This window comes from Semicossyphus pulcher, unplaced genomic scaffold, assembly GCF_022749685.1.
Source record: "Semicossyphus pulcher isolate SPU_LCO1_2020_fin unplaced genomic scaffold, fSemPul1.0.p SCAF_4, whole genome shotgun sequence".
NCBI classification, from domain to species: domain Eukaryota; kingdom Metazoa; phylum Chordata; class Actinopteri; order Labriformes; family Labridae; genus Semicossyphus; species Semicossyphus pulcher.
The window spans coordinates 23,118,351-23,695,066 of NW_027211715.1; the positions used below are offsets into that span (position 1 = coordinate 23,118,351).

Below are 576,716 nucleotides of genomic sequence, written 5' to 3' on the forward strand. Positions count from 1 at the left end.
ATATCAGTGTGGTTTAGAAGCAGTAACACATGCCACATCGCACTGTACTTAATCTACCAGAGAAAATAACAGTTCCAGTACACCAGGGTGGGGCTGTAGCTAAACTGTTTACATACTGCTTCACATTCTCAAACAGAAAGCTGTAGTGTCAAACAGTAAACCTTTACCCTAAATATTATGCCATACCTTAATATTAATCATAATGACAGAAATTGCATAATCTAAAAAGGTCTAGTGCTACTGGCTTTGATAAAGAAATATTACATTTAGGCTTTTATAACACTCTAGTATCTTTATTCCAAACTACAAAAGCAGACATCACTCATCACGCTAAAAAGTGAAATCACTTCAATCTCATGAATCTTAATGAATCCGGAAGCAAATGCCCCAGTTTATTCCCTTTCTTATGAAGAGAAGTGGAGGGCAGTGACTCAGAAGGCTGGTCAGTTGCTCAGCTGGTGGCTTTTATTGTCACGCCACAGCATGAAGCTCTCCATTCTAGCCGAGCATTGTGCATGCAGCTGATGAAGGGCCAAGTCTCTCACCTCCCCCCGCCCCTTACTAGAGAAAAACAACTGCTGCAACAAATGGCAGTCACACACCTACAGTCCAATCAGCAGACCAAGGCCATGAGAGCAAAGTTTGAGCAGTCAGCTAAGTCATATTGTAGTCACATTGGATTATTGCATGTGTTACTGCTGACTACCTTACGTATAAAAAAGGAAGTGTCTTCCAGAAGGGTAGGGTATAAACATTTTAGCTACCAGTTACAACAATGATTTGAAGTGTCCTTGAGCAAATTGTGTGATGAGTGCCAGCTGTAAAATGGAAAAGTACAGTATGTAAAAAAAAGAGTAATTTTTAAGGCTAGAAATCAGATTTTTTGAACATTTTGAATATTAAAAATTCACAGCTGTCAAACTACTCCTTTTTTCACAGTAATATTCAGGGAATGACTTGAATGACTATATTATAATAATTTAACTTATGTCATTATGACATCACATCATGACAAATCAATGAGCAGCCATTAAAACAAAGCTCACTCTGATTACATCTTTATCTGGAGACTTCCCCACTCTGTTGATACAGACCTTTAACACATAAAAGAACAAAACACAGTCATTATTGCATACAAATTCAGTGAAAAGCACACAAATCTTAGCATTGAAAGCCTTCAGGCCGCTCATGCACCGCCACGCCACCAGAACAGATGAGGCAGTGTTACTGCCACATGACACAGCAAACACACCACCCTCACACAATCTGGCCTACACCAGCCAGCCCACGGTCTTCCCTTCCGCCTCCTCTCTCAGTGACAAGGCAGATAGAGAGGAGGAAATCACTCCTCATAAGGATGTTTGTGATGCAATGAGGGGGTGTCGATGCAGCGTAGGCAACAACAGGATTTTTCTGTGTGGCTGCATCAGAGTGACAGCTGGATCAATGATCAGGCAGTGTGGGGAGCTACGCACCGATCCATCACTCATCGGTGTGTCAGTTGCTTTCAGGTCATCTGAGTAATCCGACAGTGGTTTGGGAATATCAGGCATACCCACTGTTTTATTCGTGAGGCCTTATTTTGAACTCTGTAGACAGACAGACATGAAATTGGTGTGAAACTCAAATTCGGCACAGAAGGCCATGAGGTCTGAACGAAGGCAGTATTCGAGTAAATGAGAGAAAAAATAAAGAAACCTGTTTATTCATTTGGTCCTTTAAGCCCAAGTGTTTTGCAAATATTAACAGTTTGAGTCACACGGGCTAAATCACTCACTCTTGTTCGAGTCAATATTTGTTAAGGACTTCAACATTATTGAGAAAAAACACACCATCTGCTCACAGCCAATGAGCTGAGAGTCGAGTAAGGTCAAAATCTAAATATGCAAACACTTTCTTTTAGCTCTCTTATTAGATTATTTCTCTCATAAATAATCACTGCTGAGTCAGGAAGCTTTGACAGGCTGTTGTTATTAATGTTGCATGTTTTAATATTGTAAATGTGCAAAATTGCAGATCAGCTTTATGTGCAAAATCAATGTAATCAAATAACTGATATATCATATTTGTACTCACACTGAAAGTTTCATTACTGGGAAAGCCAGTCTGTTATCTCCGATGTTGCCTAAGTCAGACATCTGTTTGCTTTCAGTAAGAATAGACGGAGGTTATTACGTATGTCTCCGCAGGAAGAGAAAGTGAGATGTCCTTTGCTTGGTGGACTGACTATTATCTCCTGCAAACTGGATGTTTTTCTTCTAAGCCCCTTATTATCAGCTGCTGGAGCAAACACTCTGACCTTGGGAGGAAAGCAACACCTTGGCCTGGAAAAATGAGGCGATGACGCACGGAGAGCTGCAAGGATTTACGTTAGAGCACAGGTGTGCAGGAATGCTTATGAGGCAGAATGAAGAAGAGCATCACGGGGACAGGGAAGGGGGTACAGGAGAGATTGTATCCCTACTGTACACTTACGGTTATGGATTAATATTAAACTGAAATAAGGTAAACACATGAAAAATCCCAAAATGGCAGTATTATTATGACATGTCAGAACAAATCAGTGAAGGCAACTTCATGTCAAAAAAGGGAACATTTTTGCAACTTGAGGTTTTTAAATCAGTCAACAATGTGTGCATCTGACTCCTTTATTAAGTGCATACCACACATACCTGTGCTGGAAAGCGTCTCTGTCTGAGGGGAATCACGTCGGGATCACATTGCTTGTGACACATTCACCAGCTGGCAGTTTTCAAATGTAATTTTAGTGGAATTTCCAGATCCAGAAGCAGAGACAGAAAGCTTTTTGTGTCCTCACATGAATGCTCGATTTGCACATGAGTAAGGCATCACATGGCGCCAAGTGAGACAAATGCAATTTTAAAGGCAATGAGATCAACCGAGCAGAGCAAAATAATGAATATTTTGATGAAATCTTGGATCTTTAAAATTAGGTGTTTATCCACGCTTGAAAAAAATAAATAAAAGAATAAACAAACTTGAAGAAAAACATCTGGTTGGTGAAAGGGTGGTGGGCTGATGAGTGGAAATTCCCGTACAGTACTAACTAGGGCTTTTGTTTGTTTCAATCTATCTGTTGGAAATACAGGAAGTTGGATAAATGTTCTTTTTTTATGGCTATTTTATAGAGATGCATAGAACATCAAGTCTACCCTGTGGTGGAATGGCAGATGCAGAATGAACACCATACAGTGCTTTTTACACATTCACTGCAATATAAGAAAACTACTTAAACTTAAACGTATGCAACATTTTCTTTCAAATAAAACTGTAATATTCATACAACTTAGACAGGCTTGGATGAAGCTCTCCCTGAGACAGTCCTGACAATAGCCACAACTAAGACAAACTTTACCTATTGCGCAGAACAAATACATGAAATCAACCTTGCTGTCCCTTTTGGAAACTTTGATAAACTGCCGTGCTGCAGACATCTTGCACCCTTCATTACGCGTGACGGAAGAGGCGTGGTGCAGGCAGTGCGCATGCACACCCGCGCCGAGTTAATGTCGTAGCATTGCGTCTAGTGTTTTTAGGGAATCATCGAGCATTTAGGCAGAATTAAAGGGTTGTTTAATCGGCAGAAAAATGACATATCTGCTGATGCCGATAATATCGTGCATCCCTACTATTTCATTTAGTATACTGACTGGCTTATGTTTTTGGTTTAAAGAATAGGATAATTTTTCTCGCTCCAAAATACATATGAGGAAGATATACATTATGTTGTATCAGGGCTCTTATTTGTCGCTCTGTTAAGGGGTTCTCTGTTACGTTTACGCACTTTTTTTTAAGGTAGAAAACTAGAATATCAAACCTTGCTGGGTAAAAGAAGATACCTACCTGACCTAAACATCTGTTTGTCAGTTTTAAGAGTCATCTCCTGTATGTGGGGTCAGAAAGGTCACTGCATCACTAAGGATTCACCCAGGCAACAGCCAATTTCATTCAAGGAGGCCAGCGAAGGGGGAGCACCTCATTCCCAACCCAGTGATATCAGCTTACCTTCAACACTGGGTCATTGTCTGTGGCCATCTCTGAGCGGCTGTCATTTTGCAGATATGCATGCGTTTTCACACTTCATAGGTATGTTCACATATTCAGAGTTGTGTGCGTGTGCAGCATGTCTCGCAGCCAGACTGATACAGGGATTAGCGTCTTAACCCTGTCACTTGTATGAAGAAACCTTTACCTGATGTGTTTTGTTTGTGTCCTCTCTGCGTGAGCTGCCAGAGGCTCAGGTGTAACACATTCAATCCTCAACTCATAGGGTGTTGGGTTTCTACCAGCAGGGTCTGGCTGGCCTGTTCCAGGTACGGTTACCAGGCTACTCTCATCACTAATTCATCCTCACCCCACAGCTCTGGGTGCTTGTTTGGATGGTCGGTCAGGTAAGCAGAGGGGGAAGGACAGAGTTTCTGCCTTTTGAGCAGTGCACCACCGGGGCTCCCAGAAGAGGACCATACCTGAGCCGGGGCCCGATGCAGAACGGGGAGGCTATGAGCCCGCAGGACTCCAAGGCAGCAGGAGACGAGGCCATGGAGGACCAGAAGGCCCAGAGCCACAATCAAGCGTGTGTGGAGCCCACAGCGCCTCCGCTTCCTCCTCCTCCTTCACCACCTCCACCTGGGCCGCCAGAATACCCGAGACCCAGGCTCATCTTCCACACGCAGCTGGCTCATGGGAGTCCCACAGGCCGCATCCACGGGTTCACCAACGTCAAGGAGCTATACGCCAAGATCGCTGAAGTGTTCAACATCTCCCCCTCAGAGGTACAAAACAAACACAGTTAACTATGCATGCAAATATGAATAGGATGATGAGTTGTATTTCCAGTTTTGTGGGAAATGATTGAGGGAAAAAAAAAGTAGTGCTATTCCTGTCCTACATTTGTGGTCTCTCAGGCCGACTGCAAATAGGTGTAAGGTTTCCATTCTAGTCTTTTTTCCATGATGCACTATTGAAGACCATTTGGCCTCACTACTGTCTGCCAGACTTTGTACTCTTGGGCTACATCAGGATCAATAATGGAAACAAACAATCAGATAACGTTCTGTAGACAACACCAGACACACAACAACAGCAGTGGACGTGACTTCAGAGCAAAAAAAACAAATGATGAAAATTCAGCTTTGAAAGTTTAAAAAAAGAAAGTAGGTTAAAAGAACAGATAAAAGTTGCAAAGTCATGTTGATTCAAATATGATCAAAATTCCAGATTGACTGAACAGTTATGGAAATGACTGTCCCTATCATTGGAATATTTCATCAGACAGACGGGCCTTTCCGACAGCTGAACTCAATTTAAAACACAGGCTGTCTTTGGTTACTTGTGGTGTCCAGATGGAGGTAATCCCTAGATGGCATCAAAAGAATTATTTGGCAAAGTTCCTCCAGAGTCACATAAGACATTAAAAATCAGCTGTTTTTGTTGCGTGACTAGAACTCCAAATGACCCGGAAACCTTGTGTATAAGAATGGTGGAGTTCCCATATTAAAGGGGCAATCCGCCCCTGGAAAAAGCCACTGTCAGTCAAAGCTGGTGTTCTCTGTAATCGACAGAAGCAATAATATTTTAAATTGGCGCCATAGCTGTGGAGAAAGTTGTACAAACAGCTCATGGTTTTTCCCATTCTACAGTCCTACAACACCCAGCGTGCATTGCGCCCCTCCCTCTGAAAGGAACACAGCGAGAGACACTGGAGTGAAATACTACCGTTTTCCAGTCAGCGACATTGTTCGCTGCAGGCAATGGCTCAGAGTGGTACAGAATCTGAAATACGACGAGAATATACCGGTGGATCGTCTAAAAAATTTTCGGGTTTTTCCAGGGCCCATTGGAGAAGTGACTAGCGTCCTCCTAGGACTGAGGTCGAAAATCACCCTCTAAAATAACCCAAAATACCAGTTTCCCTTAATAACTACCTCATTTCTGTAACAAATTAATGAATTTTCTGTGGAAATTTCATGTTATTAGTTATTTCAAAACAATTGTACAACATTATGGGACTAAATAGTTAACTCACAGCACTATAGATGACCAGGTTGTATCAGGCAGCCGCTAACAAGGCTAGAATCCTTGAGAAGATGTCGAGTCACTACCTTTACAAGGTCAGGGCCTCCAAAGCTCTCTGCAGCCTGATACTGCTCTTTATCCTCAGCACACCCAAAGGCCACAGGCTGTTTGAGATAAAGGCTTCTATGCAGATATCATACAAAACCAAATTTCTATATCCAATGTATTCAAATGACATTCATCCAGCTGGAAACTGATGCAACAGTCGAGAGATCAAAGGTACTAGGAGTTGAAGAGAAAGACTTTTGGTGTAGGCAAGCAATTTCCTGTCTTATAATTGTGGTAAGTTTTCTGCAGAGATTGGTTTATACTTAGAAGTAGTATCACAGTATTTCTTCATTACTAAAGGTGCTCTGTAAGCATTCCAATATTATACAAGAAAGACTGAAAGAAATGTATAACTTTAAAAAAATTCAAGTGAGGATGATGGTAGATGTTTGCTGCTGTTCTGCAGCATTAGCCTCCTGCATGTTATGGTAACACACTCAGCAACAGAACAATATGTATCTGACATCGGCCTTATCTAACACTTATCAGTGTTGTTATGAAGGCCACCGTGAAGGCTCTTCCTATCACCTGTTGGACATGAATAAGTGGAGATGAAATGATACAGACCGTGAAGATCGTATCAGGCAACTTTAAGCAATGATTGTGTGAAACGTGGTCTACCTATTTTGGGAGGAAAATGTCAGTTAATATCTTTGGTAACTCTTGTCCAATTGAATTAGAGACTTTAGACATTCATAATAGTTAGTTTTATAGGTTTTATCTACTGCAGAAGAACGATTAAATACACAGACAGGTTCGCATGCCTTGAATGGTTTTGCTCAATAATCAGATATCATTCAAATAATACTTGTAGCTGTATATCTACCAGACCTTGAACTGCAGTCAGACTTCCAATGGTAAACATCCTGCAGTCAGGTGGTGATAGTGAGAAGAACAGCAGTCTCCTTGACCTCCTGTGGACCGAACAGCAGCAGCATAAAGTTACAGTACAGCTCGATGCCAATAAACAACCTTGGACTGCAGTCAGGCCGCTCCGCACGCCAAAGGAGTAAGTGTGAGCAATATCTACCAGGAACTGCCCCGAGTGCGATAACAGTTCAAACAGGTTATCTCCAATTTCCGCTTTGGATTATGAAGGCAAACGTGAACTTTGACCCCAGGATTCAGAATGACATATTTTGGCCTTAGGGAGTGTTGAAAAATATATTCATAATATTACAGTTCTAAACTTTTAATAAACTATAATAAAAAAAACAGTCAGCCAGAGTTTGAGGAGATGTAATATGAGAGTCACATGTTCAATGCAGCAATGTCAACGTGCAAATGCTGATCTCAAAGGCAACATTTACTCTAAAACATGGCTGAGACTAAATAACATGCGACTTATTATTGGCTTATTTTTAAATGCACCAAGTGTAAGCTACTTCTAATGATGTGACACACTGATTATTCAACCATTACCCTTTAAAAAAACCCTTTGATTTAAGCACTCGAGTCCGACAACAACCAGGAACACGTGCCATGATGGACATCTGAAGGCTTTATCTCAGAATATACAAATTCTCTCCATGAGTCATCTCTCATTCATGGCTCAGAACAAAATGGCCACAACAGCAGAATCAGATAGTTTGGCTCTTCTGCCCTCTGCTGTTTGTTCTGTATACAGCACAGCTAAAGACATTTACTGTGTCATGCACAGGAGGGAGAGCATGAAGCAGAAGGTAAAGGCACGCAATCATCACAAGTTAATTAGTTGGGTATTATTGTCTTTTACCAAAGATGCAGCATTATTTAATTAGATCATTTGCAGGGATGACAGAGCAATATCGTGACATAACATCAATACAATCTCAAAGATTTCACCAAAGGCAAACTGACGTGGAAATTTGTTCTTGAACTATGAAAAAAATAAAATGCTGTATTTTCTAACATTTTTTCATCCTTACAATTTATTTACGTCCTTCGCTGTGATAAGAAATAATTTCAGATTGTTTTCCCTAGATCTTGACTTTCTCTTCTTACTCTGGGGATAATAAAGCTTGTTTTCCCATTATAATGGATTTATTTATCTTAAGATAACAAACCTTTTTGTCGTGATAACGGCGAATTAGAAAACAAAGATAGACTTGTCACCGTGATGTTACAGACATCAACATACCATGCTGCCTTTCCCCACGCTAATGAAGAATGTTCCGCCTATTTCTTTGTTTGTTTCGGGCTTTTGCAGCTCTGAACTCAAGAAAAAAACCACGGAAATTACACTTTATCACAGGAAAACAGAGTAAATAAGATGCACAGCTTCCGTAAATGGACTTATCTTTAGAAAGCAACCTCTGGGCCCCTTGAATCACACAGTTTAGTAAAACTGATCGTCTTGTTTAACGGTGGTGCTCTGTGGTAATTTATTTACACAAGCGCTCACTGTCAAATGTTGGTCCGTTTCCTCCCTTCAGATCCTCTTCTGCACCCTCAACTCTCATAAAGTGGACATGCAGAAGCTGCTGGGCGGACAGATCGGCCTGGAAGACTTCATCTTCGCTCACGTCAGAGGGGAAACCAAAGAGGTGGAGGTGACAAAGACGGAAGACGCACTGGGCCTCACCATCACAGACAACGGCGCTGGATATGCGTTCATCAAGGTGAACAAATCCTCAGGGATCTCTTTAAATTCCTTTTATTGATATTTACAGTTTAGAACGAAAGCCCTGTCACCTTATTTTGAGAAGGTAATCTGGCTGTCTAAACGTGTGAATCATTTCAATCCGTTTCCGTCAGAGGATAAAGGAAGGCAGCACCATCGACCGGCTGAAGACGGTGTGTGTTGGCGATCACATCGAGGCCATCAACGACCAGAGCATTGTGGGGTGTCGACATTATGAGGTGGCGAAGATGCTTAAAGAGCAGCCGAGAGGGATTCCCTTCACTCTGCGCCTGGTCGGGCCCAAGAAGGCTTTTGGTAAGTGGAAAAGAGCATACAATGTTTTTCATGTAAAATAGTCGGATGGTTCATAACACTGAGATTTAATATCATAAGCACTAAAAACTGTCCCCATGCAAGACACAACAGCGTATCTCAACCAATCAGGAGGCCTCTGGTGTCCATGATTGGCCCCAGTGGTTTGTGGATTTCATTAGTTTTCCATATCTGATCATCCAAACAGGAAAAAGATGGGAAGATATAAGGAGATAGTCAGAGTACAGGATATGAGCCTGGAGAAGTTATTAAACTCAATTAAAATCAATGATTTAGCCGTATTAAGGCAGCAAAACCGATTTTCTATGGCTGCAGTTGCTCTGAAGGGGTCTTTAATAATCAAATGAAACACACAGTAAAGATATTTAAACAGTGAAAAAGCAAAACACGAACATAACACATATTTTTAGTTGTAAGTCATTCCGACACACCAGTGTTTTACAGTTTGTTTTTAGTTTCCAACTCAACTATAGACAGAGAAATCAAGCTTGCCTTTTATAGTAATGCAGACATAACCCGGCAGAACCACTCAGACACTCAAACACACACTTTTGCACTAGTAGTTTCTAACCCCAATCCAAAAATAAACAGGCAAGATTATGCGGACCTAAGTTTTGTGCACAGATGTGTACGTGATGTAACACTATGAGGGATGTCTAGTTCAATGTGTTGAAAACACGAGCACACGCACACACATACAGAAAGAGAGACAGTGCTTCAGTCTCTCAGACGCTCTGCAGTCACACAGCAGTCAACGCCGGAGAACCTAAATATTTGATCACAATGTTCTCACTGTATTTTCTCGTTGCCAGAGAACCTGAAGGGCACGTCCATATCAGTCATTATCTGTCATCCATGAGAATGCATAAACAAATATCTGCTGTCTACGCTCAAAGCTAAGCCACTAACGGGTAACTTGGCTTCTTCCTATGAATTTTGCCTGATTTTATTTAAAAAATGTTAAGTTTCATGCACTTGACCTTTTAACATTTATCCGGACAGCAACTTTCCCCATGAGGCCTTCTCCATTTCCCTAATGACAAATATCCAATCAGAAGTGCATCAAGTGGCTCATTAATTACATCAGGAAAGAGGCAAGTCTGCTTCTCTAAATGGATGACAGGAAACTAAACCCATTTTCAACTTCCTACTAGCAATCACGGATCATATTTTGTTGCCAAGCCGACTGATATCATTAAGAAACAGCAAAAAAAGTTGACTCAACTATAGCGCCCGCTTACTCACTCACTTGTTCTGGAGCTTTTGTCTTTTTCAACCACGAAAGTTTGCACTTTGATTATACAAAGGTTATATGGTGTATATTTTTTATGCAACTTTTCAAGGTCATGTAGATGAATTTAGAGAGGGAAAACACATTTTGCCTCCTGTTTTTCTCTTCCAAACCAAGTGGGGGCTGACCTCTGACCTCCCTCAAGATAAGGGTTCAGTTCCCCTTTGGATTCAGAGATACCAGTAGTCAAAATGGATGTGCATCCTCAGGCGACCGTGAGGAGGGGGTTTTAAAAATAACTATGAGAAACAGTTTTATTTAAAATGTCTTATAAAGAATGTGAGCTACAGCTACGCTCGTTGTGTGACAAAGTGTTTTGAGCTACTCTAGATGTTATCATCAGCACGCTGTCTTGCTCACATTTTAATATGCAGATTTTAAAGTAATAATCGTGAAGATTTCATTTAGATAAATGCCTGTTAAGTCACTGTCTATCGCTGAATGAGGTAACACAATGGTGATTGAGCCTATGGCCCTCTGATGAGCGGTGTCCAGTTAGTGACGTGTTTTCCATCTGCCAGATAGAGTAGGCGGAGTCAAGCAGCTGTTTTTCGGTCTCTGCAAGTTTTGCAAGTAAACAGTTATCTATTATGGCTGAATAAACAAAGAAAAGATCGATGACTACAGATACAACTTCAAAAATGAGACAAAATCCAGAGAAAAGGAAACAAATTCGACGCTCAGATTAAGGAAAACTAAAAAGGAAAGCGACCGTCAGCGAGGAAAATCAAAGAGTTACAGCCAGAGCCAACCGGAGACGTCTGGTTATCTGGGACGTTTGCTCCCGCAATTGCCTTTTATCAGTTTAAACAGGTATACATTTAACCATCTCCACCTTCTTACTTTAGTGTGTTAGCATGCTAACTTTTGCCAATCAGCCTAGGATATGGCAATGACATTACTTTGGCAAGTATTTGGTCTAAAATTGGACGGATCTAAATGTTAAAAATTTATATGATGGAGTTGCAAGAGTAAAAGTTAATACATCACCAAATCTCGGATCCCATCGGCTATAGACTGGCGACGATATAGCCTCTGGGGACAACGGTGAACATGCTGGGTGTGTAGCAGCGATAAGCGATAATCGACTTCCAGTCAAGACGTCCTTTTCCGCGTGCTGCATTGTTTACAGAATGCTCGTTTGTTGAACGGAGGTTGGATCGATCTGATGCATTCGAGGAAGTCGGGAAATCTGAACACTAAACGGCTTTTGTGACACACTACATTTCTATGTGGAATCTGTAAATAGAGATCACCAAAGCTCTTCTTTTCTATAATTCTATACCATATCTGACAGTGATCCATTTTACAGAAGGAGAAAATTCGATCAAAAACTTTCAACTTCTTGGTGGGACAAGGAAAAAAAGTCAAAGCATCATCAATGTCGGTAGAATAAATCATCTTCAAAACATGAAGGTCTAAACAAAATTACACTGGATTTAATCGGAAGTTAGAGCTTTGATTGGATGGTAGCACTACATGAGAAGGCAAACAAAGTTATTAGGCTTATCAGTTAACACAACACATGAGTTGGAAATCCATGATTCCCATTCACTCCCTTACAGAACTCTTCCTTGGAACTTGGAAACATCCTAAAAATATCAGACGGTTTGTAATAAAAATCAAAAATGATTCAAAATCTATGACTAACAAGCCACAAACCTCTTAAAAGAGGATGCCAGGATTGACTCATTAAAAAGATATACTGTAAAACAAGCAGCAGAGGGTCCTGGTTAACAGAGGAGAAATGACCAGTTAAAAAATGGATTGATTTTTATTTGACTTTCCCAGTGAAAATGTTCATAGGCGATATATATTGGAGGGAGTTTTGTTTTCTGGCAGCAAAGCAGTGTGTTGGAAATCATTGTAATTTACAGTTAGAGCCAAAATGGTTGAACAGGCACAGAAGAGTTCCAAAGAAGGAGAGGAACGTTGACCACAAAGACAAATTGTAAACACAGTCCCTCAGATTGTCTCTTTAAGTTGATTAACAGTCCCCATCATCCTGTTTGTGCGTTAAGACATGATCGGAATGAGGACCAGAGCACCAAAATCTAACGAGGGCAAGATGGTGAACGGGAGGGAGACGCTGCGTCTTCGCTCCAAGGGCGCTGCTACCGTTCAGGAAGTGGTGAGTTTCACACGCTCTGCTGGACAATGACTTTCGGTTTTCTCAGTCATTGACATGTAAACACTTATCGTGTGAAGAACCGCAAGAACACACACAGCAGTGATGAGTTCCCATGTTGGACTCTGAGGAACTGAAAGGACCCAAAGTAACATCCCCAGTTACGTGCAAACACACACATAATCCTCATCATTTTAGCTTGTTGGAAGCGACCTCTTCAAAGGAGGGATTGTTGCTTCTTACTGTACACTTCAATGCAGGATGTTTAACATTTCATCCAACAATGACGAAAATCCACAGACCATATCCCTTCTATATTTGGCTAAAAATGTACAACAGTTGATTAGTAAACAGCTAAGACCTCCCAGTCAAAATTGATTTAGAGAAATGTTTGACAAACTTTAGTATATTTTACAACCTCAAGATAACATTAACCAAAGATATTCTTGGCTTGACATGTTCTGGCACCAGTGGATGTGCTTTCTCACAGTTTGTATCACCATATTTAGAGATGGACGCCTCCACATTTCCACTCACACCTCTGCGTTTTCCCTTCCGCTCTGCCAGCAGAATGAGTTTGAAGAACGGGCCACTAAGAAGGTGGACGACCTGCTGGAGAGCTACATGGGTATCAGAGATCTGGAGCTGGGTGAGTAGTTTTTGAAGAAGCTGTTTTTGGTCAAGGTCAGGAAACTCAACAACACTAAGCAGAGAGATTAAGCATTATTGCAGGAGGGAGTCCCCCCCCTCTTTGGCGAAGTTCCTTGGAAAAATCAGGAACTTCAGTGGGTTTGCTCTTTCCCAGACTTCCAAGGCCAATGACCCGATTCACAAATAGACATTTGGCTCCAGATTTAATTTAAAATAGGTTGATAGTTTCTTGTCTGCTCTCCCCTCTGCTGTTGGTTTGGACTTGGACTTGATCCTATAACAAATATGTGAGAAAAACTTAAAATGATTTACTCTCACGGTCAACTGTTTTTGAGAGACAACACAGACCAACAAGATTTCATGTTTCAATGTGGGACCCAAGACAGCTTTTCCCTCAGATATCTTTAGACACAGAAATCTGGTTAGCACTCTAACTCTTTTAGAGTTTGTGCTGTTTGGAAAAAAAACTACTGAGATGGTGTAGAAAAATGAATGGGTGTGGATGTACATAGTCTGACAGCACATTAGGCTTGAGATTACATTTCACTTTGCTTGATGATTGACCGATCTTTGCCACGTCTTTGAAACATCAAAATACAAGCAAGAGACACTTTTTGGGGAGAGACATGTTCATTTTAAATGTGTGTATTATTCAAAATGTTGTTTTGTTTTAAAAAAGACACTTTGTGATATAATATTAAAAGGGCTGCACGATATTATCAGCACGTTACTGGTATCTGCAGATAACGGCTTGAAAATGACATATCAGCATCGGCAGATATGTCATTTTTCTGCCGATATTTTCCGCCGATAAAACAACGCTTCAATTCTGCCTAAATGCTCGATGATTCCCTAAAAAAGCTTGATGTAATGCTGCGACATTAACTCGGCACTCAGCTGTAGCCAATGAATAGAAGTTAGCTCACATTCTCGTCATTTTACCGGACTTAACATCGAACACGCTGAAAATACACTTGCAGCCAAAGCCGACGCTAACAGAGTGTAACATAAACATCAGTGCAAAACTAACTTACATATTCATGGACGCACACACGATAAAAAGAGTCCGTCAGCGATCACTGATGTCTCCGTAGTAGGTGCAGTAAAAGTAGGGTCAGTTTTTGCCTCTTCCATCAAGCGTGAAGAACGGTGCAAGATGTCTGCGGTATGGCAGTTTTTGTCCACTACAATAAGAGTAGGCATGATATAAATTCCACTACAGAGGAGACTTGATGTTCTCTGCTATTAGGTGAAAAAAAATGTGCCTAATATATCGGTATTTAAATTGGCAATCGGCAAAAAGGATTAGAAAATATCGGCATATCGGATATCGGCGAAAAATCCAATATCGTGCATCCCTAAATATTAATGAAGAATTTCCAATTTCTATAACCGATATTTTCGGTGCCTCTTGCTTGGCTTAGGCTGCTTATCCAAAATCCACAGTCACAGTTTTCAACTAATCTGTCCCGTCCTTTCTTTTCCTCAGCGACCACCATCGTGGAAGCGGGCAAAGACAAGAAGAACCCTGATGACTTTGCAGAGGCCTTGGACTCCGTTCTGGGAGATTTCGCTTTCCCTGATGTGTTTCTGTTTGATGTATGGGGAGCTATTGGAGATGTCAAGAATGGTCGAATGTAGACATTTAACGTAAACACAACCATATACACAAGAGAGAGAGCGCATGAGAGAGAGAGCTCTGTTCTCTGGCTCAGACAGCTGGAAGGAAAGAATTTGCAGAGGGTTTTAAAGTTGCCCTCCCTGTCCTTGCACACATTTTAATCACTTCCTTTAAAACCGAGGGAGGACTGTAAATAATTAAATCATTTCCCTTTTAAAAAATGCAACATTAATTATTTACCCATTAGCAGATCATTCATCTTAATGTCAAATCTCAACAATAGACTAGAGACGCAGAAAATTACATAATAAATTTGTGTTTTACATTAGTAAACAAACCCTAAGTTGAAGTGATTTAGCAGGCAATCTTGTTTATGCGGTGGCTTAAAAGGGCAAATGTGCTACAACCGCCCAAAAGATTTCTCTTGGGACCTGCTTTCCAAAGTGCTGCAACCTCAGACATGATACGTTACCAGCAAAGGCGCAACTTATTCTTAATTGAGTCATAACACACAAACCCACAAATACATCATTTGCAGAAGGATGCGTTTTTGAATTCAGGGTGCAAAACAGTTACAGCGAAATTTGATGCACTAAGATAAAGGATTTGAGGGCTCCCTCCTGCACACATATAGATCATGACTTCAAGGATATGTGAACAAAGCAACAATCAGCCAGACATCTGGGAGCCAAGGGAGTAACATAACTTTGGCCTCTGATGAACTCCCACTGGGAGAAACAGGAAGGTAAAAAGGAGCAATTCTGGGTCATCGCAAAGTCAGAATCTTTCCATTATATTTATAAGCTAGAGATCTAACTGTGATTTCCAAGTAATAAAAGGTTTGCATGCAGGTTGTCACTAACTCTATAGACTATTTAAACATTTCAGTCCTCTAAGTAACTGATCTGATCTTTAACTTGTAAGAAGGACGACAAATTCTTGTTTCATACTGGGCTCAAATTTGTCATCTGGATAAGTAATCATTTGAGAACGAACGTCAAGGGAGCAGCTGATATTTGGTGCGATGCCACCTGCACTTCCCCACATGATCATTACTGCCATACCAAAGGCTAGAATGTCCCACGCTAAAAATAAACAAATTAATAAATCAAGTAAACAAATTCCTTGGACTTCCCAGCATTGTTTGAGCCTTAAAGAAATGAAGGTCTTCTTGCTCACTTATTCTTTCACTTTCGCCATGATTTCACAGGAATCTGTTGTGCTTGTTCCAGCATGTAAATATACTAGATTAGGTTGTTAAAACTGTTCTTACGTTCAATGTGCGGCTCTTTTTCTGTGTCCTTGGATTTGAACTTTTACTGTACAATAGGAAGCATCAAACAACATGTTGAAGTTTGACAGTTCTATGTTGTCTGGCTCATTGATAAAGTCTCTATATGTAAGAAAAAAAATGCAGAACCGACGAAATTCAACATGTAGTTTGACTCGACCTCATTTATTGTGGCTGAACACTATTTGTCTGATAGTGATGTTTTGTTTTTAAAACTTTGTATATGATTGCTCCTCTTGATGAAGACCTGAAAATGTATGGCGTATTGTACATGTTTAACTTGTAATTAAAGAGGTTGAAATTATAACTGTCAAGCCTGTGAGTACTTAAAGGGGGCATATTTTAGATATGCAAGTTTTCTTTTTTTTCCGGAGCTTCTCCTTCCTCCTGAAATGAACAAGCTGTGTTGCCACTCAAAGGTTAGACCTTAGCCACGACAGTATTTGGAGTGACTGTGTAGCCCCTCCCCCACATGTTCGATCCCATGTGGGGGAGCGGCCGCACTGCACTGTCACTCCAAAGTTATAGAAAACATGGCTGCTCTAGGATTGGTTATTCGGACTTATATGTAGGAGCCAGAATCGCCAGGAGGTATCGGAATGGTGAGCTGAAATCTTGACTTGACTACAAGCTAGAGCGAGAAGGCAGCCTGAGGTGAATGACAGTGAATGACGATTGGTCGATTTCAGTGACAGCAAGGTTCTACGTAGAAACCTGCAGCTGTTCTGAACGGCCCATTTCAGAGGTGACCTTTTTAAACATGTTATTTTGGAAAAACACAGAATTATGCAGTTTTCACTTTTTTAATAAACAATAAACACAAAAATGTGACATCCATGCAAAATATGAGAACATCCATTCAGAAGATACGGCCCCTTTAAAAGGAAAGCCCAGGCATTTTACTTGTCCTTTATTTATATGTACAATCACATGACATTACTGTCGAGCACATTCAACACTTACACTTCATTTTCATTGGATGATACTGAAAAGGAGTTAAAGCAACAAATCTCAGCCATTTGTCAGCGAGTGGTTTGGTGACGGAGTGGACTGATATGAGTGATAATACAAATCATGTGTAATATCAGTGTGAATATCTGGGTGATCAGGTAGAGAATGTCTTATGGTTTATATGATTAAATATACAATAAGTACAATATCTTGATTACATTCAACTGTCCAAACAATCAGACTGAACTATCATCCAACAACTAAATCATCCTCAGCTCCCTGTTCATTTTCTCATAAACACCTTCCCATCTGACAAGAAGTCTTAGTTAAACATCTCTGGGAGGCAGAGACGCTCTGCGCAGCAGTAAAAACTGTTTTACTAACACTGGACTGAGGCCCAGAGGAAAGGACGGATAGGGATTGGATGTTCTGATGAACCCACCTTGAGATCTAGATTTTGATTTGAATGTTTCTTCCTATAGAGCAACTCGTTGTCAAATTTGTCAATAGGACATATTCTCAAAATATAAAACTGAGGTAGGTCTGCACATAAAAATTATTAGACTTAAAGGCTGCTTGGCTTCCCAAAATTTCAGCCAGACATAAGACCACGAAACAATTGCAAATAACCAATTTTCTCTTCACACTGTGTCTCCTTTTACATTTATTCTCTGTTGATATTTTCAGATATGATTGATGATATCAATTTGAGCTGCAAAACTGAATCACCTTTCATGTCCAGTGTTTTTTATATCTAAAACCGCAGGCAGTTAAAAACAAGACAATAGCCACAGTGAGGCTCTTTAAGTGGAAAATATTGTTTTTGTTCATTTGAATTAGACAGCTGAAACAGTTTGATAGTAAGAGAGGCTAACCACACCAGTGATACAGTAAGTATCACTCAGTATAATGTTATAAATCATTATAATATGATGCGTGTAGTAGTATGAGTAATACGTATATTTTTTTAAATGTATTTTACAACATTTACAGGCTCTTAAATGTTTATATCAGACACTTCTGTCCTGGGAGTGGAACTAGAGTCTCTAGTGGCGGTGCCTGAGACATGGACAACAACGCTCACCCCCTGCACGCCACACTGGAGTCCTTCCACGACCACGAGCAGCACCACAGAGCGCCACAGAAAGTCTTACCTGTGGCCATAAGACTGTTTAACTCCTCCCCGTTTAGCAGGAGGAAAAATGGAGCATGAATCAACATTCCAACACTTTCCACATCATGTGCAATAACACCTTCAATATCAGGTTACATTATGTTCACTACGTGCAGTAATACTTTTCTGGAACTGACAACATTATGATTATTATGTGCAATAATACTTTTCTGGCTATATTTATATTTGTAATTATGTAATCATGTGCAATACGTCTGCATATTTATTAGTACCATGTGCAGTATCAGGAGCAATTTCATCTTTTCTTAATTATTATGTATAGTTCACTTCTATATCGTGCATCTTTAAATTCATAATCTTGTACATCAATACAATTTAACTGCCGACATTACTTCCTGCCTACTTTTGTAGATAACTAATTGTACTGTCGTTATTCTTTTAGGCACTGCCTCTTTTGCATTAACCCATACACTTTATGTTTTCACTTATATTTGAGTTGGTTTTTGGATTACTCTAATTTTGTACTGTAATTTTGGAGCTATCTGGTGCTATAATTTCCTTTGGGATTAATAAAGTTCTATCTTATCTTATCATAAGAAGAGCAAATGTTTAGCAGTTAGGAAGTTTGAACTATTAAGGTAAATACTGACCTTTCATGCAGCTGAATACATCCCAAAAAAATAAATACGGTGACTGTCGCATTTACAGTTGCATATCTTCACATGAGAGTGGATAAGTTTGTTCTAACAAACATTTTCTAACATTTTCACAGAAGCACTTGTAGAACATGAGGATCAAGATAGGGATCAATTGTCCTACTGTTACTAATCCTTCAACATTCAAGGGCTCTCTAAACAATCTCAGGATAAATACTGTCAGAAAGAGAACAATATCTTTAACAGTACTTAGCATTCGCCTGAAAACACAAATCATTTTCAAGAGCTGAGCAAAGTGTACACGTGCTATAAGGCCTTATATCCAATCAGAATCAGGCATCACATTAAAACAGTTGCTTCAATCTCCACAAAGATTCATCTGCATAGTGCACAGTAGTAAGATGTTTACATTAAAAATTGTAAAAACTCTAACTCTAAATAAGAAGTTCATGTAATTAGCCTGAAATCTGTTTAGCACAGACTGTGTCCTAGTGGCTAAAAAGACAGTATGTTAAATTGTTAAAACATTGGCATGGATTTAAACAAACCAATGGCATGGATTTAATCATTTGAACTGATTGGTGCAGTTCAGAAAAAAAGCGCACTCTAGCACACACTTTAACCCACATTGGGTCCCTCAGTTTAGTGAGACAGCAACTCAAGTCCAACCAATCACGGAGAAGGAAGCTGTTGCTTCAATGTAGCTGTTACATCTGATTTCCCCGTCTCACCTGTTTCATCTGAGCCCACGGTGCCCCCAAGTGAAGAGCGCGTGAACCTGCGGACGGTGTTGCCAATAGACGGGTACAAAGTCATGACGGAGCCCCGAGACCAGTCGAAGCGGGGGTAGATTCTCTTAAGAACAGCCCTGCGAAACAGGATGTAGACCCACGGATCCAGGATCTGGTTCCAGGTGGCGAAGCGTATCCATAGCAGTAGGAATCTGATCTGGAGAGGACCTCCGGACAGCACAGTTTTCGCGATAAAGACCTGGTGGTGAGGGGACGAGGAAAGAGGCAGATCGAAGAAGAAAAGAACGCATGATGAAGGGAAGGAGTGGGGGAGGGATGAGATGAGATGGATGTGAGTCCATCAGGTGAAGGAAGGTAGACACAATTTATCCAGACAGCAAATTAAAGTTGAAAAAGTAGAAGGGAGAGATTAGAAACAAGGAACAAGACAGAAAAGAGAAAACACGTTAATAATCCAAATTCACACACGCATGTTAAGTCCTTGGCTAATTTTGCCCTGGCACTCCTGAGGCAGCTGCTGCTGCAACACAATTATCCCCCCTACTTTAATAAAGCTGCAGAATTTTACATGAGGCATTGCCTTATTAGCATTAGCTTACTGTCTCTTGTGGTGGCAAAACATGCTAACAAGCTCCTTTAGGAATGACAAATGGGCTTATTGTTGTCTTGTTCCAATTTCAAATGGTGTCAAAAAACTGTCTCCTGTGGTTTACATCTAAACAGTGCAAGAAAAACAGTTCCCCAAATCCCCTTAACAGAGTAATGAAACTGTTGCATGCAAGTGTTGATGAAGTGCACACACATGTTTTAATTAAGCAAACTTTTCTCAGAGGTGCTCCAGAGACGAGGACGACCAAAGGATCACAGCTTTTCCAGGATGCAAGTTACTTCATGCCTAAAGCTTCATTCTTGCTTGCTTAAAAGGGAAAAAATGCTATTTCGTGCTAGTAGCATAAACTAGGCTTGACTGTAGACAAGTTGTATCTTTCTGCAGTATCATAATTACTGAGCCTGAGCGACTTTCTTGCTGGTTACATCTTATCTGTGAGGATTTTTTTGCAGCTGTACTTCAAAGAAATGTTTGAGTAAGCAAATAACTCTACAATCTGCAGATTGTTATCAGGGTTTTGCTGATTAAGCATCTGTGTTAGTTCCAGGGCATGAAAGCAGCATGGGCAAAAAAAACATGACAAAGCGCTGAAAGTATTTACTGTTTATTAATCTACAAGGAATGGAATTAAGTTAACGTAGCAGCAGCCAAACCTAGATAGGACACTGTCTCTGTTGACATTGGCATTCTCCAAATAATAATTATAGCTTATTGGTAATGGTTTGGAAGCTGCAATGCATAGTGTAAACTGGGGTGCAAATGATTCTGTCCAGGACTCAGGTAGCCAGCCAACCACAGCACAAAGTTATGATGGGGGTGAGCAGTTACTGTGGAGAAGCTGTGTGATTGTTTTAACGTTCAGACGTTTTTTTGTTTTTACTTTTTACTCGCCTTAGACGGGACACTTGAAACATGATGTATATCCAGGGGTCAGATATCTGATTCCAGGTGGCCATTCGTATGCAGAACAAAACAAATGCATCGTTGACAGGATCAGCTGTCACCACGCTCACCAGAATATATATCTGTGCAGAGTGTCACACAACTGAGGTTAGACAGGACTGCAGAGAAAAAAGGGCTCCAATCAGCAGGCCTCGACCCTTGTGCTCAAACTTAGGTCCCTATGTTTAGATTTGTTTTGACTTTTAACTGACAGTGTGGTAGACGACAATGCAAGCAAGGCTTAAGGAATCACATAGGCTGTACCAAGAACAAAGACTTTAGCATCAGAAAATTAAAAGATGGAACAAAAAAGAAAAAAATCTGAGCCACAGACCCATAAATCATGACCTTTTGGCCCAATTGTGTTTTTTCTGAGGTTATCAAGGGGCAATCCCTCCCCCTCCATCATTGATTGAGACACAATGGTAGGAAGGATAAAGATTAAATATGTTTGAGAAAATTCCCAATGTCCTTTCTACAGTTATGAGCTTTATACTAATCCTCAAGCAGAGCTGACTGATCTCACCGGTTTTTAGGGGCAACTGTGGTTTATTATCAGGGCTGGGTTTAAAAAAAATCAATTTTTCCGATTCGAATCGATTCTCATTTGAAAGACCCACGATCGAATCCCGATCGATCGATCTTTAAAAATATGTGTGAAAAAGGTCACGTGTCTGATTACTCAAGTTTCTGAGCGCTCCTGAACGCAGCACGACTCAACTCATCTGAGCCCAGACTTGTTTACTGCACCTACAGAGGGACACATCATTATCGCCGACGGACTCGACTGGTCTCGTGTGGTTTTGTTCTTCGCGCTATGAGATCTCGTGGCCAAAATGTCGCGCAAGTTGAACCCCAGTTCGTTTAATTCAAAACCATGAGCCAGGTGTTCAGACTAATAATCTGAACTGAAAAAAAAGTTAATTAGCTGTCTAATTCATAAAATTATTAATATTGTGTTGACTGCTGTGTGTTGGTCATGTTAAATAAAAAGTACATGACTTTTTGGGGGTCAAATCTTATTGTAAACATTAAAAATGTTGATAATGCAACGGGTTAGAGGGGCATTGATATTGTCACTGAAATACCCCTAACCAAATCGACACTGAATCGGATTGGAAATTGAATCGAAGCGGGACCCTGTGAATCGGAATTGAATCTAAAGGAGAAATCCTTATCGATACACAGCCCTATTTATTATCATTTAAATTGTCTTCTTTTAGCTTTTTCTATGACATTCAACTTATAAAAGTAATTCCTAAGATCCCAAAATGTACAGGTTTTAACCACGCCCAACGTTTTGCCAGATTATTAACCCACAAACAACGCAAAAGCACACAACTACGGCAAGTGTGGTTGGTAAAGTCTGGGCCATAAAGTAAGTATTAATTGCAGAATTCTACCTGTGCTTAAATGATCTTTTTCCAATCTGGGGCTTGTTCTAAACTTGTTGGATAGTTTTTTTTTGTTGTCCTGTTGGACCTACTAATGTTGCCCTGATATCAGCAATTACACTGGTATGTGTTATCTTACAATTAACAGAGTCAACACAGTCCAAGCTGGAGATTTCCTTTTAAGGCACTGATCTCCCCCATACTTTTTAAGCTGAGATGTATCACCTAAACTAAGGCATTAAGGGGCTCTCTGATCCAGGGTAAGACCAGAAAGCTCTCAGATCTACTAGTTAGGAATTTACATTGCTGAGGAGAAATGAAGCATGTTAAGAGGACGCAAAGAAAAAGAGCTTAGGATGCCTCGATACAGTTCAAACAGTTGTAAGGCAGAGCCGACAACAGCATGAGCTGAACAGACAAGGTCTGGGCTGGCTGCCTTCAGATACCTGAGATAGCCATAGTTTTCTGGACAACCAATCCTGCAAGTGCTTATAATGACTCAATCTATTTTTGAATTTCAAAATAAATTGAGGAGAAGAAACACACCATTACATACACACAAATGCATAGAACGTATTCATTTAAAATGCAAAAGCTCACCAGGAGGGGGCACCAGCAGATAGAGGCGATGACCATGATGAGGATGAGCTGAACCATCATCTCTATTTCGTGGTCTCTGCGTCGCTGTAACCGGTCCTGTCCACAGCAAACCCTGATCAGGGTCACCACGCTCACAGTGTTCAGCAAAAACGACACCGCGATGCACGTCAACCCGACCAGAGAGAAGAGCAGGGAGAAGGCCATGTCATTTCCTTTAGAGCTGATGTTGAGGAAACACCAGGAGCCCGGCATCTGCATGTGGTAGCTCCCAACGCCTGTTAGAGGCAGCAAAGCTATGCAGCCAGCAGTCGACCACACCATCAGCACCATGGAGACTGTGCGGCTCTTTGGCGCGCTGGTGGAGCGCGAAAAAGGCCGGTTTATGCCAATGAAGCGCTCTAAGGCCATGGTGGCGCTGAGCAGGAGTGGGCACAGTCCGTAGAAGACCATGGACATACCCATGAAGTTGCAGAAGTGGCAGTCAGGATCTAGCTTCCGCCAATTGAAGTGCGTAACATGAAAGGTCATCACGATGGAGCTGGTGACCAGAAGACCCATGAAGTCTGTGACGACCAGGCCGCCCAGGAAGATCAGGAAGGAGGAGCGCGAGCCGTTATGAGTCCGCCGGAAGGACTTGAGGAGAACTACGAAGGCGATGAGATTGGAGGTGAGACCCAAAGTGCCGAAGATCATTGGGAAGTAGGCCGAGGCGACGGTCAGTTTGTATTTATAAGGGGGACTGCTGATGGAGTAGCAGAGTGGGGTGTTGTTAGCGAGTGGCTGGCCTGAGGAATTCATGGCGGTCAGCTGGTGTTGGTGTCGTTTATTTCGGATAAATCAGAGACGGGAAGACAATGCCAGAGTGGGGGGTGTCATTTCTCTCTTCATCCTCAAAAGCAAAAAGAGAAAAGTTACCAGTCAAGATGGTCCTCATAATGGAAAATGGGCACTTAAAATATTAAAAATGCATGAAACATTAACAACATACTAATTAAATTATCAAAGGGAAAGAGCAACACAATACCAGCAAATCTTCAAATGTGACAGCCTACATGGCAAAGTCTTTGTGAAGGAGTTCATTTTTGTTTACTCTTCTGGATAGGAGGCTAAATGGTACTTATCAAACTCTACATTCTGGCTGGGTATGTTGCAAAATTGCTGGTGCAGAAAATTGGTTTCTATTCACCCATCCATTTTCTATACATGGGCATTCCTATCAAGAGTCAAGTGAGGCTGACTGAAGGCTATCTTAGCATTCTCTATCAAGATATTCCCTTTGTGCGCACAATGTTATTGTCACAAATAACAATGATCGCTTGAACTAAAAGAGCCAAGTTTTAATAAACCAGTGTAATCCTTTAAAATCTTGGTTTTTATCTAAATTTAAGGATGGCCATATACGCCATATAAACTCAGTGTAACAGCTCAGATAGAGCATGTACATTACACCCACACAAACACACGCTGACAGTGACAGCATGGGACAGAGATGGAGAGAGTGACAGAGGCCTGAAATAGACAGAGAGTAGGAGAGCTGGCACATCCTGGCAGGAAGTGCAGTAATGTGAGAAGTACTGACAGAAACACTAACAGGAAGTAAACACACGCTGTGACAATCAGCCTAGAATGTTGTCCCTAGTGGTCTGTCCCCAATTCACTGCATAGTCGGATAATCATAGTAGCATCGTACAAGGCTGGCTGCAAACGCGGAGGACATTGACCGAAGGGTGATATTTGTTTGACAGGATATCATGAGCATATGGGTTTCATCCTGAAAGGAAATTAAGGGAAAAAACAAGAACTGTAAAGATCAATTGTTATTTGTGTGAATGTTACTCAAAGTAATCCATACAAAATGATCTATAGTGATGTCACTTGACGTGTCAACTATGCTTTTTGTCACCACTCAAAACCACCTCTGCACATCCTCTATGACGACCATTATGTAGGGTGAATCAACATGGCTTATATTGTTGTTCTTAGGAAAAATGTGTCATGAGAAAATGTGTCATAAAAATGCCTGTGAAGGATTCCCAGCATTTAGTAGTCACTATTCCCTGTAGACTATTGTTAAGCTTAAATATTTTAATAAAGCAGGAACACTTCAGTAGGATGCAGCTTTTTGTTTTTTTTCCCCTTTAATCGATAGTACAGCTGAAGATAGACAGGAAATGTGGGAACTAGAGAGTGGGGGACGACGTGCACCGAATGATCGGCTGAGTGGGAGGCGAGCCTGTGATCAGTGCAACGAGGACTGTAGCCTCTGTACATGGAGCGCCTGCTCTATCAGCTGAGCTTAACCAGCGCCCCAAGTGCTCCCCCTTTTTATTCCCCCCCCAAGTTATTTATTACTGCTAAAGGAACTGTCTGTAATATTGCTGGATTAGTGTTAAACTAAGGAACAAGCTGAAAAGAAGACATCTGGCACAATGCTGTGTGAAAATGCAATTGTGCATCCCTGCATTGCACATTTGCACATGCCTGATGTGGCACACACTGCTAGTTTACTGAGAAAAACATCTGACAGCCAAACTGCACCACAACAAAGCCTGTCTACCAACATTTGGGGAAAATGTGTGCTGCTGTGTTTAACCATTTTAAGTGATGTGATGTTCAGTGCACTTATTCCAAAATGTATATTGCTGTAAATACATTATTCATTACACCCTGTAACATGACAGCATGCATTACATCTGTCTAATTGCCACATCTCCCAAAAGGCTGAAAACACCGGACGCATGAAATGAGAGAAACTTTTGAATCTCCCACTAAAAGCTAACTACACTATCACCAGGTCCGTACGGTCCCCAGAGAACGCTGGGATGAGACAAACAGAGCTTGGCGCCAGCTTGTGTGTGACCCTGAAAACCTTTTGAGTGCGCCATTAGCCAAAAGTGCCTGTTAGCATCTAAAATCAATTTGTCAAATTAAAAACTGCTTTATTGAGGCAGTCTGATGGTTTCCCATTGAAATAAATGGGAAGCCACAGAAACTCAACCATGATGTCTGCGTCTTGTGTGGCATGGAGAGTGATGAATACTACTAATACTATTTTTGTTTGTGGTGCCATACATCCTCTAATGGACTTGAGGATGCTTTAAATGAAGCATTTGAAATATCTGGAATGTTACAATGTCACAATAACTCCTACAATTAGGATCTTCTGCATTACTTTATCCAAGTCACAAAAACAGATGCACACGAAGGAGAGCTCTAATTTTTGGAGACAACAAAAAGCAAGAAGAATTTGATCAACAGAAAGAATTTCAGTCCTCCTTAAGTCTTCATGGCCAATAAATTGTTACCGGCATTGTGCTCTCAGGGAAGTAAACAAATAAAACTTAAAGTTCAAAGCGAGTTGTTTTAACTAAGTCTTCTTAGAATTGATTAGTGTGACTCTTAAAGTCTTAAGGTTAAATGATCCTATCACTCTGTCATCCAATCATCAAACATGAGAGGGTTATGTAGACATGAAAGATTAGAAAGTTGATTTGATGCGAGGCTTTTTCGATTCCTGTTGAGAGATTGTGGCATGTGAGGGTGTTTTTTCCACCCACAGCGCTTGACTTTATCTTCCAATAGTTCGCTTTTTCTCTTAGTATTTCAAATATGATGTGTGTTTGGTGTAGAAGTGAGAAAAAGTTGTTCTTGACGACAACCTTTTTAAATCCTGTGGGAGATTTGTAGAAGAGGTCAAGTGAAAGAGCAGGGATGACCATAGTCGACTGATGAGTGTTCAGCTTCTCCAACAGTTTGGAAAAAATAAGCACCATTCAAAAAAAAAACCTCGGGTCAAAGGCTTCAGTTTCTGGCAGTCGATTCTCCCAAATGGTTCATATAAAAGTGTGCTGCATCAACGGGAGCTAATTATTAATGAAATCTGGTCAGTGTTTGTGTCTAGTATCACCCCTGACAACGTGTGATACCACATCCATAACACCAGGGCTCCGTTTCACAAAGCAGGTTTATTGAAAACTGTGAGTCTGTTAACCCTGAAATGAGGGAAACTCATTTTTCCGTTTCACAAAGGTAACTTAAGCCCTCGGTCAGTTACCGTAGTAACAGACTCTATGAACCTAACCTGGTCGCGAGCAGGTTTTCTTCAGGAAACTCAGAGTTTCGCTCCGTCTCCTCACTCTAGAATACAAAACCCTCGTTCGACCTCCTCATTCATTCAGCCCGTCTCACGCGTGTGTTTAAGCGGTTACCGAATTAAAAGAAGAAACGTTGCGTCTCTGTGCTGCTCTGACCGCTTTGCAAAAGTCTTTTATAATTATAATAAAAACAATCAAAAGACAAATCTGTGTCAAAGTCATCATTTTTAGATTTTCCACCACCACTGCAGAGAGCGCTCAAATAAGACACCTTAAGTTATTGGAATTTTTTTATTTATTTAAACTAACACATTCAGTTTAATCAACAAGAATTATAATGTATGTGAAGTCAGCATCATGTTAGGGATAAAGCTAATGCACATTAAAACAGCCACTGAATGATATTTCATTAGTTTAATATTTAGAATATGATTGAAGTGCTTCCATGTATGTTTTTTTCTCCCGCTGGATTGCTCCTAAATTAATATAAATTTTAGCTTCCGGTCGTGATTAAGTATTAAATAAAAAGACCAGTTCAAACTTGCGCATTAACTCGAGCAGCAGTTTCTTCCCACGCCGCTTCTCTCTCTTTTTTGCAGCTGCAGCCGTGTTACTCTATTTTTCTAAAAGCATGCTCGTATTCGCTGAACGTCCGCGTGAGGATTTCGAGCTCCACTGGTGGGACGTAGGAGGACCTCTTTTTGTGTACCGTTGCCATGGTGAATCGTGGTGTCAGGGCTCCATTAATGCTGACTTTTTATAGTCAGCGTGCACGCACTTAACACCGGGTGAACCTACTCAGAGTTGATTGAACTAACTCTGATCAGCTGTTCTGGAAACGAAAAGTTTCCTATCTCAGAGTAGATCGTCTCAGAGTTCAGGGTTAGACTCAGAGTTTGTTGAACCTTCTTTGTGAAACGGACCCCAGGCGTAGTGCCCAAGACTGTTACGTGTGTACATTTGTCACTTGAAAATGAGTCTGGTAGAGTTTGAATGATAGCTCTTTAAAATGATGAAACTATGTTCTATCATAACATTACAGCCATCCCCAGTTCCACATTTGATCAGCAGGGAGTTTAAGTGCATCTTTCTCTCAATGCTGAATAGAAGTCTCTCTTAAAATTAAAGCACTGCACAAACCAAATTAGGCTTCTTGCAGTTGAAATAATGACAGATGATGAAGATGAGAAGTTCTTTTTGTTAAAACAATACAATATTTGAAACAAGGTCTAACAAAAACTAAACTAAAGCATAAAAGTTAACCATAAAATACAACTTTTGCTGGATGCCCTGACAAATAGGAAGACTAGAGCCTTGTTTATTCTGATACACTCCAACAGCATTTATAATCATACATGTAAAAAGAAGGTAAGGCTATAAAACACTTTGATATGCTAAATGCTAAATTTAAATTGATGTTTATGCTTCCAGAAAGGTTTTAAAAGGTTACTAGTGAGAAATAAAATGCGTCTTACCACCATACAAGTTCTCTCAAGGACCAAGTTGATGCTCAGTAGGGAAGTTTGCACAGCTCCAGCCAAGCCTTCCTTCTGCACTTGTGAGATGAATAAAGAGAACATAAGTGATAATAACAGGAAGAGGTGGGCAACATTACACATACACCACATCCCATCTGATGGAAGTAAAGTCCTACATGAAGTCCCACAGCGTGCCGTCAGCAGGAACCCCCGATCATCTCCTCTCCCTTCCCCCTGCCTCTCTCCGCTACAGCACCTCAGATACTCATCTCCTTCCCCCCAGACGCGCTTCCTTTTGCTCAGTTCAGCCCTCCTCGGAAGAAAAAGGGGAGGGGCTCTGGGAAGACACCACAAAGTATTTAAAACAGGAGAAATAGGCCACAGACATAGGGCATGTGGCTCATGTTAAGTTTGCTGCCCCTAAGGGATCAATTAATGATGAGTCACTACACCAAAACATGGGACGTTTCTTGCTTTGAATACACAAGTATAAACAGCCACGTTGTTAGAAAGAAGTTGATAGTTTCCTTTTGAAAAAGTGACTTTAGGCTAATAGTTATAATGTCTTCAACTAAAACAGTTAGAGAACAAATTCATGTTGCAAGTCTTTTGTTGACTTGATCCTGAAGCAGCTTTAGCAGGGCTGAAATAAGGACCAAAAATGTTTCTTCAGCATGTGGAAAAAGCTGGACACGCCGTCCGCAGATGTGTTTTTATTTTCTGGTTTGAGGTTTAATACAGAATCTGGCTTCTACACAGTTAACAGAGCTGAATGACTTGTTCAAGGAAACACATGCAGTGCAGATGTGGCTCATGGCTGCAAAACAATAAGCTCACTCTGGAAAACAGTTACAGCAGGAATGACAGTACAAGAGAGAGACAGCAGCATTATTAAAGATATGCCGTTTTCAAGGCTGATTAATATGTTAACTACACATATATTTCTACTGAAGATGAGGAGATGAGCAAGCCAACATCAGATATTAAGTAACTAGTATTAAACACCCCCTCCAGTGAAAATCAAGTGTCTAACCTTGTAAACATCTCCATGTGGTGTTCTTCATGTGCTACAAGACATATCAGGGACAACATCAGCAGGCATCTCAATCCATCCTTTTAAACTGCAGTGTACCAAGGACAGGCTGAACAACACGTTTTCAGATTAGCAGGTTTGAGACGTCACAAACCTAAGGAGCCAATCCCGTTAATGGACAGGGCGATGCTGTGCATATCATTACGCGTTACCTATGGCAACCACTTGGGCGATGCGCGAGCCAGCTGTAACCGTCATCGTGATTTTTGCAAACTCACTACTGACTACTAACGTTAACGTTGCTACTACTAATTACTACATTTCAAGCTAGCTAAGTTTCAACAGGTTGCCGCTAAACGATGGCAGAGACGTGTTTTGTTTTTGCGGTTGGAAATTTGCATAGTTGGCAGGGACTATGCAGATTCAGCTATTTTTAATGAGGTAGAAAGAGCAGATGCCTTGGGAGGATTTTTTCCTTGGGAGGTAAATAAACGTATTTTGCGAGAGAAAAAACATACCAGACAGTTTATTATTTCAAGCAGACCATTTTATTCTTAAAACATGACATGAATATAATGCTAATACTAAAATGTAGCTTTTTTTCTTTTTGTCCGATTAATAATCGATTCATTGTAGAAATAATCCACAGATTAATCGATTATCAAAATAGTTGTTAGTTGCAGCCCTAAAACATTGTCTGTTATCTAATTTCTACCAAGAAACAATAACACCTGAATAATGTTGTTGTTCTTTAGGCTATGCTCCAACACACACACACACAGACACAAGCCCTTTTTACGCTGCCAGTTAAAGGTGGGATTATTACGCCTCTGTTGCGTTCCATCTTCTATGTAAAACGCACGTAGACGGAAAGGTGGGGCGAAGTCATTCCGCCTCTGAGCTGGCATCGGAGGAAGAAACGGAGGCATAACAGAGGTGAAACGGCGTCTGTGTAAACTGCAGAGCTGGCAGGGCGGAACAGCGCAGTGTGTATTTGAAGCAGGTGCTGTTTGTTTTCACGTGCACGTTTTGCTTCCACTTGCAAGGTCCAATGTAGAATGACAAAGGTGGCATGAAGACGGAACCTTTGTACGGCACTGAGGCAGAACCGCAGTGTAAAAAGGGCTACACACAGACACACACACACACGGTTGTGTTTCCATCACTTTAAGGGAGAAAGCACACTGACTTATATGCATTTTCTGGCAACTCTAACTTGAAGTTTTCACTCTAAAATTTGATAAACTTACATTAAGGGGAGCCATATTTGGTCCCCACATGGACAGTGAGTCCCCACAATGTGTCTGTATTAACTTATTTTTGTCCCCACCTAAACGCACAAATACATATACAACTAAGTTATATGAACTCCTCATGTATTGTGCTTAGAGCTGGCACCGATTCAGATGACATCACAACCCGGGTCTTATCTTATAGGGACAACGTGAGAGAGTTTAAAAACAGCTGTAATATAAACAAGAATGACGGTGATAGAGCATGTATACATTAGCAAACAGGCATCATCAAAATTTCTCTGCCCATGCCTATTTCCAGCATTCTGAGAATTGTTACTCATAGTTTGGAGAGCCTTTAGCAAATCTGAAGCTGCCAGTAATCTGATGAGATCTCTGATAAAGAATGGTGTTTTGACCTCTCAGAGTACTGGGATTTGGTCATGCAACCACATGTACATGTTTGGTGGTCCTGAAAGCTCATAAGTGCAACTGTAGAAAACAGACATAAATGGACAATACACAAGCAAATTAAAGAAACATCTTCATCAGTTTTACCACAAATGCACAGGGAAATTCACTTTAAAGCCTCTGTGGCAAAGTTTGAAGCTAACTACTAAGCAGCTAACAACTAAGAGCACACATTTGGAGCGTAATTGCGACTTCAGGATATGTTATAGAAATCTGAAGCTTTTTTATCTGAAATCATGTTGTGGCGGCAGCCTGCAGCTTGGAACAGACGGGCTCTCCTCAGCTAAACTCAAAACTTGTCCATTTGGCAGCTAATTGCATTAAGAGTTAGTTGTTAATTTAATATAGTTTCCAATCGAGTTCCTCATCTCAGAGACAGCGGACAAGCAAGATTTGATTCCTGAAGCACACATTGATAGAGGTCAAAGGTTAAAGACCCATCTGTTAATATATTACATCTGTTCTTTTCAAGATAAACGTGTTTAAGAGGCTTGGTACACTGGACTGTAGAAAGTTGAATAAGAACTGGGTCACTCTCTCTTGACTATTTGAGGTGCAGACATTCAGATAAATAAACTGGCTACACACAAGGATTGCATTGCACGTTTGACGAGAGAAGCTGCCTTCATTTGGGTTTCTGAGACCACTCCAATAGAAACTCTGCTTAAAGATCTAATACCTAAAGATATCTTTACCATAATATTCAACTGAAATAAGGCTGCAACACAATCTGTATGGTTGCACAGACAAAGCTGTTGACTGAGCAGGGCCAATAAAATCCTTACCCAGACTTAAAACTTTCCATTCTTGATTCTAGAATTACATTTTATTGAGGCCTTTACAAAAAAAAAACCTCCAGCCTTTGAAGGATAGTCTCAATTTCAGCCAGGAAGGAGCCCACAAAGCATGCTGAACACAACCACAGCCAAAACCAGGAAACCAAGCAGAGCGATCAGGGTAGCATGAACCTCGATGCCGTGCCTTGGAGGGAAATAAAACACTGTAACTGGCCCTACTAAAACAAACCTAGTGGGCTCTCTTGCCAAACATTGGATAAAAAGTGGAAGAAGAATATTAAATACTTGCTGTGAACAAATTATATGTATATGGTCAGTTTTTTCTTGGAAAGTGTAGTCTCTATTTAATCCCTAAAAAGGAGTCTGTATGTGATGCTGGGAAAAAAGGCACATCTGCGATCTCCTAAAACTAACCCCTGTCTCATCAGAGACCCTGAAACATTCTGTCCCCTGCTTTTTCTATTTTGTACCAGCAAAGAAACCCCTTCTGATCTCAGCACGCTGACTTCCTTACTCTCTTTGTAATCATAAACTGAATACTGGATTCAATGTTTAAGCACCGACCAGGCTGAGACTCCTATTAACATTTCCATTTAGTCTGCACGCATCACTTCCTACCATTCTGTTCACAATATAAATTAGCTTCCCCTCTCTATTGTTCTTTGTAGCTCACCTACTCAGACCCACTCTATGTGCGTGTAAACACTACACATCCACGTAAATGATATTACACTCCGCTGTGGCTAACACCTTAAAAGGATTCAGCGTGATTTCCTGAACATTTTGCAGAATCAGGCCCACCCTTAATGGACCTTAAGCACAATTGACACCCAATCTTTTATCTCTCCCACACAAACATAAACACATCCTATTTACTCACTTCCACCAACAAATGCACTCACTTACATTCTCACATCCCACCTCTACATGTATTTTGGTGTTGTGACCATTTGTATGTCATGTACGCCAACGACACCTAATACACCTATTAGATATTTCACGCTTCGTCACTGTTAATGACGATGCGTAACTTCCACTCACAAACTAAAATAAAGCAAATTATCATATAATAATTAATCCCATTAGCAAACTAGAATCTGATATTTGTCTGCTGCAAGAAAATTGATTCACACCCAACAAAGCAATATGAAATTAATTTTCCTCTCATCTTTAAAGAGGATTATCTATTTATTTTAATCCCTAAATTTCATCTTCAATATTCACCCTGACAGACTTTTCAATACTAGATTGATCATCATTAATGCAACCATGTTTAATACTAACTCATCAAATTTAGACGATGCCTCTAGTTTCCATACTTTTTCCATATATATAATAAAAGATGATTAAAGGGCCAGTTCGCTGATTTTCAACCTCAGTCTGCTATTATGAGGAGCTGATGCCATTATGGTAGGAAAAAAAACGTAATGTTGCTCTATGCCTTTGGAGGACGTTATCCGCTTCTCCAATGGGCCCTGGGAAACCTCCGCGGGACTACGTAAAACGCGTCATCTGGCGGAGGCCAGGCAGCTCGCTAAACTACACTCACTCAATCTAGGACACCTGCCTCCGATGTCATGTCTCTATCAAAATCGTCAGGTTTGAAATGTAGACTTCAGACAAGAAGACTTTTTAGACGATCCACCGGTATATTCTCATCGTATTTTGGATTCTGTAACGCTCTGAGCCATTGCCTGCAGCGATCAATGTCCTTGACTGGAAAACGGTAATATTTCACTCTCTCGTCTCTCATTGTGCTGTTCCTGCAATGCACACTGGGTGTTGTAAGAATGTAGAATGGGCGAAACCACGAGCTGTTTGTACAACTTTCTCCACAGCTATGGCGCCAATTTCAAATATTATTGCTTCTATCGATTACAGAGAACACCAGCTTTGACTGACAGTGGCTTTTTCCAGGGGGCGGATTGGTCCTTTAATAATAAAAGTTATTTTAAACTTATAAGAGAACTATTATTAATTTCCCAACACACTTCGCCCATTCTATCTTAAATTATATATTTTTTTAGCCAATGTAGACCAAGTGCAAACAATGTGTAGCAACCACCTAGCCATCTGTAAATCAGTATGTTTGTTAACTTCTACTTTTCTATCTTAATTTTATTCAAATTTGTTTTACTGCAGTGAAGCCAACAGTGGTAAACCAGGAAAGTTTATTAGCTGTTGGAACAGAAAACAGTACCCAGACATAAATGTTGGCAACTTAATGAGAGAAAAACAAGGCAGAATTGGAGGACGATTAAGGCTCAGCTGTCTTTGGAAAAACTTAATGTAAATAAACACTACGCTGAATTTAGGAAAACCAAACACACACATGCAAACAGTACTTAATCCACCATCAATATCTGTAGCTGGCCTACATCCATCTTCTCACACCAGCTCCAAGAATGTTGTTATGTTTCTACTAATGTGCTGTAAAAGTGAAGTGGAAAATAAACAGAGCAATAAACGCACCCAGAGAAAACAACTAACCTTGACTGAACTCAGCCAGAGGGTCATACCTGTGGCAGATGTCTCCATGGCTGCAGCGCAGACACAACAACTGTGTCTCATTCTGCTATAAAAAGGTTGAAGGAAGGCAGCAATACATTTGACAATAGAGTCCCAGGGAATTGCTGAGGGAGTTGCAGATAATTTCTGACGGTCTCCTTGTGGACATGAAAGCACGCTGAAATATAGCTGAAAAAGAAGGTCTCCTCTTCCTCCGTTCTCATCCATCTGTGCAGGCATGTTGGGACAGAGAGAAAAGGGGCCAATTACTGAAGGTGAAAGGTGTGAGTCATACCAGTCATTGTACTGTACTGAATTGTTTATAGCAGGTGCTAATGATTTCTGACTTAATGACAATAAAAATCATTTTACTAGAAAAAAGGGGATTTAATTATCGTGGGTATGTCATTGAAATGCTCGCTACAAATGACCCTTCGAGCAATGTCCTGACGCACTTTAAACAAAACGAAAAAGTGAGATAATTTAGTTTGCAATGGGCTAAAACATATTAGATAATGAGAGTTAGATAACTTAACATTAGCTTAAAATAAAACAATATATTGACTTGCCCTGCTGTGAAAGAACAGTGCTGTTCCTGTATATGATTGTCCTTAACGTCAAGTCTTGGGGTGCCTGACGCTTGCTTCGTGGTGAGTTTTTGCCTCGATTTTTATGTCCTCCTCAATGCTGACAAGCTGATAAGTTAGCCTATATTATGGATGTAGCTTTCAACTGCGTATTGCAGTCCTTTCTGTGTACTTCTCTCTGATATTTGGGAACTATTTTTCCAGAAATGTGCTATTATAACCCTTGGAACATCTCCCACTGTTATAGTTGAAAACGCCATACTATTTACATGCCGGGTGCAAAAGTTTGACAGGCGTAGCAACAGTAACCAAGGGGGGCGGGACTTAGCGGAGGGTCAATACTAAACAAACCATACAAAAAGTATACAACAAAAACCATAAACAATCACAAAACAAATCATAGTCACCACAAAATGAATCTGTAGACTTACAAAATATTTCAATTCTGGGCAAACACATAAAAAAGTAGCTTACTTTCAGCTCAGGACGCTAACTTAAACTTTTAACTTTAATGCAGCTTGTTGTGACGAATGACTATATCGACGAAGCGTCTCCAACAATTTCGAGCCAGAGCTGCGCAGTAGAGATCAGCAGGTGGAGCCGCCGTAGACACTTCCGCTAACCAAAACACACACTTAACTTACCGAAAAAATCAGCAAAGATCCCGCACGCCGGCGTGTTTAACAGCAGAACAGCTTCTTGTGTTGGTCTGAAACAGACGTTCACGGATATGGAAACTTCAATGACTGCAGTAATTGTTTTAGTTACGTCTCCTCTCGCCGGTCCTCCTCCACTCTGCTAATCTCAAACAGATCGGATGCAGGGGCTGTATTTGTCAACAGAGCTGTCAATCATCATCCTTTTTAAAGCATCAACTGACTATTTGAAAATAAAATTAAATAAAGAGAATGTATTTGGCGTGTATTTTGATTTTATAGTTGAACTCATGTCTTTTTATACAGTCTGTGGTTGAGACTGGCCTCGTCATTATCTCCGCCATGTTAGTGTCCTCATATGCTGTAATAAGCTTATCTTTGGCACTGACATTATCCACTCTCTCTCTTCTTGAAAATAACACAAGTAAAACGGTCCGTACCAGCTAGTTAGTTTGAACTCTAGAACGCACAAACTTAGTTTATCACGGAATGAATTTAACACTTACTAACTCTTAATTCTGAGCACTTAATGACTTAGAAACAGTTAGTGTAATTGTCTAACAACTGCTACCAGAATCGAAACAATGCCAATCAGTGAAATAAACAAGCTGCAACGGTCAACGGTCATTATCAGCTCACTGGAACGTCATTACCGAAACGAGAAATATGATTTTGATAATTTTACTATATAAATAAGTCACATCAATGTCTTTATATGTTTATACTATTTTTTCCCAAAAGTGTTTCTTCTTTGAAAAAAAAAAATCTGTTTTAGTTTCTTGAAGTTAGGATTTTGTCCTACTTGTTGAGTCTTTGAAATATAGCCTAAGGGATAAGAAGGAAAACAAAGGAGTGACAAAACCTTACAATACCTGCGAGAGAGCATCAATTCTCCTTTTCCCATCTAGACCAACTTTTGATCCTAAAGCAAAACAGCTCTCACCAGAGATAAAGACATTGAGGTTAAATATTACTTCTAGTCTTGATTGCAATTAAAAAATCCAAACGCTCAACTTTTCAGACTCTAAACTTGGAACTATATGCACTAATAATGCTACTGTCATTTCAATGGGACTTTGTAGGCTCTTTGGAGAGCTGTCCATTATAATTAGGTGCTTCCCAAATAATACCACGCTCTTACAGTTGAACAGCCTTCTGAGATCTAAGCAGTAACCTTGTGGAGCACAACATTACCATGACTTAAGGCCTAAGGCAAACCTTATTTTTTCAAGAGAACCAGCTTCCCCAGTTATGCCTCACCGTATTGAAGATGCATTGGAAAAGCTGGGACACTAGGGGGAGAGAGATTTCTTCTCTTTGGAGACCTTATCCTAAAGGCCTAAAGGCTCATGGAAGTTAGGCAGGGCTAATGAATGGACCTGCTTTGCCTCAGGCAACCCTGATCATAGAACGGGTACAGACGGGAACGATATTCAAAGCTGCTTTCATGGCATCACAAGATCTTACATTCTGCTTTTGCCATTAACCCATAAAGGCAGCATTAGGAGCACAGGCGGAGAGCTCTTTTCATTATGTGGTGAACATCAGTGGAGGCAGTGGTTAGTGAACATCCTCTTTTTTACAGCGCTCATATTTGCGGGTTCAGGCAGGGATGGCTGACTGAGCATTATGCAAATATCAGTGTAAGGATACACTATAGAGGTCAAACACATAGAGCATTATAGGATTGTATACATTATCATCATTTTTCAGATGAAACTCAATTTGTCAGCCCCTCACCCTGCTGGAATGTGATTAATTGTGCTCAAATGGACATGTTTACAGGGTGGCCGTAATGGTTACACTGCTGATGGTTTCATGTATCCTTCATCATCACTGTAAAATCCACTCGGGAGCATCACAGAGCAGTAAGGTTTTATCCTCCGCCATCAGTCTGTTGCTCTGTTTCCCATTACAGCACCATTATCCCCACAGCACTGAGCCTTTTTTGTGATGAACCGGGTGTTTTAGCTGACATTCGAGACCAAAGTCCAAATGAGATTTTCAGAAACACCCGTAGAAGAACGGCTTTGTGGAGATATAAGACTCTTCTGTTAGAGTACAAAGTTTAGTGCTTTTGGAGTTTGTAGGTCAGGAATGATGACTGCCTGGGTCTTATCCAACAGTGATTCCTACCAGAGGCATTCCTTGTCCTTGTATGGATGTATGGAGAAAAAAAAAAGCTTTCTTCTCAGCCGCTGGGCCAAAATAACTTCCCATTTGATATACTGGGTCAAACACCTCAGCCAGGAATACATTGAGACACAAATGATTGCCTTGTGTGCATTTATTTATAAGATCCTTTGAAATCTGTAAAGCAGATCCATGCCACTCTAATGAATTAGGAATGTTAAAGAACAGAAACAGAAACTGTGACTCCAGCTTTGCAGGATGTGCAAGCTATAAAACTGAATTAAAAAAAATTATAGCCGAGGGCGCACATAAACTTCGACACAGAGATATGTGAAACAGCCAAAGGGAACAAAAAGCTTCTTTAATAATGCACGAGCTTCACTTCGGTTCAGTAATAAATCAGGCTCAGGCTAATAACCAATAAGGTAACAATAACAGCAGTAGATTAGTGTAATTCTTCGTTGGAGTACAGAAATTATTTCAAGAGCTCTACCGACTACAAAGCTATGGTACAAAAGAAACTAAAAGAAGGAAGACCTTGGAGAAGAAGAGAGAAAAACACCAACTAAAATAGAGATCAGATGAGGGCTAAAATTAAACAGGGGCTGAGCGGGGATATACGAGGTAGTGGAAAGGAGGAAGGTTTTGTATTGTGTTTGTTCAACTTGTCTGGTTCCACTTTAAAGTTGTCAGCAATGTTGACTAGCAACGTTTTCCAGCTCCTCCTGGGGGATCCTGAAGCCTTCCCAGGCCAGGTGGGATATATAATCCCTCCAGCGGGTTCCAGGTCTACCCCGGGGTCTCCTTCCCTTTGGACGTGCCCAAAAACCTCTACAGAGAGGCGCCCAGGAGACATCCTCATCAGATGCCCGAACATCCTCAACTGGCTCCTTTCAATGCGAAGGAGTAGTGGCTCTACTCTGAGCTCCCTCCAGATGTCCGAGCTCCTTACCCTACCTCTAAGACCCCGTTCAGACCTGGTATCAACATGTGGTTTTTCTGATCGGATCACAAGTGGACAGCCTGATGCACAGGTGTGAACACACCCAGGACGTATTCTCTGCTGTATCTCTTGTGAATCGTCTTATTCATTTCTCATGTCACAAGCATGTGTAAATGTAGTCTATGCAAGCCCAGCTGTCCTGCGAAGGAAACTCAATTTGGCCGCTTGTATCTGCGATCTCATTCTTTCGGTTCAAAGCTCATGACCATAGGTGAGGGCTGGAACGTAGATCTACTGGTAAATTGAGAGCGTCACCTGACAGGTCAGCTCCTTGTTCACCACGACTGTCTGGTATGATGTCTGAAATACTGCTGACGCTGCACCAACCCGTCTGTCAATCTCACAATCCATTTTACCGTCACTCTTGAACTCTCAAACTGACTATCTTTAGACTTCCCCTGCCAATGTCCTTTTAAACTCCTGGTCCACTGTGATGTAACATTTTTATTAGTAAGAAAGACCTTAAGTTAGTAAAACTAAACCAGGATTCATCCTGCTGGGACCATGAGTCTCTGTACCAAAGTTCATGGTGGTCCATCTTGTATTTACAGACATATTTCACTCTGGCGTGGAGAGGTCAATCAGCACAGCCATCCCTGGAACAAGGCCGCCAGCTTTGCTCCTTGTTAAACATAAACAGAGAAGTGGGGCTTTTACAGTGTAGAGAGAGAGAGGGGAAGAAACAGTAATGGTGGATGAGAGCAGGGCAGGACAAGTGAGTGAAAAGACAGAGAGCGAGAGGGGAAATGAGAGAGTATCCCTTCTTCAATCTCCAACAGGAACCTGTTTTAATAGCAGCAATCAGTCAGGGGTAGAGCTCAGGCGGGAAACAGAGAGACGGAGAGGACGGAGGGAACATAAAACTGATGATGGGAAATAACAGCACGGCGGCATAAACACGGGAGTCACAGTTTTAAAATGCCAACGTTTACTGCTGGCAGATGCTCAAACAGGCGGGCGGCAGGAGAAATACAGCACTCAGGATGCTTCTCACAGTGTGGATGTTATGTACGTTAAAGTATCTGGTTTTAGAGTGAAACTTAATCTGATACTAACACCTTTTTTTTGTGGTGTATCAAAACTGAATGTGTAAGTCAATGAAAGTAAATTATGATATTGAAATTACTCATAAGATCCAGCAGATGGCAGCAAAGCCTTTTGAAAAAACAGGTCTGAATTTTCCTCAAGATGGGAAGAAGAACCGAGTGAAAGTATCTATCTATCTATCTATCTATCTATCTGTCTACCTATCTATGTATCTATCTATCTATCTATCTATCTATCTGCTTTTCTTCATCCATCATTGTCACATCACTGCTTCCTCATCCTGTGATCCCTCCTCAGCAGTCATGATAGTGACATTCAGGGATCACGATTTGACAAGTGAACGTTGTAGATCCATCACTTGTACTTGGAAAAACCCCGAGGTAAGAAGGGATCCTGCTGTCTCTACATTTTATTTATTTATTATTGCTCCTCGGCGGCTCATTTGCATCATCATCCGCGTCGTCGCAGAGCGGCGTTCTCCTCCGTGAATCAGCAGGCATGTGGCATCGCACCCCTGTGACACCTTTAGTATTCTGGCTGAAGCTCAAATGTCGGTAAATCTCTTGTTATAAAAGGTGGCCATAAACAGCTAATGGTCTGTCATGAATATTTTAGAGCTCTGGATATCATACAGAAATGACCTCTGGAAAACCACAACCTTAGTATGGCACATCTCAGACGGATCACCTCCACAGCTGGTGCGACGCGAGGCCACTTTCTCGGGTTCTTTTGGCTTTTTTTTCGTGGCGTGATTGGATTGATTTGTCATTTGCAACAGAAAGAGCTTGGCCACGGGGCTGTGGATAATCCAATTTATCGCTTTGCCATTTATTACAAATTTCTGTGGCTTTTGGGTCCACTGTCACATCGATTCGTTGATTGCTTGCTTAGCTGGGTCCTAATGAGCTGCTGTCTGAATCACTGCATAATCACCGCCCTAATTCACTTCCTCGCCTGCCCTCACACTCGCTCTGTTGGCTCGCCACTATTAGAAAAGAATGGACTGAAACACAGCTCTCTGAGCAGACAATTAGGAACATCATCCTTGAAACGGAGTGCCATTCTGCGTATATTACCCTTTAATAAATGACAATACTCTTGTGACTGTGCAGGATATTGTCACAGATTGCTGTTTCAGGTAACGAGGAGCTCATTGGAACATCATGTGCAGCTTACACACATGTGAATCAGTCATGAAGAGGGATGTGCAAACAAATGTGCACCTAGCGGGGTACCTACATTATAGATAACATAGTCGAAGGTTTTGGCCAGCATGCCCATACTACATACTTTGTAATTACATTTGGAACAGGCTAATCAGACTTTATGTTACACCGTGTACCCTGTAACCACAAAATAACTGTAGTGGAAACAGGGTCAACATGGGACTACTCTTCTTTACAGTCTGTTTACTCTGTAACTAGCTGTAGTGAAAATGGGGTGAACGTGGGACTACTTTATTTAACATCCTGCATACCCTGTACATTGGCTATAATAATGACGCTTCCACACCCATTTTCACGACTACATCGTATTGCTGTGCACTCTAACTGAACAGAAACACCATTACTTACATGCGTTTTTAAATAAAATACTTACATGTTTGTCCCATAGTTTGCCCCATTTTTATCCACATTCATCCAAGGCTAGTATTTAGCAAATGTAGCATGGTGTTGTACCAACATTTTCCTTTCATCTGCAGCCATTCTACCTTGAAGTTACCTAGATATCTGATGAGCCTCACTTGAGGACAGATGTGAGAGCAAATACCACCAGGTGAAGGTTTACCGCCGCACCAATATCAGCCTGTCTGGGTGGCATTTATCAAGCTTGAAGAGGGGCTTAAGGACACTCAGGGATATGTTTGTGGAGAGGCTGGTGGACAAATAGAGCAGGAAGCTAATCAAGCTATCTATCAACAAACCAAGTGCGCCATCTGCGAGCCTCATCACTTGTCCTGCAAGCTCTTGTAGCACAGATTGTCCGTTGTAGTTTCCAGTGTAATATATGATGGACGTGTTGGTGCAAGAAAATAGCAATATAACTACTCTTATGTATATATTACACACAGATAGGTAACCAAAAACTGTATAAAAGAAGTGGTCGTAACCTTAGAGTCTTAAAAGTGAAGTGCCTTAAAGGTGCAGTCCTTTAAATGGCCAGCAGGGCGCAACTCTACTGATTGGATAAAGAAGTCCAATTGAATTGGAGTCTATGAGAAAATAACCCTATTCCTCAGTTAACATATTCCTAATGACTTTTTGGTCTCGTCCACTAGTTTTAAGTCTTGTTTAATTAATCCTGATGTTCATTTTGTAAACCAAGTCTCATTTAGAGTAAAAAAAACATCAGTATGCTTTCGGGCACGGTTACCTTGTGGTTGACCAGTTGCTACGACAGGGACCTGTCAATCAGGATAGAAGCGTAGCGTTTTTCCACTTTACGTCCAAATATGGTCACTTCCACGCCCCAAATACCAAGATTGCAACGTCAGAAATTCCCAACCGGAAACCTGAAAAAACGACTGATCGCTACGTCCACTTATATACATTCTATGATAGGAATATTGGAAACTAGACAATCGGACATGAGGGGAAAAATCTTGAAGATTCACAGTATTACATGTAATAATGTACTGGACAATAACATCACAAGATAAAGTGGTTTTCAGACAACATTTCTTTAATACAAAGTCAACATATCTACATACACAGTGGCTTTAAACCAATTATTGTTTCAGTTAGAAGTAACAGTTTGAAAGTGATAGCTCTTGGCCTTCATATAAAGGAAAAACTATTTTGCTGAGTTTGGGTTCTTTTCATTTCGTCGGTATGTTCTGTATATGTTCTATTCTTCTTGATGTCTTTTTTTGTTAGTGTTGCTTTTTTGTTAGTCCCCTCCCCCATCCCCCAAATATTCTGTGACATATTCCAGTAAATTTGGCGGCTGTTTTTCAAAAGTCTACGATCTTAACATGAAGTCAAAAGAGTAACACATTGCACAAGCTTCCAAAGACTTCCACGGGCCATTTTGCCAGTCTGTTTTTGAGCTCCAAAAGACTTTCAGTTCGGTCTTTTAGTTCGTTATGAAACATCGCAAGGTTCCCACTGTTCAGAAATGACGTGCTGGAAATGTGAATTTGCAGCAAGTTTTTGGTTGTCTTGGTCTTCCCTTGGTTGCATCGCACTGCTCTGTTTCATGGAGTCCTGATTTCTTTCTGCATCCCACAAGGAAACATGGCTGAACAAAAAACACAGATGGGTTCCATACAAAGCTTAGACATGAAGGGAGAAAATAAATGAGCATGTCATGTTGCAACTGAACTATGAATGGCCGTTAGTATAGCTGCATTTCTCCTTGCATCACCTTAGCATTTTGGAGAGTTGGACAGAAAGGGACCCTTTGATTGGTTGGGTCTTTGGAGGAATAAAGAACAACCCGGGGCGCTATTTTAGAAGATTTAGAATAAACAACTTTTTTTGTTGGAATTTGAGACTTTTAAGGTCCAACTTTTTAAACAGCATCCTTTTAAAACCCTCTAGTTACTCAAGTTTTATGGCGCAAAAGAGGAAAGTCCATCCTGTAGGCTTGGTTCGGCACTTAGCCTAACTTTCCATCCTTAGCTAAACTCTACCGCTAGATCACTGTTGCAAATTTCATGCCCTCATTGAGGCTATAGGTGTGAGAACAGGAACTGGCTTGTTTCCCAGTGTAACCTCCAGCAGGGGAAATTAAAGGCAGAAAAAAAGTGAGTGGTAATTAAAGAGCAGGGAGCAGGGCTGGAGAAAGAACATCTCAGAAGGAGAGAAAACAGGCTTTACGCACCAGGAAGTCGGATATGAGCAGAACGTCCATCTTTGTAAGTCTGTTCCCACTTAAAGTATGAGATCTTGAGGGTCAAATGATACAAATACATATAATCTATATATTTGTTTATTTACAGGTATATTCTAGTTCATAGTGGATATCTAACAAAATGAATGAGCACGTTATGTTTGAAAATAATCAAAGTAAAAAAAAAAGAAATTAGAAGATTATCTTAGAAACTGCAAGGGTCATAGTCTGTACACGATCATACGAGGTACAGTACGTCAAGTTGGGCTGACATAGAGAGTAACAAAAAGCTCACTTATGAAGTTTTTGATTAGATGTTTCGAAGACCAGTTCATCATTCAACAGTTGCTCAAAATAAAAAAGAATACTAATGCCTACAAATTAATGATAATAAAGAATCTCAACAAGGTTTAAAAATGGCATCTCCTCATCGGCACTGGGTCTACCCCGCGGGCAGAAGTTAAAACAGGTGAGCTGAGCAGAGGATTTAGTCATAGTGTGTCCCGCTGACGTCACCTCAGCCTTTTCTCGAGGAACACGCGAGGTTTCTCAGAGTAAAAAAAAAACACAAATAAAAATCAGATTTTTAAACATGAGCACTGGCTGGTATAAAAAGAAATCATGATGAGGAGAAAAGTTGAATTAATACTAAGTGTTTGGATATATCTTTATATTCTGCTTTTAAATATATATGCATGTGTGAGTGTGCAGTATATATATTCGTACATACATATATGCACACGTACACACACATGTTATACTTAACTTTTCTACAGTGAAAAAATAGAATGTCTTTTAACGTAATATGAACAAATAAGCATTTCATCTTTTTCCGGCTAATCTTTAAAAAAATGTGATACAACGTCTCTGTTAAAAAACTAAAGCAAAAGGAAAATAAAAAGTCAACTATGTCATGTAAAATAAGTCGTCATAATACAACATTAATGTTTTCATAATGTTACAAGAACAATAAGGCTTTTTTGGAAATAAGAAAGATTACACACAGTTCTGTCCATCGCGCTCGCTTTTTTGTGCACGCCCATCGGAAACCTTCGCAGAATCCGCACGCTCGTCTTCGACCGCAGCACTGACCTCGCGATAAAACCTGGTGACACACATCAGTGCCTCAAATCCAACCTGCAGATGTTTTTGGAGTATTTGATTCAAGTTTCTTCTCTTTTTTTTTTTTTCATAGGGATGTGCAAGTACCGAAGAATTTCATTATCACATCATGGCGTCAAGATCCAACATGGCCGCCTGGTTCGGCTTGTGGCACCCACAGAGACATCATCTATAAAACAGAGGACAAAAACCGAAGCAACTACTGTGTATCCTCCTGTTACCAAACACACACAAACAGTGGAGCTGAAGGCCAATTTTTCAACCACATGAACGTACAGCTTTGTCACTGCAACAGGCCTCTGCCACTCTTCAGTGTCTTATACGATGAATAGATGATTATAGAGGAGGCAGGAACAAAAAAAAAGAGGAGAGGGGGGGGAAAGACTGGTGGATGATGTTGTCACGTGGATGCGCTTTCAGTCATGCCCGCCTGGGCGCGAGCGGTTAGCAGAGCCGGCATCTTTTGTTTGTCAGTTTCCTCTCCCTCAAGAGTCACACACGTACAGCATACACGAGATAAGCAGCATGTTTGGTTTTGACAGAAAGTAAAAACAAAGAAAGGTAATTCCTCATAAGACAAAAAAAGTTCAATGATGATGAGCGTTGGTCACTGTACACAAAGAGAGCCCCGACTCTGAGGCAATCCTTGTCTGGTTGTTCCGTTTGTTCCAAAGCTTCTCCACCACCAGATTTGTGGTGGATGTCAACGCTGAAGCCCCATGATGCAATGGTTCCAAAGAGAGGCGTGATTGTAAAAAATCATGGGACACGTATTTGCCATATATCTCCCACCTTGTCCACCTGAAGACAACCAAGCGGCACCTGCAACAGCCGACGTTTTCCCTCCGCTCCTCTGGTGCACTGTTTTAATACACCGTGGTACTTTTCAACATCGCCGTGGTAACCTGGCTTGAGATGCTGATTTTACAAGTTCACAATTCATGAAACTAACAGATCTTAAGATATGTGTTGCTGCTTACTTCCTGCCGACCACTGACAGAGCCTCCCCTAAGCTCTTAGTGCTCGAGTACAGGCATGTGTGATGTATACTTTAATAATTGAGTGCTTTTCCACACAAATTATGCATATCATTAGTGTAAAAAACTCCAGGTTTAATTGATGCCAGATGGGAGAGTTCTCTTGCCAGTTCCACTGTTTAGATTTTTTTGTCTTACCAGAGTTTTGGGAAAACCGTTTGTGTTCACACAGGCAACCACAGTTTGGTCATTTCTCTGGATATCACTCAAAAAATGTGTGTATAGAAATACTTGAACCCCCTTTTACACCAAGGCATATCAAAAGAGCAAGAAAGTCTTGCCATCTTGGCTACATCCATCTGCCTCTCGTTGATTTTTGCTGTTGCCTTCTCCTTCATTATCTGTTGCTTGTTGCTGTTGTATCACGAAGATATTTTTGAGAAGAGAAATGTCCACGAATGTTTACAATGTCCTCCACATTGAAACACTTGAGGTAAGGTAAGCAGTCTGACACTTTGATCGATTCCCACCCCACAGCTTGAGCCACAATGTCTGGTTCCTCTCCGGATGAGGATTTTCTTTTCCTGATGATGGGCAATTGTTCCTCCTGAAGGGTCTCTTTGTCGAATTGGAATTATACTAAAATGTGTTTCGTTGGGCGTCTTCTTCTAAAAATCTACAATAGGATCCTGGTTGGTGTGTCTTAATTAGTGATGGGGTTATCGTCGTCTGCTGTCGTCGTTTCAAATTTCAAAGTTTCTATGGCTCAGGAGACTGTTGAGGGGGGCGACAGGATTCTGGGGGGAAGAGATGGCTTTTTACGTTGCATAGTGATCAAAGCTTCCTAAATACTCCAGAGCTGCGTGATAGCAGAATTGGTATTCATCCTGTAGGGGAGAAACACACACATACACAAAAACACATCAGAAACAAAACTCACAACTTTTGACTTTAGGCAATTTCAGTACCATAAAATTCGGTGTATAAGACGCACTTTTAATACATTTTTTTCACCTAAAAAGTGGGCTGCGTCCTATATACCGGTGCAACCAATATACCAGTATAAAAGGCAGAGAGGTATGTTATTGTGTTACGGCATTTTACCCAGACGATGGCGCTATCCGGTTGTTAAGCAGTGACTTTACATCTCCGCATTAAACTGTGTCCAGGTGCAAACCGCTACAACCTCTCCTATTTCCGACATGCCGAAGTTCTGTAACTTGATTGTTGCTAACGCTTCGTGACGGACATGCACCGTCATGATCGCCATTGCAGCAGCCCCCCTCACAACAATTAACGTTACCGTAGGCTGCCAGCTACCGCTAGCTACAGCCCCGATAGCTAGCAGGATAGCAAACTTGACATGGTGAAAACAGATGGCTGTAATTTAAATGGGTTTTTAAATAAAAATAAATTGAAATAGTGTTGAAATAACTTGTATACACGTTTTTATAAATAAATAGTCATAGAAAACCTTTTCCCTCTGGGATACCCCCAAAAACAGACTGTGACTTATATTCAGGATTTTACGGTAATTGTAGAAGAAGACTAACCAACATATTATTGATTCGATCCTCAAGCACATAGTCAGTAAAATATGGTACATGTTTCCTAAAACTACAAGCACTTTATTTTTGTGTGTGTTTGTGTGGACTCTGACCTCAGTCTGGACCATGGCTGGCCTCTGTGTCCGGAGCATCTTCACTGTCTGGAAGATATCAACCACGCCTTCGTAGCGCATTCGCTCCAGGACGATGCTGAGGGTGATGAAGACTCCGGTCCTGCCCACGCCGGCACTGAAAGCACATCACGACACAGTGAATTGGATGTTACAAAAATGCATACACACAGAGCCTTAATAGTAGGTTTATTGGGCTCAGGAAATATGTGTCCTCACCTGCAAAATAAGACTGATATTTAACTACCCTAGATCCTACATTTCCTCTAAACAGCCTTCTATATCTACAACAGGAATCGGTCCTAAAGCTGCACTGGGCAATTTTGCATATCCGTTTGCACCAGAGCCAACCATTGGAAAACTTTGCCAACCACAAATCCTGTGGCAGGGTAACGCAATGGTGACGAAGACAAGGACGCAATTTGCATCTCAGAACGCTCCGAATCTGCTTTGATGTGCGCCCACTTCCTCGTCAAACACCAAATGAGCCCTCAAGGACACACACACACACACACACACAGAGACGCACTCCAAATCACGCACACAAACAGCCAAACAGTTTGTCTCATTAAGCCCCTCCCATGTGTCGGAGAAGTCAGCCTGCTGCTGCTGCTCTCTCCAGAAATACAGCCTGAGTCTTAACTCAGATCCTGAAATACTTGAGAGCTGCCTCTCTAAGCTGCTTTGCTGTGAAATGACTTCCACTTCAGCAATGGAACAATAATTGATATGACAACAGATTTATTCGGGCTTCTTCCAGCCTCCGATGCTATTTTGTTGAGTGAAGAGTGAAAGCTGTGGACACTTTTGGTTTGTGTGTGTGTGTGTGTGTGTGTGTTTAAGGACAAAACTAGACGTAGGACAAAAGATGACTTGTATCAATTCATGAAAATTAAAATAATAACTAACACAGACGTTATTGAGCCTAATGATAAGAAGAACAAGCAGCTCAAACACGCACACACCCACATCTACCACCCACTGCCAACCCCCACGCTGCAGTGTATCTCAGCCCACCCCAAAGCCTCTTCCAGGGAGTCGGTCACAGCTTGTCACATGGACTCTTAAACTCACTCAGAGCTCCTCTCTCTCTCCCTCTCTCTCTCTCTTTCTCTCTCCAGGAAGATCGACTCTCTAAATCTGAAGGCTCGCCGAGCCGCTGCAGACTGAGAGGATTTGGTGTCCCCATTCACAGGAAGTAATCAGGCAATTAATGACAAAAAGCATGTGGGTCTATTAGATAGTGGCTGAGGAGGAGAGAGAAGAAAAGAGGGTGGGAGTGGAAAGAAAGAAAGGAGGGCCGGGAGAATGGATGGGTGGATGGATGCAGAGGGAAAGAGGGAGAGAGAGAGAGAGAGAGAGAGGGGGGATTAAGAAATACAGACAGAGAGATGACAGACGGGGAAGGCCGGTGACAGAAGACGAAAGAGTAAGAGAAAAGGAAGGCATAAGCTCTCCACTCGGAGATGAAAAGCCTGAAGGAGGAGGAGGGAGGAGGAGGAGGAGGATGATCGAGAGGAGCAGGAGGTGGGTACAGTAGAGACAGACAAAGACACCAAGCAAAGTTTCATTTGTTTTTTCAAATCACTACTTAAGAGAAACTACTTTGCAAAATTAAATATACGTCTTAAGACAAAGCTGCACCAACTCTTAAAGAAACACTTTTAAAATGTATAAAATGAGACAAACCTGTGAGTTCAGGTGACTTAAGAAGTCAATTAAAGGCACCAAATTCTTCTGATTCACTTCACTTTGGGCTGCAGAACTTCTGCGTTAAGCCTCTTATGTTGCTCTGAAAATTAAGTTCACTTAAATGTGTTCATTTGGCAGCCGCATGCAACACAATCGTGTGGCTCTTGCAGGCCAGTTTCCTCCATTACTCTCGCCCGACATTACCTCCTGTAATAACTGCTCCTTTTGCTTTAAGCCGTCTCTCTCCCTCCCCCCCCCCCCTCCAATAACGGCCTCGTAGAAGGGAGGAATAACTCAGTCTTATTGGAGCTTCCCTGACACATCTTACAACTCCCTCGGGGGCATTTCATGGCTGGTGACATCATTGCTTTTTAATACAGGCGAGGTGATGTTATGTTTGATGATGTCATGGCGCCTGTGCGGCAGAAAAAGTGACACCTACTCTGCTCCAAAAGTAAAGCATTTTTTAAAGAGACAGCGAGGAAATTATTCAGCGTGTTAACACCTTTGTTTGTTAACAAAGTGGCTTTCAAAGGAAGAGGGAACAGTTGTGGCCTTAAAGCTTCTGAATGCCAATCAAACTATGATTACAGAGTTTACACACAAGCTGTTTTCTTCTTGCTGAGCGCACAAAAACAAGACAATCAAAGGCGTCAATTGTCCGGCAAAAAAAAGCTAACACCTCATACAGATGGATCCCACTCAAGGTCTATTGATTAATAAGAATATTATGAGTATTTGCTGAGGATTTGCAGACCGCTACCAAATATCAGTTTCTACCCGAGCCCAGCGTGCCAAGTTAATGATGAAGGTTACCTTGGAAGCTACAGCCGAGGTGATGAAAAATGCAACGCGGAGCGATCATAAAACCCAAAAAGAATGGCCGTATCATTTCATGTGCCTCCTCTTTGCAAATGCCAAGCCGCATCTCAGCCTTATCAATTATGGAGGAGATGGAGGCCTGTGGAGGTGCAGGGGTAGAGTACTGCGGTGGCAAAATGGAGAGGAGGGATTGTATCTGATGATGCTGTTAGAGCTGCACCGCAGGAGGTGCAGCTGCAAAACAATAACCACCTTAAGAAGTGATTTAATCTTGTCTGATGCTTAAAGCTTTCTGTCTCTTTCAAGGAGGAAAGCGTGTCTTTAGAGAGCGGTTTGAGACAAACGTCTTGCAGTGCCTACAAATAAGGCACATCACGCCCCTCTTTAAAAGAAAACCTGTGTTACAATATGTTAAATAAAGTTTATGTTATGCATCTTGGATCTTTAACACTGTGCAGAACAGAAATTATGATGCAACATGACAGTGCGGCCTTTTACCTGCAGTGGACAGAGATTGGTCCGTCCTGTCCGAACTGCTCCTTGGTTTTATGCACCTGGCCGATGAAATCAATGAATCCCTCCCCAGATTTGGGCACGCCTTGCTCCGGCCAATCAGTAAACTGGAACTGTCTTACTGTCCTGGACTGGCCATCCTGCAAATACATAGAAAAGTCAGTTAGAATAGAGCAGCAAACGCAATGGTTTGTGTGGAGAAGACCTGATTAGGAGGATCGTTTTATTTCAGATGATTTTTCAGAGGGAACTTTGATGCAAAGTTATGCATCATTACTTTCAGAGATTGTTGTTTCAATCCCACCCAACCAACCCACCCACTCTCTTTGGGTCCTTTTAAGAACATCAAATGAAGCAACTCTAAAACAGAGTCTATAGGCGTCTAATTAATTGTCTTTTGAAATGAAACTTTTTGGTTTTTCTCCATAACAATAATACAGCAATGACACCCACATCTCACCGAGCAGGGACAGTGTGTCCTCTGCCAATCGTCTCCGTTTTATCCCGTTATTTTGTTTCGTGCGTGTGTGTGTGTGTGACATGAGTATGTCCTAGTTAAAACTAATCAATAGTGTATCAGCCATGACAAGCGTCTTCTCCCAGACACCATGTTGAATAGGATAATCCTGCGATGCGATCGATACAGCGACCTGATGGATGAGCCGAGCGATGGAGGTAAGAAGCAAAAACAGAGGACTAAGAGAGCAGAAGGTGGGATTGCACAATGAAAATTGAAAACAAACAGAAAATGACAAGCCCGCCAGTCAGAGCGTCAATCTTCACAATTTAATCTCATATTGATTCTTAGAAACTTGTTTTAGTGGTGCACTTGCTCCCGATGCAAACAAAAGCATCTATATACATAAATGTAGACATCTGCTTTATTTTGAGAGAGATGATCATCCAGTCTGATAATGCACAGCCGACACTTATGTCTTTATGAAGAAAGTTCTCCTGAAGTTTTCCTGGAGAGAAAACACTTCTCAGAAAGTAGGCAGAGCGGAGTATTTCTGGCTGTCTGCTTGATGCCAGCAGCAATTAAAACGTCCAGGTGTTCATTTCTGCGGTTGTTTCTGACTCGTCTGTGCAGCAGGCTGCAGTTTAGACATCATGTGTCTTTCCTGAGAGGGACATATTTCATAACTTTGATAATATTTGTAAAACTGACTTTTGCTCGGCAGTATCACGTTGTCTATATAGCAAAGTTTCTGCACTTGTTTGTTGCGCTTGATAATACAAAACATGACAGGTTAGAAAAACACATACGAGGAACTGCACACATGTACGGTGCAATTACATGCCTCTGATTACAGCATACTGAACATGTGGATGAAAGGGCCAGATCGCCAAATTCCAACCTCAGTCCTATCATGCTATTATGGGGAACTAATGCCATTATGGTAGGAAAAAAATGCAATTTCACAATCTGGGACACCCGCCTCTGATGTCTGCAGTGTTAAATTGAAAAAAACACATACAGTAAAATGTAGTAGTGTTTCACTCCGACGTCTCTCGCTGGGCCGTTCCTTTCATAGGGAGGGGCACAATGCACACTGGGTGTTGTAGGAATGTAGAATGGGCGAAACCACAAGCTGTTTGTTCAACTTTCTCCACAGCTATGGCGCCAATGTCAAATATTATTGCCTCTATCGATTACAGAGAACACCAGCTTTGACTGATGGTGGCTTTTTCCAGGGGAGGATCGCCCCTTTAAGCTGAGTGACCTGAAGTAGATGACTCAAGCGAAATAGGGTGCCCCTTCTATTCTGTAGAATTAATCAAACTCATTTTAACGAACACCCACCCCAGAAAGCACTTATAAACCGGATGATCTGACAATAGTATCATGTCTACAAACTAAAGCTGGATTTAAAAAAGAACACATGTTGCTCTCTGTCAAAAATGACAAACATCACACTAAGTTAATGCTAAATGTGTTCATGTAAAATACCTTTCAGGCTCTATATTGTCACATTGGCTGCACTATATTTATTGTAATTGTCAACATGAGCTAACCATCCCCCTCTTTGGCTAGCATGCCAAATGCAGATGGAGATTGAATGCTGAATGCATGACATATGCAGCCATTGTATGTAGAAGGATATACATAATCTGTCTATTGAATCCTTGTGCTCTGAATGTGAAGTCCTGTTGTCCTGTGTGCCAGCATGTTAGCTGTCGATATGTTTCTGCACCAATCCTGCAAACATGCATTCTTGTGCGTTCATTGTACTCAACAAATTGTGTTTGGGATTTTAATAAGTTCCATGCACCTACTTCATTTGTACGACAACTCGCGTCTCCTGTTTTATGACGCATTGCATGTTTTCATTCTTTCGCTGCCTTTGTTTTTCATCTCAGAAACATTTTGCCTCAGCAGGTGGATTAAAAGTGAAAGAGGGGCAGAGACAACAAACGCAACAAAGCAAGCATGCCGAAGAAAGAAAGGAGAGGAGGGAAAAAAAAGGGAGGGGAAATTTAACACACAACCTGAGGGCCCACGCGGCGTGTCAAATTGTGTGATTAAATACGTGACTGGCTCGCTAGATGCGAGTGTTGAGGCGTGGAGTCGGTGCTATTACTGTGCGGAGGCATGGCACACACACTCGTAGTCAGACATAAACACATTAACTTATGTATGTAAGTGATGTATGGTATGTGGAGTAAAACCTGGTTTACATGCTGTACACTCTCACGTGAATACACTATCAGTTAAAAACCTACAGCTCTACACACACAGCTGCACACATCGACTTTCCGACTCCATTAAACAGATCTGTACCATCTTGTGCTGGAAACCACCAACACTCGCAAGCTAACGGAACAGAGTGTGTGCATGTGTGTTAGATTTGTCACGGGGGGGGTAAAACGTACAATCTTTAAGTACGTTTGTGTTGAATGTGTGTGTGCTTATGTGATGTGTATATGCACTGGTGTGTTTATTTGTGCTGAGAATAGCAAATCAGCGTGGAGATAAGCATGTGGCAGGGAGTGAGCCTGTGTATACGTGTGTGTACGAGAGGCATTTTCCACCCTGCACAGAGTTCTGTATGGATGAAAAAGTGTTTGTGTATGTGTGGAGCAATGGCATACCAGCTTAAACAGCATTTATGTCTGATTTCCACACTGCAGAAAGTGTGCGTGCGTGTGTGTGCAAAGATATCGTCCTTTTTTTTTTCTAATACCAACAGGACGACTGCTAACTAGCTGCCACACCGCCTGGGAAATCTTTGGATATGTCAGCCTGTTTTTCAAAGAGAGGAAGCAGTTTTTTTTCTCCTCTAAGGTTCTGCTGCTGCCGCTTCAAACTGTCCGACTTAATTGGACCAAAAAATAAATCCTGAGGTAGAAAAGATAACTACAGTGGTGTTCAGTAGCTTCTAAACACTGTAGGGCAAGAAAAGTCACTTTGGCTCTGTGAACTGTCATTAATATTTGAATGCAGTTACTTTCCACATTAAGTCATTTTGATATCTTGTTTCACATCAAACTACAGAGGGAAATTTCAATATCAAAGCTGTTTTGAAGGAAAAAAAATCTTCTTTTGATGTTTCTGTGTTTACGTGACTTACTTCTGCTCAACCTGCTTAATCTCCCGTGACGGGCGGGTCGCCTGTGCAGCTTCAAAAACTACTTCTTATTTTGGTTGAGCATTGCATTCTGGTCTTTGGAGGCTACTGAGAAAGTGTCTCTGTATATTACACATTTGTCCTGTATAACCTTTGAACGTGTGTGAGTGAGGGTCGAAGACTCGATGATTAGTATTTACTATTGATGGTTAAAGAGGGGGTATTATGCTGTTTCACATTTTAAGACATATGTATAATTTTACAATGTTGGATGTCCAGACTAAATGTGGGTGAAGTTTCAAAGCTGTAGGTAAAAGTATGTTGGAGTAATCCCCTGCTAAAAAAGTCCAACTCTGCAGGCTGCTGTGAACGCCAGGTTTCAGACAGTTGTTTCTGCAGTGCAGCCTCAGCAGGCTTTGGAGAGCTGGCCAATCAGAAGTGGGCTTTTAGGGGCGAGGATTCTTAAAGGGACAGAGCTGACTGAGTTTTTCTAATTGTAAATGATGCTAAGCTACTCCATAGGTATCACAGAGTGAAATATGAAGCTTGAAATTAGCATAATACCCCCCCTTTAAGTTTCTATTTAAAACTGTGATTGTGTCATGTCATTGAGTGGTCATATATACACAACCAATCAACAGGGGTTACCCAGCAATCCACTGTTTTTATGTCAACTTATGTGTAACTCCGCCTCTTTTTCTGAACAAAATTCTATGTTTGTCACGATTATTATTGTTATCATTGTTGCATCAGTCTTAACTTGTTACTTCTTCCCACTGGCACCACCCAATCCACATTCAACACATCCAGGTAATCTTACCCTGGCGTCTGTGACCTTGAACTCTCGGAGGATGTACTGGGGCATGTTGTACTCCGCCATTGGATCAACCACAAAGTACTGGTACCTGGCTGAGCGCTCTGCCGGCCAGTACTGATGACACTTTTCCTGTTTGAACAAAACAATAGCAACCATTAATAGAGGTTAAGAAATGGCAAAAATCAAATGTTGGTGTTTACGTGTGTTTTTTCTCTCCTACCCGTCCCATCTCTCTCAGCTTGGTCAACATGACTACAATAGTAGAGTTGTTCTCCCAGAGCATTCTCCAGAAGTCTTCTGTAGTCTCTGCCAGAGGACCCTGCGTTGCAATGTAGGCCTTCTGTTGCCTGTATACAGTAAAAAACATAATTAAACTACTTTGTTTAATTAATCAGTTTTTGATGCAAATTTTGGAAACAACACATATGATCCAAAACTTAAGAAATTAATGATGTCGAGCATTATTAAAGAAGTTTCTTGGCAATAGAAAAGGCAGATGGCATCATCTCATACACTCATCCTGCTTTCCTGTTTCCCGCCTTCTCTGTTCCTACCTGTATCCATCAATGAAGCTGGAATTGATGTAATCAGATCCTTCCAGGCCTCTGATTGGCTGCAGGCAGACGCGCGTGGTCTCATAGGGCATGATGTTCACCAGCCGATTCTTGAACTTGTTGCAGGGAAGGTTGGCACTGATAAAGCGCGACGTGTGGGCTTTGGAGTTGGCCAAACGCTGGAGGAGAAAGATGGAGAGATAGTTAGAGCAATTGAAGGGAAGGGATGCGTGAGATGAGATGGAGGGGGAAAAATACACGTTATACAGGAAGTGCGGAATGAAATGTATGCGGGGGGAAAAAGATGAAATGAAGATCGAAAAAAAGGACAGTGGTGAGGGATGAATTGGCAAAAGTCACGGGAGGCACAAAGAGGAAAGATGAGAGTGAGGAAAGAAGAGAAGAAGAGGATGATAAAAGACGGAGAAATGGGAATATAGGGAGGGAGTGGAAGGCGAGAGAGAGAGGAGTATATCAATGACAGAATGTAATGAAACAAACCCAATCTAATCTGCCTTATAGGTGATGACACTGCTTTAAAGGGGCATTGTTTCGACAGAATATTTATGGGAGGGCAATTGACAAACTCTAACCCCCTCTGTGACACGTGGGGTCAGATCCAAGGATGGAAAATATGCCCAACACCCAGACTAACAAGCCCCTAAATCAAGTCTGTATGAAACAGAAAACTGAAAGTGGGTCACCAGTGCCTTTGATAACAGCAGTGTGGTCTGTGTGCATGAAACATAGACTCAGATGTACAAACACACAAACACTGCATAATGATCAAAATAAAAGGCAGTACTGCTACATCATCACCGTCGTCATCAGAGGGACCTCAGTAGGAGTTTGTGGGTCAGCAAGTCTTATGATCGCTTCCTCTTGGCTTCGACGGCTCAACAAAGTATTCGTGCATGTGTGGGTGTGTGTAGACGCTTGTTAGCGTTTGCCTGCAAATGGAAAACACCCTATTCAGACTGTCTAGGCCCCCTTACAGACTGAGGATGGCATGGCGGAAAAAGACACAAGCAGCATCTCAAGAGGGAGGAGAAAGAGAGGACTGAGCTGCAACTGACCTCACTCAAAAAGGCGGGAATGCAGATATGTTTTCTACACTAAGTGTACACTTGTCCTCTCTTCCTCACTGATTCTCCTATAGCACCAGTATATCTGTGTCAGTGGCCACTTGGAGTTCATCCAGCCCTTCTCCTCCTCCATTCCCATCATCCCTTGCTACTGTCCTCCCTTTGATCTGTGTTTCACAAAAGCACCTGGAAAGGCTTGAGGTGGCCTGGCAGCGCTAAAGAGGCCCCTCAGCTACACCACCAAACACCCGCCGAGGGCGCAGGGGAACGCAGCCAAACCTGGCAACCCGTCATCCAACGGGGCAGAGAAGCACCCAGGGTACCTCTGGTCACGCCTGCCAGCTCCTTTCCCATTTATAGGCCAGAATATCTTCTCAATTGGAAGCTGTGAGCTGATATACATTCAGCACGTCTCATCACAACAGGGATAATCTTATTTGGTGTAATGTGTCAGAACATTGGGCTTATAAAATTGTGATTATCCTAATCCTTACGTGCCCTAGCCACGACCCTACTGTATTGAAATTTAAACAAATAAATGTGTAATAATATACAGTGTATGTATATCAAACTGTTGCCCAACAAACTGCTTAAGAACCCTTTTTGTTTCCTCGTTGTAATTGCATCCCAATCTTAGACTGTACTAAAGAACAAGAAGAGGACATGGCCACCCTGATGTCACCCACTGGTTTGTGAACCCTCCTTTTGAAGCTTCCAGTGTGGCTTTTTGCCGTCGCCATCTTGGTTTTGTGGAACCAGAAATGACCATATTTGGACAACAGCGCTTAGATGAATGTCAATCACAGGTAGCCGTGCCCTAAAGCAAACCTTGCTTTATCGTCAATTTTACTCTAAAGGTGACTGTAATTTACAAAACATGAAACTTCATTAAAGACGACTTTAAACGAGTGATTGAGACCATAAACTCATAAGGGACATGTTGACAACAAATCACAGACTGCATAAAAAGATGGACGACATGACAGCTCCCTAAATGTAAAGCCAAATCATCTCCATCGCCCCCTGCTGACTGGCTGCAGTAAAGCTCATAAAGCCCGCCTCCTCCATGTTAACAGATGGGGCATGAGTCAAACTATAAAATCAAAATACACATCAAATACATTTTTCTCAAACATGGTTTCTGTCATTATAGTTAGTTCTTATCATGCTGATTTACGTCCAAGTGTTTCTGACAAGTTTAGTTTAAATTAGTTATTTGATGCTGTAAAAAGGATGATTGACAGCTAGGAGCAGAGGAGGATCGGCGAGAGGGCACGTAACTAAAACAATCACTGCAGTCATTGAAGTTTACATATCTGTGAACGTCTGCTTCAGACTGACACAAGAAGCTGTTCTGCTGTTAAATACGCCGACGTGCGTGATCTTGCTTTTTTTCTGGTTACAGCGGCTACACCCGCCGATCTCTACTGAGCAACTCTGGCTCCAAATGCCTATGGCGGGGGCATCAATTCGTACAATGAGAGCAGATGGAGACGCGTCGTCCATCTATATATACAGTCATTGGAACAAATCAGCCGAGAGGTAGGGTCAGCCTCCCATCTGTTTCATGCGATCTGACTTCTTTTTGCAACCTGTCTCCCCCTGCTGGCCCGTTAGAAGGAATGCAGATTTAAGACAGCCTCAAATTGGCTTTACTTTTGAAACCAGGGGCTACTTCAACTTCTTATACACAGTCCATGATCCTAATTAAAACTCTGCTGAATACCAGATTATTCCAAGCCAAGAGGCTCCTTTTTTGTTTGTGTTGCGATTCGTGTTGTATACTGCTGAATGCTCCTCTTGCATGCATAAAACATCTTGTGTGCGTAGCCTATATATTTCCCTGAATGTGCTCGATGTTCGTGCACATATGCCAGAAATCACCGGTCTTTAAGACAAGTCCCTCATCTCGCTTCATTCTCCCTGTTGAGCTCTTGTAAATCCCACCAGTCACAGCTAAACTCCGTGCCAAACGCTGTTCCCCACCTGAGAGTGACGGTCCCCTCCCACCCGTCCCACTTGTGCTGCATTCTGTCGAATCACTTCCTTAGTGCCACGTTAGCATACAGTCGTCCCTTTGTTCATTAGCCAAACGTTCCTCCCTCCGCTTGCCCCGCCATCCACCTCCATTTGTCATCATCAAGTATTAATTACTTAGCTCCCCCACCCCTCTTCTCACACGCTCCTCTTCTCTATTCCGACTGTAGCGTGGACGTTATTAATCCCCGTTTGACTCCTGACGCCAGCTCAGCATTATCCCTGTTACAGATGGCGATGGAGATTTCATCACCGATGTGCGGCGGCCGGTGAAAAAAAAAAAGGTCGAAACACACCAGCACTATTATTGTTTCCTGGCAGAGGGGCCGTGTTGGTGAATGGCGATGGGAAGATGATAGATGATTTACAGAGTGAGCGTGTGTGTAATTCAAGGTCAGCAGATACAGACTGGAAGTAAGTTGATGATTGTTAAGATCCTTAATGGAGATCTATGTAAACACTGTGCCCGGCTCTCTGTCCTCACCTGCTGCTTTGTCATGACTTTATCGGAGAAAGCATACACTCTTTCTCTCTCGAACTTTAACTCAATTTCACCCTGCTTTCAGCTGAAATCCTTTGTTTTGTGCCTGCTGGATTAAAACCAATTTCTTTGCTTAAGCATATTATTCCAAATCCTCCAGAATGAACGCTGTGGCCAAACCGTAGAGGGCCTCAATACTTCCATTTTCTAGCTTTGCAAAGCATACAATAGTGTGCATCTGAGTAATTAAACTATAGAAGAGTGAGGCTCAAGACAATGAGGGAGTTTTGCTATGCGATTATATTTCGTGGACAGCAGGTAAAGTACAAACTGACAAATATCTGGCTGCTTTAATCTATATTCTCCTTCCCTGAGGCTGGAAGGTATTACAGCATCAAGAGAAGTGTCTTTATCTCTAATTCTCAACTCTGGAAGCTTACTGCGTCATATTTTCCATCATATCTGCATGAGAGCTGAAAGAGACATCCAGCCTGACTGCAGACTCCTAACACAGTTTGTCTGAGATATATGGACTTACTTTAAACTGATAATCTGGAAGTTCTCAGTTTCGTTCTATTTTGCAACACCTTATGGCGATAAACGACAGTTAGGGTTATACGTCCCAGATAACCAGGCGTCCACGGTTGGCTCCCTTTGTAACTCGAGTTTGTTTCTTTTTCTTTGAATTTTCACTTATTTTTGAAGTTGTATCTGTAGTCATCCATCTTTCTTTGTTTGTTCAGCCATAGTAGATTACTGTTTCCTAGCAACACTTGCAGAGACCGGAAAAGCAGCCGCTTAGCTCCGCCTACCCTCTCTGGCAGACCAACCACTGCTGGGTGATGGAGAACGCGTCACTAACTGGGCGCCGCTTGTGATGTTTGCTGCGAAAGTCACCACAGACACCCAGTCTGTGATAATACTATATACTGCAAATGCAAAGGCTTTCATCAGTGGGCCATAGCCTCAATCACCATTGTGGTACCTTATTCGGCGATGGAGAGTGACTTAACAGACTTTTATTTTAATGAAAATCTTCCAGATTATTACTTTAAACTTTATCTTCATTCAACTGAGATGTTATTCCTCCATTCAGCTGCTGTAATCATCTATTATATTTTGTACACCAGTCTCATTGAGTTTCTTGCCAGCAACACAGTTGCTCGTCAAGGACAACGATACCATATGTTTTGTTAGTTAAGTATCAAAATGCAAAGAAACCTATGATTACACATCATAAACCCATTATTGCAACCAACAATTAAGAACCCTGCATGATATGATGAAGAGCAGAAAAACCTGAAAGTCAAAGAAACTCGATTTGCATCCAAAATAACTTCCTGGAAGATAGAGCTGGCAGTGAGCCTCACTTAGAGGGCTCACAGTTTCTTAAAAACTCACAGAACTTGCATTTACTTCGTCAGTATTCCGTTATGATTAAGCTCACAGACATTGATCAAACATGTCTGCTATTTAAGATCTGATTAGTATGTTGTTTGTTTGGCTTGAGGCCATCGGAGTGAGTTTCTGAGCTGTAATTTCAAATTTTAATTGGTGCCTGGTGTTTTGTATTTGTCAAAACCTAACTGCAGAAAAACTGCAGGTAATATGTTCTGTAATTTCCATGTCAGACCTGTGTAGTAATTAAAGAAGTCTGGAACACTTTGTCATGTGCAATCACAGTTGATGAGTGTAAATAAGAAGTACAGTTTACTCTGAGGGTAAGAAAACTGCTCTGCTTCCTGTACCTTGAACTCTAGCTCCATGCCAGTGACGTGCTCGCCGCTCTCCACCTGCGCCAGCTTCTGTATGTAGGAATAGAGGCTCCGGGCAGCCACTTCAGTGTTGCCGCAGGCGACCGCCTCCAGCAGTGCATCATGAATGAAGCTGTACTGGTCCTCCGTCTGCACCATGTAGTTCCGCTGTGAGCGCATCAGCGTCACGTGGCCGTAAATGTCCACCGTCTTCTCGTGCTTTATCCGCTCGAGCATGGCGTCGATGACGATGAAGCAACCTGTCCGGCCGACGCCCGCACTACAGGAGGGAGGAAGGACAGAGCTGTGTTTAATAGACATTCATGTGTCCTTTGCTCTTACTTCTAGTCTTCTAAGGCTGATGTGGCTTTAAATATTTATTTTTGAGCTGGAGGAAGGAAATTGTAACTGCTGATCATGTCAACACATGTTGTGATTATGCATGTCCAGTAATGCTTGTAGATTTGTTGTGGCATTACACTCTAAATAATTGAGTAGCAGAGGAAAACAGAGAGATCTAGCGATAGCTGGAGAGGAGATATAGAAACAGCTAAAATTGACAGATGGAACAACAAGAGGACAGTGATGGAAACTGGGCGAAGCAAGCTGTCAAATCTCAGTTTTATTGTGCGGGGCTTTGGACTCACTGAAGTCTTCTTATCTTGACAAAAAGGAAGGTTTCAATTTGAATAAGCCATTTGAGAAATATCGCTTGTAAAGGGAGGAAGGGCTAAGGAGCAAAAAGGGAGAAGCAAGAAAGAAAGATGGGAAGGGATTACTGCGAGGCTTTTCATGGAGAGGGAGAAAAGAGACAGAGGTGGAGAGAATAAAAGCAGGGAGGGAAAAAAAAAAGGGATGCCTTTAAAGGAAAGATGATGTGACCAGTGGAGAAAAGAAAAGATGGAGGTCTGCTAAGAAAGAGAGCATGTGTTTGTATAATGTGCGTTATGTAATGTATAATAGTGGTTGCTCATGGGCATAAACATACACGCACATAGACGCACACACAAAAAAGGATAGCTCCTCCATGTGTAGAGTAACGCTTCATTTTTGCTCCAAGAGCTGCATCGAGCTGACCACAGGGACACATAAAAGTGTCCCACTTGGGCACCCACATTCCAGTTACATAAAGGTTTAAAAACAGTGCGCTTTGGATCCCAGAGCAACAATTAGTACTTTAACTAACCCTTACTGGGAATCTACACCGACACTGTAGCGTTAGACGAACGAGCGCAACACGTAAGCGTCACCGCAGCATCTATTTTGCAATCTACACCGGCTGCGACTACAGCAAAGATGATCTTAAAGTTAGCCAATGGTCGTTGTGATTCCTGGTAATTTAAGAGAAAAATAGACATGACGCGTAAAACGAACGGAGCAGCCGAAAATGACTCAGCTGGTGGAGATTGCAGCATTAAATAACACTAGAGCTGTTCTGGTCTGGCACACGCTTGTCAGAAATACGCTTCAAATACATTGCCTGTGTAGACTCCCCGTTACACCAAAACACTGCTACTGACCTGCAGTGTGCGATGATGGGTCCAGCGTCAGGCGGGTTGCAGGTCTTCACCCTGCGGAGGAAGGCCAGGAAGGGGGTCGGGTACTCTGGTACGCCGTGGTCAGGCCACGCTGTGAACTGGAACTGACGCACCTCCCGCTTCTCACTGGAGCCATTCTGGAAAGAATAAGAGTGGACGGTTTATATATATAAAAAATGAAGCTGCTGTTGCTGAAGTGATCGACAGACTGGTTTTATTTCTGTCAAAGCAAAATATAGCAAAATGGAGGGGTTTGTGTAAACATGGATCACTCTTCTCGGCAGTTTAATGCTCATTTTATGGTCCTGACAAGTATATAGTCTGTAGTTTTACAGCCATAAACCTTTACTTTACTCCTCTAATCTGTGCAAATACTCTGCCCCAAAACAAAGATCTCTTTGAGCCTAATATCCCCTGCACAGGAGAATAAATTCCTTTACATAGATAAGCAGATGTCTTTCTCTGCAGCGTTCTGCTTTAACAGCTTATTTACCTGCCTAGTCACAGCTATGACAGGGTTATGTGTTAGAATTGGGATAAAAATTGAGCATTTAGCAATATTTTGGTTGAATATCATGTTTAAATATTTAATGTTAAACGGAGGCTCCCCACTGCTGTTGTGCTCTTTGAAGAGAAAAACCAGCTTTGTATCGCTACCTTAAAAGGGCGGCGAGTGTTTCCTACTTAAAACACACTTTTGATGCAGCATCGCCTAACGGGGTGTAATTTTCCTTTGGGAGACAATTTCACACATACAGAGCTGATTAGATGGCCTCATTATAATAAACTAAGTATGAGCCTCTCCATGCTGAACAGTGCAGGTATTATGTCTTGGTTCTTGCTGCTGCTCAGATCATCGACAGTAACATGCAGCAAACACCCACATTACACCGCCGTCTGTCAGCTCCCGCCTCAAACTCAACTCTTGACGCATCAAAGATACAAGCTGCGATCCAGAGGAAGATTCTTGCGATGGATAAGAAGAAGAGAGGGGAAAAAAAATCTCTCTTGCATCTTTCTGTCCTCCTCTCCTCTAAGAAGATCCTCTAATGGAGGTACTGTTTGCATTTCAATGCAGTGCTTCTGCTTCCCTGACAGAGGTTTTTTTTCCCTCGCTGAATAAATGAATAAATGAGTGTGGTAATTAAAAACAAACTGACCTAAATCTTATTTTCCCTCTTTTTATTTGGACATTCTTGTTTCTGTGGATGAGGCAGGCTCGGAGGATGTGATGCTGGTTTTCTTTACATTCCTTATTTTTCAGTTTAGGATTTACCAGCACACACAATTTCGCATCACTGCAGGAAGCGCATACATATGGATAGCTACCGAGATGGCGGCTTTGTAGATGCACCATATGTCTGTGTGTTTGTGTGTCTGTATACTTCTGCTGCCTCACAGATATCCAACAAATATCATTTTTTTCAGAGATATAAAGTGAAAGCAGCTCAGTGAGAAATCACAGCAATGGCTGCAGTAATACGGAGGAGGGAGAGGAGAGATAGAGAAAGAATTGTATGAGAGCTGCAGAATGTAAATGTCCCTGAATGTAGACCAGCGGGCTGCACGGCACCTTTGCTGCTATCTTTACCATCATGGGTTCGCTCTAGCGTTCGTTCTTCCGCTGGCATTCCCGCTCCAAAGTCTGATGCGACATAAGCATGGGGCTATATGTAAGGAAGTGGAAATGTCAGCTTTATTTCTTCTTACAGGTTTTATAAGACCACCAGGTGTGTGTGAGACGCAGTAAGTTGCATGTTGATGTGCTGGTGTTTCTTTCTGTCTGTCTGCATCTGCATGCACTTTAAAGTGCCTTACTCACATCTGCAGGTGTGCTTCTGTGTGTCAGTCCTTCATTTATGTAAATCAGTGTGTGTTTTTGTGTGCCACCTTCCCCGCACGTGCGCATGGGACTGCAACTCCTACATCTTAAGAATGTTTCATCCGTGTGGAGACTGCCTGCGCGTTTCTGTGTATAAATATGTGTGTGTGCGCGCACAGGAGCATGAGAGCAGCCTGCCAATTATGTATATTGAGTTTCTCTTCTGCTCACTTTACCAAAGTGCTGCAATTTGGCAGATGCGCATAAACAGATGATCTATTGAAGAGAGAGAGATCTGAACGAGGTAAGAGGGGCAGACTGGAAGGACAACGCGGACAAAGAGTTACCTTTAAATCATACGCCGTTTTTTCAACCTGTGTAAACTTTTTGTTTGTATTTACTCAATTAAATAGAAAATATAATGGCTGAGGAGATGGAAACAGCAGTGTTGTACAAATGTGCGTGTTAATGTGAGAGATGAATCATCCTACCTTGTGCAAGGAGAAAGTGCGCACACAGAAAGTGGCCAGTTCTATGGTGTCCAACAGGGTCACTTGGGTCATCCCATATGTTTCCGTGCCGCGACTGGGCCAGTACTGGTCACACTTAATCTGGAAGGAAGAGGAGAGACAGACGGGCATGAATCAGTTAAAACGTCTACATCCCTTTCGATGTGTCTCCATTAACGAACTCGATAGTTTGAAGAGTACACACACCACTTACAAATCAAGGCCTCCTGTGGATTAAAACACCAGGCGCTGTTGACGGAAACAACAGGGTACCTTCTCACAATTACAAATCTGAGACACAACACTCTGCCGATTGAAGTGATGTAACCAGACTGTCACAGCAACTCCATTCATGATTCAATTCTACCAACCTTACACACACGCCCTGCCTGCATCCTTTCTTTAATCCTACAACAAAAATGGTCCTCATGGATGCAAAACATCCGCGTGCATGACTGTATCTGAAATTAAGGGAACATAATCACTTCTAATCACTTATTGATTCAGTATCTGTCAAATTAAAGGTCTGAAATTAAAGAAAACAACTTTTCTTCTTAGAAAGTTTGCGTAAAATGCCACTTTTTTAAAAACAGATCCATGTAGATGTCTCACTTTTCTGGCCAGTAACATGAAAACACCTTGTTTGGTGCCTTGCCTGCGTCCCCACAGCTCTCCTCTGTCAGCCCACTTAATAAAGATTCATTCAATATGGGGTGTGACGCGCCGCTGGACATCAGATGAGATGTGACAGTCGGTGAGGGAGATGCGCTGCTCTCTAGCTTTCTCTCCCATTTCCTGCTCGAGCTGACACTCAAGTTCTCCCCCGCCCGCTAATCTTGATCACGTTTGACAGGAGCGGAACGCGCATGTCAGTATGGAGGAAAGGTAAACAAGTGAAAACGGATAGAGGGAGGGGGAAATGAGCGGAGACACCTGGGGTGAGCGAGCCTGATGTTGACACAGGTTGGAGTTGACAAGATGAAACGTTGCGGTTGGCTTTTTGACACCTAGACACCTAGACAATCCACTCCTTGATAGAATACAGTCTTGTAGATCCATTTTAAAGGTTCAGCTCACACTACTGGTTTTATTTTATGTTGTTTTTTCGCTTGGCTCAGAATTAAGAAAAAAAGGGTCACATGACAGGCACTGTATTTATGTAACAAATAGCTGTCACTATGTCAAACCCTTCCTGAAACCCTTCTGTTTTCCATTTTTCAAGTGCTGCTGTTGCCTCCTCTGTGCTTATAATTAGTTCGGCACAATTCAAAAAAGTTCTAAACTATAGAAAAAGTTTCAATCTCAAGGACGCTGCGCCAAGATTTCCAGAGAATACATTTGTTACTCACGCTGTGGCAACTTTCCATCAACATAAATGTAAAAAAAGAAACAAAAGTGGACTGGTGTGATCACACCCCGACATCCTGTTCCTCCAGTCTGTAACTAAGCTACCGTGCTCTGCCTGCGCTTCCTTCCTCCGACTTCCACTATCAACAGATGGTTGTGGGAGGCGCTGGTCACAGATACCTGCAAAATCTCCACGGTGCTCTGTTGCTTAAAAGCTTATTTTAGCTTTTTACACAGTGCACTTTCAGCGCTAAAACTCGGAGTGCTGTAGGGAACATGCAACAGCTTGTTGTTTCCACTGCAAATCAGGTGAGAAAACAGAGGCAAGTCTGTGGAGATGCTCCCGGCGGATGTGCAGCCCAACTTATCAGATGTGCGCAGGTAGAGTGTTTGAGTTAACTTTGTTTTATCATCCTTCCCCCTGCTGCTTTCACCACCTCATTCAAATGTCTGCACTTCTCTGAAAGCAATCCATCTTGAGAAAATGAGATCAGATTACCTACGTTCAACTTTGTGCAGCTGGGGAATCAACGCAAAGTAGCTTGTTCTTGAATCAAGTCTTGCAAATCTGTGATTTGTTTTTCAGACAAGGCTAAATCCTGATACTGAGGTGGAAGTAACAAATTACAAGTACTCACGTTACTGTAATCGTGTGTGTACAGTCAGTCATTTTACTTTTACTGAAGTATGTTTTAAATGAAGTAAAGGAATTCGCCACATTTGTACATCCATCCGTTACTAAGTAAAATATTTATCTACAGATATTTGAGCTAGAAAGAAAATTTAGTGGACCAGACATCAATCAAATTCATCGCATCAAAAACAGGCCAATCAGATCAAAGTGTCATGCATCGCAACAAAACAGCGGTGCCGGTTGATTTTCACTGAGTCCAAAGCGAAGAAGGAGAGCTGGGCTGCAACTACCCGGGCCCGACGCATAACGTGACTGAACCATGAATGAGACAGAAGAGAGTTCAGAGGAAACACCACTTTTGACACAGGCTGAAAGGAGTTTCTTGTTTAACCAGAAACAGCCGTTAGATTGCTCTCTTCAAAGACACCAGACTCCATTCACAAAAACAGTAATTTTACCTCGCAGGACACGGGACTTGCTGGTCTGCCGCTGTCTCGTTACACGTCGTAACACACGCTAGTTCAGAACCGAACTAACCCTTTAAAACACCACACAATAACACACACAAACTAACCGATCGAAGCAGTGGTAGACCATCAGCAACTCCCCGTTTTCTGTGAGATAAAATGACTGTTTTTGTCAATGGAGTCTGGTGGCTATGAAGAGAGCTATAGAACTGCTGTTTCTGGTTAAACAAAGGATCTTACTCTTTGACAAAAGGTCCATCTCTATTCATTTAGACACCAAATAACAAAAGTTTCATTTTATTTCATTGAATAGGATGCTTGTGTAAGGTAACCATGGCAACATTTGTTTATTATAAAAAGCAGCGGATGGGAAAGCAACTCAACTTTTACTTTAAGAACCTTATAGGTGAGCTACTTTTGACTTTTACTTGTGTACTATTTCAGTCAAGTAACAGTACTTCTACTTGACTAGAGCATTTCAGTACTCTTCACACTTCTGAGTGAAAGTAGTGCCTACCATCAGTCCAGATGGTTAAGAGGACTTACCCGTGACTTCTCCTCCAGCCTGGTCATCATGACGACAGTGGCTGCTCTCTGCTCCCACACCATCCTCCAGAAGTCCCCGAACGTCTCCGGTAACGGACCCTGAGTGGCGATGTAGGCGTTCTGCTTCCTGTAGCCATCGATGTAGTTGGCGTTGATGTAGTCGCTACCTGTGATACCTTAAAAAAATAAAAAATTAAAAGATGAAACATCGTAGTTTTGATTGCTTTTCCTCTCTCTCTGCATTATTCATCATTCTACTGAACTCACTATTGTTACTCTTTTGTTTCGCGCCATCTGCCTCGATAATTCCCAGTTTTCACACACTGACCCTGTTTCCCGTTGAATAAAGGTGTAAGGACGCCAGACTTAAAAACAAGTACATTACTTATGTAATGAGTTCTCACACCTCGTATTGTTGAAACAAGTGAAAACTGGCCGAGATCAGAGAACAGTTTTTGGAGCGGTCCAGAGAGAAGTGTCCTGGGAATTTGTCAATCATGTCAGATTCTGGGAGATAAAATATTCTCTGCATTATCTGTTTGAAATAAATCTCAGTGCTTGCTTTGAATATCAAGATGAAAAAAGTGTGTAAAAAGTCAGACAGCACTTTCCCCCCTCTGCTACTGTAGAGTAACCTCAGCTTTGGTTCCATTTAAATGGATCCAGCGCCTCCCTCCTGCACCTTCCTGCTCCTGTATCATTTTCAGTTTCTACGTCTGTGGTTCTGCTTAACTTCCTGTAGATATGTGCAGCAGCTAACATCTGATCTACCACCACCACAGATGGAGTAAATCAGCCACCACAGCCAGGAGGTAGCTCCAGCTCCCATCCCTCTCAGCCCGCCACTACGCTCTGCTGCACACCGGTCTCCACTAAATCTAGCTGTGGGGAATCCCTCGGCCATGCCGGGTAGACAAATGTGTACAGACATAATTTTAATGCAAGGATGTTGTATATGGCACTTTAAGCTCTATCGCAGAATCCTGCTTCCTCTGATTGCATGTAACTATCAAAGTATTCTGCGGCAGCCTTTAATGTGTCTGCAGAAGTAACAGAGCACTTCAAAGCTAACATATTTAGCTCTCTGCGAGGCGTCATCCAGATTGATACCAAGTGTACAAAGTTGTGTTACTATCAAACAAGCCTGTAGTCTCATCATGAGCGCTACAAAGCTGCCATCCAGCTCCGATCTGAGGGAATCAGGGTGTCGCGGTGATGCCGAAAAGCTCGATGCAGAAAAGTTGTTCCAAAAAAAAAATGTTTAAGGGAAAATGTTGTAAATTCAAACAAGATAATCTGCGATTAGACTTTGTTTAACACCGACTATGTGACAGTGATAAGACTGAACGTCGCCCATCTTCATTGAACCAACTTCTTCAGTCGTGTCAGTTGGAAAGAGACTCCAGTGTGGCGGCAACCGTGCTGGAGAGTCACGTCTCTTTGACTGACGTCTCCTCACTCAAGCGACAAACAATGAAACACTCGACTGGGCTAATTTAAGCGAGGAGACGCAGTGAGGACAACAAGCAGAGTGGAGAGGGAGGGGTGAGATAGTGAAAGAGAGAAAAGAGAGAGAGAGAAGAGAGGAGAATGAAATTTTACAGAATGGAAATAAAGAGAAAAAAGAGAGAAAAGAAGGACTAATGTCATTAAAACGGATACCACGTCGCCCAATCCGAATGCGCTGCCTTGGCTTTAGTCATAGCTAAGTGAACAGAGAATAGCGGCGTGCATGAATTGTTCTACTGCTGCGACTAATGGCAAAATCACTGCAGTGTAAAATAGAAATTTCAGACTTGATTAATTTATGTATTTATGGACGAGGCATTTTTTCCCTGGGATAATTTTGTTATGCATGTTGTCGCACCCCCAAATTTGCCCGACTATTGCGAGATGAGGAAATCCAGTCGCAGCGTTTAGCTCACACAAAAGAAGATGAGTGCTGCGGAGTAGCGAGTTTGGCACTACACTGCGAGGAGTCTGCAGCTCTTTCTGGGTGATGCAACGCCAGAACAATGTCAGCGGTGAAGGGTGACTACCTCTGACAATGTCCCTTGAGATTTAGGAAGTCAGAGGAAGAGTTTTTCCTCAGTAGTGTGTCTGTGGGCAGTTAGAGGGAAGTCATGAGAACGGGGGCAGATCTCATGAGACAATTGGGACGGTGAAAACACTGGTTAACTTCCTGGGTCACTCTGTGCGCTGGGGCCCAAACATGAGCTGAAAAAAGTCCTCAACTAACCTCCCTAAAAATAATATATATTACTCCATAAACTGCTGAGGTGTTTGGGACCAAGTGGAGCTAAAACAAATCCTCTTTTTAGCCTCCAACAAAATGTAGTTTTGCTTTATAAATTCACTGTTTGCCGCTGAACTGAGGCTGAACTGCAAATACTATAAATAATTTCACTGCGTTTGACTCATATTTTATTCTACTTTTCTTCATGCAACTCGCTCAAGACAAAACTTCTGTTATCCAACTCAGTCTTCTGTATTTATTTTCCTCTTTTCTTTTTTTATATCCTCTATCAGTTCACACATTAAACTGTAATCCTATCATTAAAGGAGCAGTTCACCCCCGTCAAATGCCGCTGTCAGTCAAAGCTGGTGTTCTCTGTAATTGATAGAAGCAATTATATTTGAAATTGGCGCCATAGCTGTGGAGAAAGATGTACAAACAGCTTAAGGTTTCGCCCATTCTACAGTCCTACAACACCCAGCATGCATTGCGCCCCTTCCTGTGAAAGGAATGTCCCAGCGAGAGATGCTACTACCGTTTCGCTGCAGGCAATGGCTCAGAGCGATACAGAATCCGAAATACGACGAGAATATACCGGTGAATTGTCTAAAAAATCTTCATGTCTGAAGTCTACATTTCAAACCTGACGATTGTGAACAAGACATGACATCGGAGGCAGGTGTCCTAGAGTGAGGAAGTGTAGTTTAGCAAGCTCCCTTGTTTTCCGGGGCCCATTGGAGAAGCGGATAGAGTCCTCCAAAGGCACAGAGCAAAATTGCATTTTTTTGTCCTCCCATAATGGCATAAAATTGTAAAACAGGAAGCAGAAAATCACACAGTCTTGTAGTCATGTATGATTTTGTGCTTCCTGCTTTACAGTTGGTTTTATTGCAGGATATTTTGTATCCTTTATTGTTGTATCTGTTTTATGGTTCAGTCTGTTTAGTACTTTTGTCTCTTGTGCATTTATCATTGATTTTATGTATTTTAAAGGCCCATCTAGGGACGGGCATTGCGAATAAGCCAAGGCTATAAATGCTGTAGTGTGCAGCATCGGTTTACTTGCTTCATACTTGTCCCTATACAAATAAACATTAAATAAATAACTAGCTTCCCATAATAGCATGATAGGCCTGAGGTTGAAAATCGGCGAACTGGCCCTTTAATGCTACTCTACAGAACAGTAAGATACAGTATTTTATGGCTTTAATTGTATTAATAAATAGTGATCAGCAATGTTCTACTTTCATTTCCACTGTCTCGTCCCATCTGGTCTCCTGTCCGTCTATTCACTCCAAACTCCTAATGACTTAAATTGAGTCTGTAATTATGAGCATTTCCCAGATGATCTGCAAAGAGCTGAGCTCATCTCTGAAGTGTTGTCGGTGCCCAGAGTGTGAGCACGGGTGAGCCTTACCCTCGATGGGAGCCAGGATGACGCGGGAGTGGTCGTAGGCGATGACGTTGGCGTAACGATTTTTGGGCTTGTTGACCTCCAGGTTGGAGTGTTCCCAGGTGAACTGCTGGCCTGGATCGATGGACTGATTGTGGAGGGGAGCGTGGGGAGAGACAAGCAGAACATGAAGAAATGAGAGGAGAAACACAACAAGAAAAACAATACAACCTGAATGTTATCATAGAAAGAGGAGAGGGGGGAGGAGGGGAGGGGGAGAAAGATTGAGAGGGTGATTTCCCCAAAGAAAGACGAACATGGTATCAAGGAAATCAGCTCTCTGCAGCTGCACACAGCACTTTATCAAGATCGCTAATGTAGTGGGTGCATAATGACAAATAGCAATATTGATGAAAGGCGGTGACTCCCCCCCAACCCGGAGGGAAGGGCGTGGAGCGAGGCGCGACAAATCCGGCTACATTTTCAGCTCCCTTGTTGGGATTATTAAGTATTCCATTACGATTTCATGTTTGCTTATGGGCGTCTGCGGCTCGGTTGGTGTTAGGATGGAGGCTTGAAGGATATTTACAGTTAGGGCTCAGAGAGAGAGAGAGAGAGGGACTCAAGCTGAATGAAGTCCAACTGGAAACCTGATCCAACAGTTTTCACGCAATCATGACAGCAATTAGAGCTTCCCCCCGTTTCAGCCTCTCTCCATCACTGTTCCTGTTTCTGCGCTCTCATCTCCATCCCTCTTTTTTTGTCCCTGTTTTCCTTATCTGCATCTCTCCATCTTCAAAGCCTTTCCACCCTTTCTCTGCCCGTATTTCTCCCTCTCTTTATCTCTTCCTCCATCTCGCGTCTCCTCTCTGATGTTTACGCTCCCTCTGCAGCAGTCGCCCTCCTGCTATTCTTCCCTTTCTGTCTAGATTACCTTGAGGCTCGCTGAGTGCACATGAAGATTGGGTTCACTTCTTTGAAACATCGCCCAATTTTATTGAAGACCGAATCTGTGTAGCCCAAATTGTGTCGTTATTACGTATAGCAAACGTCCAGCGCTTCATTTAGAGGAATAACTACGTCTACAACCGAGTTAAACTTGTAATGACTCAAATTCTGCACCGACTAGAGTTTCTCCTCTTCCTTATGATCCATGACGACATGTTTGAAGACGAATGACAGCTCCTGTCAGTGAGGCAGTCTTCGCAGAACATGGCCGCTAACTGCCTGACAGTAGATAGATAACAAACTCTGTGGTTTCAGCATCGTCGGGCGAAACCGCGGCAGCTTCTTTTTTTATATCGCCGTTTGTGTGTCAGATTATCTCCTCTTCATCTCCGCTCTCCAGCAGAGATGCCCTGCTCTCTTTCCCCTCGCTGAATCTTCATCATTAACCGAAACCTCCCTACCTCATCTCTCTCCTTTCTCCTCTCTCCCCTCCAGTTTTCCCCCTCCTCCCTCACATCCCGCCTGGCTAAAAACCAATCAGTCAAAGCCCCGTGGAGCTGCGCTTGGCAAGCCAGGGCGCCCGGACGAGCAGCCATTCATCAAGAAAATAACAAAATTAAAATTACACTTCTCGATTTAATTTGGTCATTTATTTTTCCTGGGGGGTGGCTGTGTGAAGGGGCAGGGGGACACAGAGAGGGAGCAGAAGAGACAGAGCTGGAGAAGAGAGGAGCGGGCGGTTTAATGCTCTCTCTCAAAGCCAAGTAATTAGAAGTCGTAGTTGTAGCAAAGCGTCAACTTTGGCATCACAACTCTCTTTCACCCCCCCCGAATGGAAAGCTTGTCCATTTGGTACACAGCCCGGATGTGGATTTATGAATAATAGATACCAAAGAAATACTGGATGGCTATGAGAAGTCATTATCCACCAACATTCCCCGGCAGGCATGATGACAGCAATCTATGCTGGCGTACCTGCTTCCTGCGTTAGCCTGGCGTGCAGCGAGGCGACAGGCGCGGTGATTTAGGGATGGCGAGCAGGGGATATTGCTTGTATGCAAACGAGAGCTGATTCAGCACTCCTGATTTCTAATCAACTCTAGTGTCATTTATAACCGCCACGGTCTCAGAGCTCAGACAGCTCAGCTTCCACTCTACACACACGCACACACACGCACACACACACACACACACACACGCACACACACTGTGTTAAAGCCTGACTGCCCGGTTTGCTTTTCCTAAAAACCACTTTAAAGGAGATCTGGCGACTCCTGACTTTATCTCAATGTCTTTCCTCTAACTTTATTGTTGTGAGTGAAGAATTTCATAACAACACTTTCTTATCTATTTGCTGAGCCGTCACATTTATTATGTTTTCTTAAAGTGATAATCTCAAAGATTTTCATTTAAATAAACGTCTGTTAAGTCTCTATCTATCGCCGAATGAGGTAAGACAATGGTGATGGAGCCTATGGCCCGCTGATGAAAGCCTTTGCATTTGCAGCATTACAAACTGGGTGTCTGTGGCGACTTTACAAAAATCACAAGCGGCGCCCAGTTAGTGACGCGTTTTCCATCAGCCAGCAGTGGTTGGTCTGCCAGAGAGGGTAGGCGGAGCTAAGCGGATGCTTTTCCGGTCTCTGCAAGTGTTGCGAGTAAACAGTAATCTACTATGGCTGAACAAACAAAGAAAAGATGGATGACTACAGATACAACTTCAAAAATAAGTGAAAATCCAAAGAAAAACAAATCCGACGCTCAGACAAGGGCAAACAGTCTAAAAAGGAAAGCGAACGTCAGTGAGGAAAATCAAGAGTTACAACCGTATTACCGTTTGTCGCCATAGGTGCCGCCAAAGAGAACGAAACTGAGATCTTCGGGATTACTACTTTAAGTAAATTTGGAAGTTAGATAAAGCCTTGAATCTGTAATTTCAGTTCAAGTACATTAAATATAATCCAAAGTGTTGCGTTTAAATGCAGTTTTTTTTGTAGGAACTCTGAGCGCAGACACACTGTGGACGTCACAAAAGGACAAGTCTCATTTTGCATTGAACGTAACCCGTGTTTCCTGATGTAAGACGAGTGCATTACAGTGGAATGATTCTTTTATTTTTAAGATTATAAGGAAATTGCGTTTGGGAGTTCAGGAGCTGCAAAAAACTCTCAGAGGGAAATTTTATATAATTGAAAAGACAATTGTCTTGCTTTGCTATGTTAAGTCTGCAAATATATCTGAGGACATACATGGCTGACAACAACTGATGTTTGATCATTGCTCAAGCAAAACCAGCTACAGTGATGTCAACAAGAAGGGAAAAAGGCTTATAAGAAGAGAGAGAGAGAGGGGATGAAGGGTCGCTTGTGTCCTCTTCCAATGAAAACACAATCAGACAGAAATCAATACTGAGCAGTAACTCTAACCTTTGAACCCCTGGCCCACTCACCTCATATTCCTGCGAGAGCTTGAGGTTGTCGTTGGCCTTGAGAAGTTCTGTGTGCTCAGCCAGCTCGGAGATGGGGATGGGAGGATGATTCATCATACCTGCGCGCCAGAAAATTAGGAGAGAAATTCCACACAGGGGAAGGACAGTTCGTTAGCAGAGTGCACAAGACACAAAACCGCACACAAAACAGCATTTATAGGTGAGATTTTGTTGCGTACAAATGATGGAGGTTGGGTTTTAGTGGTGAGGAAGCTTGTGCAAAACATGGTGAATGTCACACACGGTTAAAATGTACTGAGTGGTGATGTTATAGGCACTTTGTCGGACCAGGCCAGAGCTCGAAAACAGCCAAAACTATCAATGATTCGCCGAAGAAGCTGGCAGCGTACACCCATTCACCAAATTCTAGTATCATCAATAGGACCAATATTGATGAGCGTAACTAATAATGTCTTAAACATTCAGAGGACTATCCAAATTTAATAGCCTAGAAAATAAGTTAAATGGCAAGAGATGTGAAATGTAGTGTTTTGATGGTGAATTCAAAGACATGAAACAGCAGCCTTTTTACTCATAATAATCAATACAATGCTTAGATTGATGAAAACTCCTTGTAGATCAAAAGTTAGATTTGATTTAAGAATGGCTGCTGTCAACAGAAGAGAGGAGGATTCAAAACTGGATCCATCGTTGGTGGAAAAAAAAAGGTTTTACTTTCATCACATCTGTCGACTTAGTTCTCCTAACCAAGACATGAATATTAGATATTATAATCTTTCAGCAGCGCCTGAATCAAACAGAACGATGAGAACAAACTGTTTTTCAATGTCGATCTAACATATCTCTAAGGCCAGCTTTAACTGTATCCTTACATCCATAATGCCCCTGTTGTGCTGTGTTGTTAACATGCTTACAGTTTTAACTGCTGCCTCTATAAAAGGTGCTTATTCTGTAGCGGAGCCCTGACCTGGGGGCTCGTGGGAAGGGAGGTGTGAGGGGAGTGTATTGAGGTTTAGGGGTGTGAGTGATGCTGAGTGACAAAGTGAGCTGCTCCATTCCAGCTAGTTGGTGCAAAGCAAGCAAGCTGCTGTTTCTGCCCTTTGGCTTCCTCAGCCCAGCGAACCTTTTCTCTAAGATGAAACACCCCTTACCTTCCAACATCACACAGGAAACTAAACTCTCAATAGCATGTCCAATATATTCTCCTCTCTCCTTCAGAAAGAACCAGCCTCTCGATTGGGTGGGATTTTTTTTTTGGCTCGCTCCAACATCCACTGAATATTGTGCGGCTGCTGCTACAATATTATCAGCCCTGCTGTGCACTCCAGTCACTAATCCATTTAGGAGCACAATGCCGAGGCCATGTAATGCAATATGGTGCAGCCATAGATTGTGGCTCTGTCCCCGCGCATGGGCCGCTTTCATGTTTGCAGCGAGAGGTCTATTTTCCTGCCGAGCGACGGGGTCAAAAGTCGACCGAACGTTTAAATCCCCTCACAAGAAAGTTACCCGAGCCTAATTGGGCGTGCAAATCGGCATAATCACATTAACCATCCTTAATTCTGCTTTTCTCACAATGCCTAATAGTCAGCAATGTCAAAGGGGGTCACTGATGTTTGGGCTGCTTAAGAGAGGAAGTTGGACTCTTTGTGCTGACAGTCTTCATTAGTTATGCTAATTTATTTCACACAGAGAGAACAATGCAGCAGTGTTAATTACACGAAGATTAACAAAGATTACAACGCACATGTGAGACAAATGAGGATGACACCGGAGCTGTGACGTCCCACGGAAAATGAAGGCACAATACTACTACTTGACAGAGTTAAGCTTAAAGGATTATTTGCATGTTTACTAAATCAAGAGTTCATTTCCTTTAAAGGAGCAATTGGCCCCTGGAAAAAGCCACCGTCAGTCAAAGCTGGTATAATCGATATTTCAAATTGGCGCCATAGCTGTGGAGAAAGTTGTACAAACAGCTTGTGGTTTCAGCCATTCTACATTCCTACAACACCCAGCGTGCACTGCGCCCTTCCCTCTGAAATGCTACCGTTTTCGCTGCAGGCAACGGCTCAGAGCGGTACCGAATCTGAAATACGACGAGAATATACCGGTGGATCGTCTAAAAATCTTCATGTCTGCAGTCTACATTTCAAACCTGACGATTTTGAAAGAGACATGACATCGGAGGCGGGCGTCCTAGAGTGAGGAAGTGTAGTTTAGCGAGCTCCCTGGCCTCCGCCAGATGACGCGTTTTACGTCGTCTGGCGGAGGTTTTCCCGGGCCCATTTGAGAAGCGGATAGCGTCCTCCAAAGGCACAGAGAGAAATTGTTTCTACCATAATGGCATTAGCTCCCCATGATAGCATGATAGGACTGAGGTTGAAAATTGGCGAACTGGCCCTTTAAAGCTTAGGTTGGATATTTACCTTTCACCATCTCAGTCTTAACAACAACTCTTGCAAGGCTATAGGAAATATATTATCGTATTCTGATGAAGCTGTTTGTTTATGTACTCACACTTGAGTTTCTCATTGAGCGCACAAAGCTCAGAGGCTGCAGTGGCACCGATTGAAATCGTTATTCATCACGTCTGGAGTTAGAAATCATTGTGATGAGCATCAAAAAAAAAAGAGGAAAATATTGCAAATTTAATTTGGTTTCAGTTTCCTCGCCGCAAATTCAGAGTGAAAAGGTATCAGAAGCTATGAGCGAGATAAATAAGTAAATGTGTATGCAAATGAGGAGCCCTCACTTCTCCTTAAGAGAACAAGAGGGGAGATCAAAGCCTGTTTGTGTGTAGCTGGGTGTGTAGTTTACGATGTGTGTATCTCTACGTGTGTGTGTGTGAATTATTGAAGTACTCAAACTCTATCAATTCCTCTCAGTTTATGTTTACTGCCCACATTACCGTCTGCATATATAAGTGGCTGCTTCATTTCAGGGAGATATATCAGGCCGGAGTGTTTACATATAAAATCTAAATAAAGCATGATGCACCGCCGATGGGATGTTCTCGGGGAATATATAACCGTGTTTGTTTATTTCCTCAACCTTTGGTAGGATGTTTGGAAATCCTGTCAAAAAAACTTGAATACTGAACTGTATTATTTTGCCTAAATGCTGCTTTCAGTCGGAAAACAACCAATCACAGGAAGTTTAAACAGATGAACGTCACAGTGAAACCAGTGTTTGTGCACCCATTTCTCTCAGTGAGTGTTCGTTTCCAGCTGCACCAGTTTGTTTTGTTCTCAAGACAAATGAGTCCATCGCGCCTGATTTGTCCTCTTGTTCATTTTGTCATTTACACTCTGCAGCGGCACATCGCCGTGTTTATCCAAGAAAAGATTTACTCTCAACCCTCGGCTTTCCCGTGACCCGTACTCGAGCAAAGTCACTCAAGGGCAGACTGTTGTTCTTCCCTTCCCTCTCTCAAAGCTCACATCCTTCCCTTAAAACACAACCCCTGGCTTTTTCCCATCCACGTACAGACGTCTGCGGCTTTTTTTTTCTTCCCACCGCAATCAACAGCATGATCAATGAACACAGAAAAACAAACTAGCGTCTAATTACACATTTCCAATCTCACGATCCGCAGTCGATGCGCCTGAGAAACATAATGATTCTTTTTGATAAGCCAAAGCAGTCTCTCTCCAAAAGCCTCTTTATGATGTTTCAGATTTCCATATAAAAGGGAAGAAGTCTGCATGTGGGTAAGCAAAGGAAATAAAGGGGGAAAAGGAGGGAAGAGGAAAACCAGAAACTGTGCTTTTTCCCTCCGATGATCCTTTTGCAGCGAGCAGCGAGAGGGGGCGATCAAATGTCGAGCCATTGTTTGCCACCGCTTTAATTAATTCTGCTCGTTATCTCCGAGCACAGAAAAGACCCTGTTACTTCAAAATGGAAATGGAGCAGTGGTGGTGAAGGAGGAGGAAGGAGAAGGGGGAACAACAACAAGGAGGTGAGGAAGAGAAAAAAGGGGAAACAGAAATTGCACTCCTGTAAAAGTAAAACACCTCTCAACCATCAGCAGAAGTGATCGCACGGGTTATTTATGCATGGTGGATTAATGCACAGCCAACAGCCCAAGTGAATACAGTGACTGACATCCAATTAAAGAAAAAAAGGAGAAACAGCCCAGTAGACCAATAGAAAACTAACACCAAATTAATTAGTGCGGAATTTTTGCTGCATAATGTGAAAAAACAAACAAATGCAAATTATGTATTTGTAAATGGAGGCAAGCGGTGCTTGAAAAAAAAAGGAGATAAGGAAAGCTGGTACGCAAATGCTAAAAGCGTAGAGACTAACTTTCATAGTCAAAATCTGCTTCGCTCTGAGGACTGCTCAGACCAGAATCTGTAAAGAACAGCAAACATAATGGAAATTGAAAATGGTTTCAAAAGGCTGTAATGCAACATAAAAGGCTATGTGAGAGGAAAAAAGGAAGAAAGAAATAAATGTGCAAAATGATAAAAGGCCAAGAAATAAAAGAGAAAGGGAACAGTATTTTTTTACCCAACAGTTAACCCTCTCAGGCTCTTGTGAGGGAGGCCTGACTGACGTGACTGCCACACAGTCATGAAGAACAGAATCAGGTCAGCTACAGGCTCGTTAGCCATGGATACCTTCCTGCCAATCCTCATATCAATGATCATAGAAACCTGGGAGAAGATACCTGATATGCCATCTCTAAGCTGTTGGAAGACCCCACTGACAGGAATGAGACCGAGAGGGAAAAACAGCTTATATTTCCTAACTCTGAAAGTTCCCTTTGTGTGCATCCTGCTGCTGAGGCCCAGGGAGTGAAAGGTGCCGAAAAGTGTCCACATTCTTGGCTGACAGCTGCGGAGCCGGAGCTGCTGGGAGTCCGAGCTCTGAGAAGTGTGCTGACGGTTCAAAGTCTTATCTGCTCCAGAGGAGAAGTCCTCTGAGGCTGCGGCAGCCAGAGATGCCGTGTCCGGGGGAATCGGGTCTCCTCGGCTGATCGAGCAGAGAGATGCCATCTGTGGCGACGTTAGCTGGACATGTGGCTAAGAGATGCAGCGCGATGGGATGCTGCCAACCTGCCCATCAAGTACAGGGGAATGCTTTTTGAGGAGAAGCTGGAATCGGATGAGCAGGGGCAGTCTTATAAGAAAGAGCTACACATGAATGATAGATGGCGACTTTGATCCAGGGACGAGAGATGATTTCTTCCAGAGTGTGGACGATGAGAGAAATGGAAGGTGAAGAAGTGTCTCATAAAGAAACGTTGGAAACTAGTTGCATTATTTTTCCTTCCTTAAAAAGAACAGGATTAGAAAATACATCAGCCTAAAAAATAGAGCTCAGTTATGCAAAAATAAAAGTTGCTAAACTGAGTTTAGTTGGGTTAAGTTGCACTGACGTCTAAGTGAGAGGACGTCAGGCCGGTGGAGCCGAATGATTGCAAAGAAATGAAGAAAACGAACTTCCCCCTCTCCCCTAATTGATTTGTGACAATGACTAATTAAACCTAGCAGGGGGTGCTCTGATCCTCTGTCTCCTAACGTCATTCATGTCAGCGGGAGGGAGGTACGAGCATGTCTGATTGTGTTTATGTGTAAGTGCGCGGCGTGTGTGTGTGTTATTCAATAGGACTGGTTGTGAGGAGGAGGGCACGGCTGTTGCAGCCGCTGCTGTAATCTGGAGAAACAAGCAGGGTGCCGATGCATGCGATGCGAGCGATTGGCTGGTGTCTGTGGGCGGTGCGAGCGTGCGGCGCTGTCTGGAGGAAAATGTTTGATTTTCACATGCTCAAATGTGGAAGTCACTTCTCCTGACAGAGTTACGGGGGCGTGAAGTGCCATACGCGACGCAGAAGTGGAGGGAGGTGGGGGGGCTGAAGAGAAACACAGACGGAGACGGCAGGAATAGGAAATATATCAGAGGTATGTTGAAAAGTAAACGCAGAGTGAAACTCAGTTCACCTGTCTTCTAATTTGCAGGAGGAGATTTTATTTTTTATTTTGCGCCTGAACAGTAATGATGTGAATTCACATTATTTAGCGCAGCAGGGGATCTCAAAGTTTGATGTGCAGACGGGGTTTTGAGGTGAGAAATATGTTAGATTTTACCAGCGTTTTACTGCGAGTCAGAGAAAAGTAGACTAAATTGAGAAACAGAGAGAAAGAGTTATGGGGTGGGGGGCTATGGTGGTGGTGGGGGCCTTGTAGGAGATAGACATCAGACAGTAGACATCCACTGAGTCGTGCTGCTTCATTACGTTGGCCCCATTTGCCAATTAAACCCCAGGCACCAATGAAGATAATGACAAAACGAGCCACTCTACGCCCCAAGGAGTTATGGGATGTCACTGTGAGGCCGTCACATGATCCACAGGCTTTATAGCCCAAATGCACACGCACGCACATACAATGCGTACGCATTAGCCGAGCTTAGCTTATAGGACACCTAATCAAAACCATATTTTTCTTCCCCCAGCACCAGGGGTCACTGAGCACACATTGCCGATGCTGCATATGCTCTGCTGGCTAGGAGAGGCCTTGGATAAGTGCACTGGGAGTATGCTCATTTGAACAATGGTCGCTATTAGCTGATGGGGATGTTCACAAATGCTCACCGGCCCACTTAATTGGGCTAAAATGTCCATTCAAATTAAATTCCCCGGGTGCGGAGATAACGACATCGTCCAATCCTGCGGAACAACGGCGGGGCTGTTGAATGAGAATGCTCGTCATATATAAAGAGAGGTCTCAGCCTGTGTTGGTGAATGTGATGTAAAAAAAAAAAATAGAGCAAGAGATTGTAACAAGAGTGTCTATTATTTAAGGAATGCGGGAGGACAGTGTAGGGCACAGTGGAAAACGCTGGAAGTCAGAGAGACAAATAACAGGAATGGCCATTATAACCTTGTCATTACAGAAGCACAGATAGGCCTCTGAATACCAAGCGAGATAAAGCCGAGGCCGTGTATAAGTGCGTTTGTGCTGCTCCTTTCATCCTCGTATCTCTTTTCTCTGATGTAAAGAAGCCAGGAGTTTTTTTTCCCTCCACGATACAAACTCAGGCTGCATCACCGGGCTCCTGACGACGCCGGAAAGAAACGCTCCATTTGAAATCTGAGCCTTTTGATGGAGCGCAGACTGGCTGCGGATGACAGATGGATGGCTGAGAGACGACCAGGCAAGGAGCCGGAGAGGCAGGAGGTGAAAAGAAACAAGGAAACGCATGGGGAAAAGGTGGATGTGTTTATTCCTCTCTGCGGCATTTGTGCAGGTGAGAAAGATGTCCGTAAAAATACAGAGCGAGTTCTTTGAAACGCAGGTCTCAGTCTTGTGTCGAATGAACAGCTTGAAGAGAGAATAAAACAAATAAGTCAAGTGGGAAATTCATTGTAATCCATGATGCTAAAGTAGAGGTTACTGGGAAGGCAATCAGATTGGTTCGAACCTATTTTCCCCCAAAACAGGCAGGACGAGAGGTTTCTAAAACCGCTCCCCAAATTGATACTCGACCACGGGAACTTAACTGAACCAAATACAACAAACACACAAAAAGGCAAACTTGGTTCCACTCCAATAAGAACAAAATGCAGCTATCGTAGCTTAAATAGCAGGAGGCTAGGAAACAGAAAGACAGGCCGGGTAGATAATGGGTCTGAAACGGAGGCAGGAGGAAGATGAAGAAGCCTTAGAGAATGAGTGGGGGATCGAATGTGCTCTGTTGTTAACACCAGGCTTTAGCTCGGATGAACACCAGACAGAGAGTAAGACAAAAGAGAAAACAGGTGAAAACACAGGAGAACTTCAAAACAGGATTTGTTCCCAGCATCAGAAACACAAGTTCCAACAACAGACATGATTCTCAAACTATTTGTTATATATAAACGGCTAATTGTTACATGGGGATATGGCAAACACATAAACATGGCTTACATGTTGTTATGAAGGCACATAATGTCAAACAGAATGATGTGGGAGAAATTCATGGACATCATTCATGCTGCAGCAGAAATCTAACTTTGAGTTGCATCACTTGTGAACAGTTAATCTCTGTGTGGGCTGTGTGCATGTGTGTGCCAATGCTAGGCTCTGCAACTACGCATGTAAATCATGTGTATACAAAAACACTTCTTTGTCTTATGTGGATAAAAGGCTTATGTGGATAAAAGGCTTTCATTGTAAGTGGATGATTCGGTGTCAAAAAGGAAGGTCCAGAGTAATATAATGTAGCATATGCCAAATATGCCAATAAGTGTAATTTTTGGATTATAGTTTTTGCTAATTAACATTTTCTGTTTGCCAAACTTTCAAAATTTGATTTCCATTTCAGTTGGTTCCAAAAATAATGACTTTGAAGTTCCTGTCAAACTTTTAAAGCTTCTGAAATAACATTTAGTCTGTTGAAGCCACTCAAGGACTGCTTAAAAAGACGGACGATGCGTCTCCATCTGCTCTCATTGTACCAAAGTGATGCCAAAATAGCCCCCGCGTCAGGCGCTGACATCTTGCGATGGTGATGTCGTTTGGTGCCAGAGACTGCGCAGTAGAGCCGTAGCCACTTCCGCTAACCAAAACACACACACTTACATTACCGAAAAAAAGATCCCACACGTCTGCGTGTTTAACAGCTGAACAGCTTCTTTGTGTTGGTCTGAAGCAGACGTTCACAGGTATGGAAACTTCAATGACTGTAGTGATTGTTTTAGTTACATCTCTTCTCGCCGTTCCTCCTCTACTCTGCTAATCAGGAACAGATCGGCTGCAGGAGCCGGATTTGTCAACAGAGCTGTCAATCATCAATTTTACAGCATCAAATAACTAATTATTATTTTGATTTTATAGTTTGACCAACATTGTCATTGCAGACATTACCAAGCATGAGAACTACACTGGAATCGGATTTGAAATGGAAATCCAATTAGGGCAATGAAATACACGCCTTTGACTGCTTTTTAACAGGCCAGCTGTTCTACAACAATCAAAATAGAAAAAGTTAAATGTCACTCCCTCAATAATCCATAAAGTCTAATTTAATTAAGAGCTCCTATTTCCTAATTTGTGGTTGTTAAAGTCAAACGGTTACACTATGCTGTGAAACTGTGTCCAGTGTGTTTAAAATCTCTATTTACCTCAGTGAATATGAAGTCTGATTTTACCTAAAAATAGGAGCAAAAACGTTGAATAAAAATATATACTATAACTATACCTATATATGTGTTAAATTTAACAATGAGATTGTTCCTCAGTGTTTGTGTTGTGCGTCCTTCTGTACCTGGAGTTTGGAAGTTGATGCGTCTCATCTCCACGGGGTCTGTGGGGTGGTGGGGTGTAATGTCTGCGTTGTTCAGCAGACACTTTGTGCGTGGTTCTGACTCTTTTCTTTTGCGACTAGAAAGAAAGACAAACAACCAGTAGAAAGAGGGAAAGACGTGCGAAAAAATAAAAAAAACAATACAATAACTTTTAGTAAGCAAGACATGAGGAGCTGAGAAAGCGTATCAAGTACGCAAAATTCTCCTTCACCCTCCCTAATTAAAGGCATCTGTTTTGCTGAGGCAGGCTACTTTGTCTCCGCCTGTTAAATGCAATAAAGTACGGCTAAACCTTACCTGTCAGGTTTGCTGTTTCCACAGAAAGCAATAGGAGTCAAATAAATATATAAAGATGGTGAAAACACAACACACAAGGAGAAAGGGAGAAGGGGGAGGCAAGAAGAGAGATAAATCAATAGAGAGCAGTTTAAAATTCACAGGGGTCGCTGCTGGGCTCGCAAAAACGCGAGAGAAAGCTCATCAGCATTTGGAGAAGGTGTGTGCATGCGTGTGCATGTGTGCACATGTATCAGTGTGTGAGAACAGGCAAGTATTCAATGAAATGTGCAAGTAAGTGCATACATTCGTAAGCTTGTGTCCATGTATGTGTGTGCGCTAATGTGTATGCACGAGGATGCAGATACAGATGGGGGGGGGGAAGGGAATGTCAGGGCCAAGGGCAGACCCGGAAAACACTATTCACCAGGGAGAGATGGAGCGGGAGATGGGAGAGCGAGGGGAAGAGAAAGAGAAGACAGAAAAAAGAGAGAGATCCAAGGAGAGATGTTACTCTCCCTAACCACCAAGACGGAGGTAAGGCAAGGTCAGACAGTCAGGGATCATCTGACAGTGGCAATCTGTACTGCTCACACCAGCCCTGGCTCCCTTACAATAATACAGGGATCTTCCCTGGTATGTAGGGCGACCTCTTACACCACAGTTCAGTTGGGACTTGCTGAAACTAAAAGCTACAACTAACTGTAAAACAAGGGGGAATAACTGACCGTATACATATGTTGCAAAGCTCCAGGAATACTCGATATATTTAGGCTTGTTACCGTTAGAAAGCTTAAAATCTGGTGTGTAACTCTACAAAATAGGTAATAATTAGTATGGTTTAAATACTGCACTAATAATGACTTGTGTATATGCCTCTTTAGATACTTATCTTAAACAACTCTAGACTAGTAGATTGTTCTGTTCTTAGTGCAGTTATTGAGCATCATCTCGGAGAATCTCTTCCTCTCTCCTTTCTCAAACCCCCCCCCCCCTGCTTCCCAAGACCATCTTTTTCCACAACAAAAGCTGCTTCATATTAACATGCAAAAATGTTGTTGGCTCTTTGAAAAGCATGCTGCCATGAATACAAAATAAGCCCCACTCTCGACATGCTCACTAACATGCAATTATTTTGCGAACGCCCAATTCCCCAGTAACACTGCAAATAACTGGTTCAACATCAAATGACAAGAAACTCTTCTTTGTGTGGTGCTAGATGAGAAAAAACTGAAACTTCAAGCACTTTTACCCTGATTCAGAAAAGTTAAATTACCTGTGTAGACCAGTGTGTGGAGCAAGGCGCTAACAATTCACAGCTAAAGGGTTCAATCCCCTTTGTATCCTCATGACAGGAGGATAATTATAAAGGTGGAAAGATCTAGTTTTTATTCCAGAAGAAATTATGAATGCAAAGTAGAGTATACTGACCCCTAAACTGAGGTTTATTTTCTATCAATTGAGGTTGAACGTTATTTTTCACACAGTTAAGACATAAAGCAAGCCCCACAGCGCACTCCACAAAAAACAGTCCTAAAACAACTCACTTTTTATAGAGTAGAATGGCGATGACGATGCAGATGATGAAGACCACAGCCAGGACTGGGCCCACCACCCATATGAGTCCATCACCAGTCTCTACTGGCAGGGGGTCCACCACCAGCTCAGGAGTCGTCACGATGTCCGTATAAGGGCTGGTAGCAAACATTTTCTGAACAAGAGGAAAATCAGGTAGATGTTAACACAACAGCTGGAAATGTTTTGTTCTAAGAACGTGAATGTTACGTGCGATGTTCTGGTCATGTTTTGAGCTGGAAGTTTTTATTGGGTTCCCAGAATGTTCAAAAGTAGGAGAACGTTCTCTGAAAACATTTTCAGGAAGCTGCAGCGAGAATGTTCAAATCACATTTCAGGGACGTTTTATAAATCACGTTCTGATAGTTGAGGCCGTACTAACATCCTGAAAAGATCCTCAGAACGATGCAGTCAGCATGTTCTACCTTTGTTTTTATGTAACATTGAGCAAATGTTTTATAAAAGGCGTTCTGACGTCCCAGGCCTCAATGACATCCTGAAAATATCTTCAGAATGTTGCAGTTAAAACATTTTGTCTGAGTTTAAGTTTTAACGTTACAAGAACTTTATTTGAAATGATTAACATCCTTAAAACCTTTGAATATTAGATTAAAACATTTCCTTTCAAACGTAATTAAAACTTGTAGCTAATGTTAGTCAGTGTTATGGGAACGTTCCCTGCTAGCTGGGTTACAGCATATGCAAGAGTTCAGTCAGTTACTAAGCAGCACAAACTGGACAAACATGTACATTCAGAGGGAATTGGATTGAACAAAAAACAAATAAAACCAAAGCAAAACTGTGTAAAATTCAGTTGAACAAAACTGAAGTGAACCATGATAGAATGAATCTGAGCGATAAAATCCACTCCATAAAAAGAAATCGAGTCAACTGAACCGTGTTGACCTGGGCTGAACAAGAAACTCACCCCGGCGGTGGTTTTGAGTTCAGCCAGCAGGAAGAAGACATACTGCTGGCCGGGTTCAAGAGGCTTGTTCTCACAACTGCTGTGGCGGTGGTCAGATCCCACCGTGAAGCTGGAGGGCAGCTGCCTGAAGCAGGCTGTGATGAAGGGCTTCCTCTGGTCCAGCTGAGCCAGCTGACGGCGCGATCGGCGCTTAGGGGTCACCTCACGCAACAGCTGATTGATGCAAAAGGGTATTAGTTAGGGTTCACTTTAGTTTTACCAGTTTCTACACCTTCAGTTCCACATTATTTGACCGATCTTTCACAAGAAAAAAAACTGTTAAACAATATAAAACAATGTAGTGTAACTGCACCCTTTGATTCAAAAAGCTGCTGACTGTGGGCAAACCTACATGTAACCAAGCTCCAACCCCCCTAATTCATTTCTGCAGACAGGGGCGGGCAGTAAGCACTGGGGATGTGTGTAATCCTAAATCCAATAGGGTTGGCTGCTGTTGATCTGGTGGTCAAGGTGACCCCTGGCTTTGGGGAGAATGGGAGAAGACTGTGGATCTCTCTCCTGCATGCTTGGGAGGATAAATTGGCATGGCATAGATGCACTTACATCCGAGTTGTTAACCACACGAACATTTGTCTCTGGAATCCTTCCCTTAATACACAGTTTGGCCAGTCGAGAGAAGAGAGGATTGCTTCTTCTTAAAAAAGTATAGTTGCCTCTTCCTGTCTTCCAGTGCAGCCAAATTTACCCACTAATATCTGGCGTGCCATAATAACACCTTACCTTCTGCTTTTAAAATATCCTACCTCGTCCATGTCCATTTCATCAGGGTTCTTCAGGTTTTTGACAGTTTCCGAGGTCCTCTTCAGCGGAACCACGACCACATAGAAGTTCCTGGAAACACGGCACCAGCGTAAGACACCAAGAAACTGTATTGACTCTATTTTCATGGTTAAAAGGAAATTCAAATGTGACTCAGTACTCGCAATTGGGTCAAAGGAATCTAAGCATGGCAGAAATCCTCAGAGAAAACTTGAGAGCTCAATCCATAAGTACAGCATCTCAAGAGTTAATCCTAAATACCACAACCCTCAAAGATAATCAGATGATCAGAGCTTGCAGAACCCACGCTACACTCACTTGACATCCTTGTTATCGACCGGTGGGAAAGACATGGTGAGCATGTTGTCGGTCTCAGCGTAGATGTCCAGCTTTGGTTTCTTGACCAAGATTAGGGGCGCCGTCTTGGCAAACACACGGTGCCTCGGCCCACCGTCCATGCTTTCCTGGCAGGTCACCCTGAACTCATAGGTGTTGTTGTGCCTGAGCCCAGTGACGAGCACCCTCATCTGCCTGGCATCCACATCCATCTTCTGGCGGTTGTACTCAATCTAAAGTTGGGTATGGATACAGAATGGATGATTGGTAAGAGGGATGGTTGGATGAGTGATCATTTGGTTGGTCAATATATTGGTGTTTAAAGAAACATGGGAGATCAGATAGGAAGGTAGAAGAAGTTGGTAAGAAATAATTCACTGGCATTACGCAAATCTCCTAAATAAACTGCACTACTTTGAAGTCAACTGTTTTCATATCCAGAAACACAGACGGAAATTAGCTCAAGTTTTCAGAGTAAGATTGCAATCATTTTTTTTGACTCACCGTGCAATTGTACGGAGACCTGCTTTCAGAAAACTTCCACGCAAGGACCACGGTGGTCTTGGTTGCCCACTTGACAGTGAAGTTCTTTGGAACATCTGTTTAGTGGATAAATGGCAGAAAAAAAACAAAAACAAAGACAAGGTATCGTTAGTAAATAGAACATACAGAAAGACCAAGAAACGAGAAACAAAAGAAGAACCTTTGGTAAACAAAAAAAAAAGCTGTTGTTCCCCTGCAACGTTCCTCTGGGTTGGAGAGTGAGTGTAACGGTGATCTGTGATTGGCTGTGAGAAGGGCAACGCCATTGGTTAAGACACACAGCACGAAAGACTCATGGACGACAAACCCATGGAGCACAAAGGTGCGCCCACTGGCTAGCTACCGTGGGTAGTGCCAACCCATCTCATCACCTCTGAACCCATGACCACTTGAGGATTAACAACTGACCCACGTGGTCCCGGTGCCTCTACTGAGTCTGGGTTGGCACTGCCAACGCGCTGCCAGGCGGGCATAGAGACAGACCCAAAACAAAGCATGCCAACAGTCCTCAGCAGTGCATCTGGGGGATGCCATGCCACAAGCTGTCCCGTTACAGGACAGGGGAGGGGGGGATTAGGGAAGGAAGGGGGTTAGGAAGGGTGGTATATCTCAAAACAAACCCAAACCAAAAAAATAAATAAAATAACAAAAACTGCTTTCTGTCATCTTAGAATAGTCCAAACATACTCTGAGAGTGACTGGGTTTGACTGAGGTCCTACCTTGTTTGATAACTGGGGGTGTGAGATGGCATTAGCTGTGTGAGTGTGCTTGGTAAAGGGGTGCAAGGATGACTGACAGGAGTGTCTGACCAGACAGCACTTACCTTGAAGTTCTAGGCTGCTCTCCTCTTTCTCAAAATGACTGTCTATAACTTACTGACTTGGGTTTTACCTTGTTTGGGTTAGTGAAGTGAGTGTTCCACACGTCAAACAATTCTAATATCAATCTTTTCTCTCTTGAGGAGTGGAGGTGGTTGAAGGAGGGGGTGGGGCAGTTTTCATTTTTGTGTTGTTGCAGATTGCTTTTAGCCAATTTCCAACCCCCTGCCAACCGGGTTCTGAAAGAAACAGGCAAGCCCTACCTGTTGGATCAAAGGCCACCGTCCGATACTGGATAGGTGGGCTGTAGGGACCCGGACCTACACTGGTGTGTGCGCGTATTTTCACATCGTACGCAGAGTTTGGTTTGAGGCTGTTGAGCACATAGCTGGACTGGCTGGGGGGCAATCGGAGCTCGCTTGGTGCTCCTCCATAACCGGCTTCCTTATAGGCCAAAGTGTACGCCGTAATGACCCCGTTCCTCTCCGCCAACACCGGTGGAGACCAGGACAGCTGCACTGAGCAGCATGTCACGTTGGAGCTCTCATCAATTTGAGGGTATCCCCCCGGCGTATTCTCAGGCACATTGAGTTCTACTGAAGCCTCTCCCCCAAAGCCCCCCCTGCTCTTAGCAGAGATCTTAAAGAGATAGATGGCCCCCCGGTGAATGTTGACCACAGAGTACTGTCGCTCTTGGGGAGCAAATTCCAGTGTGGCCAAAGGAGATACGTCTCTCCGGCCAAACTGGAGGCGGTAACCCATCAGGTCCATGCCGTTGGTCAGGTCAGGAGGGTCCCAGCGAACCACAGCTGATGTATCTGAGTCCTGAGCCACTGACAGATAGGGCAGACCAGGCACTGTTGGACAGAGAAATAAAACAAATATTAGTTCGATAGAAATCTGTATCATTAAAATTACAGGCTTTAATACTAATCATGTACATGTTGCTTGGCAGGGACTACAGCTGGGACAACCAATCCTAACTATTAACAAAGACATTCATAAGAAATAATCATGTGATTGACTTCACACACTGGCGTATTACTGAGGACACACGGGAGTGCGGTTTTAATGTGAGTTTAATCAGACGAGTAGTTCTCGGGAAATCTGAAGCAGCCATGCTACAGTTCTCGACAACATTGCAAGCAGCACTTCTTGGGGGCCAAGAAATCAGCCCTCCAAATGACGGGAAAGTCCTCGAAATGGGCACTGCCAACATAAACAGATTACAGAATGTACAGCGACAGTAAATTTACTCATCCATAAGATAACACCCTTACAAACGGAGCCAGGTTGCGGTGTAGGAAGATGTGGAAGATCCACCGAGCCTCTGAATCCTTGAGCGATCAGTGTACCCATTACCATTTCATGATACATGTAAGCTCCAGCCAAAATCATGTCTGTACTGCAAAGCACCACTGAATCTTTAAGCAGAGAACAGTGCCTCTTTCAGCTGAAGGAGTCATCCCTTGTTGTAAAATAGATGATCTACACTTGGGGGTCTAGACACCATTCTTCAGAGTGGCCCAGTTTTGCTGCTTATATGGATGACACACGTCTCGTCTTAACTCTCCTTTTAAGGCCCCATCAGTGTGATAGAGGCAGCGGTAGTTAGGGGAAGCCTTCAGTCCTCGAGTTGCCGTCAAAGCTTTGTGAGAGATGAGTGTGGCTGATTCGCACTTGAGCCGAGTCGTTCCGTAAATAGATCCTATCTCGACTCACTCATCTATGTCCCTCCTTACTCAGAAATACAAGTCAGTGCAGGAGAGATCTTCAGACATACACAATGCTCTTGATGTACTCGCAAATATCTTTGTTCTTTTTTAGGTTTAAGACTGAGAGGGTACATATTATAAGCAGGTAATGCAACACTGTCAGTTTGAGATTGTGTTTGTGATTCAAAAGCTTCCCAACTGGGTGTGCTGCAAATTGGTTGGTCCTGCCAGTGAACGCTTTCTCAGCATAAATTAAAACAATATGCTGAGTAAGCTGAATACAGATTATAAACTCTAGTTTAATGTGCAAAACACATCTAATCATTATCTTAAGCAGCAACAATTATGGATATATTTGCCTTCTTTATACATTCAAAGTTTGTTTACTGATACGCAACATGAATCCAATATTCAGCATCACTCTGAGCCCTTTTTTTTTTTTAATGAAAAGTGTGTACGCACATGTACACTCACCGGTCACTTCATTAGGTACACCTGAAAAATCTAATGTAATCCAATACAGCAGCTCAGCCATAAGATTTGCTTTCATGTAGCCTGTAATGTACAGGCGGGGCTGTACTGAGCTGCATTATATTCAGAGGTGTTTCTAATACTCTGGCCCCTCATGTGTGTAAATGGGGAGGACAAAAAACCACCACCTTTAACTATGACCTCAGTAATAAACATCATTAAATTTACACACTTCTGACTCTCAACAAAAAAGTCAACAAAAGCTAACCTTCATCAAAGCAGACTCCACGGCAGTGCTGTTCTGCATTAGATTGTACAGGTGTACCTAATGCAGTGGCCGGTGAGTGTATGTGTGTGATGGTATAAGCCGTGGTCTGCAGCCAGCTCCTGCTCCTATATCACCATTCCACCTGCACACACACACAGCTCTTTGGCTTGCTGCCCAGCATGGACTTAAAGTAATTTGGAGAAGCTAGCATTAGTCTGAGGCAGTAGCGCTCCCTCTCAGTGGAATAGCATCATTGTACGTGTGTGTGTGTCTGTGTACATGTGCCTACATGTAGTTCTCCAGGATGCACGTATCTTAATGTGCACGTAGTAAAAACACACACACACACACACACACAAAGCCTTCCACTCTCATTCCTCGTATTATTCATTTCCGCTGGCTAATGGTCTTCTATCTGAGGGCTGCTGCAAGCGGAAGACGGGGGTTGGTGGGTGGATGGTGGCTAGTCGGCTGAGTCTTTCCCGGTAATGGAAAGGCGGGGGCGCCTGGAGTTGGGTGAGACAAATGCTCCTAATACTCTTCGGCTAGATACTATAGCTCAGCTTGGTGTCATTTAAAAGCCCACTCTGCCTTCATGCTCTCTGCTAATCAAGGAAATAGAATCGTAGATAATGATCCTGTGATGACTCTGAGTGTATCCGTGTTTTCCATACGAAATTTCTGTGTTTCGCTTCAACCTCAACAAGCTACCAGAATATCCATTACAACCTTTGTGGCCCTGAATCTACACCATTATTTGTACATTTAAAACAGTGGCTCATTGCACCCTGGGGAGGAGAGGGATCATGGGTACTGAGCCAGCAGAGTGGTGTCAGGAGGCGCTTTTTTTTTTATTTTTATAGTGTGTGTGGTGCAACGGGGTGATGAGACAGAGAACAAGGGCATGGTGAGGGGGTGAAAAATGAGTGAATGAGGGATGATGAAGGTGACTGGGGACAAGGAGCAATCTGCTGCAAAGAGGGCCCAACAGGGATATGAGGAGGCAGGAGTGTGTGCGCGCGCAGATGAGTGATTCTGGGGATCTTCGGCAACGTGATTGTCCCTCTCCTCTGTGTTCATCTCCCCCACCCTTATACTCTACCTTATTCTTTGCCCCTCTCTCTAGTGCTCCCCTTGCACCCTGCCCAATCCCCCATTTCCTTCAGCCCTCCATCCCTCTCTCTCTCTTTGTCCCCTTCAGGTTCCTCCCTGGTTCAATCCCTCCTTGTGGGCCTCCCGGCACGTTTCCCATCAGGCCGCAGTATTAACAGCCTGCTGTTGACACTCACTCAGCCTGATTGAGAAAGCAGTGATCAGGTTTCCTTCTCATTTCCTTCCTCTCTTGTGCACAACACAAATATGCACACTCGCATCATCAAATACGTGCAGAGATATTACTTCTGTGCGTGTTTGTAAAATGACATGGTGCACAATGTATGCACTTTTAAAGGTGGATGTTTTAAGCCTGCATATAGAGCCTTAAATGATCTAAGAACAAGAGGGTGGCGAGGGGTCTTTTTCAACCTTTAAGGTCATCTGCCATCTTATTTTCCCTCTGCTTTTAATCTAGTCTGCGTACTGAAGGAGTGTGCGTGTGTGTACGTGGAAAGGGTCCATGGAATTGGTAGGGTAGGAAATGGCATGGGGTGCAACAAATTTCACATGGCCCATTTGGAGTGCGAGCACTCTAAGGAAGCAAGAGAGAGAGAGAGAGAAAGAAGTCAATCAGGAAGTTACTGAACATGCAATGAGGGAATCGGGGCCGATGTTTCAAGTCGGGTGTCTGCACTCGGAATCGGAAAAAGGTATCAACACCTTTTTAATACTCACGCACGGCACAGGCATCCCTCAGCATCCTCGCGCAGGATGCAACAATCCAAATGACGTGCTTTGAGGTTGGGGGGAGGGGTGCCTGTAAGCTGTCAGGATATTTCAAGTGCAGGAAATCCTGTCTCCTGTGCCTGTCTAACAGTGTGACTGGCTTCATTTGCATCTATATCACCTCTGACCGGCAACACAATTAATAAACAAAGGAAACCACTTCACATAATGACAAACTTCCACACACAATTTCATCATATATATGGTCCTCCTCCCTTTCTACACACACATCCGCCATCTTCCTAAGGCCTCCCTCTGTTGCTTGACATTCCCCAAATCTACATGTTTCCTTGTCTCGACTTCTTGTTGGCAACCTATGGATTATTAAATCTGTGTATCATACCGTCTCCTATTGTTCTGAGTTTTTGATTGATTTTTTTTCTACCTCCTTTTTAAAAAACTTCCTCACAATACAGGGCCACACTTTTTCCAATTGAACTTGAACGAGAAAAGAAGATAAAACAGGATGTCATTGATTGCAGCAGTGAAAAACTCTTCAACGTGCAGATGGGACGGCAGAATAAGACTTTCAGACACAAACAGTTCTATCTTTTGTCAATAAAGACTCTTTTTGGCTGCTTCAACGAGAAGAAAAAAAACTATGTCTCACATTGCCCATGGTTACATTTTTTTTTGTCAAAGCAAGGATGGGAAAAGTATGAATCATGAAAAGGCACTTTTCAAACCTGGCTTTCATTCAGCAAACAAAGAAAGCTCCAGCCTCTGAGAGAATGTTGTTTTTCTGTGACTCAGAAAAGTTTCACGGCTCTACCTGTTTTTATTCCCGAAAAAATCCCGATGTACATTCTTTTGGACACTTTCTTTTACAGCTAACTGCCACAGAGGCACGTTGGAAACGCTGGAAGAGGATGAGAAAGACTTGGCCGTTGATGTGAATTGATTTTGTGTTTTTGTGGCACAAACCCATACTCAATTTGTTATGATGCACTCTATTGATTTCTCTTTCAGGCTTTTATTTTTGCTAAAATGAAGAAGACTGTGACGTCATCGTTTCTGAAGGCAATTGCTCACTTCAAGTGCATGCTTGCTGTAAAAGAAAAAAATTGATTTAAAGAGCTGTGTGTAAAGTTATGTGTGTATTATTAGTGTGCACATGCAAAAGCATTGAGGTGTGTATGTGCATCACACTTTTGTTAGTGTGCCAGCTGGTCTACAGAGGACGAACACATTTGTTTTGTGAAGAACACAGATGATAAAATATCATTTATATTAGTGTTAAAATTTGGATATAGATGAGATCCATTTTAAGTGTGTCTTCTTGTAGGTACTTTGTCATAAATCGGATAAATGTGGTTTTGTACGCAGCGTTTTTTTTTACATTAAAATTTTATTCATTCAGCCAGAAGAGAATAAAAGTGAATTAAAATGAGAAAGTTATAAGAATGGCTTGTTGGAGCAGGGTTTTACTCTTTGTAATAATATGTTCCTGATGTATAAATCCATGACTTTTATCTTGCTTTTCAAAAAGGTTATCCTTTTAGTCTTAAGCACTGTTGCTTACACATGTTTTACAAGTCTCTTTGTGCCGTCTGTTGTGTGTGTGTAAAAGGAGGCTGACTAACTCACTGTAAACCAAATCTACCTACGGGTTAAAATAAAGTAAACTATAGCCGCTTTCCCACTGGTCAAAACACCCGCTAACACCCGGCTTTTTTGCTTAGTGGGAAAGGTTATAATCGGCATTCAGACTCGGGTCAAATGACTCTGCAGTAGACCACGGTAATTATCGCCTCGGCATCGATCGGCATTGACTGGAACACAAAACCTGTGTCGACACGCTAATCTCCGCCCCCTTTCCGGAATGATGCTATGCTCAGTCTGTAACTTCTGCGACTCCTTGTCATCTCAATGACAAATTCCGCCCGTCTCAGCCCAAGCAGCACCCGAACATCGCTCCATATTTGTCGCCATCGAGTTTGATAAGCAACACAAAGTCCTAACCACCGTAACATCTTCACTGTTTACTAACCCTGTCTCCAGCGCATTTGTGACGTCAGACGGTGACGCAGCAGAAAAGAGACCGAAAGGAGTATACTTCACTGGCAATGGGAAAACAGACAATTAGCATTTATTAGCGGTTATTTAGCGCTAATTTAGATGGGAAGGGGGTATAACTTACCTAACCTAACTATTTCTCACCTTAATTGCTGTTAAATGGATTAAGCTGTAGAATAAGTCTTTTCAGAAAAATAAATGTCCAGACGGTTTGGGGATGTTCCTAAGAAGTAGGGCATCTCTAGCATTTCATGAGGTCCCCAAAAAAACACACAACCAAAACATCCCCTTTGTTCTCTGCCTGATACAGATTTCATATAAATTCACTCGTGTTTAAGAAATCCCATAACCACTAGATACCCCACTACTCACCAGGCTCTCCTAACATCCCACTGAACTAGAGCGACAACCTCTTCACCCTGAAAAAAGGCTGCTGAGCCTCGTCTCCCCACTTCTCACCCATTCCCCTTTTTCTATTTATCTTGGCCCCCTGGCCTTAACCGTTTCTTTACACTTCAATAATAAAAAGGAGACGCTTTCCCTCTGAGGGACAGACAGAGTGCTCGAGACTGGCATATCAGTCAGCCGGTCCTGACAGGAGGATGGAGAGTGACAGCACTCACTCAAGCCCCTTTGGCAGCATCGCACTCGCTGACACCTGTAGCACACACACCTGTCAGGATGTGGGAAATGTGTGTGTGTGTGTGTGTGTGTGTGTGTTGAGATAATATGTCTTGTGTGTATTTCTTTGATAGTGTGCAGGAAAATTGGTGCAAGCAATGACATAGAATGGGTTGCATATACCGTATGTGTGTGATGTGTACTGGTCCGTATGTATGTAGGCGTTTGTGTGTATATATAAGTAATGCGTGTATGCAGTTGTGCACATATTGACTCTCTGAAGCCTCCCAAGGCCGCCTGGCACAGATGCTCACAATAAAACGGTGCTCCTAGCTTCTTAAAATCTCTCAAAGACAGCTTTCACACTCTCAGACAGCAAACTGGTTACTGGCTTGGATCACGTTCATGGTAACTAAGCTGCCAGCGTCCAAACAGGCTCAAGCGGTCCGGTGAAATTGATGTGCCTACCGGTGGTAACAAGGGAAAAAATTGAAAGAGACAAGGCTTTGTAGTGTGCAGGCATTAGCCGTTATTTTATCCTCAAACCAACGGCCCAACAGGGGTTCCCGAGCTGTCATGATCTGTCTGAAAAATCTTCAAGAACCTTACAGCAAGACCTTGATCTAAAATAAAAAAAGACGGGGATGGTTTTCAGAAGCTGATTCAAATGATTAAAGCTGCCCTGATAGACGCAAACATCAACTCAACTGACTAAAGTGCTCTGAATCCAAATATACTTCAGAAATGCTCATTTGGAAGAAAAATGCAGTAATCATTAAAAAAGTCTTCGCACGAGACGAGCCTTTTTCACGTCTGCTTTTCCGCGTCTTTGGGGCACGTTTCAATTAGTTCATGTAAAACAGTGTGGCTTTAAATGAGGGTCCCTTTACTGTTGGTAATAACAACAGACTGTATAAAAAGATGGACGACATGACAGCTCCCTAAAAGTGAAGCCAAAACATCTCTGTCGCCCCCTGCTGACTGGCTGCAGTATAGGTCATAAAGCCCGCCTCCTCCATGTTAACAGATGGGACATGAGTCAAACTATAAAATCAAAATACACGCCAAATACATTTTTCTCAAACATGGTTTCTCTCATTATAGCTAGTTATTATCATGCTGATTTACATCCAAGTGTTCATTTTTCAAGTTTATTTTTAATTGGTTATTTAATGCTGTAAAATGATGACTGACAGCTCTGTTGACAAATACGGCTCCTGCAGCCGATCTGTTCCGGATTAGCAGAGTAGAGGAGGAACGGTGAGAGTAACAAAAACAATCACTACAGTCATTCCTGTTTCCATACCTGTGAACGTTAACCTCAGACCATCACAAAGAAGCTGTTCTGCAGTTAAACATGGCGATGTGCGGGATCTCTGATGTTTTTTTCAATAAGTTAAGTGTGTGTCTCTACTGTGCAACTCTGGCTCCAAATGACGTCACTAACGCAAGATGGAAGCGTCCGTCACAGGGGCTGTTTTGGCATCAATTTCGTACAATGAGAGCAGATGGAGACGTGTCATCCATCTTTATATACAGTCATTGATAATAACACACAAAGATAGCCTCGCAGTATAAGCCGATTGGGCATGATGAGGAACCCCTTGAGCCAAATTGCTGCACGAACAAAGGTCTGTAAACAAACCATCAGATGAATGATTTTTCCTCGTACTGACCTGCCCCTTTGGTCACCACCAGTTTGGGTTTGCTCCGGGCTCCATCCCCCTTGGTGGTGTACGCTGCCACCGTGATGGAGTAAGTGGTGTCTGGCTTAAGTCCTCCAATGACCATTTCCTACAAGAGACAGGGACGACACAGGAACAGGAAAATGTCAAAATACGTCCTGAATCATTGATGATTTCCCCCCCTTCATGCAGCTCAAACTGCCTTACGCAGAATGTTAATCTTAGTGAAGTGTTTCCTGGTCCTCTTTATTAATTTTCACGAGGCATGCATTAAATGTACCGTTTCCCCCCGTGTAATGGGAGACCATTCCATTAAGCAAATCCTTAGAGTTGCCAAGGTGCAGGAGGGACATTAGGTATGCAAATGGATAGTAGCCCCTCTTATTCCTTTAGCCATATTCCAATCAACAACTTAACTTTGTGATAAATGCATGCTGAATGCATCCTGCCCGTTCGCCGGCAGTTTTTACCTCAGCCATTAAGTTTCCTTGAGTCCTCTTCAAAGAGAGGCTTCCGATCAATTCTAATGAATCTTTCAGGAGAGCAGGTTTGAACGAATGCAGAATGAGGTTTTTAACAGGCTGCTTGGCAGAGGGATGGGAGAGGTCAATAAAGGTAAATGAGCTATAAGTACTGTCGGTACTTGAGATGGTATTCACGTAATGCAGATGGACTGGGGCTTTAAATGTGGGTTCAAAATAAGGGTACAATTCTTTGAAAAAAGAATCTGCAGTTGTGAATGATCATCTGGGATGTGCAGAGGGTTTTACAAAAGGTCTACTTAGAGGAGCAGAGCGATTCTAAGGCACCACAGAGCAAATCAAATAACAGTTTAAGAATCACGCACATGAAGAAGAAAAAAAAAACACACACACACCACCAGAACACAAGACGACTGCATCAACACACAGCATGACACAAGTAGCATTAGCATTCCAGGCACAGTAGGCAGTGGATATTGCATCAGCCACCATTTTGCAGGAGCTAGCCGGCAATAGAAGCTTGTCCTCTTTCCCTTAGTGGCTTATAGAGATAGGGGAGCGGTTGGCTGGCCAGAGAGCTGAGGTGAAACCTCAGAGCCACTTTATCCAAACTTATTGAATAAAGTCTGGAGGGGTTGTGTTAAATGTGAATCCAACAAGGCTGATGCAATAGCCACTGTTTATACCCTCGCAGCTACACATAGCACTCAGGCGAAACTTCGTACTCACATATTCAGCTGTATCGTCCGTTTCCCACTAACCCCCCCGCCAAAGAGGAGAGTGCAGGAGAGAGAGTGATTTTTTTTTTTTTTTTTTTAAGGAGGAGAGAGAAAAGAAAAGGAAGAAATAGGATTGTGAGAGACGGGGGCATTAGAGGTTCAGGAGCAGAGGGGTGGTATCAGAAATAGGTCATTGGTTTTGTAAGGTCAGGAGAGAGAGAGAGGCTGTTTGAAGCTTGTGTTTTTTAGGTGCGGCCGAAACAAGGCTGAGAGCTGTACAGGTCTGCCTGGACCGTGTTACTGCACAGCTCGGTGATTAATCATTGACAGCTAAAGAGAGTAGTGGAATTTAGATATAGCTTTAATAGCTGGATGATCAGGTAATGTTTTCATATCCAAAAGATTTAGATATCTTCGCCAGGAATTCTTTGCTCAAGCTTACTTGGATCTTAAGATTTAAAGTAATAATCTTGAAGGTTTTCATGTAAATAAATGTCTGTTAAGTCACTATCTATCGCCTTTACATTTGCAGTATAATAATGTTATTATTGACTGGGTGTCTGTGGCGACTGTAGCGGAAAAAATCACAAGCGGCGCCCAGTTAGTGACGCGTTTTCCATCACCCAGCAGTGGTTGGTCTGCCAGAGAGGGTAGGCGGAGCTAAGCAGCTGCTTCTCCGGTCTCTGCAAGTGTTGCGAGTAAACAGTAATCTACTATGGCTGAACAAACAAAGAAAAGATCGATGACTACAGATACAACTTCAAAAAGAAGTGAAAATCCCAAGAAAAAGAAACAAATTCGACGCTCAGATGAAGGCAAACAGTCTAAAAAGGAAAGCGACCGTCAGCGAGGAAAAACAAGATTTAAAACTGGAGCCAACCACAGACGTCTCGTTAAATTGGGCAGTGTCCTCCTACAATTACCGTTTATCACCATTAGGTGGGGCGCAAGAGAACGAAACTGAAATCTTCAAGATTGTCAGTTTAAGCTATTAAAGCTCATTCTACTCAAAGAATCATAGGTCAGCTAAATCCCCTAACTATGGACATGATGCTGGTGGTGTTTTGGCTGAATGGACCCTTCATTAGAATTGCACACAACTATTCTTTCCTGTGTTGTTTACTCTATCGCGACAGAGGCTATAATTTCCTGTTGGATGATTGCCGCCGTGCACAGCCGTCTCCCTCTGAAAGGATCGTTCCGTCATGTTCTGACAGAAGTTTTGTAAAAAGGAAAAATGTCATTACAGTATACAGCGCTCCATTACAATTCGAGCTGTCAGTGGAGGCTGATTTTTTGGTGAAATGTTTTCATGCCAATTTTACTTTTGGCCCCCAGGCACAGAATACTATAATAAGCATTTTCTTTGAGTCTTTCTTCGTTTGATACAAGCGCACAATCAGGCATTTCACGGCAGATGTTGCCATAAAGCGGGGGTCTGGAAATTCTTAATAAAAGCCGAGGAGGCAGAAGAGGGAAGACAAGATGAGTGAAGCTGTGATTACAGTTCTTGTTGTGGGCTGAGGGGAAAAGAATATTACAGTAATATGAAATGAAATCCAGGAGGGAAGAGCACCCATATCGCTTTCTATACCGCAGCAATGTTTGCAAAGCCACAAAAGCGGGGAAGAAGGACACAATTTGAGAGAGAAAGTTGGGAAAGTTTGTTTGAAATGTCCAGCAATGTTTAACCCTCTAGACCCCATAGCAACCCGCAGCGCCCGTCATTTTAAAGTTATCTTTAGTGTGTCAAAAACAGAAAATAAAGTCATGAGCTTTGATTTGCAGATACTTTAAGTTGTCACCGATTAACCGGAATTGGAAGTACACGTCTTTAAGTTGAAGTCTTTTTTTTTTCTCCGCGGGCTTCCATCGGGTCCTTTACAGATCTAAAAATGGCTCCGCCGACTCAGCGCCCCTGTATTTACAATCTTAAGGAAGCCGTAAGATTGTGTTGTGAGGCAGATCCTGAACTACTGTGCATAATGGAAAGCGAAGAGGATAAGAGTAAAACAGCGGGACCTACCCGGCATTCCCTGCCGGAGACAGACGTTGTTTTCCGGTGGGCCGTGTGCCCCCGTCGGTAGAGAGGGCTGACAGTGCCGCAGCGGCTTCCCCTCATATATAAATTTCGGTGATATTTTTCTCATACAAGTTGCCAAAGACACTACACATTACTGTTGATGGTTCTTGTAACGTTAATCCCTGAGTTGAGTAGGGAAATTGTTTTTTAAAAATAGCTATTTACTGTTTTGTTTATTTAAATTGGTGTCGGTCTAAAAAGCTACACATGCCACATATTTGGTATCAACTTAAAAAGGAAGTTGAGTTTTTTTAATATGTGAAAAACTTGTGGTTGTCACTTTCTTTCTGTTTTTGAGATAGAGCTGTTTGTTTGGATTACGAATGAAAACGCTCATTCTCAGTGAACTGGGGTCTAGAGGATTAAATAATTGCATCGGTGTAACTTTTATCATCTCTTTGTATCCCGGCTGAAAAACCACATTCGAAGGCAGAGCTGTACATATTTGTTTGAATGATCATTGTTTCTGATTTGTGCAGAGGAAACTGTGAGATGCTCATACCTGGGCGTCAGCCAGCATGACGTCCTTGATGAGGGGCAGGCCCCGTGACTCGCCATTTTCCACACGTACATAGTGGACCTGGTAGCCACGGATCTGACCGTGCTGCTTTCCTGGCGTCAGCGAACGCCACATCACCTTAAGTGCTGTGGAGTTGAGGACCTCTACCTCCACTCGCCTTGGAGGAGCCCCAGGAACTGTGGGTAACGAAACAGAAACTCAAATCAGAATCAATTAGTTAAACATTTTTTAAAGTTTTCTATTATTGGAAAAGTAGATGTTTCTTATTTAACCAGTGCAACAAACAAGCAGCACTTTATCTATGGTTAATTGCACAATATCCATCACACTAGATATACAAGTAAATCATGATGTGAGAGGCACATGAAACTACAGAAATGTCAATTAAACAAACTGGGAGGAATTATAGAGAGACACATTAAAAACAACAATCACACTCCAATGTCACTCTTCCTAAACTTCCATGTCCCCTGAAAACCTTGCACCACCTCCTCCCGTCTCCTCCACCTTTTTCACTGTGTCTGCCGTGTCTGTCTGCCGTCAGAAGGAAGCTCTCAGTCATAATGACAGGCCTTTATGGAAGGCCTTGCTTCCAGGCCTTTCAGAGTGCCACAGACTGGCCCTTTCTGAGATGGATGTGCCATTAATAGAACTCCTCCACTCAAACTGCCTCCATTTGCTCGTCCACAAACACTTCAAGTCCCCCTCTCCCCCCCTAAATCACAACCCCATTTCCCCCACCTTCCCCCGGATCATGCACCAATCTTGTTTATTACCTAAATTTTTTCTACCTTTTAGCCCTGGCTCTTATTTCTTTACCTGACACTCCTCTGTCACACGTTATTATCTTGATGACAGCTTAGAATTTGTTAGGGCTATTGTCAGTGGGCTGTGGTTTCAACCTTGCAACTCCTGATACAGGTGTCTTTAAAACCCGGTGTGTTAACAATCTAAGCTTGTCTCTACTATTGCTCTCGTCGTACCTCAGTGACGGATAAATGCTTCAAATGCCGCGGTAATAGATGTGAAATGGATCGTGGAGGATGGAAGCCAATGTCAGCCATCCGTCAATGATTCAGACGTGCTCTGACATGCTCACATCTTTACTTGTCATATTATGTCTCCTATGCTTTGTCATTTATTGTCTGTTATCCAGCTTTGCAATATTATGGTTATTTTTTTGTTATTGTTTATTGAGGAGGCGATGATTTTGTGAGTACCTTTGCTTTTCTGTCACTTTCAAGTACAAAGTAGTGCACAGTTTTTGCAAATGTTTAAGAAAGTGTAACAAATCAAAAGCAGTGCATAGAACCAAACATATTATCTATTTGATAATGTTCGGCATCTAGAGACGATAATTAAGCATATTTGGTATTTTAATAATAATAATAATATCTTGTAATTCTTTAGTGCCTGTGTCCACTAACAGCATTTTTGGCGCTGGCATCATCCACAACCTCAATTTTAGAGCGCTTCTCAACGTTGCTTGCTGTTGCTAGGTTACGAAAGTTGCCTGGCAGCCACTTCCCTTGGTAATTAACCGTTAAGTCTGTTTTAAATTGCTCTGTATAGCCCCTTTCCCACTGGTCAAAAAACCCACTAATACACCCACTACCACCCGGCTTTTTTGCTTTGTGGGAAAGGCTACAATCTGCATTCAGACCCGGGTGAAATTACTCTGCAGTAGACCTGGGTAATTATCTCCTCGGCTCCACTAGCCACTGATGGGAACACAAAACCCTATCGACATGCTAATCTCCGCCCCATTTCCGGCGCAAAGCTATGCTCCACCTGTAATTTCTGCGACTCCTTGTCATCTCAGCTACAAATTCTGCCCGCCTCCGTCCGAGCAGCGCTGGAAATTGATTGATTGATTGGAAATTTGATTGCGCCAAGTTTGATAAATAGACTGAATGAGTTATAGATACAATAAAGTCGGCTATGCAGCAGAAAAGAGACCGAAAGGAGTATTGAGTAATATCTGAAGTCGATATCTGAAGTCCCGCCCCTTCTTGATTTTGATTGTTCAGTCAGGGAAAAGTGACATGGATGAACGTGGTGGTGTTCCAAAGGTTGAATGCTTAACTGCCTTGCTTTTGTATAGAAAATAGGCGCTGCTAGCGCAAAAAACACCATAAGTGGACACAGGCCCTTATGCTCATACAGTGCACTCTCAGTATTTTTCATTGGAGCAGGTCAGGCTTGAGTGCAATGCACAAGGACACAACAAGAGTAGTTCCTAAACAAAGGAAGGATGTTATTAATTTGTTTCCCTGACTGACATTTTCAAACAAGGGGCTTTGAGCTGCAACCCTTTGTGCTCACACACGCTAGTTTAACCTCCAGCCTACTGTTGCCACCATAAATGCACGGACAGATATGGCCTTGGAGTGTACGGCCCTCATAAACGCTTATGGCTCTCTGCTGAGCGATGGGATACCGTTAAAAGCCGGGAGATAGATGGAGGATACGGGATGTGGTGGCTATTATGAATTACATTTTGGTTAGTTATGTTTTAATAGCGACACGCTTGATTTCCCAAGTGTGTTATCTTTTCAGAATGTTTCCCTTTAATAGGGTTTTTACAGCTGTATGAGGTCCTGTTACTTATAGACATGTTGCTATGCTTCTGAACCCGTTGTACCATGAGAAATGTGATTGTATTTGGACACTTTAGACACGTTCTGACCACTAATTATAGTAATGTAAAAAACAGCTACTGCCAAGGGTTCAATCATGATAAATCTAACATAAAAATCCTTCATTCCAACATTAATTTTAACCTCTAACATTAGAGATTCATGTACCGTCTTCGTCAGTGCGGCAGACCAGGGGCTCGCTCTCAGGGCCTGAACCAATCACAGTGAAGGCAGACACCGTGATGGTGTACTGGGTCCATTTCTCCAATCGCTGCAGCAGCACCTGCTCTTCAGTGGCAGGGACTGTGGGCTCCTCCACGGGCTCCCCGTCGTCACTGCCGCCTTCTGACGGGCCCGCCACCTGGTAGCGCACCCTATACCCCGCCAGGTCACCGTTCTGACTCTCCAAAGGCGGGGGGCGCCAACTTACCAGCAGGGTGGTGGAGCTGGTGCTGCTGCACTTAATTTCTTGAGGGGGGGCTGAGGGCTCTGGTGAGGTGGAAAGGACAGGAAGGAAGGAAGGAAGGGGGTCGAGGACGAGGAGGAGGACGGGGGATAGGGGGGGAAGGGAGGGGTGAAAAACAAAAAAATAAAAAGATGGGAGAGATAAAGAAAATGATAAAAGGATAAAAAAAACCATAAGAGCAATTCAAACCAAAAATTGCAAAAACAAAGACGGAGGCAAAATGTTTAAAATAAAATAAAATCGTCAAGCAAATGTCAACAGAAGAGGCCAACATGGACAATGGCACAAGCTTTGTAATAATGAAGCAAGATGGCTGGCCTTGAGATACCTGGGGACACGCGCGGGACGTGCTGACTTATTCAGTTCTGGAACAAGTTATTAGGCAGTAACGGGTAAAGCTTTATGATGTAGAATTTTATCTTTAGCAGTCACATGTTACTAAGACTTGTTAATTTATAAAAACGTGTTAGACCTAACAATAACAATGTAATGATCTATAGCTCTCTTTTTGTTTGTCCTGTAATGTATGACCATACAGGAGGTATGATATTGTGTTGCCCTTGTCATCCTTGTTTAATCTTGGACTGGACAGCGATAAACTTATGCTTTGATTTTATTTTCCAGCACCAAATTGGATGCCTTAGTCTTTAACGACTGAAACCAGGTTAACACATAAATCTTGGGCATTGAGCACCTAATTTTTCCTGTCTGTGTCTCTGCAATTATTGAAACCACTAAACTAAGCTAAGTCCATGTGAGCATCAATAACCATTTTCTGGTGTTCTCTAATATCGGTTGAGAAGAGACATCGAGCTGTAATTTTCCTACCAGAACTTTAAGCCAAATTAGCATAAGCTAAAACAAGCTGCTTTTTTTTAACCCTAAGTATAAGCTAGCTGGGAGGTAGAGCAGTCTGTCCTTTTTAATCAGTAACAGTATAAAAGCCTTCCAACACAGTCGCTGTTATTTGTGTCTGAAGTGTTCTTCCAAAACATATTAAAACCTACACATCTGTGAACTTTCTAAATCAAATTCAATGCCTCTCGCTTCTAATCTGTGCCAAGCTCTCACACAGCCCGTGCTGGTTCAGAGCGTGTGCTGTGCAGGGAGCGATAAAACATTCTCACTTCTCATCCAGAATGTGGTATTATAGGGATAAAGGGACATGTATGGAAATATTTCTACCCTAGTCGGGGTTTCCTCTATCCCCTACGATGTGTTTCTTTTTTATCTGAGAGAGAGAGAGAGAATATATTCCCTCCGTGTGAAAGAACCGAGTTCATTATTACATGTTTGACTGTTATGTAAGGTAAAAATAGCACAATAATCAAAAACAAAATGAAACACCGTCAGAAAAAAAGGCATTCCACACACAGCAACGTAGTAACAGAACTGAAATGACACCCATGAAAACAAGCAGCATGTTCCCATTCCAAAATAAATGCTTGAGGAAATAAATCATGAACTGAAGGAGGGTACTGGGAAATGAATTTCTCTGTAACCCAGGTGACTCGAAAGAAAGAACCACAACAACAGTTAAGGTCCAAAAATGACAACTCATGAGAAAACATGAAAAAACAGGATACTCAGCAGAAACAGAAAATAAGAACATTTAACTTCTGAACACAAAAACAACCAACAGAAATAAATCACGAGCTTACTTTGCATCATACGTACCTGACTCCATCAAATATAAATTTTAGAGACTTTCTTACCGCCAGCACCTGACTGCAGAGCGTGCTTACTCTGTAGCCAGTGAACCGCAACACTCTCCCTCTCAAAGAGCGTGCCAGAAATCATGACATCATGTAAAGTAAGGTCTTCAATTTGGACCTATTGAGAGTTACATTTGGACCCGTTTCAGGGTTATTGGGAGGGAGAGAGTTGGCTCTGTGCTGTAGCCAGGGCTGCTTATTACTCATGTATCTTTGGGCTGGAGGGTCCACAAGCCTGCGAGAGGGGAAGCCATAAGGGGGAAACTCACTCCTAAGGTATTTCAGAATAAACACCCATTTTTGCTAGCAATTAGTTTAAAAAAAAATCCCATTTCATAGCCGTTGCTGCTGTATCTTGGAAAAGCTTTTGGAGACTGCCGTGACACAAGAATAGAGCAAGCAGGGAAAAAAAGAGTTGTACTGCTGAATTCATAAAAGTTTAATGATAGTGTTCTGACTGCGGTGTCACTTTGGTGGAACAGCTTAAAAAAGAAAATAAAAAACAGGGATTTTAACTATGAGAAAGGCCTCGTCTCAGTGAAGACCGAATGTTCCAGCACACAACAAATAGGACAGGACCTCAGCCACAGTCCTCAAACCCTTCTCTGTGTCCAATGGGCTTATTTACTTACGGTCTTACCGGATTTTGAGCCTTTCAGCTTCTTTCCCCCGCTCATATTGTATTTGCAAACCCTCCACGTCAAGAATGATTGCTCAGTTCTCAATCTTTGTGGTGCGGAGAAGGCTGCGAATCTGACAGGGGCCGGGCTATCACAGCGCACAGGCATCCTCACGCCTGATAACGCTTTAAGAGTGGCTAGGGCACAGCTTTAATAAAGTGCATATATCCCATGAAGGCCAGTGGTGGGATTATGGATAGTAGAACTATACGAGCACAAAAGAAGAAACTCAGCTAATGCTTCGCTTGAGGTTCTTTTGAAGCTTCCCTGAAAGAGTTTCCTAAATGCTATTTGACAAATAATTAGTCATGTCTGCATTCACATCCTTTTCTTTGACTTTTAAGTCTGCTGTGAAATAACTGGGAGCTGTGGGTACAAAGTCTGCAATGTCAAGCACTGGTGGCATACCTAATCATTGTGACTACCTGCAGATTAAAATTCTCTTTCAGTGCGGCATCTTTAGTGGATATAAATTACACACGTTAATGTTAAAAGTTAAGCTACACAAGTGGGCTATTACTCAAAGCCTGACGTCTACTCTTTAAATGCCACAGATTTCCGATGCCTTTGCTGTTCGAGTGTAAGCACGCCTGCGTCTGAATTATATTTTCATCAGAAGCACTGGAATGACAGGATGTTCATATTTGTAGATCATTACGGAATTAATCCCCCTGATGCCAAATGGCAGTGATGTGGCTCACACACAGATATTCCAATACATCTAAAAAGCTCCTGCAATTACAGTAAGTGGGGGAGCTAAACTGCTTGTTTGGCTAAATACAGAGGATTTAGAATCTGCCACTTTAATTTGAGAGAAAGCACTTGACTGTGCTACTGGCAGGTTCTAGGTATAATCTAAATGTGTAACAAAGCCTGACAATCCAGGGGTCTGCCTCAGAGCTCATCGCAGAGCATGAAATTAATTCTGACGCTATGAAATGGGATTCTTATCTGCCACTCTGGGGCCCGGGAGTCCCTTTACGCTCTCTCCCAGGGTCCGTCTTGTTAGCCTTGCAACTGGGGGGAGGAAAGCCGGGAGCCGTCCCGACTCTCAGGTTGTGGACCCACTCGAGCCACGTCTGAATGGTCCCACAAAAATGGTCTCTGAGCTTGGTCTGACTTTGGCAGCATACCCCAAGAGGCCTTGCTTCTGAATGAGGGCCACTGTTGCCGGTCAAAACTCGTGTATGTTTTCAGTCAACTGGAATATTGACCAAGAAAAGCCAATTTAATGATTTGGTTTAAGCATTTCTTTCCCATGAGTCCTGTTTTTTTTTTTTTTTGCAGTTACATTTCACAAGTTTTTGACAAAGTGGTCCCCATGACAATAGCCCCTGGTAATGCTGCTTGGACTGAGCACAAACTTCAACAATCTGCAAACATTTTGTACCACAGATAATGCACAACAAAGCAAACAGGGAACTCATGTAGTCTGTCTTTTCTTTGTACTTAATGGAAAAGGGTTTCAGTCTGCCAGACGATGCATCGGGCTGCGAGTACAGCATGGCACAAGAAGGCCAAAAGTCGATGATGCAATATTAAAACAGCACGTTTCACTGCCTTGTGATGTACTTTGGATAAAAGAGTCCAACTCCCTTTCGCAAGTGTTTTTCATTTTCAGAGACTAATTCTAGTTTATTCTATCGTGTCATTCATCTCTGTAAATACAACTGAGTTTGTAAATAAGGCTTTCTAGTCATGATGCAGTCTAAAGTTTGGGACTACTTTAGCGTGCTGTATACACTTTGTGGGTGATATGTCCCAGTGTTTTTGTGTGCCACACCCGTAATGATAGCATAGCGCTCGGGAGTCTGGCACCAGCAGGGTGATTTGTTTGTGTAAAACTAGACGAAACACAGCAAAACAGGACATTGCAAAAGGTTATGGCAGACTGAATCCCTGAACCACACAATCACTTACCTCGAGGAATCCAAAAGATCAAGTTATTTATTGTGTTGTGTTGTGGGAGTTCTTTGGCTTTGTCTGACTTAGTCTGTTATTGTTCTGACCTCAGTAGTGAGAGACTGATGGCTACATCTCAAACCTTGCCTGAGCAGGGACTCTCGATAAAAACAATGAAAAGACTTTCGCTAAGAAAGGTCGGGAGCAAGAAAGCCTGTGGAAAAGGTGAATGTTAAAAAAACATCCACAGAATATTTGATAATCATGTCTTGGAAATGAGCACTAATGTGATAACCGACATAAATTGAAGCTCATTTCCAGAACAGCATTATCAAATTGCTGTGGTGGGCAGGCAACTACCGTAATCGATGAACAGTTATCTTTTCTATCTCCTGTAATCGTATCGACCAGGCAGCCGAAAAGAAGAGTCCCTTTCTTCAAGCAAAGACTTGAGACAAGCCGTCAGTTACACTTATTATTCCCCACATTTGCGTGGTGGGCAGGGGTGTGTCAGTGCTGTAGGTCTGTAGGTGTTGCTCTGCCTGCTGCGCTGTAGTTGCCTGTGGCTGTGGCGGACTTGGGTTGTTGCATGAACCCAGCAGAGAGACGAAAATAGCAGCAAGCTGCTGTTCGGAGTGATGTCAAACTAATATTCAGATAACTCAGAAAGTAAAATAAATTAATAAATAAAATATCTAACTCAAAACTTTTTTTCAAAGACTCAACAGAAAAGGAAGAGGACACAAAGTGAACAAGGAGATGTCAAGCCATTCCAAGGAGAGTTTTCTTTTTTCATTGCACAGGGGAAACGAGTGGCAAAGAGAGAAACAGATCTGGAGTAGGGTGATGTGAGAGGAAGAGAGGAGTGTATCAAATCCAATCAGCTTGCGGTTTACCGGTCAAAAACAAATGCAAAAAACAGAGGCAAGGAAATCACAAACACACATCGACAGGTGATGATGTGCACAGACACTCGAGAGACGCCAAGACAGAAATGGGGCTGGATGAACACAAAGTGTTGTCATGCCTGGACTGATCAAAGATCAACGGTGCAGTGATAGGTTTTCAACAGCACCCCCAGCGGGTAGGAGTGAATGTCACATGCAACTGGCGCTCTCCTCAGTGACTCTGCACTGTCTGTGTAGCTTTGCTGCCCAGCGGTAACACAAAAAGAAGAGTGAAGTGGTTGATCCAAAGCCCCCACAGCCCAGATGTGGGGGGGGCAGCCAACAAGTTGCACTGGTAGAAACAGAAAATGTGTTAAGAGAAGTCGACTCCAACCGCCAAGGCTCTCCGACTATATGTTCCCGGTAAATCATCTGGTTCAAACCAAAAGATCTCATTTAGATTTCTAAATGAATGTATTCATATTGTGTATCATCAGTGCATATCAGAAATCAAGCGCTAATCCCCTGAACCCTGCTACAGTTTCAAGGTTCTTTACCATTACATGTCAATTAAGACACAAATTTCATACCCCGTTATCTTAGACGTTTAGCTTCTACAGGGTAAAATGTGTGAATTTTCTTTGTCTACAGTTTGCTTTACTGTGAGCTATGATATCACTCCGGTTATTTTTAGCCGCCTGGTTTGAATAATTCAGTTGTGTTCCTGCCATCTGTAAAATAAAATAATCAGTGCAGAACTGATACACTGGAATAAATTCCAGGGCTGAGCATGTGAGTGCTGTTGGTCACTGCCGACAGGGCTTTGTTTCATCCCCGATGACTAAACTCAACCCCCGAATTTCCCCAATCTGAACACAGTTCATATGAGAGCCTTGGCAGTCGGAGAGGAGAACCAACATTTTTTGTGTCTCTGTCATGTGGAAGAAAGTGCACTTGCTGTTGACAAAGGAAAAGCAAATAAGAACAGAAGAGAAAGGGAAATAAAAGGAACTCCCAAACTGTCGGTCCACGTAAGCTTGATTTGACTGTGCTGGGTACGCTTGTGCATGTTCGGCACCAAAGCCAGGTTAGAAAATAATGTAGATCTCAAATGGAAAGGTCGTAAAAACACTTGACTTTAGCCCTTATATTCAACCTTAACAAACTGTCAAAGTGTAAATGTCACTTTGTAAGAGGTAGAAAAACCAAAGTGTAACATTGAGGTTATCAAACACAGATTAAACACAGACGTATTAAAACACCTGATTCAGGAAGAATTCAACAACACATTGGTTAATTCCATTTGTTAAGCAGTTCATCATTTAGGAATCAGCTTTGAACCGTGATTATGTCCGAGAAAAACACAGTCATAGTTCAAAGGAGATGATGCAGTTGACATCATATGTGTTACGAGTGGAAAGAATTCACTTTAGCGAAGGGACAGAATCATTTCATAGCTTTTTCTAGAGGGAAAATTTCTTTGTAAACCAACCGACAAAGAAAGCACGAGGGAAGACTGAATAAAGGGCTACATACTGGCTTGCAAGGTCTTCTGTGAAATGTCATTGGTGAAGGCTCCGATGCCTTTGTTAGAGATGGCTGCCAGGGAGAAGCGGTAGTCTGTGTTTGGTCGGAGACCTTCCACAACATAAGAAGATGTGGGTCCGAATGTTTTCTTCATCTGTTGACGGAGAGTAAAGTTACCCACTAGTCTGTGCAGAAGAAGTCTAATGCTGGATCATCAAGATATGATGCCGACCTTTCGGCAATGGGGGAACATGAAACATTGGAATTCTTACCTGGGTGCCAAAACTGCCTTCAATGTAATGAAGTTCATAATTTATAATCCCTTCTTTCTCATAGGCTTCCCAGGTCAGCTCGATGCTGGTGTCAGACACAGCACCAACCTGGAATTTGGAGGGCTGACCTGGAACTACAGAACACAGCAGAGAGCAATGTTACTTGATATGGTGCTAAATACTTCTACAGACATGGGAATTAATACTACACACATGTGACATCCAGTTACCATGAGAAAAAGTCTCAAGTCTGTGTACATCAAGTTCTTTTTCCTGCTAAGTGGAGACTTAATAGTAGAGCATACCTGTTACCTACACATTTAAGTATGATGACATTTGGTAATAAATGACCAGGCATTAGAGGAATATAGTTGAATTAAATTCGAAGTACAAAAGTTTTTGCTTCCACTGTACTGCCAGGTACAACTGTGCACTACTTTTCTGCAGGTTCTCTAAAGGTTGCATGCACCTCCTGGCCCCGGCATTGATGGAGTGATTTGGCTCAGCTCTGAAGCCGCTCCTGGTGAGTTCTCGGTTGTTGGTTCTTTCTCAAAATTTGGCTGTATTTTTCAGACTGCCGTGATCAAACAGGCTTTTGTCATCATTTGCAGAGGCCGCAGATGTGTGGGTGAACTTTGCACGGCAGGGGAGAAAACTTGTCTTTTTGGCAGCAGGCAGAGTCTGATGAAATATTTAAGAGAATGTGCTGCTGATGCACAAAAACAGCTGAAGATGCTCTCTGTTGGTTTCAAAGTCTTCTCTTTAAGCAGAAGGCTGAAGAACAGGTGATTTTAGCTAAACTTGTTTTAAACTTTCTTACCAACTTTTTTAAAACTATATTTAAAGATTAAAGAGTCTTTTTTTTAACTTTAGGCACCATGGCTTTGTAGTTTGCACATCCTTACCTCCTTGCAGAACTTTGACATGGATGGGCTCTGAGAAGGGTCCGTCTCCTACAGAGGTGAATGCCAGGACTTTGATTGTGTACGTCTCTTGAGGGACCAGGCTCTGGATGGTGGTAATGATGCTGTCCTGGACATTATGGATCTGCCAGAGGCTCATGGACAGGGAGTCGTCCATGGTGTAATAAACCCTGTAGCCCTTGATCTGCCCATTGGGCTCCTCGGGGTCCTCCCAGCGTACCATCATGGTATTCTGGGATATGATCTGAGCCTGGATGTTTCTAGGTGGACTGGCGGGGGCTTGTTCACCAGTCCGGGTTTCTACTGGCTCACTGGGAGGACCCTGGCCGATTGTGTTGACGGCTGAGACACGAATTTCGTACTCTGTGTTGGGGTACAGGCCACCAATGCTGTAACGTGTGGTTGTAATGCCATCCACTGTCTCGTATTTGCTGTCTGGGGACTTGGCCCTGTACTGGATGATATAGTAAGTCACAGGGTCTGGGTTGCCTGAGTCCCAGGTGATGGTCACACTGGTGGCAGTGGTTTCAGTAACCACAGGGGTACCTGGAGGCTTGGGGAGAGCTGTGGTGGTGATAAAACAAGAAGGAAACGGCAGTTAACAATTCTGACTGATTGAAAAACTTCCCAATGCCCCACAAACATGCCTGCATTTTCTGCACATCTGAGACTTAACTGAATTAATATTCAACACAAGCACAGTTATCTCTTACATTTGACAGTGATTTGTGCCACAGCCTCAATGATGCCAAGGCTGCTCATGGCCACGCAGGTGTAGTTGGCTGACTCACGGACGCTGCTCAGCTCGAGAACGTTCCTGCCCACTGGCATCTCATCCTCCGGTGTCAAGTCCTCTGAGTTCAGCATCCACTTGACATAAGGCATGGGCGAGCCCACTGCCACACAAGTTATGTTCACACTGCCGCCGGGCATTATTTCCTGACTCGTTGGCGGAATGGAGAAGCGAGGAGGCACCCGTCGGACTGGGAGAAGGCATGAGGAAGAGGAGAGGATGACAAAAGAGGGCAAGGGAGTCAAAAAAAAAAGAGAAAGAGAGAGGTAACAAGAGAGGCCGATGAAAATGGACCCTTCTCAAGGAAATACTTAACACAAAAGGTTCAACATGGTAAAGGTGAACTGAAACACAATATAAAAGGAAGTAGACTTTTCAAAACATAAAAATATACAAATAATGAGAAGGAACTAAACTAACAGAACTGCTTCAACAACAATGTAGATTAACAATAAAGCAACGATTCATAGCAACAAGGTTCCATTGACCAATATTTGACCCATCACAGCACAATTAAAGACACAAAAATCTATTACGAGTTTCTCATCTTTGGACTGAACTGCTCACGTACATAAACCTACGACAGAACCTGATCACCAAGAATGAAGCTGTGTTGTAAAGGCCATGTGATACTGCTATCACATAAGGCCAACATGGCAACCTGGAACTTCCTGTCCTCTCAGGCACTCATGCCAAACAGGAAGTGGGCCATTGTAGGCTCCTCCCACAGCACAGGAAGTGTAGGGTTACTGGACTATTGACCGTCTCTACAGGGTCTCTAAACACATACTAGCGTCAGTTTGCACTTGACACCTGTCTCTGCTGCCTAGATATCTTAAAGATGAGAAACTTTAATCAGATTTTTGTGGTTTAGGGTAGATCCACTGGACAAAGCCTTATTAAGATCTGACACGGTTCCATTGATAGATGCAGCTATCAGTTTCACAGACAGCATGCATAAATAGACCGAGGTAAATTAGGAGTAAATGATAACAAAATCAGATATAAAAATTGAGATAAAATGCATAGAGGAATATAACTGAAGGGTCGCTAGCATGCCCAGACAAAAGACGATTGGAGAGGAAAGAAGAAGTACAAGATAGAGGATAAAGCATCTGAGGAGAGGAGAGGAGGAAAGGGAACAGAGGAGCAAAGAGTGACAGAGGAAGAAGAAGAGAGGGGAAGGTTTGGAGGAGGGTGAAGGGGGGGTAACCCGCTTCAATGCTGTGTAAACTTTGTTTTTCTCCAGCAAATGTGACAAAATGTGATGGTGGCACATTGTCACATCGCAGTCCCAGTTAACACAAAATAAATATTGAGGAACAAGGTGTGTGCCTAGAAGTACATAGAAAAAGAGCTAGAGTAGTAGTAGCTAGAAATCTACTATCACAGAGTGTTGGAGTCAAGAAACAGAACTGGATCAACAGGGAGTAGAAATCCAGAGAACAAGAATGAGAGAGAGAGAGGGAGAGTGAAAGAGGGGGGGGTCGATGGATAAGGGCAGAATGAGAGAGGGAGACAGGGAGGAGCTCAAAACTCATGGAGAGGAGCTGAGTGGAAGGAGGTTGATAATGAGTCTGAGACGCAGAGGAAGGGCGCGTAAGGTACTGTGTACTGTGTTTATGTATCTATATTTTACACTGGTACAGGTATGAGTGTGCGTGTGTACAGTATGCTAGTTAGAGAGGGACAGAGGATGAGTTAGCAAAAACATTGTGTGTCCATGAGAGGCATCCCAGCAAGCACTTGACGACGTGTCATGCAAGAAGTGGTCAAGTTCAACACTAAATGAGAACTGAATTAGCACTTTCTAATGGAGGGCCTTTATAAATCTAGAGCGAGCAACCTTTGGAGAGAGTTTGGAGCACCTTAGTCAAGATGGAAGTTGGAAGAATCTTCTAAAATATGTCCTTGGTTAGGGTTAGGGTTAGGGGTTAACGTGTATCTAGCCAGAGGAAAACCATTTTCTGGTACGCAAAATCTTAAAGACTGTTTTGAACTTTCTTGAAGAAAAAAAATCCTGAAAAAATATATGACGGTTATGGGATACTTCAAGGTGTATTACTTCAAAGTGTCTTTTTTGTACAGCTATTCAGCGCCAGCGCAAACCAAATGTTCTTTACCTTTCAACGTCTAAATGTTTGTTGGGATGCAGAAGAAGATCAAAGAGAGAGAAGCAAAGTAATGCAGGATGTAGAGGTAAAAAATGATGAACCAAAATGGAAGAGCTGACTTAGAGACAGACAGGTAGACAAGACAGGAAAGACAGGGACAAGAGACAAGACACGAGGCAGAACAAAACAGACTCAAGCACCAAGACAGCAGACAAGAGGACAGACAGAGGGAGACGGGCAGACAGACAGTGACGGATGGGCACGCGGACATACTGTACAGTACGCAAAGGGGGGGAGGGGAGGGGTTTGGGGGTGTTGGAGAAAGGGAAGGAGGAGGAGTAGGAGGAGGAGGAGGGCATCAGTGGGGGATAGAATAAGGAGACTGTGATTCTAAATTAAAACAAAACCAAAACAAAATCAAACAAAAGACCATGGCTCAAAGTGGGTTTGGTGGTCTCACACACTGGGGCTTAAAATCAAGAATCAGCTACACCTCCCTTCCTCCCCGCCTTAAACATTGCACCTCGATGCAAATGTAACTTTGGAAGTCTTTGGGCTGGGCGGATGTGAGGTGTGTGTGTGGGGGGACGGGTGGGGATTGAGGGGAGAATAAGGGGAGGGGCGTAAGGATAGGTAGCATTCCAAAATACACCGTGTCGATCCAAATGGGATTCATATGATCGTTGCATGGGACAGTTGACTTTTCCGACAAACTAAGGGCACAAATATCACCTACACACACTCTTAGGGGGGGTTTCACCTGAGAGCTGACACTTACTGACCTGAGCAGGGAAGTCATGACTTAAATGTACAAACAGTATTTTCACATTTAGTCTGTACAGGCCAAGCATGTTAGTAAAGGAAGGCAAGCTAGGTCTAAGTCCATGTGAGAACAAATCTACTTTTACGAGCTTTTAACAGCCAATCAGATTCAGTTATAGGAAACACAGCATTCTTCTTAAGATTTAAAAAGATATAGAAATACTATACTTATAACTTTAAACATAGATGGAGATCTGCAGCCACTGTTGGGCTTTTGATTGCACTACTCTACATGCATTCTCTCGGCCCTGTTGTTTGATATTAATGTCAGATATGTGAATACCTTGGGCGAGACACAACTTGACCTTGAGGGCAAAAAGTTAATCACTGACCTTTAGCGAAATGCTCTTTTGTGGCAAAAAAGAAAATCACACACTGTTTTGGAAAAACATGTCCTTATAAAAAATGATCTATTGCAGATTCAAAGAGTACGCTGTCTTAAAAAAAGCTTGGTAAAAAAGTTTCCTAAAAAATCCTAAACTCCTACGCCAACACCTGGCCTCAAAAAAAGTGGAATTACCAAATGGTAAGCCTGACCTTTGGGTTGAGATATAATGCTTTGTCTCATCATGACAGGTATTATTGAATAGTTTGGAAGCCGAATGGGAGATATTCTAAAAAAACAAACTGAAAAAAAGCCCACCATATAGGGACGGGAAATATATACCAGCATTCTACTTCGTCCTAACGAAACAACAAAGGTGAAAGGGCAGCCCATTCCTCACACGGACATGCATGGGTGTGGCTATGGCATGAGTGACATATACAGGTGCGCCCCCATCCACTTGGGCAGACACCGGGGAACCAATACAATCCAAAAATGTCACCCAAGCCCATCCAAGCATGCCATCCATTCCCAAATATAGCATTGTTCCAGACACACACACGCACAAAACCAAACGAAAGGAAACAAATCAAACTGAACAGATCCACAAAAAGAACTAAGTCCGAACAGCATAGACAATACCAGAGTGCAGCTGTGTTCGACAAAGAGGAATGCATCAATGCTATTAGATGTTTTTTCAGCTATGATTTGTCTCTGCTTGAATTTAGCCTCCAAAGGAATGGTGAAAACTGAATCGGGCCAACAAGGTTTGGGAAAATGTCCAATCAAAGTGTGTCTGATGGTGCACTTCTCTCCCTGCATGGGGCTCAGGTCAGTCAATGGACCGGGAGCTGCAGTGGCTGAGTGAATGAGGTTTCCCCACAGGAATACGTCTCTGTTCACCTTTGGGAACCTTCACTGTCGGGGGAAATGTGGGGACTAACACCAGCCACCTGTCAAATGCTGTTCCATTTTGGCTTGTGTCAATGAAATTTTGAAATATATCACTTAGCCAAAGTACGAACCGCCTTGATTAAAGGCTTCGTGGCACTCTGAAGTGAATGATAGGTAAGCAAACAAACACCGGGGACAGCCTACCTGTCAACAGCATACACCGACTGTGTCTGACACATGAATTAATTTGGTATTGGTTACAACAGAAGATAAAGAGCTCAAGGTCAGTTGATACTACTCTATATCTTTGGGGAGAAATGGATCAATGGATCTTAAAAACCCAGTAGACACATTGGGGAACCACATAACTGTGTGTCTTCATGTCAGTATCACATGCAAATGAGTCACAACACTATAGTTAGCTGGACGCAGGCCTGTATGAAATGATTTAATGTTGGAGTGGACTGGTTAACCCTGACGTGCCAGTGGTCTGGTAAGCTCTCAAAAGCTGCCTGTGTGTGCGGCTCCTACGCTGTCCTACCTCTCAAACGCAGTGCCAGAGAAACAAAGGAAACAAAGAATCCCAATTGCATGGACAGGCTCCTCATTCACAGAGACCAGGAGCCCAGCCGGCCCATTTGGAATTGAGCGAAAAATAAAACAAACATATGCCTTTCGTTTGGACTACTAACATGTAATCTGGTTTCAAGCCCCAATGTGGAGAGAAAGACAAGAAGCCTTACAGTGGACGAGGTGAGAAGCAGTCGAGAGAGAACGCCAGAGTACTGCACTAACTCTAGTAGTGGGCGGTGTCGTGGAGGGATTTGTGCCAAAAAACAGAGGTCAGAAGGTGGACATTATCGGCCATTTTGGTGAGGCAGTTTTTTTGCTGCCCCAAAATGAAGGGGGAAGCCAAAATAATGTGCAGCCTTTAGTGTCACCTTGAAGCTGAGATTACACCCTCTTGCTGCCTGAGGACACAGGCGCAGTATGGAGATCCTTTAGTCACACTTGCTGGGTGAGGCCTACGGCATTTACATATAAGCCGCAGGGGTCGGCCTGCATTAACATACCTTGGCTGCTGCAATGCTAAACAGTCACTATCTGTGGCTCATCAAAATGGAAATTATTACCTAAAGGAAAGTGACAAGAATCATGGCGGGGGTATCTAATAATAGCAAGCGGCGGATTGAGGGGATTTTGAAGCGTATCACCTTTTCTATTGATTTACTGGTAGATGACAAGCAGCCAAATGATATTGCAAGTATGTCCCCTCACTGTGGTGATCCCTCCTGTGAATATCATCAGTCCGATTGAGAAGGGGGGTGCATTTATATATTTGCATTAGAATACGGGGTACTAGAAATTTTGTTGCGTATCAAAAATAAACGCGGTTCTTTTTGCAGTATGGTGTTTTTGAGGGGTGGCTTTTAACTTTCAGGACTCCTTGAGACAAACATCTAATAGAGATGGCAGGATTTTGCTTTGGCCAGTGAGAACATAAGGTGTAATCTAGCTTTCTTTCCCAACGTTACACACAAATGCATAGCAGGACATGCGAGCACATTGAAAATCAGGCAGATACCATTGTAGGAGGGCAAACATGCACATGCGTACATCACAGCTCAGTCTTTCTGCATCAGTGTTATTCTTTGGACTTAGATACAAAGATAAATGCAGGTTTTTATTTTTGTCTGTTCGTGCCGTTCGGTGTGGACTTTGTGACGCGCTACTGACTGGCGGCTTGCTCAAACTGAACTGTTAGAATTGCTGATGGGAAGTCTTTTCCTCCTCAATTGGTGCATTGAGGTGTTGGAATTGAAGCCCTCATCTGCGCCTGGGATAACCGCTAGATCAGAAGGCATGATTATATATATTTGTCTAATGACTTGCCTAAAGGAAAGAATTATGTGGCTGGTGCAACGGAAGGAAATAGTTGGGATGTGGTAGACTGGGGCCAGAAATATATCAGCTGCACTCAGCATCTTCTTAAAGGACACACCGGCGTACATTGAATATATTTTGAGGTGGGTTTGTCTATTCTTGGGGCTTAGTGTGGCTCATAAAAACATCCAAAAAGGATCAGTAAATATTCAAAAGTGGCAAAAACAAACCCCCGTAAAGTTTCAAAATCTCCTGCAGGTTGCACATACTTGCTACAAACTGTCAAGGTGACCTATAGCAAAATATGCGTGGGCCTCCAAAGTTGCCAACAGCTGGTGACTTTGGTAGAAATGAGCAATTGTTCTCCGATGGACAAGTTTTCCAAAGCATGGAAATTGCTAATTTGTTTGCTGTTCGAGCAGCAGTCATTTCCAATAAGACTTTCAGATGCTTCACAGAGATCAGTGTAATCCCCTGGAGATCAGCATCCTTTGACAGTCATACATACAGACACTCTCTCTGCTCTCAGAGGAGCCTGATCGGGGCGGAAGTGTGTTATCTCCTCTACCTGAATAAATGACACGCCTGATCTACCCACACCTGTTGGGCCACATGTAAAACCCCAAACTGAAAAGCGTGGTTCCTTTCCGACATATCTGATGTATTCGAACGACGTGCGGAGCCGTAAAATTTAAAGGCAGGCTCGCTGCAGCGGGCGATCTGATTCAGCTGGATCAGTCTTGGAACACCTGGTGAGCATGCCGGCGGCAACATTTAGGGGGAGAAATCTGAAGAATCCACCCATTGGTAAATCTTTAAACATAGCGTGACTTAATCTCTAATCATTAAGCGCTGTCTCCTCATTATTGTTGTAGAACTACAGCATACATGCCTTAAATGACAATTATTGTGCATCTTGTTGTCCAGTTTAAGAATCCTCATTACTTCAGTCAAATCAGCCTGAAAATCAATTCTATTCCAGGAGAGTGTGAGCGAAGGAAGGAGGGCTTTTGAATAATGAATTATAATTTGATGGAGTGTCATGACTGCCAGAGAACACAAACAGCAGTCGCTCAACAAAACCAATCACATCTAGCTGCCGCCATTTGAAAATAAAAGATACGGTTAGCACCCGCTAAGCAACGGCGAATGTGATGTCGAAGTCATTATATTGTTATTGATCCACACGACACTGTAAATGGCATCCCTTAATGGCTGCCTGAAATCACCATGGAACCCAATCAGGCCCAATCAGGTCTAATTTTTTGCAGTAATGGATTGCTATAAACAAGATGACAGGAACACTGGCTGTATACACACTTAGTATTTCATTCGGCATTTGCATTTGCACTCCGGGACTCAAGAAGCAGAGCAGCATCATTTTGAAAAAGAAACACAAGTTTCACAAACAAATGAAGCACAAAAGACAAACAGTTTGAACGGAAAAGAAAGTTCAGGAACAGAACTGAAACAAAGGAAAAGTCACAAACACAACACCAGAATCACAACACAAAAAAATTAAGGAAAGAAAAGCCAACTAAAGGGTTGTGTCAGGGAAAACACTTGTAGAAAAAAAACCAAAGAAAGGAGAAGGAACCAACTGAACAAAACACAAGGAATGCAGAAAAAAAGACCAACACGGCCAAAGGGATTCTGTACAGGCATGCAAGCGCAGTTACATTCTCCCATCATGCAACAAGTCCTGTTATTTAAACGTGCTGGGTTTCCATGAAAACACGTGCAAGAAAGCCTTTAGGTGCAGAAGCAATACCAAAGGATGCAAAACGAGAAAAGGCCCCACAATGCAAACAGAAAAGTAAATTAACAAGACCCGAGCTAATCGGGTTTGCTTTCATCATTTCTTCCTTGGAAATAAAGAAACATTTCTTTCATAGTCATTTAGCAGTTTGGATTTACTGATTAGTATTTCTTCAAATTAGTCATGAATCGAGCTCTGTAATAGGCAAATACAGCTAGAATTTTTCAACATGTTGAATTTTTTTTTTTTTCAAATGTGGGTTAAAAAAAGTAAAAAAGAAAAAACACACCAACCTTCTCGAAGCTCTGAGGGATGTAAAGGGGTTGATGCAGAACACAATGACATGAGGAGAAGAGAAAAATAGGGGAAACACAGAGAGAGTAAAAAAAGCCACCTCAAGGTGTTTAGCTGCAGCTACATTTCCCTTTGCCTTAATCCTTTTCTCCTCCTTTCCCCCCCCCCTGTCCCTGCTATCAGTGACACCCGTCTTGAAAGTACACTTGCCTGCCCCCCCACCCTCAAATAAACTTTGAACCAAAACAATCAGATTCACCCCAGTGGCCACACTGTCGCCTGCTAAGAAAAAAAATAGTGAGGCGCCACTGGAGTTAAACCAAGCGTACCATACTCATAATTCAAAATTTCACAAGCTCCTTATAGCCACAAGGAGAGGCTCCTGTGGTGGCTGTATTTTGCTTTTGTTAGAGAAGGAAACCAAATAAAGAGAAAATAAAGAAAAACTAATGAGAGATAGAAAAGAAAAAAAGACACAGTTTGGGCTGAAATTAGCAGCTGCAGTTCAAGACGGTAACAGTAAATGTGGGTAGAGCCAATTAGTATCAATGTAATTATGCTTCTGTTTGGGTAGTCTGCATTTGCCTTGCATTTACAATACAACCCGGATTCAATTTCATATTCATATTTAGTATTCAGGTTCGTGAATTGGATCCCTACCACAGCTGCTAATCTCAAGTGCATTTCGCTTTGTGAACAAAAACATAGTCAACATCAAGTATCAGAATTGATTGACAAAAGTTAACTGAAAACAGACAAAGGTTGACACCATCAAGGCATAACAAGTGTGTTACATAGTGTGAAAAATACCTGCGTAATTATGACCCTGGTGTAGGCTTTTTAAAGAGCATGCTGATGGAGCCAGTGTTCATGGAGATTGCATGAATAGTTGGAAATGATTTCAGGGTCTAGCTGTGTGTGTGCTGCTAAACATTCCGGTGCTGTGGTCACGGAAGCGTTCCCATTATTGTTACATAATGATTCCTGTAGAGCTCTTCACTGTAATTTGTAATCTTTTAATTTGTACCGTGCTGTACACGAGGAAAAGGTGCACAAGCTGCTTGACATTAAGTGTCACTGCGTCGCATGGAGGATACGGCCGCGAGCCTCCAGGACGAATGCTGGCGAAGAGAGACGCTAACCATATTTTACCTCCTGCTCCTCACGGTTCAATGTTTCCTCCCTACGCTGCTACTTCACAGGGTACGATAATAGCAATAATAATGAAAAAGCAGCTCCCTGACCCATTTTATAATGTCAGAGTGCTGAATTATTTATTGGGAACAAAGTTATTTGGTACACAGCAGAGGGAACAAACTGAGTAGATACTGAAGCATCTTTATTTAATATGCACAATATAAATAATGCATGTCCAAAATGCATCTGCTTCAATTTATCAAAGCTCCCTCAACAGGGAGTCATTGTCATTTAGCATTAGTGGTAGAGGCTAGGCTTTTGTCTTCATTGCCTGTTTCCAATGGAACTCAACAGTCCCTGTGACTGTTTGTTTCTCATATCTTCACTTTGCCGGGACAAGCCAGCCACAATGACTACTGACTGTATAAAGCTTTAAAGATAATAGCCCAAAGCAGAAACAGGGGAATACTATGGATTTATGCTCCAGAACACCATGAAGAAAAAGTAGAGGAAGTGTCCTATTTATAACCTACGAGACAGAACATTTTACATAATAAAGAGCAGTTGACTGTGTTAACAGTCGCTTACTATTAATTCACCACAAGGAAATCCTTTTTTTACCCCCCGAATCTGGAGAAGGAGGAGGGGTTTGGATTTTGATTGGTGGGCATTAATACCTCGCCACTCAATCAAAATCAACACTTACCGTAGTGCTCCTGTACCTGCAAGAAAACTAATCAAAAACAAGTCCTCCCCGACCCCGTGCGGGCTCCATAACTTTGACGGAGGGGCACACATTACAGGTAAGAGTCGTCTTACAACTGATACGGTAAAGACATACGGCTTGTTGTGCTACACATTTCCTTCCGAGTGAGTAGGGGAGGGCATTCAAAGACAAAATGGAGCATAACATCATAACAGAGAAGAACATTAGTTGGTCAATTATAGTTTTGCATTTGGTTTCAGTGCATATAAAATTACATTTGTGGCCTGGCAATACTATCAATGCTAAAAGATTTAATACTACTCGGGTAATAATATTTTGCAAAATACATTCAGCTGGGCTAGAATGGAAGTAATTATCATTTGTTAAGCTCAACATTAATGCCACTTAAAGCTCAGCTGCACTGTGCAGATTCTTTGCAGTTAGAAAGGGTGGGTGTTTTTTGATTTTGTTTGGCCTGACTCTGGGGCCGGGTTGCTCCCTACCTCGCACATAAAGGTTAGCAGGGGACGAGTAGCGCACGCCTTCCACATTAGAGGCCACGCACTCGTACTTCCCCTGGTCAGTCTCCTCGCTGTTCTCGATCTGCAAGGCACCTGGGAAGTGACAACGTCCGACAAAGACAAGAAGGGAAGGGGGGGAGAGAGAGAGAGAGAGAAAAAAAAGAAAGAGAGAGAGAGAGAAAGCAGGGAGGACATGATTAGTTAATCTGTCAGTCAGAGCATCTTCTTAATGGGAGAATTCCTCACAAGCATTTTGAACTGTTTCTCTAACGCAGGACAAACTGGGTTCCTCTTCAGCATCAGCAACACAAAGACAAAAAGAAGATTTAAATAAGTAATATGGTACGTTTGTTGGTAGCTATGTTGATGTATGAGAGAATGTATGTGATGTATGGTGTGTGTTTGGGGAGGAGGGGTTATGGGACATGATCCTGACATATAGTCCAAATGAATGGTGGCATGGTGCACGATGCAGAAGCTCAGCCCCACATGTAATGATCATAGGAATATAGAAGGAGAGAGAAATGAGAGGTTAATCTATAAGAACTACATTTATGTTGTTTTAAATCATTTGTATTGCCTTAGTATTCATTCCAGTGTATTAAAACGTAATCCACTGTCTCTAATTTGGGCTCTATTTTATCTTCATTCTTTCCCCCGTATTGTCATATTTTAGGGCACATGGTTTTCTATGAACCCCTTGGGGCTCCTGTATTTCCAACAGGATGCATTTCTTATCACTGCTCAGATTGTATCTCCTGTATGTGTACCTAAACGCTTGGCAACAACAGTGGAGAAGGGGCGTTGGGGGGGGGGGGGGAAGGAGGAGGAGGAGGAGGAGGGAGGTGAAACAAGGCGCGTCAGATCATTCCTCGTTAGAGCGCCGTTGACGGCACTTCCTGATGATATCATTAGGGCTTCTGGCTGGCTCAGCAGACAGATTGCAGCCCAGGCCTCCCTGACAAACACAGCACCGGCACTCGTTAGCGTTTAGCCAGGAAGCATCAACACGCCAGCCGCTGCCCAGGATGCTTTGTAATATACCATAACTTAGTCCATCACATCGGCAAGCGAGGGGGGAACACAGTGTCGTACAAAGCTGCTATTCTGGAACATCGGTCTAATAACGCTGTTCAGCTGTGGCACAAATGAGACCATCGATCCTGCTTAATTATAAAGATTAGTCATGCCTCCACTTTGGACACGGCCAAATTCTCTAAGAGTATTTTACACCTTCAAGTCAGTGCAAAGATATCTACCCTTAAATAAGAGAAGGCAGACCTGCAGCTAAAACAATCCATACTCTATTTTTTCCTTCTCTTCATTTCCCTCTACAGCTCAGATCATCCTCGTCCCCCCCAGAGGGACGCGTTCCTGGCACATAGCTCATGAACCAAATGAAAATGTCTACCTGCGGAGTGCAGGTGGTGGAGGAGGCTTCGCTCCGCATTTATGCAGGGATCTGATTTGGATGTGTTTGATGTGCGCTTGGAACAGCAAATGCCAGCGCGGTGGCAGGTGGGTTGGAATGTGCTCAGAAGCCGAGCGCCTCAACACCGGGGAGATCACAAAGTAACGACCCTGTGAAGTTCGACTCCGGGTGGACGCTTCCAGAAAGCTCTGCCAGCGGCTCCTCAGCCTCGGTCCCTGTGCTGAATAAGAAAATCTTTGGAAGCCTGAAGTTGAAGTTTTCAATGCTTCATAAATAGTAATGCTGTAAGAGCTTGTGCTGGGCCAGAATCCCCTTTTTGTTTACTGTTATAGCTCACAGTTAAATAAGGTGGAGTGTTCTATATTTCATATGTTGTCATTCGACGTGTGCCACATGCTGTAGGTCCAAATGCTTCCAACAGATATAATGTCTTAACCTAAAATAATAATCCACAAATGTCATCTGAAGGTCAACAAAACACAGCCACCAACACGCGCACGGGTGACAAATAATGAGCCAAACAAAACTAAAGCAGAGCCAATTAAAACCCACATTGGCGGCTGTAAATTGCACCTCCTAGCAAAAGAGAGAGAGCGAGAGGAAGAAGGGGAGAGACATAGATAGTCTCTGACAGGATAGAGGGAGTTTCATCTGTTCCTCGTCGTCTTTGATGGAGGATCCTCGCTAGGTGGTATTATCTATTGTTTCCAAGCCCACTTCCAGCTTCATTACATATTCTAGCTATTATTTAGTGGAGCTGTGAAGAACACATAAAGTCCCCCCCTTTACTGGCGGAACACGGAGAGAGGGAGGGAAAAGTGTGGTGGGGAAAAGCAAAGAGGAAAATGGCTGGGAGGAGAAGCAAAGAGGAGAGAGGGAGACGAAAAATTAAAGGGGCAATGAGAGAGAGTAGATGTAGTCTTATATCTTGTCTGTCTTAAAGCTGTCTATTATTTTTCTGTTTCAAAATAAAAGGAGAGGAAATTAAATGTTTGACTCGAGAGCGACCTCGTGAAAATCCGGCCGAGGTGAGATTTGGTTTAACGTTGAAAAGAAATTGATGAAAGAAGCCCGGTGAGAGCTGGAGAAGAACAGAAAAGGTAAGAGAGAAAGAAGGAGAGAGAAGAAGAATCACAACTTTATTCTATTTTGAGATGCTTTATGCTCCTCTCTCTGTCAGATTCACACATAGTGGAGATGCAGTACATGCTGGTGTTATATGAGTTGTGGAACACTGTGTGGGCCGGTGTTCTGTCCATCTCTACTCTAGTAGACCATATGTTCTCGTCGAGTCCTAGCTATGTATTTTAGAATTTTTCCCATGGATGTCACTAATGATAATTAATCTTGAGAGAAACATTTTTATGAGCATACTGTCAATTTAAAGCCTGATAATGTTCACATTTAAAGACAACACGGCTTTTAACACATGAATCAAAACAACCCCTCTTTGATGTTCTATCTCCAGCAGCAGCAGCAGGCTCGTGCATGCCCGCACACTAAAACAAACCCCACCCTCTGAAAAGCCTTGTCACCAGCATGTGTCTCTTTCCTACCATTTCCTTTTGTCTTTTTAAAAAATGACTGCACTCTCTGTGTTTTGCATAATTGCGCTCAGTCTACCCTGCCAGCCTGTGGCTCAGCAGAGCGCGAGTGGCCACTGGCATTTTTTCTTCTTTTATCAGGGAAAAGGGGGGAAAACACAAGGCATTAAATAAATGCTGAAAATTATCTTTCACGGGCACAATAAAAAAAACCATGCACCCAGTCTGTTCACACAATGGGCGTTCGCTGATAAAGACCTGCCTGGCTGCATACAGAGATTTACGGTGTCAATCACAAAACGGTCGTACCGTGCTTATAAAGTGAGTCCTCTATGGGGCCGAGTGGCATGTCTTCCTTTTTCCAGCTATGAAATCTCACACACAATTAAAAAAATGACCGAAGACAAGTTTGTTTGGCTTTACTTCTTTAGGAAACACAAAAAAAGAGGTCAAGACGGTTGATTAATCTGACTAAAACTAATCCATAATGGACAAAAAGCATGGCTGGTTTTACTCTGTGTCATCTTTTATATTAAAGGTATAATAAGTAGAAAAATAAAATACAGACTTTTACAAATATAATATAATATAAATCATCACTTATGGGCCTCTATACATGTGTGTTGGTGAGTGTGTGTGCAGACCCTTGTGAGAACCTTCCCTCTGCATCTATTCTGTTGTTTTGCTCTGCACAGTACGTTTTCAGGAGGGGCGCTGTCGTGGTTCCCTGAGCCAATCACAGCGTATAGGTGAGTGTGGGAGTGGTTCAAATAAGCGGCTGGGCCCGTTCAGACTGGTTAACAAGGCGAAAGAGTGATGCAGAGTTGGCCTTCTTTCTATTGGACAGGTAGGTGCTTCAAACCGAGTAGGACAAGCTAACCGGCAGCTAGTTAGCATGCTAGCGATAACCGGCGGTTACGCAAAGGTAACAGGCTGTTAGCATGCTGTAACCGGCGGTTAGCATGCTAGCACAAAGCTAACCGTAATGCTGTCGGTGTTAGCTCGGATGGGTAGGCGTGTTCTCGCACGAGAGAGTGAGAGTGAGCGTCTGGTGACGAAGAGCCCAGGAGGAGGGGCCCAGTTTGAATGTGTTGTTAACAAAATGCAAGGAAAAATCCTACTTATTACACTTTTAAAATTGCTATTTGATTACATTAAATTGCAATTATTTTACTTCAATGGTGAGTCTGACTGTAACTTAGCAGTTGTTACTTGCTAACTAATCCTGCTAAAGGATGTTTTAAAAGGACAAATGGATGTTCAAGGACACTATGCAAGCTGTTAATGAACCTAAGATCTGACGATGTGCACTGCCGTCTCTCAATCCACTTACTGGCCACAGCGACCATGAATAAACCCCAGGAAGTACCGCCCCTGCTGAGAAATAATTCTTGTTTTTCTGGGTCAGAAGAGAAAACATTGGTGCCAATTTTTGGTTCTGTCTGTCTTATTCAATGATGCATGCTGCACCATTAAGATCCAAAAGATGTAAAAAAAATAATTTAAAAAATGGCTATAATTCAAGCAAATAAAGTCCCTGATAATAATGACATCACTTCCATGCGGACCAATTAGTCTTCATCTCAGTCAAAGTGACCCTTCCTGCCCACCAACACTCACAGCCTCCAATTTCCACTACTGCCCACTCCCAGCTGTCTTGCAGCATGTTCACTGCCTTCATCCATTTGATACAAAAAAAACAAAAAAAAAACACAGTAATGGGCAGCGGGTCTTGGACATTTGTCCCAGCCGTGACAGCTGCCCTGGTTAACAGCGCTGCAGGCCCCAGGCTGATCTGACGAGCAGAGCTGAGGTGCCAAGGTGTGATAACAAAGAAGACTGTCTGGGCAGAGTTCAACAAACATGTTTCTGAAGGCCTATTAAGATTCAGGAACAGGCATTCTCGTACCAAAGCTGTTTAGAGGCGATGCTTTGTACAAGAAATTCGCCATTTTCTTGCCAAAATTTTGCAAGGATTTAGATTTTGTCTGAACTCAGGGCCAGCAACTTACCTATTCAAAGGAACCAGACTTTTAACTACACTTGAACAGGTCCTTGCCTGCTTTCAATGCTCTTTCTCTAGCTGTAAACTATAATATGCTCTCAAAAAAAATCACATTTTTAATAATTAGTCTATCCTGCAAACCTGTAAAATGATAAAGTAAAAGCTTTGTCTCGGATATTATCGAGAGAGGAATGACAACTGGTGGAGATAAAAAGTGTAAGGTGTAGTCTGAAACAGAGCTATGGAAAAGAAAAAAGATGGCATGGAAAAGGGGTCTCGTTTATGAAGGGACAATCGGAGAGCGAGCGAGAGAGAGAGAAAGACAAAAAACAAAAAGAGAGGAGTGGGAGGAAGAGTGGAAGAGACAGACAAGCCCAGAAAAAAGAAGGACAGATGAGGGGGATAACAGAAGAGCAAGGAGGGGCCAGCACGGATGATTAATTTCAGAAAGTGCCTGAAGCCGTGGTATGCCCACCCCTGTTGCTGCTTTGTAGCAGCTTTGCCATGTGTACCCCCCCCAACCCCCAACCCCCTCCTGTCCCATTTGTGTAATTCAATTAGTGTGCTCCAGCGGGCCTTGATTGATTTGTTTAGGCGATCAACAAAATGGCTGGCCAAGTCTCACTCTTTCTTTCTCTCCCTCTTGCTCCTTGTAAAGCCCGCTCAGGCCTGCCGGTGGCACGCTGTTCTCTTCATCGTTTTATCCCTCGCTTTCAGTTTGGGGCTCTCATTAGTCCCTCATTACTTATCTACACTCCTGTCGTTTTTCTGTCTATTCTCTTATCCCAACGCAGCTCACAAAGGCTTTATTACAGAGCAATTCATGGAATGAAAAAGTTCCTCATCGTGTTCGCACGGTATTACATTTGAAGTTTCGCTGAACATTAACTCAAATACCTCTTGGAACTACAGAGAGCGACAATGATTGTAAAGTTACAGACTGAAGTGAAGAGTCTGTGAACGCCCTTCCTTCTCCGTCTCCCTTTCCTTCTGTCTGTATCCCGGCTGTCACTTGGGTACAGTCTGCCACCACCTCAAGGTCATCACACTGTGATCGCAGCAGCATGGGGCCCTACGTATGATGCCATTGTTGTCAGCGCCCATCTGGTTGCTTGTAACGCTCCCATGAAATCAGTAATGAAGCAAGGAGGGAGTCCAGCCACCTTTCTACCTATTGCCTACCTCAAGGCCAGCACCTGGTTGCGTTTGTACAAAAGCTAAATTAATGCAGATTGTCACATTTTGGGAATCTGGTGTTCCATATGAACATGACGCTGCTTCCCAGTGACGCACGTTGAGTGATTCTTGCTAGCTAATCAGCAGCTGTTTACTCTTTCTCTGTCCTTGAATTTCTATTCCCATTATTCTGTTTACTTGTCTACTCCGTTCCTCTTTCTGTGTGCTGATTTTATGTGTGGAAAATATCTTGAGGAAGTAGCCTCTGCTAGCTTACCTCGGAGCTTTGCCGAGCTTACTAGCGTAGCCTCTAGTCATCCACACTTAATGAAACCTCACTTACTATGACACAATGGTTTGCGCTAGCTGTTAAACGTCTACGCTAGTAAGAACAACTCTTCTAACTTAACATTAAATATGATGGGCACCCTCAAAAGCTTTAGCCAATTGGTATCAAGCAAGCCTTGCAAATAGACAAGTTTAAAGAACGTATAGTTTAAGGGGAATCTATAATCAGAATTGTTATATTAGCATAACAAACTACTATAACACTCTACGTGGGGACAGGGCTTTAAACCAAGAGGCTTATCTAAGGGTGCTAGCATCCCGGAAGCTGGGCACATACCACTGCTAGCTTTAGCATCCTTGTCGTCAGGTAAAATAGCGCAAGAACACAAAAGACATGTCAGGACATGTTGGTCTGGTGGAGGGATGAGGCGGAATCAACTGTCAATCAATTGTCTTCAGTCCCTTACCCACGAGTTGCTCTGATTCACTTGCACTCACTTCCTAAACTTATGCATGCAAACCATTCGCATTCTCAACCCTTGATCTAAATCATTTTTGAATCTCTCTCCATCCTATGATATTTATTTTTTTCTCCACACATGGGGCATAAGCTCCTGACGGCGAGCCAGTGTCGGTATGCGGTTATGTGGTGGGGAGAAATCGCCTTTTTCAGGCCGCTGATCTCATTATGCAAATGCAGAGTTCATAAGTCATGCTTGCTTTTGTTCGCCACAATATGATTTATGAGACCTTATTCAAACACGGCAGAGTGGGAAGGGCTGGGTTTGGCAATGTTCGTCATGACTGAGGGCTTTAAAGGAGTAAAGGGTATGAATTTACTATAAAACCTCAGGTGCTCATGAATATGTTTGAGAGCAAGTTACTGTTTGGAGGTTTGTGTCATGTGGTTTGTATGAAGTGCTTGAGGATGGAGGACCTTAGCCTAACTGTAGGGGCTTTATTGTTAAATTAACCGCCCCCTTTTTGCTGTAAAAACGGGATATTAAAATCTTTTATCGTGTCCCCATTAAAGTGGGGCAAACTAAGATATTCACTTACCTGCTCAGCCTGTGAAACAAAAGCATTTAACAACAAACACACTGAATCAAGTGGAAAGGAACACTTCAGCAACAAAACCTGCTGGATAATTACACGTTTAATTGTCCGGAGAAATGGAAAAAAATAAGGGAGAGAAAGAATTATTCGAGAAAGCTATTGTATAATTAATTGGAGTCACAATTGTTTGCCACTGTGTCATTCACTTCCCACTTTGATATCCTGTTAATCCTTTGACATTACAGGAGCTGTATTTGTGATAGTAGGGTGTTAATGTTGGTTTGTTAAATGCTCCCTTGTTTTCCCTTTAAATAAACTGCTGTGCAGCCGAGTAACAGGGAGGGAAGGAATTAAATCGAATGAAACGCCCTAAGTATGCAATGTGGCTATTCCTCTAGAGTTTACCAGAAGGATGAGGAGGATATCAAAGCAGAGAAGGAAGAAAAAACAAGCTTGGATTTGACTGAACAGTATACAGTATTCAATAGCCTGGCCTTATGAACAAATGAGGCTACCATTGCCCTCCCCCAGCTTCCCATCTGCAATCCCCCACCCTCCAGCCCCTTGTTCATGTCCAAACAATTTAAATGTCAGAGGCATAAAGCAAACAAACCGTCTGGTAATAACCCTCACCACCCCTCCCCTCGGCTCCTCTTCCTTCCCAATCCGGTATCATAACCAGCCTTTGAACTGCTCAGTAGTTTCCTGACACTGATGATGAGGAGGAGATAGTAGGAGGGCACAAACACATCACACCCACAGAGGTGGAAGGACCGCACATCAATGGTGACATGGGGTATGGGAGTGTGAAACACATATGATCACAGAGTGTACTGAGCACACAGAACCCAAACAGATGAGACATAAATGTTAGTATGTAGAACAGTTTGTCATTTTAAGGAGGAAAAATCTAATAAATATTCCCTCTGTTACGTCAGCTGGGTGGAGTTAGGGGTGTTTATGTCTGGTTTAGTGTCAGTTAAGAGTCTGCTTTTCCCCTTTTCACTGTGTTAAACGTCTTACCTCGAATCGGGGTACTCTCTGGAGGAGACACAAAAATGAAGACACAACATCAGTTTAGTTCAATGTTAGAAATAGTTAGAGGAGTTATTTGAGTTGGGAGGTGGATTACTGATACTTGATTATCAAACCATTGGGTAATCTCTTACGGGGCGTTCAAAGGTTTGTATTTGCACAGAAAAGAAGAAGAAAACAATACCTCTCTCTGCTGGTATCAGAAAGAAAAGGGGATCTTAATATGACTCTCCATTGTCTTAGTTTTCTCTTTTCCCACCATCTTGCCTTGGATATTTTAAGACAGGACACATGACGCATCGACAGCAACTTGGGGTGCGAAGGCAGAGCAAGTTAAGCCGGAAGACATGGGTCATACCAGTTGCAAATGCCTTTTTCCCAGCCATGGGAACTTGAATAAGAGGTCAGTAAAACCAGTTAGGGCATCACTATTCTGTCCCATTATCTACATTAGTATGGAACAAACTGACTGAGGAAGGAATGGAGCCCCAACCGAACAAGAATTTCAGGCTGTTCCTTCAGGCAACTGCAAGTTAAATCAAACAGAATGAAGCTCTTTTTTTATCCTGAAGGTCGTTAACTTGCTTAACTGTGACAGATTATTCTCTATTCACCTCAAGCTTCAACCCTGCTTTCTGGTCGTTCAAACTCCTGCCTCTTTCCAGTGTTGTACTTCACTGAGGGTTGTATGTTTCTCTATTCTTTATTTATTGTGACTACGCATTATGTTACTTGCCTGACTGCAAGCCAAATGTCCCATTAGGGACAATAAAATATTGAGCTTATCCAGTCAGTGGCTGGCGGGTTCTTACATGAAGCTCTAGTTGTGGCTGTGATATAAAATACATCCCTTATAGGCACAGCTTTGGGTGTGGGTAGGGGAGCCAGCTTAACTTCAACTTCCTCCCTGCCAAGCATTAAACTGTCCTTCCGCTCTTGGCTTTTTTTCCTCTGTTCAATGGTTTCTAACCGCTCCTTCCAAACTGCTTTTTCTCTTCTTACTTTATCTGCTCCTCCATTACATTCTGTGTCTCCCTATTTCTGAGTTTCCCACAGTTTCTCTCCTTGCTTTTCACTTAGTCTCCCTCACTAAATCTTCGGATGACTCATGGCAACAACATGCCCTTGGCAATCCCTTGAGAGTGCCAGCAGGGCGGCGCCAACCCAGGAGATGAACCCTATTTAGCATAAATGGCCTGAAGGCACAGAGCTGAGGGTCAAGGGTATGCACTACCCATTGAGCCGAACACAACAGGCCTGGCCCCTTGGTGTGGGTACGCATTCATCCAAGTTGCAGACAGCTACATATGCCAGCCCTCATACCAACTAGCTGAACCATCAAAACAACAACACCAGTCATCCATCGATCTTTTTTGTCATTTATCTAAAGCCAGGTTTCAATGGCAGCAGACTAAACAGGGTAGTCTAATCCTCTCCCTAGCAACCTTTTCCTGCTCCTCTTGTGGGGGCCTACTTAACCAGATGAGATATATATTCTTTCAAGCCTGTTCTTGGCCTACCATGGGCTCTCCTACATGTTGGACATGCCTAAAAAGAAACTCTAAAGGAAGGCAAAAGAGAAGGTACTCTGATCAGACGCCAAGGAGAAGGGGCTTTACTCCAAGTTCATTGTGGTTATCTGAACTCCTTACCCTTATCTCCAAGGGTGAGCCAAGACACCATACAGAGAAAACTTATTTTGGCCACTTGTATCAGCGATCTCATTGTACCCCAAACTCATGACCAAAGGTTAAGGTTGGAACTTAGATCGACTGATGAATCGAAAGCTCCCTGTTCACCACAATGCTTCCGGACAACACCTAAACTGCTACGACCAATATGCCTGACCATCTCCTCAACATTACCTCTCACATGTAAACAAATCAAATCAGAGGGACTCTGACACAGTACATTAGGGTTTGTGGTTGGCTAGGCACTGGGGTTGAAACTTTCCTACTGAAATACCTTCTGGTGGGATGGTTCTTGCAGCTCTGCCTACAGAGGCGTCCTTTGTGATACCAGCAGTCAGGAGGCAATCCCTGAGTTTGAAGTTCTGCCTGGTTTGCAATGGACCTACGTGGATTCAATTCCTATCTTAAGAGTTGCTGTACAATGTGTTGCACAATGGCTAAATCTAAAATGATGACTGTAACTGCAAACCATTAGGGTTAGGATAGGTTTCTTAAACCTACCCTACAAGATGACCTTTCTTAAGCAACTACAAGCAGTGCAATATATTCCATAGATTTGTGAAAGCTTAGAGGCATTGAAAAAACAGGCAAAACAACAGGGACATTTGAATCATTTCTGCAATGATTTTAGAGACCACATGATCACAGATAATCACAAGACAAAGGACAATAGGGGTTTGGGAAGGTTACGTTGTTATTGAGTTAGAGCTTTATTAGAGGCTGCAGAAGCTGTTTATTTTGCTTTAGCTGTGATGAAATTTTAGTTGGGGGTTAAGGGGTTACTAGTTAACGGTTAGGTGAAGTTAAGGTCAAAGTTAGGTTAAGGTTAGGATCAGGTTAAGGTTAATAAAGCAGGTATGTAAAGGGGAAGGACATCACATGTCGCCTTTATAAGGGACTGGGTGACAATAAAAGGGACAAAGACGGAGGGGGAAGTTATAAGAAGGGTGTAAAAATGAAAAGGAAACGAGTGACCTATGTCACTGGAATGTCTAGTTTTTGAATAATATAGCAGCATTAAGAAACGATATAAAACTTAGCTTAACAAACCTCTATTCAATTACAATGGCAAATCCACCTGAATTACAGCATGCAACCCAATGGCCATAAGCTCCTCTTCTAAGCTTTGGTGGTTGATCAGCTTACAGTGACAATGACCTCAATATACCTAAACAGGCCACTGACCCCCTCGCATTATGAAATGCAGTATTATGTGCTCCGCAGAACACCCCATCTGTTTTGTTAAACAACCCACTGAATATATTAAAAATAAAATTGAAGGATGTAGTCTGGCCAGAGGCAATCTGGCCAAAGATGTTGCCCATCTGCGTGTGAGAGGGATAGGGTTGCGTGATTGGCTGAGTGTCAAGTCCGACCAACCTCCAGAGGGCGTCTGGCTGACCTTCTCATCACCACAGACACCCGTCTGGGCTCCTGGTGGAGTCACAGCAGGTCGCAGGGAAAACCTGACTGTTGTTACCACATCTGCAGAGGTCCGAGGCACTTGCAGAGCAGCTTTGGTGCCAACATAAATGAGTGTTTTCGTGCACATTTGAGATAAAATGCAACTGAACTGGCCACGATTCACATTTGAATGTGCATAATGGAAGTGGGCCATCTAGTGTCAGGTCAAGATTTTTATTCAAAAGGACCTTAATTTTTATGAATATGCACTCGTACCAATCTTCTCACTGTCTCCCTGGCCTGTGGTTAATCTTTTCTGGCTGACACGGCAGAAAAGGCCTGGGGTCTGCAGCCACAGGGACTTGGGGGGAAATGTCAGTTTCCCTCCACACCTCTAGAAGAGCTCCTCAGGGGACCCTGACGCAAATATCACTGCCCCGCAAGCACAGCATGGTCTGGCACATGAGGAACCAGTCAGCAATCTAGCAAACAAGTGCTGGATGCTATATTTTCCTTTTGAATTATCAAATCGTTAACACGCTGTTGTCTTGTTTTAGATTAGAATAATTCAGATCAGTATATGCATTTTAACATAGCATAACATGGAGTGAAGGTCATACAAGAAAAGTGCCAGATTTATCTGCAGAAGAATAAGGTTGGGTATGTTTTTGAACTCATGTTATGGAACTCACTGCTCCACTGTCAAGGTGGTAAAATTGAGTTGCTATTATACCACCATCTATAGGAGAGGATCCATCAAACCAAGGCTTGCCCCCTGAGGTTTGAGAGTGTGCCTGAAGCAAAAGAGCAAACACATAGCCCCCAGATATTGTCAACTATAATCCAGTCAATGGACCAACTAAAAAAAGAGAATAACCAATTGCCACAAGGACTTTTACTATTCTTGGGGAAGTGCATTAATCATTGAAAAAACAAAGCAAACAAACAATAGCTTAATACTAAAACTGGAGAGCCAAGATGGCTACTCCAATTGTTCAGGACATGAGAAGATGGCAGCCTCAGGGTTCGAGCACACAGGCCTTTTTCTCATTAGATTAAATCATGCCTGGTCGCTGTATGAGCCTTCCAGCAAGAGTGTTACAGAAAAAAATGCAAGCCCTCAAGGCTAACGCCACCTTATTAGAGCCTTTGTATTGAAATAAGGGAAAGTAATTTCCTTTTCTGCACTCCTACATACACGTAAACCGTAGTTTGAACTGTAAGTATACCCAACCTAAAGTGGCTGGGTATATTTTAGTAGTTCAAAAAGTCAGGAGGAGTCGGAATGTGGCCGAATGCAACTATCACTTGGGAAACAGAGCCTCAGCCAGAGATCTGTGAGCCAGTGGGGATTTGGGCCGATTTGGCGAGAATAGAAAACGCTCTCCCAAGAAAATATCTGGTCAAAACCAGAGGGTCGACCCAGCCCAAGTTTGGAATTGGAGGGTTCAGCCATACAGCGGCCCTGCAGAGGCCGACACCTGGAAAGAACTCAAGAATCCTTCAGCCTCTATCAGTACTTGCTGGACTTCCAAGGTTATTTCTGGACAGCAAACCATGTTCAAGGTTGAACCATTGACATAGCATACAGACATTTAAATAGCCAGTTATGTGCATTGCTGAAGCAAAGCATATTGTATAAACCTCACAAAGAAAACCAAAAGAATTCTGTAGGCTTTGACTGCACAAGAATAATTGTCTTGGATTCAAACAGAGCCCAATTATTTTCTCAAAGCCTGCTGTCTTGCAGCACAGCAGAGAGAAAGAACTAGACTTGACAGGAGGCATCAGCAGTGAAAAATCTGGATAATTTGGTCAGTGAAATAAGGCGTAAGAAAACAGCGACTTCCAAGGTAACTTTGCACGGATACTTTAGACCCCTAACAGCCCATTCAAGTTGCTAAAATATTATAGATAAGGCGGTTGAACTGGGCTTTTCTTAAGTCTTACGATGCATATTAGCATTAATGTGAAGCAGGATGTTGCCTCACAAGACCCGCTCAGCAGGTCTTTAACATAAATAAAAACTGTGCTGCTTCTGCTTAAAAGGTGGACTGTGATACCAAAACACCCCATCCCCAGCTCATGCTGCTGCTTGTCCTTGATTTAACTTTCTGCAGTAAGTTCCGTTGAAAGAAGATAAAAGAAGTGGGGGGAATAAAAGTAAAGGATAAACAGAAACCGAACATAGGGAACAAGTGGCAAAAAAAGGACAAGAGGGGAGGGGAGAGCAGGGGATGCATGCTTTTTTGAGTTTAAATATGCCATCTGCGTCAGGGAGAGTGGGTGGGCTCGCTGGGCTTTGCAAGACACTTACCAAAGGCTTCTGAAAATGACAAAGCAAGGGGAAGGGGAAGAACAACATAGTTCATTTTAGGTTAAGTTAGAATTAAAGGAGAAAAGTTAAGTTGGATCTTGTGTATTTTATCTTTCATTCCCATGAGTTACCGTGACAACTTGGTGCTTAACATAACTTCTATTGAGAATTTATAATTCTAATAAGGGGAAGGTTTTAGGACATCCACTATGGTGTCAATTGTACAATTTATAAATTGTATTTTATTGGTCTGTTTATTTTATGTTTTCTTTTCCAGTTTTAACTTGTGTTATGAGTCATAGCCAAATGAAATGTGTTGAAGACTCGGCGATGTGCACCGAAACACATCTGAGTTTCAGACAGAAAAACAGACCAAACACATACAGAGAGACAAAACAGCAGTCTGTTTCAGTTAGACAGGACACACAAAGACAATTGAAGAAATCATGACACAGATAAAGACAGATGACACAGAGGTTAGACAACAGGCAGGAAGCAGAAATCTTTTCCCATCATTAACAGAGGCTCAACACTCACAAAGCCCTGACGAAAAGTTTACACTAGGTAACACACTGTAGAGCAGAACTGACACTCTAAGCTTCATCCAAAAGGCAACTGGACTTGGTTGAAGTTCATGAAGACGTTTCACATGTGAGCCCATCAACACCAGAGGGTACTAACAACTCTAAGTCATACTAGGTCAACAGCTCAGGCTCATGACTCACCCTTGATTACACATCTATCAGCATACTAATCGCCTAGAGAGGCTTATATTTTAGCTGCGTCCACCAGTCAGTTAGAACTGAAGAAGCCTTTCGGATGAGAGGTCAAACGTCTTCGAGAACTTCAACCAAGTCCAGTTGCCTTTTGGATTAAGCTTAGAATTACCATAACCTGGACGACTGAGAACCTTCACAGTCGGAGCTAACACTTCATATACCACCTGAGACATTACTGGTGGAGTAGACAATCTTACAACCTGCAAAAGGTACCTGGAAAATGAACACATTCTCTACAAATCTAAGTACCTTTAATAGACTTCATCGAGTTTTTAAAAGTTTAAAGGCAATTTGGAGTTTTTGACATCTTGATGCCCTGTTAGGTAATGTTTTTGCAAGTGTTGGTGGTGGTACCACGCTGACAAATACACCCACCAATCGTAGATGTACACAATGCAAAAATGTATATAAATGAAAATATTGCGTTTGCAGGGTTTACATGTTTTCTAACCCTGTAGGATAAACATTAGAAGTTTTTGGTGAAACTGGTTTATTTACCAGAAAACTCCAAAGTGCACCTTTGAGGTTAAATGTCTAAATTGCTCAGGTAAAGGCTGGCAGTGCAGAAAGATGATCATGGGGTAAAAACATCAAAGTTAAAGCTTCTCTGGTGAGATTCCCTTGTGGAAACACTTTGTCCGCACACTTAGACCAAAAGCACTGACAGCCTTAACAAAAGCACCTTAGACCAATCTAAGGCCCCTAGAGGAGGTCCTCAGGCGACTATAAACAAACAGCTTTCAGTAAATAGTACACAATAGTCTAAGAGAGAGCTATATTGTCACGTGGAATTTCTTTAAAATTTAAGCACCCACAAGTCAAACATTTCAGGGAGCTGTGGACTTGCTGTATTTGTATTTGGCAAGGCATAAATAATGAGATGATAAATTGATTCTCCTGAGTGTACAGCTCACGAGGGCCACAAGTGAGGGCAGGAACTCGATGGCAACAGACTCTTTATTTAGTAGTGTCTGCGCTGATTTGCGTCTGCAGCAACAAATCAAAGAGGACTCATTGGATTTTTCGAATGGTGACAAATCATCGACCCAAAATATCTACCCCTTATTGCCCGGGGCCACTCCAGGGCCTACACTTAATTAGCTATATAATTAGACTTTGCTTTAGTGGGCCTTTCAGTGGGGTTTAATCAATGGGAACAGGACAACATATCCACCACTGGGTTGTGTCAGTTGTGTGCGGACCCTGCACTCATTGTCTACAATGACACACTTCTGGAATGTTGGGAATCATCTGACCTCATTCAGTAATGTTACATGCTTACAAATGATCTTTTGGGTGATGATCAGTGGGTGTTATAGCACAGTAAGCTAAGAAAGCACATTCCTAAAAAAGTTTACATAACAACAAAGTTTCCACCTGAAAGTGATATTTGGTTTCAGAGAGTATTGATGTGTCCTATTGCATATAGTTCTGGGGAGAAATACGACTGCACACTGCAGCCACATTAGCTGCAAAGCACAAAAACAACCATCCTCATTATTCCCAAAAATATCCTGTTAAATCAAACAAGTGCTCAAAAAAACAGCGAGGTAATGTCGGGCTTTCCTTACCTGAGCGTAACTGTTTGATCCGCCCGTTACTTGCACTTGGGTCAATGGGCAGGAAGTCTTTGTACCAGGTGATTTCTGGGTCAGGGTTGCCACTGGCGGCACAGAGCATGGTGGCTGTTCGAGTGCGCTCCACCACTTTGAGTTGAGGGCCCATGTCAATGTTAGGGAAGCCGGGTGGGAGCAGGTCCTCTGTGGAAAGAACAGGAAACAGAGGGATGAGTACTTTGAATTGCAAAGTGAGATGTTATTCCTTTAAAATGTCGAGAGCTATAACACAAGAGTGAACTGAAATAAGGTAAAGTACATTTTTGTGGTGCAAAAGAGAACAAATTTAATGTTGTGTTGTGCCTGTCTATTTGAAAAAAAAAATACTATTACAATTATTATTTATTCTATAATTGGAGGCACAGTATAATCGGCACATTATCTGCTGATTATGGCTTGAAAATGACATATCGGCATCGGCATGGTCATGTCATGCATCGGCATGTCATTTTTCTGCTGATATTTTCTGCCGATAATTTCCGCCGATAAATCAACACTTTAATTCTGCCTAAATGCTCCTGTAGTCTTTGACCAAAACCTGACGTAATGCTACAACATTAACTTGATGCGAGTGTGCGCGCACTGCCTGCACCACGCCTCTTCCATCAAGCGTGAAGAAGGGTGCAAGATGTCTGCGGTATGGCAGTTTTTGGCCACTACAAATAAAGTAGGCATGATATCAATTTCGCTACAGGGGAGACTTGATCTATCTATCGGTATCGAAATCGGTAATCAGCTATAAGGGTTGGAAAATATCAGCATGTCGGATATCGGCAAAAGATCCAATATCCTGCATCCCTATCCATAATTAACAGAACAACATTATAGTGACTCTTGGGAGGTAATTACCTTGTAAAACTATGACAAAAGTAATGTCCACAGATTATCGCATGCTCTTGCATAGTATTAAAGAAAACACTCCTTATACTTGCAATCATTTTCACCACTCAGTGCGAGTACTGCCTATCGGTAAACCTTGAAACCAGAAAATCTCCCAAGGTTAAACAGGTTGAACACAGAAACTAATGATGCAATTGCATTCAGCATTTTGCTTTATCTTAGAATACTTTATGAAATGTTTTAGCCTTGAGACAAACGCACAATAGCTTTGTGATATTATAGCCAGCCACGTACAGTAGGCAGATATATAAAATAAACCAATTAAGGATATAAACTGCACTGCATAAAATCTGTCTGCCTTAGAGGGCTGGGTTGAGGCGGGGAAGAGATAGCATTTGCTCTCTCTCAGAAAATCAGCTAGCATTCTAATGAACAAAAAAAAAACATCCTTTAGCCAGAAACTCACAGACTGCATTCCCCCCATAAACCAGCCTGTCCATTAAGGACCATGTGTCTTGTTGAAACGCCCTTAAGGAGGGTACTTGCTGCATGTGTTCTCGGTGTAACATCTAGTAAATAAACGGCTTTGAATGCAAATAGAAGATAAGAAGGGGAGACAATAGACTGAAAAGCAATAGCAGAAGAAAAGCCCGGTAATCCCTGTGATTTCTCCGTCTAGTTTTCTCCGTGTTCAGTGAAATAAATGACACTCAAGTCAATTTGAGGTTATATAGTGCTCTGCTAAACTACCACTTGGTTGAGACACACTATAACCCCTATTTGTCCAGGGCCTAATACCGAATGAGAGATGTAATCAGTATGATTCCACTCCGGCATTAAAGGTGCGGTAGTTGCATATAAACCACTTTAAGCCCCTTTGTCTGTGAGTATTGCTGCACAAATTCAAGAACCATCACGCTAGCCAGCACTTGTTTAATCTGCACAAAGACTGCAGCTAATTCTCAGACATGATTGAGCAATTATTTCACTGTTAGGAGATGCCAGTGTAGTGTGCTCTATGGTCATTGTCCTGCTAATACAGACTCCCTGCTCTCTAGGGGAAATGAGTCCCATGGGTCAGATCGCTTGACCTCTACCCTGACTGGAGCCAAAGCAGTGACTCACGCTTAGATGATGAGAGCCGAGGGGGGAAGTACCCTGAGCTGTAATATGCATCAGAAGCCCAAGGCCACATCGCGACTCGAGAGAAGATTGACTGACTAAGATGGGTGGTTAGTGGCACACAAGAGGTCAGCGTTCATCTTGAGAGGTAATGACCTTGTGTCAACTCTGCAGACACTGTGGTGGTGTTGTGGTCACGCGGAGGAGAGCTAAATTAAGGGGAATTAGGGCAGTTAGTTGAGTCACTGTTTTAGACTCTCAAACCAAGATCAGTGTGTCTGCCTTTTATTGGATGAGAAGAGTTATTGCATATTAAATTTTCCACTTAATACAAGTTAGACTGTGGGCAATGAAATAATGATTTAAGTGGTAGTTATTCTGAAAGCATGTTATTCTTTAGTCTTTGCTAGATGTTTTTTTTTCCCTCAAATGATCTCATTGTTTGGAAAAGACGGGTGAAAAGTTCATTTATATTCACATTTTGTAACATTGAATCTCGCACAAGAGAAAGAACCAACCAGAGGGTCTCAAACTAAGTCCTGACAGGTTACCTCTAACTTAGGCTGACATCAGCACATCATGATGAATATTTCAATGCCGGGTTCAAAGAAGTACATGCATTTACACTGTTTTAGGCTCCGTGCTGTATCCTCCTCATCCATTATTAACGATCACCCCTGTATCATCTATTTTATACCAAGTTCCCCTGAAGCTTAGAAAAAGCAATGGCAAGCTTACACTTCACTTCAGAAAGTTCTGAACAAGACAGAGCAATATGTTCTCCAATCTGTATGTCATCAATGATCTATGCAAGGGAGGCCATAAAAGGTGCTCGCTCTGGTACCCCTCTGGGTCGTTCTGTCTGTCGTAGAAGGATCTCTGCGAAAGGTTGGCGCTGCCAGTTCTCGGGGTGCTACGTCTGAAGTACTTGATGTTGCAGAGGCCTATCTGAGCTTCACCTCACATGAACCCTGCCTCTCATGGCATGAAACAGAAGACAGAGGCCTACACGGTAATGAAGATGTAAACAGTGTAAGTGGATTTGAGATGAATGAAATTAGGCATGTGAAAGAGAGCAGAAGGTGGGCAGACAAATAAAGCAACCAAAACAGGAGTAAACAAGAAGCAGGGGTGGTGGATCCATGGAGAGATGATGCTATCGTTGCAGCTGCTCTGACCTGATACAGCCCCGGCAGCTCTTCCTGAATAAATGGCATGTATGCTGTTTGCTTACTTCCCCAGGAATAGAGTCTGATAGCATCTTTTCCCCCCGAAGCCTACAGGCTCTGTCGATAAAGGCGGCCATGCAAAAATAAATAGATCACTCATCGAGGGAGTGTTACTTCAGGGTTAGCAAGCCTGACTGTGAAAGCAACCAATGACACGGGCTGATAGTATCCTAGCAATCCCAACGGGCCAGTCCCCCATAATGGCAGAGCAATTGCATTTCTATGATGTGTTCTCGGCGATGACAAATCTTCACAGGCCAAATAGATTATGATGCTCGCACGCTATTGGTCAATGGCAACGTCTGGTTTTATTCTGCCGGGAGCAGCCTTTGTCACTTAGGCCCACAATCATCATACAGCGGAGCTATGAGAGACACATGCTGCAGTTACAGACACAGTGTGCCCACGATTTTCAAACTACTTTATCACTATGGATTTTCTTTGGTGTGTTCTTACAGACACACAGATTTCTTTAGATTATCCTTTTAATGAGTTTACTAAGTCGTCAATTACAACAATCATTACGATTAAGGAAGAGAGCTTCTCCACAAGTACAATAATGTGGGAGGTCTTCAAGAGAATCTTCCCAGCATGCAACACATCTCATTGGTTGGGCCTTTTTGATACATCCCATTGGTAGGTGCTCATAAACTTGTTGGTAAATGCTGATGACTGAGGCAGCAACAACCGAGGGCTAGCACCACTGAGATCGCTCAGTCGTTTTCAGCAATGAAGAGAAGCTATTTTCCAAACGTTTCGGTCAAAGGCTACAAATTGCTGGATGCATCTGTTGCTAGGCGTTCAATTCACGCTTTAACAACAGTGCCGTTTAAACACCGTGATGGCAAACCTTAAAAAGGCCTCCTGCCCACAGCTGGCGCTCCCAGCATGACTCCACAGCTAATTCCCCTACAGGCCCTCTTTGACCTGATCTAGACTTAGACTTTTGTCGTTCCCTTTGATGGGTTTTTTTTGGGGGGGTTGGCTTGAGTGCCATCATTATCCATAATTGTCTTTAATTTCGCTTTTCTATTTAATGTCATTACAGTGACAGGTGCAAAGCCTTTAATCAGCCTCTGGTTAGCTTAGCCACCGCCCCGGCTGTTAATCTGCCGACTCATGCCTGCTGTTGCGTTCTGCTTTCTATCATGCTAAGTGTGGCCCTCTGCAAAGGTCTGGTCTTTAGACTCATTCGCTCACGACTATTCCCATTTCCAGTGATTCACCGCTACCAAAGCATCTACTTTTTTTATTATGAATTCTATTTATAGTATTGTCATAACCAGATTCCAGCGCTAAAGAGGTTTGTGATTAAATGTAACATTTTATAAGCACTTTTTTTAGAAGAGGTCCAAGACAAAATGTGTAATCATGGAGCTCTTATATGTAGCAGCATAACTGCCCAGTTCCCCATGTGCTGCACATACAATGTAATACCATGTTATCATATGTACTTTATGTGCCATGAATAGTACTCTCAACCTATGCTTTACTCAGTAAGCACTCATTTCTGTGGTGCCTGACAGTTCCAGTGCCTTTTTCTACACTCTGACCTACACAAAGAGAAAATAGTGGTGGTAACATAATGTACTTAATTAGCCAAATGACATTTAACCCCACTGTGTTAGCGCTCTGATATAGCATGTGAGCTACAAGGCTACTGAACAAGTAATTCCTAAGGATTGTTCAGGGTTTTACTGTATGTGGATCTTTAAATTATTACACTGCACGTGACATCCATTTTAATGTCATGTAAACTGGCTTTAAATGTGCTTATTCTGAGCCTTCAATTACTTCATAGAGTAGGAAGAGCAATAGTAAAAGAGGGGGAGAGAGAGAGAGAGGTAAAACTCCACTGGCTGGGACTGCAGCAAATGCCGTGGGGTGCTCCACCATCCCCCGCACCTATTACTCATATTATTATTTTCACTTACTGAAATGATTTAATTTCATCAGCAGCGTAATCAGGTTAACTGATTACCCCGCGCCACAGCATAGAGACACAGGCTTTACGCAAGGTTTGTGCGTTAATACCACAGAGGGACTGCTGGGAAAGAGACAGTGATGGAGGGGGGAAGGGGAGAGCAAGAGAGGTAGAGGAGGGAAAAAAGAGGTTAAGATATGAAGCTATAGAATGAGGGACGGATAAACACAATAAGAATAGCGATGGCTTGCTCTCATTTAAGAAAGATCAGTGCAGTCTGAATAAATAGATGTTGAACTAATGGGCAGTCAGAGCCTCTAAGACTTTAGACAATGCAGTTTTATTTGCTCTGCACCTACAACTCAGCCAGAACTTTTCAAGTCAAGCAGGCAGCCAGAGTTAAGAGCGTTTCTGGGGTGCAGCCGCAGAAAAACTGTATTTTGGGAAGTCTATTTTCTACATTGCATGTGTGAACAAATGGCCCATGCACATAAATGCAATGTTGAATTAATTTTGTTGAATAACGTGAATGTTTACGACATATATTTCCAATTTCAGACGTCACAGTGGTGCAGTGGTTAGTGCTGTCGCCTCACACCTAGTTCAAACCCCGGTTCAGACATAGTGGGCATTTGCGTGGGTTTCCTCCGGGTACTCTGGCTTCCTCCCACCGTCATAAGACTCGTCAGGTTAATTGTCGACTCTAAATTGCCCGTCGGTGTGAGCATGAAAGGTTGTCTGTCTCTGTGTGTCAGCCCTGTGATTGACTGGCGAACAGTCCAGGTTGTACCCCACCTCTCGCCCAATGAGAGCTGACGTAGGCTCCACCCCCCCGACCCTGAAGGATAAGCGGTATAGATAATGGATGGATGGATTTCTCATTTCAGTGACCTTATCAGTGTGACTACTTAGAACCTAGAAGACGCTTCCTAACAGTCCCTTCAACAACATGAACTTGAGTTCCCTACGCCGTGAAAGTGATCTGTTTTTTCTTGCACTTGATTTGTAATGTGAAGTAGAGTAGCTAAAAGCCACCAGCTACTTGACATAAATTGTCACACCAGTTGAAAACTTGTGGTCTTATTCAAACCAATCAGTACACAGGTCTGTTTCACTGAGCAGCTTTCTCTTCTGTGGTTGGCATTTGGTCATTTCTGATGATTATGCACCTAAATACATATTCCAAACCAAAACAAATCTTTCCATGGAATTCCTTGAATTCTGTGCCCAATGGGATTCCTGTTGAATTGCCTGAGAAATGCACAAAGAAAGACATGGGAACAGTGACACAGAAATGTCCAGGGACAGAGAAGAATAGCAACACAGGGGAAATCTAATCACAGTGTCTCTGGCCCCGGCACCGATAGCCCTCTCTGGATAGCCATCTCAGCTGAATAATGGTTATTATACAGCCAGCACTCAACCTCTACCCCCCTTGCTCTGTTCCCGGAAAGACGTCCGCTGCCCCATTGGTATTCTCCACAGCGAGCCCATCTAGCCACCAAGGGCAACATTTACATCAAAATCTCCAAAGTACAAGCCGAGAGAAAACGTCTGAAACACCAGATGAGAGAAAGGAAGAGGGGAAGAGGGAAAGAGAGAGAGAGGGGAGTGAGATTGGACTTTGGGAGCAAGGCAGAAGTTTGCAGAATTGCTTATTGCCCTGCAAAATGAGATTGTTGGGTCAACTTTCTGACCATATGAAGACCCCACAGAGTAATCCATCTATTCGCCTTTTCTTTTCATGCTGGTTTTTATGCATTTACAGAGCCAGCAGTTTACTTTACAATTTAAGACGACTGCTGGTCTTTAGCCTGGCAAGAAACTGACCGTTCTGTTCGGACTGTTTGTTCCACACCACCTCCAATTCTGACACGGCCCGTATTAGGCCGCATTTATAAAGCCATCATCACCACTGAGCTCAACAGCAAGTAGACAGCTTGTTTGCCAAAGAAAGAGCGCGATACCTGCCAAGAGGGGGATATTTTGGAGAACAAATGGCACCAACCACCACAGGTAGCAGCTATGACCGCGGTTCTGTCAAAAGCCAAAGCCAAAAGAATCAAGGAAGGGAGGAATTGATGGCAAATACCGGGAAGCAAGCCAAGTAAAGTAAAGCCTGTTTATAGACAGCACGAGGCAGGAAACAATCTTTTACCCTCAGGCTGAGCAGGGTAATAGTGTGTAGCATTAGGGCATCATTTCCTGTCCATTACAGGCAGAGAAGGGAACGGAGGCTTTGTCCATATAACATCAGATGCGGCTTTCAAATAATGTCTTACGTATCAAAGGAGAGAACACATTATCCAAAAACGGAGAATTTTTAGGATATCTTTGCGCCTCTCGTATGTTGTTAGTTTTTTGAAGACTAAAATGTATAATAGCTGCTTCCAGAAACTGAGCTATGTTGTCTCTTTTATTATCTTTTAAAACTCCAAGAACCAGTCCACATGAATGCACACACCACTTTTCTGTTAAAGTAATAATCCGGAAGATTTTCTGGAAGTGAAAAGTAGAACAACTTTTCCAAGTAGAAAGTAAATAACTCAGGACTCATTTATCACTGAACACATTCCCTTTACTTCCTTATAATGTATTAATCAAACAATGGTGGTTTGAATTATATCAAGTAAACACTTTAATTATCCAACAAAAGGAAGCTGCGTTTGAAGTTGTTGCATCAATTTCCATCCATTCAAAGGCTGTCTGACAAGTTTTTCCATGACAGGGTTCAGCCTTGTACACTGACCTGCTGTACCTCTGCTCTACCTATGGTTTTTAATGCTGGAAGTCAGGGTCCAGTCTTTGATAGAAACTCGTACGATACAGGCTGTTTCCCTGATGTGTCGAGCCGCTGTGATCGACACAGCACGGACATGAGGGAGGAGTAATTGTCTAGGACAGCTTCAAAGATCCCCTGCCTGCGAGGAGAAGAGGTGGAGGGGAAATAGCACTGAAAAGGGGAAAAAATTCTGTTTATCTGTCTCTCTCTCTCTCTCTCTCTCTCTCTCTCTCTCTCTCTCTCTCTCTCTCTCTCTCTCTCTCTCTCTCTCTCTCTCTCTCTCGTCAGGCTCCTGAGGCATCTGGGGTAAGACAGGCGAACTCCGGGGGAGACAGGAGATGAGGCCGGGGCCATTAAAGGAAGTGCCTCACCATAGAGAAACGTCAACCAGTCAGGTCTGGTTTAGAGGTGGGTAGCATTGAGTGTGTGTGTGTGTTTCTTTAAGGGTGTGTGTGCATGTGTGTCAGGGTGTGGAGGGGCAGTGGGCACCTTGAAACCAGACTTCAGTTTAGCACACAGCGTGGGCGACAATGCCGATGGACGAATCTTACATTGATGTTTGATCGTGAGGGAGTTGTAGAGAATGAAATGTGCGACATCTCTTTCAACCACACAAACGACTCGGCTTTATTCAAAGAGAAAAAACCTCCCGCTTAGTTGGGCTGGAACCTGCTGTGAGTAATAGAACGTATAGCCCCCCTTTCATGCATCTACTTTACCAACATCGCAATTTAACATGTTGATTTCAAAGGTGGTTATTCATGATAAAGTGCCTTAAATAACCTGGAGTAGCAACATGTTTCAAAGCCGTCATTTAAAGCAACACTATTGACAAATACAGCTTGTTCAAGGATATTTGTTATAAAAATACATGGGAAAAATGTTGCCAATCATCTGGTATATAACATATACAATGTACACACTCACATGTGTATAAAAGAGTGTCATCAGCGTAATACATAACCCTAACTTCTAATTATCAGTTCCCATGTATTAGGGAATGAAACGTGTTAATAATGAAACTCCTGTGAGCGAGCCGATGCATAAAAGACATCACAATATTTTAAAGACTTGTTCTGTGAAGGGGTTTTTCCATGCAGTGTGTGCTGGGGAGCTTTATCAGAGTGAGAACTTGTTCTAAAAGAAGCTTACTGGCTTGGATCCATTCAGACGACGCAACTCGGCAGCATCATTTTATGTCATACCTAATTAATGATGACATTAGTGAGGAAGCATATTTAGTGGGTGGGGTGCTGTGACAGCTCGTTGGGGCGCAACGCAGCCCATAAGTTCTGCAATGAAGCTGGAGTCAGAAGCAGCCTTTCAGCAGCAGATTGAGTTTTAGAATTCATCATTTAAACAGGCGGCATAATAACTGAGGAAGCTCCACTTGCCTTGTGTCAATATACTCTCATCACTATTCTTCAGCCGTGCTCCCTCTGTGGTGAGTAGAGAAAGGAAGAGGGTAGGACATAAGGAAACGGACCCATTAAGAACAGCAAAAAGTTGACATGGATTGTTTTCTTAACAGTACCGCTGTGGATACAGTGGATATACAGGGGTGATATGTGATTGAAAATCAAGTTTGTACTCCTGACATGTGGCACAAAGGCTCCTCTGAGCTTGCCAAGCAACGTCAAGCCAAAACAACAACAGATTGAGAGGGCTGAGCTGCTGCATTGTCCAATTTCTGCCAAAGTAACTATTCTAACCCAAACAAATACCCAAACCTAAAACAGGGACTGACAATAATTGCGAAAGGATTTGGAAGGAGGTGGATGGGTGGGACCGGGGAGTGAGGTCATTGTCTCGGCTTAGTGCAATGAGTCCTCTAATGGCAGGTCCGGAGGCACCTTTGGTGAGCAGAACAACAATCATGAATATGTGGTGGATGGAAATGAGCCCAGGGCCAGCCAGAAGTCTGTCTGGTAATTGCCTAATGTCCCTTTCAGACGTGGAGATTACAAGCGGACATGGCAATAGGGGTCACAGAGGACGTGGGCCTTCACCAGGCCCGGAACCGTTGGAGTGTTGGATAAATAAGTCACTTAAAAAGGTGACGAGGCCGAGTGGATGTGGAGAGAATGCGGATAGGCTGAGTAACAAGCAGGGCTGTTAGGAGGAAAAGTGGGCACCAGAAGGCCTCGGCTGTAATTTCACCATCATTTCCTGCTGTAAAGCAACATTTGACAGGGAAATTGGTGAGCGGTCAAACATCCTGCTCTGCAGTAAGAGGACCTGCAGGAAAATGAAATAAAAGGAAAAACACATACAGTACAAAGTGTACCTTGTGAAAAATAAGAAAAGATCTCCCTTTTAGATGTAACAACCAAATGACACCTCCACTCACACAGAGATGTGATTGCTTAAACTGAACTGCGTGAATGTGACAGAAATGTGGGCGGATGGGTTCGTGGTCAGACGGGAAAGACAAAGGCGAGAGGCACACATGTTGGCATTGTCCTGTAAGGGCCAAGGATCACAGTGTTCTTTAAATACGAGCAGCTGCTGCTAAATCCAGAAGGATCCGGGCTGCGCTCCAGAACAAGAGCTTTGTAATCATGAAGAAGTCCTGGATAGCTTCTTTCAACTGGCCTCTCTGACTGTTATTTCCTTCCCTTTGATACTGACACCTTACATCCCACTGGGAACGCCAATGCATCAACAATGTTTGCAAGATTTGAATATTTTTCTTGAGAAACATTTAGGCGGATGTAAATCTACTCTAACCGCATTCAAGTTGTATTTTCCACTTTAAAGAAAATACTTATGATCATGCCGTCAAGCCCACCGTTTAACTTTTACCACATGAAGCGAAGGCACGGCTCTGGTCTAGCATACAGGACTTTGAGTCTCATCAACTCTGCCAATCCTGCAGGGCCCACAGCTCGACCTCTGTGTTTTAGGCTTCAGTCACCTGGGCCGGAGGCTCATGTATATGCATGAAGCTGGAGGTCCAGGCCATATCCCCCTGCTCTTCTTTATGCATGAGTTGGGCCACTCCAAAGGTCGTCACTCACACCGTTTCCACAGGAACCACCTCTTTCTCCCCGCTCTCATTCCCCCGCTCAGGTGTGCGCTATCCAAGTCGAGTTTGGGTAGGTAATTGGATTTGTACACTTTATGATGGCACTGGTATGAAATATGTTCTGGATTCCAAACAGCATGCTCGTCTTACATTGTAAAATATGGACTATTATTTTGTTTTCTGTCAGATTAATATGACTTCCGTGGGCGAGGCAATCCGATGTCCAGCTGCACTGATCATCAAAAGAACACTCATATGAATATGTGCATGTAAAAATGCTCTGCAGCGATTGCAGGACTGCAGAGATCTGATTTGCATTTTCTCATTTATTTGAGAAATTCATAAGGGACCAAAATACTGGCGCAAATTTAATGAAATATAATGAAAGAAAAGAGAGAAGGTGGGAAGCAGATGCAGAAAATCTGAGTCGTATTCGCGGTATATTACATCTTATTGTATATCCATGAGATAGTTGCATTGGGGGTTGTACACATGAGGCTGTTTTAAAAAAACGAATGTCACTTTATTTCTCATTAAGGAACACGTTATTAAAAATTACCTGACATGTGAGGAAGCATGAGGTTATCTAATGTCGCAGGTTGAACAACAGGACAATCAAACCTATGGTGCATTCCGTTGACGCTGATCTTCCGATTGAGTCTCCTGGCCGGCTTGTAATCTACAAATTCTGGCCAGTAATAAAACAATCAACCAGACACTAACCCGTCTTTTGCTCGCCGATCTCTTTTCCCCTTCATCTCCTCCTTATTTTCCTCCTTTTTACTCCACTCGAGTGTCTTATATTGGCCGCGGCCAGATGTCTAGGGTGGCCAGGGTCGCTCTACTTGAGCAGGAATTATATGAAATTGATGGTGAAAGTTCAGGAGCCGGGAACCCCCGGCTAGAGGCGAGATCCATCCACTTATCCCGCTCCATCAGCACCACCTCTTTTCTCTCTCTCTCTCTCTCTCCGTCTTTCTCCTCCTTTATCTTTATTGCTACCGCACCGCTTGTGTCCTCCTTCTCCACCCTCCAATCACACATGATTACTGCATTACAGGTTGCCTGGATCAGAGGATTCAGAGGCCATAGACTCTCATCTGAGTGAATTTCCTCTGGACGGGACTTTTTTTTTTTTTTACAAGACAGAAAGACGGGATGAGAAAGACGGAAGGCTGGCAATAGCATAAAAATGACAATATGGAGGTATGAAGACGGAATTGATGGGGAAAAAGGTTGAAAGAAAGATATCTTCCAAGAGTGGAAGTAGAGGGAATATTTATGGTTGAAAAACACTAAACTTCTTAAGCCACCAATGAGAAATCAGGGCATGAGGGCCGTCCACATGGTCAACATCAGCCTATTGATTTGTTGTTTGTGCCAAGTCTGCCCTCTAAAATACACCAGTAACACCAATAATGGCTTAAGAATCCAGACAGAGCAATAAGAAGCGCCTGATAAGCACCATCATAACAAGATATGTGTTATCCTCCTCAAATGTGCCAAATAACAACCAGAAAAAGCATTACTGGTATTGTGCACACAGAGGAAGAGCACACGCTTTATCATTTGCAAGGGGAAAAAAATAGCCCGCACTGAGTAGCTAATAACAGGTGCCTCATGCAAAAATGGGTTCAGCGTGTGCAGGTAACCTCCACCGCTGGGTGTAGATCTTAACGGCACTAAACAAATGTATTATTTACTGGTGGAGGCGGTGAGTGCTGCTCGGGAATGAGAATTGACTTGTTTGTCAGGCGCAAGCTGCAGATAAGCAGTTGGCAAAAACAACTGAGAGAACATGGCATTAACTCAAAGTGGACCTCAGTCACACGAGGTCTGTTCGGGGTCTCGTGCTCCGCTCAGAGAGTTCTGCTGCTTTTCTTTGTGCTGGTTATTTTTCGCGTGTTTAAATAAGTGAAATTTTGTGGATGCTCTCATCCAATTGGCATACAAGTGTAAACATTTTAACAAGGCTGTCCTGGCTGGAAGATAAAAAACGAGACTTATACGAGCAGAACACACACTGTCAGGAGGGGAAAAAGGCAGGATGTCGATATTTCAGCAAGGTCTCTAAGTTTGAACCCTTTTTCATCAAGGCTACAAATGTGCAGCCTTTGTTCATTGTCTAAAAACCCTGGGCTCATTGTGTTGGACTAAAAGTACAACTAAAGTACAATAAATCGTAGGAATTTTACTATTTTTTCTTCGTTTATTTCATTAAAGAGGGGGGATTAGGCTGCTTCACATTTTGAGACATAAATGTTTGATGTCCAGACTAAACGTGGGTGAAGTTTCAAATCGGTTGGTAAAAGTATGTTGGAGTAATCCCCAGGCTTCTCAGCTCAGTCTGCAGGCTGCTGTGAACGCCAGGTTTCACACAGTTTTTTCTGCACGCTGCACTTTGTGACGTCAGAGAGAGCTGGCCAATCAGAAGAAAGCGGGCTTGAAGGGATGGGGTTTCTTAAAGCTGACTGAGTCGTTTCAGGCAGAGGCTGTATGAAGGCCTGCACAGAGCACCAGTGTGAGAAAAATGTTTTTTTAACTGTAAATTATGCTAAGCTACTCCACAGGTATCGCCGAGCAGAATATGAAGCTTGAAATTAGCATAATACCTCCCCTTTAAAATATATCATGTTTTTCGTCTAACTCTTTGCTTTCCTCGCCTTCCAGCCTCTCTCTTCTAAATTGTTTCCTGCTATTATTCTCGCTCTCTCTATAGGTGTTTGAGACGAGTGGAAGAGGGCAAAGGTCACCCCAGAGGCAGGCAGACAGGAAGAGGAAGAACAGCTGGATCTGTTGCTGATACTGCCAAGCTTATTCTTCACTGTCTCATTACGGGGCAGCCACTGTCTGCCTCCTGGCTCTCTCTCTCTCTCTCTCTCCCTCTCCCTCCCCATTACTTTATCTCCCTCTTTCTCCCACACGCATACAAATGCCACAAACACTGGTCGAACATGCATACTTACACACACGTCAGGAAAAGCTCTCCAACACATCATTAGTACTACAGAGGGAAAAAAAAGGCTGAGGAAAAACTGACCACTAATAAATGAATGCAAAAAACAGTGAATGTAAAAACAGAACAACTTGAGCAGCTTTGAGTAGAGTTTTAAGAGGTTTCAAAGACCCAAGAGGTCATGAATAAACCCAAGGGAAACATTTCCCAAACCTAGCTGTGTGTTTGTGCGTCTGCTTGTTAGATACGTACCGGGAATACTGATGAAATGAATAACAAGGAGGAGAAATATTCGCTATTTTTCTCTGTTATTATCATCTCTCTGTTCTCAAACTGTCTCTTCTTTTTTTTTTCCTTCTTCAGGCTTTCGACTTTAAAAATCCCAACCAAGTTTTAAAATTCTGTTGCATCACACACAGGGAGAACCTTAGTTTTTAACTCTCACTGCAAACACACATTAAAAGCGGTTAAGATCAAAACAGCTCGAAATGAAATGTGAGTCGTAACTTACTCAATCTCCTATTTTCCTTTCCCGTTCCCTCCCTCAATCGTCGGCTTAGCGTTGCTCGTTACAGCAGAGGTCACATCCAAATATTCTTAAGTTTATTCTTACATTTTCTTGCCTGATAATACGTCTGCTTCACACACATACGCTACACATCGAGTCATGCACTTGCCGCAATCCACTCCAAAAGGCTGCACTTTCCCCTCTTACGCACACACACACACAACCCTGTGAAATACAAAGACTGGTAGAGACAGAAAGAGAGAGAACCGCCGTGCCTGAGACAGACAGAGAGCAGGCAGCCTGGAACATAATGGTGGACATATTGAGTGGGAGAGACAGAGAAGGGTAGATGGAGAACAGAGAGTAAAGGCAGAGGTAGGATATAGAATGTCTTAAGGCTTGGCCTGGAGCCACTGCTGGTTGAAAGGTTGATTGGTCTCTGTCTCTTTAACTTTCACTCCGGTTCTCCCTCCCTCCTGCTGCCACTCACTTCCCCCCTCATCTCATCATTGCACCTCTTTCTGCCCCCCTCCTTCGCCCCCATTACATCGTTTCAGCTCCCTAGAATTCACCAGGTTTGATCTGTGCACTGACTGCGCATATATCAGGATCCAGAACCCCATTAAAATTCACCATTACCTGCTCCTTCACAAGAGAGCGGCCAATTAGCAGACAGCCTGATCAAACAGTAGCCACGCTACGCCCGAGTCCCCTCTGGGTAATGGTGGGTGTGCTACTGAACCTGACTGGCACAGTGTTGCTTTGTAGCAGATGGGCGGAGTTTCCAACCTATTTAAAACCAGTACATGAAACACACGGGACACGCAGTTTACACCGCCCATGAATCCACGTGTGGCAAAACGCCACTTATACAAACTGCAGAGTAAACACAGAAAAATGGCAGACACTTCCTGTTTACATGGTTTGGCCCAGTGTTTCTGCAGCTATTTTAGTCTTTGTCTTAAGCCCTTTTTACACTGCGGTTCCGCCTCAGCGTCGTAACAAAGCTCCGCCGTCACGCAGCCTTTTTACATTGGACCAAGCAACGTTCCAGTGTTGTATAAGGTGCTCTCTCTTCTCGTTTTTACCTGTTCGCTTCAGGTAAAATTAACACTTTAATCCAGCAGATCACCAATACAGTGAAAGAACAATGAGGACACCGCATCTAAAGATTACTTTTCAACATCGCTTGTCATTTAAACAGTCTGACTGAAGCAGACAGGCGATGATCGCTCCTTTTGGTGACGCGTAAAACGCCCCTTTTTCTGTGAGCGCGCACAGAGCCTGAAGCAGACAGCTTTCTGGGTTAACAGAGAAAGTTCATCAAAGTTCATAAGCCCCTTTGTGATACCCGTTATCTCTAACTGGCTTTAAAATATCATGGATTTTAAATGTGCGACAGCCCACCACTAACATTTTAGTCCTGTCTTGTCTCGCTGAAGAAATCAAAACATACGTGTTGTCAGAGATTTTGTTATCAACGATCTATTTTTAGTTCGTCAACGTCTCGTCTTCGTCACGGAAAATAGAACGAATTTTCTTTAACAGATTTAACACTGATTTGGACATCAAAAAGCAAATTATATGCACATGTATCTGTGAAAAGTTGTTTTTACAGTACCTTCAAACTAATAATCCCTAGCATGACGATTTCACGGGAGGAGGGGAGGAAGATGCTGGGGTGAGGTCAAATTAGGTAAAGACAAAAACCCTAAAGATACATAAAGAAAAGCACTTCAGTGGACACAAACCAGGCCTCTAAGCTGGCACACACACAGAGAGAAAGCAAGATGATTGGAATGAGTTGTACAAGAGGAAAGAGAGCGATGAGAGACACAGAAGGGTGAGTTTGATTGGTTCCACCTGGTTAAGAGTAGCAAAGGAGAATAAGCAGGATGAGAGCGTGACTGTCTGTTTGCACACACAGGTGCGTTGCTGCAAATGAAGGTCATGGCTTGGTCTGGCATCTTGCTGCAAGCGCTCATATTTAAGGCCAGATCTCAGATGTGTATCAGAGTCGGTTCAAAAAGTGCCAAGAGCATACTTTAATGTTAGTTTACAGGAAAACCCGTACCTCCATTGTGAGTGTAACTCAACTAACGGGATTATTTGTGCCTCAGGAGCAGCCCTGTCTCTCTGTGATCTGAACGGTGAGTTTACCAAACACATGAATAGACACATCATATTTACAACTTCTTCAACATGAAGAAAAAAAACTGTATTTCAGACCAGATCTCATCAATCATAGTTTGTGCTCCCTGGGATGCCTCAGGGGTGAATCTATTTGCAACTGTAATCACAGGGCTAAACACTGCAGCAGTCTTAAACACAAGCACACAAAGCGGGATAACTCTGCACGATCTCCTCACAACAGCATGAGCTGACAGTATCCCAGTGACAACTTTCCCTTCCTCTTGACACTGTTAAACACTTCCTTGAAAAACACGCAAATAGAGAAGAAAAAAAACCACTAGCTGCGAGTTGTGTCACAACTCAAGAGTGTGCTTCATACGCTTGTCGGTCCCTCTCCAAGGACTCCCAGAGGACTGTGTGCGAGTCTTAGCGGAGCCAGATGGCCCCCATCTTAGGTATTCAGCTGAGGCGGTGGAGCAACAGCCAAGGAGGTGTCACCGTCGCTGCTAAACGCACCCTGCCGCTGCCGCTGCCGCCGACACGCGCGCCCATGCACGAACACACAAACAGATGAGAAGGTGGGGTTGTGTCATTGTCACATACAGTTTTAAAAAAGAATATGGAGATGGGGTTCAAGCTTCTATTCTTTATCTCATATGCTGTCTGAATAAATGTCTGTTTATGCTACAATTATTTGCATGTCACAGAAAGTCTATACCCTGCTATGTGTGCATGTTTCGTAGATGTATAAATTAGTGCTGGGAGTCGTTATGTGCATGCATTTTGCAAGGATCTGCGTGTATCTAAACCATTACCGACAAGCATGGAAAAGTGTGTTTGGTTTCCACATGCTGTCATGGTATGAGTTCATGCTATGATACAGAACGCTGCTATATTACATGCTTATTTATAGTGGTTTGAATGCACACGTCTCGAGTGACGAATTTTTCTCAGCTGTACACAAGCAGTAAGTATTCATGGTCATTTCTTTTGCATATCCATGCAAGCATTACATTGCAGGAAAAGCCATGCATATTTGTTTCAATGTATGTCTTTGTGGGATTGTGTACGCCTGCAGGTGTATTTTCCTGCAAATGCGCGCAGCTTTCCGGCCAAGTCGCCCATCGTTGCGACCCATTTTCTGCCTCTCCAGATCCCAGACCACAACCACCCTCTGTTTACTGTGCATGTGTCCCTTGTGCCTCGTCCCATATCCCATAATCCTTCGCCCCTTTTCCAAGAACCCATGTATGGCTATTGTCCTCCTCACCTGTGCTACGCTGCCAATCGTCCACAGCACCCCCTGTTGTCTCCCTTCATCTTTGGCCAACTTCTCCACATTTTTCTCCAGAATTTATTCCCTGGTTGGCTCCACATCCGCTTGCATTCTCTCCTTCGACTTCTACACATTTTCACTTAACCCTGAACGCCTTTCTCCATCCTCCCATTCCTGCCTTTTCTGTGAATCAAATTACATCTGTCTCCTCTCATATTCCCACCTTCTTTCCCCCCTCTTCTTTCTAGGACTAATGGGTTAATGCAGGGGTGCCCAACCTCATTAAAGATGGAAAACAGAAAGAAAGTACTGCTTTCCTCGTCCCATACTCATCTTGAACCTTTACCTCCCCCATCATCACACTCTCATCCCTTTTCAGTGCCAGGTCTTGCCTGGGCAGGAGAGCGGCCGCCTTCCTCCGGGCTCTAGAGGAAACCTCATCTAGCTGAATTCCAATACATTTCATTTTCCTGCTGCTCCTGTGGACCGCCCTGGGTTTGCCCTGTGCTCTTTCGCACAACTGATAACACGCACAAGCCCGGGCTTGTTGTCTGAAATTTGGTGTCCTTGTTTTCATTTTCTTGTTCCCAATCCGTCTCTGTGTCCAGTGTTTTCTTCTAAAGAGTTTCCTGGACTTGATTTTCACCGCACTGAATAAATTGCTTTCTGACTACGAATAACAAATGTGGTATTAAAAATTTAACATGATTCCTTAGAGGATTAAACACATGACTCCTATCGAGTCCTGTAGAGCTACACACATGCTACTTATGGGGTCGAAATGTGGTCAAAACGGGGTTGAAATTTGAACAGCTTTTGTATGTAAATAGCAAAAGTACTCAAGAACAGCACCACACTGCTATCGGCTACTTTAATGTCAATTAATGGGGTCACATCGGGGGCAAAATGAGGTCAAAATTTTAACTGCTTTGCTGTTGCTACCTGCTCCTACAACATACATGAATGGGGTCAAAATGGGGTCAAAATTTTAACTGCTTTGCTGTTGCTACCTGCTCCTACAATATACATGAATTGGATATAATCTGGGTAAAAATCTGAACAGCTTCTGTGTGTAAATCAGTAGGGAAAAGTCCTCAAGAGCAGAACCAAACTGTTTTTCTGTTCCTTTAATATAAATGTATGGGGTCAAATTGGGGTCAAAATTAGGTCAAAATTTTAACTGGTTTGCTATTGCTAGCTGCTCCTAAGATATACATGAATGGGGTCAAATCTGGGTCAAAATGAGGTCAAATTTGAACAGCTTTTATAAATCAGTACCCAAAGTCCTTAAGAAAAGAACCACACTGGTATCTGCTGGTTTGATACACATGAGTCAAAATAAAATCTAAAATTTGAGCAGCTTTCATATGTACCAAACCAAACTGTTTTCTGCTCCTTTAATGTAAATGAATGGGGTCAAATTGGGGTCAAAATGAGGTCATTTGAACAGCTTTTATATGTTAATCCGTACCCAAAGTCCTTGAGAAAAGAACCAAATTGGTGTCTGCTGATTCAATAAAACTGGATTGGGTCAAAATGGGGTCAAAATTTGAACAGCTTTTGCATGTTGACAGCAGTAAAGTCCTTAAGAACAGCACCAACCTGCTAACTGCTCATTTAATGTACATGAATGGTGTCAAGATGTATATCAAGTTCTGAAGGGCACCTAAAGCACTCCCACTCCCGCAGCACCCAACAGCATGTTTCCAGGGTAGGGAGCTTGTTGCAAACAATAACTACCCCGGGATACTGGGCCAGGCTTCCAATCCCTGCTCCAACACCCCCCCACCCCACAACACACACATATACTTCCCACCCTATCTCACTGCCTGTGAATCTGACAGCCAGAAAGGCCCAGCAGCTCGTGTGCTGCCAGCCAGCCAGCCAGCAATAGCTCGGCTTCATCCAGGCCTGGAAACATGGCAGATGGCGGCAGGAGAGAAGAGAGGAGAAGACATTGGCTGTGTGTGCGGCAGACAGCACAGACAGGTACAATGAGAGAACAAAGCGAGAGAGTGTGACCACGCGCTTGCTCACCCATGATGCCGTCCTCCATGACCTCTAAGCTCCAGCTAAACAAATGGTATTATATCTAAAGTAGCAGCTATAGGAGCCAATCAATAAGAGGTCCACAAAGTTCAGCTCTCACTGATTTCATCCACTCAGCTCGCACTATATTGTTATTTTACACCTGTTTGTGTGCGAGAATGTGTGTGCATGCATCTGTCCGCCACTGCGCCCTGGCTGTGTGGGTGACCAATCAATCTTTTTCATTCAGGGATCCTATGGGTGTTCATCACGGGCAAATAGAGGTTCAGCTCTTTCGTGAATGGACAGTTGATTAGTTCCATCAAATTGATGGATCCTTGATAAAGAGCCTTCACACTGTCCATCTGCTGGAAGTTATAGGCTGCGAGGTGCGAAGACATAACTCTCCACATTTTCACATGTAATAATACGGCTTCTATACAGATGATTCATGTGACGGTACCCATTCAGCTTTTATAATACTCGGTGAATTAAAGCTTTTGGAGGACACAGGAAGATATGTGCTGCATGTTTCTAATATGACAACATCATATATGTTGTAAAGAAAAATAGTATAACCACCCAGGTGAAGAGCGTTTACTCAAAAAACAAGGCACCTACACAAATTCAGAGTAAAAGTATTTCAATCGCTCACTCACTGTCAAGCGCAGTTCAAAAACTGCAAGCCGAGATGTCATCATGGAAGCCGGAGCTCACAGATGTGCGCGTTAATGATTGATTTTGTAGTTTTCCCTCTGAACGCTGATTAACAATGCAGGACTCACCTCGGATGATGGACAGCTTGGCGTTGACAGTGATCTCCCCCTCGCTGTTCTCCGCTACGCATTCATAGATGTTCTCATCGCGCGGCGCTCGCAGAGGCTGGATTCGGAGTACAGCGCCGGCGCCCTCGTCGAACTCTATGGTCTGTGGGGTAAAGGGTAAATAATAATGATAGGTTAGACAGATATGGGATTCCATTAGTGATAATAGTTTGTAATTAAGGCACCAAAACAAACTATTTTCTCTGTTATAAAGGGATAGTTTCTGTGTATTTGTTGAAACGAAGGTAAGAAGTCAGTCTCTTAAACTTGATAGTAAACTCGAAACCCAAAGAGATACGGCGGAGTTACAGCTTTTCATTTTCAGCCTTTGGTCCTCATAAATGCAGAATTATCAGCAAACACACTCTCTCTATCTTTCCCCACATTCACACACAGACCATATCTGTGTGTGTGATGTGCTTGCTCTCCCATGTTTTCATCTCTTGTTTTATCTGTAATTATGCCCTTTGTTCTCTGTAAAGCCCTTTGTTTTGAACCTTGTTGGAAAACAAAATCAGACTACACTCCGAACGCATCATGTGCTGCGAATACTGAGCAGAGGAAGGCTGGAGCCGGAGTGAAAAACACTCGCACTGAAATGACTTCATTTAAGACGAGCTATGGAAGAATTAACAACCTAAGCACTACTCATAGTATGTAGCTGTGTGTTTTTATAATTACATTCTACAATACAGCAGTTTGATCCTGATGTTTAAATGTATGAACCACAGACTGTATAAAAAGATGGACGACATGACAGCTCTCTAAAGGTGAAGCCAAAACATCTCCATCCTGCTGAATGGCTGCAGTATAGGTCATAAAGCCCGCCTCCTCCATGTTAACAGATGGGACATGAGTCGAACTATAAAATCAAAATACACGCCAAATAAATGTTTCTCAAACATGGTTTCTCTCATTATAGTTAGTTCTTATCATGCTGATTTATGTCCAAGCGTAAATTTTTCTGACAAGTTTAGTTTAAATTAGTTATTTGATGCTGTCAAAAGGATGATTGACAGCTCTGTTGAAAAATACAGCTCCAGCAGCCGATCAGTTCTGGATTAATAGAGCGGAGGAGGAACAGTGAGAGGAGACGTAACTAAACAGTCATTGAAGTTTCCACATCTGTGAACGTCTGCTTCAGACCAACACAAGAAGCTGTTGTTAAACACGCCTGGTTTCTTTCAGTAATTTAAGTGTGTGTTTTGGTTAGCGGAAGTAGCTACGGCGGCTCCACACGCCAATCTCTACTGCGCAGCGCTAGGTCAAAATGACATCACCATCGCAAGATGTCATCACCGATCACTGGGGCTATTTTGGCTTCAATTTGGTACAATGAGAGCAGATGGAGACGCGTCGTCCATCTTTATATACAGTCATTGGTATGAACAATGAATTAGATCTAAAATCCAAAGCAGCCTGGATTTGCTAATAATGTCTAATGAAACCATTCAATCAGAATCCATTAAAACAGTGTTCTCATTATAGACAGTTTAACCTCTTTATTTTATAATCTGCTGAAGTAACTGACACGAGGGCAGTTTGGATGGAGTAGTTACAGAAACTGGCATCTCACCAAAATCTAAAAAGTCACAGGATTGATCCCCCTGAAAACCACAGTCATGTATCTTTCAGCGAGAAGCAGAAATCAACACCGAGGTAAACGCCTGGAATTTAAATGGTGGCATTTCTGAACCAATTACCCCTGCCTTTTAATATAGCCAGCCATTTCCCCAGCTAATCTCTTTTAGATGGATGAAGTGTTAGAGAAGACGGTCAGCCTGCCTGTCAGTCTCACAGAAAACCTACTCGTTCAATATCTCTCATCCCTCAGAGGAGCTTACAACATCTACACGAAGGGTTCACCGCTGAGATCTCAGAGCGAAGCATGACTTTGAGAGAGAAGTACAAGTCTTCAGCAGCCCTGCTGCTCCTCTGCTGCACGTCTCAGGGCTGAGCTGCTAATTAGGCTAAAAACACTGCAGAGCACGGCATCGTGATCGATATCAAAGCAGCTGTCTAGAGGGGAGAAGGAGGAAAAAAAATCATAACTACTTCAAAACCCCTTTACTATTTTTTTTACTTCATCCTAAACGGAGGAAGGGAAGCGTCCATTTCTGGCGGGCTCCTTCACGCCCTTGGCTTTGTTTCCCACTTAGCATGCAGAAGAAGGGAACGTACAAACACAACTTGTCTTTTTATTTTGTCCTCCGTTGAGACACTGTTGATGTTGTTGTCATTGTTTTTTTTTTTTGCTTTTTAGCCCCCCCTTCCCTGTGGGTGTGCTCGTGCCGCAGCATGTGCGTGTCTATCACTGTGCACTGTCGTCGTTGTTAACGAAAGCAACTTTTTAATTAAGAGACACTGAGCATCAATCAAGACTTTTAGAGATGCCATCTGGGACGCCTGCCGAGAACTGAACAACAAACATCATGAATAAGGCGCAGACAGACACACTCACACAGACACGGCTGTGTGCGGAGAGAGAAAAAAAAAACAGCACTGGAAACAAGAATGTCACAACGGCAGAGTGCAAATAGTTCTGCTTGTGAGGAATGGGAGAGCTCTGCATTTCATTACTGTGCTTCTGTAGCTAACGGAGGAACTGCACATTGCTCAGAGGTCGGAGAAGCGAGTCAATGAAAGGATTTGTAGTTGTTGTCCAGAACTATTTGTGAGGCTGTGGGTGAAAAAAGCAAATGAAAACCTTTTCAGAAAGACTGTGGTAACATAATCCCTCGAGAAGACTATGTGAAAGTGGGTTCAAAAAGAGCATGTATGGGCAAATAAAGGTTACAGAGAGCGGAATGTGGAGTCCAGCATCATTACCTGAGGTATACGATGTAACATTTCATAATGAAAATGTCAGGAAGCGACAGCACCTATGTTATTTTTTTTTTTTTGAGTTGTGACTTTATCCCAAATGTTTTCGACAATGTTCAAAACCAAAATTGTATTCAAGGTAACCATGCATTTGCTGTACATGGCTGCCTTGCAGGGAAACACAAGCACAATGCAGGTGAGACATCAGAAAGAAAGGCAGCAAAATGTTTCAGCATCATTAGAATGAAATGAAAAAAGTGAATACTGACTAAAAGTAAAGTGAATGAATCTTTTACTTCGCCCTTGAACATGATTTCTGCCTGAGTCACAACAGATTGATTTTCATCGACAATGGTGCTTGTTTAACAAAGAAGACAACAACTCCAATGAACCCCGCCACTTGATAATGTCATGAACGTCTTTTGTTGTTGTTTTGATGAAAAAGAAATAAACCTAGCTACAAAAGTTATACTTTGTTTTTAACTGACTTTAAGACTTTCAAGAAGTTTCCATTTTATGTTGACTGATTGCTTTTCAGGCACTATTTCCAGATGTTATGTCACTGTACAAATTAAACTTTTAAACAACTCAACACTTAAGAGTCATTAGTTTGTCATGTATTTCATTGACATGGTACAGTACGGTCACAATAAAGTTGAGCGATGAGCAGCGAGGCTCACTGACTCACCTCTATACGCTGGGAGTTGACCTTCTTCCCTTTCTTGTTCCAGCTAACCCTCGGCTTGGGGTCGCCCGTCGCCTGGCACACGAAGGAGACCACGCCCCCCGAGACGCCGATCTGGTCGACGGGAACTTTAGTGAACCGTGGTGGTGCTGCGGAAACAAGAGGAAGACATTAGCACAAGCAGTGAGACGGATGTTGCGCCACTTAAGCTAACTCAGTTCCTTTTAGGGTAGTATTAAATAAGCGATTATATTCTTGAAAAGACAGACTACCAAATGCTGATTTCAGGGCATGTACATGTATCCCTACAGAATCGACACTTCAATGTTGCACAAATCTACAGTAGCCTCTTCTTGCAGCTCCTTCTGTATCTTATTTACACTGTACCAGACTCCCACACAATGTTCTGCAGCAGAGAGAAGTCCTGGATAAGTAAGAGAGACAGGCAGTTTAAGACTAAATAAATACCTTGACGGACGAGACATACAGGACAAATAGGCAGACATAAAGAGAGATAGCTCACCTACCATCCACAATGACCTATCTACATCAAAGCAACAGGTAAGAAGGCCACATCCTAAGTGAACAGTAGCATCTGCATCTGTTTGTAGCACAAAAACTCCATAGGGAAATGGATTCTGGATGTCACCAGTACAGTAGCAAGCCCTTACAAAAGGACATGAAGAAGTTTTTGTTTGTGACATTGTAGTTTACATGAGAGGAGACTCATCTTATTACTCAATAGAGTAAAGCACTGACAAAGCCAAAATCAAAGGTTCAATTCTCACTTGGACCACACAAACTTAAATGTGATCCTCCTATAGATCAAAGACTCTTTGTTTATACTGTCCATCAATAGTTTCTGTGGTTTTGGTGTTTGGCTCATCTCTTGGTTGCAGCACTTTCAAGACAACACGCCTTTTAGAAGAGAGAGAGAGAGAGAGGGCGAGAGAGAGTGAGAGAGAGAGAGGGAGAAAACAGAGTCCTGGGGAACTCGTTAAAACCGAATCATACAGATATGTGGGGATGATCAAACGGCTACCGCATAACGTCAAATTAATAATTAAGGGACCGTGGGCCAACAGCAGTCTGCAGGCGCTGCTAAACACACATGAAGGAGAGTTCCTGCATTCATTATCAGGCACAGGGAGATAGAGGGAGGGTGTTTTAGAGAGAATGAGGCAAAGAGAAATGGTGTAGGACAGGGTGGGGAAAGGGAAGGAGAAGGGTGAGTGTTCTGCTGCAGGAGAGGAAAGGCACCGCATGCAAAGTTCATCTCATCACCCCCCGACTATCAGCTCAAATGTATCTGATGCAAACGTTACATCATGAATCACAAATCGGCTTAACTAGCGGTTGGTGGCTAGTTAATCTTAAAAGCAGAGAGTAGGCTCTCTAAAGTATGAGTTGCTAACACACATCCTCACAAAAAATAATGTGTCTTCCATGTTTACAAGCGTGCGCCAATGTGAAACACACTTCACCTTGATTTTACAAGTTTAGATGCCTGGGATTGTAAGATTAGTGCTGAAAGCGAGCATATCTGCTCATTAAGCTGTTCATGGTCAAATACAGAGAACAAATGTTTTCCACTGAAAGCTACCGCTGATCTAATATCAGGTTTCAGACTATAGGCGACTGTTAGAGTTGTTCACCTTCAAATGAGCGGAGAGTTTTTCGCCTCCTTTCTTTGATTGATTTCGGGTACATGTAGGTCAAGGGGAAGAGCATGAGACTAACTCCACTGCCAAGATTAAAGGTGTAATTCCTTCTGCGCACACAATACTGTACAATCTTTTAATTAAAGCGCCTACCTCATTGCACGTGTGAATAATTTGCAATATAGCATCACTCTGGCAGGCTGTGAGTGCTGGGACATTGACAGACAACACGCTGAGCTAAGAAAGAAAACCCGCCACAAGGCAGGGACGATTTCCCCCCCCCCCCACTTTTATAATAAGTATTAAAGTGCTGTGTAGCTAGCAATCATTTTAATGTTAGAAATATTGATTCCCGGGCCTTGTGATGGTCAAAATGAAAGTGTATTGATTGATGCATCCTTCAAAAAAATGTCTTAGCCCTCTTTAAATCTTACTCTGAGTCTGTCAAAGTAACCCCCGGGGAAGTCACAGTCCCCCGTGCACTGGAGAAGGCTTTATAACAAAATTTGCAGTGTTGCCGGAAGACTTCTGAATTGACAATCCTCTGAGACAGTTAAATTGCTCATTTCTATCCTTTTTAAGTAGGTGACTTTGAAGTTATGGAAGTTTTAAATGGCATTTATTAGAGAGGCTGCTTTTAACGTGTTTATCCTGCGTCTACGACATCTTGCAATCTTAAGAATTTGATTTGTTCTCCACCTGTTGTGTATGTGTTTAAATAAAGCATCATTAGGTATGTGATTCTGACCTTCATATAAGATTACAATTGTTAAAAAATTGCCCACTAAATCAGATAAACAGGGGCGTATATTATGAATGTTATTGGATGAAATGACCACTGCAGCTGTTCTCAAGCTCCTCAGAGTCGGTCCAGCATATTTGCTGCATAAAATGATCCCTTTTGGCATTTTACACTCCGTTTCCATTCTGAAACTACACAACACTGCTCCTCTGCATTTGACCTCCCCTCACAATGCGCCCTGTGTCGAGACAGAAGAGCAATTTACACAGCGCAGGCCTGTGGCTGTGGTTCTGCTGAAGGCCGGCGCTCTTTGATTAGTTTCCCTCTGTGCCATTCGACATTTCCACCCAGTCGCCTTCTCCCTCTTCTTCTCTCTTGCTCCGGAGCATGAAAGAGATGTACAATTAATTTGCCCACCCGCATGTCAGTCTGAATTTAACTCCTGACAGGAATTTCGCATAACGCTTGATATAGTTTTCAATATATCCTCAGGAAGGTGTAAAGAGAGCTCGAGAGCTGGCTTGAAAAACAGTTGAAATGTAAAAGAATGGCAGAGTTGGGGTTCGCTGAGAAGGGAGTGCAGGGGGTGGTGATGAGGTCAGCGGTAAAGAGAAAGGAAGAGGGGAAAGGACGTGACAGGAGGCCCTGGGACTTGAAGAGATGACGCGTTTGCATGTTGCAGTTTCACAGTACAGCAATGCTAACATCTCCTTATAGTGGAGGACTCTCACCTGCACCTGCCACCCTACTTCATTCATTCTGCCTGGATGCATCTTAAAAATAAGGGTTGTAAACTGATGCCCTCCACTGTTTGTTGTGTGTCCTGCACTGTCACTGTCAGCCTTAACTATACGTGACATCCTGCTATATCTGTAACATATATTCAACAGATATTTATGAAACTGTACATCATGCACTAGATTCTTCTGCAGGATCTAGAGGCAGCACTGACTACCCAGGTAGACGATTTAACATTGTTTGAATGCCTCAGGTTGGCTAAAAGCTGGAGATTGTTGCTATGGACCCTTGAATGCCTACTATAGTGCAATTACTACAGGTACGCGCTGTGTGATTGTGTGAACTCTGATGAGCATAATTAACCTTCTTTTTTCAATTTTCCTGGGCTGTGTGCCTCTGGGCTTCTGCTGCCAGTTACTGTTGACTTTGAGCCTTTCTTTTTTCACTATTTGAACCTTGCCACATAGCCCGTAATTGCAGGGTAGAAAAGGTTGAGCGGTGTCGGGACTTAAACTGCTTAAAAAATAATCCCAGTAATGAGTGATGGCATAGACCACACCATAGCATCAACAGATAAGCTTAGTCACTGCGTTTCATGCACTGACTGGATTCAGTCGGTGCTTCGTGGAGACAGGAAGTTGAACGAAATGCGGGGCTTTCCTGTTACAGGACTGTAATGGTACAATGTCGAGCATCTTTGAACATCAATCTATTATGTATAATACTTGATGTCAGACCCTAGTAAGATGGCCTTAAAGAAGATTGAACATAGAAAATATGACAGAATCCCCTTTATTGTTTTAAAAAGGATTCTTTCTTGGGACACAAATGCTTCATTTTGCATTTTTTAAACTGTCAGACTTCTTAAAAATGACAATTTTACAGTTACACAACTTGTCATAAGGTGCTTTTGGACAGCAGGAACTTTTCCCCAGGAACTAGGAACCTTTTGAGGAAATCAGTGTGATGTAACTTTGTGAAAAGAAAACTCACGTCTCCTACTTCCTGTCGGCACACACAACCTCACGCCGTGTTTGGGCAAGTAAATACTCGCACGTCCGCTCCCTGAACTGTCCGTTTATGTAGCCACAGCGTTAACCAGCACCGGGACGAGGTGCCGCTGTTAAAGGAAACGGACGTGCTGCGGAGTGTTTTCCACACGGCGTGAGGTTGTGTGTGCCAACAGGAAGTAGGAGAAGCGAGGATTCGTGCTCAATGAATCCATTTGCAATGCAATAAAGCACGACCAAAAACAGCACAAGTTGAATCTCCTCCATGCTAACAGGCTAGTTTCGCACAAATGATGATACCTTCTTCTTCTTCCTTGAGTTTTAATAGGGGTTGGCAAACCAGCTTAAAGGTGCATTACCGCCAACTATTGGACTGGCGGTGTAGTGCATTTACTTTGACTGTTTCTTCATACGTCATTGGCCTTATATGCATAATCTTCTCGGGACTTTAGGCCGCTGTGGAAACGCAGACAACAATGGGCCACAGGAACCATTAAGTCCCTTGATGAGAAGTTCCTAGAACTAAAAGTTCCTAGTACTTTTGGTTGAAAAGCACCCATAGTAAGTTAAAAAAAAAGTACAATCTAATGTGAAAACCCATAAGTTAATTTCCATTTTCATGAATCTACTTTCAAATGTCCTCTGCTTATACTTCTTACTGAGCGCACAAAGCCTTTGAGGTTTGATTCCCACCAGCGCCATGGATTCTAAAAACGTATACACTTCTTTGCTCTGAGGTACCTTGTATAAAAGTGTCCACCAAACGGTGTCCGATATGTTACCAGAGATGACATTGAAAGGACATTGCACCCGCGATGGCCATTTGTCCCTTCCACCAAAGTCTCTCTCTATTCCCCAAGCTTCCCTCAGACACACTGAGCTCCAGCACCGGCCAGATAAGCACACAAGACCCGTCTTTATCTGCCTGGCAGGGGGACATGGCCTGAGCAGAAATAACCAGCGAGTGGGGGCCCGGCTATCTTCACAAGGCCCCGAGAATAGAACAGATCCATGCAAACACGACCGGCTAACAGGAGGAGGGGGGGGGGGAAACCTCACACTGTGAACACAGACGCTTGTTTAGCTAATACAGCAACCACCTGCTACTGGTAGCTACCTCTGTTGGAGCTGATAAGACCGAATACACCAGTGCTGTGATTATAAAGTGGCCGAGAGTGGGAGGTGGGTATGTGAATATGAGACGGCTCCATTTATAGTACTTTACTGTTGTCGTTTCGTATGGGGAGGGGGAGTGGGGCGTGAGAGGAGGGAGGGGTACTGGCTTTATGACTAATACGGTAATTGATGGAGAAAAGCTTCCCGGGTCATAAATAGGAGCCATTATCTGCTGAATTAGCAAAGTGGGAGACAAAATGACGCACGGCCATTCAGTGATTCGCAGCAAAAAGGGCAGAGAATTGGGAAAAGGGCACTTGTTATCCATCTTGCTACAAATAGGCATCTTTCACAGCACCTGAACACCTTTCTGTACTTTTAGAGGCATTACTACAAGCAAAAATGTAATCCACTTTCTCCTGCCACTCGTGGAGAATAGGGTGTCATCAGCGTAAGGATGCAGATGAGAATGACATCAATTTGAACTTTTTTTCCTATATTAAATGTGTTCAACTTATTCCACGCAATTTTAAACCCACTCACCGACACGTTATCTGAACAGACCGTCTCCTGCCTATATGCACCAAGAGATATAATCTAATGTCTTTTCTGGTATGTTTCCCAAGTGGATGAAAGCAATACGATCAACTCAATGCTACTGATCTAAAGATTTGTTTACTGTAGCAAACCCTGACTGAGATTAAACTTAATTTTCCTGTTAGCCTTAAAGCAGACACGGGACAAACAAACACTCAAAGGCACCATCAAGACCCATGACTGCCTGGGAAAATAAAACAACAATAGCTCAGGAGTGGTGCCATTTGGGATCCCAGTATGTTTTTCTCTGTCTTCATCTTTTTCATGATACATTACGTCTTATTTGAACTTTGGACATTTTCTACTTATTTGAATAGAAATTACTTCTTTAGCTTCTATTTCTTAACTCCCTAAGGTGTTGTCACTACACCTTAGAGATACCACTTGCTAGCAAATGGTGCAATTTGGCATCCCACCATGTTCGTGACTCTTTCTCTTTCTAAATCTTTTTCATGTTACATTACGCCTTATCTGAACTTTGGACATTTTGTACTGGTTAAATTATAATTTACTTCTTTTCCTTTTATTTCTTAACTCTCTAAGGGATTGTCACTGTTTATAGGTAACTGCAGAGAGATGTTTCTGGCTTTGAACTACAGCCATGTGGACCTCTGAGGTATAGAGATTTACCAGCCTGCAGTATCCGCCTAACAGACTCAGCAGGCCGCCAAGCTGCTAGAGCTGCTAGAGCTGCCTGTCCGTAAGTCCTGGACCTTACTTAATACTCTACCAGCCTTTATCAGTACACAGACACACACACAGAAACACACACACAAATACAGGTATATGTATGGAGGGATGGCTGGAAGGACAGATCGATTGATTCAGCCAAATGTGCATTCATTGGGATGTGTTAAACAGCACACACACAAGCTAACATACAAACATGTATTCTTTCTTTTTTACACTCACACACACCACACACACCCTCCAGGCCCAAACAACCAAGCCCCATCAATCAGGACCAATTCTCACAGGCTGACTGGGCGAGCGCCATCACTATGGAAACCAAGCCTTTACTCTAAAGCCGTCTTGCTTTGTCTTGTCTGGAGGTTTTCACACGCAATCACTGCCAACAAAGAGCAGCAGACTGCTGCAAAAAAACTTGAACCAGCCAGAAAAAAGAGAAAAAGTTTCCAGTTTCTGACGGGAACCTTAATGGGCCATCATAAGCCAACTTAGACGATGAATAGGTGACGACTTTGATCTTCAGCAACAGTATCAGCTAAAGCATCCTCTTCATCTGTTTCCAAGGTGCTTGAGAGCACCGTACTTAACTCATGAGTTAAGTTATGCTTAACTGTGTAATACTGTGACACCGGTGAGGTGTGAATGTCTGAAACTGTCTGAATTTGTGCTTTAAATAAGCGTGCGTATTCTGCCAGTCAGGATAAAGAAATTACCCTTGAAACTAATCTCAGCCGTAGCCTTATTCCACAGGGCATGTTTGGGTCGGGCTCCATTCCTATGTAACACTTACCTTCGCCTTAGCGTAAGGGTTAATGAAACAGTTGCTTTTCCAATTAAAACATAAGGAAGAAAGGCTAATTGGGATTTGCTCTTCGGGGCAGCTCGGGTGCCAAGATGTTGTGGACGTAATGATTCAGAAAGAGAGTTTTCGCTGCTTGGAAAATTGTTTTGTGTAACCTTGAAAGTCTTTCTTTTCATCAATTATATAACCTGTTTGAATATGAGCGTAAAATGTCCAGAAACAACTGACATTAACTCGCTGCAAGTGGAAAGAAAAGGTCTCACTTTAAAGCAATAATCAAATCTTTGAAGACAACTCTCAGAGCCGTTGATTTCCACAGCCAATAGAATTTCTGCCTCTTGGTTTGGAAATGTATTCACAAAGATTTTGCATGCATAAAAAGAAGTTTTATGCAAACTCTTCCCCATTGCATTATACAGCACGCCATCTATGTTGACTGCGCTCCAAACAAGCTCGCAGGGCACAGGCTTTGCAGGCCATGAGGGACTTGTGGCAGGATATGGGAACCCAGTATAAAATAAGTTCTGGAGTGTTAGTACCCAGAGGTGAAAAAAACTTTGCCCAACCACACTGCTGTCACAGTGAAGCAGCGTTTCTAAAAAGAGTCCCACACTCATAATATGCACAAATTGGTCCCATTGAAACCATTGTTAAAGGGCTTAAAGAAAAAAGTGAAAGACACTAAGTATGCTTCCGCCCATTGGAAATAAATAGACTCGATTCCTCAGAGAGTGCGGGGGGAAATTAAGCTTAAGTGTGCGTCTGATTTTAAAATGGCCACGGAGCACACACAGAGGAGGTGAAATTGCAACAATTTTGTGTCATTTAGAGACTCACTTGAGGAAAATGACACTTGTTGGCTCATTAAATGAAGAAGAAACCTCCAATTGCCAAAGGTGTAGTTTTAGGTCTGATCAAAATAAAGGACAAGAGAATATAGAAAATGGAGCCGAACCAATTTTCTGTTTTTACATTTAAAGTAATGCATAAAACGCTGAAGAACGCTTACTGTGTCTAAATTTAAATACATTTAAATCTCCGCCTGGGCAGTCTGACAGGTATCGAGGAAAGTCCTTCTTTGGCTGGTTTCAAAAAACCGTTGCGATCTAAACTTGCTCATCAAAGCGGCGCAGACATTACAGCTTTAAAAGCCACCTCGGTGACGTGTTGGCTTTTCTTTCCGCTGGAAGAGAAAAAGGGGAGGGATGACGTCTTTCATGCACTTCAATCACTCGTATTGTTCTGTCAAACTGAGTACATTTAACATCGCTCAAGCTACTGGAGCATGTTAGTGAAAGGAGGCTGAGAGAGAGCGATGATGGGGGGGGGAAAGATGAGATAGAAGCGTCACAAATGCTGTAGCTGCAAGCTTGGAGGGCATTTGATCCATTGCTCTGACAAAAAATGTGGGTATAGAGGTATATTTCATGTCATACATTAAATTTAATGGATGTTTTCTGATATTATTACGCAAAATATTTGTGCTCTATACCAACTTGATGGTTGATGGGCCTCCAATTTGAAATTTGATTGTAAAACTTTTACGTCCAACATAGTTCAGCTATTGGTCAAGCACTATGCCCTTTGACCCCACCTAAACCTCACACATGAAACATTGAACAAGTTGCAATTGGAGCCACGTTTTGCTTTCTGGCATCCTTGGTGGCAAATGTCCAAAATTGCCAGTGAGAACACACCTATCTTTCTCATCTGAAAACAGTTGTTTGAAGTTTCTCCAAAGGACACTTAAAGAAGAAAGAAAAAATGTTCTCTTGCACAACTAAATTAAATCGTCTCCCTCTAGTATTTTGTGAGTTTGGAGCTCTGAGAATTCAACATATAACAGCCTCCTGAATTTCGACAGCGCCGACAGGCTACTCGAGGCAGGGATTCACGTCTGTAACTCAATTAAAATTTAACTTGTTTTCTTCTCATTTGAGGGAAAAACAGTGCATAGAGTAAAGCGGGGGGGCCAAGCATGCAACAGCAGGGTGAAGAGAAAAATTACATTTGACAGGAGTTAACTTGACAGTGTTGGCTCAAACATAATTTGAGTGGAAGAGAAAAGACAGAAAGCAATAAGGATAAAGGAGTAGAAAGAAAAACAGAGAGATGTAAGGAATAAGAACAAGAAAAATAAGAGCTCCACTAAGGAGCTTCATTTTTTCTTTTCCAATTGGCAGCTTCAAAGGAATATAAATAATTGAACAGCCTCACCCCATCACTGTGAGTTCTGGCCAATTATTATTAGGAGTACTTTGCCAAAAAATGCTGCTGTTGAGGGCTCTGACGGGAAAGGAGAATGAAGAAGTAAGACGGAGGTGAAAGGACAGAAAAAACGCTGACAGAAAAGCCTGCCTCCTTGTCCTAAAACACAAGCAAATATTGGCGCATGCAGACTCACTTAAGTCAAGAAAAGTGAGGAAACGGCAATATATAAGAAAAGAGTGACAAATGTTTGATCTCTGCTTCCGCTCGGAGAGGAAAATATTCACTTCTAAAAGACGAGAACAGAAAGAATTCCCTCTCCCCATGCGGCTCCTAAAACCAGATTTAAAAACCTAATGACGAAATTAAAGGAATTCTCATAATGGGAACGGCTGGAAACAAGGTTTTATCAAGTCATTAAGGGCCCCCAAAGGTCCCGCTGTCTGCTGATGTGTGTGTGTGTGCGTGTGGCCACTTCCTTGTTCATAGTGATCACCATGGCAACCCCGTCACCCCCACAGCTCGTAAATCAAAAACTAATCTGAGAAATTAAGACGATATTCACACGTTTAATAAGTTCGGTGATGAACTTCACTTACAATATGCAGAGAGGAATTATTAAGCAGCCTGTCTGACAGTGTGAAAAACACAACCTTTTGATGGTTGAAGTAAAAAATTAAACCCACCTTTCGACTGCTGTGTTTGATCTTTGAACAAGAACTTCCTGATAGATTATATATTTTACACTTTCAGTGGTGTCGGGTCTGTTTTGATGCTTCTTTCCCTTTAATCACAACTAAAAAGCATTCTGGGCTGCGACTCTGCATAAACTCTATAAATAGGTGACTTGATTTCCACTCTTAGAAAATACTATTTTGCCAGTTTATGTCAAATGATAGAATAACTGACGATGTTTTAAGAAGAAGAATAGTAAGACTTATTTGCATGCAAATATTTGGGGGCAAAAAAACATACAATAACATGGTGACTTGCTTTTATAGTCGATATCCTTACTGTAGCTAGCTAAGTATTATTATCAATGTATCTGTTGTTATCATATTTATTTCATTTGTATCCTGCTTGTGTTGAATTGGTTTATACATGATCCATACATTATCTATACCGCTTATCCTTTTCAGGGTCATAGGGGGGCTGGCGCTGTCATTGGGCAAGAGGCGGGGGTACACCCTGGACTGAACGCCAGTCAATCCCAGGGCTACATAAACCCCTTATACACTGCCAGTTCAAGGTGGGATTATTAAGCCTCTGTTACATTCCATCTTCTATGTAAAACGCACAGAGGCGCAAGGGTGGGGCGAAACTGTTCCGCCTCTGAGCTGGCATCAGAGGTAGTAACAGAGGTGAAGCGGCGTCTGTGTAAACTGCAGAGCCGGCAGGGCGGAACAGCGCTGCGTGTGTGTATTTGAAGCACGCGCTGTTTGTTTACACCTCATGCACGTTTTGCTTCCGTAACACCGCCACGCTATTTAAAAACACACACTGGGGCGGCTTTACGTCGGCGTTGCGTGGTCCAATGTAGAATGACAAAGGTGGCATGAGGACAGAGCTTCGTTACGGCAATGAGGCAGAACCGCAGTGGAAAAAAGGCTTTAGAGACAGACAAACTTTCACACTCACACTCGGGGCAATTTTAGTGTCAACATGTCTTTGGACTGCGGGAGGAAGCTGGAGTACCCAGAGGGCACCCACGCATGCACGGGGAGAACATGCAAACGCCACACAGAAAAGTCCGAGCTGGGATTCGAACCAGAAACCTTCTAGCTGTGGGGCGATGGCGTTAACGACTGCAGTCCTGCATACATGATGTAGGCTGTTACTTGTAAAATGATTGTTATTTATGGCCTTGTGGAAGACAGGCATTTGAGATAAATAACATATTAAAATATAACATGATTACTGTGAGTGTGTAAATACACGTCACTGCCATCAAGTTTAACAGCAGTGCCGCAACAAATATAATAGATTTACTCGCTCAATATGCTAGTCAGCCATGACAAAGCTCAGGTGACACTTCCCACATTAAAGCAGCCTTTACACACACACACACACACACACACACACATTTATAACTGTAGGCCTGCACACAAATTTCATGCAAACATGCAGACAAATATAGACAGACACAAACAGGGAGCCAGGCATTATTACGGTCGGGGTGGCGGGATTTATTGAGCCATCTTTCTTTCTCTTTTGATTAAAAACGTCTCCTTCTCACTGTGATTTATGAGTGTAAATGAAAGGGGATGGAGGGCAGCGAGAGAGAGGGAGGGAGAGAGAGAGAGGGAGGGATGACATCATGCTTTCAGCTGGGCGAGATGGTGGCTTCCTCTGTGTGTGTTTGTGTGTGAAAGAGAGAGAGAGAGAGAGAGAAAGTGTTGATATAAGGAGGGGGTTGGTGTCTTTGTCCCACCCAAATCCTCTCAGTCCAGCAGGTGGGAGTGATTATAATTGGACAACTGCACCACTGGGCTGTGTGTGTAGTGTGTGTGTGTGTGTGTGTATTGCTTTGCATGTGGGTGTGAAAGACAATCAGAGAGAGCCAAAAGTAGGTAGTGAGCTTGTGCATATATTTGCAGACATAATGGCGGGGAAACGCTGTGTGGCCCCAAAGATGAGAGAGAAGAAGGAGGGAGTGTTTGTGACTGCGGTCGGCGTGTGTGTTTGTGTGGCAAGAAGGAGGGAGGAGAGGAAATAAAAAACAACAACAAAAAAGTCTGAATATGAACTAGAGACAATAAGAAAGAGAGAGAGAGAGAGAGCTCGACAAAAACAGCGATCGTATCCACAGGCAGCACAGACAAAGACTGGCAGATACTGACAGATGGGGAGAGAGCCCTGCTGTTAGTGTGTTTGTAAGCGTGTGTGTCAGTGTGTGTGTGTGTTTTTGAGGGAACGAGATAGAGAAGGGGAAGCTAATCTCCTACAAAGATGAGACAGACTGCACTGAATGTTATTTAAACCAGGGAGAGCAAACAGCGGCTGAATAAGTTGAAGCGAAAGAGAAAAAGTGAGTCCAAACACAGAGGGGAACTTTCCTTATATGTTCAGAGGAGGAGCTGTGTGCACCTTTACTTTACTTTCCCTCGTGAATTATTGTGTAGCGTTCCCATCAGTGACACAGAAAAGTCAAAAAAGGGAAGAGAACAAAGGCATCTGTTTGACAGCTGTCTGAGTGCAAATTTCAGATGTTTTCAGGCAGCTGAGCTGAAAGACACTCAAATTATGCTTCCAGACACTCAAACCACCACGCAATCAGGAGCAGACAGCTCTGTTCCAACATGAGAAACATCTAGTCCTCCTCGCGCTTTCTTCAACCAATGAGAGCGCGCTCAGCGAATGTCAGAAACTGAGACCAAAATACAGACGGGGGAACACGGCAGGGAAACGCAATTTAGCTCACAAATTACCTCAAATAGAGACAAAAATCAAGCAACAGTCAATTTCCTCGAAATTTCGTGTCGATGCAGCGAGACTGTGGGAGACTTTCTGAAATATTCGGATCATTTTTTAATCTTCTGCTCACAATTTTGATAGATTTTGTCTCTTTTTCCAATTTCATTATGTTTTTTTTAGACTAGTTTGTACTTTGTTTATCCCAGAATACAGATCATAGGTTAGTCTGGGTGCCTATAAGGTCTATTTATTCCTGCGCCTCCAGCAAAACACTGTTTGGTATAAACTTGTTTTGATATTTAAGAGTTTTATGAAGTTTTGATAAGTTTGAATAATACACTGTATAGTATATTATATAGCGTATTATATTATAGTATTCTATATGTTTTTTTTCTTAATGTAAATTATTACAATATTGTGACCATACTGTATACTATATTATATTACACTTTTCTTAGCTTATATTGTATCATATCATAAACCTTAGACCTCATACCATACTGTATTACCTCATCCTGCATACCATGTCACTTTATCCCATAACTGTCACTTCATCTTGTCACTTACTCCTCCTTGTATAACACTTATATATACCTTGTATTTTTATCTATCTATTTTTAGTTTTATACTGTATTTACTGACTTCCTATTTGGTCTTCGTACTGCTGCAACATCTGAATTCCCCCCCTGCAGAAAGGATTATCTTATCTTATCTTTCATGAAGAATCCTAAACTAGATCTAGATCTCAAAAGAGAAGAGGGGAAGGATAAGATTATATCCATATAAATGACACAATGTTAAAGCCCTGCCTTTCCTTAGATATGCAATACATAAAGAAAACACTGAGGCAAATATGCACACACAACATTTAAATGTTGCATGCAGCAGGGGTGGAAATCGCAGGGTAACTCGCAATACGATACGTGACACGCGGCCCACGATAGCGAAAAGATCACGATACGTCGGTACTAGATTTATTGCAAGACATCACGATATGTGATTAACTGAAGAATACAAAGAGGGGAAATCTGTTAAGCCATATATATAAATTAAAAGGTTTAAAGGTTTAGTCAGCAAACTGTACATGCAAACAAATATAAACTTGCCACTGACGTACCTGCTCACAATAACCTTCAGGCACTCACCCAGTCATCATGTCATATATATACTTCTTTCACATTGTTACCCGCACACACACTTGCACACACACGCACAGGATTTACAAACAATGAAACCCGAGGGGGAGCCTCCCCACCTCGCCATCACTCTTGGTTCTATTTCTCTGCAGAGCCTTCTCTTTGTTTTGTCTCCTTAATGCTGCTCTAAGCCCGTCTTAACGGGGAAATGGTGCAGAACAAATCCTAAGCAGGAGTTGACAGGGCGGGATAAGACACTGCTGATGTCCCTCTAGCATGGGCAGTTATAGAGGACAAGTTATACACACAGGCATCATGTCTGCAGGGTCAGATCGAACATTGTCTGGGTGTTTGATTAGGATCTGATAAATCAAATGAGTCCTTTTTTCTTTTCGGTGTTAGGTTTTCTCTTGTTTTAGGTAAAATACAGATTTACTTATTTTTACAAATAAAACCCAGCTCTTGACATTTTAATTCTTATTTTCTCCTCTCTCCGCAGAAGCAGAGACAGTCAATAAACAACAGACCTTTTGGAGAGGAAGACAGCCTTTCAAAAATGAGATATCAACAACATGAGACAGAAATACGATCCTACGAAAAGCAAACGGAGAAGCAAAGTAAGAAAAAGCAGCTGAAGTATCTCTATTAAATACTCTAGGAACGAATGTTCACTTTGTTATCCTGCCTTCCACAACCTTTCCTCACTTTCCCCCCGTTTCTAATCCGAGGATCAAACTTGAATGATGAGCCTCTAAAGGGCACTGCATAGGAAGGCTGGCTCGCGTGTGTGTCGTGATACTTACATAAGGCGTGGGAGTCTGTGAGCAGCAGTGATAGCAGCAGAGTGGTGACAGGCAGCAGGAGTTGCAAGGAGAGGCGAGGGGCACCGCTGGCGGCCATCTTGGCTCCAGTAGGGAAAGGGGGGGGGACAGGGAGGGGTGGGGTGGGACTGATCTTTGACCTGGCTGGAGAGCCGAGGCCCCGACTGCGCAGGGATGGTTGGGGTCTTCACGCAGGACGGCTTGGCACTCTGCGAAAGGAAAGAAGGATAACAGGAAAATTAGTTTTGTTCTGGACTTTTAAATTATAGTTCAAAACATACAGATACAAAAAAACACAATAAAATGCTTAAATGAAATGAAAGGTGAGCAAAAAGGTCAATGACAAGTACCCAAACCCTTTCCACAACCCCTCATTGCCGCTGACACATAAATGGAAGGCAGGTAATAATGTGTTGGTGACACTACCACCACCAGCCTTGTAGCCTCCCCCCCCCCATCTTGAAACCAGCGCCTCCTCCCGCCCCGTAATTAGCCGGAGTCACTGTTGTCTTCCCTTTTTTTCCCCTTCCCTAATCGCCACATCTTGTCGTTATTTGCTTATCTCATTGCCTTGTAATTACGCAGGCACCCAATGATATTCCAGGCACCGTCTCTTTGTTTTAGTCAAATTGCCATTAATCCCCCAAGCAAGGCGGAGGAGCTGCGGAGACGCCTGCCACCCCACATGCACACACACTCTCTCTCATTGATATGTCTGGTGCAGCATGGAGCCACCGCCAAGTGGTTATACATACTCTTTAATTAAGAAGACATGAATTAGGGGACAAAGACAGAGGAGGAGATCCATGACGTGAATTTAATGAGTTTGTCAATTTCTTCTTTTTTATTTAGTTTTACATGTATGCCATCCAGCTGACACCCTCGTGCAGAAAGAGTTAGACCGAGAATCTCTAGAAGTGCATGCTGGGTTGTTATCATAGTATGAACTGTGCAGACACTGTCCAGTTTATTCTGGATGCCCTGAAGTAACGTGGTTAAATATAATATTCTGTCAACGTACAGTTTTGATCCACGAAACAGCCACATCCAACTGGCCCTGAACACCTCATAAAATCCTAACCTGCTAACTCATCGCAAGCTGCCTTTGACAAGTGTCAGAGAGCTGAAATGTGAAGTGAATGTAGTGCAAGAATAAAATAACTGACTGACGGTTACAATCTCTATCATTCAGATGCAATCTGGATCAGAGGGTTGAGGCTGAAGATAAAGCGGCAGGGAACTTGTCGACTGTTTGGACAGGAGGAAAATGCAGCTAGAATATAGAAACGCTAACCGAAAATAAAACTGTCAATTATGTCAATCTGCGTAATTATCAGAGGAGGTGAAAGGTAAATATATGCGTCTGTTTTACACGTCCGCATGCGCGTCTGTGGCCTTGAGAGTAGCTGCAAACCGCAGCTAATTGCAGTGTAACCCGGCACCTCAGACAGCAGGCGTATTTAAGCGCCCCACCCTTTCACGGCTACCGGACCACGCGCCTCGGCTGGCTGCGTGAAACAGACGGACACGTGCGGCAGAAGGCAAAATAAAACCCACTAACGCACACAGCTGAACCCACACACACACACACATTCACAGTTCAAAGCTACTGGCCTCTAAAAACTCTTTTTTAAACAAAGAAATGCAAGAACACACGCTTTACAAAAACACAAAGGGAGACATTCACAATAGGTCTTTTGTGGCGACGCCATGCCAGAAAGGCGTGGGTGTCTTTCAGAAGCTCAGCTCATCTTTCAACACAATAATATACAACACACGACCCACATGTGTGTCCAGACTTTTCCTTTTCTCTCGGCCTGGAGGGTGGGTGATGTCATAGATGAGAGGGAAAAACAGAAAGATGAAGAGAGACAGCGGTGGAGTATCAGATTGTCGAGGGGGCTCTTGAGTGATGCACCTATTGTTCTGACTGTAAACACTGGTGGAGGTAAAGGGAATCTCGCCGTGCCTGTAGGGATTCACTCTATCTACACTCACAACATGCCTAGGTTATGATTTATGTGCCTACCCTTAAGGCATGGCTTTCTATCTCCACCTTTGGTTGCTATACACACTTCACAACACAATTACAACAGCTATTGTTGCAAGGCTTTGCTAAACGTAACCTTAAGACATGTGTGGGCTCCAGTTTAACCACTATCAATGCAGTGCAGATAGAAAGATAAACCCACAAACATTTCAAGAATGAAAGCTTAAAAAACCTCATCAAAGCTACATTTTAACCCGAACAGGAAACGTAGCTCCACACAAAGATGGCAAAAAAAAAAACAAGTCCCTAAGGCATTCCCTCGCTGAAAGGGAAGACATGATATAGGAAGCACAGCATGTTTCTCCTGCTATTAGCACCTCCATGGGAAAACCTGTCAACTCTCGCTAAAAGCATTCATCAGTTTCCCTCCAGAAATGGGCAGGGAGTATTTAGCATTCTGGCAACACGAGCAGAGGGGCCAATCGATTGATAAACCCTCACCATTACCTCAGCTGCTTTCACATCATGGGCTCGGATCGAGAGGAAACTGCTAATGGTCGTGATTTGCAGATTTTCATGGTGACTGGGATGACTTGACAACTTACTGGTTTATGAGGAGAATCGGGCAATTCGCAATAGCTTGTGATTGTTACGCTTGCATAAGATAGTATTGGAAAAGTGAAAGCACAACCTACCGTAAAATTCAATACTTTCAATACATTTTTTTCATTTAAAAAATTGGCTGCGTGTGACCAATATACCAGTACAAAATGCAGAGAGGTATTTTATTGTGTTGCTGTATTTTATCCAGACGATGACTCTATAATCGAGCTAAAGGTTTGGACATGCGTCGCCATGGTCGCCAGTGCAGCCGCCATCCTCACAACAGTGAATGTTACCGTAGGCTGAGTTCAACTACCACACTGGTAGCTTGCAGGATTGCAAACTCGACATGGCGGAAACAGATGCTGGGCTGTAATTTGTGTGTGTTTCAAAAGAAAATAATTGAAATAGTGTTGAAATCATGTTTCTATTAATACATTTTTTCCCTCTGGGATAACCCCAAAAACAGACTGCGTCTTAAATTCTGGTGCAACTTATACTCCAGATTTTAAGGTACTTACTTGCCACAGCTTAAAACACAAACTGTATACTGTATACAACATTTGGTGCAACTTTGGTTGATTAAATATGGGTAAAACGAAAATCAGGAACTGTATCTTAAAATGAAGGCGTCTTTTGCAGCTGCACAAAGGTCTACATTAGCATAAGGAGCTCATTTGCACAAAGGAAGTTGATCATTATTTACCCAGAAGTTGGTGCACTAAACCAGATCTAAGAAGTGGGTGTAGTTGTGTATTTGCCAATATCATCCGAAGGCTTTCTGCCCTTTCTGAAATGAAAATATTTAATATTCACACTTTAATGCAAGAAAGTAAAAGCTTCTTATTTTTTCAGACAGTCTGACTGTGACAGATGTCCGTTAAATTGGAGGTAGTTCCCATTGATAGTCAAATGTATTTCCATGCTTCAACTAACTTTTGCTCCCGTGATAAGTGGCCATCACTCCAGATATTATCCAGTCACCATGCTCCTGTAATTAAGGCCAAAATGGGGGCACAGTTTCCATATCCACTGAGGGACGGCAGTCACTGGCTATCAGCGACTCTCACTTTGACATGGTCAAGCTTTAAATTCAGCTCATTTCCCCATGTAATACTCAACTAATGCATTTGATTAGTGAGATTGAGAAAGGCAGCGGATGGAAGGGGGAGATCTGAATTTGCGCCATAAGCATGAAATGAGAGCAAGCCCGATAGAAATAAGACTGTGGGCTCATGCGAGTCTGACAAAGAGAAAGATGGTACAGATAAGTATAGACATGAATTTCTCGAGAAGAGGCCTCGAGACCATTGACTTGAAGACACGAAGCTATTTCCATCCACTCGTACACAGCGCTGTTACAAACAGTTCTTCCCACACACACACTGTTAAGATGTGAAGTTGTATTCGCGGGGAGAAAAACAACTAGTCATCACCTGAGGGAGCACATTAATAGTCTCTTTTATGAGGTGAACAGTAATCTCACTTCCCGCACAGTTAAAAAGACCTCAGCTTGATGATCAAAAATGCATGTTTGATGTTCAGAACTTCAAAAAGAATAATATTTTCAGTGTTTGTCTTGTTCCAAAAAGGCAGTTGGACTTTCCGAGTGCAGGAGTGTGTTTTTCATGCATTGTTTGGTTTCCGGAGTTTGGGTATCGACAGCATCTAATTTTTGGCTCCAGGACTCTGACAGGCCTTGTTTACAGTGACTCCCTGCTTCAGCCTGGTACGGATGTTGTGCACTCTCCAGGGATGTGTGTTGGCTCCTCTCTCCTGGGAGGAAGTTTGAGGAGGTTGTGGGAAACTGGCTTTGAAAAATCTGTCCAAATGTCACAGGAAGAATAAAGGTTTTCTTTTTCTAGGTAATACAGTTTTCTAACAAATGAAGTCGCGCCTTACTACAGAGGGTTATAGAGAGTCCAGTCCGTTTTGTAAACATCTGCTTCCAATGAGATGCCAAGAGCTGTACGAGATCAGGTGAGGAGACACGTCGTCCTATCTGGAACACATGATAGGCCTAGTTTACTGTTACCTTGTAGTTGAAGCTAACAAAGCTTGTAGATGATGGCTGACAAAGACAAACCCTAGTTTCATGTCACAGACAAAACGAAAATTTTAAATCCATGTCTGCTAGAGTGGAATGGTAGCATTTAGCAGCTAATGCAACACTTGCAAAAATTCATATCATTAGCTACGTAGTTAGCAAAACTTACTCGTATAGATGACTTGCTTATTTCCGTTAGCAGTGCTCACTTTGGTTCGTATTTGACCCAGCAGCACCAACAGCTGATAGTTTTGGCTGACAGTAAAGAGCTAACTGGTAGTTGCTAGCTTAGCGCTAGTTGAAAAAGGAAAGCTGAAACTTGAAATTGGAGGCTGAAACACTTACTAACAGGACTATGAGAGCAGTAGCTGACAAAGCATACGACTAAATAATCTAGTGTTGCTTTGGGCAATACATGGTTGTTAAAATGGCTTACTCAGTGTTAGCAACTGTTGGTAGCCAAGTAGACCAACTATTGTAGATGCTCAGTGTTCTGAGTGACCTTTCCAAACTGCCCAATGCCAGTCGTTTGCTGGTTGCTGTGTGATGGCAAGTAATTATCTATGTAAGCTACGTGTTTCAGGCGACTTGTTCAAGTCTGCACGTATCTCTGAAACCAACAATGACATCATGACATTTTTGAAAGAACAAATCAGGCTGATGTGGGAGACCGAGCTGAAAATAAAGTAGTCAATTCTGCTTTTAGCTGTTGAAGTATGATGGAAACAACTTTTTGAGCGAATACAGCCTTTTTCAAGGCCATCTCTAAAGTCGGCTATCTGCTGTTTATTTCCAGCCTTCAGTCGCTGTCTCTGCTTCTGCAGTGTTTCAACTCAGATGAAGTTTTTATGCGTCAGCCCCGAGTTACAGGCTTTTACCTCAACCAGTCTTTCATTGATTCATAGCCCACAGAATAGCAACGACACAGAGATGTAAGACGCAGGTCCATTCAGGGTATCAGTGTCGGTGCACGACTAGGTTAAGTATGATTATATGAGACATGTAAGTGTATTTATGTGAGCATATGGTAGCCTACTTTATGTTGGCCGTAGTTATATGTGCAAATGTGTAAAGGTGAATTTATATTCCCTTTTTTTTTGCAATTTTATGTGTGCATTTGGTCTACAGGCCTGTCATAATTTAGTGTGAACTTGTTTATATGAAGGCTGTACGAATAATTTCTCTATCTGTGTTATTGTTTGTCTTCTGGGTATACCCACACACACACACACACATACACACACCTCTACCTTAGCAATAAAACAAGTCTATAGCAACCATCTGTTTTTCACCACGCTGAAACCCTAACAGTATTGATTTCATGTGTCATTGGGATGGTTTCCCTGCCCTTTCTCTCTCAGTCCCTCTCTTCCTCCCCTCTCTCACTGCACCTTTTTATCCTCCTGCATCAGAATATTGGCTAGATTTAAGGCAAAGTCTACCATGAGAAAAAAAAGGGGAATACCTAAAAGCTACGCAAATGGTTAGAAGCATATGGGCAGCAAAAGAGACAGAGCGTGTGTGTGTGAGTGTGAAGAAGGGTGTGTTTGGCTTCTAAATATATCCCCCTGATCAAACCAGTCGTCCTTCAAATCCTCCATCTCTGTTTTCTTTTTCTCCAGCTCACCCCTTCCCCTCCTCTCCCTCATTTCCTCTCTCTCTCCTTCCCTTCCCCCCTCGAACTCATGCATACTAAACTCTGCTTGCATTGCAGATGTTTGCTGGGGAATCACATGAATTTGCATGGAACTGCAGGACTATTATGTAAATGCCCCAGTGTGTATCTACCTCCTAGCTTCACTCCTTTGTTGCCACACACTCCATCCGGAGAGATCTGTGTCGGAGGAATTTCAAACAAGGCGCACCTGTCATTAAGCGCCGTGTGTAGGGAAGCCCCGGTGGACGGCAGGGAAAACATATTCATACATGTTGAAATATATTTTCTGCACATTTGTAGCGGAAAAACTTTCAATGTTAAGCTTTGAATTACTTTAGATGCAAAAGAAGGACGGCCTTATCATGCAACAGGTGGTAAGGTATGCAGAGATCAGGGAAACTATTCCTACGACCATGCATGTTTGATGTAAAAGCTACAGAAATAATAGCCAAGAGAAAGTCAATCTGTCTAGGAATGATCAATTTTATATAGGACCAAGTCTCAACTAAAGCTATCTCGTGACATTTTACATATAGATCAGGTCTAGACCGTTCTCTTTGTGCTCGACTCATTGGTGACCAGCCATCTGTCGCATCCAATTTTCCCGTGTGAAACCATTCCAATATTAGATCTATTCAAATACAGAACGTTCAAGAAACTGTTTGAACATTAGGGTGCACACATTTGCAGAGACACTTTATATTCCCGAGTAGGCACGTCAGAGTCCTTGGTCTTTGGTTTCAGATCCGAGGGACAACAAATTCAAACATCTGTCGCTGTGCAATGTCGTCTGTACGGACAGAATAAACTCCAGAACATACTAAAAGTGATCTATATTTTCTGTTAAGGCCATGCGTGAGCACCCTCCTTTGGCTTAAAGTGAAGGTTGTTTGCTTAGGTAAGCAGAACTGCACCGCCATGACCTCATTAAGAGATTGCAGAACGCCCTGCCCTGGCAACCTCTCCTTGGAGTACCTTTCCCAGGAGCCTTTGCCCTCAACTGTTCCTGACCTCCCAGGCCCAGAAATGGTGCTTGACACCTCAGAGACACCTTGTGTTGGCCATCTGCTATCCCCCTGGGAGCACCGTAACCTTTCTCTGGGATCTATTGGGCCTTCTGAGCTTTGGTGCAAAGAAGTGTTCGCAGCATTTTTGTAACTTTAAAACTTCTTCTTTCTAAGGCTCAGACTGATCTGTGTTTTGTGACTTTGTCAGATCAATGTTCAGCCAGCTTTCATAGCTTTTTTGGAAACCTGATAGACCCTGGTGTCCAGCAACTTTCGAAAAGGAAGTGGTGGTTTACCAAAAGATTTGAGAGCAAATTACTAGAATCTCACTGAATCTCAAACCTTTTGTTTTCCTCCAGGTGTTGCCCTGAGTTCAATTGGCGGGAAATGGGTTTACTCTGAACATTATGAGGCAGCACTGTCCTTCCAATAAACACCCAGAGCTGTGAGGCTTTTAGCTGAAATCCACCTCTGTTGAGGTTGAGTGCACAACAGCGAGCGTCGGGGTCATGCAGCGGGGGGCGAATGGATTGGCAGGTGGTCGGCCTGGGCGGCAAGCTGACCTCCTAAATGCGGACTTTATTGCACAGCCATTTTGTTTACCACAGAGGGGTGACACCCTATCTGTCTTCTGTGTAACCTCGCCATACTGTGACGCCACAAGTTGGCAGACAAAATTCACACACACCGCACACACACAGAGGTATGCTTGTTTGTATTTTCTGCCTCTCCTGGTGTGTCGCACTGCCTGCCAAGTATCATAAAAGCCAAAGGTTACAGGTGGCTCTGTCTGTGATGGCCACTACCTCAGGGAAGGGCTGCTACATTTTATATATAGGGAAAGCATTTAATTATAGGACGCAGAGCAGGTCATAGTTGTAAGCTGGAAAAGGAGGGTGAGTCATGGGGTTGTGAGACAGTCCTTGACAATAAAAGGGGCAGTTATTTGGGGATGTAGTGTGGGTTGGAGGAGTGAAACCAATTTTGGGCCCTCTGCCAACAGACTCAGACAAGCATCACACCAACTGGCCAGAGGCTTGAACGCCCCTTTATAAATTGCCACAGGAGTGGAAAAGAAGTTTTTGAAGGGCAGCGGGGACCGTTTGGGAAGAAAGCTTCATATTCATTCTGGAAATGGGATGCGCATGGGGGAGAAATGAGATTATTCTAAGTGATGGAGGAGGAGGCGGAGGAGGAGGGAAAGACTGGCAGACCAGGGTGTTTAGAAAATGTCTTCAGAACTCCTCTGTGTAATTGGCAGGGCTCCCTGTGCAACATTTGCTGTGTGGTTTGAGAAGTTCCATTTCCAAAATGAAATACATACCATTTGAGAAACTGTGACACCTACACAACAAAATGACTGCTGGCTTGTCAACAAAATTCACAACAGAGTGAGGACTGGAGCCATCTCTGGCCCTCTGCCTGAGGAAGTTAAATGATCATACTGAACGTCAAGTGTGGATCTCGATGATTGTGATAAATGCTTGACGTAAAAATGTAAAGAAATACAAGAGGTACCATCATATCTTCATACAGACCATGGCCTCAGCAAGAGGCATTCAGAAAACTCCGTCCATTTTGTGCCTTTTCATTATCAAATTCTCACCTGCTTTCACAATGATCATTCAGTCAAATATAATGTTCGACCGTAACCATTGCCGAAGCAAGGCTGCCTTTCAGGGTTCACAACTAACGCTCCTTTTGTCCTGGCAGCTTTCTGATTATTCCTGTGTGGTCTGACTCAAGAGCATAAAACCTCCCACATTCGAGTACAAAGACGCATAGATATAGGAACACACTCAGACACACGGGGACAAACCTAATAGGCTCTGTTGATAACAAACCCCGTCTTCATTATTGGTGGTCATCTTTTTCAGGGAATTAATTGAAAAGGGAGTTAATCCTCGTAATTTGCTTCTGAAAGTGGGCCAAAACCCATTAGCTGGCTAAGTAGTATTTAGTAACCTTATTTTGGAAGCCAAAGTTTCTGAGATTAAACTTTACATGTGTGTTTAGGGAATATCTTCTTTTAATTTTCTCTTGTTTGTGATATAATATTGACCATGAAAAAGACACACATCAACATACTCTGGGTATTCCCATTGCTGCCACGTGGATTAAGATGCTTAAACATAATATTTTAGTAAGTACGGTACGTCTCAATGGCTTCATTTTCATTGTGCTTGATTAGTGACTCGGTCTAATTACACTGTTCAACGTACAAGTAAGAAAATAAACAAGCTACCATAGCAATTAGCTTTGTGCAACTCCATGTGCAACAGGCTGTGGTTAGACCCTGTCTGAGCTGGAGGTTAGGGGAGTGACTGGAGCCCTGTCAATCACACAGCATTGTAAAGAGCAGAGACAGATGGCAAGGTTGACCCGCACTCTGTCTTTCTGCCTGTCAGTCCACCCATCACGGTCGCACCACCAGCAACTACGGCTGAAAGCCTGGGAAAGACAACTGTTTTTTTTTTTTTTTTACAGCCTTTAAAAAGAGCCGAGGAACAGACAGCAGCAAATGTGACCCATTGACTCGGGACTTTCTACTAAAAAACCTCAGCCCTGCTTTGGTGCGGTGCGACAAACCCAGACAATCAAAAAGGAGAGGAGAACTTGTCCCCTTAAAAAGACTAGACAAACCAATTAAGTGATAACTCATCCTGACAAGCAAGGGATAGAAGCAACACATTATATGGGAAAAGCATGTATGTTGCATGGGTAGTCATGTGAGGACACTGTAGCTTGGCGTGAGAGTATTTAGACTCCTAATATCTGTATCTCAAACAAATTGGGGCATGAAGAGGGAAGACATCATACTTCAAAAGGATAAACACATTCAAACACTTCCAGTAAATGTAGTGTTTGTTAGCCAAAAGCTGAAAAAGTTGGAAACCCCCTCTACTGAAGATACCCATCAGGCAGTGTGAAGAGTCCTCTGTCTTCTGGCCACACATCGAGGATCAAGCCGCCCCATGTGACCTGTTAAACACTCAGCCAGTGGTTGGCAGATGCTGAGGGGGTTTGGGGGGTACAGTTCAGTGGGAGGTAATAATGTGGCCTGATCCGTATTAATGTATTCCTCTGCATTAAATTATTGAAAACACAGAGCCAGTGTTGTGGACTGTCTCACTTTCCTCCCACCCAGCAGCATAAAGAGTTTGTTTGTGTGGCAGACAGAAGGTTATTGTTGACAGCCAGCATGCACGTGGGCAAAAAGGCAGGAGAAAGGCGGTGATGATGACACAATGGAGTTTCCATGAAACATGCTCATACACACATTTAGCACAAAAGAGGAGGCGCATACAGTGGCCAAACACGCATGGCACAACATGTTTGTCCCACTGCTGTGTTCAAGTCAACAAATATAAGGAGTCTGACAGTCTGCTTTCATTTCACTGCTTTGCGATTAATCACAAACTGTAAAGGCAATGGCAACGGCTAACGTTAGCATTCAACCACTTCCTAGCTAACATTACCCTTTGATTGTGTTAAATGGCACATACAGAAAGGCATCAATTCCTAACTATTTTATGGTATCTAGCGAACAGTAAAGCTAGCACTCTAACAGATGACTAGCTAACAGTAATATTAGCGAGCTAATGGAAACCTTAGCTAGCCAACATCAATGTTTATGAGCTAACTTTACTTATAACGTTAGCTCTTGTTGGTGACCTGTCCGTACCTAATCGAATTAAATACACTTTTTTTTACTTTGAAATATGGCCCAATGTCTCTAAAGATTTTAACTGTCAACTATTTTTCAGATTCTCTACATTGTATTGATCTGCAGCCCTCCTCTGACCCTTGACTCCAACCGATGACCCTCTGCCATCACCATCCTTTTTAAAACCACACCATCACCCAACGCTGTGTGCGCGGTTAACTCGAGACTGAATTTCCGAGTGCCGAGGGAGGAACGGGAGATGATGAGGTGGTGGTGGGGGTTAAGGAGGGGGTGTTGAGGTCAAAGGTGAAAGGTCAGACAGCTGGTATATCTCTTTAAATCCTCTTTTTTCTTTTCTACACCACAAATTCCTCCACAGCGGGGTACAACGAGCTATAGCCATTCATCTCTGCCTTTTTAACTCGGTGCATGTGTGTAGGACGTTTTTGTACACTTCATGTGATTGTGAAGGGACACACTCATGCTATGTTATGCATGTAAAGTGTACTTTTTAAGGACACTGCAGAACAAAACAGCAAATGTATTCTGTGGTATTCGAGAAAAAAAAAACACCCCATAAGTGATGGGGTTTGTTTGTTTTCCTGCCTGCAGTACCCACGCTGATTTTAAGTGGAGGGAGAGTGGGTGGGGGGGCTTTTAAGTCCTGCAACTAATGCATAAACAAGACCCCTTTCTCTCTGTCTTGCTGTCTTTTATTTTCAGTGTTTGTCATTTTACCACTTTGCACACCCATGCTGTGTATGCTTGCGCTGTGTGCCACGCTGCAGGGAGAGAGGACGAGATAGGAAATGAAAGAGAGACAAAGAGACAGAGAGATAGCTCTACTCTCTCGCTTTCACTTTAAAGGAATGGGACATGCATGCATACATGCACAAGTGTACATATAGGAAGAGGCAGGTTTTTACATACATAATCACAAAGTGAGGTAGAGGACAGAGAGACCACACCCCTGATCCTGTAAGCACAATCAAATTCACACAGACACCAGGTGCAACCGCATCCAGAGCACAAGAGTCTGACTTGATGATGACCAACCCATAGGGGGGAGGGGCTGGAGGTGGCGGGGTCTGAGATGCGGCGTTATTGACTTAATGGATACAGATGACTGTATCATATTGGCCCTGACAAGGCTATGAGGCCACTGCCAGCCACAGTGGCCTGAAGAACAATGAATACAATCGAGAGGGAAGTCTTGTGAGAGCTCACGCTGCAGTCAGCTCTTCATGCAGCAGTTTAGGCATCGAGCACTTAGCTCAAGAGCACTTTGGCAGGGATGGTGGGTACTGTTATTCCTGCTGCCCTTGAATCAGCAGCTCACAGCCCAAACAGAAACTCTTGTCTCAGGTTTAAGCCAGAAACCTTTCAGTTTCGGTGATTAACACTATGCTGGCCAGAGACAACAGACAGAATCTTGGCCCCCACCTCTGCACTGGATGGAAGAATCCCGTAAGATACACTAAAGATGTTCTACTGTTGCAATCCAGTTATGGATTTACATGTTTCTACGATGTAATCCTTGACCAGGCTCAAGCTCAAGCTTCAAGTCAAGTCTAGAGGCAGATTTTCTGTTGTCTTGGTGTTGGCCGCCGGTGTCGCCTATTCATGTGTTCTTAGGCGTTTTTTTTTTTGCCAAAGCCCCCCAGCCTGACTTCTCATCCTGTGCTTCTCCCTCGAGGAGCTATCAGAAGGTAAACACAAAGCTGTGGAAGATGCCAAGCAGTCGGTCGGTGAGAGAAGGCACAAAATCATTTCCTCTATTGTTGTGTGCACAACCATGGCCATTTTCCATGGAGTCACTTTGCCAAAGAATCATTACCACTAGCAGAGCGTCCTCCTTTATGGCAATATTATGCAGAAAATGTGGAATTGTATTTATTTTGTAATCAGTAAAATGAATGACTCCTGCCTTTCTTCTTTTTACCGTTCTATTCATTTGTACTGAGAGGGAGCAGCAGGCTGATCTGGTTTTGGAGGATGAAAAACACAAATTTGTTTGTTGTAATTGTAATTTAATTTGTGTCAAATTCTAATTAACAATGTGGCCACTGCTTTTATATAACTCGAGCCAATTTTTGAATGTGTCCATTTAAATCCCAGTCCCAGCACCAAATGACCAAGGAAACGATAGTGGAAGAAATTAAGTCAATCAACTTTGGTGGGCTTTTGTCTCCCTAACTTGGATTTTATTCCTGTTTACTTCTGAATGCATACCTTTGCTTTCATTTTGTACAGTCATAGACTTTTTTCTACATCTGTTCATTGTGTTTAGGAAATGCTATGTGAATACATGAGCTTAAACTTGTTTAACACACCCATCACTACTTCCATCAGGGTCAAGATCAGAGTGAGATCATCGGCTGCATTGATACCTAAAAGGTGCAACGGGAACATGTTCACTCCGTCTTCTCAAGTACATGGGGGAAGGCTTTGCAACAACTTGCCTCTAAAGGCTTATCTACAGCACCAAACCAAAACACCAGATTAAAAAGGGGGGTAGATTAAAATTACAGTTGGGAAATATGAAGGACTTATGGTGACAAACACCAGGGCAATTAATCATGGAAGAGGAGTGACAGAGTGAACAATAATTTGAGAAGGAGCAGAAAAAGATGACATCCATGCCAGGCTGCCGCACCACCAAGCTGCTCATCTTCTTGGCACCAGGCGGAGTGCTGGCTGTAGTTCAACCAGGAGGCCCGTTTTTTTTCCCCTCGCTTTTTATGTTTCTTTTTGTTTTCGTGATTCACCATAAGAGTTGTGTACAACTCGTTCGCTTGCTCGCTGTTCGCGTACTTGGATCACCCTCACTCGCCCGCTCTTTATTGGATTGGAAAAGATGGCTGGTTATTCCAAAGCCTCCGGGCCTTGAAATGCATGCAGGCTGGAATCCAAAGCCCCTAATCACAGCTAAGGGAATAGGCTGACTGGAGAGTCACGATTCGTAGCGAGGGAAAGATGGAGGTAGAGAGAGGAGGGAAGGAGGGAGGGAGAGGAGGTGAAAATTAAGAGAGGGTAAGTGGAAGGAAGTGCAAGAGGAAAACAGGAGTTTTTTGGCACTTGGCTGAAGAGAAGAGTCAACCAATGAGTCATTTCTAACATTAATAATGGAGTGTTTTTATTATATAAATAAGGTCTTTTAGGACCTGATAGGTTGTTTACAATATGTGTAATGGAGTGTGTGTTGTCTTTATACTTTAATTCAAGTGTTTTATCTCGATATGTAAATGAATGCACGTGTTTGTGTGAGCAAGCCAGTCCATGAGTGTGACTTTCCGCCTGTGTGACAAGTCTCCAGAAACACAGTCATTGTATTTGCATGTAAATTATATGTGTGTATGATATGTGACCCCGCGTGTATGTGTGCGTGTGTGTGTTTGTGGCCTGCCACTCCGGTACACCTCAAGCTGTTCGGCTGTCGTCAGGCTCAGCTCAGCAAGAAGCGGGCCGCTCCATCTGGTCAACCCACCCCTCCTCCGTCTTCTCCAGAGACTCCGCGCGCATGAATGTGTGTTATCTGTGTGTGTGTGTTTGGAAGCGTGCACAAGCATTGCTTCTACTATCACGTGCACTAATGTGAGTACCCACACATGCACAATGTGTGTACAATCTCTGGGTTATGCAATGTGCCCGAGTACATACTACCTATCCACTTATCCCTTGTACACACTCGCACACACAGAGCAGCTTAACAGGTACTCTAAAATTAATCAGTATTCTATTACCCTTTCATCCCTCATTTCAGCCTGTATTTCCTGGCGTGATAGCAGGAAAGCCTCTGAGGTAAATTAGACACAATGACACAAAATGAGCGGCTGGAGAGTCAATACAAAGCCCAAAGCCGACACAGGCCTACAGCCAATTGTATATTTAGTGATTCATTCTCAGCTCAGTAAAGCATATTTGATCTGCAGCAGATTTAGGCAATAAGGAAAAAACATCTCAATATATTGAAACACTTGGCTTTCAATATATACTTTAGCACTTCATTGCAGGACCGGGGATTATAATCATGATCATGATGTTTGTCATCGCTATTATACACCTCATCTTAGTTTCCAGATGGTATCCAACGACTATATGAAACTGTGTGACTTTTGTTGCTTGTTTGATCCACCTAAAGCCAACTAAGACTTCTAAAAGCACAGTAATTACTTTCAAAGTAGTGACAGCATTTGACATGGATCGTACCAATTTTTAGAGACACAAAACAGTAAACATCGGGAAGTTATTTCTCACAAATAAATGATGGTTAGAGTTTTCCAACATGTCTAATTCAGTGAACGCTTCCTGCCCCAGATATCCAATCCCAGTTTGTGTGTTTGTCACTAACAAGGTCCCACGAGGCCGCCTCCGTCACCTGGGCATTGCAGCATAGCGCGTAGCCAGGTCGACTCATGAATGAACCCAGAGCAACTAAAGCTATATATAACAGAGTGTGTGTGTGTGTGTGGAGCTGTGTGTTTGTGAGTGGCAGGCTACTTCGGAGCTTTAGTGCAGATGGCTGCCATCTCCCTGCACCATGGAAATGGGAACCAGCTGCCCCTTCGTCCCTCATCATCCTCAGCAGATAACACATGGGCTATTGTGACCCCCAAACACACACACACACTACAACTTACACTCTTAACTTATCATTTTCATGACTTACTTATCTTCTTTGCATCTCTTATTGTCATTGATTCCCACCACTCTTTCTTTAGCTCATGTTTTGAGATGTTTACATTGCTGTTTATCTTCTTCCATATTTAGCCTCAAACTACTTATCTGCAACGTTAATAAATTAATTAACTCTTTAGTGTCACGACTGACTTATGCTGCGTTCACATGGATTCAGGCAGACGGCAGACAACACCCTTTGGACGGCACGGGAAAAGCAAACAAACACTGAGACAGAACGGCAGGTTGGCCAAACAAAACAAGCATGACAAGATGTTGCTATGGTGATGTTGAATAAACTACGTAATCAATGCACTTATTTCGTGTCATCATTTTATGTAACTATTCTAATATTTGTAGCTATAAATGCAGCTTTCTCTTAATATTCTATTTTAAACATAAAATTATTATGCAACACATTTTACCGTCCTGCTCTCGTTCACTAAAATGATATCCGGTTTGCCGTCTACCGTCTGCCTGATTCCATGTGAACGCAGCATTACTGACAGGGATTTAACTTCATGGAAGCATCATGTCTTTCCAGGTATTTTTTTTCTCCAGGATTTTTATCATCAAACATGTAGGCTATCCTCTGATCTTGGCTGAGACAGATATGAAAAAGCGGCCTGCCAAGACTAAAAAAAAATCAAAGGAATGTAAAAGTATTTCAACCTTCACTTCCAAAGACAGCAAACATAAACCCAACATAAGAAAATTCTGGTAGAGCGAGTATTCAGGTGTGATGTTGCACGTCTCTCGTCCTGTTTGCTTGCCCTCAACAGATATTTACTTGCTCAAATTAAACCAAACAAAAAAGTGGATGTAAGTATGTGAGACTTCGGAGCAGCTTTGAATCCCAAAGGTAAATATAACAGGAAGAAACCGGGGAGGAAGTTTTTGATTGCCACTTTTAGCCCTAAAGAAGTTAAATATATTCTACCCAATTTATATCTGCTGGGAAAACTATTCCCGGTTTCTGTTTGCCGTGTGTATCTGCACCTTAAAGTAGCGTTCAGCAAATATTATTTAGCTGAAAATCAAACCAAAAATGTGTGTAAATACTTCCTGCAGCAGAGACTCTCTCCCACAAAGCAGCTGGGAAAGGAACCAATCATGTGCTGTTTTAAATAAATGATATTTTATTCATAGTTTAATCAGGCACTGGCGGTAATGTGCTTGATTTTCTCCACAAACATGTTGTTTTGTTTGATGCAGTAATGCAGCAAGTTTACCTCAGGCTTTTTTTTCTGTTTCATGTTTACACTCCTCTGTTTTTTCCCCCTGTTTTTCCATAAAATGTTGTCATTCAATCTCCTCTCCTGCTCTGCATGCCCTCCCGTAATTCCTTTGACAATCACTTGTTTTCTTTACTTTCTCCAAACTTCCCCTGCTGCTTTCCATCCTCCTCCTCCTCCTCACGTTAACATCACTCATCCGCCTGCTTTTTTTTTCTCCTTGTTTGTTCTACTTCTTTTTTTTCTCCTCCTTCCACCCCCTTACTGCCAGCCTGCTCACAGAGGGAAGAGAAGAAAATAACAACACAGTGACTGGTTTTCACGCAGTCATGCTAACAGTGTCAGGGTCAGAATAGACATGCACACAGTCGTATCTTTACAGCTAAGAAGAAACACCCACCTACCCATCGAAATTGGGTTAGAGCACACACGACATGAACAAACACACACACACAGGCTGCAAACAATTGTGAAACGGACAGATCGGTGCTAAAAGCAAACAGCAATTCCTTCAATAAACATGTTGCGCAGCCGGTAAGGCAGCGATCTCCTCATCTTCATTAAAGGGAGGAAAGCCTCTTGTTTGGCCACACGGAGTAATGAGGAGGCGGGAAGGCGGGTAAGGGAGGTGGGTGAAGGGGTGGCGAGCGATCAAATGACACCCTGACATTTGAGCCTGAAACAAACGAATCGATTGTGATTAAATTATTCATCTGTCTGTTTACCATTGAAATGGAGCGGTTTGGGGGGGGGAAATGGGAGGAACACACTGTGAGGGAGAGAGAGAGAGGGAAAGAGGAGAAAATGGCAGGTTGGCAACAGCTCTGAAGTTCCAATACTAATCTTATAATAATGATCTGCTGTGCTGAGGAGAATTCGCAGCAGCTGTGACTACTTTAAGGTATCTATTATCTGCTGGTTTCGCAACAGTATTTCTGTAACAACCCTTACTAATCTAAAATGTGTCGTTTTATGTGAAACTACAAAATACTATGAGATATTCTAGGGTCAGAAAACATTGCAACATGTGTTGTTTTATGGGACCATTAAAGGGCCAGTTTTCAACCTCAGTCCTATCATGCTTATGCAATGCCATTATGGGAGGGAAAAATTTCTCTCTGTGCCTTTGGAGGACGCTATCTGCTTCTCCAATGGGCCCTGGAAAACCTCCGCCAGACTAAGCGTCATCTGGCGGAGGCCTGGGAGATTGCTAAACTACACTTCCTCAATCTAGGACGCCCGCCCCCGATGTCATGTCTCGTTCAAAGTAGTCACGTTTGAAATGTAGACTGCAGACACGAAGATTTTATTAGAAGATCCACCGGTATATTCTCGACGTATTTCAGATTCTGTACCTCTCTGAGCCCATTGCCTGCAGCGAAAACGGTAGTATTCCTTTCAGAGGGAGGGGCGCAATGCACACTGGGTGTTGTAGGAATGTAGAATGGGCGAAACCACGAGCTGTTTGTATAACTTTCTCCACAGCTATGGCGCCAATTTCAAATATTATTGCTTCTATCGATTAAGTAGAACACCAGCTTTGACTGACGGGGGCTTTTCCAGGTACTGCTCCTTTAAGGCTGGGAGACAGGCATGAAATTATCTGTCAGTTTGCCTATTTTCATGAAATCGACTGCGATCGATGAATCTTTTGCTGTATATGTATTTAAAAAAGTATTTCAAGAGAGCCCAGTAACAAAGATAGCATCTTTAAACTGCTGGGTTTCTAAAAAACCCAACTGGTTAATTGCAGACTAACACGTAGCACTAGTTGCATCTATGGAGTACAGTTTGATTACACCTGTTGATACAACCACACATCCATCCAACACTAGATGGATGCATCAAACATCGTCAAGCTGCATTGTGTTTTAATTCTATATAATTATATACTTAGACCCTTCAATTTACTTTGCTATACAGGGGGGATGTTTACTACTCAGTTGTGTTGAATAGAAGGTTTGGAATGTAAATGGCTTTTCCAGATCCGTGTTACAGAAAAGAAGTGGTGCTTAACATTGTCTTCACTATCATTTACTGGCATCAGAGACTCGTATGATAAAAACAATAGCCGAGCCAACCAATAACAGTTCTCAGACAAACGCACATTGACAAAAAGTCACTTTATGCCTCAGAGCCCCTCGGTTTTTCCAGGAACTCAATATGGCCGCCTCCCTCCCTCCCTCCCAGCCTGCTGCATTCCACAGATAGAATAGATGGCCCTGCTTAGGATGACATTTTAATGAGTGTGTGTGGGAGAGAGACTCTGAGAGGGTGACGATAGAAGGGCATACGCACGCACAGGCGCATGGATGCACACAAAGACTGATACACACTGACACAAAGAGCTACTGTGCACAAGTGTCACTCACATGCACACACACATTTATGGATCAACACAAAGACAGACACACATGAATACAAAGTGGCTTCTAAAGCCAATCGTCGACACTGAGGAAAAGGCGACGCAGGTCTCTGGCACCTGGCGATCATTTAAAGATCACTGCAAACTCGCCAGAGCTTATAGGCTGTATGCAGTATCTCTGTGCTGACATTATCAACTGTAGCAACCGTAAACCAGAGCGGGGAAAACAATGACTTCCACGTGTTGACACCAGGGTACGTCGTCGTCTCCCCGGAAAGATTTCCATCCCTGCCAACAGGAAGTCAATGTGTACGTGTAGAAGACTGAATAATTAGACTTTGTTTTGATGCTCGAGGAAAGTATCTCGTTTCAGCTCCACAGGGAGGTCAGAGGTCAAAGTCAGCTACAGAGCAGCCCTACTCGAGCTTAGACGGATTTAAACGATTGTTTGAAATCACTTTGACGAAAGTTTTCCCTTGTTCCCAAGTTGAACAACTTTGAAGACAGGTTGTCCATTTGAGGACGTTTTTGCTATTTTGCATATTAGCTAAACCAACAAAGAACTGTGACTCGTTTTATGCAGTTTGGAGGTTTCCAGCAGATTGGAATTTACTATAATTGGTCCATCTAAGTTTTTTTAGACAATAATAGCGATCTGAAAATCACACAACCATTTGTATAACAATTTCCCCCAATCGTTTCATGAAAAATTGATATGCTAAACATTAAGGCTAATAATAAAAATGTCAATTTGTTTTACCAAGCAAGAAAGTAATGTAGCATCTTTTTAAATGTCTATAGATTATTAGACTCGTGGGCAGCTAGGAAAGAATTCAGGGCAGGGAAATGTGTTGACACGTCATTTTTTATAGTGTACCCACAGATAGTTAACCTCAGCGGCGACAGATTATATTAACCTTTTAGAGGAAGTGTTTGCATATGTGAGAGGGGGCCACAGAGAGCTAGCGCTGCAGTATAGCCGATGGGTTGAATTAATGAGATTGTAGGTATCTGCATGGCTGCACATTTTAACTGGGCTTCGGAAGAGGACGGAGCAGGAGAGAAAAAAAAAAGAGAGAAGAAATGGGGAGTGGGGAGGTCGGGTCAAGCAAAGGGGGTAACACACACACATACACACACGTTACCACTCAAAGCCTCTCGTCTTCGGCTCCCCAGTTATAACCTTCAATTAACCTTCCTCGTGAATGCAGGAGTGTGTGCGAGTAGTCTGGGTTAGTGTGTGCGTGTGTGCTGGCATATTCTTGCTGACGCCTGTGCGTGTGTGCCTGTGCCCGCTCATTCGCTCTCTTGCATCTGCTTTTACTCAGCCGAAAATCAATTTTACCTAACCCCCCCCCCCCCCCTCCCCCTCCCCCTCCTCTCATCATCTGAGCCTCATTGAAATTCAAAACACTGAAAACACACATTTCTTTATTAGTTTAGTGCTGCTATGCTCTGGACATTCAACTGAATAACTGGACACACATGGAGCACACATGTCCGTTGAAAAGCATCTAATACTTCACATTCTTACTTGTGTTTCTGCGGATAAGTTACGGTAAATTTCTCCTAGGGTTGTGCAACACGAGACGAGTTTCCTTCACATAATCCAGTTCAGTATTCTTGACTGTTTCCAGACCTTGATTTCGTGACTCGTTCTGATGATTCGGGTGGCTGTTGAGGGTGATTTCTACTGACAAGCAGCACATCCATCACTCTCTCTCTCTCTATCTGAAGTTTATTCTACAATACAGCCGATATCACAGTATGACTATCAACTAGTGAGTGCATCTGCATTCTTGTATCATACTATAAAGGGCCACTTAGTTTGTATATAAACTGTTTAGTCCTGCAGAATTAATATAACCCTTTCCCACAGACATTAGTGCGTTGACGCAGGTTTTTCAGACCCGAGAATACCCACTTATAGATGCTGATTGTCTCTTTTCCCATTGCCAGTGAAGTATACTCCTTTCGGTCTCTTTTCTGCATCTGATGTCACAAACGCGCCGGAGACAGGGTTAGTAGATGTTACAGTGGTTAGGTCTTTATTGTATCTACGACTCATTCAGTCTATTTATCAAATTCGATGCGGACAAATTTGGAACGATGTTCGAGCGCTGCTCGGACGGAGACAGGCGGGTCATAGCATCGCGCCGTAAAGGGGGCGGAGATTAGCGTGTCGACATGGATTTTGTGTTCCCATCACTGTTGATAGGAGCCGAGGCGATAATTACCCAGGTCTTTTGCAGAGTCATTACACCCAGGTCTGGATGCTAGTTGTAACATTTCCTACTAAGCAAAAAAGCCGTGTGTAAGCAGGTGTTAGTGGGTTTTTTGACCAGTGGGTAAAGGTCTATATAGAGTAACCCCACTTAAAAAACAGCTGTCATTTGCATCATGGAAAGCTGCATAAATATGACATTATCCCTGCAATCATCATCACTATCCTCTGATTCAGAGAGGGTTTCAGATTAAAATTGTGGGTTTTTTATGGCATGAAATCACTCAACCGTTTTATGGAGCACCAAAACATTTGGCAAAATCCTCAATCAAAGGCAACAGATATTGGCATCAGCCTTCAAAATAATGTATCCAAATTGGATCCTGTGCTCTTCCGTCTCCGCCAACTGGTTTCATCTTAAGACAAAACGCCTGAACAATGAAGAAGACAGTGGCAGCAGAAAGTCGGTGTCAGACATTTTTTGAAGAGCGAGAGGTGTAAAAGAATGCTGATGAAGTCTTTTTTTTTTTCAGTCGTCTGTGTTATCCAAAGCAGGTGAGGAAGGGCTTGGGCCTCATTTTGGAAACCCTCTCCCCGATCAGCTTACGGGATGAATATTATTTCCAGTCAGGCAGGATGAGGGAAGGAGGGGAAGGTGTTACATGAAAAGAGAATAGTGCAAATTAGATTTTTTTTCGAGAAACCACTATATTCTGCCTGTTGCTGCACTCTGAGCTTCCTCATCACCCTAGGCTGCGACTAAAAATAGCAAGTTCCAGCCTGTTAGTATATGTGAACATGTGTGCGTGTGTGTGTGTGCTTGGCGCAGCTGCTCAGAGGGAAGGTTGAATCGGAGCTGATGAGGGCCATATAAACAGTGAACATCTGTGAGAGGCTATTCATACTGTAAAAATATAGTAGGCTGTTCAGTGTGTGTGGGTGTGTGTGTGTGTCCTCGAATTTAAAGAACCACACCCCTCTCACCAAGTCTCGCTCACTCTCCCTCTCTGTCAGACTAAACTTTGTTCGCCCATCCCCCTCATTCAGCATTCCAACAGACTTCAGGGGCCCTCAATGACTTCCTGACTGCCTGCCTGCCTCTCTCTCTATCCTTCTCACACACACACACACACACACAAATTACATACACACACAAGTCTTGCCGCTGTGTGCAAATGAGTGTATTTATAGTAAGGTGCAGTAGCCAGCAGGATTCTTAAGAGTCTCATTAGACTGTGTTGGTGCAGTGTGTATCCACGCATGCACTTGTAAGCATGACTTATGTATGTAAATACACTTGGCGACATTAGGTTACATGTGTGCTGACATTGAGAAGTGTAGCTGTGTGTCCACTGAAACGTCCATGGTGCAAACATGTACAACAATTTCACATTAAATAAACATGTCTTCTAACATGGGCTAACATGCCTGTGACCATCTACAGCACAGCAAGGGTTAATATCCCTGTTAAAGTCAAGTCAATACACAAGACATGCTTGTGTTGTGTGTTTGTTAGTGAATGCTACTCTTAAACTGTGTTTACATGAGTGAGCCATAATGTTGAATGAGTAATAATGAATGGGCCACCTGTGACGCCAGTCTGATAACAATAGATCATAAGTGGATGTATAAAATGAGCATCAGCAATGGAATAGAGGGATATATGTTGTAATAGCCTGAGGATACTTGGCCATATTTACGTGTGCATGTGTGCATGACTGAAAGGGGGGGAGCCTCTCTGTCACACATGTTGGGGGTTAATCCAAGCAGGAGGTCTTGAATGGCAGCAAGAAGGCGCAATAGAATGCACACACGGGGCGCCGGTTTCGCTCAGTCGGTGAGCCTGCGCCTCAGCTACAGAGACTATAGTCCTTGACGCAGCAGCCGCAGGTTTGACTCCAGCCCTCGGCCCTTTGCTGCGTGTCATCCTCCACTCTCTTATCTCAATATTTCCTGTCTCTCTTCAGCTATCCTGGCCCAAAAAATAAAAAGAAAGCACACACACAGATGCATTGTGGTTCAAGAAGAAAAAAAGAGAGGACATTATTGGTGTTTGATTTGGTTTAACCTGCTCGATTCACCTGTTACTTTAGTCGGCTAATATGTCTGAAATAATTCTGAAGGGATTTATGCGATTAAAAATGGTGATCTCATAGTAATTCTTTTTCAATTGATATATGAAAGCAGATAAAATCGTTAAAACCCTATTTAGCGTTTTGACTCGACCCTTTGCTGATATTCATGAGTTGATAGAAGACTGAAAGAGCAGGACAGAGAGACAAAGAGGATACTATTACATATCCTTTTACAAATGTATAAATATTTTTGGCATGTTTGCTCAATAGGACAGATTGGATTCAGCACTAAAATTCACAGTGGAACAGAGAAAGAAAATGAAAATTGACACAGACACCACAAAAGATAAACACAAGCAGAGGCAGTGTACACAGCCAATTCATATCCATCAACATCCCTTCTTTTTAGCCTCGCTCTCTTTCTCTTTCTCACTCTCCCTCTCTGTGTGAATAAAAAATTCATGAGAAGCTGACAATTTACAAGAAAAGACTACAACCAATTTTTCGATCTCCACTGGCACCACTCAAAGTCCACTTTACATCCAAGGGGTAAGGGAATGACAGGTGCACTATGAAAATCAGTCAGAAGGACATACACTCTGCAGGTAACCTTTCCCTCCAGCCCTGCAAAATGGATTGGAATAAGTCTCTTTCAAACCTTCAAAATCAAAAGGAAAAGAGCAAAAACTGTCCTTTTGTCCTCAACAGACACAGTCTGCAACACTGGTTCCCAGCTGAACTCTTTAAATGATTTAATTATGTTTTAATCGTGGCTCTGGCCCTCAATGGTTTGGGAGCTGAGGGTGCAAAGAAAGATCGAAACAAGTCGGATACAACATTCTTGTGTTTTCTTCAGAGAGAAGCCGAAATGGTTTGAGAGTTATCAAATGAGAGCTGGAAAATGACTTGGGATGAGACATAGACAGTAATGGCTACCAATCCTCTGCTCTTTGATCAGCGGAAAAGCGTCGGAGATGTTCTGGACTCTACCACTGCTTGTTAATTTAAGAGTGGTGAAGTTATTGAAGCGTTTAGGAACGATACGATGGTGAGAGAAACAAGTCTGTGCAGTAGAGGGACTTTTTAACCAATGCATCCATTGGGATTTATTTTGAAGGAATTCGTTGCTTCCTTTCCATTTCACACCTGAGCATATAAATTCATATCTATATAAATAAATATCCTTACAAACATAATACAGTTTTTACATGTATACTGGTAGTATAAACACTTTCTAGTATGGGTTTGAGCTGTGTGCGTCTGTGTGTGTGTGTCATGCACAGTAGGACTCCAAACAGCTCCACTGCACTCGTCTCCAATTTCAGAGAGGAAGCCGTCTGCAGGATTCCTCCCACACGTTGCAGAGCTGCTATGGCGTCCTTTAACAAATCAACACAATAAATCACAGCTACAAGTGTTTTCTTAGCATGATCTTCTCTTTTTGCTTCCTGAACAGAGAACGGCACTGGAATCAGCAGCTGGAATCAGCAGCTGCAAATTGAACATGAAACTGAGAGATCGACTGGTTGGCAGACAAGCTTTCGGTGTCATTAGGGTGCACGTTATTTTGGCTACTGTAATCAAATTGCATTCTTGTTACCATTTTTCTACTTGAACGCCATCCATGTAAGAGAAATCGAGCAGTGGGGGGAAGGCAGGGGACATGGAGAGAGAGAGAGAGACAAGAGAGAGTGTGCCAGTGAGCACTCCGGCCGAGGAATGCAAAAGGGAAAATAAAGCTGAGGAGAAGAAAAACAAAGAGCAGAGCGAGAGAGAGACAGAGGCAGAGAGAAAATCAATACCTTGCCTTGAAGAGAGGCCTACACCAAAGGTGCAATTATGCTAAATGTGTTTTGTTTACGCGGCAGCAGGCCACGGAAATTTCACAACCGGGGGGGCTGGAGACAAATTAAAACATTATGACTGCAGGGTATAAAGACTCCAAACAAATTTATCCAGAATTCACCATCCTGCCACATATTTTCAGGCATTTTTATAGCAACATAAGATGACATTAAATTCAACAAAGGCCTCTAGTTTAAAGCTGTTTTTCTTTCTCTGACCCTTTGAGCTGTTGTTGGTCACCGTGGCAGGGCTTGCCTTGATTCTCGTGGCGCTTTCCCTGCTCTTCTGCCTTTAAAAAAACGTACTGGCTGTGCTCTGTAGTACTATGCTAGTACTGCGGTAGCCATTTTATTCCATTTCATTAGAAGTAATTAAACTTTGATGTATGCATATATACAGTTTTCATGAGTTTTAGTCCAAACTCGCTTAAATATGGACTTTCTGGTTGATTTCCTGCAAGGTCCAGTAAGAGAGACTGTCCTAGCTTACATACCTTTAACCAGGAGAATCAACGCCAAACTGCTCCAGTAGAGTGCTCAGTGCTTCATGTCCATCTTCTGTAACTTGTGATCTTTCTTTGTTGTTCTCATGTGAATTATATAAAATTACATTCAGTTTCCGTGTAGCTACGGGCAACTCCCAATGCCTAAAAAGAGCCTGTATCCTTGTGAGTCTTCCTGCCTAAATAAAATAAATAGGAGTCAACAGAAGTCTCCAGCCCCTGGAATCTAAGTATAGCAATAGCTTTTGGACTTCATGCAGCTGTGAAGCAACTATATGCTTGCTTGACTGCTTTACATTGTGTCGGATTTAAATGCAACCAAGTTTAGACACCCACAGCTCTGAATAGAACAAAACCTTTCCTACAAATCTTCTGAATCTGGACACTGCCATTATCCGGTCTTGACTCACAATGGCTTACGGCCCCAACAAGTGTGTGTTTCAAGACCTATATCTAAAGACCATGTGACTATGGTTGGAGCCTCAACATGACAGCTGGGGTACCAAAACCAAACAACAACATAGCCACATGAATGGTTGTAGTGGCAATGGGGAGGATTCTTCTTCTTCAGTTGAATAACATACAACAATGCTGCGGAGCGCCACAGGCCTTTAGAGATGTGGTAAGTTAAAATGGGCGAGGGTGTAAATGTAGCAAGGTTAGCTTCAGAAAATGCCGCCACACCATAGCACTAAAACATTCCTGTCACAAGAAACCCCAAATTGTCAACAGCTGTTTGCACTTGGCATCTTCAAAGGGTCTTCCATCTTCTCAAAGACATCAAAAGCAATGTCACGATGCTAATCAAATCAACAGACTTCTCTGAGGGACTCGCTTGCTCGACAGTGTAAAGTCCCTGTTTGTCAGAACTGCGCCCTGCCGTGAAATGTGAGCTGACATGTGAAGGACAAGATGACAGCGTCAGGTGACAGTCACTGCCAGTTTGTCGTTATGTTATATTGTGCTTGGGGAGATACAAGCAATGAGGATCTTCAAACTACATTACCCATCTTACACGGGGCGAATTTGAGGGAGCAGAGAGAGAGCAGGGGAGAAGGAGCTTGTTGGCGGCACGTCATGTCAAACGCGAGCTCAGCTGACATTTGCCAGCAGGAATAGAGAAACCAAAGTTTACATCAAGTAAGTGTCATTTGACTTCTTGTGGAGTGCCAGGTGATGAGTCTGGTACTGTTGAAAGATGAAAGCAGAGTGGAGGATAATTCACCCGGTGTCAACAACACTTCAGCTTGTATGACATCATCCAAGGAAATGATAAGAGACATGTCCTGACAAGCAAACGATACTGCACCTTGTTGATAGGTTTACTTGAAAGAAGAGTTCAAACAGAATCCAACAGGCTAGTAATCGTCAAAAGACAACCTGTGATTCAGGTGAAGGCAAGAAAAAATCAAATCTTGCCACAACTCATGTGAACTGAAGATCACCTGTCTGTCTTAAACAGCTGGTACTATTTCCATTGTTGGCCTTTAGCCCAGTTCCATCCTCTCCGGAGGTCATCCAAAGGCAGCAACTGCAACCGAGGCACAGTAAGCAGTAAGGGGGTTGCCATGGTAGAAATGGGAGGATGTAATACATTCGGCCTTAAATGAGGGGGAAAGACTTTGTCATTGAATAGGCTATAAGGGAAGATTACAGCTCTAAAGCTTTTAACTCACAGTGTTTCATCCCTCAATGGTTAGGGAGGGGAAGGGATGGGATAACAAGGGAAAAGGAGTCGTGAGGGGGTGACGTCTTCTCTTGTGGGGTATCTGGTCATGTCCTTGCAATGTCCTACCGTGCAATACGCTGACATGTTAATCTGGGAGTGGTATACAGTTGCCCAACGGCAAAATGGAGCATCATTAAAATCTGATGAGGTAGCCTACACATCAAACAAGGAGGTCAAAAAAGTTGAGTCCTTCAAACAAGCAGTGTTTTTTTTTTTTGGCTGACTGCTCACTATTACTGTTAAAATGTTTCATTGTCAATTTGTTCTTCCTCTCATACTTTCTAAATTGCCTTTCTCTGCTCACTCACGAGTCCTCCCCTTTTTTTCATGAAATCTCTTCCTCTCCAGTCTTTCCTTGACAGGACTGGCAGCATTGGTCTCAGAGGACTCCTTGCTTCTACCACTCCTCCTCCTCTGCCTCATCCTCCTACTCCCTACCTCATTCTCTCTCCTTCGCTCCTAATAGAAAAAGAACTTGCTTGTAAAGCACACACGTCTCTAAATTCATCTCCCACCCATCCTGCACCCCTCCTTCCCTTCTCAACAACCAGTTTTGCGTGCCCACGCCTCCCACACAAACAAGTCAAGTGCATGCAATCACCTCAGCTAACAACCTACACTGACTCAGATCAAGCAAGATCACGGACTCAGGATAAAAATATCTTGCACATGTGGCAGCTTTACAAAGCCAAAGTGCAAATTGGTTTCGTGAGCGGGGTTTGCTTTGAGGTCCATGCTGGTGGGCAAGGACTTGAACTCTTGGAAACATCTTGAGTACATCAGATCCAATCTGCATTGTCAAAAATGAACAACAGATGATTTTAAATGCCGCTGTTACTTGCTGGCTTGTCGAAGGGTAAAGTGTCCTCCGGTTTGTTATCCGAGAGTCAATTACAGTGTCGTTTGGCCAGCGGATAAATTGCAGCCAAGAGGACTAGGGGCCAAAGTCACCTTCAGAATAAGACTTGTGTGGCGGTGTGCAGCCTGGAGGGCTTGGTGTTGGCTGGTGAATATTGGGTAAGGTGATGGGCTGTGGGGGAATCACATGCAAGTCTGTGCAGGAAGCTGATGGATAGCTTGCCCCAAACCGGCTCTCCTCTCTCTGACCCCTGCAGCTGAACGGGACACAGCTCTCCATTGTTCACCACTCATGTTTGGAAAGGGAAAGCACCTCACTGCCCAGCCAGACACACAGACACATACACACAAGGTTGCAGCTGTGAATTGTACACACAATCTCACGTGCACAGACTGTTGCGGTTACAAATTACGTGACGATCGCAAACTAATACAGACACATGCAGACAGTTAAGTATGCGTAATATGTGAGAGTATGCACACAGACACACGCTTCTACATCTTACGCTGCTGCGGTTAGTGGAGAGGACAACCTCATCTGTTTGCAAGGTTGTGTGCCAGTGCTGGCTTCAGCTCTTTAAGTGGGAAGCATCAAGTAGAGGTTCCAATTACAATCATGACAGAAAAAATTAAAGGTGCTAGAACAGGGTAATAACCACTAAAACCCCTTTGTGCAACCCCGACTGAACTTAAAGCACGCCTTTCATCTCATTGACATCAAAGTCATGTTGTAATTGAAGAATATTTGTTTTTATAAACTTCTTAGATTGTAAATTTAAAGCAGTTTTAGTCGTTACTTTTTTTTAGCTGCCAACTAACCAACCACATCTTTAACCATGGGTGGGGTCTAACCATGACTACACATGTAGCTGGCGCTCTTTGGTTTCCCATTAGCAAAAGCAAAGCCTCGGACCACCATAAAGCATCAAGAACAGGGCTCTTTATGCACAAGATCACACACACAGCCAGGCGGGCCCTGCAAGCTGTCAAACGCACAAAAACACACATACACACATAGACAGAGTCATCTTAGGTTACAGATACCCTCCGACAAAGTCTCCCCAGACCCGTTTTATGTGCTGGAAATTCTACACACAAAAAGAGGAGGGGGGAGAAATCAGCAAAATTTGTGTGAAATTCCTGCTTTGAAGTGAGTGACGCACTTGAAGTGAAGGAAAATAGCTGACTTCAAAGAATGGCCCAGGTTTCCTCAAGGTTCCTCCTGGCTTCATTTTTTAACATACTATGTTCAACTCCACTCACTGCCTGAGCAGCTTACGGTTGGTTTCCAGTGTGCAAGAGGCATTTAGGCAAAATTGTTACACTTAAAATTTCATCCAAAAAGGTTAGACTTACAGCTTATTGCATACGGGGGGGGGGGGGAATCACCTTCCTAACCTCTCTCCACTTATTCCTTTCTCTACCACATGACGAGTTTATAACTGTAGTGCCAAGACATGTGAAATATGTTACACTGTAAAACCATTGTATCTCTGTTTGCACTAGCTTTACTAAGTTTAAAGGCTTGTCATAGAATCAAAGCTGTAAGTTGACTGTTCAGTCAAGCGCTACATGGTATGATACGCCTATACCCCAGAAGAATAAAACATAACAAACTGCCTTTGACTGAACATAAATATGACACCCCAGCTCATGCCTCATCTCCCCAGTTTTCTTTTTAATATTCAGACCCAATATGACACAAACAGAGGCAAAGGCCACGATCCATCATCTACAAAGCTGCCTTCTTTCTTTCTTTGAGTGTCTGCCTGCTCTAAAGCCAGGCTGCCCTTCATAACACATGCCATTCCCAAGCAATTCTCCCAAAGGCGTCAGCCATACAAGACCCCTCTGTGATTTACAATGGAGGGGCCCACTTCATTATTAACCGACTATGCTCGCAGCCTGGAGGCCAGACCATTACCTCCACATGGGGGTAGATGCCACAGGCAGTGGTCGGTCTCCCCGTGTTGTAAAACAACACGTTGTAAAAATGATAGATATGGTTAGTAGGTGCAGGCTCCGGGGAAGCTCAGAATCCTTGGTGTTCCAAAAACATTCCACAAACGTAAGCTTTGTGGTTGACCAAAGCCTCATCATTGTATTAAGGAAAAGAAAGGGCACACAAACTCAACATAAATTTCCCAGTGGTGGACAGTTACCAAAGCATTTTATACTACCATGAATGCATCAATTACTAGATCAGGGCCCGAGGAGTCAAAGTGCCAAAGTCTAATAAGTATGTTCCCATTCATCCACGTTGGCAACGTTTCGCACTTCAGAGTCACACAGGTCCAGACTATGTTTTACTACTATACAACTAATACAATTACCCTGCAATCAGCCCACCCAGTGCTGTGCACACAAGGTAACTAAAACTGAGTACGATGGGCAGATAAATGATCTTGTTGGCTGGAAAAGTGGTTCAAGCCTGGCCATTTAGGCATATCTCCTCTGGCATCAAATCCTCCCTGCTCCGAGCGCTGGCACAGGCCTCACCCGCGGCAGTTGGCAAACGGGACGACGGCCATCTTAGTGATTGCAAAATTGGGAGCACCCCTGTGTGTCTAAAAGACAGTTTGGCTGTAGTTTAAAAACCCACTAAACCCCAATCTGCTCCTTCCTATTTTTGCCCTTATGGTATATCCCCGGAGGGCAGTGGTTCAAATTCATTAGCGCTCCTTTATCTCCATGAAAATGGGGGACCCTCTGCTTTCCATCTACCTCCTGTTTCTAAGCCCCCGACTCCATTTCCCTCCTGCCTGTTCCTCTCTCTCTCCCTCTGTCTGTCTCTCCATGCTTCTTCCAACTCACACTGTCCTTTCTGCTTTTATTGTTCCTGTCTCTCCCTCCTTTTCCACCACACTAACCCAAGGGCAAGTATGGTGGGACTCTGAACACCAACCCCCATTTACATGCCAGACCTGCTTTTGTCTTCCCTTCTGTCCTTGTATTTTTAGCCCTACCTACCGCCTGTTGAGACTACAGATTGGGGGCTGTAAGATGGCAAATGTCAAAGAGACTGCCTTGGGGGGTAGGAGGAGGAGGAGGGGGGGGGGGGGTATATGTGTGTTTTTGTGTGTAGATGGGTTATCTCCAAATACTCCCCACCCATCACTTTGGTTAAAAGACTGCATCATGCGTCTTTAGCTCTGCACTTCAGAAAACGTTTTAAAGAGCATGCAAATATTGCAGATGGTGCGTTTTTCTGAAGGACACTCACCGGGTAACGCTGGGATTAACCATCCAAATATGTTCTGATAACTCGTATTGTTCTCATAACTAAATTGTCTAGAGTATTTTGCAACTGTATTTGTTTCAAGTATGGTTCTCTTTTTGCTTCCCGACAACGTTCTTGCTGTCTTCATCAAGGTATATATGACGCTGCCTTTCTCCAAAGGGCATTTCTATTCTAGTTCTCACTTGGTGGCTTAAGGCTCAGGCATAATCAGACCAGCCCTGGCTCCCCGCTTTCCTACGCTAACACTATCTCCCCATATCAGCGGAAAATAGACAGCCTATGATAACAGCCTTATTTATTTCCTTTTAAAATCTCACTTCTTTACTGCTACTGCGTTTGCCCAATTCCCTTGTTCACCAGATAAACTAACAGGTGACTGCTTACATTTTCACTTCCAACTGGAGGGATTCAACCAACACTTTTCGAATATGCAGATACTTCAGCATCCAGGACGTTTCCAAAAGACTTCAGGTAATTGATGAACAGAACTTGATGTAGCAGTGACGACTGTGGTGAAGTGGGTATATCACCTTTAAGAGATTGTACTTCACCCATAACAGTCAGAGTTGCGAATCAGTTCGTTCCACCACTCATATTGCAAGAGAGTCTCTACAATGTTAAACATGCTGTATTTCAATTGGGACATCGCGGTCGAATACAGAACAGCGGAGCGCCAATGTAACTGGGTTGCCGTGGCCCTCTCACAGCAGGGGGTTGATGAGTCTTCGTAATGACCCTGTTGACATGCCGCTCATAAAAAATCAAATCAGCTCTCCTATTGTCTCGTGACCACCTGGCTGTACATTTCTAAAGCCAAATCAAATGACAATTTCGCAATGTTGCATCTTTGTTTATTACAAGTTAGTTATCCAATGGATCATAATCAGCCACTTGGCCACTGCACAATCACAAAAAAAATTATGAAGCAGTTCAGTGTCCAAGACAATCTTTCCTCCTTGCCTAATACAAAAACTGATTAAAAATATAAAATCTCCAAAACCACTATGCTGCCATGGATTAGATCACTAAACAAAAGGGTGACAGCACTAGGGGGTAGCCCCCCGCCCTCTGTTACTGCTAATCTCCCCAACCGTGGCTGGTATCTCTGATTGCTATGTTGTCATTCTTCCCCCAGCCTCCATCACTTTTTAATCAGGATTATCTTCTTTGACACTGAGACTCAAGAGTTAATTAGGGGGTCCAGCCATTGCAGGTGTTGGAGCCCTAATGGAACTGCTCTGATTAATTTAAATGTTTCTCCTGCCCTGAATTATCTTCATCTCAGAGTCTACAAAACCTAGAGCAACCAAACAGGACAGCAATTAAAAACATGTCAGACCAACCTCATGGTATCACTCTGAGAATAAAAACACCCCACTTTTATTTGTCTGTGATGTCAATGAGTCAACTAACTCAATGTTGCTTTTTGTGTGCATGCCTGTTTGCGCAAAACCAATGCACAAGACATTTTAACTCTACAAACACAACCACATTGTAAAGCAACCTTTTTACAGTCATCTTCCTCTGAAAAAAACAAATGTCAGATAAACAACTAAATCTTCGCCCTCTCAAAAAAAAGAAACAAAAACACCAGGTTGCCCACTCTGCTTGCTGTCAGCTGAAATACAGGGAAGAGTACCTGTCTCCATTTACATACAAATGTCACCTTCTATCTTCCCAGGGGCTGGGGAAGGTTTTACTCTCTTCACCGTGATGCGCTTGACAAACCTTTCTTCCCCGTCTGGCAGACAAGCTTGTGATGCACATTGAGAAAGTGAGGGGAAACTCAATGTATTTTGCCTCTGGTGCCTTCTCTGTGTCTTCACTCTCTTTTACGCGCCACTGGTATGCTGTAATTTGTGTAGACTGAAGAACATAGGCTTTGTTTCCATTTCACTGAAAGATGGGGTAGTGTGTGCCCAGGCTGCCGGAGTTGTGATTACTGAGGAGGCCTTTTGATTGGCTTTTTTTATGGAGGGGTTTTATTGTGGAGGGGGAATTATCAATATCAAATAAACAATTTCAGGCAGCCAGACTGCAAACAAAGAGGGTGAAATGTGAATAACACCTTAAAACTGTGTGTGTCAACAAGCATCTTCTAGTAAAGGAGGTAATGGCTTTATCTGCATACAAAGCAACTTCAGCTCAGAAAGCCAAACCTAGCAGTGCTACTTATATTCCAAGAGATGCATAGGCAGCCATTTTCTGTGCTTAAATGGTCCACATAGTGAATCTGCGCCATCTCTCATAAACCGGGACGCATGTCCCCTGATGCATAGGGATGAACAATCAGCCTGACAGGCAGGTAGTTACTCCTCCTTAACCCCAGCTAGCACTGAGTGATGCAACAGAGCAGCAGGCTCCCCTCCCCTTTTCCATCCACCTACCCTTCCTCTCCCAGTCTCCGTCTCCTATCTTTACTCCTCCCCGTTCTCTCCTAATCTCTCTCTTTCTCCCTAGCCTCCTACTTCTTGCACACTCCCTCTCTTCATTATTCTCCTTTCTCTATTTACCCCCTCCTGTCTGTACTCCTATTCAGTGGCTCCCTCTCGTTCACCCTCTCTATCTCTCTCTTTCCCAGAGGCCCGTGTTTCCTTGCTTGCATTACACACAATTACTTCCATCCATCAATTATCTGCCTACTCCTCTTTAGCTACCCCACTTCCCTTTCTCTTCTCTATGACAACAACCCCCACTATCCGGCATACACGTGTTTCTTCGCGACCCCCTTCTCTCCACTCCCACCCCTCTGGGCAGCTGAGTGTACCTCCCCACACTCTTGTTCTGCTACCCCTTCTCCTCCTTTCTCCTACCCCCGAAGCGCATCCCCCCACCCCCTTCTTTAGCTTCCCCCTCATACCAGATGTCCCTAAAGTTTGGGTGTGCATGTGTGGAGAGGGCAGGAACAAAAGGATGGGGTGGTGGGTTTGGGGGGTAAACGGATGGATGGGTGTGGAGGATCATCTAAATGGGGCTGAGCCACCATGCCCCGGGCTTTCTGTGTGCACACAAGCACCATTGGATTAACCACTTTTTGAACACACACTGAACCACTTCTTTGTTAACAATTTGACACCAAAACAGTGCTTGGTTTGGTTGGTGCAAAACATACATAAAAGAACATTTAGAACATATTAGGAAATAAATACAGTGCTGCAAGACAAGAATATCTTGAGCACTACTTGTTTGGTGTGTTGCGTCTGCAGTTGGATGAACTTGTGAGTAATGTTTGAGTAAAATCAGAAATAAATCTTTGCTTGACAGCGTCGACCATAACAGGTGATAGTGAAGGAGGGGTGTTTGTTTTAACTGCTGGACCCCGCTATTTGAAAGAGGTTGTCTAATTCACTTACAGCCAGTCACATAATTATAGATGTTTTTATATTGAACTGACATTAAGTATAGTGAAAAGGCATTAAAGATTTCTGTATGTTGCTCAGGGAAGCTTCAACAGGACACACTGGCTGCTGCAGGGGAGAAGATACCCGACATACAGGTGGCTCAACAGGCTGGTACCATCTAACGGTCAGCGTGAGCTGCGTTTAAATGAGCTAACTGCAACCTGTTCAAACCCCTCAGGCGTATGAATTGGGGTCCGTAGCCCCCACCCACCACTATGTGTCTAAAACCTCTAAGAGGTCAAACTGCCAGGGCGCAGGGCAGCCCTTCCTGCCAGACCTAGTTTGCAAAGAGGAGGAGGAGTAGGCAGACACCCATAGGGCAACCTCTGTGCATCAATCTGGGGGAGGCCAGCTGGTAATCACACTTAACATAGGAACAACTAAACAGCAAGCAGACAGAGAGACATGACCAGACACATCCATTTGATGTCTGTCCCAGAATGGGTGTTAATTACTTCTCACCATGAAACACCAGTCCACATTAACTCCATAACCATAAAGAGGAGGGATCTGGGCCAAAGGGAAAGGGGAATGAATGGGATTTTGTGTCAATACAACAATGTTTAGTGTAGTTTCATCTCTGCCTTTAACAACTATGTTTGCTCAAGTGTGTTATATCTTGAGGCAGACTAGAGTGAATGAGGGAGAGCTAAGCATCAACAGAAGGTCTGCTCCTGCTCGTCGTCAAAAGAAGATTACTGTCACTTCATCAGAGGGAGCTGGAGCGAACCAAATTTATAAAACCTTGAGGTGCCAAGGGAACGGGGCAGGAGGCTGGGGAGGCGACAGTGTGTCGATGTATCCCCCAAGGCTTTACCAGATAGTCTGGCAGGGATTAGTGTGTTTATGTGTATGAGGGGCTACCTTTACTTCTGCACACAATGACTTGACAACTGCAAGTGCTAAGATGTTGCCTCCTTTTCCACCTAGCATGACAAAAGTGATACCAAGGCAAAAAATCATAAGACTACTACAGTAAAACTAGGGCGTCAATGCACAGAAGACACATCTTAAAATCGGACAGAACACCTATAGCAGACAAGCCAAATATACAGGACAAAAAAAGGAAGTATTTTCAAGGAAAGAAAAGTCTACTTAGATAAAAAAAAATTGTAAATGTATCAAAATTGGATTCATAAGCAAATAGACATGGATGAATTTTCTGTCTCGCATTTTACAGGGTGCAAAGTCTAAAGTTTTGTGGACAGAAAAGAAGAAATAGAATAGAAACACAGAAAAATACAATTAACTTATAAGAAATACAATGAGGAAAATATAGGGACGAAGAAGCATCGCCTGACCCCAACATGCAAGGAGGACTTTCTCTCAGCCAGCGACGGATCAATCCCGCTGAGTTCACGCACCTTATCACAGCATCATCTTATCTGGCCCCTGCCTCCAAACCTGCATCACTTCTGCCCCAAACCATCGCTGCCTTGTTTTGGAGGCCTGACCTTTTGAGTTCAGGGGAGTTGGTGTGTAAAAATGACTTTTGGATATTGCCAGAGGGGTCATTGCCATTTCTCACCTCCAACGAGGTCTGCTAAGGACAGAGCTACCAATTTTAGACCCAGAGGCAACCAGCAGGGGTGTCTGGGTGAGTGGTCAATAATTCCTCTGCCAGCCACCCGTCTCATGTTTCTCCCCCTACGGCCAGGCTGGAAATGTAGGTCTATGGAGTGAAAATGACACACCAGCCTCTGGAAGTTTAACCTTGATGATGTTTGAAATTGTTGTGACTGCAATGTTCTGGTCCTACTCTTTTGACTTTAAAGCTATTTCTGTCTTGACAAATGATGCTATCCTGGGTCAAAAAGTATTATTTTTGTCCAAAGTGCCTTACAGTACTGAGAGTGCATATTCAAAATGGGGGGGGCGCAGTGGCTTCAAGGGAAACACTAATGCAGGGGTCTCCAACCTTTTTTCATCTGAGAGCTACTTTGAAAAAATGAGAGTGGCCAAGAGCTACTTGCACTTTGCTGGTGGTGCCCCATGTTGATTCTTTTGCCGACTAAAACGTTACCACAGATGAGGCGCACACACTTGTCCTTCACAACCGTGAATAAAAACTTGCTTTCCCACTCCAAGTGGAAATAGTATCTTAACTGCTTTTTCTTGGCGCAGCCACCTTCATTGTCCATCATAAATCTGGCTAAACAGGCTTAAAGCACCAAACTTTAGCTCAACTAGCGTGCAGCATAACTGACCTCACCTGTCGATGGAGGTTGCTGCAACATTGCTGTGATTGGTTAGGTTCAAACGTTGACAAACTTACCACGAGCAGCTGATAGGCCTATCCTACTTTTTTGTATTGGAGGGGGTGGGACATCTGTGTATTTGATTGAAGTGGGAAGAGGCTTTCAAGGTGCATTTATTGTTGTCAGATTATTTGTTAAGAGTCTATGAACCTCTCGGTGAGCTACCTGTTGGAGACTGCTGCACTAATGCATGTGAAGTTCTGAAACTGAACAGAAACTGTTTTGTGAAATGTAGTCATCCAGAAAGGCACAAGATGCGTTGTGTTTGGAAGCAAAATGCCAGATTGTAAACAAAAGCATTTTTGCAAAGACAGATAGCGAAGTTGTTTCTTGGTAACTCTGGCTTGTAGAGGGTTGCCCATCTAAGGGTATGAAGCTGACCTGCTTCCAGAATTCAAAAACAGATAGTATACTGTATCTGCAATCTCATGCAGCAAATAAACACAGAGAAGATGGGGTGAGAAAAGATAGTCTGTGTGCTTGTGCTAACATTGAACATGGAACAAAACAACAAACCAAATGCCAGAGGCATAAAGAAGACTATTTTGCTGTTGTGCAGCTTAAAAATGGGTTTTCATTTCAAATTTTCTTCTTGTGTTGTTCTACATTCTGGTCTGGAAAAGGCAACACTGTTTACAGGCTCTCAGACACAAAAGATGGCTCAGGCTGGAGGGCTGCAACAATAACTTTTCATTATTGGAAAGACTGCTCACACAAGCCGCAGTTCAATACAAAAGGTCACTCCTGTTCTTATTACTGCCTCACGTTGTTCTTGGAAATGAAGGAACATAACAACATTTAACACAACTAATCCAATGCATGAAATATTATAGATATAATTTAACAGTGCAAGAGTAATGCACATCTGCTGCGTACTGCAGTAAGTAAGTGCTAATAAAGTCAGTCAGATTATGGATAACGGAGGCCACAAATATAGGTGCCATTGTTTTGTTTTTTCGAGCTACAGTTTTTTAGCTAACAGTGACACAAGGACAAGTTTCCCTGGGGCTTAAAATACTATAAACTTGAGTACAGTGGACTATATTACATAACATAATCACAAAGCATTGGTGGCTTTGCTGCTGGAGCCTCATATCTAATGCATAACTGCCACATCCAGACAGAGTTTACTTCTCACTGAAGCAAATAACATGTGCTACAAAGTTGTTATTGCTGCACGTTGGCGTTTTTACTTGTTCCTTTCATGTGTGTTTCCCCATGCATGTTAATGTGGCAATAAAAGAAACGTTAAAGACAAGAAATGGTTAATCCACAAATCAAACAGGAGAGGAGGGGACACTTTACAAGACACACTGCCTCCTATTTTCACAGCCAGACTAATTGCACCTCGTGTCGCTGGAGGAGCACTGATTTAGCACTCGGAGCATATTAAAATGAATAAACACAATTAGCTGTGAGTGCAAACGCGCCTCTGCACAGCGCACATTTCTCTCTGCAATGACAGTCACTTCAGAGCAGCTGTTATTAACTGTGTTGTTGCGTTGAGTGCGTGGTGGCTAATTGCAAAGCACTTGATGCCACCAAAATGCTCCTAATTTGGATTTGAATAAAATGGAAAGGGCACTGGGGGTAGAAAAATGGGTAAAAAAGTCTGAAACAAAGGCTGAGGCATATACATACAGTGTTCGCTGATTACTGTTCGGTTGCATGACGAATGCAAAACATTGTACCATTTTCCTAGACCATGGTATCAATTAGAAGTACAAAAATAGAGGTGCAGTACTTGGAAAGAAACGATGTTTTTTTTTTTAGAGTTGTGTATTTTTATCTCATCCAGTATATCTGCAAGTATATTTAGCAAGAGAGTGTGTGACTTTAAAACAGCAGCAATTTTGTTTTAATACTAGATGTTTCTCTGGCTGTCAGTTCCACTTTCAGCGCAGCATCTGGAAAGTCTCTAATAAAAAAGGTTTTTAAAGTAACCAGAAAATAAGTTTATTATGACCTAACAGCATTGGGTTTATGTCAAAATGTCAAACATGCATTTGGTGTTAAGAATCCAGAGAGAAACAGCTATAACAGCAGTCTTAATTATGTCAAATCTCCTTCAAATACCTGTAGTAAAACACTGACTTTGAATAGCTTACAGTCAGCCTGGGAGGCCTATCTACAGTCTCCCTCTCCTCCCCCTTTCACCCGTTAAAAATGAGAGAATGCACCCTACTGTTGAGGTAGGGGAAATAAAGGAAAACAGCTCAGAAAGTAATAATTGCAAAGGAAATGAATTTCAAAACCCTGAGGAGGACACTTCTCCAAGACCTCCGTGCATGGGGGGAAAAAAAGCATCATATCCGGGGCACAATTCAATTAGCTTTTCGTCCAAGTGTAGGAAAAGAAGCTCCGGGGAGAAATCAAAAGTTTGGTCCAATAAAAGAAGTTTTCAAGGATGTAATGGTCTCACTGCCCCCCACCTCCTCCCTCACTATTCATTACCACTGCTTACAAGCTTGCCACTCACAAATGCATCGATCTGCGATGGAAATAAATAAGTGAAATTAAATAAAACAACACCTTGCTGACGCTGCTGTGACAGACACGCCGGTCACGCTACGCCGACTGTGCCTGGCAGCTCACGTTTGGCATTTTCATTGCCTTTTGTCTTTCTTGCCGAGTTATTTGACAGTGATCAGGGGTGATAAATTGTTCAATTAAAGCCACATTAAGAATCCAGAGCACACTTGACGTACAGCCTCTTGGTATACGTGTTGTCCAATTACTCTGAAGGACAAGACTCCTTCTTGCTTCTGACAATCAACATCTGACTCTCATCGTAAGACAAATGGGTTTATTTAAGCAACTGAGCAGATTGATTGAACACTGGAAGGGAAGACGGATGATTTGCAGTTACACCATGTTGGGGAATTGTCTAAAGTTCACCAAAAGGTGCGTAATGATTGCATTAACTGGAATTTATAACTGAATTCCTCGTCTTTACATCTACATTATCCAGACGGATACCCTGGTGGCTGACCCTAACCTCTGAACTCTCTAAATTTCAAGATCCCTCCCCTGCCATATTTATTAACACCCGTAACAAAAAACAACAGAGTTTGGACTCATCTCTTCAGCAACCCCCCTGTAAATGAAATGCATTACTAATCTTTTTTTGGCTTGCAGTTGCTGTTGGGGTGGGGGGGGGTGAAGAGGAGGAGGGGTGTATGTTGCCCCAGGAAGGTTTAGCCTTAAATGTTCTGATAAAATTAAGATCCATTGCAATGCAAATTGGACTCACTTGACTTAGTGTAACGTTAGCTTGCCTTAACAAAAAAAAAAAAAAAAACAGGAGAAGAAGAAAAAGCAGGGCCATAGCCTGGAGCTGCGTCTAAACTTTCCAACACAATCAGACAAAAAGTTACTTCTCAAGGCAGCAGATTGCCCTGAAGAGGGAAAGAAGTAGTGCTGATAAAATTAAAAAAGGATGTTCTACAAACATCAGAGAGATAACTTAAAGGAAGTCTTTGTTTCACAAAATACTCCTACAGCATTATTACTGATGGTGTAACTCAGGATAGGAGATTCCCACAGCATTTCTAATTAAGCAGTCTTATAGTAACGTAGGGTATTGATACAGTTATTTTTAATCCCCTTTTTAATACGCAAATGTATTTCTATTTCTTAGCACTAAAATTAGTGATGGAAGTTTACCCTGACTCCCATCAGCAAGTGACTGAAAGCTGCGAGCCTCGACGTTTGAAACCGATTTTTTTTTGTTAAACTTTCACGAGAATAGAGGTGCAGGTCTGTTTAGGGGGTCATAGCCTGCAACTTAGATTCCGTGTATCAAATGCAAAGAAACTTAAGTTGAAAATAAAGTCAAGTTTCCTAGAAAATACATTTAGTGAGCTACGAGAAGGAACAGTTAACCTTTTCTTTTTCTCCCCTGAGGACTGAAGTCTAGTAGCATAAACACAACAACCGGTAGGTAAAACGGTCCTGCATTATTTAGAAAGTGTAGCCTATTTCTCCAACTCTGACACAATTTGTTAGCTTAAAATGTATGTTTCACGTCTTGAAACGAGAGTAACGAAGAGGAAAAGTTGCAAGCACTTACTTGAACGTTGAGAGAAAAGTATTTCTGAGACTACCCCCTAGTTGGTTTACGGGGGACCGCTTTTAAAATCCGTATTCTTTGTGGGTGAGCGGTTGTATTTCCTCAGAAAACCAGAAACTTCGCATCCCCGTCGGTAGAAAAAAAACCGTTATATCCCTTTCCTCAGCGGCAGAGCAGTCACTTGTTAACGGAGGGAGCGAGTATAAAATACTCCTTTTATTCCCCGTGTGTTTGTATTCCTTTCCCCCAGATGAGACGCTCCGAGTCAGAATCTCCTCCGTGAAAGAAAAAAAATAAAATACCCAATAATAATCCGTGCGCGACACCGCCGCGCGCGGAGCTCCAAATGTATATCTCTTTATTGGTGTCTCTCGTTATCTCCACGTCCCAGGTTTGGGTTCCTTTCTTCCCAAATCCACCTCGTACGGGCTGGGGGTGGGGAGACAGGAGTCAAACACCCCCCCTTTACTCCCTCCTATCCACTGCAGGGAAAAAATACGGAGCCTCGTGTTGCGTTCAATGCCGCCTCATAAACTTAGTCTCTTGACTTCTCCTGAGTCGTAAATCCCACCACATGGTGCGTTCAAGCACGGTTTCGTCGGAAATCATAACACAATGGGGCTTGTAACGAAACGAGTTACTGTGGCAGTTCTTTTACATTATAAATCTGTGCTGCAATGGCAGATTGAAGAGGAGGCAAATGTACACAGCCCGGGTGCAGTGGCACAACGAAGGCGGTGGGAGTTCTGCGAGAATGGTGGAGAGTTCTTCTTGATTTATTTTTATATGTAAAATATCTTTTTTGAAGGGGTTTTTTCTTGATCAAACCACAAAAGTTACAGCAATTTTGGGGAACGTATTTTTATAAACGCAAATGTCATAGCAAAATACAGCTAAAATGCAATGCTTTGATATAATTACAATTTTGAGTCACTTAGTTTTATTGTCTGATGAATATTCAGGACTTTTCAGTGGCCCCTCTACCATATGTCCCACTTGTCCTTGTTTGCCTTTAAATTTCAATACTAATAAAATTAGCATAAATTGGTTTATTTAATAGATAATAAAATACAACAATTACATTTTTTCCCCCCAGAAAAATCAACACTAGCAAAACAATGAGCTGCAATAAAAAGTGATGTCTGACTATATATGCCACAATAAAAACAAAAGTATATACTTTGATTTTCATGTTTGCTGAAAGTCTCATTGTGACTTCTTTCACTTTGCTGTAGGTGAGGCGGGATTTGACCACATATTCATCCAATCACATTGGTTTAGGCCCGAAACTGCAACTCTGACTGGCTGGTAGAATTTGAATTTGAATGGTGACAGCTGGTGTCCATTTTGACCAGCAGGGAGGCAAGACACAAGCTGGAGACACATCAATCAACTGACCCACAATCAGTTACCAGCAGCCAGCTTGCAGCAACATGTCACTAGGTTCTTCACTTTTGCTTCAGATTGTATTGTAATTCTAAATCCATTGTGGCTCAGAAGGTAATGTCAGCCACTGGTTATGTGAAATAACCTTCCTGGAACATAAAGGACCTTTGTGTATGCAAGATATGGAGGGTCATTATATTGAATTAGGTATTCTTTGGAAGAGGGGGTGATTTGTGGCATGTAGTGCTTCAAATAAAAGGCATCTCATCTCCCCTATTGGAGGGAGAGTAGCACTATATCTTGTGTGAACTTTTCAAGGTATGCAGGCAGTTATGAATAGGAACAGACCCATCTCTGCTGTGTGTTGGCAGAAAGCCATGCTGAGCCACATGCAATCCTCCACTGCCCTCTCTGTGCTCTTTGTTTAAAACCCAGCGTGACATGTAACACACCATAAGAGGTGTGAAGGGTGAGGGGGACAGTGGGGGGGCTAATCAATTTAGCCAGTGAGTAAAAAACATGTGTTTATGTTGCGTAGATTTCTCCCTTGGCCTCTTATTCACACTGCAGCCCCTTATTTAATCAGGCCGGTAAATCTTAGCAGCTCCCACTGCTATTCCCCAAGTGGCGTGAGCCTTAACATGGTAAATTTCACTCGGGTAGGGAAATGCGCTCAGTGGCCGAGGCTAGTGCTTTGGAAGGATAAAAAGAGCACTTACCGCCTGACATGTGCAATCCATAACAGAATAATGAGACTCCTCCACACTAGGATCTCTCTCCCCCTGCTCTCCCTCTCCACTTTTTGTTTTCCTTGTGAGTGTTCATAAACGGCATGTAAATTCAGAGAGCGGAAGATGCGGCGAGGGCTCCAGGGAGAGCATTTAATCGTTTGCATCTTGTTACCGAATCGTGTAACAGAATGTACTGTGTGAAAATGCTCCAAACGACCAGTGAACCTTGTTGAATCTACTGTCCTCCTTCTGTCAGCTGGTGTGCCTCCGAGTGAAGGTTATCCTCACAAGAATATCTGCGCATCACTGTTGTTGAATGGAAAATGCTAACATGCGAGAAAAACGCATTTCAGGGGAAAATAATGCCTCTCAAATTATACAGAAGTACTACTACATTATGTATGCAAAAGAGTTATTTCACCTGATTCACCCGGAACATCAACAACAACTGAGAAAAGGAGACAAATACACCCTTCCCACCAAAATCAGCACGTTGACGCGGGTTTTTCAGACTCGGGAAGACCTGGTAATAAATGCTGATTGTCTTTTTTCCCATTGCCAGTGGAGTATACTCCTTTCCATTTCTTTTCTGCTGCGTCACACGCCAGAAACAGGGTTTGTAAACAACAGTACACACAAATAACTTACATTATACTCTTTGGTAAGCAGCATGGAGGCGGAGACGGGTGGAATTTGTAGCTGTGTGCGTCATAGCATCGCACCGGAAAGGGAGCGGAGATTAGCTTGTCGACCCGGGTTTGGTGTTCCCATCATTGCCGATCGGAGCCGAGGCGATAATTACCCGGGTCTGAATGCCGATTGTAACCTTTCCCACTAAGCAAAAAAGCTGGATGTTAGTGGGTTTTTTGACCAGTCGGAAAGAAGCTAACGTAAAGTGCCAAAAACTGCAGTTTCTCAAGTGGCCACTTGAGGCTGACTCCAAAAGTGAGTCAATCCCCATTAGGCCCCATATTAAATTACTTGAACTTTACAGCAGAAATAAACATGTTTAGAGCCTACTTTTGGTCTCTATAGGTAATTTCTATATTCATGAAAAGTGTACTGATGGAGAATTTTCATACAACTCAGCTGTTTAAATTATATTAAGCCTTTAGTTATGCAGAATTAGGGGCACGGTCGCTTTGAGTGAGGTGGGTGCTTCTAGCTTTCTGCTAAATTTCAACGTAGCTAATTGAGTCACTGAATCTCTTGGCTGTGTTGATGCCTTTTGGGGATTTTTTGATGCCAATATAAGACAAATAATACGGCCCCGGGTGTGGTTTATTGTACAAACAGGCCCTCCAAGAAGCCTGTGCTTTTACACATTTGCCAGCTTATAAATTAGCAGGCGTATGAGCTTGAAGCTTCAAAAAGAAGCTACACTGTACACAATAATAGCAAAAACAAGCTAATGGCAACTTTGGGGGCTTTTTCCCCCCGGAAAAGAGATTTATTTAACCATGAAACGTCATTAAAATGTATTGTGCTCAGAATTAAATCAGGAATTTAATTACGTTTTTTCCCATTTATTACTGCACGAGGTGCTTAACTATAAGGCTAACAAAGGATCAGAATGTTACAAACTCTTGTTACACTGTTTAAGCCTTACATACCTACAGTTCCTTCTTACTCCCTGTCCTATTTTTACTCCATGTAAGATAGTTCAAAAAAGAAGCTTCCTTTCTTATTGTCTCCCTGCTCCCCTTCCTTCATCTGTCACCCCTAGGGGTTGAGGCGCAATCACCTCCGATCGCAGCGGGCCATCGTTCACTCTGTCCCTGGAGGCGACAGCCCACTTACTGCCAGCTCGCGCTCAAATGGAGGACGTTTCATCACCCCGCCAAAACACAATTAAAACCACGCGCAGTCGGCGGCCCTCAAGAGCCAACCCCTGTCGCGAGTTTAGTTACTCTGAGCCTGCCTCACCCTCTCGGATATTTACTCTCCCTGTGGTTGAGTGTTTGTCTGCGAAGTTTGGGAAGTGCTGTGTGGTGTTTTAGTGCGAACAAGACACAGGAAGACAGAGAGAAAGTGGACCAGGCCTCAGCTCGGAACACTCTTTCCTCTGAGATGCATTCGCTGCCTTCGGTGGACATGAAGCTTCAACAGTTAGCTGATAAGTGACTCTGCTCCAGGCTTTTTTTTTTCTCTCCCTGGAAGCCAAAATGGAGGATGGTGTGCTGGGGGTTTGTGGTGATGGGCGAACACACACACACATACTGTACACACACACGCACACAGCAAGCAGGAGCAAAGGCAGACTGACGGCTATTAGAGTGCAACGATGCTCCCTCTTATCTCCCACCACGATAGAGATCTACAAAGAGCTTGAGAGAGATTATGAATTCATTACCTTGATACACAAGTGAGCTCTGCGATAGACAGGAGTTTGAGAATGGAGACGGAGCGCGGTGGGTGTACTGGGAGGGGCAATGAATTACATGCTGCTGGGTTGGAGAATAAATCTGTCAGCCTGCTCTGCGTTTTGAGGAACTTTGACGCTCTTCAGATGCCGTGGTGCGTGTGGTGCATTTCTCTGTGAAACACGCTCATATGTTTTTCATTAGAGGCCAGGCTTCAGAGTGTTAAAGAAGCAGCGTAGCATCTGTGACCGGTGTTATATTCATGATTCTGGTGACATATTTAGTGCTGCTGCTCACTGGTGTTTTGAGAGATCCTGATCTCTTTAAATGCTTTCTAAAGTTATGTGTGCAAAATCAATCTGTGTGCATCTAGTGTGTTATTGCATTGCATCCTAGCAAGATGCATGATAACAGTCCCACTTAAAAAGTCTAAAGCCCCTTTCCCACTGGGCAAAAAACCTGCTAACATTCGCTAACACCCGGCTTTTTTGCTTAGCGTGAAAGGCATTCAGACCCGGGTAATTATCGCCTCGGCTCCGATCGGCATTGATGGGAACACAAAACCCGCTAATCTCCCGCCCCCTCTCCGGCGCGATGCTATGCACCGTCGGTAACTTCTGCGACTCCTCGTCATCTCAGCTATAAATTCGGCCCGTCTCCGTCCAAGCAGCGCTCGAACATTGTTCCAAATTTGTCCGCGCTGAGTTTGCTAAATAGACTGAATGAGTCCTAACCACCTTAAAATCTTCACCGTTTACTAGCCCTGTCTCCGGCGCGTTTCTGATGTCAGATGGTGACGCAGCAGAAAAGAGACGGACAGCAGTATACTTCACTGGCAATGGGAAAAGAGACAATCAGCATCTATTAGCGGGTCTTACTGGGTTGGAAAAACCTGCGCCAACAAGCTAATTTTGGTGGAAAAAGGGTACAACATGGCCAAAGACATTAGATAAATGTCTAAATTATAATGTTTTTTGTTAGCATAATGCATTCGAGCCTGTATAACCCTGTCGGAGGGCTTTTTTCTGTTACCAAACACTTCTACTCCTGCCTCTCTTTCTCCTTCAGCTCTTGTGCAGTTCTTTTAACCGACTCACTCTCAATATGTCTTTTTTTCTCTGAGAGTCTTTTCCCTCCAGCTCTGTTGAACTCAGCTGGCATTTTGGAGGCAGGTGAAAGAGCGCAGCTAAATAAACCAAAGAATTTCAGAAGAAAGGGAGAGGGCTGAGGGAGACCAAAACACAGACAGAGAGGGAGTGTTTTGTATCACTGTGTAGTGGAAGGTTAGTTAAGCTGTTTTGTTGCCTTGTTTTGTTGGATCATGTCTGTGCAGGCTTGTTTTTAGCGTGCTAATGAGCAGTTTTACTGACTGATAAGTACCCGTAATGGAACAGCACCATATAAATCCATCTTTCAGCAGAGTTAGAAACACATCTTTGATTGTTCGGAGGTCTTGCTGAAACAAGCCAGTGTATAATTTATGTTGTGTGTGTGTGGGCTGTTTTAATGCAGTAGTATATCATTACTCTGTGTACATGTGCATGTGTGTGGTGTCCCGTGAATATGTCTTTTGTACGTACGAGTGCCTCTGAGTGATTTTTAATGTGCTGCATGTGCATACGAGTCTTTCACTGTGCGCACGCGGGCTTTTCAATGTGTGTCATTGTATACGACGTACTGTATGTGTGTGCATCTGAGTGCCTTTAACGCTCTGGGGTCAGTGTGCACGTGCAGATATAAGTATGCCTTTCAGCAAGTGTTTGCGCGCATGGCGTGAGCGTGCGTGCGCCGAGAGGCTGTGAGTGATGAGTGATGCCAGAGGTGGTTTTCTACCAACCTCTCCGCTGGCTTGCTGGCTCACTAATGGCCTCCTCAGTGGGTTGGCTGACCGACTTGCTGGCTCTCAGTGGCTCCGTCTTCCTTATTTGGTAGCGGAGGGTGGGTGGGGGGGCGGTGGTGGCAGCGGCAGGGGGGGAGTAGCGGTGCTCTGTTTACACGCAGGGTCAGGAGGTCAGAGCGCCAGAGTGCCATGGAGCAAACACAGATCACTTAAAGACAGTAAGAGAGCGAGCGAGTCATCGCTTCACGGCCGTCAGCTGGATAGATCGGGGCAGATTCACCGTGAAAGAGTGTGATGGAGTGTGTGTGTGTGTGTGTGCAGGGTAGATAACAGTACTGGTGAAGCCAAAGAAAAAAAGGTTTCTACAGGTAATGTCCACGCACGTACACACTGTTCTCTCTGTTGCTCTCAGGCCCAGGACAGTTGAGGGGAGTCAGTGGAAAGGAAATTAAAGGCAACCATCCTTATAGTTTTGCTCTTGTCCGCTTGACTGCCTGCATGCCTGCCTGCTTGCCTGCCTGCCTGCGTTCCCTGGGCAATGTTTATGCTGTGCCCTGCCCAGGACAGAATAGATTCGCCCACACAGCACTGTGCTTTCAACCAGAACCTAAGTAGGTCTGGCAAGCTCGAGCCACAGTCCCATTCACTCTCACTCCTCTGGATTAGGCCCCTACGGCCCGGGGCAACACAGCGATGACTGCATTAATAGACCGAAGATAGCATCTCTCCACCCCACCCTAAAAATATATATCCAAGTCTTTTATATTAGGACACATCAGCAGGTTGTTTATTCTCATCCATCAGCTTCTTAAAGTTTAGTGGGAGAGTTTGGTTCCAGGAACTTAAGTGCTGAAGTGTTGCGTGTCTGTAGGGTCAGCAGAAGCCCTGAAATAAGGTTAAAGCGAATATAACAGGCCTTCAGAAAGAGGTCGAGCTGCACTTAACATACGTAATAGCGGAAACGAAGCTTGAACGGGTCCCAAGTTTCAAAGAAACAAAACGGAAGATTGTCTCATTATGATACGAAACATAAAACAAAAAGGGGACGTTTTAAAATTCAACACGCTGCATAGTTTTCCACCATCACTGTGAGGAAAGTGTAATAAGCAGAGCATCTTTCAATCCCAAACACCATGAAATTACATGCGCTTGCATAATCAAATTCATTACCTCCAAACTTCGGGTCAATTTACATTTCTTTAAATGCAGCTACAACCAACTGGAGCGTAGATAATTGAATAATGCTAATTCATCGCTCCGTTTTTTTGTCTTCTCTCTTTATGATGCATATTGGGGGTTGTTGCTCGTACAGTAAGCCAGAAGTGGAGGCGCTTCTGCGATGAGTGCGGTGGCAGCTTGCAGGGCACATTATCCAGCCTGTCAGACACCCGGAGTCATGCTACGGATAACTACGGCTCTGTGAGAACACAGTGTCTCTTGACGCCAGCTGTACAGATTAGCAGAGCTTTGTTTAATTGTGCTGCTAACATCCTAGGAGCCACTTAAAAAGCTACTGCGCTCTTTTTTGCTTAGAAACTGTCTTCAAAGAGCAGCCAGCGGTTGCTGCTGCCTGTTCACTCAGGTGCAAAGGCCTCGGGGATTTGGCCGAGTCAGGGACGATGCAGAGGGAGGCATCTGAATCAGCAACGACTGCGGCGGCTTTGCAGGTAAGCATCAAACTGAAATGGATGTCAAAATGTAAGTGTAAGCACTACACAGGGACCAACAACAAGCAGATGTTGGGCTGATGAATAAAGAGGTTCTTTTTTCAAATGTACAGTATATCTATACGTGTATATATGTGTACTTTTAACCAACAAGGCAGCCGTATATGAAAAGCAACCAAACAAGTGACAAATCTACCAACTGAGAGTAAGTGCAATCCTTCACCATCAGCCATCACTGAAGGTATCCTCACTTGAGGCCTTGATCTGTCAAAGACTTCAAGCAGGTCAATGGAATTGTTGTCCTGCTTCCAATGATAATTTTCCTTGGTATGATATGTAAACACATGTTTTGCCTGCAGGCAATCAGACTTGTCCACATCTGATGCATGCAAGAATCTGAGGCACCAATGCTGATATAACGTGCAGTGTTTGTAATGTCATCGGTTGCATCATGGATTTTTCTTTTATTAGTCTACATTCTTATTCCTTTATTTTTGATAATAACATGTTTATTTCCATTTGTTATTACATTGAATCTATTTAAATATAGCTTTAAAGAGCAATTCTCTTCCTTGTAGTTATTTACTGTAACTCGTTAGATCATCAGCTGGGTGGTAAAATGTAAAAGTGAAGCCAGAGTACGAGCATCTCTCTGTATTTTAATGTAGCCTCAATCATAAGCCAAGAAACTCAACCCAGCTAAACTATAATTAAGAATATATAACTTCAATTAAGTGTTAAATGCGCATCACAGCTAGAAGGTTCCTGGTTTAAATCCCAAGGAAGTGGGCCTTTCTGTGTGGTTCTCCCCGTGCGTGGGTTCTCTCCGGGTACTCCGGCGTCCTCACACAGTACAAAGACATGCTCATTGAATAGTGGTAAGTAGTATAGATAATGGACGGATGGTGGTGCCACTTTTCATGTACTGGCTGCATTTGAAACTAATGTAACTGGCGTGTTAGCTGGGAAAGGTATCTGACCACTACAAGAGAAGACATGACAACATTCTTAAGAGGGCATATCCAGCTTAGGATATTAGGTAATGGATCTCAGGAGTCCCTTTGCTGATGTGTAAATGACACAGTCAGGCAGTAAAACCCGTCAGAGGATCTCATGCTCTTCCCTCTGTGCTCTTTACTTTCCAGCTTGTTGAGCCCACTGTGGGGGGTCCAGATGTGCCATCTCGCCTCTCCCATGTTTCTGCAGTCAAATGAAGCAGGTCACTGAGACTTCACCATCATCACGTCCCGATATGCCAAATACAGCTGTACAACGAGACTAGAGGCCTCCGGCGGTAAGGTGACGTTAAGCCAGACACCCCCCTTGCACACTGAGGGGGGATGTCTGGGCCTGCATCCGATCTGACACCCATTAGCCCACACTCATCCACAGTTTCTGCATGTCTGCTGCTCTGCCAGCAGCACTAATAATCAAGAGATGATATGGAAATGAGGGCGGGCTGTGCAGTGTATGTAATGGCAGCCGAGTCAACTACAGTAGATATTTCAGCTCGGAATTAAACTCTCCACTGGACTGGAGCTGCAGCAAGGAGGACGTATCGCCGTACAAGCGAGGGACTGCTTTGAGACGTGATGGTGTAATAGCTGGATGAATAGGATTAATCTACACAAACATACAGTGAAGTGGATAATCTATGGAAAATTAAATGGTAGGGTACAACAAAATGTATTATATCTATATGTAAAAGTCTGTCATATTGTGTGAAATGTGAGTTGTAGGAATAGGCTATAAAATATTTTAAGTGGGGTATGATGCTAATTTCAAACTTCATATTTTGCTCGGTGATACCTGTGGAGTAGCTTAGCATAATCTACAGTTAAAAACACTCACACTGGTGCTCTGTGCAGGCCCTCATACAGCCTCCGCCTGGAACGACTCAGTCAGCTCTGTCCCTTTAAGAAACCCCGCCCCTACAAGACCACTTTCTTCTGATTGGCCAGCTCTTTGAAGCCTGCTGAGGGTCACAAAGTGCAGCGTGTAGAAAAAACTGTGGGAAGCCTGGCGATCACAGCGGCCTGCTGACTGAGCTGAGAAGCCTGGGGATTACTGCAACATACTTTTACCTACAGATTTGAAACTTCACCCACGTTTAGTACGGACATCCAACATTGTAAAATTATATATATGTCTTCAATGTGAAACAGCATAATACCCCCTCTTTAAATAAATAACTAAAACACACAGTTGTAATTAATTAAAAGCAGCATTGATTTCAATTTATGGAGGCCTTGCATGTTGTTCAGCCGCCCTTCTAATCCCAGTAGGATGTTAAACACGGCAAAAATAATCTGTTAATCAATTTCAAAGACAGTACGTGTGGAAACCTTTTAAATAAATTCTGCACTTAGTGGTGTGCACCAAAGCAGACAGGCGTGAATATGAATGAAGCAGGAAAAAGTCCGGCGGCTGAGCGCATTACTCCTCTAAACTGATGCGTGACAGCTTCCAGGTCTGAAAAACCACCAATGCGGTTTGTTAAATGAGAGGAGTGCAGGAGGAGCTCCTCAGCGCCAGCCTGCTGTGACAGGTGGATCATAGCTCGCCCTCAGCCTCTGCTCAGCTGTCAATATGGATGGATGGGTTTAGCGCCGGGAGCGGAGAAATACGCAGAGAATTTGACACGTGTCATGTTGTGGTGATGATTGGGAAGGGGAGGTAAGGCCGCTGGACCTGGAGGGACACTTAGGAACCAAATTAACTTGTACACTGTTTTGTGGACCTCCTTGCCCAAAACTGCTAAATACATGACAAAATACAAGATGTGCAGAGAATATGGGATCAATTCAATGCACTATTTTACAGACAAAACAGAGGAATCTATTGTTGGATATAATTTGATATATAAAACAGTCTCCTAATATGGCGGTGCAATGTGCAAAAAGTCTTACAAATGAAATAAAATGAGTCGCCCACTTACCGCTGGGTTGTTTTCAAAACCTCTTTAGCTTCATATCTTCAGCTGCTCCAGCGTCTTCTTCTTCTCGCTCACTCGTACCTTTAAAGTCGGACAGAAAAAGTCGGAGAGGGAGAGAAAAAGGGGGCAGAAAATGAAAGAGAAACATTAATGAAAGGGACTACCAAATGAACTGCCTCCTCAAGTGGTAGGTGGGGGAATTGGACAAACGCTGAGATGAGCTTCTCCCTTGCTCTCTCTCTCTCTCTCTGTGCTCCTTGCCCTTTGTGACCACAGGACGACAGTTCTCGGGCAAAGAGGAGGCTCGCCGCTGATTGCCTGAGAGCGCTGGAGTGCGAATCTGCATGAAATCCCTCCTGGCTTTTTTTTTTTTTTTTTTTGATCATTTTCTCCTTCACATCTCTAATGAGCGTGGTCCAACACTGTGGGTGTATACGTGTGCGCTTTAGTGTGGTAGATGCACGCAGGTGGTTATTTATTCTTTAATTTGAACATGTTTCTGTGTGTGTCCATGCATCCTGAAGTATTCTCCCTCTGTATTCAGTTGATACTCTCAGTCAGGTCTGCAGCTGTGGGCGGCCGTGGGTCCACCCTAAGGAGCTTCCGCCGAGCAGCTGAGGAAGGTTATCTCCAGTGAAAGGTCGAAGGAGCTCATCATTACACTGCGCCCAGAGTCTCTACTCTTCTAGATAACGATATGAATATCACTGCTGGAACGCACGGCGGCTGCATGATCGATTAATACGGCCGCTCAGGCTCCTATAGGAGAGGTTCCCCAAATGCTACGACATGACAAGCTGCTGTAGTATTGCATAAATAACAGTTTGGACTTTGGGGGGGTTGAGGGTTGAAACACAATATCAGTGCAGGTTCTGCATACAGAGATCACATCACTATGCAGATACTGTGGAGTGCAGGTAATGAGACACATAATTCATACCAAGTGCAAACGCGCTGCCCATCATGTGATATCATTATCCACAGGGGCATAACGTGGGCTCGCTGTGTTTTCACGCTTTGATTCTTGAGCTATGGTGACGGCTGCTACTGTGAAGAAATCGGCTTCTTTAAGTCATTAAAATCTGCATCATTTTAGATCAGATCATCCTCTTTAAAAAAATGCACATGCTTTTAAAAGTATAACTGCCACTCTCTCAAAAAATTCTGGCTTTAAAAAGACAACTTTGCGCTGTGTTGTAGGAGGGGAATATTAGGAAGCAGAGAGGACGACAAATGTCTACTGACTCCCTTCTCTCCTCCTCCTCCTCCTCTTCCGTCTTTAGCTCATGAAGTTGCCTGTAGACTCCAGACTCCCAGCATCCTCTCTGGGCATTATTACCTTGACGGCGGACGGTCAACATGATCCTTTATTCTGACAGGCCACTCGGGTCAGGTCGGCCCACGCTGGCAAATCAGTGTCAACTAACAGGCTGAGGGATCCCCTGATACACCCAATGCAGCAGGGGAGACGTGTGTGTGTGCGTGTGTGTGTGTGTGTGTGTGTGTCTGTGTGTGTGTGAACATTTAGTGAATTCCAGGCAGAATGTAGAGCTTATGTTGCTCTAGAGAACGGTGTCTTTGTGAGGCATAAATGTGTTCATAAAGTTGAATTTTTTTTGTGAAATCGTGCAAAAAAAAAAGTCTTGAAATAATTGCATGCGTGTCTGTTTACACACATAAGCATGCATGTGTGTGTCGGTAAGAGACAGAGGGGAGAAAAAAAAAAGAAGTGGCCGATTGTGCAACACTCCCTCCTCCCACACGCCTGGCTGCCAAGACGAGCGCGGGGGAATTTGTTTAATGTACAGCATTTATTCGCTGCACACACGCTGTTGCACTACCGCTTCCTCCGACGCATGAGACACTCCCTCGACCGGGCGAGGCGCCATTAATCAGCCGGAATGAAGGGCTAGCCGAGTAGCACGGAAGCTAAAACTCATTCCAAATTAACACAAAAGGAAAGTGGAAATTTCACCTGGCGCCCGCACAATAGCACACAGGTGAGGGAGTGACGCTCGAGCTCTGTGAGGGTTTTATATTTGAATTGTCTGCAGTGGGTCGGCGGTTACATTATGCTTGGTCCACTCATGTGGAAAAGCAGCTCCGGTTTGTTTTCTCATGACCCTGCAACATATTGGCGTGGAATTTAGTCACCGTGCTGGGACAGATGGCCGAGCATCATGGTGCATGGCAAATTGGGAAAAGAAAACATGCATGCTCAGAGATGTGCCATGTATTTTCTCTCCAGCAACGTGACAGCGCCGGGTACATTCAGGAAAGAAGAACGGGGAACTGTACACGATAAAAGCACGGAGAGAAAATAACACAAGGCTGACCTACTCTCTTCAAATGTCAACAGGGCTTCTACCTCGGAAAAACACAACCGCACACTTCAACCCCGGATGATGAAATGTCAACACAGTCTGTACCTTGATGTGACAAAAGCAAAGGGATTTTTGTCTTGGAATAAAAAAGAATAGTTGCCATGGTAGCGCCCAATGTCTTTCTGTCCTGTCCTCATCTCAACCCACGAGAGCTTCCCGGTTCTCACCATTGTTCTGCAGGTATTAAAGCATTGATGTGCCCTAAAGCAATTAAAAACCACATCTTTAGGAGAAGAGAGCGGATGATGAGAGAAAAGAGGAAGAACAGGAAATAAAGGCGTCAGTCGAGAGATGTGAAGTTGAGGTGTGGGAATGGATGTGTCAGGGGGAAAAAAAGCAAAGAAGTGGGAGGAGGACAAGTTCAGGAAGAGGAGAGCAGAAAGTGACAGGGGAGGAGCAGGTAAGTCAAGAGGAGAGAGGAGGAGAAGAGGAGGAGTCAAAGAGCGACAGGTTGAGCGAGCGGAAAGCGGCGAGGAAACGACAGGTGAACACACACAGAGGGGGAAAAAAACTGAGGAGAAGACAGGAGAGGAGTAGTAGTGAGGATGAGGAGAGAGGAAGGAGGGTGGATGGAGAGGAAATGACAAGCTGAGTAAAAAAGATCAGAGGAAGAGAGGAGGGAAGTTCAGGGAGATGAGGAAACAAGTGAGCTTAGATTCATATGAGACTGAAGAGAATTAACGCTCTCGGCAAAACACAACCATGAAAAATGAGCGAGTTAAAGCAGGTTATTGGCACAGGAAGTCCTTGTTGGACAAATAAGAGTTTAACACAGCGAAAACTGGACTTAATTTATGTCAAACTGCGGACATGTAGTAATAAAATCTGTTTTATTCTAACATCAGCTCAGAAAAGGGGATTAAATTATAAACTTTTGCTCCAATGTCTTGAGATCAAATAGCTTTGGCTGGTTTAGCAAAGTCAGTGTAACGCCGTCACCCTCTATTTTCTTAAGGCCTCGCCCACACTAAAAGAAAATCTTTACAGATGTTGAAAATGTGAGAGACCCCACACATGATGACAAATAATAATAGATTTAACTGTTTTGTTCCTATAAGTGTGTGGAGAGCAACGATGTGACCACACCAGACACTAACAGATTCATTCACCAACAACCAGAGAATCTCGCGAAATCTGTCGCCACCAATCGTGACCGTAGAGCAAACAAACATGGTGGACGACGGGCAGGAAGAATTGGTGATGCAGAAAAAAACTATAGATGGCGCCGTAGAGACGGCGTGAACATGCACTGCAATGGATTTCTATAAATTTACGGTGGATTTAAAACGGTATCTTACAGCTCTTTCATAATAATTGTAAAATTCTGTTAAATATTCATCCCTCGCATGGAAATTAACAGTTAATGTGGTCGGGTTACAAACAACAGGATAACTGTTATTTATCAGCATAAAACAGTATTCTTGTCAAGCTGTGGAAATACACGCTCAAGTGATGTGTGGCTGTTTCCGAGCGTAACTTGTTGCCGACGCAGCGTGGATGTGAAAGCAGTCCACGCACCACTGGGGTAACGTTACGTTACGCTTAACTCCCAAAGTGGCATTTCATGTTGTTTTGTGTGCATGATTATTGAACTGTTGACATTTCAGAAAATGCTTCAATAGGTCAGGTTGCTAACATTGACGACGCAAGCTCTGTAGCTTGAGCAATGTTAGCTAACGTTAGCTAACAACAAAGTTTACAGAAGTTTCCCAGCCTTTGTATGAAACAGTTCCGTGAATAAAAACGGCATCCTTAGGCTCAATTGAAGCAAGTGGAAAAATAGCTGTTAAAGTTAGCGTCATTAAAGTTACTCTGCAATTACAGTGTGAAGATGTAACAAACTTGTGTTCACTTGCGCTATGTTCCACGTGACAATACACAGAGTGCATGCTCGGCTGTCCTCGGGGTTCCCCCCACGCAACAGGATATCGGGTCGTAAATATTGAACATGTTTACATGTTAACATGTTTTGTTTTGAAATCGGTGCGGCCGCGATGTTCTTCTGAGCAGATCGGGGGAAGTAAAATCTTTAAACATCCCTCACACCACAGGAACATCTGGCAACGTAATCCTCAGAACCATCAAAAAAACAGGACTTTGCTCACATCTGTCAGAGGGGGGGAATCGGGCCCAAAATTGGCCTGATTATCTTGAAGTGTGGACCCCGCCTTACACTGCTCAAAATATGTTTGAAACTCTGGATTAAACAAATGTAGTGTCAGAAATGTGCCAAATATTCATTCATCATTCATCAGTCTTTTTATTTTAATAGAAAGTTATTCATAATAAAAAATGACTTGATTGAAAAAAAGCACCTCTTAAGTGTTCATCAAGAATACATGATATCAAATAAAATCTCAGTTTCATTCACATCACACGGCGGGCAGATTCCTCCTCTGGCACTCCACTCCTCATTCCTTACACTCGCAGGAATCTAAGCTTCCTGACCTTAAAGAGAGATGCTTTTGAATTTCACTGCATTCATAAATACATTGACCTCAGCCGTGTTACAGTTCATACACAATGTGTGCCAGGTTTTGCTGCTTTTGACTGTGTATTATTTTTGTCGGACTCTTTCAATTTGCGTGTCATGCTAAAAAAGGCAGCCAAAGTGTCCAAAGTGTTGTAATAGAAAAAGAGATGTAACATGAATGTGAGAGGTCTTTCAGTCGTCACAATGTGCAGCTCTCCACATTCAGTGTCCTTGAAAAGTCTCTACCTGAGCTCTCACTGTAAGCTGCTCTGGTTTGGAGCATTGACTAAATGCAAATGTAAAAAAAAAAAAAAAAAAAGTGAATCGACCTCATGGAAATGACTGTTTCAATTCAGCGCCATGTAGCAGTGAAGCACCAGTCAAGGCCCCTTTGGGCTCTGAGAGAGAAATAATGAGACATTCATTGGATAATAACCCCCTTTTAGTCATTCAAATGTATTCTAATCGACTCCAGGCAGCATTCTGACCCACAAAGTACTGCAAATGACCAAATGTCACGCTTTCTTTCTTCTGTACCATTACATATCTAATGTTTCACATGTTGGTCTCATGATTGAGTAAGCAGCGTGGTCAGTTTTATATGAAAGTCATGATCAGTCACACTCGTCCAGATGTTTTCATGTTGCATCCATCGGCTATCATCTGGGGAAGACAAAACCTCTGGGGACAACGCTGAACAAGTCGGGTGTATCCAGTTTAGCCAGCGGTTAGCGATAAACGATTTCCAGGCAAGACTTCCTTTTCCGTGCGCTGCATTGTGTACAGTCCAGTTAGAAACTTGAGAAGCGACCGTATGTTCAGATCAAACATGAACCGAAATTCGCCTCTTCAGATATGTCAGCAAAATAAATGACGTCATTTGGTGGTTCCTTAAATCCCCCGCAGAAAAGAAACTGATTTTCTTGTGATTTACTTGAATTAACGGGTCTTACGTCATCATGATGCAGATTTGTAAAAAAGTATCGACTTTAGTCTGACAATTATTTAGCTTCTGGGAACAACAATGAGCGTGCCGGTTGTGTAGCCAGCGGTTAGCGATTAAACGACTTCCAGACAAGACTTCCTTTTCCATGTGCTGCAACGTTTACAGAAAAAGAAACAGATTTCCTTGTGATTGACTTTAATAAACAGGTCTTACTTTTGCCAAACATTACAACATCTGGATGCAGATTTTTAAAAAGTAAAAATGCAGCTTTGTCAGGTCTTTTCCTCAAGAGGAGAAGAAGACTCCTTTTAAAATGCTCGTTTGTTGAACGGAGGTCGGATCGATCACTTCTGAAACATTCGAGGAAGTCGGGAAATCTGAACGCTGAACTGCTTTCATTTAGAGCAGATCGTTTTCTGAACTTGCTGAACTTTGCTGAACTTGTTTATAGAGATTAATAAGAAGGTAAATCATCATCGGATGACGCTGATGGGAGCCGGTGGATTACGTTCCGCCTGCCTTTGCTCTCCTCACGGACTGGTTTTCCTGCATACACCGCAGCCTGCTGATACGTGATTGGTCGATATTACTCGGACTACAAGCAACTACAAATGGAAACCAGAACTTCCCAAACCAAAGTCCACGTCCCTGCCTGCAGATTCTACATTTTATGTAGAATCTGTAAATACAGATTATATCAGTCTGTTACAGAGAAGGTGGTTCAGTATTGTTTGAGATTACTCTTTAATCACAGTCTGTGTAATAAACACAGTAAAAGGGCCAATCTAAAGGTGTTGAGGACATTGATTATATCTTGAATCAGTATAAACTGATCACATTGCAGTGTAACCAAAGCAGAAGAGGTTAAAAATCCCTCTTAGCTTAGTAATCGGACCAACAGCCCCTCTGTGTTTCTCCAGTGTCCGTTAGTTCCAAGCGTCTGAATAAATTAATATCCAGTAAAACTCATTAGATACAGCATGTGAGCAAATATGAAACAATTTTCACACCAGAGTCCCAACTTAATGTCCTGTCATTCACCGGTTGTGCTCTGTTGGACTTTATAAAACAGGAAGCAGAATTTGCTGTAATGTCATCTAATGAGGAAAATGATGTGAAATTGTGTCAGAGGAAGCGATGGCAAGGGTCATTAAGGCTCCAATGGGAAAATACGTTTAAATCCATCAGTAATGCAGCTTTGGAGATAACAAAAACACTGAAACAGAACTTTTTTAACTCACTATCGTCTGAATGAAGTCGTAAGAATCATTAACATAAAAGTCTGCTAAGTCTGAAGGATAAACGGCATCCCTTTAGGTTAAAGCCACAAAGGTTGCGTCTCCCATGTCTGCAAGAGGCCTCATTCGAAAACACTAGAAAGAGTTTGAATCACAGTATTTAATCCCCCCATTGCTCAGTTAAACTATAAACACAACAAAACGAGCACAAACACATCCAAAGTGCCTCAAATTCCCTAAAATTGGCAAGAGCTGCATTAAAAAAAAACAAAAAACTCTGCACTCCACCAGAGTGCCTTTGTCCTGCAACCTCATTATTCTCCACGGCTGCTAGCTAATCCGCTACCTTTGTGCTCTGTCAGAGAACCTCAGCGCACTCAAACAGCACAATTCTCAGATGAAACACTCCAGCAATGAGCCTCTCTGACTGAAGTTTCATTAGCGGGGCCTGGTTTGTGCAGATAAGTACAAGAGCGTCCTGCACACTCTCAGCTGAGCCCCAGTCAGGATTTCTGCTACGCAACATTGGTTAAAAAGTGGATGAGGTAACCTGTCTTAAGTACACCTGCACACGTAGCTTAGTTAAGTTTAGAGTGCTGTCATGCATGCACGATTGTCTTTTTTTTTGCATGTGTAGATTGCACATTTGTGTGTGTATGCATGTTGAATGAGTGAGTGTCTATGGGCGTGCTGCACGCGGTGACTGATATTCAATTAGTCCACCTGTCACCTCTACACGGCCCGGCATTCCAGCGCACCGTAAATCAGCTCGCTTGACAGCCCCCAGGTCGATATTAATATTAACGCCTCCATAAATAATGTTATTGTAGGCCCGCATGTTAATGCCTCATGATATGATGGGCATGATGAAGTACAGCGAGTGTTCTATTGTGAAGGGGTTTAACAGGAAGAGAGAGAGAGAGACGGACGGACTAAATCCCCTCGATGTCCTTCGATTGGTGACATTGAGTTGGAAAGGCGCCGAGGTGGTCACAGCTGTGTTCCTGAGCCTGACTGGCAGTGTGTGTGCGCGTGTGTGTGTGTGTGGTGGATTGGTGGGGGGTTAGAGTGGGAGGCTGTTGGGACTGGACACAGAGGATTAATTATTATAGATCATCTCTCAGGCCACATGTTTATGGCTGCTACTCAAACTGTTGTCCGTTGACTATCTGATTTCCATCTCGCACGCTGCATTGAATGAACAGAAGTGTTGAGTGGAAGATATGCTTGATTTTTTGTGACAATGGTCTATATTTCATTCTGACAGCAAACATATCACTGTAACATCTTTACGTGGCTGCTGCGAATCTCCAGATTAACCGTTGCCTGTGAGGAGATGGCTGTCATCAAACTGAGACATTGGGGTGTTTGATGTGTGTGAAAAGTCAGACTCCTAACCTGACCTCTCCTTTAAAATAAGGGCATCAGTTATTTAATTTGGTTTTGAAGTAATAATCTGAGTGATTTTCAATTAAATTAATGTCTGTCAAGTCACTGATGAAAGCCTTTGCATTTGCAGAATTACAGACTGGCTGTCTGGTGCGACTTTCCTGGAAAAAATCACAAGCGGCGCCAAGTTAGTGACACGTTTTCCATCCGCCAGCAGTGGTTCGTCTGCCAGAGAGGGTAGGCGGAGCTAAGCCGCTGCTTTTCCGGTTTCTGCAATTGTTGCGAGTAAACAGTAATCCACTATGGCTGAACAAACAAAGAAAAGATTGATTACTACAGATACAACTTCAACATAAGTGAAAATCCAAAGAAAAAGAAACAAATTCGACGGTCAGACTAAAAAGGAAAGCGCCCGTCAAGTGTGCTCCCGCGATTACCGTTAGTCACCATAAGCTCCTTTAACCAAGGTCAAGTTTCCAGGATTTGTAATCAGACCATCAAAGACTGTGGCCACTTGACCTCAGCAGTCTAGTAGCAGCAGATCTTAAGAGAGACTTTCTAGAGCTCCTAACACAAAAACAAACACAAAAAGACAAAAGGCATCTGAGTTTGTTCGGAGGGGTCAACCTTTTTGCTTAGATTTGTAGGAGACATTAAAACATGTATAAAACACCAAACTAAAGTTAGGCAAGCAAATAACTGGGCTGATATCTGTGAAGGTTCTCCGTCATCCATGTCATGGTAATTCTAACCCTAATCCAAAAGGCAACTGGGCTTGGCTGAAGTTCTTGAAGACGTTTCACCTCTCATCCGAAAGGCTTCTTCTGGTGGGTTTAGAACCAGTTGCCTTTTGGATTAAGCTTAGAACTGGTCTGGTAGCCATCTTGGATTCTGGAGGCAATATGGCAGTTAGAGTGAAATTGCGACTTCCTGTTTCTAAAACTCTCCTGCCAGTCTTTGAATCTTGGGTGATGAAGTCTTTGATTTTTGTTTCACTCATTCAGGTTGATGATGACTGTGTTTGTCTGCACCGCTCTGCTGCATATCCACATTGTGTCTTCCAGCACACACTCCCCGACCTCCTCGCCTTCCAGAAGCTTCCCTGGTTCAAACATGAAGTTCAAGGCGAGCTCACCAGCACTCTCTAAGGCAGCATCCTCATTCGCATGCTCCCCCACACGGCCGTGACTGAACTTTCAGCATGCAAATGCAAACTGGTGAGTTTGTAGTCACAAGTCACATAAGCTCTCTCTGAACTCTCTCTTAGCTGTGGCATGATTGGTGCTGTGAGCGCTAGCACACTTACAAATTCATGCCGTAAGGGTTCAGCATTATCAACAAGTCGTCCTTAAAAACACTGTGCAGTCCAATCATGAAATAATCATCACATTATGATTCTCTTTTCCCATGTCTAGATGCTTCTTTTTATACAGTGTTGAGGAAAAAAAAGAGTAACAAACATGTTTTGTTCTCCCCTCGAAGGCAACTGCTCGCAAATAATTAAATGTATGAATAAATCACCGCGGAGAAATATTAATCAGCTCTTCAGCTCATCTGCGAGGGAGGAGGTGGCTGACGCACTGCGTTGTGATTGGTCGGGAGAGAGGAGCGCACACACAAACACACACTGGTTCATGCAGTGTATTATTACAGTTATCAGGCATTGTGGAGAATTCTGGGAACGATTTCCAGACTTTGGCTTGTGTCATGATGTCACCTCCTATCTCTAAACACACACACACACACACACACACAACCTCCACCAGCCCTGGACCAGGGGTTTTGCAAAGCCCGGATCATCCCCGCTAATCCACACTCATTAAGGATGAACTGCATGATAGCGTGCCACCACCCTCAGCCCCCGCCCCTCCCTTCAGTTTACCCCACTTTTCATACACACTCACCCCTCCACTCGCTGCGGATAAGTGGCAGCTTTGATGGTGATTTTAATGAATTACCGCAGATTGTTGCATGCGTGTTTGTTGCCGCCGCTGCTTGACTAAACAGAACACCTGCCACACCTGTCAGCGCTAATCAGGCCCGCTTTAATTAATAGCGACAAAGCTTTTATTTCTCGCCGGTGAAGCTGACGCGTGTTTGACCGAGGTGGGGGGGAGGGAGTTGAGCGCGCTCTCCCCTGCAATCTTCAGAGCAGGGCGTCTTTAAACGGAAGAGGAATCCCACACGAGGTAAGCTGAGGGGTGACCGAGCCGAATCGCTTTACTCTGGTAAAAATGTAAAAGGATTCTGAGTTTAAGCAAAACTTCAAATCAATTATTCAAGCGCTCCCATTGTTCCTCAGGATGGAGGAGGAAGAGTTCTTGCACTGAACAGTTTTTTACCCGAGGATGGAGCATAAATAGCATGTTCATCCTCAGCTCGGAGAAGGTCACTGCGGAGTGGAGTCTACCTACTACACCCTTGGGCTGAACAAAAAAATGCCACACGGATACTTTCCCTTCCAGCTCCCTGCCTCCAAAATAACTCTCCTTTTGTGGGCTTCTTAAATAAATTACAGCTATGCTATCCTCCCAAGATGTGATCTCTGTTCTCCAGCGCAAATTAAAAATTTAAGCCCATTTAGGTTGGAGCCCGGTGTAACTCGAAGCGGTGTGGTTGCGAGGGGCGATATCAGACCAGAGTCGTGTCACTGCGGTACTTAGCAGCGATGCTTGTTGCATCCGGAGAGAGAGAAAAGCAGGGTGGCCCTTGATGTCGGAGAGAATATGGTGTAACTGAAAGGTCACGGGCTTGATCTCGCGGCACAACAGCGTTTCTACCCGCGGCTACGTGTCGTGTCAAAGTGTCGAGACACTGACTGGATCGCTCTGTGTGAATCACTCCGCGTGGCACCACGAGCCAAAAGCCTAAAAATGTAAAATGTGCAACTTCAAAGGCTCGACTTGGAGGATAATTGAAGCATGTGCCAGTTTTATTTTCAAGCAGGCTGCCCTCCTGCTCTTCAAAGTCGAACACTCATAAGGTTCAAACAGTCAACTTTGTCATGGTGGAATGAGCTGTCTTGGAAAGATTGAGGCTTAAGGTGCTCAACCTGGCTTCTAAGAACACACTTTTGTCATGAATCTCAATGAACATCGACGCCTGTACAGACTTTTGTGCTTTCCAATGGGTTTGACTTGATATCGAGACTTTTCCATTAAATCCTCTAAAACAGACAACGGGGGTAGATGTAAGTTTGAAGAAGACACCAAAATTAAAGTAATAATCTCGATTTTTATTTAAATAAATGTCTGTTAAGTCACTTTCGCTGAATGAGGTTACACTACAGTGATTGAGCCTGTGGGCCACTGATGAAAGCCTTTGCATTAGCAGCATTACAGACTGACTGTCGGTGGCGATAAGCGGCGCCCAGTTAGTGACGCGTTTTCCATCACCCAGCAGTGGTTGGTCTGCCAGAGAGGGTAGGCGGAGCTAAGCGGCTGCTTTTCCGCTCTCTGTAAGCAATGCGAGTAAACAGTAATCTACTATGGCTGAACAAACAAAGAAAAGATGGATGACTACAGATACAACTTCAACCATAAGAAAGAAAAAGAAACAAACTCGACGCTCAGATGAAGGCAAACAGTCTGAAAAGGAAAGCGACCGTCAGCGAGGAAAATCAAGAGTTACAACCGGAGCCGACCGTAGACGTCACACATGCGACACTGTCTGGATATCTGTGAAGTGTGCTCCCACAATGACCGTTTATCGCCACATGTGGCGCCAAAGATAACAAAACTGAGATCTTCGAGATCTTAACTTCGAGATTACAACTTTAAAGTACTTAACTTTAAGCTTATAGATCAACAAAACCCCCAAAATTAATAAAGCATCCAAAAATCAAACCCACAGCTCCAATGATCATATTTGCGCTGAAAGGCTTTACATAAATCAGTATAAATACGTCCAAATAATCACATTAATTTGTCTGAAATCAATTACTAAACTAAACCGTCATTTGTCCCTCTGAGGACAAAGACAGCTTTCCAAGAGAAACAGGATTACCACCAACCTCTAATGCTTGATTATAAAATAAACAGACTATTAACCACACCAGAGGATAACCTGGGAGGCTTACACATTAGCAAAATCCTATTTATTTAGTCTTTTAGAAAAGGCTGATTAGGTGGGGACTCTTTACAAAAACATTATCCACTAGAACAGTGTATAGTAATTTGAGGGAAATGTCCTCTGATCATTAAGCAGCAACGGGCTAAATAAATTACTTGTGTATATACGTGTGTAGTAGAAAGGAAAAAGGTGGGGGCCGTTTAATAGACCCGACATCCCTGCGAACCCAGAGAAAGTGTTTTTGTCACTTGACCTTCATTAACATCGTCCATTCATTGCTCCAACTCTGGTGATAAATCAGGAAACGGCTCCTATTGTATCTCCCAGAAAGCGTGACATAAAGTATTCTCCCCCTACCTGACTTTCATTAGCTTTTGTCTCTTTACACAATGAGCAGGACCTCGATCGAACACGGGTTTTTCGAAGGTATTTGTCTTGCGGACATTGTAACACAAACTAAAATGAAACTAAATCAAGAGGCAAAGAAAACCAGAGAGGAAGCACAATCTTCATGTAAAGTCGACTTCAAACACTTTCAAGTAAGGTGAGGCATGAGGGTAGGAGCGGCACCTTCAGCCTCAGAGGACAGATAATCATCACACATACAAAGACAGCCTGAAGGAGAGAAAAATATAGCTCTCTTTTCAACAGGAGACTTTTCGGAGAGGGGGTGGCTTCCCTCCATTGAAGCATCGCTGGATTAACCTAATCAGAAGATTAATCAGACTTGAAACACTGGAGGCCGTGCCTGTGGCCTCTTTATCCGCCTGTGCTGGCCGGAGTTTGGACAGGAGGATGGCGTTCCCACAACCTCTCTCTCTCTCTAGAGCGCTACCGTTGCCAAAGACCTCGGAGTCGCAGGAGGGATTAGAAGCTCTAAGTTCGCTCCGACGGCCTCTTTAGAACTGCGTCTCTCTTAAGGTTTAAGAGAAGGAAGGAGTTTTATAGTCTGGCTGAGAAGTAGTACATCTGAAATCTGAATCTCTTTACAAACTGCTTGCTGTATTCAGGGTTTTATCTGATTGACAGGGTTGGGGCTATTTGAATAAGCTGCTTTGCTAGAGAAGTTGCTTCATTTGACCACTTCACACGTGCACTGCGCTCCGGAAAATTCCCTGAGATTGTCCAGCTGGGGTGCGTGCGCGAACGCAAAAGGCCGAATCCGTTCACCCGGACATTAAGCCGACTTTTTCCTGCAAAGAAATAATTAACAGCGAGCGAGAGGCCGCAGCCATGAAATCGGCAGAGTTTTGCTGCTTTATTCTCTTTACTGCTCACCTTAGTTGCGAGTATCATGTTTTCTACTCTTCGTTTGTATTGCGAAATAGCCCCCGTGATAGGCGCTGCCATCTTGCGCTGGTTGGAGCCAGAGCTACTCAGAACAGATCGGCAGATGACGCCACCGTTGCCACTTCCGCTAAACAAGAAACACACGTAAAATACTGAAAAAAACAGCAAAGATCCCGCATGTCTGCATGTTTAACAGCAGCTTCTTGTGCTGGTCTGAAGCCTACGTTCACAGATAAATAATCTTTTAGTTATGCCTCACGCCGATCCTCCTTTACTCTGCTAATCTGGAACAGATCGGGAGCCGGATTCAGCATGATAAGAACTAACTACAACGACAGAAACCATGTTTGAGAAACATGTTTTGATTTCATAGTTTGACTCATGTCCCATCTGTTAACATGGAGGAGGCGGGCTTTATGACCTATACTGCAGCCAGTCAGCAAAATCTTTTGGCCAGCCTATGCCAGAAACAGGCGGCATTACAGAAGTCTCCCCCTCTTTCTCAACGTTCTACAGATGCCCTCCTCATCTAAACCAAATGTTGTGGAGTATTTCTGACAACGATAAACTCCTGCTGTGTGGAACATGTGTGAAGTTGCACTAGTTGAAGTGTGAAAGGGGCTATTAACAATCAAACAAGATCGTGTAAGTTAATGATTTGAGCTCTAATGGCATGTTGACTGAGTATTGGTTCAGTTTGAGTGATCACGGCAATGACGATGAAACATTTGTCTCTTTGAATCTGTTTCCTAATTGTTGTCTTCCTCACCAGGAGACAGCCTCATTGACAACAGATATCTGCAACATAATAGCAGTACTGTCAACATAATGATAATTTAGATTTCATTCTTACATAATCTAGATGTGAAATGGCATCTAACACCAGTCATTTGTACCTATTAGATGTTCTCAAACGCATCCGAGGAGCAGGTTCAGCCCAGCTGGAACCTGCCCGCCGTGCCTTCTTGCATGCTAGCTCTTAAAGGGCAGCGTTTAGCTGTGATCTCTGCCACTTCAACACAACAGGCATTAGCGTATCAGCCACTATTTAAGTGCAATCCTGCTTCCTCTCTGGGATTTAAAGGCCCGATGAGCCGATTGCCCTTGAAACTGGTGGAAATTAGCTCTCGCTGTGCCATGTTTGCCTGACCCTGTAATAAAGGATCAAATCTGAGCGTAGGCCAGGCGCTTTTATATCTTTTTTTTTTAAGCTCGTGACCACATGTTCATGAGCAGCCCTTGAAAATTTGGCAGACAGAAAAAAGGTATTTGGAGTAAATCTGCACTGGGTAAATAAAAACTGAAACTTATCCGTCTCCATCTGTCTGCCTTAAATTATGCTGCGACTAATCCCACCACCTAGGCTGAGTGAGAAAGAATCGGACTGTAGCACACAGGCCCATGAGAACAAACAAGAGGAGCCTGCAGTGTGAACAGGGAGGGCAGCATCGATCCCAGCTCTCTGCTCGCCAGGTCATCGATCGCAGGATACAGCTGTGATTCTTGGCACACCTTGCTGACTCCAACCGCAGCTTTGAGTCTGCAGCTAACGGCGAGCGTTTTTCTCCTTCCTGATGTCAGATGACCAAAAGATGCAGAGAAGGAGAGGCGGAATCCCACACCGTCCCTCTCATAATTGTGTGGGAACATCGTTTTTCAACCGCAGATTTGCTTCCTGATCCCCAGGAGGCACTTTTTTCCTCAAACAGTAATCATTATGTTATGGAAGCTGCTGCCGGGCAGGGTTGAAGATGCAACATGGAGCCAATGAGCGGAATTCATACGCTCCTTGGGGTGCACACATGCGGGAGGTGCCATAGCGGGGACTGGGAATAAAAAGAAGAAAAACATGATAAAAAAGGCCCCATTTTTGATCTTTTGTACTCCCTGGAGATTTATCGATCCTGGAATCTCATCAAGGCTTCTTTTCGGTGGGTTAAGTAAAACACAGACATCAAAGATCAACTTGTTTTTCTTCGCAGCCCTCCTCCGCACATGCCCTTCCTACACCCACTGTTCTATTTAAAGATTTGTATCTCCCAACATTCAATATGAACACACTTAAAAGAGCATATGTGAGAGGAGAGGAGAGCGGGGGGGAAAAAAAGCACTTAAAACGAGAAGTGGCAGAATGCAGCTAATGGCCGTCTGATCAGCCGGTGTTTCATCTTCGCCACATTATCTCCAAATTCAATATTGGCTCTTCAAACAGTAAAAAAAAAAAGACGTCTGTTGTGTCTAAACTGTTATTTACACTTGGTTGGTTGGTATTCCTCTCCTGCTGCTGCCGGTGTCCCCTTTGTGTCTCCTCAATATCTGCCTAAACGAGCCCTAATACATACACACTTGAAGCATAGACATCGATGTCTGACGAAAAATTACACTATCACTGTAAGTTAGCCGCTTGTCCGTCAATGCACAGCCACTCTTGTTATTGACTCTGGGATGCAACTGATAACAGCTTGATAAATGGGCCCCACTCGTCCTCCTCCAACAACCAATACATCTCCCTATGTGTCCCTCTGTCGCCGACCTCTATTACGTTCTATTATGTGATATGATATTAGAGTGCAACCAGGAAGTGATGGGTGGAACAGAAAGGCATTGTGGGTATGGTACTGTTTTATGTGTTTTAAATAGGGGTAAAGAGAGAGATCTAAAATCTATATCTATAATCTAGATGGCAGACACGCCTCCAAAATGGAGGCCTTTGGGGCATGAAGTGGTCACATGACAGGGATGCACGATAGTGGATTTTTTGCCGATATGCCGATATTTTCCAACCCTTTTTGCCGATATCGATACCAATATATTAGGCACATGTTTTTTTCCACTTAATTGCAGAGAACATCAAGTCTCTCCTGTAGTGGAATTGATATCATGCCTACTCTTATTGTAGTGGCCAAAAACTGCCATACCGCAGACATCTTGCACCCTTCTTCACGCATTGTACAAAAGGTCACATGTCTGAGTGCACCTGAATGCAGCATCCCCCCGAAACACAGCAGTGAGGGAGACATGCCCGGACTTGTTAACTGCACCTACTACGGAGACATCAGTGATCACTGACAGACTCTTTTTAACGTGTGTGCGTCCAGTTAGTTTTGCACGGATGTTTATGCTATACTTTGTTTTCGGCGTGTTTGATGTTGTTAAGTCCGGTAAAATGACGATTAGCGAGTTAAGAGTTGTGAAAGTTGTTTAACTTCTGTTCACTGGCTCGAGTTTCTGTGACTTTTTAGTCTTTATTTGTATATTGTTGAGAACTTTGTGCAGGCAGTGCAGCTGTACAGTCGTACCGAGTTAATGTTGTAGCATTACGTCAAGCTTTTTTAGGGAATCATCGAGCATTTAGGCAGAATTAAAGCGTTGTTTTATTGACATATCTGTTGATGCCGATGTCATTTTCAAGCCATTATCTGCAGATACCGATAACATGCTGATAATATCGTGCATCCCTATCACATGATCAAATAAATCCGAGCATTTACTTAATTACTAACTTCCAAGTTGTAACCAAGAAGAAAATAACCAAAGCTTGCGGAACAGGAAGTACTACAATAATGCATATCCAGTGGAATTTTACAGCAGACAGGTAGGTAATAGGTTAAATTTTAAACCCGAATTTGAATTTGCACTAACTTTGTTTGGCTAACATTGCTTCTGTACTGTTGCTCTTTTTAAGTGTAAAGTGTGTTAATAAAGAATTTTCATTAAAAGGAAATATGAAAAGGACATTCTGCAGGATAACCTGGACTTCATGCAGCAGTGACTGAGTAAGGACAGGGAGACTTTTTCCCTCTACACTGATCTGCAAAGTAGTGACCTTTCAGTTACAACACCCCCTCTCTAAACTTTAACCACAGAGGAAAAAAAACACAGCCACTTATTGTTGGCAAAGTTTTTCTTAAAAGTTTGTAAAAAAGTTTCATGAAAATGTGTCCAAAAGAGGATTTAGGTAAAGGACAATGTTGCCTTTGGGATAGAATGTTTGTCCTACTCTTGACAGTGAGGTATCACTCCACTGCTAATACCCATCCACTTCATAATCCAACTGTTTCCCCAACATTCCCATGTGAGTTCAGCTGAACTAAATTAGTTAGCACCTGTCAGAGGCTGCAGGACCCACCGAGAAGGAAGAAATCTGGAGTTTTATTTACACACACTTAGAAACATGCAGATGCCGGCGCTGCCCTTCAGTAGAGAGCGATCATCACACCAGGGTAGTTCTCTTCACAACCTGTCATCACAGGTGGCTAATAAAAACACACGTTAGCAAAGAGGGGAAATATGTGCACGCCGCATTTATCGCTTTATAACAGTCAGCTAGCGAAATAACACCTCTTGTCTGAACAGGAGAGTGATAATTATTAATTGTCGCAGCTATAATTAATGAATAGAATATATGACACACAATGAGACGAATCATAATTGTGCAACATTTTCTGCTGTAAAGTTCAAGAAATATTCAACAACTAGCTATAATATGAGATAATGAGCAATCAAGGCACCACTCGCAAAGTACATTTTTTAAATACTACACCTGTTGGCGCTGTATCTGTAAATATTAAGTGATCACATCATCCATCCATTATTTATACTGCTTATCCTGTTCAGGGTCGCGGGGGAGCTGGAGCCGATCTCAGCTGTCATTGGGCGAGAGGCGGGGTTACACCCTGGACTGATCGCCATTTAACAACAGGGCTGACACATAAGCTGTGTCCCAATCCACTTAGGATGCTTCATTCATAGCCAGCGTAAACTGTGAAAGCCGAACTGAAATGAGTATACCCTTGCGTCACCAAATGGACTGCCTATAGCAACGGGTAGCTAGCGGGCTAACTAGCTAGCATAACTAACGTTGAGTAAGTTAACTTATTATTTTAAAGATAATTTGTTTCAAGGGCCCTTTTGTTTTTGTTAAATTTGTATCACTAGACTGAGTTTAAACTAAAAAAATTTACATTTTAAAGTGTATTTCTCGGCTGTGTAAAAGTCCGCCATTTCGTTTGAATTGGCGCAGAATGTATCTCGGGATACATTGGGCTGCGAAGGATGCACCCAATGGAGGACGCATTTGTCAGCCGCATCTGAAGCAGCCTTCGAATTGGGACAGCCTTCAACACGCCGCTCTGACACAATCGGCCTTCAAATACGGCCTTCGAAGTTCTGCAGCCCCTGGATTGGGACGCAGTTCTCGAGACAGACAATCTGGATGAACAAACTGAACAAAGAAACCTTCTAGCTGTTATTATTTTAGAGTAAAACACAAAGCCTTAAAAGTCATTAAATGCCCCATTTAAAGAAATTACATGGAGTTTCATATTTACAATTGATTCTTGGAAGTTATCTGCTACCTTCCAAAGCAAACAAACAAATAAACAAACAAAAAAAAGACAACAAATGAGTGTGGTGGTCCATTTTAAACACTCAAAGAGATGAAAATGAAGCCCTTCACATCAGCCATTAACACTTGCACATGTACTCCCGGGTCTCTTATGACCTTTCAGCAGCAGCAGGCTGGAGGCCCACAGGCACGACAGCTTTAGAAAGGAGCATGCTAATGTTAGGTGTGGTTTGTGCCCCTCGGTGCTATTTAGCACGGAGCGATGAGAGTTCATCTCCTTCACATCCTGCTTGTCTCTCTGTCTGAGAGCGAGTACAGAAATAGTTTTTGTCACCAACCGCACAGCAGGGCACCTCGCACACACCATGTCCAGCATGCCTGGACGGAGGCGCCGATTTGTGTGCCAATGTGTGGAGCTCTGCAGGGTTAGTGTGAGCTGCTGATAGCATTTGAGTGTGCAAGTGGGTTTTTTAATGATTGTAATTACAAAAATGTTGTTTTTTAATCCCAGGAATGAAGCGAAAAGTCTCCGGTTTTATAATTTATTTGTTATTTTTAAGTGTGGTCACATTAAAGCAATATTGAGCAAGAACTGGCAGCCATTTTTTTTCTATCTTGGGATCCTTACAGTCTCAGAGTGCAATTATCTCTCTGAGCAACAACATAAAGCTAGCTAGAGCTTTTAGCACGGCCCAGCCTCAATACTATCAGTTTTTCTCTGCAAATGATTGTATAAGTTTCCTTCTTTACAGCGTTTCACCAGTGTAATGTGAACTGAGCAAACTGTGCACAAAACTCAAATGGGAAAACATTCAGCAGTGTGCCAGCTCGGTGTGGAATGATACACCGGAGCAGAAGAAAAATGATCTGTGAGGATGTGGGACGCAGCAACAGATAAGAGGATTACTCCATTATTATCTACCCCAGGGGCCGTTACCCCAGAGCACAGGAACACGGTTGAAAAGGGCAGGACCTTGATTTTTTTTCCCCGACACGCTCGCAACGTTTGAGCCAACATGACACACTATCCCACTCCGCACAGGGGCAAAGACATGTTTTTAGCCCGAGCCTGAATGCAGCATCCTGAGGTGTGACCTTGCAGTGCGGTCCAGCCTCCCTCTAACCTTCCTCCTGAGACAGCAGATGGATGGACCTGATATCTGGTTGGGAATTTGAGGTTAAGTATGGTTCAAACAACCTGGGAATTTACCAAAAAGGTGAAAAATACATTATAATTTATCAGGGAAGTCTCTCATTAACGCCCAAATGTGAATCTATCCAGACTGCTGTGTTTTGCAGTATAATTTTCAACCCGTCTGTGTGGGAGATTGAGACAAACCTCCTGCTTTAGTTTAAACAAAGACATCAACAGTGTTGGTGTCTTCACGTCAAGACTGAAGCGATAATTACTGTCATTCAAGCAGAAAGCTCATAGCACAGGCGGGGATTAATGTGTTAGCTAGTGACTGTGTCTTTGTAAGATAAACTTACACCAGCTGTCTGAGACTTCATTTCAGGAAATTCAACCGTCTTTTCGCTACAATCACAACGGATTTTTCCTCTGGGCCACGGCTGGGGCACGGCCGTGGCCCAGAGGAAAAATCCGCTGAGCACCGTCCTGACTGTTCCTTTGGATTTCACTGGCAGTTTCCTGATGTTCCTGTGCTTATGGGTTTACCATAAGAAACATATTGTTGATGGAGGAGCATTAGCAGTTTTATAGGCGACAAACTATCCCCTGAACCATATGATAAAACATTTAACATTTGGATTTTAGGCATTTGCCTGCTGTGTGCATATGGTGGTACAAAGTATTTGAATGGAGACAAAGTGGCTGCAGGACCTTTTGGTTCTAGCTTTTCAAAGTACACTAATAATCACTGGGACATCCTGTTCCCACATGTGAAACACCCGAGGCCTTTGACACCATGTTGTCATTAGTTAAAGTTATAACCTCGAAGATCTCAAAAAAGTTTTGTTCTCTTTGGTGGCACCGATAAACGGTAATTGTGGGAGCACACTTCCCAGATATCCAGACAGTGTCGCATGTGTGACGTCCACGGTTGGCTCCGGTTGTAACTCTTGATTTTCCTCGCTGACGGTCGCTTTCCTTTTTAGACTGTTTGCCTTCATCTGAGCGTCGAGTTTGTTTCTTTTTCTTTGGGTTTTCACTTATTTTTGAAGTTGTGTCTGTAGTCATCGATCTTTTCTTTGTTTGTTCAGCCATAGTAGATTACTGTTTACTCGCAACACTTGCAGAGACCGGAAAAGCAGCCGCTCAGCTCCGCTTACCCTAACGCGTTACTAACTGGGCGCCGCTTGTGATTTTTTTCCGCAAAAGTCGGCACTGGCTCTGTCGTGAAGGTGAAAATATGTTGTTTAAATTAATACGTACAAACTTTCCATTCCCATTCATTACATTGTAAAGAAACAAAGAAATCAGTGAATGCTGATCCATATTTTTCAGCATATAACCCCAACTGTAGCCTGACCCTTCTCTAACAATAGATTAACCCCTGACACTCCACACATTACTGTCAGTTTAGTATCAGCAGGGGGACCGTGTGTGACAAGTGTGACCTATAAAGGTGGTCACAAGGTCCAAATCCCACCGGGCTTTCTTTAGGAACCGGGAGGACTTTTAGTCGACAGAGAATGAGCTTTTATCATGTTGGAAGCGCATTTTAGTTCCAAGGGTAATATTTTAATACATTTTTAATGCTCTTATATTAAAAAATGGAATAATAATGGGCATATTATAACTTACTGACTCTGTGAGCTACAATTTAGTAAGATAACTCACATTATTCTTATCGTCATTCATGCACTTTTTGTTTTAAAACATAAACTTGCGGGGATGCTGGATTAATGAGGAGACAGAAACGAGGAGGAGCCACGAGAGCCTTTCTACTGCTGTTGTTAATCTGTTCCCCTACAATGTTCATGTGACGTATGAAAAGGTCGAGCAGAAACACATAAAAGCTTTTCAGTGTAAGAAGAGAAATATGGAACAGGACAGCGTCATTTCCTGGAAGTCCTTCCTCTCTAGTTCCTTAAGTGGCAATAGCAGATGAGGATAAAGATCAGACTTTGTTAGAATTCTTGCACAAGAGTTAATGTTCGTACTCCTGATTGAGGCAAGTAAAAAGAGAGGAAATGCCGTCCTTGTTGGTACACTGCTGAGAGAAAGTGCAGGAGAGTGCAAATGTGCGCCTGGGAGCTCCTCATGTTTGTGAGTGAAGCCTATCAACAGCGAGGGAAAACACAGAGACGGGCGGCTGCGTTCGGGAGCAATGTATCGAGGAAAATGGAATTTCCTTTCTCCCTTTTACAAGACGAGTGACCTTTGCCCTCCGCGTGGCTCACTCCTCCTATTTCTCCATTAGCGCACGGGGACAGACAGGAACGCCGCACACAAAGGCATCCGCAATCTCTATCTAAAGCAACCCTCCCGATACACACACACAGGCGCTCACTGTCCTACAGTCAATATTTCCTGAAGGATGGCCCTCCCCCGAGAACTAGCAGGCAATCCGAGGGGGGCCCCTTGCAATGAAAGGGGCCCGTGATTGCATTCGACCGTAGCCCCTTACAAAGATGTCGTACATCAAATGCCAACAGATAAAAAGCCATCCGCCGAGAGTTAATCAGCGGAGTAGCTTTCATGGCCACGCTGCAATTTGTCTCAATATCATGAAAAGAAGACAGGCTCTCATAAAAAAAGCAGTAATATAAATAAATACATAGCCTAAACACACAGGCACGTTTGTTTTTCATGTAGCGCTGAATGGGATGTTATCTCAGAGCACAGCTGCTTTTATCTTACCATTTACCAACACTGCCTGACCTTGAGAGGGAGCTAGGTGTGTGTGTGTGTGTGTGCTCTTCTTATGTGTCAGTGTCTGAGTGCTCCGATGCCCACCCCTCCCCTCTCATTTCGCTGATTCAGTCTGAGAGCCGGACCAATTAGCATTCAGAGTCACATTTAAATGCCCGTATGAGAGGATGTTTAAGCAGTCAGCATGCTCGCCACCTTATACCTGACAGGATACGCGGGTGTGATTCTCGCCGAGTGGCACGCTGGGTGAGAATGAGGCTTAATCACGGTAGCTGTTAACCCCTGTGTCTGACCTCTCGTACCAGCCGCCACATTTCAATCAAGTTAAAACGGCGCACCCTCCACCAATGCCGGCGGAACAGGCGGAAAAGATCAATGCAGGAACAAGGTATTTAACTCGGGCGAGAGGCCTGCCAAATACTCCAAAATGCAGAGAGAGCCACTTGAAAGGCATCCGCTCCAGTGGCTGTTTCAGGGATTATCCACAGTGGAGACTACTGAGGCACAGTGTCATTTCATCTCGCAGTTAGAGTATGGATTGTGATTCAAAATGCATAAAAGAAATTCTAGCAGACTTAAAAAAGGTTTTGTAGATTTTGGATCAATGTAATGTAATTACTTTCTGCAAATGAGTTTACATAAGAGAAGCTAACAGTATCAGATTATCTTGATAATCCTGGCGTCCTGGAGCATCATTTCCCCTGGGAAACGTAGTTTTTTCTCTTATTTCCAAACTGCAGTAATCAATACTGTGGGCTCAATTGGTGACAGCTGACTCACATAAAGGACCCTTTTTTTTCACTTACTTCACATTATGCAAGTCTAATTTAACTCATTACTTCCACTATGTAACACTACAATCTTGTTAGCAAAGGCATTATAGCGTTGTGCCTTTATAGTTATCATCTTGAAGATTTTCATGTAAATAAATGTCTGTAAGTCACTATCTATCGCCGAATGAGGTAACACATTGGTGATTGAGCCTATGGCCCACTGATGAAAGCCTTTGCATTTGCAGTATTACAGACTGGGTGTCTGGTGCCACTTGTGAAAAAATCACAAGCAGCGCCCGGTTAGTGACGCGTTTTCCATCACCCAGCAGTGGTCGGTCTGCCAGAGAGGGTAGGCGGAGCTAAGCGGCTGCTTTTCCGGTCTCTGCAAGTGTTGCGATTAAAAAGTAATCTACTATGGTTGGACAAACAGAGAAAAGATCGATGACTACAGATACAACTTCAAAAATGAGTGAAAATCCAAAGAAAAAGAAACAAACTCGACGCTCAGATGAAGGCAAACAGTCTAAAAAGGAAAGCTACCGTCAGCGAGGAAAAGTTACAACAGGAGCAAACCGTCACTCATGTGACACTGTTAAGAATACTGGGAAGTGTGCTCCCGCAGTTACCGTTTATCGCCATAGATGACGCCAAAGAGAACGAAACTGAGATCTTGGAGATTACAACTTTGACTAAAAGTAGCAGGAAGTCATTTAAGGGGAAACATTGCTGAGATGAAGATCCGACAATAAAACAATCTCATTAACATCTGAATCAGTTGCAGATTTTGCCAAGTGAGACTAACTTTTTAAAAAATTATAAACTTGGCTTTCTACACTATAAGACTTTAACAGACTGGATCCTCATGATTGATCTGTATTCTAATGAAGCATTAGAAAGTTGTTGGTGACTTTTACCATTAATAAAATGCCAGGATGTGATAGTTATAACTGTTAAGATGAAAATACAAACTCAAACTGACCCTGTTTTGATTGGAACAATCACTTATTATTGGAAGTGCCTACCGTCTGCATACAGTTAGCATTTGGTATGCTACCCACATTCTAACCTTGTTTCAGCTCTCTCTGGAGCAGTCCATCCACCTTGGCAGTGGACAGGCTCGATTATGTTCAAGGCTGAAACATCCCGAGGGTAAAATTCTTCATCTCTACCTGGAAATCTAGACGGTGCTTCCTTTGCTCTCAGGACACGTTCGGCCCAGACCGTCAGCATCAATTGTGTCCATCTGCAATGACACAAGCGTCTGTCACCATCCATTTGCCTACACAACGAAGGCAGGACACAGTTCTACTGTAAGTATTAGACTTCACTGTGCAATTATGCAAATATAGACCAAGGCCACATCTTCTGCAGTATGTTTTAAAGTCTTTTGGGCTACATTTAAGGACGTGAATGTGTCCACACTCACTTTTTTGTTCTGTTTTTTTGTCTTTCTGCACCTCGTCCACCACTACCTGTAAAACTGATCCTGATTTGATATTTCGATATCAGTTTTCTTCCCACTCCCACATAAACATTCTCATCCCGTCACACATCCCAAAGGTACCGTGTCCTTGGGAGATCGAAGTTTCGTCGAGCCGTTCATCAGACATCTGCTAAGCGCCTCATCATGAAAGCGTCGAGGTTTATTCCCTTGCGCCGCCTTGCCAAGAACAAGTGGCAGGCGCCAAGAAACCTTCCACTCTGCCACCAAGGTTAGGTGAATGACAAAGCTGAGTTACGGAGACACAAGAGAAGAGAGGAGACAGCCTTGGAGGGAATAAAAACAGGAGAGGAAGGCAACAGTCACGTCCATCTCTTCCTTTATCCTCTACCCTTTGTACATCTTCTAGAGTTCCTCGCTGCCTCTTTTGCCTCTGCATCCCCCCTAAGGTTGTTTTTTTCCCCCGCTGTTCTTTTTGTGACATTCAAAAAAACAATGCTCCTTTCCTCGCTCGCAATTTTCTCTGCCTTGCTGCCATGTCTCCGTCTCTTTCTCCCACTTCAGAAAAGAGGGGGAACTAAAGCTGTCTCTGCATTATTAATCGTGAGACAACATCGAGCAACCCGGTGCAAACGAAGGTCAAACGGGAGCATTGACCAGCCCAGAAACCCAACCCAGCAGGCCTTTATCGCCCGCCCTCATCTGTTCACTAATTTGAAGGAGAAATAGAGGAAAGAGGAGGCACAATACCGCTTAGTCCCGCTGTAAACACCTCGAGGAAACCGTTACAATTACAGACCCTTCCAGTGGATGTGACGGATCATTTGCAGATGTATTGATCACAATACATGAGCACTTTTTTACTATTTCTGCTGTGATCTAAATGTGCAGATCGACGATTAACAGCCAACCACATGTACGAATCACACTATGAAAATAACCGCAGCAGGATTGACGTAATTGCAGGCAATTAACAGCAACACATTCGGCTGCCATAAGGAATGAAGAATAAGGTGTCTAATAACGCAGATTGATTGCCTAGCAGAGCGTACAGAGCGTGACAGAGGACAATCAGCATCATGTCCTATAGATTATCTGTTTTTGTTTGACTCTGTTTGTGGGAAAGACATTTGCATTAAGGGCAACTAGCTGATGATCTTTTCCTGATTGATTAGCAACGCCTGCAGGTGCCTGAAATTCCAACAAAATCACTCCTGTAAGGGATTAGAGGATGTCCAGTGGTCACAGACAGAGTGGCGATGTATGAATGATTGTACGAGTACTTTTAACATAAAAAGTAAAAGGAAGAAGAGTAGCACGAGGGAGTGAAAGACTTGATATGTGTCTTAAAGAGACACGTTTTGAGGTTAGAACAAAAGACGGGAGTAAATGTGACATGATGGCGTATCTGGGTTAGTTATTCAGCAGGGGATTGTGGGTACACTGATTGCATTGTTGGTGATGGCAAAGACACAAAGAGGAAAATCTAATTAACCTTTGGTATGTTTGTTTACGCTCCTTCCATATTTATATTTTACTTTTAGCTGAATCATTCATGTCTTCCACTTGAAACAATTTGCTTTACCTAACTTGCACACTTCATGTAAACAGTCAAAAACAAGGAGGTTAGACGGTGCCCTAAATGCAACACATGTTGTCCCACCATCTTTTCTTCTCCGTTTCCCATTGTAGCTTCTGATAACATGAATATTAGTACGACTGCAAAGTCTTTGTGAGCCATTAACATGATTGCATAACGCAGCGTTTTTAGACGAGAATATGAGGAGGCCCCGAGGGAGCTCAGCGATGAAGAGATGAAAAAGAACATTTTATTATCTTAAGATATGTTATGTAATTGGGTGAAGTGTGCCTTTCCACTATAATGTGACTCAAATATGCCTGATTATTTAAATTGTGTTAACTGGGATGTTGGGCAGACAGCTGAGTTATTACCAACTGCTTTCTTCAGCCTTTCTTAAGATTAGTTTCTCACTCAAGGAAAAGATCAAATATGAATCACATCTTTACATAAAATTACAAAGAGTGCACCTTGAAATTGAATCCACTGCAAGGAAGGGCATTCATACAGATAACACCTTAGACAGTATACGTTATATAAGGCTTAAGCAGTAATCAGTCATTTCCAACGTATGTTTCATTCACACTTGTTGATTAATTCACAACATCAGCAAATGCACAGAGAACAGATGTGCTCTCCCTTAACAATACTCAGTGCATACTCAATCCTCAATTTTCAATCACATGGTTTTTCCTACTTCATTTGAATGCAGCTCACATGCAGACCTGCAGTGGTGGCACGAGTGCGCAGTTTACTGACATCAGGATACACGATAGCACCTAAAACCCACATTACTAAAGTTCGGCCTTTTTCGACTGCAGAGCCTCCCACTGCAGCTTTAACCGTCCACCATCTGTGGAATAAACAGCAGCCACGCTGAGTGTCCAGAGATGTATGGGCTGTAGGGTAAAAGCTCGGGATTCCCCCAGGGGTCTCTGGCCTGTCGATCTGCTACAGCCTTTCTGTTAGAATCCAGGCTGAGAGACGAGCCATCCATCAGGCCTCAACTCACACTACACGAGGACGAGGGAGAGGGGAAAAACAGGATGATTAATGTGCCTTCTGTGTGGTCAGTCTCTTTCTTCAGCGCGCACACACACACACACACGCACACACAAGGAGAGGCTCAGATGAATGGGCGTTTACACGTACACCAACCTACGCCAGAGCAGAAACACACACACACGCACAAACGGACACACATTATCACCACAAGGCTATATTCCAGAGGATAGCAGATGAAAAATGTCTGAGCTCAACTCTTTTCTTGGCTAACCTCTGCAGTGAATGGAGGAGTATTGACTAAGGAGAGAGGCGGCTGGGTTTTAGTAATAAATGCCCCTGCTGAGCACAATGAGCACACAACTAAAATACTTCTAATACTTCCATCACTATGGCCAACCAGCAGGGGCGTTTCTAGGGTGTAGCCTTGGGTGGCATGGGCCCCCATTATCTGCTTGGCCACCCCAGGTGCCAGGCCATATTTCTTAACTATGATTGGCTATATGGCTGGTCAGAGGCGGGACTTAAGTTTTAATGAGCACACGACAAATAAACTCTCTAATACTTCCATCACTATGGCCAACCAGCAGGGGTGTGTCTACGGCGTAGCCTTGGGTGGCATGGGTTCCACTGTCTGATTGTCCACCCCAGGTGCCACAGCATATTCCTTAACTATGATTGGCTATCTGGCCGTTCATAGGCGGGACTTAAGTTTTAATGAGCACACAACTAAAAAAAAACTTTAACACTTCCATCACTATAGCTAACCAACAGGGGCGTGTCCAGGGTGTAGCCTGGGGTGGCATGGCCCCCATTGTGTGATTGGCCACCCCAGGTACCACACCATATTCCTTAACTACGATTGGCTATCTGGCCGGTCAGAGGCGGGACTTAAGTTTTAACCAACTGCAGCAGCTTTTTCTTTGGATTGTGAGATGCATATTCTTTTTGAGCCCTTGAAGAATGAAGCATTGAATATTTGTTTGTTGTCACTCTGCTGTGTTTTCTTTTAATGTAAATTAAATATACACAGAAATGTTACAACGGTATAATACCTTAATGTCAGTAGTAGGCTTTTTTTGGGACATAATTGCTTTGCTGAATCCAAGAGTTAGTATTTTAAAAATAGGATTTAGTATTTAGAGGCCACACCGTGATAATTACACACATCTTAAGGTAATTCATAATGGAGCAAAATTTCTTTAAAAAAAAAGAAAGAAAAACAATATAGGAAAAAATTAAATCCTGTTATATCCTAACAAACTATCGTAATGCAGGATTTTGGCTACTGTATATCACTTATAAACACTTTTGACGGTGGTCCAGGTGCCTGTACAACGAAAGTGCCTCTCATTCTTCTCTAATGGTCTGTTTCCAAGCTCTCCACTCTGCACAACTGAATGAATACAATGGGCATCTGATCCATTGTGAGAGAACAGGGTAGTTTGGCCATTAAAAGCTCCACAGTCAAGTGGATTCATTTTTGTCTGGCCACAAAGGATGCCGGCGCGCTCATAAGCCGCACATTAATATGACCACAGATCAATGAGGCTGCGAGCAGTCTGAAGGTATTGTTGATGTATTGGCTGGATTTACGAGGCTGCAGATGGATGTGGGGTAAGGTTGACTGGAAGAACTCGCATCCTTTGGTATCGCAAACTAGTGTTATCGATAAGCAGGAACGATTAGATAGAAAGAAATAATTTGGATAAAAGGTTTTAATTTGAGAGAGTGCCAGTATGAATTGAGTGATAACGAAAAAAGCTTAGCACAGAAATGTTATATGACCTGTTTTATGAGCACATCTGAAGTGTTTATTTCTGCACATTTTAAATACCTCTGGAATCATCAGTGTACATATGATGGATACATGTGAACACACAGAGGACAATATGAATGAATCATTGATGGGACATTCAACGGTTTAATGATGCCGTTGGAAATGCCACACCAAAACAGCTTGCGAAAATTATTGAACACATTTACAATAACTGTCGACTGTTTGTAGCTGACCTGATTTCATGTTGTCCATTCTTCAATGGTGTAACTTTGTATCTAAAACGCAGGTTAATGCTGACTATTTTTTTGGCTGACCGCCGGAGTCAGCCCTACACATTGGTCTGTATGTGACTGACTGAGTAACTGAGTGAGTGAGTGAGTGACGGTGCTTTCAGAGCCACAGAGAGAGAGAGTTGCGACATCGAAACGGTGGAGCATATTGGACCTCCACTGACGCAACTCTCTGTCTATACGGCTCTGGATACTTTGCAGCGCGCACCTGCTTTCAAACACTTTTGTCATCGCCCTCATAAGGACAGTCCTTGTAACACATTGCCCACAAAAGCGCACATTGACCTGACGCGGTCAGCCACATACTAGGTTTTGACATAGTCTTGTTTTGAAATGAGGAAAATGCCATTTAATCACACTGATTCCGATATTAATTCTAATCCATCCGTTATCTACACCGCTTATCCCGTTCAGAGTCGCGGGGGGGTTGGAGCCAATCCTAGCTGTCTTTGGGCGAGAGGCGGGGTACACCCTGAACTGATCACCAGTCAATCACAGGGCAGACACATAGAGACAGAAACGCTCACATTCACACTTACAGGCGATTTAGATTAGCCTAACGAGCACGTCTTTGGACTGTAGGAGGAAGCCGGAGTACCCGGAGGGACTGTCATATTCGATAAAACCCAATCCAGCATTTTGGGTAGTATCGCAGACCCTAGCTCTAGATAGAACACTACAATAGCGTTAATTGTAATGGTTTAAATGCTGCATTGCTGCATATGGAAACTTCTTCTGGTACATTAGGTCAGACTTGAATGACGAGTAAATGACTCAAAGATTGTCTAGACTTTACAAAACAGTTCATTCAGAAATAGGACAGAACATCTTGTTATTCAACTTCTCTAATCAGTGTGCCAATAGAAACGATACATTATTTGGAATTACAGCATCAAAATGTTACCAATTAAAATCATCTATAAATGTAAGAAGCAACATTTGGGAGATTTATCAGAGTTAGATGTACAGTATGTGCGCTGTATTGACGGAGCTGTAAGATCGAAAGAGGGGCTGCACTTGTGGATGAAATATGCCTCCGAGGTGCTTCAGACGTTCTTGAAGCAACCTTGAAACTGCTTCAGAAGCTTTACAAATCAATATAAAGACATTTCATGACACACCACCTGATTACAGAATCTGTTAAAAAAGGTTCCTTTTTGTGATCAACTCAATGAAAACCAGTCAATTATGACTTCACAGAGCCTCCTTCAGCAGACATTGTGAATAAAGAGGACTTTAAGACTAAATGTCACATTTAATTACGTCTTTTTCTTTCCGTACTTGTTGCTCAGCGCTGACTATTTAGAGATCACCTGTCAATCAAACAGTTCAAGCGCCACTTTGACATCTTTTCCTCTGGTTTTCTCCTCTTTCTTTTGTTCAGCCGGAGTGGATTTTTATTTATAAGAAACTGTCTCAGATTGTTATTTCAAGCGAGCCCGAGTTTGGGGCGTGTTTTTGAGCCGGCATTGAGTTTGACACAGCAGAACGAGTAATAGAAAAACATCCAGTGGTACCCGAGCTGGAGTGATTTTTTTTTTAGGACCTTTCTGTCTGTTACCATGTCCCAGTGTGGGCGGGGCTCGGCTGGCCCCGGGCCCCGGACTATCACTCAGGCTGATGTATAGGTCCACAGGGTACAAATGAAACCTGTCACAACAAGGGTAATGATGTCAGAGTCACTATAGCTCACCGCTGGAGGAGCACAGGAAGGGAGACGCGCTGATAGGAGGATGTGGGGAAGAGGAGAGGAAAGAGGAAAGTAAGGGAGGAACAGGAGAGATAAGGGGGCTTAAGAAGAAGGAAGAGGAGTGAGGAAGAAGAAGGCAGGGAAAGACGTGAACAAAGAGGGAATGAAAGAGAGAGACGTGAGGGTGGATGGATGAACTGAATGGAAGAGGGGAGCAGAAAGAAGATGAGGACAAAAGAGGGAACAGTGGGATGTGTGTGGAAAAGGAGGGAAGGAAGGAAGAAAAGGAGAAGAGAGGTGAGAGACATCTGAGGACAGTGGAGAAGAAGGAGAGGGAGTGGATTTGCATTTGGATTAGTAGAAACAGAGAAGAAGGGAGGTGTGGGAATAGAGCATCATTACTGCTGGAATGTGAAAGTGCATTTCTGACCTTGAGAACAATATTTAGACCAAAAAAAATCTTAGCTTCAGGTTCGTTAAATAGTTTTTTCTGGGGCTTTTATTTTGTAGTTTTCCAGCGTATATTGATTTACCTGAGGAATCGATCAGTGTAACCCACAGCCAACCTCTCCCACCACTCTCCTGTTCACGCCCTCCCCTGCTGTGGATGTAAAAAACGAGGATGTTCAAGTGTCGTTCAAAGAAGAACCAGCGACAGACGTGGAAACACTTATCCAAGCAGCTAAAAACCTGTGTCCTCCTCGCTCTCTCTCTCTCTGTCCTCATCCCCCATTATCATTGACATCATCCTTTCCGTCGCTCTCTCTGCACCGCACCGCAACACACACACACTTATACATACATACACGTACACACAGACGCTGGCTGCATTCTCCGTGGCAATCTCTCTCCATCTCAAGACGTGGCCACTAATGGATTGAAAGTCTTGGAGAAGAAGCAACAGTCATTTAAAGATTAATGTCAGGCCTGGTATTCTGAAGGGCAGCCTTTCCAGCGTGTGTGTGTGTGTGCTTGTGCGTGTGTGTGTGTGTGTGTCCAGTAGAGGACGTGTACATGTCATCCCTGCAAAGATGCCCTCTTCATTATCAGCCATTAGGCGAATGCTCAGAGAGAAGGAGAGGAAGCAGGAGAGGGTTAGCTGGCTGGCCCGTACGAGCACATATCACAGCTTGTCACTTTATTCTCAATACTCATGACTGCATGGCCATTAAAACCAAGGACTTACATTAATTAACATAGCTCACTTTAGTGTGAGTATTAATATGCTCTTCACTGTCTTTCAAATACGCCTCTTCATTGCAACAAACGTCCTTAACCACCGGTGATTTCATCTGCCATTAAGCCCTAAAGCTGCACTGTGTGGCGTTTATCCTGCTTCGGTTTGAGTTTGAAGTATTTAAATTTCTTAAACGCTCCGAATCTGTTCAATTTCTTCAAGTACTTTCTGGTCAGGAAACTGTATCCGTAAGCAGGAAGTGACACCAGCAAGGAAACGAGCACTCCAGACCGGAGCGAGGTAGACTAATCGACCGTCTGTCTCCACCGCAACAACCGCTAAGAGGAGGGATGTTCACGTAGTCGGACTGCAGTTATGACTTCATCCTTTTATGAAGCGTCTCAGATCAGACGCAAAATGTCTAGACAGAAAGTCAATACAATATGTGATTCATTACAACTGGAGATTTAGGAAAGGGAAGCGCTTTTAATTCAAGAGGGAGAAATTTCTCTTTATCAAATCTGCCATCTTTTTATCTTAACTGCTGATTCTTTTGCGGATCACGAGAGTTCGAGTCTGTCCCCGAAAGAGGCCTCATTGCCGGTCACTGGGTTTTCAATTCAGCTCACCGATATGACACCTCACTGGTCTTTATCCTTTCGGAAAGAGGCTCCAATGTGAGCATGTGGAACCATATTTCTAGGTGTAATATGAGACTTCTCTTGCGCCTCTTGCTGTAAACGTGAAGTATCAGGGCATAAGCTGGCAGGTTGGACTTGTCGGTTGGGATTCTCATAACCGGCACATCACATTTCATTTTGAGATCAGCCGAAACATCCTTGAGCGAGACACAAAACCCCCGGCTGCTCACTCTGTTCAAATCCTTCTGAATAATAGCAGCTGAGACAACAAAGCTCTGTTTCGCTGCAAGGAAATGATGAGATAGACAATAAGTGTTGCAGCCTTTCAACCTGTAATTTTCTATTTTGGGGAGCCATTGATCCAACAAACATCTGATTAATTAAACACCAAAGAAGAAGAAATTTTAACTCTTAAAGGAGCAATTGGCCCCTGGAAAAAGCCACTGTCAGTCAAAGCTGGTGTTCTCTGTAATCGATAGAAGCAATAATATTTGAAATTGGCGCCATAGCTGTGGAGAAAGTTGCTCGTGGTTTCGCCCATTCTACATTCCTAAAACACCCAGCATGCACTGCGCCCCTCCCTCTGAAAGGAACGGCCCAGCGAGAGACACTGGAGTGAAATACTACCGTTTTCGCTGCGGTGGATCGTCTCAAAAAAATCATCGGGACTTCAGTCAGCATGTGACATGACTCAGTTATAAATGTGGAATGTTTGGGAGGGAGAACAGGAGAGCAGGCAGCGTTTCAGGGCACCTCACCGAACAAACGATTACATTTCACGGTATGTGTTTTGTCAAGTAAACACTGCAGACATCGGAGGTGGCGTCATACATTGAGGAAGTGTAGTTTGGCGAGCTCCCTGGCCTCCGCCAGATGACGCATTTTACGTAGTCTAGAGGGCCCATTGGAGAAGCGTCCTCCAAAGGCACAAAGCGAAATTTGTTTTTTTCCTACCATCAAGGCATTAGCGCTCCATAATAGCATGATAGGACTGAGGTTGAAAATCGGCGAACTGGCCCTTTAAAGGTAGCAGTCAAAGGAGAGATCATTTGTGGAGCTATTGTCTCACAGTGTCTTTAGATAAATCACCAGCAGAGAGACTTATTTATTGTTTTCTCGAGCAACTGATCATGCCTCATGCAGTGGATATGGACGACGGACTTGCAAATAAATTCTCCAATATTGAACAGCAGAGTAATCTGAGGTGCAGCCACTGAAAAATCCACACACGCAGCAGACGGAGAAATGATTATGGCTGTAAATACAGCGCGCAGACAACACGAACACACACAGAAATACACTTGTGCACACACCCGCACGCAGGAATCCAAAGGACAAAAAGACACACAGGCATGAACGTTGCCCTTCAAACACACACGCTCTTCCCTGTGTCAAATAGCTGCTTTTATCTAATTGAGCAACTGCCCCTGGAAAATATCCGTTCACGTCCCCGCTGCTGCACAGAAAGACACTTTGAACATCTGCGCCGCGTGTTCCTGTGAAGCCAGAGAAAGCGGCGGCCCGAGTTCTGCTAAATATTTAATGGGCCTGTCTGATGGTCATAATCGCTTTTAAGAACAATAGATGAAAACAAAGGGCGCCAGTGAAAAACGGCACCAGAGGTTAAAGCCACATCTCAGAGTGACAGAGCAGGAGGGGGGGGAAAGGGAGGGGGCAGGAAGAGGAGGGAGTGAAGGATGGATAAAAAGGGAGAGGCACTCAGAGCGAGGAAACATACATCACAGGTGACTATCAATGTTAAACGGGACTGGCGTTTGACCCGGGGACGTTATATATGGTCCCATGACAGGCTGTGCACTTAAGAGCTATTTTCGGAAGGCGACACGCAGGAGGAACTAAACTGTACCTATACAAGTAACATCAGTGGAATAATGCAACACAGCTACACTGCATTCGAAAAAGATGTTACTTTTTGTGTTGTTAAAATGTTGCACATAATGTTCTTATTTATCTTTTGTCCACAGTTGTGTCTTTCTGTGCAGTTAGGGCATCATTAGAGCTGACAACAGAATTCAGCAGCTGCATCCTTCGAAGGACGTATTTGAAGGCCGATTGCGTCGCGTGGAAGACTGTCACATTTCAAAGGCTCCTTAAGATGCAGCCGACAAATGCATCCTCCTTTATCCCGAGCCACGAAGGATTCATCAGTTGCCTCCGTCGTATCATGATATTCACTGCGCGCCATTTCAAACGAGATGGCGGACTCTCAAGAGGCCGAAGAATACACTTTTAAAATGTAAAAGTTGTTGGTTTCAACCTATTCGAATAGCTAACGATACAAATGTTAAAACAACGAAGGGGCCTTGAAGCTTTACATTATCTTTAAGATAATACCTTAAGTTACGTGTCCTAATATTTTTAGCATTATTACTTTTCGCCTTTATTTATCCAACTGAGCTAAACCAGTGTCCCACATGTCATTAGTTATGTTTGCTCATTAGCCAGCTAGCTACTTTTTGCTACGTAACAGGAGCAGCGTTTGGTGACGCAAACAGGAAATCCTCCGTAGACCAGACTGTCTCATTTTAGTTTGGCCTTAGCGGTCAACACAAGCTATGACACATGCTTCGTAGCCTGCGTCCTTCAAATGACGCAGCCCCTGAATCCTGACACAGCTCATACCTGAGTATAGAGGTTTGTATCTTAACGGATCCATGTGAAAGTGTATTACTTTCATTTTCTGTGCTGAAGGGCCGGAGCATAAGAAGGACATACTGAAGTGTCAGTCAAACAAAACTGTTCATGCACTGCAGAGCACAGGATGAGAGCAGAGAGCTTTCCTGTGCCAAGTTTATCTCTGTGATGTCAGACGGATGTACGGAGAGCTCAGTCATACACAGAGAGTTAGTCCAACTGCGGGAGCGCCGGAGCTGGGCAGGTTGAATTCGCTGCTTTATAGGCTGGTAATGCTGATGTGGTGTGATGAGTGGTTATTTAGAATCAGTACATCATTTATGTAAAATGTAAAATACAATGTGCAAATAATTTAAAGATGATGTCAGGTTTCCTGTACACACATATACTATTAATAGGCCACAAGACGTAATTAAGTGGAGTAATTTTAGGGTTTATATCCAATGGCGTGCCAATGAGTGCATTCTTATTATGCATTCATACCTTAATACATAATGTATTATTATGGGCACATTATGATAATCACTTAAACATTATTTTTATATTAGTATTTCAGGTTTCTTAATGCGTATGTAAATGGATTTTATAAAAAAATGTTTGATAAGCATAATTGAATATCACCACGTTCATGTTTTTTGTATGTACGACTAATGACTTCTAAACATTCATCACGTGCGTAATAGTTATTGTACAAAATGTGAATTATTCAGTAGGTACAAATTCCTTTCAGTCTTCGTATTAGCGGAGAAAAGCCAGTCCTTTGATGAACTTTCTCTGTTTTGTTTCCCAAACTGAATCTATATTGTTGAGATCTTCATTTCATAATTTACGAAGGCGAACATTTAAAACTTTTGAAGTCAGGGCCGCCGAGGAGAAAGCAGCTGAGGGGGAGCGGGGGGAGACAACAGGGAGATGTAAATAACAAGACAGGAAGGGAAGAGGAAGAAAACAACACAGGCAATCAGTGGGGAATGGGATGATGTTGAGCTGGAGGAGAGGCAGAGAGAGGGAGCTTGAGGAAACAGACGGAAAAGCGGCTGAGAACACAGAAAAAAAAAAAAGGAGAAATAGCTCGAGAAGCAAAGAGGAATGACGGACAAGGAACAGGAGGGAAAAAATTAAGTCGATTGACGTGAAACAGGAGCAGGCAGCCAGATAACCAGAGTGCTTTCTTTTTTTCTTTATGTCAATTAAAAGAGCACTTTAAAACGCAGCACAGGAGGAGGAGGGAAAAGGATGTTGTTGAGCTGAGGTTGCGGAGAGGCCGCTCACCCTGCCCTTCTGCTGCCTGTCTTCTTGAGAGTCTTGAATCCACTGGTGTCGCACTGAACTGCTTTTCCTCTAGAACACTCCAAGTCTGAAAGCAGTGACCTAGCCTCCCCCCACTTACTCGCTGACCGTAAACATAAGGAGGGGGAAAGATGACTTGGGAAGAAAACATGCCTTCCATCTCTCTGAACATGAATCAAACTGATGAACGGGACAGCTCTGAAAAATTGGCAGTCCTATTTGGGGGTTTGTCAAAGGTCTGACTGATTTATTCGGCGGGGAGTGATTGAAGGGAGGGTTCACAGTGTCCATGTTTCCATTCAGAACGAAGAAGAGCAAGCTAGGGACGACTGGAAGGAGATTCTGTGTGCATTTCTTGCTTTTCTGACTCTAGGGCTCGAGTGAAAAAGAAAGGGATGGATGCAGGGAAAGAAAAGGTCAGAGTTGGGGGGTAAAAAGGGTCAGAAGAGAGATTGAGAGAAAGAAAAGTGAGGGGGACAGGGGCAAAAGTGGGAGAAAGCACGAGGGAGGCAGTTAGATTCACCTTCCGTTAGCTGGCCTGCCACACACTGTACCACAAAGCAGTGCACCTCCCAAGGACAGAGAGCCAACTACCTCAGAAGAAAGCAGCCCTGCCAGCACTTAGCCGGGCCTCATAAACAACCAGCTAGCATTTGTCACTTCCTCTTCACCCAACAAAGCGACAGCAGAAATAAATTACCTTTAAGTAGACCTTGTTCCTCCTCCTCTCCCTCAGCGTCCTCGTCTCGCATCAGCAGCAGTTCTAAGCTAACGGTATGAAAATCAACAATATAAGGCTGTAGCAAACTAAGCCTGAGTTTAGCTATCACACTGGCAGCTAGCATAAAAGTCTTCCTCCTTGTATTCATCCTACATTGTAGTTTCAATAAATATTAAAGCATCCAGTCCATATCAGAGGGATCTTTGAGTTGGAACAGTGGAATTAGTTTGATTTGCGACATCGACAAACAAGCTAGCAGTGCCCACAACAAAAATCATATGACCCTAACATTTTTAAGATCAAAATAGAAAGCTAATTCCAACATTGTACTTTCAGTTATGTATTAAAGCATCCTGTCCATATCAGAGGGATCTTAGGTTGGAAACAGTGGGATTAGCTTGATTTGCTACATCGACAAACAAGCTAGCAGTGCCCTAAACAAAAATCATATGACCCTAAGATTTTTAAGATCAAAATAGAAAGCTACATCCTACATTCAATTGAGTATTAAAGCATCCAGTCTGTATCAGAGAGATATTGGAGTGCAACAGTGGGACTAGCTTGATTTGCTACATCGACAAACAAGCTAGCAGTGCCCACAACAAAAATCACATGACCCTGACATTTTAAAGATCAAAATAGAAAGCTACAAAGGACAGCAAACAGGAGGACGAATATAAATAGAAAACTTTGGCAGGGAGTTGTACTTTTTGGAGATATTTTTCCAAGCCAAATCAAATTCACTGACGAGCTAGCAGAAGAGTAAAGTTAGCCTGAGTGAAGCAACTTCCTGCACAACTGAGAGCTCTGCAGAATAACAAAAAGCACAACTAAACAAATATTTTGTAGCAACAGAATGTTCTAACCCTTCCAGGAAGCAGAGAGTTCCTTTGTAATGACAGCTTAAGAGAGAAAACATTTCCAAACACTTTCTCTTTGGTTGAGAGTCAGAGTTCAGACAGGGTGTCGTGGGAGTGCGGGAGGGAATGCTAATCCCAGCCCTGCATCTGCTAAAGGCACCTAATGGAAGGTAAAAGTCTGACTTGTGTCAGGGCTTATGAAAGACTAAAACGCAAGTATGCTAACCTCCCGCACACTACCCCCTCACTTTCTCCAAACCCCTGAGCTCTGTAGCACGACCTGAACTTTCTCAAAAAGCGCTCCATCACCCCATCTGCTCCTCCACAGCTGTGATACACTCTCTTTTTTTTTTTGCCTCATATCTATTGAGCCCCTGTCAAAATAAGAACAGGCTACCCAAAATTCCTAACATACCAGAAATACCACAATTTGAAAAGCAACATCCACACATCCATCATCCTAAATACTGCTGGACAGGAATCGCTAAACACAGAGCACCTGGATGCATTAGCCGCAGGGGCCACCCATACACAAAGATCTGTGTATGGAACCATTCACCAAGCACTTGTACCTCTGTTAACGATGTTAGCTGTCTTGTTGGGGTGAAAAAACGCCCCCCAAACACTACAAAATGTGAAAATGAGGACAGTTTTCCCCCCCTTTCTCTCTTTTCTCCATTGTAATCATAGTATAAACACCCTGTTTGCTTTAGGAGCTTGGCTTGGGTCCTGCCATTAGCAGCTGCTATTGAGCTAGCCCCTGGAGAAAACACAGGTTTGTTAATCAAGCAAAGGCAAAACAATTACTAGAATCCGATAATCAATGGGCGTGGACAAACAATAAATCTTTGGTGGCTGCTCCAGAAAAGGTCGTGGAAAATGGGTTCCTACTAATTAAACAGAAACCTGCTGGTATGCTATCGTTAGCTAATAGCTTTGCCGCTACACCATTTAGCCCATCTGATTAGGCTGTTTGACACAGCCGATGTAACAGCCATTACAAAGCCCCTTTTTTTTGTTTTTCCTGCATGCTTGCAGAGCTGCTGCGAGACTTACAGCTCTATTCCTCGGAGGACTTGGAGGTTGCTTCTCCTTTCGTTAGCAGTGAGAAAATCAATGTTGGTGTCTAACTGCCAGAGAGTTTGTGTTGCAATGTATGATTATACCCCTAAAAATCATTCAAAATAAAACGTCTGCGGTACAAAAGTAAGGCAGATTGTGCAATACCTATTAATGCATGCACAAATGGAGAAAAGATCATATAGAAATTGTGGATATTTGACTTAAAGTCCTCTTATGTAGCAGGAAAAGCCTTACAGGGGTCACTAAGGTCTGAGCCCCTGTTAAATAAGGGTACACCTCCCTTAAAATGCGCATAGAGATGGAAATTGAAACTTCACTTGTCTTCGCTCTGGATCAGAAATCCTTCTTCTGCAGCAGGCGATGGCTGGAAAGCCTAATAGGGTGCTAGGAATCACAGGAATAGGAGGAGAGCTTGATGGTAAACGGCGGGGAATCAGGTAAGACAAATCTGTCTGGATTTATGAGAGCCGCGTGTGAGCTGCAGAATAAAGACCAGGCAAATAGAAAGGGGGGTTTACGATATAAAGCTCGGCGCGCTGCAGAACAAAATCATGATATAGAAATATCTATGAAAAAGGGATGAAATGATGTTGTCCATATTATCTTTAAACCAACTGGGATGACTCCCTTTAAACATCCCGTTTATAAAGTCTGCAATGAAGGCCGAGTTAAAGAAAATTATCCGACCACAAAGAAAGATCTTCTCCAATTTTCTTCAACAAAACGAAGCGGAACGCGAGACGACCCGTTATTCTTTTGCTCTTCTGTCAAGAGTTGCATGAAAGGTGGTATGGAAGAAATAATGATCGACTGCACAGGCAGTCAAGCTTACATGTCTCCACTTAGCACGATAGCAACCATAACTCTGCCATGATCAATAGTTGCTCATGACTTGCTTTCAAAGGGTCCAATCCTCCGCCCTCTTCCTCTCCGTCTATTCTCGCCTCGTTTCCAGTCAACTCTTCCTCCCTGTCCATCCGTGACACGACCTTGTTTCCTTCCATGCTTCCTTACATCCTATAGCTTAATCTTTCCTTCCCTCCATCACTTACTTTTTCCTCTCTTACTTCTTTTCCACAGATCTCCCACCTTTCTCCTTTTCCTCTTCCTCTCCATCATTACTTTCTCCATGAATCTCGTTTCTCTTATCACCTTTCCTTCCTTTGCCCCCCCCTCTCTCTCTGCGTCATCACTCTTTCATTCATTCCTCTCATTTGCTTTCAGCTCTGTCCTCCTTAACTTCTTTGCCATCCCTTTATTCCAATCATTACTCACATCTTCCCGGCATCCCTCCTTCTTCTCACCTTCCTGTCTCCCGCTCCAATCCCTCTTTCTCCTCAACTACCTCTACCTGCGTGCCTCATCTAACTAACCTCCCCTCCATCTCTTCCACCACCTCTCCTTTTTCTAAAACCGGTCCTCTCCCTCCATCCTCCCTTTCCCTACCCCGTAGTCTCCCTTGCTCCCCTGCAACCTGCAGTTCACAGGTTTCCCAGGGCACATTGTTGCGTCCCAGCGGAAGCTTGCACAGCATTCTTCCCATAAATAATTGAAGAGGCCCCACATGGCCAGGCACGCTCAGTCTAAATGGATTATTCTGGGAGAGATCAATGCCGGTCTGTGAGGGTTTTATTAGGGCCTGCAGATGAAACGTACAAGGCCACCGCCAATGCTCTCTCCTCTCTGTCTTAATTCCGCCCTCCTCTAGCGTGACATTCTCAGCACCTCTTCCTCGTCTGCACCTTCAACCATCCACCCACTCCCGGTAAAGACCCCGCCACGCCACTAGAAGACCCTGGCAGACGCCTTACTGTACAGATCTGAATTAAACATAAACGACCATCCAAGACAGTGCATGAATCATTCATTCTTTATGATGCCTTCCACTGTGATGCAGGCCACTAGTAAACGGGCGAGACAGCATTTTGTAATTCCTGCCACTGTCAAAATGCATCATCCTCACAGACCCCCGCCATCATCAGCCCCCGCTCAACAGCGTGACGGGAAACATGCGGCGATACCCACTGGAGTTGTCATGGGCAAGAAAAGGGGGGGGGGGGGGGGGGGGGGCTGGGGGTGAATTGCTACCGTGACCTTCAAGAGTTACGACCCTCGGGGATGGGTGGCGGCTGCAGCGGCGAATAACCCTTCTGTAAGCTTCTCTCCCACGAGGAGATTTACATCTGCCTCATCCAGCGAGGGCTCGCCTAATTGTGTGCTTTCCGGAAAACACCCCGTCAAGCTGGCAACCAGGGGTAGCTTGTTAGATATGCAGATCTACCCGGTGCACACGCTAAGTAAAGAGAAGATGAATCCCAAACTTAACCCCTATAACATCACGATTTAACCCTGATCTACATATCTTGCAATGCTACAGCAACGAGTTTCATTAGGCATTAGCTCCGAGCATGTCTTAAGCTACCACAGCTTGTAAGTCCTTTTATTGTTGACCAGAGGTTTTCACACGGTGAGGCAGTTGGATTGGGCATCAAGGCAAAGATACAGAGGTTAAAGGCCATGAAGGTAGCTAGCTTTTAAAAGCCTAAATGTGTGACAACATAAATACTTCTTCCTGCCTGTATAACTCAGTTGAATCAGAACACACAGACATGATACACACATTTTTATAGAGAGTGTGTCTTACAGTTTACAGTATTATAACGTCCTATGTCCACTGTGAGAAATCCATTTAAAAAGCATATAAACATTCTTTATAACAGCAGAACTTCCCTGGGATATCATTAGCTGTATTCAGTTTGAAGGCTGTCCAATGATAGTTGTTAGTACATCCATGGGTTTACTCCAAAGGCTAACTGGCAGTACATACTTCTACATACTTTCAATGGAAGTAAAACATAGTAAGAAAAATAAGTGCGACTAAATCCTTGAAAATCCATCAATACATTTCCAACATCAGAATTAACCGTGGGGGTTGCATTTTGTGTCGTGGGGGCCTGCTGTGTCAGACTTTGCAGCGCTCCCATCCAAACATTATAAAGGCTTTTCCAAGAAGGCTCTTAATACAGACTGCAGTTTGCTCTTCCCACTTGTCCTCTCTGACTGAGTATTTTAGATGACACCTGAACACATTTGTTGGCATATTCTCAGCTTCTCTAAAAACACACATCACCACCGCAATTATCCTTGAGTTAAGAGCCTTTTAACGCTTAAGACGCTGCTCTTAACCTGAACTAAGACTCCCGGAGAGATTATGATGTGTTCTCCTCACCGGTGAAATTAGACCCCGACAAGGTTACATTCTCCCTCCGCTATACACACTTCTTTGATTGCTGTGAAAACAACATAATCAAATCTTTCATGCAGAAAATAAAGGCGCGCAGGATGCTTCCTCCTGCCGCTTTAACCCTTTCACGTTGTTCGATTTGGACTGCGGCTTCCAGGCATGGACAGACGTGGCTTTGCGGAGTGGTGTTTAGAAATGAAGCTTAACATATTTGACAGGGGGAGAGGGAACCTGAAGGCTATTAACCCCCCGTCTCTTGTATCTGCGTGGTCTTCCTCTCCTTCCCAGGAACGGAGGCGGAATCATACATCACTCCAGGATTGCCCATCTTCTGCCTTTCCTGACATCTTGGTGTGTACCAGGAAGATGCGTACACATCAAAGCCATTAAAATGTCAAGCTCGACGGTGGGCTTAAACCAGGTCAGAATATTCATGCAGAACTTGTGAATAGTGCATTTTTTTCTGCCCTCATTCTGGCAGTCAAAGCTGCGTCTAAAGAGCTTATGTCTTAGCCATTTGAAATGACAAACCAGTGTTCAAAAGACACGAGGACAATTTCCCCTCTCTGCTGTTAGAATATTCCAGCGCTCATTTGCATATGGACTTGACGACCATATGCTTCCTGACAAGATTTACAGTACAATACGGCACCGTTGGACAGAAGGCTGAGCACAGAAGCGCTCTGTCACATTACACAAGCCCTCCTTTGCTTTTCTTCATCGATTAACGTGATTGGAATAACCTCGGCGGTGCCAACAACTGGTAGTTTGGATATAAGCAAATGACTTTGATGTGTTTGCATGTGGCTGAAGGATGGGAGGTGAGGATGGGATACTCTGAAATGACATTTTGCTACTTAGAATTTCAAATTCTGTCACAGGCGGGGGAAAAACATGAGAGGCACAAAAAAAAACAGGCCGCTGTTTATCTTGAGGTGACAACTAACAAGCGCTATCGTGGTAATTAGACTGCCGCAGTGCACATGGGCGAAGCTCTCCATAAAGTGTGCTCATGATTAAATATTTTTCTCTCTCTCTTCCTTTTCTGTCTCCTCTCGCTTCACACAGAGCGGCTTCTGTTTCCTTCTCGGACGCATTAACGACACGGACCTGTAATGTCACCGCAGAGTAAGACTTATAGCTGTGTGTGTGCAAAAGCAGGTGCACGTCTGTCTTTATGTGCATTCGCGACGTGGCCCCGGCTCCTCGCAGCCCAGCTTGTGACAGGTGAGCATGATTGAAGTGCGTTTCTGCAGGAGAGAAAACAACAGATACTTCAGCATGCCATCCAATCACCCGTCTCATACATATACAGTGAGGCCGGTTGATTTATGTCAAGCTCTGTGAAAAGCCAACCTGCCTCGTCTCCATTACCAAAAGCCACCTCACAAAAAAAAGGTGACCTGTGCCGCTCTGCACTTTTAGAAATTAAATAGGCTTTACAGTGAGGGTTTTGTAATTTCAAATCTTTTGAATTTGCTCGGAGAGCTTTTGAGAGAGCGGCGTGATATCAAAGGTGTGAGAAAGAAAAGGATCTCACCTCACACCTCAGCTACCTGAGCTGCTCAACAGGGTATCTTTAAGGTATCAAACTCCTTTGGGTTTCTTTGAGGAGCCCTTTCATCCGAATGCTAACTTGAGCCTGAGAGTGGTTCATACAATTCCATTATGCTAAAAGTAATCCTTAAATTTAACTGGAACCTTAGAGGCAGTTTCAATGAGGCACTACTTCTAGCAGCGTGCGGCCTCCTCTGCATGTCCAACACAGGTTATTTGATTGCCCCATGAACAAACGCTTGGTGAGGAGACGCTTCATAAAACGTGTCCAGCCCATTAAGTCTGAGGGAAAGACTCCGGTAATAGCCGTCCTTCCTCTGGCCTGTCTGTTCAGAGGGACTGCCTCCTTCCTCTTCATCGGGCGGCACCAAGAGGATACAGACATGACGAATTATGATTCAAACTGAAGTATTAACATCTTGCAAATAGTAGCCGACACTCCCATGGGTGCTATCTTACATAGAAAAAGATGTAGCATCGCGAAGACAATCAGAGAGCTAATGCAAATCTCCCTCTGTGTACGCCAACTCGTGCATTACATCATTTGTTTCATCACTGTGGTTCGGCTCCACATCTTTTTATGTCTTCCTTTGCAGGCGACCAAACTTTCCTCTGTTATTGGAAAAAAAAAAAAAATGTGCATGAAATATGGAGAAGGCAAAACTCAAGAAGCATATGATTGGTTGCCAGAATAAATCTGCGGTGGCATAAGTCTGAATATAATTTAGAAAAGGACTGTGGAGTGTATGCAGAGAGGTTGCTGGGTGCAAGTGAGGGCTGTGCGTGCTCCCTCTCATACAAATCCACTGGTGGGTGTTATACCTGCCTTGCTCTGATGCTCCTGGGCACACTGCTGTGTGTGTTGTGGAGGGGAGAGAAGGGAAGGGGAAGGGGGGGGTCACTCCAAATTTCTCATGTGACGGAGCATAACAGGGAATTGTAATGCACAGCAACATCATAAATTTGATTACATTACATTGCACTGCAAGCCTGTAAGCCATTTCCAGGCGCCATAAAAACGCTATAACTAAGTTACCACGGGTACAAAGAAAAATGAATAAAGCCATTTTCTTTTAACAACCCTAGCGCTGGCGAGATATTGTTCTCTCCTCTGGCTTTTATGAGCTTTGCAGACGCGCGACGCGCTCGTTTCGATCGAAGCAGGAGACGGAAGAGGATGGAAAATGAACAATACGGAGGGAAATAGACGAGAGTTTGCTGTGGCAATTGTTTAGACGTGCAACTCCAAATGAAAGATGCGCTGTTATTCGCTCATTAGATATTCAATGTCCTTTAATGCTTTAAAATAATTAATCAGGATGACGAAGGGGGGGAAAAGGAGTGTGTGCACTGCTTTTTAAGACAAGAATGGACACACATATGGCAGCTTTTATAACGTGATCTTTACATGCTTTGTATAACTGAGTCTTATTATGCAGCAGCAGGCTTGTGCGTAATTTCAGACATAAACGACAAATTAGCAGCAAAACCAGCTCCACTCTGAAACAATGACCACTTAAAAGTTTGAAATTAAGATATTCTTGAGCCATTCTGTCCACTTTCATAAATCACCATCAAACATCCACGGAAACACGAGAGTCTTTACACACGGGAGTGATTTGCATTGTACTCGGACTTTCCAGCATTCAACAAGGGCATCACCTGCACTTCGAAAAAGTCAGTGTCATTGCCGTGCTGGCTCCACCTCGGTGGGGCTGTGGAGAGCTCGAGTGGCGGTGGCGCACCTCGAAAAAAAAAAAACTCCTTTCTACACGCCATTGAGAACGTGATGCGCAAAGCCGGAGTGTAGGGATGTCGACCAAGACTACAGTACTCGTCAAAAAAGTCAAACATTTATACCTAAAGCTTTAACAGCACATCAAAGAAGCGGTCTGCACACACACACAAGCAGAGAGAGAGAGAGAGAGAGAGAGCGAGAGAGAGGAAACTGAAATATCGACAATGGCATTTCCGATTGATGCCTGCAAGAGGAATTAGATGTCTCATGATCTACGGGCATGTTCTCATACAAAGCAGCACACGGGTGACTTGGCTAACGAAGCACCCCCCTGTGGAGATGCACTTGTGAAATGCCCCCCCCCCCCCCCCCCCCCCCCTTCCCCAAATACACACACACACGCACACACACACGCACACACCTCCGCCCGACCAAAAAAAAAAAAAAAAAGAGATGATTCAGAAATATGCGTTTTGCTCCAAAGCCGTTCAGCACATTCACTCAGACACATTTTTGAGGATCTCCGTTCCTCCCTCTGCCCACAGAACCACCCTGCTTTCTTTTCTCTGGCAGATTAAATTGTAATTAACTCTCAGTGAGGGAATTGAGGGGACGCCCGTGCCTGCTACAGGACCGTCGTTCAGACTGATGGATATCCTTCATACCACAGCAGCAGATCTGCTCTGCTCACCAGCAGCAGCAGCAGCAGCAGCAGCAGCTCTGCGGTGGCGGACTCAGGTCTCCCGCTGAGTCCCGGACTGTGTAGCATCTCGCTCCATCGCAAAGCTCAGTGGCAGCTTAAAAAAAAAAAAAAAAAAACCTCTTTGCAGTATTCTGAGATGCTGCTCCTCTTTCGGCACTTGCCGGAGCCTCAGTGCGGGTGTTAAAACGGCAGAATAACGCACGACTCGTGCGCTCTCACACCATGCCCACATGCCGATTTTTTTGTTTGTTTAAGCATTAAGACAGTGACCAAGCTGTGATTCAAAGTCAGAGATCCAGTAGGGAAAAAAAAGAGCTGGGAGACAAAAGTAGCCGGGCAGAGTGAGAAAAAAAGAGGAATGGAAGTGTTCCTACCTTTTCGTCAGCCTCGGAGTTCCTCTTTCTTTTCTTCCCAGCTTATAAACCCTCACATCTTCATAGTTAAAACAAGCAGTAATCCCCGGGTTTGTGTTAAATGTGTGCGTCCCCGCGGCAGGTCCAGTGAGGAACAGATCAAAGGTCCACTCTGCCGGGTTAAATAATGTTTTTAAAATCCCACCCGAGGAGCGCAGGTTGCTCAGGACGCGTCTGGGTGTACGGCAGGAGGAGTCGCTCCCTCAGCAGCAGCCGCCGTGCGCACTTGGAGAAACCAGAGCTCTGTCCGCGCAGGGAAGCTGAGGGAATGATGTCATGCGTCCGGCCCTCCCTCTCCAGCCACCCCTCAACTCACGGCTCTCTCCATCTTCTCTCACCCCCTTTATTTATCATCCCTCTTTCTTTGTGGCTCGTGGTTTTAACATTTGCACTGAATAAAGCGGAAAAAAAGATTTAACATGCACTTTATATTTTAATCTTGATTTGGGGATATACTACTTTAACTCAGTGAAAAGTAATATTGTTTCCAGGATGTAAATGAACACAATCGCTAATCTTTTCTCGTCTTTTTAGCAGTTGAAACATGTTTTCCGTATGTTTAAAAACGCTTTAAAGCTCAGACTCCAGCCTGTATCACCTGCTTTGGGCGATATTTTTTTGCAGTGCTCCACTTGACGTGATGAAGTCACGCCGTTCCCCCACGCCTCACTGAAGGTATCGTCCAGTGGCATCGTCAGCTTGCCTTACCCGGGATAAGAGGGGAGGTAAGTCGGCATGAAACCGACCAATGCGCACCGCGCGCACAGTCAAGACAGCCCCCTCCTCCCTCCTCTCCTCCCCGGTGCAGCCGGTGCATCTTAAAGATAAAGCATCATATCTGCTTATCGGTGTTGTAGGTGAAGTTCATTGTGTATATCATGGACTACACTGCAAACAAAGGCGGATTTAACCACTTTATTGGCCTTGTTTAAAATCGCTGGTAGTGAGGAAACGCTGGTGTGAATGGGTCTTAAAGTGTCTTCAAATGTATTCACAGGCTTCACACTGGATGAGCACGCTATGAGGTGTTTTCGGCATACCGACCCTGCTCCTGGCTGCTGGCTGGGAAGAAAAAAGCAGCGAGGGCATTTAATCAATCAACTTCAACTGCAGGTTTTACTTAATCAAATCTTTAAAGTGGCAGGGCCGCTTTCCTCGCCTCCTTATATACTGGTTCACAGAGTGGTCATTCATGCGTCCCCTTAACGCATGGGCCTGTTTCTTAATGGTGGACTCGAGTCGTAGAAAGAGAAGTTCTGTCATTTATCAGGCCACCGCTCAGATTGTATTCACATTGTTCTCATCTGTATTTCATTGGTGGACAGAGGACACACACGCTCGCAAACAAATACATTCACTTACACATCTGGGCACCAGTGAGAGTTGAAGTCGGTGGATTTACATGTGTTTTGATTGCAGCCATGCAAACTTGATGAACTGGGAAAGCGTCTGGTGCGACTTTCGCTGAACAAAATCACAATCGGCGCCCAGTTAGTGACACGTTCTCCATCAGCCAGCAGTGGTCGGTCTGCCAGAGAGGGTAGGCTGCGCTAAGCGGCTGCTGTTCAGGTCTCTTCAAGTGTTGCGAGTAAACAGTAATCTACTATGGCTGAACAAACAAAGAAAAGATCGATGACTACAGATACAACTTCAACATAAGTGAAATTCCAAAGAATAAGAAACAAATTCGGAGCTCAGATGAAGGCAAACTAAAAAGGAAAGTGACCGGAAAATCAAGAGTTAAGACCGTAACAAAGGGAGCCAATCGTGGTCGCTAACTAACAAGCCTGGGACACAAAGATCTGTGTGATACACAAGAAGGTTGCTGGTCCAAATCCTGGTTCGGCTGTGTGGCGTTTACATGTTCTCCCCCGTGTCTGCCTGGGTTCTCTCTTGGTAGGTATGAAACAACTCTACCGATGATAAATGTAATACTTTGCCAGTTGTGTATCCTTGCCGTAGGCCTCTTCCAGCCTCAACAACTCTGGAAAACTCTCGTTTTTTTTGTTTAGCCCAGAATTATAAATCAAAACATGTACATCAACCCTTCAACTTGATGAATGCGTTTTACCTTCCACACAGTCACCTGTTTCCATTTTTTTAATCTCTTCTCAAAACATAAAAAAAAAAAAGTGACTTTAAATGTTCGAAGTGATTGATTGCCCTTGTGAAGCTCTGATAGATTGTCATATGTAAGTGACATGAGCTGAACGTTTGGCAGTGATGAAAAAGTCAGCCCGATTTTGTCAAGAATGGACCTGACAAAATATGTGTCAGATCCTTTAAAGATGGCAGATCTGAATGGATGTGTGCATCATGAGACGGGGGAACAAAGAGACGAGAATGGATGAGTAAGGAACTGGAAAGTGGCCCAAAAGAGCAAACGCTTTTCATGATCCTCTCTCACCCATGGAAGTGTTGAAGCTACTCTGTAACCACAGAGCTAGACAGGAGCATGTGTGTGACCTTTAAGCCAAACTGAAGCATTTAATTCCCCCGGACTGATAATTTGATTGTCCTTTGTCTGTCTTTGCCGTTACTTCAGATAATTGGACGTTCCTCTGATAGTGTGTGCTCATGTCAGTCAGGGGGCATCCTGAGCCAGAAGTCAACAGGAATAGTTTTTAAATGCAAATGAGGGTTTTGGTACTATTTTCCTCTCTCGTGGCATTTCAAGAGGTGACGTTACTGCAACGCAAATTGCTACATTTCCATAAACTCGCTTTACATCAGCGAGGAATCAATAAAACAGTTAATGCAATGTTACCTGGTTTAAATGTCTTTTGCAACCTTGCTGTGCCTTTCAGGTGAATGAATCACTGTGAACCTCAGTGATAAATAAAAAAAGCCAGCTACTACAAAGCATTAATAGGAGGCAGTGTGTCTCAGCTGCAGTAGCCTGTTTCAGGGTTACACCGCTAGCAATGAAAAAGGCTAAGGCCTCTGGTTTTTAATATGTCTTCCTCAGTTTATCTCAGAGCGAGGGGAGCAGAATTCTTTTGTTTGTGTTGAGCCTTTAGTCGATTAACTTGTCCATCTCAAAAGCACAGAGAGAAGAAGAGAGAAGAAGCTAACTGCTGACTGTCGTGGCTAAATGCTAGCAGGTTATTGATATCCTCCCCCTGTATAAGTTACAGTACATGATGGCTAACCTGAATTAAAGGTGTTGTTAAACTTTAGCCAACACTTCCAGCAAGTCACATGACTAAGGCCCTGTTTGTATTAACATGCCTCCCGGGTGATCCGATCTCAGGCGGACAGCTCTGGGAACATCTGTCCACACCTTGCATTAAAATGCGTCTCCACATGCATCTCAAGCGAGTGATAGCACCTCGCTTTATTTGCAAATAAACACACTGACTACATCATTATATGTAATATCAACTAATAAAACATTGTGGTGTAGACTTGCAGCAGATGGTGAGAGGGAGCGGGAGGGAGGGAGCAGGTGTATATGGAAAGAAGTGTTGACGTGATGCAAAACTTTCTCCGAAGATTAAAGTTCCGATACATTTCTGTGGTTTCTCAGTGAAGTGTATGAACTCGACCGACTGGAGCCTAAAAAACAGACAAATAGATGCACGTTACATATGCATTATTATAAACTATGATAAGCTGCTGGTGGGTCACTTCTCTCGCCCACATCCAGGTGTTTTCTTGCACATAATCCCTGAATACGCGGCAAGATTTGCCCCTTATTTAATGCGAATCCTGCTCTAATGAACAAACGACGTATGAACATGCTTGGAATGACATGAAAAATAATACAGCCAAAAGATATTTACGAGACGCAGCGGGGAAGTGCTCAATCTGAACACATTAAACATTAAATCAGGCCTAATTGTGCCTGATATACGGAGAGTAGGCGGTCCCTTTAATGTTGCCCAGGACAAATTCGCGTACGCACTGCCAAACGATAAATGCATCCCAGACCACATTTGAATGTGGTCTGAGTGATTAGATCCTAATGCGTCCCTAAATGTGTCCTGGGTGTTACCAGGTGTAAACAGGGCCTAAAAGGTGAACTCACAGTTACTCATACGTTTGCAAATGTCATGGACTTTTGATGGAGTGTTTGTGGTGACAGGTGATGAGTATAAAAGTATTGGGGCTGTTGTGTCTTCTGATAAAGTGACACCCACGTTTGGACCTCCTGCCCTGAACATTTCCTCTGCTTGCTCGAGCTGTCCTGTCTGTCTAAATAAAGATAAGGGAAGTAGTCCACACACTCTCCTTTCAAACCAACAGACTGCACCTTGTCTTTGATCATCTCCCTGCTCCTTCTCTTTCCCACCACCTGCTTCCATTCTATCAATCACCTGTTCCTGTCCCCCCCCTCCCTCTCTGACCTTATCCTGCACAGTTGACCTCACGTCTTCATACCTCCTTTTTCCTTTCCTCTGTTCACCTGTGTGTGGGAAACACATGCCACTCAGCGTGGCTGGATGAGTGGTTTAATGAGAGGAGAAGTAATGGTCTGTCACCTTTTACTGAGCACCGGCAATTAAGAGCCAGCAGCTTGAAGAAAAGTCAGACAAGTCCATTCATTGATTGGTGATTGTAGAAATGCTGCTAAGACTACACGATACACTGAAAGAGCTTTGACTCAGATTAAGGATAAAGGTAATTTACTTCTGTACCAAAAGAGGGCTGGGTAGCAATTACAGTCCAATTGCAGATGAACAATCTGACTGAACTTATACACCTTCCTATCACTGAAGGTTTTTCATCTTTTTATAAAATTATATTCTATTTTATGTCGCCTGCGATATCATCTTTGCCTATTGAGTTTTAGCACATTTGATTTATTTTATTTGACTGTGAAGCACTGTCTGGCTGGTGTCCCTGAAAGATGCTTAATGAATAAACTTTGTTTGCTTCATAGCTTAATAATAAATGGGAAAAAAACCCACTGGTATAAGGTTAACTTTAGAAGTTTAACAAAGATATCTTTCTGTCGCAAGAACAGGATGTTCCAGCATAACTGAATGGTTTTTTTTTAATCTAAATGTGATTTTTAAAGGCCCTCTGGATACTTTTTTTGTTGCCATTTTTAATATTTATTTGCAGAAATAAAACGAGAATTGTATATAAAAAACGATTTAAATGGTAAATGAATGGTAGTATTATTTTTGGCCTTTGCCTTTATTAGATGCATAAGTGACTAGAGTTGGAAATGAGGAGAGTAGAGAGAGTACATGCAGCAAAGCACCGAGGGTCAGGGCAACACCCAGGGCTGCTACATCCTGCCTGCATTTATGGGGAGCCTACGCTAACCACTGAGCTAAACCGAAGCTGCAGTGTCTGTTTTTCTTTCTTTTGATTTTTGTTGTTGGCGCAGTTTTCTACAATGTTAAAAAGTAACATGTCAACTGTCAATCATTAGATCAGCACCAGCAGTCCCAGATTTCCATATTCACTAAAGGCAGAATAACCTCTTCAAACATCAACAACCGATAGAAAAATGATCTCATATGTTGTACACTTTTCTAAAACATGACACGTGTTAACTGCATGCTACTTACAACGTCATAGTTAGCAGTTCAATGTCCCACAGGTCACCGGACTAAAGTGGCTCTCCTCCTCCTTCGTGCTGCTTTGGGTAAAGTGTTCCCCAAATGGCATGTGCACTTTCCAGCTGTCTGGATGGCACTTGATTAGACACTCGCGTTAACTGAGGGTGAACCGCTTCAGTAATGTAGAAGGCATCATTCACCAGTACTTTAAATTAATGGATGAATGAAACAATGTGATCTTTCTTAACCCTTTCACGACTAATGAAACTTGTTCGTCTGGCTTCTTTTGTCCTGCATTAACAATGAAGGCGGTTTCATGTAATTGAACATCTTGAAACATTTAAACAAACACAGATCAATAAGATCATATAAATTCTGGAGAACTGACTCTAATCCAAGTATTACCTAATAAGAATGAGCCAGTGATTCAAAGGTTTGAATGAATGACAGCTCACGTAATGAGACAGGGCGCATTGTTTAAACCACTTTGAAGAGAAATCCATCAATGCTGTGCTCCTGCTATGCATCACTTGTTTTTGTTGCTTTGATGCAAACCAGACCATGTAAACAAGAGCATGTTGGCGAGGGACGACACGGAGGCTTCGAGATTGAGCAGCGAGGCAGGAAATGTGACCGGACTGGAATAAAAACAGTTACAACTGTGCTTTCTATTCCAGTCTTTTGTTACAATTTGTGTTAACATCTTGATTTATGTATAAGTTAAATGCTAGAGGAACATTCTGGACATAATGGCACCTAGAACATAAAGACAAAGAATGAAGTGTATGCAAAGAACTTCCCTTTAGATTTAGTTAATGCCCATTTAGCCCGAGCTTTGCTAACTAGCATGCTAATTGAGCAATTGGAAAGGAATAATGAAAGAGGATAACATAGCCCGTATTTGTCTTGCTATAATGTCTGACATTTTATATGTTTCTCTTTTTGTCTCTTATCAAAGATAAGCAGCAAACAGGCAGAAAAAAGTGTCATCAAAAAAACATTTGATATTGATGTCACAAGCTGTAATTTATTTTATAAATCCTACCTTCTCATAACAACAAAAGAATTGAGTACATGTATGCGTGTTTGTGTACATCGGGGGGTTCGCTGTACATTGGGGTAATTGTCGTTTTCTCCATGTTAGAGAGATAAAAACAGTCATGCAGAATATGGCATTTGAGGAGAGATTCTTTGTTACCATGGTAATCAAAGTAAGCCCCCTCCACGCAGCAACAACAGTCTCGACAGTAAAAAAGATCTGAGGCCTATGTAGTATAATGAGAGGCGCATGATGGCGATGATACCAGGGTTGGGAGTGTTTGATATGCTGTAACATTTAGCAGAAAGAGAAAGACTCCAACTCTGAGTTCACACCAGCGGTAACACCTGTAGGTGCTATAAGCAACCTTTCCTGCAAACCCACACTGCCTTTTCTTTAAAATAATAAAAGTTTCAACACACCTACTTCAAAGTATCTACAATGAGGTGTTTAGAAAGCAATTCATTGTCTTAGACCAACTTCAGCTGGAGAAAGAAGTTAAGAGTTGCACGCTTAACAAAGAGGCTAGCTAGCAGTAGCTGAGTGGTGCTGAAAGGACAGCGACAAGCTAAACTCTCTTCAGCAAGGTAACTAGTACTGTAAATGCAACCTGAGCTATTTGTCTGTTCAGCGCTCTTTGATCTCCAACAATTGATGTAGATAAAGTTGGCTGGACAAAATCGATACAGTGTGTGTACAATCTCTCTTTGGAGACGTTGACAAAAGCTACAGGTAGCTGCAGTGGCTCGGACATCTACACTTTTAAAAAGTGATTTAGAAATCAACGTCCTGTGCTTGTGGAATTGCTGATCTAAACCTGGGACACTCAAGTCCACCTGGTCTGGTATCTATTCCGCTTATCCTGGTCCAGGTCGCAGAGGGGCTGGAGCCAATCACAGCTGTCGTTGGGCGAGAGGCTGGACTTATCGCCTGTCAATCACAGGGCTGACATAGACACAGACTACATTTCACACTCACACTCACACCTACGGGCAATTGAGAGTCACCAGTGAACCTAATGAGCATGTTTTTGGACTGTGGGAGGAAGCCGGAGTACCTGGAGGGAACCCACACATGCACGGGGAGAACATGCAAACTCCACACAGAGAGGCCCCCCGAGAGGATTCGAACTGGGACCCTTCTAGCTTCGAGGCGGCAGCGCTAACCACAGCCCATGTGCACAATCTAAAGAAATAAAATCATTCTTTCATGACGTTGACAAAAGCTGCAAGTAGCTGCAGTAGCTAGCAAGTCTTTTAAAAGTGATTGAGAAATCAAAAATGTCTGCTTGTGGAATTGCTGATCTTGACTTGGGACACGCAATGCTATTTGACAAGTCCACCAGGTCTGTGATTGTGATAATCACAACAGATTTTAATATCTAAATGCAGCTTGGATAATAACTTTATCCAAGTTATTAGCTAGTTCATAAATGCAGTACAGATCCAGGTGTAAATGGGGCCTACATGACTTACATAACGACCTCCGGTGTTCACTTCTAAAGAAAAATAAATCCCAGACTGTAAAGAAAAAGTAATGTAGTTATATTTCAATGCATGCATGTTTTTGCAAAAAGAAGTGCATGTGTTCGGTGAGACTGAAGGTTAAAAATGGGGCAGAAATGCTTCAGAAAACATCATCCTTGTGAACTGCTCTTATCAAGGTAAGGATATCAGCTTCCACCATCTTTCCAAGTGCATCCATTCATGTTCCTGCGAGGTGCATCGGATAGAAACCACCCACCGAATGACATATGTAAAGAATAAGTTAAGATTTTGCCTTTGCCCATGGAGCCAGTCGGTTACATGACAGCATGAAGGGTGCAGGGTCGTGACAACAGTGTATGGAAATAGAAGCACGGCTGTACGAGGCGATAAATCGTCTATAACACAGACTTATAATGGCTGTGTGATAGGGCTGGTGTATACCGGAGCCATCGAGAGGCACTTGGCTCATTAGGTTGAGGCATTGAGGGGATGAGTGGGTGTGTGAGCGGCTGAGTATATGACACGACAAGGCTTTGATGCGCTGACAGGTAGAGAGCTCATTCTCTTGCTCTTCTCCTGTCATCATTCCCTCCTTTCACTTCTCACACATCTCTCACTCTTGATAAAGTCGCCACCAGCTGGATTATTGTTCCCTTATTCGCTGTCTTCACTGTTTCACTCTCTCAGGTCTGTCTCCCCCCCCCCCCCCGCTTCTTCTTCTCACTTTCTCTCGGTGGCTGCCTTCTCCCCCTCACTGTACTGCGTATGGATATCTATAGCAACAGCCTGACAGGACGTTCAGGTGGGCGAAGGTGTGAACATCCCTCAGAAAAATAAAACATTATAAATCCTCACGGGCTTGTCGTCGTTTCAATTTAGAGGATATTTAGAGTATAGCTGGGTTAAAATAGTTCTGGGTGGGCTCGTTTGGATTGGTATTAAAATGCAGAAAAAAGTGTGAATGAGCGATCTGCACCCACAGAGGATGCTTTATGTTTTTGGTTTCTGTCTACCAGTTGCACGATTTCGATGGTGTTAGGATGTTCTGGATATTTTTCACCTTCCACAGTCACGCGTGGACACAAATAGATTTGTGAGTGCACACATAGTCCTGTATATCGACGCGCAACCACACCCACACACAAGCAGCGAGACGAGTCTGGGAGGGTTTATTAGATACATTTTACCCAGCTTTTCCCACTTTATCTGTTTCTATTTATATATCTTTCGAAATAAAAAAACAACTGTTGGTTATGATTCCTCCAAGAAAAATCCATAACCGCAGCATGGTTCATTCAGACTCTCAACAGAAAGCAGCGTTACAGACAGTGACTGTGCATCGACTATAGCAGGTGGTACTGAACTGAGGCTTTTTGTGGTCCCACAAAGACTTCTAATCTGCAGGAGCTTTTGCACTTGATTTTTTTAGAGAAGATTTTGTGAGAGAAGCATTTCTGTGCTTTGATTCTGCATTTATAGACATAACTAAGTCTAAGCATCGCCTGTAAAATGCACACGTCGGTGTCCGTGTTATTTTACTGCTGGTGTGAGAGCCAATTATCGATCTACTTTCACAAATAGACTTGTTTTATTGAAGTTCAACACAGTTAAAAACATCAGTGGCTGTTAGGTAGAGTTAAATGTCACAAAGCAGGGTGACGCCAGCATTAGATAAAGACATATAAATATGATGGGGATGATCATTTTGCGTTCACTGCCATGGCTGCAAACACTGAATACGCAACCTCTAACACTGACTTGTAATGTCATGCTCCGCTGCACAAAAAAACAGAAGCCACCCTGAACTAGTTTCACATTATGCACGGAAGCTTTTATATATTTATACACCGAAGAGAAAAAAAGAAGAGAAGCAGGTAGTGAGTCAGCGAGTCAGACAGCAGCTCATCACTACATTATCGCCCAACCTTTGCCTCCCCTCTCCACTCCGCTCCGCTACAACTGCCTGCGAACCAGCCCCCCTCTCGCACCAGCGCGGTGATAAGATCTGACTTAACCTTGGTGAGGTGCATCACCTCTAACAATAACACTACCATGTCACAACTACAGAACATCACCTCCAGGGGATAAAGGTACCATTAAGAGAGGAGATAAGCTTAACAGATAAGGGCAGCTTTCTGTTTTTGGCTTGCATGTGGCGTGTAGTATTTAGTTCAGCATCATTTACATCTCATGATCTCCTCTTGTAATGTTGAACCAGAAGTAAAGTCGGTCTTATCTTGCTACGGATGTAAAACAGGTTACTACTAAAGAGACTGGAAACAGTTTGTGACGATTGCAAAGATATAACTCGTCACATTTTGTAAAATGGATGAGTCAAGAGGATGTGTCCACGTGGAAGGTGAACTTTTTATAAAGCGCTACTTGGAGGTTAACTGTTTACAATTTTAGTTAAAGGTCAACTTTTGGATGCACTACTATACAATTTAGGACAGATAGCCATGGTGCCATTTTGATCTGTGATGAAGCATGGAGCCTAAGGACTATAGGGCCTGTGTCCACTAAGAGTGTTTGGCAGTGCATATATTCTATACCAGTGGTTCTCAACTGGTCTTGCCTCAGGACCCACCACCACCTCCTTAATGACAAATTGTGACCAAGATTTTTCAACCACTCAAATATAATGAAAAATAGTGCAGATTGGACCTGAGACAGAACGAAACATCACAGTATGTCAGCATCACAAAAGACAACAGTGTAATAGTCAACCAAAGTGGTGGCAGTGTATAAAATATAATATTCCCTTTACAGAAATATGCTAAAAACTGCAACATAAACACAACTACTGTAGGGCTCATCAAGTTTCAAGAATGTAACTGTAGCTGGGATTACCCAATCAGTGAGTACATGGAGTGTGACTAAACTACACTACGACTGCACACACGTCAAAGGTAACTCATGTCATTCACAATAAAAGCGCACACATCTGCGAACCACTGAAAACAGCTCCGCAACCCACTTTTGCGTCCCGACCCACCATGGTTCTACATAAACCTTTTTCCGTAGGTAGCACAAAAAAACAGTTTTTTATCACTGCGCTCACAGAGCTCTCAGTTGAAAACAGTTCAACTTTTGGAACACCGCTGCGCTCGTCAATGTCACTTCTCCCTCACTGACCAATCAAACTGAAGAAGGGGCGGAACTTCAGACATCAACTTTGTCAACAACAATGGCGGAGGAGAAGCTAACTCTTTAGTTTGTCGATGGTACAACTTCCAGGTCTAGAGCTACTGCTAATGCCAGGACAGGATACCTTTCTGTTGTTTTTATGTTTTCTTTGTAAAATTTTCTTAAATAAAAGCAAATCATAGAGACTTAATGGTCACTACCGAGGGAAGCGGAAGTGCTGTCAGACAACTTTCGTAACCTAGCAACTGTAAGCGCCAGTGAGAAGTGGTCTGAAATTGAGGTCGTGGGCGCTGCCAGCCAAAAAAAAGCCATTAGTGGACACAGGCCCTCATTGTGCAATCATTAGGTGAAAATATTAATATAATAGTCTCAGGTGACCAAATCCCTATAAATCCTGTAAAAGACCTATAAGAGATATTCCCATTAGCCTCTACTGCACTTTGTGTTTGTTCTTCTTAACAAATGCATGCATGCATTTTGATTCAAGCATGTTAGCAAGGTGATGTTAGCATTTAGCTACAGTCTTACTTGCAGTATTTCCTGACAAATGTATGAATCCTTTCACTGATTTGAAATCTTGATTTAAAATTGACTGACCTTGTACAAGATCGCCTCTAGTATCATTGTGCATCCTGTTTTAGTGACATACCTTGAATGACAATGTGTACATACTTTATTCCTTTGCTCTGTCATGTAATTATGAAGAGGTTTTGGCTATTCTTCAAGGGTTTAATAACAGATGAATTCCTGAGAAATTGAAAATTAAATGGATCCCCTTTAGCACGTTTGATAATTAAAAGTTAATGGAAAAATTGTGGGAGTACAGATACAGCGGCAGTTGTCAGACGGAATACATTTCAACACATAATAATTCACTTTGGGCGCCAGAGGTCACAGTACAGCCTTCATGAGGGTCTGAATCAGTGAAACATCAGTGATGAAATGCCAGTCTGATAAGCCAGTGATAAAACGGCACACTCTGTACATTAAAAGTATGCATGTGTCAGATTGTTAGGAATAAATGTTTAACTTGCTCCATTGTTTATGTTTCACTGTACGATTCACAACATACTGTGGGTTGTAAATAACAAAGCTACTGTTGTGTGCATTTCCCTTCCCAGCAGCTATTTCTGCTCTTTTTCTCCAAACAAGCCAAGACAGGTCAGTTAGCAATGTTTTGCCAGCGGCCGCTTACTTTGTTGTTCGCAGAGAGGTTGTGACTGAGGTTAAGATGACTACTGACAGAGAGATATGAGTACTTTTTTAAAGAATGGGAGCTGACGTCTGTGTGAGCTTAAGCTGTGATAGCACCGGATAAAGCGACCAGACTGCTGATAACATCTGAGGATGGAAATAGCTTTCACTACAGAGGTCTGTGTGGAAGCAGAGCGAGGAGTAAAGGCATTTAATTTGCATTGCATTGACGATTTGTACATCACATTAAAAAAATGGGCGTCCATTATAAAATTTAAATCGCTTGTACAAGAACAGTTTTTAATCTAACTTTTTAATAGGGTGTCCAGAGATCCAAATGTATTATCTGCATTTGTTGAGACAGTCATTATACTCCAAATTTTGGGATATTAAGTGTTTTTCAGTTACTATTGTAATGGTATTCTTAAATGTAACACTGGTTTATGGGTTTCAAAAACCCATCAGAGAGATTTGGTTCATAAATATAGATCTAAGTAACCTTAAGATAGCCTAGCTAAAGTAAGAGCTAAAGTAACACATAAAGCTAGCTTCTTCTACAGTGCAAACAATATAAGCTCAGTTAGCCTACAGGGCTGTAGGCAAATGCTAGCCTAATCTCCTCCCAGTCAAACTAGCTCCACCGCAACTAAGCAACTTGTTGTGTGAGAATAACGTTAGCTACAGATAGCGCTTTTATTTCTCCTTCTTGACATGTGACACACAGGCAGGTAGCGCTAGCAGTTAGCACAGCGTTTAGGTGAACTAGCTAGCAATTTAACTTCCAGAGAAAACAAAGGCTAATCTCCTCCTCAGAATCGCCGCTTCACGTGTTGCAGGCCCGACGGGAACGCAATACAAATTGTAGCAAAGCAACGTAAAAATACATGTCTGTTACGTTTTTTAGATATACTTGGGATGAGCTACCCCTTTCAGTCGATCATCTCTCCTCCCTCCACGAGCCAACTGTAAGAACAGGGGTGACAACTCTATCAACATTGCAAAATAACTTAATAATAGTACAGTCCGTGTTGGCTCGGCCTTGTAGAATATCCCCAGATACCAATGTCATGCTACTACTCCTGCCAATGCCTTAAACCCATGCTTAACTCGCAGTTATCAATTGTTATATGGCTGATGTATAAACTGCTGTTCTGCACGTCCAGCAATTCACACGTCCTCAGTTCCTGGACTTTATGAGCCCAAGTTACAACTAGAAGCTAACCAATCATGGACCTGGAAAGACAAGGAGGAAAGAAGGAGTAAAAGTTGCAGGATTGTCACGTAAATATGTAGAATGTGAAGTTAACAGCCTTAACTACAGGTCTGCTCTGTCTCTTCCTCCCCTTTCCTTCTGTCTTATACAAATTGTTCTCCTGCAGGCCTTTAGGGAGGTGGCTGTGGTGAAAAAGAAGAGCCTTTAGAGGCCTATTATCCACAGCGTCTGCAATGTTGATACGGGGCTATTTAACTTGAGCTTCTCCCTCTGCCTCTATCTGTCTTCATCTGTCTCACTCTGTCTGTGCTTCCCAGTGTTTGTGTTTGTGTCAACAATCATTAATCATCTGTAGCTGCTACAACAAATGCTCTGGGACACTTTCAGTTAGGTGCGGCTTTGACAGGCACACAGTGGCATACGTACATGTCTACCTAAACACATATCTGCTGTTGTGAAACCCACCTTTGCGACTTACCGTCTCCTATCCGGCGCATAATCACCTGAGCACTAAGCGGCTTTCACATTGACATTTATTAAAATTCAATCTGAACACTTACACATGCGCATTTCTCATATTATGTGCATGTTCTTTTATGACACTGCAGTTGCTATTTAACCAGCAACATGACTAAGGTTTTAATTTCCCTTTAAAAAACTGGTGTTTTAGCTTATTTTAGCACATTTTCCACAGCTTACTGTACAGCACTGTTGCCAGTTAAAGAGCACAATATAATTGCGAGAAATCAACATAGTTTATTCTGGCTTTTCAAACTAAAACACACGTATAAAGATAGGGACATTTCTATTTTAATGCAAATGAAATCAAGAAGGCACATAAATAATGCAAATGACCTCAAGACGTCACACAACAGCAAATGGTTGTTGTTGCTAGGCGACAGAGGCTGGTTAGTAATGGGACACATGGAGATTGAAACACACTAGTGCCGCGAGAACAGCTTTATTATGACAAACAACTTTACTGTAAGCCATGGAACAGAGCCGAACGCTCTATGTAGTTGAGAAAGAGGAGATAAACACCTCAGAAGTGAAAGAAAGGGGAGAGGAAGTCACACAGTGTATGGGAGAAGTATATATTTATGCATTACGAGTATGTTTATTTTCTCAATTCAGTTTTGATTTGATGATTTTCAACATCATCCTGTGGCCTTGTATGTTACTGATTTTCCAGGTCCAGTTATTGGAAAGTGATCTGATCACACTGAAGCTATCGAGTTGGGTCTTAAAAGATTCTGAAATCGAGTTAGATCAGGTAATCCAGCTTTTTGTTCAAAACTTTTGGAAAGTAAAATTGGGAAAACTTTTGTCCAGATAAATCAGAGTTATCTCGATTCCAGCAGAGGGTTGGATTCAGAATGGATTTCAGGGAAACAAATGTAGTAAAACTTTCAAATTGGTCAAATAAAACAACATTTTTTACAGTGTGGTTTATACGTAAAGGTATAAGAAGTAGGATTTTTCCTTGCATTTTGTCAACAACAAATTCAAACCTCCTCACTCTCACTCTCTCGTGCGAGAACATGCCCACCCCACCGAGCTAACATCGACAGCGTCAAGGTTACCTTTGCGCTAGCATGCAAACCGCCGGTTAGCTTGTCCTACCCGGTTTGAGGCTCCTACCTGTCCAACAGAAAGAAGGCCAACTCTGCATCGCTATTTTGTCATGTTCGCCATTCTGAATGGGGCCCAGTCGCTAATTTGAACCACTCCCACACTCACCTATACGCTGTGATTGGCTCAGGGAACCACAACAGCGTCCCTCCTGAAAACGTCCCATGCAAAGCAAAACAACAGAATAGATGCAGAGGGAAGGGTCTCACAAGGGTCTGCACAAGATGATTTATATTATATTATATTTGTTAAAGTCTATGTTTAATTTTGCTGGGAAAATCCTACTTATTATACCTTTAAGACATATTTTCCAATATTTTCAACTTGAATTGTATCGTTAGAGTGAAGTAGAAGATAAAGTAGACATGAGGGTTGCAATACAAATAAAGGATTTTGTCCCTGTAAAATAATCCACCAAATAGCATCAATTTCAAACATTAAATATTTAACTTAAAGCCAATGTTAGGAACTTTCATTTTGTGTGGAATTTGGCGCCTCCTGTGGACAAAGTATGTAGTCACACTCAGTGCCCTGGTAATCCGGATGAGGTAATCTTGGAAAGTCTGTTTCTGCATCAGATTAATCCAAGCCAGTTTTACTTTGAAAACCAGTAAAGTAAGGTGTATTAGCTGATCTAAGATTGAAAGAAATGGGGAAACACTTTTGGAACATCTGCTTCCTGTATATTCATCGGCCTTCATATTCATTGTAAAGGCTGTTTTTCACCTGTCCTCATCCTTTTCTCTCTTTCTAGGACACACATTCATAAGAGCCTTCCTTTATTTCCTGACCATGTCATTCCCCTTCCTGTGCTGCGTTTGCTTTGTTATCTTTTAATCCTTTCATGATGACTCACTCTTTAATAGCCTTTTTACATTTTATATTCTTTCCCTTGTCATCCTTATCCTTGTTTGTTCTTTTCATTCAATTATTTTCTTGGATATCTCCCTTGATGATATTCTCCTGTAAAATAACCCTCTAAGAGTTTGAGTTTTATCGCCTTTTTCTGTTAATGTGTTCTTTTGTTTTATTCATTCTGTGTTGGTTATTATGTTTTATTCCCGTACTGCACTTTATGACTTGCATTAAATATTTAAGGTACCATACAAATCTAACACCCTGATCTCCATTGCAAATGTTGGTAAAGCTGTGCACATTTTATGACCTGGTAAGATTCTGATGCAACCTTCATGAGCATCAGCACTGACTCCACACGATCCTGAAGCTCTTCAATAAGTGACTGTGTGCAACTTATTCCACAGATACACAGTTTTCCCACGTTTGTCAAACGAGCCCCCATCAAACGTTCCACTCACTGCCCAATCTCACTCTGCGACTCCACTCAGTGAGGCCCGCTGAACCCGCAGGCTAAATTTCTGACATCACATCAGATGGTTGAAGTGACCCCGTGTCCCACTGCTGACCTGGCAGACCTGCCCTATTATGCCACTGCCATGTTAGTGCCAATTGAAAGTGGCAGCAGAGCCTGTCGCCGAATCCTAATCACAATGAATAATTGGCGGCCGGTTCAGAGTACTTGTCTGGTGTGTGTGTGTGTGTGTGTGTGTGTGTGTGTGTGTGTGTAGTACAGAAAGTGTGCATGGCACCGTTTTAACATCTAAGGGTAAAATATAATGAGTTTGATCGACTATGAGTGTGTGTGAGGGTCAAAAAGAAAAGTTTACAGGGGCCTAAAATGTTTGATACATTGCTTTGGGGCTGGGTGAATGCATTAACCATTCTTCAAATGTACGAAAATATAAGTTGCAATCATTGAGTTTCCACTCTCGTTTCCGAGGGCAGGCGCATGCTTGGGTTCTATAGTCCTGCGACCACTCATCGCGCTTTTACACTACATGTCACACTCGCCCTTTCACACTCACATTCGCACAATAATGGCCAACTGTCAATCATTCCTCACCATCGGGAGCAACTTGGGGTTCAGTGTCTTGCCTGGTGTAGACTGAGGGAGCTGGGGATCGAACCACCAACCCTCAGATTGAAAGACGGCCGACTCTACCACTGAGGTAGGCCGCCCCAGGTATAGTAGTTGTGAGCTGTCTGCCTGAACTGGCTGCAGGCCTCGCTCCATCTGTTTGCTTGTTAAAGCAGCTTACGAAGGATCCTAATCATTAGCAATGAATTGATTTCAACGCACTGAAAAATTAATTTAAACATTATATCAATGAATACTTTATAAAGATGATTCATTTAAATATTAATCCAGAAATGATTATAAACTGTGCATGCTAATTTAGGAAACACTGTGATTAACATTATAGAGTGTAACTTCAGCTCATAAAGTAACATGCTTTATCTCTCTGCATATTCATCACAAACATGTATAACAGCTAGCTGCCCGTCAGCATCATACTGATCCACTGTCTCAGTGTGGCAGGTGGTGTTTTTTGGATATGTTGCTCATAGGCGTCTGGACACCGGTTGTTTCAAAAGCATGTAACATTTTCTCAGCTGGTCATGGGATTCAGTTTGGTGTGTTTTATCTCTCCCAGCATATATTTAGTCTTTTATGAGAAGAAGTCACAGACCTTTGTCGTATATAAATTATAAGTCATTATATTTCCATATTGGTGCTCATTATGCTACGGCTAGCTACAGGCAGAATATCGAGCATGATGGTAAAAGTGAGATATGTTACTAAGTAACTGATCAGTATTCATCCCAAGTGCCTCCATTAACTAATATGTTACATCAACATTTCTGATATTGATATCTCAAAGCTGAATTTAATATTAACAGGTCACAGATGAATGATTCTTTTACTCTTTATCCGCTGCAGAAAGTGAAGACATGTAAAGAAAATACTCTCTCACGTCATGTAGATCCTGAATACACTTATAAATATATAAGGGACCCACATGGAAAACACGGCCAACATGATTAATACAAAGCATGCTCATGTGGGCTGACTCATATGAAAGGTATAAAAGACGCATCGGAAGCAAAAGAAGGTGAAATTACACACTTTCAATAGCCGGACAAACAGGATGAAAAGCATTGTGACTTCTAGCCACGTCAGAGCGAGCCCCCCCTCTCCTTTTCTTTTTAATATAATGTCCCTGTTTCTTCTTCCTTACCTCACTGTGTTTGAAGGTGGCTGTACATCATGTATGATGTTTGTGAAGAGCCATACTCACTCACTGGTCAGAGAGCCCTTATCTATGATATCTAGTGTATCAATACTTTGTTTTTTACTTCTCTTAAAAATGAGATAAACAGGGTAGGGATTCCCTGGGACTTTAATCTAGTCGGAGGCAGACTGGAGTTTGTATTAATGTTTATTTCTTGCTGTGGGCTCTCATAAGTGGATGCTGATGTGTAAACACATGATTGACAGCATGTTAAAACACTAATAAAAAACTACTCACAATATCGTTTTATGTCCATAAGCTACAGATTGAATGTTTGCATACTGCTTGTTTAAAATTGTAATCTCGAAGATCTCAGTTTCGTTCTCTTTGGCGGCACCTGTGGCCATAAACGGTAACTGCGGGAGCACACTTCCCAGATATCCAGACAGTGTCGCATGTGTGACGTCCACGTTTTGCTGCGGTTGTAACTCTTGATTTTCCTCGCTGACGGTCGCTTTCCTTTTTAGACTGTTTGCCTTCATCTGAGCGTCGAGTTTATTTCTTTTTCTTTGGACTCTCACTTATTTTTGAAGTTGTATCCGTAGTCATCAATCTTTTCTGTGTTTGTTCAGACATAGTAGATTACTGTTTACTCGCTACACTTGCAGAGACCGGAAAAGCAGCAGCTTAGCTCCGCCTACCCTCTCTGGCAGACCAACCACTGCTGGCTGATGGAGGGCTTTCATCAGCTTTCATCGTGCTACCTCATGTGGCGATAGATAGTGACTTAACAGATATTTATTTAAATGTTCCAGATTATTTTGTTAACTTGAGGGGCTTAAAGTAAAGTAAGAGAAATAAAGGTGCATTTTACTATTAACATTACTCTCAGGTTACAGACATAAATAGACACACAAGTGCAGTTAAGTGAGTCATGCAAAGGATGATGAAATAAATATAACACAGCTGTGTAAAAGGTTCCTTATACTATATAGATGAGGAAGATAGGTTCGGTCATATATACAGCATGTACAGTGTGCATAGATTCACATTGATGCAGTTGAGATGTTTAAATCAGTGCATTTAACAATGAGAATAAATAAGTTACCGGTACAGTCACTGAGTTATCTGTTCATTAGAGACAGCCTGAGGAAAGAAACTGCTCTTGTGTCTGCTTGTTTTGGCGTACAGTGGCCTGTAAGGCCTAGTGGACCAGGGTGACCAGGGTGTGAGGGGTCAGCAGGGATGTTACCTGCCTGTTTCCTGACCTGGATGAAGGGCAGGTCGGTTCTGATGATCCTCTCTGCAGAAGACGAGTAGTTTCTGTGTTATTTAATGTCGCATTTTTCACGAGCACATACTAACAAATGCGTTCAAACCTTTTTCCCTCAAAAGGTAATTTACGTTTTCACTTGAGTCTCTATTTCAATTATTGTGATTCACAACATGGTCTCCAGATAAACAGCAGCTATAATTAAAAGCTTTGGACTTATAAATAAAACTCAATTTGGCATGAAATGCCACCCTGTCTTATTAAATCCCTGCAGATGTCTAAGTGAATACTATCATTAGAACCTGTTTTAGATTAATATATTCTGTCTTTTTTGTGATGGAAAGAGGATGAGGTATGGCTCTGGGCTGTTTAGAAGCTGTTATATTCCTGCAATGTTACCTGATTGTTTTGCAAACGAGACAGAAGCAACACATTTAGAAAATGTCAGAATTTCATGCAGGCTAGACAAAAAGAAAAAGGTGTTAATGAAGTATTTCACCTCAAGACGGAGAAAGCGAGAATCTCTGAAATCTGCGCAGGTGAGAAAAAACTTACAAAAGCATCAGAATCCAAAATTATGCTACATTTGAAAATACACAAAGGGTGATACACATTTATAACAAACAGACAACACACCAATATAATGAAAACAACTCTAATACAGGGCCAAATGTCATCTCTACTGTAAACTGTTGCGTAGTCTCTCAACAGATCCTCATTCCCCTGGTGCCTCGTATAGAACACATCGTTTATTTGCCTGCTTTACTTTGTTTCCCAGTGTGTTCAAGGGATGAAGGAGACATCACACAGGTTGTAGGACTCCAGCTGCTTTATGCTCTGGAAGCGAGTTTAGAAGGCCGATCACAAGGAACAGATTAAAATTTCAGCAGAGGGCAAAGAAAGGTGAGAGAGGAGGTGAAGAGAGGAGGAGGAAGGAGGGACAGGAGGTCAAAGAGGGGAAAGAAGGACGACTTAAAAAAGAAGGCGAAGAGTGAGTAATGACAGAAGAGCAAAAGAATTGTGGGTAGCATGTTGCATTTTAGACATCTTTCTGATGCTCTCGTACGAGTCCAGCAGAAGAAGAATCCGACAACTTTACAAGCCACAAGAGTTGCAGTCATTTCCTGATCAGAATTATAGTTAAGCGTAGAAACATGCGTTCAATGTTGGCTTGTACAAAATATCTACAGCTGATAAAGAAACAATTAAGGGAATGTTCGCTATCCTTGTAATCCCTGCTCACATACTGTACATAAGAAAAGTCAAAGGTCAGCAAGGATCTTTGCTTTCAGTCCACATCCAGAAAGTGCTCCACATACACACATCAAACTTTTAGGATGGTGGCACAGCGAGATATCAGAGAGAACACAAAGTCAAGCAGAAAATCCTCAAAAGTGAACAACTTCACTCCTTTCTTTGATACTCTTTAAAGCATATCTGACATGTCGGTGGATTTGCCGCGGCTCTCCCTCAGATATGCCTGCAATGAATCCTCTCCCCCTGAGCTCCGGGCTAAGCAGCATTATCATAGCTCTATTTCAGCACAGTGGATCAGATAGGGGGAGGCTAAGGTGAATGTTGCCTACCAGCTGGTGAACTCGTACGGGTCTGGTTCGCTGAGGGGATGAAATACGATCCAGCAAGTATAGTTTGAAGGCTTATGATGACAACGCACCGCATAGCAATTTATTCTCCTGTGAGGCGAGGTTTTACAACTCTGGAGAGTTATCGCCGCTGCAGTAACTTCTCCTCCATCTCAATGCTTGCAAGGTAAATACCAGAATCAGCCTAACACTGTACAGAAACTGCAAGGCCTTACCTGATGTGTCTGCTCATGATTTGGTTTGGTTATTTCATTGCTTTGCAGGTGACGCAGGACGTTAAAGCTACTGTAAATAACTTTCATTTACAATTTTGAGCAACCCCTGTGAACAAAGCGATACATCTGATCTAAATGCTGATTCCATCCTGTACATGCTTAAGTAATATTCTTTAAAAAACTAGCTATCATTTCAGCAGGCTTTGGCTGTATGCAGGAAAACAGTCGCTTGCATTGACCGTGATGCAATCCTGGATCGCACCAACGGTCATCTGACAACGATTCAGCTTTGCAGCTAACAATCCGCATCATCTCTCAACTCCAAGTCTGTTCTCGCCTCTCTAGCTTGCTCTCTTGCTAGTCCGGCTGTAAACAATGACCCTCCCATGGAAAAAGGAAGTCATGGCAGGAAGTCCAATATTGCAAACTACTGGCTACACCTGGAAAGTTGGCCATCGCTCCCAGAGGCAGAAGATTGCCGATGGGTTCCAAGATCGGCTCTTCTTTAACAGTCAAACGTCACTCACTGTGAAACTTTCCATTGAAATGGTAAATAAAGGCTCTTCCGGTCTTGTAATGTAATCGCTTTGTTGGACACTGACCCAGACAGACCAATAAAAATAACCATTTATAGACAGTCAATCGTCTTTCTGATGGTCTGGTTTTCTTTTGTAGGTCATACGGAGGCACCAGTATTCATTTTAGTGTGTTTCATAACCAGTTAAAAAACCCCTGACAGGATGTTGAAGACAGCAGTTGAGCCTGGATCAAACTCTGTTGGTAGAAGAGTCAAGGCTATAAACAGTTGAAAGAGTTTGCTGAACAAAGTCCATTGCAGAGTCCCCTACCAAGTATAATGGTCAGCGATTTTCAAATCCACTGTGGTGTTTATGATACGAGCAGGTAAAATACAATCAAATATCGATCTGAAATAAAGTTTTGTCATGCCTGTTGAAAGGTCGTTGCCGTTTAAGGAGAGCGCTACATCGCATCGGAAGGAGCCAATTGAGGTGGTTTGGGCATCTGTTTAGGGTGCTTCCTGATAGGCGCTCCCCTGTGGAGGTTTTCCGGGCATGACCCAGAGCCCGCTGGAGGGATTATATATCCCACCTGGCCTGGGAACGCCTCGGGATTCCCTAGGAGAAGCTGGAAAATGTTGCTAGGGAGAGGGACGTCTGCTTCTACTGCGACCTGACCGCGGGTAAGGGGCGGAAAATGGATGAATGGATGGATGGATGGAGAACGCTACGGTTCAGTCAGTTGTTGAATAGTGGAGTAAAGCCAAAGAGGAGTAATGCTTTTCATCTTTCAAGTTAATAATGAAGTGGAATATTATGTGTGATCTCTATTAAACACCACTCAGTAAAAGTAAGGAACATGTTTGTTTTCCACAATTGGTTTAAGGTTTTAAAACTCATTGGGTTAATTTCTCCTTATTATGCTCTGGGAAATTGTACCCATTAGTGATGCCTAAAGTGGTTTGTGTGTTATATTGCTTTGAAGCTATCCTTTGAGTGCACTACAAATTGTTATGCAAAGCAAACCATTTTTGGCACGTCTCGGGCTGCAACGACTTTCTGCGCAGCTCCACAACTCATTGTTATCCCTGAATATGATTTCAGAGCCTGGTGGAGACACAAGGGCTGCCATTGAGTGTGTTTGGTCTATCGCCACAGTCTATTTTACACCTCACTAGCTTTGGATGAACCCATAAAATTACTGTGTCGGGGCCTCGGCCTGGTAAACCTGGCACCGGCAATGCTCTCCGGTGCTTCATTGCTGTTGAAACTCATATAAATTCATGACTTCTTCTTCTCTTCTGTCCGTGTCATGAGAAAACAGGAACCTCTCTGTTGCCTTATCAACAAGATACCCAGCATATCTTAGTTTACTTAACTGTAACAGAGCCTTAGCAGCCCAGAGGAAATATAAATTGTGTTTCTATGGGCCATTATCTCTCCAACAAGTACACTTTAAAATCAAAAAGGATGCAAGAATGGGCAGCAGGAAGAAGTAAAATATGTTGGATAGAGGCTTTGTTAATGATGTTGTTAATTTGATGGACATGCACAAACGGGGGTGGAGGGGGCTGAGATGGAGGCGTAGTTGGGAACATAACAAACGTTGATTTATGCATGCAATGCTAATCAGCTGCTCTATTTTCTCTCATTATTCGCCATCTGAGATGTCCTTGGGCAAGGAAAATAAACAATTACACACATTCCTTCCCATCCTCTAAACTTTCAACTGGAGTTTGTGATTCCGTTGGGAAGCTGAGGTGAAGAACCTGTGGGCTGTTTTGATTTTAACTGTTGATAGACCAGTGCTAATTCGGTCCTGACATGGTGACTCATCAGAATTTTATAGAGCCCAATTTCCGGTACGGCTCGACTCGACTCCCTTGGATTTGTTCTTTTATGGTTTTCCATCAGCAAAAGGTGCGAGTAGCACCTGGTGCTTCGGCTGATGTCCAGTGCAAGAGCTGAACTTTGAACACTGCAGGCGAGGGATTCGTCAAAGAGACTGGCCTATGCACGTCGGATACACACCCTGCAATTGGTCGTGCGGTTTAGCCGTCTGCAGCAGGGATACTACAAAGAGTGAAAGGTCTGACTTACACAAAAACAGCACTAACATTTCACAACTTAAAACAAAGCACCAAGCTAGTAGCCAAAGCCCCGTCTGTGTTCGCAGAGACCTGCGCACTGGGTAGTTTGCTTGCAAAGAGTTCAATATCTGAAAACACACATTCACAGCATACACCTTTTAATGCATAACGAAACATATGTAGCTACAATTCAGTGTAGTATACTTTGGTATGTTAAGTCATTGGCAGTTTCATGCAGCGTCCCTGCAACCCTCTGCTAAGAACCCCTGCCTACAGTGAGCTAATACAGTCTGCTATGGAAAATGAACTAGAGACAGTACTGCTTGTACCAAGCAAGTTGAGTTGAGTAGAGTCAATACAGTGCTGTGTGGAGAGGCAGAATATGGGACTTTAAGGGACCTAATTTTGAGTCGGGAAACCAGAGACAAGATACATTTTCTGTAGGTAGTTCAAGGGAACCTACAATAATCTACAATCACCTCTCGCAGGGTGAACAAACACAGACTCTGCAACTGCTTCAACGTATGTGCAGTCATTTACAAAAAAGGAAAGTATTCGGTGTCTTAAGGGAGTTGAGATCAGAGAGTTAAGGAATGAAACTGGAGAGGGAGTGGCAACAACAGGACAATGCAAGTGAAAGGCAGGAAGTGTCATGCTCTGGACTTTTCAGTCTCCTATTTTGACCGCTTAATGCAACAGTGAATAAAGATAATAAAGAATCACAAGGATGCCTTCATTGTGGTGTTTAAATGCCAGCTTTGATTTTGTCCTCAGGCCTTTTTTGGCTCATTTGAATGGTTTTTCAGATGTGTTGGAAATGCACAAAAGGTTTAAACCATTTAGTTCCTAATTTAGTTAAGTAGTGTGGTTAAAAAGGGCTAATAGTACCAGGGGAGACTGTTGGGTCTGTCGGGCAGTGAAGTAGTTAGCCAGTACATCATACTGTACAAGTAGCTGGGTGTTTCCCTGCAGGGAGGACCTTTGAAATGTTTTACCTGATGGTGGATGCAATTCTCTGTGGATGACATCCAACTTAATATATGCTTTAACGGCGGTTTTAGTGGAAATTCATGGATAAAGTTATGGTTGGAATTCTTTCCTTAAATTCTCCATCCAAAAGGTGCAAAGACGGATTCAAGACCTGTTGCTTGTTTTCTCCTGCTGCAGATGCCTCCTCTGCTGTCGTGGCACACACACACACACACACACACACACACACACACACACACACACACACACACTCTCGGATGTTTAATTAAGGTTGAGTCAGATGTCAAATTCAGGAGCTTTACAAATTATTTCTGAAGATAACGCCGATGACAGATTTCAGTCTGACACGGGAGAACACACAATACTTGGGAGAGCAAAAGAATAGCCGGTGGAAAAACAATTTGTACTATCACATGCTCGGTGGCAGTTAATAATCTCTCTTGATAAATTACAGCCTAAAAATGAAGAGGGGAATAAAAACGTGTTAGTGGAGACTGTGGGAAACAGACATTTGGAGGGTTTATTGTTTAATTAACTAGTCCTGATGTGCCTGTTGAATGAAAATCCAATCATTGCTGGTTTTATGGACAAGCCGATCAACCACAGCTAGAGTTTAGTCAATGGGAAAATAAATCACCGTGCATCTAGCCCACCTGTCAATACGTCTATCCAATCCTTACTTTGAAGAGAAGGGGGGGCATTTTAATGATTTGGAAATGTAGACATACTTCCAATATGCCATTACTGCGTTTATGACCTGCGATTCATTGGTTCATAAACAGGGTTATGGTGACTATCAATCATCTCGGCCTTTTGACCTCCTCTCTAAAGCGTGAATGGCGACCATGAGCCGCTGTGTAATCCATAAGCCAATCCCTCGTATCTCTGCGCACTGAAAATGTTCTGCTGCTGTGGCGTGAAGAATAAAAGGACAGACCACACATCCACCTGTTCGCTGTTCTTTCCAGTGCTACGTGAAGCATTGTCTCGTCACAAGCAGCTTGTAATTACAGCACCCTTACGTCTTGGCACACATCTAATGGATTCTGCACCGGTGCTCCTGCAAACACCTGTCGGCCCCCCCGGAAAGAGAGAGCGCGGCCTGCCTCGTCCTTTTTATATTTCAGTCATTATTTCATTACTCATGCTGTGCTTACATTCTGTCTCGCCTCGGGCATCCCCTAAGCACCCCACTACACCACCACCCACGCACACGCGCAAACATACACGCTATCCCTCCTCTGTCTTTCTAGTGAAGCACAAGAATGAAAAATGAATGAGGGAGCAGTGGTTCTTTACGAAATGTAAGTTATGCAAAGACAGCAACAGACTGCGTAAGAGAGGGGTGATAATGCGGACACAGGAAGAAGAGAAAAGGGGAGACATAAAGGAGAAAGTTGTGTGAGTCATGACACAGTGAGATGAAAGTATTTGTAGCCTTTCACCATTTTAGCCGGTTTGATCTCTCCACAGGGGGCCGAACAGCGGTAAATATGTTTGAAGGTTACTCAAACTTCAGGTGAACTTAACGTTGTGTTTGTGTCTCTGTGTGTGTTTTATATAATGGCTGTCTATTATTCAGAGCTGTACTCACATGAATGCAGTGAACACAACACAATGTAATGGAGGTAGCTTAACAGCAGGTGAATACTATTTTCATAACATCATCAGTGAATGAAATGTTGTTTTTCCAACATGTATGATTTACGGCTATTTGAAATTTAATGTGAAAAATTGAGGACATTGCTTCTTATTCATCTGCTCCAACAATACTCCTTATACACCTATCAGCCATACCATTATGACCACCTGCCTAACATTGTGGAGGACCCCCTTTTGCCGCCAAAACAGCCCTGACTCGTCAAGGCGTGGACTCCACTAGACCTCTGAAGGCGTGCTGTGGTAAGTCCTGTGAGTTGCAAGGTGGGGCCTCGGTGGATCGGACTTGTTGGTCCAGCACATCCCACAGATGCTCAACTGGATTGAGATCTGGGGAATTTGAAGGCCAAGTCAACACTTTGACCACTGCTGGTAGGGAATACCGTTTCCATGAAGGGGTGTTCTTGGTCTGCAGCAATGCTTAGGTAGGTGGTACGTGTCAAAGTAACATCCACATGAATGGTAGGACTTAATGTTTCCAAGAAGAACATCAAAGCGGTCCTGTTCTGATGCTCACGTGGCCATTGTAGGCACTTTTGGTGGCGGACAGGGGTCAGCAGGGACGCCTTGACCGGTCTGCGGCTAGACGGCATCCTAAAAAATATAATTTAATGTTCATGTTACTTTTTTTTTTGGATGTTTTGGTCTGCTTTAAAGCTTAAAGATGCCCAACTGTGTGTATTTACTGGACCATTTTAAGCTTTACCCAATAGGGGACTTGCAGCATAACCACAACAAAGCTACAGTGACCGCCAGGTTGAGAGAGTTCAGAGACACAAACAAAAAAACCCATTCACACTGTCTCAATGTGGAAGATAAAACAGAATCAATGATTTTTTCACATCCTCCGGCCCTGCCTAGAATATATCCCAGACACCACAACACAGACACACACACACATACCAACTGTGTAAACAGGCTAAATCTTTTCCCAGCAGTGACGATGTTAAGTATAAGACCGTGTCATTCTCTGTGTGCTTTGTAACGTAGAAAGGAATCCACTATTTGAAAACAGCAATGGCTTACTATCCTGATGATACTGATGGGATTAGTCCTATTTTACACTTTCACTAAAGCAGCACTACACTGACATTTGCTCCTTTTTGAGTAACCAGGATAGACACACTGATTCCTTTCAAAGCAGCCTGTCCACAGTGCTAACCTGGCACCTGCCTTCTTTCAGCCACTGAAACAACAACACAGCAAATGAGTTGATTTTGTTCAATCAAGGTTGGCTGTGTTTCCACTTCTTCAATGCAGTTCTCCCCTAGTACTCATTCTAACTGTGTTTTTGGGTTTGCATTTTGTGATTAAAGGTGACAAGGCTAACCAAAGAGCCACGGTGTCACTCTTCGGCCAAGCCAAGACATACCGTATTCAGCGTGCAGCTCTGCACGACTTGGCACGTGTGGAGACTCTCCTGCAGTAATCTACCTGTGCTTTGGGACTAAATGTAACAAAGTGTTGCCTTCTTCCTGGAGAAGTATTTATTTATCACTTTCCCCATAATGCTGAGTTAGTTCTATTCTGGAGAAGCACTGGAGATAGCAGTTGTATTTTACGTTCTGTTATAAAACACTGACATGGTTGAAGATGATGAGTATTTTGGAACCATCAGCTTCTTTAATGAAACTATTCAAATACCTCCGACTTGGCAATGAAGTCATTTGCATTCCAGTGAGAGGCTGTGAGTGTTTTGATGAAAAGGCAGAAAGAATACAGGCAAAATCATGTCAGTGCAAATGAAACTCATTACAGTATCCCTGGCAAACAATATTAGTTTCCATAAAACAATGCAGCATCCTCGAGGTGGCCTCTATTGCAGCCAAGGATATGAAATCCAGATGAATACCTTTATTATTTGAGCAGTTAAGACATAGTCTGTCACATAATTGAGAGTTTTTACTAAAATACACTATACTAGAATGTAAGCTGTGGTTGATGTTGACAACTTACTTCAAAATAAAGTTTTGCTTCTATTGTGCAGTGTGTTTTGGTCTCTGCAAGCGTAAAAATCTGCAGTAACTTTTCAGTAATTATGTCCTAATTCCTCAGATGGCATAATGCGTTTTACCGTAATACTTTACAGTGTAAACTGGCACTATATCACAGCTTTATAAAACTTGTCCTCATAACTCGGTTGCAGCAACTTCAATACTAGCGTCATCTCTCTTTCGACCTAAAGCCACAGCCTTAGCCACCTCTCTGTCAAACCACTCTATCACTTAGTTCTTTGCTTTCGTATCAGACTTCCATGCTGGCTTCTGTGCTTTAGGAGAAATAGGTTACATCAGTTTGTACGGGGGTCTATTGTGCAACCTAACAAGTGAGTCAGACTCATGACGACGCCGTCGAGTTTTTGCAATGGAACAATTGCAAGAATGGGTCCCACAGGCAAATTCATTGTTTGATTGACAGGAATTTCTGGAAGCATGTCTGACATAAGGTGGTTTGAATTTGAAAAAACAAATGAAGGATCACTTATTAAATATATTTCCAAGTAATATTGTTGGCAATGAAAATCCATCCATGCATCCATTCATTATCTATACCGCTTATCCTGTTCAGGGTCGCAGGGGGGTTGGAGCCTATCCCAACTGTCATTAGGCGAGAGGCGGGGTACACCCTGGACTGATCTGCAGTCAATCACAGGGCTGACACATAGAGACAGACAATTGCTGTGTCCGAAACCGCATACTAACGTACTGCCTACTACAGTACACTCAAACAGTATGTACTGCATACTGCCTACTAACCTGACTATGAGGATGCCGTTGGCATCAGACTCAGAGCCGTCTTCTCTGTATCACGTGACTTAATCGTTTACGTATGTCCGGTCTGATCTCCGGTCCATCTCCGCCATAGTAGAAGCTGAATAGCCGCAATGCATTTTGGGGCGGTTGAGTACAACCAGTGAGCTCCCGTCTCATACTTAAATATCCTGGCCGATCTAGTATACATCCGGGCATTTCTCGCATACACAAAATTGCATACTATGAGATGGGAACGCATGACATACTCAATTTTACGTCACGGTTAGTATGATTAGTATGATAGTATGCGGTTTCGGACACAGCATCAGTTTCATGCTCACACTCACACCTGCAGCCAATTTTAGAGTCACCAATGAACCTAACGAGCATGTCTTTGGACGGTGGGAGGAAGCTGGAGTACTCGGAGGGAGCCCACACATGCACGGGGAGAACATGCAAACTCCACACAGGAAGGCCAACTTCATGCGAACCGGGCTTTAACTAGAAACCTTCTCGGTGTGAGGCGACAGCGCTAACCGCTGCACCATCAGGCATTCTGCACTAAATATGTAGATCTCAACATCAAAGCTTTCTACAAATGAGTACATGTATCATAGCATGCACTCTCTTTGTCTTTGACCCATATTTTGTGATGAAGATAATGGTGGTGTTTGGGTTAGGAAAGTGTTGCACAAATTTAGAGTGCAAATAGTAGTAATAGTAATGACATGGTTTGTCTAACTATATTCATATATGTGCCTGCATATTTGTGTACCGACTACTACAATACTGCAAAATAAATCCACAATTAGTCACTTTAGTTCTGTTTAAAATACCTCCAACAAAGTGTTACCTATAACATTGACTTCATCAGATCATCACTATATTGACTTTCAGATCAATATAATTTACTAAATCTAGACACAAGAACATTACTCAGTAACCTGGTGCCCTGTCTCTGCTTCGCAGCGTTTTCACTGTGTGCCATCAGGTCACATTCAGCAGCTTTTATGCCGGTTCTGATTGATGACATGATTCTTCCAGTATGACCAGCACAAACGGAGCTAAAGCTTTCAGGGTTTTTCACACTGGCAGATGGTGCGAGGAGTGAAAGGCCAGTGGGAAAGTCACTTCTTACACATTCATCTTCTTCAGTGAAGGCGAAGACAGCAGCAGCGTGATGTGAAGCAGAGGGTTAAAGGGTATCATGATCTCACTGTACTCTTGAGAAACACCACCCATAACAGTGCCACTGGGGTGAGATACAGTAGAGGCTTTTTTTAAACCATAGTTCTTTGCTTCATGGTTATATGCTGAGAAAAAGGATGTTGCCTGTTACAGTGCATGTTCATCTAATCCTATAGATCTAAAGCTGATATACTGAAAGTGAGATGTTGGAAATTCTATGGTGGAAATAATGACGCAAATGTGTTCAAACCTCTAATGAAAGGTGTTGACTGCAATTTGGATAACTAATGTTATGTATTTGCATTTGTTCACACATCTACATCCACAAAAAGTGACACGAGAAAAGAGTTTCCAAACATACATAATGTATAACGTGTACCGAACCCACAAATGTACTTAAACATTCATATGCCCCGACACAGGCGCACTCCAAACAACCAACAATCAAACACACACGTACACACAAGCATATGTATAGGCCTACTTGAAATGAATGCACGCTCGAATTCAGACAAATTCACTCTTGCTTGCTCCCGCTTTGCCTTTCTCTCACTTTGTTCCGCTCTCACCTCGGAGGCATAATCAGCCTCTCTAATCCATTCCCTTACATTAAGCGATGCTTCCTCCTCCGTTTGGCCTCTAGCGCTCACTGCACTAGCTGTTGACAGCGCCGTTGTTTCCTCAGAAAACCCCCTCCCGGTCACGGCAGGGAGATGGAAAGAAAAGAGAGACAGATCCCTCTGGCACCTCTTGGAAGATATCCTCATTTTTTGTTTCCCCCCTTTAAGAAGACAGGCTTCTTTTTCAGCCTTTGTTTGGGGAATGTCATTGAAACAAAACAAGCAAGTTCTGCCGGCATGCCTGCCTTTGGAGTCGAGCTATTTCGAGCAACGGATCAGATTAAGGAGCTTTGTTTAGGTTTTTAGATTTTTTTTTTGGTGTGTTAAACAGTTGCAGTGAATGGAACACTCCAATTAGGCAGGAAATACATCATTCATCCATACGATAAATATAGATCACATCCGGGGGAAGTGACCTTAAAATAAAATGCGTGTCTATTATCATATAATATAGTCATAGTGGGAAATGGACCATGTGAATGTTGTCAAATAGACTTGATGTTAACATACTGTATATGATGGCAGTTGTGATTCATCGTCACACCAATCTAATGGTTTGCTAACTCTTATCTGATGTTTAAAACAGCCCTGGCTCTGTAAATTGGCTCCTCAATAGTTGTCACATTAAGCTAACATTCCAGTTAGCAAAAATATGCTGTTGTTGAGATGCTAGCTATAGTAGCAGGAGAGTTGTGAGTATCCCTGTCTGTAGATGGTGTGCTAGCTTTGGGAAGAAGTCTTGTCCACTCTGTATGTTAGCTTTGCAGTAGCAACTGTAACAACACTTTGCTAACTCACCGCCTAGCTAACACCACATTAGCCTACATTCCTCGTGTTGCTGTCCGCTCTTGTCGCATGAATTTTCCACACGTTTGTGAAGGGTTTTATAGTCTTAATCATATGAACAATACATCAACTATCCTTTAACAGCATTGCACAACTCACATTTGAAGAAGATTAACTATTGGATACAATAGTCAAAAGCTAGAATCTAAATAAGCTAATGTTGCTCAGTGGGTAATTAAGTAACTCTTTAGAGCATTTGTCAATATAATATCAGTGAATGGATGTTAAAATGATTTCCTTACCACAGCCAGGAAGATTTAGAAACTTACACTGAATCGATATATCCATCGAGATCAGAAGACATGTAAGTTATATAGGTCATTTTAATGCTACTGGGGAGGCTCAAGGCTGCACAGTGATGCAGTGGTTAGCGCTGTCTAAGGCTCCTAGTTCGAATCCCAGTTCAGACGAAGTGGAGTTTGCAGTTTCTGGGTAAAAAACATGCTCGTTAGGTCAATTGGCGACTCTAAATTGCCTGTAGGTGAGCCCGTGTGAGCGTGAAAGGTTGTCTATTTCTATGTGTCAGCCCTGTGATCCACTGCCGATCAGTCCAGGGTGTACCCCGCCTCTCGCCCAGTGACAGGTGGGATTGGTTCCAGCCCCCCATGGACCTGAACAGGATAAGCAGAATAGATACTGGATGGATGGGGAGGCGCAAGATGAATGTGATGAATGAAGTTATATAAAAACTATTATCTTTGAGTAAAATAATCTAGATCTGGTCTGTAAACATTTACACAATCCATGCCTTGCCAAAGTGTGATTTTCCTTTTGATTCGTATAGGTTGTTTCTGTTTCAAAAGAGCATAAGACGTGTCCCTTGCAGGCAAAGGGAATTAAACTGGCAACAATGCCGGCCTCAGGCGAGCCAATATATAGATGATACAGAGGCTGTAAAGCTTTTGAAACAATAGAAGTTGTTGGGTCATCAAAATCGCCTCAGCGCTGGAAGTGTAATATTTTAATAACCATATTATACTCATTTTCATGTCGTCCTGCATCTCACCTGTGATGATAACAAATAATCCATTAGTTTTATTATATTATTGAGGTGTTCCAGCCGAACAGGCCTTGGGCATTAATATGGGTTGTGAATACAATTGCTTTTAGTGTTTGGCTGTGAGCTACTTGCACAACAAATATAAAAGAAAATGCAGGCAGTGTGATTCATTTAAAAGTTGCATAATGTGAAAAAATAATGGTGGTAGATATTTTAATTCTCCACACTGGGGTGTAATTATCTGAACCCTAAAACTAAAAAGGAGTGTTTTGTATTCAAAGAAACAAATCTTTTATATGCCTTGGTTTTATTTTTTCAAATGGCCCAGATTTTCTTCTTTTAATGTTAACTAAGTCTTGGTTGAGCAATGGGGAGCATGTACCATTTATAATGCCCACAATTGCTGTTTTTCTCTTATTAAAGCCAGCAAAGCATGGGTGGAGATAACCGTTACCTCACAGAATTGTGCAATTTTTATTTTGTATTTTTGGCTGACCGCCACATGGGTCTGTATGTGACTAAGGAACTGAGTGAGTGAGTGAGTGAGTGACGGTACTTTCAGAGCCAGAGAGAGAGACAGTTGCGACATCGCAATGGCGGATTATGGAGCATATTTGACCTCCACTGACGTGACTCTCTCTACATGGCTCTGGATACTTTGTTCGGGGAGTAGGCGGGGTTTCGCTAGGGGACAGAGAGGGACAGATCGCACCCAACTTACGTCTGTAACATGATGTTATATATTTATTTTTAACATATACACTTATGGCCTGTGGGAGACTTATGACTACGTATTTATTTCAAAGAAAATTAAGCAGGAACCGCAATAAGGAGCCTGTGAGTTACTTTATCGATAACACCGGAAAAGTTACAAATAAAGTTTAAAAAAAAACAACAGCAACCACGGCCCTTGAAACAAACGAGGGGAGTCAGAATTCCAGATCGGGCTTTTACTTTGGAAAAGCATACCAGAAGTGTTGACCGACTTTACTCTCCATGCCTGTGACTTTTACTACAGGAAGAGAAGTTAATATTGCTGTCAGAGATCAATAGGACTCACAGCGTACGCGGCTCATGTTAAAAAAATAGGCGAGCCTCTTATTCTCTACATTTCCGGCGCGTGTCATGCCAGCAGTGTGAGGACTCTCATCTGTTTTCATGCATTTCAAATGAAAATGAACACGTCCCGCAGCCGTCCCGCAGCCGTCACGCACACGCCACGCTTCCAGTGTTGCCCACAAAAGCGCACATTGACCAGATGCGGTCAGCCACTTACTAGGTTTTGACCCGTCTGTGGAAAGGCCCGTGCTAATGAAGGCACACCAGTAGGTTCTGTGAAACAGTGTCAGAAACAAAAAGCGATGTGTGGTATCAGTCTTCATCTGTTTGCCGCCTTTTTCATGCTCAGCTTGGGTGTAACAGACCTCTAGGATACAGGCCGGCTGCAGAGCCTCAGACACAGCATCATACAGTGACTGTATCAGATAAGCCAAATTTAATTTGAATTACCTTGGAGATATGTCCCAGCAGAAAACACAAACGCTGAGGATCCATTTCAGCAAGCTGCTCCAAGATATACTATTGCAGCTCTCTCAGCATCACACTCTTAAAATAGGATTGGTATTTTTTTCCTTGTTTTCCCACCTACTTGAATAGAGAGTGGAAATTCTGAGGCCTTGCCAAAGACAAAGAGGGATGACGGCACGTGTTCCTCGTCTACCAGCCATTAAAGCACATTTTTAAAGGTTCGTACCTGTAAAGTCCAGGATTTTATCAAAGCAATGAGCAATTAAGTTAAAGCATTGTCAGTGTGTCTTCTGATGCAACTTCTGTTGCAGGTTAATATTTGTTTCTTTAAAGTAACATCTGTAATGGTAACACATACAGTACATCGGTACGTTGTGTGGCTTGCCTGTCAGCTGAACTTCTCCCTTAGAGGGGCCGGAGAAAGATACTGGAGAAAGGCTGCCCTGATTGACTGAGTGACTTTTGTCAAGCGTCTTTTGTCTAGTTAAAATTGGATGGACTCATAAATATTCCTTTCTTCCTTCTTTTGTCCAAGAAGTAACAAATGTAAACTGGATGTGAAGGAACAGTACAGGTTCATAAATCAATCAGGAGTAGCCAAGCGAAAGGGTAAAAAAAACCCTCACCACCCACTTGCCTTTGACTTGGCTTTAACAGTTCCACTTTAATTCACCATCGTGTCAATCCCAGTGTAACCTTCTGGGGAAGGAAAGAGTTTTCAGGAACAGTTGGGACAGGTTATACGTCTTTTTTCGGCTCTTGTTAATCTCATCTGTAATCTTACTGCTCTCCATACAAAATCAAAGAAAGGCTTCCAGTCAAGACATGGACAGAAATAGCCAGTTTGTTCCAGACCTTTGAGCATTGCTGGACCTCACACTAGGCAGCAGACCAGACATGGATTAGAAGAACATGAATTATTTATTGTAACTCAACATGAACTGAGTGGAAAGTTTTATTGGGACGCTCAAGAATTATGATATAATCTGCTAAATATGTGTGAAATATGTCTTAACTCCCAGGAAGGGTTTTGGTGAGCGTGCACACTGCTTAGCACAAAAGTATCACAGATATTGACGGACTAAAAACCTAAAATTCTCCTTTCTGAGTCCACAGCCCTGAAGTAATAAATTCCAATCTTGGCCAACATCATGTTTAGTTCCTTTTAGCATCAACAGATCGTTAGTAAATCATCAAAGTAAATCAAGGTGTCGTCTGCATATCTAGGTAACATCAGCTACCATGAGTAGTCCTATTTTCTTGCAGGGTTAGGCTCAACATGTAAGATTTAGTTCAAGAGTTGAACAATAAAAGGCTCAAGAACCTACCATGTAAAAGTTTGGTCATCCAAATTACATATGGGCCCTGCAGAGGTGGTGCTAAAACTGTTCCAAGTTGTAGGCTCTGTTTTAACGGAGGTTTAATAGCGTTATTGCCCACAGCCCTTGAGTAATAAATTCCAATCTTGGCCCTTTCTTCATAGAAATTAGGTAATTTATTTCCACCATCATGTTTGGTTCCTTTGAGCATCAGCAGACTCACTAAATCATGCAGGGAAATCTAGGTATCGTCTGCATATCTAGGCAACATCAGCCATCATGAGTAGTCATATTTCCTTGCAGGATTAGGCTCAACATGTAAGATTTAGTTCAAGATCTGAACAATAAAAGGCGGTGTGGTTCAAAACTGTTCCAAGTTACTCTGTTTTAAGGGAGGTTTAATAGCACCATTCCCCTTGAAAAGTCTGGATGGTTGTGCATTGAAGGAATTATCTAGTGAGCAGTATTACTTAAATGTCGAGGGACAGCGCTTGTTTGAGTTAGCGAGCATTCCCTTGTTGCACTTTGTCAAGTATCCATAAATAGTTTAACAGGGGTCCTGGTACTGTTAAACAAGATGGTTTTATAGGTCATATTTTCAAAAGGATAACTTGTATGTTTCAAGCGCTACAATCCCTGCTGCGAAAACTGCTAAACTTCTTGCAATTGCCATGGTTTTGTGCTTACATGTGTCTGTCATCATCCACCAATATTCTCAGAGGATTGATATAAATCCTCTGAGCTGGAGAAATATGTTCCCTAAAGTAAAAATGTGTCTTCAAACTCTGTCAGAATATCCTTGCAACTAGGCCATCCGACAAAGGAAGAAGATTCTGACACTTCCACATGCCCTGTTCACCTCTTTTGCTCTGTGGATTACCAAAGGGCCTCCTTTCACATCCAGTTGAAATGTGTCTCGTCACCTTCTGACAGTTAAGCCCTATCGCCACGCCAACACTGACCACGTTCCTACGCATTATGGATCGCTTCATTCGACATGTCCAGGATCTTTACATGAACCGCACATTTGCATCCATCATGCAGCCAAGTGGTGATGGTGGGAGGTTGATGGCACTTAGGCCTGATCGAATACTGAAGAGGGATTGTAAAGCTTTCTAGAGTTAAGCCCAACCACAAAAACCAATGCACTTCTGCAGTATTGCTCTTTTCCTTTACTTTTTAAAGGAGCTGAGAAAGATTGGCAGAAAAGGAAGACATGCAACAGAGCTATTCTGCTGTATATGATAAAAAATATATAAATATAATGTGCAGTAATGCGATATTGATGCAGGGAAGGGAAACGGTGTAATAGCTTCTAATATATAATGAGAGTGTTGGATAACTTCTACATCAATCCAATTCCATTCCATTGACATTCAGCTGCGGTTGGGGTGAGTCGGGGTGTTGACTGAGGGTTGAAATAATTGCCCTTGAAAGGAGGCAAATGTTCTTCATTCAAACACAGAGCGTGTTGTTCACTGAACCATGTAAAGATCCTGCCACCACCCGAGAAGTACCAAACTAATAATTACATTCAGCTTTCATCAAGATCTCTCACATTTGGGGACTGTTGCAACGTGAGTCGACAAAAGAAAGCCGGGGCCTGCAGAGGGAGAAATAGCTGTGCTTAGACAGATTGCAGCTGTAGAAAGTTCATGCACCGCTAGACTCAATTATAAACTACCCCAGCAAATCCCGCTCGCTGGGAAAAAAGGATGTAAATTGTGTTTACTGTGGCCTTGTTGAGTAAACACCATTTAAAGGTATGCCATGTATGTTATTCATCATTCTGTCCGCAGACTATCACACACAAGCTCGTAATTTCATAATTACATCTGAATTATGGTTACCAGCCTTAGATTGATTTGAACAATTTCCTAGCTGAGAATACATACTGCATGTGTAATGGATGATTGGTAATCACACACTTTCCAAGAAACATTAACTCACGTCATGTTTTCATTTCCCTATAGGAGCACCTCTGTGTATGTAACGTTAAGCCTTTGGGGAGCAGGAGGTTAAATAACCACTGATAGTCCCTTGGGTAACTCTGCATCACAGTAAAGTGGACACAAACACATTCACGATAAATACTCCAAAGAGTAATTATGGATTAGGATTATTTTTTGGCTATTTATACCTTTATTTTAGAGAGAGGACGGTGGATAGTGGCGGAAATGGGGGAAGAGAGAGTGGGGATGACACACGACAAAGGGCCGAGGGCGGGAGTTGACCCTGGGGCCGCCGCGTCGAGGACTATAGTCTCTGTATAAGGTAGTATTTTCCCCAAACAATTGGCGCCAAATTAGCCGATTTAAAACAAATAACACCTTGTTGGATACACATGTACATTACACACCTTGATGAGGCCAGTGGGACTTCCAGTGCAAATCCAACAAACTTTATATGCATTGCACAACTCTCTCTCCAGTTCACCATTTTGCACCAAACGTCCTTGTCATCTTGCCTTCATGAGGCAGCAAGCAGACATCATTTGGTGGAGCTGTATGGTGGATTAAGCTCACATTCCCACCCAGTTTACAATAATTGACGGATCAGTCTCCTATTCAAGCGCACCTCAACGGGACACATGCAGTAGCTGTTGCTCTGGAACATAAAGTGTTGCCGGGAATGAACCTTTTCATCAGTACAACATTTCTTTTGCAACTTCACCCTGCGGCCAAGGGACCTGTAGAAAATGACCCGCTGTAGCCAGACCTCGAGAGATGAAGGCAATGTGTGCCTGAAAAACAGATGAAAGGAGGGTTAATGGTGAAATGAGAGGAGGAGAGAAACAGGAAAGAAATAAAGAAGATGAAAAGATTCAGGTATATAAGGACAGGGTAAGGGATGGGGGTATCTGGATTAAACTAAAGAACTAGACATTCTAGGCACGAGGGAGGTTAGGAGTGAAAGTGAAATCCAGGAGCTAAAGTTCGTTTCAGGGACAGAACCAAACAGCAAACTGAGAATCTCAAGGCACAAAATGTATGATTGGTTGTCTGCTCTTTGCCCTTATTTTGTTGCCGTTGGTCTCGCCAAACTGTCATCACTGAAGCCGAGGTAAACTGGCATCCTACACCTCCACATGTGCCAAAGAAGCAAATACAGAATACGGCCAATCCTTGTAGTTGTTGTTGCTGTGAATGCTTCAACTTTCAGCTGCCAAAATCCAGCTCGCTGATGGCCAAAGCAAAACAACACAACCACAATCAAACTATGGCAATACACTAAGATTATCATCGTATTAACCAATGGTCACTTTTTACTGTGATTGATGGCAGTGCAGAGCTATCTGGCCTTCACTTTTTGGATTCAATCAGTTATCTGTGTATACTTGTCAGGCTAATATCACGTACCAGAGTCTGTTGTGTGCAGGATTCCGTATGTGAGGCAAACACATTGAGAGGATGGATTCAGGGCAGCAACTTAATCTGGACTGACATAGGCAGTAAAAAAAAAAAAGTGATGTGTGTAGAAATTCACTATAACTTACTCTGACGTCTGCCTGAATAACGCCAATGATTACTGAAGAGCATAAGTATAAAGTTAGCTGTTTCTTAAAAACTTTGCCTTCTTAGTTTAAAGTTGTCTGAGGATGGCATTAAGTCTATTTGTGCTTACTTACTAATTATACTTACAGGCACGTGCACAGATAGGACCCAAGGGGGGCTTGAGCCCCTGCCCTTGTGCCTCCAGAGTCGAAAATTAAAAATTAAATTAATTAAAAAAAACAAAAATAGAAAATCAATTTAGGAAGTACTCCATTAGTCTAATTTTCATTAAAACCACATTTTCTCCGTCATGCAGGGCAACTTACAAATATGCAATTCATTTCTGAAGCAGGTAGTTACATTTTGCATGGTTCTGAGTCACCCCCTCTCTCTATAGCCAGTTTTTTAAAAACGTGATGTTTAAAAGTGTATTATAGTTTGGGAACGTCACAGTGGCACGGCAGTGTGTTTTTCCTGTTAAAATAAAAGTTTCAACCAGTCAATAAATACATTTTGATTGGGAAACTAGGAGGCAAATACACTTGTATCCAATGAAAGGCAAAATACATCTTTCTCACCTCACTGACTCTGGTTAAGTGAACCATGTGCACAGATGTAACAAAGGTTCCCATGTTTTAAACATAAAAAGCAGTGTGAAAACATCAGGGTGAGAATTAGTGCATGTTGGTGGGGCAAGTGCCCTTTTTTTTGCTCAAGCCCCTGCCCGAAGAAATGTCTGTGCACGGCCCTGTATACGTAGCTTAGCTTTATCTATGGTATTTATTTTGTTTTGTTTAACTTGAATTTTTTTGTTGATTTCCCACATTGTATTGTTTTTACTGTAGTAATTTATTTACTTATTCATTTTTTATTTATATTTTAATGACTTTCTTTTTTCTTGTTTTAGTCTTTTAAAATTGTATCTATCGTTGTTAATTTGCTCTATTTTTCTGTCTGTGTGTTCCTTTGTGAAGCACCTTGGGTCGCATGCTTGTGTAGGTGCTGTATAATTAAAGTTGAATTGAGTTATACTACATTTACAGAGCAATCATATTTTAACTTAAGTCAGGCAAGGTCTACTGGTCCAATTTTACACAGCTATTACTCAGAGCATCCTGTTCGATAAATAGTGAATGTCTGGTATGGTAACACTTTCACGGCAAAAAAATAAAAAGAAGAGGCCGTCACCAGAGCACCAAAGATTTGTTTGGACTTCACGTCTCTTTCTTTTTGCAACTATGTGACTTTTGCACTGGCGTTGTATGTGGTGTCCTGTTACACCACTCCATCTGTACTGAGACTGACTCCACCAGTTTGGCTGCCTGGTAATTAAAGAAACTTGAAATTTGAAACAACACAGTAAACTCACTTTGAGAGACCGTGTCGCCATCATCGCTCCAACTGTCATTAATTCTTGCATTACTGTCTCTGCTAATTATCTATATTTTTCCTCTTACGGCACAAGTCATCTGCAGTGTGCGTGCTGCTTCATTCTGAGCCAGCTACTCTTACTGTGACAACTAAAGATGTGTTAATGTGCTGCAATTAAAACAAAAAAATGTCAAAAACAATTAGCGTCCTCTCAGACAGTCAAACCGTGACAGTCTTCAGAGTGGCAATTATCTCTCGCTGAGGACTAAACTGTGAAGCCGCAACTCCTTTTAGGATATTTAAGCTAGATGCTGCAAACAAACAAAATTGGAGAGAGATTTTCAAGCGTTTAACATTTGACACCGCTCAGTTCAATTTGTGGAATTTGCAAAAACATCTCTGCTGGAACTCTGGTGTTAATGAAGATGAAATGAGATCTACACTTTAGTTTTCATAAAGGTTATAGGAATTTAGAAAATCAGGATAGTTTTAGTGATGGTACTCTGTTCGGCTTGCAGTTAAACCTTGATTGGTTTTGATTGGGAGTTGTGGTGTGTTCCTTAAGTAATATATTTCCCTAACTTTGGTGAGTATTGCATAAATGTGACAGAAAATGTATCCAGTCATTGTTCACTGTAACCAAAAATCAGCAGTATTATATATCTCGAAAAGCAGCACATGCTCACACAGATTTATTAGGTAGGCATAAAAGCGAGGTTGCCATGTTTCACCTACAAACGATCATCAAAGGCAAACATCTGAAAATGCCCTTTCAAAAGACAGATTTACATATCGGCCATAAAAACAGCGCACTAATGAAATGAAACTATAGATTACGCTCATGATGAATTGCGGACGCATCGCGCGAGCTGAGAGAAATGACCAGGAGAGGGGCATTAGCAGTCTGAGCAATGCGTAACACAATAAGAATCTGAAGGCCTGCACAAAGTAGCTGATTGCATTACGGGGCCTGCTATGCAGCTGGCAGCTGCTTCCTGACAATATGATGATGGAAAACTCTCGTCGCTCCACTTCAAAATAGTCAATTAACGAAAATGAAATTGTGTGATGTCTGTTGCGGCACAGATGCTGAAGGATGACAAAGTGGGACGGCAGTAGCAATTCTCTTGGTGTTTAAAAATTAACAATATTTTCTGTTTGTTTTGGATCAACCTTTATTACAACTTAACCTGTGTGTAAAGCTTTTTATATGGATCTAATGTATGTGGTTAGTGACTATGAAAACACCCAACAGAAATCACAGTTGCAAATTTAAAGCTCCTGTGAGGAACTTTCGGTTTGTGTCGATTTTGGCGCCCCCTGTGAACAAAGCCATACCTCTTATCTCTGTGCTGATTTTGTCCTGCACGTGCTTAAGTGGTGGATTTAAACAAAAAATCTTTCTTTAACGGTCATATGTTTCACTCACTTTACATTTTGATCTGGAAAATGTAAACAAAGGCAACATGCAGTTAATCGCTTTGTCTGACACCTACCCCCCCGCCAGAGTTTCAGGCATTAAAAATAACTACATAGAAATAATCAACCTTGTCGCTGATGTTCTGCTTTGCTTTATAGAGTCATCAGAATTAATTTCAGTCCGTTTCATAACCAGCAAAAAATTCCTCACAGGAGCTTTAAAGTATTTGTATGCAATGTAATCACTGTTTTAGGCGGATAAACTGGAATAAGACTGTTGCAAATAATTCAGAGCACTTTAAAACCTTTTTTCGTTTTGCACTTTAAAGATGTAAATTTGTTTTAAATAATGCAACGGGGTTGCGCATACACAGTTATTTTTTCAATGCACCGTTCTGTTGCTAGAGCAAGAGATTAAGCAGCTGCATTTTAAAGAAGGCTGAACATTGAGTATCCGTTCAACGCAACAGCTTGGTGCTACATGGTTGGCAGAAGATTGCTCAAGTTAGGATTATCTTGTCAGGGGTTTATCTGTTTGTATGCATCTCTTTTCATGTGTATATAGGCAGCCATTTGTTAGAGCTAGAGCCGAAACAACCCTGATTTTCATCTGACTTGTTGTTGCGGGCAGCAGTGCACATGTACAGTTTTCACTGATCACGCCAAGTCCTGCTTTAGTTTTCTGCAATACAAACCGTTGATAGATCCGCTAGCCATTACATATATCATGCATCTAATGAAAAAAATACATATCCCGCACCACTGCATATAAACAAATCTGGCAACATAAATTATTTATAATGAGCATGGTTTTTCTCCCCCTGTTTGGTAATGTAATTCATCAGGATATCTGCTCTGCGTAATGCACTAAAGATCACCATAAATGCATTCGACATGACTCCCATTCTATGAGGCCTGGAACATATCAGTGAGAAGTACCCTGATCCCTTGTGTGCACATGCTTTCACTCACAGACACACACACACACACACACTTGGACCTTGTAGCAGCTTCCTCTATAGAAGGAAGTGAAAGAGGTCTAATTGGCTGCATTGCTTTTACCACGTTTTCATGGTCATCCAAGCGAGGATGTGGTCCGTGAAGGATAAGGGGCAAAGCCGTACTAGATGTACAGAGGGATACAGATAGACAGGGACAAACACTCCAATCAAGGCAAGCGAGGTCCAATTGAGTAGAAGCGGAATCTATATGGCATGACGGAGCTGGCACGGCAGGAAACTGAGATATATTCCAAAAACATCTTTCCCCAAAGAAAAAAAGGATTTAGTCTTGAAAAACGGCTCATAGCATGATGCAAAGATATCTTTAGGAGGAATTCTGTCATGGTAAAAAACAATATTCCCACTGCAAACATGTCCGTAAGTAACCACAACCTAAATATTGGTGCAGAAATCTCTCAAGAGCCTCCTTAGAGATCCAAAAGTGCCACACAGCCTGCGTGTCCATGTAAACAGCTTAACCTGCATTACACTTAAACATAAAAAAAATCACCAAAATCTGTCCCCCTGTCATTTCTTTTCAAAGCTGTGTTGCTCTGAAGTGATTTTAGATTTTGCTCCATTAAACTAATTGCTGACTCAAACAGAGTGCTCGTGTCTGCCAAAGGCCCGCCGGATCCCAGGGGCTCTCTTGAGCGGTGCAGCTGACGTCGAGTGCAGCTCAGTGGGTCTGGGGCTCCATCTGTGTCAGCTTCTCCCACTGGGTGCCTCGTGCACAGCCGACCTCCCCAACCCCACCACACCCCCGACCATGATGGTGGAGAACTATACGTCTGCTTCCCCCTCCCACGCTGCCAATAATATGAGGAAAGACACGATGGTGTGTTTAGGAACACTAACACAGATGCACATGTACACACGCAGTCTATAGAGTCACATGCCACATAATTCATGTGTTTCACCACCTTTACTGGGGCTGCACGCTCAAAGTTGGCACAGTTTTACTGTTTCATAAAAAGTTTTAAAGAAACAAACTTAAAGACTGACTGTGAAAAAATGCCAGCCTGAAATTTGATGGGCTTTTGGAGAGAAATACTACTTTTGTTCAATCTCCACGGGAGCCTTGGCTTGCATTACCTTTCAAAATGTGCTGGCTTTTGATTATAGAAGTAATAAAGCTAAAGTTAATGCCATAATTCCTTGTATTGTCACCGATAAAGTACAAAAAATAATCATGAAAAAATGGAAGCATGTAGCCCCTTCTTTGCAACCAGAGAGAACTGAAACAAATCAGCCATAACATTATGACCACCTGCCTCATTTTGTGTACAGCCCTGACCCGTCTAGGCATGGACTCAACTAGACCTCTGAAGGTGTGCTGAGGTATCTGGAACCAAGACGTTAGCAGCAGATCCTTTAGGTCCTGTAAGTTGCGAGGTGGGGCCTCCATGGATCGAACTTGTTTGTCCAGCACATCCCACAGATGCTCGATTGGACTGACATCTGGGGAGTCTGGAGGCCACCTTCTACTCGTCATGTTCCTCAAACCATTCTTGAACCATTTTTGCAGTGTAGCAGGGCGCATTGTCCTGCTGAAAGAGACCACTGCCATTAGGGAATATCGTTTCCATGAAGGAGTGAACTTTTGTTTTACGGTAGCGGTAACTTTATAGCTGCAAAGGCACAGCCCAAGAAGAAGAAGAAGAAGCATGTCAAGGGAATCACAGGTTAAAAGATTCCCAAGCATCCAACAACGGAGTTAAATTTTGTTATGAAGTTGGATTAATATAAACTTTGAAGAAATGGCATATTGATTAATATAAACATGGTATCCAGTCTCTCCTGGACACATTTTAAGTAAATACTGTACAAGAGCATAAAAAAATCACATATAAGAAAGTATTACTCTGGATTACAACACTCCAGTATAATGATGGCTTGTTTACTTCCACTTGCAACACACACTAGTTTATAAACGCATGTTTATCCACAGCGTGAGTGTATATTTTGCACAATAAACATTATGATTACTATAATTTAGATGGAAACAAAAGTATGCTCACACTCGTAAACTGTCTTCACTGGCTCTGTTTCAAAGGCAAATTAATCCTTAGACTCGCTTTAAATGACATTAATTTTTAACTACATGTGTACGTGCACACGCATGTCTGTAATATGGAGGCACACACACACAGACACTCAAGAGCACTTAGACACACACTTCAAAACTTACACATGTGCAAACACACACATGCAGCCAGTAAGATTTGCCAACTGTACCACTCGAGTCTCTGATTAAATTTGGCAGGAATGTGCTGACTCCTCAGGAGTTAATTGGTATTACCCGATCGTATTATGACTGCTTCCAATCTGTTCCTCACACAGGTACTTTATACCCAAAACCTGCAGAGTTTATAAAAACAGATTTTGAGCCTGGTGACAGCTCAAGACCGTTTTTTTTTTTAAATAAGTGAAACATCTCCTACAGAGATGAAACAATGGTGTTTGCCAGTTGAGCCAGATGTTCATGTTGAAACAAGGACTTACATAAGAGGCACCCCTCAATGACAGCCGTGGGAGAGAGAGGCAGAAAGAGAGAACACGCTCGGTAACAGAGATGCTGTTCCAGTTTCAAACAATGCACATACATTATTTAAACCTAAGTTGACTTGAGATTTGTATCCTTTTTCATGGGCTTGGAAATTTTGTGGACTTTTGTTCCCATGGTCTTCTGTACTAAAACTGCATTTTTCAATCCAAAAACCTTTAAGATCATTTTAAATAGTATTTTTTTTAATCTAATATTAACTTATTTAATGTTGTTTGCTGGATTTAAACTTTTAAATGAGACATTGCTTTAATATTTTTTTAACTTCTTGAATCGTTAATGTTTTACAGTCAAGCAGGTACAGAAGATGTTACGACTTTTCACCAAGAATTGCACGCATTTATGAAAAGACGTGGGTTGGCAATTAAGACATATACAGAGAGAGATGCAGAAGTAAAATTGAGAAGCATAACTGTGGAAACACAGTTTTACTCAGGGGCCCAATAGGTCAGGGCACAATACAACAGGCCCTATGTTTGCTTAAGAGGGATACAGATCTGGTGGCGACACTAAAAATCATTCCTCCGCTACCTGTCATGGAGCAAGTCGAATTAGTCATTCATAATTCAGGTGATCAGTAGATTGTTGTTTTTGCTCTTCCACAGCCTCGGCTTTTAGAGTCTTCTGACCACCTCCAGGGTTTTGATTCTGGAGCTGTCCTGGGTCCTGAATGTCCCCAAACATCTTGGATACCTGAAGTTTTGTACTACCTTTCCAATAACTTGCCATGATGCCCAATGTAAAGCTCAATGTAAACCTTGAACATGCCGACGCCGAGCCACTTTTGCTCCAGTCAAATTTAAGTTATAGTTCAGTTCAGTCTAACATCTTTGTTCTGTTCTGGTAGATCTGTTCCCATTCGAGGCGTACCTTACCTTGTTTTGCATTGGCTAGATCTGTGCAGTTTTTCCTGACGTTTCATGCATGTTGTATGAATTCTGCACTTGGTTCATGTTAAGCAAAATGACACAAAATAAGTTGAATGCTGCTGGCGCACACTGTTGTGTCAAGTCCTAATATGGATGTGTACTGAATGCTTCACCAACAGATCTCAGCTTCGACCAGTGCATCATCATCATCACCTCTGACTGACAACTTCTGACAAATCTCTTCCCCCGTTATCATGATGGCCTGTGGTTAGGACACACAGACTGACAGTCTTGATTGACTTACCAAACTGACAAGGTTTAGAAAAATGTCACAAACTCACCGTTGAGTATCTACAGTCCAAAATAATGTAGGAAACTATGAGGATACGTTTACAGGTGTAGCTGATGCTGTACTTTATTGTCAAGCAAAAACTTTTCAGTCACCCTTACTTACTCCTACACATAGCCTTCTTTCAAACATTTATTTTGTTGTTGGTGTAATTGGAACCGTCACATGACAATAAAAATCCTTCAACTTCGCTCCCTCCAAACACAGTGAGTTATCAGGGTTACACGAGGCAAAAAAAAAGTCATTATAGGGCATGTCGATCCTGCTCCAGACCTCGGGAGCAAAGTCATTCCCATGGTTCTCTTCTTGGCTCTGTGAAGGTCGCAGAGCAGCTGGGAAACTCTGACAGCTGGGAACCTCCTCAGTCTCCAGCAGACCCCAGATGTTCCCCCTCTCCCCCTTCCTCTCGGCTCCATCTCTCGTCTCTTTTAACATCCTCTGTCTCTATCTCTCTCTCCACCTTTCTCTCTCCCGGGTGTGGAAAAAACTGGCAAAGCTGCGTTCCAGTTGTGAAATGGTTGTTTTCGCCAATTACTTCTCTCCCCTTCGCCCCCCTTATCCCAGATGTAGCCAATCTTGTGTGAAGATGTCAAAATTATGCAAATGATATTAGCAAGTGTGGAGAGCTGAGAAGTGGGGATCTGTCATTTGTATTTGTCATTATTTAGAAATGTTGACTTCTTCATTTTGAACACATGACAATCGAAGATTCATGATGTAGAAAATAAAGACTTGATATCTCTGTATTAAAACACCAACGGAAAAGATCAACGCTGTCTTATCAAACTAGCCTGTAGAGAGATCACAGACTCCACTTGAATGTGGAGGTCCAAGTGGTTTGCCTCGACCTTCTGCCAACTGAGGTCAACCGTTCAAACAGTGGATAAGTGATCTTATTGATGTTCAGGATCAAATATTGGTTGTGAGACCAAAGCTTCTGTGTGTGATGAGGCAATAAAGATATTTTTGTCTTTTGTATTTATTGTCCAAACAGCCTAACAGCTCATTTTGTAGGCGGCTGTGACTCAGTGGTAGAGTCGGTCGTCTCCCAATCGGAAGGTATGTCGTTCAATCCCTGACTGCTACAGTCTACAAGTCAAAGTGTCCTTGGGCAAGACACTGAATCCTCACATGGCTCCAGGTGGCATAGCCATCGGTGTGTGAATGTGAGTGTGAAAGGGTAAATGGGAAATGTAGTGTAAAAGTGCTTGGAGTGGTCGCAACACTAGAAAAGTGCTATATAAGTGCAGACCATTTACAGTATAAACATACAGACTGCAGACAACACTGCAGCTTCCAGTTTGTGCAGACAAACCCACGTATTGATGTTTCGATATCCTTTGAAAGAAAATTTTACAATGGATCACTTTTTAGATCGACACTTTACAGCTCTATTGTGACACCAAAAACAGTCCCATTTTAAAAGGGGAGCGACTGCTTAAACTGCACTAGGCTGATGTGCTATTTCTCAATGATAGACACAAAGACACACTGGTTATTCAGTATCAATATACTGTGGTAATATCATAGGATTCAAAAGACAGTTAAGTTCTCCATATAAGGTAAGGCAATGAATCAGACAAAAAGTTCTGTAAAGCTTTCTCATGGTCAGTTGAAATTGACTGTAGTTGGTTAGCATTAACGCGAGCATGAACTCAGCAAACTTTCTCAGAGTGCTGGAAGTCTTCTAACCATGAAGCACTGTGGGAGACATTTTTGCTTTATTTCAGCTTGGGGAGACCCCCAGGAAGCATGCCTAATCAAGTGACATTTAAATCTCATATTTTCATTGATCTGACCCTCATGTCCTGACAAAAACTACCTCTTTGGGAATAAAGAAAAATTAATCCCACAGGCTATGGCCATGATAGTTTGGCGGGTAGCAGGTATAGGGTTCTTCAGAGCAGGCTGTAAAGTCTACAAGCCAAGCAACCACATGGCAGATGAACTGACAATAATACAGCACAGTGGTAGCTGAAAAAAGAGGGCATGCTCTGCTCCAATTACAGCCGATATAAAACAGAAACCCACACATTACATAATAGGGAATTTGATTAGTAAATCATGCATGTGTAACTGGTTTTCATTACACAGAACAGCAGACTGTACACAGCGAACACAGTACACTGCATTCATAGGTTTAAACTATGAAGAATTGGGAATACTGTGTGCTATTAGATACAAATCATCCGAATAAATATCCTATTGCAGATTTGGTCTACTGCCTTTTGGTAGGAAATTAATACATAATGTTAATAAAAAATGGTCCAAGAATAGAGCCTTGCTGAACCCCTACAGGACTCAAGGTAAGGAGTGCGGTACATTAGACAGTCTAAAGGAGGCAGGATTAGAATCAACACCAAATGAGAGGTCCTCACAATTTATTTATTGCACTGGATCGGCGTATACGACAGCGTGTTCCAGTTCCTGCCAATATCCAGCAACTTGGCACAGCCATTGAAGAGGAGTGGACCAACATTCCACAGGCCACAATCAACAACCTGATCAACTCTATGCAAAGGAGATGTGTTGCACTGCGTGAGGCAAATGGTGGTCACACCAGATACTGACTGGTTTTCTGACCCCCCCGGACCCCCCCAATACAGTAAAACTGCACATTTTAGAATGGCCTTTTATTGTGGCCAGCCTAAGGCACACCTGTGCAATAATCATGCTGTCTAATCAGCATCTTGATATGCCACACCTGTGAGGTGGATGGATTATCTCGGCAAAGGAGAAGTGCTCACTAACACAGATTTAGACTAGAGAAATAGGCCTTTTGTGTACATAGAAAAAGTCTTAGATCTTTGAGTTCAGCTCATGAAAAATGAGAGCAGAATCAAAAGCGTTGCGTTTATATTTTTGTTCAGTGAAGAAAAGCAGTAGGAAAGTATGATGTATCAAGGCGAGAGCAAGAAAGAGCATTTTGATAGTGTTTAATCAATGATTTTTATAACAGTGAAGCAGAAAGGTAAGCTGCTGGGAAAGCTTTCAGTAAGGCTTTGATTATCTTCATATTGATACTCTATATTAACTCATATTTCGACTTTATTGCTAAAGAAATTAAGTCCATATTTTGCCCAAGTGTACTTTGTGCCTGTTGCTACGATACACTATTGGTTGCTGAAGGGATCAGTCAGGTGTGATGTGATTGCATCTGAAGGGTAATCTATGAAAAGGCCTGGTGTTAGACAGGCAAAGGTGGGGTGCCATCTGGCCATGTAAACAGTGGGAGGCAATCCAAACTGGAGAAGATGACATCATGTTCCAGGAAGTTTGAAAGAAGCAGAGGAGCAGCATATTGTAAAACCGCTACAATTAGGCTGTCCGGCTACAACACACTTGTTTTCTTAATGTCAGAGGACATCTTTGCCACCTTGCTAGCAAAGATTATAATATTGACGTTATAGCAGTTGCAGGTATAGGTAACTTTGCACATGGTAACTAAATCCCTATATGCGCTACCATTTCAGCTCTGGCTTTTCCACATTCGAATAAAAAGACATCTCAATTGCAACATACCGGCTGAGAATCTCTGACTTCTGAGTGGACAGCAGCAGTCGGCCAGCCGTGTGACCTCTTCTGGAGAAATGGATCTATAAAGAGGAGGAGTGGGGCATGGATAAAGAAGAGGAAGAGAAAGAAGGAGAGAGCTGTGAGCGTGGCACCGCAGTTAATCATGCTAAAGCTATACACTCCCTCAATCTGTCCATCCATCTGCCTGCCTCGTCCATCTCTCTCCTCTCATCTTCCATTCTCACCCACTAGTCCCTCCGTTTCTCACCTTTTGTTGATCTCTCGCCTCTAACCTGCTGCAGAAAGGTGTGTTATGTGTCTGCACTTGTACAGACAGCCCTACGCTTCCAACTCGCACAGAGACACTCATCTTACCATCTGCAGATCCATACGCCCACTCCTATAAAGCTCACCTGCCGCGTCCCTGCAGCTTTTGTCCACTTTCCACCTTTTTACATTGTAAACACCCATACTCAGGGAATATTCTCACTTATACCATGGCGTGGGTGAATCCTTGATTCTGATTGGCTAAAGGGTGTTTATTAATTCTTGACAGTGGACTAGTAGTTCTGATAAAACTCCCTGTTCATGTAGAGACAAAAAGAAGTGACTTCAACATTTCTTGAAATATGAAAACTGTGACGGAGCAACTCAAACAAAAACTGTGTTACCGTGTTAAACAACAAGTTTACCAACATTGTTTATAGTCTTCTGAACACCACATGATGGCGACACGGGGTACACAAAGTTCCCTACCCCTCTGGACTTCATTTGGTCACATTAGCGATCATGCTATACAACTTGCTACTGCAGTCTGTGGCTGCCTGTAGCATTTGTTCAGCAATATTAGTGAGATGGGGAAAAATACATGGCTGGTTAGCTAACTAGTCTTGCTGCTAATACTACCAAATTATACAGTGTACACTGTATGTCAACTGTACACATTCTTATTGACTTTGAACCTTGCTAGCATGTGGTTAGCATTCTGGGTAGAAGCTAAGTCAAAGATTTGTATGAGGTCCGCGGACTAGAAATATCTAATGTTGCTACATCGTATCAAAGATTAGATCTATGTACTGAAGTCGCGAACAACGTTTCCATTGTATCAAATGGGATGGTAGTGGTTTTTTCAGGTGTTAGTCAAACCCTCAGGTGTTATCAGAAAAAAGCTTGTTAGATTTAGATTGCAAAACTAAGGGAAACAAAACATAATGGTTTTATATTCATTAGAAATTGACCGTGGTACAGACAGTTGAGACCTACATGTTGTCCATAGAGTTCCCATAATTGACACATAGTTGGGCATTATCTTTACATAATTTATATCTCATTGGAAATGTTGTATAATAAGGGAGATAATGTCTGTCCTAAAAATGCTGTAATGTCTGATTTAAGTTACCACTTAAGTTTCACCTCATCTCAGTAACTCTTTCCCTCCCCTCACCTGTCCTCACCTCTTATCTCTGTTTGTCTTCTGTCCATTGCCTGACCAGTACGTGATCTGAACACCCACTGAGAATTTATCCACCCGTCTCCCCTCCCCAGCTCTATCCTCCCAATGATTGCTGGATGTTCTCAGTGGGAGGCTGTCAGGGCCAATCAGCTCCCGGTGGGTGGTGGTGGTGATGGGACGGGTCTACTAAACAACCCCGCAGAACCAGGTGCGCCTCGCCTCGCCACAATACTGAGACAGAGATAAAGTAGTGACTTAATGGGCAGACAGCTCAGTCTGAGTGCTGCCAATGAAGCACCTATTGATTGGTTGGAAGGCTAAAGACGGATCAAGACAAGCACTAGCAGTCATCTATTAGAAAGGAAAGTTGGAGTTGGGCGACTGGCTTACCATTGGTTAGGTTTGAGAACGAAAATTAAAATCTTTTCTCTTTCTTACTTTAAGCATCGTTGTTTTCTGCAAGAAGTCTTTTTACATGCAGACTTTTTGCACCAGCATTCAGATGCAATGCCAGCCACTCCCTTGCAAAGCAGTTTCCAATAGCAACCAATCCTACGTGCCTCATACTCCTCATATTGGTATTATTTATATCACTGTACTTTTATCGGACCCACATGGGCATTTGCAGTGTATCATTATTTGTTTAATCTCTTTGTTATATTTCAAGTGAATGTGTTCTGCTGTAATATTGCAGGCGTTAAACTCAAATGCTCACAGTGAATGACTTACAGTAAGCAGTTAGGCAACTAATTTAAAGCACTGGGAATCATACCTGTCATCTTTCTATAACGTCGCTGCTCCTCTGTTTGCTGTCAGATTGCTGTCACACTGCATTATCATGTGCATATAAATATAGCCGGTGACAAAAGTCACTGTTTTAGCTGAAAAACAAATAAAGCAACCTGAAGTCACCGCTTAATAAAAGGTCTCTGTCGTGATTTTAAAGACGTTTTTGTTTGATCTTGTAATTATTCTGACTTTGTTTGCCTCTATAATTAGATTGAAGCAGATGTTGTTATTCTCAGGCAGGAAGACAATAGAACAGTTAAAGACTTGAATCCATAATTTGTATTCTGCAGCAATCAAACGTGTGAGCCATCACTTCTTTTCTACCATGCCCTCGCTATAGTGGAGGGAAAAAGAATCCAGTAAAAGAAGAGATTTTTTCTTCTCCTCCTCTGAAGTTACTACAATGCGGCCCCCTGCCTTGTTCTATCCCGAGAGTGTCCTGAAACCCAACGAATAAGCCCAACACTCACAAACCGCACTGAGGACAAAAAAAAGGGGGGGAAATAAAGCCTCCCTTTTCATCTGACCTAAAAAATAACATCCCTCTGCTTAAATATTACTCCCAATTTCCCCATATTTGGCGTTACAGGGAGGAGTGGCTTTTGCGAGGTCTATCGTGCTTCCAGTGGGAAGGCATGGGGCTCCTGCGGTGTCCCTGAATGCCCCCTCACTCTAAATGAAGTCACAACCAAGACACTGCATAAATATGGAGACCGATTGCATGCATGTATTAGGTGAATTTTATGCTGATTACTGGCCAAAGCACGCAACATGTTCCTTCTGCTGTTCTGCATATCAAATACATATGTTGGTGTGAGAATTTACATCAAACACCAATCAGCCATAACATTATGACCACAGACAGGTGAAGGTTGATTATCTTGTTACTATGGGCCCTGTCAGTGGGCTGGGATGTGTGAGGCAGCAAGTGAAGCTTTTGTCCTCGAAGCTGATGTGTTGGAAGCAGGAAAAATGGGCAAGCGGAAGGATGTGAGCGACTTTGACAGGAATGGCGACTAGGTCAGACCATCTCCAAAACTACATCTTGTGGGATGTTCCCGGCCTGCAGTTATCAGTACCTACTAAAAGTGGTCCAAGGAAGGAAAACCGAGGAGAACCGTTGACAGGTTCATGGCCGGCCAAGGCTCGCTGATGCGCGTGGGGAGCGAAGGCCGGCCCGTGTGGTCCAATCCAACAGAAGAGCTACTGAAGCTCAAATTTGTTGCCTATGCTGGCCACTGTCCAAACGAGTCCAATCCATGGAGCCCCTAAAGGATCTGCTGCACACCTTCAGAGCTCTAATGGAGTCCATGCCTCGACGGGTCAGGGCTGTTTTGGTGGCAAAAGGGGGAAGTCATCATAACGCTATGGCTGATCAGTGTATATATTTAGTAAATAATTTTGTTCCCAATATATAAATAACTTTGTATGTGTTCAAGACAAAGGAAGAGTAGGTAAACGTACACAATATGTGCGATATTCTCTCTGGAAAGAGATTTTATCAAGCGGTCAGTGATGTGTAGAAAAGAAAAGCTTCAAACAGTGATAATCAAAGGTGATACAGAGGTGAATTTCATACTTTCCAAGCCGTACCAAGAATGTAAATAAAGCAGTCGAGATGGCCTCGCAAAGACCTGCATAGCCCAAGGCAATAAATAATCACCGGTATTGATATGGAGGCAAGGTTTGGAATGATAAATGATTGGATCTCGAGTAAATGTAAGTAAATGTTGAGCCAATATATAGACGATGGAAAGAGTATAAAAAATACAAAGTAACATACAGGAGAACAAGTAAATGAGAGTCATGCATATCCCTGACTGGTTATGAGGAATCAGACACAGTGCCTGGAACGTCCGCACAGTAAACTGCACTTAGTAATTTTAGCTATTGGCAACTCCAAATGGGAGTAACGGGTAATGGTTGAGATGTTATGGACAGCAGGCAAATTGAAAATAATCCAGACTTCATTTTTGTAAAAGGACTACAGTGTGTACATATGGGGGTTGGGTTGGTTTTGCTATTGAAGGGAAAATTAAGAAATTATGCATTCATAGCTGCAACACAAACATTTGATGCCACCCACGATGTGGGAAGACAAAATAAGCGCTGTGCAGCAGAATAACAGTGGAGGGTGTCAGGAAAGAGGCTGCAGAGTGTGAGAGCAAAGTAGGACGAACAGACACTAACAGGTAGACGTGCAAAACGAGCTAGCGGTGGTGGTGTGTGTCTGCGCTGTGTGAGCGAGAGAGAGAGAGAGCAACAAACGGACAAACTTGAAGTGTGTGAGGGAGGTGTAGGTTGTCACGGATGGATGACTAAAAGGAAGGAACAGAACAAGGTGGTGGACGGGAGGCGGGTGAGAAGTGGAATGTAAGAGCAGGCATGAATGGATGACTGGATAGAGGGAAGCAAGGAAGACAGGAAAAGACAGATGTCCAGTTGGCTGAGGAGCAGATTTTTTTAAAGGATGGGGAGGTGATTTCTTGAAGGGAGCTGACGTCGAATACGCGAGCAAGATCAAAACCATTTAACAACGTGTCTCAATGTGACAAAATTAAGCCCAAAACATTGTCAGAGCCATTAGCTGTCTGCAGCTGCGCTAATCAAGATTTTATGTTAAAATGCTCCAGCAGCTTAAATCATAAAGTGAGGCTGGAGCAGACAAGGACACCCATTAAATCCACCAAACGACAGAATGACACCCAGTTGATTAGCCCAGTTGGTACGTGTGCATTTCAGGTGTCTGGTGTACTAAAACGTGAGAACGTGTATTATTTCTCCTAAAGCAGGTATAACAGAGGCTCAGAGGCAAGCAGCAAACTATCACTTTAAGGCGCTAGGACATATGGTGGCTGTGCCCTTTTAAAAGACAGTGCGGTATCTTCGGTCCTTGGAAGAAGCCACTTCCCCACTGAGTATTCTACATTTTAAACACTCTTCAAATGCATACACTGATATCCTCCGTCAGGCCATCCATCATTAGCGCACTGTCCATTTCAATTATAGTCTCCAAACTGTACAACTGGATCCAATTTGCCATCAATGGATTGGCTTGACAACTACAGTGGCGGGGCTATCTATAACCATGAAAATAGAACAGCCATTCGATTTTCACATAAAACTAACAATGCTGCACTTGCTGTCTATCTCAGTCTCTCACCTGTCACAATAGAGTCTGAGTGAACGAGGTGTTCCATTCACAATAGCTTGATGAATACCGACTCAGACGGGGGAGAGACGCTTGGATATTTTTTTTGTCAGTGTCTTATCCAATCAAACTTCCTGTTCCTGCCACACTGCCGTCACTCACACTCGCATGTTAAACATCCAAGAGGAGGATCTAGGCAGACTTTAGTTCAGTAAAGGGATGCTAGCATAAAGAGACCCTATCAAACTCAAACTCCGAGATATGTCATCTTATAGCACTAATTAAGACGGTGGACTTTTTTCCAGTTCCTTCTAAAATCACCTTCATGACTGTTCTAACCACAAGTACCTGTGTGAATATGGTCAAAGTGTGGCTCGATTAAGCTCATGGTCACACATTTCATGCCCTCAAACATCTACACCCCCCACCCCCTCCCTGTAGACCTTTCACAAAGTCACCCCAGTTTTGCTCGAAAAAAACACTGTCAGTATTTGCAGAACCCCAAGAGGCAGCTTGTCAGCACAATGTAAACATAGACTGTTTTAAAAATTCAAACAAATGACCAATGGTGTACTTTTCTAAGGACAGTCTGACAGTCAGATACCATTAACTGTCCCACTGGCAACTACTGACTGCTTCCATACTAGCTTAGATTTCCTGCTTTGATGAAATGATGGTGGACAAAAGTCATTTGGAAAATGTTAGCTAGCTATGAAAGCTATACACCTTGGTCATTGGAAGAATATGAACACACGATAAGTAAGTTGTTAGCCTTGCATTATCAGTTGCTTCCTCTACCTGAACAGGAAGCTAACCAAAGCTGCTTCCACATGGCGTTTTCAAACAGACAAGAAATAAAATGTTTAAACTTCTCCCCTTCCCTTGCACTTTTTCTTAATATAAGATTATTTCATAAACAGACACACAGGCTATGGTTTGTGGAAAGTCCTTACTGACTGTTCACAGTCCCATGGAAGCAAGGAGCTTTCCAGAAGGCGCCTTGTCTGCTGTGATATCTGTCAACACGCTGAAGGGCCTCTATAAGGCGTCCTCTGGGATCCCTCAGGTGGAGAATGCCAAACTCTGGCTGTCAGACTGGTATAAATATTTCCTTTGTGTTTATAGTCCATTATGCAAGAGGTGGAACATGTGTTGGGTGTTTCTTTTCTTTTTTTTCCTGCTAGTTTTTGTTTTGCTGTTACAGTCTGTCTGGTTAAGGCGATGCCGTGTAGTTACTCCACCTGTCTGGTCTGGTTGTGCTCCACTGAGAAGATGAAAAGCTGGTTTGCATGTAGCCCAGTTTCCTCTTGTTCTTTGTCTATATACAGGAGGCTGTCAGGTCGCTCTGCAAAATGGATTTTGTCAGCTTTGTGTATACCAGCTCATACACGCAGGTTATACAAGAGTACACGAGACCTTTCGCTTATGAATTGTTAAAATGAACCATCTCATCCTCCAAACATGATTTTTTTTGTTATCTCAGTGGGGTTAGGCAACTGAAGCACTTGAACAGGACGGATTAAGATTGGCTTCCTGGACCTTCTCCACCCTTAATATTACCATTACTTCCTGCATTTACACTTTAGGCTGGCTTTGTCATCATTTGCGAGGTGTGGCGTTGTCCAACATGGACGAATTCCCATGATACAGGGTTGTTTAGACAGACTGATATAACTCTGTTTTTGAGGCTGTAGTTACTGGACATGTATATGAAGTACTGATATAAAAACTATAAAATAAAATGGGCTTTATTCTGTGCTTCTTCCTTTGAAACCAGTAAAGTCTAAAGTACTGCAGCTTTCCCTCCTGGTGTGTTCAGTGTCAGGTGTGTTTCTCTTTAATTTCCTGTGGGATGACAGCCTGTGATGACATATTACTATGATATTAAGCTCTTATCTAATCTAAAAAAATCTAATAATCAAATAACTATTATGGTCACAGTTTGTGACATAAAATACTTTAATCTGCAAACTAAAACCTGCCACACTAGCTGGTCGTCTGAGGTTAGGAGTACATTAGTTAGTCATGCTCTGGTTTAGGAGATTCATGCTTTATAATGTGTCATGATTTCATCTGACTCTGCACATCACCACGCAGGCCAGGCACTGATATGCTGACCTTAGTGAACAAACAAACATGCTTGGCTGCACTGAGTGTTGGGATGCCTGTCTCAGGGTCTGAGTACACATGATATGACCTGGCATTTGTACACTGCCAGTGCCCCTTGGCCTGGCTACCTGCTGCGCCCTCGAAGCCACCTCACGCTGTGAACAAGATGGATTGGAAAAGGGGCAGAGGCAACGGCGATAGTGGCAACGTTTGGCTGTCAGCCATGTTGAAAGACCTGCAGGCTTGACGTCAGGAGGAGCAGCGCATCAAAGCATTACCTCATCCTGTGACAGTACCTGAAGAGCAAGCTGGAAATAGAACATCCTCTGAGTTGATTACTTTAAGGGGATATTGGAGCCAAAAGCGACCATATTTATACAAGAGGGTGGAGACAAGCAAGGGGGTGGCCAAAACTTCTGTACAGTTTTAATGAATAGAGAAATTAGAGACCAACACTGTTCTTTGAGCCAGGCTGTAAACATGTTTAATTCTTCTGCTAAGCCATTTTAGAACGGGGCTTTATGGAGATTGACTCACTTTTGGAGTCAGCCTCAAGTTGCCACTCGATGAACTGCAGTTTTTGGCACTCTCTTTATCAGCCCCTGAGATTGCCGCTTAATTATAGAGTACAATACAAAGGCCATGCAAAATACCACGTCAATAAAATGTTCCCCTAGTTTATTATCCATTCTGTTCTGTCTGGAGTCATGTATGCAAAAGTATCTTGTCATGTAACAGTGAGATATATGATAACAGCGGTTCCCCAACTTTGCCGTAAAAAAGCTCTTTTTGAACAGCAGGTAAAATAAGGTACAGGTGTACTAAAACAAGGTTGTGTTGATAAAGTTTAATGAACCTTTATTCTGCAAAAATCTCAAGGATTGCAGACACAAAGGGAGAACACAGCAAATATGTCCAGGGAGCTGTGCTAATTTTATTACCTGAAATGAATTCATTAGTATAAAGGAGATAACAACAGGGATTCTTCGAAAGAAAAGGAGGGCAACAACAACGAATAGTGCAGTATCCAGACTGTTTTGAACAACAAGCAGAGTGAGTTGTGCGAGTAACTGCAATGCATCTGAAAGACAGATGCACGATGGTGTGATAACGACGCTTAGTAAATCGCATTGATGTTGATAACGTTCAGATTGTGAGCTCAAATTGTAATTGTATTTTTGTTTATTAAAGGTAGGCTAGTTTTATTATTATTTTAGGCTAGAATTTATTATTTATTTATTTTATTTATAAAATATTTTAATGTGTCAAAACCTGATTGGGCGGGGAAAGACCTTTGTACACAGTAACAGTGGAAAACTTTACAAACTTGGCCACAATGCTTTAAAATGAAATTAGGTACAATAATTGCTTATATCATATATATTTGCTACATGGTAATGAATGGGTCAAATTTGCACACTTTCAGGGGAACTACAACACCCACAAGGGTACAAAGGCCTTCTGTAAAACACTGTGCTGCATTTAATGGTCAGCTATGCTGTTTCACCAACCTCCTGACCTCACTGTAACAGCAGTGAAAATGCTGAATCACATCACAGGCGGATAACCCTGATGCCCTTTTCCAAAGGGGCACATTCACCAAACAAAAGAACTGACAGGGACGCTACCACGAACAGGAAGTCTGTTTTTAGCAGGAAGTGGACACGTTCTAATATTGATGGAGGGGGTTTATCTTGGGTGAGCTGTGGGGAATTGGTAGATTCAGCTGACATTACAGTCCAGCTGGTAGGAAGAGCCATTCACCCGTACACTATCATATACAGAATGAGATGATTTATGCTTGAAACCTGTGTGTGTGACAGTTTGTCAGAGTGACAGGAAATGTTATTTTCAGCTCCTCGGCATCAGCAGTGAGGGGTCCCTGCAGAGGCCCATGTGCGATGTCACATTCTGAATTTTTTTAACAGCAGTCCTCGTGCTGGATTTAATACAGCTGCTTTTCTTTGTGTCCCTTTGCTGAGTTTGATATAGATATTTTTCTTTCTACTGAGAGTCAAAACCAAACACATTGAGTACCGTTGAGTACAAGTGGAGTTTTTATCTTTAACGAAAACACCCAATTTGTACTTATATAGTAATAATTGTAATCAACAAAGCTATTTTTCAAGGGCTTCATTCATACTTGTGAAAGCTCCTAATCTAAATTTTATTATAACAAACCACATTAATTGGTTCTATTAGATTTTGTCCTTTACAGGGAAGCCTCCAAAACTGTCTCAAAATGGGTTACATATGTAACCATGGTTCTCTGAGTGATTAATCTCTTTCACTCGAGGCAGCTCCAAGAGTCTCCACCAAATTTAACCAGAGAGTTTGGTGTGTTCAGTCTCATTACCCACGTCACCACATCCATGTGGACATATTAAATGTGCAAAAGTGTCAACAATTTCTCCGCTTAGAAAACTATGGTTATTAGTGTAACCTCCTATTACACTATTAGCACTTCATTATGAAGTGTTTACACAAGCACCATGAAGTAGGCTATTCAGATCATTTCCACAGGTTGCACTTGTATTTGCACTCTCTTAACTTTGTGACCAGGTGGAGTGGCAGCACAGACTTAAGCACTCTGCTAATTTCCTCTTGACAAAGAAATGGATTAGAGTCCTGCTGAGTCTGTGATTATTATTTCTCATACAAAACAGAGGGCACCAAATGAGAACGTTTCCCGGATGTGATGTATGTAATGCAAAACAGCATTTCACGTGTTATAGATTCACATGTTTTACACACACTGAAATTAATGTTTAAAAGTTTGTTACAGAATATTATTCAGCAGGACTACATTTATTTAATGCACCATACAGCAGAAAATACATAAATTAGACGTGTGCCTTTGTTATTTGTAGGCCTATGTGCAAAATAAACTCTGACATTGAATGTCCAAATGAATAATCGGTGTAATAATGAGGCAGACTTGTTCTAAGCTGTAAAGTGCCAGTGGCTAGACAAAGTCAAGGCAGTTTATCTGAACACTAACCACACACTATACTTCTTTTGGCCACTGAGACTCTTCCAACAATTGAAATGTGTGAGTCAGCCCATTTAGAAAATAGACTATGAGGTGTTTCTCATTAGTGAGCAAAAGCTTTCTTCTCTTGTTTGGCCTCCTTCGAGCTCTTTGTTTGTTCTGATGGCTGACAGGTCAAATAAAGAATACTATTTAACAGTCTTGAAATTGCCAAAACAAGTAAATCAATGATCCTCTGAGATAAATACCTTTCCTCCTGTAATAGACTATTTGCAAGGAATGAAAGCCCACTGATGGGCTAACCTGTCTAGACCTTAATCATTGTCAAGCTACTACAACATGGTATAGGCCTATTTGTTACAATAATCAGTGACATGTGCCAGGCCCCTGTAGAAACAAAGGCTTCCTTTCTGCCTATTTGAATGCATTTCAAATGGAGGGGCTGTTAAGGTTAGGTTGTCCAGTGCAATATATAAGGAGTATGGTGGCCTCAATTTACCATATTCACACAGCCGCCATTTTCCTCTGACGTTACATTCAGGGTGGTAAGCTCAAGCCGGTCAAATGTCATGATGCTATTTTAAAGGTTGTCATATACATTTATAGGTAACCAACTTCTTACACTTCTTATTTATCAGCTTCTCAACTGATCACCACTAAAAAGACAATGTACAGTTAAAATGCAGAGGAACATCCAGCCATATTTCATATTGAGATATCAATTAGCTATATGGTCAGGCAACTAGCATTCGACAATTTACAAGATAATTACATCGTTAGCTAGGTGGCTAAACGCTACTATTACGTTTGGCACTGTTACATGATACAATAGGAAAGGTGTAAATTAACTTTCTCCAAGCTAACGTAATGTTAGCTAGAAAGTGGTTAAATGCTAGTCTGGTCTAATGTCATAATGCTATTTGAAAGGTTTTAAGTCATCTAAATTTATATGTATCCAACTTCTTATTCTTTTAATCCACCCATGTGTCAATTTATCAGTCACTAAAAAGACAATGTACAGTCAAAATGCAGAGGAACATCCAGCCATGTTTCAAGCTATTTTCACATATTTGATAACCATAAGCTACGGTCAGACAACAGCGAACGCTAGCATTCGACAACTTACAAGATAATAACATCGTTAGCTAGGTTGCTAAAAGCTACTATTACGTTTGCCGGTGTTATGGGATACAATAGGAAAGATGTAAACTCCCAGCTAACGAAATGTTAGCTAGATATCTTTTTCAAACGTTAAGTTAGCTAGCAAGTGGTTAAGTGCTAGCATTAACTGTTGTCTAACGGTTGCTAACAGGTTATCAAAGTTGTCCCTCAGGGTTTTCAAGTTTTTCCATCTTACTTATGACTAAAGTCTCTCTGTTGTAGCTTTGTGACATAGTATAGACGTTATGTCTATAATATTAGCATTTTAGGCCTTTTTACAATTAGAGTAGGTGTATACCAACAGTGTAGTTCAGACTTAATCCCTATTAGGCCTATAACAAAAACAATATTCTTTTGAATAAAAACCAGGATAGTTTGAGAAGGCCAGATTTTACTTGCAGCACAAAGGGTCCCTGCCATGAAGAAAACCCACAGACTCATATATTATCTTCTGCGTTAGCACACCCATGAAGTTCCAGCTGTGCTATATCCCCTTTTACCTAAATCCGAGTGAGATTCCCTGTGAATATTTTATGGGTTGTAATTGAACAGCGCTGTGGCACCACATTAAAATTAATGTCATGTTTGTGTCTGCTGCATATTTTCACCCAAATGATTGTAATGGAAATGATCATGTGCCTGAGCCTGCATATAAAGCGAGAAGCTGCTCCTCAGCTAAGTGTCTGGGATGCTAATAGGGAGATGTTTTATGGTCTGAGACACACAGAGGAGAGCCAGGGAAGTGTAATGGCAGAATATACTACACCCTCTCCGTGGAGCAGACACCTGGCTCATTCTGTGTGCAGCCATTCCTCTTGTTTTGTGACTCAGACCAAGCTGAGATGGGTATTTATGGCTGCAAATGTTAAACTGAACAGCAACATTCCAGGAAAAAAATAAGTAGCAAGTTTTCTATCCAACTGAATTGCAAATTTTAACACAAATTTTTGGCAAAAGGAAATGTGAATATTTTCTTTCAACCATTATTACAAAGGGTCATGCTGGTCAAGCGGATTCTCAAGCCAGGTGGTGTAGAGGAGAAGGACACAGAAATGTTGTATTTTTAAGAATACAGTTGAACAGCACGAAGAAGCAACATATATCAACGTATATAAAAAAGTCAGGTTTTTTATATGTCATAATTAATTATTAGTTCAATAAAGTAGATTTCACTTTCACGAGCACCACCACTCTTTGCTTCAAAATCTATACACTGTAGTGGTGGACAAAGTACACAACTTAATTACTTGAGTCAAAGTACTAATACTCCTGGTCAAATATTACTCCAATACAAGTGAAAGTTGCTCAGTCAAATTATTACTTGAGTTAAAGTACTGGAGTACTTATTTTTTAAAAATACTTATGTATTCAAACTACTTTTTAAATACATCTCAAAACATTTTTGTATTTTCACAATGCATGAGTGCAGTCAAGAATACATGGGTGTGTCTTTACATTTTTAAACTAAGATGCTACAGATTTCCAGATTTGCAGCTCCAAAATAAAAGGCCGTGATGAAGTTTGTGATAGTTGTTAAAATGATACAAATCATTCTTCGTTTTAAAAACCTCATACATGGGCTGTGGATATGGCCATGGGTGCTCAGGTGGAGAATTGTTGTCCTTCTCGGCCGTAGCCATCATTACCAGCACTAAATTAACTGCCTGATCTGAGTGACGTTTGCTCTGCGTTCAACCATGGAGACGCGGGAAGTACATGTACGGCAACACCACTTAGACAAACCACACGCAGAACTACACGAACACAGTTTGTTTTCTTTGGGGTTTTAGGAAAAAAATCCTCAGCTGACTTCAGAGCAAAAGTAGCGAGTAGCGAGAACATTCATAGAAACTTTTCCCCAAAACATAATACTGAAGTAAAATACAGATACTGAAAAAATACTTCAGTACAGTACTCAAGTAAATTTACTGTCCGTCCCTGACTATACATTCCACCTGCTGCACATGAAGCTTTAGATTTGACTCCATAATTATAAACGTTGTATTGTTGTTTGTATTGCTACTTCACGTTACCTGAACAGGTGAATTAAGGAGTATTAGCTAGCCAAAAATTGAAGTAATAAAGAATCCATAAACCCTGCTGGTCAATTAATACTGTTTTGATAGCATTAATCGTGATGATACAAACATACAATTTGCTCTACTTTAAGCTTTTAACAATGTTAGGCATCTAATGGGAAGTTTATTTTAGCACAAAACCGCTTAATTTATGATGTCATATCATAGCTAATTAAAAAACCAAAGAAAGCGACCCCCACCATCCCAATGAACCACACATCACCATGCTAATTGTCCTCCCTTGAAGACACTTCCGAACTTCCCCGCAAACTGGGGGGGCATGTTCAGTGATGACAACCATATGGCTGTTATTATTGAATGGATACACAGTAGCGCCTCATTAAACACAAACCCAACAGAGTCTTTTGTCACTGCGGCTAACAGGGGGCTGCCTGTCTGGTGCGTCGTGGGTACAGGCCGGGTGGGTCTGTGCTGCAGAAGGCCTCCCCTGGCACACTGCTCCATCAGGAGGGCAGCCAACAGATGGGGGAGCAGTGGGTGGAGGGGAGCCAAACGCCACACGGGCCTGAACTTAAGCACATACATGTGGGCAGAGATGCGCTGTTGCATTTAAACATTTAAATCATGATGATGATAATACTACTAATAAAAATTATGGTCTGCACATTATTCTGATGCCGTGCTTTGCAAAGTGCCTTTGGGAATATGTTTATGTATGATTTGCACAGGTCCTTTGAGAATCTCATACGTGCAAGCTCTGCTTCAGCCAGCTGTCCCTTTTTACTTAACTGTTCTTTTCAAGGACACCTGAGTAAAAGAAGAGGTCAGACATCCCTAAGCGAGGAAATATACAGCAGAAATGGTATGTACTCTGTCTTTTTTATTTAGCACCAGAGCCTGACTGATTTGATTGCTCGTATTTCTTTCTCAATCTGTTTTAATTTCCTTCCTACATCTATTTGAAACTTGGCACTCAAAAAAACAAAATGCTGACAAATTTCCATCAGGCAATGCACAAACGAGTTACTTACAACTGCAAAAAGTATGAATACATTGCAGTTGGTGGCCGTCCCTTGGTGAAAGTTGAAGCTGTCCCCCCACACTGCCTGTTTTTAAATCAAACCTCAAACTAAATCTACGCAAGTGGTGTTAGTGTTTTATTTTGTTGTTTTTATGGCTTTTATGTGTGATTGTACAGCACTTTGGTCAACTTTTGTTGTTTTTAAATGTGCTTAATAAATACATTTGGATTGGACTGGAAGTACATGAGGCAAAATCAACTTCCTCCCCACTATCTGTACCTCATATTCCCTGTCGCTCTTCAATTTCCTGTCAAATAAAGGCCAAATAAATCATCTTAAAACCAGAAAAAACATATGGGAAACCAGCAACGACAAAATATATAACGTGCGTAAAACCACATGCTTCTCTAAGAGTGTAATTGGCATACTGATGTTGCAGTTTGATTGATGTATGTGCATGTATTGTAAAGTTTCCTGGCAGTATAAAATGGTACATTGCTTTAAGTAAAAAAAAATAATAATAAGACAAGAATACTGTATACAACACAGCTTTTATATTAAAGGGAGAATCCAGAGTCCCACCATTCAGCAGCCTGTTCACAAAGTAGCGGTAAGAAAGCTCCATATGTTCCGATCTTTCGGGTTTATCCGAAAGAGAAACACAGAAGAGGTAGAATTTTTAACCCGGCCTTTGTGAGACGCACAGCGAGAAACCTGGCAGAACTACATGACTCACAGTCAACTTTTCACTTTCAGGTTCAGTTATTTCCTGCAGCTTAAAGCATTGCCAAAATTAGACCTTTCCTCTTTTAGGCGGAGCTGGAAAAAGTAATCTATAACTTTACATCACAGCACCTTAACAATCATAACTCTTTTTCCCAGACTGAACCTCCCCCAGCCCCAGCTTTATGCAGTCAGGGCAACACTCTGCAGCAGTCAGCCTGCTAACAGGATGGTGTTTTTTCCAACACTCGCTCCCTTCGATCGAACAATTTACAAATCGATTTTAAAAACCTTTAAAAACTCTGAAACAGAGTTGAGGACTCAGAAACCGAATTGACCTTTTGTGACTCCCCATTAGCCTGAACATAGCCCGGAATACTCCATCAGCATTCTTCTGATTGTCCAAACATCCAACTTAAGGAAGCAGCTCTTTCGCTATCAAAGCCCCTTTTGTGTTCCTGCAGTCTCTTGCCTTATTCTTGAAACTGCACGACAATAACAGAAAATTGGAGTGAAGGTTGGAGAAAAGACCTCTAAAAAGAAGTATCTGAAGGCATTTTTAGTCTGCAACTACTGAAACACCCAGCAATGGCTTTATTCAATCCTCTAACATGTAATTACTCATCACCTAGTATTCCTACAGTACAGTATGTAAAGCAGGCGGTTAATTAGCCTATCATGCTAACTTATTCAAACTCAGAGACCCAGGATGATCTGTGTATTCCACATGTACCTGACCCATTTAAATCACAACAACTAAGCAGGGTGATAAATATAAATGTGTTTCGTATTTGAAATGTATCTGGGTTATTTGACCCGGCAACGTAGCATCGTGAAAATGCCTTCCCTTTAAATTCCAGAGTAATGAACATTTTTGGCTGTGAACATGTGAATATTTATACCTTTTGTGGCTATTTTTCTAATACTGGGAATAAGTCACATACTCTTTTCTTTGCAGTGTGTTTGGGATAAAGGAGAATGGAATGTGTTGCATTTGCAAAAGCAGAAAAATCACAGTGCTTTACAGAATTCACAAGTCAGAAATAAAGCTAATTACATTGTCAGGTATAAATTTAAGTGATGCCCTATAGAAAGTTTAAAGTGGAGCTTTGCACTGTTAAATAGCACGTCAAGCATCACCTGAGAACTTCCCAAATGTATTAATTATTGAAGTGTAACTGCAGGTGTGAAACTTGCTTGTGTTACGAGAATGACTGGGAGTTTGGTCTCCAACAGGTAGCTTGTGAGGTTCACAGACTCTGTACAAAAAGTCTGACGACAATAAATGCACTTTGAAAGCCTCTTCCCACTTCAATCAAATACACAGATGCCCCAGCCCCTCCAATGCAAAATAATAGAAAAGGCCTATCAGCTGTCAATAAAAAACGGTGATGTTCCTGAGCATTTGTCAGCGTTTGAACCTAACCAATCACAGCAATGTTGCAGCAACCTCCATCGACAGGTGAGGTCAGTAATACTGTACGCTACTTGAGCTCAAGTGAGGAGTTTGGCGCTTTTGGCCAGTTTAGCAAGATTTATGATGGACAATGAAGGTGGCCGCGCCAAGAAAAAGCAGGAAAGATACTATTTCCACGGGGAGTGTGTGTGCCTCATCTGTGGTACCAACGTTTCAGTCAACAAAAAAATCAACATTGGGCGCCACCGGCGATTACAGCGATGTAATGCAAGTATCTCTTGTCCACTTTAATTTTTTCAAAGTAGCTCTCAGATGAAAAAAGGTTGGAGACCCCTGGTCTAGGGTAAGTCAATACTTTAACACAAAGTGCATATAGAAGATAATAGGCTGGCAGGCAGTGGGTGGTGTGGGGCTTGCCTCCGGTCAGCAACAGTGGTTTTATTCCAAATCTTTATTGGCAAAAATGAACACCAATCAGCCTATAGTTGGCAGAGGTGTGGCCGACAAAGTAGCTACTATATTTGAATGAGGACCAAAAAATATATATTTTAATAGTAGAACAGATTTTTGATTGTCAAGTGTTTTTTTAATGATTTTCTTTAACATCTAATCTTGGCAATCTCAGTGCAGACAAAGCTTCACACACCCCGAGCAATCCCTAAGGGGGGCCCGGACCCCAGGATGGGAACCACTGGTCTAGAAGTTTTGTGTTGGTGGTTGGTCCAAAAGAAATAAGCTGGAGATAGTAAGCTTCTAGTCTTTGTCGAAATCAAGGCTCAAAAACAAAAGGTGTTCTGGTGTCTGGTTTCAATCCACCTCGTGGTTCAGCGCCAAACTTCACACTGGACGCTGTTGCAAACTTAAGACACCAGCGGAACCGGATTGATTTGTAAGCCCCGCCTACTACCAGCCAGCCAAAAGAAAGAGGGAACTAATAATTTACTAAAGAGCACACTGCTCAACCTAACACTTTATTGAATTAAAACTGCTCTTTTAATGACGCAACATTGTTTAGCAGTTCACACCACTGTAACTGTAGAAAATGTCTTTTTGTAATTTTCATTTTGGACCATTTGGAAGCCAGATGTGTGTCTGCCAAATGTGCCACTTTTCACGCACAAATTAGAATTTGAGAATAAAACGCATACCTCCACCTGCGCTTCACACCCTGGAATATAAGCAGACAATAGGTGTGGAGTCGCTAGAGTCAAGCAGCTGCTTCTAGTTAGAGTGTCAGTGTTCTGTCTTACTACACAATCCCTACAATACCACACAATCAATTTCAGACTTTGTAATTTTAGCCTTATATGATCTACTTCACCGCACTGTTAACCTCTAAAACACATAAAGACAGAGAACCAGTCAATATCATCCAATTCATATTGACAGTAGCAGTTAACTGTTAACAGTTTTTGAAAGTGTAACAAAAGAAAATTAAAACAAAAAAATCAGGCCAGTGTTTTCACAATTCCTGGATGTGCAAATGGATGAAAATCTGTGTTTTTAATAATAATTAACTGTATTTTAATTGATTTACTATATTAAGCCGCTTTCACACTGGTCAAAAACCCCACTAATACCGCTAACACCTGGCACAAGAGACTGAAAGGGGTATAATCTGGGAACAGAGACAATCGGCATTCATATGTGGGTCTTCCCGGTTCTGAAAAACCCGCGTCAACGCACTAATTTTGGTGGGAAAGGGGTATAACACATAGTGTGATGGGTGTGTTGCAGCAGTGTGATAACCTAAACCACAGCACACATTAGCATCCCTCCAGTACATCCCCCCAACATAAATGTTAAAACTGCCTCCACATCACCACTGCATAATTTGCACCTGCATTTACATGTTTTTTCTTCTGTCTGCTAACTTAAAGGGTGAGTCATCCGGTGCCCTGCAAACTCAACGTATTTGGATTTGTCACTCATTTGAATAAAATGTCACAATAGTTATTTTCACACAGTTCTAATTCATTACATAATCTCCTTTCTCCTTCAACTTCTTTTTACTTTTTCTTTCCTCCATTTTTTTCACACTCTAAGTTTGGCTCAGAATAAAAACATCCAGTATAATGTGCTTTTGTTCAGGCTGCACAGCGTTGCAGTGGTTAATGCTGTCGCCTCACACGTAGAAGTTAGGAAGTAGGGGTCCTTTCTGTGTGGAGTTTGCATGTTCTCCCCGTGCATGCGTGGATTCCCTCCGGGTACTCCAGCTTCCTCCCACAGTCCAAAGACATGCTCGTTAGGTTCATTGGTGACTCTAAAATTGCCTGTAGGTGTGAGTGTGAGCACACCTCTATGTGTCAGCCCTGTGATTGACAGGCGATCAGTCTACTCGCCTCTCGTCCAATGACAGCTGGGATAGGCTCCAGCCCTCCTGTGACCCTGAACAGGATACGCAGCATAGATAATGGATGGATGGATGGTTTGTTCATTTGGGCTTCACACTGGTTTATCAGATGCAACTTTATATTGGATTCTGGATGTCGTTTTGATGACTGTTTTAAAAGCACTTAATGGATTTTGTCGGGGTATTCTGTGACACCCTACACTCTTCTTATCTGTATCTTATGTCTTAATTAATCTTACTTTCTAGTCGTGCATTTATTCAAAATCTACGGCTGACTTTTGTTTGATTGACAGCTGGTCTTCCAGCGTTCAACGTTCTTGCAGTGATCAAACCAAGGATCACACAGATTTCTGCAGTTGCATTTAAGTTACATTACTTAAACTGTGCTATAATTGCCGGTTAATTAAGGTTCAGTTACCTCATCTGTCTCTAAGCAGTGAGACATTTCTAATCATCTATTTTTTCTTTGGAATGATGAGCAGAGAGGGAGTGAGAGAGTGAGAGACAGACAGAGGGGCGTGCTGTATTTTTTCATTCTGCTGCACTCTGACCCTTCCAGCGAAATGCGCTCATGCATGTACAGTGTCTGTGTGATATGCAAAGAAGACAATTTCTGCTTGCAGTTGGGGCAATATGGTAAGTGAAAACCTGTGTTAATCATGATATATGTGGACTGTAAATAATTTACACAGACATACATGTTTTGGAGTAAATGGTAATCTTAAAATTGTTACATTTGCTGTGTAGATATTTGGTTTTTGCAGCGAGTTCTTCTTTATAAAATATGACTGTCCTCTAATCTTACAGAGATAATGTCCCTTAGCTAGTCTAGGACTGGAAATGCATCTGTTTGAATATCATCACTGTGAATTGAGTGATGGAGTTTAAAAAAATGGCCGCGTATGTACAACAGTTAAAGCCGCCTCTGCATACAAATGTGCTGCACTTGCTACAGCTTCTCAGATGTAAATAGAAGCAATCAACCAGAAAAAGAAATGGAGATGCTTTCCCATAAGGCAATGCAACCAATTATGTGATATTTTACACCAACTGTGAGACATCACACAGTGGTGGCTGCTCTGTGAAGAATTCCAGATGAGCCTGTGAGCTTATTCACACTGAGGAGGCCAGAGCCAACAGAGTTATTCATTTTATCAGAGGCAAAGTCTGGAGACAACAGCGAGTGCAGAAGGATTCAGACCAAAGCAGTGTCATCAGGCAGACTTTGGTAAAACTACTGTGACTGTTTGTAAAGTGGAGTATGCTGTGGGTGTGTTTTAAGAACGTTCTCTGGATTCATTATTAATATATATCGTAAAAGACATGGGTTCCAGATAATTATCACCTCTTATGAGGAGAAGAACTTTCACGCACTAAATTACGTTTACTTAACAAGTCTGCATCAGATGTGTCCCTTAAATATATAATCTTGAAGATTTTCATTTAAATAAATGTCTGTTAAGTCTCTATCTATCGCTGAAAGAGGTAACACAATGGTGATTGAGCCTATGGCCCACTGATGAAAGCCTTTGCATTTGCAGTATTATGGACTGGGTGTCTGGTGCGAGATACGCGTTTTCCATCACCCAGCAGTGGTTGGTCTGCCAGAGAGGGTAGGCAGAGCTAAGCGGCTGTTTTTCAGGTCTCTGCAAGTGTTGCGAGTTAACAGTAATCTACTATGGCTGAACAAACATCGAAAAGATTGATGACTACAGATACGACTTCAACAATAAGTGAAAATACAAAGAAAAAGAAACAAATTTGACGCTCTGATGAAGGCAAACAGTCTAAAAAGGAAAGCAACGGTCAGCTAGGAAAATCAAGAGTTACAACCGTTACAACTGGAGCCAACCGTGGACGTTTGGATATGTGGAAAGTGTACTCCCGCAATTACCAAAGCAATTGCAACTGCCAAAATTACTACAACGACAAAACGTCTGTGACCCTAAGCTTCAAAATATGACTTTCTAGGTACCACTGTAGCATTAGCTGAGCACACATTGGGTTCCGTGGTCCAGTTAGCAACACTAAATGTCAATTTTTCACACATAGGTTTCACATTTTATGACTTTCAGATGCACACAAATATTAACATGTGGTTATAGTTGCTAACATCAAAACAGTAAGCTAGAGGACAGCGTCTAGAAATGACGTCTAAGGGATACAGCAACATATTTTAACCCCCTTCGTAACAACTTCTGAATGAGATCAGGCTGTTATTGTCATTAGGAATGACTTATTCACAGTAAAGTTAGTTAACTTCTTTTACTTACCGCATCGTTATACAGGTGCAACCTTATTTGCCAGCTTCTTAGCAGCCGTAACGATGTATGATATAGATGATAAAAATAACATACCAAGCTGATGAACAAAACAAGCTCACATGACTGAGAGCCTGACAGACACATTTAAAGAAAACCGTGTTTATTGCCTATTATAACCATGCTAATCAAAAACTATCCTCTCCCCTCACTGCCCTGTGCAGCCCTGCATTATAAAAAAAACATTTATAACCAAGCATATGTTATGTCACCTTGACTGGTAGCAGGTGAACTTGATATATGATCCCTGTACAAGAGGTCAGCTTTCACTTCTGGCATTATTCATACCCTCCGATGCAAAACAACCTTCTGTGCTGCACACTACATGCACAGCGAGCTACAGAGCATACATATTCATGTGGAGGCGTCTACAAACTTACAACAGACATCTAAATGTAGCTGTTGCATAATAATTACGGAAAAATAGCCCACTAAGAAAGACAATGGGGTGAAACATCCCTACATGCATACTCTACATGCATGCAAATACTCACATGCAGTATTTACATCGACTTCGATCGATGGTAAAGCAGGTAATTGTGCAGAATGAGACGAGGTATTCAAAGGGAAGATCTTTATAGATAGGAAGGAGGCCAGAATGAGAGGAAATTGGACATAAAAAAGAGTGAATAATTGAACAGATGAGCTGATGACACAGGGCTTCCATTTCTGCATGCTGACCTTCAAAGAGTGGTCGCAGTCTTGCTCGGATCAGTCCGCACAGCGCCAAACCCCTCTGGATCCACTAATGATCTAGCTAATCAGGTTAAGAAATGTTTTCAAATAAGCCCCTCTAATTTATTCAAATATTCGATGCACATTCCCCATTTCATTTGAAATAATGAGAGACAAGGAGAGAGGGGTTCAGAGCCAAGGAGGAGAGAGAGAGAGAGCGGCTAAAGAAAAGAGGAAGAGAATGAATCAGAGAGGACAAAATGTAATTTGTCAGCCTATTCAGACAGCCAATGCCTGAAATGAGAATTAACAGAGAACGCAGAAGACTGCTCTTTAATTGGACAAGGCCACTCTTGACATTTTCAAGCCAAACTTCAGTGACGATGATGGGGGAGAATGTGTCATAACTACAAATTATTCTCTCCGCCATCCAGCGCTGATGAGCAGATTCACAGAGCCTTTCCTTTTTTTATTCTTTTACCATATTTGCACTTTTATCTCTGCTGCACTGTCCTTTTAAAATAATGCTGACAGGACTCTCAATTCTAACTCAGAGAAGAGAAATACACCCACATGAAGCATGTTCATTGGGTTTATTTTACTTTGAAATTTCACCTTAGATGGCACCAATTATCTTCATAATCTTTATAAAGATTCCTTTAAATGTGGTGCAGTGTGATAGAAAAAGCTGATGTTTAAGACCACCTCGATAGAATATCAAGCTTTTAACCATGTAAACGTCTCCATGTGGTGTTTTTCATATGCTACAAGAAAACATAAGCAGTAATCGCCATTTAAACTGCAGTGTACCGAGGACAGGCTGAACAACACGTTTCAGATTGGCAGGTTTGAGACGTCACAAACCTAAGGAGCCAATCACGTTAATGGACGAGTGGTGACGCTATGCATTATGTGCAGCCCATGGCAACCACTTCAACGATGTGCGAGCTAGCTGTAACCGTCATCGTTATTTGTGCAAACTCAATACCGACTACTAACGTTAACGTTACTTCTACTTATTACTGTAAAATGCAGAGAGAGGTATGTTGTTGTGTTACGGTATTTAACTAGATGGTGCTATCCGGTTGTAAATGGTGACGTCACATCTCCGCTTAAACTGTTTCCGGATCCAAGTCACTACAAGATCTCTTATTTCCAATATGCGGTAGTGGTGTTTTGTGTTTTCCTCGCTGTTTTAAGTGAGGAAAGCTAACTTGATTGTTGCTAATGCTTGGTCATGGACCTGACCGTCATGATCACCATTGCAGCCTCCACCCTCACAACAATCAACGTTACCGTAGGCTGCCAGCTACCGCTAGCTGCAGCACCGGTAGCTAGCAGGATCGTAAACTTGGTGAAAAGAGGTGGTAGGATGAAATGTGTGTGTGTGTGTTTTGAATGTGTTTTAAATGAAAATCAATTGAAATAGTGTTGAAACATGTTGTGTACACGTTTTTATTAATAGCTATAGAAAACCTTTTTCCCTCCAAAACACACTGTGTCTTATATTGCAGATTTTAGGGTACTGAATTTCAAGCTAGCTAAGTGTCGACAAGTTGCTGCTAAACGATGGGAAGGATGTGTTCTGTTTTCGGATGTAAGTTTATGAAAGGAGAAACAAAGTCCATAGTGGGCGAGGACTATGCAGACTGGGGAATTTTTAATGAGGGAGAAGGTAATGAAGCGTATTTTGCAGAAAAAACATATCGGACACAATTTATTATCTCAAGCAGAGCATTTTATATGTCTTAAAACGTAACTGGAGCTGCTCTTTAATGCAAGAGTCTGTTAGAAAAAGAAAGCATGTTTTCTGGGTTGCACGTCTGCAGGCTTGTAGCATGATGCACAAGCAAAATGATATTTCTTGTAATTTTTTAATGCACCTGATTAAAAGATACATCCTCTACACTTTTCCTGCACCGTGGTACCAACACCAACAACTTCCACTTCTTTGAGCAGCTTTTACACCCTACTGCTTAAGTGAGTCCAAACCTTCTACTGGACTCTGAGCCTTCAAGTTGAAACCACACAAGCCACGTTTTCACTCTGAGGAAGCCAATTTGCATCTGGTATTTTTCTATCTGGGGTAATCTTCCTGAATCTGCGCGAGTAACACGGTTGAGAGGGTCTTTGAACAAGGCAGTGCACCCCTGACTACTCAAAGTGAGCTGTAATTGCAGACGGTAGAAAAATATAGTTGTGCGAGCAGCTCTTTGAACAGTATGATATGTATGTGTATGAGGGAGTGCAATGGTGAAAATCATAATGCTAGCTCAGCAAAATGCAGGGACAAATCAAGGTTCAAAGCGAAAAAAGGCCTGTAGTCGGCATGGCTCCATCACTAGATTTGTCACCAATACACACACACACATGCATTACCTGTCAGGAAGTCAGGGAAGGAGCATTTCCTGCTGACTAAGAGCACCTTAAACCCAATTAACAGGTTTCAGTCGAGGTTTACGAGCTTGGTCTTCAAAAATTGAGCAGCCCAACTTACAACGCAGAGTTTGTTCAGAGGTCTGGAGTCGGGTAAGCTAAGCTAGCTAACTAGCATGTCCAAATCTGCCTTCTTTTGTCATGTTTTAAAAGCTAAATGCTAATCATACAACGTAATTGTGTGGCTCAGGTTTTAGAATTCAAAGAGGTGTATGTCTCTATCCACTGGATGCTCAAACTACAGTCCAAACACTGCAGCATCACTCGACCATAACAGCCCAAACACACTGAGGTCCAGAGAGAGGACACGACTGTCCCAGCACTAAACTATTGAGCTGTACTGACAGAGAAGCAGAAGGCTGGGACACAGTTGCTCTGCATGGCTCATCTCACATCCAGCGTCTTCAACAAAGCGGGAGTCAAGGAGAGAGAACGGCTTGACAGCTAGCAAACACACCAAAGCAGTCAATAGGAAAGCAGCTGGGAAAGGTCAGAGTGGAATACATATGCACGCGGTTCGATACGACACTGAAAAGGCAAAACTGCTTGTCCATGAAGCTGTCAGGTGCAGCACAGGGGAAGATCCGCAAGCCAGATGTGTCGTTGAGCAAACGTAGAGGAGTCTGAAATAAGGAAAACTTACAAGCACAAACAAATTTTTCTCTATTTATGATCGCATGTCAAGGTTTAAGAGATCGTTTTACAATGTATTGACCTGGTTTCATCATAATTGGACAACATAAAATTTCAAGGGGGAATAAGCGAACAGAGGCAGAGAAACCCAGAAGAAGCTGGTCAGTGTTGGTGAGTGTGAGACCTATTTTATCCTCACACCCATGATAAAGATGTTGCTTTTTGGCCACTGGAAATTTACAATTTAACATTGACACATCATTTCCTAACAAGTTGACATGACAAAACAGTTGCTTTTAGCTCCGTTTATCAACCCCCCAGGGACATATCTAGCTCTTTAGCTATAGCTGCACAATGTTCAGCAGCTAGTCTTCAACTCTGTCTGGTGGATGTTGAGCAGGTAGTGTACAGTGGGTTTTTACAAAAATGATGATATGAGAGCGACGAGAGTGAAACAAATCCAAACACCGAAACAATGAACTGAAACTTACTTTGGAACAGTGACGACGAATACAGCTGCAGATTCAGGTGACAATTCTCTGGCAGTTTCATCATGACAAGTGACCCCTTTCACAGGCTCACATTGTTTTTTGTCATTTCATTGGTTTCAGAAAAATGTAAGCTATAGTCAAAATAAGGTGTGCAGGAAGGTACGGGCTGCTTACATAGCCGGTCTGAAGAGTTCAGCAGGATCACTTACATGATTATGTCCCTTGTTCTTGAGTTGGCCAGCAGAGAGATCCAAACCAAACATCCTTTGGTCTCTGCCAACTCCCAAGAGACATATCTGGCTCTTTAGATAGCTGCACAATGTTCAATGGCTAACCTCAGAGCTGCCTGCTAAGGCTGAAAATGACGATATGAGAGAGAGGAGAGGGAACCGAATCCAAACACCGAAACAATGAACTGAAACTTACTTTGAAGCAGTGACGACGAATACAACTGCAGATTCAGGTGCCAGTTTCATCACTACAAGTGATCCCTTTCACAGGCTCACATTGTTCTCTGTCATTTCATACATTTCATAAAAATATCAAATATAGCCAAGATAAGGTGTGCAGGAGGGGACGGGCTCCTTACACAGCCTGTCTGAAGAGTTCAGCACGATCACTAGGATAGGATCACAGTCTTTAGCCACTATTGCTGAATCCACTTTAATTGTGTGACATATAATTGGGATTATTAAAATGCAATCTGTTTTTTTAACCAGGTTGATGGTGGTATATTTAAATAGTAAAATGAACCGTAATAAATTGTGTGTAGTTTAATGTATGCATATTGATAGCTTGAGCTCGAACTTGTGCTGGCACCTCAAAGCACCTTTCCATTAACGCGAGGCCTTTAGTTTCACTCCGTAGACCAGACACAGACTCTTCCTCAACAATACTGCTGTCAAGGTGCCCTTATGCTAAAATATATCACCTGTTTGGACGACCAGTGGCCAACAGCCAGAGACAGGGCTGTAAAAGTCAGCACCCACAGGGGGAATGTCTGCACCTGATTGTGAGGAGCAACGGTAATGTAAAAAGGCAGCAGGGCTTTTTTTTTTTTTGTTGTACATAAAGGTGAGAGAAAGAAACAGCAGAGACAGTTTGAGCTTTTGGGCGAATGTTTGGGCTGAAAATGTGTGTAACAGCAAAATAAGTCCAGCCAAGATGCAGGTGAGTTTTGCTTGTGTGTCGTACAGTGCGGAGTGGTTTTAACAGGCCGCATGAGCGTGTTAGAAAGAGGAAATCTAATTATCTAGTTAGTGTCACATTAGGTACATAGCTAACCACACAAGAGGCTTTCTTAATTGTGACATATTGCCATGTAAAGAGACTGATGACCGATCTCTTTCAGGTCAGTAATCACTCCTTTCGTACCTTTTGTTCTTATTTATTTTCCAGTTAGATTTCCAGCTCATTAAGACGGAGCTCCACATTCCCCCCCAACACAATCCAGCAGGCTGTCACAGTCTGAGCTGAGTCTTACATAACTGCATATCTAAACACCAAGCGCGAAGTGACAATGCTCGCCTCTCGGTCACAACTCCTGCTGCTTAATTGAATTAGATCCTTCGACATACAGGCAGGCGTGATACTCTCTCTCTCTTCTTGCAGTAATAGTCTTTCTTTCTTTCTCTCCTCTCCTAACTATTTTCTCACCTTTTTCTTCTCTCTTTCCTCTAATTTCAAAGCTGCAGTAACTTTTAGTTGTTTTGCCTTAACAAAATATTTCCCAATCACAATGTAATGTAAATTCTGCAGCTCCAGCTGATGCAACATGCTGCTTTACGTTATAACTCTAGAGGTTCTGTGCTTTATGCTTCCAGCAGAAGAAACTGTGGTGTATTTCAAGCAGGAGAACTCACTTAGCATGAGAACTCTTGATTATCATGATTTCACTCAGATTTCTTCACAGGGGGGGGCGTGTTTTCATAAAGTAATGCTGCTTCTTTGGCACGCTCAACTTGTGCATTCCAAGTGATAGCTTAATCCAGTTTGCTGGAACATAAACAAGAAGGATAAAGAATCTTTCTTCTCTTTAAAATAACTGCTTTCTTTCAAGGTTTTGATCTTCTCTTATGCAATATGCCTGACACATCTGGGACAGTCTTCATTTCCATGTTAAACTTAGCAAGCAGGACTCCATTCAGATATATGTTGGGTTTGTATATTTCATTATACACTAGGCATATACTAAATAGAAAGAAATGTTCATATATACAATAATTGGCAGTTTATAGACCTCATCCTAATGAACCATGACAGTGGTAAATCATTCTATTTAATGAGTGAGTAGAACATAAAGCACTGGGACAGAGCAGACCCGTAACTGCACGCCACGCATGCACATACATATAGACACACACGTGTTCACACACAAACGCCACACTTTTCCTTCTCTCCTCCAGGCTTACTAACTGGTCAATAAACAGCTTTCCTTTGCTATCGCAGTATCTTGACCAGTGGTGCACACTTGGTTTCTCTACTTATACATTCACACCAATGACTGCATATAAAGATGGACGACGCATCTCGACGTAATGATGTCCTGCCCCTTCCGCTAACCAAAACACACATTTAACTTCCTGAAAAAAACAGCAAAGATCCTGCATGTCGGCATATTCAACAGCAGAACAGCTTCTTGTGTTGGTCTGAAGCAGACGTTCACAGATGTGAAAACTTCAATGACTGTACTGATTGTTTTAGTTATGTCTCCTCTCGCCGTTCCTCCTCTATTCTACTTATCCGGAACAGATCGGCTGGCACAGGTTTTTCAGACCTGGGGAAACTGCTTATAGATGCCAATTGTTTCTTTTCCCATCGCCAGTGGAGTATATTCCCTTCCATCTCTTTTCTGCTGCATCACTGTCTGACGACACAACCACAGCAGAGACAGGGTTATTAAACAGTCTAGATGTTATGGTGGTTGGGTCTTTATTGTACCTATTACTCATTCAGTTTTAAAAACTCGGCGCCAACAAATTTGGAAAGATGTTCAAGCACTGCTCGGACGGAGGCGGGTGGAATTTGTAGCTGAGATGACAAGGAGCCGCATAAGTTACCGACGGAGCATAGCATTGCGTCGGAAAGGGGGCGGAGATTAGCATGTCGACACAGGTTTTGTGTCCATCAATGCCGATCGGAGCCGAGGCGATAATTACCCGGGTCTACTGCAGAGTCATTTGACCCGGGTCTGATTGCCGATTGGAGCCTTTCCCACTAAGCAAAAAAGCCGGGTGTTAGTGGGTGCTCGTGGGTTTTTTGACCACATTTTCCTCATGTTCCCATCGGCTGTATTTTCATGTTTATTGTTTCTAATGTTAATTTTTGCTGCAAATAACTGGTAACAGCTAGGACAGACTCTCCTACCTAACACTTGTGCTCCCTTCCTTATACTTCGTTCTGCAGGCTCTGTGCTGACAGTCCGGTAATCGCAGGTTCAACAGGAGGTAGCAGCTTGCTGCAGCTGATGAACAGTGCAGCACCAGACAACCAACGTACCTTCTGTTGCAAACCAGAGCCCGGCCTCCTTTGGGCTGTCCCACACGCTGCTACCAGCTCCCCTAACAGCCGGCACACACAAGCACAAGCACATATTCACAAAGCAGGATTTAAAAACTGACATGGATGTGAAAATTATTTTTCTTCAAATACAGCCACGAGGAGAAATTAACTCCACTGATAAAAAAAATGGGACACTCAATAAACACATGTTGTCCTGTTGATGTTTGTGTTGCAATCGAAAAAATGAATGCACAACAACATGGTCTTTATTCTTCGTAAATGTAACTGTGCACGCAAACGCACGCGCACACACACACACACACACACACACACACACACACACACACACACACACATAAAATTGCTTTCATTTCAGCACCAGTGCGCCCATTAGTCTGCAGGGTGGTGTAGCACATCCCAGCTGTGCGTGGTAGAATACTCTTGCATTCCCTTAATTTGCATGTTGGATACAAGCACCTGTCCATTTGAGTATCGTTATACGAGAGTCATTGTGCAGCACGGAAAGACATGCAACACTGTTGAGGAAAAAATTTTCTACTTCTCGAGTTATGTAATGTCAGATGAGCTCCTCTGGTAGGGAGGACACACCACTTTTAATATGAATACTACATTTAATGCAGCAGTGTGTATATCAGGATACATATATACAAAACTAATAGCACTCACAGATCATCTTCTTCTTACACAATCACTGAAGACCAGCAATCAACCCCAATCAAAAACTTTCTTTTAAATGAACCTTGGCGTTTGTCTTATGTGCTCGGACAAACAAATGTTCTTCCTGTTTTGTTCACCCCGCACAGACTTCAGTGGTTCTGTTCCTTCTTGAAGCACACACTCACTTCTTCAGATATTACTTTCCCTGCCTCTTCAGCTGAGTGTCAGCTCTTTGCCCTCGACTTGTGTCCCTTTTACAATGGTGAAGCTGTACTCTGTTGAGTCACACAAGTCTGTTCATCATATTATTCTGAAAAAGACACTTAAAGATAGTTCAGTCAGACAACTCGCGTTGTAATAGGTTGAAATATTGCAGCAGCAGAACATAGCTTGTGTTTGGCGTCTCGGCTCCGACCTCATCCCTGTAGATTTATTTTATATGCGGAAATTTGAGCAGTGATGAGATAATATCTTAAACCCTCCCGAGCCGGAGCCTGCAGGTGGATGCTCGGGTGGTGGTGGTGGTGGGGCTGAAAGTATGAGCGCAGTACAGGTGCAGGACAGCGGTGGCAATGACAGAACAGAGGAAGAGAGGCCGGATATCTTGCTGCTTAAATAGAGCGCCACATTGGGAGGATGTGTGTGTCAGGTGACTGTGGAGACGTATGCGCAGCTCGAGGGCGTCGCTACATTTTTGCTTGCATTAAAAATATAGTTTCTAAAATCATTTGACAATTTTGTGATTGTTTTTTAATGAACTGCAGTTTTCTGTAACTGTCAAATTCAGACAAATGATGTCAATTCCACTACAGGGGAGACTTGATGTTCTCTGCAATTAGGTGGACAAAAATGTGCCTAATATATCGGTATCGAAATCAGCAAAAAGGATTGCAAAATATCGGCATTTCGGATATCGACAAAAAAATCTAATATTGTACAATTCGAGTTGCTGGTTTAGCTCAGCGGTTAAATCAGCAGCCCATGTACAGAGGCTGCAGTCCGCGATGCGGTGGCCCCGGGTTTGACTCCTATCCTCGGCCCTTTGCCGCGTGTCATCACCCACTCTCTCTTCCCCTGTTTGCGACACTGTCCACTGCCCTCTCTATAAATAAAGGCAAAAAAGGCACAAAAAAAAAAGAATGAACTTCAGTCGAGACCTGCTCTTTTGGTAAAGTGTCTGGTTGAGACATTATTTGTCGTGTACAAGTGAAAGATTCAAAATCAGAACAACCATAAAGACCACAGGGAGTCGCAGCAGGCGCTCCCTGCAGACATGATTGGGGACTTTCAGTTCCATGTTTTTGCACCTAAAAAGCTCTGGGTCGTATCACAGAACTTTTGTGCTCATTGAGTGGCACTACAAATAACAAGCACATTATACTGTAAAAGTACAATATGTACACCTGTCTATGTAAAAGACTGACGAGTGATTGATGGCTTCTTGAAAGACCCCGAGTACGGCACAGAATACAATGCCTAATCATTTTGTATTCACATCAGCGTCTTTACTTGTGTTTGTAAGATGTGAAAAGTAGCATCTATGAAGAAATCTGTTGAATTCTAAAATATTACAGAAACTCAGAGTTGATATTCTTGAACACGTTCGGGCTTTTGATATCTGACGGATAAAAGACACTCTTTTATACATGACATCCTTGTATTTCATTCGTCTGCCTGTGGGCATTTATCACCCAGGCCCTGGCTGTGTGTGTGTGTAGCTCACTGGGTAACTTACAGCGCTTCTATTGAAAGGAGCCATCGTTAATGCTATTAATTACAGGCCTGCTTTCCTGTTTCGACAAGTCAAAACGTCTGCTGTGAATCAGGTCCGCTGGGTAATGCTCCTCGATGTGCCATCCATAAACAGTCATTTATAACGTCGACTCCACTCCTCCAACAGAAAGCGCGGTGAATTACTGCTCAGGTGCATTTCCACTTTTGAGGGGCTGTTAAATTAACATCCTCTCGAGGTGTTTACACAGGAATGATGAGCTCTTACATCGGCTTTATCTGCACTGAGTAGTTAACCATGTAGCCATTTACTGTGGTGTCATATTAGGGAAGTAATTCCTCTGCTGAGAAGCAATGTACTTGGGATTGGTTGAGTGTTAAGTAATTGTGCCGAGGAACATGTGTTTCCTTTCACTTATGGCAGAAGGTGCGAGATAAGGTGCTTTTTCTCCGTGTCCATTCTCTGGCATCGATGTGATTGCAGGCTGCGTTACATAACTCTGCTGCTGACTGACTGAGGATTATTTAAATAGAGGTACAGTAGGTTTCTCCAACAACTCAAGTTCATTATGTATAAATGAATAACCTTGAATGGATTATGTTTTTTCTACTTTGAGTCTCGAACAAAACTGAAATAATTAAAATGTGAACATATCTTCATATCGTATTTTACTGTTTAAGTCGTCACCCATTTGTTTCTCGACTGCGTAAATGAAGGCCAAATATGGCCGCTGCCATGTTTGTTTACTAGAGCCTGAAGTGACCAAATTAGTTTGATATGGTGGTGCTGCAGAAAAGTGAGTGGTTGAAAAAAGGCAAGTTGTCAAAGCTAAACAGTATGCGTCTGTGGCTGATCCTTTATCTCGTGAATGAGCTAGTTTAACTTTCCCAGGAGGAGATTCTGTTTGTGACGGTGACTGACTGCAGGTCTTTCTTTATCATAAAGACGTAGCAGACTCGCTGCTCGCACGCCTGGTGAGATAGCGGCAGGTGCACGACAAGTAACGCGAAATTTAAAATCTTCTCACCACTATGGTCCGCTGAAATCAACAACTTGTGACTCCTATTTATTGGCTGACTGGCTTGATCATTTCTGATGCGTTCGAGGAAGTGGGGAAATCTAAACCTTGAATGGTTTTCTGGACACAGCATCAAGCAAATTTGTCTCAAGTTGAATTTTTAATCTAGAAGAGATTGTTAGCTGTTAGCATGCAGATGTCTATTAATAGCGATTAATAAGAAGCTAAATCATCATCAGACGACGCTGATGGGAGCTGGGATGTCATTACAGAGGATTACGTTCCGCCTGCTTTTGCTCTCCTCACGGACTGTTTTTCCTGCATACGCCGCAGCCTGCTGATACTTGATTGGTCAATATTACTCGGACTACAAACGTACTACAAACTGAAACACTTCACTTACGGTTGCGTGACCACAGATTCTTCATATTTATGGAGAGTGCCTGTTCATCTATTTCTCCGTTTATTTTTTATGTAGAATCTGTAAATAGAGATTAGCAATTGGTCAAATTAAATGATGAGAGCTAAACTCACCTGCACTTTTACAGTTACTTAATGGACTCAATTATGGTGTAACACTGATTTTAGTCTGCTGTTATAAGTGCTCATTTGACCATGCTACTTGTATGGTTGAATGAGAGCAGGGACAGGTGATGCTAATGAGCTAATGCTTTAAATCAAGGACATTTAAGACAGAAAAAGCAGAGGACACACTTCAAAGTCAGTCAAGTGGTGAGGGACAGTGGTACTTTTTCCTATAGAATTACCACAATATAATCCAAACCCCTAGTTTGTAGCCTTCCCATCGATCTACAGCACCCATGGTACAATGCTTGTGAAAAAAACATACATCGTATCATACTCGAGACACATTGAAACAGACTACAAGAATGTTTCCAGAATCAGCACTACACCACACTCTGTAAAGTCAGTCAGGAAATTAATTCTTAAACCATTAAAAAGTCATAATTTGAATTTTTTTTTTTATACATATCATCAACCTGCCAGGGATTCAAACAGTTAGCTGGAGTGGCTAAATCTGGCACATCCGTATGATGGACCTAAGTGCTTATTTCAATTAATGTGCATTGTCCCTTCAGTTAAACTTTAACACCTCCCACCTCACACCAAGCCTCTCCTGGCTGTAGTGAGACGAGCGCGGACTACACTAGTTTTCAGGACCTGAATGGATCAGTGCACAGCAGCACTGCCGCCGTCAGCTGAGCCAAATTTCACTTTTCATTATGCGCGACTCGTGCCAACAACACCGGGCACTGTCAGTCAGTCGCAGCCCCACAGGGAAAAGCATCACCACCCACACCGTTAAATGTAAGCTCAACTATGTCACAGCAAATCAAACACTGTGTACACTCAATTTGTCTACAATGGATTTGAGTTGTAATTACTTCCATTGTGATTATGGCAGTGTGTGGTTTGCTTGGCTTATTTATTCAAGCACTGAGTACTATGACTGCCTTGGTATCAAACCTGACACTTTGTTGGTAACTGTATGCAGTCCATCTGAAACAATTCAGTTCTCCTTAAAAATTGTAAATTTAGCTGAATTATTTCTTAATGTTTCCATCCCCAAACACTCTTATATGATTATAATAATAACAAATTATAATCATCACGTGAGAGGGTGTGATGTTGTCCTGCACAATCAGCGCTGTTGTGAGTTGGTTGCAGGCACAAGGCCGCAGTACAACAGTTACACAAGCAGCAAATATAAGTAAAAAGTAACAACCACACTTCTGTGTTAAATACTTGACTCTGATTGGTTAATCACGGCATTCCGAGGTCTTTTATTTCTCAATAACAAACCATTGTTATGAAGAAGAGACCGTTGCTAGGGATGCGGCTCAAATCACACAATCTGGAGGACTAACTGTAATCAAATCAATCCGCCGAAAGAAGTCCGGTCAGTTTGATGTTGGCTTGTTTAAAGAGGGGAAAAAAGAGATGAAAACAGCAGAGAGAAAGACATAAAGGTTAAAAGATGCAAAAACATTAGGCTACGACAGAGAGATCTATAAAACTGAAGACAGCACATGAAGTAAACATTAAACAGAACACAGTATGGGATACGGCGGTGTTCAAAGACAGTGAATGGAAAAGAAAATGTCAACAGACTCTGACAGTGACGAGACAGAAAACCGTAATCCGGTGCCCTGCTGATTCCTGAGGTCCCGTTCACTGTGTCTTACTTCATCATCAGAGGAAATGTTTCCATTTAATGTTTCTAATAACAGCTAGCTAACCACATTTTAATGTGAGTAAAAACAGCTAGTTTACCTCATTTTAATGTGAGTAAAAACAGCTATCTTAGCTCATTTTAATGTGAGTAATATTAGCTTGGTTAGCTCATTTTAATGTCAGTAAAAACAGCTAGCTTAGCTCATTTTAATGTTACTAATATTAGCTTGGTTAGCTCATTTTAAGAAGGCTAGAGTTAACTGTTGCTAAGGACACAGCTCTCACTGTGAGTGACTATTTTTAAACGGAAAACAGAAATATAAGCATTTTTAAACGATTAAAATAATTTCAAATCAATGTATTGTGTCAAAAAATTCATTTCTTAAGTAAAAAGATGTAGACAGGCGAGTCCTGCTCACCCTATAGGGGTTCCACTCCACGATAACAACCTGCTCACTATACATTATCCCTTACTTATTTTTCGCTCCACCAGCTCAACTAGTTCCACAAATGAACTGAAACTGGATTTTTGTTGCCAAGCAACCCAAACATTCCCCTGATACAAAGAGTGAAAAGTCCCAGTGAGGTTCTCTATATCAACACTCATGGAATGCCTCTTGTCCAATCAGATTACTTGGTCAGAACTAACTGTTGTATGATGCACTGTTTAAAAACGATTTATAAGGTACTCTACACATGAAAACATAGAAACGGACATATTAATTAAAAAATAAAAGTAGAATTGATAAAGTAATAGCAACAGGCTACGTAGGAATGACTTAAAAACACTAAAAATTCAATGTATAAATTATATGAATTTACTTTATAACATAACATGTGTACTGTATATGCATTCATGTTTTGCCAACAGCAGATTGAAATTGAAGGTTCAAGGATCCACCCATTGCACGCCATGGGGATTTAAATTCCTAACCCTTCCAGTATTGCTGTTTTCTCGCCCCTGAGCAGGTGCTTAGTATGCCATTTGGTGATATTATTTGCCCTTTAATGCTCCTGTTTGTCACGGCAATGACCCTTACTAAGCCCGTTTGATCCCAGCTGCTCCCCTGCTGATGTATATGCGATCAGAATGACAGGCCTGCTGAGACGATCGCCCGCATGTCCTCTCCTCTCTCGACCTGCTGATTCATTTGTAGACGCTCACATCCCCCTTGGTTGCCGCCTATTACGGCCAAGGTTTGTCAGCCGGGCCCATTCACTTTCATTACAACATCAGTTGCACCCACAGCTGGAACACGCAGCCAGTGTTGCCCATTCATCTCACTTGCTCTTTGTTGTTTCGAGCCAAATCATCGAAAAGTCTCACTATTGTTAATGAGGTGTTGAAGCACAAGGTTGTTTTGTGGAAATATAGTGAGGAAGTGGCTCTAACAATAGGTTGGAGCCTATACATCACTTAGGAGCACAAATTCCCCTCCTCGCGCTACAAATAACATTCTCTCTGGGAATAATAGGTCCATTGTGTGCACTCACTTCACTTTCCAACGCTTCTTTGTTTCAGCCAACATAGGAGTCACTGCACGACTTTAGTTGAGGAGCATCCAATTATACTGGGCTAATGGGAAACGTTTAAAATAATGAACTGCTTATAAGACCTTCGTAAACACAGAGGCCATGATGAATTAATGAGTTCATGTGGAATTAATGAAGAGTTGATTATCTATCATATCAGAGTTCATCAGTTGTTAATATTTAAATAACACTATCTCATTACAATATATATCTATTTTAGCTTATACATCATTTTAAACAGTTGAGCAAATTGCAGCTTATACCACATTAAATTATTTGTATATGCAGGTTTGGGATGGCAACCTGTGCGGCTAACATTTCCTGCTGTATTTCCAGTCCCCTAAATGCAGCATTTTTGTCATGAAATTTGTGGAGGAATACATTTTCAAAGAACATTTAAACATTGAGTAGTGGGACGAGGAACAGTGACTTCTGAGTTGCTCCAATCAGTTGCAAATTGAAGCTTTTACCGCATTTCATTTATGTGATGTCAAACTAAATAAAGATGGACGACGCCCTTTCCATTTACTCTAAATGTAGAAAATTGAAGCCAACATACTCCCGTGATAGGCGCTGCCATCTTGCGATAGTGATTTCATTGAGAAACATTTATTTGGTGTGTATTTTGATTTTGTAGTTTGACTCATGTCCCATCTGTTAACATGGAGGAGGCGGGCTTTATGACATATACTGCAGCCAGTCAGCAGGGGGTGCTAGAGATGTTTTGGCTTCACTTTTAGGGAGCTGTCATGTCGTCCATCTGTTTATACAGTGTGTCAAACTGCTTGTGCTAACATTTCCTGCAGTATTTCCAGTCCCCTAAATGCAGCATTTTTGCATTGAAATATTTCATTACAGTCTTGGAAGAAACTTTAAACGTTGAGTTAAAGGAACATTTACTTTTATGTTGCTCAAATCTGTCGCAAATTGCAGGTTCTACCTTATTTCATTTGTATTCATATGCAGGTTATGTCAAACTGCACAAGTGTCCAAAACGCAGCGTTAGTGTTGTGACATTCAAGAACTCGTCCTCTCTTTTCCTTGTATTTCCTCAAGGTGTGTAACACTCTCTCAGTAATCTGAGAAATAATTAGAAGAGGAAGCGTGCGAGCCGTACTCTGTCTCTTAATGTCACGAGGCAGCTGCCCCGACGCTCTCACTCTGATGTTTTTGCAGTCTACCGACTCATGCCATGACATTTACAAGACAACAGCTGAGATTCAATTACTTTGCAGAAAGTGGATTCAATTAAAGACGTGCAGGAAAAAAAAGGCTGAACGCAGCATTTTAACATTAGTGTAACTATTATTTTGTTTAGTTAAGTTCCCATGAGATTCGATTCGGGCATGCTGACAAAAAATAATCCTGGCTGCTTGTACATGTGTTGTTTCAAACTCTCATTAGCAGGTAAAGCAACAGAAAGCAATTAGACTGCTGACAGTATAATATGATCAGGACCTCTGTGAATCAAGAGAATGTCCAATTTAGTATAGACTTTGATTTTAATATATTGACTTGTGAGTCTTCTTTCAAAGTGGAGATAGTTTTGGAATGAGGCCCTTTGTATAATGAAGTTATTCACTGGGTTATTTTGGCCCACTGCTTGCCTTGCAGGGCAACTGAGGCTGTATTGTGGGCAGAACAATGTGATGACAGGGCTGTCCTTTGGGAACATCTAATTAGTTCCACTAGGGGAGCAAAGCAGCAGCGCACCGTGCCCTGATATTTGGCTTGTGCAGTCAGCGGAAAGATAGCCACAGGGCCCACTTTAATTGCAAAAATGCCACCAGAATGTGTGTCTGCAACTTCACCTGTCCCTGATCATGAGACCGCAAGGGAGGGCCCATCTTTCTGTGTGTGCGTCAAACACACACACACAGCATCGGTGTGCATTCATGTGTGCAAATGTGTGAATTTCAGGCTGTATAAATATGCACCTGTGAGTGTGGATGTGCCCGTGTCAGCCTCGCTCTCATCCTCTCTAACTAATCAGTTTTTGCTTATTGATTTTTAGAACTTGACAGAACACGAGCAGAGGTGATTTGAATGAACTTGATGAGCTTGTTTAAGGGGCATTTTTTATTATACTTTTTGACCCTCGGAGAGGAATTCAAATTGGAATATAACAGGTATTTCTTTCACCGCAGTTTTGTTTGTTAGAATAAAATCATGTTACGCCTGAATCCCACAGGATCTGTGTCCGACGCATTCCGTCTGCGCCGCGGTTCTGGTCCGTCAGACGGCGCAAGCCCTCGCCCACAGGAAGCGTGTCTGATCCGCTGCGCAGCGGAGCGCTGGCCCAAGCAGCTGCATTCACAAGATCGTGCGAGAATTGCGAAATCACGCTATAACATCGATGTTAAACAGAGCAACACACAAACAACAGTTCAGTTTGCACCTCCGAGGTTGATTATCTGCTCATTTGGAAATCATTCCGTGATTTTTGGGCTTCTACCATGGAGGAGTACACTACTTAATTAAAAGTGTTCTTTTTTGAAGATTTCAGTGTGTTGTTGTTGTTGTTGTGAAAATGGAAAAAAAACGGGAGTCTGTACCGGTCTGTACATGGTGTTTTGAAATGACCGGATGCTGTATGCTGTTTTCGTGTGTGACTTCCTGTTTGGAACGATCTGCTCTGTGCAGCTTGACGCATGCTTGAAGCGGCCTCCGGCAAAAACAGACCCGGCACATATCTTTAGCGGAGCAGAGTGGAGAGACGCTTCTGGGACGTGCCAGAGATGGACCGCGGCACGTGCTGTGGAATCACGATCATTGACTTCAATGGGCGCAATTCTGGAGACGGATCCTGTGGAATTTAAGGGGTAAATATATTTACCACAGTAAATAGCCTTTGTTATATTGCAATAAAAACAGCATCACAACAGGTAGTGACTTCTATACAAATATATCCTCAGAATCAGTACCCAGAAGTCTCTGATGTTGATGAATAGGAAGCATTTTAATTGTTCCATCCATCGGCTATCGAAATGAAGTGCATACAGCCTCTCGGGACAACAGCCACCTTTTCAGGGCTTCTGGTGTAGCCACTGGTTAATGGGTAAATGACACAGGATATCCATGTTAAGACTTCCTTTTTTTTGTTTGCTGGTTATCGTTTACTGTCACAACTAGCAACTTGAGAAACGAGAATGAAGTTGGAAGGGAGAAGAGACATCAACGATCACATATATGCCTCATGATAGTGATGAATAAAAAGCTAAATTGTGTGCCTATCAAAGCCAGTGGGTTCAGGGGTTGTGTTCAGTCGGCCTCTTTTGCTCTCCATGCAGAATGCTGTCCTGTGTATAAGGGCCTGTGTCCACCAACAGCATTTTTTGCGCTAGCAGTGCCTGTTTTCTACACACTCCGTGTCCTTAGCGCAAAAACGCCCTCGGCATCAGCTGTTTTTTGACGCTGCGTTCACAAAGCTCTCAGTTGAGAATAGTTTCACTTTTTGAACACCACTGTGCTCCTCAATGTCGCTTTTCCCTCACCGACCAATCAAAATCCAGAAGGGGCAGGTATTCCAATATCAACTTTGTCAAAAACAATGGCGGAGGATAAGCTAGAAGAAGTTTTTTTAATGGTACAATTTCTAGAGTTGCTGCTTATGTCAGGACATGATTCCTTTAAAACAGACCTAACAGTCGCTACCAAGGGAAGCGGAAGTGCCGTCAGACAATTTTCTTAACCATAGCAACAGTAAGCGCCGGTGAGAAGTGCTCTGAAACTGAGGGCGCCGCCAGCTCAAAAAATGCCATGATTGGACACAGGTCCTCATCGAAGCCTGTTACCTCCTAAACTGGGACTTTATCAGAAGATCAGAAACACAGCAGATGACATGTGATTATTTCATACATTGCCAGAGTGTCAGCAACTAAGGAGGATCTTCAAATGGACTTGGCGTCCGTGTTTTGTCTCTGTTTTTTTCACCCAGCAGCACACTCAGATAGGAAAGGGTGGGACAGACTGTCCTGTCTAATGGGCAGTTCGCACACACACTGTCACACTGTGTGGATGAATCCAGGCAGCATGACAACAATGTTCATCTTAATTCATGTGATTCTAATGATTTGAATAAAACATGTGACTTTGATGACTCACATGTGACCTCAACAACACTGCGTGTGAAGCGACTGTTGGCTTCCGAGTACAGCTGAGGTTTCACATTGGGCCTGATTGTGAATGAAAGGCACAGCAGCATGATAGCTCATCAAGTGATCCGTCAAACAATGGAGGTGGCAAGTTGTGGACATAACAAGGGAAAAAGTTGATGCTTTTTTAAATGCAAGATTGGTTGTTTGTGGTTTGTGTGTGTGTGAATGTGTGTGCTGATATCAGGGGTTGAACATTCCTCCAGTGCATGAATAAAAAATGTTTCCAAAGTCTTGGGAGCGGTGAATTATTGAGGAGGCGGTAACGAGGCAGAAGCAGGGGCCAGGTGTGGGGTTCACAAACGTGTGTGTGTGTGACGCATCGGTGTGTGTGCGTGCATGCAGGAGAAGAAGAGAGAGGGATTGAGGAAGGGTGCAGGGATTAGTGAGCATTACATTAACTTGGTCAACACCAGCTTCTGGCAAACACAGCAGAAAGAAAAATAATTTCTTATAGGAAGAAAGAGGCATCTTCAGGGTTTGCTCTCTCTCTCAGTGTATACACACACATACAGTATACTCACACACTCGTGCTATATATATATACACCAGCAGTGGGAATCCTGGCGAGAAAAGAAACAAATAGAGGAGAGACTGAAAATGTGTGGATTAAACAGAGAGAGTTCCTGCAGAACAAAGCAGCGAAACTGAGCAACAGAAGGACTGTACGGTATAAGCGGTGGATAGATGAGTCAATTGAAAAAGAAAATGAAATATAAATCAGACAAATGCGACACAAACACAGGAAATTGAAAAATTAAGAGGCGTATAGGAGAAGAAAGAAGGAGAGAGAGGAGAGTGGACAAAGAGTGAATACAGAGCGACTAAGGCCAATAGCTCACACGCATCTTATAATAAATCATTACTCCATGATAGAAATGATCAGTATCAGTCGGTTTCATTCAAACAAATCGCACGAGCCATTCAAACACACAATGGCACGTTATCTTACACGCTCTTATTCTCCCTTCTTGTGATCATTAGCCGCTGCTCACAGCCAGCGCTTCATTTTGGTAGAATGTGCAGCCGCTTAGGCTCACACACACACCCTTCAATTTATAATGAATAATACATAACCACTACTACGTTATTGATGATATTGATAGTGATTAAATTATTAAACAGTGTTGATTCAGGAGCCTGTAAAATCTCCAAGTATGGATAAATGCTGAACAAACTATGTGGATGTAGAACAGAGCACGCGTCAAGATAGCGATGCTGCAGCAGAGCACACTGGTGTTCCCTTCTAGCAGTAGTGCAGCCGACTCAATGGATACAATACCTCCCTTCATGTGGATCATTACAAGAGTGTTTGACACCAACAAACAAAATGAATCTCAAAGAGGTGCTTCATCCTTAATAAGAACTTTTAAAATGATAAGAAGTCGATCTCCTCGCACAGGACAGTGCAAGTTGCTGATTGCCTTTCAAAGTAAGAGTTGGCATGTAGAATTGAATATAAACTACTTGAGGCACAGTTGGACTCGCTGAAAAAAGATCAGAAGGAGGCTTTCAAAGTATAAATCATCCTCAATCATGTCTAGGCAGGGTTGGAACTGGCTCTGAAGAACCACATTGTGTTCAGCGATTGCACTAAAGTAAGAATTACAAGTGAGCCAAGGAGACACCGCTTGAGGTGGGTACACAGTACAAGATAATCAATCCGATTCTGGGCTGACAAAAGTCAGCGAAGGCCTGATTTTTTCATGGTTCTAAAGATTATCTTGCCTGATTTTCTTTTTGTGTGAGGTACGTTAAGAGTGATTTTACTTTTGAGCGCCAGTTTGGCTCAGCGGTTTATCGGCGACCATGTACAGAGGCTACAGTCCTCAATGCAGCGGCCCCGGGTTCAACTCCCGCCCTCGGCCCTTTGCAGCGTGTCATCCCCACTTTTTCTTCCCCTGTTTCCTGCTCTATCCACTGTCTTCTCTTCAAATAAAGGCATAAAAAGCAAAAAAAAAACATCTTAGAAAAAAAAAAAAGAGTGATTTTACTTCCCCCAATCTGCTCGGAAGAACGTCGAGGCCACACAGTTTTCAAATCGTAACTGATCCAATATCCTGTTGTGAGGGGGCAAACACCAAGGACAGCAGAGCACGCGCTGTGGATTGTCACGAGGAGCAAAGAGATAGCTAACTGGGAAGCAGGCTGACTGAAGAAGGAAGCAAAACTCGCACTGAAGCATGCACAGATCGCACTGTACAGAAACCCAGCAGAACTACTTATCGCACTGTGTACAGCCCATGTTCACTCTGTCTCCAAGACTTCATCCATAGTTTCTTCTTCCTGAATTTTCAGTAAAAAGTAGTCTATCGCCAATTCCTCCTGCCCGTCTTTCGCCTGATTGTTGGTGACTGGAATCTGTTGGTGGGCTGTTCTGGTCACATCATTGCTCTCCACACACTACAGGAACAAACTGTTGATTCTATAATTGTTTGTCGCCGTGTGGGGTCTCTCACATTTTCAACATCTGTAAAGATTTAAAAAATCTTTTAGTGTGGGCCAGGCCTTAGAAGAAGAAGAAGAAGAAGAAGAAGAAGAAGACGTATCCCCTGGGGGAAATTAAGTGTTTTCACTCTATTTTTACATACATGCTACACACACACACAAAGGCCTGAAATACACACATGCACAAACAGGACTCTAAGGACATGCATTAATGGACACGTCATTTCTATGTGCGTTGTCAGGGAGTGAGACACTGGACCCTCTGCCTTCTACTGGGGCTCTTTAATCCCACATGTCAGCGTATGTAGGAGCTGTATCTGCACATTAATTGATTGATCATTGTGGATTAGTGTCACCTCAGAATTAACGTAAAGAAGCCAATTAAAGTCTTGAATATAGATGGTTTTTAATGTATGTGTGGTTTACATGCAAAGTATGCTGGGAAAGAATAGACAATGATAGCCAACATGGTAGAGGTTTAATTTTTAGCAGACTGGGATAAACTTTTTGGATCACATTTTCATTAGTTATTTACATGAAAAAGTTGAACACGCACACTCAAAACATTAACGCTGATGATAAAAATGTCAAAATAATAAACTCATCAGACCCTCTGAGAATAAGCAGTTAATAGCTGAACACATTTAAGTCGTGTGTTCGTGCTCAGGAGAAAACTATAGCAACTATCAAAATGTCAAGGTATCCCTTAGAGACGTGTTTTCCTCTGCTTATTCCCTGCAGTTGCCAGTTTCGATTACGCTTTTGCTTTAGTAATAGAGGCATGCCACTCTGGCATCTAAACACAATTTGTTACTCATTCATTTTAAAAAGTGTTGGCCGGGCTGCACGCTGCTCTCTGCATGCCGCTCTCTGCACTAACAGACTCCACTTTTTCATGCTCAGATGGAAAACCAAAGGGTACTGCTGCTGCTCCACAGTCAGTATATGCGGTAAAGGTGATAAACCGGTGAAATAATGCCACCACTGTATGAAGAATTGACCGAAAGGGGAGAGAAGATGCTACAGTGTGTGTGTCATGCTGTCTGGTAGCTCTGCAGGCTGTTAGGGTTAACTACAAAGCCCGGAGTCAGACGTAAGAAAGGCTGCTTTCCCACCAGGCAACATGAAACGCCTCAGAATATTTATTTGGGCCCACGGGGAACGATCTGGCAGCTGGCGAAGTCAAACAGCTCAGAGTCAGGTCAGTGCTGGCTTAGACACAGTGACAAAACCCTCCCCTTCTCAAGAGGCAAGTTAGGTCGTCATGGCGGAATAGTTTGGAAGCATCTGGTATTTGTTGTTTGGGAAGGATTTTACAATCAAACATTGGTTATTACAAACCCAATTTGTTTGTATATCAAGAGGTCAACTAACCGGGTGGCTGTGGCTCAGTGGAAGAGTCGGTCATCTCTCAATCGGAAGGTTGGGGATTCGATCCCTGACTGCTACAGTCATATGTCAAAGTGAATATGAATGGGCATAGATCTGATTGGAGATTGGCACTTAGTGAATGAGTGTGTGAATGGATAAAAAGCAGCTTTGAGTGGTCGGAAGACTACAAAAGTGCATACAAGCACAGTCCTATAGTCCATTTAAAATAAGGCCAGTAGTAGGATGTTCAGAGACTGTGATACCGGGTATGTGCATACAGTCAGAGGGGATTAGTAAAGGACAAGTATTGAGCAAGTTTAGAGAGAAGGATTTCATCAGTGCAGGCAGCTTTGTTGAGAACAATCAGAGGTCATTTGTTAGATTGAGTGGATCAAGCTTCTCCAAACGGCACTAGACAGAGAGGAAGAACAGATTCTTGGTTGTAGCGATACCACCCCCTCTGAACATATACTAAAGAGTACCATACAAAAGACCATACAAGACTAGTCCTAATTTGCCCGGCTGAATGTTTTTGACAGTCATACTGTTAAAAGTGATAATATGAGTCACTGGTGATGCACTGACCTAGCACACAGTGCACACCTACTGTGTAAACAGACTCTTTCAAGTGGCTCTATATCTGTATACTTGCAAATGCAGACACAGCATCCTCTGGCTTTGTTTTCTCTACCTTATCTTCTTTCTTCCACACGATGTTCTGCTTAAATCAACTATTTATTTTACTGCTTAATTCATATTCTGTTTGCGCTGTGCTTAATATTTTTCTTTAGTCATGCTGTAATCATCTCCCTTTTACAACAGCAAATATCTAATTTACCCACAGGGATCATCAATCATCTAATCAAATCCAAACAGTAATGCTCATCTCCACTGGTTATGTGGCCCTAATCCAGATGCCAGACGAGCTAGTTGCTAGGCTAATTGTGTGACACCAGATGTCCATCTGTGCAGTGTTAACTCATAATAACATAGAAAATGTTTTTTTTTTTCTAAGGATTGCTGTGGAAAGAATCATTAACTTGTCTGTTTCAGATAGGATGAAATAAGCAGCCATCGGATTTCCTTAGTAAGACGAATGCTGTCCAGAGAGGGCTGCTTCTATTTTGATCTCATTAACCCCACAGCCTTTATGATTTCTCTGAATATTTTTGTACTTTCAGTTGTCTGTATTTTGTATACACTCTGCTAATGACACTCAAAAAGGCAGCGGAGGTGTCTATGAATAGTTTTCATCCTGTTTGAAAGGGTTGCATGTGGCAGTTTAACACTTGATTGAAGTAATCATTTCTACAAATGACATTTTTATTGAAACCACTTCCTGTTTTATTCAATTTTTTGTGTTTTTTATACAGTAATAACTTAAGACCAAAACAGACAAAGCTGACTCATTGGGAAACACAAAAAGCATCCCAGTGGGATTCACTTAAGTGGCTGGGCTTTTGAACCATGTTTATCAGAGAGCTGGCCTGTGGAAAGAAACTGCTCTCGTCTCAGGCTGTTTTGGCACACAGAGTTCTGTAGCGCCAGCCTAAGGGTAGAAATTGGCAAAGATTGTCTCCGGGGTGGTTTGAGTCTAAGTGGTGATTTTTTTTTGCCAATTCTTGACTCTGAAGATGTATGAATCCCGAATGGCGGGAAGGTTGGCAGTCTGCAGTCCTGTCCATTCTAGTTTGCTCTTGTCCTGTTTGGGGGAAGATCCAAACCAGACCTCACCTGAGCTGGAGGGAAGTTCATCCTCTGCTTGAGCTTTATGATAATTAATTTATGTTGAAAACCAACTTCTATGCGATTGTGAATCTTGAAACCAGAAGATTTCCACAGCAGCAGATGCAGTTCACTACAGTGATGATGTGAGTGGGTCATGAAGTCCACTGTCATTATTACACTTTCCAGTGTGTTCCGCTCAAGGTTGTTTTGACTGTACACAACAGCCAGCTATTCTGTCTCCCATCTGGATGCAGACTCATCACTGCCTCTGATCATGCCCATGAGTTTTGTCGACTGCAAACTTCAAGAGTTTAACTGACAAGTCTTCTTAGGTAAATCCTTGATGTAGAGAGAAAAGAGCAGCGGGCCGAGCACACATCCCTGGGGCACACCAGGATTTAAGAAATCAAAACCTGCCACCTCACCGTAAGATCTCTGCTTGTTTGCACTTAAGACAGGATCCAACCACAGTAAGCTGGGGTTGGAAATGACTTTGCTTACAACAGCTGTGGGGAACATTACATCAGTGAAATGACAAGTATCCTGGGTAAGAGGCTGAAAGAGCAAGATGTCCTCATTATTAATTTACAAAATAATTCACAGTGGAGTGCCCTCCAAAACTATTCAAGTGTTCTTTTATCTGATTGTGAGTGTCTTCCAAAACTGTTATAAGTCATTGTTAAAAAATATTCTGTTTAATCATGTGGTAACATGAAATCACAAAGGTTTCTCAGGTAAAGATCATAGTTTGGGTTAAAGTAAGAATAATTCAGGGGCGCTTTCTTGTCATGGTTCTAATGATAACCACATGCTTAATGTTGAGGAACTGGGTTTACAGATACAATGACTTATGGTTGGAAATGAGACATCATTCACATTCCCATGCTCATGTCGAAAATAATTCTGCTCCTGTCATAATTTCTTGCTATTAAAGGGCTTTGTCGCTTGAACATAACGTTTTGGGGTGCTTTCTTGGTAAGAACTGGTAAATGCTAGACATGCACAATGCTAGGATTTAGCATTTTCTACAAACAAACAAAAAACAACAGCAGAACTACTCATGTCTAGGTGTTTTATGGAAAAACGTACTTGGACCTAAATGTGCCTTTTTTATAATTTCTGGTTGGTTAAAAACTATAAAATAATTCCTTGGTATTTAATATTTGCAACAATGGCATAGTAAGCATCCATGTAATAAACAATGCTTTGTCACTGACCAATATTCAAAACAAGGGTTGAATCATCAGTTAGACATGGCAGCTAGTATTCATCACACTCAGCAGCAGTGCATTAAATACAACATTTATAACTTTAACTGCATTCCAAAGCTTTATAATCAGGCCGTCTTTCTCTTCGTCTAACTCACTTGAATGCAGACCAATGCTGTTGGCTCATAAACCCATGGCCACTTCAATATTCCTGCTCACCAGCTCAGCTCCTTTGAAAGGCACACATCATCAATATTACTTATTCCCTTTTGATGCGGTCCACTAAAATAATTCTACTTTGATCAGTGAAACACTGTATTATTGTATTTATGCAGTTGTTTGAAGCTTTATGCTCACAGCCTTTCTCTTTCTGTTGGGGCCAAAAAGTACCAGCCTGTCAAGCTACACAAGAAATGCTCCAATTTAAGACTGCATGTTGTCTTAATATCAGCAGTTTGGTGACAAATAGGTAAAACCATCACAAACTATCTTGGTTAGCGCTATGTGGAGCTGCCAAAACATAATTAATACCCATGAAGGTTGAGCATGGGTTGAGATCTGACAATCTATCTATACTCATCTGTCTGTCGGTTGCCTACCTTGTATGGGAACAGGGCCTATTGCTGAAATTACTATAACCTATAGACTCGCAGGCAATTTAAGTTGACTGCATAACACATAATAAAATTAAGAATAGCGACATTAATGACATAAATCCATTTACAGTTCAATCAACCAATCAATGAGTCTGCAGTTACGTCAAATTTACCATAATCACACAGCAGCCATTTTCCTCTAGCATCGTGCTAAGGGTGTGACGCGTAAATACTGTAATGTCATACTGCTACGTTGCAAGATTTAAAGTATCTGACAATTGCTATCATTTCACTGCTTTCAGATTGATCGGCAAATGTAGCTGTTGCAGTTAGCGCTAGCCAGGTATTGGCTAATATTTACGTTTGTTTGTGTAAAACGATGCAATGGGAAAGACCTAAATTCCTAGCATATTGTTAGCTAGGAACTAATGTAATTCCTAGCTAATGCAATGTTAGCAAAGAAAGCAGTTGAATGCTAGCATTAGCTATTGTCTAAATGTAGCTAATTGGTGATGAGATATGTGGTTTTACCTTTAAATAGCCTAATGTCCCTCCAGATTCTAACTATCAGTTCTCTTTTCAGTTGCAAATGTCAGCAAATGTAAATATCACAACACAGAAATAAGCATATCTAGCACTATGAGTTGTCAGTAGCTTATTAATTGAGTGTTACATTAATGCTATCAGCAAATGTAAATATCACAACATAGATTTTAGATCATATGTTGTTACTACCTAGCTAGCGGCCTATTTGAAAGAGCAACAAATCATTTGAAGACAATTCTCAAGGCTAGCTGCTTTCGAGACTGTTTGAGTTCATCTGGTAAACTCCCAGCACCCACTGCATCCTTCACTCTCTGGTGCACCACCTGGCAGGTATAGCATCAGATATCTGGAGCGTGTGGCAGCATGCCGAGGCCGAGCACATTAATAGAGTCAAAGTTTGATGTGTTAATGTGTTCCACTGCCAACATCAAGAGCACTGCGGGGCAAGCCCACAGAATGACAGACATAAAGAGAAGGAGAGGGGGGTTTGGCAAGGAATGGAGCGAGAAGGGGGCGGAGGGAAAGAAAGTTAAAGGCTGAGGTAAAAGGGAAGGGAATGAGAAGGTGAGAGAAAGAACTGACAATGAAAGAGGAAGGTGTAGAAATGCAGAGAAGAAGAAATAGATAGGGGGAAATAAGAGGACACACAGATAAAGAGAGAAGGGAATGAAATATGCATGGTGTGGGAAGTGATCCATCCACTAAAACAGTGTTGCGAGCCAAAAGTTTTTCTTTGAAATTAGCTAAGATGAGGATGGTGATTAGGGACTCGCACAGGTCTTTTAATTCCCTCCTAGCTCTACCAGGAAGCTTTAAGAGAGCCAGTACAGCAGCCATAACCTTCAGGTGCTATTCTTACAGTCACCAACAGACAGCTATTGACTATATTTAGCACGTTTAAGGCTTTGCAGGAGAAGCTGCCATTGAGCTCATCTTTAACCAGCTTTCTCTTATAAATAACATGCTCATGTAAATCGGCATGTCCTTGATAGATTTTCATTTATGCATCATTTGCAAGTGAATATATGGATTATGCACTTTACGTGTACTCATAGCATTCATAACTTATTTTCCCTGCTTATTGTTTTCTCTGCAGAGTTAATGGAAAAACTGTTCAGTGTGTAATTTTCGACATATGCAAATCTTGAGCGTGCGGCACACGTCTTCTTCACATAAGTATCCGTGCTTTTGTAGGCAGACCTTTGACTTGGCACCCTCTGCCGTGTTGATTAATTCTAATTTTAATACAATGATGAGCCTGCCACCGAATCAATGTGTCAGTGTTAATTGGAGTCTCTTGGCTTTCGTGTTAATTTGCCCCCTCCGGCTCTAATTGGGTGCTGACAGGCGATGTGTCTGTCTGTGGCTCAGAAACCGGGGCGATGTTGGCTTGTTGTCGGGTGGAAGTTGCTCGTGAAGAGCCCTAGGGTGACAGTGAAGGTAAAGAGTGATTGTGAAAAAACATTTTTACATTTTGCCATTGCTGGATGAAAAATACATGACACTCTAGTTGCTTGAGCTGCAGTTCCTGTTAATTGTGCATCAGATAGATGGCATGATAGCTTCTTTAAGCACGAGGAAGGAACTTTGGGATTGGTTAGTGTTGTAATGGTAAAATTCTGTTGTCCCAATTAGAATATTAAAAGACCTCTCGACAATATTTAAATCAGACGACACTAAAACACTTCTTAATATTGATAGTTGGGCCTCTACTTAAGAACTGTAGTGCTCTAAGTGCTTTATTGTTGAATCATTACTCCTTTAGTTCAAGGTCTTAAATTGATCCATAATGCCAATTTCTAACATGATTTTCACCTCTTATTTTGTAAGGGGCAAGTTGGGGTTTCTTTTTCTCTGAATTCTTGGTGGTACAACAGGAAGGAGTACGTTGCACAAGGCTAAGCCAGGAATAGTTAGGGCCTGTGTCCACTTACAGCATTTTTTTGCACTGGCAGCACCCACAACCTCAATTTCAGAGCGCTCACCAGCGCTAACTGTTGCTAGGTTATGAAAGTTGCCTGACAGCACTTCCACTTCCCCCGTTAGTTATTGTTAAGTCCGTTTTAAATTGCTCTGTTTGCTTAATATTTGCTTTTATTTAAGACAATTTCAGAAAGAAAATGTCAAAACAATGAAAAGGGATCGTGTCCTGGCATTAGCAGCAGCTCTAGAGCTGTAGATTGTACCCTTAAAACTATTTTCAACTGAGAGCGCTGTGAGACCAGAAAACAGCTGACGCCGAGGACGCTGAGCTCTGAAAACTCTGAACTGCATTGATTTTGAACAGTAAAATTGGCGCAAGCAGAAAAAATGCCGTTAGTGGACACAGGCCCTGAAAATCCCAGTGTTAAGTTTTCAGTTATTTCTTTGAGGTCTTAGTGAACATACTCAACCGACAAGAATTGTGAAGACGTCTGCATCCTGCCACATAATGTTAATAAATCTGTCTTTCCAGCACAGACTCAGGAGCACTGTCTCTCTCACACACACACACACACATAGGCTGCCTCAATGTCCCCGTACCTCTGTCCATCACACTCACTCACATACACACACAAACACCTTAGCTCTCATTTGCTGTCTCCATTTCCCCTTCACTCTTTCCTTAGACTGCTTTTACATCTCTTTATTTTCTGTGCAGTTTTCGGTCAGATATCTTCTTTCCTCTTGTTTGCAGTCGTCCGTCACAGCCACAGCCAACGTTTAGCTCAATACCTCTCTTTCCTCCAACCACCTTGACATGCAGATTCACACAAACAACACAGATGTTAGCTCAGTTTTGAATGAATACCTAAGTATCTGTTTTGATTAAGTGGTTGGTTACCAACCTTGGCTCTCAAGCTAAGTCTCAGTGTTGCTGATGTGACCTGCAGAATGGTTGTCTTATTATACTGTCAGTCTACATTCAATGCTCTCCTTCAATGTATGATGATGTTATTTCTCCACTACCTGTAACCATGTCTTCGGTAACTAAGTGGGAAGAAAAAAACACACCATTGCATCTATAGTGTCTATGCATGTTGCTGCAGACTGGGCAGAGAAAGGCACCACTGGCACACAATTACCTGTCCTCCCGCACATCGGGCACTCTCACAAAGCAGTCTATTCTATATAAAGGAGCGTCATTGCTGTTCCACTAAAAGAACTAGATTTCTCTCCTCTTACAGCCTGTCCTACCATATCGCTATGTTGAGCCAAGAGTCACAGCTTCCCTCAAAACCCTTAAATTTTTGTTATAAAAGTTTGTGGTTGGTGTAGTTGGCATTTTTTTGTGTCTGCGTGTCAGGTCTTTCCACAGATTCATGCTCTGCACTGGCAAGAGAGCTGTGAATGTGAGACACTGTGCTTTTGTCTTACAGTATAATGCTCTGACACCAGCCTTGTGTCAGCAGGGCTCCTCAACACCTCCTGTATAGCAGCTAGGATAGGTGGGAGTTATCTTGGGTTTCTCTATGCATGGTGACAGTCAATCAGAATGGTGTCAGGAGTCGGGCATTGCTGCGCTCTGGGTGGCTGGCTGGATTGTGTACGGAGTTAAGCTTTGGGCCTTTGCTTCTGTCAGTGTCTTGGCAGAACCTCAAGTGCCCTAGATATTAATTCATGTATGGAAACAACAAAGGTTAAAGTTATAGTTCTAAAAATACAGATGGAGCCATCTAAACCAACTTCCTGTGGATACTTAGTGGAAGTCAGTCCTCTGTAGGTGTTTGACTTCGGTCCAAGTTTTGTGTATTCAGTATTTTCTGATTCAATTCTGCTGCATTAAAGTACATGGCGAACACTGTTATGACCTTTAACTGCATGACCTTTAGGCTTTACAACCGTGGTTTTCGCACTGGAATATCATACCAAAATATCTGCATAACAGCTTCTTTAGACTTTCTGAAGATACAATTCTGTAAGAACTGAAGACTTGACAAGGGATGACAAAGGAATAGGAATATACTCTTAATTGCTTCTTTTAATTAATTGTTGTTTGTTGGTGATAATGTTTCATTTTAGTCACAGGGCAAACGAACGTAGGCTTTCACCAAGGAGGCCGGGTTTGGGTCGCTGTTTTAGCTAAACCAAAAGTAGCCTATAATGAAAGTATGTTGTGTGAGGTATGTAATGTTACTTTGATTCATACGTTCATTTGTAGGCTGATAATCGTTGAGGTTTCCCTCATTTGCAATGATGTCTAGATAGAGAAAATTACGCAAATAAAACAACTGAAAAAGACAATACTGAGTGAAAACAAATGCACGCTGAGGTGAAGTGTTTTGAGATCTTAGCTCTGAATTGTTGAGAGAAATTAGATTGTTGATCTTGAGATTGTGTTGTTAATAACTCCAAATATTTGGAGCACAAAAACTAAAGGCGGATTTTCCGAGTTCAGAGTGAACCTGCGGGACTTGAAGCATCAGACTGTAAGCAGTGCGAGTTTTGTAGGATCCAGTGGTCCAATTCAGTATGAATGTTACAAAGGGTGCCAAATGTACTGTAAGGGAAATGTGTGTGAGGGTTCTCAGTGATCCAGGTCATGGAAGTTCTTGAAGATGTTTCACCGCTCATTTGAAAGACTTCTTCAGCTTCTACAGTTCTTGAACTTCAACCAAGTCCAGCTGCCTTTTGGATAAAGCTCCAAATGTCCAGTAAGGTATTCATAGAGTGTTAATCACACCTCTTTTCTATACAGAATACAATGATGAGTATCATAGGGATCTCTTGTAATGAATCCAAGAACATAGTGATTATTTCATCCAAACCACATTTGCTTTCGTTAACCCAACCAATACGTTTTGGCCTCTAAACTTAATCAAGTCATGTTGTGCCTAAACCAAACCAAACTGCTGTCGTTTCATAGCATTAACATGGGTAAAGAAGTACGTGAACAACATGCTCCACATGTTTGTCCAGCACGCCCATCGTTGGAACTTACCAAAGGTCAAATACGTCATTTTGTGATTCGGTCATTGATGTTGGTTTGAGTCATTAAGGGTCCTGGAGATCTGCGACTTGGGTTTCTTTCCAGACTTGTGTTTAGGGACTGCAAACATTCAGAGCTGAGCTGGCAATGTAAGCCATTGACACAAATAGGCTTTTAAAGATATTATTATATACTGTCAATGCACCTTATAACACACAATAAACCAAGGGCTCTACTGTCCATAAAAACCTACTGTGGTCGTACAGATATTGGGCTGTTAAATGCACTGAAGACAGTTACTAAATCATTCCTCCCATTCAGATTTTCTAGTGTAGAAACTTTATCAAAAACAGCAGATATTAACATCAAGTAAGAACAGCTTGTTTTAATTCTTGCTGTGTTTCTAGTGTCCAAGGTGGTGCGGCAGTAACGGCTTCCATATCAAGACAAACAGGTGCAGGTTTAAAGCAGCTTCCATGCAACCTTTAGGAGTGCTGATAACAGAATTATGAGACTAATCAAGAGGATCGTACTTCACTCCCATCTGAACAGTGTGCAACAAATAAAATGCTATCGGGCTGACCTTTGTCGGAGCAGGCGGCGGCAGAATGTAGAAGAATTAATTTCTCCATCCTGAGTGGACGATTACAGAGGCAATAAAGCAGCTTGTTCATCAGATACAGGCGGAAATATTACAATTTGACATTTGAATCAAGATGTTTTACATTTGCAGAGGAGTGTCCAGTGCTTTGGTGCGGTGATAACGCATGGAATACTAAAGACCGACCAGGAGAGTACAGTTAGACAAGGCCCGATGTGTCAGCTCACTCTCCTGGTTAAACAGAGCGCCGAGGAGGTGCTGTGCTCAAAACAATGTTCTCATTACTGAGGGACAGAAAGGCTAAAATAGAATCTTCCCATGTTTTGGCAGAAGCGCCTGGCAAGTAGTGCTCATTTCATAGAGCTGGCATGCAGTAAATTCTATCCACTTGGCTTGGAAACCGGTGATGCTCGACTGCAGCTCAAATTGAGCGTGTTTTTTAAGTTCAGTTTCAATCAAAGCGCCATAATCTCACTAACGTTGTTTTCTGTGACTTTGTCAAAATCCACGAGCTGTCACAAGTATTTCATGCCTTTTTGAGAAAGCTCTTATTTTGCCGAAAGTGTGTGAGCAGCCATTGAGATAACTGAATTGTTTCAATGTGACACTGTAATGCTTGTTCCAAACACGCTCTGAAGTGACAATCTTAAAACAAAGGGATGTTCAGTAAAAAGACAATGAATTGTTTAGTGGAAAATAAACCTGTTTATATTGCTACAGAAACATAGTGGACAGAATTTTACACTGACTTTGTTCTTGCACTGAAATATGTCCAGTGTGGCGTATCAGAGTATTTTCAACATTGAACACAACACTGTTATTCTATACTGTTATATAATACTTCAACATTTTACCATTTTGGGGCAGCAGAATATTTAAGTAGTTGTTTGTTATAGTAAACATGTTAGCAATAAGCTGCCTATCTCAACATCCAGCAGACATGCAGCAGCAATAGGAGAATTTTGTAGTTGTGACTCTATTCCCCGATATAAACTCCTCTTATTGCTCCTTTTTGGTCTCCACCAGCTCCTGAGTGGAAAATGTGGGTCTTAATCTTCTTAATGCTTACAAGCTAGTCGCTAACTCTGTGTGCTGTTATGCCCTGGGCCGTTAGCATCCAATGCGCCTCATCCAAGCAGCAACCACAGGTGTTGAAAAATGAAGCCAACGCAGGAGTGCAAAAAACTGCAGTTCCTCAAGTGGCCACTTGAAACTCCAGAAACAAAAAAATAACATTACAGCAGATGGGAAAATGCCCATTTCTACAGCCTCGTACAAAAAAACATTTTTTATTTATTTTTTAAATAAACAGCTGAACTTTACTGTTCAAGATAACTTGAACAGGGGTGAATATCTTTTATAACTCACCTGTATTAATTATTTTAAGCCTTAAATCGTAGGGGCCGGGTCACTTGTGTGACAGGTGGATCCTGCTGGCTGTCTGCTAGACGTCAACACAGACACAGTCACTGAGCTTAACTTCACCTGTTTGTGTTGTTTGAGTCTTTTGGGGATTCTTTCATTTAAAGTTTGGACAAATAATCTCTCAGTGCGATTTATGGAACTTTCTGGCCGTGCAAGAAGTCTGAGCTCCAGCTTTTCGGTGAGTTAAATTCTAATATTATTGTATTCATATATTTTTAGCATTAAATAGCTGGTATACTGCGCTCACCATACCTGGCTTTGTAGCCTGTGCAGTGTTGATCATACATTTATTTCTTCAGTAAATAGGAGTCAGAAGTTGTTGGTTTTTTCCCCGGAGAGATTACGGCAGATTGTAGTGAAACAAGGACCGGTTATTTGAGGTTTCCCGGTACCTGCAGCAATGATAAATAAACAACTGCAGTCAGGGCCTAAATAGGATGACCTCCTTGGGAAACAGGAAGTTAAACCAGCTCATTCATTGGATCAGACACAGACTGTTAAGCCTCGCTCCTCTCATCCAAATATGGTCACTTCTGGCTCCGGGAAACCAACATGGCAGCGGCCACATCCCGAACTCGAGGCAGTCGAAAAAATCAATGGGTGACGTCTCGTTGGCTACGTCCATTATTTATACACTCTATGGTTCTATCAGAGCTTTATCTTTGACCAATAATTGCTGCTGCTTCTCAAAGTGGAGTTAATGGGAGCTGAATGACAAACCTCAAACACTCAAAGAACCAAAACAAGGTGCTGCAACATGCAAACATGCTCTGGAGCTACAGTAGGAGGAAAATAGTGCTAATTATTTTATGGGGGCCCCAGTAAAGAGCCCTGCTTAACATTACTATGTGCTTTAATCCATCTTCTTCTGTTTCTGACTTCTCTCGCTGTCTCTACGACGGCTCTTTTTGAGTCTGAGACAAAACCCTTAACACTCCCCAGAGGCAGCAGGTCTGCCCTTTGAAAAGAGAGAGCGATGCACCATGGGAAGTCCTCTAAACAGTGTAAACACCACTTCCTAGACTGATGTGAGGTGCAACTGATGTATGGCAACGCTGTAACAACATCGCAAGTAATTACTGTCTCTGGGAAATTATACCCCCGCCACTATAACAATGTAATTATGGGAAGGTAGCGTGGGCTTTTGTTAACTTTAAGTATGGTGCATGACAAAAACGAAAGTTAATGAGTGTTTGTGTGTCTCCTGTCTGATTCCAGCGGCTGACCTGAGCTTTAAATGCCGGCACTCACAAAGCAATCAGGAGAGTGTCTAATTGTAATCACTGTTGGCTCATACATTATGATACGTATGTAATTATGTTGACAAGGGGCATGTAATATCCACCTCCACATGAAAAATGACTATCCAGCTTAAGCTCCACTTAGGCCTGAGGCAGTACAACATCAGGGCCCAGAGAGGTCTGGAGAACATGTTGACTATACAACAATGATATTTGGTCAGCAATTCGGTCCCATTCTGCAAATTGTTATGTGTACGTTACGGTGCAGCCTAATCATTACATAATAGATTCAGCCTGTTTGGTGGTTTTCATATATATTGACGCACATTTGTGTAGGTTAGAATATGGTCCCTGCATTATACAGTGGCAGAGAGAAAGAGAAACCAAACAAGAGTGGGTGATGGGAAGGAAGCAAAGTTGAACACAAACAAACTGTTAGTCCGTATCTAAATGTGGAGACTTGCTAAATTACAAAACTGGGTCCTTCCAGATGCATTTGCATCACTTAAGAGCGATTTTCTCTGATCTGCTTACAGAAGGTAAAGTTTAACTGCTTTTCTGACTTCTGCTCATCTCCAACTGAACTTACAACATCATCTTAAAACTATCAACAGTTCAGTCGTTGCAAGTTACTCTTAGATTTGGTTCTACTCATTAACAGAAAAAACAAGCATATTAAAGTAATAATCTCAAAGATTTTCATGTAAATAAATGTCTGTCAAAAATAAGTGAAAATCCAAAGAAAAAGAAACCAATTCGATGCTCAGATGAAGGCAAACAGTCTGAAAAGGAAAGCGACCGTCAGCGAGGAAAATCGAGAGTTACAACCGGAGCCAACCGTGGACGTCACACATGCAACACTGTCTGGATATCTGGGAAGTGCGACCCGCAATTACCGTTTATCGCCATAGGTGCCGCCAAAGAGAACGAAACGGAGATATTTGTAATACCACTTTAAATACTGTATTACTGTATCAATGTCAGATGTTAATACTCACTTGGACAAATAAGACACACCGCATTATATTGAATTGTTTTGCTTCTTATATTTTATATTTATATTTTTATGGGGAAAAAAAGTTTCACACTACACTATGCCCTGTCCAAAAACCGAAGTTGAAGTCTGTTAACAGCAAACATGACATAATTGAGAAAAAACCTGGCCTGACCTCTTCACTTTGAGGAGGGTAGTTACACACACATCATGTAGGTGTACGGCAACTAGATAACAATATATAAACCACAACGTTTAAACCCACTTGAATCCGTGTCAGCTGAATATACGTGAAAGATGATGAAAATATTTGCGTGGCATGGAGTAAGTGTTGGAACTTCACTTCCCACGGTGTGCCTCCTGGTCAGGTCTGATCATTTTGCGGCACAAAAACATATATGGCAGTTGCTGTTTTCCTCACCTTCAGTAGACTCCAGAGCGGTGACAGCATCCTGTTTGCAACAGGACGTGTTGTTTTTTACAGTAAATGTCGTCTTAGTTTTAAAAAGCACTTATCCCAACAGCCCCTCTGGAATGAATGATTTAAAGACTACCGTTCGCCTCTGTGGCTCGTCTGACACTTATATCACAATTTATTCTAATTAATTTTAAAAATTCTCCAAAAAATATGAAATTTAGTTCCCAATGAAACCACTTATTTTCAAGAGCAGAGCGTCTAAAATGTTAATGGCCACTAAAAAAAACCTGCTTTTTATTGTTTCCACGAAACTTTGCAGGGCTCATGTCTAAACATGAACATGAGAGCGGACGGGGCAGAGACCTGAGGGAGAGCGCCTCCGTCCAGCTCTGACAGGTCTGAACACAGAGCGCAGCTTCCGGCCAAACAGCAGCTATAAAAAACAGCTTCGCTCCCTCACCTCGTGTACAGCATCAGTACTTCCACTACAGCCGGGGAAGCTTAAAAGAATGTCCACAGATTGCTATAAGCTTAGAGCGGGCCTCTGTGTGTACAGTAGATGCGCTGTGTGCCTATATGTAGTTATGAAGTGCGCTGGAGCAAAGAGGCCTTATCTGGCCCTGAGGTGTGAGTTAAGGCCTGGCAGCTGCAGAGGGGGAAATGACTTGAAGCACCTGGACACAATGTCAATATTGGAGAAAGCAAACATGGTCCAAGGGTGATATACCGTTAACATGCTGTATATGACCAGTGCGGGGTTATATAGTCTTTCTTATAACCTTTAAAAAGATCCGATTCCGATAAGGAACCTGAAACTTTATAATCAGACTGAGCATGTGTGATATTAAAGACATTTTGTGCGTGATAATAATCTATATTTAACGAGTTTTACAGAGCCCACTCATTTATCACGCCGAGCAATAAAAATAAAAGTTTGATAAGAATCTGAAGTTCAGGACGAGCAGAAACGGCGGCGCAGCAGTAATTAAAACGAAGGTTGTTTTGAGAAATATAGAAAAATGAAAGTCACGGTCCTTTAATAAGCGTGAACGTGAACCCTGGAAAAAGTGACTTCCAACATAATTACATTTTGTAATTACAGAAGGCCTTCAAGACAGATGCTGTCCATAATAAAGAGTGGGCTGATGGGTAGTGATTCTGGAGATACTTAAGAGGTGGTGTAATAAAGATTTTCAGAATAAGATGTAAAATCAGAAGGACTTTATGGTGAGAGAACTTTTTGTTACTAAACTGCAGAAAAACAACAGAAGCTGTCTCTCTGTGAAAAGTGACCCTCTACTCGTATGTCTTCAACATCTACTTAATGCTGCTAATGCTGTTCCCAGCGTTGGACGGCATGTCCATTATAAAGCCCGTTGGCTATCGATTTCTAAACACGGTGAAGGACTGGTGGTGTTTACTCATCTGATTGGACGCTGGATAGTGACCTGCTTTCACTTCCTCTGCCATGCAGATAAAACTGGATGGGCGAAGGGAAGGAGACGAGCACGCAGGAAGGAGGGTAAGTGAGCCTGTCGAGTTCAGACGTGGATGAGTTGAAGTGGGAGGAGGAAAGGGCAGGTGGGTGGAGGACAAGTTGATCGTCAGACGGAACGCTACTTCAAACAGCTCTGTGCTGCAGGCCCGATCAATATCAAGATATGTCAAGTTAAGTTGTAAAGCCATAGAATGAGAGGCAGCGACGGGAGAGAGGGGGGCTGAGAGGATCAGGGGACTGACAGAAGAAGAAGATGATGACAAAAAAGAAGATGATGAAGAAGGAGAAGAGGATGATGATGAACAAGGAGAAGATGATGAAGAAGGGGAAGAAGATGATGGCAAAGAAGAAGAGGATGAACAAGGAGAAGAAGATGATGATGAAGAAGAAGATGATGAAGAAGATGATGACAAAGAAGAAGATGATGAAGAAGGAGAACAAGATGATGATGATGAAGAAGAAGATGATGAAGAAGGAGAAGAAAATGACAAAGAAGAAGATGATGAAGAAGGAGAACAAGATGACAAAGAAGAAGATGATGAAGAAGGAGAACAAGATGACAAAGAAGAAGATGATGAAGAAGGAGAACAAGATGATGACGAAGAAGAAGATGATGAAGAAGGAAAAGAGGAAACAGAAAATGAAGAAAAGGACAAGAAGTGACGAAGGAGAACATGATGTAGAAGATGAAGAAGAAGAAGAAGAAGAAGAAGATGTTGACACTGATGAAGAAGATGAAGAAGCAGAAGAAGAGAATGATAAAGGAGAAAATGACGAAGAAGAGAGTGACAAAGAAGAAGGCGAAAATTGTGAAGAAGATAAAGGAAGAAGATAAAGAAAAAATGAGGAGAAAGTTTAAGAAGCAGAAGAAGAGAATGATGAAGACGAAGAAAAGAAAATGTCGAAGAACAAGTAGAAGAACAGCTCATTGTCAAGAGGAAGTAAATATTAAAAAGTCTCAGGCTCATGAAGTCTTTCAAGTCTCTTGGACTCCTTTTTCTCTTTCCTTCTATCAAAAACTCTGACTCTTGTACATCTTCATTCCTCACTGTGACTGAAAGAGAAGTGTTATTCAGCGGGTGGAACATTAAGAATGTTTGGAATGCCTGCTTGTGTGTCACCTCAGAGTGTACTGCCTTACTGAAAATGTGCAAACAAGGAAGAAACACATCCTCGTAGCTCCGCCGTGACACAAAACAGATGCTTCAATATGACCTTGTAGGAAGTCTTTTTTTCTTCACGCACATTTCTTTCCCTATTTTTAACTTTAATTTACATAACCTATGCTTTACAGTGTCCTCAAAAGGCTGCTGGATATGTTTCCCTCCCCCTGCAGGAGTGTTTCAGTTAATTACATTCCTCACTGACTCGACACTCAATCCCAGTAAACTACACGTCTGCTTTCATGGCTGTCAAAATGATATTGTTATTATGTAAAAAAGCATTTTATGTTTAAGTTTGATTGATACGCCCCAAACTGTAGCAAAAGAGCTGTTCGGTACCCAAAGGCGGGTTTAATGTTTGAAAGGGGATTAAATGTAAATGGAGGTTCTTCCCAGGTAGATAACAATAAGGAATCCTAGCTGTCAAATGTAGGACGTTAGCTTAAATAATCCAACCTGCGAGAGATTCCACTGTGCTGCACATTTCAGCATACACAGAAGGACAACTGAGATGTCTTCCCATGACATTTTCCCTCCTCAGAACCAGCCCATATACAATAACTACAGTCCCTCTGGCATCAACCATCAGTCTCATCTCCCCTCCACTCATCTCAAACACACACTCTGGCATCCCCATCTGACCCGTAAGCATCCGAACGTCCCCGCGGCCCTCACTCAGCCGCAGTTTCAGTTGCTCCTCCGCAGTCTGAGTGCTCCTCTCCTCCTCTGTCCTGCATGAAGGCAGAGCCCGGCCACCTATCCGCTGTTGTGCACACAATTTGAGATGACAGGTTAAGTGGCTTACCTGCCCTCTGGGCCTGCTAATACAAGGCAGCAGGAACCTGCAGACATCTTAGATGGTCCTTTACCTTACATGTGAAATGGTCAGGTAAGATGAGGTTAAAAAACAATGGTAAGGTGGGGACGTGGATGGACCACAAACTTAGCAAAGATGGTTGAGTGTAATGCAAAGCTTTCCATCTCATCTTAAGGTTAATATCAAGCTAGCAGGGTTAAAGCATGGACCACAAGAGCAGTCACATTAGGCAATGTGTTGGCTGTCAACCAAGCAGCATTCAACCCAATAACTCAAACATTTTACCACTTCTCAAATGGTTTAGCATAGCTGACAGACTGAGTGGGAGGAAGGCAAGACCTGCAAAAGTGCTGCTGCCTCACGGTGAAAGGTTGCATTTTGTTGTTTGAAATACGAGAGGCAGAGAAAAGTGTTCAGATTGTAACATAGTTGATGAGAGGACCATAAGCACATTTTAAAAAGGTTTTGAGTTTCAGAGAGAAAGTAAAATGTAAAAGTGGAGCTGAAGTGGAAGAGGAGATGTTGACACAGGTTGTCAGGATGCCCGATCGATTTCACACCTGGATGGAAATGTTCCCCTCTCCCTGGTACGAGCCAACCACACTGACCCAGGGAGGTGGTATCATACTCTGTCGACTCTGCCGGCCGAACTGAACTGAGCAGTAAGCCTCTTCAAAGAATTCTCTTTAGTATATTCAAAGAGTACAAACAGTATTGAGTACTATTAAAATAGTTAGCATTTGTTGCTACTTTTCCATGGGTACGGCTTTTTTTAAGGAACTTGGAGTTAAAAGAGATATTGCCAGTTGATGAGTTCATTTTAAAAGCTTTTAATTCATGTGCCAGGTGTTTCTTTGTTATTTCAACGACAACAATAAACAACTAGGGTTAGGTAACCCTAGGGTTAGCCCCCGAACCCTAACATGGATAAGCCTGCTTATTACTGGATTACAGGATCCATCCATCCATTTTCTTTGCTTATCCGGGGTCGGGACACGGTGGGCAGCAGGCTAAGCAAGCATATTAAAACAGTCTCATTCTAACAACGGGAAATTGAGTAATATTGGAATAATTATACATTTGCCAGGGGTGAAGAGAGTGATTGCCAGCTGATGGTGGGTTCATGTCAAACATTTTTTTAAAGCTTTCAAATCATGTGCCAGATGTTTCTTTAGTTCAACTACAACAATAAACAACCAATAGCATGGAAAAACATGCTTATTACTAGATTACAGGATCCATCCATCCATCCATCCATTCATTTTCTTCTGCTTATCAGGGGTCGGGTCACGGTGGGCAGAAGGCTAAGCAAGTTAGCCCAGACTTCCCTATTTCCAGCAATGTTCCAGTTCCTCCCGGGCGATCCTGGGGCGTTCAACAGGCCAAGCGGGATATACAATATATCCAACGAGCTCAGGGTCAACCCTGGGGTCTTTTCAGTCTGACGTGCCCGGAAAACCTCCATAGGGAGGCGCCCAGGAGGCATCTCAAGCAGACGCTGGAACCACATCAACTGGCTCCTCTTGATAAGAACAATTACAGGATTTGTTGAACAATTTTACCAAAAAAATACCAGGATTAAATGTTCATAATGAGAAAGTCAATATTATTCATGATTTCAGCGCAAGACGGGAAAAGTCCAAGTGTCAGGCCAAGGATTGACTTGTCCAGTGTATATCCTGCCCGCCCACAAACCTCTAAGGATAAGTGGTATAGCTAATGTATTGATGTATGGACAAGACATATCAATAACCAATTCAATTATTCACAACAAATGTACTGAGTAGTAATGAAATCTGTCTAATTGTGTCAACCGTACTGACAGTTCAGCAGCTTTCCGTTGGAAGTTAATCTCACTGTGACCCAGGTCAAGCAAGCAACACGAAGCAACCTCATGCTCTTAATGGCTCATTATCTGCAACACCAGCTCGTGATGTTAAACTCTTCCCTTCTTTGAACCATTATAACAAAAGTGGAGACTGACACCGGGCTGCTTGATGGCTTGTAATGTACCTAATAGCTCTTTTCTCTTGCTGGCTCTTGACCGTAGGCTAAACAGTAAAGCAAACACATAGATGAAGCATTTGTCTGCGGCCCCTCCTGGACTGTGTGACAGGCAGCAGTGGTGGGGAGATTCCATCAACCTGACAGGCCGCTTCTTGCAGGAGAAGAGTTAATTGCTGTGGGACCAGAGCAGCCTTCAACATCCATCAACAAACCTCCTTCCAGCTCTGTGGGGTTGGAGGTTGGGTGAAGCGCTGAGAGCGAGGGAATACCAGAGAGGGTTATAGAGGGCAGAGAGATGTGGGAACCATCTGATTTCCTTTGACATCTCGGGCAAATAACCTTCAAAACAAAACACCGCCGCTGAACTGTCCGCTGTGGGCTGGTTTGGGTTTCAGCCTGAGTCACATGCTCCGGGCAGGCGAGTTACAGAGCTGCTACTGAAATTACATCTTTGAAAGTTGCTCTATAGATCTGTTGTGTCCACAAATGGGCCCCTGAGACAGTTTGTCCACATGTCAGTTTGACAATATATTATGATCAATTTGGAAAAAGTTGCTGGTCTCAGCCTTTACTGGATAGATTTCCTAGAGATTCATCAAGAAACAGCAGGACTTTGAGTGAGTCCATTGGTACAGTCTTGTTAGAAAGTACTTTGCTATCGAGTGTGTGACTTTAGGCACATTAAGTTTGAAATGCGGCAACAAGAAGCAGACTTAAGATTTCTTTTATTCACCCAAACCATTAACTCAGAGCAGCATTTGAAAGTAAATTGTGTTCACAATGGGAGCTAGTGGAATTTAGTTGGACAGCAATATTACAGTCAAAGCAGTCTGAGGCATTATTTCGAGAAAAAGAAGTTCAACCAGGGTGTATTTGTTAAAGATGACATTACTATACCTAATTTGGTACAGTGGCAGAATCATTTACAATGATAGTGGTAGTAAATGTATATTGGCCAGAAGAGGAAATGGTCTTTCAGTCTAACCAGAAATTGGCTTGCAGATTTCAAGGCAAATTAAAGCTGGCCAGTGGAGCCAGCTGGGGTATGAATTACACAGGAAGTAGATTAAAGGCTGGGCAAAAGGAAGTTCATCTGATGAAGTATTTAAAAGGATATGATGCAACTTTCATTAGTAAAATTGGTAGAAGATCTGATCTGATCTGTGTAAGAAGATGACCTCCACAGAGGAGATGTTAGATTCCAGTAATGTTGATGTCAGTCATTTATGGGTTACTGGGGAAGTAATATGATGGCACTGAATAATGCTTTCTGCAGAGTCCATAAGATGTGTTGCCATGAATGAAAGTAAATGTTAGGAGTAAACTGAGTGAGACAAGCCCAATTTGGAATTTGGCATTAAATGAGCGATACCTTGAAATCAAAGCTTTGTGATAAACCTCCAAACTTAAGGTGCATTCAGACCTGACAGCTTTGGTTCAGACTTTCGGACTTTACTCTGAAAGTCCGGTTGGTTTGGACAGGTGAGAACACGCGTTCAAACCAAACCATAGGACCATGGTCGGTCGCCAGAAAAGACGGGACCCGGCCCGATTCCAAATGAACCACAGTCAGGTTTGATTCAAGTGAGAACATAATCAGACTTAGAGCAGGCTCTGATATAGGAAGCAACCAAAAAAAAACCTGTGCATTGTGGGTTGTTAACAGATATTGACACTTGCAGTGAGCCACACAGTTGGGCAGCAAGATGAGTAGAGGACAGACGTTGGGGAGGTTCGTATAAAAAATATGTTTATATCCTGAGCTCTTTAAAAACAAAGGTGTGAAATTGTTCCTCACTAAGTTGATGTAAACTAGGTGGATATATATCTAGCCCTTCCACATGTTCAAACCACTGACTCCTCCATACACTCACAAGCAGGGAAAGTTTTGAAAAACCCCCAGAAACCGAATGAAACATTCAACATGACATAGCACGGAGTGCCTGTGATATTCACCAACAAGAACCCTGTGACACTCGAGCACACAAAACACGGCAATTTTGACGAGGAGCAAAGAGGAGCAGGGAGAGGGGGAACAAACTGTCCTTGTGACTGCAGAAACAAGAGGAGCAAAGAGAGTGTAACCAGCGAGAGAGCAGAGAGAAGGCAGAAAAATTGAGTCAGGACGCGGAGCGAGCCAATTTCATCATTTACCTCCTCACCTAAAATTAAGCCCCACTTGTGTTGTGTTTGCACATTGACCCTGTGCGGCATACAGCTGACTGTTTTGTTTCTGTGGAAGTTAACAATGCAAGAGGACAGCAGAAAACAGGGCGAGAAAGCATGCAGTCAGTAGAAATGTAATGCAGACTATAAAAATACATCGATAAGGTAAGACAAAACTGAGTCAATGTGATGTAAGGGAAAAGTTAATGTCATATCAATATGCTATTGAGTAGCACTGCAGTGTAGTTTATGGTGTAGAGAAAATGCTTCAGCAGGAACTTTAAAATAAAGTTAAAGTTTTTTTTGCCATGATTTATTTTGTATGAACAGTTTTGGATATGATTTCTTCAGCCATCAAAACAGGAAAACGCTTGCTTTACTTTCATGTTTTTCCCTTCGACTTCGCTGCCACAATGTGCAGGGACTAGAAAACATTAACTTAATAACAGCTGTAGAAGCTTTAGCCAACATGCTGAGGTGACTTTGACCACGCTGTGACCTCCACGACGATGACAGCGCATGTTATTATGTGGGTGAAGATACTCAAAGGCTTACAGTGCGGAAGAAATGGGTGCTGGCTCCGTTTGTTTTTCTACCTATCATACGGATGAAGGCCCTTTCTTGCTCACGGATCATGCTCTTAAATGATTAATTGCAGGAAAGCAGAAGACAACACATGATGGCATATTGTCTTCAATAGGATCCTATTTTTTGTGTCAGATTTGTGTGCAAAATTGAGTTATAGCAATGAGAGCATCTTTACCCGGTTCATGTAATCCATGTTCTTTAGCAGTGTTGTGTTAGGGTTAGCTGTATGTTACTTTTCAAAGTAACTCGCCATGTTACTGTGTTACCTACTGAGGAAACAAATGTGACTTTGTGACTCGCATGTGGGTTATATTGCCAGGACGGCATGTAGCCAAATGTATTGACTCTACCGTCATTGTATAGCCTACAATCTGTAACTCTGCAGCCTAATAACAGGAATGACCGACGCAATATAACCTTTACTGCTCATTAATGCTAACAATCTGACAGCAAACTGGGCAGAGGTGTACAGTATCAGGCGCAGCTAACACGGACTGTTCGTCGGCAACTGTGTTGTGGAGCTGTGTTTAGCCTGCAGATGCTTCTTTATGTTTCACAGCTGACAAGCACCTTTTCTCCAGACACATCTTTCACCATCTTGTCGCTTTCGCCCCAATATTTTAAACAATGGGAATATTTCCATAAACTAAATGCTGTCCCCTCTGCCATCTTGTTAGCTTAATTAGCTAGCTACACATGCGCAACTCCAACACTGTTCTTTAGTAGGCTAAGTAGTGTAACTGTGCGAATATTTGCCTCTTGAGTTTGACCGGCGTATCAAAATTCACATTTAAATAACTCCATGTGGCTATTCGCCCTTCGCTTCTGGAATAGAGGAGAGGGAGGGGCTTATCTCCATGGTTACCAACGGCGTCAGGAGAATCTCGATGTTGATAGGCTTTCGCTACACTACGTGACGCAAATTCGCTGAGGAAGTTCAATGTTTTCAACTCACGCGAATTTGTGTCGCGTCATTCGCGCCACCCGACGCGAATTTGCGTCTACTCACGTCATTGCATTGACTTTATATGGAGACTTGCGTCCACTCGCGTTCGGTGTTAAGGCACAGTAAGAGATAACAAATTTAAGATTTTGCAACATTATAGTTATTATCCTATTAACTGGACTCTTACTTTGAAATTTGCATTGTTTTTTAAGTTGACTTTTTCACTTACTGGGGGTTTGATGCATTCAATTGTAGAAATGTTAGCTTAGTGCAGGGGCAGGAGGAGTAGAGAGACAGTTACGCTGTAACAAAAGACAGAGAAGAAAAGAGGATGTACAACTCAGTAATTGCAGATTTATCCTATTCACATTATGCATTCTTAGATTGCTTATTAATGTAAGCCACTGCTTAACCTTTATTCAGGATGAATATCCAGTCAGCTGAATCACTGTCAAAACTATCTGCGTCTAAACATCCTCTGTGTACGTGTTGTGGGATGTCATTTCTGTTTCATTGCGTTGTTTTGCAGCTGAAGTTTGTCAGATTTGAAATCAAGCTGAAATTGCCTCCCGGGCTACAAACTTTTTCGAATGATGGCACTGATGTGGGAAGAGCGAAAGCTTTAGAAGCCGCCACAAGCTGCACCCCAGAGATCGTGTGCAACAACAGCAGGTGCGTTTCATACTATATATACCTACTATATAACATGGAGCCTGATGTCACTGTTGCATCATAACCTCATTTAATGCTGAAGCCACGAAAAGCTGAAAACAAGTCACTCAAAATATGACACAAAGAAAGAAATACATTAAAGGAGCTGTGGTTTAACAAGCATCCCTACACTGCTATCTTTTGTTCTATACCAACATGACAAACTAAAGGAAGATTTCATCAATCTGTAAGTATACACACTGTTCTGATTTAAGTCAAAATATTCCACTGTATTTGCACACAGCAGTTCACTCACGATGTTCCCACCGTGACCCCTAAAGCCCCCCCTAAGGAGGTCAACGAATAGATATAAATCCCTTTCTACCTTGAGATGAGATGACTGTGACACCCTGTTGGTGATTATATTAGAAACCTATTCAGGTAGTAGATGAGAGGAAGCCGGTAGGCAGCATTAAAGGTGTCTCTCGTTTTTAATTGAATCACCTCAAATGAGCAGAAAAAAAGGCATAATAGTGTAGGTTCATCTGATTCTTATATTAATTAACTATCTCGTCTCTTATTCAATTATCTCAGTAATGGAACATATTTTTACTTCAATTACGAACTTTTCTCACAAGCCCACAGAGAGAATGCTAATTCCTTCACAATGGGTGCTGAAGCCCCTCCTTTCTGCCCTGCTTTCTTTTCCTGCAGAGCAGCCAAGATAAGCGACAACTCTGCTGTAGCATCCATATCTGTGGCCATCGCTGCTCTGCTGATGTAGACACTAAATAAACTGGTAGGTTTTAGCAGATGTAATCAGAAAGATGTAGCTGACCTGATGGAGGAAGATAGTCTGAGGCTGCTGGCAGGCTGGACCACACTGCTGGCTTGTTTTCATTTCAAAGAGGAAGGGGGGAAAAAAGTAGTTCCTGCATCACTGCACCTCTGCACTCACAGCAGAGTCTTTGTTTTTTTTATTTCCTGATAGAGGAAGAGTGCATGCATGATCTATCGGCAACCAATAGGTATCTCCAATATCAACTAAGAGAGAAATAATGGACTTCCCAATAGCTTTAGGCCAGTGGCTCAAGGTCAAGTCATGTCAGTCTTAGTCTACAGACAGACAGCCTTTAGAAACACTTTCAGTCTTTTAATTCCATATGGTTACACATTTTTTTCTGGTTAGCTTTGCACGCAATATCTGGTTCTATATCCACCTCGAAAGCTCCTGTGAGGAGTTTTTCGCTGGTTATGAAACAGACTGAAATTAATACTAATGCCTCTATAAGAGCTACACAAGCAAATGGGACCATCAGCAAGAAGACTGATTATTTCCATATGATAATATTAAAGAGGGGGTATTATGCTGTGTCATTTTAAGACGTGTATATAATGTTACAATGTTGGATGTTCAGACTAAACGTGGGTGAAGTTTCAAATCTGTAGGTTGAAGTATGTTGGAGTAATCCCCAGGCCTCTCAGATCAGTTTGTTGCCTGCTGTGAACGCCATGTGTCAGACAGTTTTTTATCCACTGATCTACACGCTGCACTTTGTGACATTACAGAGAGCTGGCCAATCAGAAGAAAGTGGGCTTGTGGGCTTGCATAAAGAGACAGAGCTGACTGAGTCGTTTTAGGCAGAGGCTGTATTAGGGCCTGCACAGAGAAAAATGATTAGATTAGAGTATTTTTAACTGTACATTATGCGAAGCTGCTCCACAGGTATCACTTAGTTAAATATGAAGCTTGAAATTACCATAATACCCCCCCTTTAATGTCAACGCTGCCACTGGGTCCGTGTCAAACGTAGCGATAAACTGCAAGCTGCCGAAACAGCCTTTGTGTACATTTTCCACGACAAAGATTCACAGTGAGTCGGACGTTTGACTGTTGAAAGACAGCAGGATTTCAGATAATACTACTTTGTAAAGGACAAGATCAGCAAAGAGATAAGACGTACTGCTTTGTTCACAGGGGTCACCAAGGTCAACACAAAATAAAGGACAAGAAAATAAAAATTAAATGAATCTGCTGTCGTTTCATACCCTACATTACACTAACCCTTCTGTTTTTTCAAAATAGTGTGGCTTTCTTTTCAAAGGGGCTCAAACAGATAACATCCGCTGACTTCTCACTCCATTATAAGCCACTTAATATTCCATGCAAACCTGGCATTTGGTTTGATTGAAAGGCAGTCCACTAGAGCTAATTGGTCTGTAAACATTTGAGCAGACACTCGCTGAGTGTATTGCTGTACGTTAAAGGTAGCTCGCTGTTTCTTACAATGCCCCCCCACCCCTCCCTCGCCGCCCTCCTCCTCTCCTCTCCTCTACCTCTCTCTTTCCACAGGCCCGGCTCTTTAATGTATTTAATTGTCAGAGTAAAAATGTTAATTGCATTTCATTATGTATAATTTATGTAGTTTCAGCCGAGGGATTCTTTAATACCCAGCTAATTTGAATGGCATCACCGGGACCGGCTGCTGATCGTGTGGGCATGCTCGGAGTTGATCTGTCAATTAAGGTGGAGGTATGATGGACAGGTAGTGTTTTTCACACCTCTCTCTCCATTTTGAAACTCCTCTCAGAGCGTCAGTGTGTCAACACACAATGTTGGCTAAAATAACTCCATGTAGCTCAGTTGACACTGTTGGCTGTCACACTTCTCCACAGCCATTTATTGTATTGTAATTATCAACCGTTGACCCTATTCTACGTAGTGACGCATTTAAATTACCCACTTTATATGTGGAAACTATTCCAAATGCGTGTACACGTACATGTAATTGGGTGAGTCAACATCAAGCAGCAACACTTTCCCTTTAGTGTTCAATATCACATTTACTTCTGCACAAACTGTGCGTCACCTTTGCATCAATCAAAATTCAAACTTTCTGCAGCACTTTCATGCTACAAGTCCGTCATAGCAAGAGCCTAATTTTTACATTTTTCCAAAGTTTATCCATTTATCATTCCTACCGTTTCCACCTCTCCAAAACTGTCCAGTTACGTCATCCCCGCACCCTCCTGTGCACTTGATTCCCATTACTTCATTTGCTACCGAGCAAAAGTTTTCCAGCCTTTGGATCTTTTGGCTAATTGCATGCTTCTCTTTTAGATGTTCCCTACTGATTCTATGGACAGATTCTTCATATGAATGCAAAAGAGGCGAGGGACAAGATTTTTGGTGTCTGGAAGCTGTCTGGTTTCCATTTGTAGTACGAGCAAAAGTGTTCAGCGTTTCATCAGACTATGCAGAAAGAAGCAGAAAGCATCGGCCATATTGTAATCCTGGATCCCATCAGCGATCGTGGAAGTTAACAATCTCTCAACTCCGACTTCATCCTCGCTTCTGGACTGTAAATAATGAACTGCGCACCGATAGGGACATTTTTACCCTGACCATCTGCCGGCTACACTGGAAGCCCCCAAAAAATTAGCTGTTGCTCCAAGAGGCTTTATTGTCGTGACGTAATCAGAAGATAGCCAATGGGAAGGTTTCTTAAAAGTAGCTGCTCTGCCTTCAAGTCTTTTGAGACCATACACCTGGTAACCAGAGGATTGTTGTCACAGCTAAATACAGTACCCTTAAAGTTGGTTAGATGCCATTCAGCTGTTCGAACATTTACCACAGAAATACTCCTTTGATGGTCAGACTAAAGGTGACCGCACACTGCCCAGACAAACGGCAACCGACTCCAACCAACACCAACAGTCAGGTCAGTGTGCGCCAACAGTCTGTGTTTGTCTGATGGAGTTAAGATTTGACCTGTCCAGTCAGGTTTGGTGGAGTCGTGAAAAGTTGGACCAATATGTGCACCTTTTCCCAACAAACCGCAACATTCTGAGAGTGCGTTCCTTCGACAACCAGCCTATACTCGCGTGCGGAACATCAGTACGCACGTGTCGGTTAACTATCTGTCCGTTAAGCACTCGCTTTAGTTTAACAAAAACAAAAGTCTTTCCTGTCAGCTAGTGTCCGGGCAGTGTGAAGCTGGCAGTTGGTTTCCGGAACATTCTACAGACTGCAGCCGGCAACTGCCAACTGTAGAATGTCGAGGTGAGTTGGGCGTTAAACCTTAAAAGGAGACACATGGAGCTTTCTAGAAAGACTGATCAATGGTGATGATGTAAATGTAAAACAAAACGTTTCCTTCCAAGGCCACAGGGCTAATTCTCTGCCTCACTGCATCTCAGGTCACAGCAGTGGGGGAAAAAAGAACTGCATAATAAATGGTGTGTGTCCGAGAATTCTCTAATCAATATTCCCCGTATTTACTCTGGAATGTTCTTATAATTGTTACAAGATCAACAGGTGACTATGTACATGTTCCTTTAATGTTCAGGGCCTTATATCCTGGTAAATCAATACTCTGATTTAGCCCTTAATACCACTGAATGCACGCCTTATCTCCACAAACACATCCCAGGGTGAATAATTACTGTATGTATGCTTGTGTGCGTAGCTTGTGTTTCAATGTATTCAGTACTTAATGGATTTTATCCAGCCAAAAAAAAAAAGGATGGCTGCTGGTTTTATGAGTCAATCAGCTGAAAAATGGGGATTTAATCACCAGTTCTTGGTTGTTAAAGTGATTGCGCGCGTCGTGTCACATTTTGCCTCTGTTTCTCTCAACATCATTTTCCCATTGCTGTAACCCTTGAATAATTAATTAATCTACCGGACATATAGCTATATACAGGAGCCTGTATGTGCTTTCTGTAAAGGGGTCTATATGAGAAAGGGTCAAGCGCACTGATAGTGAGTGAAACCATGAAAAGTCAGCTACAGTACAGCAAGAATAAGGGAGAATGAACAAAGCATGTTGGACGGTAGTTTGCAAAGGGGTTGGGAGATTGGGGTGCGGGGGATGGGCTCCACTCCTCTTCCTCTTCAAAGGGGCTGGGATACTCTAAAAATATCTCCCCGGCAGCTAATCAGAGAGAGACAGGCGGTAGCAGCAGAGATGTTTGTTGTTGTTAGGCTCTTTTGGCTCCAACAAGCAGTACCATGATGCACTGGGGGAAAGGGCCTGGACACGTCTGAGCGCTTTGATCAATAGGGTTGCAGTCCCTCTGAAATGCAGCCTGGCTGGAGAACCAAAGACTTTTATATCCACTGATCTGATTGCGCTCAGGCAATGGGATGTGGAGTGTTCGTGTACAATGCTTGAGCAGGATCGGCAAACAAATGGAACAGGATGAGGTTTGAGTGGCATTAATTGGAGAGCAGGATGAAAGCTTGTGACAATACGTTCGCACAGCCATCAGCTCTGATGATGAGCCGCTGAAGTCTCAGTTACTGGGGGCGGAGCTTATTATCAACCATTAATAACTGGGTTAGTGGCTATAGTGGCAGAATCTCTCCATAATTATCACTCTAGCAATCAATCAGTGCTGTCTCCCGTCCTTTGAAGTCTGCATTTCAATCATCCAAACAATTTTATAAGGCTTTCCCATTTCAAAGTCATGCCCCAATTTATCTATTAAATGGGGATTTTCTACAAGGACAGCTGCTGTGACCTTTGTGACGCGCAGTATTTCACTGTCAAGTGCAGGCCTCCTGATCAACTCAAATGTCTGATCATGTCAGATTTTGCCAATATTTTAGTCAAACATTTTCTTTATCCTGCAGTGGAAAGCAAACACAGACCGGCAAGGTTAGTGAACATGAGCATGCACTGTGCAGGCAGGTCACCTTGCATAATTTCTCTTTTCTGGAGTCATCATTTAAAGCTGTTGCTTCTCAGCTGCCAGCCTAAAGCAGGGGTGTCAACATGAAGACTTTTTGGGCTGGTATTTCTGAAAACTTCATGAAAATTCAAACAAAACTGACAAAAGCTCAAGAAAAGATCGATAAAGGAGGTGAATGCCGTGGAAGATAAGTCAGCTCCGGAGCTGTACTCCATAGCTTTCTCCTTTCATAACCATTAGTATAATTTTCTTGTCCATGACCCTTCTCTTCCCCTCTTTCAGGGTGAATGACGCTTCTAAATTGCCGCACTGTAAGAGCATCCTTGGGCCAGGAAGAAAGGTGAGGGTGTGTGTAGAAAGACACAGCGAGAGCACTTAATACCCTGCATCTTGAGCCGGGCGCACATTTCCTGAATCCATTAGGAGGAATGGGCTTTACTGACTCTTGGACGAAACCTAAATGTAGTAGTGACTTGTCCTTACGCTTTCAGCCTGCTTGGCCTTGGGCGGACTGCAGCAGCAAGTGGATGAAAACAAGAGAAAAAGCACTCCGGAGCAGTACAAGCCTCTGGGTTGCACGGTCTGACTCCTGCATGTGTAGTTTGAGATCGCCGGAAGGTGACAGTGCTCAGACACTGTGGAACCACAAATCACAGCGCTGTATCACAGCTTCAGATTATTTATAGTCCTGTGCATAATAAATGGCTCCTGCATTATGATGCTTTACATAAAAGACAAACAGCTGCAAAGTATAATTATTGAGGTGTGTATATTTCCTACAGAATCTTCTTACTGGTGATAGTAGTGTATCTTACAATTACTCTTAAAGGGCCAGTTCGCCGATTTCCAACCTCAGTCCTATCATGCTAATATGGGGAGCTGATGTCATTATAATAGGAAAACTACAATTCCTCAATCTGTCATGTGTCGGTCAAAATCGTCAGGTTTGAAATGTAGACTGCAGACCTGAAGATTTTTTAGACGATCCACCGGTTTATTCTTGCCATATTTAAGATTCTGTAGCACTCTGAGCCATTGCCTGCAGTGATCAATGTCCTTGACCGGAAAAGAGTAGTAATTCACTCCAGCGTCTCTCGCTGGGCCGTTCCTTTCAGAGGGAGGGGCGCAATGCACGCTGGGTGTTGTAGGAATGGAGAATGGGCGAAACCACAAGCTGTTTGTACAGCTTTCTCCACAGCTATGGCGCCAATTTCAAATATTATTGCTTCTATGGATTTCAGAGAACATCAGCTTTGACTGACAGTAGCTTTTTCGAGAAGCCAGTTGCTCCTTTAAGGATGATCTAGAAGTATTGAAGAATATATTTGGCTTGCACAATAAACCCACAAAGGTCATTTTGATTACTGCCTCTGATTAAACATCTGTGTGTGTTTTAGTGGGAAAAATTACATCTTTATTATTATTATTGGTAAACAGTAGGGGTGGGAAAAAATATCGATACGGCAAAATATCGTCGTCCTGACTTGTGCAATTAATTTAAAAATACAAGGCGCTCTAAACAGATTTCCCTGTGATTTTGACTCACTGTGTCACTACATTACTCCTCGCGGTGGCACGTATTAGTTATCACATATCGTGATGTAACATGATACGATTATCTTGCAACATATCAATTATTGCGTATCGTATCATATCATGAGTTACCCTGCAATTCCCACCCCTACTAAATAGAGTCCAGAGACCTCAAATAATTCAAACATAGCTCCGCCCACCTTAACCTGAGCAGGTCTAATGAGTGAGAAGAATTACAATGCACTCGTGTGAGCATGTGCAGAGACCTTACATATACCATCTTGTTATTGCCACTGCTTAACTGAATGTTTCCTTTGAGCTACATCAATCTGTATTAAAAATAAGTGTTATCTTCTCCCGAGTCATCATAATGGTTCAATGATTTGAATGTCAATAGATATAATGCTTCCTAGGTTATTCCACCTAGAACTTTCACATGTCTAGCAGTCCTAAAGTCAGAGAGTGTAACAGGAACATACAGTTTGTCCTCACTTTCAAAGTGGTTTTAACAGAGTAACCAAAGCTAAATCATCTAAAAGAAGTTAGTATGAAAATGAAATTGAATTTATGATTCAATGACAGATACTTCCTTTTAGAAGTTTTGATCCTGCTATAATGGCATACATCTAAAGGTCACTAAATATCTGCAAACACAGTTTCCTACTCACATTTTCTTTGACCATAACAACAGGTAATTAAATCATGAATAAGGAAGACAAGAGTGGAGAATGGCCTGACCTACCACCTGCAGAAACCAAAGCTTCAAGGTATGTTTTTTTCCCCCTTTCCGTCTAATGTTATCAACAGGTATTGTTTTAATGAGGAGTGAGCCACGGCGGCGCTATGGAAGGAGAGAGTTCTTGCAAGCGCTTGAGGTGAAAAGTGAATTGAACTTGATAAAATTTACACATACATTAAAGTAAAGAATCCTTGGAGGAGAATGTTTCGAGTGAAAATGAAAGCCATCCATCACAATACTAGGATATTGAATTTCCGGTCATGGCTAAAACAGTTTCAGTTAAAGCAAACTTCTGGCTTAACAATGGAGGGGAAATAGAAAAGTAAGCAGTGAATTTGGTCCAAACTTGAGCCTAGACTTTCTCCCTTGCCCTAATTTCCAAATCAAACCCCCCCTTCAAGCATCTGCTGATTCATAAGCCAAGAATCCATTAGTTAAGGGCAAGTTCTGCCCTATCTAAAAATACCAGTGCAGCGAGTGTAATGAGACGGAGTCAGAGCCAGTAATTCTCAACCGGAGGCAAATTACACTCAACTCTTTGGTCAGAACAGACAGAAGCAAACACACTGTCTCGGCTAATTGTAATAATCTAAATTAATTGCCAGCATACAAGACGCCCCTCATTGGTGGGATGAGTGATTATGTCGTAAGTGGGTCTGCCCTGTGGTGCACCAGGCATCCAATCTTTCCCCATCTAATTATATGGGGAGTTATCGTGTCCCTAATGACTTTGTGTGTTGCCTACTCCTTAAGAAGCTCAAGATAAAGGCGAGGACAAAATGATGTAAAGCGCATTATCGTTGGCAATGGACTCCTGGCGGCATTACTTTAAATAGAGCTTGATTCCCTCTTTGTAGCCGGGCTCTTTTGTGAGATATGAGAACAGCGCTAATGAGTGCCCACACTCTTGATTTGGAATATGCCCAGTCTAATAACTGCACAGGAGGGAAAAAGGCCGCTTAACAAACGAGGGGGGGGGAAAAGATCTCCTTCTGGTTGATTAGGGTGAGGGGAATCTGTGTATGGTGCTGACATACTGGGTCTGTTAAAGAAGAGTTGAAGAAGAGGTTTGTGGGAAAATAACAGCTCATCTGGCTGGAGAAAGAATGAGTCCCACATAAAATATTAAACGATTCTGGATGTATGAAATATCACAAATAAAGACTGTTTTACTTTCAAGTTGTTCTAACTTAGTTAGATGGGTTCAGAGCCTTAGACTGCAGGCTTAACAAGCTGCTTCTTCCAATGCTATTGCCTATCAGTAGTCCTAGACTTTTAGGTGGTTTCAAGGGGTGCTTTTAAGCCTCGTGCCTTTGGTGGGGTTACATTTATTTGGACATTTGATTTGGTTTGGTATGTGAGAGCAGGAATACATTAATACACCCCTGATACACCAAAGAGTGTAAAGGAGGGGCGCTGGTTTAGCTCAGTTGTTAGAGCAGGCTACGGTCGTCGACGCAGCGTCCTCAGGCTCGACTCCCCGTCCTCGGCCCTCTGCTGCATGTCATCCTCCATTCTCTTCTCCCAATATTTCCTGTCTATCTGCAGCCTTCCTATCAGTAAAGGCTAAAATGGCTTAGGGGAAAAAAGAGGGTAAAGGAGTCTAAATGTTTTATGCACATCAATCAACAGAATAAAGTTTGCTGGCTTTTCCTTGGTAGTTTCAAGTGCTGCAGGATTGATGATACAGGATTGCAATCCAAACTTTCCAATACATTTGATGCCCTTCACTTCACTAGACGATGCTCATTTGTGTGGTCTACTCGAGGTACATTGATGCCTGTCCAACACACACGGAAATCCCGTTGCTTTGTCTCCTCCTTAGTCTTGCGTTCAACTACATTTTGTCGGTTTCTTTGACAAAGGCTTTCAGTTTTGAAGGCAAAAAGCTTCCCAAGCTTTCCTAAGATGTTTGCACTTTTCCTCTTCGGACCATTCAAACATAACATTACCACGAGTTTGTGCTCGGGGATTATACCAAAGATAGAGTGTCAACACTTTTAGCAAGCTTCCTGTAAACTTTTCTTGCATCTGCACAATGCCACAGTGACCTGCCTGTATGCCTCTTCATGTAAAATGAATGAAGCTGTCCTATGAATGTGTATGTTCAGAGAGGGCTGGTACTCTCTCGACTTTGATCTCGATGATGTCATTGACGTACTGTATCTCAACCAATGTCTATGTGCTGTGCTGTTGAAAAGCAGTTCAAAGCTCTCTTACAAAGAAGTTCAAAGTTTTCCTTTCTATAAGGTGTGACTGAACCGCAGAGAATAAAATGTCTTGGACTCGGAAACCAGTTCAAAGAATCAATGAAGCTTCTTGGTTGAATTTCGAACATCTCTGAGATGAAAAAGCACGAGAATACACTACTGATTTAGTACTTTCACCGGATATGACAGGCTGGCAAATAAAACAAGGGAAACATGACAGAGGTAAAAACACGTTGGACATTGATCTGTAATTATAAGGTTGTCGCATGCAAGAAGTATTTGTCTATCTGCCACAAGAAGGTTTTTGTTCTTCCCGATGATGAGACAAAGGGGGCATGTATCAAGTGTTGAGGGTGATGCAGACTGTTCAGTGCTCGGCGATGCTGCCTTTGTGTGCAACACGACTAAAGCTGATCTGTATTCCCCGTGATTCACCTCCCTTTTTATTGTCTGCTTCACAGGCATTCAAAACAAGAGCGCTCTACCACTGCCCTTCCAACTGTTCTTGACACACACACACACACACACACACACGTGCGCGTGCTCGCACACAGAAACGCTTTACCTTGAAGTGATGCATCTGAAGCAATAAAGTGACCAATTTAACATCCTCATCTTCAACGTCTGCCACTGGGAGATAAAAGGCAGCACTGTCAACATTACTGCAGAATGTAGCTAATAGCCTCCCAGCAAAGATGAAGCCCAGGTCTCAGCGGACCTACCATGAAAGTACTAGTTTTATCTACAGTGTATTCCTAGTTAGGATCTGCGTGGTCGAAATACATAAGCAGAGGTAGCATGCAGGTCGGATTAAAAGTTAATGAGTGTGCTGGTTTGAAACCATGACTTGTCTTCTTTCAGGAAATAGGAATGAAAGATAAGATCAGTAATTTCCTCCTGAGGAAGTCGTCCAGCTAGTTATGCAAAAGTGAAGGCTGATTAACTGATGAGCGTTTAGGAACAATTGATCGGTTGAATCAAGCTGAATCAAAGTAATGTTAAATTGAATGCAACATCCATGCAGTATTTAAGTTATGCTATAACCTTACGTGGCCTTTCTCCCATTACCTCAATGTTGTCAGCATCCGATTTAATGCCTCCTGAATAGTTAATGAGCTAGTGGAATATTAAGAGCTGCGATTCTGTTGTTCTGCCGGGGGCAACAATGTGAAACACTAAATAGAAAAAAAGCTAAGTCCTAATGATTCATTAAGGACGGTATTGATTTGCTGTGCAGTAAATTACAATTAAAGCCCTTGCTTTAGCATTTCCACAGAACTTCTTCCCCCATTAATGACACAATAGGACAGCCAAAAAGTATCTCACTGTTGCGCCTTAAACAGCTAAAACTGCAAGATCACCAGCGATTTTTTCATCTGAGTCATAGCTTTATAGCTTTTGTCCAATGAACAAAAAACTTGAACCTGTCTGAATGTCTGCACCAGTGTTGCTTTTCTTTCTCATTTCAGATATCTGCAACACACCTGTTTTCTTCAAAGCAAGTAAAATGATGGCGCAATACAGAAAATGTGAAAGTAATTTAAAGTGTTATGTTTATATTATCATAAAACTCAGCCTTTCCTACAGAAAGTGTGCCCATATCAAGATTTAATCCAACACCCAATCATAGAAATGTTTTACACAAGACAAAACATTAAAGGTTAACTTGAAGAGGGGGTATTGTGATACCTGTGGAGTAGCTTAGCATAATTTACAGATAAAAAAACCTCATCATTTTTCTCACACTGGTGCCCCGTGCAGGCCCTCATACAGCCTCTGCCTGAAACGACTCAGTCAGCTCTGTCCCTTTAAGAAACCCCGGCCCTATGTTTAGAATGGACATCCAACATTGTACAATTATGTGTACTATTGTGTTTATGTCTTAAAATATGATGCATAGACTGTGGAAAAAGATGGACCGCATGACAGCTCCCCAGTACAGGTCATAAAGCCCGCCTCCTCCATGTAAACAGATGGGACATGAGTCAAACTATAAAATCAAAATACACGTCAAATACATGTTTCTCAAACATGGTTCCTGTTGTTAAAGCTAGTTTACATCATGCTGATTTATGTCCCGTTGTTCATTTTTCTGACAAGTTTAGTTTTAATTAGCTGCATTACAAACGGCTCTAACGCCATGATTGACGGCTCTGTTGACAAATACGGCTCCTGCAGCCGATCTGTTCCGTATTAGAAGAGTAGAGGAGAAGGGTGAGATGAAACTAAAACAATGATTAGAGTCACCGAACTTTCTATGTCCTCTAATATCTGCCGCTCTGTTGACTGTGCCGACACAGGTTTTTTTTTTTTTTCGGTAAATTAAATGTGAGTTTTGGTTAGCGGAAGGGGCGGTACATTAACACAGCAGCTCCACCAGACAAACTCTACTGACTCTTTGGTTTTACTTTCGTACAATAAGAGGAGATGGGGACATGTCGTCCATATAAACAGTCCCTGGCAGTGGAAACCTGAACCTGGATTCAATCTAAATGCACTTAGCAGCTTGGTTATGCATTCCTTTCGTGCATTGCTTTTTGCACTGACGCAGCTTTTATTAGTCAGAAAGGGTGCAAGTTCTTTGCGAAAACAGTAAACAAAGATATATGAGGCATTTGGGTCTGCAGGACTGTGTTCAAAGATGTGCCTAGTGCCTATGATTATGGCTGGATGGTTGGTCTTGTCTAACCACACATCGCAACTATGTCTGTTCTGAGTGTCTTCTATGCCCTGAATGTAAAATCATGTTGTCCTGTTGAGCATAAATCATGGAACATGAGTTTATCAATAACAGATTCATGAGGATTTCCCGTAAACATGTACATTTGGTCTTTGAATTCACTAAGTAACGGATGGCACTAACACAGATTTAGTGGTTTGCTTCCCACAGTGGCTAAAAACGTGTGCACTCACAGGTCTCAGGGGGATCATGGGATAAAAGCTTCCATCACATGGCATAAGTTAAATGACATATACGCTCGATACCTCTAAAAATACCCACCAAGAATGGGTATTCAGAGTGGGCATTTTTATAGAGTTCCACAGTAAAATTAAAGTGCTTCCTTTTTTTTGCAGAATAATATATTTGTCTTTGAATGCTCAGCATGTGAAGTAAAACCTTTCATAACACCCATTTTGTCACAATTTAAGATTGCAGGTTTGATTAATTTGCCCACCAAGCCATTGTGTTCAAAAAAGCTCATCTCTATCCAGTCCTACAACCATGAATGATTTGACCAAAGAAATCAAACATGGCTCTTTGTGCAAACATCGACCCTACAAGGGCATCAAGCAAAAGAGAGCCTATGGAATTGGAAGTCTGTCGCGGCTGAAGAGCACATTATATATGCCATAAGGGCAAAATTATGCTCATGTGCAACAGGTCAGGTGGAGCGGTGTGCACTGGCCGATACCTTATCTTGCTCTGTCAGCGGCTCTCCACTGTCCCTGGGATTAATTGTGTCTGTCCACTTGAGACGGGGATGTCACGCTAGTGTGTGCTCAGCAGCCCCCACCGCCATGTCCAACTGGAAGAGAGAGGGAGAGAGAGGGAGATGTTTTTCTTTACCCGTGTAGCTGTACACTGCCAAGTGCATATTTGCCTGATTTTCTAGTTGTAATACTAAAGCAACACATTTACCACCAAATGTAAAGCCATGGCCCCAAGTGCAAAACCTTCAAACCATCACAAATGCAAACCAAAGGATGCTGATTCGACCTCTTCACCGTGGTGAGACCATAATAGTTGCAGAACAATACTGATTTAGTGGAGGAAAAGCAAAATAGATGAGGGACAGGTAGGTACGTATGTATAAACAGATATCACACCAGTGTGAGTGCTGATATACTGAATATCAGCATGACTGTGATTGTGTATTTAACGAGTATCCATTTATAATGCATCTGCAGACAGTCGCCTTGGTGGTGTGTGTGATTGATTAATCTAGTCAGTGACCCTTTGCTCTAATGCTAATTAACACCTGAAGCATAGTGATGCATGTGGTTAAAAGTCACAGTGCTGTTATACTCCATATCAGCACTTATGGATTTAAATTACTTTGTCAGACAGATTGGCTGATCATGCTAACACGTATCGCTTAGCTAAAGCCTGATATAGTTTATTATCTATGCCATAGACCTCCATCTGTTGCCATGGTTACAATAGGCACTGTAGTTTTTCTTCAGTCCATGTGACATACATACGCTGTTGCTGTTAATAATCAGCACCAACAGAAGGACGACTACATGTTGCTTTTGTTAAGAAATGTGTAATGTATTGTTAGCCTTATTCTTTAATGTGCGTCTGTATAGTGCGCACACTTGTGGAACATGTGGAACAATGGCAAGGGAGCTTCTTAGCATAATAGTATATGATGATGGATTTGGTGTCTGCATGGTGTAAAAACAGGCTTTCATTGCACTCGTGCTTTATTGCTGTTGACACATCAGGTACCATGTGTGCGAAGAGATATGGGCAGTCAGACGGTCAAGCAAACTCATAACCGGTCATGTGGCTGTGTTTATATTCCTGTCTGTCTGTGTGTTTGTGAGATAGAGAGTGGAGGGTTGTGGGAAGTCAGTGGGCAGACTCCTTGGTGGCACTGCCACGAGAGGGGGTGTAGACAGCTGGTTGGTAATTGCAGCTTGCAGTAATTAAGGCCTGAAAAATTAGCCGACAGTTCTGCAGCCTTGGTGCAGAATATAACCCCGCTCCCTTTAAGTTCTCCAACCCCCCAGCATTCAGGGACTGGGACTTTGGAGCTGTTGCAGGGTCACTGAGAACAAACAGCAAGCCACGTTCGCCCCCCTCTGCTCCATCAGGACACATATGTGAGATTGTGTTTTCTTTGCAGCAGGAGACAAAGAAAGCTCTAATTCATTGGTGACAACAGCTCCATTCACAGAGAGAGGGGTGCTGCCGAACAAAGACACGTAATTATCGGTTCAATAACTCATGCCACCCGGAACCTGAACGCTTGGCTCCGGATCGATACGGTGATGTGAGCCGGCCACTGTTACATGTGGCCCTCAAGCATGAAGGAAATGTGTGCTGACCATCACAAAGCCTGTGCAGACTGCAGGGCTTTAACAAAACAAGTGTAATTGGCTAGTAGAAAGTTGGTTCCATCCATCAGGTGTGAATGCCTTTAGCTTTTGCATGTTCGTTTGCATAGTCATCGTACTGAACAATGGCATTTGACAAGTTCAATCGACACCTCTTACTACTAACATGATTGACTGACTTTTTTCCCAGCTGACTAACTTGCATGAGCAGAGAGCATCATTTTTTATTGGACCATGGTTCAGCTGCTTTGTCTAGACAGTGGTCCGGGGGAGGTTTTTCAACCCGTAATCTTGGTATGGATCAAACTGAAAAGGCCAAAAGTCTAAAAGTATAAATCAACATTTCAGATTCAAGAGGGGAAAAGTGCTCTGGATTAAATAATTGAGCTCATGTTGCTGTATCAGATTATCTTTTACCACCAACACGCCTGTGGTATCCTTTGTGACGAATAATTAAAGATCAGGTTGGTTTATAATTATTCTGAGTGGAGACAATGGGTATTAAACTCCATGATTTTGGTGTTCTCAGATCAAATCCTTCAAACACAAATAAAAAGCGAATAAGAAGAATATTAAAGTGCTTTGTGGTGTTTTCCAGTTCCCCCTGAAACCCGTGACCCCATTCACGACTCCGACTCCTGATGTCTCGTCGATTAAAATTTAAACAGCACTTTCTGCCTGTCTGCCTCCTCAGTAGGTCACGCAGGGGCAAGATGTTTTCACTAAACAACATGACACTTCTTCTTGCTTTATGTTGGGTTTAATTTTGTGGAAAATTCTCACCCATTTTTCAAACTTCAAAATAGAGTGAAAGACATCTCATTAGTTTAGGAGCACCTGTAAGCTGCAGGAAAATCAGTCTCTCGAGCTGTTATCTTCAGCTTTGCAGTGATCCAACTGTCCGCACAAAGTCACTACATCATTGCATCATGGCTGTCAATGGCGGGTTGGTGTGCACAGTCTTGCCTGTTAGCTACATGCACTGGCCTTTTGTTTGCCAGCTTTCCCTCGTACTCAATTGAAGCAATTATTCGCTCCACTTGGTAAATTTGTCCTCCTTTCACCATCTGAGTCGACAGATGATTTAAAAGGCACCTACAGATCCTCTGAAAGCCAAAGCATTCCTGATTGGGTCTTTAATTTGTCCAATTAGGCAGCTAATGAGATCATTTAGAGCTCAAGTGAACCTCAATAAAGATGAGCATTGCTGTCCAGGAAGTCCTGGTTTACAGGGCCCAGTGGAAAGGGAAGGTTTGGGATCTTTGAAATTAATATACAACTCATCCAGTACAGGAGGCATAAAACCTGGTTTGGGTTAAAATTACTACTTTTTCAGAGTAATCATGGGAACAAAAATAACCACTGGGTAGAGTTTAGGGGACAATTGTGTTCATGGTTACAATAACCAGCTTTATTGTTCGTCGAGCAATGAAATGGCTAATCCTCAACTCTATTTACAGATTCTACATAGAAATGTAGTCAGAGTAATATTGACCAATCACGTATCAGCAGGCTGTGCCGAAAAACAGTCCGTGTGCAGACATCCCGGCTCCCATCAGCGTCATCTGACGGTGATTTAGCTTCTTATTAATCTCTATAAACAGACATCTGCATGCTAACAGCTAACAATCCGTTCTAGAGCTAAAATTCAACTTGAGATCAATTCCATTGATGCTGTGCCACGAAAGCCGTTCAGCGTTCAGATTTCCCGACTTCCTGGAATGCATCAGAAATGATCGAGCCGACCTCCATTCAACAAACGAGCATTATAAACGTTTTTCTTCTCCTCTTGAGGACAGACCTGACAAAGATTCATTTTTACTTTTTACTAATCTGTAAGAAAAACAAAATCATGGTCATATCCAAAGATGTTGTTTATATCCTTTACCATTATGCTTCCCCTCAGCTTTCAGTCAGCTATTCTGATCATCTTGTGACACACCCTCTTTGTTCGCCTATCATCTTCCTTCTGACTGACTTCGCCTAAGTGATTCCTTCTCTGCTTCTAGTTCGTTCATGCTGCCGTCACGCCCCTCCACCTCCCTTTCTTGCCCAGTCTTCCCAGATTCATCCATTTTATCATTTCATCAGCCTCAGCCGATGTTATTAGCCAACACCACCGCCATTACCACCTCCAGTTTCCTGACTCCCTGGGGGGATTCATCTTGATTGATTGCAAAATCTCCCCGTAGAGACGAAGCGTCAAAGCCTTTATGACAAGACTTAATTATCACGTATCATCCGTGCTAATAAATAATTGTGTTCTTTATTTACTTGGCTCTCCTGATAGAACAAATGTGACACCCACCTTGCTTGCCGGAGTTGTCTTGGTGTTAATTTGGTTGCATGTTTTTTTTTAATGCCCTTCAGGTGTTTGGTGGGCGGGGTTTTCGCAATCAGTGCTGCTGTGAGCACCTGGGCTTAGTGCTCTAAACACTATAAAAAGCTCCTTCCTAAGTCCCCTCAGATCAGCTCCTTATTTGCTCTGAGTTCTGAGTATTCCCTTTATTTTTCAGCTCGTGTCCATCCTCACACAATGCTCTACAAACAGACTAAAGTACAGCCATCTCTGAGCCCAAATGTTCCTGACAACATCTCTGTTTAAAGAAGGGGAGCTGCTGAAGAATGCTAATTGTCTGAGCTTACATTCAGGGATTTCTTTTCATCCTGCCTCATATTTATGCACCTAGCATAGGTGATGCAGCTTTCCTTGTGGAATTAAAGCACTGATTACTGATGATTTTCATAATTAACGTATAGCTGTGCTTGGATATCTTAATCAGATGCCAGGTGTATTATTGAAACGTGGATTGGAGATTGTAAAGGTCTATTGTACTGATTATCAAAGCCACCTTGATGTGCACGTATTCAGACCTTAATATGTGGTGTTTGTGAAGTTTAAAAAAATCCCTGTTTAGGTGTCCTTTAGAGAGACGGTGGCTCTAGTTTATGCCTGGGGCTGCAGCTTGACTCCGAGTCCGACATGGCAGGAGACACTAAACACTAAATGTAATGTTGCAACTAGTGTCTGATACATCCAAGTTTCAAAGCCACACCATTTTAAATAATAGTTATCTCAAAACACAACAGGGATCCTACTTCCAATATGTGACCAAACACCACAGTCAAACTAATCAGTGTGTTTCCTTTAAGCGTCCCTCATTATGAATCTGCTGTTAGTTAATTATAAATGTCAAATGACAACAAAATATTTCCATTATGCAAATCACTCAAGTTGTTTTGTGTGCCCAAAGTAAATAACTGTTCTGTTCACATCACACAAGTTGTCAGAGAAGATATTTCAAATTAAAACATGCAACGTCTTATGTCTCACTTTTGAATCCAGCAGATAAATGAATCAAAATTTGAAAATTAAAGGGGGGGTATTATGCTAATTTCAAGCTTCATATTTCACTCTGTGATTCCTGATAATTTACAGTTAAAAACACTTTTCTCACACTGGTGCTCTGTGCAGGCCCTCATACAGCCTATGCCTGAAACCACTCAGTCAGATCCTTTAAGAAACCCTGCCCCTACAAGCCCACTTTCTTCTGATTGGCCAGCTCTCCGAGGCCTGCTGAGGCACTTTGTGATGTCACAAGGTGCAGCGTGTAGAAAAAAACTGTGTGAAACCTGGTGTTCACAGCGGCCTGCAGACTGAGCTGAGAAGCCTGTGGGTTTACTCCAACATACTTTTACCTACAGATTTGAAACTTCACCCACGTTTAGTCTGGACATCCAACATCGTAACATTAAATAAACGTCTTGAAATGTGCAACAGCACAATACCCCCTCTTTAAAGGTCAAATTGATGCATTCATATGAACTCATAAATCCACCTGGTTTGCTACTTGGTGTGTTTGTAATTAGGATTTAGGTAGGATCTGAGACATTGTACAGTAACTCTTAAAGGGCCATTCTACCAATTTCATGTGATGTTTACATGCAACACAGATTAACACTAACCTAAAAAAGGGTTGCGTTATGCTTTGTTTGATTTTGAAGGGGACTACCTAAAATGGGAGAATGTAACCCTGATGATCACCAGGCTTTTCTTGGCTTGGGCATTAGACAGTTTTTTTTTAACCCATACTTGGAACTAAAGGCATATACTGGCCTTGGTACATCAATGTTATCTATCCTTTTTAAATGTCTGTCTCTTAAGAGTTCCACATACAAGTTTTATTGTCATTCAGTTGTGACCTGATCTGTTCACCAGGACCAGTTGTTCCAATCCCTCAGATGCTCACCTAAGGCATGCTGCTGCCTAGACTCTGCAGGGTGGTCAAGTGAGCAGTGGCATCTTTAGGGATGACAAGCGGGAGCCGTCATTCCGCAGTGTTTTACTAAATATAAGAGCAGCATTTTCCCACTGCAATCTCTAAAATCTGAGTTCAGATTTATTTTTCAACACATCAAAGTGTGTGAATGTGGTTTTATTTATTTAGCCCTTTTTTTTCTACAAGTCAAAGATCTTTAAAACTGCCTCTGGATTCATCACAGATATAATGTTCACAGCTCAGGCCAGCATCCTGCGCTACATTGAGTGAATTTTCAATCAAATAAAGCTATGTGCTGTATTTGACATCTTTTACCTTTGGGCAGGTGTTAGAACACCAAGAGGTTGAGGCGTAATGTCAGGCCAATTTCACTGCAGTGTTGCCAAAGAAAACAATAACACTGGAGGTGGCCCCTGCCAGCACTGCAAGGCTTTTTGTCATTGGCATCTCATAGGCCTCTATGACAAGGTTAAACTAAAGAACATTCCCTGCCCTACGTGCCTGCTCTGCAAAATGAGAGTTGACTGGTCTGTTCTTGCTACCAAAGAATTAATGTGCAAAGCCTGAGCAGCAAAGGGGCAGTGTAAAAATTCATGACTTGCACACACTTAAAAGCACGGCGATCCCTGTCTGGATTGTATATGCACTTTCTAGAGCCAAAATGCTTAACCCCCTCAATCCCCATAACCGCATATTGCATTTCTGCAAAACTAGCATCCAAAGTAGCAGCTAATGTGTGCTCCATTTGTTTTGATGCTCACAAAATAACCTCTTGCTGGCTTAATAGGCCTTAAATTAGAATATATATCAAAGAATCAGCTCCATGTGCCACTATATTTGTTATTTCCTCATGACCCATTTCATATTTGCTTGAGGATGGTATCCATCCATCCATTATCTATGCTGCTTATCCTGTTCAGGGTCGCAGGGGGGCTGCAGTCTATCCCCGCTGTCATTGGGCGAGTAGTATGATTCCTTTTTAAAAAAACAACAATACTATGGCCCTGAAACAAAACTCCCAGCTGACATGACTGCCGAGGATTCACACACTAGCTGTCAAGGAAGCTCTGAGTCAATAATTCTGCAAAGCAACAAGAGTGGCAAAGTAATGGCAGATGGGGCCATGCCGGCTCTTTGATCTGGCTTCAGAAAACCAAATCTTCCCAAAGTTGGTAAGTAGAAAGGGAGTAGGGTAAAGTGGCAGAGCTGAAGACTGACACTCCACTTTAAAGAACGGCCTTGGAGGAGAGAGCCTGGAGATAAATGGTGGGTTGTTTTTTTTTTTTTTTCCCAAAGACTGAAACTCCGAGATAGTCTCTCAGAGGTACAAAGCAGGTAGAACTCAAGAGGTAGTGCCAGCAGCGGAGAATTTTGCCAAATTTCTCAGCGCCTTCAAGCAAGGAATAGATGCACAAAAAAATCCAACAGAGCTGGAGATTCAAAATGCAGTTCACTAAAATAATACACTACCAATGAAAGCAAATTTGAATGGTGGATAAAAATATAAACAAGGTTAAAGCTTGCATCAACTCATGTATATGAAGATAGCTTTGTAATTCCATCATGATAAAGTTTTATCCCTCAGTTATATGCATGACTATAAACATGCAAGGGAGCGTGCAAGGGTTTTTCGTGATGTTACATCTTTGAATGTCAGGGTCTAAGAAGACGATATACTCTCTACGCAGTGCGCAAGAAAAAAAACTGCATTCCTTCAGTGCTATGGTGTGCAAAAAAAAGCATGCTTTATGTGCATGTAAATGTGTATTTGTGATGCAAAGTGTACGCAGAGAAAGCACATGCGGTCAATTCCCCGAGTCAAGGACGAATCCCAGAAGCCTTACACTCCTATTGGAGCGTTATCATTCCACTGGTGTCGTTTCTTTCACACCAAAGGGAATACCCCAAGGCCATTTCAGCATCATACTGCAAACATCATACAGAGAAGCTTTGAAGTAGCCTACGGCTGCAACCTTGTCAATACAAATCGGGTAAGATGCTCTCCGGCATTTGCCGTTTCATTTTACCCTCAGTGCTCAACAGCTCAATATGCTCCACACGCTGCTGCAGGGATAATGTTTTGAAATCTTATATTGCGCTGGGTTTCCAGTCTTTACAGCGAGGACACAGTGTTCATACATATTTTTGTTTGTTCACTATGGGGGGTCAGTTTGCACAAAATGAAAAGGAACATGCAAAATCGAAGTACTGACAAAAGGTCACAACTAGCTGAAAGGTCACACAACTCATATGACATTAATTACCTTGAAGGTTAGACTCCCTACATAGCTGGTAAAGCATGTTATAGAAATGTTCTAATTTTATTTGACTTTCTGCACATTTAAAGCTCTTTGCATTTAGATGACATTGTGGAACTTGCATGTCCTCTCACTGGTTTATGTATGCAAGGAAGATTGAGTCAGCTTTCATGTTGTTGTGGTGTCTTGAGCAGAGCAGGGTAAATTCAAGGGGTGTCAATTGTGCTGTGTCAAAAAAAATGCAGGGTTCTTTTAGGGTCTGTGTCCACTATTGGCGTTTTTTTACGCCGACAGTGCCTATGTTCTACACCAGACCAATGCAGTTCAGCGTCTTCAGCTGCGCTCATTGCGCTTTAAGATGAAAATAGTTCAAAAGTCGCACTCATCAATGCCACTTCTGCCATACCGACCAATCAAAATCAAGAAGGGGCGGGACTTCAGATATCAAGTTTGTCAACAATGGCGGAGGAGAAGCGTTTTTTCAAGGGTACAATTTCCAGGTCTAGAGCTGCTGCTAGTGCCAAGGCACGTTTCCTTTCATTTTTATTTGTAAAATTATAGCAAATATTAAGCATATAGGGCAATTTAAAACACACTTAACGATCACTACCAAGGGAAGTGTAAGTGCCATGATACAACTTTCGTAACCTAGCAACAGTAAGCGCCGGTGAGAGATGCTCTGAAATTGAGGTAGTGGGCGCTCCCAGCACAAAAAAACGCTGCTAGTGGACACAGGCCCTCATTTTAATGAGATCATTGCGTGTGCAGCTCCAGACTAAAACACAGGGTTGTCCACTAAACACATTTAGCTACTTTACTCTGTAAAGCAGCTTTGGGTCCCATGAAAGGCGATATATAAGTCTAAGTTATTATTAATATTATTATTATTATCTAGTTTTCAGCTTCTATAGTGTGGCAGTTAAACATCATAGTGGAGCGGCAGTAACCTACATGCAAGAGCAAACGCTCAAAGTGGAATAGGTTCTAGCATGTAATGTAAAGCATCGCTCTAATTCAACTGTTTAACTTGAACACAGATTATCACAGTTATATAAAGCAGCAATATCAGTTAAGGTTTGTTTTGTCTGCAGCTGAGGCCTCTGCACTGTTAAGCACTTTGTGATAAATATGTTTCCACCTTCTGATGTGAATACAATCGACTGGACTTGGTCAAAAAAAGCTTGTTTTCACAGCTCAGGTCTCTGAGGTGGCACCATGTATCACACAAGCACCACTTTTCACCCTGACCTCAGACTGAGAACACCGTCTCACCTATTGTGAGACTCATCACCTCACTCACCACGCTGAGAGAGCCACTGAATAACAATAGCTCCTTTCAACACACATACTTTTTTATGAGACGGCCATGTGCTCCTTTCCAACTTCGCTCACACACAAGCCACCTCACGAACCGTTTCGTCACAGTGATGTTGACAATTTTTTCAAACCTTTTCCGAGATGCCCTCTGACAATCTGCGGAGGGGTTTCTGGGTAAAGTTGCTCCCAGCCATTACACCTCTGTCTGGCCTCATCCCAGCGAGGGGAGGTGGGGAGCCCCGAGGCAGGCACCGGGCCAGGCTGATACTGGCTGGCTGCATGGTAAGTCATCCAGTCGGAGAGTGGATGACCTTCATTTGGGTTCAGAGACTGTCGAGACTACAGGGGTGGTAAGCAGATGAGTAAGTAAATCAATAGGCAGTATATTCTATAAGCTGAGCTCAAACGCCAATGTCGGCTTGGCAAGCTATTCGTGATGATACCAATACGTGCAGGAGGACCCCATGACAGGCCTCTGATGAAGTACTTTAAGGCCAAACTCAGTTCAATTAAAAGAATTCAAAATTCTTCACAGTGGTGTGTGTTTGTTTCCTTTTTCAGCAGCTTTCGGTAAAGGATGTTGGGAAATGTCTTTGACGAGACGCAATGTGACAAGGGGTGTAAATGCATCGTTTTGAATCATTTTCACAGAGGCTTGTTAGGTGCCTCGGGGTTATGACCTTTCATTACAGCCTAAGAGAAGGCTCTTCACCTTAGCTGTGACTTAAAGCTCACTACATATACCATGGACTACAAAAATGCAGCCCTCTGTCGCAGTAAAGTTCTTCTCTCATAGCTGCTATTCAGACAATTTCTGAGAGCTAAACCAAAACCTTTCATAACGTCTTTAATCGAGTGATACAGCAGCATTGGTGTGGTAACAATTCATGCAACTTACACGATATCTGACTTTAAAACAAACGGATTGCAATGAGATATAATTGCAATGCAAACAGTACATTTAGTAATGCAAATAGTACATTTAGTTAAGACTAAGGCGGCCCTATGGGGTTAATAACTAAACGCATCTGACACAAAAGGACACACAACCAGATCATTAACTGAAGATCAACAAAATCAACAGCACAAAATCGCTGCTGAGAGGCAGAACCACAGCAGTCCCCACTCCAGAAGCCTCTGTCTTCATGTTACATGACTGCGTTTTTTTTTTAAGCATCTAAGACAAGATGAACGTCATTGAGCAATCACCTGGGAAGAGCTGGGAAGACACAACAGAAGGAGAAAAGGGACAAACACATACAGCTGTAACATGAGAGGATAAACGCAATCTCTTAAATTCTACACCACGTACTATTTTTTTTCCGAAGCAATGAAATGAATAGGTAATCTTGCATAAAAGGATTTTCTCTCTGTGCACATACCCACATAGATTCTTGTTTGTGTATGATGATAAAACAGATGATTTGTGCAACTACACATAATGTGTCGGCTGTTGCATAAAAAGAAAAACAGCAGCGCACTTGATCTGTTCCAAAGAGACTATATAACAGCCATCAAAGTAGCTATAACCAATTTTGATAGTGACAAACTTGTCTTGAACAAAAGGTAGCGCTTAAACTGACAATCTCAAAGATTTCAGTATTGTTTTCTTGGGTGCCCACTAATGGCAATAAATGATAACTGTGGGAGCACACCAATTTAACATGACGTCTACGGCTGGCTCCCTTTGTCAGGGTTGTAACTCCTGAATTTCCTCGCTAGCGATCGCTTTCCTTTCCGTTTGGCTTCATCTGAGCGTCGAGTTTTTCTTTTTCTTTGTATTTTCACTTATTTTTGAAGTTGTATCTGTAGTCATCGATCTTTTCTCTGTTTGTTCAGCCAGAGTAGATTACTGTTTACTCGCAACGCTTGCAGAGACCGGAAAAGCAGCCGCTTAGCTCCGCCTACCCTCTCTGGAAGACCAACCACTGCTGGCCGATGGAAAACGCGTCACTGACTGGGCGCCGCTTGGGATTTTTTCTGGGAATGTCAACACCGACACCCCGTCTGTAAAAATACTATATACTGCAAATGCAAAGGCTTTCATCAGTGGGCCACAAACTCAATCACCATTGTGTCACCTCATTCGGTTATAGAGAGTGACTTAACAGACATTTATTTACAAGTTATGACTATGACCAAAAAGAGTGTGTCAGACGTGTATATCAACTCAACCAGATGGAAGGAGACAAGAAAACGTCTGGCAGGTAAACAATGTTTTAAAATGTGTTTGCATTAATGTGGCAAAAAATACCAAAAGACTCTATGAACAAGTGACTCTCTGAATGCATCAGAAGCGACCATGATTAACTGTGAACCTCACTGACCACACACATTGCCAAGGCTTTTTACTTGTGTACTATCTTTCTGTACATTCGGAGCACGTAGACGTCATCATGTCTTCCCCTGTGAGACTTTTTTTTATTTGTTTTGTAGTATACCCGTGTAGACATTTATTTTTCATTGAGGCCGACTTTAAGAACAGAAAAGAGCCCAAGCAGCACACAGAGTACACACGGTCTCATGGTGAAAGCACGTCAGCCACAGTTCAGCTGGATGCTAAGAAGTGCTTCTCATGTATGGAAAGCAAAGGTTAGACATGTACTGTAATAGGGTCAAGAGTGGAGAAGGGAAACATATCACAATAGATTGGAAGCAAGGCCACCTCTGAAGCATGACAGGCACTACAAGGCACCGCCACACACAAACACACACTCCTCTACAGCTCCTGCTGTCGTCGTATATATTGGGCACAGTGTTTGGCCCACTCCTCTTTGCACTTGCCATTAGTGTGTTTTCCAACCCAGTTAGCAAAGACCTCAGAGCTCAGCACCGGGGTACAAAGTGGCTCTCTGGACTCAATCTCAGCGTGGAGCTGAGCACAGCTGAGTAACCGATCACATGTTATATAACAACAAACATTCTGATATAAGTCTGTGGACCACATTTGGCAACTTTCTTCCAACGACATAAGACTCAGGACACTTTGGTGTAATATCAGGCTGCCACCTGAAAGCAATCACCTTCTGTTACATAACATAAAGTGTGACCCCTGTATCTGTAACCTTTGCTTCCTCAGATCATCTGAGGTGAGGCGGTGCAGGAGATTGTATAACAGAATACAATGAAATCTCGGGTCTTGGAGCAGTCTGCCAGGGTTTCCCAATAGGTAAGCTTCAAACAGGAGCTTTGATCAGCTGGTGTAGTGGGCAAGGTGTCTGTCTAGGTGTGTGTGTGTGTGTATGCGTGTGTGTGTGTGTGTGTCTGGGGGTGCAGCTCGAAGCCTGGCTTCTTGAGGCATCAAGAGAAGCGTTTGATGTGGAGATTTTCTCAGCAGGTGGTATATAAAAAGGCCAAGGCTCCTAAAATATTTCCAGCTCCTGTCTGTCAAAGACGTGCTGAGGAGAAATATGGCAAACAGCCAGTCAAATATTTTTTTTACTATCAAAGGGCTGTTTGGGATAAAGAATGCCAGTTTGCTCAAATTAAAGTGCAGGCTGCAGAAGAATAGAAGATTTAATGACGGGTTGTTTAAAGTTTGTCATTCATATTTGTACCAGTCTGCCTGTCACACACTCAAGACTAGAAAATAGTCACTTTTTGGACTTTTAGGGAGGAATTCACTGAAGGATTGCGTGGCTTTTGTGCATGCTAAACCTGTGCAAATGACACAAAAAGACTCTGCACACGCAGGGGGTCAAAGGAGAAGTTGGGTATTTTTAATCGAGCCCTATTTATACAAATTTGTGCGTCGAAATGACTCATAGCAACAAAAAGTGTTGGAATAGGTCCTGTAGGTGGCCTCCCGCCGTACGGACTAGGGCAACTTCGCCCGATAAGTGCGTCGACTAAAAGTGCTTGTTTTTACCACTGACAGGCACAGATTGTTACTCCAGGTGTCCGACAACATGATCTCTACAAAGATTGGCCTTTTTTTTAAAGAGTAAGACCCTTTTTGTGTAACCAGAAACAGTGACATTTCTAGGTAAAAGATGCATGTAAATATGTTCGGTCTACTTACTCATAGATAGTGGCCCGTTTGGTCCCTGTGGTCTTGGCCGCCTCCTCTAGTTTAATATTGGGCACAAGAAAGAGAAACGGTGGCAAAAACAAGCACTTTGATGAGTCTCGCTAAGGGAGAAGTCTCGCTCTTAAATCGCTCGGCTGGTGAGATGTTACGCTACTGCTACATCGGAAGCTACCTACTGGACTGATTCCAAAACTTTTTGTTCCTATGAGTCATTTCGACACACATTTGTACAAATAGGGCCCAGGTTTAAAAAATACCAAACTCCTCCTTTAAATGCACCCCAAAGTGCACTGCAGAGCAAACGGCGTCTCTGTGCTCCTGTACGTATTTAAAGAGTCATTATGCAAACATTTAGGGCACATTTGGCCTCTTTCTATGCAAATGAGCCTCGTGGCAAAAAGCACCTAATTCTAAAAACACCAGCGCGACAGCACCGCGCAGCTTGAGTGAAAATATTACCGTCTGCAGAGAGCTGGTGGTAACTGCGGCGCAGCGTTATAAGGGCTGTCACGCTCTGAGTTTCCAGTGATCATGACGACAAATCCACCTTTTGTGTGATCAAAAAATATATTTGTTTGTAAATATAATCTGTTCATAATATTTTGTCATTATTATTATTATAATCAGGAGACCAATCTGTCCGGGGCTGTGCGAGGGTCAACCCCAGCACACGGGCACACTTTGTCCACATGTCCGGAGCCGATACGCAGGATGGGGGTTACTATATGGACGAGCTGCTGTTGCGCACTTGTTTAAAAAAATGAAGCTGCATTACGTACTGTTAAACTAGCAAACACCTGTCGAGTCTGGACTTTACAGTAAACTCTTAAAAGAGGTGCCCCCTCCTCTCCCTGCTCATCATCAATCTGTGCATGGAGTTGAGATCCGTCATGAGAGTGGACTCCACAATCAGACACAGAAGAAGAGCAAAATGACGGATCTGCAAAACTTTATGGGCGTGTTTGTGCTTGAATATCATCAGTGACGCAAAGTAGTACAGACGGCTATCAGAGTGAATGTCCGGGTTAGGGTTAGGAGAAAATAAGGAGCAGCAAATTACCCTGCATCATATTCTGAGGATTGGTAAATGTGGAGGAACTTTAAGGTCAAATTGTAGGAGATAAGAATTTCTCATTCTGTGACATAATACCTCCTCACAGCACGCACACATTCAGCTACACAGCTCGATGTTGTGATGCGTGGAACACAAGTGGATCAGTGGAGGGAATGTGGAGAGCCTGACTCCAAGTGCACTTAAGCAAAAAGGCTGAGTGACTCAGCATATAGTCCTTGTCACGAAATTCCTGTGTTGTGCTTACGTGTGTGTGTGTGTGTGTGTGTGTGAGAGAGAGTGTCTGTTTGTGATATGTTGGCTGTTACCGCCGAATGTGTTAAATTTGTTTCACATGCCGTGTTAAATACATTAGACCAAAAATAAAATTGCCACTGAGTCATCCAAGGAAGTGTGTATGTGCGCGACACAAAGGTGTGTGTAGTGCATATGTATGCATGTTGGGGTGCTGGTAGGAGGGTGGGCGGCATTCATTTAACAAAATGAATAGCTCTCGGACTAAATTAAATTTCAGCTGGAATTAAATGATGGGAAGTGGTCTCTGTGTGTGCTACAGATCGCTGTGGGAGGGCAATATTGCTAAAAGGCTTTTAGAGGATTAATTTAATGTTTTTTCTTTTTTTTTTCTTCTCTCTATCAGCCAGTTATTTTCTTTTTTTCATTTCTTTGTTCCCCATCCAGGTGCTCATAAACCACAGCACTCCTTTTGCGTTGACATTTAGTAGCTAGAAAATGGCGGCAAGCCAGCCAACAGAGTGCAGTGTCCAAGGAGGTGGGCTGAGTGTTTTGTCTGTTTGTTTACGTGTCTGGGGGAGGCTTTGTGGGAGAAAGAAACACGCATGCTGTTGTGTTGTTTTGCTAGCACTAAAACATGGGTGACATGCTGTGGAGGCTGAAAACGTGGATAGAGAAAGTTTGCAGGTTTGATCCCTGCTGAAGCAGATACGTGTCCATCCAAGAGCCATGTTGCCTGTGTGAAGTGTCCTTGAGGAATTCATACACGGTTGGGTTTTGCACATCAACCTGGGAAGCTATTAAGTTTTTAAGAAAGCAAAGGATTTTTAAGTGTCAAGGAAAGAGCGCCTCGGTCTGATGTAACCAGGTCAACAATGAATAAGATGTAAACATAGAGGGCTTGTAGGTCTGACGTTGAAATATTGTGGTGCAACTGCACACTGTGCTGTTGCACCACAACACTCTTGGTCGCAAGTTTTTTATTTAGCGCTTCGACTTGGGCCTTAGCTGCCAGAGATGACAATGTTTAGATGAGAGAGTGGAGCTGGAGCAGGAGAGTAGGGAGGGGGTGAAAGACTAAGTTACCAAAGTTAGACAGTCCATGCCCGTGGCTAAATTAATATCTAGCTAACTAGATAGCTAGCTAATTAGATAGCTAAAGTGTTTCCCACAGAGTGAGATTGTATTTGTGGGGGTAGCTGACCAGGGTTCTTTATTTACTAGACTAAAAAGCTAAAGAAGAAGTGGAATGTAACAAACTAGCCGCTAGCTTGCGAACAGGAAAAAACAAACCAAGAAACTTAAAAGAACGGGTGTTATCATCGCTTTAGTCAGCCTCTGTCTCTGCAAAGAAAAGCCAAAAGGAAACTTCCACTGCACTGGCGGCCCCAAATAAACCAATGTGTGAGAAACACTAAACCACCCGTAAAACTATTTATTGCTAGCGCAGACGCAGATTACTTGCTAATTAGTGCTAACAAATTCATGCTAATACAGACTTCTTTAAAGGTATGTGAGTGCAGTTAACCACAGAGGAAGCAGATATTAGCATGAAAGATTTCCATAAGGCACCAACACCACAAACACGGCAGAGATGCAACATTCAGTGACTTAAAGCTGAGGGGTGACGCAACCATAAATTTAACCGTAAATTGACTTTGTAGATACATTTCTTTTGACTGCTTTCCCCTGTGCAGGTGGATGAACTGAGGGTCACTAATAATTCATTTGTGGAAAGCAGTTTTGAAAATGGTTTTGACCTCAAATATCAGACGTTTATTTGGTGGAAGTGTCACAAAAAAAGTGAAGACATGACTACTCACAACATTTTAGTGAGTCTTAGGTCTTTATGTACCTGAAGAAAAAGTTTGTTGTTGAAGTTTCTGCTGGTTGTCTGGCGAGCCACCAGTGACAAGCCCTCCCTGTGTTTTTAACAGAATAAACAGACAGGATATACAGCGTTAATAAGACGACTTTGACAGGTGCTGTTAAGTGGATTCTGTTACCTTTGCCAGACTTGCTGTTTCCCCCTTTCTCCCAGTCCTATGCGGTGCTTAGCAGACGGTCCAGTCTAGCCTTGCAATTACCATACAGATTTGAGAGTGGTATTGATCCTTTTATCTAACTTTGGGCAAGAAAGCAATAAACCTTTTTCCTGTCCTGCCAATCTCACTGTCTTCAAGGAAAGTTTTATACCATTTGACACTCAAGGAGAATATGATTTCCCCCTTAAAATAAAGAAAACTTGTTTGACAGATTCCCATGGTAGGCTAAATACTTAAGTAGAGGCAGGTCTAGAGCAGTGAAATACGATTGCAGGACCTGTGGTTATTTTAAAGCAGTCAGAACTCCCTGCAGGTTTCACAACACTAAACAGTTCACACATCAATCAATCAATCCAACAATCCATTCCCCCGCTACACTAATCAATTAATCATGCAGCCGATCAGATGTGGTTATCCAGAAGCCGATGATGCTCACACAAAAACATTAGCTCGCCTCTCCTCTCACTTTAAATTAGCGAGCGAGGGGGTGACGGAGAAACGATGAATGGATCCTGGTTTGCTGGGGCTTGTTTTGATGACCCATGTTCGGTTAAATTATTGCAGTAATGATGCTGCGACAGTGATGAATCACTCCTGTTACTATTTCAACAGCTGTGTACACAATTACACGGTGAAAACGCACTGATTGTGATTATGCAGAACCTGGGAAAGATTATGGAAAGATTCAGGTTTGTATTAGGATTATTATTAGTTCTGTCTGTTCGGAAAGAACTACACTAACACACAAAAACTATGATAGCACAGATGTCCCAAAGGTTTCATCCTCAAAAGATGAGAAAATTGGAACACTTTTTGTCAAATCAGTGTGGGTCCAAGAGCTGTTTGGTCACAGGAAACACTTGCAATGCAGTGTGCACAGTACAAGATAATCAAGCTCATTTTGGGCCTGATTCCCCTCTTCTGACAAAAGTAAGCAAACTCCCAATTTTTTGATGGTTCTAAAGATCCTTTTTCCAGATGGAGAGGTATGTTAAGAGGAATTTTACTTCCCCCGATCTGCTAGGAAGAACATCATAGCCGCACTGATTACAAATGCTAAGATAAGATAAGATAAAATAATACTTTATTGATCCCCAGGGGGGAAATGTGGGTGTTGCAGCACTACAAAGACAGTATACAAATAAGAATAGGTAAAATACATCAAAATAAAAGGTATATACAACTGTTAAACATGTTCAATGTTTACGATCTAATATCCTGTAGTGTGGGGGGAACCCTGAGGACAGCCGAGCACGTACTGTGTGGATCATCACGTTAAGCAAACACTAGCCAATTGGGAAGATGCAATACTTCCTGCCCGTCATCCGCCATGTTTGTTTACTCTAATGTCGCGTTTGACTGTGAGAGATTTTGCGAGATTTCCACTTTTAAGTGTCGGGACTCTAGTTGTTGGTGAATGGACTCTGTTAGTGTGGGGTGTGATCTGATATCCTGTTGTGTGGGGGGAACCCTGAGGACAGCCGAGCACGTACTCTGAGGATTGTCACGTAGGAACGAAACGATAGCCGATTAGGAAGCAAGCTGAGTGAAGAAGAAAGCACAACAACTGCACAACTTCATCCATATTTTCTCTGTAAATTTATTTCTATTTATCACTAGACCATTTACTATCATAGTCAATTCTACCTGCTTATCGTCTTCCATTTTTGTTTACTCTAACGTTGCATTGACCGCAGGAGATTTAGCGAGATTTCAGTGTTGAGAGCAAGGGTTGTTTCCCCCATTTTCCAAAAATATATTCTTGGCTGACCGCTGGGGTCAGCCCAACACACGGGTCTGTATGTGACTGACGGACTGAGTGAGTGACGGTACTTTCAGAGCCGTAGAGAAAGAGTTCATGGAGCATATTGGACCTCCACTGACGCAACTCTCTCTCTATATGGCTCTGGATACTTTGTTCGGGGGAGTAGGCGGGGCTGCTCCCCCACTGCTCGCCCGCTGTCCTCACCTACGTCCGCAGCGCGCACCTGCTTTCAAACACGTTGTCATCGGCCTCATGAGGACAGTCCTTGTAACATTATTTGGAGTCATGTGTGAGGTCTCTCACATTTTCAACTTCTGTTAAGATTTCAAAAATCCTTTAGTTTGGGCCAGGCTTTAAAGCTCCTGTGAGGAGTTTTTTGCAGGTTATGAAACAGACTGAAATTAATTCTGATGTCTCTATATGACCTACAAAACAGGGGGTACCAAAATCAACACAGACCGAAAGTTCCTCACGGGAGCTGTAAGCTGTCATTTTTTGGGATTATTTCTTCTATATGTCATATTTTATGAATGAATATCAGCAAAAAGAACATGACTTAGTCTAGTTCAATTCAAAAACAGTGCACCCAGCGGGTAAAGCATGGCATCTATGTGTATATGGAAATGTAGCTTATTGTAGTCATTGTAATCGGATCACTTTCAGTTACAGAAAAGTCTTTTATCACTTGTAGAATTCAAATCGACCTGACCTTCACATCCCTGCTCATTTTCAATAGATGAAGCAGTCATTGTGGTTGCCAAACATTATATTACGATACATTGGAAATTCAACATCTAAATGCTTATGCTAATTTGGCAAAGTGCAAAGGTGAGGAAGAGCTCTTTCAGCATGTCGAACTTCTCACCTCCTGCAGAATACTTTGGCACGTTCTTTAGAGCAGACTTTGTATCGCATCTCTGTGAAATTTCAAGGTCGTACAGTTGCACATTTTCAGCTGAACTCAGTACATTTAGTCTACTTTACAGCCTACAGAATGCAAACAGGATCACATTTCTTTTTTAACTGTTGTGCTTGTTGAGATAAAGCTACCGGCACTTTGTGTTCAGTCTTTTGGGCTGAATAAAAACGAACAAATTAAAAACCAGTAAAGCACGCCGTCTTTCTCCGACAATCACCGTAATTGTCGGCACTTGGAAAAGTTTGGATCCAGCGCGGTGATTAGTGATAGTGCGTCTCGTCAGTGAGGGGGGGTGGGGGGGGGTAATCAGAGATAATTGCATGCGAATCATTGTGATGCTTTTAATTGTGCACCTGCATTTCTCAGTTGTTGGCTTCACACTCGAGCAAAGTGTGCTTTTTTTTTCTGCAGCAGTTTCCCAACAACGCTGATTTATGTTCATGGATTTTGTAGGTTTTTTTCAGCAGACGTTCGATGTCTTCAATGAAACTTGTGATGCGACAGGGATGCACTCTGCCTGCTAACCATGAAAGATGCACTTGTAAACTCTGTATGTTGTAGATTCAAACAATAATAGGAGGGAACACACTCATATTACAATGTCAGCCAGGCAGCTGAAGAGAGGAAGTTCATTTTAAAGCACTCTTTTAGTCCTTTTATGTGGGCTGAGAATCTTAAACGTGGTTATACAAGTCTCTAACATCATATAACATAATTGCAGATATAACTTTATTGCTCATAAGTCTGTAAAATCTAACTAAGGCAGGTTGGTCACTGACAGCTCTCTGACACCGATGCAGCCCCCAGCGAGACGTCTAATGACACACAAATGATGCTACATCAATGTAATCTGTGACACACAATAAACAGTGACTACAGTGAACCTCAGCACACAAAAATTGGCACAGAAATAAAGCGTTTTGCATTCTGAATCTTAATTCTCGGCACAGAGCGTCTCCATGTGAATTTCATGGAAATTAGCATCCCACTGTGTTTGCATTTGAATTTCTAATTGCAGGTTCCCATGTGTACTTTAATGGAGTTGTCATTTTACAGACATGCTTTGCATCAACAAATTAAAAGCTTCTTATACATTGCCTGATGATGTCAGCTCTCCGAGGGGAAAGTCGATTCGCAGCTTTTACGCCGAGCGGCGATCATCACTCGATCAGCCGAGAAGATCTGTTTTTTTATTTAATTAAAAGACTTTAAAATTCACAAGCTTGACTGAGCTTTTTTTTTTTTTTTATGAAGGAATGTTTTGAAGGTGTCATTATAAAGAAAATAGTCCACCTAAACAGAAGGCACACTGGAAGTGAGAGGATTGAATTTGGAAACTTTCAAAAGGTCAAACTAAATCTCCAAATAAAAACATGTCGTGTACTGTTATCCCCTCACCAGCTCCAGTCATGTTTACAGACATATAAAATGCTCTGCTTGAAATAATAAATTGTGTCTGATGTTTTTCCTCCTCCCTCATTAAAAATTCCCAAATCTGCACAGTCCCCGCCCACTACTCAAATTTCCAACCGCCCCCTGCGTCGCAAAAACAAAACACGTCTCTGGCGTCGTTTAGTGACAAATTGTTGTAACTGAGCTCGCTCGAAATGTAGTAATTAGTAGTAGTAACGTTAACGTTAGTAGTCAGTTACAGCTGGCGAAAAGGCGCCTAGTCCTCCCATCACAACAGGGTCCGCAGAGTCCCTTTCACCTTTAAGAAGAAGCTAAAGACGCAGCTCTTTCATGAACACCTCTGACCTTAATGATGATGATGACATTGAGTATGTGGTTTATGTTGATTAAGATTCTCATGATGATGATGACGAACTATATTGACCTTGATGTTGCTGATGATGAAAAAAACGCACTGAGTCTGATTGCACTTGAAGCTGTTTATTGGCACTTACTGACTTCGTTCCCTCCTGTCTTGATCGCTGCTTGTGTTAACTTTAATTAAATTGTAACATTGTAACCAAAATCCGGTCATTCCTTTCCCCTGACGACTTAAATAAAAGCCCCACTTGTGGTTCCTAAATCTTTGCAGTGGAACTCTCTGCCTGGAGATCACAGGCAGGCAAGCTTGGTGGGAATACGAACGGGGGGGAGCCTGGCGGTGAGTAAACTGCAAATAACCCCCAGATAGGAAAGCTTCCATTCACCCAGGGAAGTGTAGGTCACAGCTCCAAGTCTAATGCAACACGTAGAGAGAGGCACTAGATAACTCCATAGGATTTACCACGAGGCTGGTTTAGTGTAGTTGTGTAACATTCACCCTTTCACACTCACACTCACACACTGATGGCAAAGGCTTCAATCTCCAATCCGGATCTATGCACATGTAACTTGGGGTTCAGTGTCTTGCCCAAGGACACTGTAGCAGTCAGGGACCAAACTGCCAGCCTTCTGAATGAGAGCAGACCGACTCTACCACTGAGCCACAGCCGCCCCAAAACACAAAAAGGAACCAAGAATCACTGAGTGGAAAAATGGAGTCTGGGATTTCAATTTGAAAGGGTTAATCCAGGGTCAAGATTTAAGACTAATCGTATTAAATGCTGACGAATTAAATAATTTGTGCTAAAAATGCTGAAAAGTTAAGGGAGCATTTTTAATCAACCTTGCTCAGTAACTCCCCAGTAAGAAATAATGCTATAAACGGCCTGAAATGGTAACCGCAGCCATTTATTAGCATTTATCAACACTTCTACGGACCGCACTGGATGTGTTCTATATTTGTCGCTCTGCCATCAACAATCAAAAAGCATTTTCTTCTGACTCGCATGAATCATTTAAGTGCATCTCCTTTAAGTCAATAAAAAGCAGCTCGCCTCCAACTTGTGAAAGCATCATTAGCGGAATATACTCAGCCATTTGCCTGGCAAGCTAGTACGAGCCTTTTCTCGTTAAGGGGAGTTGAATGGCTGCTCAGATAAAGTTTGGGGTCTGATGATCGAAATGCAGAACGTGTTGGCGTGTTGGGGATTAATCCTGCGGTATCACAGGAGTGCTCATCTCCCAGCTATATAAGGGTCTTTGAACATGCCATAGCTGCGCATGTATTGGCTTCTTACACACGAGGGAGTAAACCAGAGCAGAGGTTTAAGGATTCGAAATGACCTCTGTAGCTGCTTTGTGAATTGCTATTAAATTTACATGGCAAGCAAACTTAAGCATGTATTTGGGTCAGTTAGTTATGACATATTACTTTATTTTCTGCCCTCAAATCTAACTAGTAAATTAAATTTCTTATCTTTTATGATGCTTTGTATCATGTTGACTGGGCCAACGTAGTCAGCAGTGTGTGTCAGTGACTCAACACTTCCACTGAACGCGCTGAAAGAGAGAGAATAAAAGACGTAAATAAGGATGAAACAGAGGGAGAAAAAAAACTAAGGAAAGGGAGTCAAAGAGAGAGAGAGCTGATGACGTGCAGAGGGTTGTGACTAACAGAAAGGCACATGGCAATAGAAGAGAGAAAGATAGAGGGATGGGAGCCAAGAGAGAGCTGATACAAGGAAAAGGGAGAGGTCGCCAAGTATTTAGCTAATTTATCATTTATTTTTGTCCAGAGAGGGAGAAGTCCGCAGACTCTGACCTTCGGATTTCATCCCACCGTTTTCTCTCTTTTTTTTTTCAAGGAAGCATGAATCTAATTTTGGGCCGGGGAGCTTTGCAGCTTCTTCCTTTAATCTTCAACACTTGATGAAGACAGGAGAGGGAGGGAGGGAGAGGGGATGTTAAACAAAGATGGATGGAGAGAGAGACAGGATGACAGAGAAATGGAGACGGATACAAACAAAGAAGGGAGTGAGATGTCTGGAATCCTTGTTTTTAAACTGCTCAAATTACAATATGCACACAAATTGCAGACAGAGGCGAGCATCACATTGATTTAGTGCATCTAATGGGCAAGAAATTCAGACCAAAACAAAGTCAGGCACGCAAAGCAGGCACATATTGTTATTTAGAAAAGGGAATTGATGAGAGAGCGAGAATAGAGAGAGAAACGTTTGTAGATAGGCTCAGATCTCTGCCACACCCTCTGCACATTACTCCGCCGTGTAATCTGAGACCATATGTTAAAAAGACCATGACAGGCGTGTTAGAGAAGGAGCGGCAGCCTCTGGATATCATCTGTGGGATGCCCAGTGTCAAACGCAGAGATGTATTTAAGCATAATATAGTAGGAGGGGAAGCAGTGGCGAGAGACGAGGGGGAGAAGGATGAGGCACAAAATGCCGTGGTTGCAGGGTGTAATGCACCGCAGACAAATAGTGCCGTTTTATCGCCTGGAGGAGTAGAAAGAGCTTTTAAATTCATGCTCACTCTCCAGGAGGCAGCAGCGGTGGCGGCCAGTAACTGATTGCCACAGAGACACAGGACATTGTTGTGTGTCTGTGTGCAGCACTGCGAAATAAATCCACTTTAATAAGAAAGCTAATGGGGGCTCCGGAAATTTTATTTTTCTAACAGATGGGGAAAAAAACAACTTAAGGTAATGGTGGCTTGCTGTGAAGGTGCAGAGTCCTATTTTTTTGTGATGTTCAACATGTGAATGTAGGAAATAGTGATTCCTCACACAAATGAAATCCCTCGCAGAAGCTCAGAAGGCTGTCTTAATCAGCGGTCTGAAGTACACTGTGGCGCTGGACTGGTTCATTTCCTATCTGTTAAACAGGTATTTTTCTGTAATGCTTGTGCTTCCGCTGTCTTGTGGGGTCCCCCAGGGGTCTATTTTGGGTCCCCTCTTATTCACTGTTTACATGCTACCCCCTGGGCAGATCCTGCGCAGACACGGCATAAAACTTCACTGTTATGCAGGTGATACTCAACTCTATGCCCTGTTAAAACCTGGCCCCACTGATGTTTCTCACATTAGTCCTGTCTGACTGAAATCCAAATGTCCAAAATGTTTTACAGCTGAATGACTCAAAATCTGAAGTAATTATAATTAGCCCAGCTGGCCCCAGTTCTAGCTACGTCAATAATCTTTCCTCTAGTCTGGGTGTCCTATCTAATAATGTTTGCAAAGAGGCCTGCAACCTAGGGGTCATTCTAGACTCAGAGCTGTCTTCTGACAGCCAGGTGACCACCTGTGTCCAAAGCACTTGAAGTTGTTTGTTGGCACTTATTTTGCTTGTGTTGCATTAACTCTCGGATGTACTTTGCTTTGGACAAAAGTGTCAGTTTAATGAAATCATAACATTACAACACCGTAATCAAAATCACTCCTTTTCCCTGACGTCTTAGAAAAGAGCCGTACTAGTGGTTCCTAAATATTTGCAGACTGGACCCCACAGCACACCTGGAGATCTCAGGCAGGCAAACTCAGTGTCTTCTTTTAAATCAATTCTTAAAACTCACTTTTGTCGTCTGGCTTTTTCTTAACCATTGGTTTTATTTAGTTTTTTTACCATTTTTTTATTGATGTATGGGATCTTATTTATTTGTTTTCACTATTATCCTTGTTTTAATTGTAAAGCACTTTGTAACTTGCTTTTGAAAAGGGCTATTTAAATAAAAGTAGGTAATTCCAATTAAACCTTTAGTTTGGCTACTATTTTGATACATAATCCACTGATGAAAAGGAATAGAGCTAGAGATAGGGGATACCTGTCAACCTCCAGTGGAGCGTTTGGCATTAAGCCTTCATTATTTACAAAGAATAAATTGGTGGCGAACACTGCAGTATACAAATAGGACTTGATGGTGGTTGGGGCCAACAACAGCAGATATTCAGAGAGTAACTTGTTATGGGTATGGACCATAGGGCATTGGTTAACTTATCCCTGCTAAATGGATTTGTCATTCTCTTCAGCACCATGGACAGCAGCACTCTGGAGTCAGATTCCTGCCCTCAATCTAAAACTATGATGAACCTGAAGGTACTGTTACACTCTCAGATCGAGTGTTATTTGGACATAGAGAAATATTCTTCACAAATGTACTGAAACTAAATTGAAAACATACAAATGCATTTTTACAGAGTTCATTTATAACCTTTAAAGTCACTCGCAGTATGGAAAAGTATGCTGGATCACTTTAGGGTTCCAAGTAGCCAACCATTACAAAGGTCTCTCAAATGTTCACATCAAAAGGGGCATTACATATTTCAATCAATGACAATAGATACTACAATCAAGGTATCAGATATAACCGAGACCCGTGAATGATTATACAAGATAAACAATCATAACAGACCTCCCTCCTCTTCTCATTTTCCCTAATTTCCCTTCTCTCATCTGTTATGTTCCCCTCCCTCTCCTGTTCTCCACCTCCCGCACAGTCACGATTGACATGTCTATCAACATGACAGCGCTGTGACAGGCAGCTCCCTGAGGTGTAACCCCCCTGTCCCTCCTTTTCACACACACACACACAAGCCCACTCCTCCCTATCCTTTCCCTCCCTTTCTTCATCTCTCTGCCTCTCTGCTCATTGACGGCTGATTTAAAATCACAAGGACAGATGTGGAGTGATGGGCAGAGGGGTGCCAGGGGAGGCACGCTATGTAAGTGGTACAGAACCCCGCACACCGCGGCCAAAAAGGCTCAGTTAGAGCACAAGAGTAAAAAGTTATACAAAAAAGTGCAACAAAGTAAAGTTACATTAGCAACTACAAACATGTATTTAAAAAGCAAGCCATTATCGCAAGAGGACAAAGAAGGTAAAAAAAGATGTCTGCAAAATAGTGCATTCAAAATGTGTGCATAACAAAAAGAGTAGACAACTTTTAAATGACACTAAAATGGTGCAAAATATCTTCACATTTGTTGTTCAGTGGAATAGACACGGTGTGAAAACAGCCATTTCCTGCAGCAGAGTGAACAAAGCCTACACTGTAAGTGGGAAGGCTCTACAGAAGTTGATATAGATTGCAGCAGGAGGAGGCAGGATTACAGGCGTGTGGGACAATCCCTGATTGTTGTAAGACAGAAAATCATTAAGAAGCCCTCTGTAGCAGCAGACAGATACAGCGACAGACACACAGACACACAGAAGGGAGGGTCAAGTCAAGGCCCTGAAGAGGGACAGGGGAGGGGGAAACCCCCTGCCTCTCCTCAGACTTTATGTTTGGCTTGCAAACACTGCTGACCTTACAACACACAACGGGCTTCTAGTGGGCCTCTGGGCCCGGTGAAGACATGTTTTGACTGCTCCTGTCACAAATGACAAAAAAAAAAAAGTAACAAAGTGTGAAGTATGACTATTAAAGTCCAACGGATTCCTTACAAGCTGTGCTATAGCTCAGAGATTTACGCATGGGGGAAACACTGTCAGGGTTAGGAGTTCAATTCCCTCTTGGGCTGGCTCTGCTGAAAATGTATGCACTCACAGTACTCTGAAGCTAGCAGATAAAAACAGCCTTCAAATAACAGATGTGTTAACTTGTGGAAGGAGAAAATACATTATGTGAGTTCCCAAAAGAAAAAGGGAATATTACTGAACACAAAGTTCCTTTCAGCACCTATGGTGATAAATGGTAACTGCGGGAGCACACTTCCCAGATATCCAGACAGTGCTGCATGTGTGACGTCCACGGTTGGCTTCGGTTGTAACTCTTGATTTTCCTCGCTGACGGTCGCTTTCCTTTTTAGACTGTTTGCCTTCATCTGAGCGTCAACTTTGTTTCTTTTTCTTTGGATTTTCACTTATTTTTGAAGTTGTATCTGCAGTCATCGATCTTTTCTTTGTTTGTTCAGCCATAGTAGATTACTGTTTACTCGCAACACTCGCAGAGACCGGAAAAGCAGCCGCTTAGCTCCGCCTACCCTCTCTGGCAGACCAACCACTGCTGGCTGATGGAAAACGCGTCACTAGTTGCAAAGGCTTTCATCAGTGGGTCACATGCTCAGTCACCATTGTGTTACCTAATTCCGCGATAGATCAGGACTTAGGTCCCGACCAGACAGAGCGCATTTTGCAGGCTGTAAAACACGCACTGCCTTTTCTGCTGAAGCCTACGGTTAAAAAAAGCGGCTTGCTGCGCCTTTTTTCTTTTTTTTTACTGTTGTTAAGGCAACCACCGAATCATTAGCTGTCATTACCCTAACCGCTATATTGTAAACTGACAGAAGGCCCGCCTCTACATTCATCCAATTGGACAATGAGAAAAAACACCAATGACGTCGGGTGCTTTTCTGCTTTGAGTTTAAGTTTTTTCAACTTTTCCCAAAAACGTGAGGCGCTCAGCAACGCAAAAGCAGCGTGCAAAAAGCTTCCCTCTCCGCCGCCCCCAGCTGTCTGATTGGGACCCTAACAGACATTAAATGAAAATCTTCGACATTATTACTTTAAGACAGTGAAATCACTACAATCCTGACAGACCCAATCTCTTCGTCAAGTGTTTACTTTATACAGGAACAAAACAGCCCTCTATAAAGCAGTCGACTCTCTTTAGCACTTGAAGCCACTCTGAGAATCTGCTCATATTCTGGTATTAAATCCATGCAGACTTATTGACAGATCTGCAGATAGCTCGGGGCACCCACAGCGGAAGATTAGCCCTGTGCTTCGAGTATTTCCTCAGTGCAACTTGCCAATATGAAGAGTTCATTCGGTTTTGGAGAAAATCATTACGCTGAGTTTATCTTCAATATTTTATTTTCCAAAGCTTAAATCATTTTGTTAACCTCGCATTTGTTCAATCCTCAGAAGTGTTTTGTGCGCAGGTGTCACCAACAAGTAGGTATCCGTGTTTGTGCTCTCGCTGGAGGAAGTAAAGTGGCGGCCGAGCCCATATGTCGAAGATTTTGTCATATTTCAGCGTTTGTGGGAGAAAGTGGGATGTTTAATGTCATGGATTCTGAGTTTGAGCATCCATATGCTGAAGATACGCCTAAAGGTTTGGGTAAAGGTGATGTTTACCGCCAATATATATGTGAAAGTACGAGAGTAAAAACTTCTGCTTCCCAGAAAAATATATCCTACTCACTGTGAGGATAAGTTTGGGAGTTTTTGTTTCGGGTGACTTGCACCCCTCAAGGTGAACTGTAACGACAATTTGGGACAAAACTTAACTTTCTCAACACTCTTCCAAACTCGCATGTTGTGTTCTGTCCTCTCTCTAACTCGTATATTGGATGGAACTTGAAGGGTTGTTTCTCCAAAAAATCCTCACTGTCCATCTGGCCACTTGTCTGCCAACCTCCCACCACTAACACACACACACACACACGCACACACAACTTCTCCTTAAAACAATATGGCAGCCATAATCAAAGCCTGAGGTTGGCCTCACTTACACATGATTAATTAATTGGACAAGCACGCCAGATGTGATCAGGTCAGCCGCGATCGCTGTGTAACATGTAAATGAGCATCCGGATTGGCCGAGCACCTAGCCTGTCAAAAAGTTGGCAGGTGCCGATGCACTTTGGAGGGATGCTCAACCTGTTCACCGCAAACATTGTTGACATCGCCCACTGCCACATTGCCTTTATAAATATTCCATGAACCGCGGCCGGACGGCTGATATTTGTAAGATATATTGTCCCTCATCGCTGAGGGGCATTCTCCAGATGCCAAATATATTTCATTTGAACAGATGGAAATTGCAAAGGAGAGATGGAGCGAGTGTGGGAGGGGAAATGAAGAGAAAGGAGGCAGGAAGAGAAAGATGATGGAGGGAGGAGGATGTGTGCGTGTTTATGTGTGTTTGTGATGAACACATCAGGAATATGTGTGGCCTAATGAGTGCGGCGTGGCGAACCCAGAGGCCCCGTGGCCGATCATCCCTGCTAATGGAGCGGAGGTTGCTTTCGGCTAGCTGTAGCTCCTTCAAAAAGACACCTCGTCAGCGCTTTGGGCTTATACTGGAGAGCTGCCACCAAAGAGTTTAATTTCTTACTCTCCTTTATATCGTTCATCCATCTGTTTTAAGTTTTTAGAGTCTATCCTCTGGCCTTCTGTAAGCGTCAGCTACTGTATGCTAATGGCAACAAGAAAATGCACTTTAGAGCTACTAACTTTCTGTCTGTAAAACATGTCGCTATAAAGCAACGATTACATCTTAATGATGATGTAACCGGTAAGCATCAACTCCAATAGCTTGTCATAAACACACACTCTTGTACGAGCAGTTTTCCTCCATTGAAAATCAAAGGAAAGTTAACGAGTGCACTGTAAGTACACCTCTGTGGCTGTGGTCCAACAGGAGGTCAGTTTGAGCAGGCCAGGTCAGACAGGAAGCGCTATTTATGTGTTCACTTCTGAACACCGCGGTCTGAAATTGGTAAGCATTACCCGCCTTTAATCTTGGCTCCAACGTTCGGGTGCAGCCGCCGTCTAAAGAGGTGAGGTAGTTTCATTCTTCTGGCCAACTTCCAAAGAATGACATAAGATTTTGTGTCCTCCAATAATGAGGGACAGCAGGGGACAGAGGAGGAGGATTGCAGGTGGAATAAAGAAAGTCACTCCCAGCTGTAGTATCCCTCTCAAACGCTGTGATTGGGAAGAATGGTCCGTCTAGTGTGAGCGATAAGAGCTGGAAGCTGATTTTTAACATATGTACAAAGGTTTATTTCTTCGTCTAAGAAGCAGAACCGTTTAATTGAAGTGTTTCTGACAGTCAAACATGCCTAAGGAGCCACGCTGAGCTTTGCTTAACCTAATGTACCGCAGAGCTTTCATATATTTAAAGCAACATTTGGTGGCAAGTTCAATATTTATAATTCATGTAGATTTTTATAAGTGAATGGATGCTATTGCAGAGTTGGAGATTTAATACTTATATGAATAAACTGAGGGCTGCACAAGGGGATGTAGTGGTTAGCGCTGTCGCCTCACAGCTAGAAGGTTCCCGGTTCGGATCTCGGTTCGGATCTCGGTGCGGACGAAGAGGGCCTTTCTGTGTGGAGTTTGTGTGTCTTCCTCATGCATACTATGGCTTTCACCATCAGTTCAAAGGCATGCTTGTTAGGTTAACTGGTGAGTCTGAATTGCCCGTAGGTGTGAGTGTGAGTGTGAAAGGTTGTCTGTCTCTAAAGCCTGCTAACACCCAGATTTTTTGCTTAGTGGGAAAGGCTACAATCGACATTCAAACCCGGGTCAAATGACTCTGCAGTAGACCCGTCTATTCATCGCTTCGGCTCCGATCGGCAGTGATGGGAACACAAAACCTGTGTCGACACGCTAATCTCCGCCCCCTTTCCGGCGCGATGCTATGCTCCATCGGTAACTTCTGCGACTCCTTGTCATCTCAGCTACAAATCCCGCCCGTCTCTGTCCGAGCAGCGCTCCAACATCGTTCCAAATTTGTCGGCACCGAGTTTGATAAACAGACTGAATGAGTAATAGATACAATAAAGACCTAACCACCGTAACATCTTCACTGCTTACTAACCCTGTCTCCAGCGCCTTTGTGCAACAGACCAAAAGCAGGATAATCCACTGGCAATGGGAAAAGAGACAATTGGCTTTTATTAGCGGGTCTTCCCGGGTCTGAAAAACCCACGTCAACTTCAGTCCAGGCTGTACCCCGCCTCTCGCCCAGTGACAGCTGGGATAGGCTCCAGCCCCCCCACGACCCTGAACAGGATAAGCGGTATAGATTTATAAAGTTTGTGCCCTCATGTAGATTTCTAATTCTCAGATTTAAAGCATGCCAATTAAATCTGCTTCTTCAAAATCAAACTATCCTCGCATCTTTAAAAATATGGAATAAAGAACAAGTGGAAATAGGAATCCTATGTGACGGTAATTTGAATGACAGCATCCAGAAACAAAACACATCTCAGACAGGGAGTAAAATGAACCCAAGTAAACATGCCTCATCCACCTACTGACCCCTGTTCAAAAATAACAGTGAATCTTATTGTTAGTGTAAAAGCATAAAGCGTGTCGGATGCTTTCAGTAGTCACGCTCCGAAGGTTACCCAAAGTGACAGCCTACATAATAGGATATCGCCATCCTGGGTCTCATCCAAACAAACTCGGCCTGCTGCTGCCCGCCTCTGCATCTTCCTCCATCCACAAACCCATAATGCTTTAAAGCAAACCGACAGAAAAAACAATATCTCTTTATGAAAAATCCCTCTGCCCGTGTGTCAGTGCAATCACACCGCAAGCCTTGTGACAAAGGCAAATTATATTAACAAACCTGCTTAGTAATAGACAGACTGACAGACATGAGGCAATATCCCAAAGGTACCTAATTTAATCTGCATTAGAGGCTGCTGTGTAATTCATAAGCAGAACCAGCTCAGGTGTAGTCAAAGGCGAGGTGTCATTTGAATTTTAGACCGGGTTGAATCTCACTGGAGCCAATTTAAAAACACATGCAGAGGATAGGGAAAGCATTGTGTCTTATTCCGACGGATTGATTGAGGAAAATTCCACACATGAGTTATTAAGACGGATGACACGAGGTAGTTTGGGATGTTGTTACAGGAATAATGACACAGGTGGATGTCAGCGTAAATCACTTGGCAGCAGGGCCTGGCTGCTGCCTTACTTCCCCTCTGTTTTCTTACATACCAAGTAGATTTACACACAGTCTTCCCACCAGCTGAGGTTGTTTTTTTGGCTCATGCTTGCTGCAATTATTTACTTTTACAGAAAGCAGTGATGAGATTCTGAGACACAATGATTTGGTTTATTATCATTACAGCTGGAATAGGGGAAAGGGGTTAATTGCTATGTGGGTGTTTGTTAATTATGATCGATACAAAACTTTTAACAGATAAGGAAGCAAAGATCGATATTTTGGCCTACAGCTAGTGATCTGTTTTTACTGACTCGAGAGTCAGTGGTCCTCATCTTCACTAACCCATTTCACTGACTCGCCCCTCCTACCCGCTACTAGCCACTGCAAACTGCGACTTTGAGGCGAGATCAGCGTATAAGCCGAGCCCTGTGAGAAAACAAACACTTTGACGCTTGTTTCAACTCAGTACTCGCTCCCACAGTCTGGTGCTTGGAACGCGCGGCCCAACACGCCACTTTGTGATGTCACAAAGTGCAGCCTCAGCAGGCTTCAGAGAGCTGGCCAATCAGAAGAAAGTGGGCTTGTAGGGGCGGGGTTTCTTAAAGGGACAGAGCTGACTGAGTCGTTTCAGGCAGAGACTGTATGAGGGCCTGCACAGAGCACCAGTGTGAGAATTTTTTTTTTACTGTAAATTATGCTAAGCTACTCCACAGGTTTCACAAAGCGAAAAATGAAGCTTGAAATTAGCATAATACCGCCCCTTTAATGTTAGCGGAGTGCTGAACAGGAAGTTAGCCAGATTGGGCGACGGAAGTCAGCACTTAGGCTAGTAGGAGATTCAAGCTCCGGGTAACTGACTGAAGTGACTCGAAAACCCGACTCTCTTTAGTGAGCGACTCATACAAACTCGAGTTAGTAAAGAATTGAACCTCCCGTCTCTTCCCAAAGCAGCAATGCAATATGTGTTTCTTAAACAAGCAACTTATATGCAACTGGAAAACTTCTTTTTTGGCCTCCAGTCGTCTATCACAGAGAGTTGCAGCACACCATGACATCACTGTTGGGTGTTACCAAGCGGCAACCTCCATGGCTGAAAAACAAAGTCAACACAAACGTGCCAAAAACTGCAGTTCCTCAAATGGCCACTTGAGGCTGGCTCCATAAGTGAGTCCATCCCCATTAGGCTCCATATTAAAAAGCCCTTCTTTACAGCAGAACTAACAATGTTTAGATTTAATATATAGATATAGATATATATAGATAAAATAGATTTGCTCTCTATAGCTAATTTCTGTATCCATGACAACTGTATGGGGGATTCATTTGTATATAACTCATCCATTTAACTCATATTAAGGCTTAAAATTAAGTATAATTTGGGACGTAGCAGCTTTGCTAGCTGTCTGTTTGGTGTCAACTCAGCTAGTTCAGTGTTTGTGTTAGTGATGTTGGTCCTTGTGGAGATTATTTCATGCAAATATTAGGTAGAAAATGCTTGCTGTGCGGTCTGATGTACTAATTGGCCATAAAGAAGTCGTTGCTTCAGCTTATTTATGGGTTTTTTTGTTGTAGAAAGCTGGTTTACATATAAACCCAGCTTGCCTCTGACTCCTGAACACTCCTTTTTACTATAACACAGCGAGAAGACTATTAATATTGATTTAAATTATGGCCAAAACTATGTACAGTATCACCCACAATTTGGAGACTAGATAACTTGGGAATGAGCCAATGGTGCATAATAACCGACTGCCTTTTAAATCATTAAAAACTCCTCGCTTTGAATCCAGCTCTGTTTCAAGCTGATGGCTGCTCCATCTCTTCACTGCAATTAAAAACTCCCTTAAACTTCCAATGCGTTTTGAAGCTCCTCAAATCAGTAGCGCTGAGCACAAAGCGCTGTAGCAGCCTTCTTGTTTATCTCCGAAATATCACGTCCAACTCTTCATAAGTCAGTTTTTTTCCCCCTCTATGACAGCTCACTGCCAGATTTTACTCTGAAAGCCTTCAAACAGAGCAATGCAAGTTGGCAGCTTCTCAGCAGTCAGATACAGCGTTGTGTGCTGAGGCATGCAAGCACACTAACCAGCACACAGATGGTGGTAGGTGCGTTTACCCAAGAAAACCACCCACCTGCATGAAACCAGATGACAGATTTTAACTCCAGACACTTTGGACCCCGAGTTGCAGAATGCAGGCCGACGCTGCTGCATAATTTAGCTCCAGAAACGTGTCATTGACTCCGTATCTGATTTCCATTTGCGACTGCAGCCCCGCGTGCAGAATAGGGAAGCAAACAATGTTTTGTTATAATCAGAAACATGAATATTTGAATAGATGCAAAATGTATTGCATGTAAACTGGGCGACTCCAGGACTAATGATCAATTTAGTCTTCCATTTAGCTTGACTGTCAGCGCAATGACATTACAATAGAGCATTAGCAAACAGAGCTAGAGTTTTGGGCGTTGTTTAGCCTAATGTCAATTATATTTATTTGTAAGTTTAATCTATCATGCTTTGCAGCCATGTGCAAACACTTCCTGTTACAGCGCCGATTTGACTTGTTTTCAACCCATTACCAAGAAGCCATTTACAATTCCTGGTAATCATCTGATACTACCAATAGTGGAGGCACTTAATGGACAAATAGAAATCCTTCATTACATTCAATCTATCAGCAATATGCTCTCCCGTTAGTGTTGGTTCTCTTTAATAACGGATATCCTTCTCTTTTCATCTGTGGCCGCCTGGCTCTGTAGCCTCTCCGTGACACCAGTACAACGTTAATACCTTCCCGGTATTGCAGAAGGAAACTGCATCTACAGTATGCTGAAATGAAGTGCCATCTACACACATAAACACACACACTTCCCTTTGCCTGCCTTGCAAAAAAGCATTTCCTGCTGCTTAATAAACACACATAGAGGCACAGATATTCATAGCATTTGGGGAGCTGCCGACACTCGGGTGTTCAGAGCAGATAAGCCCTGTACCGTCTGTGGCTCGTTTCTCTAACCCCCTCCTTTCTTCTCTTCTGTCTCTTCTCCAGGGTGCCGTCTGGAGGCAGGCCTCGACTACAAGACCCAGCGGAGTCACGAATAGGAGCGATGAATACCTAAATATCTGGAGAGAATAGCAGACAAAAGCGGACAATGTGAATCCTGGATTGCCAGCGAAGGGGATGAAGGAGCCTGGGGAGATTCCTATCGCTCTGGCACATGTAGAAAGAGAGTGAGGGAGGGGAAAGCGAGGTTGTCGACATGTTACGGTGTAAGCCCAGGTTGGGGGATAAGCTGTTTGTACAGACACCAGACAGCGCTTTCATTACTCGCTGTTTAGTCATGCTGTATTTACAGGGTCAGTGCCATGTAAGTCCTGATGCATAGGAACACCATGCCAAGGTAGTATCGCAGCAGCAGCTGCAACAGGCCGTGGCGACCACAATCTCATATCCCAGCGAGTTAGCTTGGTGAGGTGTGATCATACGGTGTTGGCGCATGATGTTCAAAAGCAGCTCTGTGAAAAGCCTCAGTAATTACAGTAGAGGCTGTGTGAGTGGGAAGCCAGTGTGTCTGCAGCAGAAAAAAATAAAGTCAAGGATGAAGAGGAAGAACAGGATTGGAGCAACTGAGGATTGTCAATGTGTGGGAAAAATAGGTTTTTATTAGTAATGTCTATATTTACCTATAAATTAAGATATAAAAAGATCAATCTTAGCACACTGTATCCGATGTATACTAACATGCATACACTATTGTAATCTTGTTTTCAATTTATAGAATCCATTTGACTCATTAATAGATAATATGGGTTCCATCTGAGCTATTCATACATGTTTATGCATTATTACCATGCATGCACATTGATTACATGATTGTTCGACCTTTCTCTGCTCAGCTTGGTGGTCCTTGTTTTCCACCTGTTTGTCCATTTCCATCCCTCCATGAAAATCGCTCTTAACTGTAAAAAAAAGAAACGAATATCCACAGTCTAAATTTGTTGTATTGGCCCACATACTTGGCCAATAAAACTGGTTTTAAATCATGCAAAAGAAACTTAAGCTAAAGGGTGATGCATGCAGTTGCTCAACAACAGTGACAGAATTGTCGGGCTATTCATTTTAAGCACAATAGAAACCAACTGAAATGGTCATAAAGCTAACAAGTCAAAGTGTTGATTCTCTGTGGGACTGACGGCACGAGAAAGTCTTGCAAATAAGGGCCTGTGTCCACTCATGGCAATTTTTGCGCTCACAGCGCTCGGTTGAATATAGTTCAACTTTTGGAACACTGCCGCGCTCGTCAGTGTCACTTCTCCCTCACCGACCAATCAAAATCAAGAAGGGGTGGGACTTCTGATATCAAATTTGTCAATAACAATGGCGGAGGAGAAACTAATCCTGGCATTCACTGACGTTTATCTCGTGCACCCAGACTCGTTTTTTCGAGGGTACAATATCCAGGTGCATCCTCGAGCTGCTTGCTAATGCTAATGACACGATTTCTTTCCATTGTCTTTACGTTTTCAAGCAAATATTAAGCATACAGAGCAATTTAAAACAGACTTAACGGTCACTACTAAGGCAAGCAGAAGTGCAGCAATACTATTTTCGTAACCTAGCAACAGTAAGTGTAAGTGAGAAGTGCTCTGAAATTGAGGTCCTTTGCGCTGTTAGTGGACACAGGTCCTACAAAGAACTTACTGATTGTAATGCTGAAATTGTCTATGAAGCCTTACATGGGAAGGAGGTCAACGTATTGGCAACGACTGATTCCGCACAACAACTCTTAATATTTTGCATTTTTTACTTCCCCATTTTTTTTACTGCATTTGGCGTCTACATCATCAATCTTCGGCTGCCACGGAAAGTATGTTTGTCTTTCAAAATCTTTTTACAACCAATTCTGTTTCTAACTGAAGATGTAACAGTGATGGTATCTTATATAAACTGACGTTAACATTCCTCACACTTATTTTCTAACATGGGTTATTTGACAAACAAAACACAGCTTTCATATAAATCAGTGGAACATTTTGCAGTCATGGGATTTACATTTGATGTGATGTATTTTTTACAAACCATATTCCTCTGACAGCTACGCCTTTATCAGAACTTCCTCAATAATCCAGTGAGCGATCCAGTGGGACGGGACAACATAACTGACAAAAGAGGAATAATTCTTCCCTCTAAGATCACATTTAGAAAATCTTCTGCAATGATTTCCTTATTAATATCCTGCAGTGATAGCTTCCTAATTTAATTAAGGAAAATACTCGAAATGTTTCGCACACTTTTGCTGCAAACAGCCAAAATGAAAACATCCCTGCAGCAGACGATCCTGTACTCTGTCAAAGAGCCTGACACATAGCCTCTAATTACACTCTAATAAGGCTCACTGGATGAAAACATCAACTAAAAACTGAAAATATGAACGTAACACAAAAACTGTGACTCCATTCAGCATCAGTCACAACCACACGCTTTGGAAAATGCCATGTGCAATACAGTTTTCAATTTTTAATTGCACGCACATTTCGAAGAGACAAAGAAACTATAGAGGCGGAAAATATAAATCTGAATGTTTAAATGAGGCTCAGTTTTAAAGGGGTTGTTGCCTTAAACACAATTCCTGCCAAAACATTTTTATGGTTAAAAATGTCACTAAAAATTTTAAATTTGTGGACATTTAAAATGAATTCATTGTGTCGGGGAAAGAACGATGCCGTCACACTATTCATTTTTACAGTTGACCTGTTACGACCACTGTTGTTCACTGTGTATTTCAGAGCTTACATCAGAGCTATAAGAAACCGAAATCATTTGAATTTACAAACCGTGTTCTGCTCATGCTCCAGTGATGGACTTGCCATGAACTCATACAAATGTTCTCCGTGGTTCCCTGCTGTGGTTTAACCCTACTTTTATTTTATCTTTATCAATTATTCTCAGCGTTCATAAATCATTAAGTCACAGATATAAGAGGTTTTAGAATAAACTATTCTTCCCTTCTGATGTGATTGACAACTCAACGAATAAGCAAGTAAAGCTTGAGGCAATATGAACTACGAGCTGTACAGCTTGGTGAGATATCTCCTCCCGCTGTATCACATGACGCATGTTTGCAAAGAACATTTTTAACTCAAACTTTCTTTTACAGGAAGGCTTCGTTCATTTTGTCTTCTGTCTTGTAATCTAATGTATTTATCTGTCTTTTTTCTGTGTTGTTTTTATCTGCTTTCCTTTTTTTTCTTTCTGTGAAGCACTTTGTAACCTTATTAAAAAAAGTGCTATATAAATAGTTGATTGATAATGTAGGAGGCGAGGATTATATTGTTAATTTTTCTCATAGTTTTCTTATGTTCCCAGAATGTGTACATTTATATATAGTTTGACGAACATTAAGAGTTAACTAATAATAAAGAATCAGTATGTTTTTATTATACTTGACTTTACGTTTAATATTTCATGTTTAGGTGTAGAATAGCCTATTTCATTCATTTTTGATAAATACGTACTGTCGCTTTAAGAGAGCGCATACTGGTGCACGTACTTCTGTGAAGCTGTTGAACGGTGGTATCGAGTGGAGGCTAGACTAGCTGTGGAGACACACAGTTTTTATACCGTGTCCTGTTATGTTTTATGTTATCCAGCAAAGAAAATTAAGCGGATTAACGGACGTGGAGTGGATTTGTCAGACTACAGCAGTTGGACACGTGTAAGCTGAGGCTACCACTTAGGCTGCATATTCTGCGGTAACAATTATTATTATTATTATTGACAATAGTGACAATAAAAGTATATTTACTGTAGATCAAATATGTTATTCAACAAGACTAGTCTAAAGCCTGGCATCATGCAAATTAGTCAAAAGCCCGTCGATAATTTCGAATTTAATTTCTAATTCTAAATCTGCGTAATCAATGGCCACCGAGAAATGCTACAGCCAATAAGAGCAAAGAAACTTGTGATGTAGCTGCAGGCTGCTGTAGGCTAGGTAGCTTTCTCGATCAACTTAAAACATTTGACAAGAAATATAATCGCTAAATAGCTTACTGTCTGTATGCAACTGGATTTTAATACTGTGACAGCAGATTCAGTATAGTCCACATCAGCGGCAGCCAACTTGTTTTTTAAGAAACATCCTCAACAGGGATCCTCCCACCCAAAAGAAAAAAAGCTGTTGTGATTGGCCCGACGTGAATCAGGTCAAACAGAAACTGGGACCACTTCAGTCTCAACAAAAAAAGGGTTGAGGTTCGTCTGGTTCCGGGCAAACAAAACTTAAGACATTTTACAGTTACAGCTGAAGCCTTAAGGTGTACATGTGACATTATGTAGCTTGTAGCATCCCTAATCTGATTCCATACCACGTCTGCCTCTCTCTCCATCCTCACAATGACGCACACATCCACAAAGCACTCAATGCAGACCTAGTTATTCTGTTCTTACATAGAAGTCGCATTAAATCATTTCAGCACATTCTAATGTAAAGCTGGATCCATGTCTGATGGGGATTCATACTCCATCAGTGTCACCTGCTGAGGTGTTAGGGCCTACAGTGTGTATGGCGATGCACCTTAGCTTACGAGCAACTGTCGCCTATGAGAGATGACTGTTTGTATTTACGTGGAACTCTTGATTTGCATAAAAGAAAAACACACTGAATAATATTAATTTAAAAAAATAAATAGAAATATGTTTTGCTTTTTAGAACATGACAGAAGTTGTGAATTTATTGAAAAGAACTTATATTATATCTACCCTCCTGTGGCTTAAAGCATAGAGAGGGAGGGATTCATCATGATTATAACACCATTGCCGTCTCCCCAGGGCCCAGTCTGGACCTGGGGTGGCATTAAAATAGGGGATGAGTACCGCACACTTTCCCCACCCAGTCTACCTCCCCTCCAGCACATATACATCCCTCGATCAAAGCAGAGCAGCTCCAGCTGACATTAAAACCTCTCCTAGCACAAGAACCATCCGTGATGTGAGGAGTTGGATCTGAATTATGCATCCAGGGAAGACTATTAGAAAGAGATGGTTATAAAGAGAAAGGAAAGGCTAGTGTTGGTTTATGACAACCATCGCGTGAGTTACCAACTGCTCTCCCTAATTAACGTCAACTTGACGGAGCCACACACAAAGCGGTGTTGTAAAGGGAGCACTGCTGTTTGACTACTGGATACTGCACGGCAAGTATACAGCCTGTTTTGTTTGCTTCTTTTTACAGCTCCTCAAAACATTTCCTACTTTTTATTACCCTGTGGTGTTGAAATAATCTGAAGAAAATAGTGTCTGACATGGAAATTTATGTGAAGAATCCCTCAAGTCGGGGGGAAAAAAGAACTTGGTCTTCGTATCTGACTCAACAGCTGACGAAAGAAAGTGTTCACTTCATGGTAAAAGTCTCTTTATTAACTAACTTAATGCATATCCGTTTTTGCCTCACTCGTTAGCCAGCGTTTAGCGATAACGGCTTTCATGACACAGCGTCAGGGACTTTGTCTCAAGTTGAATTTTATATCTAGAGCGGATTGTTAGCTGTTAGCATGCAGATGTCTGTTTATAGTGTTTAATAAGATCTAAATAGTGGTCAGATCACGCTGATCAGAGCCGGGATGCCATTATGGCGGATTATGTTCCGCCTGCTTTTGCTCTCTGTTTTTCCTGCACACGCCGCAGCCTGCTGATACGTCATTGGTCAATACTACTCGGACTACAATCGTAAAACAAATGGAAACCGGAAAACACTTCCCGTACTAAAATCCAGTCGCTTGCCTACAAAGTCTTTAGGTTCCACGTTACGACTTACAGCTCACTGAAGTTGGAAGAACAACTTCCCATTTCGGGAAAAGGGACCATCCTAAAAGCACATGCATGCAGAGTCTCAGTCTTCCTTGTAGCTGGGAACATATACATGACATAATCCTTGTGGTTCACTTTCTTTCCATTAAATAGAGCTTTGGACGACTGGTCCGCCTCATGTGGCATCTCACACAGGTATCCTCGTTTCACCTGACTCCACCCACATGTCAGCAGCCTGGTTCACAGATCCTGAGGCCTCTGGCTGCAGGCACTGGAAGTGATAAATGCCGCCGGGATAAAGCAACTGATGTGCTGTGAGTTAATCTGAACAATCGTCCATCTGTGCCTGTTTGATATTGTTAATTTAATCACTGTGCCACTCACTAAGCGTTTCCTGGACTGGGCAGGGTTGATTTTGTGGATCTTTTAACACATTTCTTACTGAGCTTTTGTACAGATCAGTTGGGAAATGTGCGGCTGCCACTTTTGTAATCTGTAAAATTAGAGTAGCTTGATAGGATTTGTTTCCCTTTTCATTACTGGAACTTGCCAAAGGGGGTAGAGTTTGTGTTTTGTTAGTAATATCCAGTCCATTCCCTTTCTTTTGTAGCCCTAGTTATCTCATTTTGTATTATTTTGTACCTATTTGCAAAATTGTATTTACTATTGGACCTAGACTTCGGCAAGTTGATGAAGTAACCTGAGACATCTTCAGCCGATATTGATAATATTTTGTTCCACATTTTGTTGCATCAATTACATAGTCCTTTACCGGTGGTTGTCCCGCTTAATTAAAGACACATATCTCACAAATACTGCATGAAAATTTAAACCAAAATGCTGCAATGCGTTAGTCCAATGGCTGCACCACCATTAAAAGTAACAGAAACATCTTCTGCACCATTTTATATATATTTCCTGACATTCAGCTTGTTGCTATCTCTGTGACCTTTTAACAAAGCTGAGATTAAATAAAATAAAACACATCATCTTTCCAAAAATGTTCACACGACTGGATGAAAAAAGTAAAGGGGAGGTGTAACTGGCACCAAGACGTAGATGAAGGCTGCGGTATTAACACAATGTGTGCTTCCAAACAATGAAAAGCTGGGTTTAATCACAGAAGTATCTAAAGGTTGATCTGTAGAGGAAGATCTTGATCTGAATGAGACAGACAGGAAGTAAAGCCTTATGTAGTCACCTTAGACTGAGGTGACCGCCGTCGCTCCGTCTAACCTGAATGTGAGAACTCATTAGGATGTCTGTGCTCTTTTATCCTGGTTCTAACTACATACAGTCAACAGGAGCAGCAGTGGACGGCAGTGGGTGTGATGACCTGCTGAACAAATACAGTCATTTATCAGTTAGGTAACACTGAAACAGCCGTCTTTGATCGGCAGTCGGCCGTTGAACGGAGCTGGTTCTTCACAAGGAATCATTTGTGTCGTGTGTCCGTGTACAGCTTTTTTAAACGGAGTGAGACATCTGACTTAAGCATGGTATTAAATTGTTTTTTAACATAATGCTATTGCTAACACAAAGATAGGTGCTAACACCAAAGAGCTGTTTGTTAAGTAGTCAATTTATTTTTCTAAAGGGACAGTTTGAGGTTTGACAGAGAGGATCTTTGACGTTAAACCAGAGATTTTCCAGAACAACAAATATCCTGTGATTGACATCGTGTTTGATCTTTTTTCCCTCCTCTAGTGAACCATACTGTGTTTTGAGATGCTAAACTGTTAAAAAATCATGGTCACAACTATAACAATCCACACGCCTCTCCATCAGCGTATTAAGGTCAACCCACCCCTCAGGGCAGCTGTCTGGGTGGGCTCTGTTAAATATTGCCCCCTCAGGGAACGCATAACACAAGCACTGCGTTTTACCAATATTAGCTTTGTGCATTAGCAAGTGTGCTAATGCAGTCCATCATTATTTCATGGCACCATCAGGACGTGTTTGCATCATCCGAGGCATAAATTGAAGTCTGCGGATGCTCACTTCAGCCTCGAGTGATCTCTCAGAGAAGGAAAATAGCCTTTCTCTCAAAGATTGTGTGACGGTTAAGAGTGACAGCTAACACGGGGAGGTACAAAAAAAAAAAGGGGGGGACAACACGACAAAGATCCCCTTCCAGAAATTAACTGGGCACTGCCACACACCGTGTTCCACGGTCCTGTGCCACAATGATGCCCTACATTGGTAGATTGGATCCTGATGTACGCAGCTAGGAAGAAAAAAGCTGGATGTCCCAAAACTCCTTTCAGAACATGAAGTGACACATTTAAAGAAACGGAGAGACAGCATTTAAGTAATGTTGCCTTTGGGGTCCTGCAGACCCTGGGTACTCTTTAAGAGCTTAAACACTGATTTTTAACTAATGCCACGTTCCTGAATTCTCCACAGATAATGTCGCATTACTTCTATTTTGGGCTTTAGAAACTCTGAATTTTAATGGGCACTGTCTCTGTGATTGGTTCTGACAGTACGTGTTGGCACAGCATTTGCTCCCCATAGCTAAAAGAAGTCACTTTAGTGTATCATCACTCAGACCAACATACTGTACAGTTTGTCTCTTTTACCGTCTTTGAATTAATTTTGGTAAACTGAATAATTGCACATTATTTCACACTTAGTTCATTTACTTATTTGGTCTCCTTAATCTTTAGCTGTGCCATTAGAGAAGTGTAAGCTTCACTCTTCCATGCCTTTCGTAATGAGTTTAAATGAGGTCAGAAGAAAAGTAGGAAATACCGTTTTGGTGCAAATATAAGACGACTCTGAATATAAGACGACCCCCCCTTTTTAAGACAGATTCTTTCGAACAAGAAACATTTTATTTGACCTTTTAAATAAAATCGTCTTCAATGCCTTTAAGATTAAATCGTCAGTCTTGAAACGGCTGGATGACGGCTCTGGTAACGGGCATACCTTTGTTCCGTTTGTCAGTAACATACTCAAACAATCTCCTGTCAATCTTCTGGAAGTGGTCGCTTTGAGGACCACGGTAGCATTTTCTCTGTTAGCATCTATTAGGTAAGACTGTTAGCATTTTTAAGACGCGGAGATACGGCAGCCTGTTGCTGCATTTTCCCGGGTCAAGGAGGGCAGGCCCGGTCCTCTGGGATACCAAAGAGCTTGACCAAGGTGCGGAGGGCTGAGCTAAACCCCACTGAGAGCGCATAGGGATGGGTCACGGAGCTCCGCGGCTAGCTGCGGGGCTACGCAGCGCTACTGTAGCCTGTGATCTTTTTGGGTTCGCCATTTTGCAACATTACACTGTGACAACAATTCTCTCAAAATTAACATCATTACTTCACCTCAGTTGTTGGTTAACTTGGCCTACTTTGGAGACACTTTTTTCTGGACGATCGTGTCTCTCCATCTTTCATCCCCCTGACACTGTGCCTCAGTCATGCGGGTCACACTCGCTTTACAGAAAAGTAGCGCCGTCTACTGTTGGGAATTTGTATTGGCTTCCAAATATAAGACGACCGCACTTCTTCAGTTGTATGTCTGACCAATACGGTATTAGATTGGGAGAAAAGACTTAATTAAGATTTTAACAAATACATCTGGAGGGGTCTGGGGTACCCCAAAATACTTGAAAGTAAACCCAATGTCACCAAAATAAAAGGCTTAAATAAGGTTGACAATAGTGGCAACAAAAATGTGCATTCTTCTTGTAAACATACTTCTTAGACTGTGTGCTGCATATTTTATGATATGCAATGTGTTATTTACAAGATAAATTGATTTGACTACGAAATGAGATGTTTTTTTCTCTCCATCTGGCATCAGGCCCGTTCTAGCATGTTGGTTTAAAAACCTGGCTGTATTTGGGGCAGTGTAATGAATAGTCTCCCCTGTAAAGCACTGAGAGCAGCACAGTAGGTGTTGTGCTGCTAATGCAGGATAGAGAGATTTTCACAATGGCTACTGTTGTAAAACAAACAGGGAGCATGGGCAGAAAGCCCCCCTTCCTGCTTTTGATGGATTGAAAGGCATTACATGGTGCTAAGCTCTGCATATATGCCTGTGGAGACATAAAAAATCCAGGAGCCCGTCCAATATTTCAACCAGGAAAAACCTGGCTGGAGAAGGCACCTGGGGGGACAACCTCATAGCCACAACGAACACAGCTAACACATAGGCTCCAACAATATAGCTTCCCCTTTGTTGTTGACTGATTACTGCTGGGATTTGCTTTCTTATTCTGGTTCAGCTGGCAGTGCAGCTAATGGAGGGAATACATGCATCGCAGCTGGAAGACTCGCTGACAGCCGGCTTGGACCTGGAAAAACCGCTTTGTCCCTTTTGCTTTCACACTCAGTGAAGGAGGTATCAGTCCAGCCTGCGCTATTACTTTGAAAAGCGACTTTTGTTTCATGCAGGTCCAGATAACACAATAATTTAGTGCAGCGCTGACGCATTTGCATCGAGAGAGGAGGAGCAACAGTGAAAATATGGGCATCCTAAGGCGGAAGGAACACAATCACGCCCAGTGTTTAATAATGCATGGAAGGGAAGGGTGGGGCTGCATGCATGTGTGAATGACAGAGTGCACAACATCATTCAGAGACTGCTTATGTGGAGGCACGTCCCGGCAGCACTGGGTTAAATTGTATGGAAAATATTGATGAAGTGTACCCAGAGGGGCCGTAGTCCTGCCATGTCCCAATCAATAATTTAACCATCTTTTATTATTCTCTTTTCTACCTCGCCAGCTCTGCATCCGGAATGTAGGCTCCTCCAGACGTTTAATCGTTCAAGCCTTCATCACCAACAAAACAATAAATTAGAGAGTCGAGGAAACGTATCATGTATTGCAATCTTCAGGAAGGATTTAATTCCAGTCCAATAAACATGAAGATTGCTTTTGAAAGGAGAGGAGGAATAAAAAAAAATCAGAGGGCTAAATTACTGTTTGTTGTTCTCGCTCTGTACGGTTTCACACACTTTGGGTTTCTGGACATCTCCCAGCTGACAACAACATAACCATTATGTTTTTAATCTCCTGACGTGGAAAATGAGAGGAAAATAAATTTTCCATTATGTGCTGAGACAAGAGAGACAAGGCAGTGGTTAAACAAAACACAGAAGCATACAGCTCAAATATGTGAGGAACAAATTGTTATTTCAAAGGTTCAACTCAAGTGAATTCCCTTCTGCGAAATCCTCCTGCTTCATTCTTTCAACTGGTATTAACTCCTAATTGCTAGTTGATCCAACAAGCACTAGATAATTGAAGGAAATTAACCCTTTCTGATCAAAGTCTTCAAGGACCGCTAATGTTAGCACTCAATGTGGAAAAAAATGGATCATTATTACTTCATCCAAGATAATTTAATGACTTTCACTCCCCTTGTTTTGTCTGCTGTATATCTTGTCCTACAGTGTTCACTGAGAGATCCTGTCCACTTGTCAATGTGTACTGAAACCCAGGGACAAGTCACACAATGTACCCGTGTTTCTGCACCAATTATGACTTGCTGGAAACAGTGTGGACACAATGTCTGAACAGACTCCTGGAAAATCACAGTTTGGGTTAGTTTCTTGTTTTCAAAATGACAAACCCTCAGACAAATATCATCCAACCCAAACACTCCCCCTCATTTAGCCACATGATTTGCTTAAGAGGAGACCAAAACTGAGCTAAAATGGGTGTGACTACTGGACTATACTGTCCAATCCAGGAGCCTGTCCAACCAGGGAGCACAAGGCAAAACCAGGCAGGGAGGGCACCTGGTGGGACATCCTCATACCCACAAACCACACAGCTAGCACCAAGGCCCCAGACCCACACAACTCAAACAAAGGATCATTCCCTCTGTTGTTGAGTGATGATGGGATTGTAATGTAAAAGGTGTCACTAATAGTTACAAAACCTCAAATCAAACCCGAGGAGTTCCCTTTATTTCTGGCATTTTGACACTTCAAAGCAGATATTCTGCTCAATAGAAGGTGGAGACCAAAATGGAGCTAAATGGGTTACATTTTTGGACTTCTGTCTGGTGGATGTGCAAACAGAAAAATAACTCTTATGGTTAAACATGTCACTGTTGTTCTCAGCTTATTTCATTTTTACGCCTCCGCGCCGACGACAGCCATGGCCGGAGACATTATGTTTTCGGGTTGTCCGTCCGTTCCATTTTTGTGAACGCGATATCTCAGAAACGCCTTGAAGGAATTTCTTCAAATTTGGCACAAACGTTCACTCCAACTCAAGGATGAACTCAATAGAATATGGTGGTCAAAGGTTTGAAATGTTAGTGGTGGGATGTCGGACATTCAATGGTCCATGATATTTTAAAGCCTCAAGCCCAAGTTAGATCTAACAGGGATCATGAAGGTGGTTACGAACTTTCTGCCTCAGGCTCTGAACATGCTCACAGAAAAAGGGGCGTGTCAACTAATAAACATTTTTGTCTATCATTCTTGTAATCTAAAATAGCTGCCAAAATCGTACCGTGGTCCTCAAACTGCTACTGACACTGACCTGGACTAATTAACATCTGCATGAACCCCTGGCACATAGCTTTTAATACTGGAATGTATCTTTATATATGTACATCTGTTACATTGTGTTCTGTCTGATATTATCTATATTACATAATTTTACATTATCTACATCTACTTATATTTATGCTACTGTCTTCCATCATTCCATCACCTTGAGACTCTGCACCCTGTTGCTCTTGTTGCAGTTTGTGCCCCTGTTTTTTCTTGTTCTTTCATTGCAATGTTTTATGTCTTGTAATGTTTGCTGCTATTACAATCTAATGTCCCCTCGGGTATTAATAAAGTACTCTATCTATCAATCTATCTATTACATTAAAACAATCCTTTCCGTTTGTATCATGTTTATGCATGCTGATCACTGAAGCCTTATGACACAAAGGCAGATAATAAGCACCTTAGAATAATATTATTCTAATATCATAAAACTCTTTTCTCCACTGGACTTCCTCTCCTGCAATTATGCATATTGATGTACGAGCACAACAGCCTAACTCCTGAGCCGGTGCAGTGCAGTCTCTGGTACGTTGACTGATCCTGACCTCTAATGGAAATGTATCCTACGTGTTGAAAATGAAGATCATCTATTAAAAAATAACTATCACATCAAGTAGAAGCCGTTCACACCTCCGTGTGAGGACGATCAGAGAATATCACCATGAAATAGGTCATTATATTGCCGCCATCTCCAACACTGTCAACTGCATGTCTTTAAATTGCAGCAGTTAATGACGAGCCATCACAACGCTCGCCTCTCTCTGTCACTGCGTGCACATTTCAAAGACCTCCTAATGATTAGAATCAAATAAGATCTTGGAAATGAATGACATTCTGGATCACAGCAGTTCACCCTATGCTTTTTTTTTTATTACAAGCTCAGATACATGCATGCACGCATGTCAAAACAATCACATCTATAACCCGCGGTGAAGTCAGAGCTGATTGAACCCCCGTGAGACTCTGAGACAACCTCTGACGAGAGAAGAAAAGTTCAATGGAGAGATAAATGAGAAGATGACAAGAGATGTGCGAGGGTAATGTGGGATAGAGGGGGTTATGTTGGTGGAGGTTAGTGCATGCATCCACCTCATTAACCCTATGTAGATGTGGATTCCAGACGGACTAAACCAAGCTTTAAATGTGAACCAATTTATGCCCTCCTTCTAATTTCCTCCAAATGGCATTGTCTTATAACACATCAGCGCCTGACAACGACATCAATAGTGAGATTCATAGTCAGTGTACATCAAATCACATCACATGGCCGATTTGAATGGCTCCATCTCTGGTTCTGGGGAGTGACGTCAGCCTGTTCAAGGAGGACGCTGAGTCTGGGTGTGTGCGTATAAACGGCAGGATTTAGATCGCTGCAGGCGAAGAGGGACCCCTGCTACAACATGGCAGCCCATCACGACTGTTCAGGGATGCCTCTCACACTCTCCCCTCCAGCTTTTCCACTCGGCACGCCAAGCTTGATGACCTTGAGGCCGATGATGGACCAGGGTGCCAGGTGACGAGGCTGGTTTGCCAGGTTTTAAACATGCCCCCGTCACAGCAGTGCTGGCAGACGGGCGGCAGCATTCACCAGTGCCACGCACACTCACACACACACTCTGGTAGTCATTACCTGAATTTAAACCAAACCGGGCTGTGTAATGGTCTCAACCCCCTACGAAAACGCCAACTAATTAGTCCCCTTACGATTTCCAAGCATGCTGAGCATGTGCCAGAACACTGTCATCATCATAAATAAGTGAAGAGATGAGCGGATAAAAGAGTCATTATGCCGCTCTGTCAGGAAGCCTTGCGATGTGGGTGACATGTTGACAGACGCAGAGAGGATATGGAAATGTCCCAGCAGTTGGATGTAACAGGGCCAACTGGAAGGTCATTGTTAAGGGAAGATTATCGCCAAATCACACATCTATTTAATCTCATGGAGGTTTTGGAATCTCCCTTTTTCAGTAAGGGCAAAAAAAATGAATTTAACAAAACATCTCGTGCCCAGCACAGCAGAAATTCCACATAATGTAATGCAGCAGCTCTTGTCATGTAGCTACATAGCTGAGACAATAAATCCAGCACTTTAACTACTATCATTAACTAAGAAATGTCAGTCAATTAACACTAAATCCATTTGATGTGAAAGCAGGAACAGTTTTACCAGTCTGAATGGTAATGTCCGACTATCAGAGGAAAAATCCTTTAAATACATTCACTGAATACAAAGTCCTTTTATATGGACATACACGGACCAAAACAATATGACATACAGACGTCAAGTAAATGCTAAATGGACTAATATAGTGCTATTCTATGCCAATCTCCAGTCAGCATATATACATTCATACACCCATGGCTATGCCTTCAGGAGCAATTTGGGGTTCAGTGTCTTTCCCAAGGACACTTTGACGAGCGACTGTAGCAGTCAGGGATCGAACCATCAACCTTCCAGTTGAGAGATGACCGACTCTACCACTGAGCCACAGCCACCCTAAAGTAACAAAAAACACTTTAATCTAACAAAAAAGGATTGACTTTGCTTGACTTGACGCTCTATGACCTCTGTGTTGCCACAGGAGATCAGAAGCTGTATGACATTACTTTCTTATAGCTCGTGGAGATGGATGTGGAACTCATCATTGTGTCCTTTATGAGAAGGCTGGTTGGCCTTCCCTTGAAGAGAGGCGCAACAAACACTGGTATTTATACATTTTCAAGGCTGTTATTGGCCTCCTCAAGGTGGCTGCACACTGCCCAGACAAACACCGACCAACTCAAACCAACACCAACAGTCGGATGTTTGTCCGATGGAGTTGTTCTGGTTTGACATGTCCAGTCGGGTTTGGTGGAGTCGTGGAAAGTCGGGCCAGTGTGTGTCTTTTCCCAACAAACCGCAGCATTGTGCGGAGTGTGTTCCCTTGACAACAAGTCTATACTCGCGAGTGGAACATCAGTACGCAGACCTTCGTCCATGTAAAATGAAATAAGAAAAAGTAGGGGCAGTCTGGAGCTGTCAATAACGCATTCTACCAAGTGGTTAGTTCCTCGAGCTTGTACTGAACTTGATGCCCTCAGCTCACGGCATGCCCTTCAACACACTCTAAATTAAAGTTCTTCCCTCTCTTGCTTAGTTTAGGACTTTTTTCTAGCCGTTGTTTCAAATTGTAACTGTTTTAACTGGTTTCTATTGCTCTATTGTTTCTGTGAAGAATCTTTGATGTTACCTGGTTTGTATTGACTGTTAATGGTAGCTTCCCTCTCTCTGATGGAGTAAATCATATTTTTGTTACGATTCTCAAAGTTGGTCCCTTAACACGTTTCAGAAAAGCCTGACTGACTGGATTTGTGGGCTCACTTAGATTGCCTTCTGTGGCATTTTAGAGGCTAGTGCACAATAAGATAAAATGTTGATTAACTCCATAGGCGATTTCAGTTCTATATCAAAACTTTTCAATGAGAAAAAAGATGCCATTCACCAAAGCCATGTTCGTGTTTCTGTAATGCATTCCTTCCTAAACCGCCCATTGGTTCTCTTTCTCTCTCTGCTGGGATATTCAGGGGTTTTGGCCGGTCAGTGGCCTCAGTAGCGTGGGGTTAAAAGGTTCTGCATGGTGCAACATGTAACTCTGTAAACATGGAATGTAATTGATTGTATCTGAGGCAAAATGTCATGAAAGGTGCATGCTGTGGCAGCTGGTGCACAAAAGCCCCGCGCTGGAGGAGTCGGGCAAACTGAATGGACCTCCTGGCAAAGAATCACACTCGTCTCATGACCAACAGCATGGTGGATGTTTCCAAATGAAATCTCTAAAATGACCACCTCCTGTTATTTTATATGGTGTTTCTGGTTTGGAAAACGTGGCCATTGCTTTGACTGTGACACTAATCCTCGCTGAAAAGCTGGGTGATGACCAAAGCTGGGGGCAGCAGGGTTCAGCGGCTTTCCACCCCGAGTAGGTGAGCTGTTAGTGGGGTTGAGAGGCTCGGAGGGTAAATAGGTCACGGCATGGTAACACTGATCTGTTTAGAAGCAGTGCAAGGAGAGGACTAGGTTGTGCATGCTGCATTTGTAAAGAAAGGACAAAAGGCCACGGAGGAACGAGAGCTCGGGGGTTTTGTTGAGCAAACAAAAGCAGGAAAAGAACAGTGGAGATATCCGAGGGCACCGTGATGCGGTTGTTAGAGTGTAAGAGAGAGTTTGTTCTGATGCTCACAGACAGTGAAGGCTTATGCAGCTGTTCTGCACCCTCTGCCTCCTGGTCTGAACGGATGCTGCTGTGATGTGGTATTTCAATCATTGAGTTTCAGAGTTGGACAATTAACAGAAAGATAAATTCACAACATCCTAACTGACATTATTGATATGATGCAGAATGGAATTAAGTATATTCATTCGCATTACGTGCAAGTACAGCTAATTATGTATCCTCCCTTCAGAAGATGAATTTACTGCTTGATCATTAAAAGGGAGCTTCTTACATCTCAGTAACTCAGTGTTCTCTGATCTAACAGTTCTAGGAACTCCTTTAGAGGAGCTTCATTCTAGGAAGCTCTCCAGAGATCTCCGTACCTTCAAGGGTTTTTTTTTTCTGTTTGCATTTGCACCAACAGTTGAAGGCTGAGCTGATGTAAGCTTTTTAGTGATTGGTAAATCAATGTATGAAATATGAAGTACATTGGGTCGGCCTATGTGCTTGTTTCGTGTTGTAGGTCAATTTTTTAATGCTACATTTAAAAGATGGCGGTTGTTGGTGCTGCATTGGCTCGTGTCTGTGACCAATCATTGTGCATTATTAAACTCAAGGCTCCTCTAGTGTTGGGAGCGTACCAACTATGAAGTAATAGGTGTAGCCACCATTCTTAGTTCTTGACGTGCAAATAAAAGAAAATGTGGGGTCCTTCAACAACGACAAACTTCTCCAGGTCTGAAAGCACATTACATCTCTACACAAAGTCACACAAAGAATTTGACAATAACCAGCAAACGAACACTTGAGGAAAATACAAACAGGACATCATCAAGAAAGGGCCTGTGTCCACTAACAGCGTTTTTTGCACTGGCAGAGCCCTCGACTTCAATTTCAGAGCGCTCCTCACAGGCCTTTACTGTTGCTAGGTTACGAAAAATGTCTGGCAGCACTTTTGCTTCCCTCTGTAGTGACCGTTAAGTCTGTTTTAAATTGCTCTGTATGCTTCATATTTGCTTAAATATTAAGCATTAAAAACACAAGCATTAGCTTCACCTTTAACATTGTTGTTGACAAAGTTGATATCGTAAATCCTGCCCCTTCTTGACCTTGATTGGTCGGTGAGGGAGAAGTGACATTGATCAGTGAGGCGGTGTTCCAAAAGTCTTTGTAACCGAGAGCGCTGTGGTGGTCTGCGCTGAAGAAGCTGGACTGCATTAGTTTTGTACAGGTGCTGCCAGCACAAAAACGCCTGTAGTGGGCACAGGCCCTGAATGTTACTTTCACATGGCAGCTTTTTGTTCACAGACTTCCATTAGGAATGAGTTTATGATTAATGGTGGTCGTCATCATCAATATTTTCTCCCAGTTCGTCTCATTGTTGTCTTGTTTCCTTGACACATTCTGATACGGTCTCTGAAAATCCAGTTGTTTGTATCGGCTGGTAAAAATCTTTTTAATTAAAAATCATTTAAACTGAGCCTTAACAAAGACTTACAATAAAACCCCAATTTAAACTTTATGTGCAGATATAAATATTATAAATTCTTTCTTGACTGACGTGTTATTTTCAGCTCTAGTTACACTGCTACTGTCTCGCCTTTGACAGTGAGTTTGCAATTCTTCCAGTTTTTCCTTAATGAGCAGCCGTCATAATGAAGCCATCTTGGTAATGGGCCTAACTGGCTATTGTTCATAATAGGATTTGATTGGTCTGAATGCTCTCAGATCAGGATTTATTGGCCTGTGTGTCTGTCTGTGCCCTTGACTTGAGGCCCACATTACCCGCCTTCGCTCTGCCTCCATCTGTATTCCTTTTTTGCTTATTAGACGTAGCAGAAAGTAATTATTTCTCAGTCATTCCATTTGCCTGGCAGTGGGAGGCAGACTGGAGGCAAAACCACTTCTGCAGACTAATCGGCTCAGAGCAGAGGTGGCTGCTACTACAAACAAGTGCATGAGAATGTCCGGGATTCAGCCAGCCAATACAATACGCCTTTCATAAAGGCCGAGCACCACTGGGTCATTTTTTGAAAGCTATGTATGAAAATCACCTTTGTTCAGCTCTCCCTTAGCGACTGCTTCTCTCTAACTTCACTATTCCCCTTCCTCATTATATCTTTATCTTTTGTTTCTCGTCTGCCGGATTTCTCCAGATTCTTGCCTGCTTCTTTTGCTCTTCCTCTCCCTCTCAACCCTGCACTAATTTGCCCTCACCCTCGTCTCATTCGTACTCTCTTTCCACTTTTCCTCTTTCTCCCTCTCCCTAACTCATTTCTACTCCCTCAATTCTCACCACCCCCGCACCCACTCCCCCCTCCCTGTCCTCTGTAATAGCCTGCGTCTCCACTGGCTCCATCTGTCATGACCATGAAGGGCACGATGCCCGCTGCTCAGCCCAAACCTCGGAGCTGCCACTCTGGCCACTGGACTGAACACACTGGCATATGTGTTGTTCAGAAAAATGGTGCTACAGGACTACAAGACACACACACACAGGCAAGACGCGCACACACATACACACATATACAGCCAGGTGGTATCATGCATATGTATACACAGGAGTGTGTGCGTGCATGTGTGGGCATCCAAGCAAAGAACACGTACGATATCTGTGCACATGCCCAGACACACACACACATCTCTGATGAGGTCCAAGAATACAGTTTTGGGACAGTGTTATATTTTTAGGCATTTTGGCTGGATACCTCATATTACTATCATATCCTGATGGTTTACAGAATGAGGGCCAATCACAATCAGCTTTCCTAAATCAAGCAGGAGCAGAATGCATTCACACAAAAGCCAAAAATCTGCAGCATTCCCCGTCTACTGAGCTGGCTATATGGTGCCATGCATACATATTAGGACTTTTAGGATTAGGATTTCTTATTCAGACTGGTCTTCTTACCGTTTGATTGACAAACGAGTGCAGTCCAAAAGGCAGACATCTGTCAGACGCACGTGTTAACCTCGAGGCAGTTGGTTGCACCTGATCTTGGTTAGAGGTTTGACAGCAAAGCACTCAAATCTTTTTGTACCTTTTAAGCTCCTGTGAGGAACTTTCGGTTTGTGTTGATTTTGGCGCCCCCTGTGGACAAAGCCATACCTCTTATTTCTTTGCTGATTTTGTTCTGTACAAGCTTAAGTGTTGCTTTTTAACAAAAAATCTCATCTTTGCATCACTCATTTTAAATTTCTGCCCTGGAAAATGTAAACAAAGGCAGCGTGCAGTTAATCGCTTCGTCTGACACCTACCCCCGCCAGCAGTTTCAGGCATTAAAAATAACTACATAGAAATAATCAATCTTGTTGCTGATGGTCTGGTTTGCTTTTGTAGCTCATATAGAGTCATCAAAGTTAATTTCAGTCTGTTTCATAACAAAAATCCTCACAGGAGCTTTAATTGCAAATCATTTTGAATGCCATGTAAAATTCACCCTCCCGACATAAAAATTAGGGACTATTTTCAGTTGGTCCATTACATATTATCCCAACAGAATCCATGTTAATTTGAAGTTGTAATATAAAAACATATGGCAAAGTTCAAAGGGGCTTGTACTTCTGCATGGCACTGTAACAGGCCAGTCAGGACAATTTTGACATCTGATGGTAAATTTAAAAGAAAGGGTTTTAAACGAGGGGCCTCTGTTTCTGCATTTAACTAGAAATGTAGCTGCTATGTGTTGCTATATGGTGCTTTGAGTGCTTGGCTGGGTGTTATGCACGATGAGAGGGGTAGGATCTCAGAACACAGTGTTTGAAACGAATACCGAATACAGTAGGGACATGTTTTTAACAGAACAGAAAATGTGTGAAAAGCACAGAAAAAAAAAAGAAGAAAATCTAGAAGTTTCTGTATTATTTATTATTTATCACAATATACGATAATATTGCAAAAGTTGCAACAGCAGAAGTAAAGATTGTGCACAAATGCTTGAGAAGTTTGCCGAACTATCTGCAGGTAGTGTATGTACATTTGCATCACCTCCTCACGCACACACACACACCTTCCCCTGTGTAATCGTGACAGTTTAGCTTCCCTTCCTATGATCAATAATCTGGCGTTCTTAATTGAGCACTTTCCCCCACCTTAACCTGAAACCTAATAGGCACAAGCGGGCCTCGGCCGCCCTTAGACTCTGTGTGTGTTCACATTGGGAACAAGAGGACACATGCATGCGGGGGGACGTGCACATGGAGAGATGTAAGACAATCCTGGTTTGAGTGTCGGGGAGACGGCCAATTGGGTGACCTTGAAATCATGCGATTAGTGTGTGCATGTGTGTGAGGAAGAATTTAACAGTGAGGAAAATTACAACCAAACTTATGACAAGTATATTTTGTTCAGGAAGCTGAATGAATATTTCCCCAACTGATTAGCATGTAGCCTGATGTAACTTATGCAGACTCAGAGAAACTAAACTTCTGTTTTCAGAGAGAGTATCCAAATGTTTAATTGCATGAGTTCTAGCTTTGCAGAGCCAACCGAACTTTATTCAACTTGTGAAGATTCTCACATCATTAGTTAGAGAGCGGACGCTCCATTGTCCAATTTAGGAAGTGTTTTTCCTTTTTATGGCCCTTTTGAATTAAGCAGCAGTTTAACGTGGTGCATTTGGGACACATTTCTTTTATGAGAAAGACAAGAAGAGTTTCAGTGTGTTTGTGTGTGCGCGCATTTGTCTTTGATGCATCCCTTTTTTTGATATCTACATCCACCTCATTACTATAGCCACCCACTTCAAAGCAGAGCGCTCTGAAGCGGGGTTTCCCATGGTAACTATAACACACCGCTTTATAGCGTCACTTACAGCAGCATCGTTTAATACATCTTGGAACGCTACTCATATTAAAACCAGTCAAATTAATCCATCATATCTGCAACCAGGAGAGCTGTAAGTAAAAGTAAGAGTGCTGATCGATCCTATATGAAACTGAAACTCTTAATACACCACGAACTGGAAAGAGAGGCAGAGAGAGATCAGAATACGGACAATAGATGTGAATCAGTGTGTCTGTAATTCTGTCCCCCTCCCCCGCATAATACTAGAAAGAGCTTCTGAAAGAAAAAAAAAACACACACACAAGCTATCGGTTCAAGTGGGTCTGCTACAATCCTGAGAAGACTAAACCTGGCCCGAGGGACCGCTGGAGTAAACGTTTTGGTTTTATAACCACTTTTATAAAAGGGAACACAATAGCAGCCAGAGGAAAATCAGATTATTAGGATCACTATGCAAATGTGTACTTGAGCGAGGCATTCATATCCCTGCCATCTCTTTGTAGAAGAGGCTCGGAGAGTGAGAAGTAACACTTCCTCGAGGGCATCTGTGTCGCTAAGCCAGCACGCTAATATTAGCGCTGGTGTAGTAAATATCTCCCATTCCTCTGGTCTACACTGTGTGTGCTGTATATATGAGTGTGTCGTGATATAGCATCGGGGGCGTGTGATCACATCAGTACATATAGTGGGATGGATGGTAATTGCTGTCAGCTTATAGATGTGAAGCAATCGTCATTTTTACAAACATACGCACGGCCAAGCACACATACGTCTGCGAACAGATAATATGCGTGACACTCGTAATTTATGCATTTTGCATGTGCGGTTTTATGGGCTCTTTTTTTATTGAAAAGCTGTGAGGGGTTTTATGTGCATGAGGAGGAAAACGGGCGTCTGTTGCAGCACTTTGATGACATTAATGTCCACTGCAGATACATGCTAATATTACAGACTTCCTTCAGGGGCTCGGGGGCCGCGTGTAAATGGGAAAAAAAATCGTATAATTCTCATCACTGCTCCAGACACTGATAGGAACATGGACTTCAGGCAAACATGTAAGTGACAGGCTCCTTTTGACCAGGACTTTTATCTCTCCTCCTCCTGCTGAGTTAACAGTCTTTCTCAGACGGTGACCAAACAGTGTGCAGTGCATGCTAAATATGAAGGTTACCATGTGATTGTAAGCTATAGAGGAATTTATATTAGGGATATAATCTCGAAGATAAATGTCTGTCAAGTCACTATCTATCGCCCAATGAGGTAACACAATGGTGATTGAGCCTATGGCCCGCTGATGAAAGCCTTATTTGCAGTATATAGTATTATTATGCACCGGGTGTCCAAAAAAATCACAAGCAGCGCCCAGTTAGTGACGCGTTTTCCATCACCCAGCAGTGGTTGGTCTGCCAGAGAGGGTAGGCGGAGCTAAGCGGCTGCTTTTCCGGTCTTAGCGAGTAAACAGTAATCTACTATGGCTGAACAAAAAAAAAAATATCGATGACTACAGATACAACTTCAAAAATAAGTGAAAATCCAAAGAAAAAGAAACAAATTTGACGCTCAGATGAAGGCAAACAGTCTAAAAAGGAATGTCGAGCAACTGCCTTTTATCGCCACAAGGTGCCGCCACAAGGTGTCGCCACAAGGTGTCACCAAATGTAACAAAACGGAGAACTTCGAGATTATCACAACAACAACGAAAAATCATAATAATGTAGGGAAGAGACTTCATAAGACGACTTGTCTAACACTTGTGAGAGAGCAGTAAACGAGTACAGGTTTTCTGCTTGCCTTAAATGTGCATTAATTGATTTTCTGGCCACTTGGGGGCAGCACAACAGGCTGTGAAGACAAAACTGATGCATTATCGTCTTATAAAGATGATATTAGAAACGTTTTAGCAAACTAACCGAGCACATAAAGAGTGACATAGCATTTATTTAGAGTCCTGTGGGTGCACTGGCAAATTTAAGCACAACCAAAACTCCTTTTAGATCTGTTTTGGTCTCCTCCATCACATGAGGGACGACCCTACAGCTGTTGTCGTCCACCATCTATTAGCTAACCTGTCTTTGTGCAATGTGCTGCTGGGCAGGTAACATATGCTAGACTATAGATCCAAGACACTGATGAGTGCAATGGGAATGAACTCAAACAGTAGCTGCATGCGAAACCATGCGCTCAAAGATGCTAAAAAGGGGGGGGAACTGGGGATTCTAATGAAAACTGTGAGTGTTCATCACTATAACATACACATAGTAATATAATCCGTTGTTAATACAAATGAATGGATTAAACCAGCTTAAGTATTTAAAAATGATCGGCTAACCAACACATGAGCTAGTGTTTGCCAGCTTGCTCTTGGCTGTTCAGCTTTAACATTTAAAAACGTTTCCCTTGTGTGTGGACCTAATGTTGTAGGCCTGTTCCTCTTTCTGTGAGTCCAACAGACAGTGCGGTTTTGGCTTTCTATGTCTGGCCAGCTGCCCTTGAGGTCCCCTGGGATGACTATCTGACAAGATACTTAATCGTTGCTCCGGGTGTGTGGGGCTGATCTGTCAGTAAACTGTACACTCCTTGGAGATAAATGTCTTGAGGTGGTGCACAAGTTTAGCTCGAGTCTGTCCAGCTCTCCCTCTGGGCTTTTTTGGTCAAGAAGTCAACTGCATAACTGTCTTTCAAACATCGGTATAAAAAGAAATGTGGTCCTAATATTAGATTTATCAACAACATGTGTTTTGCTTGCACCCAGGAGAATTGTGGTCACTGGTAGAAGCAGCCTCGAGGCCTTTTGTTTAAGTTAGCGACGCACAAATGACACGGTACTTTTGGGTGACAGGTGCAATGACCTAGGAAGTAAAATTAGATCCAGGTTTTGTGCGTGTGTTAAACAACTCTTAGACAATAGGAGTCAAGGCAGAAGTAGTGTCATAGTCGCAAACATCTAAGAAGGACGACATCGAGGTGGACAGATGGGTTTACTGAACATTGGTTCAGTAGATCTGCTGCTCGATTCAGTTTTCTACACTTGTGACTTCTAAACATGAATATAATTGTTTCTCAACCTAAAAAACATAACCATAAAAACAAAGACCCCCCTAATGTACAAATCTTTAGATACTGCCAATAGTGTCGGATTAGAAAAGGCTTGTATCAGTCATTTTGGAGGGTAATATTTAAGCAGTATCACATGAGAGGGAATGATGTTGTAGTGAGTATCATCACAGCTTTGATTCGGCCGGAGCCACAGATAATTACAGCTGTGATGATATTCAATACAACATCACTGCAAAGGTGTTCATCAGTGGGCTCAATCACCATTGTGTTACCTTATTCAACAATACTTAGACATAGACATTAACAGACATACATGAAAATTGTTGAGATTATTACTTTAGCTGAAACTCGACTTTTGTTGCCATGCAACCCAAACATTCTCCTGCACTCTGTGTCTACAGGTTACCACAGATCAGCTGTTTTTATCATGCACATTTATCTGTTTGTCAGAGTCTGCCGTGTGATTCACAGGTACCAGCCTGATCAATGTCGACTTACACGCTCTGCTGTGATGTTAATTAACAGTATTCAGAAGACCTGGCTGAGGCGGAGTGATACACGGAGTGAAAAGTCCCAGTGATGTTGTTCTCTTTATCGCCACTCATGGAATGTCTCTTGTCCAATCAGATTACTTGGTCGGAACTAACTGTTGTGTAACAAACTATTTATCATCATTCAGTTTGGAGGACTTGTTGCGCACACAAGCTGTGTCCCAATCCTCGGGCTGCGGCCTTCGAAGGAGGTGGTCCACGGAGGATGCTCCATTCATAGCCGGTGTATAGACCGCTAAAGCCGAACTGAAATGAGACGGTCTGGTCCACCCTACCAAAGGCTACTCCTGTCGCCTAGCAACAGGTAGCTAGTGGGCGAGCCAGCTAGCATAACAAACGTTGCATAAATGAACCTGTTTTTTTAAAGATAATTTGTTTCAGGGGCCCTTTCATTTTGAATAACACTAAGACTAACTATTCGATTGAGTTGAAACCAAAACTTTTATATTTTAAAGTGTACTCCTCGGCCGTTTAAAAGTATACCTTTTTTTAAAATTGGGACGCAATGCATCTCGGGATATGGTGGGTCGGGGAAACAGAGGCCACATCTGAAGAAGACTTGGAATTGGGACAGCCCTGACGTGCCGCTGTGACACAATCGGCCTTCAAACACGGCCTTCGAAGGCTGCAGCCCCTGGATTGGGACACAGCTAGAGAGTACTAGAAAAGTTCCTGTTGTTAGCAAGACATGTTTAAATGAAGCCTACAATTACTGTCAGTGTATCACTAGTCCACAGTGTTCCTGTTTGTTGTTTTCGGTGCAGCATCCTGACACAATAATTATCATTCATCAACACCTTTCTGGTCAAAAGTATTGAAATAACACAAATAAGAAATTCAGCTTCAAGGTGATCTTAGGACGCCTCCCGGCAGAGCTCGGTTACTGAGCACGCAGCAGCTGCACGACTTTACACGTGCAGGGAGAGACTTTGTGACTGTTTGCTCTCCGTGCACGCTACAATGTTTCAACCACAAGTTGTCGATATGTCTTTGCAGCAGTGTCGGCAGGATCAGTACATTCATTGCACTTAATACCCCTGCCTGTTTCATATGCTGTCTGTGGCCTCACGTTTCGTTCGTGCCTGGCACTTTTCATTACAATTTCATCCTGTCAGCTGTCAGAGAAACCTCAGATGAACCCGGCCGGCTCAGTCCACACCTGATAACTCTCTGCTTTACTTTGGGGTGGGGAATCTCCGTCTCCATGCCCCGCTGTCTAATGAGTCGAGGGATAATGGGCGCAAGTACGCACGCACAAATGACACTTCCTCATTATGGTCTCTGGTTAATGAGCTTTCAATCCCCTTCTCTCTCTCTCTCTCTGTCTGTGTTCCTCCATCCATCCTCTGTGTCGCCCTCAGGTGTTCTCTTTGACATGAGGGAAGAAAAGAATGTATGGTGTGCTCATACACTCGCACAAACAACAACAGGGTTCATGGTTGTATTATGATGCTTCACACATTGTCAGTTTTGTGCACACACACCTCCAGTTAAGTTCAGGGGCAGTCAATCTCTATTGTTTGCTGCCCTCGGGACCTGCTGTCACCTCTGACATTAAAGCTTTCCCCCCCTCTTCATATCAGCAGCTGCAAGCAGGCAAATTCACTCAAAGCTCCCCGGGAACATATAAAGAAACATACTGAGATTCTGTTTTAGTGTAACAGATACAACAGATATTACAGTAAGCTTTCAGAATCAAAGTCAGTATGGCTACAGATCCCTGGAGCCTTTGGGTTTCATGTGAATTCTTGTACGATGTGACTGATGAAGCAAAGAGCTCCATCAAAGGGAAATATCCGGAACAGAAGATCTTAATGAAACGAGGTCAGAGAGGAGAAATAAAACATTTTAGATTGTGTCTGTCACCATATTCTGTTGAGTCAGAAGTGTGACTCCACGTTTCCTGCAAATGTCTCATCCTGTAGCTGCCCTCTACTCCTGTATTAAGAGCACAGTCATGTAGAACAATGTGAAGCCTGAAAAATGTTGTACTTCATGTTTAATTACTACAGGGTGAGGTGTTATTTGATCATAAAGCTGGTGTTGCTTATATTAATTTACAGTATTCTAATTGTTACTATGTTGCAGCATTATAAACAAATGAATAACATGTGACTACAAACTGTTTTGTGTCCACTGACATCTTCAAAACACATTTTGCTTGTGAACACCTCTGAAGTTTAGGTACTCGCAAAAGACTGGTCAAAATTGATGCAGCAGAGACAGAGAGAGTCCAAAGCAATCACTATATACAGTATGAAGATGGACGCTGCTACTCCATCTACTCTCTTTGTACAAAATTGAAGCCAAAATAGCTTCCTGACGGGTGCTGCCATCTTGCCCTGGTACCACAATTTGTAGCCAGAGCTGAGCAGTAGAGATCCACTTCTGCTAACCGAATTACACACGTATAACTTACTGAAAACAGCAAAGATCCCACACGTCAGTGTGTTTAACAGCAGAACAGCTTCTTTGTGTTGGTCTGAAGCAGACGTTCACAGATATGGAAACTTCAGTGACTGTAGTGATTGTTTTAGTTACGTCTCCTCTCACCGTTCCTCCTCTACTCTGCTAATCAGGAACAGATCGGCTGCAGGAGCCGTATTTGTCAACAGAGCTGTCAATCATCCTTTTTACAGCATCAAATAACTAAATGAAACTTGGACATAAATCAGCATCATACGAACTTTAATGACGGAAACCGTGTTTGAGAAAACTTATTTGCCGTATATTTTTGATTTTATAGTTTGACTAATGTCCCATCTGTTAACATGGAGGAGGCGGGCTTTATGACCTATACTGCAGCCAGTCAGCAGGGGGCGATGGAGATGTTTTGGCTTCACTTTTAGGGAGCTGTCATGTCGGCCATCTTTTTATACAGTGTATGGTTCAGAGTGCGTTAACCCTCAAAGACTGCATCCTACAACTCCCATAATGCAACCCAGTGGCATCTTTTAGTGCTGGTAGTTCTCCTCTGCCTGATCAATCTTTTTAACCGTCCACTTTAATTTGAAGAGCAGGCTCTGTCACAAAATACATCTCAAGCCCAATTACCCTGATGACATCATCAATATGATTGTTAGACTTGGAAACTCTCCTGTGCTTTACACAGCTGTTTACAGGCTGAGTAGCATCCACCATGATGCAAAAACTAACCTGTATCTGTTATTTTAAACATACTGTATATAGTGAATAAATCGATCCGTTAACGCAGTAAAGCTAAAGAGTGGTTTGCATTGAAAACTGGCAAAGAAGAAAGATTTTAACTTCCTGTTATGCTGCCATGGCATCTATATAACTGTGGTAAAGGTGCATGAAAGTATAGAGTACCATCAAAGTGATGAACAAGGACTTAAAAGACAAGTGTGGTGAAGAACAGGTGGAGGGGAACAAAGCTAAAGAATAGCATGAGAGTACTAAACCAGTGCATTAGGGGGCAGAGGGGGACACTGATACTCCCCGTGTGAGCTTTCTCACCTGCCCCCTGCCCGTCCCGGTCATCTGCTGCCATACGCCTGACATGACGCTAACAGAGAGATGAAGACATCATATTGGCATCCTGCCTGTACGTCTCCCAGCAGCTCTCCCTCCTGTCTGTCTCCATCAGCGTCTCATTTCCTCTCTCTTCCTCGCGATCTCTCTGCCACGCTCTCCTTTCTTATTTCCTGCTGTGTCTCTTTTTGTTTCATCCCTTCGCTGTTTTGCTTGCTGTAACCCCAACCTCGCTCTTTCTGTGCACTCTCCTCATTTATTATTCCGCTCACCTTCCTCCCTGTTGCTCTAATTTACACTTTTTTTTCTGGTTGGACCTAAATCTCTTCTTGATCTGTTTCCCTTCTCTCCTCCTCTTCTGTATTATACTTCCTGCTCTGCCGTTGTTTAAATCACATTTTATGATGTGGTGTCTTACTTGCGCTTGCTTTCTAAATGTTTCTGAAACTTTTCGACAGTCTCAAACTTACATTCAATCGTTTGCGTCTCAAAACTTTATTCTCAAACTTCTTTTTCAATATGCTGGCTTACAAAACCCAAAGAAATTGCAGCGAGAGAGCTTGTGTGACAAAAGTACACATTAACAGAGTAACCTTTAACACAGTCTGACCAGGGTTCGAACCAGGAACCTTCAGGCCAATAGCCTACTAGCCACTGCACCATACTCCAGCTCAGTCAGAGTGAATGTCTTATTAATTTTAAAGTTGGCAGAGGAATGCGTAAAATCTAAAGTGCTCAGCAATTTCCGATTGGCTACCTGTGAAAGCCCCATCTCACCAATATACACTCACCGGCCACTTCATTAGGTACACCTGAAAAATCTAATGTAATCCAATACAGCAGCTCGGCCATAAGATTTGCTTTCATGTAGCCTGTAATGTACAGGCTTTTTTTCTAAGCGGTCATAGACGTCTAAATTCAATGATATTTCAGCATCAAGGTTAGAATAGGTGGCGGGGCTGTACTGAGCTGCATTATATTCAGAGGTGTTTCTAATACTCAGACCCCTCATGTATGTAAATAGGGAGGACAAAAAACCACCACCTTGAACTATGACCTCAGTAATAAACATCATTCAATTTACACACTTCCGACTCTAAACAAAACAAAGGTCAACCAAAGCTTAACTTCATAAGAGCAGAATCCATGGCAGTGCTGTTCTGCATTAGATTGTACAGGTGTACCCTAATGCAGTGGCCGGTGAGAGTATATGACGTAGAAGGACTGCGTGTTGGGCCCTCCAAGAGGAAACATGTTAGCAAAACGCTATCTTATTTCTTCTCCAGACATTACAAGCTGTGTGTTACATTTCATCTGGAGAAAAAAAAAAGATTTCAGAAAAAGTTTTGTAAAATAAACTGTATAAATATAACTATGGAAGTTTGTCTGGTACATTCAGTTCTGCCTCCCTCAAACAGACTGACAGAGTGACCCTGGTTGGTTCTGTGTGGGGTTTTGTTTTTAAACAGCAGTGGTTACAATACGGGCTGCACTCTGTGCAGTGGTTAGCGCTGCACAGATAGAAGATTCCAGGTTTGAATCTTGGTTCGGACGTAGTGGGCCTTTCAGTGTGGAGTTTGCATGTTCTCCCCGTGCATGCATGGGTTCTCTCCAGCTTCCTCCCACAGTCCAAAACATGCTCATTAGGTTCATTGGTGACTCTAAAATTGTGAACGTGAAAGGTTGTCTGTCTCTCTGCGTCAGCCCTGTGATCGACCGGCGATCAGTCCGGGGTGTAACCCCACCTCTCGCCCAATGACAGCTGGGATCGGCTCCAGCCCCCCGCAACCCTGAACAGGATGAGCGGTGTAGATGGAAGGATGTTTACAATAGGAACAGAAAACAAGGATGTCATTCGGGGCATGAGGTGTTTTTCAAGCATAATCTTTTAATCTATAGCTCTCCTTCCTGTTTATGAAGGGGCTTATCGCTTTATGACACCTAATGCAGGAAATATTCAACAACATACAGCTGTTTTCAGTAAGTGACACTAATTAGATCTGTCCCTAAGACGGAGTGTGCAATAACACATCATACTTTGACATTCACTTTCCTGTTAGTGTTGTTGTTTCCGGTGCAGCGGGACAACTTTCACTTTAAGAAATCTTTTTCAGTATATGAAGCAGAAACCCAGCGAGGTCCCATCACGCTGAGAGGAAGGATCCGGTTAACTAGCAGGTGATCAGCTGAGGCTGAAACTCCGGCTCAGTCAGAGTGAATTTATATTACTTATAAAGTTGGCAGAGGAATGCGTAAAATCTAAAGTGCTCAGCAATTTCAGATGGAGCTGCTACATATTTTCTCGCACACCTTCCATCTCCCCGATACTTTGTACTCCCAGTTGTGAAACTTTTTAGGGCAAACTTCAGCCCTAGATTTATCTTGCGTAACAATGTGTCAAAAGTGTACATATTCTACCATTAAGACGATGAAAATACCTTGAAAAAAAAAGCATCAGGATGTTAATCATCATTTATTCACTTCTATATTCATTCATTTATTTATGCATCTTCCAGAAACAGATATATCGATCTTCTGTAAATGTAGATCAAACTTCCTCCCTCTTCCCTCCCTTCCCTCCTGCCCGAATTTCCAGCTCGTCTAGCAGGAAAGCGGAGTGCTCTTTGGTGGCGCCTCATTTCCATTTTGATTTCTCTTCGCCTTTGTAGTGGTTCATCATCTCCCGTCTCGCGGCCTCACCGCCCCTCGACCCCTGTCTCTTGACTCCCCCGGCTTTCATCTCTCCCCTCCTTCATCCCGTCCTCACGGCTTGTTTATCTATTGGCTTGTTTGTACAGACGGCCACTGACCCATTAACCGCACCGAACACCGCCTTGTCTCATCTCTGTCAAGATTAGAGAACATGGCTCAGATGGCTAGAAGGACGGATATATACATGTGGGCTTTGCTTTGCCTGCGGGTATCTTATCTGAAATGTGATGTTTGGGTGTAGAGTGATGGAAGATCTGATGCAGGTACTTACATGTATGAGATGATGAAAGGAAGTACAGGGCTTCATGGGTCCAAAATCAAGCATCCAAACCCTGATGGATGCGGGAAATGTGTTCCCATTGGAGCCAATAATTTAAATTATATATGGATGTATAATAAACACATATATCTACAAGTTATTACAGGCCTGACCCTGTGCATGTTAGAGAGGAGAAGACCAGGGTCTCAGGTCAAGTGCTGCACCCAGTGCCTTTTTTAAGAGCACTCTGCATTATTTTGTGTGTCCGCTCCGAGCGCTTCGAGTTTGAAAACCTCTGAAGTTTTCAGAAAGACGCTGGTGTCGTCACCGTTGCTTTTTTCAGGCAACCAATCAGATGGGGCGCCACTCGTCACCCCGGTTACCACCAAGCATGGAGGAGCAACTTGTTTCTGTCTACCCGGAGCTGTGCGATATCAGTGCGACCACACTAAATGTTGCTGGTAAGTGTTGGGCTTTTATCGCCCTAACCGTTGTAAGCTTGTTGTTAGCTTTGTAGGAAATTAAACTTATTGTCGTCATAGACACAGAATCAGTGTGCAGCGCTTTTTTTCTCTCGCTCCCCTGACACCCTGCCAGCACTTTTCTGCCAGAAAAAGGCGCTATGTGGACACAAGACCTCAAAGGTCAAAAATATACACTGTTCTGTTGACTGAATCTGTTGATCTGTCACTCTTGTAATCTAGTCTTAAATCAGCCTCATCTTCGCACATGTTAAACACACAGCTCTGTTTTTTCTCGTTAGTGACCATCAGTTGTACCTTACTATTCATGATGCATTTCGGATTTTATACAACAAAAAAAGTGTGCTGTAACTCCCGCACACTGTCTAACAAGGGTTAGGCAACGTTTCAGTACTAGACCTTCATCAGGCAACAAATGCCTTTTTTGGTTGTGTGACCTGTTCCTCTCCTACGCACCTGTTTAGAAACGGATGTGCGAAGCGTTTTTTTCAACACAGATTTTCTAAGTTAACATCTAGAGACCACTATAAAAGGAAAAACTCCTGATAAAGTGGATTATATAAGCTGTGTCCCACTTCAGGGGCTGCATCCTTCAAAGGCTGTATTTGCAGGCCACTTGCGTCACGGCGGCGTGTTGAATACTGTCCCATTTCAAAGGCCCCTTAAGATGCGGCCAACAAATGCGTCCTCTTTTCCACAAGCCACGAAGGATCCATCGGGTGCATCCTTCGTGGCCCAACATAGCCCAAGATTCATGGCTCGTCGATTCAAACGAGAAGTGTGGAGGAATACACTTAGCTTAGAATAGCTAGTGACACAAATGTTAACAATGAAAGGGGCCTTGAAACTTCAAATTATCTCGAAAATGATGACGATGATAGCTAGTTGGTGACGCAAGGGTAAGGGCGGTAACAGCCGGTGACGCCAACAGGAAATCCTCTGTAGACCAGACCGTCTAATTTCAGTTCGGCCTTAGTGGTCTACGCAGGCTACGGATGACTCATCCTCCGCAGTCTGCGTCCTTCAAAGGATGCAGCCCCCGAATTGAGACACAGCTTGTGTAGAGTAGTGAGTGATTTCAAACACTGCCTGTAAGATAGAAACCCGTGTGGACCTCATTTCAACTGATCTAATTCCTTTCAAGAGATTATTAATCATGCATTCTTAAACTAGGTGTGAATCTTTCAGATATTTTAGATGTGTTGGAGGCAGAAATGAAAAGTTGTCTTTTAAAAACACATAGCCTGTTCAGTTACCGGTTATTTCAACTCTCTGGTGCGTTTTAAAAAGGTATAAAGACAGAATGAGTGGGTGAGGTCGATCGCTGTTAAGCCAGCAGCGATGGAAGTAACAGAGCCGACTAGACCTTTGTGTGAGTTGGGGAGCCGGCGTCTCACATCTTTTGCTCTTGTAACGCCAGCACAAAATTACAAACAGGGGCACAAATTATGTTGCCATTGTTTGTCTGGATGTAAAAAACAAACTTGTAATTGTGGAGCTTCTTTACTGCGTTCCTGTATCTCTGTAACTGTCACAACAGGACAACAGAAGGAATAGTGAACAGTGAAAGAAGCAGTATATACGCTGGTGGAAATAACACCATCAGAAAGACGGACAAGACAGACGTGACACCGAGCAAAGCATCCTTGGAGACCTCAAAGTGTCTCCTCCTTGTGCAAACTGCACTTCTCTCCTTGGAAGACTAAACCCTCAGCGGGCTTATACAATTGTCACACATCAGATATCACTCGAGGTGGCTGGATTGAGGTGTTGATTGGACTAGCTCTCCGCATCTTGTCAGGGTTTTGTCAGCCAATCCTTCATAATTTAGCTCCAATTTGGTGGAGAATAAAGACATTACAGTGGGTTTGAGGGAATTCCTGCAGGGACAAATACAAAAGCCTCTTGGAAGGATTGATTTAAACGCACACTAATGGATCACATCAATGACTCAATGTTACTTTAGCTGATCCTCAGCCGCTGTGGCCAAAAATCACAGGATATTAGGTTTGTTTCAGACGAGTCCCGCTGCAGACTCCATCACTGGTGATAAGCACACATTGCTTACTGGTTTGATGTGTCCGCCTCGCCCCTGATATTCTGCAGCATCAAGGCATCAGCAAAAATCACCTTGTAAGCTCCAGGGAGCTGCAGCTTTCAGAGCCAGGCACAGGAGCTGCTCTGTCTGCATCCGCACATGATGGGACAGGCCTGGCTCACAGGTGTGGACAAAACATTCAGCTTTATTGCACTCTTTACTTTTTGTCATACTTTTAAGATTCCGAGTCTTATTTTGAAAAGGTGTTTGAGGATAAATGCTCTGAAGTTTTATCAGCCCAGAGATGCAGAATATGAAACAACAACCACATCTTAAAGTGGGTCACCATGGTAACCTCAGCTTAGATAAGCCACAGGTTGGAGCTTTATTAAAGGTAAATAAGTAGGATTTTCCTACAAATATAAAACAATATAAATCATCCCTTATGGGCTTCTATACATGTGTGTTGGTGAGTGTGTGTGCAGACCCTTGTGAGACCCTTCCCTCTGCATCTATTCTGTTGTTTTGCTTTGCACGGGCCGCCATATAGGTGAGTGTGGGAGTGGTTCAAATTGGCAACTGGGCCCCATTCAGACCGGCGAACACGGCCAAAGAGTGATGCAGATTTGGCCTTCTTTCTATTGGACAGGTAGGTGCCTCAAACCAGGTAGGACAAGCTAACCGGTGGTTAGCATGCTAGCGCAAAAGTAACCGTGATACATAACCAGGCCCCTAGGTACATTATTGACTTTAAACAATGTTTGTTTAATGTGTGACGTACTAACCCCCCATGAGCCATGGTCGCCCTCTCAGATCAGCTGATTAGTCTTTGCTGGTTGTACCCAGAGCCCGGTCTGAAGGGAAACTTTGTTAAGAAAAGTGCTATATAAATAAAGGTTTTTATATTATTTAATAAAAAGTCTATCTCAAATGTGTTTTTTATCAGTAAAAGGAAAATTTTCTTTAAAAAAATGCTGCATTCAAAAACAACCACTGAGCTCAGGTGCTTTTAAGGTTCAGTGCAACATGTGACCTTAAGCAGCTTCGTTTTGGATGGCTCTTCTTCTGTGGCCATTAGTAGAAACCTACACAGATGAGCAGATATACTGAGCAGCTCTGAGGTGCTTGAATGTGCGTGAAATGTCTTCAATTTTAATGATGGTGGTAAACATGAGTCATCCTTAATGAGTCACATTCAACTGCTGTTACTATTAAACATGTGATCAGCTCAGAGCTGGGATTTAAAGCTAAATGTTTGTAAGGGCAGGTCCTTCAGGTCTGCTGATAAAAGAATTACGTCCTTTGAAAAAAACTTTGATTTACATACATTTTGTACTTTAAATCATGCACATTGTAATTTGCAGGCATTAGTAACTACTTTTCTTCATAAGCCCTGAGATAACACATACACATCTACTGCTGATATTTGTTTAGTTTTAACAATACCTTTTATGTAATTGGAATGGGTTTTACTGTATAAACAGATGGACGACATGATAGCCAAAACCTCCCCATTGCCCCCTGCTGACTGGCTGCAGTATAGGTCATAAAGCCCGCCTCCTCCATGTTAACAGATGGGACATGAGTCAAACTATAAAATCAAAATACACGCCAAATAAATTTTTCTCAAACATGGTTTCTGTCATTATAGTTAGTTCTTATCATGCTGATTTACGTCCATGTGTTCATTTTTCTGATAAGTTTATTTTTAATTAGTTATTTGAAGCTGTAAAAATGATGATTGACAGCTCTGTTGACAAATGCGGCTCCTGCAGCCGATCTGTTCTGGATTAGCAGAGTAGAGGAGGAACGACGAGAAGAGGCGTAACTAAAACAATCACTACAGTTATTGAAGTTTCCATATATGTGAACGTCTGCTTCAGACCAACACAGGAAGCTGTTCTGCTGTTAAATACACTGATGTGCGGGATCTTTGCTCGCTAAGTTAAGTGTGTGTTTTGGTTAGCGGAAGTGGCCACAAGCGGCTCCACCCGCCGATCTCTACTGCGGGGAATCACGGGGGGCTATTTTGGCATCGCTTTCGTACGATAGGAGCAGAGGGAGACGCGTCATCCATCTATATATACAGTCATTGGTTGCAACACACATACTGCAGGAATAAAACTGTATTCAATGCTTGTTTTGCAGATATGTTGATTTAAATAAATGTCTCATGCATGCCACTTTTCACCGCATATTGCAAAAAAAAACTACTGAGCAACAACCTCTCTATTATTCCTATTTAAAGCCATTATCTGTGCAGGTAGAAGGGTTAGAACATCCTGAATGTGACCAGTGAACTTTGCCTGCTGCACTCCGTCTTCAATCTCTGATTTCACTTTGAGCTGTTAAATATAATCGAGGATGAAGGGAACAGCCCACAAACTGCAGAGCTCATTGAAGCGGACAAGACAGGATGAGAAATGATTCAGTTCGTCGGTCATGTGTGTCCACAAGATGAAGCGCTGCTGTGCATTTGGGAATATCTCACATTCTCTCAAAGCCATATACGAGTCAGGGAGGGAAGACGGAGCTGAGACCACCGTGCCTCCATCTACTCTTTTACTTCTGCAACTTGTTCCTCTCACGCTCTCTCTCAGGTGGGTTTCCAGGGGGTGGCCTGAGGGTGGCATGGACCCCCGCCTGAAATCTGATAAATCTGTGTCCATCTGTCTGAATCTCCTTCCACAAGCTGAAGAGGATACAGTTCAGGACCCACCACATGTTTAGAGAGAACATACGCGGCTCAGCAAAGAGTGAACCTTAACACTAAATGTTTAAAACATATGGCAGACAACTCTTGGATGCATTCATTGTGGATTTGTAGAGTCTTAGTATACATCAGTGACGCAAAGCGCTGATGAGCTGTAACTTATCGGGGAGAGAAATAAGGACCAAGAGGCCTATGAGTCAGAAGAAGAAGGAGGAGGGATGAGGCGGGGGCATACAAGGAGGCAGGGGGGGTAGAAGGAGGTTAGAGGGAGGGCTGCAAATGGCCTGGAAAAGAATCTGTTAGTCTCCCAGTCCTGGAGGTGCTTCGACAATGGATAAGAAAACATTAGCTGCTGTGGTGATACATCTTTAATGGCACTTTATGGGCCCTGTCTTCAGCTGAAACAATTGAGCCATTCTAGCGGGGACTGGGTAATATACCAAAAAAAGAAGAAGAAGAGAGTCGGTGCGTGTGCATGTCAAGAGAACAGAAGAAATGGGAGAAGAGAGGAGGTAAAAACAACAAGCAGAGGAAAAAGATGATTTAGCGCAGACGTTCACTTGATTAAAATGTTGTTTCGGTTGCAGGAGGAGTGTCGTTATGCAGCCATCCATAACTGAAGCACACCAACAGATTGCCTGGCTCCTCGCTCACGCGATTGTTCCAAGACTTTGAAGGGAAAAAAAACAAAACATGGTAGTTCTGTCCAAGACAAGGACATAAATAGGATTGAGGATACGACATGTACTATGAATTAATGAACAAATTCTCTTTTACAGTCTCCTCTGTGTGGTCTGTTTCCAACGTTGACGATGAATAAATAAAAATCAACTACACTCCATTCAACTTCTTGGCAATGTTCTTTTAGTGAATTTGAAGGTTTATATTACACTGAAGCGATGGAGTGAATTATTGTACAAATCAGGGGGAGTGAAACCAACTGGTGCATAGTTACCAGAAGCAGAGGTACATTTAAGGACACCAGTGGGGATTAATAATGACATAAAGAGCAGGAGCGGATCCAGAGGGGTGGCTTGGACCCTCCTTGAAATCTGATTGGCCAGCAGGTGCCACAAGTATGTGTGTTGCAACAGGCTGCAAGCAGCTTTCTGTGCATTTTAATGTGGCACATTTCCTTTTTTTAGTACTTTAACTTGTTACTCTGGACCTACATCTTCTGTCTGAGTCCTTAAAGAATGAAGCTTAGAAGTTTTATATGTTTGTATGTTACTTTCTAAATTTTAGAAATATACACAGCAATATAATTGCTTTTAGCTATGTTAATGTTAGTAGTCAAAAGATATTGTGAAGATAGAGAGGGTAAATAAATGCGATTCATTTGAGTGTGCGTGCGGACCAATGACTATAGATGGACGGCGCGTCTCCATCTGCTCTCATTGTACGAAACTAAAGCCAAAATAGCCCCCAAGGCAGGCGCTGCCATCTTGCAATGGTGACGTCATTTGGAGCCAGAGCTGTGCAGTAGAGATCAGTGGGTGGAGCCGCCGTAGCCACTTCCGCTGACCAAAACACATTTAACTTATTAAAAAAAAGGCAAAGATCCCGCACGGCGGCGTGTTTAACAGCAGAACAGCTTCCTGTGTTGGTCTGAAGCAGACATTCACAGATATGTAAACTTCTGTGACTGTAGTGATTGTTTTAGTTACGTCTCCTCTCGCCGCTCCTCCTCTATTCTGCTAATCCGGAACAGATCGGCTGCAGGAGCCTTATTTGTCAACAGAGCTGTCAATCATCCTTTTTACAGCATCAAATCACTAATTAAACTTGTCAGAAAAATGAACACTTGGACGTAAATCAGCATGATAAGAACTAACTATAATGACAGAAACCATGTTTGAGAAAAATGTATTTGGTTTGAATTTTGATTTTATAGTTTGACTCATGTCCCATCTGTTAACATGGAGGAGGCGGGCTTTATGACCTATACTGCAGCCAGTCAGCAGGGGGCGATGGAGATGTTTTATGTTTTGGCTATCATGTCGTTCATCTTTTCATACAGTCTATGGTGCGGACACATACTTCACGCCACGCCTGCATAAATCAGCACCCTAGTTAGGCCAACCCTGTTAAAAAAAAGTCTGAATCTGCCCCTGATTAAATGGAGTTGCATTAATATGTTTCACATGCCTATTTTATTTTTATGGCTCTAATAGTTTGTTTAAAATTGCCTTTTTAACTTTTATTTATTCTCGATTACTCTTTTTTATTACAAAAAAAATGTCTACCATTTGAAAGTGTAATTAAACAATGAACAATGTCTTATTAAAAGGTTGTTAAAAAATCTGCTATTAAAAAATAGTCTATCTTCACAATACTACAAGCGGTTGTGTACTAACTTCTCTTTATTAGTCCTGAAGAAAATCATGAAAAATGCTAAACAGAATAGGATTTGTTGCAAAACCTCATTTTTATACACTTAAACATAGTCGCTCCAATAAAGCAGAATGTGGTCAAAAGTTCTCGTTGAGATGCAGTAAAAATGGAGCTTGAAAGAGCCTTCATGTGTTCAAAGTTGGACGGCTACATCAGTAAATCTTCCCCTAGAAGGAGGTCAAGAGGTGGAGGGGATCAATGCCATCGAATCAACCCAGCGCACAGAGGAAGGGAGGGGCGAGATGGAGAGATAAAACAGGGAGGGTGGCGGCCGTGTCGATCGGGAAAGGAGGGGAGCTGGGTCACCATTAACCAACAGGACAAGAAGGCCGCCGGGGCCTTCGATTAGCCCCTGCAGTGGTCAATAGTGGTTCGATGCAGCTCTCTGAGGGAGTGACAGTGAGTGGTATTTGTAGGGCAGGAGGAAGAGATGTCAGGGAGTATTTATGTGTGTGTGTGTGTGTGTGTGTGTGTGTGTGTGTGTGTGTGTGTGTGTGTGTGTGTGTGTGTGTGTGTGTGGTGAGTGTGTGTAAGATCCTCAGGTATACAAAAGGACGAGGAAAGTCAAAGGAGTCAAAGGAAACACCTAGTCTTCAATAGCAAAAGCGGATACCAAAATAAAAAAAAATTACCTGATTCGCTCAATTTTTGGATCCTCCAAGTTTCCCACAATAATTACAAGCAGAGAAACGCTTCAGGTTCAGCTGATTGTGTGCTTTCTTACTGCACAGGCACTTCAGAAGTGCTTCCAAATCACCAAAAAAAAGGCGCCTGCAGCCATCGAGCCACTCAACGCAAAGTGAATCAGAGCGCTCCGAGTAACAGTAACACAGCCGAACAAATTGTTAAATGCTTGTGTCACTATCAGCGGGAAAGAGAGCTACCTTCCCATTGTAGAGAGAAACAGGGCAGGGTTCACATGTGACAATAAGGGCATGAGGGGGAAGGTGTGTTTGGAGAAATCTGAAATTTCAGCGTTTGGCACCTCTGCGCTCGTTTAAAGTGTTAATATACAGTGTGTGGGAGGGGGTACGTCGTCATCGAGTCCCCCTGCCGAGAAAAACCTGCAGACAGAAAGCGCTAAAATAATGTCTAACTGCACAATTCAGCAATATATAGCTGAAGGCCTATTTTCAAACATGTTTAATATGTGAAGAAACAAATCTCTGATCTTTACTTTTTTTTCTTTCTTTACCCGGCCCAGCCCAGTTAATTTGTCCTCAGTATAGTTCACTTCAATTCCACTTTATTCTTACAAACCTGATTTATCTTTAGCTCTATATAAACACAACAGTCCTGATCCACCTTTCCATCCAGTGTCTCATCCGCATTGAGCCGCTTGTCTCTTTCTTGTTGCCTAATATGACATTATTTTTGTCATGTTATTACTAATTTGTGATGCATTTCTGTTTCAGGAACATGATCATTAGTGTGTTTGCATCTTTAAAGGATTGTATAGCTGCACGTCTGGAATGATATGTATTATCATAAACTGCGTAACTGCGACTTGAGTCGACTCGAGTCAATGTTTTGATGTCTAGTGACTTGACAAAAAATAAATGACTTGAGACTCGACTTGGACTTGAGGCATGATGACTCGGATGACTTGTGTTCATAAGTTTGAATGTTAGCTGTTTAATATAAAATGATAAAATTCAATGTTGTCAAGTTTCTGCCTAACTATCAAGTCTGTATGCAATGCAAACTAGAATGACTTGATGACTCAAAAAGCTCCCCGGTATGCGATTATCATGATTGGATGACTGGCTGTCAGTCAAACTCCTCGCTATGGCAACACGCAACATCAAAGCCCCCAGCTGCCTGATGTTTGTTCCCCAAAGAGAAGCCTCATCAGTCGTACTCATTACTACTCTATACGGTCCCACACCAAAACCATCATCATGGCTGCGTCTGTGCCAAGATAATACAGATACAATTCACTGTCGTACTTTTTGAACAGGTTATATAAATTGGCCAATAATATCATTATTAGACGAGCCACTAATACCTTGTCTTTTCTCTTTATAAAGACCAGATACTACAGGTAAGAGTGCTGTATGTTGGGTGGAAAAAAGTGACTTGACTCGGGACTTGACTTGCCTTAACAAAGGACTCGACTTGACTTGACTCGCCCAAGAAAAAATGACTTTTCTGGTTAAAATAGTCTTAATGTTTGGGTTTTGGTAAGTTTTTAATGTCACATTGAAGCTTAATCCAAAAGGCAGCCGGACTTGGTTGAAGTTTTTAAACACATTTCACCTCTCATCCGAAAGCTTCCTCAGTTCTGGTGTTAATGTCACGGTGTTTCCCAGCTCATCAAATGCTTGTTAGGCAGAGTTAGGCAACACTGTGAGGAACCAGTTCTCTCCTGTGGCACGTCATCGGGCCAGGTCTGCCCGACACACTCGCCTCTCTGCCTCAAATCTGTAACCACACGCACGTGCGCACGCACACACACACATAGTGCTTTGCATTTTACCTTCCACTCTTCCTTCATCCCTCTGTCCTTCACCAGTCACACACAATTCCACTTGAGATACACAGACCTCAGCCCATCTGTCGCCGGCAAAGACAGAACAGAAGAGAGGAAAACGCTGTACGTAGGTCCCACTAGTGTGTGTGAGTGTGTGTGCGTGCGAAACTGTGTGCGTCTCTCCAGAAAGTGAGAATGATTTGATACGGGCGTTTTGGTGTCGTGACACAATGTGAAGTCTGCAGTGACCCAAATATTGGCTGCGGTGCAAACAGCAGGGGAGAGGGAACTGAGGCTGCAGACAAAAGACAGAAACAGGGAAACAGGGGGGAGGGAGGGGGTACAGGAGGAAGACAGAGGGTGATGTTGTGGATACACTGTATGTTTACCTGCCAGCAGGAGGAGTGCGGCTCAATCTCCTCTCCCCTTGCTCCTCTGCTCCCCTCCCCGCCGCCTTTGTCCTCTCTGAGCTCCCACAGGTCCCACGAGCTGGCACCGTGCTGCTGGATCGCCTCGCCGAGGAGTCCGGGAAGTAGGGAGGAGAGGGGGCACAGATGGGAAGGTCGCAGAAGACGGCAAAATAAAGCAACATAATTAAAATTAATTCATGCAATCAGTGAATGCAGAAATGAAGATGGATTATTGAACTGCAAAATCCTGGTGTTGCATTTGGAGATCTGTTACTGCGACATCTTTGCAAGTTGTTGAAAAACCATGTGGGCAATGTGTGTATGCCAATTTTGAGTAATTTTTTTTTTTTTTTTTAAATGGTGCTTTCAGTGTCATGTTGCCCTGTGTCATTACATGCTGTGCTTTGATCGCTTACTTTAAGGTCACTGCAGCGTTTAAGATTTGAGAATTTGGTCAAAATTGTCTCATAATGTAAAAAATATGAAGCTCTTGTCTGTGTCACCAAAGCTCTCAAGCAGCTGTTGGCTAACATGTCTCACACTGAAACTCTTTCTGCAGTCAATGATTCATTCAATCCTGCCTGTCAAAATAGATCCGACGTCCAGGCCCTGTTGGATTGTTGTGTAGCCAGGCCTCTGTGGCTGAGGTGTGTAAGCACATGTGGGTGTAGCATGCTAACATGCTAACATACTGAGTTATATCATTTCAGTACATATAGTTTCATCATTTACACATTCTTTGTTACATTTCAAGAAACCAACATGTTTGTCGCATGAGCATTAGTTCCTCTTACCTGCTGGTCCTGGGTTCAAACTTCAAAACAGGAAGTGACAGCTTCCAATAGGCTTTTGCAGCAGAGGGAGCTCAGACTGTACCATTATGAGACGAGAACAGAGGGGGGTTTGTTTTAGGGAAACAGTCTTTTTAAGTACTCCAAGCTTGTATGGGAAATATTTCAGTTTGGATTGTTGCATTAACTTTAACAAACCGTTAAATAAAAATAAATCTGTTTACTTTAATTATCTTTATTTTAAGTATTAGTTTAAGTACAACAACCTACGTATGTTTTTGGTGCTGTGAGTGAAGACTACTCCAGCCTCTCTGTTTTCTCCTTTCACCAGTCAACCAATTCTTACGGGCAGTCAAGGAAAAATCTAAGAAGAATCGAGGGACTATTTTCTCTATCACAGTCTAGTAAACAGTTCTTGCTTTTAGCCTTGGATGTAATTATCACTTGCAACCTGTATGGGTGTTGAATATGATGTGGGAGAAGAAAATCCTTGTGCACACATGTAATTACTGTTACTCTTGAAGATTTTCCACTGAAAGGGTCAAGGTCGTGCATCAACAAGATAAATAAATCAATACTGAGTTGAAGAATGAAATTACAAATGCACACTTTATGAAAAAGAACCAGTAAGAAATGATGATTAGACAAGATCACTTTCGAGGCATGAGGAACATCGCTGAGAGGAACATGGAGGAACTGAACAGAGATTTGACAAGTAAGACAACACAATTAATTCACTGTAACCAGGAGTTATTAGCCTTATAAAAGGCGTATATTAAAATAAAGTGATAAATGATATCACTTTTTGTTGCAGATTTTCTCCTAGATGCTTGCAGCAGGTGTTCCAGTAGCTTGCAGAGACATACGCAGTGCAGTTACCTTCACCTCCAGGAGTGCAGAGTCTCTTCAATGTTATCCTATAATGTGCATTAATATCTAAAGAGAACATTTACATACCCTACATGCATTGTTTATTTTATGACCCATACCCATTTATTATTCATTGTAAACACAGTGCATGCTGCAGGAGAGAGCGCATTCATTTTCCAAGGCTAAATAAGAATGTGTTTTCCTTCCTACAGTGGTCCTTACACTGGACAGCATAGCATGCCCTCTATTATGTTTTGATTGAGTACATATCAACAAGAATGGTGCTGTGAGGTACACACATATGTAATGCATTTTAAACTCCCTCACTCCCACAGCCAGTACAGTAAAGCAAAAGGTGTGCTGTTACATTAAGGCTTGAATGTCCTCGTGTTTGGTGGCGTACATTTGAAACAGAACCAAATATTTAAAGGGGAGGTATCATGCTAATTTCAAGCTTCATATTTCACTCTGTGATACCTGTGAAATAGCTTGGCATAATTTACAGTTAAAAAAAAAACTCTATGCAGGCCCTCTCTCAGCCTCTGCCTGAAACCACTTTAAGAAACCCCGCCCCAATGAGCCCGCTTTCTCCTGATTGGCCGGCTCTCCAGCCTGCTGAGGCTAGAGAAAAAACTGTAGGAAACCTGGCGTTCACAGCAGCCTGCGGACTGAGCTTAGAAGCCTGGGGATTACTCCAACATACTTTTACCAACAGATTTGAAACTTCACCCATATTTAGTATGAACATATGACATATATGTCTTAAAATGTGAAACAGCATAATACCCCTTCTTTAAACAGAAACACTGACAGACCCGTATGAGGAAAGAAAGCAGGTGGAAGATACCCATGAACCACTAGCAGGTGTATCTAAGGCGTAAAATAAAGATAAATAAGTCAGCTCAAGTTCAAATTTGTGACAGCAACTGAATCTTCTTTAACATTCTGGAGCAGCAGCAATCTGAGCATGTCAGTGGCAAAAACAAGCACTTTGATCAGGCGCAGTCGCCCTGGATTATGTTGCAGCGGCTGTATTGCGGCTACAGCGGAGGCCATCTACTGGACTGTTTCTGTTCCTATGAGGCATTTCGACTACATTTGTACAAACAGGGCCCAGGTTTAAACATACCAAACTTCTCCTTTAAGATTACGCAGTTTATGATAAAATAAAGTACATTCATTGGTGGACTTTTCTGCAGCAACATCCCCCTGAGGCTCCAAGGTCAGCTTGTCATCCACAATTTTTCCAAGATACTTGTATTGCCTCACTGGTTACTGTCAATATTATTCTTATGAGAATGTTCTCTTTTAAAAACACTGTAAATAGATAAAAAGATGTAATTAAAGGATTAAAATATAAAACTGTTATTAAAAAAATGTGTGTGATTTTACTTGCCTTCCACTGATCCCCTTTTATGAGCCTCCTTTCGTACAGCAGCATCTGATGTGAACTAAAAGGCCTCGCTCGCAGACCGCAGGAGACTCCTTTACATCATTTCTGTTCTTGTCCAAATCTGCTCCCAAATGTAGACATTACTACCAGATTCATCTGCATACTGACAAGCTCCATTATAAACACAAACACAGACACTTGGCTGCACACAAATACACACTTTCAAGTTCACACAAGTGCATGCACACACACTAAGGGGGGTCATCACAGTCCCTTAGGACTAACAAGGAAACGATCTCTTTGTATAGGCAGATGTAATTTCCTTTCCCATTTCCTCTGCACGGACAGCAATTACTGATCCTCAGCCAGCCGCTCAAGCTAATATCGCACCGATATGATAATCATTGGCTTATTGGACGGCACATTAGAGGAAGGTTTGGACGTCAAGGCAGAAGGGACAGATGGGGGAAGTAGGAACAGGACACACTCTGGGAAGTGCACACAGATGGACACGCACACCGATGCATGCTTTCACAGTGAGGACACGCACACCTCGCTGTCCCCTTCATCTCGACTCCTTTCTTTCACAACCTTGTGCAAACATCGGAAAATGTACCAATGAAAAGCACAACGGTTAGAGTAAACACAGCTTTAACTATCGGTCTCTGCTTTGTGTATAAGTTACTGCTGAAACAGAGAAGGCAGCGCAGACAGAGAAAGGTGGGCGAGGATGTGAAATCATTGAAATGGAAGAGATAGAGGAGACAAAGAGGACGATGGTGCAGAGATGAAATCGGGCAGAAAAAATGAGAGGCGAGAAATCAGCAGATAAGGAGGACAGATGAATGAGATGATTACGTTTTACGGAGTTAATGCACTCATGTCTTTGTGTGTCTGTGAGTGCATACACAATACAGATGGCTTCCTGCCTCTCAGACTGCGTGGACATGTGCAAAGACACACATGACTGCAGCTGCGGTCCTGTGTTTGAAAATCCTCCACACTTTGGTGCATTAGGTGTGTATACTTACGAGTGCAAGACGGTGTGAAATTGGGTGTCTTAACAAGTTCAGTGTGTAAACAGTCACACTGGTGTTGTTAGTGGATGGGTCTCATTCTCATTAGGATCTCTGCAGGGAGCACTGAACAGCTGCCTTAAGGAGGTAACAGTCGTATTTAGGGCCGCACTCAACACTAGTGTTGCTGAGCCGTGTGACCCGCAGCCCCTGCTCCTTCTGCTGAACGCCATGTTAAAGGGAAGTGATGGAGGGGTTTTATTTTGGGTTTTTTTTTTGTATCACAGTGACTCTCTTCCTGCCTTTGTGTGTTTTCCCGCCTTTGTGATGTGTGCCCCACCCTTATTGTTTTCATGTCGTGTTTCTTTGCTCCTAGTGTCAGTTTTCCTTAAAAGTCTGCTTCTGGGTCCTTTGTTCAAATTCTAAACTTGACGCGTTTTAAAGGAAACTTGCCAGCTGAAGAATGTTTTCTGTTAGAAATGTCAACAAAAAGTCACAAAAACGTTGATATTGAACCTGTCAGTCAGGGGCAGATCCAGACTTTTCTGACTGTGGCGGCCCAACTGGGACACTGAGTTATACAGGGGTGGCACGGAGTATGTCTGCACACAAGCATACACACGAATGAATGGCATTTATTTACCCTTTCTAGCTCCACTAATCATATCGACTTTGCCTAACATTAAAGTAAGAGATTATATATTACTGTGTATATTTTTTTGAGTGGCAACATATAAATCCTCTTAGCTTAATTCTTTAAGGACTCAAAAAGAAGATGTAGGTCCGGAGTAACAATTCAAAGTAGAAATGTAACACACTGAAATGCAAAGAAAGCTACGAGCAGCCTGTTGCAACACAGCCCAAATAATTGATTTTATCATAAGTCCCGCCTCTGACAAGGAAAATAGCCATCATAGTTTAGGATTTGGGGGTGGCACATCTGGATCCGCCCCTGCTGTCAGTATAACATGTTGACATCAAGTTTCTTTCTTCTGTTCTGCGACATCAGCATTATTCACATTGTCTTGTCAAGTTTAACAAACAAACCTGACGTTACTCAAAGCGATTGTTTGGCCAAAGTTAACCACAGGCAGAGTGGACCCAAACCCAGGACTCTGGTGCAACACTCCTGCACTGTGCGCCCACCAACCATCACCACCACATCCTTGCAGACCCAGTTATGTAAACATATTTCTCTTGTGCTCGGACACCACCAATGGGTACTGGGGCTGGGGTTGCACATGCAGTATAGAGAAAGTGAGGTTTTCAATTCCAATGTTTTGGGAATGTTTGTTCCATTACAGTACCACCCTGTCATGTTTGGCAGAGATGCTGGACAAATAAATAGCCAAGCTGTTGATGGCCCAGTCTGGTCCAACTTATTACATGTAAATCCAAAACATAACACAGCAATACCTCGAACAAATGCGATTGAGAGTCGTGATGCACCCCGATAAACATCCACAGACCGGTCCAAACAATATCAGATAATATTGAATGTGGCGATGTTACAATGAAACATTCACTTCTTACTGGCTGGTTTAGATACGACACTGATCTGCAGTTTAACCATGCAGGGTATAATACACTTAAAGTAGGATTTGCAAAAATATTAGTAACTGGAAAGTGGTTGAACTGAGTGTATCAAGGATAAAGATCCTCAGTATGGATTGGGTGCAATGTTTCACTAAAGTCTAACAGAAGAAAAGGCTCTGTAGAGGACTGCCTCGCTGTTTTAAAGCATTGCATTCTGGTGCCCCACTGTGCATTATTTCTTATATATCATTCATGTTCCCCTCAAGTTGCCAGAAGGTCTACACATTTAAGAGGGGTTCTTTGGGTTAAGGTTATTTAAGGATATAATGTACCCATGCACAAAACTGCAGCTCCGTTGGAAATGCCTCAACGTGTGATATTCCAAATAGTAAGTGATCGTGAAGTGGAAGGGATCCCCTGCAGCTTGATGCTATTTACTAAAGAAATCAATAACACACATTTTTTATTTACATACGTTTTAATTGGTTGAAACAGGATTCTTCCACTTAAAAAAATAGTCCCTTAGTTTATGGCTGGAGGTGCTTCCATGGCACCAGTAAACCATGGAACCTCTGTAAACTTCTGTTGACTGCACTGTTATAACTTTAAACTGAACATTTCCACTGATGAAGTGAGACGAGGTAAGCGGGAATGAATGAACCACTGTGGTACCTGATTGAGGTTTTCTATCTCGTAACTGTCTTTAAAAACCGTCGTATCCCGTACTGTGTTCCTTTTAATGTCCTCCATGTGCCGTCTGCAGATCTCTCGGTCGTAGCCTACAGTTTTTGCATCGTTTGACCTTTCTTGCTTTCTCTCCGCTGTTTTGTCTCTTTTCGTTTTTCCCTCTGTAAACAGACCGACGGCAAATGTACCGGACTTCTTTCGGCGGAATGATATGATTACAGTTTGTCCTCTGGATTGTATGCCGCATCCCTAGCAACTGTTCGTCATAGCGACGATCTGTTAACGAGAAATAGCAGACATCGGAATGTTGTGATTAACCAATCAGAATGAAGTATTTAACACAGCTGTTTAATCATAAATGACATACAAGTCTTGCCATTTCTTTGGATTAAATTTCTTTCTTTACAGACACTTCTTAAGAAAAATCCCAAACTCTCTGCTCATCATAGTGACTCAGTGCCTGATGTTGAGAAATTTTGATCCAACCAGTGAGAGGGCTCCGTCAGCCCTTTGGTGACTGACACGCTCATGACTGTACAGTGTGTGTGGTTTTATAACATCTGAAAATTGAAGTTAATTTATAAGAGCTCCTCTTCCGTATGAAAAGCCCCGCCTGTGTGCAATTTCCCTTCCACATTCATTTAGAGCGGCTGGCTGAATAAAGCTTTAATTGAGGACCCTTGAAGTATTTGCACTGCAACTGTCAACTATTAACCTCAGTAATTAGGGTTTATGATGCTAATGTTTTCTCGCTGCTTCGCAACCGCAGCGCCCACCAGGCTGCTGAGTGACACTTGAGGGGGCAGGAGTGAGTGACAGCGGAGGAGAGGAGCAGACAGGCTGACCAGATGGCTGGAGCTGAAGTGCCTGCAGTGCTGTGGCTTAATACCACAGGAGAATGTTCCAGAGAGGAGCGGTGGTGACGATACACGGCGATGCATCATGTAGGAGAAACTTTGTGCACTCAGGTTTTAGTCTATTGGAGACGCTTTCTAAATCCTAAATTGCTGCTTATGTGTGTTGTTTTGGATAACTTTTAAACTACAGTGATTTTAGGAATTAAATAGCACAAAGATAATCAGCCAAAAAGATGCCACTTTCATTCATTTTCTTCACTTCTATTTGGTTAATGTGCGCCTCTCGAAATTCTCAGATCTCTCCAACTACTCCTTGAAACTGCTTTGTTGTTATCTCTCCATTATTGTAAGTCCTTGTTCATTCATTCATGGCTCAGTCAAGCTTCCAAAGAGCCACATTTTACAGTATGATACACCGAGAGTATTTTTATGAAAACAAAGCTAGATAAAAAGAACTGACTGATGATCGAGGTAAGCCATTTTATCCCTCACAACCTATCGTGTATCGTTCCCTGTTAAGTTTAAGCATTACTTTATTTCAGTGTCAGTTTTCATTTCCTGTTTTATTTGTCAGTCACCCTTCCCTCTTGTGTAAGTTCTTCTACTTCCTGCGCTTGTGTGCCCCGCCCTAATTGTTCCTTAATTGTCTTAGTCTTCTCCTGTTTTTATGCCAGTTGGCCTTTAACCCTTGCACCGGTGTATTCACCTTCTTTTGTGTGGACATGTTTTGCTTCTGGATCTTCTTGTTTGTACCCAACTGACTCTCCAACCGTAAGCCTTTTTTTCCTCCATTTTTGTGTTGCAATAAATCCTTCGGAAAGTCTGCTTTTAGGTCCTCTCCCTCAGTGTTAATACATGGGAGAACATTTTCCAAGGACCCCTTCATAATCGTAACACCGTTAAAGCATATGCTCACTACCATTTGCACTCTTGATGCCATTGGAACTTTTTGTATTGTAAAACTTATCAACCTGAATACTTCAGACCTGTTTCACTGTGATAAACAGAAAAACATTTCAATGTGAATCACATTAATACCACTTACTTTAAAACAGAGGCTCATTTATTCAAATCAAGTCATTGATCTCAAAAGCTTTTAGAAAGTTAACAGGAGTAAGACAGGCGCAGGAACGGTTCGCTGCGACCTGAGTGAGTCGAGTGATTCATGACAGATTGATGTGATGTGTCACAATCATGTCAGTTTCTATTGGTCCACAGCTAACATGGGCGGGAGTAACGGACACAATATGCTTGTTTCATTTGCGCAAATGATCGCCATCTGTAGACACGCAGTTTTTAATGATACAACACAATTTTATAATTTATTTTAAATTTATTATAATTATTTCGGGGACCCCCAGGGGTCCTAGGACCCCACTTTGAGTATACCAAAACAACCATTAAAAGACAAACCACTCGATTGTCTTGCACATGCACTATTTTTTGCTGGGCTGGCCTGAGCAGCTTCACAAACTTACTTCTTTTGCCCTGATAAAGACTTTTGGAGGTTTGGGAGAGCAAAACTGGTTTTCACTTTTATCTCACAATTTTCATTTGTAGGCATCTTGATAGGATTAAGGAAGCTAGTTTCTAACCATTCAGGTACTGTCATCCCATCCATACAGAGATGAAGCAGTTTGGTGGTTTAAGAACTGCAGACAGGGACAGTTTCTTCTGTGTTAAAATTATGAACAGTGGCTTTGTCAGGAATACTTAAAAAGTAAAGTTCAATTTGCCAATCATAGGTTTTACTCCTACTCAGTGACCTGCTAGTGGCTGGCTGTTGAGGAAGTAGCATTAATTTTGCCGGGTGTTAAATCCTTTTGAAGGCCGGTCTCTTGTGATGTTACATATAATGAGTTCAGGAGGAAAAGGTAAAAGAAATATTGAGGGCAAGTGAAGAAAAGAAGACAGGGAAGAAAAGGAGAGGAGGGAAACAAAAGAGTAAAAGAGAGAGAGATCATTTCTGAGCTGTTACAAGTTCATTACATTATTCATTGCTTATCCCCCACCTTGTTTGGGCTTTTATGGGTTTCCTTTCTCTTGTGATTATTCTCTCTCCTATTCCCCTTCTGTTCTTTATCTTATCAGCACCGTGCAGGTGTTCCATGGCACTCTGGGAAACTTAATTTGATTATCAAGTATTCAAATCCACGGTATTTTCTCTCTTCTCACTGCTGCTCACCAATTCCCAGAAGGCCCTCTTTTGTGGAACAATGGCGTGACTGCTGGGGCTGCAGACCAGTGAAAAATCAATTCCCTTCACTATGCTCTATGGTCTGGGGTAGCTTATAAATTGCTGTCATGGACTTTTACAGGTTAGCCAGAGTGAACAGTGTTTTAGGTCAAAGCAGGTAGATTACAACAGGTCATATTTGAGGGTTTGAAGAGATCACGAAGGAACGATCAAGAAAGAATGGTTCCCTGATAGCAGATAATCAGTCAACATTATGTTCAACTGGATGTTGCTGTATTTGTAGAAATGATGCTGACTCAGTCTGCTTACAAATACCCGCACAGCTCATTTGCTTTGATGTTATTTTGTTGAAGATGGATTAAGCTAGGTAGCTAGGTCTGAGCACAATACAGTTTACAGAAGGGCAGTTTAAAACAGTACATTGTCCCTGTTACGGCCCGAGCCGTATTTATATTATGAAATGTATATACTGTCTAGTTATCTGTTTATGAACCCATAATCTTGGGAGGGGGAGTGAGAGGGATCTTTTGTTTTCAGAGCGTGGATTGGCTGATCATCATGAGTCGTCGTCGCTGCGGATTGGTTGACCTTTTCTATTTAGGTCGACCAATCCGCCCTCTGCGGTTCTTGAATTGTGTTGTGGATCATTAACTGTGTCGTGAAGATCAGTGTTGACTGTACTTGATTTGTGCCTACCCCCTGTGTTAACCTCTACGCTAGCTGAGTAGCTCAGTAGTTGAGAGACCATTTCTGTGTGATACCCGCTCTGTTAGCGACTCGCTAGCTCCAGCCAATGCTGATAATGTTTTTAGTGTAAATAGCTTTATCTTTAAATACTTACACTTTCGAAGCAGTAGGGCTGAATCGCCTTCTTTGTGAACCACTTTTCTTTTGTTTATGTTAAGTTAGGGAGTCAGGTTCAGTTCATGTCCTTTATTAGCTTTTTCTTTGTTCAGGGATTTGTTAGTTTCTCTGGTTTAGGTAGCTTTGTTTTGTTTGTTATTTTGGCCTGGATTCACACTGATGCCTGAGCTTCATTTTATGTCTATATTGTGAGTAAGATCACTGTTGCAGCAAATAAACTGCTCATTGTTGGCATTCAACTTACACTCTCCTGTCAATTACATGTTGCGCCCTCACCCCCCCAGACGGGGTCGTAACAGTCCCTTTAAAAAGATGGCGTCTAAGAGTGGATTGTTAGACCACACTCTGTGTAACGACATTCATAATAAGCTAAATCTGCACTACACCAGACCTGTTGGCAACCACTGCCAGCAGGAACAACCATCGCCTGCAGAAACAACCATCGCCTGAAGAATGCTTGGGCGCAATACTACTCAGAATTGTGCCTAGAAACCAGAATGCTTTCAACACAAAAAATGTCACTTGCCTACAGACTCTGCTTTCATATGTGTTTGTAGAGATCATTCAAATATTTAGCTGACATATTTACAAGAATCAGAGATATGGGCTTTGATTCAGAGGTCTTGAACGAGGCACCAGTCGCACGTTACAATCAGGTGCCTGGCAGCATATTGAACACAATACATGTGACTTATGTGTAACCTTTCAAAGCACAGGACTAATGACAAATGTTGAGTTTGCATTGGTATATATATATATATATATATATATATATATATGGGTTTAGTATGAAGATATCCTAAAATAATAAAGGCGTTATCTGGATGGCATTCTGTGTGTAATATAAATGGTGGTAGAGCAGCGTATGGTAGATTTGGAATAATGTCTTCATAGTCTGATGCTTGTTAAATTTCTTCATTGTATTTATTCCAAACAAACAATGATATTGCTTCTATAATCATACAAAACATATCCAACTGTGCCTTGCTGGATTGTTCCACGAAACGACGGACCCCCTTCTGCCGTCCCCGCCGAAGCAGCAGAAGCTTTCGTGAACTGTTTATCGGCTGAATCATTGTTGGTGGAGAAAAACAAGACGGACCTGTCCTTGGAAAGAAAAAGCTGTGGATTACTATGTTAAAATACCCCCTTCTGATGCTTCTGACGACATTTCACAATACAGTATGGTCGCTGCACTTGAAGCGTTTTAAAAAGAAGCGAGTCTCTGAGCCTGGTACAAAGGCGTTCAATCTCAATCTGTTCTTTTGACAGACTGAGAGAAATAGGAAGAGAAGGGAGAGAAATAGAAGTCCTTCTTCTTTCTGTAAAAGACAACAGATGGCGGGAGAGATAGCCAGTAACAGCTGACAAAACAAGCTGCCATTAATTTCCATTCAATAATACATCATGCAAAGTCCTCGGTGCCCTTCATATTCCCCTCAAACATCAAATCTAATTGGACTCCAGCAGAAACTACTTACAATTCAGTTAATGGAGATTATTATTATGGAAATATGCATAATAGTGTGCTTGACTCAGGCAGAGAATGGGCATGCTGTGCTGAAGGCAGGATGCAGGATTTTCTAGAAATGTTTCCTTTAGATGTAATTTGCTGTAATTAAAAGAAAAAAAAAATCAATTCTCATTCTGCATCGTTTTCTTCTCCTTTCACTAAAATGTCAGCATGTTGAGGCCTTAGCCTTTGCAGCCTTTACAAGAGATGTTTAACTTTATTCCCCATACAGTGCAGGAGTTGTGGTAATATAGGAAGCCAATAATCGTGGGCACCATATACGTGTTGTGGGATGAAGAAGCTCCAGCTGGAAGAGAGATGACAAATCATCAGATTTTTTTTTCTTTCCCTGAGTGCTGGGCTGGTCCACGAGTTGGTGACGCAATCAAAAGTGTCATAAATGAATGGATGGAGAATTTCCGGCATCGTGACTTGTGTGGGACTAAAAACTGAATCTCAAACTTTCTAAAAAAAAAATTCCTTTACTTTGCATCACTGCAGCTCCAGCTCAGACGTTTGAGACACAAGCCGAGCCTGTTTTCCATTTTTCTTTGGCGTTAAACGAGGTTACACAATTTATCCACTAATGCTAAAACGTAAAAGAGCAACATTAGAGATTTGTAATTGTTCCGTGGTTCAGATTCATCCGACTGTAAATGTGCTGACCGCATCTGCCTGTCTTGACCTGTCCTGCTGAGGGACACGGAGGTACCTGAAATTGAATCAGGGAGACGCTGTAATTAACGGCGCTCCAAGGAACAGTGAGGCCAAACAAACACAGAGAGACAATAACAGGACTGCACTCTTCAAAGTCTGTCTGTTTGCATTAGAGAGACAATTGTTAGTGTAACGCCTGAGTATGAGGAAGAAATGTCCTGAGAAGAAAGTTCTGAAAAGACAAATGAAAAGAAATATTAGTCAGTGCAAACTCTAAGCTGGTATGTAAATAATTAATTTTATTGTTGTTATTATTTCCATAAGAAATGAGGCCTGTACTATGAAGCAGGATTTATGGTAAGCAAGGTAAGTTAAGGGATAACCCTGGGTTTACAGTACTGTAAACGTGGTCCACTTCTCAATGGGGTAGATCGTCATTGTAACTTACCCTTAAATTCCACAGGATCCGTCTCCGGTGCGTTCCGTGTGCGCCGCAACCTCCAGACTCGATCACGCCCATTCAACTCAATGCTCGTGATTCACGTCCCAGAAGCGTCTCTCCGCTCTGTTCCCCTCCGCTAAAGATGCACACCGGGTCTATTTTTGATGGAGGCTGCTTTAGGCTGAACAGAGCAGATCGTTCCAAACAGGAAGTCACACACGACAACAGCATACATAATCCGGTCATTTCAAAATAAAACACCATGTACAGACCGGTACAGATTCACGTTTTTTCTGTTTTAATTAAGTAGTGTACTCAGCCATGGGAGAAGCATAACAATCACGGAATTATATCCAAATGAACAGATAATCAACCTCGGAGGTGCAAACTGAACTGTTGTTTGTGTTGCTCTGTTTAACATCAGACACGCTTCCTGCGGACGAGGGCTCGTGCCGCCTGACGGACCAAAACCGCGGCGCAGACGGAATGCCCTGGACACGGATCCTGTGGGATTCAGATGTTGCACTGAACACCCAATCTGCTCCGGAGCAGGTTGTGGTTGAGATAAGAGATCAACCTTTAATATCATAGTTTGCTCTGAGTTTGTAAAATATGCCGATCAGCTGACGGCAGACTTGTCCTTATGTGTGATCAGTCATATGCTGCAGACTCCGCCCCTTTTATTGGAACTCGCTCATAGAAACCCGGGGTTGAGTCATCGGGTTGACAACCAGCGTCGTGTGACCGCTTAGCACGATCTCCTTTGTTTTGGTTACTGAAGCAAGATAACCAACAGATACCTGTGTATATTGAACTCGCTTCATAGCGCAGGCCTCTGGCTGTGTAATCTTTTAAAAGACTTGTTGTCCTCGTTCACTTTTAATTGAGTGGTGTGAATGTGAAACCAAAGGCAGCATGGAAAACATTTCAAGCAGAGCGTCTGTCTAAAGGAATCCAGCTCCACAGTAGGTGTGTTTGCACCTGAAGACGACATACACTCTCACTGCTGCAGCTTCAGGGCGCAACTATGGCAACACATAAGAGTGTGACAGAGGGTGTAAGCCTCTACAGTTAGTGTGCATCAGGCTTGAGGATCCCTATGACCCAGTCAGTCAAGGATCTAAAAACGTCTGAGCATGAATGATTTCACTGCCTGTGAGAAATGTTGTTGCCTCGCTCCAACATAAGAGAGATTTCAAAATAAAAGTGAAATGATACCTGTCCACCTTCGTGACCTTTAGAAAGCTGAGCCTTCTATTGTGTTTATTTGTTGATTTGAAGGAAGACAAGATGATCAATACTGGAACAGATGATGGTTCAAACTACGGCATCAGGAAGAAGGTGAATGCTTGATATGAGCTGACAACTGCAGCCGTCTGCGGTCTGACATATATGTTTGTAGATTGTTCTTGGAGCTTCTGTGTGTGCGTGTGTGTAAAATTCAGGTGTCTGAGAAAATGTTAGGTAGAAAAATAATTGGACAAAGTAGGAAAAGAGGTGAATAGTTCACCGTGTTCCCATAACAACAGACTGATCTGACTATAATAGGCTATATGATCAGCACAAACAGTGCAATCTTAAACAATAGTAATTTATATCTGTTTTTGGTTTGTTGGGGAAAACATGACAGCCCCTTTTTTCTTGATTGTTTTACTCTGTGTTCAACATATTCTGAGTCGCAGCTCATTATTTTCTTTCTTTGTAGGTTGTATTAACAAAATGTCAACAGAAAAGAAGAGACTTGATTGAATGTGGCCTTGAATCATATTGTTTTAAGGTCACGGGGGGGGTTACGATTATTATCAGCCTTTGTCTTTATTGGATTAGACAGTGGATAGTGTCAGAAATGTGGGAATAGAGTGGGGATGATAAGCAGTGAGGGCTGTGGCGGTTCTAGATTTTGAACCCTGTTACAGCAAATTCAGCGTTATGACACGACTGAAGACATCACATCCGCATTGGTAGAGACGGAAACAGACGGTCAGGTAGTTTTCCTGACTTCGTTGACGTAACAACAAACCTACTGACTTTTTTTTGGTCTCTAAAGTACATACTTGCAATTTTCAATCTTCATACTTTAACGTCATAATAAGCTATTGTGCCTAGACCATGACGCTCGCAGCTGTCATTGGACGAGAGGCGGGTTACACCCTGAACTGGTCGTCAGTCAGTTACAGTACTGACACATAGAGACAGACAACCATACAAACATCTGTCTTTGGACTGTGGGAGGAAGCTGGAGTACCCGGAGGGAACCCACGCATGCATGAGGAGAACATGCAAACTCCACATAGGAAGGAGCCGCTAACCCCAGCATCACCATGCAGCTCAAACCATAAAGATTTATTTGACTGCATTTACAGGATTTATTCAATATCGGAAAAGTTACTGTAGTGCAATCATCATTGATCACTTCTTTTGTGGCATCCTTTATTAAACAGCTTTCTGTATTAGTGGTTTCCTTGAGGTCATGTCTCTGTCCTACAGCCAACAAAGTGATCTTCCTTCATGATGGGAAAAAACACGTATGACTTCCTAAGGCTTGATTTTGGGTTAACTCCTGACAAAGCCAAATAGTTTCAATCTTTGCATCGTCCACTCATTCATTAAACCTCTGTCAAACTTGGCTCTGAGCAGGTAGCATAAAATTGGCTTGTCTAATGTTGTGAACTGGCAGCAGCCAAAGAGTTTCAGTGAAGCTGAGGCCTGTAAAAGTCAGAGCGTTTGACCCTACAGACTGCGAAAGACAAGAGTGGAAAAGGCAGAAAAGTTGCACAACAGATACAGACGTAATCCTAAATCAGATCAGTAGCAATGATTTCACATTCATTTAAACTGTCCACCAGTTCATCGGCCCTTCCTTTCCTTCTGCCACAACCCAGGAAGTAATGAGACTGTTAATCTCTTAATCGGAGATTGCCCCGGCTAACATGGCCCCAGAGTGCCACTTCAGACTTCTCAGAACTGATCCAATCACCATTAATTGTTTTGAACTGGCTGGAAAATTATAAAAAAGCAGCAATTAAAAGGCTAACAGAGGCCAAGGCTGATTTCTGACTTTCTTCAGCTGTAAAATGAGCCGTTTTTGTGACAGAAAATAAGCTTTGAGTGTTTGTCTAAGCCTTTTCACGATGCATTCACCATCTTTTTCTACATATTAAACCATTTTATTTCGTTTTTTATCCAAAGAAGCCAAACCCAAACGTAAAGTGAAGGTAGGTCACAACTTTCCTTTCCTTTTGGTTTTGTTGGTGAATACTGAGCTGAGAATTGCTCATAGCAAGCCATTGTGACAGTTCCCATCCTAAAGGGAGCTGCTGTCTACATCTGATCAGATTTCCTTTGTCAAAGTTTCCGCTGTCTCACAAAAGAGACGCGTTTGCAGTTATGAGACTGAACTCAATGTTAAAATGTGTCATTGGCATAAACTTCATCGCTTACTATCCAATTAGCAACCACGCTAGCTTCTACCCCCTTCAATAAAAGCCTTGATTAGGAAATAATATACACAATGAGTAAACAGCGTAGTATAGAGGAAATAGAAAGTAGTTTAGGGAGCTCTTGAAATACAAGAGCTAGCATGTTCCAGGTTAGCTTAAGTGTTAGCCTGCTAGCTATGTAGGCTACTCATTAAACCAAAGAAAATGGTCCTTGCCAAGGTTGCTAGCCAATTTCAAATACTTTTCTTCTTGAAAGTTATGTAAACGTACAAAGACATGAAATATATTACACCAGATCCTGTCTTCTGTATCTCTCAGAAATCCATGGCTCCACACTCACACTTCCCCGGCTGCCAGTGGATACAAGTTGGCCTTCCTGTGAGAAGTAATGATTTGGAGGCAGGGCTGAACAGCAGAAAGATTGGTGGCAGTTAATCCTGAAACAAAAAAAACATAACAATTCAGTGTTAATTACAGCAGCTTCAATGTGGCACAGAGGACAGAAACAGCCTGTTATTCAATTGGCAGATCAACAAACTACTTCTCCATCATTCTGAACTCAGACTCTTGACAGGAGACCAAAAAGGGGCGATGGCAACATGGTGAGGCAGCTTGGCTATTTTGTCTCACCATCGGTTTGTTGTCTTAATTGTTCACACGTGAATGAATTTAATTGACTTTCTAGGCCAAATAATAACTTCCTTGCTTCAGCTCGTTGCCAGCTCCGTGTGGCCTCCTGCTACTTAAAAAGGAACCAAAGAGCAAGAGAAGAGAGCATCTTCCCTGACAGCTGTCCTGTCATATGGTATTTTTTGCTCCGTTTCATTTCCCTCCTCGATGCCTCATTGAAACCAGGACTGACATGTCATTCAATTCCAACCGACAGTTTGCCCACAGTAATATTTAGGGCCTTTGTTGTTTAGAGTATTTAAGAAAAAAGACTGCATGCACCAACATATGGTGGGGCAGTAAAAAAAATCTCATGAAAATACATTGCAGAGATTCTAGATCAAAAATGGAAAGCTCTCTAATTAGTGGACAACTAATGGAGCAGATTTAACAGTTGGGGACATTGTGAAAATTAAAACCCCTTTGCGACTCTAAGCTTAATCCAAAAGGCAACTGGACTTGTTCTTGAAGACGTTTCACCTCTCATCCGAAAGGCTACTTCGGTTCTTGTGAGGCGTATATTTCTGGCTCCGTCCACCAGTCGGTTTAGAACTGAAGAAACTTTTCGGATGAGAGGTGAAACGTCTTCAAGAACTTCAACCAAGTCCAGTTGCCTTTTGACCTGCATGGCTGAGAACCTTCACAGACCCTTTGCAAGTCATTAAGCATGTCGGTTATATTATCAGGACAAAGTGTAGCCTTCTGTACGTCTACCTTTCAATGTATTGATTCTACCCTCGTTGCATAGCCTGGTTTATGGCCCATAATCTGTAACTCTGCAGCCTAATAACAGGAATGACAGACCTTTACAGCTCTTAATCTGACAGTGAACTAGGCAGAGGCATATAGTATTAGGAACAGCTAACACGGGCTCTTAGTCCCCACCAGTATTGCAGAGCTGTGTTTAGCATCAGATGCTTCTTCAGATTTGAAGTCGAGCTCTTTGCAGCTGACGAGCACTTATCCTCCAGACAACTTACATTTCACTGTCATGTTGTTCTTGTCCCTTTTGCCCAAAAATTCAAGATAATGGGAATATTTCCACAAAGTAAATGCTAGCTGCGTCCCAATCCAGCGGCCGCAGCCTTCGAAGGCCGTATTTAAAGGCATATTGCATCACAGAAGCGCGTCGAAGGCTATCCCAATTCAAAGTCTCCTTTAGATGCAGCCGACAAATGTGTACTCAATTTCCGTGGCCGCGAAGGATCCATCGGGTGCATTGCGGCCCACCGTATCCCAAGATGCATTGTGGGCTATTTCAAACGAAATGACGGACTTTTAAACGGCCGAGGAATACACTTTAAAATGTAAACGTTTTTGGTTTCAACTCAATCGAATAGCTAGTGTTACACATGTTAAAGAAAACAAAAGGGCCCTTGAAACAAATTATCTTTAAAATAAGAGGTTAAGTTACGCAGCGTTAGTTATGCTAGCTAGTTAGCCTGCTAGCTACCTGTTACTAGGCAACAGGAGCGGCGTTTGGTGACAAGGGACGACCAGACCGCCTCATTTCAGTTTGGCTTTAACGGTCTACGCAGGCTATGAATGGAGCATCCTCCGTGGACCGCCTCCTTCGAAGGCTGCAGCCCCTGGATTGGGACACAGCTGCTGTCCTCTCTGCCATCTCGCTAGTTGAATTAGCTAGCTACGCATGTGCTCTGACCTAACTGTGTTTACCTTCCGCTGGTACGCAGCTACCTGCCAAGAAGTAGGAGAGAAACACAAACAGTGCTCTGGGGATTTTCTTTTTGTGTGGTGACAAAAGGACATTTTTAGACAGGGTGTTTGGCTTAACGAGAAGAAAGTGGTTTGTGTTTCTACTGACTGATTATTTCCAATACAAAGAGGTTCAGATGAAAAGACAAATGATAGGCGTTGGGTTGTCTTTCCCTCACCCTTCCTGTCTCTTTTTGGCCCTTTTAATTAAAGGCAAAAATGGCTGCCAAATGATCTTTAAAATAGAAAAGTCTTTAGAACTTTTGCGACATAAGAATATCAAGATCGCTCGTAGCATCAAATGAGGGGAAGGCTGAAGAAAGAGAAAGCACCACACTCCTGTACCCTCACTTAACATGATTCAACTCTCCCATTGGTTGCCAGCCAGCTACCGCTTTACTCGCCAAAAAATGAGGCGTGATGAACATCATTTCAGTGGATGACAACCCACTTAAACACATCAAGATGGCATCTGTCTGTCGGAAAGCCCGCAAACACCACAGAGTGCATATGGGACAGAACAGCTCTGCAGGCAAGCTGGCTCCTTCTATTTCCTGCGATCAGTGTCCTTTGAACATTCGGCACCATATGGGACTGATGGTTTCATTCTGTACGTCTCGATTCTGCAGACAGACTTTTTTTTTTTTCCTTCCCTAACAAAGCAGACGGAGAGGAGGAAGGAGACAGGACAGCCTCGCTCACCTCGCCATGTTTCCACTTAAAGCAGCAGAAGAATACATAAATGTGCAATAAAAGAACAGAATTTTGCTATCAAGGCTAAGTGCTGCAATCCAAAAGCCCTTTCAGGAGGTCCTGCTATCAACTATGAGCGCTTGCAGAGAAGGGATCATTTTAGTATCAGTGACTCAGACACAAAACTCAGTACCCTGTCTAGCAGTGGCTGTCTGGTTTTGTTACAGAGCGAGAAACGTGCTGCAAACCTGCTGTAAACATCTGCTGAAAAACAGCACGTTTATTTAATTTGTGACTGGCCAGTGATACACACCAGGTAACACAATATGATGGAAATATGCAGATTAATGCTCTTGCTTTTTATTTTTATATGCACATAAACAGAACAAACCAGTCTTTGCTCTACAGATGTTAAAGCTCCTATGAGGAACTTTCAGTTTGTCTCGATTTTAACGCCCCCTGTGGACAAAGACGTACTATTCTCCCTTTGCTGATCTCCATTTGTAGATTCTACATAGAAATGCAGAATCTGTAGGCAGGGATGTGGATCAAGTGTTCTGGTTTCCATTTGTAGTACGCTTGTAGTCCAAGGAGGATTCACCAATCAAGTATCAGCAGGCTGCGGCGTATGCAGGAAAGAGACCAAAAGCAGGCGGAATGTTATGCGCTGTAACAACATCCCGGATCCCATCAGCGTCTTCTGACAATGACTTAATCTTTATAAAAAGACATCTGCATGTAAGTTCAGCTAACAGTCTGCTCTAGATCCATAATTCAACTAGAGATAAATTCCCTTGACGCTGTGTCACGAAAGCCGTTCAGACTTCCCGACTTCCTCGAATGCATCAGAAACGATCGATCCGACCTCAAACGAGCATTTTAAAAGTAGTTTTCTTCTCCTCTTGAGGACAGACCTGACAAAGCTTCATTTTTACTTTTTACACATCTGCATCATGATGTTGAAATTTCGGCAAAGGTAAGACCCATTAATTAAAGTAAAACGGTTTCTTTCTGTAAACGTTGCAGCACGCGGAGAAGGAAGTCTTGCCTGGAAGTCGTTTAGCGCTAACCGCCGGCTACACAGCCGGCATGTTCACCGTTGTCCCCAGAGGCTATATCGTCGCCAGCTGATCCGAGATTGTCTCTTTGCTGATCTTCCCGTGCTTTCTTTATCATTTAAACATCATTAATCGAGAGTCTTTGAAATATGTAAACAAAGGCTGTTTCACCAATCTCCTCGTCTGACACCTAGCCCCCAGCAGCAGTTACAGGTATTGAAAATATCTACAAAGAAATAATCAGTCTTGTCACTATTGGTCTTGCTTACTTTTGTAGGTCAAATAAATGCATCAGTATCAATTTCAATGTGTTTTATGACCACTAAAAAACTCCTCACAGGAGCTTTAAGGTAGCAATCTGAGTGAGAGAATTTTTACTGGCTGAGAGGTGACTTGTGCGTCCGCTCAAGGACAGGTGGACAAGAAACATGGCAGTGACTGCACGCATTAGCCATTAGAGGGATTTGATCTTATGATCTCTCACTTACTGGACAGTCACCATCTGCTAGGCCAACCTCCCCATTTAATTTAGTTTATCTCATCCCATTTACATCACATGTGATTGCTATTATAAATTGCCATCTTATCAGCTCCTATTATAGAATATGGCTGCTATATTAACTTTGCTGTAGCCATTAAGTACAGCAGGTGATCTCAGTTCATGCATGAGTCATCTCATTGTTCATCAAACTTGTACCATATTAAACTTCTACCATGTACTATATGGTAACTACCTAAGTGTAACCAAAATGCTACAACCTCCGTCCCCAGCCATTACACTGTTTTAATTTTAAGTTTGTTTGTTGTTGTATTAGTTAGCCTAAAAACGTACTCATATCTGTCTGCAAACAACCCCGAGCAACATTGCTCTGTCATTCTTCCATTCATTGTTTTCCAGGAGGGACTTTCTGCCGTGCCAAGACCTTTGTTACTGAGCGGTGAAGCTGCTCCGAGCAGAGACTTGATGCCAGAAATTCACCTGAAATTTTCTGTTGACCGTATGTCCTACTAATTAAAAAATGTTATGATTCTCGTACAGTTAGATGATCTTTTTATTGCCAAATTTTCGGGGCATCAGGACACTAGCAATATGTTACTATGGAACGTTATGTGCATATGAGCCACATATTTCTAAACAAAAGAGTAAATCGTAAATCACTCATTGATAAAACACACATTTGAACATACAGTCAATTCCAGTATCTTGTCAGATGTGTACAGATATTCTTGGCTTCATTTTAACTTGGAAATAAAGCTGCTTTGATTGGAAAACTGTGCTATGTTCAATTACAGTGTGATCTCATGGAATCGTGAAAAGACCACAACCTCTCAACATCGCATCATGTGTTGGTTGACATAACATGGTTGAAATGACATGCTAGCTCCAGGAGCATGTCATTTGAACTTCAATATGGATCCTTTAATGTGCTGGATATCTGAATCTTTTGGAAAGTCTCTTGATGTAGTATAATAAGAGATAAAGTCTGGGGCGAGGGCTGAGGCAAGATTGGTCAAACAAACTCCGTATTTTGACCCAGGAGACGGGGTTTACATTTACATTTAAACTTATTCTTAAAGCTGCTAATTGGGATCCTTCTGTGTTTGCAGCAGCTATTTTTTTAACACGTTACGAGCCTCCACAATGTCAAGAGTTTGTGGCGATTTCATGTATCATGTAAGCCCAGATTGTCAATTGAATTTACCACAAAAAACGTAGCACACAAAGAGATTGAACATTACGAATGTAAATTTTCTTCACTGTGTAATGGGAACAGTCGTTTCTAGAGCATGTTTATGTCTTCCTGCCATCAATTCCACAATGCAATTCTAAGCCGTTTATCTATGAAAATAATACCTGTGCGCTACTCTACGGGCCCTATTGTACACCCAGTGCAAAGCGCAAGTGTCACAGCTATTTTCCACCCGACTCGGTCATCATTTCCACGCCCAGCGCCCATGTTGTGTAAATAACAAGTGATCTTGTGCCCACGTTAGCGTCTCTCTTTCTGCGTGTGCAGGGGCACGGTGGAAAGGAAGAAGTTCAATATGCCAGCCCAAGCCCGGTCTATAAGAAGAATAACAGAAATGCGACGTGTAAATAGCAACACAGAAAGGGAATGATTGGTTTGATTCTTGTTATGCTGAAAACACACCTATGAATAATCCAGGGACTTAAGACAACCTCTCTGGGTCTTGCGCCTCAGTTTGTGTGCCGTGTAACTAACAACAGTGGGTAGGACACGCCCTAAATCACTCACGCACCTTCCGCCGTGTAAGTAGGGCCCGGCAACTCTAAGTGATGGCACCAAATGACTCTGAAAGGTGGGAGTAGTAGTATTAGGAGCAGTGTTTGAGTTGAAGCTGTGTGTGCAGCTCGCTTCATACTGACACACTGACATTCATTAATCCTTTTTTTGTAAGCACAGTACACACAAGGCACATTATCACCTCTTGCCAAGCGGCAGCCATTACTGTGCGAGTCGCCTCAGACGTACAGGCAAGTTGAAAAATGTCTTTAATAATTACACTGTTTTATGTTAATCCATAAAAGTCAGCAGAGAGCTTGTAATGTCGTTATTAGAGGAAGTATTTCCTCAGAATATCAGCATTTGATAACGCCGCCCGCTCAAGGTATTAATTCGTATTGAGTGGTGCGTTAATCCCGAAATGCTCGGTGAAGACAACACCAATGAGGATTTAGGTGTGTAATGCTCCATCACGCAGATGCTCTACCGCCGGATGATTAATTTATACTGTTTGCATTCCACATTCATGGCTATCCCTCATACCTGCCTGTGGTGAACAGTGTGCCGCAGCCTGTGATGGAAGTATGGGGAGAGTCAATGATTCAAGCCTGTCACGAGAATCACTGTGCATACTTTTATCCCACGCAAATCTGACAGGCAGACAGAGAAATACACACACACACACACACACACACACACACACACACACAAGAAGAAACCCAGGCTGTGACTGACCACATCTTCCTCAGAGGAAAGAATTATCTTACCATTTCGAGGGGGAAAAAAAAAAAGGATCGAGCCAATAATTGCTCATCCTGGCACAAACAAGATAACTGTTGAGAAATGCTAATTCTTCACATTGTGCATTCCATTACAGGAGAAGTGACAGCTCTTTAATATTATGATAACAGTGAGGAAAAAAAACGGGCCTCTCATTGAACACAGCCAGCAGCTCCAGCGTTTGCAGAGAAAGCAATTTGCATGCTGAATTTCACTGTGAAATGCCGGCAGTGTTTTTAATCACTCGACATTAACAAATCTTTTAATTACCATTTGTCAACAACTGTGTTCAGAATTATGTCTGCTGCTTAATGCTGGGGGGTTCAAGGATGGTGGGTATTTTCTATTAGTGCTCTTAGATTTCGTTTGAGGTGGTGAAGAGGCGTCCTCATCCGCACATGGAAGATGTTGTAAAAAAGGAAAATATGACGAGGAATGTCACGGAAAAAAAATGAGACGTACGGAACAAAGTCACTGAAATGTCAGTGAACTATGAACTCTGCATTATAAAAACACCATAACAAAATGTCAAAAAAATAACGTCTCATATTAAAGGTAAACATACACATTAATAAATACAACATGCTTAACATCCTTTTAATGTCTATTTAGGGAGGCTACAAGCTATTGTAATGATTGTACCGCAAACTACAAACCAGACTACAACTCCCAAATATACAGCTACAAGTAAAAATGTGTTCTCTGCCTGCAGGCCACGCCCACCTCGTCAGCTCACTCAGCTCACCTGTGCACACAGCTGCTTCTCATCTCCAATCAAGCCAGTGTATAAGACTGTTCTGCTCACTCGTTGCCGGATTGTTCTTCGCCTTCTTTATGCAAGACTCTCCAGCACTCGTTCTCGGACTGATTTCCCCCGTTGCCGACCACGCCTGCCTCGTCGTAATCCTGGAAATTGCCTCAGCGTTCCTGGTTTCTGTCTGCCTCTCCCCTTGGCTTGGTTTCCCTGCTACAACACTACAGATTGAGTTTACCTGTTGACTTACCTGTGGCTCCCTGTGGCTCAGAGACTCTTACCGTGTCGCCTCATTTGTTGGATCCTCGAACCTCCGTCTGCCCACGACTTGCCTTCCGCCTGCTCCCTACCTGTTTGCTTCTTCTGAGTGCTTACCTGATTCTGGAGCCGCTGCTTCCTCAACCACGTGTCCTGCCTGCTCCCCTACGGTACTGTTGCCATGCACAGTTGTCTGAGTGCAATCGCCTTTATAGCACTTATAGCTTTGTTATCTTGTAGGCCTATGTAGAGACCTACTGGCCGCTGAAGATGTTCCAATATTGTAAATTAAACTCTAATAAAATCATTTCCTTGATATATTAAATCCTACAACTGAATTGCACAGGATGTCCTCATGTATCTAACGGCTGCCTTTGAATTATACAAACTTGCCCTCACTTTCATTTGAGTAACCAGATGCCAGATCAGTAACGGTGGAAGAACATCTGAGTTTCTTTAAACACGCTGAGGTTCACTCGGCAGTGAGTGAGTTAGAGTGGAAGGAGAGAAAGTGATACAGAGAGAGAGAAGGGGAAAAAAGAGGATGAGGCAGCTCTTAGAAATATGCTAGAAGTGGACCATCTCTCCCCTTCCTCTCTAAAGTTCCCCCTGGTTGAGTGCAGCAGTACGTCGTTGGAGTGCGGGGAAGCTACACAGCACCTCAGAGGGAGTGAGAGCCGAAGGGCAAGTGTGCTCCCGGTGGTCATGCTGTCAAAGTAAGTAAAGTAAAGAACACAACAGAGCATTAACTCAGACATGCAGATATATCTGCATAAAGCATGTTGTGTTTGTGCTGCTACAGACTCATCCATGTCAGTGAGGAGGGACTTTATGAGAGGTAAGTTAACTTAGTGGGAAAGTAGAGCACAACGGGGGAATTTACAGTGTTACAGCAGCAAAGTGGATACAGCAAGATTACAAAAAAGGGCATATCAAAATAAGTAAACAAGTGTATCCTAAAAAATATGTACAGAGCTAATATGTCCCTGTGGTGTAACTTCCCCTGATCTGCACACTACAGGAACCAAACTGTTAAAGCTATCATTATTTGTCGTCATGTGTGGGGTCTCAGATGTTTTTTAACACGATTCCTGCTCCGTGTGTCTCCTGCCTCTTTCGTTAACCCGCCCTAGTTGGACTCACCTGTGTCTTGTTTCCTCTTGATTGTCTTCATATATACCTTGTGTGTCTTCCCTCCGCTTTTCATTTTGTTCTGTGTTCCCTTGTGTCGCCTCCGTCCAGCCTTTTTCCCTGAGCTCGTGAGTGTTTTCGTGTATTGACCTTTGCCTTTTTTTGTGACTCTTTTTGCCAGTGCCTTTGGATTTTGTTGTCGTTTTTGACTTTCTGTGTACCGAACTTGGACTGGACATTAAGCACTGCCTGCTTTTTATTCCAATGGTTGTGTCAGCTACTAAAAGAGTGTGAGGCAGGAAAAAAACAAATATGACAGTATGAATTAGGGTTAAACTAAGCAGTAAAAAAGGGAGGCCGAAGAAAAGCAAAGTTTCCCACAAAGTAACAATATCTTCCAACGACAGATATTCTAAAGCGCTGCCTTTTGATGCAAAGTGTCTGCTGGTCTGAAATATAGGATACTGTGTGCGGCTATTGAAGTTATCAGTCATTTAAATCGCTTTCCTTTGAAAGAGAAATCTGAGTTTTAAGACATTATAGCCTGTATTCATGAAAAACTATTAGGATCCAAATGGGAAGAGATTTAATTATAGAGATTGATGAGATTGAATACTTTCTCCATATTTTTCTAGAAAGTTTCCTGAAATTAGTTGGCATTGACAGAAACGAGGGGCTGCATGGTGGTGCAGTGGTTAGTGCTGTTAGACAGCTAGAAGGTTCCTGGTTCCAATCCCGGTACGGACGAAGTGTGGAGGTGCATGTTCTCCTCGCGCATGCGTGGGTTCTCTCCAGGTACTCCGGCTTCCTCCCACAGTCCAAAGACATGCTCATTAGGTTCATTGGTGACTCTAAAATTGCCCGTAGGTGTGAATGTGAGCGTGAAAGGTTGTCTGTCTCTATGTGACGGCCCTGTGATTGACCGGCGATCAGTCCAGGGTGTACCACGCCTCTCGCCCAATGACAGCTGGGATAGGCGCCAGCCCCCCTGCGACCCTGACCCAGGATAAGTGATGGATCATTCACTCTTATTAGCTGTACCAATTCATCTGCTAAATTCATCTGCTAAATAATAATTGTTCTTCAACCCCTGGATGTGTGAACCAGTAGCATAGTGCAGCAAAGGTCGTGCAACATAAGCGTGTCCTTCTCTACCAGAGTTAAATGTCCGTATCGTGCTACTGGTCCCAATGAAGAACCCAACATAGCTTGTTAGCTCTTTATTTTGAGGTAAAAAGGACAGAAAAGTGTTTCCTAATGTGTGTCTTAGTAGCTTTTTCCAAAACTTTTGTTCCATAGACGAGATATAAGGGTCAGGTTTGTGTGTGTGTTTGCATGAATCAGCCTTAAATGCCTGTGAAGACGCTGTACACTGGTGGAGCTGCTTGATATTCATTCACTGCAGAACTGCAGACAGATATTTGTGTTCCTTTTATTTAGTAAATCTAGGATTTCTAAACAGCTACCAATAAAATTAGCATTTTACAATTTGTTGGTCTCCATTATTGTGCTGTTTCTCTCTTTACAAATATGACTAAACAGCTCCATGTGGGAAAATGTAAAAGTCAATTTCCTCTGCTTTATTGTTTAGCACAAACTCACTTTGCTTTCTGAGCGGCTTTGGATCCAAATACCGAGTGAAGAAAAGAACAGCATGTTCGAGCCCAAACGCCCCCTCCCCTCCCACCCACAAATGACAGGCACATTTCAATCCTGTGAGCGAGAGAAGCTCGGCGATCAACTGGCAGGAGGATCTGGCACCCGATCAGGACCTGCCATTCGAATATTTTCACATGGAGAGGGAGCTGCTGCTTCCGACCGAGGCCCACGTCACATCTGCTGAGGACCCACTCTTGACTATGTGAGCCGACAGCAGCCCCCCCCCTCTTCTGACTGGTGCCAACAGACGCCTGAGAGGGAAGGTGTAGAGAGTGGTTACCAGTGTTGAGGGACATACCACCGTGCACCAAGTACAGTAGTGACAACAAATTAGTATTTGCAACTGGTTCCTCCCCATGAAGAGATTCTTTTACAGAGAGAGACGTTTTTTCTTGTCTTCTCGGTCACTCGCCAAGGAGAGATTTCTATGGTTACCAGTAGCTCAACATTACATGAAGCATATTTAGAAAGATGTTGAAGTCACTATCATTAGGCATCACTATTACTCTAGGTGCTTGTAGTGAACAAAGATTGACCAGTGTTTGCCCCCAACTTGTGCAAAACCAAACCTGTTATTGGACATTTTATGCAAATAATCAAATTACTAACACCAAGCCATTCAGTGCATATTGTGAAAGATGGAAGGATGATACAGCTTACCAACATCTGCTCTAAGGGGTGGCTGTGGCTCAGTGGTGGAGTCGGTCACCTTTCACGTGGAAGGTTGGCGGTTCGATCCCTGACTGCTACAGTCATGTCAAAGTGTCCTTGGGCAAGACACTGAACTCCAAATTGCTCCGAGTGAATGTGCATAGATCCTGAGTGGCACTTAGGCCTTTGCCATCAGTGTGGATGTGACATGTAGTGTAAAAGAGCTTTAAGTGGTCGGAAGACTAGAAAAGCACTATCTAAGTGCAGTTCATTTACCAATCCAATAAAGCCAACTATTGGCTGAGCGAGGCGTTTGTCTTTAGACATCACATCCCGTCGATTTCCTTGTCAGGACTCCAAATGAAATGTGTAAAAATTGAATGAAACTAAAGTAAGTGTCCATGAAATGCTTGTTTCGTACTGCATGCACTCGTCATTTTGAGTGACAGGGATAGCTCTCTCACAGTACAATGACTCTTTGAGATCAGCGCTGACACACAGTAACAGAGCTTCTGGTTGGTGAAAAGTTAGGAACACAGCCTCTGATTGGTCAATAGTCTCAACACAAGGCATCAGGAAGTAGCTAAGTGGACCGCTAAGTTTTCAATATGTAACCATGGATAAATAATCACAATAAGACATCGGGTATTTGATTACTATGGATGCACTGTAAAGAGTCTCCACAAAGACTCTGTAGTTCAAGGCTGGATTAGGTAGCTCATTGCGGTAGACTGCACACTCCTGGGCACTATCGAGGCGTCCTTGAGCAAGGCACCAAATCCCCCAACTGCTTGGGGCGCATGTCCATGTGCAGCCCCCTCACTCTGGCATCTCTCCATTAGTGAAAATAAAGTGTAAGATGTAAATTCATTTGTCGTTTACATGGGACACCAAACTGTCCATCCTCCCAGTCAATCCACAGAAGATAGCAAACAGTTTTTTTCATGCCTTGTTAACTCTGAGGCCACGTACATTTAAGCAATTCCTCAAGACGACTGATCGTCTGCCATCCTCTTACCTGTGTAAAAACCATGTCAGTTCTATGCTACGTAGCCTGTTAGCACACCGCTGCACTTTCCATCAAGAGTTTCCAGGAGAATCAGTCTTCCGGATTCGTTGATTTGCGATTCTACACGGCGAGCACTGGATCTCTGCAGGGCTGGGTGATTTTCCCCTGAAATAAGCACCACAGGCAGTGTGGGAGGGAAAATGTAGGACAGGAGGGTGTGAAGACGAGGTAGACAGACAGGAAGAGATGGAAAGGAGACAGAATAAGCGAGGATGTAAACCAGGGTGTAAGGTGATGGAAGGCCGGAGGGAGTCGAAGAGGAAGTGAGGTGAAAGTGGAGGAGAGAGGAAGGGAAAGGGAGATGAGGAAGGAGAGAAGAAAAAGCTCGTCAGGGATCTAAAGGAGAAAGAGCTTTGATTACGGGAGCGATCAGTCAGAGGCTACAAACAGCATGAGCATCAAAACGCATCCAACTAAGATCCAAAACATTCCTGTCAAATGTCAAACCACGCTTGTGTTGTCAGCAGCCGAGCGATGCATGCATCACTTTAGGAGAGATGTAATCACAACAGAAAGAAAATGTGCAAAGTGCTTTTTAAACAGTATGTAGATATATCAGCGGGAGTCAGGCGGGTGAATTTCTGCTTTTACAGTGAGTGGGTAAAGCACTTTGAATAGTTTGGGTAAGGTAGTGTTTCGAGCTCTGTGGGGAATTTTAAATTTGTGGTTCTATATTCCAGACAGCAGAATCAGTGGGACGCACCTCGGACATCTGGCAACATGTGGAGGCAGCTGGAGGAAACTTTATGAAATATGTGGACATGCTGTATGCAGATGAACTTAACACTCTCAACAAACATATAGTAAGTAAATCTAAGCCCTTAATCTTTGCATCATAGACTGTATAAAAAGATGGACGTCATGACAGCTCCCCAAACGTGTAGCCAAAACAGCTCTAACGCCCCCTGCTGACTGGCTGCAGTGTAGCTCATAAAGCCCGCCTCCTCCATGTTTTAAAAAGGTGTCTAACGCCGTGATTGACAGCTCTGTTGACAAATAGGGCTCCTGCAGCCGTTCTGTTCAGGATTAGCAGACTAAAGAGGAGGAACGGCAAGAGGTAACAATCACTACAATCACTGAAGTGTCTATATCTGTGAATATCTGCTGTAGACCAACAGAAAAAGCTGTTCTGCTCTTGACTGGTCCGACGTGCAGGATCTTTGGTGTTTTTCCGGCAAGTTAAATGTGTGTTTTTGTACAACAAGATGAGTCGGAGACACGTCGTCCATCTTTATACGCAGTCAAAGGGAGAGATGCATTCAGTGAGCCAAGTTCGGGGGCTTCCGTGCTTGTTTACTATACAAGATATGTTTTCCATTTAGGCTAATCAGACAGTTGGAATATTATATAAGATCAATTTGCATAGTGAAGCTATAACTATCAACTTACAAAGGAATAATTCTCCTTTGGCCTCCTTTGCTGCAGTTTTGTTATTGACTGTGTTTCTTATGCAAACTGCCCCTCTGATGCCTTTTGGTCTCAAATCTACTCTCTCTGTGTCTCTCTCTCTCTCACACACACACACACACACACACACACAGACACACGGACGCACACTTTGTAGTGCTTTGTTCTTATTTATCTCCGTTTTGTATCTATATTTATGTGATTTGTTCTGGGGAAGCACTGTGATGAAACTGCTGGTAACAAGCACTTTATCACAGAAATTTGACTCGTCTTGCAGTGGAACAGGAAAGTTCAGGTTTAAGGGTTCAGGCTGCAAAACAAGCCTTCCTCGCCAGGTAAATACTCGAACACAAAATGCCTTTCCACAGCACAGCTGTGACAGTAAAGTAATAGACCAGCGCTGGTGGAGCTTCACCAACTTGAAATTGCTTTCTTTGCTTTATTTGACTTCATTGCAGCAGGAGGGTATTGGCTCCCAGATACAATGTAAACACCATTAATATTTTTCTTCAGTTAGATGGTGGCAAAGTGCAGGTAGGAGAAGTACATTGTGACAGAAAGCAAGAAGTTCGACTGTAAACTAAAATCTGGTTGTGCTTTATAATCCATCATCTGTGCAGGGGCCCCATGAGCAAGGCAGGGAGGCTGTAGGTGTCAATGTGAGTAACTGGTGTTGTGAGGGAGATACATCTGACCATTTTGGCAAAAGTTAAAATAAAAGGTAAGATAAAAACCTTGGAAACTTTCACATTAAAACATTACTGCACCAGTCAACACTGAAAGCCTGTGTACATATAGAGTTTAATATTTAAACAATATGTAATGATTAAAGGAGCACTTGGCCCCTGGAAAAAAAGCCACTGTCAGTCAAAGCTGGTGTTCTCTGTAATCGATAGAAGCGCCAATTGCTGTGGAGAAAGTTGTACAAACTGCTTGTGGTTTCACTCATTCCTACAACACCCAGCGTGCATTGCGCCCCTCCCTCTGAAAGGAACGGTCCAGCGAGAGACGCTGGAGTGAAATACTACCGTTTTGTGACAAGATATGACTAGAATATAACGGTGGATCATCTAAAAAGTCCACATTTTTTAACGAGACATGACTCAGTTATACATGTGGAATGTCTGGGAGGGAAAACAGGAGAGCAGGCAGCGTTTCAGGGCACCTCACAGAACAAATGATTACATTTTACGTATGTGGTTTTTTCAACTAAACACTGCAAACATCGGACGCGGGTGTAGTTCAGCGAGCTCCCTAGCCTCCGCCAGAGGATGCGTGGTGGAGGTTTTCCAGGGCCCATCGGAGAAGCGTATAGCGTCCTCCAAAGGCACAGAGCAAAATTTAAAAAAATGTCCGACCATAATGACATTAGCTCCATAGAATAGCATGATAGGACTGAGGACGAAAATTGTCGACCTGACTGCAAGCATTGTTTCCTGACTCTAATATCTTTATGATAACAGCTTGAAAAAAGTAACAACGTTGTCTCTTCTATTTTCTATTTTTCATTCCTGTCGCTCACGAAGAACAGACGAGGAACAGTAAATTAATGAAGTTCAGATGAGGAGTTACCTGTGGCAGCTGGCTGGGGGGATATTACCGGCACTGCGAGTGTCCAGCAAGAAAACGTTTCTTGATTTTCTTTTACCTTTCTCGCTCACCAGGGCTTGTTAGCTTGTTTTACAAAGTGGAAACAGTGGTGCATTAATAATATCCATATCCATGATTGAAATGTTGTGCCATGACTTGTGTTAACACCGGGGACTGTCTCATGATATTGATATCAAAGTCTGTTAATATTGTGATGTTAGACAATAATAGTTTCGAGGCGTTATCCAGTTTTGTCTTGCTTTATTACTCCCACTTAACACAGGATTCTGTGGGCCGTAGCCAACGCCAAAGCAACAAACCTGCCAGTTTAATTGTCTGTGTCACTGTCACTGTTAGCTTCAGCGCTCAGAGACCGACCGTGCTCACCACCAAGCAGGAAGAACAACAACCCACCTCTCTCTCGCACTCCTCCAATCACAGGTGTGATGGCTTACGGCCTCTGAGCATCTCGAGTAACACTGCTGTCATCTAACACATTCAACAGTTCCAACCTTAAACCTTTTCTACTTTTGACAGAACAGTAAACATAAATCATCCTCTAATCACGCCTTGTCGTACCCCCCTCTGGTGTCTAGCGCACAGCTGATAGCAATGTGGTTCGCTTACATGACGTAACGGGAGTGTATATTTGACGGATGCAGTGAGGACGTTGAGCGCCCGTTGCTACACGGTGCGATGCAATATCTGGCGCTGACACAGTGCAACTATCAAATGCTTCCTTATAAAGATTCAACCTTAAATTTAAGCAGATATTTTCATGGGGAAAAAGACAACTTGCATTTCCAGCAGTTTTTAAAGTCTTGACACTCATGTTGTGCTACTTGATCATTTAACTAAAAAATGCATTTGACACAAAATGCACTTAACAATTGTTTTCTTTTCCAGTGATTTACACAGAGATTTACATCAAGAGCTCTGTAATCTGACTGAATAGAGATGTTTAGTTTAGTTTAGCTGGTTGGGATAAGGGCGTTTTTTTTTGTCTAACTTTAAAGAACCAGACCCGTTTGAATCACTTAACAAATCTGAATCATGGGAGTTGATGCAAAGGTCAAAGGTCAATTAAATATCGATTCCGACACAACTGCATGCTGGAGCGGTTAAACCTAAGGGACCAGTTATACATTGACATGAAACGTATAGCTTATCCATAATCATTCTTGTATTTAATAAAACAAAGAGAGTCGTAGTGAGAAGTAATTCCTCAAATTGCGTGTAATTGTGTATAATTAGTTCCTCTCGGTGTAATTTCCGTGTGACAAAGCAGCCCACAGATCCCTTGAGTCATTCGTCTCCTCTCTAATGACGCCTCAGCCTCCGTGATGCTCCGTCAGTGATCAAAAGCAGCACTTTCCCTGCTGAAATACATCTAAAAGTGATACCAAACATGTTCAGCCCATTACGCACACGGCTCTGAGTGTTTCCAAAGGGGACCTGAAAGGATTGTGTTTGGATTTTTTCCACTTTAGTTTTATGATGTTCATTATTGATTTTTTTATAATAATCTTGGGGGCAACACATGTGCTCGCTCGTCCTTTTAAAGCAGCTATTAGACGCTGATGTTGTTCAGATGTGCGAAGGGAACCCGTCTCGACTTCCTGCTGCTATAGAAACGCTGATCAAGTCGCTGTAGTTGCTAAGCTCTTGTGTAAAACTTAAAACGGTGAGTTATGATTTGCTCGCCTCGGTGGCCTGACTGCATGGTACAAATTTCATTGGCTTCTTTGTGACACCTCTGAAGGGTGACATTACAGCCCGTCTTGATGCAGCATTGAGTACAAACAGTTACAACGGGGTCACTTTCTCCAGGCGCACAGCTCGGCGCTGCAGCTCGCAGGAGATCACAAAGTGCCATTTCCTGTGAAAGTGAGAGTGGCTTGTGCTCCCCAGAGCCGCAGCAGTGGAGCCTCTTTCTTCCCCTTATCATACATTCCCATCCTCAGACATCCGACAAAGCCGCAGCTCAATAAAGAGGAACATTTCTATTTCCCCCAGCAGCCTGCTGGTGTAAAAGCATCCATATATGTGTGTGTGGGAGAGAAAGAGAGATAAAGGAGAGCGTGAGGAATAACAAGGTTAATGGTGGGGACCACTAACAGCTTTAGCTTTCTATTTTTGGGGCGGAGGTGGGAGAGCCAGGTGTTTGTCGATGTAAACAACAAAATGAGGTGGTACATGTGGGTGCAGGAGGGGAGGAGTCACTCTGCTGGTGCCTGAACACATCGTGATAATGTGAGCTGTCATGGACGGTGTGTTTAAATTTAGCTCGAGCTCGCCATGTGCAAACAATTCGCAGAAATAAAGCTGCTGGAATTTGGTACCAAAAATTCATCCGATGCTGCCGGCGTCTCGGCAAGAGGAGAGAAAAGAGACTTTCATATTCTTTCCTGAAAGCAAGCACAGCCATTAGATGCATTCCAGGACAGGAAATGAGAGGAGAAAGAGCGCAGAGTGCGTGGGAAAGGGAGGGTAGTGGGCCATCCATCCTAATTAGTGAGTTAGTTACCTCGCTGTTTGTTATAATCCTCCTCTCTTCCTCCTGCCTGCTGCGTGCCAAAACAGTGGCGCTCTCAGAGCACCTCAGAAGTAAGAAATGATTTAAATATTGTTGTCCTTAACTAAAGTTGACAGGGATATATCTGGTCCTTCTCCTCCCAGCATGCAAGGCTCTCTCTGCTGTCACTGCCAAACTAAACCTCCCCAATTAAGCTCGATCTCCCTCTTTATCCGCTTGTTTGCGTTAGGGGGAAAAAAAATGATGGCTCCTAATGAACCGCAGAGCGACAGGGACAGCTTCCTGTCCGAGGTGCGGCGTGAGACGGGAAGTAAACCGAATAGTCAAAGTACGTTTGAAAAGTTAATGTTACAGATATAAGCAGCAGAGAGGAGGTGGAACATGAGTCAGCACTCCCACATCAAAGGGTGAACAAGTATGACTTGTTCTGTGTAGGAAGTGACAGCCGAGCTCCAGGAGAGGAACAACTGCACATCTTTAAGGTGCGTACACACTCGGGGAGAAGTAGTGTGTGCAAAGTTTGCAGAGCTGGGATTAAATGCAAAACATCACTGTCATTTGGAGTGAGTGGCATATGGAAGGGAAAAAGCTTCTTGCATGTTACAAAAACATGTCGGGGCAGCTCTCTAGTTTGTCACATTTTAGTCATTTTTACACTTAACAGTTTTAGTCCATTTTTCTCTCTTTAAACTAATTCAATCAGCCTAAGGCGCCGTCCTTTAATTAATTATTTCCTGATGATGTTCTCCACAGGTAATATAGATCCTCAGCTGAGGTTATGTGTATATGGACACTTTTGCAATGTAACGTTATGCATGTAAAACCACAGAACAAAGCCGTGCTGTTACAGCAGCACATACTGCACATTCCTCTCTTGCCTTATTTGCAGGAGCAGTGTTGCTTTTACCGTAATAACTTTTTATACATTCATCATCGCTTCTCATTTAAAAGCAGTCGGATTCAAGCAGACAGCCAATGAGCGCTCCTTTTAGTGCAGAAAAAGCGACTCGTAATGCGCTCCTTTTTCTGAGCGTGCACAGAAGCTGAAAGCCTAGGTCAACACAGAAACATCATAACCACCGTCGCGATAAGCATTATCTCTAACTGGTGCTTGAGGCTTTCAAATGTCATGGATTTTAAATGCCGGACAGCCCACCACCAACATTTTAGTCCCGTATTGTCTTGTTAACGAAAACAAAACATACGTGTCGTCAGTTTTTATGATCAACGATCTATTTTTAGCTTCATAAAAAGAACAACCTTTAAAAACACGTGAGAATGTGTTTATTGAAAGCTTTGAGCTGCATTTTTTTTACAGTGGTAAATCTGACATTTTTCTAACTGGAAATATCATTGTCTAGATTATTGTTACATACACTGAACAAAAATATAAACGCAACACTTTTGTTTCTGCTCCCATTTTTCATGAGCTGAACTCAAAGACTTTTTGTATGTACCAAAAGGCCTCTTTCTCTCAAATTTTGTTCACAAATGTGTCTAAATCTGTGTCAGTGAGCACTTCTCCTTTGCTGAGATAATCCATCCACCTCACAGGTGTGGCATATCAAGGTGCTGATTAGAAAGCATGATTATTGCACAGGTGTGCCTTAGGCTGGCCACAATAAAAGGCCACTCTAAAATGTGCAGTTTTGTTCATGAAAAAGTAAAAAAAAGAGAACAATCTGATGCACCAACAGTTCACACTTCTTTACAATCGCCTGACAAACACTTCCTCCCAATTTGGGGCTCTATTTAAGCCGCAGGACTAAATGCCTGCAACTGTACTGCGCTCATACTTTCAGCCCCACCACCTCCCCAGCATCCACCTGCAGGCTCCGGCTAAGGGGAGTTTAAGAAACGATCTCATCACTCCTCAGATTTCTGCATGTACAATAAATCTACGAGGAGTGATGAGGTCAGAGCCGAGACGGCAAACACAAGCTATGTTCTGCTGCTGCAATAAACATTTATACCATCACAAATGCGATTTTTCTGACCGAAACAAGTATAATACACACCATTGTAGCTTTGCTTAACAACACTATCTTCTCCTTCCCATTCAAATACTGCAGCTTGGTCACTGGACCAGAGCTTTAAACTGTAACAACGTACCCCTCGAGCAGGGCTCCACTGTTATGTAAGCATTGTAGAATATAAAATGTCCAGTCATAGATATAAATAGATTTAAGGTGGCTGAGGAACGCACATTAATATGTTTTAAACATGCATTAAAGAACAAAATCAGGTAACCTTCTCCTTAATCTTCGACATGGCATAAATACACGTGGTCAAGGTAAGGTTTCGATAAAAATCATTGGATAAGTCAGTTCTGTAAGTTGCATAACTTCAAAGAGAAAAGTTCTCTTCTTTTGCCACCAGCTGTTGTTTCAATTTGGTCGTTTTTGTGCTTGTAGCTACCCATAATGCAACAGTTCTAAAACGGTTTAAAGGCACTGTTACATTCAGCCTTCTGTCAGATCTGTGACCATCAAATGTTGACAGCAATCTTTTATCTTCTCTCCACCTGTTACTCTTTATGGCCTCTGTGTGTTTGCTCCCCAGTTTCATTACTGTGTTTTACTCGCTTTCACTGCCGATGCTTTGTTTCTGTCAGCACGACGGACAGTGTGACGGATTTGACGGCTTGTTAGTTTATCTATCTTTTGTGCTTCCTTTTTTAATATTACTTTACCAATTTATGTGGCCTGCAAACTTTATTTGAAGTGTATAGAATTGAATCCATAGCTGTGCGGTGCGGATATACATGTGAGGACAAGAGGAACAGATGTTAAGACCTGCAGATGGATTTATTAATGTCACAATCCTCTATTATGTGCACAGATATTTGTCAGCTGCCGGCAAAAAGTGGTAAAAGCTGTATTTTTACCTTTGCAGCATCTGTTTCTGTGTAAAGGGTTTATATTTTACAGTTGAAACTATAGAAATTTAATGGATTTTGAAAAACATCTGTAACTGTAAAGTGCAGAGAATTCCCACCTAAACTCGACTATTTTTAGATTCATTGTTAGAAAATGTGGCATATACTGTCACGCTTGTTTCATCCATGTTGGAACAGAGAATACAAACCAAACTGATCAGATGAATCCTCAGATGTTTGCAGTGTTGTGTTACAGATACAAGCTGAATCTTATTGGCATTAATGTGATAGGCTACGTTCACACTGCAAGCTTTAGTGCTCGATTCAGATTTATTGCTCAGATCTGATTTTTTTTTTCTTTGGCTGTTCACATTATTCTCAAAATGTGGCCTGTATCAGATCGCAGTGTGAACTGGTCACGTCCTGAACTGACCCGCATGAGCAAAAGGACAATCAACAAAGACTACCCGCAGCACGCTGTCTCAGGTAGACAAACACGGGTGCCATAGAAGTCAGCGTTTACGGTTTCATGCATAAATTGATGTGCTGTGGAAGTGAGCAAATTCGACAGCGGATGATAACGAGGACGAGGAGAAAGAGAGACGCATTTTTAATCATGGCTTTTTGTGGAGCAATGGCTGCTACTTCAGTACGGAGGTGTGTGTGGACGCGGCGTCGGAGCCATCTTGCCATGTTTGTATTTAGAGCGTTTTCACATCAGGTCCGATTGCTTCGTACTGTGCCCGAGTACGATTGCCCCCCCTCTCCTCTCCCCCGCCGGTCAGCTTTCACATTATAATTTGTTCCGTACCCGAGTACACTTGCGGTCGGACTCTGAAGCAGAAGGTGGCGGTAACGCACCTCAAAAACAAGAAGAAGAAGAAGAAGAGTATAATCAACTACGCAACATTGTTTATGTTGTCGTTCCAGTTTAGAACGTGTGCAAATCGCATGATCCAAAGCCCATACAATGGAGCCAACCTTCTCACTGTGCCTACTATTATTCATACCTACATTCCTACGGTGTCAGCCGTGGTTGTGCAGTTCAGAGGATGAGATCGGCGGTGCTGCGTGCAAACGCGGATTTCGGAGGAGACATTATAAAAAGCAACTCACTTCAACGTCAAGTGTACTCGGGCCTGGGTCCTTAATGTGAAAGCCCCCTTACAGTTTGACTCCCGCCAGCGCAGAATTGTGACAAATGTCGATCGAGAGTGACGTTAAAGTCGCATAAATTCCAATATGACACTTCAGACTCAGGTCACATTGCAAAAAAAAAAAAGACCTGTATCTGATTTAGAACCACATATGAAAGAGGCCTGCAGTGTGAACGCAGCCATAGATATCCCAGAGTTCAGTGTGTCTCGTTGACTCTCTATTTTATTTATAAATCATTTACACCCACTTATAGTGTAGCTTACTTAGTATATCACTATGTCTACTGTGGGTTGACTATAGTATTATGAATAAACAGGTGAGTTTCATGGAGTGACTGGATCATTAAACACAGTATGGCTGAAAACAATCAAACAGACTTTTATCTAAGAACCTCCAGCAACCAGACCACATTTATTTTAGCCTTGGTGAGCCCAGTGGGAAATAACTTTCTAACTCTGGCAGTGTTACTAGACTCTCTACCCTGCCAGCTGTACAGTAACATATCAGGCACATCTTTCCTCTGGGAACAGTTCAACCGTAAGTCACAGCATCACAGTCTCATAATGTGAAGAAGTAGAAGCGGAGATGGAGGGTCTTTCCCTCATACCATGTCGGCCATGATGAAAACTCCTTGTCGGGCTTTGCTATAGAGTCGGTGCAATATGATGTGAAGTGCTCATAATGACAACCATTTGTTTTCATTACTTCACCCGAGCTTCGCACAGCAACCTGGCAAAACCTGTCAGCACAGCAGAGGAAGAGGAAACAGCAAAGGAGAGTAGTGTGGATAGCAACAGTAACACACTGAGCCAAAGCCTGTTTAAGACTGTACATAGAACTAAAGAATCTTTGCAACCAAGGAAAATAGAAACACAAATCTCAAATGGTGGAAAACCATGTAGAAAACATGGTGACAAATATGGCAATTATTTCTATTTTGGTTCAAAACAATTTGACGATCTTTAATTTAGTTTTTATAACCAGTTTTTAATCTTTAAAAGCAACTTATTCTGTTTAATTTTTAAGGCTAACACCTCCGGTCATTCCCGCCTTTGTGTCTCCTGGTCCCTTGATTAGCAGCACCTGTGCTCATTACACACCTGCGCCTGATTATGTCGTTAGTAAACGTGCTTCATATACTCAACCTCCTTTGCCAGATTGCCCTTCTCCGTCCTTGTGAGTTTGTCACTTCAACACTCTTATCAGCGGTTTTTAATTCTGCCCGTTTTTTGTCTTTGGCCTTTTCCCTTACCGGATTTGTTAGCCGTTTCGGACTGACCTCTCGTATACCTTGTATACGCCTTGTGTCCTGTACTTCTGTGTGTGGGTGAAAGTTTTGTCTAGCATCATAAGTCAGATTCTTCATATATGACAAATTGTAGATGTTCCTGTGGTGTGAGGAATGTTAAGAGTGATTTTACTTCCCCCGAACTGCTCGGAAGAATGTCGGGGCCGCACTGATTTCAAATCGTAAATATTAAACATGTTCAATATTTACGATCTGATATCCGGTTGTGTGGGGGGAACCCAGAGGACAGCCGACTGGCACTGGAAAGAAAGTACAGCCAATTGGGAAGCAAGCTGACTGAAGAAGGAAGCACAACAACCGCCGCCATGTTCACAGCATCTCCACGACTTAATTCATAGTTTTTTCTTTTTTCTTTGTGAATTTTAGGTAAAAAGCCTGTCCTTGCTTATTCTTCCTGGCCGCCATCCGCCATGTTTGTTGACTCTAAAGTCACGTTTGACCACGAGAGATTTTGCGAGATTTGAGTAGGGACTCTCAACGCTGGAAACTGGTAACAAAACTGTGAAATCTATCAATATTTGTCGTCATGTGTGGGGTATTTCACAAGTTAAAACACATTTCAAGAACTTCTTTTTAGATGTGACTGAATATGGACCAAAGTTAACCCACTGTGGACGGCAGTATACACACTAGCTAGAATGAGAGAAACAGAAGAAGTCAGTATGACTACACGACGACAGGATACAGTTGACCAAGCTATCAGGCTTCTGTGTCTCGGGTGCCTGGAGTCCTCAATGTGATCATTATTGCACAGATAACCCTGCTAGCCTTCCCTTCCTCTGATGTGACACCAGGTGGGATTATCTCCCCTCAGACTGTAACTGTAAAATGGCCTCTGCAGGTTTATCTGAGCAGATTACATCCGGGGGAGTGAAGGCGCTGCTTTAAAGGCTGCCTGTGAGTCCCTTGTTGATTTAGCTCGGGCAGAGGCTTTGATTACTAAAGCTACGAGGCGAAAGGACCTGTACATACACAGCTCTGTGAGCAACAAGGGAGCTCTGTTGAGATTCAAAAACAGCACAGGCATTTGTAGTAGTTATAGTTTTGACAGTTCAGATCAACAGCTGTTGAGCCGAGTTTCAGATCTAAGCTGCTTTTCTTCAGGACCCACGTAGCCCCACACTGATCCACACACACACACACACACACACACACACACACACACACACACACACACACACACTCACCAGGGGTTAAGCCTCCTGGACAGCATATCCCAAACACCCGATCTGCTGCTGCCAGTTCAGCACCTCGGCCACTGATGCCCCCCTGACGAGCGGGCTAGAGTTGGATAATAACACACGTGTGGGCCACAGAGGCTGTAACCTGCGCACACTTTATCACCTGTTTTGTTACTTCATCTTACACAGCCTGCAGTTCTTCTTTACCAGAAGTTCGGAGAAGTTAGAAAAACAATGTTGTACTTTATTGATCCCAAACTGGGAAATTTTGCCATTTTGCACGTGCATGAATAATCCGCCATACTTTGAAAATCTAAAATAACCACATTAAGTAAGAAAATGAGACATTCTTGCAAACTACTGCAGCAAAGAGACTTATCAAGCAACGTGTCATCACACTCGACGTAACTCCTTTTTCTCAGGAGATGTTTCTACAGTTGCCTGTAGGCTGAAATGTCTGTGAAATATTTCTATTTTTGTACCTAGCAGCTGGATTCTGAACACATCGGGGTTAACTGGTGAACCTTTTGACACCGTAGCAATATCTTCAGCTGTTGAAATATATGCCGATTGCTCGATCCAATGTGAAGCGCCAGTCTGTAACTGTAAATACCAGAGGTGGAAGTAACGAAATTACAAGTACACACGTTACTGGAATTGATTAGCTTTCTTGTGTATGAGTATTTTTCAAAGAGTGTAATTTTACTTTTACTTAAGTATTTTTTAAATGAAGTAATTTGCTACATTTGTGCATCCATCCGTTACTGAGTCAAATATTTACCAATATTGCGAGCTAGAAAGATTAAAAAATTACTGGGACCAGATACCAATCAAATGCATCGCATAAGAAACAGGCCAATCAGATTAAAGTGTCATGCATCGCGTCAAAACAGCGGAATCGATGTGAAGAAGGAGAGCTGGGCTGCAACTACCCGGGCCTGACGCATAACGTGACCGAACCTTGAACGGGACAGAAGAGAGTTCAGAGGAAACACCGCTTTTGACACAGACTAAGGGAAGTTTTTTGTTAAACCACAAACAGCCGTTAGATCGCTCTCTTCAAAGACATCAGACTCCATTAACAAACACATTTTACCTCGCAGAATACAGGAGTTGCTCGTCTACCGCTGCCTCGTTACGCGTTGTAACACACGTTAACTAACCCTTTAAAACACCACACATAACACACAGAAACTAAGCGATCGAGGCAGCGCTAGACCATCAGCAACTCCCCGTGTTCTGCGTGGTTAAAATTACTGTTTTTGTCAATGGAGTCTGGTGGCTATGAAGAGAGCTATAGAACTGCTGTTTCTATTTAAACACAGGATCTGACTCTTTAACAAAGGGTCCATCTCTATTCATTTAGACAACAAACATGTAAGGGCCCAGGTTTGAAAATAACGCACGTTTTATTTGCATAGGGTGCATGTGTAAGGTAACCATGGCAACATTAGTTTATTCTAAAAATCAGCAGGTTGGGAAAGTAACTGCCTTTTACTTTAAGTACTTTTTAAGATACTTTAAGCTTCTTTAAGCTACTTACATTAGTATACTTGAGTACAATTGCAGTCAAATAAGTATTTCAACTTGAGTGGAATATTTCAGTACTCTTCACACCTCTGGTAAATACACTCGGATACTCAAATCTGTACAAAAGCTACATTTAAGTGGGATTCAACTGATGGAACTGAGCAGAATTTAAATGCCGATTGGTGAATCTGTAATATTGAATGTTTTACTCAGTTGTTAACTTAATCTTAACCACAGTAAATGTTAATTATTAGTTTGTCTGCCCTGCACAGGCTGCCTGTTACAGCTCGCCTGGAGGAGCCTCACAAGTCCTGCTTGGTGTGGCATCAGAGGGTGTTGGGACAGAAGCGGTGATAAATCCTGTGTCCTCTCAGAAGGCGCTAATAATTCAAGATGATGTGGCCAAATGTCACAGGACACATTTCCTGTCCCCCGCAAAGGCAGAAGCACTCAAAGACATGATAAATGGCCCTGACTTTCATCTTTTCTCACAGAATCTGTAGGAAATCTTAAAGCCGGATCGTGTTGTTGTGGAGGTGTCACTGCTGTCAGCATCATTTCTCAAAGGGAGATTGACACCGATTGTGCGTGGAAGTAATTTTAAGTACTTTTTTTTGTATCCAGTTTGGAGGACCAGATGGGAGGGTTTCACCAAGTCAGAAGAATTCAGATCATGCCGGACAGTTTGGCAGTTAATACAGACACTCTTCCTGTGATCATGTGAACCTCCTCACGCAGGCTATGTGTGTGTAGCATGTAGCAAAAGCAACCCATCTGCCACCTAGATAGCTAAAAGACTATTATACTTTCATAGTAGATGATAACAAAGCTAAGTATGATGTACTGTACATAACGCTGCACATAAGCTGCACCATTAATTCTGCCCCTAAGTAGGAACGCTGCTGCATTTAATTAAACGTTTGTTCCCTGGACATTTCAGCACGGTGAATGCACCTTTGCTCTCAGGTAGCAAAACCCTTTTTCCAATTTTGTTTCAAAAGAAGTTGATTTATAAATGTTGGATCCTTTTGTTAAGTTCTGATATTTTTTCTAAAGCATCACTTTTTCAGTGAAACCAAGTGCGTCTGCCTCTCTTTATCTAAGTGTGCCAGATCAATAAATCTTCCCATCACCTGCCCGGCCCACAAAAGTGTTTCCTGACCTGGCAACCCACTCCTTGCAATGACAAGCCCTCTGACTGAGCCAAATCTACATTAGTTGCACTCCAACCGTCTCAATGGCCTCTCTGCACCTCTCTACTGTCTTGTGCTTCAGACATAAATGCTTCCTCTTTGAAGGTTTCCAGACGAAATCGATACCCAGAGACAGCGTTGGCAAAAACAGGATCCAGATTTCCATCACTTTGGCCTTTTCTTATCCCCGCAGCCAGAGCCATCAAAGCCGGGGCCCCGACACAACAATCAGACAGGCAGACAAAGTCATCGCCGCGTATCTGGAGGAGAGATACCTTATCTTCAAACTGGCCTGAGTGCGTTTGAGTTGACTCAAGGTGTGATGACACCAAATAATCTTCAAGACATGAGCTTTACAAGGTTGGTATCAGACCTTATGTATATTTCTCGGCTCGATCGCACAGCCTTAAATCTGCTTGTTTCAGTACACAAAATGTAACTTTGTTCTTATTTGTGGTTGCTTGGACTCCAGATTCCTGTGCTTCTATCCTCAAATGTACACATCAAATGCCACAAATGGGGCCGCCATCTTGGATTCTTGACCTTCCAGGAAGCGGTAAGCTTATGCCTTTCAAAATAAGGTTGGAAGACAACATTGTCTGCTTACTATAATTTCTTGAGTGCATACTGAATGTGACTTTTTCCAGAGGGGCCCTGGTTGCCCCTCCTTGCTATTACCTGACAGACAAAATATGGAAGACATTCATTTGCAGGTACACACAGTCAGCACAATGCCTCTGTAACAGCCTCTTAGCGCACAAATAGTGGTGTATCACAATTATCGGGAGCCAGGCGCGTGTGTGACTGTTGAGGGGAGTTGGAGGGCAGCAGCAGTGACGTCAGGGTAAATTGAGACGGTGTGCGCAGAGTGTTGTTGACAGCACAGTAAACAGCGGCCAGGTGGAACAGTGCTCTTCAAGCGGCGGCTTTTCACAAACAGATGGGCGCTGTTTATGGCTGCTACACCTCTTTGTTGAGTGAATATATAATTACTTTTTCGACAGGGTGAGGTAATTGGAAGTTGTACACACCGTCTATCTCTTTTTTTTTTGGTGAGATTCAATCTGCAGCTTAAAAGGTCGAAGTAGCCGAGGTTCCCTGCTGCAGGGTGTCTTACTGAGGTCACTGTCCTTGTTTAGTTGGCTTTGACCTACTATTTGATTAATTAAGGTCTTTTTTTTTGGTCATTTTATACTATGTTTACTTATGTTGGTATCAGGTTATCAGGCAATCAATCAACATTTATTCATATAGCGCTATCTCAAAACCAAAGTTATCTCATGCTACATCACATATTGAGCAGGTCGTAACTGTACTCTTTAAAATATCATACACCCAACTTAATCCACCAACGAGCAAACAGTTGCCAACAGTGATAAGCAATAAACTTCCTTTTAACAGGCAAGAAACCTTGAGGAGAACAGGACTCGTAGGTGGACGGCCATCTGCTGCGACCGGCTGGGTCAAAGGTCATATCAGATTATTAAATATCACATCGGTTGGTATGCCTGCTTCATAGTTAAAATGTGCTTTTTTAAGGTCAAAGTTATAGTCAATTTAAAACAATTTGCAAAAACAGTTTAATATGAATGTAAACTAGCAAAGTTCACTAGTCCGTATGTGATCTGTTTGGTCTACCCAATCCTTGTGTTGGCAATAAATGGCTTAATATGCTACTTCCTGGTTTGGATGTAGCGCTAACAAGCTGTGTCTCATTTCAGGGGCTGCATCTTTCAAAGGATGCGTCATTAGTAGCCTGCGTAGACCGCTAAGGCCGAGCTGAAACGAGACGGTCTGGGCTCCAGAGGATTTCCTGTTTGCGTCACCAGCTGTTCCCGCCCTTACACTTGCGTCACGTAGCGCCGCTCCTGTCTCCTAGCAACAGGTGGCTCGGTGGCTAACAAGCTAACATAACCAACGTCACTGAACTTAACCTATTATTTTAAAGATAATTTGTTTTAAGGTCCCTGTCGTTATTATTTAACACTGGATCGCTAGCTATTCGATTGAGTTGAAACCAAAAACGTCAGGCCACGGAGGATGCACCCACTGGATCTTTCGTCTGGGAAAGGAAGAACGCATTTGTCGGGTGCATCTGAAGGAGCCTTTGAAATGGGACAGCCTTCAAGCTAAAGTGTGATGTGTTAGCATCTCACCATTATTGGAATGTGGAATTAGAAACTGCTGAGAATTGGATTATGCTGCAGGGATGGTTTTTTATGGTATTTCTGCACCAGGTTGCCACTAGAATCCACTGCAGGAAGTGGTATTTCATGCAAATGAATATTTATATAGTATTCCTTTAAAGGAAATATAATACTGAACCAATATGTACATGTGTTTGTACTGCTGTTCATATGCAAACATCATAGACAATAGAGGCACAGACTATCATTTGTCAACAGAGAGAGCTGGCATCAACATGTAGCAGCATTATATGGTGATTATATTTGACAAGTGAGAAAATAGTTCAACAGTGTAACTGTCAGATGTTTGTAAAGAAAAGTATTCATCAACAGTTTCCTCTCAAGCACTCTCATGGCTCACATCCTAATCATGCTTTAATTTCTGGCATGTTTTTTCTCGTGTCAAAACACTGCTTGGCTGGAAACAGGAGCCAAAAAGGAGGCCTTCAGCTCATCACCATCATCCTTCAAGCTTTTGTGCATTTCCGATTGCCTCCGATGTGTTTCAGTGAGAGCAGAGACGGCTGGGGCTGTGCTTCTATTCATGAGCCGTTTCTCCCGTGTCTCAACAACAAAGCAGGGCATAAAAAGAGAGAAATAAACCATAGGAGCTGCCAAAGCGCTGAGTGAAAGGTGGGGAGAAGTGTCTTGGCAAGCTTGTGTATTTCTTTAGTCTTCTTCCACTGTGGATGCTTCGGACGAGGGGGGAAAAACTAGCATATTCTATTTTTTCTTTATGTTTGCCTTTGGTTTCCATCCCCTCCTCCTTCATCGCCCTCCCACAGCCTCTGTGCTGTGGTCCATTAAGCTGTCCGTCCACAGCCAGAAGTGACTTTGACATTTGCTGAAACGCCCAGTGGAGTGTTCAGGCTTGAAAGGATATCCAATGCTTTGACCCAAAACCACTCGTTTCTTTTTCTTCTCCCTTTCCCTTCCATCAAAACCTCCTTTGTGACATTGTGCACTGGCATGTTGGCTCTCAGACCAAAGCCTGAATATATTTAAACTTCCACCAATGGAAGACACCCCCCCTCCCAACATTGCCCCCTATTCACACACCCAGGAACGACAACACACGTACACGCACACACACACACACACACCAGACCGAGATGCTAAAACACACAGATACACAAAACACAAAAAGGGCCCAGTGTGGAACCACAACCGCTGCAGTCCTGCACTTTGAATGAGACTTCAATATTTTATGAGCAAAACAAAGACAGGATAGCTGTGGGAATATTCTAGTGGGGAATCCTTATTTATAAGATAAAAACTATCACAGCAACTATCATCCATAAAATATGGAAACCGATGAGTCAAAATAAGACAAAACAGGGGAAATGTTCTGCCTTTCTAAACCTTAATAAGATCCAAAACTCACGTTAAAACAGCATGACAGTGCACTTTGAACCTGGAGTGAGACTGTCAGTGAATCTTAGTGTTAGATTCCAGTTGATATATTAAGATATACATAAATAAAAGCGCAAAAACAACAATCTGTACTGACAAAGTAAAGGTTAATATTGGTATAGTTGTTGCAGGTATTCATGGTCAAGCTCATACACCATATAATGGATTTATAAAATCACCACCTTCCCCAGCAATGGTTGCTGATTAACTCCTGGAAGTATTGAGCAAGTGACAGGATTTTTAACATAAAATAGGTCCTCTAAATTCTAATAGGCAGGCTGCCAAAGTGGCAAACAGAAAAACACCCGAAAAATACAGTCCAGCTTCTAACAGCCAGCCCGTGGTTGGTGTTAATTTCCCACTCGAGCAATAAATGTTCCACTTAATGACTTACAGCAGAGTGTGCTGGACCTAAAAAAAATGACCTGATTCCTCTGGTAAAATCTGTGGGGCGGGGGCGGCGTCATGTCTGTTCCACCAAAACAAAAGGAGCGTCCAGAGTTCGTCATAGCAAAGACAGTGGTGGCTGAATGTAAGCATGAGGAGGAATCCCCTGGAGAACATTCTTTACCCTCTATGAGACAAGTTCAGCCCTCTCCACCCATCCATTATAAATGGAGTCTCGCGTCACCCGTATGCCTCATCCCTCTCTCTGGGCAGTCAGCGTGAAATATTCACCTGTTCCACTCCTTCAGGAGAGGGGGGGATTAATGGAAAGAGAGGAGCTGAGGGAGCTCCTCTGTCTCCAGCTCCCGTGAAAAAGGGTCTGAAACGCTGACGCCAACTTGCATCAGCAAAGACCCCCCCTCCCCGCCATCTCTCCATTGTACACACACATAAACACACAAACCTCTGGGTCTGTGGGAGACCTTTGAATAGTTGCTTTTTCATACGGCTCAAAGGGCACATACAACATTTTAGCACGTAAACCATGTGCACACGAATCGTCTTTACTTTCTTAGAGTATAGCCAAATAGGGTATTTATTCATGTTTGCCAGCACAGACGATACAGCCTGTATGTTAGAAGGTATAATCTCAAACTTTTTCATTTAAATAAATGTCTGTTAAATCACTGTCTATCGCCGTATGATGTAACACAATGGTGACTGAGCCTATGGCCCACTGATGAAAGCCTTTGCATTTGAAGTATATCATATTATTATGGACTGGGTGTCACAAAATCACAAGCGGCGCCCAGTTAGTGACGCGTTTTCCATCACCCAGCAGTGGTTGGTCTGCCAGAGAGGGTAGGCGGAGCTAAGTTGCTGCTTTTCCGGTCTCTGCAAGTGTTGCAAGTAAACAGTAATCTATTATGGCTGAACAAACAAAGAAAAGATCGATGACTACAGATACATCAAGCGGGGAAAATCAAGAGTTAGAACCAGGACAAAGGGAGCCAGTCGTAGACGTCTGGTAACGTCGGTGTACAAACAGAGGAAGCATTGGGAGCGGGATGAAGCACAACAAAGGTCCACTGTAGTGAACAAAGAGCGGCTGTGGTTCAATGGTAGAGTCGGTCTTCTCTCAATCGGCAGGTTTGGGTTTCAATCCCTGACTGTCCACACGTTGAAGTGTCCTTGGGCAAGACCCTGAACGTTTTAGTGTTGTGACGTTCACGTCTTAGGTGCAAATGATGGGAACCGAGTCTTAGGTGAGAGCCGTTCTTTTTATAGTTGCGCCTAAATTTCACTGCGCTTTATGTCGGATTACCACAGGCAGCTTTTTTCAACTGCAACTCCGCTATACTCCCATGCAGCGGAATCATGTCACCACAATATAGTAGGCAACATTATAACCCTCCACCAAGTTTGTTGTTTTTGTGTCGACATCTCTGTAGTCATTTAAAGTTGTATGATAAATAATTGGCAAATCAATGATGTTGATTAATTGTTCCTACATTATTCTGCTGTTTCCTTTTAAATTTTAAAAGTGTGGAGTAAATATGCGTGTGCTGACAGGGGAGAAAAAGTGCAGGCACGTTGGCGAGCCTGACCACTCTCTACCTCGTAGTGTTGTGACTCAGAACGGAGTCATAAGATCCGGCTCCTTTCAAAGAGCCGTAATTTCCGACACTAGAACGTTTGGTGTGCGAATTTCTATAGATCCTGATTACAGACTGGCACTTAGGCCTTTGTCATCAGTGTGTGAATGTGAGTGTGAAAGCGCTTTGAGTGGTCTGAAGTCTAGAAAAGCGCTATATAAGTACAGTCCATTTACCATTTAGAAAGGACAGTGGATTTCTACTGTTTTCAATTTAACACAAATTTTTCGATTAGTAATTTTTCTGTATTTTTTTCTATTTAAAGATTTATTCTAAGTTCATACGGCTGTTTACCCCATCACAAAAGTCCCAATACTAACTCAAAGCTCAATCCAAAAGCCAACTGGACTTGGTTAAAGTTCTTGAAGAAGTTTCATCTCTCATCGTAAAGGTTTCTTCACCTCAAAGTTGAGGTTACTGTAACAGAAGAGTGTGCAGCCTTGGTCTTATCGGCACAAACTGTCTAAATAATTTAATCCCAGTCAATAACAACACACCATGTGTCCACTGAAATATTGAGACACACACCACCACCTCTGTCATCAGCTGTTATTTTCCAAATAAGCAACAACCTCCAACATAGAAAGGTGTGGATTTGTTACATCACCTGGCAGCCCTCTGTTCCATCATCTTTATAAAGAGCTCTCCCACTTTAATTAGCACCTGAAAAGAGAGCTGCGCTGCTCTGAACATCTGTGGCTCCACGGGCAAAGTGTGGCGCTCACACTTAGCACTTGAAAGATGAAAATGTATGCACTCGTGCCGCAAACATTCACGCTATGTTTGTTCATTATGAGGGTCGTACGAGGGTGTGCATCATCAGTTGAAAGAGAAACTGATGCGCGCACCTGAATGTCAAAGTGTGAGGCGCTCGGTGACACATTGAGTAATGATGGAGTGTGGGGAGGACAGATTCCCACAGAGGACCAAATGTTCCCAGAGCCCTTTGCCCCCATGTACACGGCCAGCTCCATAACCTCTATTTATACACCTCACCACTGGAAACTGTCAGCGTCTGGATGATACATCGATTCAACAGGTCATTTTTTATATTCGCTTCTAACTACAGATACACGAGCATGTGCGCCGAAGCAGCACGGAGGAAACAACACAAGCAGAAAGAGTCTCACGATTAAGGACGAGATCTGCTCCTCGTTTCTGTGCAAATATACAACACAAGGAAGTGTGCATGTGTGTGTGAAAGAGAGAAGGTGGGGGAGCAGAGAGAGGAGATCAATAAAGGTATGGAACACATTAAATCACAATGTTGAATTGTAAGGCTGACTCATTGATTTCCAGCAGTAACCTACCCCCTAGAACACTGAATGGTGGACAAAGTTAACAAGATCGAAGCCTCAGTCCGGCTGTCTCACGCAGCAAACCTCATAAAATCTCAGGGGACGCAGAGAAGGGAAAGGCTAAGGGTGTGGGAGCAACATGTTAGTGTACATAAACTGAGGCCTGGAGGAAGGGAAAAAGACCCTGAAAGTTCATGGGCTGCAGCTGAACGTGAGCCCCAAGCAAGGCCGCCGTGTGAATCACCCATTCATCAAACGGAAGATTACGAGGCACCAGTGTGAAAATGTTAGTGCACAAGTACACATTATGGCCAATGGGCCATTTAGAGGTATTCACGTCTATATAAGTGCAATCCACTGTCAGCTGGAAACCCTGGGCACCCTTCAATCATTCTATTCCCATCCATCAGCAGCCTTTTCCTACTTATCCAAATGAGTCACCATATGGTTCTATGGCAATTTCCTCTACATACAAATTTTTATCAAAACCATTATCCATTAGTCCACGGGATCTCGACGGCTTTTATTGTTGCGGCCTAAAGTGCCTGATTCCACGGCAGCTTTTAAAAAAAAGTTGCAATTTTGTTTTGAGGCTTTTTTTGTAAGACACATTACACATGGACTGTGAGCGACCGGGATAAACGCTAAAAAAGAAGCCATCTATTGGCTAAATGAGCTGTTCGTCTTCTGACATCTCTTCCAGTCGAGTTAGGTGTCAAGATGCCAAATAAAATGTGTAAAAACTGAATGAAACTAAATCAAAAAGCAATGGGATGCTCAATTTAACCTGTTCTTGTGTATTAAAATGTGCATAAAGAGAGAATCTACATGTTATTTATCATATTTACGCTCTATGGCGGTGTAGTGGTTAGCGCTGTCGCCTCACAGCTAGAAGGTTCCCAGTTTGAATCCCGATTCGGATGACGTGGGCCTCTCTGTGTGGTTGTTCCGTGCATTGGTTCCCTCCGGGTACTCCCGCTTCCTTCCTCAGTCCAAAGACATGTCCAAAGACAGGTGTGAATGTAAACGTGAAAGGATGTCTGTCTCTATGTGTCAGCCTGGTGATCGACTGGCTGACACAATCAGTGTCTCGCCCGATGACAGCTGGGATCGGCTCATGTACAGGATAAGTGGTATGGATGGTTCTACTCGTTATTGGGGGATTCATTTCTTGCTGTACAATGACTTTTTAATCAAGCACCGACTTACACATCAGCAACAGAGCCTCTAGTTGGTTAAAAGGTAAAAACAGCGCCTCGCTGACACTCAACTCAATGCATTCATGGTTTGGCTAGGTGGTGGCTAACAAGTTTCAGCATGGAAAAATAAATTGATAAGCACAAGAAGACATCAACTATTGTATTTGTTATTATTGGTTCACTGTATAAAGACTCAAGGTTGGATTAGGAAGCTCTTAATAGAGAGACAATCATTAGAATGGAGCAGAAAGTGTCGTGGAGATATTAAAGATACAGCTAGCAATGTTCATGCGACATTGCCGGCGTAAAGGGGTTAATATTTTGACCACCAAAGAAGTGAGTTTGGTGACTAACATGACGAGGTGCGCAGGGGAACCGGAGTGATTGGTTAAATTTGTGGAAAAGTTGCAGTGATTGGAAAACAAAGCCATGCAACATGCAGGGGAATTGGTTGAATTCATGTTAATCGCTGCCACTTTCTGGAGGGACTGGTTTATATACTCTCGCAATGAAACATGAACTGCTTTGTGAAAGACATTACCGTGATCCACTAAGACAGGAGGTTGCTTGAGGGGCGACCATGAGATCTTAGTATGAATCTTCCCATGTGAGAATCCATCCAGTTATCATTCTGAGTCATGCACATTTGTCAACGCATCACTGCTTTAGATTAGATTTGCACCCGGAGCACTATTTTTCTCATCCATCCTCCCTGAGTCAGTCCATTGACCACTCGAGTATCAAGAAACGTTTTTCAAAGTGCATGCTGGGAGCCAAGCGTGCCTCCTACATTGCAGCCTGTTCGTTCGGGGCGGGCGGGGGGGAGGGGGTAGTTTGCTTGCCCTCGCATATGAGCGGAGATTACACTATGCAACAGGAGCCGTCTGCTCTCCCCAGAGGCCTGCTTTCTCAATGGTGCACGCAGAGAGGATGAAATAGATGCCCCGCAGTTTCAGTCGGCCCCCGGTTTCTTCACAGTTCGGTGTTAATGGAAGCTCAAATGGTGAGCTCAGACCATGTTGGATGTGTAGGAGCACAGAGGAGGGTGAGTCAACCCCGTGAGAGGGACTGATATTGGAGGGATGCTTGATGCTGAGGTGAGAATTCCGTGCAAACCAAACACGGCGGAGTTCGCCAGGGAGAGACAGCAAAGTGGATGAGCAAATGATCTCATCCCACTCCTCGACAAATTACCTTTCAGACAGAGTGTGAGAAAACACTCCACTTCCACCGTGCCCTTGTGAAAATGTGTAGTGTGCTTAACTAAAGCAGTCAAAACCGTGTCTTGACCTGTAGCCATTTGCTAATGTTTTGTGCATTAAATCCCACTCGCTTTATCTCTTGGCTCGGTGCATTTATAGACACTTCATGACTCTATGTGCTGTGTTGATTAAAATTCAAAATGTTAAAGCCGAATGACAATATAGCAGAACTACTTTTGAGTCAGACATTTTGGTCATGGAAATGACCATTTATAGAAAATGGTTTTACAATTAGTTTTGGCATTGAAAGAGTTCTTAAAGACTCCGAGCTGCAACAGGGATTCTGCAGATGAGACTTAATTACACATCAAAGAGAGCAGCTGAAGTCATGGAGGAGTTGCAGCAGCAAGTAGCCTTGGTAAGATCAGCAATGTAGTAGTGAGAACATTTGTACACCTGCATGAACATGATTGAAAGTTGACAGTCAGCTGGTAGCCAAGTAGCAAGTGAATGGCCCTGTGTTCTGCTTGAGCTAACTAGCTTAACCCAGTATCCCTGTACACCAGACAGTTGCAGAGGATGTCTGGCTCCATTTTAAATGACGACCCACCCATTAAATGGGGACTTTCAGCTTCCTTCTGGACAAAGTTGTATGTTACCAGCCTGTAAAACCAAGCGGTACAAAAATAGCTTTGTCCCAGCTGCCATCAGTGAGATCAACAAGTTTTAGCAATACAGCAAAGTTCTGTATTAAGCCCCTTTCCCACTGGTCACAAAACCGACTAAAACACCCGGCTTCTTTGCTTAGTGGAAAAAGGTTACAATCGGTTTTCAGACTCGGGTCAAATGACTCTGCAGATAATTATCGCCTGGGCTCCGTTAATGATAGAAACACAAAACCTGTGTCGACACGTTAATCTCCGCCCCATTTCCCGCGCGATGCTATGCTGCGTCAGTAACTTCTGCAACTCTCGTCATCTCGGCTACAAATTCCGCCCGTCTCCGTCCAAGCAGCGCTCGAACATCGTTCCAAATTTGTCGGCGTAGAGTTCGGCATCTATAAGCAGGTCCCCCGGGGTCTAAAGACCCACGTCAACACGCCAATTTCTGTGGGAAAGGGGTATTATTGTTTGACTATTTACGGAAATCTGCATATTTTATCTTGTTTTCAAAAAGCCCTCTTAACTTAGAAAAAATTTACTTTTTATATTGATGCTAAGGAAACATTTGCTATTATTGGACAGGAGAGCTAAAGATAGACAGGAAAGACAGAGTGGGAATGACCTGCACCAATTGGCCGAGGGCCAAAGTTGAACCAGGGGCCAAAGAAGCGTGAATTCAAGCCTCTGTATGGGACACATGCTCTACTGACTGTGATACCCGGCACACCAACCTTCCCTGATTTTGTATAGAGCATTGCAAGTGGAACAGGTAGGATAAGCTCAGTAGGTGGGCTGTGATATAATTCATCGTGTAAGATAATATTTGACATTGCTGTCTTTCCAATCCTACCGTACTCTACGACCACTAATTTCCAAACTGCACAACAAGGCTTTAACTCCAAGCTTTGCATTGAAGCCATAAAAAGTCTGGTATGGGAACACATTAGTCCCTGGACCCTGTGATTCTGTGTCCTCTATATTTGTTGGTATATGCGTCTTACTATTTGTGTAATCCAAATATATTATTGCACATTAATTGTGGGCTACTTGTTAAAGAAGATGATTCTGATTTTGAGCATGCTGGGAAGGTAACAGATTACCAGCCTGCTTTGGCAGAGCTCTTATCTGCTTATATTTGGCATAATTAGAGATGAAGAAGATTTGCAGCTGAATGATCTTCTGAGAGTATGTTCAGATGCATAATTGTGTTTACTGGCTGAGGGAAAACAAGTCTTTCATCTCGAGGAGATAAGGGGGTGATTTGTGGACCACTTGGTGGCCTCTTCTGTGTATTCTCAGGTCGGATCTCTTTGTTGCTTTACTCTCTCCCGCCTCCCCCCCACTCTCTGCGTGATTAATGCCTTCCGACGCTCGCCTAAGCATCATAGCTTGGATGAAGAACGAAATGAGAGAATGGCTTTTCACGTTGCTTGGTGGCTCTCGTCGTGGGGAGGAGGTTGATATCAGAGGGGAGGGGGAGGGGATCAATATGTAACTAATTCAGGTTAATATGAGGTTATCTAGGTAAAATTATCATGTTAATCATCATCACAATAGTTGCAGTTACTATGCTTTCATAATTAACAGAATCCTGGTGATAATATATGATAGTACCATGGTGAAAATAGCACCTTTACACTGTGCGCATGAGGGTATATTCTAGCTTTGTTATCTAAATTATATCTCAACAATGAACTCAAACGCTGCCAAAGCCTCCAACAAAATCAGAGATTAAGACACTAAAGATTAGATTAAATATGTCAGCGGGCTAATTACATTTGCACGTGAAGCCTAGAAAGCACCATAAATTGAATCTCACAGGTGTTCAGGCACAAAAATCACTTAAAGCCACATGTTCTACGTACCTTTCAATCACTGAAACGATTTAAGTTGGTCACGTAGTGTTTGTAGAAAGGTTGGAGCCTACAGAACCCCACTGCCTTGGCCACATCTTTCTATTGACAGAAACAGCGTCCTCATGAATTAGTATAGAGATTTAATTTATTCACACTTCACATACTCCATCATCTGACGTAAGTTCACCTATTTGCCCTCATCTTCATTGAGTGGTTGTGAGTCACAGGCTCTGTGCTACAAGCGTTGCAGATCTGAGAATCAAAAGGTGAAATTGCTGCAAAGTAAAAAATACCTGCGTAATACATGACAGTGGTTTTTAATTTTATTGAATTAGAGCAGAGTTAAGCAGTATGAATAATTTCAATTAAGTTATTTAAGGGTTTTCCACAGATTTCCTGCCCAAACTTGAAAAACGGCCTGCTTCACTGAGAAAGGACGCACGGGAGAACTCACTCCTCTTTCTTATCTCTTATTTTAAATCCACTTCCGTTTGACATTTGTAATGTTTCTTGGAGTTTGTTAGAGTTCGGTTGATATCCTTCGAATAAGCAAAAAACTAAATATCATTACTCATAAATCAATAACATTAATTATTCAAATTAAACGTTTTCTTACTTACTTCTGCATTTAAATTAAATAATTACATTTCAGTTCAATTATGTTGAAACTTAAACTTTTAATTACTTGAATTAAATTAAACTGCCTGCTTCAGTATATTATTTTTATATTAATCCTAAACAAGGTAAATTAAATCATAGCTTCAACACCATCAATCAATTAAGCAAACTAGACTGAGTGGTATGATTTCGTTACATTTTTTTTTTTAAACTACAAGAATTCAAAGCATTTCAAACACCAAGTACCAAAGTTTTCATCCATTTCAATTATCCACACCAGTAGCGTCTTTCGGTGAAGCTTGGAGTCAAACCTCCTTTTAATGTGTCTCTTTCAGCGTCCGTGTGTTTCTCCACTGATCACTGAGAGTCCGTGCAGGTGTTGTGACTTTAGCTGATTAGCAGTTTCTCCGCGAGCTGTTCTTTGCCTTCTTCGTGATGTAATTGATGTGGGGAATCCCGTTACGGGTGCTTTGTCGCCACCTGCTGGGCTGGAGTTTAGAGCTTGATTTTCAGCCTTCTCTCTCCTCAGCGCTGCGCTGATTTGACAGGTCCAAAAGTCTGAAAGTGAAAGTTAAGCTCCGGGTTTTCCTCTGTGTTTTCTTCTGATGATTTTATACTTTAGTTTACAACCTGATCCAGTGAAGTACAGTGCAACACTTTGCATATTATCAGTATATTCCTGCACACAGTCCTGTCAATCTGAAAATATTAAAGCAATCACATTGTGCTGCAGATGTACTGCAGATAATAAGGTGTGAACAATATTAATTATTGCCACGGTAACATAATTATTAATGCAATAAAGGCTCCTGTGATACACAGGGTTATGATTTTCATTCTTGTCTGATCCACGAAAAGAGGAGCAGACAGCTGAAAGCAGAGAAAAGAAGAAAATCTGAATTGAAAGATGAAAGTGGAAAAGCTGTGTGCGGAGGAAACACTGGAGAATGTGCCGGTTTTGATCATTCTGCCATGAAGTCTGAGGGTTCTAGTTTGAAGGTGGTAAATTGGCACACTTGGCCAATTACTACCCAGCGCAGTGCTCTACAGGCCGCTGCACATGGTCACCATCTTAGTTTTCTCAGCCTTTTTATGGGTCGTCTCATTGAAAAGGTCCACTTCTATTAAATAGGTCAATCTATAAAAAATGCTTGCATGGTTTAATGCAATGTGCGTGTGTATTGTATTGTGTTTGTTTATTGAAACCTAATGAAACCCTGTTTTGCGTACACTATAAATCACATTGTCGTCAGTCATTAAGGATTCCCAGTTGTGCTCTGGGCTTCAAATCTTTGCTGTGGACCAACATCATAGATCAGGTTCTGGAACTACTTCCCCTCCATATGATACCCGATTTATTATTTGTTTTGCAGGCAAAACTAATGAGCCATTTAGCCTTGGTGGTCATTGCCATGTATAGGAAAAGCCTAACTTAAAAGCCTAAGTTAACAGTCCCTCCAGGAGGTCGCAATCTTGCATTTCAATCACTGTGCATTTTTGGCAACATTGCAATTTTGGCCAATCAACACAAATGTTCCACAAATATCCCCAGTCTGATATATAATCCCTTCCAGCAAGCTCTGGGTCCATCTCGGGGTCTCCTCCCACTTGGACGTGCCTGTAAAACCTCCAAAGGGAGGCGCCCAGGAGGCATCCTAATCAGATGCCGAGCCATCTCAACAGGCTCCTTTCGATGCGAAGGAGCAGCGGCTCTATTCCAAGCTCCCTCCGGATGTCCAAGCTCCTTACCCTATCTCTAAGGCTGAGCCCAGACACTCTGCGGAGGAAACTAATTTCGGCCACCTGTATCCACGAGCTCATTCTTTTGATCACTACCCAAAGCTTGTTACCATAGGTGAGGGTTGGAACGTAGATCGACTGGTAAATCGAAAGCTTTCCCTTCAGGCTCAGTCCAGTATGCATTACTGCTGACGCTGTACCGATCCATCTGTCAATCTCACAATCCAGTTTTCCCTCACTTGCGTACAAGACCCGTAGATACTTGAACTCCTTCACTTGAGGCAGAGACTCCCCACCCGGAGGGAGCAACCCACTGTTTTCCGAAAGAGAACCATGGCCTCAGACTTGGAGGTGCTGACCCTCATCCCAACCGCTTCACACTTGGCTGCAAACCGGTCCAATGCCTGTTGGAGGTCCCAGCTTGACGAAGCCAACAGAACCACATCATCTGCGAAAAGCAGAGATGGATTTCTGAGGGCCCCCTAAAGGAAACCCTCCTACCCCGGCTGCACCTTGAAACCCTGTCCATGAAAATCAGAAACAGAATCAGTGACAGGGGACAACTCTGGCGGAGGCCCCTGTTTCTAATCGATGCCTTTATACAGGAGCAGCACCCGAAATAAAAAGTAGAACAGTGTAAATGTAATAAATAACGTGTAGATTCTCTCTTGCACATACGGATAGCATTCTAATGCTCACACGCACTGAGAAATTAGCATTTCATGGCAGTTTACTTACTAATTACGATTGGTTAGAGCGATTGCCCAGTTGCTCAAAGTGGATGTGGAACGCCTTACACAGAAAAAAATAGATTATTCACACCGTCAAAACAACTTTTCTAATTCAGGTTTGAATGCACACAGGCCTGAACATTTGACTTCTTAACAAGAACCAGATTTATTCTCTGATCAGTCAGCTGTAACACTTTCCTGCCAATCCAAGCCTTCGTCCGCTGCATAGATTTACTCTGCATAGTGTCCGAGCATTAGAGTAGAGCTTTTCATCTTCTGCTGTCATTGTCAGGGCAAATGGAGAAAAATGACACTTCAAAAAATCATCGACAGAGGTACTTGGTGTACATGGTTGTGTTAATTCTTTGTGGTTTGCCATGCCATTGTTGGAGTTGACCAGGCATGAAATCCCATCGACACTGCTTAAAAGGCCGAGTAGCGCTGCTGTTGCTAGGAGATTAAGTTTGGAATAAATGTGTCGATACTGCCTAATGAAGCTGAATGGTCACTGTCATCTGGAGCACTGGGCTGAGAGGCCACTTACCCGTTTCCTGCTCATTTAATTATCCCATTACTCTGTGCTGGTGTATCACTGGATTTAAGTTCCCCAGCCCAAGAAACCCCATTACAGATGTATTTGTTACGCGGTGAATCTGGGATTCAAACGAATAACGGGGCAAAAGAAAACGACAAATCAGAAGCTGATCATACGAAGGTCATTAAATCTACATTGAGGGATACGATGCGACCCTTCAACCAGGTAAACTCCAGTGGTTGAAGTTACTATGTACACTTATATTTGCATAAAGCCTTTAAATCATGCATAAAGATGGAATCTGTGGAATAAACCTCAGGTTTAACAAATACAGGCTACGTATGTGTATGAAGGGGGCTACTGCAACTGCACAGAAGCAAACGCAATATTTGCACAGGGTCAGTTTTGTGTGCAATGTGTATTTCCGTTAAATCAGGATGAAAAAAATTGCAGCATGCTGTAATTGTGCTCGACGTCTGTATTGTGCATTCTAAGACAAACATGTAGTGGAAGGATGGATTATGCACGGATGCACCGTCTGTGTTTACAGTCGTACGTTATGTTTGCAATTACATGGTATGAAGACAAAGGATTATAGACAAAGTAAACGGATGGTTGTCTGTGTGTTTGCAGAGCCATTGTTTGGGAAATATAGTAAACATTGGATGTTATAACTGGTCAGTTTTCTCTATGGAAGGGTTACACGACATTTAACGGAGGCTTTGTGATCAGATTTTGGCTTAACTGGCTGCACAGATGTGTTGATAAAATGTCATATATGCAGTAACAATAATATGCTATAAGACTTCGTGCATGTTGCTAATAATCAGTTGTTTTGGGAGCATTATTTGGGATCTATTCCACACACAAAGTTGTGTCAGTGTTTACTGTGTGTTTGCAAGGATTGCCAGGGTAACTGCAGTTGGCAACAGTTCTATTCTTGTCATGCGGCAGTGAGGTAAGAAATATCTCAGGTTAGCATGGTCAACAGGGCACATTCTGCCTCCACAAGTTAATTGGGTGTGAAAAGACGTGAATAAGAGTTGGATCTTTCACTTCAGCAGGGGAGAAAGCAGGAGGAAGGTATGATTATAAAGGAACCCTTGCAGCGACAGGTGGGATTAGCAGGCATCAGTGTGGCATAATACTGCACGGCATCATGTGGCAAAGTCTTATCAAATCAACCTTACTATATTGGGCCGGCTTAAGAGTCAGTATCAGCATCTGTTGAGTCGTGAAATGAGAGAAGGTTGGTGTTTCGCAGAAGGGCATCCTATAAAGGTACCTGGGAGATGAGTGATGCTGTGCTTAAGTATAGCACTGAGGCGTTGTATGAAGGAGTGAAAGGCTGATCACGAAACAGGTTTGATTCCAAAAAAAGCTGAAAAATGGGGGTTTGAGCAGCAGATCATCGCATGGTACTACATTCCCAAACATTTATGTTATCTGATCACAAGTTTTGTCTTTTATATATCCCTTTTCACACATGTACTGCACTCCTGAACATTTCCCATCATTGCCCGGATGGCCTGCCACTTTTTCCTGCCAGCCCCCTAGCAAAATGTCCACAAGAAGTCGGGGTGGGCCGATGTACAAACGCAGCAGGTAACAGTCAGGGACATTCACCGCGAGCGATGACACAGAACAAGCTGATTAAAGACCCCCAAGGTTGAAGAAGAAGGATCATTTAGAAGACGACAATAGCAAAGATGTCTGCAAAGTGGAGAGATGAAGAGATTCAGGAGCTTCTGGCTGTGAACGCCGATCGTCCGCCATCTTGGATATGTTGTAAACATTACACTGTGACTCCCCCAATCCCCACCTCCTGTCCGACAGGGAAATGTGAGCAGTTCTGGTAATTGTCAGGGGCAGACTGTATTGAAATTTTCTGGAGGTTGTCAGGAGTGCATGTGTGAAAGGGGCATCAGAGAGATATTTATAAGCAGTTCGGTCACTTTCAAAAGTGTTGTATCAAACTTTGGGTGCTTACCTTCCCTTTAATAATGCTGTTACCACTAATACTGAACAAAGGTAACATTTAAAAGGCTGAGCCACATGACAACACAAGAAACAAACATATTTTAGTTCTAAATCTGACTACTGACTACCAATATAGCCTAATATTAAAGAAGCAATTCTCCCCTGGAAAAAGCCCCTGTCAGTCAAAGCCCCTACCAGTCAAAGCTGGTGTTCTCTGTAATCGATAGAAGCAATAATATTTGAAATTGGCGCCATAGCTGTGGAGAGAGTTGTACAAACAGCTTGTGGTTTCGCCCATTCTACATTCCTACAACACCTAGCGTGCATTGCGCCCCTCCCTCTGAAATGAACTGCCCAGCGAGAGACGCTGGAGTGAAATACTACTGTTTTCCAGTCAAGGATCGCTGCAGGCAACGGCTCAGAGCGGTACAGAATCTGAAATATGACGAGAATATACTGGATATCATCTAAAAAAGTCTACATTTCAGACGATTTTGAATGAGACATGACATCGGAGGCGGGCGTCCTAGATTGAGGAAGTGTAGTTTAGCTAGCTCCCTGGCCTCCGCCAGGTGGCTCATTTTACGTAATCTGACGGAGGTTTTCCAGGGCCCATTGGAGAAGCAGATAGCGTCCTCCAAAGGCACAGAGAGAAATTGCATTTTTTTTCCTACCATAATGGTATTAGCTCCCCATAATAGCATGATAGGACTGAGGTCGATATTCGGTGAACTGGCCCTTTAAGTAAAGTCAGCTGATTCTGTACAATATCATAGATTGTAGATACCCTTGTACAGCTTAGAAATGTATGTGACAACAGTAACGAGTAATAAAGAGCAGACAGAGAGACGCCCTGTCGTGGGGTCAGGCTTTATGAGGAGAAATTAGAAAATGCACTCACATGTCCTCGGGTTTATCGAGCCACTGTAAGGATCCTCATTGGATTAAAGGTTGTAACTAAAGGTTAACCTAAATTACTGAAGCATAGCCAGGATGCTGCAGTTTGTATTGGACCCAGAAGCAGACTCAGACACACTATGATAGAAGGATGTGGTGGATTTATTAGCAGTTAAGGGAGTGGTAATGTTTGGGAAGGATCGAGGCAGGGGACAGGCAGGCGGGAAAGGCTGACAGGGCAGGCAGAAGGCTGGCTGTGGTGATGTGAGTTGAAGGAGTAAGTGGTGGACAAATGGACACTGGTAATGCTAGGCACAGGACATGATGGTAAATGGAACAGCAAAAGGGAAATACAAGAAAAACTCCAGTGAATCAGGCGGAACAACCTGGCGATAATTGGATAAAGAGTCAGGGTTCTTATACTGCATGGTGAAGGAATGATAGGAGACAGGTGTGGAGATGGTTCAGCAGTCAGGTGAAAGACAACTGCGCCCACTCAGAGAACACGCAGACAGGCAGACAGACAGACAGACGAGGCAAAGACACAGGAGAGCACAAGGAAACCCTGGAGTCAAAGCCAGAGCTGCGACAGGAGCCTCTGCAAAATATGATAATTTGGCCGTGGCATAGTGATCACTGTTTGGGTAATAACGTTTATACTTAGCCTTTAATAAAAAAAACAACTCTATAAATTGTTTCTATGGTGGAGAGTACACAAAATTATAGTCTACATATGGTAGCCATGACAGCCAGAAAGTAGTTGAGATACAATATTTGAACCATGAACGACGATCAAACTTTCTACCTTTGTCTCATCAGCTCTGCAGATGATTAAACTGGGACAGAATAATGGAATAATAAGAATACAGATTTGCAAATCAATCAGTGGGAGCAGGACGGTTATCAGAGTATTGATTCGCAGTACAAGGGCTGAAGGACTGAAGGTGAAAACCAAAAGGAACAAAAAGGAAGACTTTTCGAAGGAAAATGGCTTACAGTCTTTGTGCGATATCTGTATTGATGCTTTATTCTGCTGCATATGATGTTATTATATCTCTAAAGTCTATTTTAAAGTAATTATTAAATAATAATAAATTGATCATTTAGGTGCCATCATAAATTCAAGTCATCAGATTCAAAATACCCATAAAACATGTGATTATGAATGGACATAAGCAGCTCAGAGATCTGTTTTAGAGTAATTAAGCTGCCATCCAGCCCTTCACTTTAGCAAGGACATTATGCAGGTAATATAACTCAGCTAGTTCAGCTGGTTTAAAGGACAGTTGTGTTTCTTCTGCGTAGCAATGAAATCAGATATTTAATCATTTTAGAGGACATTCTGCTGAAGTTCTTCATGTAAAATCCAGGTGGCAACCACCAGAGATGAAAAATGAAACCATGAGGAAGTGCAAAAACTACAGTTCCTCGAGTGGCCGCCTGAGGCTGGCTTCAGAAGCCAAAAAAACAAAACAAAACATAAGTGCATATAATAATAATAATACATTTTATTTATATAGCGCTTTAAAAGGTACTCAAAGGCACTTTACATAAAAGAAAGAACAGAAGCAACAATAGCAAATAAATTAAATACATTAAGAACATATGCAATGCACAAATAACAGGTCATTGGTTAAAAGCAGATTTAAATAGGTGGGTTTTGAGTGCGGTTTTAAAGGAAGGAAGAGAGGGAGAGGTTCTGAGGTGCTGGGGGAGAGAGTTCCAGATGGAGGGGGCAGCAGTGGAAAAGGCTCTGATATGTTTACATCCTGGTATAAAGAACGGTTCTGTTATAGACAGCTAATTTCTCTATTCCTATAGAAGAAGAACTGTACAGGGGGTACATTTTTATAGAACTCAGTAGCAAGTAGCAGGTATATTGTGATGGCCATTGGGGCCGGATTCACGAACCATTCTTAGGGGAAAAAATCTTCTCAAGTGCAATTTTCTTGGTAATTTTAGTATTAATGAAAAAAAGTTGATATTCCTGAATGAAGTTCTGATGTTTTTTTCCCCTAACTTTCTTCTTGTGTTTCCTTCTTCATAAATAATAAAATAAAGTTCCTACGAAATAAGAATGTTTTTAAGAAAATAATAGTGAATTGCTCTTAAGAACTTCCTACATTTTTTTCTTTCGAATCTTGCTAAGTTTTAACTTAAGAATAAGTTTGTGAATCCGGCCCGGCTTGTTAGCTTGTTCAGTTTTCATCATACATTTATTTAATCGTCGTCCTGTGCAAAGGAGTCAGGATTGTTGTTGGCTTTTCCCTGGAGAGATTACTCTCATCCAAGTATGGTCACTTCTGGGTTAAGAAAACCAACATGACGGCAACCAAATCCCAAACTCAAGGCTTCATTTACGCAGTGGAGAAACCAATTGGTGACGCTACGGTGGTTATGTCCATTATTTATACGGTCTATGATAAAGTCCCATGACTGCTGAATGAGAACATGTATAAATTGTGTCACTAAACTCACACGGGGAAAGCATCTTGTTCAATACATTTGTGCTTATGCCATTCAGGTTGTATCGTGTTGTACCCAGTGCAGTGCAGTGATATACAAGAAGAATATTTATTATTAATAACTATTTAAACTAATGAGTTTTCAGTCTCTCTACAAAACCAGCTTCTGAGGTTATCAATCACGCATTGATTAGAGCTACAGGAGTTTGTATGCGTCTCTGTTTGAAGCTGTTTGAAGCTGTTAAATCAAAGTCATATGTGCAGCATGAGCTCGGCTGTTCAAAAAGACTCCTAACAGTTCATCCAATTTCACTTATTATCAAATGTAAAAACTCTTGCTCACGTTCAGCTGGGTGCTTTTGAATTCTTTCAATCATAACAACATGTTGGATGGTGATTAGTGCACCAACTCCATGTTTCTCCATGTTTTTGGAGATTGGGGGATTGTTACCCGTTCGTTCCCTGACCGGATTTCCCCAGTCACTCTGTGGAATTGAACCACTGGCCTTCCAATCACCTGTGTTTTATCACAAACTTAAGACCGCCGCCACCCTCACACATTAATCATTACATTGTGTGCAGCAAGAAACGTCCACTCTGCCAGCCCTGATTCGAATCGCTTTAATGGCCGTCGCACGCGGAGGAAACGCTCCTCAGAGGAAACAGTGGTGGCAGAAGCGATTGACCTACCTACCCTGCTGTGACGGCTGCGCGCGAGAGAGGTCGACAGCGTGAAGGGTAGCAGGCATTTGATTAAAGCTTCCGCCCTATTTGTGGAAACAAGAATAATTCCAGATGAGAGGACTTGCAGTGACTAGTGAGGGTCACGGACAGAAGGCTCCAGGAGCTTGGACGCTTGGTCCACAGAGATATCCAAGGAATATCAATCCCTTCTGTGTCTCTCTGCAGCTTAAGACAAGGATCCACCTACTCCTTGCTGGGGGTGACATTTATCAAACAGCATGTGGTTGTTCCAGAATGACCACCTCAGGATGTAAGTAATGTATAAAAGCACTGATAGCACTACTGCGGATAACCAACTTAGCCACTGAATAATTACCGGGTGACTGAGGAAATGCTCAGGTACGCTTTTATTCTTTCCTTATGTTTGTTTTCCCCCCATTTCTGTTGACTTTGATTCTTATTTCAGCCCGTTAACATATGAGTTTTCTAAGTCTGATAATCAAGGATTAGCGAATGGTTCAGCCCAACAACTCAACTCTTGTATTTTGGACCTGCTGCTCTGTTTCATCTTAAACTTCTTCAGAAATGATGGGTGTTCTGTAAGCGCCCATTTGACATCCGAACTGGAGTAAAACTTTAAAAAATGAACTGTTTAACAATGTAGAAGTTGGTATGTAATCATTAATTCCCTGGTCACATTGATCTTCCATTTCCATCCTATCACCCGCTTCCGTATCTCATTAAAATAAAAGTCTTTGCAATGGCTCATTGGCATTTATCTGCTTTCCTCTGACTCAGCTGAATTTCCATTTATTCCTGTCCCTTACCCTTTTGTCTGCCTACATTAGAATAATGTAATCTTGTTTCATAATTTTCCTCCTGTCAGCCCCTGTCATATTGGTTCTGGTTACATTTGTATGACTCTGCCCTCGCTTTGTCTCGGACCATGGACTTAGTCACTTAACAGCTGAGAAATGGTAATGTTGCTGCGCTTATAACAATGTATCATTATTCCGGTGTCAAATGACATGAACGGGGAACGGCTTTCTTTTTTTGAAGCCAGCTCTCCACAGAGGAGGTGTGGAACATCGTAAATGCCGGAGTTCAGAAAAAGTACTGGTGGTGTGATGTGGGATAAAAAATAAAAACCAAGGTGATTGTGTTTCTTTTACTCTCCAACCCTGCCTTCTCTAAACGCTTCCAACAGGCCCGCGCTCAACATGGCGCATAGCATCAATTTCCATCCCAAGATTCTCATTTCAGAAACTATCAATATGGAAATCAAATTGCTCCACTTCCTGTTTGTGTTCCCCCTAAAATGGGGCGCTGCTTTGGTTACTCACCCTCTCATTGATAATCCCCCCCGCAGCCTTTAACTGCGTCTGACATATTGAATACCTCGAATGTTGCTGGTGTGGTCCCATAGGCAATTTAAAGTGTTGACAGGCAGACACAATCCACAAGCAGATCCCTGGTATCAAATGTTACAGCCGGCCCTCCCCAGAGTGTCCCAATCAATAAAGCAATGGGAGACTACTTTTTTTTAGACCAGGAGCCAATCAGACAAGAGAGAAGTAGGGGGGTTAAAACCAAGGGGGGGCTTTTTCTTCCCTACTGGAAGCCGCCACTGGAAGGGCTTAGGCCTTATGGGAATATCGGATATCTTACCGCTGCACTAACCAGAAGGAAAGGGAAACACCGATCCATTTCGACTTGAAATGCAACTGTCCAACACAGCTTCCACTGTAACCATGAGGTTGACCTTGTTGCTTGCTGGGTAAGGAAATGTTTGTCAAATGGATTGATTTGGTGTCCTCTCTGGCAAGTCTTCCCAACAATGCCTTCAAAATCCACAACCTCCCATCCCTGTTGAGGTGCCACCAAGCTGGCTGTTGGTGATTGCATCAACCCTTGACATTCACCGTCGCCCTTTTCTCTACGCGGTCCCGCCACAGGTCAACCGGAGCCGTTATAATAAAACAAGATATTCCCCCTGCCTGTGGGATAATTGTGTATTGATTATAAATAATGGATTGGCTTTGTAGTAGTTTATAATAAAGGGTGTGCTGCAGCATTTTTCTTCTGACTGGTTCTTACTGTGTAGAGAGACAGTTAAACATATATCGCACCAATATTTTAATCTTATACACATTTACTTTTTCAAAATAAAAGATAATGTTATAAAGTTGTTAATGCATGCAAATATATTTATGCCATTTACAAGATTAATTAATTTATATATTTCCCAACCAATATGGTCCCATTACTGCAACATTTATCAGAACATTTTGCGTGAAAGGAGTCCAGAGATCTCAAGAGTTTGATTGTTTTCATGCTATTAAAAAATCCCCACAAGGAACTATTTTCTTTCAGAATTTCATTATTTTTATATAAAAAAAAAGCTGCTCCTTTATCTATGGGTAACACTATTAGGTTATTTTATTATAGAAAGAGACATGATTATCTTTTTCTCTTTTTAACGTAAATTTGCTATATTGGTTGCATTGGTAACAGCCAGTCCAGTTTAACACTACAGCTAACACTTGTTGGGCAAGTACATTGGCAGATGAACAAGTGAAGCAGGAACAGCAGGAGGTGCAGTTTGCATTGGCACTAACTTAATATAATACGGTGTAAAGAGAGCACACAGTAAAGACTGTCTGTTCACAAAAAGTTTACAAAAGTACAACATGACTACAACACAGTATGATCCAAACTGAACATGCATATGGATAATGCAGGGAAAAAACTTGGCCAATTTATTGTAAAAAATAAGTGTTTTTTATTATATGAAAGTTGGATTTTTACTGAAATCAAAGACTTTTCTGTTATTGAAAATGACACGTTATTTTTTATAGCTTCAGATACAATAAAACAGGAGCTTAATCCATTAGAAAATAACACATTTACACATTTATCACAGATCTGCTGATTTAAATAGTTTAGCCTCCTGAGACCCGAGCTTTTGTTTGGTATGCATTTTTAATTTATCCTACCTTTTTGGGATTAAAAGGACCTAATAAGTATAAAACCTAAGAATTGTCTTTGTGTTGCATTGAAAAAGTCCCAATGTCCTCATGTGAGTACCTTGTCGTAAAGGTGTTGAAGCTTGTTGCTATTGATAAAATTAGTCATATTTGTCTGCCGTATCGATCTACAACTGTTAATACGCATTAAATAAACAAGTTCCAATCATAAAATCTGAATTGGTTTTGTACCTGGTTGAGTTTTCTGTAGAGGCCGAGTGTAACACATTTTGGTCGGGATCACGGCCATCTTGAATGTACACCGATCAGTGTAATTTGCTTTTGTGACCACAGGGTGGTGGACAAAGTGTCCATGAATGAGACCAACGGGTCTAAGTTTCACAGAATGAAATATTATGGTGCTGTGAAGCCAAAATGTAATGTCCCCGTATGAGGACGCAGGGTCTCAGGAGGTTAACCTTATTGTTTCATTAAACAATCTTTCCCCACCTGGAGCTGTGTCAAACCTAAATGGGGATAAATAGAGTGACTTTCAGAGCTCTTGGAGATTCACGTGTAAGGGGAAACAGTCCACGATCAATCCTCAGAATAACGTGTCAGAAGATTAAAGTATACCCTCATGTTTTAGTCAGTATCACATTAGTTTGTTATAGTTTGTATCTCCACATTATTCCACAAGTATATCATCACCTACACAAATATCCACCTAAATCAATATACTAGCATTTTCAAACGCCATGAATTGGTCCACACAAAAGCACACACCCACATACACACATATAGGGCAGCATCAACAATACCAGCATCAAACGGGCTTTCTGCAACATGCATTAAATGCTGCACATTAAAAAGTACAGCTCATATGAATGGTGATACAGTTTCTCTTCACTTGTTGACTCTGATGGATCTCTGAGCCTAACAGGTAGCTCATCACTAATTATAAAAATGTCCTGTGTGGAGCTAACAAATTAAAGTGACACTACAATCTCACGGTCAAAAGTACGACTATTATTGATTGTGAGAGTTTTTGTGTTGTGTGAATTCTGCTCTCTCGGGTAGTTTCATAACCCTGTCCATCAGTGAAAGTCCATTCCAATCATTCAGATACTACAAAGCCTGTAGAAGTTAAATCAATATCAGTTCACTTGAGTCTTAATTGAAAACATTTTGACAAAAAAGGGCTTCTTATTATTTATTACCAAGATGTGTCTCCACTCAGCTCTATGGCAGGCCCGCAACCACCCAGATCTCTGCCACAGCATAATGTTGGACGTCAGAAGACTTAGTGTTGGTTTATTTAAGCATCGTTTCCTGACCTTATCCAAGTGAGTATTATTGTAACCATGTCAACAGACGCTGCTCTTTGAAGGGAGCCGGATCTTATGGCTCCGTTCCTTTCCGAGAGCCGTTCGAAAGGTGAGAGAGTGGGCGGACTCGCGAACGTGCCTGCACTCTAGACACTCATCTCTAGAGATGTCAACAAAAAAACAACAAACTTGGCGGAGGGTTATAATGTTGCTCACCGTTGGCACTATGTTGTGGTGACATGATTCTACTGCACGTGACCTAGCATAGTGGAGTTGCAGTTGAAAAAAGCTGCCTGAGGTAATTCGGCATAAAGGGGAGTGGATCTAAGGCGGGCAGTGAAACAACTATAAAAAGAACGGCGCTCACCTACAACTCGGTTCCCATCGTTCAGAGCTGTTCAAAAGAATCGGATCGTTCACGAACGTCACAACACTTCTTTCAATCAAACCATAATTGACTCTCTCTGACCCTACCCTAGTCATTTTCATGCCTAAACCCGACCAAACCGCAGCGTTTCAGATCATAATCTCATGTTTTTGTCCTCCAGTCATTTGAAATAGTCTACGACGATCTAGAGAAAGAATACTCTCCAGTAGAAGGGGTGCAAGACCAGAATCTGCTTTAATGTGTCGTTCTGTAAGGTAAGTACAGAAAGTTTAATTTGGAGAACCTTTTGTTCAAACCTGATGGCGGAGGTCTTGTAGGAGGACTTACGTACACATCAAATATACACAATGTAGTCAGGACAGATGTTTTGGGAAGTCAGAGGGTTGAGACAACACATTGTCCATCATTACAAAGTCTGAGTAAGATTCATCTGTTGCCGTTTCCCCAGTCAAATCGTCCATTTCAACCCTCCAATGTATGACACCATCAAAAGTCGACACAATGTCCCATTCTCTCTTGACCTCTTGTTTTGCTCCTTGCAAGAACAGAATATAATTTTTTTTCCTTTCCCTTGCTCAGACTCCACAGGGAGGTCAGAGGTCAGGACCAGATCCGAGACCCTGGAGCTGATGGGGATTTAGTTACTTGCTCATAGATGACATTTGTCGTCCACTGAGTCCCCATCTCTTCTCACTTCATGGTTAACTTTACCTTAATACAATCCAATGCGGTGTCTGGCTCAGCCCTGACAACACAAAGTTTTAAAATGCAGCGAGTGAACAGCTTAAAGCACTCTAAAGTGGACTGCAAATATCTCCTGAGTCGTCTGTTAAATGATGCTATAGCTGTACATCGAGCTCTGAGGCCCCCCTACCCCACTCTCCCTCATCCCTTTTCACGTCTACCGTCCGTTCCTCCACTCTTGAAACCCCCTTTGCGGGTTATCATCTGTATTTTTCATACGCCTCCTTCAGCGATATAAATTGCTGGCTACATCAGTCGCTATCATGCATACCCTGGAGAGAGACGGTAAGAGCAAGAACGATGGAGAGAGCACACGCTGCGTTGGAAGAGCGTGTGTGTGTGTTTGACAAGCACGCTTACATACAAGCCGAGTAGGTGTGTGTAATTTCTGCTTTGGAGTGTGTATACGCTTTCATCTGGGTGAATGTATGTGGGCATGCATGGATCCGTGTGTGCGCAGAGAGTGAGCTGCCCAAGTGTGTGTATATATATATGTAGAGAACAGGATTTAACAGCACGTGTCAGCAGTGGGTGTTTCAAGACACGAGGCTGCTTGATTGAGGGTGTTTTCTCCGCTTCAGTATTTTCCACCTCGACTCTGCTGGAGAGATCAAAAAGTATCGGCACACAAACCGAGAGCAGGTCGCTCTCAGGCGAGCAACGGTCCTGCATTTGACTGCAGAAACGCCAAAGAAGAAACACAGAAGTGGAAAGGAATGAAAGCGAGACGGGGGCATGAGGAGGAGGAGGAGGAGGAGGAGGAGTGTGTTCACATGCGGAGGCGGCAGGCGGCTCATGCTGGCTGGTATTCTTGATGTAATTTGTGCGCGACTGTAATTGAATGTACAGTGAGAGGAACAGGATGCCCAGAAGATCCGACTTCCCACACACGCAAGGAGTCAGATGATGGTGTGTGCTGGATGTGTGTGTCTAACGTGAATGTTTCCAATCGGTTGTGTGATTACACAGATGATTACAAAATACAGCTCAGTGTTTGTGTAGAAATCTGGTTTTTGTCTCGTTCTTTCACCTTGCGTAAGATATTTTTTGCTTTTTATTCCTGTTGGATATGGTTGACTTTATCCGCAAATATGTCTACTTACTTAATTTAATAAGGTGAGACTAATGACAAGCTGGTTGATGGATTACAAATGCACATAAGCTCCCTTTAGGTAAATCCGTTGCCGTGGTAAATGGACTCCCCCAAAGAATGTAAGGAGATGAATTTAAACTCCTTAGATTAGTCCGACATAGCCGAAACGTTCCCACCCTCTTAATCCCAAACACACAACAGAAAGAATTACTCATCACATACATTAATTACTACTTTTTTTCTTCTTCTTCTTGTTTCTATTCCTCTCTAAAACAGGACTCATGTCTGACAGTTAAACCATAGAGGAGTTATGCTAGCAGCTAACAAAGCTTGCTAGCTTACTGTTGTTACTTTATCCTATCTTGCTGCTAACCTTTAACATTGCTATGGCAACAGCAGTATCTCCAATGGGTGAGAACTCGCAAAAGATCGAGGGTAGCGTAGCATTTCAAAAGCAGACTTATAAATAAAATGCAACAAATTGAATTCAGTTTGGCTAATGGTTTCTACAGGAACATACAGTTGTTGCTCAGGCTAACAGCGCGACTCTGCTCTTGCTAGCTGTCGTGTATCATTAGGTTTTAATGGTTTTATTTTCATGTAAGGCATGTCTCAGGGTGATAGCAATGTTCTTAAAGATGTTTTGCAGAAGCAGGTGATTTAGCTGGATAAGTAAATGTAAAAATGAAGCATATGAGCTCCAAACTCTGAACAGTTCTCTTTAAAAACAGATCATTTGTTCCACCTTCGTACCTAAGTGACAGTAAGAAGACAGACAGAGAAAGGATTAAGTGAGGTGATCGCTCACTCTCTTCCAGCGTGCCAGCACTGGCTCTGCAGCTGTGGTCTCACTCATTAGGTGAATTTTTATGTTTTTTTTCTCCCTTCACCATCCACGTTTGTTCCTTCGCTAGACTGTGTTAAAATCACCATGGCAATGCCGGTCCTTACTGTTAAAGTTTATAACTGTACTAGACAAGTAAATCCAGTGACACTCCTGTCAGGTGAAAATGTGTAATTTATGTTCAGAGACACTCGCAAAGGTCAGACGAGCAAGCATTTATTAAAGCTCCTGTGAGGCGTTTTTTGATGCTTATGAAACCGACTGAAATTAATTCTGATTGCTCTATATGACCTATAAAAGCAAACCAGACCATCAGCGAAGATTGATTATTTCTATATTGTTATTTTTAATGCCTGAAACCACTGGCGGGGGGTAGGTGTCAGACGCAGGGATTAACTGCACGCTGCCTTTGTTTACATTTTCCAGAGCAAAAGTAAGTGATGATGAGACATTTGCTTTTAAAAACCACCACTTAAGCATGTGCAGGACAAAATCAGCAAAGAGAGAAGAGGTACGGCTTTGTCCACAGGGGTCGCCAAAATCAACACAAACTGAAAGTTCCTCACAGGACCTTTAAGCTCGAGTCAATCAGAATGCTGGATGCTTATGACATGTTGTAATGTTCTATTTATATGTATAATGAGGTAAAATATTAACAGTTTTTATGTTGATGACACATTTTTTAACCAAATCAAATCATTTTTTCATTTTTGTTCCAAACAACAAGACAGCTGTTGACTTTAAAGGAATCAAACCATCAATGTTTTTTCTACTGTAGCTTCACACACTGTACATTTATTTATAGAGGGGTTGTGTAAGTACCAAACAGACCACAGATCCAGCAACTCTCTGCTTACAAATCTGTGGGAGGTCATTTGCCAATCTCCTCTTTCTTTCTTTGCACAGCGCACAGCATGCCTACACTCGTATCGTAGGCTACCCTCGTCTCTCACATCCCACCCCTTCACTCTCTCTCACACAGACACACACGCACGCACACACCATTATCCCCGTACAGGAAAAAGGCTGACTCACAGCCGCTTCATTACTCAAGTGAGTTATGGGTGTGTTTACACACACACTGATTGATATTAACCCTCTTTGTTTAAATCTCCCTCACCAACAGACAGCCGGCCAGGCAGCGGGCTGGTCCACTTGCAGGATTGGGCTGGAGGGAGGGGGGGGGGGGGGGGGGCACGAGGTAGGGGAGGGCAGGGCGAAGTGACCAAAAAGCTCACAGTGCCCTCTACTGATGGCTGACAGTAAAACCATCTGGAGTTGTCTCTGCATCCCATCTTCTTTTTTGATTTTGAGAATGTATTCACTGTATTTGAGAGTCACAATGCAAAGCCTTTTCAAAATAAAAGCCTGCTTGAGATATATCAGTTAGTCAGTATTCAAAAACACTGTTTTTTTTAAACAATCTTTGATGCTATAATGATTTCACTACAGAGACCATCTGCGATTTGATGTGTGATGTTTTTCTCTTCGTTCAGTCACGGTGGATATCTCTGCTCATGCTCATTAATCAGCGTCTCCTTCAAACAAAAGTGGGAAATCCATCACTTCCTCTTGTGCTGCACTATTTTTAGAAGGAAAGTCTATCAGGCATTGATATAAATGCTTTGATAAAATAAGAATAGCCTGATTAACTATTGTGTTATTAACCAGAGATGGTGGTAACATGGATGTTTTCTAATACTAATAAAAAAGAATGTGGGCTGTTTATTTTCTTCACAAGTCGAAGGTTGAAACACGACACCTCACACCAGCTCCAACTCCACCATTTGCTCTCAGATGATCTCACTTCATAATGACACTTCATCTCCATATTGACTGAAATGTTCCCTCATGGTGTTCACAGCTGAGTCCTTTAACCATTTGGCGGCAGCACTCGGCTTCAGAAAGAGAGGCCTTGAGACATCAAATAAGCTTGAGTTTTGCTTTCACTCCGACAGCGATTTAAAAAGCAGATGCTACATTTTTCAAATGGTATTTACCTCATTTGAAACTGAAGGCTTTTCATTTATCTCCCTCCAGTTGATTTTCCATTTCACATTAGATTAGCTGAACAGTATTAAACAGTCCGAGGCCTTGTAATCAAATCCCTCTCTGATGGAGGAGCTGCACATGATGAAAAGGTAGGTGTCATATTTAATCAGCTGGAGTGAAAGCATGTGTTCGGGGAGTCCCTCTTTATTGATGTCAGCCTGCCACAGTAGCACAGGACATTTCGATGACCCCCGACCCTTGACTTTCTCCCTTTAATAGGGTCACTTTGAGAAGGAGGCAGCGCCAAGGGACTATAAATTGTGATTCTGTTTGGCCTTTTGTAGGAGAGGCAAGGGAATCAGCGATAGTCACAGAGAAGGTCACAAAGGTAAAGGTTCAGATGAGGACAGAAACAGTGTATTTCAATATCATAGTCATTCAATCATTTCTCTTGTATATAAGCTTCAACCTCTGACCCCAATAACAGGAGGGCTGGCGTTACAGCATCTGATAAATACAAGAAAAAGCCAGCAGTGGAAGATAGGATGTTAGAAAGAGACCCTGCTTCCTGCATTCTCAAGTAACTTGAGTTAAAAAACATGGTATCGGTTTATTTCAGTTTTTCCTTAAAGTGATGATTTGCATTTAAATAAATGTCTGTTAAGTCTCTATCTATCGCCGAATGAGGTAACACAATGGTGATTGAGCCTATGGCCCACAGATGAAAGCCTTTGCATTTGCAGTATATAGTATTATTACGGACTGGGTGTCTGAGGTGACTTTCGCGGGAAAAAATCCCAAGCGACACCCAGTTAGTGACGCATTTTCCATCAGCCAGCAGTGGTTGGTCTGCCAGAGAGGGTAGGCGGAGCTACGGCTGCTCTTCCAGTCTCTGCAAGTGTTGCGAGTAAACAGTAATCTACTATGGCTGAACAGACAAAGAAAAGATCGATGACACTTTAAATGTGTGGTTCCAGCATTACTAGCAGCTTATCAAACTGGACGTCCTGAAATTAACCTGGAAACGATCAGGATAATTCTGCAGCTCTTTGATCAGCAGGTGAAACCCTCCTCGTTATTGAAGCCTTTTCAGGATTGGACGGACCCAGTATTTTCTTTTTCTATTCTCAAGAAGTGAGAGGACCAAAAAAATCATCCTCACTGCACTGAAGCATAATTCTTGATATAAAATTAGGTTCTAAAAGGCAAAATCATCCTTGTAATATACTGGAATTGACGAGGTTGGAGTCTCAAGGACTGCTTGCAAAAAAGAAGCTTACTGCTTTTATTTCTTAAATATCGTTTATTAAGCATTGATGTTATTTTTTAATTTCAGTGATATTTAATCTGATATTCAATTTAAAAAATATGTTTGTGGTGCTGTGGCTCATGCTGTAGCCTCACAGCTAGAAGGTTCCTGGTTCGAATCCCGGCCCGGATGGAAGGGGTCTTTCTGTGTTGAGCTTGCATGTTCTCCCAGTGCATATGTGGGTTCCTTCTGGTTAGTCCAGTTTCCCCCCACAGTCCAAAGACATGCTCGTTAGATTAACTGGTGACTTTGCCCGTAGGTGTGAGCGTGAATGGTTGTCTCCTGTGATTGACTGGCAATCAGTCCAGGGTGTACCCCGCCTCTCAGCCAATGACAGCTGGGATCGGCTGTTCCTGGACAGGATAGTATAGATAATGGATGTATGTGTTGATTTTGGTGGGTGCTCCTCTGGTGTGCATTGATGTAACATGGGTTTGACCAAACCCACGCCTGAATGAGAACAACAACTATACTAAACATATTGAGCACAGCCTGTTTAAGTTTTATTGCACATTTTTAGAAACCCTGCCAGCTTGTCCTTGAGTGTGTTTAGTTTGGAGTGTCCTCTCAACACTGCTGCAGAATCACAAATGACAGGTCAGGTAGCAGCCTGGTTAAGCATGTGCTGCCATTCGAGGGCCAACAGGTGCGACCAATGTTTGGATCAACATCTTTAAATGAAGCGTACTTAAGCAGAACCCCAACTCCCTCTAAATCCTTAAACCTCACACTGCTCTGGATAAGAGCATCAAAATTCAAATGCATAGGAAAACAGGTAATTAATTCCATCACTTAGAAAAGACCCACATGTCCACTGCTAAAGAGGCAATCATGCTCCGCTGTTCAAGCACGAGTGTCTACACGAGTGAGTGTGCGTCTGAGTAGCTCTCACCTGCGATGTGATTTCAGCGTGAAGGGTGCTTCGGTCAAATACTGCTCGTTCCCAACGCTCGGCTCACTCAGAGACTCATTTCACTGAACTCTCGGCTGCCTAAACAGGTGGCGACATCGAGAGCCAACTCAACCATGTAACCCTCCGCTGGGCCTCCCTCCACGCTCCTGCAGGAGCACAGGGAGGATGTGCTGTACTACTATAACATGATGTGGCAAAGACATAAGAGAAACAGGCTCATCACTAGTTTCAAATTCGATACGATTTAAAAAGCATGCTTGAATGAGACTATTGTATTTCTCTTTATTAACACCTCATTTAAACGACCCTCTTGTGTCATCCAGACATCCAGATGTGGGATTCATTTATTATATATTTTTTTATCCATCACTTGTTTGACCCTGTCCTTTACTTTGAGCAGTTGTAACAAGTGAATATCCCCCAATGGGGGATCAATAAAGTCTATCTTATCTTATCTTAAACTGAACAGCTGGTTTGACTTCTGCATGAAAATTATCTTTATCGAGTTGCTCTTGAGCAGGGCTTTCGGCCTTCAGCAGAACCAGCAGCACAAGACTGTTGTTGTAAGTAACAAGAAATTAAAAGACCCCCTGCAGTGAAAATCAAGTGCTTAACCTTTTAAACATCTCCTTGTAGGCAGTCATCTCCATGGCTGGGCCTGTCTGCTTTTAAACTGCAGTGTACCAAGGACAGACTGAACAACACGTTTTCAGATTGGCAGGGTTTGTGATGTCACAAACCTAAGGAGCCAATCCTGTTAATGGACGGGGTGACACTATGCATATCATTATGTGTAACCTATGGCAACCACTTCAGGGATGCGCAAGCCAGCTGTAACAGTCATCGTGATTTTTGGAAACTCACTACTGACTACTAACGTTAACGTTACTGCTACTAATAACTACATTTCAAGCTAGCTAAGTTTCAACAAGTTGCTGCTAAACGATGGCAGAGACGCGTTTTGTGTTCGCGACAGAGGGGGCGGTTGGAAATGTGCATAGTGGGCGGGGACCATTGGAGGACTTTTATGAAGTAATTAGATGTATTTTGCAGAAAAAAACATACCAGTTATTATTTCACGCAGAGCACTTTGTATGTCTTGGACTGGAGCTGGTCTTTAAACACTGAGCTTTTCAAAAAAAATTTGTTGAAAAAAAAAAAGCTTCCAATCAATAGATAAATATACATTCTCCATATTTAGTAGGATTTTAAGGCATTTTGTGACACCATCCTTTATTACTGTTGGCAACAGAGCGCACAGTGCAGTGCTGCCATTAAATTTAAACTTTAGTGCAAAACAAACTGCAAACAAACTAATAAGGGGAATTAAAGAGAAACTAAACAAGCTATTGGTTGTGCATCTGGACCACAAATAGGCTTAACCCTAGTTTCTTCACTCCAGAAGAATTGTTTGTGGTCTTTTTGTAATGTCGCAGTCGAAATGAGGCATATTATCTAATGTTTTCACATGAATGCAGAGATCAGCATGAGACATTCTAGAAGAAAGCAGAAGTGATTTTTCATTCAAATGCTTTTATGTGCACTTTTCTGTCTGCACATAAATAAATATAACTTTAAATGAAGCTTGAGCGTAAGTTTAATCAGTAATACTACATGTTGATTCTGTTCATATCTCATTATGCTCACACACCCACACACATGCTAACTCTTATTTTCCTGCAGTCATCAGCTGTTCTCATCTATCCAATAGCACGCCTTCTTTGTTGCTGTGATTTTAAATATGCCTATTCTCTGCCTCCAGTTCATCCATGCCGTCCCATACGCGCGACCCTTCACCTCCCCATCATCGCCCATTCCTCACCATCAGCTCCATCATCTCATCAGCCTTCGATGATATCATCATCCAAAACCTCCACCCCCAGTGCCTGGACTCCATGGGGGGATAGATCTTGCTGCTGCTCAGGGCCGACACCCTTCCATCACCATATTCCCTCGTAGAGTCCAAGCACAGTATTTTTTACAAAAATATCTAGAATGGTGATATTGTCAACAAAAATGTATCGTGTGTATTTGTGTGTGTGTTTGTGTGGGTGCATGTTCTGCTAAGGTGGGAAATGTAAAGGATTATAGCAGTGAAAGACCACCTCGCCTGTGAGCGCGACCGCACAGAGGCCGGCGCAGCTTCGGCCTTCTGTGGGGAGTAAATTACTTCGAAAAAGGTCACGAGTTGACATTTATCCAGAAAAACTATATAAACAGAGGCTGACACCACGAACGCTGGACCTGGTTTTATCAGCGGGGATCTGAAGACGAAGCAGAGCTTTGAACTTAAGCTCAGGCATCTTTGTTTCCTTTGTTCTGCCGCTGCTTGATTAAACACGAATGTTCGCAGAGAAAAAATACCTGTCTGCTGTACCTGATGGGCTCGCTCGCTCTGTGCGCGCGTGTGTGTGCGTGCGTCTATATTCCGAGCTGGGGAAACACAGGCACAGTGGCGACTGCTGTGTCGTTGATGAATTTGACAAAATGATGGAAGTCATTTCAGAGTTGTCATTCACAGTCAAACACTGAGCGGAGCCTTCAAACATGTCAGGATAACAGTATTAATAGTCATCCAAGCGTTCATTTATTCAGAGGATAATTTGGATTTATGTCATTGAGCATTTTCCCACATTTGGATAAAATTTACATTTTATTCAAACGTGCATGAGCGGAATATAAATCATCCTCATGTTGGACTCTGACTGTGAACACTGGCAGGTCTGTCTGCTGCGTACCTGAGGAGCATTCAGGCTGTTTGGATCACACACACATACACTCATCTGTTTCTCATCATAAAACATTAAATCATATAATTTCACAGTCTCTTTCATCTCATGATTTTCTATTACCTGCTTGTCCTCTGTGCAAAAAAGTGTGTGTCTGTGTAAGTCAGTGATCGTCTGTCTGGAATAACAAAAGTGTGACAATTAATTAGACTCATAATTATAGCCGCACTTGTTGCAGGAATTAGGTGGAAATCTTAAAACCAATAAGAAGATCACTCCGTCTGTTTCAGGAGGAAAATACCAAAGCAATTACATTTTCTCTGTAAATCTGAGTGGATTAGTCGAATCAAAAGAGACAAGGATTTTCAAAATAAGTTTCCATTTTCTAACTCTGTGTTATTGATTGAATGATTCAAAGTGTAACCGTCTCCCGATTAACCCTTTAATTATAGACTATATACGAGTATTAGTAAGTAAAGGAAAAGTCCCACAGATCTTTTTCTATTGGAGGTGGAAACACAATGAAGACACGTGGCGAAGCATTTCAAAATAAAGTTTTTGCTTCCACATATTTATAATGTGTTTTTTGTGGGACAATTGTGTAAATAAAAAGGCAAAAAAAATCAGGCCAGAAGTGGAAAGAGTACGAAAATATTCTACTCAAGTAAAAGTACTATTACTTGGATAGAATTTTACTTAAGTACAAGGACAATTACGAGTCTAAAAATGTACTCAAGTAAAAGTAAAAAGTAGCTTGTTTAAAATGCACTTAAAGTAAAGTTACTTAGTTACTTTTTTTAACAACGGGAGGGCGGGGGAGGGGGGGTCTCTCCTGTGTAGTGCAACAAGACTAGGTCAAAACCTAGTAAGTGGCTGACCGCATCAGGTCAATGTGCGCTTTTGTGGGCAACACTGGAAGTGTGGCATGTGGTGACATGTTCATATTCCTTTGAAATGCATGAAAACAGATGAGACTTCACAATGCTGGCGTGTCACATGACTCAAGCACCGAAAACAGAGAGAATAAGATGCTCGCCTATTTTTTAGTAGTTACAACCTACAAGTTACGAGCATGAATTTTGATCGTTTCTTTTCGCTTCAGCTAACCAGCCAATCAGCTCGCCTCCACGCTGTCCAATGAGCATCCAATCAGGGGAAGTTGAACTGTCCAACCCTGTTAGTCATAGCTCCCTTTGATCACATGTCTCAACCAAACACACACCAGCCTAGAGTCACAGCTGGAGTTTTATGGATCGTTTCTGCTCAGATTTGTCTTTCGATTAATATTTTGTTGTTGTTGTTTTATTTATTCGTGTTATTGCACAAAATAAGTTTTCAACTTTAACCACGTTTAAAAATTGCTGAACACGTTTTCTTTTGAACAATTTCGACTTGAATTATGAGTGCTTTGGTGAATGAAGGTGGTCAGTTTTGAACCTTCCACATCACTGAGCACAGCGGCGCTCTGAGTCCCGAACATGAACTGTGGTTGAAGAAAGTTGCAGGAAGCTGCTCGGTGATGAACAAACATACAAACAGAAATGAACAAATTCAGTCTGTTTGATGCTCCCTGCTGTTGTTGTTGTGGCCTCCAAACAGCAACTAAACTCAAAGTTCAGACTGAGAAATTAAAGATGGAGTCAGTGGTGTGTGAAAGGGTCTTAAGCCTGTGTTTGTGTGTGTACGCATGTGCTTTGTGTGTATGTGCCAAAGCCAGCCAAGCAGAGCAGCGGTGGTCAGACTTTTGCCTGGAATCACAAAGCCGGAAGCAGATAAAGGAGCAACTCAATTCCACAACAGCACTCGGGCCCGAGCCAAACCGCAGCTTCCAGGAGGCTCTTAAGCCTCTTACAGGACTGGCTTCCCTCCCTTCCCTATCAGACTTTCTATTTTTTTCTCCCCCTCTCCCTTCATTCATCCATCTCTTAGCTGAGACAGTGTCGACAGCAAGGGCGGACATCAACGCGATAAGCCAAGCATGATAGAGATTTTGGATTTACAAGACAAAGTTACGAAAAATCAATCAAATAAAACTTTACAGAGGTAGACGAGGGGAAGTTAGGGAGGCCCTCGGGTGTGCCCAAACATAATTGTGTGTGAGAAATAAAAAATAAACATCAAAAGAAGCAAAGCTGTGCTGCTCAGACAAATACGCACGATAGTGGATTGGGAATTGGCAGTGATGAGTGAACTTGTTCGCCTCGAATCTTACCGAGTTGTTTCTTCAGGGAGTTTCAGGCTGCCTGTGATCATTTCAGGGACAAGTACACAGCTCACACTTGGCTGTATCACAGCTTTCAGCAGTCAGACATGTAAGAGGAGGCGTGTGTGTGAGTGTGTGTGTGCCTTTTTATGAAACACACAGACTTTTCCTTGTGCTTGAACCCTGTCTGAGACTTAAGGTGGCACGAGTGTCTTGTGTCTTTCTTGTCAGCAGCTGGCACAGACTGCAGGCCTCCCTCCGCCCAGGCTGACGGAGTGATTGCTTTGCCTCCGCCTGTCTTCACACAGCGGGCTTACATCCAAGCCCTCAGCAGCCACGGGCCTCGTCACAGTTAATAACATTGGCCCCGAAGATTCTCAACCGACGGTGGCTGCCATAATTTCTCCCCCCCCAATAATTATTGATTAAATGCTTTCTGCTTAATAATGAAAAGGCATAAATCTCCCTCTTCTTAAAGACAAAGAATGTAATCTAATCAGAGACGTGCATACCTGCATGCCTTTAGAAGTAACAGTGGTATCAATCAAAGGGGATTTATAACAGGTGACGGATGTGGGGGAGAAATATGCAAATCAGAAGTGACGCACAGAACATGATGGAGAGAAGAGAGGGCGCGGATACAGGCGTCATCGCTGGCTTCTGAGTAATTTACGTCCTGATTACTATCAGCACAGTACTTATTATGAATTCCACGCTTCTGTTTGTCTGTAAGAAACATCACGATATAGAGCAGGAAGCATACACATTCATACATGACAGACTGCTGACAGAATGACAGTTTATATATGCATGTAATGTATGATTAGTGGAGATCTGCAGAGCGCAATTACAGGCCAAGAATGGCTGTGGTGGCAGTAACAGACCTTTTATTTAATAATGCGTATCAGCCAATTGTATCATTCACGTGCCGCATTCAAAGAAAAAACAATCTTATAATACTGTTTTGGGCAGGTACAGGTACAGACCGACAAGGCAGCTGTGGCTCAAAGGTCGGCGGCTTGACCCCCAGCTCCTCCTACATGCTGAAGTATCCTGTGTCAAGATACTGAAGGTGAACTCGGTATCTTGTGGTTGCATGTAAAAAAAAGTGATGATGAACCTTGCATGGCTCTGTCATTAGTGTTTGAAAGGGTGAACACTGACATGTAGTGTGAAGCGGCTTGCGTGGCCAGAAGACTACAAAGCCCATTTACCATTTTCTTGACCTTTACTTGACCTTGTTGTCTTTGTTACACCTGCAAGGGTTGGACAAATATCCCTTTGCTATCCTTAAATTTGGGACAAACCCAGAAACTATCTGAAACCTTCTAGGATTGAGGACCTTGGTTTTTTTTTCAACCGATTGCACAAATATTCCAGCACTCATGAGTCTCTAGCATTTGACACTCAAGAGGAGCATAACTCTTGCGACAACAAATAGGGCAGTCACGGTAAAGAATTTTTCTAACTGCAGTGAAACACTAACGGGTAACCGCCGCACCAGCCCGCTGCCAGAGTATGTTTTGTTTATTTAACTACAGCGCCTCCCCCAGAGGGTCAAACATCATCGACACGGTGGAAACGCGAGTTTATTAACCACTACTAAGTTGGTATCCTTAAAGACCAGCTCCAGTCATGTTATAAGACGTATAAAATGCTCTGCTTGAAATAATAAATTGTGTCTGATATATTTTTTCTGCAAAATGAATTTAATTACCTTAAAATCCTCCAAAGGCATCTCCTCCTTCTCCCTCATTAAAAATTCCCGTATCTGTATAGTCCCCGCCCACAATATGTTATGTTTCTCCTTTTATAAAATCTTCCATTGTTTAGTGGCAACTTGTTGAAACTTAGCTAGCTTGAAATGTAGTAATCAGTAGTAGTAACGTTAACGTTAGTAGTCAGTAGTGACTTTGAAAAAAATTACGATGACAGTTACAGCTGGCTCGCCCATCGCCAAAGTGGTTGCCATAGGTAACACATGATATGCATAGCGTCACCCCGTCCATAAACGGGATTGGCTCCTTAGGTTTGTGACGTCTCAAACCTGCCAATCTGAAAACGCGTCGTTCAGCCTGTCCTTGGTACACTGCAGTTTAAAAGCAGACAGGCCCAGCCATGGAGTTGATTGCTTAGAGGGTCTTTAATTGTTGAAATGAAATCTGTGGTGACGGGCTAGTTGTTGTTGTAGCGGCTAAACAAGCACGTCGCGAGACTGCACACGGGGCTGAAACAGTGGTGCTCTGACGGCCAGGTTTCTTTTGCTGATTACTGTGATTTTTAAAACAAGTTTGTTGTTCACATCGTAGCTTCGCTGGGACGCATACATAGTGAGTTTACTGTGTCTCTTTAGATTTTAATGCGGCAGAGACCCTGGACGCGTACTTAGCAACATCACTGGGTCTATAATATAAAAAAAAATATGGGTGACAATGCTCGCAGGGTCAACCCCATTGCTTTCATGTGGTTACCGTGACAGCCCTAACAACAAATACCCATGACAACAAACTGAATGACTGCTTAGTGATGACAACAAGTAACATTATGGAATTTCTTTCTTTTGTGTTATTGTGACATCTCTAATGCGATTTCAGAAACCCATGTTCCCATGTCATTGATGTGTGACAGAATGGTATTTAATATCACTAAGGTTGGTTAAGCTCACTCTCAGAAGCTCTGATTTCATCCTCAGGTGTGAGTAGAAAACAAAGCACGTGTCAGGTGGGATAGATGTCACCCTGCTGGCCTTTCAAACCACCAGGTGTCTTCTCCAATCACACAGAAGCACAAGGTATGATTTACAGCACTGAGTCTTAATTAATTACATAGGTACGAGGATGCAGGTTTCATATGTGGTTAGAATATGATGGATTATTAAAATCACAGGACCAGGGAGGGCAGACACCTATATAGGCAGGGAAATTGCTTTTTCTAAACATACTTTCTCTCTCTCCTTCTTATTATTCAGGACCAGGAAACATAAATCTACAAATAAGAACAACATCTCAATCTTTGAGCTTCATGCTGTGGTCCCCTGATCTTGAACTTGTTCGACCGTCTAAGAGTCCACAGAGCAGGATGCCTCCAACCACGCGACCACCGTGCCCTTGAAGGATGTCAATCAATGAGACCTTGCGGGATGTTGGGAGGAGCTGCGAGCGGAGGAGGAGGGGGAGGAGAGGGGAAGGGAAGGAAAAGAGGGGAAGGTCAGAAGTGAGCTGATGGGATGTGGCTGCTGGAGAGCTGAAGGATCAATGAGTGATCATCAGCCATCAGGGTTTCTCCAACCTCCAGCTGACAACTTCACCAACACACTCCTTCCCAGCATGCTTTGCTATAATGGGCATCTGTCTTAACCAATGATCTCATCCTGCAGAAAGAGTGTTAAATCCTAAAGACTTAGTTTTTTCATCCATATTTTGACTGTTGATGTGCGTCAGACAAACAGGTCCTAGGTAGGTAGGTAGCTATGTATAAAGTTAGGTAGTTATAATGGTTCAGGTACAATGTTAAAGAGGGGGTTTTATCTGTTTGACATTTTAAGATATATATATATATATATATATATATATATATATATATATATACACACATGTTTAAATGTTGGAAGTCCATACTAGACGTGGGTGAAAGTATGTTGGAGTAATCCCCAGGCTTCTCATCTCAGTCTGTAGGCTGCTGTGAACACCAGGTTCCACACAGTTTTTTTCTACACGTACTTTGTGACATCACAAAGTGCAGCCTCAGCAGGCTTCGAAGAGCAGGCCAATCAGAAGAAAGCAGGCTTGTAGGGGCGGGGTTTCTGAACGGGACAGAGCTGACTGAGCTGTTTCAGGGAGAGGCTGTATGAGGGCCTGCACAGAGCACCAGTGTGAGAAAAATGATGAGTTTTTTTTTTAACTGTAAGTTATGCTAAGCTACTCCACAGGTATTACAGTGGATTGAAATACGAAGCTTGAAATTAGCATAATACCCCCCCTTTAATGATATCACTCACTTCATAACAATGAAAATGTACCAGGAACGAGCCCAATTTTTAACCTCTTACACTGTTGTAACCAGGGAAAGTAATTCATCACCGTAACATGACTGTGCTGCATAAATTCAAAATCTAATTATATGAGCTGTTCTGTTTCACTTTGCTAAAATCCTCCTTCTCATCTACAGATCCCCGTACTGGAGTCTGCGGCCCTCAGACACGGGCCTGCTCACCATTCCCCACACCCACCCTGCGGACTATCGGGGAGAGAGCCTTCAGCGTGGAAAGCAACCGTCACCCAGCTCACTTTGCTTCCTGTCTTTGGAATTGTGTTTATTTGTTTTTGTTGAACTCCAATTTAAAGTGACCTTGTGTTTCTTGAAAGGCGCTAGATAAATCTAAGTTATTATTATTATAAAATCATTGCAGAGGAATCTCACAAAACAAAGAGGCTGGGTGTAAGTTAATTTGATGTGTCTTTTGCCCGATTGTGCTCCAAGCAGATTATTACTCGTGCATAAACCTTGCGAGAAACACACAGCACCACGTTACCAAAACTGCCTCCAACTTATACTTTATGACTCATAATGAAAACAAAAAAAGAAAGCACATTGCACATAATGCATGCTTTTCCTGAATAATGATAAGTCCCAGAAAAATAAATGGCACTAAAGAGACCGTGTGCGGGCAGGAAATCAAAGCAGTGATACATTGAACTTCTTAAAGGTTTATGTCACTTTTTTTCTCTCCTTTTCAAACCCAGCTTCATGAAAAGCTTGATTTTTGCCAGCTCTTTGAAATAACTCAAAACACATTCCTCCTTTCAAGGAGAGGAATTAAATCACATGCACTGTGGCAATATCCCCCTCGCATGCTCCGGCCGCTTCAGGAGATAACCCCGAGCAGAGCCACCCCCCCCCCCCCCCTCCTCCTCCTCCTCCTCCTGTGGAGTGATTTCACCCGCTGAGAGGATCCCTGTGGTCGGCTCGCCTTTGAGCCTCTGATGAAAAGAAGTACGTGCAGCTGGGCAAAACACCCACACACATATAATGTATAGTGTGTGTATACACACCATATACTGAGACAGATGTAGCTGCAAAAAGAAACACAAGAAATATACTGTAAGTGCAGCTGCATTTAATTGTGCAATCCCGTTTTGTACATGCACACACACTTGAGTCAAACCCCCTCATCAGAAACACCCGGACAATCAAACACAGCGAAGAACATTAGCATGCACCGCCCACCAACTACAGTCAATGCAAACACAGTAAACACAGAGAACACAGGGAGAGATTTCCCAGGCAGCGAGGAGAGACGTGTTAACAGCATCGAGGATCCTCAGCCATCGATGAGAAACATCAAAGAGACCTGCTGTTCTGTACACATCAGCAGAGGTGTGATACAAAAGACACCTTTAACTATGATGCAGGTGTTTTCTGCCCTGAATTCTCTCATTGCAGGCCTGTTGTATTAGCGTTAGAGTTAGCGTTAGCTAGGTGTACCGAACAAACTATCTAATGAGCAGCTCCCTAACATGAATTGACACACAAGACAGATATTTACTACTGGAAATCTAGAAATACTGTACAGGATATATTGTTCTGTAACCACAAAGGGTCTGCAGTGGTCGCTCTACACTGTCAGTATTCTTTGGTCTATATTGTCATCACTTTTACAAGTCGACTTTGTAACAGTTTTTGTAATCATCTGATTTAGGTTCACAAACTACGGCAGTTGATATTAGTCAAAAGGACTCAAAAATACCTCACTTATTTCCTAGTTATTTTGACCTTTGACCTGATTCAAAGCTCAAACACATCTGAGTTCAGTACATGACTAAACACCTCTTTTTCAACAAAGCTTTACACTCAACTGTGTTGAATCCAGGGTTTACGTTTGCCGGCATTTACTGTCTTTTCACCAGAATCATGTGTAGCTGTCCGGCAGATAAAGATATCAACGGCCTAAATGTCCAGTGGGAAAATATGCAAATAAATACATACATTTAAAAATTGATAATGGTGTATTAAATCGGCTATTGGGTTAATTAAAAGACGTGTTGCCAAGAGAACTTAAATATAAACTTATACAGCCTTTGCCTCCACTGTTAAAGCATGGAGAGATGGACAGGCAGACAACGGCATAATACGACCCATCATTTGCGTTTCGGTGCGTCTTGAGATGTCGTGTCGATGGTGAGAGCGCTGTGTGGCTACGGCAGGTTGGAATTCCACACAGCCTGTGAAACTATGATCCGAGATTTCAGGGGAAATCTACTCCGACTGGCCAAAGATGGCAAAGATTGCTATTGTTTTTCTCTATGGCCGGAATATAAACGTCCAAATTGGCCGTCAAAAAAATCTATAGCGGAAACTCTGGTTGAATCCCCTTTGTAAGTGAAGG

At 42.6% G+C, this 576,716-nt stretch overlaps 3 protein-coding genes across 4 annotated transcripts; 1 reads left to right on the forward strand and 2 right to left on the reverse strand.

Moving 5' to 3' along the window:
* Nucleotides 1-4,502: 4,502 nt before the first annotated feature.
* On the forward strand, nucleotides 4,503-14,790 carry gipc3 (GIPC PDZ domain containing family, member 3). Its single transcript, XM_069680402.1, has 6 exons — nucleotides 4,503-4,793; nucleotides 8,559-8,744; nucleotides 8,881-9,061; nucleotides 12,392-12,501; nucleotides 13,066-13,147; nucleotides 14,639-14,790. Exons 1-6 carry the CDS (start codon nucleotides 4,503-4,505, stop codon nucleotides 14,788-14,790), a joined length of 1,002 nt encoding a protein of 333 aa, XP_069536503.1.
* Nucleotides 14,791-16,863: 2,073 nt separating this feature from the next.
* On the reverse strand, nucleotides 16,864-34,741 carry tbxa2r (thromboxane A2 receptor). 2 transcript variants are annotated; one of them, XM_069680690.1, is made up of 5 exons: nucleotides 34,697-34,741; nucleotides 28,671-29,010; nucleotides 23,102-23,990; nucleotides 21,046-21,190; nucleotides 19,566-19,793 (listed from the first exon to the last, which is right to left on the reverse strand). In XM_069680690.1, exons 3-5 carry the CDS (start codon nucleotides 23,897-23,899, stop codon nucleotides 19,660-19,662), a joined length of 1,077 nt encoding a protein of 358 aa, XP_069536791.1. In that variant the 5' UTR covers nucleotides 23,900-23,990; nucleotides 28,671-29,010; nucleotides 34,697-34,741; the 3' UTR covers nucleotides 19,566-19,659. The 2 variants fall into 2 exon arrangements, with proteins under 2 accessions (XP_069536790.1, XP_069536791.1); XM_069680689.1 differs by lacking the exon at nucleotides 21,046-21,190 and having other exon boundaries at nucleotides 16,864-19,793.
* Nucleotides 34,742-42,801: 8,060 nt separating this feature from the next.
* ptprsa (protein tyrosine phosphatase receptor type Sa) lies at nucleotides 42,802-279,894 on the reverse strand. The gene is made up of 35 exons (XM_069679489.1): nucleotides 279,665-279,894; nucleotides 232,094-232,171; nucleotides 179,698-179,924; nucleotides 164,784-164,929; nucleotides 161,234-161,375; nucleotides 140,578-140,766; nucleotides 124,262-124,372; nucleotides 113,744-114,013; nucleotides 113,013-113,594; nucleotides 112,108-112,241; nucleotides 111,845-111,989; nucleotides 104,827-105,147; nucleotides 102,002-102,195; nucleotides 99,427-99,453; nucleotides 98,207-98,324; nucleotides 89,822-90,415; nucleotides 88,701-88,795; nucleotides 88,179-88,429; nucleotides 87,845-87,932; nucleotides 87,042-87,254; nucleotides 86,086-86,249; nucleotides 84,223-84,338; nucleotides 79,276-79,323; nucleotides 74,965-75,062; nucleotides 71,592-71,715; nucleotides 67,939-68,114; nucleotides 64,927-65,046; nucleotides 62,596-62,750; nucleotides 61,070-61,355; nucleotides 55,719-55,897; nucleotides 55,385-55,511; nucleotides 55,168-55,293; nucleotides 50,764-50,918; nucleotides 47,734-47,869; nucleotides 42,802-46,960 (listed from the first exon to the last, which is right to left on the reverse strand). Exons 3-35 carry the CDS (start codon nucleotides 179,792-179,794, stop codon nucleotides 46,892-46,894), a joined length of 5,796 nt encoding a protein of 1,931 aa, XP_069535590.1. The 5' UTR covers nucleotides 179,795-179,924; nucleotides 232,094-232,171; nucleotides 279,665-279,894; the 3' UTR covers nucleotides 42,802-46,891.
* Between the last annotated feature and the right edge of the window lie 296,822 nt (nucleotides 279,895-576,716).

Bases quoted from the DNA above. Each gene is read 5' to 3' on its own strand.
- gipc3 (XM_069680402.1), top strand. From the start codon at position 4,503: ATGCAGAACGGGGAGGCTATGAGCCCGCAGGACTCCAAGGCAGCAGGA. The intron at 4,794-8,558 runs GTACAAAACAAA...TCCTCCCTTCAG, and splicing joins TCAACATCTCCCCCTCAGAG to ATCCTCTTCTGCACCCTCAA. The intron at 13,148-14,638 runs GTGAGTAGTTTT...TCTTTTCCTCAG, and splicing joins TATCAGAGATCTGGAGCTGG to CGACCACCATCGTGGAAGCG.
- tbxa2r (XM_069680689.1), bottom strand. From the start codon at position 23,899: ATGAATTCCTCAGGCCAGCCACTCGCTAACAACACCCCACTCTGCTAC. The intron at 19,794-23,101 runs GTGAGCTTTTGC...CCTCACCACCAG, and splicing joins TCTGCTGGTGCCCCCTCCTG to GTCTTTATCGCGAAAACTGT.
- ptprsa (XM_069679489.1), bottom strand. From the start codon at position 179,794: ATGGCCGCCAGCGGTGCCCCTCGCCTCTCCTTGCAACTCCTGCTGCCT. The intron at 124,373-140,577 runs GTAAGGAAAGCC...GTCACTTCCCAG, and splicing joins GATCAAACAGTTACGCTCAG to GTGCCTTGCAGATCGAGAAC. The intron at 99,454-102,001 runs GTATGAGCATCT...CGGGGGGGTTAG, and splicing joins TCATGCTGGCTGACGCCCAG to TGGGAAACGGACGATACAGC.